The sequence below is a fragment of the Dermacentor andersoni genome, chromosome 6 (assembly GCF_023375885.2).
Source record: "Dermacentor andersoni chromosome 6, qqDerAnde1_hic_scaffold, whole genome shotgun sequence".
NCBI classification, from domain to species: domain Eukaryota; kingdom Metazoa; phylum Arthropoda; class Arachnida; order Ixodida; family Ixodidae; genus Dermacentor; species Dermacentor andersoni.
This window is the reverse complement of record NC_092819.1, coordinates 163,792,781-164,356,648: the sequence shown is the minus strand read 5'-3', so window position 1 is coordinate 164,356,648 and position 563,868 is coordinate 163,792,781. Positions and strand designations below refer to the sequence as shown.

At 46.9% G+C, this 563,868-nt stretch overlaps 3 protein-coding genes, 2 long non-coding RNA genes and 1 pseudogene across 10 annotated transcripts; 4 read left to right on the top strand and 2 right to left on the bottom strand.

The window, feature by feature from the left end:
* Positions 1–87,680: 87,680 nt before the first annotated feature.
* LOC126523678 (BTB/POZ domain-containing protein 6-like) lies at positions 87,681–141,075 on the bottom strand. 2 transcript variants are annotated; one of them, XM_055066838.2, is made up of 6 exons: positions 140,912–141,075; positions 133,585–133,661; positions 127,632–127,819; positions 121,319–121,404; positions 110,926–111,143; positions 87,681–88,457 (listed from the first exon to the last, which is right to left on the bottom strand). In XM_055066838.2, exons 3-6 carry the CDS (start codon positions 127,729–127,731, stop codon positions 87,773–87,775), a joined length of 1,089 nt encoding a protein of 362 aa, XP_054922813.1. In that variant the 5' UTR covers positions 127,732–127,819; positions 133,585–133,661; positions 140,912–141,075; the 3' UTR covers positions 87,681–87,772. The 2 variants fall into 2 exon arrangements, with proteins under 2 accessions (XP_054922813.1, XP_050028240.1); XM_050172283.3 differs by lacking the exon at positions 133,585–133,661.
* Positions 141,076–141,361: 286 nt separating this feature from the next.
* Positions 141,362–234,053, top strand: LOC126523684 (probable enoyl-CoA hydratase). Of its 5 annotated transcripts, XM_050172286.3 has the most exons (7): positions 141,655–141,796; positions 156,068–156,232; positions 167,167–167,234; positions 191,200–191,338; positions 200,277–200,426; positions 211,862–212,035; positions 226,740–234,053. In XM_050172286.3, the coding sequence occupies exons 1-7, from the start codon at positions 141,706–141,708 to the stop codon at positions 226,823–226,825; spliced, it is 873 nt and encodes a 290-aa protein (XP_050028243.2). In that variant the 5' UTR covers positions 141,655–141,705; the 3' UTR covers positions 226,826–234,053. The 5 variants fall into 5 exon arrangements, with proteins under 5 accessions (XP_050028244.3, XP_054922815.2, XP_054922814.2 ...); XM_050172287.3 differs by lacking the exons at positions 141,655–141,796; positions 226,740–234,053 and adding an exon at positions 141,362–141,605 and having other exon boundaries at positions 211,862–212,275; XM_055066839.2 differs by lacking the exon at positions 226,740–234,053 and having other exon boundaries at positions 141,647–141,796; positions 211,862–212,275.
* On the top strand, positions 180,580–184,241 carry LOC129382710 (tigger transposable element-derived protein 6-like; annotated as a pseudogene).
* Positions 234,054–234,631: 578 nt separating the features above from the next.
* On the bottom strand, positions 234,632–358,423 carry PolE2 (DNA polymerase epsilon subunit 2). Its single transcript, XM_050172274.3, has 12 exons — positions 358,296–358,423; positions 358,124–358,194; positions 351,859–352,089; positions 317,062–317,326; positions 308,047–308,103; positions 306,663–306,784; positions 300,832–300,961; positions 284,826–284,949; positions 277,478–277,592; positions 269,914–270,145; positions 242,677–242,853; positions 234,632–235,614 (listed from the first exon to the last, which is right to left on the bottom strand). Exons 2-12 carry the CDS (start codon positions 358,186–358,188, stop codon positions 235,522–235,524), a joined length of 1,611 nt encoding a protein of 536 aa, XP_050028231.2. The 5' UTR covers positions 358,189–358,194; positions 358,296–358,423; the 3' UTR covers positions 234,632–235,521.
* Positions 329,889–343,525, top strand: LOC129382711 (uncharacterized). Its single transcript, XR_008610758.2, has 3 exons — positions 329,889–330,297; positions 330,373–330,476; positions 343,278–343,525. It is a non-coding gene; the product is annotated as an uncharacterized lncRNA (long non-coding RNA).
* Positions 358,424–363,762: 5,339 nt separating the features above from the next.
* LOC140218853 (uncharacterized) lies at positions 363,763–365,555 on the top strand. The gene is made up of 2 exons (XR_011895044.1): positions 363,763–365,101; positions 365,170–365,555. It is a non-coding gene; the product is annotated as an uncharacterized lncRNA (long non-coding RNA).
* The last annotated feature ends 198,313 nt before the right edge of the window (positions 365,556–563,868 follow it).

The window sequence follows — 563,868 nt, the reverse complement described above, 5'->3', positions numbered from 1 at the left end:
AGATACTTACGAACACTGTGTTGAGGGTGTAGTAGCCTTCGCGGCAAATTAATGCTGCCGTCTGCTCGCCCTTCGGTGCGATGATGGCAATAAGGCTGCCGTCCACGCATCCGATGACGCCGGGAATGGAGCCGCGTCGAAGAAACCCTTCCTTCATGGCCGCCTTCTCCTACGACGTCCTCGGGGAATGGACCCACTTGTTGCGAGCCCCGGCGTGGACGATTGCCTCCGCCACGCATAGCACACACTTGCTGACCGCAGGCTGGGTCACGCCGATCGTCTCATCGCTCCCTACCGAAGCTTGAAAGCTGCCCGTTGCGAAGAATCGCGACGCGCACAACACTTGTCGCTCCTCCGCCAGCGCTGTTGTTCTCACGCCTCCGAGTTCCTCCGCCACTTCGTCGCACAGCCACCGCACAGTTTCTATCTTCAGGTGAAAGTGCCTCCGAAACAGGCCGTCTGGCATGTCAAACGCATCCTCGGGCTCCCTCCTCCCGCGCCCGGACTGACGAGCAGCCGCCGCCAGCGCAATCAGGAATGCGGCCATTTTCTAGTCCAAACAGAACGGGGCAGTCACCAGTTATCCCACGATTTTGCCGGGTTTGTTCGGCATAATTAAGCATAATGAGGGCGTAAACGTCTCTTTGACGTGTCGGTTCCTGAGCATTGCTGACGTCAGTTGACAGGCAGGCGAAATGGGCGCGGCCTGAAAGATTTGGGCCAATGAGTGAGCGGTGATGGCGGATCTGGAATAAAAACAGAATGGAATAGTTTTACCTTATACCGACCCTGATCTCTACATCTGAGTTGGTCCCACAACATTCAGGCACCACTGTGATTTACTTCATCGGCAAGGTAAGATGATATGCAGACCTTGCACCTCAGTATCAGTTTTGAGTTGCAGTTTTCAAAAATATGTTAAGGAAGAAGACACAATGGTTGGCCTTGGTAATAAATACACTCATGTTCCTTTTTTTTGAAGTGCTCTTTTTGCAATGTTCCTCACGGACATGTCTTCAGAGCATGCTTACACTCCTTAATTGCAAACTTCCGTGGAGCTGGTTTATGCCTTAACGTAGCACTCTTTCCCCAAGAAAAAGCCTTACCAAGCACAAAATTCATAAGAAAGGTAAATGGGTGAAAGTTCATAACAGTCTAACAACCGTCCAATTTTACTGCTTGCACAGCAGTATAAAGCGAGAGGCGAAAGGGGAGAGCAGATAAACCTCCAATGCATGTTGCTAACACAACTGCGAAAAGGCCACATGGCATGGCTACCACGGTACCTGTTTTACAATGATGAATAAGCATTCTTGCTATTTAATAATCCTTTAAAGGGGGAGCCAACTCGCAGCTTCCCTTCTTACACATATAACGAAAGCCTCCAAAGTCTCGCCAGCCCTATGGTCCTTATACATTGCCACAGTCGCATAGTTCTCCAACAAAATGGTGTAAGTGAGCTTTGCACCCCCAGGTGACTGCCAAATTACCTTAGCATAAAGCTAACGTGGTCGCAAATTCAGTCATTTACACGATGGCTTATTTTTCTGACGTAGCGTCGACTGCACGATAGTGCTATACGATATCCATCGAAACCGATGTGCTGTACCTTCTTGTTTAATGCTTTTTCACAAGTAGTGACGCACGCCTCTTCCTTATTGACGACCCTACAGAGCAAAGAATGCTTCTGCCAAGCCGAGAAGTAATTGTAGGGAAAGCCGACGTGAGGCTACATTTCTCAGCACTGAACAAGGTAGGTTTGTTATTTTAAGTTTGCGTACATGGGTTCGACGTGTTTTGGAGCCCCATACGGGTTTTTTGCTAGCACAAAGGCGGACAAGCTTGTAGGATGTGCTTTTGCAATTTGTACAGAGCACTGAAGGTGCAGGTGTAGGCCTCATCTTTGAAAGGAAATGCAGTGACGGCGCCATTCACGGAGCAGATGACTCTGAGTCAGGCAAGGCACCAGTTTTGATGTCTGTTACTTTGCCCAAAACAGCAGGTTTAGGTTCAGTATAGTTGTAGGAAGACAAAGTAAGCATAACTTCTGCGGTTTCAGTGGGCGCATTGGTCTTAGGGCATGAAGTTTCCTTTTTTTTTTGCAACTTTCTGCACTGGTGCTTCCTTAGCATCGACATTAAGTTGTGCATCCACAAACTCGTGAATAATGACTCTTTAGTAGGCACATTGCGAAGAAGGGATCAACTTTGGTGCCCTTCATTTTCTGTTGGCATACTTGTGCTGTCAGTAATTTGTACTCAGCTTGCTAAATTATCTTGAGGCCACAAGCTGATGCTACTGATGTCTTCAAATGTAGACTTTTCAGAATAAGTCTCCTGGCTTTTCAAGTGTGTTTGAAGAAAAGGTGGCACTGGTGGCTATTCTACATGTGAATGAAACGAACCGGCGAATCTGGGTTACATATTGTGTTTAGTTGTGTAGTAGGTAATGTATGGCGAAAATTTGTCTCGTTTCAAACATGATGATAATCACTTACTTGGTCAGTGACCACAACTTCACAATCATGTTTTCGTGGAACCCTTGAAAACACCTTTATCGGTACTTATTGACAGAGCATCGTCACCGAGACATACCGGTTCATCTCACTCGCATCCAAAATATAAAACTGTAAGTGCCACCTTTCCTTCAAATAGACTTGCAAAGCAAATAATCTTAATCCAAGAAGTCTGCATTTGAAGGCAACGTGGGGCCTCAAGATAATTCGACTAGCTGGGAAGAAATTACTGGCAGCAAGAGCTCAGTGCTGACAGAAAGTCAGTGGGTTGGAAACTCAACTATTCTTCACAAGGAGCGAAATAGAGCAGATCATTATTTGTGTCTTCAGGGACATACAGCTAAACGTCAACTTCACGCCAGCACTAGGGGACTACCTGTGCAGACAGTCGCAAGATAACTTGATGTATTAAAACCACAAGAGCCAGTTGAAACCACAAAGTTATCTTGAGCTTGTCTTCCTACAAGCCCACTAAACCTGCAACCGCCATTCTGTGCAAAGCAATCAACTTCAAGACTGGAAATTCACCCAACCCTGACGAGAGTGACCTGCGCCATGCAACTTGCCAACAGTAAGCTCTTTCTGAAGGAAGACCACGAACTTAACCTGGCAGAACACGAGCTCTTTTGTCTTTATTTGGTTCAGTCACCCTAAATTCATCATTATGAAACAGGATACATTACCAACTGCAAACTCAGGTTAATGTCCTTATCTGGACGATTTTGTGGACAAAAAAAGATGAAAGGGGGCCCAGTGTGACTAGCGATCCTGCCCAGGAGTTCGTGATTTCAAGAAGTGTGAAAATCATTTGCATAGGTTAACAGTCATAAAGCAAACTTGTGCTGTTTCTTGAAACAATACCGTGCACATTAAGGAGTGGTGACAATATTTTGGGTGTAGTGAGCAGCTGCAGTGGACATAAAATTTTGTTTAAAAAAAGAGAGGCAGAATGAGTCATATAAAGCTAATGGGAAAGATTTTGGCGTAAGTAGATATTTAAACCATTTGACAATTTCCTATTTTTGTAAGTATGAAATTTTGTTAAATGTAGCAGCTGTCAGATGTTTCTATATAAGCATTCGTCCTCATGCATATACTATTTGCCTTAAGTAAATTAAAGTCTGGGGTTTTATCTGGCAAAACCACGATATGATTGTGAGGGACGCTTTCGTCGGGGACTCCGGATTAATTTTGCACACTCGGGGTTCTTTAATGTGCGCCCAATGTACCTTTTGTTCTTGCATTCTGCCGGCATGGAAATGTGGGCGCTGTGGCTGGGATTTTATTCTGCGCCATGCGGCTAAGCAGTGCAATGTCAAATTCATTACGCCACCACGCTTTTTACTTTGCTGCCAGAAAGGTAGTTTCAAAGTAATTTATTTAGCTCGACCTTTTCGTACTGCTTTCTAAAATTACACTTTAGGCTTGTTACTTCTGTTGCTTCAATACTAGTAATTTTAATCGATCGAAGAGTGTGCTTGTCTTTTTTTTTTACTTTGATAGCAGTTGTCCCAGCGGCCTGCTAATGTGACAGGTTATTCTAGCACAATACTGAATGTGCCTTTAGGAGTCATAAACACTGCAGGAAACCATTTACATTTTACAAACTTTCTTCAGTACGCCATATGATCTGAACGCTGAAGCATTCTTACCTGTGTGAATGTAGGCGAAACTGATTTTGCCTGTATGTTATCTTATCGCATAAGTAAAAAGAAATTGTTGGCTTTACTTTTTCAGGCGCCCTGCAAGGTCTCACTCAAGCAACACAATCCAATGGTCATCTGTCAGCAGACTGGGTGTATTAAAGCATCATTAGACAGTCCAATAAACAACGCTTGGGAAATGTATGATATGCTCTTACTTAAATTCGGAAGACATTACTAATAATAAAATTTGAATGGGTGGGCAGAACAAACCTGCATAAAGCGTACTCTTTTATTTACAAGTACGAGCCATTACTTCATCTGACCTTTTTTCAACTCAGAATTATTCTTTACTGTAGAATTGTGAACAAATCGTTACAGCAAAACAACACTGTAGTAAGGTCAGCACAAATTATCGTGCACTTACAAGGAGAAGGAAAAGAGAAAAGCAGAAGGCAGGGAGGTTAACCAGAATAACGTCCGGTTGGCTACACTACACCAGGGGAATGGGAAGGGGAAAACAAAGATGACAGGGCGAAAGGAGGGAAGGAAAGAATGAAGTTAGCGGTGAGTTCGCGGACGCGTGTGGTCTTATAGAAATTGCATTAATAGTCATATATCTTCGCACAAGCTCGTTGTCCTCAAGGTTGCACTGACAAGAATTGTATTAGCATTATCATAGTAAATATGAAAAGGAGGTGCCAATATTTTTCAGAGCTCATACTCTCGCAGGACGTACAAGCGCGTTCATCTTGTATGCGCTCAGCTCGTACAAACTCGTTCATGATGTACGAGAACCTCGTTCAGTGGCAAGAACGCGACCTCCTACACACGTGTAATACGAGAACTCGTTCAATTTACGAGATATCGCTCAGTTTACGAGAAATCGTCCAGTGTACGAGAACTCATTCAGTCTACCAGAAATCGGGTACATTTCACGTATATTCTCGTTTACATATTTTTTTCAATAGGGAGCCTATACGTGGCTTCCGAAATTAACGGCGCGCCAGTGCGTGCGAACGTTGAGAAACGCGTCATGCGACCACCGGGCTCGCGCTTCTTTCCGGAGACGCTGCGCCATCTAGTGGTGATGCTGAGAAGTCCGCGCGTGGCCTCTAATACGAGAAACGCCGGCGCCTGTGAACTCTGAGAATTGTTTCGTCTCTTGCCGCACACTCAGTGTCACGTATTCAGCGACCCAAGTTAGCATGAAGTTCATTGAAGACCGGCACATACTCTGTGCATTCATGGAGCAGCTTCCTAAAGCATTGGGATGAAATACGTTCATTGAAAAGCAATACATAGCCAGTGAATTTGTGGCGCAGCCTGTAAAACGATGGGATATTGTTCTTGAGGAACCCGTATGACATGGGTTCGATTCCGCTCAATATCGGCAAAACCGAAGGGATTTTTTTCGCCAGTCTAGCGCGGAACATTACCAGTGGCACCTACTAGTTAACCACGTTGGCGTCAAAGTGAACACGCCAACTGGCCCATGCTCAGTGGCCCAAGTTCCCATCAGAGAGATACATTGAAGATCAGCACAGACCAAGTAATCCAAGTCGGCGTCAAATAGTTTCTTTAAACAGCGGCACCTACCCAGTCCCCCATCACAGTGACTAATGTTGGCATGAAAGGTGTTCGTTGAAGAGCGGCACTTATGTACACTCTAAAACTGGTACAGCGCAAGATAAAAAGGAAGAAACAAGCCGAGCGTGCCAGATAGAGTTCCTTTATCGGGCCGGCTCGGCTTGTTTCTTCCTTTCTATGTTGCGCTTTACCAGTTTTAAAATGCAATACCAACTCACCCAATCCTCAACCCTAGTGAAAAAAAAATTAAATTAGGGGGTTTTACGTGCCAAAACCACTTTCTGATTATGAGGCACGCCGTAGTGGAGGAATCTGGAAATTTCGGCCACCTGGGGTTCTTTAACGTGCACCTAAATCTAAGTACACGGGTGTTTTCGCATTTCGCCCCCATCGAAATGCGGCCGCCGTGGCCGGGATTCGATCCCGCGACCTCGTGCTCAGCAGCCTAACACCATAGCCACTGAGCAACCACTGCGGGTAACCCTAGTGAACGTATGTACACATTGGCCTATACTCAGCGATCTAAGTTGGCTTTATCAATGTTTTCAAACCATGTTCCCTCAGTGCAGCCACCCACGAGCGCATCAAAATTGGATTTAACTGTTCTTTCTGCGCATGTGTGAGGAGATAAAGTTGCGAGATAACATGAGGGACTTTCCGTCATTGAAATTTTTCCTCGCCTAGGTACTAAGGGGGAGAACGTTGCTTGCCCCGTTCGTCCTTAGCCTAGCTGGCAGTACAGTATCGACAGCATGCGTGGCTGACGCGGCAAAGAACGCTGTTCGAGGTGTGTTTGTTGCGCTTTGTTGCGACGTCTAGCATATAAAAAAACTGATAGTCACGGGGGATACGTTTGTAAGTGAGGTTTCCTGTCGGATGACTTTAATGGCAAAGCATTACATCGTGCCGATACATTCTTCATTAGTGGCGTTGAACGTACCACACACTCCAGGCGATTCGCTCGGGGAACGTAAATTGTTCATGAGTCGAACTGTTTGTATGTGAAGATAAGAAAACCAAACGTTGCTAAGCTTTTTATTAGCCGTATATCATTGTGACAGCTGTGCAGCAACACTGGGAAAGCATTACGTCGTGCCGACGCGTCGATGAATCGAAACAGTGAAACATGTCGCATGCAATATTTCATAGCTGCATATAGACCCTTGTAAAACATCTGATCCAGAGTTCGAAAGCATTGCGAAGGCCGTTGACCATGCTGACGAGATGTGAATTCTGCCCAGTGCTCTAAATGTCGACGTTAAGAAATGCAACAAGGCATTGGTAAACGACTGGTGTAAATATGACTCCTTTGAGGTACGGCTAGAGCAATGTGGCTTTGCGCTGTCCGGGGTGCTTCAACTAGCATGGACCGGTTGAATCCGACTGACTAATTAAAAAAAAGAATTGGGGGGACCGTTGACCATGCTGGCTCAATGTGATTTCTGCGCAGTGCTCCAAAATGACACGTGAGGAAATGCAAGAATGTGTGGGTAAACGAAGGGAGTGACAATGACTCCCTTGCAGTGTGGCAAGAGCAGTGCGGCTTTGCACTGTGCGGTGTGGTTACACTGGCATGGACCGGTTAAATTCGAATGTCTAATTAAAACAAAGCATTCGGGGGCCGTTGACCACGCTGGCGCAATGTGATTTCTGCCCAGTGCTCTAAATATCAACGTGAAGAAATGCAACAAGGCATTGATAAACGACTGGAGTAACTTGGACTCCTTGGAGGTGCGGCTAGAGCAGTGCGGCTTTGCGCTGTCCGGTGTGCTTAAGCTGACATGGAGCGGCTGAATCCGACTGTCTAATTAAGACAAAGCATTGCGAGGGCCGTTGACCATGCTGGCTCAATGTGATTTCTGCCCAGTGCTGTAAATGTCAACGTAAAGAAATGCAACAAGGTGTGGCTAAACGACGGGAGTGATAATGACTCCTTTGCAGAGTGGCTAGAGCAGTGCGGCTTTCCAATGTGCGGTGTTCTTCCACTGGCATGGACCGGGGGAATCCGACTGTCTAATTAAAACAAAGCATTGCGATAGCGGTTCACCATGGTGACGCAATGCCATTTCTGCCCAGTGCTCTAAATGTCAACGTTAAGAAATTCAACAAGGCATTCGTAAACGACTGGATTAAATATGACTCTTTTGAGGTGCAGCTAGAGCAGTGTGGCTTTGCGCTGTCCGGTATGCTTCAACTGGCATGGACCAGTTGAATACGACTGTCCAAATAAAACAAAGCATTGCGAGGGCCGTTGAGCATGCTGACGCAATGGGAATTCTGCCCAGTGCTCTAAACGTCAACGTTAAGAAATGCAACAAGGCGTTGGTAAACGACTGGAGTAACCATGACTCCTTTGAGGTGCGGCAGGAGCATCGCGGCTTTGCACTGTCTAGCGTTCTTCAACTGGCATGGACCGGTTGAATCCGACTTTCTGAATAAAACAATGCATTCGGGGGCCGTTGACCATGCTGGCGCAATGTGATTTCTGCCCAGTGCTGTAAATGTCAAAGTGAAGAAATGCAACGAGCTGTGGGTAAACGACGGAAGTAACTATGACTCCCTTGTGGTGCGGCTTCAGCTGTGCGACTTTGCGCTGTCCGGTGTGCTCAAACTGGTATGGACCGGGGAAATCCGACTGTCCAAATAAAACAAAGCATTGCGAGGGCCGTCGATCATGCTGATGCAATGGAATTTCTGCCCAGTGCTGTAAATGCCAATGAAAAGAAATGCAACAAGCTGTGTGTAAACAACGGGAGTAAAAATGACTCCCTCGCAGTGTGGCTAGAGCAGTGCGTCTTTGCACTGTGCGGTTTGCTTCCACTGGCTAGTACCGGGGGAATCCGACTGTCTAATTAAAACAAAGCATTGCAGTAGCCGTTGACCATGCTGACGCAATGTGATTTCTGCGCAGTGCTTCAAATCTCAACGTGAAGAAATGCACCAAGGTGTTGATAAACGACGGGAGTAAAAATGATTCCCTTGCAGTGTGGCTAAAGCAGTGCGGCTTTGAGCTGTCCGGTGTGCTTCAACTGGCATAGACCGGGCGAATCCGGCTGTCCATTCACAACAAAGCATTGCGAGGGCCGTTGACCATGCTGACGCAATGAGATTTCTGCCCAGTGCTGTAATTGTCAACGTAAGGAAATGCAACAAGGTGTGGGTAAACGACGGGAGTAAAAATGGCTCTCTTGCCGTGTGGCTAGAGCATTGCGGCTTTGCACTGTGAATGTGCTTCAACTGGCATGGACCGGGGGAATCCGACTATCCAATTAAATCAAAGCATTGTGAGGTTCGTTGACCCTGCTGACCCCAGTGCAGTAACTGTCAACGTAAAGAAATGCACCAAGGTGTGGGTAAACTACTAGAATAACTATGACTCCTTTGAGGTGCAGCTAGAGCAATGCGGCTTTGCACTTTCTGGCGTTCTTCAACTGCCATGGACCGGTTGAATCCGACTGTATAAATAAAACCATGAATTCGGGGGCCGTTGACCATGCCGGCGCAATCTGATTTCTGCCCAGTGCTCTAAATGTCAACGTGAAGAAATGCAACGAGGTGTGGCTAAACGACGGGAGTAACTATGACTCCCTTGCAGTGTGATTAGAGCAGTGTATCTTTGCACTGTGTGGTGTGGTTACAATGGCATTGACCGGATGAATCCGACTGTCTAAAGAAAACAAAGCATTGTGGTAACCATTGACCATGCTGGCTCAAAGTGATTTCTGCTCAGTGCTCTAAATGACAACGTGAAGAAATGCAACAAGGTGTGGGTAAACGACAGGAGTAACTATGTCACCCTTGAGGTGCGGCTTGAGCAGTGCGGCTTTGCAGTGTCCGGCTTGCTTGAACCGGCATGGAATCCGACTGTCCAAATAGAACAAATCATTCCGAGGGCCGTCGACCACGCTACCGCAATGGGATATCTTGCCAGTGCTGTAAATGTCAACGTAAAGAAATGCAACAAGATGTTGGTAAACGACGGGAGTAGAAATGTCTTCTTTGCATTGTGGTTAGAGGAGTGCGGCTTTGCAGTGTGCGGTGTGCTTCAACTGGCATGGACAGGGAAATCCGACTGTCTAACTAAAACAAAGCATTGCGGGGTCCGTTGATCATGCTGGCTCAATGTGATTTCTGCCCAGTGCTCCAAAATTTCAACGTAAAGAACTGCAACAAGGTGTGGGTAAACGACGGATGCAACTATTACTCCCTACAGGTGCGGCTAAAGCAGCGCGGCTTTGCACTGTCCGGCTTCCTTCAACTCGCATGGACCGGGGGAATACGACGTTCCAAATAAAAGAAATCATTTCGGTAGCCGTTGACCATGCTGACGCAATGTGATTTCTGCACTGTGCTCTAAATCTCAACGTTAAGAAATGCAACAAGGCATTGGTAAACGACTGGTGTAAATATGACTCCTTTGAGGTGCGGCTAGAGCTGTGTGACTTTGCGCTATCTGGTGTGCTTCAACTGGCACGGACCGGTGGAATACGACAGTTTAATTAAAACAAAGCATTGCGGGGGCCGTTGACCATGCTGACGCAATGAGATTTCTGCCCAGTGGTGTAATTGTCAACGTAAGGAAATGCAACAAGGTGTGGGTAAACGACGGGAGTAAAAATGGCTCTCTTGCCGTGTGGCTAGAGCATTGCGGCTTTGCACTGTGAATGTGCTTCAACTGGCATGGACCGGGGGAATCCGACTATCCAATTAAATCAAAGCACTGTGAGGTTCGTTGACCCTGCTGACCCCAGTGCAGTAACTGTCAACGTAAAGAAATGCACCAAGGTGTGGGTAAACGATGGGAGTAAAAATGACTGCCTTGCAGTGTGGCTAGATCAGTGCGGCTTTGCACTGTGCGGTGTGCTTCCATTGGCATGAACCAGGGGAATGCCACTGTCTAAATAAAACAAAGCATTGCGGTAGCCGTTGACCATGCTGACGCAATGTGATTTCTGCCCAGTGCTCCAAAATGTCAACGTAAAGAACTGCAACAAGGTGGGGGTAAACGACGGGAGCAACTATTACTCCCTACAGGTGCGGCTAAAGCAGTGCGGCTTTGCACTGTCCGGCTTGCTTCAACTCGCATGGACCGGGGGAATCCGACGTTCCAAATAAAAGAAATCTTTTCGGTAGCGGTTGACCATGCTGACGCAATGTGAATTCTGCCCAGTGATCTAAACGTCAATGTTAAGAAATGCAACTAGGCATTGGTAAAGGACGGGAGTAACCATGAATCCGTTGCAGTGTCTCTAGAGCAGTGTGGCTTTGCACTGTGCGGTGTATTTCCACTGGCATGGACCGGATGAATCCGGATGTCTAATTAAAACAAAGCATTTAGGGGGCCATTGATCATGGTGACGCAATGTGATTTCTGCCCAGTGCTATAAATGTCAACTTAAGAAATGCAACAAGGTGTGGGTAAACGACGGGAGTAACAATGATATCCTTGCAGTCTGGCTAAAGCTGTGCGGCTTTGTGCTGTGCGGTGTGCATCCACTGGCATGGACCGGGGAAATCCGACTGTCTGACTAAAGCATAGCATAGCTGTGGCCGTTGACCATGTTCACGTAATGTGGCTTTTGCGCAGTGCTTCAAATGTCAACGTGAAGAACTGTATCAAGGTGTGGGTAAACGACGGGAGTAACTTTTACTCCCTACAGGTGCGGCTAGCGTATTGCGGCTTTGCACTGTCATGCGTTCTTCAACTGGCATGGACTGGGAAATCCGGCTGACCATTTAAAACAAAGCATTGCGAAGGGCGTTGACCATGCTGACGCAATGTGAATTCTGCCCCGTGCTCTAAATGTCCACGTTAAGAAATGCAACATGGCATTGGTAAACGACGGGAGTAGCTATGACTCCCTTGAGGTGCGGCTAGAGCAGTGTGGCCTTACACTGTCCGGCTTGCTTCACCTGGCATGTACCGGGGGAATCCGACTGTCCAAAGAAAACAAAGCATTGTGAGGGCTGTTGACCATGCTGGCGCAATGGGAATTCTGCCCTGTGCGGTAAATGTCAACGTAAAGACATGCAACACGGTGTGGGTAAAGGACGGGAGTGACAATGATTCCCTTGTAGTGTGGCTAAAGCTGTGCGGCTTTGAGCTGTCCGGTGTGTTTCAACTGGCATGTACCGGGGGAATTCGACTGTCCATTTAAAACAAAGTATTGCGAGGGCCGTTGACCATTTTGATGCAATGTGAATTCTGTCCAGTGCTCTAAACGTCAACGTTAAGAAATGCATTAAGGCATTGGTAAAGACTGGAGTAACTATGACTCCTTTGAGGGGCGCCTAGAATGTTGCGGAGGCCGTTGACCATGCTGACTTAATGTGATTTCTGCCCAATGCTGCATATGTCAACGTAAAGAAATGTAAGAAGGTGTGTGTAAACGACGGGAGTAACAATGACTCCCTTGCAATGCTGTTTGAGCAGTGCGGCTTTGCACTGTCCGGTTTGCTTGAACTGGCATGGACAGGATGAATCCGACTGTCTAATTAAAACAAAGCATTCGGGGGCCGTTGACCATGCTGGCAGAATGTGATTTCTGCCCAGCGCTCTAAATGTCAATGCGAAGAAATGCAACAAGGTGTGTGTAAACGACGGGAGTATCTATGGCTCCCTTGATGCAATGCGGCTGCGGTTGCGGCTAAAGCAGTGCAGCTTTGAACTGTCCGGCTTGCATTATCTGGCATGGACTGGGGGAATCTGACTGTCCAAATAAATCAAAGCAATGCGAGGGCCGTTGACCATGCCGACGCAATGGAATTTCTGGGTAGTGCTGTAAATGTCAACGTGAAGAAATGCAACAAGATGTGGGTAAACGACGGGAGTAAAAATGACTCTCTTGCAGTGTGTCTAGAGCAATGCGGCTTTGCAGTGTGCGGTGTGCTTCCACTGGCATGGACCGGGGAAATCCCACTGTCTAACTAAAACAAAGCATAGTGGTAGCCGTTGACCATGTTGACGCAATGTGATTTTTGCGCAGTGCTTCGAATGTCAACGTGAAGAAATGAAGCAAGGCGTGGGTAAACGACGGGAGTAACTATTACTCCCTACAGGTGCGGCTAGTGCAGTGCGGCTTTGCACTGTCTAGCGTTTTTCAACTGGCATGGACCGGGGATATCCGGCTGTGCATTTAAAGCAAAGCATTGCGAAGGCCGTTGACCATGCTGACGCAATGTGAATTCTGCCCAGTGCTCCAAATGTCAACGTAAAGAAATGCAACAAGGCATTGGTAAACGATTGGTGTAAATATGACTCTTTTGAGGTGCGGCTAGAGAAGTGTGGCTTTGCTCTGTCCGGTGTGCTTCAACGAAGCATTGCGGAGGCCGTTGGCCATGCTGGCTCAATCTGATTTTTGCCCAGTGCTCCAAAATGACAACTTGAAGAAATGCAACAAGGTGCTGGTAAACGACGGGAGTAACTATGACGCCCTTCCCTTATCCCTGATCTCTCGCTTATTCCTGATCTCACTCTCCTAATTACAAATGGCTTCTAACTTTCACATACTAATGTACTCTCACTCTAATTTGGACTGCGATCTTTGCAGGTTTAGCGATCGCAGAATGGCACCACGTGAGAGGCACTCCGAAAGTGGTCATGGGCTCATAATTAAGTGGAGATGTAGCTTATGTACGTTCCTAGTTTCGTCACGATCGGTTGCAGCCCATTTCACATACTGTTCTCAGAACGAAGACTCCTCGCTAACAGATACAAGCTCAAGTGTGGAGAGCCTAGTTAGCCGGCGGAAATCCCAAGTAAGCTCCGAAGAAATGAAGAGTGCTTCTTTAATGTCCAAAACCCAAAGCGAGGAACTAGTCCTTAGCTTCCCGCCTCCTCGTAATGTATGCCCTATACGTGCGGCACAATTTTCCTCAAGGGTAAAGGTCGAGCAGCATGTCATTAACAAACACAAGAAGACTAACATGGCAATGCAGCAGCTGCAACTCACTTAGTTACAGCACCTCTCAATCGGCATCAGCCCACTTCACTAAATGCCGTAACAATATTTTCGATTCGCGGCCCTCGACCGGTGGAAGCCACAGTAGTTGTAGCATTATTAATAATAAAGACACTACAACAAACTCCGGGCATATGGCTTCAGGAGACTCAGGAGACAAGTGTTGTAAAGCAAAACAAGTCAGTCACCAAAATGAAAACAGGGGTGGTTTGGGAAAGGGCACTCCGGAAGGGGGAGGTCAGCCGGCTTGGTCGGAGCGGGAGATGCGCGCAGTCGTCGCCGCACGGGCACAGCTGGGTTCGCTTGCCAGTGCATATCAATTAAGTTTCAATCTTCCGGCACGTTCGGCGGCGGACGTAGCATCCCTAATTCGATCGGCTGAATTTTTACAATTTGAATCTAATATACCGGAAAGAGACAGAGTTGAAATCTCTATGCGTGGTGGACCGGGGACGGGGGGCTCGCATCCTTCGGTGGGGGCCAAAGCACACAGGAAGTCAGTCCGATCCATGAATTTGTCCGTGTCCCTCTCCTCCACCTCTAGTTGGGACATGTCATCTCCCCCTGGGCCTAGTGGAGACAATGTCCCACGCACACTGCCCCCTGCCGGCGATGCCGGTATGCCCCAGGGTGTGCAAAGCAAAACGATGCTCGCGACCTTGCATACGCTGGAGCTGCTCAGGGGGATACAGTCGAGTATTCTTTTTCGATATCAGAAAGCTGTCATGACGAACGGGTTTGCCGGCTAGCTGGGGACAGCGCTGCTGGACTTCTCTCACCCACTCTGGCCGGAGGGGGGTTCGATGAGCACCTGGCTCAGCTTAGTACGCCTGCTCCCCAGCCTTTGACCTCACAAGCCGGCCACCCCGATGGTCATGGGAACGGGGCACAGAGCGAGGAGAGTGGTGGCGATGTAATTCCGATCCACGAGCAAGGCCCAAGGCCTATACCTGCTTCAAACTCGCGCAACGGCCTTTCTTTCCGGGACGGGTGCAGTCCGACGTCTTCGGTCCTTCCTGCCTCAGAAACAAGTAAATCACCCAGTAATAGTCTTGATGAGTCTTTTAGCAACATCAACTTAATTCAGCCGCTCGGGTCACTTGCAAATACGCCTCCGAATCCGGATTCAGGAGGGCAGGGTAGAGTAAGGTCGGCAGCGGTGCCTGCTGCAAGCTCTTACTGCAGGTGGACGACGCCGCAGATACTGATTCTGGCCAGGGCCGAGCTGTCCCTTCCTCCCGGTGAGAAACACATAAATAAAAAATTAGCCGCTGTCTATCCGTCAAGATCCTTAGAAGCAATTAAGGGTCTAAGGAAGAGTGAACGATATAGAGACCTATTAGCCAAAGAGTCTGAGCTCTGTCAAACTGACAATAATAGTAAGCCCTGCACCTTGTCTCCTGAGGAGAACTACGATAATGAAGCGCCTCCCACGGTAGACTCATCGGATGAAGAGGATGTCACCCAGATCTTCTTAGACTATAATATTAATTATCCAGGGCTAGCGGAAAACGCTTGCAATACCCCAATAACAATGGCGGATCTGGCCATCATTTACAGACATTTTGGAGCGAAGCACAGAAAACAGAAACAGGCGAAGAACGCCAAAGACCGCCTAATTCTAAACAAAAATGAAAAGTCCAGAGAATTCAAACGGCGGCAATTTAAAGAACACCAGCGTCTGTACAACCTAGGCCCGAAGGTTCTTTTAGAAGAATTAGTGTGTCAGCAGGGGGAACTTGACGAAATCGAAATGAGCGAGATCCGCAGCATCTTTGATGACATCTTGGGATCGGAGTCAATAAATGTAGATAAAGTAGGTATAAAAGCGAATTCCTTACCTCAGGAAGCCAGCCTTTTTTCCGAGGACGAAGTTGAAATGGTTATGAAAAACATGGGCGTGTGCTCGGCACCAGGTCCGGATGGCCTAACCGTCCGAGAGATGAAAAAAATCCCGAATGCCATATGGACGATCATCCTTAATAATTTTGTGTTTCCGGCGTTTGCCTGATGACTTCAGACAGTCTAAGACAATCTTCATTTCCAAAAGTTGCGATGCGGCCTCTGCGGCTGAACTTCGCCCAATAACTATTAGCTCAGTGATTGTTCGTACTTTCTCTAGACTGCTTTTGATGAGGTTACAAGATTCCTATAACTTTAATAAACTACAAAGTAGCTTTTCTCCCGACAGGGCCGCGCAATCAAAACTTCTCCTTTTACAGGGAATCATGAGGTATCCAAAGAAATTCCACAGGCCGCTTTTCTCAGCCTCTCTTGATCTGCGGAAAGCCTTTGATTCAATCAGTCATCAAGCCCTCTTCACGGCCCTGGAGGAGGGCGGTTGCCATATCGCTTACCTGGAAATCATCAGAGATATGTGCACTTCCCAGGCAACCTCCTTTTCTTATAGAGGAAAGTCGGAAAATATCCGAGTGTATGTCCAAAGGGGGATTAACCAGCGCGACCCGCTGTCTCCGTTTATCTTTAATCTCACTCTAGACCCCGTATTAAACGACCTGAACTCCTCGGCATTCGGCTATGCTATCAACGGTCAGACGATCGCTGCTATGGCATATGCCGATGACCTGCTCTTTGTCGCATCGTCATATGAAGAACTGAACAGAAACCTGGAGGTTGCAGAGAGGCACTTCAAAAAAATCGGATTGGCACTAAATCCACTCAAAACCAAATATTTTGGTTGGCGGTTCGACTCCCACAGGTTGAAATGGTTCGACTATGGCATTCCTGACCTAAAAATTGGGGATGCCATGATCGTTCCAAAAGGTCGTAACGAACCTGTTCCATACCTGGGAGTCGACCTTTTTGTAAACAAGCACCCGACGGCTTCAATTCATACCATTCGACGGGATCTCAATCTAATCCATTCGGCTCAATTGAAGCCATTCCAGAAACTTAAATGCATTTCAACCTTATTGGTTCCAAAATTGATGTATGCAGCCTCCAGCTCTCTGACAGTTCAATCGCTAACCAGGAAACTAGACCGCGACATACGCCAGAAGCTAAAGCGAATCCTTCATCTCCCTGCATCCTTTCCTGACATTATCATACATACTCCTCATCGAGCAGGGGGGCTCGGCGTGCTTGAGCTATCGCGAGTGGCGGCTGAATGCCAGGTAAAAGCATTCGCTCGGCTCCAACGCCTAGGCTCCCCAATCGTGGACGCGGTGCTGGAAGGTTCGCTTCGTAGAGACCGGGAGGCCCTTGAAGAAAAAATGGGAATAGCGGCTGGCCTTCTAGAGCCTAAATCCTTGCAAAAAGCTCTACAGCCGGCGCGCAAAACACACTTGGAGGACTGGAAAAAAAATTATACAAACAAAAGCCTCTTTGCTTTTGAGAGCGATCCGGTTGGAAATGGGTGGCTTCGGCCAGATACTAGGTACATGGGAGATGGTGATCGCATCCGCTCCCTGCGCCCCGTACCAATTTATTTCTAACTAGGACGCTCTCTAATCGACATTCGAATAGCGATTCGTCCACGCTTTGTAGAAGGTGCCATCAGGCACAGGAAACCACTTTCCGTATCCTCCAGGTGTGTCCATCCGTCCACGAGCCGCGTTGCTCTTGGCATAACTTCATTTCTCAGGCAATCATCAGTAAACTGCGGGAAAAGCACAAGGATGCTGAGATTTCGAGCGAGCGCCTCCTTGTGACCGGGGACGGTGTCAGGCTTAGGCCTGACATTGTTCTCGAGCTCAAGGAAAAAGCATTCATTTTGGATGTGGCAATCGCTTGGGATGCCAGAACAGAAACACTAGAAGGCATGTGTGCTGCTAAACGCCAGAAGTACCAGGCCTTGGTGCCGGTACTTCAGGCCCAGTGCCCTGGAAAGGGGTGAAGGTCCTAGGGCTGGCGTTTGACGCATGCGGTCTCCTTTGTCCCAGCACCAAGAGGGCTGCCAAAGAAATTGGCTTAAAGGAGTGGAAATTGGCCTGGCTTGTGGCACGCACATTGGTTGGCAGTCTCATCTGCCTCAACCGTTTTTCCAAGAAATTGATCGCTTGATCTGGGGAGCTGGCAGCAGTCTTGAGGCCATCCTTGTCTTTCAAACCGCGTATCATTTTTATTATTATTATTAATAATATTTTTAGATCATCTAATACTGACTAGTTTTTTTTCGGAAGCCCACCCTAACTTACTAAAAATTCGTTCAGCTCCTGTGCTAGGTAACGGTAATAGGTAACGGTAATAGGCGTAGCTAATGGTAATAGGTTTGCAGTATAGGTATTGATAATAGGTAATGTAATTTAACAGGTAATTCTAGGTAATAATGTTACAGGTAACGACAACAGGGCAGCTTGATGGCGTCATAGATAAACATAGCTTTATAGGTCTCCTGGTGATCTTTAAGTCTACAACTTAGGGATCACGGTTAAATCATTATGATCCTTACTAGCAATTTACATAACTTTAGGTCTACAATAGTCTTTCTAAAAGGTACACGAATTATCTGCCTATATAAACATGTACACTCTATGTTGCTTTCACGTTCGTACATTTTTCCAGCTGCTGCATTGTTTTTATTGGTCAAATACATTCTATATTTCCGGCCACTTAGCTGGCCCCATCGGCAAGAAACGAATGCGCACAATGACTCTCCGGTGCTCTGCCATCTGCGCGAGAGCATCGCCTTGATGTTGTAGTCCCGTCGGCTCGTCCTTTTTCACTTTTTTCAGCATGCTTAACTTTTTTGTGCCTTTTGGCTTTTAACTCTCTTGTTATTTTTAAAAACCGAGGAAGGCTTCTTGTGAGCCTGTTGAGGCCAACAGGGGACGACAGCAAGAAACACATACCAACTGCAAGTTAAGGTGACTTGGAAAATTCCATGAAGCCTTCTGAAAGTGGCCAACTTCGGCCTACTTTATTGTTCCTGGCTTCAACACGGCTACCCCTGTAACATCAAAGGGGAAAAGAATAAAGAGTATACGGCTAGAACAGTGCGGCTTTGCACTGTCCGGCTTCCTTCAACTCGCATGGACCAGGGGAATCTTATGTCCAATTAAAACAAAGCATTGCGAGGGCCGTTGACCATGCTGACGCAATGGGATTTCTGCCCAGTGCTGTAAATGTCAGCGTAAAGAAATGCAACAAGGTGTGCGTAAACGCCGGGAGTAACAATGACTCCCTTGCAGTGTGGCTAGAGCAGTGCGGCTTTGCACAGTGCGTTGGGGTTACACTGGCATGGACGGGATGAATCCGACTGTATAATTAAAACAAAACATTGCGGGGGCCGTTGATCATGCTGGCTCGATCTGATTTCTGCCCAGTGCTGTATATGTCAACGTAAAGAAATGGAAGAAGGTGTGGCTAAACGACGGGAGTAACAATGACTCCCTTGAAGTGTGGATAGAGCAGTGCGGCTTTGTACTGTGAGGTGTGGTTCCAGTGGCACGGACCGGATGAATCCGACTGTCTAATTAAAGAAAGCATTGCGGGGCCATTGACCATGCTTACGCAATGTGATTTCTACACAGTGCTCTAAATGTCAACATGAAGAAATGCAACAAGGTGTGGGTAAACGACGGGAATAACTATAACTCCCTTGAGGTGCGGCTAGAGCAGTGCGGCTTTGCACTGTCCAGCTTGCTTCAACTGGCATGGACCGGGGGAATCCTGCTGTCCAAATAAAACAAAGCAATGCGAGGGCCGTTGACCCTGCTGACGCAATGGGATTTCTCCCCACTCCTGTAAATGTCAACGTAACGAAATGCAACAAGATGTGGGTAAACGACGGGAGTAAAAATGACTCCCTTGCAGTGTGGCTAGAGCCGTGCGGCTTTGCAGTGTGCGGTGTGCTTCAACTGGCATCGACGGGGGAAATCCGACTAACTAAACCAAAGCATAGCGCTAGATGATGATGATGTGTGGTATTTTGTGGCGCAAGGGCCAGGTTTGGCCAAAGAGCGCCATGACAAGTGGTAGTGTTAACGATGTATTATGGAAGATGTGACTTGGCTGTAAAGTGGCCTAAAAATAATCGCTGTAAAGTGCGTAAAATCTACGTGCTATAAAATTATGACGATGACTAATGACGAATCCTATGAACATTAAAATCCATCGTAAAAGAATGATGCATTGTTTAAAACATGCGAGATGTTAAATTGCTTACAGCACCACTGCCTCGCCAGAGCCCTTGAACCACAAGGGCCTAGATGCATGTGCTATTCAAAATAATTATCGCAGCGGCATCCTCTGAAGAGAGGAAGCGCTACGAACGTGTGGGGCTAATAACACGCAACACAACATCTTTCAAAAAACCTAGGACGGCGTTGGTGTCAAAGAGTGGTTCTGGACCAAGTAACATAACAGGATGAAGGGGGATGTGGTGCCGGTATGCTAAGAGAAAATGTTTTTTTCTTTCGGATTCGGCTTCCCGACACTCCAGTAGGACGTGGAGGACGGTCAGCCTCTCCCCGCATCTACCACAGGTTGGAGGCTCGTTTCCCGTGAGTAAGAAGTTATGTGTGCCATAAGTGTGTCCTATTCTTAGACGGCAGAATAGGACATCTGTCCAGCGGGATTTTGTTACAGCAGGCCAGAAACCTAATTGTGGCTTTATTACATGCAGTTTATTATTTATTTCTTCGTCCCACATGCGTTGCCAGTGGTTTCGTAGTTTCCTTCTTAAGAAAGGCTTCAGGTCTGTGACAGGGACCGAAGCAGTAGGATGAACTGCATGCGATGAAATTGATGTGGCCATCTGGTCCGCTAGTACGTTTCCCTCGATGCCCCTATGTCCAGGCACCCAGCATATTATCACATGTTGGTTAGATATATATGCTTTACACAGTACGGAGTAGAGTTCATTAATTACCGGATTTTTGTGGCTACAGAAAGACATCAAGGCCTTCACAACACTAAGGGAGTCCGTATATATAATTGATTTCTGTAGTTTTGATTTCTTTATATGCTTTTTTTATTCAAATACCCTAAAGGCCCTTATGGGCATTACATAGGGGGGGGGGGGGTTAACAACAGGAAATTTCAAACCCAATTAGGGGGGGGGAAGGCAATATAGAACACCGTGGTAAAGATCACCGAATACAACAAGGAAATATAAAAAGAAAAAAAGGAAAGAGAATTGCATACATGATGAAAACAACAACAACAACACTCCGTACAAAGCATGTAGGTACACTTACAATGCGTCAAAGGCATAAAATTCTGCTTTTACCCAACATGCGTAAAACTGCGCTTCAAATTACTAACAAATGAGTCATGATCACGTATAGAAGCAATTTCTTTTGGCAGCTTATTCCAGTGATGAATAGCTAGAAAGAGCGGTGATTGTCGCAGGAGATTCGTACGTGCAAACATGGGACGCACTTTGAAGGGATGGTCGAGGCGGGGAAAACATTTTTGTGGGGGTTTGATATGGGATGCTGTAAAGGATGACGGGGTATGATACAATCCGTGGAAGTGGGAAAGCAGTGCTAACAGTCGTCGTGTTTCTAGAGACGGTAATTCGAGGGACTCTTTGATAGCCGTGATGCTGGATGTTCTAGATTATGTTTTAGTGATGAAGCGTGCTGCTTTATTTTGTAAAGATTCCAGCTTGTTTATTAGGTAAGTCTGATTTGGATTCCATATTATGGAAGCGTATTCAATCTTTGAGCGAACTAGAGCTGTGTAAGCTAATAATTTAGTTGACTCATTTGCTAAATACAAATTTCGCCTAATGAATCCAAGTGTTTTATTTGCTTTCGAAATTATTTCATCAATGTGATCATGCCATGTAAGGTTAGAAGTTAAATGGACTCCCAAATATTTTAATGTAGACACATTCTCTATGCATATGCTGTTCATAAAATATGAATTTAAGTGAACGTTACTGGCTCTGCTAAATGTCATTGTTTTAGTTTTAGAAACATTAATTTCCATTTGCCATTGCTCGCAACAAAGTGAAATTTTGTTTAGGTCGGCCTGTAAAATATTAGTGTCTTCAGAGGTGATAATTTGTCTGTAAAGAACGCAGTCATCTGCAAACAATCGAACTGTAGCTGTACTGTACTGTACAACCGACAACAGTGCGTAGGCCTCAGCCGTAAAGATACTGGTTTCCGGATGTAGTACCTCGGATTCCGAGAAAGATGGACCGACGGCTGCATAGGACACCCCGTCGTGTGACTTTGATGCGTCTGTGTAGAACTCCGTGCAGGAGTATTTGTGCTGAAGTTCCCGGAAATGCATTTGGATTTCAATCTATGGAGCATGTTTTGTGACGACCACAAAAGATATATCGCATTGTATGAGCTGCCACTCCCAAGGAGGTAGCAGCTTGGCTGGATGCATAAGGCGAAGCTCGAGGAGTGGAACGTGCATTTCTTCACTAAGCTCCCTCACGCGCAGCGAGAAAGACTGTCTTACGGAGGGACGATTGCGAAAGAGTGTAGCATATGTCATGTCATTAATGGTATTAAAACAGGGATGTTGAGGATTTGAGTGGACTTTCAGAAAATATGTTTGGCTGATGTATGTTCTCTGAAGATGAAGTGAACACTCATTTGATTCTGCATATAAACTTTGTATGGGACTTGTTCTGAAAGCGCCTGTGGCCAGTCGGATTCCTTGATGGTGGACTGGGTCTAGCATATTTAGCGCGCTCGGGGCGGCAGAGTGATAAATCACGGCACCATAGTCTAATCGTGATCGAATGAGGCTTTTATAGAGTTTCAATAAACACTTCCTGTCACTACCCCACGTAGTCTGGGATAGAAGTTTCATTATGTTCATTGTTTTTAGACATTTTTCTTTGAGATGTTTAATGTGGGGGACGAAAGTGAGTCTGCAGTCCAGTGTAACACCTAGAAATTTGTGCTCTTTTTTTACAGGTATTTGTTGCCCACCCAGTTCTAAGCAAGGATCTGGGATCATTCCTCTCTTTCTTGTAAAAAGAACGCAAGAGCTTTTGTTAGGATTGATCTTAAATCCATTCTTGTCTGCCCACATCGACACTTTGTTCAGGCCATGCTGTACCTGCCTCTCGCACACTGCGAGGTTACAGGATTTGAAAGCTATTTGTATGTCGTCCACGTAGACAGAATAAAAGATTGCCGGTGGTAATGAAGCTCGAAGCGTGTTCATCTTCACGATGAAGAGTGTGCAGCTGAGCACGCCTCCTTGGGGTACACCCGTTTCTTGCGTAAAAGGACGCGAAAGTACGTTACCGACTTTTACGCGGAAGGTACGACTGGACAGATAGCTTTCTATTAGGTTTAGCATATTACCGTGGATGCCCATTTCTAACAAGTCTCTTAGGATTCCGTAACGCCACGTTGTATCATACGCCTTTTCCATATCGAGAAATATCGATAGGAAGAACTGTTTATGTATAAATGCGTCCCAGATATTTCCTTCAACACGTACGAGATGATCGGTTGTGGACCGCCCTTCTCGGAAGCCGCACTGATACGGATCAACCATTTTGCTCATTTCAAGGAAATGGATGAGTCGCCGATTAATCATTTTTTCAAATACCTTACAATGGCAACTCGTGAGGGCAATCGGGCGGTAACTTGCCACTAAGGAAGGATCTTTGCCTTGTTTCAAAACAGGAACCACAATGGCTTCTTTCCATGTAGTTGGGAGGTATCCCGCAGCCCAAATGGTGTTGAAAAGTGTGAGTAGTGTAACTTGGGTGTCATTGTGTAGGTTTTTGATCATTTCATACATGATTCTGTCAGACCCCGGTGCAGAGCTCCTGCATGAGCCCAAGGCAGCTTTCAACTCGGCAGCACTAAAAGGGCAATTGTACGGTTCATTCTGTCGGCATTTATTGATGAGTGGCTTGCATTCTTCTATTTGTTTATATTTCAGGAAGGATTGCGAATAATGATTTGAGCTTGATACACTCTCAAAGTGCTCCCCAAGTGAGTCGGCCTGATCTTTCAGTGTATCGCCCTGTGTATTTACTAGAGGGAGTGAATATGTTTGCCGCCCTCTAATCCTATTAACCCTGTTCCAGGCTTTGGCCTCATCTATAAACGAGTTAATACTCGATAAAAACTTGTGCCAACTTTCTCTTCTGGCCTGCCGGCGGGTTCTCCTACCTTGGGATTTTATTTTTTTAAAGTTGACAAGATTCTCAGCGGTGGGAGAAGCTCGCAGCAACCCCCACGCCTTGTTCTGATTCTTACGGGCGGTCCGACATTCGCTGTTCCACCATGGCACGCGTGGTTTGCATGCCAAACCACTTACTTCGGATATGCATTTTGACGCGGTATCTATTATGAATGCTGTAAGATAATCCACAGCAGCATCAATTTCTAAAGAAGACAGGTCAGCCCATGAGATGCTAGAGAGAGTTCGAAATTTCTGCCAGTCGGCTGTGTCTATCTTCCACCTAGGAGCTTGTGGAGGATATTCGTTTTCTTTAGATGTTCTTATCAGTATGGGGAAGTGGTCGCTCCCGTAAGGATTGTTCATATCTTCCCATTCGAGTTCAGGCAGTATACATGGCGAAACTAGGCAGAGGTCAATTGATGAAAATGTTCTGTTGGCGAGAGAATAATATGTGGGTGCCTTCTTATTCAGCAGGCATGCACCAGAAGAGAAGAGGAACTGTTCAACAAGACGACCTCGCACATCTATACGAGAGTCGCCCCACAGGCTGTTGTGCGCATTGAAATCTCCAATTACAACGTAAGGTTCTGGCAATTCATCTATGAAGGACTGAAATTCATGGTTGCTTAGATTGTAGTGTGGGGGTATATAAATCGAACAAATAGTGATAAGTTTGTTTAGCAAAACAATTCGAACCGCCACTGCTTCAAGGGCCGTTCGTAGCTGTAAATGTTGACATGCTATGCTCTTTTGGATTACAATTGCAACACCTCCCGATGATGCGATTGCATCATCGCGATCTTTGCGAAAAGTAACATGCTGTCGGAGAAAGTTTGTGTGTTGTGATTTTAGGTGTGTTTCCTGTAGACACAGCACTTTTGGATTGTGTTTGTGTATAATCTCTTGCACATCATCGAGGTTCCTAAGAAGACCTCTGACATTCCATTGAATAATTTGTGTATCCATATTTAATGTAAATAAGTGCTGTGTGTACGGAAAGGGAGGTGATGCCTTAGGTTACAAAGCTCTTTCGAGGCCCTGTAATCGGGATTTTGCCCTTTCTGGAGCGTTCGAGGGAGCCTCGCCGCTCCTTAGGCGCTTGGCGCGCCGTGGGGATAGGTGTGGTGTCCATTGCCTCTTGTGAGGCGCCGGACACGTGCTCTTCCGAGCAAGAAGTTACCAGGGAGAGTCCCGCCTTGGAAGGCAAGACCCCTGCGCCCACCAGCCCGGAGGTTGATGGGGCTCCCTGGGGGATTTGCCTGCGCCGGCTGTTGCCAGCGCTGGAAGGGGCCGGGGAGGTTGGGGTAGTCTCGGCTGCACCCACCTTCGGGGTCGATGGCCCCGTCTGCTGTGTTGACGGAGCAGCGCTAGCAGCAACCGCCGCGGGGGCAGCTGGCGTAACTGCCGACTCACCGTCTGTGGGTCGGACAGCCGCCGGAGGCCGTTGTGGCGCTGCCCCCCTACGCGCCACATCGGCAAAGCTGCTCTTAGACAGGTATGACACCCGCCTCCGTGCCTCTTTGAAAGTGATATTTTCTTTTACTTTTATGGTCACAATTTCTTTTTCTTTTTTCCAGGACGGGCAGGACCGCGAGTATGCGGCATGCTCGCCATCACAGTTGACACAATGTGGAGTGTTCTGGCATGTTTCGGAGGAATGTTCTTTGTCACTGCACTTGGCACAAGTCAGCCGGCCTCGACAGTTCTGTGAACTGTGACCGAACCTTTGGCACTTAAAGCACCTAAGGGGATTGGGCACGTATGGCCTAACACGAAGTTTCATATAACCGGCCTCGATGGACTCGGGAAGGACACTTGAGCCGAAGGTGAGTATCAGATGTTTCGTTTTGATCTCTTTTCCATCTCGCCTCATCTTAATTCGCTTAACATTGATAACATTCTGGTCACTGAAGCCCTCCAAGAGTTCAGCCTCAGTGAGCTCCATCAAGTCATCGTCAGAGACAATACCACGGGTGGTGTTCATCGTGCGGTGCGGGGTTATAATTAATTGGGTTTCCCCAAATGAAACTAGTGTTGACAATTTTTCATATTGTTTTTGATCGCGGAGCTCCAAGAGATCACCGCTTGCCATCCTCGACGCCTTATATCCAGGACCAAAGACTTCAGTCAATGACTTCGAAACAAGGAAGGGTGAGATAGTTCTTACTGGTTTATCTGGTTTTTCAGAGTGGATCACGTGAAAACGAGGGAAAGATGCCTTTTGCCATCCAAAAAACTGGAATACTTAATCGGTGCGCCATCTTCTCTGAGGGCGATCAGGAAGTGGAGGGAAGGAACTAGCCATAGAATAATGTAATTTTCGGCAATAACGCCAACCACCCACCGTGGAGCCCTACAAGGGGACGCTACAGGGACTGTAAAAAACAGGTCCTGTAAGCTCCAGCTGTACGTTATCACTATAACCAAATATGAAATAACTTAGGTTGCCTATTCACACAAGGTTAACCCTTGCTGCCTGGAAAAATTGGAAGTGAGCGGAAGCTAGGAGAAGACAGGAAAGATGGAAAGTGAGGGAAAGACGAAGGTTGGAGGGAGAGCGAGAGACAGGAAAAGGCAACTACCGATTTCCCCCGGGTGGGTCAGTCCGGGGGTGCCGTCTACGTGAAGCAGAGGCCAAAGGGGTGTTGCCTCCGCCGGGGGGCCTTAAAGGTCCAAACACCTGGCATCGGCTCAACCCCCAGGATCCCCCTTTCCACGGACACGGCTGAGCCGCGCACGGCTACACGCGGGAGGGTCCAACCCTCGTGTGCTCGGGTCCGTGGTGTCGCAACACACCAAACGCCTGCTGACGCAGACGCCCCTGCGGGGCATAGCGCTAGCCGTTGACCACGTTGACGCAATGTGATTTCTGTGCAGTGCTTCAAATGTCAACGTGAAGAAATGCAACAATGTGTGGGTAAACGAGGGGAGCAACTACTACTCCCTACACGTGCGGCTAGACCAGTGCGGCTTTGTATTGTCTGGCATTGTTCAACTGCCATGGACCGGGGAAATCCGGCTGTCCATTTAAAACAAAGCATTGCGAAGTCCGTTCACCATGCTGCCGCAATGAGAATTCTGCCCAGTGCTTTAAATGTCAACGTTAAGAAATGCAACAAGGCATTGATAAACGGCTGGAGTAACTATGACTCCTTTGAGGTGCGGCTAGAGCAGTGCGGCTTTGCGCTGTCTAGTGTGCTGAACTGGCATGGACCGGTTAAATCCGACTGACTAAATAAAACAAAGCATTGCGGAGGCCGTTGACCATGCTGGCTCAATGTGATTTCCGCCCAGTGCTCCAAATAACAACGTGAAGAAATGCAACAATGTGTGGGTAAACGATGTGAGTAACTATGACTCTCCTGAGGTGCGGCTAGAGCAGTGCGGCTTTGCACTGTCCGGCATCCTTCAACTGGCATGGACCGGGGGAATCTGACTGTCCAATTAAAACAAAGCATTGCGAGGGCCGTTGACCATGCTGACGCAATAGGATTGCTGCCCCGTGCCATAAATGTCAACGTAAAGAAATGCAACAAGGTGTGGGTAAACGACGGGAGTAACAATGAATCCCTTGCAGTGTGGCTAGAGCAGTGAGGCTTTGCGCTGTCTGTTGTGCTTCAACTGGCATGGAGCGGTTGAATCCGACGGTCTTATTAAAACAAAGCGTTGGGAAGGCCGCTGATTATGCTGGCTAAATGTGAATTCTGCCCAGTGCTCTAAATGACAACGTGAAGAAATGCAACAAGGTGTGGGTGAACGACGGGAGTGACAATGACTCTCTTGCAGTGTGGCTAGAGCAGTGCGGCTTTGCACTGTGCTGTGTGCTTCCACTGGCATGGACCGGGCGAATCCGACTGTCAAATTAACAAAAAGCGTTGCGGTAGCCGTTGAGCATGCTGACGCAATGTGAATTCTGCCCAGTACTCTAAACGTTCACGTTAAGAAATGCAACAAGGCATTGGTAAATGACTGGAGTAACTATGACTCCTCTGAGGTGCGGCTAGAGCAGTGCGGCTTTGCGCTTTCCGGAGTGCTTTACCTGGCATGGGCCGGTTGAATCCAACTGTCTAACTAAAGGAAAGCATTGCGGGGGCCGTTGCCCATGCTGGCTCAATGTGATTTCTGCCCAGTGCTCTAAATGACAACGTGAGGAAATGCAACAAGGTGTGGGTAAACGACGTGAGTACCTTTGACTCCCTTGAGGTGCGGCTAGAGCAGTGCGGCTTTGCACTGTTCGGCTTCCTTCAGCTGGCATGGACCGGGTGAATCTGTGTGTCCAATTAAAACAAAGCATTGCGAGGGCCGCTGACCATGCTGACGCAATGGGATTTCTGCCCAGTGCTGTATATGTCAATGTAAATAAATGCAAGATGTGTGTAAACGATGGGAGTAACAATGACTCCCTTCCAGTGTGGCAAGAGCAGTGCGTCTTTGCACCATGCGGTGTGGTTCCACTGGCATGGACCAGATGAATTCGGTTGTCTAAAACATTGCGGGGGCCATTGACCATAGTGACGCAATGTGATTTCTGCCCAGTGCACAATTATCAACGTGACGAAATGCAACAAGCTGTGGGTAAACGACGGGAGTAACTATGACCCCTTTGAAGTGCGGCTAGAGCAGTGTGGCTTTGCACTGTCCGGCTTGCTTCAACTGGCATGGACCGGGGGAATCCGACTGTTCAAATAAAACAAACCATTGTAAGGGCCGTTGACCATGCTGACGCAATGGGATTTCGGCCCAGTGCTGTAAATGTCAGCGTAAAGAAATGCAACAAGGTGTGCGTAAACGACGGGAGTAACAATGACTCTCTTGCAGTGTGGCTAAAGCAATGCGGCTTTGCACAGTGCGCTGTGGTTACACTGGTGTGGACCGGATGAATCCGACTGTCTAATTAAGACAAAGCATTGCGGGGACCGTTGACCATGCCGGCTCAATGTGATTTGTGCCCAGTGCTGTATATGTCAACGTAAACAAATGGAAGAAGGTGTGGGTAAAAGACGGGAGTAACAATGTCTCCCTACAGGTGCGGCTAGAGCAGTGCGGCTTTGCACTGTCTGGCGTTCTTCAACTGGCATGGACAGGGGAAATCCGGCTGTCCATTTAAAACAAAGCATTGCGAAGGCCGTTGACCATGCTGACGCAATGTGAATTCTGCCCAGTGCTCTAAACGTCAATGCTAAGAAATGCAACAAGGCATTGGTAAACGACTGGTGTATATATGACTCCTTTGAGGTGCGGCTAAAACAGTGCGGCTTTGCACTGTCCGGCTTGCTTCAACTGGCATGGACCGGGGGAATCTGACTGTCCAATTAAATCAAAGCATTGCGAGGGCCGTTGACCATGCCGACGCAATGGAATTTCTGCCCAGTGCTGTCAACTTGAAGAAATGCAACAAGATGTTGGTAAACGACAGGAGTAAAAATGACTCCCTTGCAGTGTGGCTAGAGCAGTGCGGCTTTGCACTGTGCGGTGTGCTTCCACTGGCATGGACCAGGGAAAGCTGACTGTCTAACTAAACAAAGCATTGCGGTAGGCGTTGACCATGCGTACGCAATGTGATTTCTGCGCAGTGCTTCAAATGTCAACGTGAAGAAATGCATCAAGGTGTGGATAAACGATGGGGGTAACAATGATTTCCTTGCAGTGTGGCGAAAGCAGTGCGGCTTTGAGCTGTCCGGCGTGCTTCTACTGGCATGGACCGGGGGAATGCGACTGTCCTTTTAAAACAAAGCATTGCGAGGGTCGTTGACCATGCTCATGCAATGTGAATTCTACCCAGTGCTCTAAACGACAACGTTAAGAAATGGAACAACGCATTGGCAAACAACCGGAGTAACTATGACTCATTTGAGGTGCGGCTAGAGCAGTGCGGCTTTGCGCTTGTTGGTGTGCTTCAACTGGCATGGACCGGTTGAATGCGACTGTCTAATTAAATCAAAGCATTGCGGTAGCCGTTGACCATGCTTACGCAATGTGATTTCTGCACAGTTCTCTAAATTTCAACGTGAAGAAATGCAACAAGGTGTGGGTAAACGACGGGAATAGCTATTACTCCTTTGAGGTGCGGCTAGAGCAGTGTGGCTTAGCGTGGTCCGGTGTGCTTCAACTGGCATGGACTGGTTGAATCCGACTGGCTAGTAAAAACAAAGCATTGCGGGGGCCGTTGACCATGCTAGCTCAATGTGATTTCTGCTCAGTGCTCCAAAATGACAACGTCAAGAAATGCAACAATGTGGGTAAACGACGGGAGTAACTATGGCTTCCTTGCTCTTTGGCTAGAGCACTGCGGCTGTGCACTGTGCGGTGTGCTTAAACTGGCATGGACCGGATGAATCCGACTGTCTAATTTAAACAAAGCATTGCGGGCGCCATTGACCATGCTTACGCAATGTGATTTCTGACCAGCGCTCTAAATGACAACGTGAAGAAATGCAACAAGGTGTGGGTAAAGGAGGTGAGTAACTATGACTCCCTTGAGGTGCGACTAGAGCAGTGCGCCTTTGCACTTGCTGGCGTTCTTCAACTGGCATGGACCGGTTGAATCCGACTGTCTAATTAAAACAATGCATTCTGGGGCCGTTAACAATGCTGGCGCAATGTGATTTCTGCCCAGGGGTGCTATGCAGGATGCGCCGAGTTTGGCGAAACTCGGTATCTTCACGAGCTCTGGCGACACCCCAAGATGAAAGCACAAATGGTACCGAGACACAGTTTATCTTTCCACAAGCCTCCAGTTTCATTGGTTTATCTAGATTCACTCTGGGTGGCTATCATTCCTTGGGCGTTGCCTTCTGGGCGGTCGACAAACAGGGGCTCACGTGATCATACCGTCGGTGCATGGTCGTGCCTTCTTTCACTTGTTTGTCGTTCCACTGAGTGCATTACACGTACAAGCGAGTTATAAAACAAATGCATTTAGTACAATATTATTAGTTAGTTTAACGTGGTTTAAAAGCATTTTAAAGCTTACATGTAGACTGAATGTGTATTCGACTAATTTGTTATTTAGTACGCTTCGCATTATACCACGAGGGAACGCTGTGGTGGCGTCATCACATACATTCATCGGGCGAGCATGGCGGCTAAACATTGAAGCCCAGTGTAAACAAACTCGTACAACGAGCTTGCAGTGCGTGTCGTAGTGATCAGGCTCGACGATGACCACTGTTTCTTGGATAGTTCTGTTCCTCCGTGAGCAATATTTCCCTGCACCCCGAAAGACTGCCAATAGCTTAGGCGATTTTACAGATCGCAACGCGCACCTACTGTTCACGGCACAATCCTGAACAAACAACTTATCCGGTGCTGCTTCTGTGAGTGCGCTGAGTTCCTCCCCTCTGCGTGACTGCGAGCGTCACGAATATTGCATAGCGTGTGCTAAAGGAAGACAGCCGATATAGCTAAGATGCGACAAAGAGGTGGTGCCGATGATGGATCTCGCAACCAACACAGTGAAGGAGACATCGACAAACTGCAGATAAGTATATTTCTACTGTTTCATATTTAGCATAATAATAGTGCACGGATTAAGTCATTATCGTAGTAACGAACTGAATGTCCAGCAGTTTAAAAAAGGCATTGAGAACCAATGAGTGTTCGTGCTTTTACATGTACGTGGGCCCGCGAAAATATGGAAAAAATAAAGGTAACCTTCACTAACTTGGTGAGATACCAGAAATTCATCAGTGACATTCAGCCCGCAAAATCTATGGAATAGTATCTTTATCCAGGTGAAATATCAATAGCAGGTACTGATGTAAAGCAGGAAACTTATACAAAAATTTCATGGTTTGAACAGCACATGGGAGGCATTCCCGAATCGTGATCGCCACATTACCGATATCCTTGAAAAATGTTTAGAATCATTGCATTCTACCTGTTATGCAATATGGCACATAAACCTGGAGGTTAACAAAGAAACTTGAGAAGTCGAGGACTGTGCAGAAAGCGAAGTAACAAAAATTGTTGGAGATAGCATTAAGGCAGGAAGACAGTGGCGTAGTAAACCGTGGCAACTGATATGCTAGCTGAGATTAAGAAAAAAAATGGAATCGGCGGGCAGGCCATGCACGTCTTCAACCACTCGTTGCCACTTTATAACAGGTGATTACATAAGCGTGACAGAATGGATGTCAAGAACTGCAGCCGAGGATGGTAGAAAATTGCGTAATTGGACAAAAACATGATGTTTGTAGGCATAGGATGCAATCAGCTCGCATAAGACGGGATTGTAGGGAGCGGCATTGGTTTTGCAGTGAACAAAAATAGGTTTGTGGTGCTGACAGTAGAGACTCGTGAGGGTGCGAGGACACCTCAGCTGTTGGCACACTAGTAAACATTACAATTGGCTCTGAAAAAGCAACCGGTTATGAAAAATAAAGCAACGTTGTCCCGACAAATTGTTTTATTATGCATACACTAAAGGCTTCCACAGTTAAGGGCATTTAGTACCAATAGTGAAATGAGCATTTTTATTTGTAAATATTGGTTTATATGCGGTTGATTCATTCCAACAATCCACTTTTTTTGCAGCAAAACATTCTGCTGCTGGAGGCACTCAACCACCTGGTGGCAGTAGGCGAGCGCCAGGCACGTGCTCTTGAGAGTGTGGCAAGGTCCAGAGGGCTGCTCTGCAACAGTAGGATCAATGCCCTCACTGCTCTCCAGTCGAGCCCCCAGAACACAGCTTATAAAGGAGCTTTCAGTTTATTATTTTGTTTATTATTCAAGAGCATGAATAGAATTATTGCAGTAAACATTGTGCTGTGCATATTATGACACTTGTAACATGCACTTGGTGTCTCTTCAAAATGGGCAAAAACGTAAGACAACCTGTGCCACTCTTGGACCATGTAAATGAAAAAGACACTAATGCAGCATATACGTCATTGTGCTGTTTGTTCTTTCTATGTGCAAGAATAGAGTGGGTGTTGATTAGCCACAAGATGAATGGTGTGTGTATTTGACAATGAAAAGACAGGAAACGGCATGAGCTTAATAATGCTATCACCTATAGACTGTGCATATGAGTGCGACACTCCCCGATTTAAACGTGCCATTACATGCATGTTCCATACCACATATTCTTTAACAATGTCATATATTTGCATGTACTAATTTTCACACAGCTTAAGCCCATGCATAGCTCACTTGTGATGTATCCATTTCATAGGCCGAATAATTGTACACTTTGTCCTTTTGTGTTGTACGAAAAGCGGCATCCTCTAGTCGGATACAACTTCACAAGACAGGAGAGGCCCCGCCCAGATGACCAAAGTGCAGCTGCCCATTGCCTCCACGTCTAAAGAAATAGTCTCTCTCCAATGAGCGGGTATTAGTGTGTCCAGCGGCACGACATCAGTGTAGAGTGTGTGCCCATTGGTGCAGGCTTGTGTTCACCTGCCACTGAAGTGCAGATTCTGCGGCCTCCTAAAGTTGTATCCGACTATAGAATCACGTAATGCCTTGCACTGGTTGCATAGACTTTAGCAACTTGATAGCACACAATGATCAGGAACAGAAATCTGTAAAGGCACCCAAGCAAAGCTGGCTGGCCACACTTCCATTATAAGGGGCTGTAAAAAGGTATCGCCAAATATTCCCATGACATCCTTGAAAAAGAGCTGGTGTTTGGCACTTCTTTAGAATCAAAAACAGATTACAGCGATTGTTGTGAACCACGTTAAAACAAACTGAGCTTGGTTGTCTGCACAGCATATAATGGAAGCTTGTGCTTCACATAGAAAACAAACTGCTCTGTCCAGTACAATTGTCGAGTTCGGTGTGGCACCTATTATGTCATTAGTGTCAACATCCAAATTTTTAAAGACCATGCATTTCACCATTATTTTTGTATGACGATTCTTTCAATCAGTGCTTGTATTACATGAGCAGGTGGATGTGAAAGCAAAGCTTTGTTTGCAAACCTTCAGACTTCCATAATTGTGTGGCAAGGCACTGGCATGGTGTCGAATAGCTCACACTTCCTCGGTCCTGCACCAACGAACAAAGAAGCCCAATGCTCTATTTGAAGTTGGATCACGCAACAATTCGACGGCACACAAAGAAGAGTAACACGCACAGTACAGCGTTCTGCTGTGTGTATTTCTCTTCTTTGTGTCCCATCAAATTGTTGTGCAATTCAACTTCAAGCTTCTATACCAATAAAACCAGTCTTCAACCTCATCAATGCTCTAGTTATTAAGCCACAATGGCGCACATCTTTGAAATGTCCCAACACGAATTAGCTCTCCAACAAATCACCACAAGCGTAAAATTTTGCTGCACAGGTGTATGCACGTGCCATATTCTGTACCACTAAACTCGCAGGAATCGAAGGGGCAAGCATTAACCAGCCTTACTGCTGCCGTTACCATCATCATCATGACAACAATAGAAAGACAGTGCTGCGTTTCAGTAAAGTAAGTGCCGGAGGGAAAGCCGTGACAGCGAGGCTTACAATAAAAATAGCAGTTACAAGACACGTTCAATACCAAAATACGCTACATATCGCTCATCCTACTTTGGCATTGCGGCAAGCTTTTACACGTTTGAGCATGTCACAGTTTGTGTAATCATTGCTCTAAAGCTGTACAAAAGGTCTATTCCCTCTGCAATCTTTATTTTTATCATGGCGGGTTAAAGACCCACTTTTCATTGGCATCTGCACCACATTTCTCCCGATATGTAATTTTGCCTTGGTGGTTCAGGACATCTTCACGCACACCGAGTTCTGCAGAGCATTGGATCTGCATTGTTCTACTGCTGAAGAATTAGAGCCCCATTATGAGACGAAAATATATGATTTGTCCATACATAATAATGCTGCCCCCCCCCCCAATAAAAAAGAAAATACACTGAACCACTGGCAGGTGCACAAACAGTGAACACAGCAAACACTCTTAAGTATTTTCTTCATGCAAGCCAGCACACTAATGTTCCCAATGCATTTTCATTTCGCCATAAATGCATAGGCAAAACCGGCTTGATGCGACATCCACATCTCACACTGCAACGAATTGTGCAATGCCTTGTTGTTTCATAGTGCGGCCGATATATGACGCATGACCATAATTCAGCGTTATGCATACTAACTTGTACTAAGTACTAAGTAATCTCATAAGAAAAACCAAGTTCTTTATGAGATTAGCATTCACAGGGTACTTCACACAATTTGTGATATCCATTTATCTATTCATACTTCATTAACCTCTTTCCCGAAAAAGTGAGCCATTTGGAAGGCACCCTGATAAGTAGAACAATCTGTAAAAATTCAGCAACCAGCGAAAAAGTCATTATCATAGGCTGTCGCATGTGTGATGTCGGTAACACAAAATTTAAGTCGGCTACACAGAAGTGACAAATTTGGCAATATGGTGCGTCTAGACATTGCTTCAATGCTAATCACAGTAACGCTGACATTGAAGGCGCCTTAATTCCTCCGTACGTTCCGTCGACATACCCGACTACGTTCGTAATGTTTCCGCGAAGTAAGTAGCGTTCTTTTATAAATGCCCGCTCAGCCGCAGTCTTCGGGAAAGCCAGCCACCGCTTCCGCACTGCCGCATCAATAAGCGCATCAGACATCTCTGACACAGACGCTCACAGTAGTCTGATGGCGTCCAATGTAACGCTCGGCGCCGACGCTTCCCTGAAAACTCCCAGTCCTGTAGAAACTGAGGGCGCAGAGGACTTGCTCTTCGACGGTGAGCGAATGAAGCCCGCCACGCTGTCTCCATATACGAAAATCTTCGCCTAGCTCGTCACACAGCCAGCGCACCGATGTCTTCGACAGGCGAAAATGACGCTGAAAATCCACGGCGGTCATGTACGTGAACGGGTACAAACGGTCATACTGACGCTTGCTGCCGCTGGATGAAATAACACAGGCTGCTGCTGCCGCCGCCATGTTCCCGAGTTGAACTCGGAAGGGGTTTCGCGATGCACGAGTTTAGCACGAGTTCGCCTGTCAATCAAAGCCATAGGTCACGCCCCGCGCGAGGCATGTAACTCTTGTTCGCGCACCCACCACGGTTGGGCCACGCCCAACTTATCTTTCGGCAGCAGCGACGCGGTGCCGAGCTGACAGGCATCAACAATATTCACCACCGACATAAAACACGCACAACGCACTGTGATCGGTGATGTACTGCGCACTACTATCAAAAACAAAGCGTTGACTGTCGCTGGCTTATGCATATGTCTTCTGGGGCTGAGATGGCACAGCATGGTTTCATTGCCTGCATTGTGGCGACGTAGCGCACAGTAAATAATTATCGGCACGTCACTGTAGCTGCTTGCAAGGTGTCGATGCGCCGAGGGGTACGACGATGCTGAGAAGTGCGTATCGCTGCAGTCGTTTGAGATGGCTGCTCTGTTATCGGTGATGTATCGGAGCCACAGCGTCGTAAACACGATCAGCGTCCTTGAATCGCTCGCTTTTCTAGACCCAGTGCAATGACTTTTCTTCACCACAAGCACTGCGCACTCAACAGTTCCAACACCTTCCTCAGTTCGTATTCATAACTGCAGACAAGAGCCCTCACCTGCCAAAATGCGATTCCTACGGTGTCGTTACGATATCCTTCTGCGATCGCTGCTGGCTCCAGCATAGGTAATCCGCCAGCACCTTGGTGTGCACAAAACACTCAAATACTGCGTACATGCGCTCAGAGGCACTTTCACTGGGCGAGCGATGACAAGCGATAAATTGTGTCGCTGGGAAGCACGCACTTCTTCGCAATGCATCGCCTAGGCTTCGCGCACAAAGATAAACTGGTACATTTTCACTGAACTGCGTCACTACGGGCACTACGGACCACCATTTTGCAGCGACAGCCGTTGCTCCCGTGACTAGCGTGTCGTTTTTAGTCGGTCAAGCGGAGGCCTTAAGAGGAAGCTTTAGCTCGGGCCCAACTCCGACGCGGCCTATTCAAATACATGTAAAACGCAAAAACGTTTTTGTGAGATAACCCCTGGACCGATTTTGATAAAATTTGTTGCATTTGAAAGAGAAAGTTAAATTCTAGTGACTGTTGGAAGCGGAATTTCGATTTAGGGCTTGAATTTTCTTAAAACGATTTTCAAATATTTCACCGTTTGAAAAAAATAGAAGCACGAAGTTTACAAATTCATAGCTCTGCATCAAGAAGTGATATCGCGGTTCTGTAAACGGCATCCATTAGATCCTTCAAAGCGGACAAATTCAATATGTCATTTTACATCTTACGTGAATTTGTTACGTTGGTTACAACGGTTTTGCAAAAGTTGTATTTCCCTGTGATTAAATTTTTTTTTATATTCATGTGTAACATATCAATTTTGTCCGCTTTAGATGTACTACTAGATGCAATTCACAGAATTGTATTATCACTTTTAGTGGTTGAGTTACAGAGTTGTAAACTTGATAGTTTCGTTTTCTGAAAATTTTCAATTTTTGCCAATTTTTAATAAAAAATTGACGACCTAACTCAAAAATTCGAAACCAACAGTCACTAGATTTTAAGTTTGTCTTTTAAATGCAACAAACTTCGTCACATTTGGTGCAGTGGTTGCCGAGAAAAACGAATTCTCCTTTTACATGTATTTAGATAGGAGCACCCGAGCTAAAGCTTCCTCTTAAGGCGCCTGTGATGAACAGCCGTACCACGGCGCTGCGTTTTTATTCTCCTAATAGAGAAAGAATGGTGATCACAGACATTATTGAGAATAGTACTGTAGCGCCCCTAGGTGACTTCTCACCGTATGAACTGCCTCGGGCGCGCGACCCGCTTCAATGTATCCGCTTCTAAGCTTCCGCCTCACTGTCGCCACTCGCGGCAAGAAGTGCAAAATTTAATGATTTGCTCGATCTCCGTTTGTCATCAGAAATTTCTAGCATTCAAAACGAAAAACAGACACTTAAAGAAATAAAAATGTTCGTTATTTTATTTGTTGTATTTTAACGGATTCGTTTGAGCGAAAGCGTAAGTGCAAGAATGCGCCGCATGTACCCAGTTCGCATTCGATGGAGGATAGAAAGATAGTCCCGAAAGAGGAGGCACGCCCTTGACGCGCCCGCGAAACGCGTGGCAAGCGGCTCACGGCAAGTGTGCAGACAGACAGCGGGACAGTCACGGTATTGCTAAGTTGCGACAATCTGTTGATAACAATACGCGGCGCTGGCGCGTTTCGTTGTGCAGCCGTCTGCGCTTGAAACGTGAAAGTAGCGTCCCGCGCAGGGTGCGCTCATGTTGTCATACGCGGCTTTTTGTCTACGTATTTTTTTGCCTGATGCCTTTGCGCGTCCCGCGCTATCTCCGTTCACTGACTGCCGTCGAGCAAACTCGGGTAAAACTCGGGTGAACGAGAAACTCGGCGCATCCTGCATAGCACCCCAGGGCTCTAAATATTGACGCGTGTACTTATCTTTATCGGGCGACCACTTTTTGCCGCCTAACAAATGTAATCGCACAGCGCGGGATGCGCCTGCATGAATCCGAAGTTTCTGGAAAGTTATCGATGCTTCTATCCGGCTGTCTGTTGTCGCCGAACCCTGTGTTATCTGATTTCATCGCGTGACGCGAATGGTGTAGAACTTTGTGGAAGGCACGCGGGCCCGAACGATTAGTCTGGAACATTCGACGACTGCAGTATAAAAGCCGACGCGCTTGACCCGCTGATCAGATTTTCGACGATCGCCGACTGTGTTCACCGCTATCGTTGTGCTTTAAGTGTAGCCTGTTTTGTGGGCACCGGTTCGCCCAATAAAAGCTAGTTTTGTCTTTCACAGTACTGCTACTGTGTTCTTTAGCGTCATTACCACGTGACAATATCAACGTGAAGAAATGCAACAAGGTGTGGGTGAACGACGGGAGTAACCATGACTCCCCATGGCTCCCACGATGGGAGAGGGTGGCTTTGCGGCTTGAACAGCGCGGTTTTTCACTGTCCGGTGTGCTTCAACTGGCATGGACCGGAAGAATCCGACTGTCTAATTAAAACAAAGCATTGCGGTAGCCGTTGACCATGCTGACGCAACGTGATTTCTGCGCAGTGCGCTAAATGTCAACGTAAAGAAATGCAACAAGGTGTGGATAAACGACTGGAATAACTATTACTCCATTGAGCTGCGACTAGAGCAGAGGGCTTTGCACTGTCCGGCTTGCATCAACTGGCATAGACCGGGGGAATGTGACTGTGCAATTAAAACAAAGCATTGCGAGGGCCGTTGACCATGCTGACGCAATGAGATTTCTCCTCAGTGCTGTAAATGTCAACGTAAAGAAATGCAACAAGGTGTGGGTAAACGACGGGAGTGACAAAGACTCCCTTTCTGTGTTGCTAGAGCAGTGCGGCTTTGCACTGTGCGGTGTGCTTCCACTGGCATGGACCGGGGGAATCCGACTGTCTAATTAAAACAAAGCATTGCGGTAGCCGTTGAGCATGCTGACGCAATGTGATTTCAGCGCAGTGCTTCTAATGTCAACGTGAAGAAATGCAACAAGGTGTGGATAAACGACAGGAATAACTATTACTCCCTTGAGCTGCGACTAGAGCAGTGAGGCTTTGCGCTGTCCGGTGTGCTTCAACTGGCATGGACCGGTTGAATCAGACTGTCTAATTAAAACAAAGCATTGCGGGGGCCGTTGACCATGCTGGCTCAATGTGATTTCTGCCCAGTGCTCTAAGTGACAACGTGAAGATATGCAACATGGTGTGGGTAAACGACGTGAGTAACTATTACTCCCTTAAGGTGCGACTAGAGCAATGCGGCTTTGCACTGTCTGGCGTTCTTCAACTGGCATGGACCGGGGAATCTGACTGCCCAATAAAAAGAAAGCATTGCGAGGGCCGTTGATCATGATGACGCAATGGGATTTCTGCCCAGTGCTATAAATGTCAACCTAAAGAAATGCAAGAACGTGTGGGTAAACGACGGAGTAACAATGACTCCCTTGCAGTGTGGCTAGACCAGTGCGGCTTTTGCACTGTGCGGCGTGATTCCACTGGCATGGACAGGATGAGTCCGACTGTCTAATTAAACAAAGCGTTGCGCGCGCCATTGACCATGCTGACGCAATGTGATTTCTACCCAGTGCTCCAAATATAAACGTTAAGAAATGCAACAAGCTGTGGGTAAACGACGGGAGTAACAATGATTGCCTATGGATCCCACGATGGGAGAGTGTGGCTTTACGTCGGGAGCAGTGCTGCTTTGCACTTTCTGGCGTTCCTCAACTGGCATGGACCGGTTGAATCCGACTGTCTAATTAAAACAAAGCATTCAGTGGCCATTGACCATGCTGGCACAATGTGATTTCTGCCCCGTGCTCTTAATGTCAACGTGAAGAAATGCGACAAGGTGTGGGTAAACGATGGGAGTATCTATGACTCCCTAGAGGTGCGGCTAGAGCAGTGCGGCTTTGCACTGTCCGGCTTGCATCAACTGGCATGGACGGGGGGAATCTGACTGTGCAATTAAAACAAAGCATTGCGAGGGCCGTTGACCATGCTGACGCAATGGAATTTCTGCCCAGTGCTGTAAATGTCAAGGTAAAGAAATGGAACAAGGTGTGGGTAAATGACTGGAGTAACAATGACTCCCTTGCAGCGTGGCTAGAGCAGAGCGGGTTTGCACTGTGCGGTGTGGTTCCTCTGGCATGGACCGGATGAATCCGACTGCCTATATAAAACGAAGCATTGCTGCAGCCGTTGGCGATGCTGACTCAATGTGATTTCTGCGCAGTGCTCGAAATGTCAACGTAAAGAAATGCAACAAGGTGTGGGTAAACGACGGGAGTACTATTACTCCCTTGAGGTGCGACTAGAACAGTGCGGCTTTGCACTCTCTGGGGTCCTGCAACTGGCATGGACCCGTTCGATCCGACTATCTAATTAAAACAAAGCATTCGGGGGCCGTTGAATATGCTGACGCAATGTGATTACTGCCCAGAGCTTTAAACGTCAACATGATGCCATGCAACAACCTGTGGGTAAACGTCGGGAGTAACACTGACTCCCTTGTAGTGTGGCTAGAGCAGTGCGGCTTTGCACTGTCCGGCTTCCTTCAACTAGTAGGGACCGGGGGAATCTGGCTGTCCAACTAAAACTAAACATTGTGAGGGCTGTTGACCATGCTCACGCAATGTGATTTCTACGCAGTGCTTCAAATGTCAACGTGAAGCCATGCAACAAGGCGTGGTAAACGACGGGAGTAACTATTACTCCCATCAGGTGCGGCTAGAGCAGTGCTGTTTTGCACTGCCCGGCTTCCTTCATTGGTTATGGACCGAGGGAATCTCAATGTCGAAATAAAACAAAGCATTGTAAGGGCTGTTGACCATGCTGACGCAATGTGATTTCTACGCAGTTCTTCAAATGTGAACGCGAAGACATGCAACAAGGTGTGGGTAAACGACGGGAGAAACAATTACTCCCTTCAGGAGCGGTTAGAGCAGTTCTGCTTTGCACTGGCTGGCGTTCATCAAGTGGCATGGACCGGGGAAATCCGACTGTCCATTTAAAACAAAGCATTGCGAGGGCCGTTGACCATGCTGACGCAATGTCAATTCTGCCCAGCGGTGTAACTGTCAACCTTAAGAAATGCAACAAGGCATTGGTAAACGACGGGAGTATCTATGACTCCGTTGAGGTGCGGCTAGAGCAGTGCGGCTTTGCACCGTCCAGCTTGCATCAACTGGCATGGACCGGGGGAATCTGAATGTGCAATTAAAAGAAAGCATTGCGAGGGCCGTTGACCATGTTGACGCAATGGGATTTCAGCCCAGTGCTGTAAATGTCAGCGTAAAGAAATGCAGCAAGGTGTGGGTAAGCGACGGGAGTAACAATGACTCCCTCGCGGTATGGCTAGAGCAGTGCGGCTTTGCACTGTGCGGTGGGGTTCCACTGGCATGCAGTGAATGAATCTGACTTTCTAATTAAAACAAAGCATTGCGGGGGCCATTGACCATGGTGACGCAATGTGATTTCTGCCCAGTGCTCTAGATATCATCGTGAAGAAATGCAACAAACTGTGGGTAAACAACGGGAGTAACGATGACTCCCTTGAGGAGCGGCTAGAGCAGTGCGGCTTTGCATCCTCTGGCGTTCTTCAAATGGCATGGACAAGTTCAATCCGACTGTCTAAATAAAACAAAGCGTTCGGGGGCCGTTGACTATGCTGGCGCAATGTGATTTCTGCCCAGTGCATTAAATGTCAACGTGAAGAAATGCCACAACCTGTGCGTAAACGACGGGACTAACAATGACTCCCTTGCAGTGTGGCTTGAGCCGTGCGGTTTTGCACTTTGTGGTGTGGTTCCACTGGCAGGGACCGGATGAATCCGAGTGTCTAATTAAAACAAAGCATTGCGGTGGCCATTGACCATGGTGACGCAATGTGATTTCTGCCCAGTGCTTAGAATGTCAACGCGAAGAAATTAAACAAATCATTGGTAAACAACTGGAGTAACTATGACTCCTCTGAGGTGCGGCTAGAGCAGTGCAGCTTTGCGCTGTCCGGTGTGCTTCAACTAGCATGGATCGGTTCAACCCGACTGTCTAAATAAAACAAAGCATTGAGGGGGCGGCCATTGACCATGCTGGCGCAATGTGATTTCTGCCGAGTGCTCTATATATCAACGTGAAGAAATGCAACATGCTGTGGGTAAACGACGGGAATAACTATGACTCCCTATGGCTCCCACGGTGGGAGAGTGTGGCTTTGCAGCTGGAGCAGTGCGGTTTTTCTATTTCTGGTGTGCTTCAACTGGCATGGACCGGGAGAATCCGACTGTCTAATTTAAACAAAGCATTGCGGTAGCCGTTGACCATGCTGACGCAATGTTATTTCTGCGCAGTGCGCTAAATGTCAACGTGAAGAAATACAACAAGGTATGGATAAACGACGGGAATAACTATTACGCCTTTGAGCTGCGACTAGAGCAGTGCGTCTTTGCACTGTCTCGCGTTCCTCAAATGGCATGGACAGGTTGAATCCGACTGTCTAATTCAAAGAAAGCATTCAGGGGCCGTTGACCATGCTGGCGCAATGTGATTTCTGGCCAGGTTTCTAAATGTCAACGTGAAGAAATGAGACAAGTGGTGGGTACACGACGGAGGTATATATGACTCCCTTGAGGTGCGGCTAGATCAGTGCGGCTTTGCACTGTCCGGCGTTCCTCAACTGGCATGGACCGGGGGGATCTGACTGCCTAATTAAAACGAAGCATTGCGCTAGCCGTTGACCATGCTTACGCAATGTTATTTCTACGCAGTGCTTCAATTGTCAACGTGAACGCATGCAACAAGGTGTGGTAAATGACGGGAGTAACTATTACTCCCTTCAGGTGCGGCTAGAGCAATGCGGTTTTGCACTGTCCGGTGTGCTTCAACTGGCATGGACCGGGGGAATCCCACTGTCTATTTAAAACGATGCATTGCGGGGGCCGTTGACCATGCTGACGCAATTTGAATTCTGCCCAGCGCTCTAAATGTCAACGTTGAGAAATGCAACACGGCATAGGTAAACGACGGGAGTATCTATGAGTCCCTCGAGGTGCGGCTAGAGCAGTGCGGCTTTGCACCGTCCGGCTTTTATCAACTGGCATGGACCGGGGGAATCTGAATGTGCAATTAAAACAAAGCATTGCGAGGGCCGTTGACCATGCTGACGCAATGGGATTTCTGCCCAGTGCTGTAAATGTCAACGTATAGAAATGCAACAAGGTGTGGGTAAACGACCGGAGTAAGAATGACTCCCTTGCAGTGTGGCTAGAGCAATGCGGTTTTGCACTGTCCGTTGTGCTTCAACTGGCATGGACCGGGGGAATCCGACTTTCTAATTAGAACAAAGCATTGCAAGGGCCGTTGACCATGCTGATGCAATGGGATTTCTGCCCAGTGCTGTAAATGTCAACGCAAAGAAATGCAACAACGTGTGGATAAACGACGGGAGTAACAATGATTGGGTGCACAATAAGTAACAATGATTGGGTGAACAGGAGTAACAAAGGGTGCAAGTCCGACCTCCACCTGCTCGTGGTGCTCCCTGCCACCCTGTTCATGATTCTGGACGCAGAGGCGAGGTTTTCTCGCACCAGACTTGTTCAGTGGTGCAACGGAGGCGGCAAAAGTGGGGCCTACGGGGCTGCCTACCCCCTGGCCCGAAATGGTTTGGCCCGAAATCTATAAATCGAAAAACCAAAGAAAGCGGCCGCCAAGCGGTAATCGCACCAAACCGGGAGGCGGAGGGAGCAGCGCAAGAGCGTGTGATGCGCACGAGACGAGGTGGTCATACTTCTGCAGACCGGGCCGATTCAAACAAATCTACTAGTTGTACAAGAACTTTCCAAACGAAAAGGGGGCTGCTGCAACACTGCAGGATATCCAAACATCCAGCCCCAAATACAAACACGAACACGGACTCAATATCACAAAACACGGACTCAGAATCGGTGCCCTCTCAAGAACGTAAGCTGGAAGAGAGGGCACAGGAAACTCAGGAAACTCAGGAAACACACAGAGCTCAATACTCTGGTGGAAGTACTCGGGCTGCATCCCAGGAGACAGCCGTAGTAGAGTGTGGATCTGAAGGCTCGATGAGCATCCAAGGAAAAGAAAGACGGGCTACGGCCCCAAAGGTTGTTGAAAGGCTCACTTCCTCAGAAGAGTTGAGTCACACAGATGATTCGGACAGGGATCCCACCTTTCGTATCAGTGATCCCCCCAGTTCGTCTAACGAAAGTAGCCCTGTAAAAGATTCGTACGATTCTGACCAACCTATCGCATCGCCCGGGGGCGCTTTTAATACCCGCGGCGGAAGGAAAGTGCGAAGGAGGTCGGCAATTAGGGTCAAGCGGGGTGAAATCGCGAAGAGGACTGGCCGGCTAGCATCCGTCCCACGAGCAGGGGAGGCTTCACAGGGGGGTTGGGCCCGACCCATCCAGTGGCCTCCTGCTGTCAGTCTCGTGTGGCATGGGCGCCAAGCTGAAGGACCGGCAGCAGAGTCATCTGCCGCCAGGTCAAAGGTCGACGGGGGCTAGACCGAGGGTCAGGTTCTCTGACTCCTCGGATGTGGAAGGTGACACTCGGACCGCAAACTCCTCAGGCGGGGGAGATGGTGTTTGGGGGGCCATCTCAGTCGTCCCGACTGACGGGGGGGGCCAGGGAGTCTCAAGTGTTGCCGCCGGGGCCGGTTATGTCGACGACAGTACTGGCAGCCCTCGCGCTGTGGCGACACCCGCCCCGGCTGACGTGGTAGCGAGCGAATCGCGTGTTGCTCAAGGCGATGAGGGGTTCACATGTCCCGAGTGCGCACGGTCCTTCTCTTCAAAAACAGGCCTGGGCTTGCATAGACGACGAAAGCACTTTGAAGAATTCAATGCGGAAATAGATACAACTAGGATCAAAGCCAGGTGGTCAAAAGAGTAAGACTCCCTCATGGCCCACCTTGAGGCTCAGTTAACTAAACAGAATGTCCGTAACATAAACGAAGTCTTACACCAACATTTCAAAGACCGAACTTTTGATTCGATCAAATCCCATAGAAGGAAACAGGCATATAGAACATTAGTTTTACAACTCTTAGAACAACTAGATACAAATGTGGGGGGCTTGAACTCAGTCGAAGACGGTCCATCAAACAGGGAACGTCATAGTGGAAATACTGACCTAGAAACGGTTACCTCATTAGAGCCCAACGCGGACTGGTATTCCGAAACTCTGGAGGAGCTAAGAGCTCTCACGCAAAGACAACCACCACGCTCATTCCAGGCACCCCGACTGTGGGAAATCACTAAACATTTTCTTGAAGGTTCAAACACACACACAGACATAAATAACTACATACGCGACACGTTCTTCGACAATAGACCGAATAGACAACAAACACATAGAAAAACCCTGGATCCAGGTTTCCGTAGCCACAGGAAACAGAGACGCCACATTTACGCTCAAACACAACATAGGTTTAAAAAGCAACAAAGCCGATGTGCCCGGGAAACCTTAGATGGAATACCAGAACAAAAAGTAGAAAATATAGATCTGTTTCTTGACAGCTGGCAAAACACGATGGAGAGACCAACTCCCACCGATGTCGAGTCAGATATCCCTCAACATAGTGCCATTGAAATCAATCCACTTGGTAAAATAACCGCACAAGACATAAAGGCTGTCATGCCTCCTCTAAATACCGCTTCTGGCCCCGATGGCCTATCCGCTAAAAGACTACGACAAGTACCATCTACGGTACTGCGTGTACTACTGAATCTGCTGATGTGCCTTAAGCGGCTTCCTGTATGCCTACAAGGGGCACGGACAATCTTCCTGCCAAAGAAAGCCGAGGCCTGCCTACCGGGCGACTTCCGGCCAATAACCATTTCACCAATTCTACTCAGGTTGGTACACAAAATATACGCAAACCGTATAGTACGCACGGTAAAATTCGACTACCGTCAGCGTGCTTTCATCCCGGTCGACGGCTGTGCTAAAAACATCCTCCTACTTTCAACTGCAATAGACGAGGCCCTGCGAAGACAGCGGCCTCTATACATGGCCTCGATAGATGTCGCCAAGGCCTTTGATTCCGTTTCATTCAATGCCATCATACATGGCCTAGAACTAAAGGGTTTCTGTGCTGAATTCATCAGCTACATTAAAGACTTTTACACAACGGCGACGACTGTTCTCTCGTATGAAAACCATAGCCGATTGGTTCATCCCTCAAGTGGTGTTCGCCAAGGCGACCCACTCTCACCGCTTCTCTTCAATATGGCCATCGACGAGTGGCTGCAGACGCCCACTTGTGGAACCGCATTCCAAAGTGATGAGCTATCATTGGACTGCATGGCATTCGCCGATGACCTCATCATCATGACCTCCACACCCAAAGGCCTCCAATTACGCCTGGATATGCTACAGAACTTCCTCTCAAGTAAAGGACTGACCATCAACGTAAAGAAAAGCTTTTCCCTGAGCCTACAGCCGTCTGCCCGGGACAAGAAAACCAAAATCCTAACTAATCAAACATTCCACATTGGATCCGAAAACATAGCTACATCTACCACAACCTCAACATGGAAGTACCTTGGAGTATCTTTTGAAGCCACCGGTCGGAGCTCCCTGCCCGTGCATAAGGAAGTCCTGGACATGCTGCAACGCATCTCAAAAGCTGCCCTAAAGCCTCAACAAAGATTAGTTATCCTAAGACAATATCTACTTCCACGACTATATCACCGGCTGGTGTTAGGTCCGGTGACCGCTAAACTCCTGTTAAAAATAGACTCCTCCGTTCGGGCAGCTACACGACGATGGCTAGCCCTGTAACAAGATGCCCCTTTTGGTTTATTGTACACAGCAATCTCTCACGGCGGACTGGGAATTCCATGTCTCAGAACGCTAATACCCAGCTTAAGACTTCGACGTTACTCGGCTCTAGCTGACTCCTCTTCGGTAGCATGTAGGGCTGCCTCCACTATGAGGCTTATAAGATCATCCATAGTACAAGCCACACAACTCTGCGAATACAAGAACACCAACATAACAACATCAAAACACAACAACAAATTCTGGTACTCAAGTTTTTATAATAATGCAGATGGGCATGCCTTGAGGGGTGTGGCCGACGCTCCTGGATCTTGTGACTGGATCCATGAAGGAACCACCTTCTTAAAGGGTAAATAATTCATCGACTTGCTAAAGGTCAGATCAAACTCACTGGCAAACCTCACTCGTACAAAGAGGGGCCGGGAGGTCGACAAACAATGCCGGGCCGGATGCAATTCAACCGAGAGCCTGGGCCACATTCTTCAGGGTTGCCACAGAACACACCACACACGCATAGCTAGGCATGACAATATAGTAAAATACACAGGCAAGAGGCTGGGGGAAGTCGGCTGGACCGTAAAAGTCGAGCCCCGATACAGAACTGACCAAGGCGTTAGAATCTCAGATCTGGTTCTCAAAAGGGAGAGCCAGACGGTTGTACTCGACGCTCAGGTTGTAGGTACCAGGATCCCCCTCTCAGACGCTCACAATACTAAATGCAGAAAATATAACGATCCATCTCTGCTCAAACAGATATCCACGGTGACGGGGCAGCCCCCTATAGTTTCCTCAATAACATTAAACTTCAGGGGGGTATGGGCAAAAGAAACCTTCAGAACTTTAATAGAATTAGGCCTTAACAGAAATGATATAAAGATATTAACTATCCGGTGTTTACAGGGGGGACTACGTTGCTTCCGCACGCACCACCGTATGACGACCATCGTATGATAGGTGAAGTTAGCGTTCGAGCGTCGCCACCTTTCCTCCTTACAAGCTGTTAACAGCATCGGGTAATACTGCCCCTAATCAGTATTCAGTTCTTGTGGTGGTGCCTGTCGGCTGGATTGTGCCCCGTTGCCAGTCACTGGATCCCTTTATCAGGGCTGGCCTAACGTCCAAGCCGACAAGCCACCACAAGATGGGGAAAAAAAAGTGCCTAGCGCAGTGCGGTTTTGCACTGTCCAGTGTGCTTCAACTGGCATGGACCGCGGGAATCCGACTAAATAAAACGAAGCATTGCCGTAGCCGTTGACCATGCTCACTCAATGTGATTTCTGCGCAGTGCTCTAAATGTCAACGTGAAGAAATGCAACAAGGTGTGGGTAGACGGCGGGAGTAGTATTACTCCCATGAGGTGCGACTAGAGCAGTGCGGCTTTGCACTCTCTGGCGTTCTTCAACTGGCATGGACCGGCGGAATCCGACTGTCCAATTAAAACGAAGCATTGCAAGGGCCTTTGACCATGCTGATGCAATGGGAGTTCTGCCCAGTGCTGTAATAGTCAACGTGATGACATGCAACAACCTGTGGGTAAACGACGGGAGTAACAATCACTCCCTTGCAGTGTGGCTAGCGCCGTGCGGCTTTGCATTGTCCAGCTTCCTTTAACTAGTAGGGACCGGGGGAATCTGACTGTCCAACTAAAACAAAGCAATGTGAGGGCTGTTGACCATGCTGACGCAATGTGATTTCTACGCAGTGCTTCAAATGTCAACGTGAAGGCATGACACAAGGTGTAGTAAACGACGGAAGTAACTATTACTCCCTTCAGGTGCGGCTAGAGCAGTGCTGTTTTGCACTGTCCAGCTTCCTTCATCTGGTATGGACCGGGGGAATCTGACTGTCCAAATAAAACAAAGCATTGTTAGGGCTGTTGACCATGCTGACGCAATGTGATTTCTACGCAGTGCTTCAAATATCAACGCGAAGACATGCAACAAGGTGTGGGTAAACGACGGGAGAAACCATTGCTCCCTTGCAGTGTAGCTTGAGCAGTGCGGCTTTGCACTGTCTGGCGTTCCTCAACTCGCATGGACCGGTTGAATCCGACTGTTTAATTAAAACAAAGCATTCAGGGGCCGTTGACCATGCTGGCGCAATGTGATTTCTGCCCAGTGCATTAAATGTCAACGTAAAGAAATGCAACAAGCTGTGGGCAAACTACGGGAGTAAAAATGACTCCCTTGCAGTTTGGCTAGAGCAGTGCGGTTTTGCACTGTGCGGTGTGCTTCCACTGGCACGGACCGCGGGAATCCGACTGTCTAATTATAAAAAAGCATTGCGGTAGCCGTTGACCTTGCTGACGCAATGTGATTTCTGCGCAGTACTTCAAATGTCAACGTGAAGAAATGCACCAAAGTGTGGATAAACGACGGGAGTAACAATCATTCCCTTGCAGTGTGGCTAAAGCTGTGTGGTTTTGAGCTGTCCGGTGTGCTTCAACTGGCATGAACCGGAGGAATCCGACTGTCCATTTAAAATAAAGCATTGCGAGGGCCGTTGACCATGCTGACGCAATGTGAATTCTTCCCAGTGCTCTAAACGTCAACGCTAAGAAATGCAACAAGGCATTCGTAAACGACTGGAGTAACTATCACTGTTTTGAGGTGCGGCTAGAGCAGTGCGGCTTTGCGCTGTCTGGTGTGCTTCAACAGGCATGGACCGGTTGAATCCGACTGTCTAATTAAAAGAAAGCACTGCGTGGGCCGTTGACCATGCTGACGCAATGTGATTTCTGTGCAGTGCTCTAAATGTCAACGTGAAGAAATGCAACAGGGTGTGGGTAAACGACGGGAGTACAATTACTCCCTTGAGGAGCGGCTAGAACAGTGCGGCTTTGCATCCTCTGGCGTTCTTCAACTGGCATGGACAAGTTCAATCCGACTGTCTAATTAAAACAAAGCGTTCGGGGGCCGTTGACTATGCTTTCGCAATGTGATTTCTGCCCAGTGCATTAAATGTCAACGTGAAGAAATGCAACAACCTGTGCGCAAACGACGGGAATAACAATGACTCCCTTGCAGTGTGGCTTGAGCAGTGCGGTTTTGCACTTTGTGGTGTGGTTCCACTGGCAGGGACCGGATGAATCCGAGTGTCTAATTAAAACAAAGCATTGCGGTGGCCATTGACCATGGTGACGCAATGTGATTTCTGCCCAGTGCTTAAAATGTCAACGCGAAGAAATTAAACAAATCATTGGTAAACAACTGGAGTAACTATGACTCCTTTGAGGTGCGGCTAGAGCAGTGCAGCTTTGCGCTGTCCGGTGTGCTTCAACTAGCATGGATCGGTTCAATCCGACTGTCTAATTAAAACAAAGCATTGCGGGGGCGGCCATTGACAATGCTGGCGCAATGTGATTTCTGCCCAGTGCTCTATATTGTCACGTGGTGGTGACGTTGAATAACACAGTAGAAATACTGTGAACGACAAAACTAACTTTTACTGGGCGAACCTGTGCCCACAAAACAGGCTACACTTATAGCACAACGATAGCGGCGAACACGCTCGGCGATCGTCGGAAATCTGATCAGCGGGTCAAGCGCGTCGGCTTTTATACAACAGTCGTCGAATGTTCCAGACTAATCGTTGGGACCCGCATGCCTTCCACAAAGTTCTACAACATTTGAGTCACGCGATGAAATCAGATAACACAAGGTTCGGCGACAACAGACAGCCGGGTAGAAGCATCGATAACTTTCCAGAAACGTCGGATACATGCAGGCGCGTCCCTCGCTGTGCGATTACAGTTGTTAAGCGGCGAAACGTGGTCGGCCGATAAAGATAAGCACACGTGTCAATACCCCCCTCTTAAAAAGCATCGACCCGATGCTGCAAACAAACGAAGTTAATAAACAAAAGCACTCGTAGCAAAGAAAAGAACAAAAATAACGAAGTTTGTCAACGTCCGTAAAAGGGTTTAAGGCGCACCACGTGGACCACTTCAGATCGTGCGCGGCGCCGCTGTGAGTGCGAAATGCCGTCTGGCACGACCTCATAGTCCAGAGCGCCAATACGTCGGATGACCTTGTAGGGTCCGAAATAGCGTCGGAGTAGTTTCTCACTGAGTCCTCGTCGGCGTATCGGGGTCCAGACCCAAACACGGTCGCCAGGCTGGTACTCGACGAAGCGTCGTCGGAGGTTGTAGTGTCGGCTGTCGGTCCTCTGCTGGCTCTTGATTCGCAGGCGGGCGAGCTGTCGGGCTTCTTCGGCGCGCTGGAGATAGCTAGCGACGTCAACATTCTCTTCGTCAGTTACGTGCGGCAGCATGGCGTCAAGCGTCGTCGTCGGGTTCCTGCCGTAAACCAGCTTAAACGGCGTGATCTGTGTTGTTTCTTGCACCGCCGTGTTGTACGCATAGGTTACGTACGGCAGGATCGCGTCCCACGTCTTGTGTTCGACGTCGACGTACATTGCTAGCATGTCGGCGAGTGTCTTGTTCAGGCGCTCCGTGAGACCATTCGTCTGCGGATGGTAGGCAGTTGTCCTCCTGTGGCTTGTCTGGCTGTACTGCAGAATGGCTTGGGTGAGCTCTGCTGTAAAAGCCATTCCTCTGTCGGTGATGAGGACTTCTGGGGCACCATGTCGCAGCAGGATGTTCTCGACGAAAAATTTCACCACTTCGGCTGCGCTGCCTTTTGGTAGAGCTTTAGTTTCAGCAAAGCGGGTGAGATAGTCCGTCGCCACGACGATCCACTTATTCCCGGATGTTGATATCGGAAACGGCCCCAACAAATCCATCCCAATCTGCTGGAATGGTCGGCGAGGATGTTCGATCGGCTGTAGTAATCCTGCTGGCCTTGTCGGTGGTGTCTTGCGTCGTTGACAGTCTCGGCATGTCTTGACGTAACGGCCGACGTCGGCGGTCAGACGCGGCCAGTAATACCTTTCCTGTATTCTCGACAGCGTCCGGGAGAATCCGTGGTGCCCAGCGGTTGGATCGTCGTGTAGGGCGTGCAGTATTTCTGGACGCAGCGCTGACGGTACAACAAGAAGGTAGCTGGCGCGGACTGGTGAGAAGTTCTTCTTCACGAGCAAGTTGTTTTGTAGCGTGAACGACGACAACCCGCGCTTAAATGCCATAGGGACAACGTCGGTGTTTCCTTCCAAATACTCGACGAGGCCTTTTAGCTCCGGGTCTGCTCGTTGCTCTTTAGTGAAGTCTTCCGCGCTTATTATCCCAAGGAAGGCGTCGTCGTCCTCGTCGTCTTGCGGCGGGGGATCGATGGGGGCGCGCGATAAGCAGTCGGCGTCGGAGTGTTTTCTTCCGGACTTGTATATTACCGTGACGTCATATTCTTGTAGTCTGAGGCTCCACCGCGCCAGCCGTCCTGAAGGGTCCTTTAAGTTAGCTAGCCAACACAACGCGTGATGGTCGCTGACCACTTTGAATGGTCTCCCATATAGGTAAGGGCGGAACTTTCCTGTAGCCCAAATGATGGCGAGGCATTCCTTTTCAGTCGTAGAATAGTTGCTTTCCGCTTTTGACAGCGACCGGCTAGCATACGATATCACCCTTTCAAATCCTTCTTTCCTCTGGACTAGGACGGCACCTAGGCCTAGGCTACTGGCGTCAGCGTGGATTTCGGTATCGGCGTCCTCGTCGAAGTGTGCAAGTACCGGCGGCGACTGCATGCGTCGTTTGAGTTCTTTAAATGCCTTGGCCTGCGGCGTTTCCCACTTGAACGCGACATCACATTTGTTAGATGTGTTGGCGGCTCCGCGATGCGTGAGAAGTCCTTGACAAAGCGCCTATAGTAGGCACACATGCCAAGGAATCTGCGCACTGCCTTCTTGTCGGTTGGCTGCGGGAACTTTGCGATGGCAGCTGTCTTCTGTGGATCGGGGCGTACTCCTGATTTGCTGATCACGTGGCCTAGGAACAAAAGCTCATCGTAAGCGAAGCGGCACTTTTCCGGCTTCAGAGTGAGCCCTGATGACTTGATGGTTTCTAACACTGTCGCAAGCCGCCTAAGGTGATCGTCGAAATTTCCGGCGAAGACAACGACGTCATCCAGGTAAACAAGGCACGTCTGCCACTTCAGTCCGGCTAACACCGTGTCCATGACGCGCTGAAACGTTGCAGGCGCCGAGCACAGTCCGAATGGCATGACCTTGAACTCGTAGAGGCCGTCTGGCGTGATGAAGGCAGTCTTTTCGCGATCTCTCTCGTCGACTTCTATTTGCCAGTAGCCAGACTTGAGGTACATCGACGAGAAGTATTTAGCGTTGCAGAGCCGATCCAATGCGTCGTCTATCCGTGGAAGGGGGTACACATCCTTCTTCGTGATCTTGTTCAGTCGGCGATAATCGACGCAGAAGCGTAGGGTTCCGTCCTTTTTCTTTACCAGGACTACAGGAGAGGCCCACGCGCTTTTCGACGGCTGGATGATGTCGTCGCGCAGCATTTCGTCGACATGTTGCCTAATAGCTTCACGTTCTCGCGTCGAAACTCGGTAAGGGCTCTGGCGGAGTGGTCGATCGCTCTCTTCGTTTATTATGCGATGCTTTGCAACTGGTCTTTGTCGAATCCTCGATGACGTCGAAAAGCAGTCTTTGTATCGTCGGAGAAGACTTCTGATCTGTTGCTGCTTACTGATAGGAAGACTTGGATTCACGTCGAAGTCTGGTTCGGGGACAATGCTCATCGGGGTAGATGCGGCTGAATCCGAGAGGACAAAGGCATTGCTGGTTTCCACAATTTCGTCGATGTATGCGATTGTAGTGCCCTTGTTGATGTGCTTGAACTCTTGGCTGAAGTTGGTTAGCATAACTTCCACTTGCCCTCCGTGGAGTCGAGCGATCCCTCTTGCGACGCAAATTTCATGGTCGAGCAGTAGATGTTGGTCGCCCTCGATGATGCCTTCTACGTCAGCGGGTGTTTCAGTGCCGACGGAAATAATAATGCTGGTGCGCGGCGGGATCCTCACTTGATCTTCGAGCACACTCAAGGCGTGGTGACTACGACAGCTCTCCGGCGGTATCGCTTGATATTGTGACAGCGTTATCGATTTCGACTTCAGGTCGATGACTGCGCCATGTTGATTCAGGAAGTCCATGCCGAGAATGACGTCTCGTGAACACTGTTGGAGGACAATGAAGGTGGCAGGGTAAGTCCGGTCATGAACGGTAATTCTTGCAGTGCAGATCCCAGTCGGCGTAATCAGGTGTCCTCCAGCGGTGCGAATTTGAGGGCCTTCCCATGCAGTCTTAACTTTCCTCAACTGGGCGGCGATGGGTCCACTCATGACGGAGTAATCGGCTCCTGTGTCTACTAAGGCGGTGACTGCGTGGCCGTCGTGAAGCACGTCGAGGTCGGTGGTTCTTTGTCTTGCGTTACAGTTAGGTCTCGGCGTCGGATCACGGCTGCGTCGTGTTGAACTGAAGCTGGAACGTCGCGTCGTCAAGTCGTCTTTCGTCGGTGTAGTCTTGGCTTCCTGACTTCGTCGGGACGGCGGCGTGTCGTCATTAGGTCGTCGAGATGGTTTCTTCGTCGTCTTCGTCGGCGGCGGAGGATCTTCGTCAGTTCGACGAACAGCAACCGCACCTCCATCGGTTGCTGCTTTTAGTTTTCCGGATACGGGCACGCTGACCGGCCCCGGGCTGGGCCAGTGTATGGTCGGCGCTGCGGCGACAGGTTGCGGCCTGGTGATGGCGAACGCGACGGTCGTCGAGAGCTCCACTCAGTAGCGGCGAGGTAGTCGGCGATATCGCGAGGGCGTTCACCTCGCTGCGGGCGCGGAGCATTGACGGCGAAACCTCGCAGTCCCATCTCCCGGTATGGGCATCGGCGATACACATGGCCGGCTTCTCCGCAGTGATAGCAGAGCGGACGGTGGTCGGGGGCTCGCCAAATGTCCGTCTTCCTCGCGTAGGTGCGCTGGGCGACGGGTGGGCGGGATGGCGGCGGCGGACGACGGAATTGCGTCGTTGCAGGGCCCTGGCGTGGTCGCGGAGGGGGACCTTGACGGCGTGTGACGGTGGCGTAGGTCATCGCTTCTGGCTGGGGCTGCGGTAATTGAGGTTGCACCTCAGGAACCCTAAGCGATCGCTGAACCTCATCTTTCACGATGTCAGCGATCGAAGCTACTTGAGGCTGCGACGAAGGCAGGACCTTGCGCAGTTCATCGCGCACAATGGCCCTGATGGTCTCTTGAAGGTTGTCCGAACCCAGTCCTTGGATGGCATACTGCGGCGAGTGCCCCTGGCGGTTATATTGCCGGGTGCGCATCTCAAGAGTTTTCTCTATCATCGATGCCTCTGCAGAAAACTCAGCCACAGTCTTCGGTGGGTTACGAATAAGTCCGGCGAAAAGTTCTTGCTTGACGCCCCGCATCAGGAAGCGAACTTTTTTCTCCTCCGACATTTCCGGGTCGGCGTGCCGGAAAAGACGGGCCATCTCCTCCGTGAATATCGCGATCGTCTCGTTTGGCAGCTGCACTCTGGTTTCTAGTAGAGCTTGGGCTCGCTCTTTTCGTACGACGCTTGTAAACGTTTGCAAGAAGCCGCTTCGGAACAGGTCCCACGTCGTTAAGGTGGCTTCCCGATTCTCGAACCAGGTCCGGGCGGTGTCTTCCAATGCGAAATAGACATGCCGCAGCTTGTCGTCGCTGTCCCAACTGTTAAACTTAGCGACCCTCTCATACGTCTCCAGCCAGCTTTCCGGGTCCTCAAATGTGGAACCGCGGAACGTCGGTGGCTCCCTGGGCTGCTGCAGAACTATTGGGGCTGCTCCGGCTGCCATTGGGGCTGTCTTCTTGGTCGTCTCTGGACGAACTTCTCTGACGCTCTTCTTGGTCGTCTCTGGTAGAATTCCGTGTTCCGGGGGCAGCTGCTGTAGCCGGCGGCTTGCTCGATGTTCCGGGACGGCGCTGGTGTTGTCTTTGCGGTCCGGGCTTGAATTAAGGCTTGTCGGGGGCGTCCGGTACATGAACGTAAAGCACCTCCACCAGATGTCACGTGGTGGTGACGTAGAATAACACAGTAGAAATACTGTGAACGACAAAACTAACTTTTACTGGGCGAACCTGTGCCCACAAAACAGGCTACACTTATAGCACAACGATAGCGGCGAACACGCTCGGCGATCGTCGGAAATCTGATCAGCGGGTCAAGCGCGTCGGCTTTTATACAACAGTCGTCGAATGTTCCAGACTAATCGTTGGGACCCGCATGCCTTCCACAAAGTTCTACAACATTCGAGTCACGCGATGAAATCAGATAACACAAGGTTCGGCGACAACAGACAGCCGGGTAGAAGCATCGATAACTTTCCAGAAACGTCGGATACATGCAGGCGCGTCCCTCGCTGTGCGATTACAGTTGTTAAGCGGCGAAACGTGGTCGGCCGATAAAGATAAGCACACGTGTCAATATATCAACGTGAAGAAATGCAACAAGGTGTGGATAAACGACGGGAATAACTACGACTCCCTATGGCTCCCACGATGGGAGAGGGTGGCTTTGCAGCTGGAGCAGTGCGGTTTTTCAATTTCCGGTGTGCTTCAACTGGCATGGACCGGGGGAATCCGACTGTCTAATTTAAACAAAGCATTGCGGTAGCCGTTGACCATGCTGACGCAATGTTATTTCTGCGCAGTGCACTAAATGTCAACGTGAAGAAATACAAAAAGGTATGGATAAACGACGGGAATAACTATTACGCCTTTGAGCTGCGACTAGAGCAGTGCGTCTTTGCACTGTCTCGCGTTCCTCAAATGGCATGGACAGGTTGAATCCGACTTTCTAATTCAAAGAAAGCATTCAGGGGCCGTTGACCATGCTGGCGCAATGTGATTTCTGGCCAGGTTTCTAAATGTCAACGTGAAGAAATGAGACAAATGGTGGGTACACGACGGGGGTATCTATGACTCCCTTGAGGTGCGGCTAGATCAGTGCGGCTTTGCACTGTCCGGCGTTCCTCAACTGGCATGGACCGGGGGAATCTGACTGCCTAATTAAAACGAAGCATTGCCCTAGCCGTTGACCATGCTTACGCAATGTGATTTCTACGCAGTGCTTCAAATGTCAACGTGAACACATGCAACAAGGTGTGGTAAATGACGGGAGTAACTATTACTCCCTTCAGGTGCGGCTAGAGCAGTGTGGCTTTGCACTGTCCGGCTTGCTTCAACTGGCATGTACTGGTAGAATTCGGCTGTCCAAATAAAAGAAAGGATTCTGAGGGCCGTTCACCATGCTGACGCAATGTGATTTCTGTACCGTGCTTCAAATGTCAACGTGTAGATATGCAACAAGGTGTGGGTAAACGACGGGAGTAACATTTACTCCCTTGCAGTTTGGCTAGAGCAGTGCGGCTTTGCACTGAGCAGTGTGGTTCCACTGGCATGGACCGGATGAATCCGACTGTCTAATTAAAACAAAGCATTGCGGGGGCCATTGACCATGCTGGCGGAATGTGATTTCTGCCCAGTGCTCTATATATCAACGTGAAGAAATGACACAAGCTGTGGGTAAACGACGGGAATAACTACCACTCCCTATGGCTCCCACGATGGGAGAAGGTGGCTTTGTGGCTGGAGCAGTGCGGTTTTTCAATTTCTGGTGTGTTTCAACTGGCATGGACTGGGGGAATCCGACTATCTAATTTAAACAAAGCATTGGGGTAGGCGTTGACCTTGCTGACGCAATGTGATTTCTGCGCAGTGCTCTAAATGTCAACGTGAAGAAATGCAACAAGGTGTGGGTCAACGACGGGAGTACTATTACTCCCTTGAGGTGCGACTAGAACAGTGCGGCTTTGCACTCTCTGGCGTTCTGCAACTGGCATGGACCCGTTCAATCCGACTGTCTAATTAAAACAAAGCATTCGGAAGCCGTTGACCCTGCTGGCGCAATGTTATTTCTGCCCAGAGCTTTAAATGTCAACGTGATGACATGCAAAAAACTGTGGGTTAACGACGGGAGTAACAATGACTCCCTTGCAGTGTGGCTAGAGCAGTGCGCTTTGCACTGTCCGGCTTCCTTCAACTAGTAGGAACCGGGGGAATCTGACTGCCCAACTAAAACAAAGCAATGTGAGGGCTGTTGACCATGCTCACGCAATGTGATTTCTACGCAGTGCATCAAATGTCAACGTGAAGACATGCAACAAGGTGTAGTAAACGACGGGGGTAACTATTACTCCCTTCAGGTGCGGCTAGAGCAGTGCTGTTTTGCACTGTCCGGCTTCCTTCATTTGGTATGGACCGGGGGAATCTGACTGCCCAAATAAAAAAAAAGCATTGTTAGGGCTGTTGACCATGCTGCCGCAATGTGATTTCTGCCCCGTGCTCTAAATGTCAACGTGAAGAAATGAGACAAGGTGTGGGTAAACGATGGGAGTATGTATGGCTACCTTGAGGTGCTGCTGGAGCAGTGCAGCTTTGCACTGTCCGGCTTGCATCAACTGGCATGGACCGGGGGAATCTGTGCAATTAAAACAAAACATTGCGAGGGCCGTTGACCATGCTGACGCAATGGGATTTCGGCCCAGTGCTGTAAATGTCCAGGTAAAGAAATGCAACAAAGTGTGGGTAAATGACGGGAGTAAGAATGACTCCCTTGCAGTGTGGCTAGAGCAGAGCGGCTTTGCACTGTGCGGTGTGGTTCCACTGGTGTGGACCGGATGAATTTGACTGTCTAAAACTTTGCGGGGGCCATTGACCATGGTGACGCAATGTGATTTCTGCCCAGTGCTCTAAATATCAACGTGAAGAAATGCAACAAGCTGTGGGTAAACGACGGGAGTAACTATGACTCCATATGTCTCCCACGATGGGAGAGTGTGGCTTTGCGGCTGGAGCAGTGTGGCTTTGCACTGTGCGGCTTGCTACAACCGGCATGGACCGGTGGAATGCGACTGTCCAAATAAAACAAAGTATTATGAGGGCCGTTGACCATGCTGACGCAAAGGAATTTTTGCCCAGTGCTGTAAATGTCAACGTAAAGAAGTGCAACAAGGTGTGGGTAAACGACGGGGGTAAAAGTGACTCCCTTGCAGTATGGCTAGAGAAGTACGGCTTTACACTGTGCGGTGTTCTTCCACTGGCATGGACCGCGAAAATCCGACTGTGTAATAAAAACAAAGCATCGCGGTAGCCGTTGACCATGCTGACGCAATGGGATTTCTGCGCAGTGCTTCAAATGTCAACGTGTAGATATGCAATAAGCTGTGGGTAAACGACGGGAGTAACTATTACTCCCTTAATGTGGGACTAGAGCAATGCGGCTTTGCACTGTCTGGCGTTCTTCAACTGGCATGGACCGGGGGAATCTGACTGTCCAAATAAAAGAAAGCATAGTGAGGGCCGTTGACCATGCTGTCGCAATGCGATTTGTGCCCAGTGCTGAAAATGTCAACGTAAATAAATCAAAATCGTGTGGGTAAACGACGGAGTAACAAAGACTCCCTTGCAGTGTGGCTAGAGCAGTGCGGCTTTGCACTGTGTGGTATGGTTCCACTGGCATTGACCGGATGAATCCGACTGCCTAATTAAAATGAAGCATTGCCGTAGCCGTTAACCATGCTGACGCAATGTGATTTTTACGCAGTGCTTCAAATGTCAACGTGAAGACATGCAACAAGGTGTGGTAAACGACGGGAGTAACTATTACTCTCTTCAGGTGCGGCTAGAGCAGTGCGGCTTTGCACTGTCCGGCTTGCTTCAACTGGTATAGACTGGTGGAATCCGGCTGCCCAAATAAAAGAAAGCATTGTGAGGGCCGTTGACCATGCTGACGCTATGTGATTTCTGTGCAGTGCTCTAAATGTCAACGTGAAGAAATGCACCAAGGTGTGGGTAAACGACGAGAGCACTATTACTCCCTTGAGGTGCGACTAGAACAGTGCGGCTTTGCCCTCTCTGGCGTTCTGCAACTGGCATGGACCCGTTCAATCCAACTGTCTAATTAAAACAAAGCCTTCGGGGGCCGCTGACTATGCTGGCGCAATGTGATTTCTCCCCAGAGCTTTAAATGTCAACATGCTGGCATGATACAATCTGTGGGTAAACGACGGGAGTAACACTGACTCCCTTGCAGTGTGGCTAGAACAGTGCGGCTTTGCACTGTCCGGCATCGTTAAACTAGTAGGGACGGGGGGAATCTGACTGTTCAACTAAAACAAAGCATTGTGAGGGCTGTTGACCATGCTGACACAATGTGATTTCTACGCAGTGCTTCAAATGTCAACGTGAAGACATGCAACAAGGTGTGGTAAACGACGGGAGAAACTATTACTCCCTTCAGGTGCGGCTAGAAAAGTTCTGCTTTGCACTGGCTGGCGTTCTTCAAGTGGCATGGACCGGGGAAATCCGACTCTCAATTTAAAACAAAGCATTGCGAGGGCCGTTGACCATGGTGACGCAGTGTGATTTCTGCCCAGTGTTCTAAACATCAACGTGAAGAAATGCAACAAGCTGTGGGTAAACGACGCGGAGTAACTTTGACTTCCTTGAGGTAAGGCTAGAGCAGTGTAGCTTTGCACTGTCCGGCTTGCTTCAACTGGCATCGACTGGTGGAATCCGGCTCTCCAAATAAAAGAAAGCATTGTGAGGGCCGTTCACCATGATGACGCTATGTGATTTCTGCGCAGTGCTTCAAATGTCAACGTGTAGATATGCAACAAGGTGTGGGTAAACGACGGGAGTAACTGTTACTCCTTTGCAGTGTGGCTAGAGCAGTGCGGCTTTGCACTGTGCGGTGTGGTTCCACTGGCATGGACAGGATGAATCCGACTGTCTAATTAAAACAAAGCATTGCGGGGGCCATTGACGATGCTGGCGCAATGTGATTTCTGCCCAGTGCTCTATATATCAACGTGAAAAAATGCAACAAGCTGTGGGTAAACGACGGGAATAACGATGACTCCTATGGCTCCCACGATGGGAGAGTGTGGCTTTGCGGCTGGAGCAGTGCGGTTTTTCAATTTCCGGTGTGCTTCAACTGGCATGGACCGGGGGAATCCGACTGTCTAATGAAAACAAAGCATTGCGGTAGCCGTTGACCATGCTGACGCAATGTGATTTCTGCGCAGTGCGCTAAATGTCAACGTGAAGAAATGCAACAAGGTGTGGATAAACGAAGGGAGTAACTATTACTCCTTTGAGCTGCGACTAGAGCAGTGCGTCATTGCACTGTCTGGCGTTCCTCAAGTGGCATGTATCGGTTGAATCCGACTGCCTAATTAAAACAAAGCATTGCGAGGTCCGTTGACCATGCTGGCACAATGTGATTTCTGCCCAGAGCTTTAAATGTCAACGTTATGTTATGCAACAACCTGTGGGGAAACGACGGGAGTAACAATGACTCCTTTGCAGTGTGGCTAGAGCAGTGCGGCTTTGCACTGTCCGCCTTCCTTCAAGTAGTAGGGACCGGGGGAATCTGACTGTCCAACTAAAACAAAGCATTGTGAGGGCTGTTGACCATGCTTACGCAATGTGATTTCTACGCAGTGCTTCAAATGTCAACGTGAAGACATGCAACAAGGTGTGGTAAACGAATGGAGTAACTATTACTCCCTTCAGGTGCGGCTGGAGCAGTGCTGTTTTTCACTGTCCGTCTTCCTTCATTTCGTAAGGACCGGTGGAATCTGACTGTCCATATAAAACAAAGCATTGTTGGGGCTCTTGACCATGCTGACGGAATGTGATTTCTACTCAGTGCTTCAAAAGTCAACGCGAAGACATGCAACAACGTGTGAGTAAACGACGGGAGAAACTATTACTCCCTTCAGGTGCGGCTAGAGCAGTTCTGCTTTACACTGTCTGGCGTTCTTCAACTGGCATGGACCGGTTGAATCAGACTGTCTAATTAAAACAAAGCATTGCGGGGGCCGTTCACCATGCTGGTTCAATTTGATTTCTGCCCAGTGCTCTAAATGACAACGTGAAGAAATGCAACAAGGTGTGGGTAAATGACGTGGATAACTATGACTCCCTTGAGGTAAGGCTAGAGCAGTGTGGCTTTGCACTGTCCGGCTTGCTTCAACTGGCATGGACTGGTGGAATCCGGCTGTCCAAATAAAAGAGAGCATTGTGAGGGCCGTTGACTATGCTGACGCAATGTGATTTCTGTGCAGTGCTTCAAATGTCAACGTGTAGATATGCAACAAGGTGTGGGTAAACGACGGGAGTAACATTTACTCCCTTGCAGTTTGGCTAGAGCAGTGAGGCTTTGCACTGAGCAGTGTGCTTCCACTGGCATGGACCGGATCAATCCGACTGTCTAATTAAAACAAAGCATTGGGGGGGCCGTTGGCCATGCTGACGCAATGTGATTTCTGCGCAGTACGTTAAATGTCAACGTGAAGAAATGCAACAAGGTGTGGATAAACGACGGGAATAACTACGACTCCCTATGGCTCCCACGATGGGAGAGGGTGGCTTTGCGGCTGGAGCAGTGCGGTTTTTCAATTTCCTGTGTGCTTCAACTGGCATGGACCGGGAGAATCCGACTGTCTAATTTAAACAAAGCATTGCGGTAGCCGTTGGCCATGCTGACGCAATGTGATTTCTGCGCAGTACGCTAAATGTCAACGTGAAGAAATGCAACAAGATGTGGATAAACGACGGGAATAACTATTTCTCCTTTGAGCTGCGACTAGACCAGTGCAGCTTTGCACTCTCTGGCGTTCTTCAACTCGCATAGACCAGTTCAATCCGACTGTCTAATTAAAACAAAGCATTCGGGGGCCGTTGACAATGCTGGCGCAATGTGATTTCTGCCCAGTGCTTTAAATGTCAACGTGATGACATGCAACAAACTGTGGGTAAACGACGGGAGTAACAATGACCCCTTGCCGTGAGGCTTTGCACTGTCGGGCTTGCTTGAACTGGCATGGACAGGGGGAATCCGACTGTCCAAATAAAACAAAGCATTGGAGGGCTGTCGACCATGCTGACGCAATGAAATTTCTGCCCAGTGCTGTATATGTCAACGTAAAGAAATGCAGCAGGGTGTGGGTAAACGACGGGAGTAAAAATGACTCCCTTGCAGTGTGGCTAGAGCAGTGCGGCTTAGCACTGTGCGGTGTGCTTGAACTGGCATGGACCGGGGGAATCCGACTGTCCATTTAAAACAAAGCGATGCTAGAGCCGTTGACCATGCTGGCGCAATGTGAATTCTTCCAAGTGCTCTAAACGTCAACGCTAAGAAATGCAACAAGGCATTCGTAAACGACTGGAGTAACTATCACTTCTTTGAGGTGCGGCTAGAGCAGTGCGGCTTTGCACCCTCTGGCGTTCTTCAACTGGCATGGACGAGTTCAATCCGACTGTCTAAATAAAACAAAGCGTTCGGGGGCCGTTGACTATGCTGGCGGAATGTGATTTCTGCCCAGTGCAATAAATTTTAACATGAAGAAATGCAACAACCTGTGGGTAAGCGACGGGAGTAACAATGACTCCCTTGCAATGTGACTAGAGCAGTGCGGCTTTGCACATTCTGGCGTGCTTCAACTAGCATGGAGCGGTTGAATCCGACTGTCTGATTAAAACAAAGCATTGCGGGGGCCGTTGACCATGCTGACGCAATGTGATTTCTGCCCAGTGCTCTAAATATCAACGTGAAGAAATACAACAAGCTGTGGGTAAACGACGGGAGTAACTATGCCTCCCTTGAGGTGCGGCTGGATCAATGCGGTTTTGCACTGTCCGGTGTGCTTCAACTGGCATGGACCGGGGGAATCCGACTGTCTAAATAAAACAAAGCATTGCTAGGGTCGTTGACCATGCTGACGCAATGGGATTTCTGCGCAGTGCTCCAAATGTTAACGTGAAGAAATGCAACAAGGTGTGGGTAAACGACAGGAATAACTATGACTTCCTTGACGTGCGGCTAGAGCAGTGCGGCTTTGCACTGTCCGCCTTGCATCAACTGGTATGAACCCGGGGAATCCGCCTGTCCAAATAAAACAAAGCATTGTGACGGCTGTTGACCATGCTGACGCAATGGGATTTCTGCCCAGTGCTGTAAATGTCAACGTTAAGAAATTCAACAAGGTGTGGGTAAACGACGGGAGTAACAATGATTCCCTTGCAGTGTGGCTAGAGCAGTGCTGCTTTGCACTGTGTGGCGTGGTTTGTCTGGTATGGACCGGATGAATCCGACTGTCTAATTAAAACAAAGCATTGCGAGGGCCATTGACCATGGTGACGCAATGTGATTTCTGCCCAGTGCTCTAAATATCAACGTAAACAAATGCAACATGCTGTGGGTAAACGACGGGAGTAACTACACTCTTACACTCTTAAAACGGTTGCACCCTTTGGGGTGTATATTTGTCCCACAACAATAATCGTCATCTGCCTTGCTTGCGTTTCCTTTCTTGAAACTCGGCGCTCGCTACTTTCCTGTCGAGAATGCTGCGTCACACTGATAACGCGCATGCCGTTCGTGACTGGAAAGTACCGGGCTCGCAGCGTTAAAGAAAGGAAACGCGGGCAAGACAGATGACGATTATCGTTGTGGGACAAGATACGCCCCAAAGGGTGTAAATTTTTCTAAGAGTGTAGGCAAAGTTACACTCTTTGGCTTGCCCCTTCTGCCACACAACAATAATCGTTATTTGCCTTGATGCGTTTCCTTTCTTTAACGCTGTGAGCCCGGAACTTTCCAGTAACGAACGGCACGCGCGTTATCAGCATAAAACAGTTTACACCCTTTGGAGTGCCCCTTCTGATAACGGGCGTGCCGTTCGTTACTGGAAAGTTCCGGGCTCGCAGCGTTAAAGAAAGGAAACGCATCAAGGCAGATAACGATTATTGTGTGGCAGAAGGAGCAAGCCAAAGGTTCTAACTTTGCCTAAGAGTGTACGACTCCTTGCAGTACACGCTGCAGTGAACGCTGCAGACCACGCGAAAGGAGACAAGTGGCCCTGGCAACGTTAAACTCACTGAAATGGTCCGAAGTCCGGCACTGCTATGCTGTTAGCATCTCCTTCCTACGAAGTATGGCTTGCGACCCCTCGTGCTTATATTTTTTTTGCTAGAAAAGCGCCTTTTCTTGACTTAAAATGGTTCTGCCGCTACTGCTTTTAGAGCAAAAAGTGGGGGGGGGGGGAATAAAAATTAAACATTCACGGGTTTTCGCTTCCTGCACGTAGCCTACAATCCTCTTTTGTGTTTGTTTTATCTGTCGTTTTTCTGTTCATTTTTTATAGCTACGTTTAAGCAGACTCATTCTCTTCCGTGCGCAACGTTACGGCTATCTACCGTACAATCATTGAAGTTTAATCTTGCCCTTATCAACTGTTTTTTTTTAGTAATAGTAAAAGGGCGTATGAATTTTTGGTCGATGACGCGTCGTGGGGCGGAGCCAGGGGGAATACAAATGCGAGGCATGTGCGGTGGCAGCCCCAGTCTACTATGTGTTGCCACACACCGGAGTCGTCTGGATTCATGTGCGGCTGAGCCTGCGGCCATGCCCAGGGCCTGGTATCCGCTCCCGATGACGTGAGAGGCAGCAATTTTTTATTGCGAAAGCAATACTGCTCGCACTTTCGGCCCATCGGTGGTCGTGGCACCTCCTTACACAGCTGCGCGTCACGTGACCGTGTGACGTCACGCCAGACCGAGAGACGGGGCCCCAGATCGCGGCATCGATGGTGGAGGCGAAGCCTTGCGCGCCGCTGCTGCGGCGGTACCCAGAGAGGGCGCTCGCTGGTGTGACGTCACGCTATGAAGATAAATGGGGTTACAGCTCGGCTCCTCGCAGTGGTCGGCGCGGTGCCTTGCGCTATGTCGGATGATGTATAGCCATAAGTTTAACAAAGGGCAACCATGTTCACGCCATCAGCCGAACCAAGGCGCAGCCAAGGGTATTGCTTTCGCAATCTTCCAGGCTTAACCAAGCTAAGCCTTCAGCCAATTTTTTCCCTTCCATTTCTTAAAGTTATAGGTTAAATAACAGTCCAGCTTATCCTTTCATGTCCGGCTTCAGTTTTGCCGTGGCATATCCTAAAGGCTTTCTGAATAAACTCGAGGTTAATACGCATCCTATCGGAATGCAGCAGCACTTGCAGTATGTGGCTAGTAGTAGCCTACTTCTTAAAATAATCACGGTCTCATTCCAGTAGCGTGCGTTGCATAAACGGCGGGCTACTGCCTTAGTAAACACAGCACTGGCGGCTCGGGAGCAGGCTTTGTTGCGTTCTGTTTTTGAACGTTTCCTACCGAGTCGCCACGTCTCTGTGTTGCATTTCCTTCCTGTACTTACATTTTCCTAGTAATTGCGAAACTTGACCGCTTAGTGAGTGGCGTGCCATCTGGTGTCTGATGGACACAGAAGCCACACCAGGAAAACGCTGCAATGCATGCCGAAGGCGACAAGTGGCGCTGGCGACATTAAACTCACTGAAATGGTCCGAAACCCGGCACTGCTCTGTTGTTAGCATCTCCTTCTTACAAACTATGGCTTGCGACCCCTCGTGATTATATTTTTTTTTCTTTCTTTTTTGCTAGAAAAGCGCGTTTTCCTGACTTAAAATGGTTCTGCCGCTACTGCTGTTAGAGCAAAAAGGGGGGGGGGGAATCAAAATTAAACATTCACGGGTTTTTGCCTTGTTGCGCTCACGCGCATGCGTCTGCCTACACCAAGTGCCGAAGCCCGGCGAGCCTGTCAGCGAGATAAGGTGCTGTCGCGCATGGTTCTGCTCGTGAGGAGGGTTGTGTTTCCCTCTCCTTTTGTGAAGGCGAGGCTGTTAAAAAGGACAGCGCAGCCACGCCGTAGATGCTTTGTATCAACTGGCAGCAGCTATGCCGGAATAAAGTAACATCGTTCGTCGTTTGGCGTCGTGTTCCTGTCTCGGCTCGGAGTCCTGCTCGGCCGAAACGTAACAGCCTCCTGCACGTAGATTACAATCCTTTTTTTTTATCTGTCCTTTTTCCCTGCATTTTTTTTAGGCTACGTTTAAGCAGACTCATTCTCCTCCGTGCGCAACGCTACGGCTATCTACCGTGCAATAATAGCAGTTTAATCTTGCCCTTATCAACTGTTTTTTTTTAGTAATAGTAAAAGGGCGTTTACGAAAAGGGTTTACTTAAATTGAGGACGACGCAACGAGCTATGGAAAGAAGAATGATAGGTGTAACGTTAAGGGATAAGAAAAGAGCAAAAGAGCAGATTGGGTGAGGGAACAAACGCGAGTTAATGATATCTTAGTTGAAACCAAGAAAAAGAAATGGGAATGGGCAGGACACGTAATGAGGAGGGAAGATAACCGATGGTCATTAAGAGTTCCGGAATGGATTCCAAGGGAAGGAAAGCGTAGTAGAGGGCGGCAGAAAGTTAGGTGGTCGGATGAGATGAAGTTTGCAGGGACAACATGGCCACAATTAGTACATGACCGGGGTAGTTGGAGAAGTATGGGAGAGGCCTTTGCCCTGCAGTGGGCATAACCAGGCTGATGATGAAAAGGGCGTATGAATTTCTGGCCGATCACGCGTCGTGGGGCGGAGCCAGGGGGCATACAAATGCGAGGCATGTGCGGTGGCAGCCCCAGTCTACTGTGTGTTGCCACACACCGGAGTCGTCTGGATCCATGTGCGGCTGAGCCTGCGGCCATGCCCAGGGCCTGGTATCCGCTCCCGATGAGGTGAGAGGCAGCAAATTTTCTTTCCTTTTTTTCCTTCCATCATCATCGTGAGAGGAAGCAGGCGGTCGTGCATAGGGATGCGGACGTCGGGTGCCCACATTTGAAGGGTGCGGCCGAGAGCCTTGGTCGGAAAGCCGGCTTTCGTCGTTACCGCTAAGCTCAGGAACTTGCATGCGTGCGAAAGTGCACTCTATACATGATTTCACTTGCTCCGTAATCCCTATTCGAAGGTACTCCATTTGGCGTTGTATCCTGTGCCACCTGCATACCAGTGTTCATGTCTGCCACCAGCGCGTCCATTTGTTTTTGCAGGCGCTCACAGCGCGCCTCCATGTCACGACGTGGGCGGGCTACTTTTGTTAGAGGATCGGGAGTTGATAACGAATTGGTAATAGTGGAAGGGGTAGGGAGAGATTTACGGGGCGGAGCGAGCTGTGGCGGACCCTCCGCCCGACCTACCTCCCGGGGCGCCTCCATTGCTGTTTTCTTCTCCGGGGTCCGCTGCAGCCCTGAAGGGACCAGGGTCACCTTGGCTGGGGCATTGGTCTGCAGGGCCTCCTTGTAGGGTTGTTGGGAAAATGGGGAAGGAGGGCGCTTCTCCGGGAGTCGCACCGATGCCTTGCGGGATCGGGACCGAGACTTGGAGCGAGTCCGTAACTTGCGACGGGATCTCGGACGGGCCTCCGACCGGACTTGTCTGGTCTCCTTCGTTGGGGCGGGTGACGTTCGGGTCTCTGCGGTATCTGTGGTTGTGGTCGGGTCGCTGGAGGGATGGAGTTCACGCTGCTCTTTGTCCAGAGCTTTACGCACCCAAGCTTTGTTCAGTGTCTGCCTAGCACTCCGCGGGCAGTTTGGATCCGTGGTAGGGTGGGTCCCGTTACAGGATCTGCAGTGTGGGGTGCACGGATGCGACGGGGTGGGGTTGTCACTCTCGCACGTCGCGCAAATGCCCACGTGCGGCGTAGGACAGTAACCAGCCCAATGGCCGAGCTTGTGACATATCTTGCAAACCAGTTGGCGGGGACGATGGGGGTAGCAGCGGAGTTCTGCACCATAGAAACGCACGTAGCGAGGCACTTAAAGTCCTTCAAATGTTACCAAGGCAACATTGGTTTGACCCATCATTCGTGCTTGAAGTATTTGAGTTCCAGGAGCCAAAAGCTCACCCACTAGCTTGGAAGACGGTGTACCGGGCAAAATACCAGGAACAATTGCCTTGCACGAGTTGTCTGGGGCCGCAAAATATGTTGTGATGGGATAGACCCGCTGACCAAGGTTCAGCTCTCTCACCTTGTACAATGCGTCGGCTACGCGTGACTGGGTTGTGCGGTTTCTAAATTTCGCCCGTACTTGTGTGGCACGTACTTCACTGTAATCACGGACCACCTCGCGCTCTGCTGGCTTTCTTCAGTCGAGGATCCTACCGGCCGGCTTCGTCGCTGGGCACTGCGGCTGCAAATTCCTATGCAGTAGTGTACAAGTCGGGCCGATTGCATCAAGACGCAGACTGTTTATCATGCTATCCAGTGGACGAACCACCCGCCGACCTTGACCCCGATACCGACGCTTGCGTTTTCTTCATTTCTCAGCTGCTACATATTGCCGACGAGCAACGCCGTAATGTCACTTTGCGCGCCATCATTGACGGCTTGAAATCTTCGCCTTCTGATTCGTCCCTTCACCTGTTTGTTCTCCGGGATGGTGCATTATACCGCCACATTGTACGCCCCGATGGTCCTGCCCTACTCTTCGTCATTCCTAAGCACCCCCGGTCAGCTGTTCTCCAAGAACTTCACGATTTACCAACGGCAGGTCACCTTGGTGTCTTCCTCACCTACGACAGGATTTGCCGACGCTTCTTTTGGCCAGGCCTTGCTCGCTCCGTCCAGAAATACGTTGCGGTAGGTTAAAAATGCCAGCGCCGAAAAACACCATCGACGCTTCCTGCCGGGTGCCTTCAACCGCCCGACATTCCTTTGGAGCCATTGTTTCGCGTTGGCTTGGACTTAATTGGCCCAATCCCTCTATCCACGTCCGGCAACAAGTGGGTCGCTGTGGCAACAGATTACGCTACGTGTTACGCCATCGCCAGAGCACTTCCAACAAGCTGCGCCAGATGTCGCCGCCTTTCTTTTACGCGATGTGATTATTCAGCATGGTGCTCACCACCAACTGCTCACACACCATGGTCGGACATTTCTTTCTCAAGTCATCGCCGACATCCTGCTCCACCAAGCACAAGCTGACTACGCCTTACCATCTACAGACCAATGATTTCACTGAGCGTCTGAATCGCACCCTAAAAGACATGCTTGCAAAGTAGGTCTCATTTGACCGTACTGATTGGGACCCTGCCCCACCCTTGCCACTATCCGCCCGGGTTCATGAACAAGGGAGGGCTCGAGGCACCCTCCGTTAGACGGACGTTCCGCAGCGTGGTGGTGACGAACGATGACCGACCGCCGCGCAGCTGTGCTCGTCGGTGTTTATTGCAGTGACCAATGTTGCCTACCGAGCCAACGAAGATTATGCCTGAGGGGGCGTCACATGCTTGTTACACCCCCCTTACTCCCAGTTTGTAGAAAACAAAAAAAAGAACTTCCAAGTTCAATGTGCGAGGCTCTGCCTCCACGCTAGCCGGGTCGAGTGCCTGCTACCCAGGCGAGTAACGATCCGGTGGCCTTCGCCGTCGAGTACTCCGCCTGGGCACCGGCGTTGACGGGCTGGACGTGGCAACGCCGGGTGCTGTCTGAGACAGCCTCGCTCTATTCGGAGGGTCCGCAGTGGTCGGCCTTGTGAGTGGCGACTAGCTTGACACTGCCCCAACTGGCGCCGCACCACTGGCAACGCTTGCCACCTCCGAGGTGGGCGGTGCTCCGCTGGAAGCGATTGGTGTTGCCGCTAGTACTCGTGCGGGCTGGAACTCGGGAAGTGGCCGTCGAGGGTGCTGGCCAGGTTCCGAGAAGCCTAACATGGTCGGCGTGTCTGTGCCATGTGGCCCCGTCTGGCATGCGGACGAGCAGCGATGAGGCGCTGGCAGGAGACACCACCTGTCCGGCGGACCAGGGTGGGCGAGGACGAAAGTTCCTGGTGACAACTGGAGCTCCCGACTCCGGCAAAGGCCCGGGACGGCACCCTCGGTCAGCAGCCAGCTTTTGCTTTAGCTGCTTCAGGAGCACTACGGATCGGAGGTCCGGATGCAAGTCGTCCAAGGGTGTCTTGACCATCCGACCCAGCAGGAGCTCACAGGGGGCATGGCCAGCGACATCGTGGGGCGTGGTGCGGTACTGAAACAGTATCCGGGCAATCTGCGTCCGGAAATCCCCAGTCTGGCTCTTCTTGAACTTGTCTTTGATGGTTTGCCCCACCCGCTCAGCTGCACCATTTGAAGCAGGGTGGTACGGCGGAACCATAATCCGGAGGATTCCGTTCTTCGTCAGCCAGGCCAGGTACTCTGTGCTGGCGAAAGCAGGGCCATTGTCGGACACGACGTCCGGCAACCTCTGGGCGGCGAAGGCCTGTCGTAGCGCTGCAATGGTTGCACCTGCTGATGGAGTGGTGACAGGTAGAACCTCCACCCACTTCGATAAGGCGTCCACCACCACCACCAAGTAATGGCCCTTGAAGGGCCCCCTAAAATCCACATGCAGGCGGGACCAGGGTCTCTGTGGGAACGGCCAGGACGTGATTTACACATTTTTTATTTATTTATTTACAAATACTGCAGGCCCTATTCGGGCCCAAGCAGGAGTGGGTACATACAGCAACGTAAATTACAACTGTCAATTAGCAATTGAGAACACAACAAAAACATGTACATACATCATTGTAACACTATACGTAACAGAAATAAACATGAACATACAACAGTGCAATACATAAACAAAATAACAATGAAAAAGCGTAACGCAAAAGCAAGTGCTTTCATTGCGGCAATTTAGAGGTCAAAGAAAAGGTTATTTGAAAGCTAAACGAACGATTCTGTTGTATTAGCGTTAACTACTACTTCGGGTAATTTTTCCCATAGTGAAATCGCATGGGGAAAAAGAATATTGATGGATGTTAAGATTACTAAATGGTTGCTTAATTGTTCTGTTGTGGTTTGTACGAGCAGACTGCATGTGGGGCTCAGGTAAATAACATTCACGCGGTATTTTGTAGTGACCATGGTACAGCTGATATAAAAATTTGATGCGAGATACAATTCTGCGATGAGCTAGTTTTTTCAATTTCGCCCTGTCGCGAAGAACGGACACGCCAGAAAAACGCGAGTATGTAGAGTATATAAACCGCAAAGCTAAATTTTGCACTTTTTCTATTTTCTTGATTAAATATTTTTGATGAGGGCTCCACATCAAATCCGCATATTCTAATTTTTGTCTGACAAGAGCTTTGTATGCTGTTAACTTAACGGTCGATGAGGTACGGCGCAATTCCCGTTTCAAAAATGCCAGCTTTTTTAGCGCGTTGCTGCAAACGTTTTCTATATGGGGTTCCCAACTTAAATTGCTTGTGAGTGTAACACCTAAATAGTTCACTCGCTGGGTTTTATGCATATAAGAATTATTAATAAGCAAAATCTAAGGGTTCTTTCTTGTTGGTAAATGTAATAGCTGCCGTCTTTAAAGCTTCAATCCCCTTGTTTCACACCATACGCTAATTGAGTGCAGCGCCTCATTAAGTCTTACTTGGTCGGAGTGATGATTTACATTAGTATAAACAACACAATTGTCCGCAAACAACCGGATCTTCACAGGCGATTGAAAAGATAAATACATGTCATTGATATAAACTAAGAACAACAAAGGACCGAGAACTGACCCCTGGGCACCCCTGAGTGCACTTCCAATGTACCAGAAACGCAGTCTTTAAGAGTAACATATTGTTTTCTTGAGGACAAATAAGATTCTATCCAACAGATTACATATTGCATTCAATGCCCATAGAGAGCAGTTTAGTTACTAAATCGGCATGCGGAACTACATCGAACGCTTTGGAAAAGTCCAAAAACACTGTATCGATTTGACCCCTCATATTCAGTGCATTCATAAAATCATCCGTTATCTCAGCTGTGTTATTGTGGATAAACCAGCCTTAAATCCATGTTGATTTGCATGAAGTAAATGATTATTCTCTAAATGTGTTATAATCGCTTTAAATAAAATGCGTTCTAGCAGTTTACAAGTTGTGGATGTTAAGGAAACTGGTCTGTAATTATTTAGCTCAAAAGGGGATCCAGATTTGTGAATCGGAACTATCCTTGCAAAGCGCCAGTCATCCGGTATCACACAGGATTCTAACGATGTTTTATATATTACATATAAGTACTCTGCTAGCCAGATTGCGTATCTGTTGAGGAAAACATTTGATATTTTTTCCGGACCTGATGACTGTTTTATGTCTAGATTAAGCAAAAGACTAGGAATGCCGTTTTTGCTTAAATCTACTTCGGGCATCGGATTACGAAGCGTGTAAGGTTGCAAGTGCGCGTACGATGCGTTGATAGTAAACACCGATTGAAAAAAAAAACGCGTTAAATTCATTAGCAATGGTCAAAGGATCGTCAATGCTTATGCCAGATGTTCTGATCTCTGTCATGCCGCTTTTATGTTTAGATAAATATCGCCAGAATTTCCTTGGTTGCTCCGACATGAAAGAAGTCAATGTGGAAGAAAACTGATCTCTTGCAGCGCGCACTTTATCTTTGAAAGTGCGCACTAGACTTACAAGTTGTTTCCTGTCACCACGTTTTCGAGAGCGTTTTATTTTGCGTTTCAGATGTATCAGATTACGATCCATCCACGGGTACTCCCTGTTGATGCGCTTTTTCTTTAACGGCACGTAGGCGCTTTCACAGTGCATGACTGTCTTTAAACTTTGACCACAGCACACTAACGTCATTTGTCTCATTAAAGGAAGGAAATAAAATTCCATCCAACTAATAATTCCGTCATCATCAGCATGGGTATAGTCTCTTACAAATGTGTCAGAAGGTTTAACATACGATCGCAAGACCGAAATAGGACGCTCAAGAACAACTAACTAATGATCAGATATACTGTCCCTGACACTGACTGAGCAGTCTGGAAGCGAGCTACTTGCAAACGCAAGGTCAAGTACAGCAGAGCTGGAAATTCTTGTAGCATCTCTTGTAGCAGGTGGCAGAGTGACGGAGACGATCCAAGAGCACGTACCGCACTGTTTTATTTCAGTGACAGCGAACTATATATATAGGCTGCTTGCCTATGACGTAACATAAAAAGAACGAATCATGTTTGACACGTGTGGCACAGCACTTCATATCACTTCTCCCTTTCTTTGAAAACTGCAGTCTTTGCACGGGTCTTCGTTGTCGGGTAGACCTCCGTAAGACCGGCGGACTTGGGGGAGAGAGAGCCTGTTCGGCTGGGAGGGACGTTGGAGGTGTTGTCGAAGGAACAGGCGCAGCGCCAGTTGGTTCTGGAGTGGCCAGGCTGCACCGGCCTTCTGGCGTTGACGTGGGCCGATTCTTGTTGTCCGGGCTGGGTTGAAGCGAGTCGGGAGCCTCCGCTTTTGGGGTCACGGGTGACACAGGCACGCGACGGAAAATTTGGTCGAAGTGACGTCTGGCTAGGCCATCTGGAGTGTCGATCGTTACAGGGCGTGAACCCTCTGTGCTCTTGACGATGCCTGGACGCCAACGCTTCCCTTGGTCAAAGTTGCGCACCCACACCTGGTCGCCGGAATGGAATCTGGGAGGCTGCAAGTAACTTCGAGGTAGAGAAGGGACGCAAGTATCCAAGCGCGAACGAATTTGGTAGTTCAGCAGCATCTCTGAAGGAGACTTGCCGTACGGTAGTGGGGTACGTCGATAGCCTAGGAGCACTCCCACTAGTTTTGTTTCGAGATTGTTCACCATCGAGTGCTTAAGAAGGTCATCCTTTATTGTGCGGACCGCACGCTCCGCCAGACCATTAGATTGTGGGTGGTACGGTGCACTACGTAGATGAGTTATGTTGTTGACAGTCATGAACTGGGAAAACTGCTGACTTGCAAACTGAGGCCCGTTATCTGATACAACTGTTTGCGGCAAGCCAAAACGCGCAAACAATTTTTGAAGTCGCGCGATTGTGACTTCTGTGGTCGCCGACTTGACGGGAGGTGCCTCAATCCATTTAATATGCGAGTCGACGACTATCAACAGCATGCGTCCCTCTATCGGTCCGGCATAGTCAATGTGAAGCCTTGACCATTTGGTTCCCGTTTCTGGCCAACAGATAGGAACCTGTCGATGGGGCATTGGCTGAGCTTGTACACATGAGATGCACGAACGTGCAAGGCTTTCGATCTCACCACCCAACCCAGGCCACCAGAACAGCGTCCGAGCCAGTATTTTCATCGCCGATGCACCCTGGTGTGACCGATGTAGCTCAGCGAGCATGGAGACTCGCGCTTTGCGGGGTACGACGATGCGATGACCCCAGTAGAGCAGGCCTTCTACGCTTGACAGCTCCAGTCTTCTGCAAAAATAAGGTTGAAGGTGATTGTGACACGGTGACAAGCGTTTAGGCCATCCATTCAGTACAAAGTGCTGCACAACGCTAAGGTCTTCATCTCCGTTTGTCAGCGCCGGTATGGCATCCGCTGGCACGAACGAGCTGTCAAGGGTCTCTGAAGACAACACGTATTCTGGTAAGGTGCCCGATCGACAAACGTTTGTTATCGGCACGGGCAAGCGGCTGAGTGCGTCCGCGTTGGCGTTTTCCTTGCCGGCCTTGTACTCTATGCGGTAGCTATATTGGCTTAGAAACAGAGCCCATCTCTGAATACGTGCCGATGCCATTGGAGGCACAGGTCGATCTTCTCGTAGAAGTCCCACCAGTGGTTGGTGGTCCGTGACCAATACGAACTCGCGGCCCAGCAGGTAGTCTCGAAACTTTGTTACTCCGAATACCAGTGCGAGCGCTTCCTTCTCGAGCTGAGAATAATTCTTTTCGGCGTGTGTTAACGTGCGTGAACGGAAGGCAATGGGCTTATCCAATTTTCCAATTCGGTGCGAGATTACGGCACCTAAACCCGAAGGTGACGCATCGCATTCCAAGCGCACTGGTTGGTTGGGATCGAAATACGTCAGAACAGGCGAACTCAGAAGTGTTTGTTTAGCCTTAAGATATGAATTTTCCTGCGCCGTTCCCCAGTGCCATTTATGCTCTTTTTCAAGCAGAAGATACAACGGGGCCAGCATCGTTGACATGTGTGGCAAGAACCGGTGATAACAAGTCAATAGACCCAAAAACGAGCGCAGTTCGCTCACATTCGTAGGCCGTGGCGAGTCGCGTATTGCTGCTAGGTTCTTCTCAAGCGGATGCAAGCCGTCTTTGTCAATGCGATGGCCCAGGTAGACGATTGAGTCTTTGCGAAAATGGCATTTTTCGGCCTTCAGCTTGGCACCATTTTCTTGAAGCCTGCGCAAAACGTCCCGAAGCACTGAGCCATTATCGTCTTGACGTTCCGCTATCAATACATCGTCCAAATACACCTGCACGGTTGGAAGACCGGCCAGGACCGTTTCCATGCGCCGCTGAAAAATCGCGGGAGCCGAGACAACCCCAAAGGGAAGACGGTTATAGCAGAACCCCTTGCGAGTGTTTATCACGGCCAACTTCCTCGCCTCCTCATCCAAAGGGAGTTGGTTATATGCATCCTTAAGGTCAAGTGTTGTGAAAAATGATCCCCCACGTAGCGACGCGAAAATGTCTTCAATGTTTGGTAAAGGGCACTACTCAGTTATGCACGCAGCATTGATTGTGGTTTTGAAATCGCCGCAGATGCGAAGGGACCCGTTTTTCTTCAGTACTGGTACGATTGGCGCCGCCCACTCAGAATGTGCTATGGGCGATAATATGCCTTGCTCTACTAAACGGTCCAGCTCAGTTTCCACTTTTTCACGAAGAGCATAAGGAATTGACCGCGCCTTGTGGAACTTCGGTTGGGCGCCTTCTCGAATGTGAAATTTCACAGGTGGCCCCTGAATGTTTCCAAGTCCTGGCTCAAAAAGGGCAGAAAACTCGGTCCTGAGACTGTCGGGATCTGCTGACGTCGATTGAACCGTAGTGAGAAACCCGGACGGCAAAAGCGAGAACGCTTGGATTAAGTGGACTTGGTGGCACCGTCTCGGGACACATGTTCATGCACGTCTTTTTTATTGCACAGATTGCGTGGTGGCAACTCGGTATTAGCCTCGGATCAACCGCGCATGCCTCGCCGGGAAGTAAGCAGTCGACAATGGCTGTCACCTTGCGGCCATTCCAAGGAAATTTCCGGGACCTACTGAGCACGGACGCAGCTCAGGAATGCGGCTATCAACTACCAAAGCCAGTGACGTCAGCAGACCCACTTCCACCCCAGGGTATAAAAGCGGGTCTTCATGCCGAGCCCTTCAGTGGACTTGGTGGCACCGTCTCGGGACACATGTTCATGCACGTCTTTTTTATTGCACAGGTTGGTGACAAGTATTTCGTATATTCTGTTCGAGATGATGATATCACCCTGACGGTGCTACCGAGTCCACGATTTCTTGCTGGTTTGGTGTGTGAATGTTGTGATGTTATAAGACTGTTACTGCTAATGTCAGGAGATGTAGAACTTAATCCAGGACCGCACTCTGACTCAGAAAATGATGAAGGCACGAACACTGACTTACTGAAGAAGATACTAAAAGAACAAAGTAAAACAAATAAGACATTGAAGGATTTGGCTTCTAACTTGAAGCAAGTGGAGAAAACAGTAGCCGGTATACAAACAAGAATGACGTCCATTGAGGATGAGCTATCTCGATTCAGACAATGCGAACAAAAAATATCGGAATGTGAAAGTTGTTGCAAAAGCATGAACGAACAATTGCATGAACTCGTTAATAAAGTGGATGATATGGAGAATAGAAGTCGCCGAAATAACTTAGTAATTTATGGCGTTACTGAAGACTCAGACGAGGAAGCGAGAACACTAGAAAACAAAATAAAAGAAGGTATATTCAAGGATATACTCGACCTTGAAGTTAAATCTATTGAAAGAATTCATAGGATTGGCAATCGTTACGGTCAGCGCCCACGCCCAATCATTCTTCGACTTTTCGATTGCAGAGAAAAAAACAAAATTCTTTCTTGCTGCAACAAACTCAAGGGCACACCGATATCAATATCAGAAGATTTCTCAAAAAGAATAAGAGACATCCGATCTAACTTGTGGCGTTCAGCGGCAATTGAACGGGCAAACGGTACAAAAGCCTCACTATCATTTGATAAACTAAGACTGAACGGACGTATTTACACGTGGGATCCCGATAAACACACCAGAGTAGAAATAACAAGAAACATTGCACCTACCTTAAGTGATTCCCACAACTCGTCATCGGCACAGGGTAGCACGAAAGAACGCAGAAAGAAATGACAAGGTAACAAGACACAACGGATTTCTGCGCCGCTTTCGATATTGTGCCTGAATGCTCGAAGTCTCATTAATAAAATTGATAAATTAGAAGAGATAATCATACTGTATAGTCCAGATATTGTAATAATTACCGAAACATGGCTACATGCCCAAATACATGATACTGAAATTGCGCCTGCCTCATATTCATTGATACGCACAGATCGTGATGGCCGTGGAGGCGGCGTAGCTATTATGATAAAAAGCAGTTTAACATTTCAAGAAGAGCCTGGAATAGCTAACCATGAAAGTGCGTGGTGCACAACTCAGTTTGATAATACATCATTGTTAATAGGTGCTATTTACAGACACCCTGGAGCGCCTGAGGAATACCTTTTGAAAGTGCATGATTACCTACACAGCAAAATTAATAACCGTACAAAGCTGTTATTAACTGGGGATTTTAATCTAGCTGGGATAGATTGGAATAAGTTAACTATCGGCAACAGAGATGTAAAAAACTGTGAACGCCTGTTTGACATAATGTTTAGTTTTTCTTTATCACAGATTGTTAAAGAACCTACGCGTGTCCAAGGAAATGCCTGTTCAGTACTTGATCTCGCTTTAGTATCGCAGTCGATAACACCACATATACGCGTTGAAGATGGGATTTCAGATCATAAGATGCTGGTTCTAACATTTTTTACTCTGCGTATGAGCGCTGGGTGTAAGAACAAACCATCTCGAATAGCTTTCAAGGACTATAGCCGAGCTAATGATGAGAGTGTTATTGACTACTTAGAGGAAACCTTGGATGGTTTCTCAGCTGAATCCTGCGGAGGCGTTAATGGCCTTTGGATAAAACTAAAAGAGGCTATAATGCATTGCGAAAATAATTTCATACCTACAAAATTCAAAAGAACCGAGCGGAAAACACCGTGGATCACGCGGAGCATAATTCACCTAAAACGAAAACTAAAAGGACGTCGAAGAAAAAGGATAAATTCTGCGGAGATAATAGAGCTCGCATGCAAATTAAAATTAGAAATAAAAGCTGCAAGAGACGACTTCTTTTCAAATAAGTTAACAAATTTCATAAGGAATCAACCGCAAAAGTTTTGGCGCTACTTGTCGAAGCCAGAAGGCGTGAGCAGTAAAATAGAAGTGGCAGGTTTGGTCATAGAAGACAAGCGCGTTGTAGCAAATACGTTGAACACTTATTTCCTATCCGTTTTCACGCGCTGGCAAATCTCGAGTGCGCCCGTGACAGCCACTGACACCCGGATGGGCGGAGTTGTGATAACAGAGTCGGGCATTTTAAACTTGCTTTTGGAAATAGACACCAAGAAGGCGCCGGGGCCCGATAATATATCAAATGTATTTTTGAAACGATACGCGCAGCAGCTGTCTCCCTTTTTGCAAATTATATTTTCTGAATCGCTGAGTACAGCCTCGCTTCCCAAGGATTGGCTATGTGCCAAAGTAATACCCATTCATAAAGAAGGCAATAAATTACACGTGGAAACATATAGACCAATATCGCTAACCAGTTGCTGCTGTAAATTAATGGAACACATAGTAAGTAAAGCCGTCATGACATACTTACAAGAAAATAACATATTATATCCTAAGCAACACGGTTTTAGAAAAGGCTTGTCAACTATAACACAATTATTAGAAATAACACATGATTTCGCATCAATAATTAACTCCAAATTCCAAGCTGATGCTATCTTTATTGATTTTTCGAAGGCTTATGATCGCGTCGTGCACTGTAAACTAATCGAGAAAATAAAGTCTATCGGAATTGAACACAATGTAGTAGAATGGATAGCAGCCTATCTGTCAAACCGAACTCAATATGTTACTATAAATAATTATGACTCGGACCAACTCGAAGTTTATTCAGGGGTACCACAGGGGTCCGTATTGGGGCCATAATTATTTCTTATATACGTTAACGACATCGCTGATTGTGCAGAAAATGTAGTAAAATTGCGGCTCTTCGCCGATGACTTGGTAATTTATACAAGCGTACAAGGAATCGAGGACCAGCTTAGACTAAATACTACACTAAGCAATATAGCCCGCTGGTGTGACATGTGGGGAATGGAAATTAATCTTAAGAAAACACAGTATATGACCATAACTCATAGAAAGTCGATCTTTAGGTTCAATTATACATTAATGGGCAACGATTTAATACAAACTGACACAGTAAAATATTTAGGCATAACCTTTACAAGCGCGTTAAAATGGAATACCCATATCGATAATACATGCACGAAGGCCTTCCGAACACTAGGTTTCTTGCGAAGAAAATTAACTGCAGCACCATCCTATGTGAAACTAACAGCATATAAAACCTTAGTAAGGCCAATTCTTGAGTATGGTAGCATAGTGTGGAACCCGCACCAGACAGGACTCTCACAGAAATTAGAAAGCATTCAAAATAAAGCGTTGCGATTTATATACCATAAGTATTCTCGACACGAAAGCGTAAGTGCTCTTAGAAGCCAGGCAGCACTGCCTACCCTTGTTTGTCGGCGTCGTGTGGCTGTCATGAAATTCCTTTTTATGCTATGTAATAACAACATTAATATAGATAAGCGAGATTACGTGCAGCCACCACACCGACACTCCAATAGAACCTGTCATAATAAACACATCAGGCAGTATCCGACACAGTGCGACACGTTTAGGTATTCATATTTCCCATGGGCAATTGAAATCTGGCATTCATTGCCAAAGGAAATTGTAGAAACAGATTCTGTGGATAGCTTTGTTGCAAAATTGGAGTCATATTTTGGCTGTTCATGAAAGTATTTGAATGCGTAGTTCAAAGATAATGCGTTGGTTGAGTGATTGGACACTAGTGCACGTGTGATTTCATTTTAAATGTAAATATTGCAATGTGCTGAATAGTGGTGTTTTATAGATCCACGATAACTACAAGAATATTATATGACAAATATTACAATTGTTTTGAGTACTTTGTTCCCTGATTCATGTGAAACAAAAGAAAGTGTCTTGTATTGAATTCCAGTGCTGTTGTATGGCAGTTTTTTCGCTTCATCTATTTTTTTGTTTTGTTCTTTTTTCCTGCTTTTCCCATGCTCGTGTGTATATCTTACAATCCACTTCCTGTTTGGGCCTGTGCAAAGGCCTACAGTATTGTTAAATAAAAAAAATAAATAAAGTCCCTTCCGCAAAGGCTGGGACCCGAGCAGCCTGTAACTATCAGTGTGGCAGGTACAGTCTTCCCCGCAAAATGGGCTTCAAGGTGCAGTTCACCGACAATGGGTAGCTTGCCCAAGTAACAGCCGAGCGTGTGTTTGCATTTCGATAAGCGTGGCCAACTCAGACGGTGCTTTAGATACAACTCCTGCGGAATGATAGAAAACGGTCATCACGTGTCAATAATCATGTTCATGGGCACGCTACCCCAGCGGATAACTCTGCGGAACGCCTGAAGCAAAGATTTCTTTTGCAGCGATTTTTGCAATGTGAACACTGATGAAATATCGCCTTCCTCCGTTTCGGATACAGCGCTCTCATAATGAACTGCGTTAGCGACGCCATCGCGCCTACGACCAGCCCGGAGCCCCGACTGGGAGCGGCATTTTCTTGCGAAATGACCAGCCTTCCGACAGCGAAAACACTGCTCCCTTTTGTGCGGACAGTCACTTGCTTCGTGATCGTAGTTACCGCAGCGTGCGCACTCAGTATGGCTTTGCTTATCTTTGGTGAAGGTCTGATATCGGCGCGATTTACTCGCTGCAGTACACACCGCTGCCTCATTATCAGGTCTAGTCATGGCGCTTACTTTCAGTGCGGCTGTCTCTGCCGCTATGGCAATCGTTTCAGCTTGGGCAAGTGTGAGCTCAGTGTTTTCAAGCACCGTCTGCTGCACCACCCGATTTCAGATGCCACAAACAATGCGGTCCCGTAACATACGGTCCAAACTGGTGCCGAAGTGACAATTATCCGCAAGCTTGCGTAACTCAACAACATAGTCCCGGACAGATTCGCTTGCAGCCTGATCCCTTGTAAAGAACTTGTAACTTGCGGCAACCTCATTAGTCTTCGGCGCATAGTGGTTATTTAGGATGGTAAGTGCGTCCAACTCAGGCCATTTACTTTCTGGGGGGCGCAGTGTCCAGCAAGAACGCCTACCGTCTTCGTCGAGTGTCGAAACCAAGAGCGCCCTTTTCTTATCATCTGTCTTAATATCATTTGCTTCGAAAAATGCCTCCAGTCGAGTCAAGTAAATATCCCACTTATCTTGATTTTCGTCGAAATTTGGGGTACAGAGGTTCGTAGCCAGGGCCATGACCGCCGATGCTCCGTAGACTCGATTACTTTCAGTAACCAGCAGGACTCCCAGCGCTACCGAGACGCCACTTTACGTGGCGGGGGCTCCGTGGGGTGGTCACCCTCGTCGCCACTGTTGTAGCGGGTGCAGTGACGGAGACGATCCAAGAGCACGTACCGCACTGTTTTATTTCAGTGACAGCGAACTATACATATAGGCTGCTTGCCTATGACGTAACATAAAAAGAACGAATCATGTTTGACACGTGTGGCACAGCACTTCATATCAGCATCCAAAACCAACTGGGTTAACGGAAACGTAAATGCAGTTAGTAGTAATGATTCAGCATTTTTGGAATCTTTGCCGTCATGAGAAAGGCTGCACCAGTTAATTCCGGGAAGGTTAAAATCTCCTGTTATAAGGATGTTGGAACGCGAATGTGTATTTTGCAGCAAATAATCATATAAGGAATCTAAGTATTCCTGAGGAGCATTCAGAGGCCGATAGACCCTTCCTAATAATATAGTTTTACCAAAAAACTTTTTTGCACCATATGCTTTCATGATCATTGATGCCGTTTAAGCGTGTGAATTTAATGTTACTCTTTATTGCACTTGCAACTCCGCCACCCCTTCATCCTCTGTCCTTACGGGTAAGCGTGTACAAAGGAGGCATTATTTCTGAATTTTGCACATCGGAATGCAGCCAGGTTTCAGTTACCACTGTGATGTGAGGCCCGCTGATGCTCCTGGCAGATTTATGATGATGCTCCTGGCAGGCCACCAAACATGGGACCGGGCCACCATCTTAATCTTTTCCACGCCATGATGACCCGCGTGCAGAAACTGCAGGACCCTGGAGCGGAGACTGGGATCACCACCCTGGAACCCCATAGTAGGCAGCCCTGCGTCAAGCTCAGCTCAGCAGCCTTGTGGCTATAGGCCTGCTGAACCAATTCCTCCTCATGGGACACCGCCTTGACCACCTGAGACAGGACTGGGTGCCGGCTGGTCGCTTGCGATACCGCAGATCTGGAGAGTACCTCTGGGTATGCGTGCTCCAGCATGAACACTTCAGCAGGTTCTGGAACAGCATCAGGCCCCTCTGGCAGGGGCAGGCGGCTCAGTGCATCAGCAGGTCTCAGGTCCTTTCCCGGACGATAAACTAGCTGGTAAATGTAAGCTGCCAGCTTCAAGGCCCAGCGTACCACTCGAGGTGATGCCTGCACAGGAACTGCCTCATCAGGCCCCAGCAGTGGCTTGGGGTCCGTGACCGCTTCGAACTGCCGGCCCCACAGATACTGGTGGAAGCGTTCGACACCGAACATGAGGGCCAAGCCTTCCTTGTCCAGCTAGCTGTAGCGTTGCTCTGCAGCATGAAGCGGACGAGAAGCAAACGACACAGGGCGTTCCTGGCCATCCTTGTTCCGGTGTGCCAGGACGGCTCCCACGCCATACGGTGACGCATCTACGATCAGGACGACAGGCTTGGCAGGATCGAAGCGTACCAGTACTGGAGCCTTGGTGATTAGCTCCTTGCTGCGCTGGAAGGCCCGGTACTGCTCTTTCTTCCAGACCCATTGCTGACCATCTCGAAGCAGAAGATGGAGCGGCTGCAGATGCTCAGACAGGTTCGGCAGAAAACTCCTGTAAAAGTTGATGAGGCCGAGGTAGCTCTGAAGCACCTTGTTGTGGGGCTTAGGCGCCTTGAGCACAGCATCAACATTGCGGGGCGCGGGGGCTACGCCAGCCTTGGAAATGACATGACCTAAGTACTCAACACTGGGGGGCCAGGAAAATGCACTTTTCCAGCTAGAGCTCGAGGTCGGCGTCCTGCAGTCGTGCCAGGACGTTGTGCAGGTTCTGCAGGTGGTCCCCATCGTCGCTGCCAGTAACTGGGATGTCATCCAAGTACACCGCCACATGCTTCATGCCCCTGAAGAGGTTGTCCATCTCCCTCTGAAATATGGCTGGGGCTGATGCCACGCCAAACAGCAAGCGCGTGTACTGGAAGAGCCCCCAAAGTTGTCGATATTGTGACATACTTCTGGGAGGCATCCTGGAGCACCAGCTGCTGGTAAGCATCTCGGAGGTCGAGCTTGGTGAGCTTCTGTCCACCGGACAGAAGTTCACCAGAGATCTTCAATCCAGCTGAATCAAGCTGAACAGAGATCTTCGATCCGGGGCAACGGGTACTTTTTGACAATGCGACGGGGTTGATGGTAACCTTGAAATCCCCACAGATCCTGACACTGCCGTCTCGCTTGAGGACTGGTACGATAGGAGCGGCCTATTCAGACGTCTTGACGGGCACCAGGATGCCCTCTCGTAACCGTTGCAGCTCCTGGGTGACCCCGTCCTTCGGGGCGAACGGCAGTGGGCGAGGCTTGAAAAAACAAGGCCGGGCTCCCTCAGGTACATAAATGCCAGCCGTCTTGCTGGCGAATTTGCCCACCCCTGGCTGGAACAGGGACTTGAACTCGGTTAGGAGGCTGGGGACGTCTTTCACCACATGCAGGCTGGCTTCCTGGTACTCTAGCAGACGAACGCCCAGTGCATGAATCCAGTTTCGGCCCAGCAGCGTCTTGGCTAAGTAGAGGGGAAGGGTTGCCTCCGTGTCGCCAAAGCGAATGCTGACCTGCGCCTGACCCGGGACCTAGGAGAGCTGCCCGGAGTAGCTGCGCAGCATCACGCCCTATGCCTAGACGGACACGGTGGGGAAAGTGCGCTTGAAGAGTTTCCCAGCTACTACTGATACACTAGCCCTTGTCCAGCTCTATGGAAATGGGGTGGCCGCAGATTTCGATGGTCAGCTTGTACGGCGGCACAGACGATGATACAAGGCCTGTGTGCCACTTGTCGAAAATCGGCGGGTCCTCGGCCATGATGTGGAGCCTGGCCGCGGAAGAACTTGAGCCTGTTGCTGCACGCCCCCGCCGCGTACCCTTGTGACGGCTACCCTGGCCGCGGGCTTGTGTGGTACCTTGGCTTGAACCAGGCTGCTGCTGCTGTCCGTTGCTTGTCCTCCCCCTTCGGGATACCCGGGCCAGGTGCCCAGTTTTCCCGCACGTGAAGCATTGTGCTTGAGAGAACTGGCACTGTGAGGGGGAGTGGGCACCACCACAGCGACCGCAGGTACTGCCCTTTGTCGCCAACTTGTTGACCGCCGCTTCCGCCGACGGTGAGCCAGTCCCTGTCACTTTTGCATATAATTCATCGCGTCACGACCCTGGTGGTTATTCCCCGTTCTTTCTGCTATTTGGCCGTGAACCCACATTGCCACTGGACGCATCCCCTCCATCCGCCGCAGCAGAGACCAGAGAGTATGCACTTGACGCCATCACCAGGGCAGCCCAAGCACGCGAAATTACCCACTCTCACCTCCCGATTTCTCAAGAGAAGCAACAGCGCTTGTACGATTGCCAATACAGAGACGTACACTTTTTGCCTGGATCTCTGGTACTCCTGTGGTCCCCGACTCGTCACGTTGGCCTGTCAGAAAAACTCCTGTCTCGGTACACAGGCCCATATCCAGTGCTGCGGGCCGTGACTCCAGTTACCTACATCGCCCCAGTAAGTACCAGTGCCTCACCTGCCCCAAATTCCACTGATGTGCATGTCGCACGCCTCAAGCCATATTAGGTATATCACCATATCACCAAGCCATATCACCGATATTTAGACGCCCCGGGACGGTGCTTCTGCAGCTGGGGGTGATACGTGCACATTGCGTTTCTTGTGGCCAATGCACGCAGGCGCCCCCGACAAAGACGACGAACGCTCGCTGGCTCTCAAGCTGTCAGCTGAACTGGCCAGCGCTGCAGTTACCCCTTGTATATACCTCGTAAATAGTCTCGTTTCAATCCTTCATTCGCGTTACAATATACTCACCCACGTTAATATGTCTACTCATGCTCATTCACTCACCTTCGTACGCACGTCTAACAGTCACTCATATCCACTCACTCACAAACACTCACTCACGTTCACACTCACCTGCACTCGCACTCACAGGCACTCACTCCCACTCACATTACTGAGTCTCGTTCACACTCACCTCCACTCACACTACTGTCATGTTCATACTGACCTCCACTCACACTCACTGGCACTCGCTCGCACTCACCGCCACTCAGACTCACCTCCGCTCACACTCACTGGCACTCACTTCCACACACTCTCACTGGCACTGGCCTTTGAAATGAGTGCGAGCGAGTGTGAGTGCGCCGACCTATGCTAACACCTTGATTACAAATTTATACACCGCCGATTACTCACTAATACCAACTGCACCTCATTTGCATATAATTTCAACTTTCTACTACCTAAATGTAACACCTATAGAAAAATGACATCCTCATTTTCAGCGTAAAAATATTTGATGATCTACCACATTCACTTAAATCATCCCTCAATGCATTCAAATATGAAATGTTTTATGTAGTTTCATAATATCTATTCTTCATTGCTAATTGTCACTTACTGACGTATTGTATTTTGTGCGTTCATTCGTTTACTTTGCAGTTTAATTTCGCTGTACTAATGCATATTTCGATCATTCTTTGTTGAACTTATAATAAACTGAAACTGGCTCACATGGTCACAGGGCCTCTTTCAGGGTCTCTTTAATTAGGAGTAGATAACATAGAGAGAACTAAACAAGTAGGAAGGAGGCAGTGCCACTCAAATTCTGAGACTCGCAAAAATCATCATTTGTGGAAAACGCGAGAAACTAAAAATATTGCGAAAATATACATTTTAGCCCACAAAACCAGGTAGCTTTTTTCTGAAGCAGCATTGAAGGCTTGTTTCCTGGCGGAAGAGCAAGCTGGAAAGAAGCTTCTTCGAACAAAACTGAGATGGCCTGGCCTGATGGCTTGGTCATCGCCTGATGAACTGAGATATACAGTTCTGCAATGACAAACGGCACAAAATGGGTAATTTTAAGTAATTTCATGGGCAAAACTGAGTGTTTCACAGAATACAGTGTTTTCTTCCATGACAACTCGTCTTTTTGAGCTAGTATGAAAATGAGAAGAATAACTGAAAAATTGATTTTATAGTAAATTTTTTGTCTCCCAGATACATGTAATCCTTTTAAAAGGTTAAAATGAGATGGACATTATCAACAAACCACACATACAAGCTCACAGTTCATGGCACAATTAAATTAACTGCGCATCAACTGGTTACAACATTGAGCACAAGGAGCCAGCCAGGCCTTTTGGCACACCTTAGGAAAGAACTGAACCAATAGCTTACCAGCATTTCATCAAAACAATTATTTATTATATGTCTCGTATCCCACTAGAACTGTCCTTTCTAAAAAAATAGCTTCACTGTGTGGTTCAAGCAGATGTCATTTAGGTTTTTCATTGCCTTCAGCAGCTGGGCTTTTTTTCCTCACTACAGTCACTGACGCATCACTTGTTTCGAATGGATTAGCTTTAAAAAGCAGCTGTCCGCGAGCTGTGTCATCGGTACAGACCCAAGAAGGCAGTGGCACAGAACCGTGAACGATGATGTTCCTGAGGATGGCGAAATCTTCTTGGTCCTCGAGCACATTCCACGAACCGGGACCCTTGACGTACTCCTGTGGAGTCAGGGCCAGGAAGCGCAGCTTGGGAAGAAAGGGCCGAATGACCGCTTGCAGCTCCAGTGGGATCTCACCCAATGACAGAGACTTTCGGCACTTCTCTTCTGCCCACTTCCGGATGGCCAGGAAGATGCAACTCTCGGGCACACCACTTATGACTTTCAGAATGGACTCCACCGTGCTGTCGAGCGAGTCGATGAACGATTCTGAATTGATCACCGAAAGGGCATCATTCTTGAGCACCTGAAGAGCTGCCTTGTCGATCCTGTCAGTGTCAGTTGTTGCCAGACAGTCCAAAAGGGGACAGACCTTGTCAGCAGACATGTTTGCTTCAATGTATTTGGAGCACACTGTCACAAGTTCAGGCACAAGGTACTTGTCTGCAGCTTCTCGAATGTGGATTGCCTCTTCGAAGGAGTCAGGTTCGCAAGTGCCAGAGTAGAGGTACCTGTGCAATAACAGTGAAAGCTACCATGTTAGGATATAAAAGTCAGCAGCATGCTGTACACAAAGACAACACCCAGATTTGTACATGCTCTGCACGATACAGGGATGCAAGCGGCCAAGGAAGTTTTGCAGCAGCTCTGGGAGCAGCAAATTTGACACTTTGGGGCAGGTTTGGAGCATGAACTGACCGTTTTGGAGCAGCTTGGTAAAAGCCAATATCAGTGAAATACAGGCATGTGAAGAAAAGGTGTTCCCTATTTGACTTTACAGAACAATATTATGTTAAGGCACATCAGTTCTGCGAAAGCCCGCAAGGCAAGAAAAATTCATGACAGGCAAAAACATGTCATCCACCTGACTGTAGTATGAAGCTACAAAGGAATCTCATACAGGTTTCTCAGAAACCACCATTAAATTACATACCGGATGTGCCAACTAAATGTGGCCAAGAAAAAATTAGCCGAAGGCTTTCTGTGAACTCTCGATCTTGGTAAGCTTGTGTTAATGCTAGTCGAGCTTCTTTTTTTTTTTCATTGTGAACAAGCAAGTAATATTTAACTTTAATGAACTAACATTACTTGCTTATTTATTATATGGTGTCAATGCAAAAGTTGTGGAATATGTTGATAAATGACCGAAAACAGCCTATATATCGACCTAGGTCCTGTGTACCCTTTTTTCACTGACAGAAAAAAGAAATCCATGTCACGAGTCCCCACATCAGCAATAAAAAGTGGTCTTAGACGTAAACGTCGTCATCAGTGCACTGTCTACATTACGAACATGTAAACTTGGGTCGCAGTCTTGTAACGGTTAGGAAAGCAAACCGCCACAAGATCGTGCTACTTCGCGTTTGATAAGGACCGAAGATGCACGCCAAAAAACTGCCGACATGGTGAGAAAGAAGCACGGCGGCTCGTTCGCTGTGCCCCTACTTGACGAGGTTTGTGTAAAGATTGATGCAATCTTGGTGCGCAGAAGCACTGTCACGGCCACAGCAGGTTTCTTTCTTGTTTTTATTTTTGATTTATTTCATGGGTTCTTTTTTCTCATTAGGAAAAGTCTTAACGAATCTTAGGTTGTTTTAGATGCTGTTGGTCATTTCTCAACGTCTTCCACAACTTTTTCATTTACATTTCATTGATTACATAAATTAACAAATTTAGCTAATTGAACATATTCGTTTAATGCATTTATTACACAATAAACTAGAAGTATTCACAGCGGCCACCATGACTAGCTGGTGTAGGTGAAGCTGAAACAATCTTCATGAACTGCTTCTGGGCGCAAGAGAACACACACAGAAAAAAGAATCTCTTCTTCCCTCCCCTTTTCACGTTTGTGTTTTCTTGCGCTCTGAAGCAATTTAGCAAGACGGATTACCGAATAGCCCAGCTACAAGTTCTAAGCTAAAACCAGTATTCTCTCTAGCTTTAGCATAGCCTACATCTTTTCATAATGAAATGCATTACCAGAGCTGCCTGCAGAGGAGTTCACCAATAACAACTGCTGTAGTACCAACATCTCGGGAAAGGGAGAGCCACTGGCTTAGGAAAAAGCACTAAGAAAATGCTTGGTACAGAGCTAGCCCAGACCTACTAGCAACATGTGAATGCAGATCTGAGAGCATCCCCTACACTACTATCGACCTGCCAACTTCAAGGTTTGAAAAGTACTTATAGCCCAAGCCTAAAATTACTAAATTTTGTTAAGGAGCCCTCCACTAAATACGGGCACTGCAAACAAACAAGTGTGGCATGTAAATCACGCAGTGGCAAATGCATCAGTTAAGTATGACACAGCTGCGTGGTGCGAGAACAGTTGAGATTTCTAACACAAGCCTGTGTGCCATTCCTCTCGAGGAAGCCCCGCTTCTTGTGAGACAGTCAGTCACATGCACAAATGCCCCTGGATGAGACGCACTGCCTGCAATGTCACTGACTATGGAATGTGACTTCTGTTAATCATGTAACATGCAATGCTGCCACTGGAAGTGTGCTGCACAACAGAAAAGGAAGAAAAAAAAGGAGGCAGGGCTCGCCACAAGAATATGACATGATTGCTCAGCTCTAGTTCGGATAAGGCAGGGAAGGATGCCGCTTGTGGATGCTAGTCGAGGCAATGGGGAAGAGTGTCTCTATTGGCAGTTGTGCTCGCCTCCTGGGAGCATGGTGACATGGCATTTATATCTTCTCCAATAATGAACCCATTTGAAAAATTCTTGCGGTAAAACGCTCCCAAGACAGTGCTTTACAACGACCAGTGTACAACCAAAATTTACAACATGGCCTGCAAAGGGGCCCTTTAAAAATACCAGAAATTACTTTAGTACTCAGTTGCAGACCATTTATTAAACTGCATTTGTTCTGCAGAAACCTGCAGTCACAGCGGCCAAAAATATGATTGCAGTTATAAATGGGTTCAGGAACTGTATTTGAATTTTCAAAAATAGATTCTGCCCTAAGCTAGAAGCAAATAAAAAATTGCAATACCATTAGCGTCACTACAAATATTGTAAGAAGCTCTAAAATTGGAGAATATTACATGAAAAATTGTAGAAGTTGGGAGATATGCTACTACATCTGCTGGAAACCACCACTCAACGGCTGCTGGAGACTGGAAAGAGTGGCACTGCCAGTGATGTGATGTGCGATGAGGGGTCGCGTTGACTGCATCAGAAGTACAGGAGCGGAATTAAGAAAACGACAATTTTTTTTTACATGTAAGCATTCTTTGGCAAGTACCTCAGCCCCATCACGCGAAAAGTTGAACGCCTTGTATCTGCACAAAACTGGGTAATTTGCAAAGACATTTCATCGTTATAATAGTGCAAATATACATGATTGGTAGCTTTATTAGCAATCAGGAACAATTTAAACCCCCTCCCCCCCTCCCAAGAAAGAGAGATTACCCATAGGGATACAATGGGCTCCATAGAAAATGCATGGGGAAGCTTATAGCAGGGGTGGGTCAACTTGAAATTTGTGGATGGGCCAACTTGAAATTTAGGGGTATGCTAACGCATCCTTAGACAACTCCACCTGAGTTTCTGCATTCTCCTATCCATGCCATGCTGCCATGTATGCTTTACCTACACTAAGGCTCGCAGCACAGTAAAAAATGATGAGACATTTCAGAGACTCAAAGAAATGTTGAATTGCTGCGAAGGGCTACAGTTGCCAACCGATAATTAGGACTCAATGAGGATTGCCAAAACATTCAAACTATCAAGAGTCCAAAATACAGGATTTGCCCAAAAATAGGAGACTTATTTCACAAATAGCCAAAAGGGGTGTGCTACATTCTCGGATAGTCATTTTCAGAGATACCTTCAATTTCGTTAAAATAGCGCAAGACGCATCGACGTTCAGGAGTGACGGCATTCTTGGCACAGTGCCAAGCATGCTATTCTTCATGTGACTAGAGCTGGCATCCACGCCATTCCTGCGAGCGCCAAGCATGCCATTTTATCACAGTGTGGAAACACTGCCACCGGTGGACGTGCCCGGTGCTAGTCATGCGAAATACTTTATCGCACAAACGAAAGATCATTCAAAAGTGACTGTCCAAAAATACAGCCCAAGTTTGTCAATGTGTATTACAGCGAGCACACACTTGTCCTTGGCTTAGACATTCCATGGCTGGGATTTTCTAGCAATGCCTTTTATGCTATTCCTTTTCACGCTTTTCATGCATAGTCAGTGGTCAGAGCAATGCTGCACAAGTGTTAACAGTAGCAGCTGGCCATGAACAGTGGATGATAAACAAGGCATAGAATTGCGCAGAAAGCATCATTACAAAATCACGGCCCATATCTTGTATAGTCACGCTGTCACTATAGATAGACGAAAGTACAATCAATGCATGCACTGAATTCTCATTGACGACTACTAGACCGACTAGGCTTCACTAGTTTAGGTTTCATGGAGTGCCGGTCACAACCTTACTTCAAAATGGTAAATGAAGTAGAATTACAAAGGGGGAAAATGACATAAAAAGCATTTATTTAGCTGAACTTAATAGAAAACTTAATAGAAAAGGAGAGATGAGGCTAAGCGTTGCGGAGGAGGAAAGTGGGCATAGACGTGCTGGGTTCACCTCCTCTAGCAGCTTCTACAGGTTTTGTTTACAATATGGACATACCGGCTTCGTCTCGTGATAACATTGTCCTTGTGCACTGTACACGGTGCATGTTAGTGAAAGCGTGTGACGGGAACCGACAATGGCAGTTCAATCTCACGTGCGCAAGGAAGCATGCCCTCTTCCGTCACCGCGTGGCACCCCACGCAGGGCATGAGGAAGAGTCGGCTGCGCGTGATCACACGGCCTTTATCTTGAAGGCGATCTGCTTTGGGGCCACAGTCTATGTGGGCCGATGGTTCGTAGCTTTGCATGCGCTGTGTTCTCACTGTTGCTGCCACGATTCCTCACGACAATGTTTTTACAGCGAGCGTCGGCGGTCATCGAGTGTGATGTGTTTATGCTAGCCTGTGCACAGACACCACGCTAGTGAAGTAGTTAGTAAACAAATGTTTACAAGGGGGCGTTCTACTCCGGCGGCTGCTGCGCAAGCCTTGTCTTGAATACAATCTGTGATGTGGACAGTGTAGGCGTCTAGGCACACAGAGGGCCGATAGCTTCTTGTGCGCTATAGCACCCATGTGCTTGCGCGTCCCTTGTGTTCAGCAAGTGAAACATCACTGTCTCTTTTTACTTCCTCCTCTTTTTGCTGCTGTCCATGGGTGATGTGCGTGGCAGGCGACCAGTAGGGTGCCTTGATGCGCACGTCTCTGGGTGCGGCACATCAATGCACTCTAGCCTCCAGGATCGGTAGTGGTGGCAATCACTCCGAACGTTCACCTTACCCGAAGAGTACGTCTGAGGCAGTTTGTCTTAAGCATTTTTTTTTTTCATAGAGTCTATGGAAAACTAAACAAACGTTCTCATGCTGTTCGTTACATTCGAGAATTCGGCTTAACCAAGTTCGTCTTAACGACAGCTCACTGTATCAGCATACGGTCATGTAGAGTCGGAGTCCAAATTATCACACAATGCTCTCTACAGTGTCTAAAATTTCCGTCATCTCTATGCATCAAGTCTACAGGGCTAGTGGCGGTGCCACAGGACCGTCTAAATAATTAAGCATGTTAGAATTATCGGTGCCCAAATAATCGATCACTGACTGTATTGTACATTCCTGTGCTCAACGAGTTCAATGGCTGCACAAGGGAAGTTTTTTTTAACATAACCTGGAAGCATTTTTGCAATGATAGTTGCTTATGTCTAGCCAAATGCTCATATGCTCTCACGTAAAGCACACAGTACAGTGCTTACATACATTAAAGTGAAATCGGGATATAACAAACTTCAGGGGACCGGGGTGAATTGTTCGTTATTCTGAAAGATTGTTATAGTGAAAGTCCCAAAATTAACCATTCCGCCTGTCAGCCCATAAGCTCATAAGGTGTCACCATATGAGCTATCTATGAAAACATCACTGTTGGCTCTCTGCATACGCTGTTGCTATTTTCCATAGATTCTGCCACCATGCATCCCCGAAGCACCATAATAATAAAAGTGATGTGTGCAAAACGGACGCTGACACTGAGAACACTATCGACAAAAAGGTAGCTCCACATCGCCTCCAAAGCGCAATGCCTCTTGCTTTTTATTGGTTGTTCACATTTCTTGCCGTGGACACCGCAACTGTCTCACTCAGACAGACACCTCAACTATGTAAAAGGGCAAGCATGCATAAACAACACCGTCTGGAAAGTGCAAAGTGCGACTGCATGGCATCCCCGTGTGTATGAATGTTACATTTCACCGGGCGCGTAGCTAGTACGGCTGCAGAAATGAATGTGAAAGAAAGAGACGTGTGCAGAAAGAAGGGCGGGACATGCCTCCATTGCTAGGCGACACTTTTCTGGGACCAGTATGCCCTCGCAAAACCTGATGTGTCATCGGCTCCGCTCACCCGCATTCCTTTTTTCGTGGGCGCCGTCTCAGGTTTTCCGAACCCATGCGCCGCGATGTATGCTCTCTGTGCCTTGTCGTTTGCTAGCCTACTGTTTGGGCTGCAGTGAAGGATATGCGGAAATCTAAGAATCCCCAGATTGCGGAATATTAGTTCATAGTACTAAGGCGTTGCTAACATCACAGGGAAATTGAATATTGATCGGTACTCTAAAGTTCTTAGTACTGAAATATTTTTGCATTGAAACTACAGTCAAACCTCGTTAATACGTACCCGCTTAACACTTTCCTGTCCTTTCCTGTCCGCACCTTAACAGATCGACAATATGCTGTCGATGGCTTCAACGTAAATTTTATCCCATTCAGAGCGCTTATGGACAGCTAGCGCCATCCAGTGCATAAAAAAACAACCTTTATTCAAGTTTCGCTTTCGTGTTTCCTTTTTTCACCACGGGAGGGTTATTTAAAGCGCCTTTTAATCGCGCTTGACGAGTGCTCATAGTTTCCGACATGGCGTCGACGTCGCGCGCAGCTGGTCCTCGGAAACGGCGAGTTTCAACGGATTCTGATGAGTCTGCATCAGAATTTTGAGATGGTGGTAGCAGCAGCGACTCGGGAGATGACTGACTCATCCGACTTCAGCAAGGACGGTGGAAGTGCGTCAAGTAGCCCCAGAATATTGACATATCTGTCGGTAAGTTCCGTTTTCTACTCCGAACCATTTCATCGTGGCCGTGATCAGATCTAAAGACATCCGGTGCATTCTAAAGGTCGCAGTTCTTATCTGCAGGGTGTCACCGTCATTTGGCAGGACCACTTGTCGGTGGTGGCACAAAGAGGGAAGTTCTGCGCGAGAAGACGGCCGGGAGTTGACTTCGGCATTGCGCTTCGCAGTGCCGCGCGGCACTTCGTAAGAGCCATTGACTTCTTCGCACTGTTCTTCACGGGAGAAATAATCACAGAGATATGCAACATGACTAATAAACATGCATGGATGCATAGTTTGGAGAAGCAGTCATACAGTGAGAGAGACGGATCATGGAAAGAAGTGACTTCCGATGAGATGAAGTTTATCGGACTTCTCATTTACATAGGTATCGTTGAGTGCCGCACTTGCACTGCTACTGGAACACGCGGAAATTATTTTCTGGCCTTCTTCCGCCTTCGGTAACGCCAACGAATTGATTCAAAGCGTTGGTTGCATTTCTCAGTGTGTCCGACCCTGAGAAGACAACTGCCGCATCCCATGGCAAGCTGCATCGCGTAGCTCCGCTGCTGAAGCACATCAACGCCTCATCCGCTCAATTTTTTCGACCTGATCGGAGCCTCAAAGGCAGATCTGGAATTAGACAGTACATGGGGGACAAAGTTATCAAATGGGGATATAAATTGTGGGTTTTGGCAGACTCCAAACCTGGTTACACTGTTCAGTGTATACACGGGAAAGCACGAAGCACCCAACGCAAATGGGCTGGCATTCGATGTTGAGATGTTGCTGGCAGAGGACTACCTGGATCAAGGCTACATAATTTATTTGGACAACTTTTACATGTCGACATCCTTGCTTGTACACTTGTTGGAGCGCAAGACACTTGATTGTGGCACAACGCGCAAGGATCGTCGGGGCTTTCCAACCGAGCTGAAGGACACACAATGGGAAAAAAAAGCAAAGAGAGGAGATGGTCGGTGGCTACGGGACCAGGACGTTCTATACTTACAATGGAAGGACAAGCATGTTGTTCACATGTCGACAGCCCACACAGCCAACAAATTCGTACTTGCGAAGCGAAGAAGGAAAGTGAACAATAAATGGGAAGAAGTATCTGTGAAAAAGCCGATACTGATTGATAAGTACAATGTGGGCATGCTTGGCATCGATAAATCAGACCAGCTAATTGGACATACAATGTTCTGATGAAGTGCATGCGCTGGTGGAAAACACTGTTTTTCTACTGTATAGATATTGCTGTTGCAAACAGCTTTATCCTATTTGATGAGCACCGCCGACAGCACCCCGAAGTGCCTGAATTGTCAAGGGGTTCGCGCTTCGGTCAGTTCGCGTTCAGGCTAGAACTGGTGGAGCAGCTCCTAGGACCTGATAAGCAACATCCAGACACCCAAGGCTCCTCCTGCTGTTCCTGCTACAAGTGCCCCTAGGGATCAACAGCACAAGCCCCAGAAGCTACAAAGATATAGGAACTGCAAATTGTGCTATCAAGAACGGAAAGTTGAACAAAAAAAAACGAACGTTTTCTGCGAGACATGCTTTGCAAATTTGTGCTTCACCACATCACGCAAGTGCTTTGTGCGGTGGCACGATAGCCACTAGGGCTAACATTTTCCTTTGTACAAAAATAACTTGTACAGATAGAAAGTTCATATTTTCAGGAATATTGAATACAGCCTTTTTCTTCAAAATGTATATTTTGAAATTTTTTTGTTGTCTTGGTGCAAAGCATCATCAATGTTCTTACAGAGTTTCCTTGTTTTTGTTACAAATTTTCTTATTAAGTAATTTTTTCAAAGAATTGTTCATAAATGTTTGCTAGCAAATAATACCATTAGAAAGCATATTCCTTCTACAAATTGACACTATACATTTTATTATCAAGCATTTGGTGTAGCAGCAAAAAAATTCTTTACTAGACCACCCGAAAACTGCTTATTTTCCCGTTGACAGGAAGGTGTTAATGTGTAATTGCATTTTAAATGCAGCCGCGAAGATTCCCACACCCAGCCCCCATTGAAGCCCATGTATTGGCTGACCGCTTAAGCCATAGTCGCTCAGTGCCCACCAAATGGTTAGTGCGTACTACTTTCTTGTTCTACATGCACAGGCACAAAATCGGCAAAATCTCATGAGTGCAAACGTTCGAATCTCGAGTTACAACCAGCCATTTGTGCACAGGCGCGAGTATGAGCGGGTGCGAGAGAGAAAATCTGGGGGCTTTCGCCCCTTGAATATGTGACTCTGCCTAGGTATTACGGAGGAAGTTTCTTAACGCATGTTGTATGTGTTTATCCCCTAGGTATGCCAGCATTGCGGAGTGGGGTCGAATTTGTTTACGCTCCGGTGCGGGCTGGCCGCACAGTGAGGCAGTGGGCACGGACGCACCATTCGGTGATCGATTGTTTCTGAAGGTACACCGGACAGACTTCCTCGTGCCCGCGGCACTGAGTCAGTCAGGCCGGATTAAACCTTGCCTGCCCCTTATGGCGCTCTACCTTAAAAAAAAAAATCACTGATTTTTCCAGGGGAGCAGTAGGGGCCGTAGCAGAGGCCTGGCCTGCTCTCCCTATGCAGTATCTTCGCTCGATGTATGCGCTGTCCATTTTTGAGTGGTCCCCTTTAAGTGAAATAAACACATGGTGGCTTTGCAACCGCGGGTGAACTCGGCTGACTGCTTCTCACGCTTCCTGGCGATTGGAGCGTATGTAACCATAATGTTTACCGGGAAACCCTCGCTGCGAATGCTATGCACAAAGGAGAGCTTTGTGGTGGGACCACGGCCTCTTGCATGGGCCACGATGGATGGATGGATGTTATGAGCATCCCCTTTGGAACGGGACGGTGGGTTGCGCCACCAAGCTCTTGCTATTATATTGCCTAATGTCCTACCTAGGTTAAAGAAGGAAAGAAAAAGAAAAAGAAACAACACTATGAACTCCCACAACCAAATTTTCTGATCCCCTATTGTGAACTATTGCTTTTGTACGTCTCCGTTTTTTGTCATTTCCCTACTTTTCTTCCACCAAACTTCCAACTGCCTCTTACTAATCTCTATTGCGGACATGTTTAGACGTCCTCACATTCTAATAAAACATACTCCATCCATAGCTTTACCGCAGCCACGCACATACTTCTTCTTTCTTATATCTCGCTTTACAGGTGCGTGTTCTAATAAGGCATCCCAATCTTGCTTCGAAAAGTAATGAGCTTCTCTCTGAGTTATCATGAATTGTTTCTTTCCTGATTTTGTTTTTTCCTCTTAACCCTTTGACGGTCAATGACGTAAATATACAACGCCGTGAACAAGTCCAAAAATGGTCGATGCTGTATATTTACGGCCCCGTCTGTACGTTTAAAAAGCGCGCCAATTTCCTAACTTTTTCTTTTCTGTGTGCTGCCACTATGTGGGGATACTGGGAATTTCTTTCGCGTGCCTCCCTCTCTTGGTTTTCATTGCATGGTTTCTTTTAGCGCTAGTTTGCTCCCGCGCGTCTATATACTACCGCTCACGCATTGGCATGTGCGCGGGTGGGCGGCCGTTTGGATTTTGTTTCGCGGGCGGTTTCGGCTTTTTGCGCTTGCGAAACTGATGGCTATCTCGTTCCAAATCACTCAAAGGGCGACCGCTTGTTTTTCGCTCGTTTAGTGCTCACAGGGGTGCGCATAGGAAGGATGCTGCCGTGCATGCGTTGCAGTTTCCTTTCTTTTTTTTAAGACTCGCGAAAACTAATTGCCCTAGCTGGTTGGCGATAAAAAGAAAATTAGCGGAAGTTTGTCACACGTGTTGCTTTTTTTGAGGGGCACACTACCAAACAGTTTTCTTGAGTGCGCGCACCTACGCAGTTCGATTATGCTATGGACGTATGTATTAGTGCAAGAGCAGGAACATTTGAGGCTTGCGAAATATTCTCGTGTGTGGATTTTCAAAGCCTTCAACTATGTGCATAAAAATTCATCGCATTTTTAATTCTGATAAGTTTATTTCCTTTTTTATTGTCGTTATTCATGAATGAAGAAAGAGTGCATATATAGCAATGCAAAATATTTTTTTTTCTCACTTTACGGTCACCCTAGAAAAATTACGGTAATTTTTTTCCGAAATAAATCCCCAAGAAGAATTGGAATCTGCAATAAGAAAATCGACCCTGGGCAGTCGCATATGGCAAAAAAAATCGACTCTCAAAGAGTTAATGCTGGACTGGCTAGACAATTAGCAGGTACTGTAAATTACTGAACATTTTACTTAAACAGGCGAAAACAAGGTATTACAAAAACAAACTTGAGCAGAATAAGAATAAACCCAAAAAGCAGTGGCAGTTACAGAACTCTTAAGAAGTCACCTGTTGACGCCTTTATAACCAAAATAAATTGCCTCACTCTTTCCGAGCCCAAGAAAATGGCTAATGCTTTGCCAGACTGCTTTTCTTCCGTTTACACTAATAACGACCTACATGTGCAGTTGTATAATACTTTGAGCCGTACGACACAATCATTCTTCTTCTTACGAGCTACACCAAATGAGGTGTGTTACATGATTGCTAATCTTAAATATACAGGGCATGGCTTAAATAAAATTTGTGGCAGGCATTTAAAACTGGTTGCGCATTTAATTTCCGGCCCGCTCTGTAATATTATCAACTTTATGTTTAAACAAGGTGCGTTCCCTTCATTTTTAAAAAAGGCGACAAAGAAACAGTTAATAATTATGGTATTTACACGATTGTAAGCCGACCTATATTTTTAAAATTTGAATATCTGAAGTGGGGGGGTCGACTTACAATCGAAACCAAAACATAGCACAGGCAAAAAAAGTGAAACCAACGAGATATCAGGGGAGCTACAACTACAATTTTATGTTTACTCTATGGCCCTACCCATAGTTTTCGCTATCCTGCGCATTTGTTCGATTTTTGGAAGGGTTTTTCAACATTTTTCAGAGTTTTACAGTGCACACAACACTCACGGGGGGTGTCGATAGTTGATGGAAGAGTCGCTGATCTATTTGCGGCGGCACCCCCAGAACGGCAGCGCTTGCAGGGAGTACATAGGGAGTATCGATAGTTCGTGGATGAGCAGACACCGCTCACGTGTTTCTATTTCCCTGTAGCTCTTAGTTTGACGCGTTCGGCTCGACTGCCGGCTACATGTTACTTCCATGCTTCCTCAGTTGTCACGAGTGCTCCAGGCCCACTAAACATTCGGCGCTCGTTCACAGCAGCGTTCAAGAGGGCGGCCATCCTTTACGCCAAAGAAACAAATCACTGTGCAGCAGGCCGCAAGGTCAATGTTTCTGAACAGGTGGTGCGAGAGTGGCGACTGCAGCGAAGCGAAATTTTCACCTGTGACGGCAAGTGAGGAACTTCCCATGTGCCGAAGTCTGGGCGCTTTCCTGAGCTGTAGGCCAAGCTCACGGCGTATGTCGCTGAAGTGCGTGATCGGTCCCTGCCAGTGAAGTGCGACATGGTCAGGAAACAAGCCTGCATCTTCACCTTTTAAGGACCAGCTCCGCCGTGAGTACAACGAGTGCCTGGCAGCAGAACACCACAAACTTATGCCAACCGAACCTGCCAAAAGAGCCTCCCTGATGGCTGCGTGTGGTTGGGACCATTCAGCGTGGGCTGCTGTTCCACAAGGTGTCGTGGTGCGGTCGTTTACCAAATGTGAAATTTCGCTGAACGACGACGCGCTGTAGGACTGTAGCAGCAATGACGATGGCAGCACTAGTGAGGACGAGTAGTCCAGTGACCATGTCAGCTACTAATAAATTTTTGTTTTGGAATACACCCTTGGGTATGCTCTTCTTTTTCCCCTGTCACACGCGATATGGGGGGGGTCAACTTACACTCATGTAAATACAGTACCGACCAATTGCAATTCTTTCCTGCCTCGGTAAACTCATTAAAAAATTATTTCTTAAACATCTTAATGACTACTTAACAAGAATTAAGTTGCTAAAAAAAAAAAACGCAATTTGGTTACCGCCCAGGAAGTTCCACTAATCTAGCTGTGCTGTCTCTAACTGACTGCATAAAAAAAGTGTATAGATTCGGGAAACTTAGATCTGTTTATTTAGAATTCAGTAAAGCTTATGACACAGTTAACCATCAAGTCCTGTTTAATAAACTTGAATCTTATGGTATAACCGGTCCTGCACTAACACTATTAAAACATTACTTGCTTGACCAGCCATACGCAGTGCATGTAGCAAGTACTTTCTCTGCAACAAAATGTATTAACCAGGGTGTAACACAAGAATCAGTTCTAGGTCCTTTGCTTTTGCTTCTATATATTGACACGTGTACTTATCGTTATCGGGCGACCACGTTTCGCCGCTTAACAACTGTAATCGCACAGCGACGGACGTGCCTGCATGTATCCGACGTTTCTGGAAAGTTATCGATGCTTCTATCCGTTGTCTGTTGTCGCCGAACCTTATGTTATCTGATTTCATCACCTGACGCGAATGGTGTAGAACTTTGTGGAAGGCACGCGGGTCTGAACGATTAGTCTGGAACATTCGACGACTGCTCTATAAAAGCCGTCGCGCTTGACCCGCTGATCAGATTTTCGACGATCGCCGACCGTGTTCGCCGCTATCGTTGTGCTTAAGGGGGGACACGGCTCTTTGCGGCGAAAAAATTGCGAAAAAATCGATTTTTTGAAAACGAAATTTACGATATCTACAGCTAATATTCCTTTAATTCACCAAGTTTCGAATCTCGGGGAAGAGTATTTCGTCCGCAATATCAATTTATAACATCACTGTGAGCTGAATTCCGCGCAAAAACAGCCCTTTTTAGCGCGGCACGTAGCTCTTTTTCTACGCGCGCGATCGCAGCCATCTTGGTCTTGTTGGAAAGAGGAGCCTTCCTTCTTTAATTTCCCGCCAAAAGTGACTCCGTCGGTACGCCAGTGACGTTGAAATCCGGGGAGAAAAAAAGCCCGAACGCGCGATCCGATTCGTTGACTAGCGCACGTGACCAAAAACGCGCGCTGTGGTTGGCTGCGCGAGGTTCCCATCGTCTGCTCCACTCCGCAGGCGACGCGACTGCGCGTCTCATAGGTTTGTTGGCACCATGCCCAACGATGTCCGATCCACCGGGAAAGTTTGCCACAAGGCACAAGTTCGGCAAAAAGAAGAAGCGATCAGCTTATAACTTTCAAAAGCGCTCCATTCCTTCTGAAAGCATCGAGAGTAGCTCGCCGCCAACCGCAAATGATGCCGAAACCGCGGACGATGCCGAAGTAGGCCTAGCCAGCTCACAAATGAGTGAAATCGTTACGGACAGCGGCCGCGTTCGGCGTGACACTGCAATGTTGCAGCGTGCGGATTTGTTGCAGAGGGAGATGAATGCTCAAAAAAAACTTCGAGTTCTTTTTCGGTCGCAGTAGGCAAAAGCGAACGGTAATCTGGCCTCGCCATAAAGATCGTTATCACGTGCGCGTGTTGCGGCGATATCGCGTCGGCATGGAGCTCGACCCTCGTGAACAACCTCGCCGCGCGCGCGATGCAAGACACCGGGAATCGGCGAACGGCGCTAAACGATGTTTTTGCCGCATTTGGGTGGCCGTGGTCAGAGCGACTACATTCCTGGTGGCTTTTAGCCACTTTCACTGCAAAGTAATGCAAAATTATTTCTGCACTTTTGATTAAAAGTGAATGTATTCCTTTTTTCTCGTTTTCTCAAAACGACATTTTTGATGGTAGTGTAGTTTTGGAGTGACGATATCTCTGGTTCTACTCATCTTATTGCAATAATTCTTTTTTCATCAGAAAGGTGGACAAATTGGGAGTGCAGTAGGCCTAAAATGTGAACAAACATCATTACAGAAATTTTGAAAAAGTAATAATTTCTCCAGGGCTTCACTAATGCCTTCTGCTTACAAAAGTTTGACATGCTGTAACTTCGGCATAAATCAGTTTAGAACATTCATTCTTGTAGCACTGCAACCTCTGATCATTGAACATCATTTTGATGTGCCAGTCTCCTTCATTAACAGCCAGCATTGTAGAGAGAACTTGCCTCCAAATTAGTCCATACAAAAAAACATGAATTGCTTATATTTTGAAAAGTACTTGTTGCATGGGAAAACCAATTGAATATTTGAAATCAGCATGTCAAAATACATAAGTGATGGAAGTTTTATCAAATTGTGGCCACAAATAAAAAATAAAAATTTAAGTGGGGTGTCCCCCCTTAAGTGTAGCCTGTTTTGTGGGCACAGGTTCGCCCAATAAAAGTTAGTTTTGTCGTTCACAGTATTGCTACTGTGTTCTTTGAAGTCACGACCACGTGACATCTGGTGGAGGTGCTGACATCGATCGCTGACATCGTCAAAGATGAGGTTCAGCGGTCGCTTGGGGTTCCGGAGGTGCAACCTCAATTACCGCATCCCCAGCCAGAAGCGATGACCTACGCCGCCGTCGCACGCCGTCAAGGTCCTCCTCCGCGACCGCGACAGGGCCCTGTAACGCCGCAATTCCGTCGACCACCCCCGCCGCCAGCACGCCCACCCGTCGCCCAGCGCAGCTACCCGAGGAAGACAGACGTATGGCGCTCTCCTGACCACCGCCCGCTGTGCTACCACTGCGGAGAAGCGGGTCACGTCTACCGACGATGTCCATACCGGGAGATGGGACTGCGAGGTTTCGCCGTCAACGCTCCGCGCCCGCAGCAAGGTGAACGCCCTCGCGATATCGCTGACTACCTCGCGGCTACTCAGTGGAGCTCTCGACGACCGTCGCGTTTGCCATCACCAGGCCGCTACTTGTCGCCGCAGCGCCGACCATTCACTGGCCCAGCCCGGGGCCGGTCAGCGAGCCCATATTCGGAAAACTAAAAGCAGCAACCGATGGAGGTGCGGTTGCTGTCCGTCGAACTGACGAAGACCCTCCGCCGCCGAGGAAACTACCTCGACAACATAACGACACGGCGCCGTCCCGACGAAGTCTGGAAAGAAAGAATACGACGACGAAAGACGACCTGACGATGTCACATACCAGCCACAGGTCAACGCGACGCAGCCGTGATCCGACACCAAGACCTAACTGCAACGCCAGACAAAGAACCACCGACCTCGAGGTGCTTCTGGACGGCCACGCAGTTACCGCCTTAGTGGACACAGGGGCTGATTACTCCGTATTGAGTGGACACATCGCCGCCCAGTTGAAGAAAGTTAAGACCGCATGGGAAGGCCCTCAAATTCGGACCGCTGGAGGACACCTCATCATGCCGACTGGAATCTGCACGGCAAGAATAACCATTCAGGACCGGACTTATCCTGCCACCTTCGTTATCCTCCAACAGTGTTCACGAGACGTCATTCTCGGTATGGACTTCCTGGACCAACACGGCGCAATCATCGACCTGAAGTCGAAGTCAATAACGCTGTCGAAAGATAAAGCAATGCCGCCGGGGAGCCCTCGTAGTCACCACGCCTTGAGTGTGCTCGAAGATCAAGTGAGCATCCCGCCGCGCTCCAGCATTATTATTTCCGTCGGCACTGAAACACCCGCTGACGTAGAAGGCGTCATCGAAGGCGACCAACGTTTGCTGTTCGACCGTGAAATTTGCGTCGCAAGAGGGATCGCTCGACTGCACGGAGGAAACACGAAAGTGTTGCTGACAAACTTCAGCCAGGAGTTCAAGCACATCAACAAGGGCACGACGATCGCATACATCGAGGAAATTCAGGAAACCAGCGATGCCTTTGTCCTCTCGGATTCTGTTGCATCTACCCCGACGACCGTAGTTCCCGAGCCAGACTTCGACATAAATCCAAGTCTCCCCGTGATTAAGCAGCAACAGCTCAGAAGTCTTCTTCGACGATACAAAGACTGCTTTTCGACGTCATCGAGGATTCGACAAACACCAGTCGCAAAGCATCGCATAATAACCGAAGAGTGCGCTAGACCACTACGCCAGAGCCCTTACCGAGTTTCGACGCGAGAACGTGAAGCTATTAGGCAACAAGTCGACGAAATGCTGCGCGACGACATCATCCAGCCATCGAAAAGCCCATGGGCCTCTCCTGTAGTCCTGGTAAAGAAAAAGGACGGAACCCTACGCTTCTGCGTCGATTATCGTCGACTGAACAAGATCACGAAGAAGGATGTGTACCCCCTTCCACGGATAGACGACGCATTGGATCGGCTCTGCAACGCTAAATACTTCTCGTCGATGGACCTCAAGTCTGGCTACTGGCAAATAGAAGTCGACGAGAGAGATCGCGAAAAGACTGCCTTCATCACGCCAGACGGCCTCTACGAGTTCAAGGTCATGCCATTCGGACTGTGCTCGGCGCCTGCAACGTTTCAGCGCGTCATGGACACGGTGTTAGCCGGACTGAAGTGGCAGACGTGCCTTGTTTACCTGGATGACGTCGTTGTCTTCGCCAGAAATTTCGATGATCACCTTAGGCGGCTTGCGACAGTGTTAGAAGCCATCAAGTCATCAGGGCTCACTCTGTAGCCGGAAAAGTGCCGTTTCGCTTAGGATGAACTTTTGTTCCTAGGCCACGTGATCAGCAAATCAGGAGTACTCCCCGACCCACAGAAGACAGCTGCCATCGCAAAGTTCCCGCAGCCAACCGACAAGAAGGCAGTGCGCAGATTCCTTGGCATGTGTGCCTACTATAGGCGCTTTGTCAAGGACTTTTCACGCATCGCTGAGCCACTGACAAAGCTAACTAAATGTGACGTCGAGTTCAAGTGGGAAACGCCGCAGGCCGACGCATTTCAAGAACTCAAACGACGCATGCAGTCGCCGCCCGTACTTGCGCACTTCGACGAGCACGCCGATACCGAAATACACACTGACGCCAGTAGCCTAGGCCTCGGTGCCGTCCTAGTTCAGAGAAAAGAAGGACATGAACACGTGATAGCTTACGCTAGCCGGTCGTTGTCAAAAGCGGAAGGCAATTATTCTACAACCGAAAAGGAATGCCTCGCCATCGTTTGGGCTACGGCGAAATTTCGCCCTTACCTCTATGGCAGGCCATTCAAAGTGGTCAGCGACCATCACGCGTTGTGTTGGCTAGCTAACTTAAAGGACCCTTCAGGACGGCTGGCGCGGTGGAGCCTCAGACTACAAGAATAAGACATCACTGTAACCTACAAGTCCGGACGAAAACACTCAGATGCCGATTGTCTATCACGCGCCCCCATTGACCCACCGCCGCAAGATGACGAGGATGACGACGCCTTCCTTGGCATAATAAGCGCGGAAGACTTCGCCGAACAACAACGAGGGGACCCGGAGCTAAAAGGCCTCGTCGAGTATTTGGAAGGGCACACCGACGTTGTCCCTAGGGCATTTAAGCGTGGATTATCTTCGTTCACGCTTCAAAACAACCAACTCGTGAAGAAGAACTTCTCACCAGTCCGCGCCAGCTACCTTCTTGTTGTACCGTCAGCGCTGCGTCCAGAGATACTGCACGCCCTACACGACGATCCAACCGCTGGGCACCTCGGATTCTCCCGGACGCTGTCGAGAATACAGGAAAGGTATTACTGGCCGCGTCTGACCGCCGACGTCGCCCGTTACGTCAAGACATGCCGAGATTGTCAACGACGCAAGACACCACCGACAAGGCCAGCAGGATTACTACAGCCGATCGAACCTCCTCGCCGACCATTCCAGCAGATTGGAATGGATTTGTTGGGGCCGTTTCCGATGTCAACATCCGGGAATAAGTGGATCGTCGTGGCGACGGACTATCTCACCCGCTTTGCTGAAACTAAAGCTCTACCAAAAGGCAGCGCAGCCGAAGTGGCGAAATTTTTCGTCGAAAACATCCTGCTGCGACATGGTGCCCCAGAAGTCCTCATCACCGACAGAGGAACGGCTTTTACAGCAGAGCTCAACCGAGCCATTCTGCAGTACAGCCAGACAAGCCACAGGAGGACAACTGCCTACCATCTGCAGACGAATGGTCTCACGGAGCGCCTGAACAAGACCCTCGCCGACATGCTAGCAATGTACGTTGATTTTGAACACAAGACCTGGGATGCCGCCCTGCCGTGCGTAACATTTGCTTACAACACGGCGGTGCAAGAAACAACACAGATCACGCCGTTTAAGCTGGTTTACGGCAGGAACCTGACGACAACGCTCGACGCCATGCTGCCGCTCGTAACTGACGAAGAGAATGTTGACGTCGCTAGCTATCTCCAGCGCGCCGAAGAAGCCCGACAGCTCGCCCGCCTGCGAATCAAGAGCCAGCAAAGGACCGACAGCCGACACTACAACCTCCGACGACGCTTCGTCGAGTACCAGCCTGGCGACCGTGTTTGGGTCTGGACCCCGATACGCCGCCGAGGACTCAGTGAGAAACTACTCCGACGCTATTTCGGACCCTACAAGGTCATCCGACGTATTGGCGCTCTGGACTATGAGGTCGTGCCAGACGGCATTTCGCATTCACAGCGGCGCTGCGCACGATCTGAAGTGGTCCACGTGGTGCGCCTTAAACCCTTTCATGGACGCTGACGAACTTCGTCATTTTTGTTCTTTTTTTTTGCTACGAATGCTTTTGCTTATTAACTTCGTTTGTTTGCAGCATCGGGTCGATGCTTCTTAAGAGGGGGGTATTGACACGTGTACTTATCGTTATCGGGCGACCACGTTTCGCCGCTTAACAACTGTAATCGCACAGCGACGGACGTGCCTGCATGTATCCGACGTTTCTGGAAAGTTATCGATGCTTCTATCCGTTGTCTGTTGTCGCCGAACCTTATGTTATCTGATTTCATCACCTGACGCGAATGGTGTAGAACTTTGTGGAAGGCACGCGGGTCCGAACGATTAGTCTGGAACATTCGACGACTGCTCTATAAAAGCCGTCGCGCTTGACCCGCTGATCAGATTTTCGACGATCGCCGACCGTGTTCGCCGCTATCGTTGTGCTTAAGTGTAGCCTGTTTTGTGGGCACAGGTTCGCCCAATAAAAGTTAGTTTTGTCGTTCACAGTATTGCTACTGTGTTCTTTGAAGTCACGACCACGTGACAATATTACTGATCTTCTGGATACTCTTAATTCCTCCAACTATGTTCCTCGCGTTTTATACGCAGATGGCACAACCATAACTTCATCTGATAAATCTATTGCTGCTCTTCCTTCAAAGTTAAATATTGCATTGAGCAACATTATGAAATGGCGTAACAATTACTTAGTTCTTAGTTATCTAAAAACTGAATTTATGTTGTTTAAAAGTGTTCAGAGGCCCTTAACGTTTATCCCTGAACTAAAGCTTGGAATTCATTCAATTCCCATTTGCAACAATGTTACTTTTTTTGGCATACATCTTGGACCCTAACCTTACATTTCGCTGTCACTTCCAACATCTCAAGCAGAAGACTGCATTCGGTATCCGTGCATTAATCAAAGCTTGCCCTTCTTTTTTTCTCGCGAGGCTCTGCTAGCGTTGTATTATGCTTTCAGTCACATTAATTACGACGTTGTTTCATGCAGCAACACGTATGCTTGTCACTTATCAATTCAATAGATCGAAAATCAGTCAATACACAAACATTATCACTTATAGCTCTATGCAATCCAATGCCTCTGTGTTACTTCGCGCTCACAATATTTAGCCTGCTAACAATTTTGCTCCAGTTTAGCATACTCGTCTTGTTCCACAAGTTGCTTCACAATAACCTTACGTTTCCGTTCATTGCAGTTGACCTTTTGCAGAATAAAAATATAACCAGATTTGCGACGAACAATTTTCTGTTACTTGTGGTTCATACCAATTATGGCAAAAGAACACCTGTGTTCACTGCAGTTTCTCTTTGGAATGAATTACCATCGACTATAAAACCCTGTACTTCTCTTGAAATCTAAAAATTACCTTAAGCCTCATTTCCTGCGATAACTGCACTAAGATCTCACGGTGTATCATTGACTTCTCTCTCACATGTCATTTCTTGTGTTTCATCCATGCTTTTCCCCGACTTTCTTCTATAACATGCTTTTTGTGTTTGATTTTAAATGAAGTGTATAATAATGTATTTGATCTGTTGATGTTATTTGATAATAATGCTCATTTTCTGTCTATAGATATCACCATCAATGTTATTATTAACCGAGGGTCCCACTACAGTTCTTTCACTTCTGGACCCTCGTCTGTATATTTGTGATGTTGTAAACACTTTTCTTTTGAACCAATAAATCTGAGTCTGAAATGTCAGCACAGCCCGGATGTTGCACAACCAATCAATTTCATTTTGAACTGCCGGTTGACGATGAAGCTTGAGCAAATCATGGATAAAAGAAAGCTTAGGAGAAGCACTGGCCAGCCCAGCTGTGTTGGAAAGAGTGTGGCAGGAGTCACATGCTGTCTTTTGCAAGGAAGAACTAGGACTTGCCGTCCAAACATTCCTGTTTCCATAGCAATCGCACGTGAAACTCTCAACTGCATTCACAGGTAACCTTATTGCGATAACCAACTTCACCTGCTTCACAGTGCATGTGGCATGGTGCCATTAGGAGCGTGCAGTACTTCCGGTACCAGCAAATCTCACAGGCTGTCCCATGTCTTATTCACTTGCCGAAGCTAGAAAAACTACAACGCACGTCGGCATCTTGCGCTGCAATGCTTCGCAGTCTGTCAATTTCAGACTCCAGATCGTACGTTTTCCCAGTCAACATGTTTTTTTAGTGCTTTTTTTACAGAATGTATGAACGAGATTCTACTGAATTGCCCAAAACATATTAGATTTACTTTGTAATATTTGACAATTCGTTCTGCCCGGGTTCATTATAGCAAAGTTGTGGGGTCGCCCAACTCTCACTCGTCCCCTGACGTTTTCCCTGCATGGCTCTCACATCTCCTGAATTCTGGCTCCTCTGCATAGCAAAGCGCTGCGTGTGATCGGTGTAGTCACAGAATAGTGCGAGCATCGCGCAGACAATGCCATCTAACAGCAGGGTTACTCGGGCACAAGAGGGAATAGCCGCCGCCTCTTTGGCTTGTCGCCTGTCCGTACGCTCTGCGGGACCGTCTCGTGAGGCTTCAGAGCGAGGCACTTGGATGGACGAACTCCATGTTCAAACTTGCCACCATTCACGACCATACATGCAAATGATTAGGCTTGGTTTCCAACTAGGGGGCAAACCCATTCGCTCAATATCCTGCCGTGGCGAGTCGCACTTCCTCGATTCATCTGTGCCCATTAACATGTTCAATTGGTAGTAATTCGGCTAGCTCGTACTGGTGTAAGACAGATGCAATAAATGTCCTTTTGATTGCTTGCACTACTGTGCTGTCGCTCCTTTGTCCCAAAAGCAGGTTTGAGACCCCACAAAGTTCAACTGCATGTCTTACGTAAAATTGGCAATTTTTGTCACAGCCTCCTTATAGCCGAGACTACATTGAATTATGAACTGACATCATGGGAAGATGAGAAATGAACAAGGCAATACGCACAGACGACACCATCTTGCCTAGTGTCCCTTCCCTTACTGCACCACCCATGGTTTATAATAGTTTCCTTATTAGCTGTCTTGTTAAACAGCACGAGACGACCCAACATAACAAGATGGAACACCACCTAGCGCAGTCTCATTTCTTGATAGTCGCGTCTTTCTTGAACGAAACAGTCATTTCTTTATTTGCTGCTTCAGTACCTGAACCCTAGTGTACCACAGATGGTGCAATAAAGGGAGGGACAGTAGGTAAGATGGTGGCGTCTGTGTGTATCGCCTTGTGTGGCATTTCCACTTTTGACTGACTTCACAACACACATGAGAACACACTGACTTGAGCAGCCCGTAGAATCCACTTGGGTGCAGGTCAGTGATGCAGACCTTGTCCTTTTCGGGCAGACTGCCAAAGAACATGGTGCCAAAGACGTCATTTCTCATGGCCAGGAACTGCTTGTGCGCTCGGATGGTCCTTGTAAGCAAGTACCGCTCTGACTGTACCACGAACTCCACGTCCGAGAACACCGTGCTGTCCAGGTACTTCTCCAAGTTGATCTGCGCGTACAGTTGTTGAATGTCAAACAGTGTTACAAGCACTCATCTTCTCCCAAAAGCTTTGTTAAGGGGGCTGTTGGGTGCTGGACCAAACTTGCTTCTCCATGATTCAAGGAATGCGACAAGACCAACGTTATTGTTCTGCTTACCGTAGAACAAGAGTTGCTAGAATTTGAACTAAAACTCCAGAAGAACACTCTTTCGAGATTTCACTTTAAAAAAAAATATATTTTTTTTTTTGAATATTTGGTCAAAGATGCAACTCTCCCCTTAAAGGGCCCGTCACCAGGCCACATAGCAAATTTCGGTTACACACTGGAAGTTGTTAAGCTCCCTCTGAGGAGTGTTCTACTACAAGATTCTTTCCCATTAGTTCATTAATAACCGATATAGAAATATTTGAAGTGCCGCAAACCCATGACTTCAGGAGGTGAACATCCCCCTCCACCAACACAGACACTCTCTCCACTTGACCTGTTTAGCCTTCACAAGTGAAATTCCTACCCTGTGTTCTCCCACAACGGAGCTCGGAAATTAGGAAACCACCGTACATATGCATGCCAAAGCTTAATTTTCTTTTCGATAAACAAAACAGGCAACATACTGATTTGAATAACCTTTTGCTCAAAGTTATTTTGCCTTTCTTCTGGCCGGTTGCGTGCACCTACCCTGTGAACTAAGTCTTGATCACTGCTCTATTTTTTTTTATTGAGTATGTACGCACGGCTACATAAATCTTGACTATGCGTGTCACGTTAAAGATCGTGACAACCAACTGCCATCACTTTTTCTTTTTTAATTATGGGGTTTTACGTGCCAAAACCACTTTCTGATTATGAGGCACGCCGTAGTGGAGGACTCCGAAAATTTTGACCACCTGGGGTTCTTTAACGTGCACCTAAATATAAGTACACGGGTGTTTTCGCATTTCGCCCCCATCGAAATGCGGCCGCCGTGGCCGGGATTCGATCCCACAACCTCGTTCTCAGCTGCCCAACACCATAGCCACTGAGCAACCATGGTGGGTGGCTGCCATCACGCACAGGTGGTTTGTCTATCCTGACCGGGACGTTCCAGAATAAATCGCCAGAAACAACATTTCGTTTAAGTCTTCGACGAACAAATTATTGTGTGTTCAAATGGGGGTAAGGAATAATTTTGGATGGCCACATCACAGTGAAGGGGTTGTGTGGGGCCGAGAATCACGTGCACATGTATTCGATGTCATAGGCATTTTTCTTCACTTTGTGCAAGCAGTTTCTGTTATCACTTGATGGTTGTGTTTGGAGGCTTGCGTGATACAAGTTGCCTCCGCTGTCTGTAAATGCAAGAGCACTGTACTGCTTTTGGTGGACGTGATCTCATGATATATATGCTGCCATTTTACTTTGGTCTTCTTTTCTCCCCCAGGCTGTCTGCTTCGCCAAAGTTGATCTCAGCACTTGTGACGGCAGGATAGCCGCTTGAAATAGCCTGTTGTGTGATATGCTCTTCAAGGACAACAATTTTCATGACTCAAAGATGCTTGTACACTAGTTGTCTCATACAAAATGCTCCACATGTCACTTGCGTGTGGCGATGCATCCTAAATAAATTGAAAATTTCAGAATACAGCAGGTAAAGCCACAGTGCTACGCTTGCTGAACACAAAGTTAGCAGCGCATATTTTTTACCTTGATTCTTCCCAGCACAATGACATGGTCTGAATCCAATCGAGCATGTCCATTACAATTAAGCTTCTGCCCGAGTGCTTGCTGACTCAAGTGTGTTCTTTTAGTGAATGTCACCTCTGCATCACATTTTCTGCCTTCTAGATGTGCTCACGAAGACAGAAAAAAAAAAAAAAAGGCGCAAAATTGTGCTCGAAATCATAGTCCATTTCCTGCAAGGAATCAATACTTTTTCGTTAACAATTAGGGGTGTGCAAATATTCGAAATATTGAATATGAATCGAATATTTTCGTATATAGAATATTAACGAATTATATCTTTGCTCCGCATTCTCCTAAAAACATGTTTATTCACTGAGAATTTCGCATGATCCGCTCATTATCTGTATGCTCTGTTTCAGTCTATCTGCTTCAGATCCATGAGACATGATCAGTTTCGGTTTATTTTTTACAAGCTTTATTCCAGGGCTCTTTCACAACGATATATGATGTACTTTCGGGCTCTGTAAGTATACGCAATAAAATATGCATCTAGAAAATGTTACCATGGACAATTTTTTTCTGTTTGGAAATTAAACAGGTAATATATGAACGAGGAGAGCATTGCATCGCCATCGGCAACTCCCACCTTGTGTTCCCGCTTTTCTAAGGGGGTCGCTGGCTCTTCATTACGTGCTGCGCTGCTGCTCTGTGAGGCAAATGCAAACCACGCTGAATTCGCCACTGCGCTATTTGTAACTATATCCGTGCTGATAGAGCCCTCACTCAAGCGTGTTCTCCAAGAATGGCATCAACTGCAGAAGACGAGCCACGGAGCAAGCAAGAAAAGAAAGCCGGAAGAACTCTTCTTTGCCAGTACTACACAAGATTCTCACCGTCAACAGCTCGGTGCAAATTGTGCGAACGTGTTCTTCAAACGCCAACGGGAACAACTACTACTCTTCAAAATCACATGAAACAGCACCCTTTGTTGATGAAATAGTACAAAAAAGACGCCGCTGCAAACGCGCCGTTGAAGAATCAAGCGACCCTGGACGATATGCTACAGCAGAGACAGCAGCCATTGTCTCAGAAGAAAGAAAACGAACTTGACCAGACAGTGGCAGAAATGGTCGCCTTAGATCTTCTCCCTTACAGCTTTGTAGAAAACCAGAGGTTCAAAGCATTGATGAAAGCAGCTGCACCGTGCTACTGTCTGCCAACTGTCGCGTGTGCTCGTCTCGCACCTGTACGACGAAAAAAGAGCAAAGGTATGACACGAGCTGCAAAAAGCACTTGAAGAAGGGACAAGCACTCGCTTTTACGAGCGATATCTGAACGTCACAGGCCAACGAGGGCTTTATAAGCCTCACGTGTCATTTTCTTAAGGTGAAGTTCGAGATGAAAAAGTTCACTTTGAACATGTGACATATGTCGGAGAGTCACATGGCTGTGAACATAGCCGCATCATTAGAGCAGCTATGCACCGACTGGGAGATAACAATCGACTGCATGAATTACATCATGACGGACAACAGCCGCAATATCCGAGTGGCTGCCAGGAGACTGCCATGGCTCCAGCGAGCCTGATTTGCGCACACTCTGCAGATGGCAAACAGTGATGCGATGTCATGCACTCCGACAATCAACAGACTCTGCAAGAAGGCGAAAGTGATTGTAGGACACTACAAACGTAGCCCTAGTGTGCAGAAAAGAATGAACAATCTGAAGAGGCAGTTGAACAAAGACATACTCTATGTTCTGTAGGATGTTGACACAAGGTGTAACATTCAGTACCTCATGCTCTCGAGGATCCTTGAACTCAGAGTCCATGACACTTGAGCTCACCACTTCGGACACGAGCATAGATAACTTTATTTGACGCAACTGTGATCTTACGTGCTGAAAAGTACCCTTCCTTGTCATGTCAAATTCCAATTATTTTTGGAATGCTGCATTGCCTCGAAGGTTGCAAAGGCAACTCAGGGTTTGCTAACGATCTTGCAAAATGTATCAAGACCTGTTTTGCGGAGTGCGAATTTTATGAAGTGGCCAGCCTGGCCATGTTTCTTGAATCAGCGGTTTAAGGCCACAGTTCATCAGGCATCTGGTCAGATGGTCTGGCTGAGACCTTGTGACAAGGGAGCTCCAGGCAGCCACTGGCGGCAACCAGTGTATGGAATGCTTTGCACAATGCAGTGGTGAACCAGGCACATCTGGCATCTGCCTCTGAGAGAGAAGCCTCTTCGGGAAAGGGGCAAGAATCCTGGTGAGTGGTGGCAGTCCATTGGCCGCTTCAAGTACCCGCTTTTAAGTGCACTCGCCCAGAAGTACTTAGCCATCCCGGCCCCCTCAATTCCTAGTGAAAGAGCCTTTTCTACCGGTAGAAATTCAGTTTCAGTTTATTATTCTTTAAGTACAATGCATTGGAAAGATACAATACACAGACGAAGGCCCCAAAGTCAAAGACTGCAATGGGACCCTTGTTTAATAATAACAATGTAGAGATGTATTAGAGAAGAGCAAGCTAGCTAAAACAAACGAACACAATTGCGAAAATACAACATAGAAAAATAATATAAATGAAAACAAATTGTATTTATATAAGTCTGTAGTGCATAAAAAACTGTCAGTACACACAAATGACAAATATAGTGTAATAATAAAACAGCTCAAGAGCATAACTAAATGTATGAAAGGATGAAGATTTTGCTAACGGGTGAACCATTCCACACTTTTATAGCAGCGAATGATGATGCCATTTTTCCATAGTTAGAATGATCCACAGGTAGTAGAAAATTAGTTACGTGCAAACCTGGTATTATTGTTATTGATGACGTGCCTGGAATCAATGAATTGGTGTGAGAGCTGCTTAGTAATTTATAAAACATAATTATTAAATGATATTTGAACAAGTTCGGTACAACAAAGATGTCATTTTCACGAAGTAGAGGAGTAGCACTCGCGAAAAACCCACTGTTAGTGATAATGTATATTGCTTGGTTTTGTAAGTGCTGAATAGATGAGATACGACAGTTATGTGTGTTTCCCCAGGAAACAATGCCATAATTAATGTGACTGTGAATGAAGGCAAAGCATAATGCTAATAATGCGTCGGTAATAATACTGAAGGTACACTTTTGTTTAATGAAGGCAATGTGTTGAGAAAACTTAATTAGAATCTAATTTGATGCCCAAAAATGATATACAGTCGGACACGGGAATGTGATGACCATCTAGAGTTATCTCAGGTAAGCCAGGTTGTATTCTTTGGCTAGATCGAAAAATCATGAATTGAGTTTTTGAAGGATTGATAATTAATTGATTGGACGAACACCAAGCAGCAATATGGTCAAGCTCATTGTTTAGTTTAAGGATTAAGGTTGTAAAAGAATTGTTACGCAACGAGATACCTAGTAGTATCGTCTGCATATAATACACAATGTGCCGACTTAAGACAAGTGGGTAAATCATTAATATAAATAGAGAATAATAAGGGACCTAGTATGGAGCCTTGTGGCACACCTTGGTTAATAACTTTAGTATCAGAATAAGCACCTCAAAAAAAAAAAAAAAAAAAAAAAAAAACAGTTTGTTCTCTATAATATAGGTAACTTTTTAGGAGTTTTAGTACTGGACCAGTAATTCCCAGGGCTTCTAGCTTAGTTAAAGGTATGTTATGATTAATTGTATCAAAAGCTTTAGTGAAGTCCAAGAATACCGAACCAATGAAGTTACCCGTATCAATCGAGTGACGAATGTAGTCGGTCAGAGGTATTAAAGCTAAGTTAGTCGAACTGCCAGAGCGAAAACCAAATTGAGAGGGTTGCATCAAAATAAATTTTTTTAAGTAGTAATTATTTAGGCACATACAAATACCTTCTCAACCACTTTACTAATCGACGACAGAATAGAAATAGGACGCTAGTTAAACACCTCCGTTTTATCACCTTTCTTGTGTACAGGAATAATCTTAGCCCTTTTAAGCGAAGTGGGAAAAATACCACATTTAAAAATATTATTAATTATAATACAAAGTGTTTCACAAATAAGCGGTGCAACAAGTTTTAGCTGAAATACAGAAATATTATCTAAGCCAGGGCTAGAATTCTTTAGAGCTAATAGCATGGAGCATACCTTATCCGCAGTTACGGGAAAGAGAAAAAAAAAGAATGATTGCAGCGATAAAAGGGATAAGAAGCAGTCATAGGACGACTGCTGTATATATATTGTATATGCAGTCACTGAAACTATTTGCTATGCTAGAAGAATCAGTATGAGTTTTATTATTGTAGTTTATTTTATCAGAAGTATTACCAGACTTAGGTAAGTTCATGAACGCATTAAGAAGTTGCCATTGTTTTTTTTGGATTGTTCTTCTGTTTAGGAAATTCATTTTCGTAATACTGTCGTTTAGACTTCTTTAGCAAGTTATTCAGAATGTTACAATAATTTTTATAGCGTGCTGCTAAGCATACATTAAAAGTCTTTTTAGTCTTTTTGTATAGGTTTTCTTTTTTTTTTCTCATACTAGAGTAAACCTCTCGTTACCCAAGGGTTACCGGGAAACTTAAAATGTTTCGTGCATCGGACGGTCGTGGTGTTAGCGTGAAAGGCCTGTAGAAAGATAGAAAAAAAATTTACAAGAGCTTGATCGGGATCGAGCAGGGAGTTAATTGCAGACCAATCAGTATTTGTTATAGTGTTAACAAAACTGTCTTGGTCAAACTTGGAGGAAAAGTAGCAATGTTGCAATGTTGCCACAGTGCATAGAGGGCGCTTACTTTCTGAACATGTTAAGCAGTTAATTTTCCTTCACGATAATCTGTAACAAGCATTTTACCTGAGCCGGACATATCATTACCTGATGTTATGTGAGTGCATTACCTATAATGAGTGCCTCATTAACCTGAAGCAGCCTTGTAAAATGCAATATTATTTTTAAAAGGGTAATAAAGCTATTGTTACCTCGTTTTTCAGTTTTTTAATACTACACATATATTCTATATTCGAAGACAGTTTTTCGCCTTATTTGTATTCGGTTCATATTCAAAAATTTCAATATTCGCACACCCCTATTAACAATACTAATATGCTAGTAGTACTTCAAAATACTATAGGCTACTTAAACAACGTTCACAAACTTTCTGTGAAGCAGTTTTTCTTTCGGCACAGCACGTATTACCATTTTTAAAGCCTTCCGACGTCATGGTGGCACGAAAATACAGTGACTACTATCACCGTGCGCCTGGCCACTGGTGCAACCGAGTCCAAAGCAGGACCACAGAGGAAGCTTGTGGCTCTTATAACATGCAGAAATGTTTCTGCGCAAAGCTTTTCTCCAGAAAAACTGCCATGCATCACACAACACTAACAACACAGCAACAGATGATGCAGCACCACCAAAATGACCACAAGTGAAAGCAGAAATGAAACCGGAAGTGTCACGAGTGAAGAAAGATGCGATCGCAGCGCTATTAGTTCATGTGATCACCACTTTGGCTACCTCTCGAACAGAGCTGTGAAACTGAAGGACAGTAAAGCCTCGTTAATTTGACCCTCGTTAATTCAGAAAATTGGATAATTTGGACTCATCCTCTGGTCCCGGCAGGTGTATGCATTATTTAGTGGAATCAAACTTTTGTTAATTCAAATTTATTTGGCCGCACATAGTTTTCAGACAGCTGCCGGAGCTCGGCAATTGCGGAACGCTGGAAATGTGCGGCGCAAATGAACAAGAACGGTGCTAGCGTCCAACCGAAACGAAGCGCCGGAGTCTGCATCGTCATGGTCATCAGCGGAAATTGTACGTGAATGATAGCAACGCTGAAATGCTTCATCCCTATTTGTGCCACTAAAGCCTTTATACACCTTTATTCTAGCGTTTAGCTCCACTCATGACACTGCGTCGGCCATGTGCCTTCATAACTGCGTAGTCCCCATCCATGATTGCATCGAGAGCGACTGTGGTTTCGTCCGCAGTTGTTGCCACAAACGGTAGTGTCATCTAGACTCGGTGCACGTGTTGGCCACGCGCCTTTATAACCGCAAGTTTGCTGTCTATTACCGTGTTGTAGCGGTCGAGGTTTCGTCTGCCGCGTTAGCTGCAAGCAGTAGTTTCCTTTTGACTCGGTGCAATCCCGTTGAGGATGATGAGCACCGGCTACGTCGTGATGGACGGACAATCGGTTGGCGACTAGCTCGCTGGCGAAAAAATCATCTTGATGGGCGCGCGGCTGTGAAAAACCGTGCTTGAAAGTCCCACGTGCTGCGGCCGCGCTGGGAAGGAAGTCGCAAGGCTTGGGCCACAGCGAGTGCTAATCAGTTACAAGATGATGACGAGAATTGCCGCTTTCACACTCATTTTGCCCGAAATGGAAACAGGATTTGCTCGTTCAATCAGTAAATAAAAGCATGTTGATGTGGTACGCATTCGTTTATTGTTTTCTTGATACCCTCGATAATTGGACAGTCGATTAATTCTGACATTTTTGTCAGTCCCGTGAAATCCAAATTAACTGTATGTCTAGAACGTTGGCCAGGCCATCTCAGCATGCCCGCTCTTTGCACATACGGAAGATGAGCTTTAAAATGGGGTGCGCAGCCACAGCTGCGCCAGAAAAAAGGAGACGCACACAAACCTGCCACCCCCTCCACCTTTCTTCTTGCTAGCACAGGAAGATGGCACTCGTCAAGCCACCATCCTTCTCAGCTCACCCTCACCCACTTTCACATACAAGCAAGGACTGCAGCGCATGAAGCACAATAAAATGTTATTGCACTTCGACTTTATACGAAACACAATCCTGCTCCGCTCTTGGTCCAAGAGGCACATTTGCAAGCAGCCGCTTGTAATTCAACCATTTAGCTATTTGCGCCCGTGGAAGTTTATTTTTATTGCTTCGGTATTCCTTCGTGGCAGTACCGAAATTTTGTTCTATTGAAGTCGTGTATACAGACACTTTATGTTATATTTAGGTTCTAAATACATGGTGTTCTATGGACAAGAAGCCATAAAAGGTTAAATACTTCGTTATATCAAGGTTTAACTGTATTTTGAAGACTTAATTATGTTTAGCACCGTTTGCACCCTATATGTGAATCAGTTCGTGCCAAAACAGTAACCATTATTATTTTTCGGTTTTGACTTGATTCGGGTTCAGGCACATTCTAAGAATATTGGTTCGGGTTGAGTTCTGGCTAGAACTGGGTTATGCAAGTTAAAACTTAATGAGAAAACATTGCAGTTCTATTTATTTCTATGGCTGGTAAAACCAATTGCACATCACCGCTGTCAACGCACTAACATCACAAACTACGGGAGGTCGTTATATATTAGGCTCTGTGGACAATGGGTTAAGAATTTGGCGCAACTCTGTGTTAGCTGCTAGTAAGCTCTAAGCAGGTACATATTAACCCTTTGACGGTCAATGACTTAAATATACAGTGCCACGAACAAGTCCGAAAATGGTCAATGCCGTATATTTACGGCGCCATCTGTACATTTAAAAAGCGCGCCAATTTCCTAACTTTTTCTTTTCTGTCATGTGCTGCCACTATGTGGGGATACCGGGAATTTCTTTCACGCGCCTCCCTCTCTTGGTTTTCGTTGCATGGTTTGTTTTAGCGCTAGCGTGCTCCCACGTGTCTATATACTACTGCTCATGCATTGGCGCGCTGGCGGCCATTTGGATTTTGTTTCGCAGGTGGTTTTGGCTTTTTGCGCTTGCGAAACATGGCTGTCTCCTTCCTAATCGCTCCAAGGGCGACCGCTTCTTTATCGCTCGTTCAGTGCTCACAGGAAGGATGCCGCCGTACATGCGTTTCCGTTTCTTTTTTTAAGACTCGCGAAAACTAATTACCCTAGCTGGTTGGCGATAAGATGAAGATTAGCAGAAGTTTGTCACACGTGTTGCTTTTTTTGAGGGGCACACTACCAAACAGTTTTCTTGAGTGCGCGCACCTACGCAGTTTGATTACGCTATGGACGTACGTATTAGTGTAAGAGCAGGAACATTTGGCAATTGCGAAATATTCTTGTGTGCGGATTTTCAAAGCGTTGAACTATGTGCATACAGATGCATCAAATTTTTAATTCTGATAAGTTTATTTCCTTTTTTATTGTTGTGATTCATGAATGAAGAGTGCACATATATCAACGCAAAAGATTTTTTTCTCACTTTACGGTCACCCTAGAAAAATTACGGTAAATTTTTTTCGAGATAAGTCCCTAAGAAGAATTGGAATCTTCAACAAAAAAAATCGACCCTGGGCAGTCGCATATGGTGAAAAAAATAGACCCTCAAAGGGTTAACAAGCTTTTACTAGACGACGCACACACACAGCACAGCCACACTGCATTTTTGTTTTGCATTTCTTCTTAGTTTTTTGTGTGTATCACTGCAGCAAAAGTTTTCAGCCACGAAACAAATGCCCTGATAGCAAGCTTTGTATCATTGCTTTAAATTATTCATGTCACCATCGGCATCTGAGCAAGGCAAGAAATTTATCTCGTATGTGTTTTACCAGTTGCGGCGCAGGTGGCTTCGGCTTTGGGGTGGCTTCTGTAGGTGGTGCATTGAACTTGAAAGGTGCTTTTGGGTCTGCCTGCACTAGATGAGAAAAAAGCAGGCTCAGAAAAAAAGAAAAAGGCAATCAACTAAAATTTGCTAAACATTGCATACTCAACAGATGCTTCTGAATAGCAGCCCAGACGATCGGAGAGGGGGTCAAGTGCGGAGGGCAGCCGCCTACTACAGATAGTCATGATGTATAGGGTTTAATGGTGCAAGGATCAGCTCTTGCCAAAGAGCATCAAGTAGTTGATTATGGGTTTTCAATGTGCAGTGAAATTGCACTGATATGTTCCTCAGTGTTGTGTTTTCCCAGCCGCTACGTCGCATTATTGCAATGTCCACCTAAGTCCTCTCGACTCCCATGTATTATGTTCTTATTTGATACGTTGTCCCTCTGTAATGTTCCCACATCTTAGCAGTGCAGACACCAATTATCTCTCACACATTGCTACGAAACACGATAAACACATTCGTTTCGACAGGCGACCAAAGTCGTACAAGCATACTGGTAGCAAACGAGCACTGAGCGACTTATGGCATGAAGCACCCAAAGTGTGCATCAATTAAAACCTACTGGGAAACGTGCACACGTAGGCAAGAAGCAGGCTGGAGATAAGTCGGTGGGGGAATATGGCATAGGTTCTAGGAATAGCAGGGGAGAGTTATCAGTAGAGCTTACAGAACGGAATAATATGCAGATAATGAATACCTTCTTCTGCAAGCAGGATAGCCAAAAGTGGACGTGGAGGAGCCCGAATGGCGAGACTAGAAATGAAATAGATCTCATACTCTGTGCTAACCTGGCATCATACAAGATGTGGACGTGCCCGGAAAAGTGCGCTGCAGTGACCATAGGATGGTAAGAACTCGAATTGGCATAGACTTGAGGAGAGAACGTAAGAAACTGGTACATAAGAAGCCGATCAATGAGTTAGTGGTAAGAGCGTGAGTTAGCGGTATCAGCGTGCCTGAGAATGCATGCGAAGTCCAAGCTTTCCGCTGAAGCACTCTGCCAAACAACGGCACTTTGTTGGCACGCTGTTCACAAAACCATGCGAACACCACCTTGTCTACATCTGAAAATGCCGCAGCGCTCACCGTTTCGTTTTTCGCACTCACACCATTTTCGAGTGCGCCGAGAATGGAGGCTTTGTTTTTCAGAATCGTAGATATCGAACTGCACGCAATTCCAAATTCTTCGGTGATATCCACTTTCTTTCTGCCCTTTTCAGCTTGGGCAATAATTGCAGCCTTATCCTGCAGTGTCATAAATTTCCTCTTTTTGGCTGGAGGCGGCATTTTAGCAGGCTGGCAAAGCAAATGGTCCGATTGGCAAACACACAGTTGACGCACTCTAGCACCGACGACACTGAGCATTTGACCGTGTGCGGTGGTGCACAAAGCCCACTGATAAAGCGTCATCCGGGTTATCCGAGCCTTCACGTGTAGTAGATGTCGATTTGGCTGCCATGCACCCAGGAGTTTCACTCCGCATTTAGCACACGCTGTGACGGCACACAGGATAAAATAAAATGTGCTCACTGCGAGGTCGCCTACGGTTCTTGTCTTTTTTTTTATTTGTATAATTTAAATACTAATAAGTGCATTTTTGGCCCGGACACTGCGCAGTCACCCGTTGTGATGGGGATGGGCGAACGACCACCATCTTCATCATCACTGTCGCCTGTCACGAGGTGTCACGAGGCTCTTTTTCTATTGTAAACAATAATGACGGCAGTCTCAGAAGTGTGCTGTGGCAGTAGTTCATGCAATTTAAGCACACAACGAATGCATTTGAGCAGTTTCCGGACACAATTAGTGTTATGTTAGTAGATTATTTGTGGACTGTCGTTTCAGAAAATTTCGATAATGAGGGAGTGCTGTAGAAAAAAGTTTCGTTGTCGAGAGATAGGAAATGCATTGACTCTTATGGGTGTTCGCCGGGGATCCGAAAATATTTCGTTGTGGCGCGAATTTCGTTGCCACGGGATTTCATTACTGCGGGTTTCGACTGTATAGACGTTGTTCTTGCCAACGTTACATAGCTCGTGTGTGCACTCTCTAACGCTACGTTCGACTACATATGCGCCTTAACTAAGCAATTTTGTTCTCCAACTTTCGTTAGTTCGAATATTGTATAATTCTAACTTTTGTAGCATCCCCCCGGGATAATGAGGGAGTGCTGAAGAAAAAAGTTTCGTTGTCGAGAGATAGGAAATGCATTGACTCTTATGGGTGTTCGCCGGGGATCTGAAAATATTTCGCTGTGGCGCGAATTTCGTTGCCACGGGATTTCATTACCACGGGTTTCGACTGTATAGACGTTGTTCTTGCCAACGTTACATAGCTCGTGTGTGCACTCTCTAACACTACGTTCGACTACATATGCGCCTTAACTAAGTGATTTTGTTCTCCGACTTTCATTAGTTCGAATATTGTATAATTCTAACTTTCGTAGCATCCCCGCGGAATTTGAATTGACGAGCTTTCACTGTATATTATCTAGCCTTATAATTTAACTATCGCGAGACTGTATAAGGCACACCTGAGCGTTAATGCCTATTATTCAGCCATGCTTTTGCTATGTGGATAGTTCTGCCTTCCTATGCCTTTTCTCTTCAATTGCAGCTTGAACAGTAAACAACATACTAGGTGTCTCTATGAAGACTAACCTCCTTATTCAGAAATGCAACTTAACATGAAGCTCATGCTTGACTTGATATAAATGACGCGTGGTGCGAACGCACCGAAGACGCTTATTGCGTTTCTTTTGGTGCATTGACGACAGGCGTCATTTAAATCAAGTCAAGCATGGTCTTCAAATTAAGATGCATTTCTGAATACGGGGGTAAGTCATTAAAAAAGAAAAGCCATTTCGAAATAAAAGGACAGATGCTTCGGATACATGCCGTCAGCGGCGGCGGCTGTGGTGTGATGGGTGATATGTGGTAATTAGTTGTTAATTAACAGAAAATCATTAACTTAAGATTTTGATTTCAGCAGACTCACCACACTTGGGAAATAGAAGGGAGTCTTCTGAACAAGGCATGTAAAAACTTTTGGATTTGAGAAAATGCAATTACCCGCTGAACTGCAGCACGACAAATTTTAGCTTTCAGAGCACACAACACCAAAACCCAAAGCTTGCGCACAGCCCTCAAGGTGGACAGCCGTGGCTCTGCACTGTAGCAGCGTGCCGACTGCCAGGCGCTCGGCGATGCAAGCAGCTACCCTGCACAGAGCCCCTGCGCCTGGCTGCTTCATCACTTTTAAGCAGCAGCATGCTTTTACGCACAGGCCTTTGCCCCATGTGTTCATGGCACTGCAGCAATACTGCAATGGAACACCAGTTTTCTGCTGCTTACTGTGATTCTACTGGTGACAATGTGAGAGCAAAAGTGCCAACTTCACCTACCTCCCGAACATGTGCGGGTTGTTCTGTGCTTATTGTTGCTGCTGGAATTTGCAAGGTTCTCTCCTATGGGGGAGCACTTTAAATAAAAACACTAAACCAGTTTATACAGATAAAGCCTTCTTTCAAAGCTATATATTCGTTGATGTCGCAGTGAAAAGGGCGATTAAGGTGAAAAAATCTATGTTCTGAATTTCACGCAGAAACTCAAGTGCCTGTATGTCAGTATGATGCCACAGATTTCCAAGTATATATACCGTATTTACTCGCATAATGATCGCACTCGCGTAATGATCGCACCCCTGAATTTTGTCGTCAAAATTCGATTTTTTTTATTTCCCGTGTAATGATCGCACCCTGAACTTGCCGCAGCGATATGTCGTGTGCCAAGTTTAGCTAATAATGATCGCACTTACTATCTGTCAAATGCTACGCGAACGACTCGTCTGCACGCACCAAACATTCTTAAGTAGATGCCTCATTTCATTACTTTCATCACTTTCCGCACTTATATGGCTAAAGGACGTACAACCAAACTTGCCTTTATAATGGGTAGGCTTTATAATGGTTGTGGTTAACAAAAACAAAAAACGCTCCTTTCGATTTTTTTCATCTGCACTCGTGAGCACGCAACAAATCGCGCGCGGCAATCATAGTAGCCACGTTTACACTGATACGTTAAAAGTGTACCCTATTCATACGCCGACGCTTTTAACACAGCTAAGATATTCGCCTACCCTTAGCGGAAACGTGCCGTGTTAGGATAGTAGTGAAGACAGATGCCGCAGTTTCCGCAGCACGCCGGCCATGTGTTTCTATGTCACTGGCAGCTAAGCATGCCCATCTCTGTTTCTGTCCCCTCAAAGTGGACATGGCTACGTTATTGCCGCAAACTTGCCAATATTAACGATATTATTCATCACTGATACGGAAGAAACTGTTTCAATGCACGTAATGTACTCACGAGAAAAAAAAACGATCGCGTTCGGCTTGCTTTGCCGGCCGCCATTTTTGTTTTGGTGTCCAGCACCCGCATCCCGCAGCAAACGCAGGACGAAAAAAATTTTTTTTTCCTCGCGGGAAATTTAATCCGCGTAATGATCGCACCCCTGAATTTGTGTCAATTTTTCTGACAAAAAAGTGCGATCATTATGCGAGTAAATACGGTATATATTTTTTTTATATTTTGGCCGTTGTGGGTCAGAAAGTTTCTCGAAACCGAATAAGTGCAGCCTACTGTTCTTCCAATTACGTTGTGTGTCCACCTTTGCTGATGAAGAATCAACTCCAGCAGACTGGGGTCAAAAATCCATGGTGCCGTGGCCAGCTGGTGCGGGAACACCAAGGCCTCGTCCCCACCCATCTTTCTGCTTTGTGCCTTTTCTGGCTTCGTCACGGTGAGAGCAGCTTATCTGCTATCGCACTAGGGTAATTTGCTAACACAGCTCAAATAACTTTTCTCCTTAGTGCCCTATTTACAAGCAAAGCACTCAGAAGGCAGCAAGCTAAACCTCCAAATCCAGGGCAATAATATAGCAGCAGAAGTCTAGACCCGTTCAATTAGACTGGGCTCCCTCTCCACAACATCCCAAACACCAACACAACCAATAAAAATGAAAATAAAAATTACTCGCCTTTTATTTATGGCCATAGTACATTCTTACATTCTTAAGGAAAAATTTACTAGAGTAATATACGTTACGGGGATATTGGGAGTATAGAAATACTGTATTTACAATATATTTACAAGCAGAGCCAGTGTAGTTAAACATGGCTAACCAGTTACAACACGCAGAAGCCAGCGTCTCGCGATCTTCTTCCTTCCTCTTCTTTTATCCTCACGTAACAATATTATTCAAAATAGCTATCATTTGTAACGTTCTCAATGACCTATCCACAGTTGGCACTCACTCCAGCGCATCAAGGATGGTACTATGGGCTTTGCACCTAACACTTTAATCAGCATTTTGAGGAATTAAACTAAGTCTAGCAAATATGGCATATTGGGCTCCATGGAGTTCAGAAGCATTAGTGCAGAGGATTTTATCTAAATACGTGAGAATTAAGAAATAATTTTTCTCGGCAACCGCAGCACTGAATTTGACGAGGTTTGTTTCATTTAAAATGAAAGGTTAAAATCTAGTGGCTGCAGGAAGCAGACTTTTTAGTTGGGCTTTTATAAAATTGTAGAAAATTTAAAACAAAGTTATTAAGGTGACCACTCGGCAACCTGGTAATAAAAAAGGATGTCACAATTTTGCAACGTGCCCCTATTAAGAAATTTAGAGCAGGTGAAATGATGTTCAACACCTACACTACTCTCATATATACCCCAAGTTTGTGAGCAAGGCTTTTGCAGGACCCTTGTAAGGGTTAAGAATTTTATGTATCAATTACATCTACCACACTTGTATCTTCAGATGTTTAAACAGATGCAGATTAGAGAACTGCAATATCCATTTCTTTCTTTACTTCTTTTTTGCAGAGGCACGGATTTGTAAACCTTATGCTTCACTTTTTTTACCTCTAGGCCCTAAATGAAATTTCTGCTTTCTATTGTCGTTAGAATTAAACGTTCTCTAAAATGCAAAACATTTTTTACAAATCTGTCCAGCTGTTTAGCTCATCTAATCCTGCTAAAATTCCCAGTGGGGATTGCAGTATTGATAAAAAAAAATAAAGCATTCCTGTGCTTTACATGTACTTGAACAGGAAGCATTGGAGTTGTTCTCAAGCTACATTAAGTGACAAAATTGATGTTAACAGCATGTGACTGTAGGCACCTGACAACAAGATGCAGTACTACAAATGCTGCAGGCAATAAATTTATGCTTGAATCTGGAGGTCTTACCTGTGGGTGCAAACTGAAAGCCTGTGGTGGTCCCCTGCGAGTTCAGCACAGGAGGAGCCCTCGAGAGGAACGAAGCAAACGCTGGCGCTGGCTGCGACATTTTACAAGTGTGTCGCAAGGATGGCCGAGACGCAACTTTTACGCGCAATGCCACGGCTGCAGTTGCCCTCAGAGGCTGTTTTGTGGCTCTGCAAGGAGCGGGACAGAGTTACAGAAAGAGTGCCAAGGGAAGGGAAGCGCTGTCAAGGCGGCAGAGCACTAGTATAGACCAGGATACAAATCAAGATATTTTCCTGGAAAAAAAAAAAAGCAAGCTTAAATCACCCCTCATCTTACAGACCCTTTTCATGGAGCAGTTCGTTCTAAAGAAAGAAGATGGCGCTTTCGGCGGGGCGCTGCATATTGCTCAGTGAAAGTGCACAAATACAAAACTATTTCCGCTTCTGCCCTGCTTCTGTACGATCATCATCATCAGCCTATTTTATGTCCACTGCAGGATGAAGGCCTCTCCCTGCGATCTGCATTTACCCCTGTCCTGTGCCAACAGATTCCAACTAGCACCCGCAAATTTCCTAATTTCGTCGCAGCACCTAGTCTTCCGCCGTTCTCTACTGTGCTTCCCTACTTTGGGTACGTATTCTGCCACCCTAATGGTCCAACGGTTATCTAATCTGCGCATTACATGACCTGCCTAGCGCCATTTTTTTCTCTTAATGTATATTAGAATATTGTCTATACCAGTTTGCACTCTGATCCAAACCACTCTCTTCCTGTCTCTTAAAGTTATGCCTAGCATTCTTCATTCCATCGCTCTTTGCGTGGTCCTTAACTTGTTCTCAAGCTTCTTTGTCAGTCTCCAAGTCTCTGCCCCATATGTCAGCACCGGCAAAATGCACTGATTGTATAACTTCCTTTTCAATGATAACGGTAAGCTTCCAGTCAGGAGCTTACGATGTCTGCCGTATGCGATCGAACCCATTTTTATTCTGTGAATTTCCTTCTCATGGTCAAGGTTCCCTGCAATTAGTTGACCTAGGTAAACATACTCCTTCACAGACTCTAGAAGCTGACTTGCGATCCTGAACTCTTGTTCCCTTGCCTGGTTATTTATCATTATCTTTGTCTTCTGCATATTAATCTTCAACCCCACTCTCACACTCTCTCTGTTAAGGTCCTCTATCATTTGTTGTAACTCGTCCACAGTGTTGCTGAATAGAACAATGTCATCGACAAACCAAAGGTTGCCGAGGTATTCACCATCGATCCTTACTCCTAAACCTTCCCAGGTTAAAAGCTTGAATACTTCTTCTAAGCATGCAGTGAATAGCATTGGAGAGATTGTGTCTCCTTTTCTGACCCCTTTCTTTATAGGTATCTTAATTTTTTTGTGTAGAATTAGGGTGGCTGTGGAATCTCTGTAGATATTTTCCAGGGCATTTACGTAAGCTGTCTGTATTCCTTGATTACGCAATGCCTTTATGACTGCTAGTATCTCTACTGAATCAAATGCTCATTTGTAATCTATGAAAGCCATATAGAGAGGCTTATTGTACTCTGCGGATTTATCGATTACCTGGTTGATGACATGGATGTGATCCATTGTAGAGTATCCCTTCCTGAAGCCAACCTGCTCTCTTGGTTGACTAAAGTCCAGTGTTTCCCTTACTCTATTGGAGATTATTTTGGTAAATATTTTATATAATACTGGGAGTAAGCCAATGGGCCTATAATTTTTCAGTTTTGTAACGTCTGCCTTTTTGTGGATTCGTATAAAGTTTACATTCTTCCAGTTTTCAGGTACCCTTGCAGTCGATAGACACTTCATATAGAGAGCTGCCAGCTTTTCTAGCATTATGTCTCCTCCATCTTTGATTAAATCGACCGTTATTCCATCTTCTCCGGACGCTTTTCCCCGTTTCACGTCTTGCAAGGCGCTTCCGACCTAATCTCTAGTTATAGGAGGAGTTTCTGTATCCTGTTCATTATTGTTTTGAATAGAGTACTCCGGAGTCCTCTGGTTACTGTACAGGTCAGTATAGAATTCTTCCGCTGCTTTTATTATACCTTCGAGATTGCTTATATTACCCTGCTTACATGTCAGTGCATACATCTTGGTTTCTCCTATGCAAAGTTTCCTTCTCGCTGATTTCAGGTTGCATCCATTTTTTACAGCTTTTTAATCTTTCTCACGTTATAATTTCAAATATCACTTATCTTTGCCTCGTAGGTTAGTTTTGACAGTTCTGCGATTTCTATCCTATCTCTTGAGTTGCACACTTTCATTATTTGTCATTTCTTAATTAGGTCCTTTGTTACTTGGGAGAGCTTGCCTAGTAGTCGGCTTGAATGAATTGAATTATGGGGTTTTACGTGCCAAAACCACTCTCTGATTATGAGGCACGCTGTAGTGGGGGAATTTTGACTACCTGGGGTTCTTCAACGTACACCCAAATCTAAGTACACGGGTGTTTTCGCATTTCGCTCCCATCGAAATGCGGCCACCGTGGCCGGGATTCGATTCCGCGACCTCGTGCTTAGCAGCCCAACAGTATAGTCACTAAGCAACCATAGCAGGTACTGGTTGGCTTGGTGCCTTGCCTCCCACTTCAATTGCTGCCTCTGCAGCCAGCCTCATCTCTCTGTTCAGAGGCTGCATATTTGTCTGCAGGTACCACCCTGAATTTGTCTGCATTTACCCTCACTACCTCTATGTTGACATGTTTTTTTCTTGACCAATTTTACTCTTTCTCTGTTCAAATTGAGGTGAATCCTAGCCCTCACTAACCTGATCAGCAGTTGGAAATGCAACTGGGTTTTCGCCAACGCACTGCGCTCTATTCATGCTACAAAATGTGGAGCGGTGGAGCGAAGACGTGTGCTGTAGACGGCTCAAAAGATAGTGACTGGCATATTAAGGAATGGACGGAATCTGTGTGTCCAAGTTTATGAACCAAGGGCCGCCAGTGTTGCTGGCTCTTCGCAATGCATGGCTTCAGCCTCGAGCAAAAAAAAAAAATCACTCATCAGCCAGCATTGTATCGCTAAGCTCCAAGGAAAGCGCTTCAACCCCAGAAGGTCAGCAAGAGCAAGATACAAATTGACAAAGGGAGTAACGCCACTTCCTGGCATAGTAAGTTTATCACATCATTATCTACACACATCCACCCCAACTCGCGCGATAGCTTATGCCCACGCTTTTGCCAATGTATGAATAATAAGAGAACGGGCACAGACTTGAATCAATCTGCCAATGTATGGGCAACGGCGACTACATTGACATCACATGAATGTTTGAAGCTGTACGTTTCGTGACAGTCAACAGAGTAAGCAAGTGACTAGCAATATTATGTGTGCTGCAAGTTATTACAAACTTCAGAACATTTACCTTCCAAGCCCTGTGTGCAGCTAGAACAAATCTATTGCAACTAGGCACAACTGCAAGTGTTTATATGCAGAAAATAAACAATCAGATAGAGACCGCACCAAGAAACTTTACTGAATAAGAAACCTAACAAGCTGCTGCTTCAAAGAACTTGCCAAATCATGACTAAAGAGCAAAACACACTGATCCTGATTTAATTGAGAAGCAGAAAAGGTTCCATAACATGGAATACATGTCTAGTGCCACTTTTAGTGCAAGCATTGTACACTTTGCTCGCGCCACTTGGACAGGGCGTAACGAGCTGAGAGATCACTAACACGTCCTCATAAGACTGTAGTCAAAGCTTTGTGTCGTCCACCTAGTCTATGATGTCTGCCGAAACAAAGGTTTGCTGGGCTAGACCGGCGTAACGCGCGTCCGTTATAAACACAGAGGCAATGGAGGCAGCTGAGGCAAGCAGTGAACACATCACCACGTGATCAAACATGGCACCGCCCACGGGATCCCCATGAAAAATGTCTGTAATGTCAATTCCTGTATTCTGGTGATGCATCTGCCACTACAGAGCCCTTAAGTCGCGAGGGGGGTCCCTGTATCGGGGCTTCGTTCACAATAGTGTGGCAGATCGCGCACTCTGTTTAGTTTGCCTAGTGGTTCCGTGCCAATGTCGTGATGAAGGAGCATGGTTTAAGGCTTCGTACAGCACACTTAGGGAACTTGAAGGGAAAGAAGAAACCTGAACTTCCTCTCGAAACAAAAAAAGCCTGAAGTGGTGCTCTAGGTGCACAACAAACTGAAAAACATGGCATAAAGGTACCTGCTGTTCGTTCTGTGCCACGTAAACTGGCTGGGTTATGCCTACATATTTCTGGGCCACCAAAGAAACCCATTTGTGCAAAGAAACATGCCAGGCCGTATGTCACATGCGCTGTTGGCGTCGTGTATGAAATTCCGTTCACATGTGGAAATGTCTACATCGAACAAACAGGTAAGTGTATCAATAACCGATCGGATCACAGGAACATGAGCGATATGTTAACTATAATGCTTTATTGCATTTATCGGCGCATTGTCAGTCCTGTGCCTCTGAGCCAGTACTATCAAACATTTGAACTCTGAGCAAGAGCAGGAATATGCTTGCAAAAATGATAATGAAAGCCTACTAGATAAAGAAATAAAGACCTGTATAAGTGACACTTCTGTCTTGCTACGCAGCAAAGCTATTTTTAGAAAGTGTTACAATTACTGCACGCTGGCTGAGATGGTGAGACTGTGGCTTTTACGTGCTTTCCTTTATTTCATTTACTTGGGGGACCAACATTCAAGAAGAAAATTGTCCAGTGTGCTGGCATCAATTTATATCAATTCCCAGTTGCTGCGGACAATGTGACCATACTGGCCGCTGTCATGCATGCCAAGATTTTTTTGGAACTATTTTGTCTTATGAAGGCATAGAAATTCGACTCACACAAGGAACCCGACTACAGTGAAGTTGCCACAAAGCATGTCGTGCTAGGCCATGCGAGTTGAATGCCTACTTTCGCATTTTGTAACTGTGATAAAATAGCAATGCTTGAAACACAACTTGAACGAAACTCATTTTATTGCGAAAGCAATACTGCTCGAGGTTGCCGCTCTTGGCCGTCGTCCCGGAGAATCCACCATTGACCTTTAGCGTGACCTATGTGTGACGTCATACCAGCTGTAGAAAAGCGGGGCCCCAACTCGGCTCATCGCGATCATCCCAGCGAATCCTCCACGCGCCGCTGCCGTGGGGGAGGCGCTCGCTCTACGCGACGTCATGCCAGCTGTGGAAAAGCGGCCCCCCAACTCGGCTTGACGCAGTCGTCCCAGCGAATCCTCCACGGTATGACGGATGATGTGTATAAGGTGAAGCTGCAACGATGTGCTACAGCTAAGAAGCGGCAGCGCGCGGAAGAAATGGATGAAGAGCGGGAACAACGTTTAGCTAAACGGCGTGCATATTAAACAGCCAGGCGAATGCGTTCAACATCTCTTGATCTGGGTGCATCTACACGTATCATGCATGCTCTCAATGCTGACGCGACTTTGGCGACACCTGATCGTTCGACAGCAAGCCTTATGGATGCTTTAAATGGCGACGAGACTGCATCTACCCGTTCCATGAGCAGTATGGAACTCTACAACCTGAACAGAAGATTGCTTTCGCAATCCACTAGGCTTAGCCAAGCTAAGCCTCTGCCAATTTTTTGATAATGCAATCCATCTTTAAAGGGCTACTAAAGGCAGATACTAAGTGGGAGTGGACTGTTAAAATACCATTCCACAAGCCTCGCAGAGCTGGTTTCATGCCAAGAAAAGACTTAGTTTAAGAGAAAATTGCATCTGAAGGGTCCACATATCTTTATCGCAATTCAACTCCCCCGGCACCCAACCGGGGAATGGCCAGTGGCGTTGCAAACGCCACCACTGCCCTTTACTGCCGTCAGTGAGTAAAACTGCATTTGACAGACAGCGCTACGGTTTTCTGCGCAAAACGCAAACGCACAGTCGTGAGAAAACAGAGTTAATACAGAGAGTTGGATTCACCATTCCTGCTCTTTGTTAAGGGGTGTGGGCCGTTCGGCAATCCTGCGACGTCACATGGATGTGGCATTCTGTACTACCTGCAGTTTGAGTTTCGGGAGTCAGCAAAGCAGTGCAACACTACGTTATAACAAAACTACTGAAATGCAAAAGCACGAGTGGCGCATGGTAAAGAAAACAATACATTTTGACTGCCTGCGTCGATGTCAAGGGTAACGGCAATAATTTCTTTTTTTCTAAGAATCAAATAGAACTTGTCAAAGAGCATTTACTTTTGCCTTACAATGCAATACAATGATTTTTTTATTACGAGTGGCTGAGTAATAGCGAGAGAATTATAATGAGGAATGCCTTCGTCATCGGGCTAGTACTTGAATGTCCCGGGAGAGTCTCTAATTGTGCCCTGACTTTACCTCAATTTCTGGATTACTAAAGCTGTTTTTGTGATAATATTGACGCCTTAGGTGTTCTAAGAGGCTAATCTATCGCTTTAGCCTAACTTAATGTTATGTGCGTGGTAGCCGTAATAAAAGGCGTTCAGAACATGGAACGAAGTTATTTCAGATGGACTTGAGCGCAGCGTGGTCCGAAGTAATTTCCGGTTGCTCTCTGTCTGCTCCTGTTTTTTGTGTCTCTCCGGGAGTAGCGGTCTGGAGGGTGTTGTTGTCGTGTCGACTTTCGCGGGGCGGGCGCCGTGTTGTCTCGTTACACCTATACCTGGTTTTCTCCGCCAGATCCACTGGCTATGTCGGAAGTGTCGGTTCAGAAGCACCATGTTCCTTTGATAATAGCCACGTTATGTTGAAAGAAGCCTGAGGGCAGCTGTCTTTGGCAGCGTCAGACGGAGGCGAATGTGCTCTTCCTGCTTGGGCCAAGCAATGGCCTGCAGTATTCTAAAATAAAATAAGTAAGCGATGTGGCTAATTGAGGTGTCGGCGGCTAACCGTGCCGTTTAAGTTGACCAGCCATGACCTCAGGCCCATGCGTTTCATCACGATGGCGGGGACCCACGCGGGCTTTCGTTGGAACTGGCGGGCAAGCACTTGCTGTCCTTTCTCGAGTTTCCTGCAGCGCGGAGCATCTTGGATTCCTCGTGCGGCTTTTGAAGGCGGTTCCGGCAGAACAGTTGAGATGTGTGTTCGAAGCTCGTGGGAGAACATGAGCTGTGCGGGGGTCTGGCCTGTCGTATTCTGCACGGTTACGTGCTGCTTGGACAAAAAACGTGCAATGCGCCGCTGTACTGGCCCTGTAAGGTGTCCTGCGAGAGTGCGTTTTAGCTCTCCAATGCAGTGGTCAGCCTGTCCGTTTGTGGCTGGGTGGTACGGAGCAGATGTCACCATTGTGGTGGTGTTGTCACGGTAGAATTTCTCGATTTCTGCCCACACGAATAAACTGATGAAAATGGGTGGCACCATAGACGATAGCCAGTACTTCCCGATCGAGCTGAGAATACTTGCACTCTGAAGGTGATGGCATGCGGGAAGTGAAGGCGATCGCTGCTTCTCTGCCTTGGTCGTCTCTTTGTGAGAGAACTGCACCCACGCTGCAGGGCGACGCATCACACACCAAGAGTAAGGGCAACGTCCCATAGTTGTGCCTGAGCACTGCACTGTCACGGAGCAGCTCCTTCAAGGCTTTAAATGCTTTCTCATGGCGTGGCAACCAATTCCAGGGAATATTTTTCAGCAGTTTGTAAAGGTCGTTGGCCACAGTTGCTCGGTGTTCTAGGAACCGGTCATAGACCGTTACGAGCCCAAGAAAGGATTGCAGCTCCTGCTTGTTGGTTGGAGCATGTGCCTCTGTTATGGCCCGCACCTTATCACTGGTGGGGTGAATGCCTTTGGCATCAATCAGGTGCACCCAACAATCATATCATTCCCTGCACCCAATTTACGGCGCCGAAACCATGCACACAGATTCTGCCACCACAGATTGTTCCCTGTCCCTGTGCTCATGGCTGAACTTGTTTGGCGCCAAGCTGGGGTTTGCTTCATCGAAGAGCTTGGTGGGCTTCCTTGAAAAGGAAGGTGCTTTTGTTACAATCAAACTGGCACTTCAGCTTTGTACATAAATGCTCTGCCAACATAGCGTGCGCTTATCAACTCTGCAGTGGCACAGTGAGTGCAGAGATGGGTCATTGCAAACATAACATGCCTGTTATAAAATGACGGCTACATGCATGAACGTTGTTCAGTGTTTTCATGTCCTTTCTGTTGATCCCTGCGAACCTCTCCGCTTTTAGGACACCCCCTTCGGTCAGTCCTCTGGTTTGTTATGACCTTAAGCAAACCATACATTCCTGCACTTGGTCCCTTTTTATTTGACATGCCTTTGACACTTTGTCCGGCAGCCAATTATTGCACAAATCTCCACCGTCACGGCATCGACAGGGAATGCAACAGTTGCAGATTTCGATCTTATAAAAACGCCAACAGTGTTGTCTACTGTAATGTGCTCAGTAATGGTGGTGTCGTATCCCAGATGGAGGAAGGAAAGCGTAGGAAAGGCTCTGGCCAGCACGGACGTGTTGGAGCAAGTGTGGTGGAAGTCACGTCTTGTTTTTCACAAAGGAGCACCGGGAATGGTTTCTCCAAACATCAACGTTGCCATAGCAACCGTGCTCCTGAAGCTCTCGCTGCTGCTCTCAGCCTCTGAAAAACGAGATAACATTTTTCAGCCAGTGTTTTTCTCACAGCACATTCGGTTTGCGAGGCAAGCTGACTTTGGAGCGTGGTGTATAAGCTTGAAAGTTGTGTTTAGGGTCTATGAGTGTGGGTGTCAGCCAGCAACATAGACACTCAATTAGTCATGGCACAGGTCTTCGTCGTCTTCTTCAACTTGCCACAGAAAAGCACAGGAACGCGTCTGCTCCACTGAAACTGGTACAGAAGTTTCATAGGCTTTGTCCTGACATGCATCGGCTGCACACTTTCGGCAGCTCAAAGCAATGCAATTTAAATGCTCGCGCCTATCTGCTCCAGTGAGCTGATTGGAGCACACACACCAACATGGCTGCTTTTCCGTCTTCAAAAACGTGATGATAGGGCCTCTCCTATTTTCTTTCTTTCCTCCATGTATCCCAGAGCTCTGCAGTGCGACGCGAGTGCAACTTATGTATGTAGCGGCTTTTAGCACAATGTGCATGTTGGCCACTGTTGGCAAATGTGTAGCCAAAGCCATATCCCTATCCAAATGTGACAGGTGGCATTTTTTTAGAGTGCAGCTATGGTATACTGGAATAGGGCACTGTGTCATCCGGGGCCGAAAACTTGACTACCTGCAATGACTACCTGGGGTGCTAGAGCACTCTTGTCTACTGTAGCGCCATCTGTTGCTGTAGCCTGAAGTCATTAATGGCAAGCAGAAAAAGAATGGTGCAACACAAGGCCTCCGGGATCAGAAGTTGTGGTTGTCGCAGAGGTCATGCATGTCTGTGTGGAGCTCGCTGATTGCTTGCTGCGGTTTTTCCATCCACATTCTTCGCACACTGTTTAGGCACACGGCAAGCACTGGGTTTATAAATGTCCTATTTCTTTTTTTTTTTGTGCATCAAATTTCCTGCACAATGATTAGAACTCTGGGCCGCTTCAGATCGGGTACATTGAGAACATTGGCTCCATTGTTGCCCTTTGGAACCCTTTAGCAGAGCGAAATGGTCAAAAGAGGATGGCTGTATTCATCACAGAGCAATATTATTATTTTTTTCTTCGGTGAAACCGGGCAGCCACTTCTTCGGCTGATGCAACATGAAATGAATCCCGTGCAACCCACAAGGCACAGTACAGGTGCTCGTTCTGGCACTTCTCATCCTCGTGTGTCTTGAAATAATTTGATTGCAAAAAGATTCATGCTTACCAAACAGAACAAGCAGATAATCAGGAACACAGCATGATCGGTGGTTAGACACCTGCAAGCTTAGACGGCGTTATTGATGTATCCTAACAGTTTGTATGAATTGCATTTTGCAAATGATATTAACTTCAATTGGGTTTTCAGAGCATTTTAGTTTATAAATGGGGAAAGTTTTGCAGAACACATTTAAATTTCGCATGCTAGAAACGCAGGTCAACCGCAGCACCCGTCTGGAGGCATCATTGCCGAAGCATCCCCAGTTCTCCCATTGTTTGCTATACGGACAACACACTGCCCTATTCCAGTACACCAAAGTGCAGCTCTTAAAGGGACACTACAGGCAAATATTAAGTTAAGCTAGATTTGTTCTCGAGAATCTCTAAGGCACCAATATTATTGCAAACAGTCTCAGTAATCGAGAAATTGAGGTAAATGCAGGACAAAAGTGGAGACTCCCCCAGGACATTTAAGTACTTGCCCGATGAAGAAGCCCTCTTCATTTAAATTCTGTCACTTGTACTCAACCACTCGCTATAAAAACGTAACTGTATTGAATTATAGCATCAAAGAAAATGCTACTTGTCCAATTCTTTATCATTTTTAGAAAAAAAGAACTACTTGATATTACTTTTGACAATGATGCGGGTGGCTGAAAGGTTTAGTTTTCGCTAGAGTCTGCATCGCCCGCACTTTCACATTTCATAAACTTCGTTACTGTGTAGCGCTGCATTTGTTTTGCTCGCTCGTGAAACTCTCACAAATTTCAAGTAGCAGTGAATTCCACTTCCATGTGATGTCGTGGGACGCCCAAATGGTCCACACCACTTGACCAAGAGCAGCTGCAGTGGTGAATCGAACGTTCTGCCTTGGCTCGGTTGCTCCATGACTGGCTGTTTGCGTTTTGTGCAAAGCCCCTTACCGCCATCTGTAGGGCGCCGTTTTACTCACCAACGGCCACAAAGGGCGGCAATGAGATACTCAACGTCACCACTCCCCAATTGGGTGGCGGGAGATTTGAATTGCAATAGAAGTATTCGGACCATCCAGACGCAGTTTTCTTCTCTAAGTTTTTTCTTGGCACGAAACAAGCGTTGCGAGGTTTCTGGAATGGTATTTAAACAGTCCACGTCGAGTTAGTATTTGCCTTTAGTGTCCCTTTAAGTGCCCGTTCCTGTGGTGAGTGTCGGCGGCATAAACGAGCGAACGAGCACAGCAAAAGATGAAAGAGTGAACGCGGAGCGAGAGATGAGTGAGCCACAAATGGCGAAGACCAATGAGAGTGGCCCCTTCAGTGATGTGCGCACATGGAAAACTTGCGTCATTAGGACCCACCCAACAGCTCGATGCGTGCTCGTATCTGGTCTCAGCTGGACTGCTCGTTTCGTACTATCGTCTGCTTGCTTCAGCTCTCGCTTGTTTCGATTGTCATGGTTTGCGACTGTTTTGTAATCTGATTGTATGAACGATGCGAGTTGTGTAGTATTTTTGGAAGCCATGCGGCACCAGCGATTACATTGGAACCTTCGACGAGTCATGTATAAAAGTCGAGGCGCTTGACCCGCAGATCAAATTTTCGATGATTGTCGACTCTGCTTGATGTCTCTCTCAAATTCTTTGCCTTAATATATCGCGAAATGAAAACAAGTATAGAGCTGCACTCATATTTCACACTAGGGAGTATAAATCTCTGGTGAATTTTTTTTTCCTTGTGACTGACTTCTTGTGTACACTCTTACAATCAACCTCTTCCATTTTTTTTGTCTAGTGAGCAATGAGAAGCAGCACACACATAGTTCAAGCAGCATTCAAGATAAAGGTAGTAGACTTCGCTGAAGCAAACAAAACATGGCTGCTCAGCACCAGTCTGGCATTTCTGAGAAAAAAAAAGTGTGCAATATTTCCATGCAGAAAAAGGAAAACTGCCAGTGCACAACCCATGCAAAACGTCACTTTGTCAGCGTCATGCAGAGCATTCACAGCTTGAGCCGCCACTCGCGGACTTTGTGTCGGAGCTTTCTGCATGCCCGCCACCGTTGACAGTGCAGTCAGTTCACTGCAAAGCTGCAGCGTTGTGAAAATAAACTAATTTCGGTGATTTTAAGATAAACACAATCTGCAATGATTTCCTGAAGTATTCTGCTTGAACCATGCACCATGCGAATTGAATAGCCATCTGCAGACACCTGAACACTGCACTGGTGAGTTGAATGATAAGGTGCAGGACGTCTCGAACTACGTTGCGAAGCAAGCAGAATGGATATACGACAGCTTATTTTTTGCATTCTAATTACAATGCAGCTGCACTAGAGCATTTCTGAAGCATTTTTCACAGGTCTAACAAAGAATGATGCACATTTGCAACAAGAGTGTGACATGAAGATCCAAGTGCCTCCTTTACTCTTGCTACCTCACGAATAGGTTTTCCATATATTTATTTATTGACAGTACCCTTAAAGGCCCTCAGTTTAGGCTATTACATAAGGGTGGGGACAGTACAAACAGAAATGTGATTACAGAGTGGTGCTAGTAGCAAGAAAAAATACGACAAAGCACTGAACAACAATTTGGTAACCGAGTTCAGCTAGTAAACAATAAGAGTAAGAAAAAAAAAAAAAAAACGTGCGCGCTCACATACTGCGGTATTAATATAAGTACTTAATAGCAACTCACAAGAAATAAACGAACTAGTAAAAAGGTAACTGATTTGTGTAACACGTGGAATTTTGCAGTCAGATTTAACAGAAGGCAAGCTGTTCCATTCAATGAGAGGTGCGAGGTATAAAAGAGCGTGCATATAGTAATGTGTAGCATGGTATGCTCTTCGATTTTGAAATGGCGATCCCAGCGTGGAAAGACAGCAGACGGTGAAGAAACCACGAAGAAATATGATGATAAAGTTTGTGAAGCAGTCAAAAACGCGTTGATTTGCGGGCGAAGGGGCAGTAGTTGTAAATCGGAACGTGCTTTCAATGACGAAACGCTAATGTGAGATGAATAGTCGGGAAAGATGAAGAGGGCCACACAGCTTTCAACAGATTCAATGTTGTTGACGATGTATGCCTAACCCGGATTCAGCCGATGCGTATTCGAGTTTCGGGCGGATTAGTGTAGCCATTGGTGTAGCGTAATGTAAGCAAGTTTACGTTTGTTAACAGATTTCAGAATATACTCAGAGGAGCAAAAATCACGCTTGACCTTAAAAGAGGGCACCGTCTGTGTACGCACCCACAGTAATCACGTGCGAGTCCCAAGTTATGCCCCCGACTTTGTACGAGTCGCAAGTTTTGTAGTAGCACTGCGTAGCCGCTATCAGAATATTTAGTTGATCGCAGTGCCGGTGGCGAAACTGAAAATCCCCCCTGAGTGAGCTAGTTTTCTACACATAACTTCCTGAAACGGGCGATGTTCCCATAAATGAAACAAAGGGTAAGAAAAGCGGCTATGTAGCGCTGTTTAGCACAAAAGGTTTGACACTTACCAGTTTTTCAAGTCCATATACCTCCGTGCGTGAGAATACTGTTTAATGACAGCGCCTACAGAGGAACACGCAAATTAAAAAATTATACCTGGAAACTCGGCAACAAATAATGCCGCGCGCCCGAGTCAGCTTCGGCCACTCCGTGGCTTCGGCTAGTGAGCAATGGGTGCTTTGCTTTTGGCTCTCTCCGACTACGTACGGTTAGCGGCTGTCACACAGTAGTAAGCACAAAATACTTTCGGTTTCGGAACCTCACACTCTCAAAAGCGTCACTTTCGATATCTATGTGTGCCACTTATTTTAGCAAGCTGTTTCTGGGCGCTCAATTTTGATCCCACCTACTGCATATGCGCTGGCAGGCAACGAAACCATAAAGTTATTTTTTCGAACCTAACCGAAATGTCGTGGGCGAAAAGCCCGAAACAGAAACCACAGGTCACTACATATAGCCATTGACACCAACCGCGCCAACCGAAAGTAGCAGCATAGTAGCAGCTGGTAGCAGTGCGTTGCCTCGTGGTTTATGAGTGTTCGTAGTCTGCGCTTGAGCCTTTGAACGTCTCCTTTAAGTTTATAGCAGTGTATGTTCGCTTGCACATTAGAAACATGCAAGCACTTCGCCGGCCATTTCAAAGTGCTGTGATGTGTTACTTACGAACAGTACCGTGGCAAGCTCGTGCATCGAGTGACGCAAGTACCGCACTCTTACTCACTTAGCGCGGTCGGTTTTCGAAATACGCGCTATCTACTGATGAGCTAGCTGCCCTTCTCAATACCATCATGATACCATTGTTATGTATGCATTTATGTGCGTTTGTCCCAAGCACGCAGGGGTGCAAAAGGCGATACTGCCCATGTCACAGGGGTTTGCGGTACTGACAAAGCGTGAGCACTATTGTTTCGCCTGTATTAAGTAGCTAGAAATTGGTCCTTACGCCAATGGACTCAAGTCCGCAAACCTGTGCCTTTGCGCTGATCTGTGACTGAAATAACGCTTCGTCAGTGGTCCAGGCGCCGCTCTGCCCACGTACGCTTTCAGCGCGGTATCGACCGGCTGTGACAGGAAAGGAATCGAATCGAGAATTGGCTGCAGTGTTTGTGGCGAGCCGCGTGATGCTGAAGTCCGTAATGTCTCGATCCGAAGTAACAGACGGAACACTTCGTTACAAGGAAGCAACATTTACCGAATGAATTCTGTGAGCCGCAACGTTGAGGAAGATTAAGGCAGAATAAAATTAGAACAATGCTGCGAAATAAAGCGTGTGTGCCATAATTTAGTTTTAAAAAAAGGAAGCATAGAAGAGCTTCTTGTTGGGCAATTCGGTATCCATTAATTATATACAGGATCCTGTTTGTTTGGCTGCGCGTGTTCAAAAAAAAAAAAAAAAAAGATTTTGCACTCACTGCTGCACTGCTCTTGCTCAAATTTTGCAGAACGATCACATTTTGTCGTTGATTTTGTTTATTATAACACTTGGCACGATTAGTCACTTGTTTCCTTAGACAAAAATTAGAAACTGTTTTTGCCTATGGGAAAAATGGCGTCTGAAAAGCCGGCCCCGGCACAGACATGTGTTGCCCCCTGCTGACAGCAGCAGAAGCAAGAAACGAAGCAAGGAACGCAAAGCGTTACCTTGCTTAGCTTTTTCCTTAGGCGAGGAACCCCAACAGCCAAAATGGACAGGTGTGGGGCTGAAGATGTCACAACAGAGACACAGGTTGTAATACTTGGACTCTAAAAACTAGGCACTCAACTCCACTTGATACTTAGATAACGTAAAGCGCACTTGGTATGGTAGAGAATGGTTGTTTTGAGTCATCATGCAAGTGTTCTGCAGCAAATGGTTACTGCTCTTGCGACGTGTGTACCCTATGGGTCTGTCTGACTATGTGGTCAACTCTGTGTGCTTGCAATCACACTCTTGATGAAGGCCGGAACCCAGCCGAAAGTCGAAATGAAATGTTTTCTTTTGCTTTTCCACGTGCGCCTGCACTTTTTTCAAATTATGTATATGTATGTGTGTGTCACACATACCAAGTAGCACTGGGTATGTGCTTCTCTAGAAATCTGCAGGCACATAGGGCAGAGCGACTGCAATGTGCGTCTCTCGAGCATTCAGGGAGCAACCCGAGCAGCGCAGGACAACACTCAAATGGACCCTTGCACTATTAGAATTGCAAACTGATATCTAGAGCAAGGGTGCCTGGCCTTTGTTGCAAAGTACTTTCTCAAAAGGCAAACTGTTATGGTTAGTTATGCAATTGTATGCACTTTTGTAGCACAAAGCTTTTAATTTAATTTGTGCACAAGTCATGTACGATGACTATCCAAACCGCACTTTCTTTTTACCGTCTGCTTCATGAAAAAAGCCGATACACAATAAGAACTGCGTTGAGTCAGACAAGAATGCTTTGCATTAAGAGTGATTGGTAGAATCCTGTTTCAAAATCCTTCTCGTCAATTGCCCCTCTCACATGCGAGCAGGTGTGCACTGCAGGCAGCTGATAATTAAGGCACACACAGTAGGCGAGGTTAAGCTTTCCAACAGACTTGCTTGTAGTTTGTACTTCTGAGGAATTGCTAGACCTGCACCACCTTTGTGGCATCCCTCCCTGTTCTTGCACAGAGATACATTGGTAATCCGGTGAACAATTTCTCAAAAGGCCTCCTTGTTGAACATGAGTCAGTATAAAGTGGAACTCGAATGCAATTTGTGCCAGAGTTTTACTGAGAGTAGCATGAGACAATGGTGCTAGTCTCATGATTCTTACTAAGTGTGCATTCAGCAATTGCCACAAGTGGCATAAATTTAAAGAAATTAATTAGTGACACATTACTGCGCAATGTTGCATATTTGAAACATAGCAAAAACAGCAGTGAAATCAAGGGCTTCCGGCTTTTGGAGCTTTCTCTCCATGTTGCTGCATTTCTGCGACATAGATTCCAATGTTGTGCAATAATTTCTTGTCTCATATACCACAGTAGTGAAAGCTAAACCGAGACAAGCATGAGTGCGCCATCAGTGATCTAGGTATTTTGAAAATTGCAACCGAATTTCAGGGTGCAGTGAAGCAAAACAAAATGTTTTTAGTCACTGTCTTATTTTTTGTTGATTGAGTAAGTAGCACTATAGCAGCATTGTTATATCACAATAACTTGTTTGCAGTGGCAGACAGTTGCTGTTTCCAAAATGCAACAATGTGCACCATGCTTTCTCTTTGTCACAGAATGGGCAAACTAGATTGTATGCTTTTGCGACCAGGGACTGACATGTGACAACAAAGACAGCAACTTGCACGACAGCAGTGCTGACCCTACTGAGAGTTCCTTCTTGTTTTAGTACTCAAACTTGTACGGACATGATGACATATAGACATGTTTTTGTGCGACGTGTATAGAGTAAACACTTGTGCTGTACTGAGAAATATAGTAAACTGTAGTAGACTTGCACAGAAGCCCCCCTTGCCCCTTATGACATAGTTTAATATGAATTTTGCTAGACCACTGTTTAAGGAGGGAAAGAAGCAACTAAAAAAGGAGGAAGACCGAACAATGAATCAGTGGAGGAAGTGACCCAAATGAAGAAAATTCAAGGGACGCTTAGCTGTCCTTGCGTGGATGAATGCGAAAGCATTGCGACCAATGCGCGATGCCTATGCTCTTTCAGTCGTTGAGTAACTAGTTCTTGGGACACCTAGTTCTTGTTCTTGGTTCGGCTCTCACCAAAGGTCAAGGGTTTGAGTGCCTCAATTAACTTAACCTTAATTACACCAGATGTTGTGGGCTTGAACCCCACCAAAAATCTTGGGATCGTGTGCCTTAATCAACTCTATCTTGACTGTGCCCTAATTAAGATTGCCTTAATTAACACCAAAGGTCATGGGTTCGACTCTTACCAAAGGTTGAGCTTTTGTAGCCTCTCTGGACCATTGTGTGGTCACACTGACACCTACAACGCCGGATTTTCTGCCTCATGAGCCATTTAATACCTTCGCATTAAAAATGGGTCCTTTGCTACCGTATACACCTTAAGATGTCAAAAGAGATCAAGAATCGTAACACAGTTTTAATGCTTTGTTTAAATACACATTAGATATTGTCACGTGGTGGTGACGTTAAGAACACAGTGGCAATACTGTGAAAGGCAAAACTAGATTTTATTGGGCGAACCTGTGCCCACAAAACAGGCTACACTTATAGCACAACGAAAGCGGCGAACACAGTCGGCGATCGTCAAAAATCTGATCAGCGGGTCAAGCACGTCGGCTTTTATAGAGCAGTCGTCGAATGTTCCAGACTAATCGTTTGGACCCGCGTGCCTTCCACAAAGTTCTACACTATTCGCGTTACGCGATGAAATCAGATAACACAAGGTTCGGCGACAACAGACAGCCGGGTAGAAGCATCGATAACTTTCCAGAAACGTCGGATACATGCAGGCGCGTCCGTCGCTGTGCGATTACAGTTGTTAAGCGGCGAAACGTGGTCGCCCGATAAACATAAGTACATGTGTCATTACCCCCCTCTTAAAAAGCATCGACTCGATGCTGCAAACAAACAAAGTTAATAAACAAAAGCACTCGTAGCAAAGAAAAGAACAAAAATGACGAAGTTCGTCAGCGTCCGTAAAAGGGTTTAAGGCGCACCACGTGGACCACTTCAGATCGTGCGCGGCGCCACTGTGAATGCGAAATGCCATCTGGCACGACCTCATAGTCCAGAGCGCCAATACGTCGGATGACCTTGTAGGGTCCAAAATAGCGTCGGAGTAGTTTCTCACTGAGTCCTCGTCGGCGTATCGGGGTCCAGACCCAAACACGGTCGCCAGGCTGGTACTCGACGAAGCGTCGTCGGAGGTTGTAGTGTCGGCTGTCGGTCCTCTGCTGGCTCTTGATTCGCAGGCGGGCGAGCTGTCGGGCTTCTTCGGCGCGCTGGAGTTAGCTAGCGACGTCAACATTCTCTTCGTCAGTTACGTGCGGCAGCATGGCGTCAAGCATCGTCGTTGGGTTCCTGCCGTAGACCAGCTTGAACGGCGTGACCTGTGTTGTTTCTTGCACCGCCGTGTTGTACGCAAAGGTTACGTACGGCAGGACCGCGTCCCACGTTTTGTGTTGCTAGCATGTCGGCGAGGGTCTTGTTCAGGCGCTCCGTGAGACCATTCGTCTGCGGATGGTAGGCAGTTGTCCTCCTGTGGCTTGTCTGGCTGTACTGCAGAATGGCTTGGGTGAGCTCTGCTGTAAAAGCCGTTCCTCTGTCGGTGATGAGGACTTCTGGGCCACCATGTCGCAGCAGGATGTTTTCGACAAAAATTTCGCCACTTCGGCTGCGCTGCCTTTTGGTAGAGCTTTAGTTTCAGCAAAGCGGGTGAGATAGTCCGTCGCCACGACGATCCACTTATTCCCGGATGTTGACATCGGAAACGGCCCCAACAAATCCATCCCAATCTGCTGGAATGGTCGGCGAGGAGGTTCGATCGGCTGTAGTAATCCTGCTGGCCTTGTCGGTGGTGTCTTGCGTCGTTGACAATCTCGGCATGTCTTGACGCAACGGGCGACGTCGGCGGTCAGACGCGGCCAGTAATACCTTTCCTGTATTCTCGACAGCGTCCGGGAGAATCCGAGGTGCCCAGCGGTTGGGTCGTCATGTAGGGCGTGCAGTATCTCTAGACGCAGCGCTGACGGTACATCAAGAAGGTAGCTGGCGCGGACTGGTGAGAAGTCCTTCTTCACGAGTAGGTTGTTTTGAAGCGTGAACGAAGATAATCCACGCTGAAATGCCCTAGGGAAAACGTCGGTGCGCCCTTCCAAATACTCGACTAGGGCTTTTAGCTCCGGGTCCCCTCGTTGTTGTTCGGCGAAGTCTTCCGCGCTTATTATGCCAAGGAAGGCGTCGTCATCCTCGTCATCTTGCGGCGGTGGGTCAATGCGGGCGCGTGATAGGCAATCGGCATCTGAGTGTTTTCTTCCGGACTTGTATGTTACAGTGATGTCGTATTCTTTTAGTCTGAGGCTCTACCGCGCCAGCCGTCCTGAAGGGTCCTTTAAGTTAGCTAGCCAACACAACGCGTGGTGGTCGCTGACCACTTTGAAAGGCCTGCCATAGAGGTAAGGGCGAAATTTCGCTGTAGCCCAAACGATGGCGAGGCATTCCTTTTCGGTTGTAGAATAATTGCCTTCTGCTTTTGACAACGACCGGCTAGCGTAAGCTATCACGTGTTCATGTCCATCTTTTCTCTGGACTAGGACGGCACCGAGGCCTAGGCTACTGGCGTCAGTGTGTATTTCGGTATCAGTGTGCTCGTCGAAGTGCGCAAGTACGGGCGACTGCATGCGTCGTTTGAGTTCTTGAAATGCGTCGGCCTGCGGCGTTTCCCACTTGAACTCGACGTCACATTTAGTTAGCTTTGTCAGCGGCTCAGCGATGCGTGAAAAGTCCTTGACAAAGCACCTATAGTAGGCACACATGCCAAGGAATCTGCGCACTGCCTTCTTGTCGGTTGGCTTCGGGAACTTTGCGATGGCAGCTGTCTTCTGTGGGTCGGGGCGTACTCCTGATTTGCTGATCACGTGGCCTAGGAACAAAAGCTCATCGTAAGCGAAACGGCACTTTTCCGGCTTCAGAGTGAGCCCTGATGACCTGATGGCTTCTAACACTGTCGCAAGCCGCCAAAGGTGATCGTCGAAATTTCCAGCGAAGACAACGACGTCATCCAGGTAAACAAGGCACGTCTGCCACTTCAGTCCGGCTAACACCGTGTCCATGACGCGCTGAAACGTTGCAGGCGCCGAGCACAGTCCGAATGGCATGACCTTGAACTCGTAGAGGCCGTCTGGCGTGATGAAGGCAGTCTTTTCGCGATCTCTCTCGTCGACTTCTATTAGCCAGTAGCCAGACTTGAGGTCCATTGAGGAGAAGTATTTAGCGTTGCAGAGCCGATCCAATGCGTCGTCTATCCGTGGAAGGGGGTACACATCCTTCTTCGTGATCTTGTTCAGTCGACGATAATCGACGCAGAAGCGTAGGGTTCCGTCCTTTTTCTTTACCAGGACTACAGGAGAGGCCCACGGGCTTTTCGACGGCTGGATGATGTCGTCGCGCAGCATTTCGTCGACTTGTTGCCTAATAGCTTCACGTTCTCGTGTCGAAACTCGGTAAGGGCTCTGGCGGAGTGGTCGAGCGCTCTCTTCGGTTATTATGCGATGCTTTGCAACTGATGTTTGTCGAATCCTCGATGACGTCGAAAAGCAGTCTTTGTATCGTCGGAGAAGACTTCTGATCTGTTGCTGCTTACTCATAGGAAGACTTGGATTCACGTCGAAGTCTGGTTCGGGGACAATGCTCATCGGGGTAGATGCGGCTGAATCCGAGAGGGCAAGTGCATTGCTGGTTTCCACAATTTCGTCGATGTATGCGATTGTCGTGCCCTTGTTGATGTGCTTGAACTCTTGGCTGAAGTTGGTTAGCATAACTTCCACTTGCCCTCCGTGGAGTCGAGCGATCCCTCTTGCGACGCAAATTTCACGGTCGAGCAGTAGATGTTGGTCGCCCTCGATGACGCCTTCTATGTCAGCGGGTGTTTCAGTGCCGACGGAAATAATAATGCTGGAGCGCGGCGGAATGCTCACTTGATCTTCGAGCACACTCAAGGCGTGGTGACTACGAGGGCTCTCCGGCGGCATCGCTTTATCTTCTGACAGCGTTATTGACTTCGACTTCAGGTCGATGATTGCGCCGTGTTGGTCCAGGAAGTCCATACCGAGAATGACGTCTCGTGAACACTGTTGGAGGATAACGAAGGTGGCAGGATAAGTATAAGTCCGGTCATGAATGGTTATTCTCGCCGTGCAGATTCCCGTCGACGTGATAAGGTGTCCTCCAGCGGTCCGAATTTGAGGGCCTTCCCATGCGGTCTTAACTTTCTTCAACTGGGCGGCGATGTGTCCACTCATTACGGAGTAATCAACCCCTGTGTCCACTAAGGCGGTAACTGCATGGCCGTCCAGAAGCACCTCGAGGTTGGTGGTTCTTTGTCTGGCGTTGCAGTTAGGTCTTGGCGTCGGATCACGGCTGCGTCCCGTTGACCTGTGGCTGGTATGTGACGTCGTCAGGTCGTCTTTCGTCGTCGCATTCTTTCTTTCCAGACTTCGTCGGGACGGCGGCGTGTCGTTATGTTGTCGAGGTAGTTTCTTTGGCGTCTTCGGCAGCGGCGGAGGGTCTTCGTCAGTTCGAGGGACAGCAACCGCACCTCCATCGATTGCTGCTTTTAGTTTTCCGGATATGGGCTCGCTGACCGGCCCCGGGCTGGGCCAGTGAATGGTCGGCGACAGGTAGCGGCCTGGTGATGGCGAACGCGACGGTCGTCGATGGCTCCACTGAGTAGCGGCGAGGTAGTCAGCGATATCGCCAGGGCGGTCACCTTGCTGCGGGCGCGGAGCGTTGACTGCGAAACCTCGCAGTCCCATCTCCCGGTATGGACATCGTCGGTAGACGTGACCCGCTTCTCCGCAGTGGTAGCACAGCGGGCGGTGGTTAGGAGTGCGCCATACGTCTGTCTTCCTCGGGTAGCTGCGCTGGGCGACGGGTGGGCGTGCTGGCGGCGGGGGTGGTCGACGGAATTGCGGCGTTACAGGGCCCTGTCGCGGTCGCGGAGGAGGACCTTGACGGCGTGCGACGGCGGCGTAGGTCATCGCTTCTGGCTGGGGTTGCGGTAATTGAGGTTGCACCTCCGGAACCCCAAGCGACCGCTGAACGTCATCTTTGACGATGTCAGCGATCGAGGCCACTTGAGGCTGCGACGACGGGAAGATCTTCTGGAGCTCCTCTCGTACGACTGCCCTGATAGCCTCGCGCAGGTCGTCGGAGGCCAGCGATTGAACGCCGGCATAGTTTGTAGAGTTGGTGCGGCGGTCGAATTGCCGGTTTCGCATCTCGAGTGTCTTCTCGATGCTAGTGGCCTCGCGAAGAAACTCGTCGACGGTCTTCGGTGGGCTTCGTACCATACCGGCGAAAATTTCCTCCTTTACACCACGCATCAGTAGCCGGAGTTTCTTTTCCTCGGACATTTCCGGGTCGGCGTGGCGGAATAGGCGGCTCATTTCTTCTGTAAAGATGGCAACATTCTCGTTTGGTAGCTGCACGCGGGCGTCCAGCATAGCTTCAGCCCTTTCCTTGCGCACGACGCTTGTAAAGGTGCGCAGGAAGCCGCTACGGAACAGGTCCCACGTTGTCAAGGTCGATTCCCTGTTCTCAAACCAAGTTCTGGCGGTGTCTTCTAAGGCGAAGTAGACATGCCGCAGCTTGTAGTCGGAGTCCCAGTTGTTGAACGTCGCGATGCGTTCGTAGGTCTCCAGCCATGATTCCGGGTCTTCAGTCGCTGCTCCATGGAAGGTTGGTGGGTCCCGAGGTTGTTGTAGGATAACGGAGGACGCTGGGGCAGCCATTGGGGTTGTTTGACCACGACCTTCTTTGTCGACTCAGGTAGAAGTCCGTGCTCTGGAGGCAGTCCTTGAAGTCTGCGGCTAGCACGCTGGTCTTGGGCGATGTTGGTTTTGTCCTCGGGCTTCGGGCTTGGATCGCGGCTTTGCGGGGGCGTTCGGTACATGAACGCACTAGCATCTCCACCAGATGTCACGTGGTGGTGACGTTAAGAACAAAGTGGCAATACTGTGAAAGGCAAAACTAGATTTTATTGGGCGAACCTGTGCCCACAAAACAGGCTACACTTATAGCACAACGAAAGCGGCGAACACAGTCGGTGATCGTCGAAAATCTGATCAGCGGGTCAAGCGCGTCGGCTTTTATAGAGCAGTCGTCGAATGTTCCAGACTAATCGTTTGGAGCCGCGTGCCTTCCACAAGGTTCTACACTATTCGCGTTACGCGATGAAATCAAATAACACAAGGTTCGGCGACAACAGACAGCCGGGTAGAAGCATCAATAACTTTCCAGAAACGTCGGATACATGCAGGCGCGTCCGTCGCTGTGCGATTACAGTTGTTAAGCGGCGAAACGTGGTCGCCCGATAAAGATAAGTACACGTGTCAATATCTTTGTTACCTGACCGGCACTGGGTGGTTTGGTGGCAAAGCGGCAGTGGTGCAAGTTGTTTTCCGGTTGAAAAGAATCCGCACGAGTAACCGCTAAAAGTGTTCAACCTAGCCCAGTGCCTCCTCTATTTTTTCAGTGCCTGGGAGAACGCTCCCCCAGGCCGTCGGGTGCCCGTGGCGGCGCTGTGTGCGTAGGATAGTAAGCTGGCGCTGACGGGCCGCACGCAGTACGAAGCTCATGCGAAGCTGACGAATTCGTGTTTGCATCCGCGTTTGATTGCATTCCGATTTTTCTCAGGCTTTCGCCTGAGGGTCTGTCTGGCTGCGCTGACAGTGCAGTCTGTCTGGCTGCACTGACAGTGCGAAACTTGCATTCGTTTTTCGTAGTATTCGTGTTTTTTTTTTTTTCTAGCTTTTGCACGCACGTGTTGCACATGCAGCCTGTCCGGCTGCGCTAACGGTGCGAAACTTTGAATTCGTATTGTTCTTCTTTCAGGATTTTGCAAGCATGTGTTCTGCATGCCTCAGTATGTCTTACTGTTGCGTACCATTGTGCAAATTGAACGGAAAGAAAAAGACTGTCGGGCTGTCATTCCACCAAATACCAGCTGCCGCTGGTATACACGAGAGGTGGCTTGCAGTAATAAGGCGGGGTAATTGGTCGCCTAATACAGCTTCAAACTACACTAGAGTATGCAGCCGCCATTTCAGAACAGAAGACTTCATAGAAGAAAAAAAAAACGGTGGGTCAAGAAGGATGCAGTTCCATCAGTCTTTGCAGACTACCCTTCACGTTTGCAGTCGAAGGCAACAATACGAAGCATGGCAAGTATCACTAAACGTGACCGTGCTGCGAACAAACAGTCAACGAATGATTGCACCAGTAGCCATGCTGCCTCGCGACCGCTGTCATGTGCAACGCTGGCAACATCAGGTCCCGAAGCTGAAGAATCGGAGCCGATGGACACTACAAGCGCTACCTGCGAAACAAGATACAATCGTGGTGTACAGTGCCAGAATGAATGCGTGCACAGGGCTGACCAGGCTGCCTCATGCGACAAAAGTGTCCAGGTCGACAGCAATTCGGCCTCTGCTTTGCTCACTACCGAAAAGGCCAAATGGAAGAGAAAAGAAAGAGATCTGAGGAGCCATATACTGGAACTACATCAGACCATTGACAAGTAGAAAGAGAAGCTCAAGAAACTGCAGGAGGATTCTTTGACTGCAGACGTTTCCTACATTAGAGAAAGAGCAGCAGAGAAAGAGCCTTCAGCATTGTTTCTCGTGAACCAAATTACCAATTACAAGAAAAAAAGGCCTACCTGGTCTGAGGAAACTACTCGACGTTGTGTGGTACTGAGGCATTTATCAACGAAAGCCTACGAACATATTCAAGGGAAGATGCTTTTGAAGCTTCCAGACCGAAAGACCCTAACCAACTATATTGGAACTACAAGTGGTGAGACCGACTTCAGCAAATTGGTGGAAGCTCAGCTGATATGTGAAGCCGAAAACTTTGACAAACCGCAATCAAAGGTCTGCTCGCTCATCGTTGACAAAATTAGGGTAAAGCAGAAGTTGCAATACAACAAGCAACGTGACTGCTTTGTTGGGCAAGTATACACTGGGGTGGAAGAGCAAAACGGTGACCTTGTCTTAGCCAATTCGCTCCTGTGCTTTGTCATCAGTGGATTGACAACAAAGTTTCAAATTCCAGTTGACTACTATTTTACAAAAGGGCTAACGGGCCCCCAACTCCACAAGTTGCTGATTTTCGTCATGCAAGAAGTGGAAGCTTGTGGGTTTAGGATTGTTCGCCTTGTCACGGACAATCATAAAGTGAATGTGAATTGCATGAAACTGCTTGGAAATGGCCTGCTTACCTACTGGATTGAGCACCCCTGTGACCGCAGCAGGATTCTTTTCATTAGCTTTCATCCGTGCCACATGCTGAAGAACATGAGGTCACAGTTTTTATCGCGTGACTTTGGCCCAAAAGGTGAGATTTCTGCTTCACACATAAAAGGCCTCTACGAACTGCAGAAAGGCTTGTCTGTAAAGCCTGTTCGGTTTTTAAGCAGGAAGCACTTTTATCCGAGTAACATAGAAAAGATGAACGTGGCAAGAGCTGTCCAGCTCATGTCTCCAAGTGTAACCGCTGCCTTGGAACATCTCAAGGATCAGGCTGAACACATTTGTGCGCTGTCATTTTCAGCCGCAGGCCCAACAATTACGTTCATGAGGAACGTTTATCGGTGGTTCGTGCTTCACGATGTCATCGACGAAGCACATACGCCACAATTTTTCGGATGGCCGTCAATTTGACGGCAGTGCTAATCCGCGGCTTGAATGGCTTGAGGTCACTTTTCCTATGTACTTGGAGACATTAAAGAAAAGATCTGGACATGCCCATGAATTCCTCACAGCCGAAACGTATGAAGCAATTCTGTTAACCACCTATTCGACAGTGGCGTGCATCAGATATCTGTTGACAGAAGAGAAGTTTTCTTTTGTGCTCACTCGAAAATTCAACAGCGATCCAATTGAATCGCTCTTTGGAAGTTTGCGAATGTCATCCGGGTGCAACAACATGTTGGACGTTCGGGCTGCACTGTCAGGTCTCGAAAAGCTACTGAAGACCGGGATTGCTGCGTCCAATGCAGCCTCCAATATTGCCCACAAAGAATGTGGTGCAATGTTGGGACACATACTGTATGATGCACTTTCCTCTGCACAACCAACTTCGGCTTCAGCTTCAGTGCCTCTCCTGACGTCGACTGTGCAAGCAGTGCCCCAGCTCTTGAGAGCAAGATTGGCGAGAGCAGAGACTTAATACCACAATTTTGCCACAGCAGCTGTCATTGCTACAGATTTCGGCTACCGCCTATGCGGGGGGCTACATTGCAAGGGTTGTAGGCGAGCATATTGACTGCGAGAACTGTGTTACTTTGTGTACGAAGCCGGTGAGCAACCAGCCGCTCTTTCAGCTCACTCGGAGCCAAGATCGAGGTGGGCTGCTCTACCCGTCGGACCAACTTCTCTTTGTCCTGGACTGTTTAAGAGATCTTGCTGACCGGGCCCTGCAGGAGCCACTGACTACCTTAGTGGAGTGCGCCGTCCCAGCTCTTTGTTCTTCAAACTTGCTAAAGTGCAAGAGCAATGACAGCAACGAGCACAGTCTTAAGCTCATGAACCTCATATCGGTTCGTTTCCTGAGGCCGCTCCTCTGCAACTACGCCTTCAATGTTACTGATAGGCATGACGCAGTTAAACATTTTGTAAGAAAGCCCCTCTCACAAAAGCACGTGAAACTGAGAGTGGCATACGCTTCAAGGACATGTGGTAGTTTCCTTCCGCAATAAATGCTTTTATTTCTACCATTGAAATGGTAAAATCAATGTGAGCCATGGCTCGCAACTCAATATTGAAAACATGAACCTCTCTATTTGCGGAGTAATGTCTGCATGCAGGTTCTGCTGAGCTTCATGTGTTGCAGAAGCGCGCAGCAGAACGCGCTGTTTTTGTTTGTTTTTGCACCGTCACGATTCAACTGCTTTGAGTTCCTAAATGACACGGCACAGCTCCTCATTTTCTGATGCCAGCTGTGGCTTCCTTGCGGTGGCAACAAATGTAATTCTCAAAATCTTTAAGAAGGGAATGCGGCATCACGTTTTGCTGTAGAGCAGTCTCACGAAATTACATGCCATTTAGCGCATGAATTCCCGGCTTGCGTGCAGTCTGCTACACGAGTAGACGTTAGGACGCACCGGGGCTCTTTCAGCGCCCAAGCGTTCCCATGATATGGGGGCAAGCACTGCTTTCAAATATCGACTTTCATATAAGCGAACATAACGGCGACAGAACATTTTCCCACGCATTGGATTTCAACTGGCACGCGCTCTCGTATCGGCGCAGCAGACGACGCGCAAGCGCATCGAACAGCCATAGCCACGAACGACACATGCCTCTAAAATAGGCTGGTTGCCCAGAGTGACAAGTGCTTCAGGGTTTGTGTTTACAAAAGTCTTGGTTGTACTTGAAACAATACAAATACAGTCGAAAGTTCAACCATTTAACAGCTGCAAATAAAGTCGCGCCCTGTGTTTCCGTGAGCGACGACGATCCTACTCCGGTGGCGGCGCGTAGCAGCGAAAAACCGTACTAGAGCCGACGGCCGGTTTCCTTGGTTCTCCGCTCCATTTCCCAGGCACAGAAAAATAGAGGAGGCACTGCCTAGCCTTGCTCAAAGTGCAAGAATAGCTGCTTTCTTTTGTATCACACTTACAAATGAGCGTGTGTTTCCTCGCGCAACTGGGCACCTTGAAGTCGAAAGCAGCCGTCACAAAAGTTTTCTAGTGTTACATGCTCATAATAGTTAATAGTGCTCAAAGTGAGGAGCCCAGCTTTGTTCAACAAGCAAGATGAATTGGTTCCTCCTTGATCGCACTAAAAGATGATGCATTTGTATATGAAACCACATTTTCTACTCTTCTAGAAATTTAGCCACATATGTGCCATTGGGGACAAAAGTGCCCAGAACTTGCGAGCGTCGACCGAATTGCGTCGCTGCACCATCTGCCGGGATCAGCTGTGCTATCATCTGCCTTCGAGACTACCCGAAAGCGTCGGCTGTGAATGTGCTTTCCGGCAGTCTCGAACACCGCAGATGATTGCGCGGCTGATCCTGGCAGGTAGCACAGCGGCTCAGTTCGGTCGCAAGCCCTGGACACTTTCATGCCCCGTGGTACGTTGCGAATTTGCAACATACCTGTTTCATTGCAAAATAAATTGTGTGCAATGCCAAAACAAAATTTCTACTGCAGTGTGATGATTGTTACAGTTGCCTACATCACCAGAAGTGCTATTAGTATTAATAAATGAAAAAGTTATGCAGTAAAAGGCGAACTAATTACTCGAACAGTGGTCATCACGTATTTTCCGACGTGGCTGCCAGCACAAAACATTGTTGTTATTGGTCACAGTGCCATGAGTGCAGTATTCTATTACATTCGCCAGCTCACATACATCCTCATGACTTAGCAAATGATTTGAATTTGAGGATGCTTAATGAATGCACTGCACAAACAAACTGGCCAATCTCGCATGCAGGTTGCCCTGTTGTGTGTGACAAGCAAGGTCGCATCCTTCTCGTGGGGCTGAATCGGCCCGAGAAGCGCAACTGCATCAATGTGGCAGCCGCGCAGCAACTTCTGGAGGCGTTCCACGAGTTCGATCGTGATGACAGCGTTGATGTGGCTGTGCTTCATGGCAAAGGTAGGTGAGACGGTTTTCATTGAAATGCAAAGGTCGTCCAGGTTGTGAGAGATCAGTGATGTCAGAACCTGAAGAAAAAACATATTTCTAATAATAATTTTGCAATATAACTGACATGCAGCCAAGTTGGTGATATGTGATGTTTAACTCCAGACTAGGTAAACTAGCAGGAAACCAAGTAGACCATAAGCCTAGTGACTAAAATTTATTCTGAAAGCTTTTTGGAAGTTAACTGAATAGCTTTTAAAGGGGTGCTAAAGATAAACACTGAATTAGTTTAGATTCATAAAGCATCCTTGAAGACTTCCACTGTTACTGATTTTTCTGTAATAGGCTGTTTATAGAAGAGAAAATGACAATCAAAGCCTAGTTTCTGAATTTTGGGCTAAACCCTAGGGCCATTACGTCAGTGTGACGTCATGGATTGCAAAGTGTCTTTTTGGGTATCGGACATTGTGGTTCAATAAAAGCTCTTGATACTTCGTAAGTTCAGTCTTTGGCTCTTCAAGAACGCAGTATATAATTAATTTTTACTGCTAAAAAAATGAACTGCGTTGAAATTAGTCAAAATGTGCAACTTCACAGCAAGCTGATGTGAGAAGGTGGCGTCAACACCTGCCTTTTCCTTTTGCATCTTTTCTTGCCTAACAAATGTCTTCTCATGGTAAGAGTGGCATTTTTCGTATTGCTTAAGGCATATTTACTAACATGGCTTTACTATAACAGGCACTAAAGCTGTCCCTTAAGTGATATATATGCACCAAATGCTGTACTTATGGCATGTACAGGCTCAATTAAAAAGGACTTCTGCTATGCACCTGAGGGTAAATTGTGATTTTCAAAGGAACACAGTCCACTAAACCTCGTATTGTTAAATTTGGTTGATTTTCTCAATAAAATGGAATGACACAAGTTGCATAAGTTACAAAAGACATCTGAAATCTATTGTGACAAAGCACCATGAGATAAGTTATGAAAGCACTAAGAAATAAGCACTATCTCAAGGTTTTCACGTTTCATGTTGTGCCTTGTTTCACCACGTTTTATTTGTATCCGGAAAAGAAATGCTCAATAACCACTGAATTTAGCGGCACATACTTGTATTTGAGAATATTCTATGATCCAGTGCCTTCTGGAATTGTAGATTGTGCACTGGTCAGATCCTCTGACACCTCTTTCAGTACTGACAATCCGAGTGTTTTGTCTGAGGCAGAAGTTTCATACTAACTCGATGAGCAACAGGTCCATTGGGCATGGTGACAAACCTTTCCTGAACTTCCAAAATGAGCTCCACATTCCAGGTCTGAGTTGCACCCAAGCACGCAAGTTTCTCAATAATGTAAGCTAAAAACATAAAGTGAGCATATTTTTATGCTACCAGTAACGTTCAAGTGTATTGTCATGTAGGGCACTTTGAATCCTTCTCACAGCGATGATCTTGCATGCTGCCAGTAACAACCGTGATGCCCGCAAGGTGTTTGTTGTAACAATAATCGGCTGCCTTCAGCCAAGTTCCTCATTGGGCTGTAGCATCATAAACAAAACCAGTCTAGGACAACGCAAGGAAGAAGACATTTTTAGGCTCTGAAAATCCAATATAGGCACCAACATTGAGACACTAGGCATTTATAGGCATAATAGAATTGCCTCTAAGATGTTCCTAGATGCACAGTTCATGCCTAAATGTTAAATAGGCACGATAAAGGTTTTAGAAGGAACATTGGCATTTTACTTAAACTTCCGATCTATGTACTAGTTTATAACAATGTCTTTAGAGATGGGAAGGTCATTTAGTCCACTCACACATTTTCATTAGTAATGTCTCTAAAAAGAATAGCATAAATCTTAACATTTGCATCATTTTAAAAAGGCTGTTGATTTTTATGGTTTGCAGTTTACTTCAGCTCTCTATGATTCAAGTTTTTTATCGATTCAAACAGATATGAAAAGTTGATTTCATCACCTGTCTTTTAAATTAATTTTGAAGCTACTAAATTCAATCGAAGTCTCTTGGTTGACTCGCTTAGCAAAGCATTCTTTTGCATCCCAGGACAGAGCAATGAGGTCATATACATCTGAAAAAATGACATTTGCAGTACAATACATGTGAACATGTGGCCATTTAATATTCACTCTGCTGTGTAGTAAGCTGACAGGGACCACTACAAAACCATGTTACGGATGTGTTTGCTGCTCTGATATCCCAAGTGTGTGGTCATGGGTATGTTGCTTTAGCAGTGGATCCCTTGAGTTGTTTGACTTTGTCTGTTCAGTTAGAGCTGTTAGGCTTAGAATGGCTTTTGGTTGCAGTATTTAAGTGCAGTCATGACTCCTTATCCCCTTTCAGCGCCACTGACATGCCATTACATTTTCGCATTTCTGGCATTGCCAAGTTTCTTATGACACTCCTTTTGTCAGGTAGAAATGCATACAAATAAAGAGCATTTATTTATTTATTTATTTATTTATTTATTTATTTATTTCATTACCCTCAGGGCCTGAAAGCATTACAGAAGGGAGTGGGTACTTTTGATAGAGTGGAAAAAAAAACAGCATAAATTCGTATAAAACGAAAAAGAAAACGAAAAGGCTACATCAATACAATAAAGGAAATGAACAATAAATAGTGGACAGTACAAGGAAAAAACAACAAAAACAAAAAGGAAACACTGCAGAAAGGAGACCTCATCAACAAAGAAAGAAAACGAAAGAAATGACGCTGAAAACAGTAATATATGGCGTACAAAACAAAGTTTGGTGGGATCAAAAAGGAAAAAAAAAAAAAATGGGCTAAGCAAGAATAAAAAGATGACAATGCTACAACTTTTGTGTCTATGACAACAGCAGGTTAGTTAAGGCAGCTTTGAACTTAGAATTATCAGATATTTTGATGACAGATCGGGGAAGGTGATTCCAACTTGCCTGACGTACTGGGAGTGAATGAATTGAAAAAATGGTTGGTGTGGCATGGAGGAACACCAACCTTATGACGATGGCCGATGCAAGCTGAAACGTAACAAGCGAGGGTGATGAATCTATCCTTAAGAACTGGGTTGTCATAATATATCTTATGGAACAGGCAAAGGCGGAATATTTTCCTACGTTGTGATAGCAAGGGTAATGATAAGCTTGCTTTCATAGTAGTGATGCTGGAGTTGCAGTGATAATTAGAAAGAATGTAGTGAGCCGCTCAGTTCTGGACAGATTCAAGTTGATGGATGAGCGCCTCTTCACTGGGGTCCCAGACAGATGTAGCATATTCAAGCTTAGTACGAACTAACAATTTATAAAGAAGTAGTTTTACAGAACTAGAACAAAGATAAATATTGTAGCACATGTAGCCCAACATGTGGTTAGCATTGTTAGTTATATGGTCTACATGAATCTTCCAAGAAAGATTAGAACAAATAAATACGCCTAGATATTTGTAACGAAACACAGATCTCAGGTTATTAATATTAAGATGATATGAGGGCAGTTTAGTGTTATGACGAGAAACACGCACATATTTACATTTGTTAGTGTTTAGTTCCATGTTCCACGTGTTAGCCCAGTCAAGAGCATGGTTTATATCAGACTGAAGAAGACTTATACCGGAGTTACTGTTAATCTTGCGGTATATGACACAGTCTTCTGCAAAGAGATTAATTGATGAGCATAATCCATCAGGTAAATCGTTAATATAAAGGAGAAAAAGCAAAGGTCCCAGCACAGAGCCTTGTGGCACACCTGATTCAACTGTAGAAATGAGAGGAAGTCTTATTAGCTGTGACAAACTGTGAACGATTATCATTATCCTTATAATTTATTCATTTCTGTACAGCCAAAACTAAACCGATGTGTTTCTTTTATAATTTCCGAAGAAAACAGCAATGCTGGAAGATTGTCCCCTTCGAAAAAAACTTGACGCTAAAAGGGCAAATACTATGTACACTTTAGCTCCCAATCAATACTGGAAATACAGCGAGCTGTCCATAATAATAAACATCAATGCAAAACAAATAATGTTTATTGAGGAAAGAAAAATGATGCTGTAATTAAGATCTATTTCTGCATGTTGCAGAGCACATTGAAATTGAAGTTTCACAACTTGAACTGCAGTATTCTGATCTGTGCAATCTGGAGACCATTACTCACAGTGCCATTCAAGGAATTCGTGGGCCGTGAGGGCTGTGACAGCAGGCTTTGCATTGACGAAATTGCGGATGACAGTGCTTTCAGACAAGTGAATCTATTGAGGATCGAGGGCAGCCTATATGGAGAGATACAGCTTCTTGATGAGGCTAGCATACAAGAAAAAAAAGCTGTTCACTCTCTGCTGATTTCTGAGCATATGATGTCAGGAGAATAGCTGAAAAAAATGTAGAAGGCCCAGTCTTCTACACGGAAAGCAGCTATTAGTGATGCAGAACTAATGATAGTATTCTTGATACTATTAATAGTTGAATCACTGTTGATCTGTTGATGGCAAAAACGAACTATAGATACTGTAGTGCCATTGGTAGTACAAAACCACGTGATGTACGCCAGACAATAAACTGCGACATAAACTTGGGGACGTTACCCTGCATATCTTGCTATTTTTTCCCCTGCTTTTTGTTGTTGTTATTGTTGTTGTCTTTTATTTTGTCCCTCCTGCCAGGACCCATCTAGGGTCTGCAGTATGCTGTAAATAAATTTAAAAAATAATCCCAAGGCATGCACTATGCAGGCTGCGATAACCATTATAGCAGTCTGTGTCCCCACAGTGCACACGTCACTGAGTGCTGCAAATAGATGTCGCTGCGCACTGCGGCAGCACAGTTTTACTTTGTAGAGCTTTCCATGCTGACAACATGAGGTCACGTGACACTGTTCACCAGTACCTGGATTTGAAACCACAGGCAAAAACAGTTCTCGGTTATCGCAGACCATTTGGTAATATCACTAGCCAGCCACAGCAGCCTCTCATCAGCACAATCAATAGCTAACTTTAGTAAACTAATATCGTAATACTATTGATAGCTATATCGATACTATTAATAGTTTCTTTTTTGAAACTACCATAATAATATCAGTAGTACTATTGATACTACTGGTAGTTGAAAAAACAGCGATACCGTCAGTTGTCAATTTACTGAATTTTTTTTTTTCATTACTAGCATGTACATTGCTGAGCGATTCAAATGTGATACACAGAGTACTTGGCTGCCGTACATACGCTGTGACTAGCATGAACTCTAAGCGCATGAGCTTATCCTTGCACATTATTATTAATATGCAATTATACAGTGCTTGCACTAAAATAATAATGAATTGGGCAGCCATGCATATGCAACTTGCTTATAGGATGAAACGCTATGACATATAAAACTTTTAGCAGATGAAATGAATAACGAAGCCAAGGACAGCCCAACCAGCTTTCCGAATCCCTACCATATTGCTACACGCGTGTGGTATTTGATTGTTTGAACGAGGTGTGTGGACACCATCACTCGAGAAAAGAGGAGGAAGAACGAACTGGGCTCGTGCTGTGAATTGCAAGAAATTGCAAGGAATTGTGAACCTTGGCATCCCTACCACCTGCTCTGTCTCCCGACCTGATTCGGCACCCATTCCCATGTTCACAACCTGTAATGACCAGTATTTCACTCCCAGACCACACAATCCTGCTGAATGGCGAACCCCAGACGACAAACCGATCTGCTTCCGCTGCCACTGTGTTGGTCATGTATCCTGCCACTGCTTCACCACCTGGATACCGCCATACTGGAGCTAATTCCCTGCTCCTCGCCCGTACGCCGACGCTCGCCGTTATTCACCTCGCCACCTGTACCCTAGTTCTGATGCCCCTGACAGCCGCTCCACTGTGCGATCGCTGTCGCTCCCCGTCGCCCCAACCTCGCCGCTTTTCCTCACCAAATCGATGGATGGAAAACTAGGCCATGCAGCTCTTGGAGATAGCACTGCATCACGTTCGTCCTGTCCAAATCCTCCGTTGATGCTCCTCACCAACACGAACCTAATCGAAGTAGACGTAGATGGTGTTTCATTGACGGCATTAATTGATACTGGAGCCCAAGTGTCCATAATGAGTGCTAACCTATGTCGTCGCCTCAACAAAGTTCTTACGCCAACCATCACTCGAGCCGTACACGTCGCCAATGGCGCCACTGTTGCTGCCAGGGGTATGTGCACTGCCCGCATAAGAATTGCTGGCCACCAAGTTCCAGTCCTGTTCACCATGCTGACCAGTTGTCCTCATGACCTGATCTTCTGGCTCGACTTTCTGACGACGCGTTCTGCCCTCATGGACTGTTCCACCGGTACGCTGTGCCTTGAGCTTCCTCTTCTTTCAGACGAACAACTGAACACCCTCTGCACTACAGCATTTGTTCGCTTACCTCCAAAAGCGCTAACCTTCGTCGAACTGGCCTAAATGGCAACCGTGCTTGATGGTGACTATGTCATCACACCTATTCGTGATGTCCTCCTGGCGCGCGACATCTCTGTGCGACACTCCGTTGTAACCCTTGCCGCTAATTGGATGTGTCTCCCTGTTATCAATTTTGGCTTGACGAAGCAAGTGTTACCTGAAGGCATAGCGGTGGCCACGCTCCCATCAGTGACAGAAGACCACGTCACTGCTTTTGCAACCAACGCGTCTCGAGATCCTCCTGATTACCCGCAGGATGCCTTGAACCTCGATGGCCCATTACTTCCCATGATCGCTCCAGACCTCGCACCTGACCAAGCAGCCGCCCTATATTGCCTTTTGCTTTCCTACTGCGACATATTTGACACTGACAATCGACCACTTGGTCAGACGACCCTTGTTAAGCATTGGATAGACACTGGTGATGCTGCTCCCATTCACCGCCAACCGTATTGAGTATCCAAGGCAAAGCGGCAAGTTATTCAGCAGGAAGTAAACATGATTCTCACCAGAGGCATTGTTGAACCCTCGTCGAGTCTTTGGGCGTTGCCGGTCATGCTCGCCAAAAAGGAAGATGGCACGTGGCGTTTCTGCGTTGATTACCGCCACCTCAATCGAATTACTAAAAAGGACTTTTATCCTTTACCACGAATCGGCGACCCTCTTGATTGTCTTCACGGTGCCAAATACGTTTCGTTCATCGACCTTTGATCTGGAGCGGTGGTGTGGGCAATTAGTAAATTCTGACCCTACTTGTACGGTAGACCCTTTAAGGCTGTCAGCGATCACCACGCCCTGTGCTGGCTTGCCAACCTCAAGGATCCTTCAGGCAGACTAGCCTGTTGGAGCCTGAGGTTACAAGAGTACGACATTACAGTTGTCTACCGATCTGGAAGGAAGCACAGCGACACTGACTGCTTGTCACGCGCACCACTCCCTACGATGTCCTCAGATCCAGACCATGACTTGCCATTGGTCGGCGTTATCGACGCCATAAAGATGGCTGAGCACCAGTGCGCTGACCCTGAGCTGCTGCCGTTGATCGAGCACCTCGATGGAGTTGAAGGTATTTTACCCCGCTCGCTCGTGCGCGGCTTATCATCGTACCGCTTGCACAACAACGTCCTTTACAGGGAAAACTGCAGAAGCAGTCCCAATACGTACCTCCTTGTCGTGCCGTCGGCGCTGCACCAAGACATTTTGCAAGCCTGCCATGATGAGCCATGCGCAGGACACCGGGGATTCGCTAAAACATTAGCAAAGATACGGCAGAAGTATTACTGGCCCCGGCTTTATTCTTCTGTGAAACAGTACGTGAAGACCTGCCGCGATTGTCAGCGCCGCAAGAAACTACCAGTTAAACCGGCTGGCTTCCTCCACCCTGTGGACCCTCCTCAAGCACCGTTCCAACAAATAGGAATGGATCTACTTGGGCCATTCCCAGTGACCTCTTCGCACAACAAATGGATAGTCGTCGCTACTGACTACTTAACTCGGTACGCCGAAACCGAAGCTATTCCGCAAGCAAACTTGTATGAAATGGCCAAGTTCTTTGTACGCCACATCGTCCTACGACATGGTGCACCGTCTGTTGTCATCACCGACCGCGGTACAGCATTTAAAGCCAAACTTATGCAGGACGTTCTCCAGCTGACGCATTGCTCTCACCACAAGAGCACTGCGTATCACCCTCAGACCAATGGATTAACGGAATGTCTGAACAGAACGCTGGCTGATATGCTCTCCATGTATATCGATGTAGAGCACAAGACGAGGGACAAGATTTTACCCTACGTGACCTTCGCGTATAACACTGCTGTGCAGGAGACTACGCAGTATACACCGTTCCAGCTTGTATACGGCCGTCACGTCACGTCCACACTTGACGCCATGCTACCTCTGGCTGATAATAGCCCGACCAGCTTGCTCGGCATCGTATCCGGAGAGATACGATGCCGAGACAGCAGACACGAGACAGCAGCATGCCGACACCCTTCGGTACAATGAGGGTCCACGCGACGTCCATTACAATACCGGCGCTTTCGTGTGGGTCTGGACGGCCATCCGTCGCCGTGGACTCTCGGAAAAGTTGCTCCACTGGTATTTTGGTCCCTAAAACGTTACACGCTGCCTCAGTGACGTTACCTACGAAGTCGTCCCCTGCAGTTCTGACCCCGGTTCGCCCCGTCGTCGTCCTCGCGCTGAAGTTGTTCATGTAGTGCGCATGAAACCCTACTATGCGTGTACCTGAACGCTTTGCTGCACCTGAGGAGCTCCATTTGTTGTCGTCGCTGAAAGAACTTTTTCACGCGACCGAGACAGTCGCTTTTCGCATGGGGGGCAATTGACACAATGCTGTGGGGCTCCCGCACCGCAGGACGGCGCGCGCAACGGCCGGCGCCATGGAAGACGACGAAGCGCGTACGACTCATGCTCTTCTTCTGACCCGCCATTAAAGAGCAGCGTATATTTTGTAAGACTCGTCTTCAATCTACTTTAGAATATATATATCATCAGGCTGGTTACGCCCACTGCAGGGTAAAGGCCTCTCCCATACTTCTCCAACTGCCCAGGTCATGTACTAATTGTGGCCATGTTGTCCCTGCAAACTTCTTAATCTCATCCGCCCACCTAACTTTCTGCCGCCCTCTGCTACGCTTCCCTTCCCTTGGAATCCAGTCCGTAACCCTTAATGACCATCGGTTATCTTCCCTCCTCATTACATGTCCTGCCCATATACATATATATATATACATATATGGGCATATATATATATATATATATAAATGCATGTATGTATGTATGTATGTACTCAGACAGGCGGATCAAAATTAGGTTTTAAGGTTTTCTTAAGATTAGGTACTGGGAGGCACGGGAAGTTCACCTATGCAAATCAATTATGTGGCCAGGGGGACACAATGTGAGATGATAATTATCACTGTTTGCCAGCCAATTAACTAAAATTTGATAATTACCTTTTTATTGACTCCAGTAAGCGGGCATGTTTGTATTGAAAAGTTAGAGGCAGTCATGATTCTGAACAGCTCCACTTAGCAGAATTCTTAGCAGCATGCCTTTGTTCCGAGATATCCGGCTGCAAAATTTTAGTTTCTGTTTGCATATTATGCGTGCAAGACTACGAAGATTGGCGCAAAGCTCCTCCCTGATGTGACGTGGCTGTTGCATGTGTAGTCTGAAAATGTTTGAAAACTACTGGTGCTTCTAATGTGCTTGTCCTCCTATTATCAGGATTTCGAGAAATAAATTGAATTGAAATTCATGCAATATGAAATCCGTGCTATCCGTGTCTGCTCCTAGGAATGTGTTCTGTCACCAACTCGCCCAGCTTGCTGTGTTAGGGCAATATGAATTGAAAGTGAAATTGAATGTCCACAGCAACAATGATGCACTAGGTTTTTAGCCACAATAATATGTTAAGTGAAAAGGTAGAGGCAACTCAAACAATACCTCAAATGATATGGGGAACAGAACTGTGGTAATGACACATTACCACAGTTACCATTACCCCGGGTGGGAGGGTGCTTCAGCATCGCTGCCCCCCCCCCTGATAAACTTCGGGGGGAGCTTGGGCCCCGGAGCTCCCCCCATAGGAAAGGAGGAAAGCAGCTTGATGGTGATCAGCATCCTGGGTTTAAGAGTAGTTCATTCCTCATGGGGAAGGAGCTCTATAATAGTGGAACAAAATGACACAGACTTCTACAGACTACATGTTTCTGCCCTGTTCACTGTCTTGAGAGTGAGTTTCCGTAATGAAGACACCGGGTGCAAGTGCATTGGTAAAGTTCGGTACTTTTAAAAATTTATCCGTAATTTGAGTCCGTAATGAGCAGCAGCACAATAGTGTATAGGCATGGCTGTGCTTGTGGTTATATTCATATCAGAAATTGTAGTTCTATTTTAAAGCTTTACTTCATCAATCTTCAGTAATGCAAAACCTATAGTTGCTGGGTCTTGGAATTAAAGTGAGTGAAGCATGCTCAGCTACTCAGGTCAAAATATAGCCAAAAGAGAACTTTGATAAAAACTTTCCTAGCCTGCTTTTATCCATTGTCATCTTCCACATCATGTCGGGCCAATGCTTTTTCTGTATGTTCCTTCCTTTAGCATACACATATTCAATACAAATGACATATCTAACTCTCTTGAACAATTTTTCAGCACTTTAATATTATCTTCCTTTTTTTACAATTTGCTCCCTGTTGTATTTAGCATAAAACATACAATCCTTGTTATTTTCTTATCTAATGCATATAAGCAAATTTAAGCCCTTAACAATCTTTGAACTTTGTGTTCTGTTTACTGCTTCGGTGTTTGAATTACTAAATTCATTCTTAGGCACAAGCCTCTTTCACTGTATAGAATCTTTCGCTGTTTTCATTTGTGAACACTAACCCACTCCTGCTTGAGCCAACATTTGCTGCATTGTGAATGAATGAACAAATAAATAAATAGTATGGTTCTGTGGAAACGTTGCAAGTAGTGCTCCACTGTATTGCAGGTGGCAGCTTCTGTGCCGGCTATGATCTGTCAGAACTTGCAGAGGACAGTCTAGACGACTGGCCTGAGGTAAGGCACAGCACCTTGTTGCCCTTCGGATGAGCAGCTAAACTTTGTGTAAGTCCACTTGCTAGGTGAGTGTAAATGTTTCACCTGCCCTAAGCTATGTAAAAAAGTGTGAGCAAACTCCTCAGATAGAATGCTTCACAGTTGAAAAATTTTAACAGGCTCAGTTTGTATGGACTGCTCTGTTGCCTTTATAAGGCAGCTGCTCTAGTACCATTTGAGCTAACCAAGATGCAAGCAGGTGGTAAGGCAAGGACCAGATAATCTAAACTTGGAACTGGCAGGTACACGGCATGCATCGAGCCACCATCCTTCTCACATCACTGTCGCACGCTTGCTCTCCCACCCACAGCACTTGGCGCACGGGGTGCCGTAGGATCTTATCGCACTTGGAATTTCCACGGAACATGATAGCAAGAGGGTCTGCATCTGGTCTGGTACAAGCACCGCTCCTAGGGGTTGGCAGCGCCATCCAGACGAAAGACAGAAGGAAGTACACAATACAAGTGCAGATTATCTTTCGTCCGGGTTGCGTTGCCCACCCCTAGGAACATGTTCAATCACCAACTCGCCCGGCTTGCCTTGTTAATACAAGTACCGTCACTACAGTGTATCAGGCATAGCACCGCCTTGGCGGCTGCCCTCTATCGTGCAGTGCACGATTTCAGAGGTGCATTCACAAGCAACTGCATGTAATTCAACTATTGGCACGCGTCGCGATTTGTGATTGCATCACGATGTGGCATCATGTAAGCTGTCTTCCCACGCATTTAGTATTGAAGGTTGCATATTCTTGAGTTTCAGTGACCCATTGGAGCGAGAGCCAGACAAAGCATTTGCTTCCCACTGCTGGCGCTTTTCACGAAAGCGTCGTCCCAGCATGGCCGATGCCATGAGCCGCGGAGGCGGTGTGCACATGCAAGCATGGCTTGCTTCACTTCATTTTTACCGTCTATGTGAAGATATCGTCGACGTGGCATGAAACCGTGTCATTCATCGCTGACTCCCAATTCATCAGAATGAATTGTTTTTTTCATTCAAATTTGTTTTTCTTTTTTGATTGCCCGATAATTCAGAAAATTCTGCAGCCCCTTTCCGTGTAAGAACAATCAATTGGCAATGGTACTCATTTGCGTACAAGGCCGAATTTCAATACAATGAAATTTCGATTCAATGAAGCAAATCACCAATTTTACCTACTATGTTTTATTGAGGTTTAACTGTGTTTCAACAACCTTAAGTTTCCAGGTGACATTGTCCTGTTTAGCAAATATGAAGATCATTTGCAACAAAGGGGTGATAACTTTAGCCGACAAAGTGTTAGAGTGGGGCATTGCAGATCAATATGTGGAGTAGAAACGTAGTGTTCAGTGGCCTGACAAGAAAACTAGATTTCATGGTTGGCAGTCGGCCTCTAGAATCTGTGCGAAAGCATGTTAATCTAGGCCAGTTGCTCGTAGTGAACCGTGATTATGCGAGGGAATCTTGTTGAAACAGCATGAGAAACAAGGACGAAGACATGAACAGCACGAGTGATCTGTAGTTCTCAGTTCTTGTGATGTTTCCACTGCAAGATAGAGTACCAACTAGCTCCATTTCATACCCTTCTGCTGATAGATCATGAGGAGAAAGTTCATAGAAGAATAAAAATAGTTAGGAGTGCACACGGAAGGCATTACCAAATCATGGCCGGCAGCTTACCACTATCCCTGAAGAGAAAAGTGTACAATCATTGTAGTTTACCGGTACTAATGTGTGGGGCAGAAGCTTCCAATTAAGGAAGAAGCTTGACAAGAATTTAAGGACCACGCAAGAAGCAATGGAACGAAAAATGTTAGGCATAACGTTAAGAGACTGGAAGCCAGCGGTGTGGCTAGGAGAGCAAATGAAAATAGGCAATATTGTAGTTGTGACGAGGAGGAAAGAAAGGACCTGGGCAGGCTATGTAATGCGTAGGGCAGATAACCAGTGGACCATTAGTCACAATGGGTGCCACAAGAAGGGAAGCGCAGACGATGACGGCGGAAAATTGGGTGGGGTGGTGAAATTAGGAAATTTACAGGCATGAGATGTGGTCAGCTAGTGCAGGACAGCAGTAATTGGTGACCACTGGGAAAAGCCTCCTTCCTGCAGTGGTCGTAAATAGGCTGATGATGATTATAGTTGTGCTGACGTAGTGATAGCAGCCATGTTGTTTCAGCTCAAGTTATTCAAATTATTTCTTATGGTCAACTGCTAAGCAAATTTTATCCAGCTGCGATAGAATAGTTTGGCAAATTGTGTCCTTTAGGTCAGCTGACTCCAAACAAGGAGCCAGTGTGGAAGTATAGATGTGGTGACCATGGCTGGCAAAATATTTACTATAAAATGTTGCTCCCTTATTTAGTGCCAGTTTGTGGCTTCGAATTTCATTATGAAATGCATGCGGGAAATGTTCAGAAGTAACTATGTCAGGGAAGTGCTTTTAAAGTGAAATCAAAGTGCTCAAGATCGAAAGTGGTATGTATTACATGTCTCTGTACTGTGAAAAATATTTGTCGAGCAGTTAGCTGAAACACCAATACATTACACAGCACATGTTCAGAATGTATCTCTTGAAAATGGTTCCAACATAAAGTTTCCAGCAAAACGGTATGCTATGAGCACTGTGTTGACTTTCCTTGTGCATTTGCAACATTTCACCTAGTGGCAGTACTTTAAAAGTTCTATTGTAAAATTGTAATAAGGATTGATACCAGTGCCACACAGCATCCAACTTTCTTAATCATTTTCAAAATGATGAACAAAACGAGAACAAGGTGAAAGTGGAAGCCATCGTTTCGACAAGTGAAAAAAATATATATATATATAAAGGGTACTGAAATTGAGTAAACAAATAAATAAAAGGAAGAAAAGAGGAATGAAATAAAATAAAACGAAGAACACTAAGCAACCAAACAATGTGTTGCTGCCTAGAGCTTCAATTTTAGCATAGCGAATAGATTCTAAAGCTCCCTTTGAAATGTTTATGCCTATTGGTTGCAATGTCTTGAACTTATGGATAAGGTATGATTCTCTGTATTTTTTATCTCGTTCAGAACAGAAATTTGACTGTAAGGTGTAGAGTTTAAGTTCATCAAAGTTATGACCTGGTTGGTTGAAATGCTCGGCAACGACTTTGGGAAGCTTTTTAGCTGTGCCCGCGCGATGTCCGTTTAATATGTTGTTCCTTGATTGTCCAGTTTCACCGGTACATTGTTTCTTACAGAAGGAACATTCAAGCATATATCGCATCCGAACTTGTACAAGTATGGCTAGTTTTGACTTCGTGTGTATAACTATTTGCAGTGCTTTTAATATTAATGTCACTTTGAAGGTGCCTGCAGGTTTTGCACCTGGGGCGACAGCATGCTTTTATTATGGGGGAATGATGTTGGCTGACTTTTGCATGCACTAACATGTCTTTAAAGTTTCTGTTACAGTGATAGGTAACCCTTGGTACATCCGGGAATGCTTTTCTCAGACACTCGTTACTTGATAATATTGGGTGCTATTTTCATAGGATGTTGTTTATGTTTGGGAGTGCATTAGAATATTTTGTTATAAAGGCTGGCGGTCTGTCAGATTCTGGTGTAGGCTGTTTCTTAGCTACCGTAATTGCGACTTTCTCTCCAAGCTTGATGCGACATCATAGGCTCTGTCGAGAGCAACTTGTGAATAGTTCTTTTCTGCTAGTGTTGTTTTAAAATAATTTAGGTGGTAGATATAATTGTTGTCTGTATAATCGTAAAGAGACACTACCTGAATATGTTTTGCCCCAGAGCTCTGTCCAAACCAAACAGATATGACGACCACGCACTACGGATAGCACATGCAACAACAAATCTCGCCCTCTTCTGCAGTCCTGCGAACTCGCCGCCAAACAAACAAATTACAGATTTCACCTAAAAACTTACACTAACTGCATTAAACAGAAGAAAAACCCAAAAGGTCTCAGAAATAAGGTTAGATATGCCCTCGGTTCTTTACCATCCAGGCTAATATTGAAGTGGAATGCTGACCTAGCAAATGCATCACTCTCTTTACTTGATATTCTCGAACACTGCAAGGAACAACTTACGATAATTACTAATCAGCTCGACAGCATAAATTTATCTGAATTGGAAAAAAGAGAACTTGAACAATTCATCCAAACTAGGGAGGAAGAATTCCTAGATAAATACCAGCACAAAGGTATTAGAGCTGCAGATTCACCCAAGAAAACTAATGTTACCTCTACAACACATAGCTCCACTGATAGTGCTACAGGCGGGCATCCAGAGCACTGCAGCAATGTAGTAGACTTATCCCAGAGTCTAAGCCCCGATGAAGTTAAACTCTTGAAACATGGTCTAATGTTTTGTCGCACGAACAACCAACGGCACAACGTCCCTATGAGACCATGACATCATCACTCCTCGATCGGAGGGCAGGCGATTTGAACTGCGCTTGAGGCACGCGGACGGACGCTTCAGAACGCATTTTCTCTTAAAATAAGTCTCCTCTTCGCAGGAAACAAGCGTTTTGAGGTTTCTGGGATGGTATTTCAAGTCCACGTTGACTTAATATTAACCTTTAGTGTCCCTTTAAACGCTTTCGCAATGCCTTGGTCAAGAGGCTGCAGTTTTGCCGTTGTGTTTGGCGGCAGAAACTTCAGGGTGATCTGCTTTAATGGGCAGACGACATGATGTGCCGAACAATTGTCAAAAAGAAGACAAGCTTTGCGGGCACACTTATTCAGTTCGGTATCCCACGCCTGTAGCCACTCAACGAAAAAATTGCGTGTCATCCAAGCTTTCTTATTGGACGCGTATTGAACCGGGAGGCCTTTCGCGACCTTGTCAAAGGTTGGGATGCGCCCACGACACGCTCCAGGGCGACTGGACTGCACTGCCTTCAGCTTAACATCGGCTTTGTTCTTGAGGATCATACTCAGGGTGTTGCGAGGAATTCCGAACGCCGCGGCGACCGACAACTTTTTCTCGCCAGCCTCCACCCGTCGAATGATGCCCGCCTTTGTTGAAAAATCCAAATTCTTGCGTTTTTTCGCGGCCATCGCTCCGGAACAGGTGCCAAAAGCGAAAAGAAAAACCCACTGCACAACACGAGTCTCAAGCCTTCGCGTTGGCCTCGTGAATAAAAAGATAGGATACCAGTAAGCTATCGCAAGAGACGAAACATCTGATCAAGAAACGCCAATGTATAAAAGCCGCTAACCCTACAGCTAGGATAGAACTGGCAGAACTTTCCAAGTTAATCAACAAGCGTCAGTCAGCTGACATAAAGAAGTATAATATGGATAGGGTTGATCATGCTCTCAGGAACGGAGGAAGCCTAAAAGCAGTGAACAAGAAACTAGGTATAGGCAAGAATCAGATATATGCATTAAGAGACAAAGCCAGCAATATCATTACTAATGTGGATGAGATAGTTCAAATGGCGGAGGAGTTCTGTAGAGATTTATACAGTGCCAGTGGAACCCACAACAATAATGGGAGAGAGAATAGTCTAGAGGAATTTGACATCCCACCAGTAACTCCGGAAGAAGTAAAGAAAGTCTTGGGAGCTATGCAAAGAGGGAAGGCAGCTGGGGAGGATCAGGTAACAGCAGATTTGTTGAAGGATGGTGGGCACATTGTTCTAGAGAAACTGGCCACCATGTATACGCAATGCCTCATGACCTCGAGCATACCGGAATCTTGGAAGAACGCCAACGTAATCTTAATCCATAAGAAAGGGGACGCCAATGACTTGAAAAATTATAGACCAATAAGCATACTGTCCGTTGCCTGCAAAGTATTTACTAAAGTAATCGCATATAGAATCAGCAACACCTTAGACTTCTGTCAACCAAATGACCAGGCAGGATTCTGTAAGGGATACTCAACAATAGACCATATTCACACTATCAATAAGGTGATAGAGAAATGTGCAGAATATAACCAACCATTATATATAGCTTTCATTGATTACGAGAAAGCGTTTGATTCAGTCGAAACCTCAGCAGTCATGGAGGCATTGCGGAATCAGGGTGTAGACGAGCCGTATGTAAAAATACTGAAAGATATCTATAGTGGCTCCACAGCCACTGTAGTCCTCCATAAAGAAAGCAACAAAATCCCAATAAAGAAAGGCGTCAGACAGGGAGATACGATCTCTCCAATGCTATTCACAGCGTGTTTACAGGAGGTATTCAGAGACCTGGATTGGGAAGAATTGGGGATAAGAGTTGATGGAGAATACCTTAGTAACTTGCGATTCGCTGATGATATTGCCTTGCTTAGTAACTCAGGGGACCAGCTGCAATGCATGCTCACTGACCTGGAGAGGCAAAGCCGAAGGGTGGGTCTAAAAATTAATTTGCAGAAAACTAAAGTAATGTTTAACAGTCTCGGAAGAGAACAGCAGTTTATGATAGGTAGTGAGGCACTGGAAGTGGTAAGGGAATACATCTACTTAGGACAGGTAGTGACTGCGGATCTGGATCATGAGACTGAAATAATCAGAATAATTAGAATGGGCTGGGGCGTGTTTGGCAGGCATTCTCAGATCTTGAACAGCAGGTTGTCATTATCCCTTAAGAGAAAAGTTTATAACAGCTGTATCTTACCAGTACTCACGTACGGGGCAGAAACCTGGAGGCTTACGAAAAGGGTTCTACTTAAATTGAGGACGACGCAATGAGCTATGGAAAGAAGAATGATAGGTGTAACATTAAGGGATAAGAAAAGAGCTGATTGGGTGAGGGAACAAACGCAAGTTAATGATATCTTTGTTGAAATCAAGAAAAAGAAATGGGCATGGGCAGGACATGTAATGAGGAGGGAAGATAACCGATGGTCATTAAGAGTTACGGAATGGATTCCAAAGGAAGGGAAGCGTAGCAGAGGGCGGCAGAAAGTTAGGTGGGCGGATGAAATTAAGAAGTTTGCAGGGACAACATGGCCACAATTAGTACATGACCGGGGTAGTTGGAGAAGTATGGGAGAGGCCTTTGCCCTGCAGTGGGCGTAACCAGGCTGATGATGATGATGACGATTCAGAGACCTGGATTGGGACGAACTGGGTATAAGTGTTAATGAGGAATACCTCAGTAACTTGCGATTCGCTGATGATATTGCCTTGCTTAGTAACTCAGGGGACCAATTGAAATGCATGCTCACTGACCTGGAGAGCCGAAGCAGAAGGGTGGGTCTAAAAATTTATATGCAGGAAACTAAAGTAATGTTTAACAGTCTCGCAAGAGAACAGCAGTTTACGATAGGCAGCGAGGCACTGGAATTCGTAAGGGAATACATCTACTTAGGGCAGCTAGTGACCGCGGATCCGGATCATGAGACTGAAATAATCAGAAGAATAAGAATGGGCTGGGTTGTGCTTGGCAGGCATTCTCAGATCATGAACAGCAGGTTGCCATTATCCCTCAAAAGAAAAGTGTATAACAGCTGTGTCTTACCAGTACTCACCTATGGGGCAGAAATCTGGAGGCTTACGAAAAGGGCTCAACTTAAATTGAGGACGACTTAACGAGCTATGGAAAGAAGAATGATGGGTGTGAGATTAACGGATAAGAAACAGGCAGATTGGGTGAGGGAACAAACGCAAGTTAATGGCATCTTCGTTGAAATCAAAAAAAAGAAATGGGCATGGGCAGGCCAGGTAATGAGGAGGGAAGATAACCGATGGTCATTAAGGGTTATGGACTGGATTCCAAGAGAAGGGAAGCGTAGCGGAGGGTGGCAGAAAGTTAGGTGGGTGAATGAGATTAAAAAGTTTGCAGGGACAACATGGCCACATTTAGCATATGACTGGGATAGTTGGAGAATTATGGAAGAAGCCTTTGCCCTGCAGTGGGCATAGCCAGGCTGATGATGTAACGAAAAATCCCTATGGAAGTGACCACTTCCCTATAATGTTAAATTTAATACATCAACATGAATGCCCTCCACACGCACCCCGGTGGAAACTAGGTTCCACCGAATGGAATCATTTTAAGGCATCTACTTACTTATCATGAAATCTTATCACTGATTTTAACATAGATGAGGCTGTAGCATATTTTACTTGTTTTATACTTGACGCAGCTGAAAAGTTTATTCCCCAAACACAAGGTGTCTCTTGTAAAAGACGGGTACCCTGGTGGAATGAGCAGTGCAGACTGGCGCGAAAGAAACAAAACAAAACGTGGGGTTTGCTGTGTCGCTCCCCGACTGCAGAAAATCTAATGTCATTTAAACTCAAATCACAGGGAAGGCGCACGCGGAGACAGGGAAGGAGGGCTAGCTGCTGGGAGACGTTTCTCTCGGGCATCACATCCTACACTCAAGAATCTAAAGTATAGAATGGAGTATGAAAGCTAAATGCGCAGCAAATCCACCCATTGCCCTTAGTTGACCACCAAGGGACTACCTTGGAAGACCAGGCCAATGCTCTGGGCGAACACTTCGAGCTTGTATGAAGCTCCACACATTACAGAAAATCATTCCGCAAGTATAAACAAATAGCTGAACTTAAGGCACCGGATCGCAAATGCCGTCCGGATTAACCATACAACCGTCCTTATAATATTGCCGAGCTTAAAGCTGCCTTGAGCACATTTAGAAGCTCTGCACCAGGAGCTGACAGAATCATATGTGACATGATTAAAAACTTACGCGCCGACACACAGATGACACTTCTGGCACTTTTCAACTCTATCTGGGCTGCCAGATACCTCCCATCCTCATGGAAGGAAGCTATTCTTATTCCTGTCTTGAAGCTGGGTAAAGACCCTTCCTTGGCGGCAAGTTATCGTCCAATAGCTCTTACAAGTTGCCTGTGTAAACTATTTGAAAAATGATTAATCGTCGACTCATACATTTCCTTGAACTTAATAATATGCTTGATCCCTATCAGTGTGGCTCCAGAGAATGGCAGTCTACGACTGATCATCTTGTGTGCATTGAAGGAAATATCCGTGATGCATTTGTACTTAAACAGTTCTTATCGATATTCCTCGATATGGAAAAGGTGTATGATACAATGTGGCGATACGGGATCTTGCGAGACTTATCGGGAATGGGCATTAGTGGAAATATGCTAAACATACTAGAAAGCTATTTGTCCAAACATACCTTCCGCGTGAAAATCGGTGATGTATTGTCGCAACCTTTTATACAAGAAACTGGTGTACCCGAAGGAGGTATGCTTAGCTGCACTCTCTTTATCGTGAAAATGAACACCCTTCATGCTTCATTACCGCCAGCCATCTTTTATTCCGTTTACGTAGACAGCATACAAATAGGTTTCAAATCCTGCAACCTTGCAGTGTATGAGAGGCAAGTACAACAGGGCTTGAACAAAGTGTCAAAACGGGCAGATGAAAACGGATTTAAAGTGAACCCCAACAAAAGATCTTGTGTGCTTTTCACAAGAAACAAAGGGCTCATTGCAGATTCTAATATTAAAATGCATGGGCATATAATACCTGTGAACAAAGAGCACAAGTTCTTGGGCATCATTCTTGACTCTAAACTAACATTTATTCCACACAAAGAATCCCAAGGTGAAATGCTTAAAAACAATGAACTTACGGAAAATTTTATTCCATGCGTGGGGCAGCGAGAGGAAATGTTTAATGAATCTTTACAAGAGCCTCATTCGAAAACGATTGGACTATTGTGCCGTGATCTATTATTCTGCCGCCTCGAGCGCGCTAAAGATGCTCGATCTGGTCCACCATCTAGGAATCCGACTGGCCACTGGCACTTTCAGAACAAGTCCCATTGAAAGTCTATATGTAGAATCAAATGATTGGTCACTCCATCTGCAGAAAACATACATCAGCCAAACATATTTTCTGAAAGTTCACTCTAATCATCAATATCCGTGTTTTGATACCATTAACGATATGACATATGCTACACTGTTTCGTAACCGTCCCTCTGTAAGACACGCTTTTTCACTGCGTGTGAGAGAGCTTAGTGTTGAAATGGATGTCCCATTCCTCAAACATCGTTTGATGCCTTCAGCTAAGCTGCTCCCGCCTTGGGAGTGGCAGCTGATACAATGTGATATATCTTTCCTGCAAGTTGCAAAGCACACCCCAGAGATCGAAATGCGAATGCATTTCCTGGAACTGCAGTTCAAGCACTCCTGCACCAAGTTCTACACAGACGCATCGAAGTCATGCGAGGGGGTGTCCTACGCAGCCATCGGTCCATCCTTCTTGGAATTCGATGTACTGCATCCGGAAACAAGTATCTTTACGGCTGAGGCCTATGCACCATTGTCGGCTGTGAAGCATATAAGGAAAACAAAACTAAAAAAATCTGTTATATATACTGTTAGGAATGGCCGTACGGGGTGACAACGTGGCAGATATTTCAGCCCGCTGCACGTGTTCCCAACCAACCGGACGGGGCGCACTTCAGAGAACTGCGAATAACCGGTCAGCTCAGGAATGTGCTACCCACCAGCACCACCCTTGACGGAGCAGAGTTCTACGAAGCCCTCTGACGTCGGCTCCGGACCTTTACACCTGTGTGTGTGTGTGTGTGCAACACGAGTATGTGAGCCCGCCTCCTCCAAAAGGGCGGGTCATCTTCGGTGACATCGAGCGGCGACGTCGAACGATGACTGGACGAACTTTTCCGTTCGCTTGGAATCAAGGGGGGGGGGGGGGGGGGGGGGGCAAGTGCTTATAAGCAGCGTTTGTCGGCTGCTGAGTGTGCTCGTTGTCTTGCTCGAAATGTACTAGTGAGCTGCGTGCTCGTTATCGTGCTCGTCGTAGTGAGCTGCGTGCTCGTTGTCATGCTCGAAATGTACTAGTGAGCTGTGTGCTCGTAAGCTGTTTGCTGTATGCGTCGTCTCGCGTACTCCATTTGGGAGTCACACTAGACTGTCAATGTATCTTGCTTAATGTGTAAATACTGCAAATAAATCCTGCTCTCCTAAGTCCCGACGAAGAGTCAAGCTCCATCCCAACGACTACGACCGCTCCAAACTCTTAGAACTGAATGGCGGCGGGGAGATCGGCCTACGGCTCGTAAATCGGCCTACGACTCGGAGACAGCAACGGCAGCTGACGGACGTTGGCACATGGTGACCGACCGGTATCCTGATCAAGTTAAAGGCAACTTGAGATTGACCACCTCTTGCAACTGACTGGATACGGCGGGGAAGGACTGGTGATATGGTACTGCTTCAGTGGATGAGCGTTTGGTTTTGGCTGTAAGATTTACCAGGCTTCAATTTCTCTGTGTTTTTGATTTGATTCGCTGGGGATTGTTCACTTGTATTTTTATTTGCTTGGGTATCGCAGCAAGTATTGTGTGACAGCAGAGCTTAAAGTAGCGACCATGGTCCTAATGTGTTTGACGGGAGCTGACCTGTTGTGGTTGCGTGAGGAGCTCGAGGTAGACGTAGAGAAGGACTTGTAGGAGTCAGAGATTCGTAAAACCATTCTGCAAAGTGGCAATGATTTGAAATTAATCGAACATCTAGGTAAACGAATTCTAAGCAAAAGACAGGAACAGGAATCAATCAGGCAAGAACACCAAGAGCGCGAGCGAAAACGCCAAGAGCGTGAGCAATAACAGCAACTGGTTGAAAAAGAAATGGCAGCAGTGAACAAAGAGATAAAATATTTGCAGCAGTTAAAAGCACGAAGTCAACAGCGGCTTGAGAAATCTGTAGGCTGGATGCAGCGAAAGTGTGAGGAAGTAGATTGCAGATTTTCGTCGAAAGCCGAGAAAAGTAGTAGTACCTGTGAGAGTAGCAGCACGTTCACAGGTGAACTCGAAGTGCTAGCAGCTAACGATGCCTTAGTGGCAACAGAGGCCGTTTAAGGCCAGAGTGAGAGCGACGAGGTGCTGTGCCAACAGAGGACTGTAGAGACAGCTAGGCCAGCTGCGAACAAATTGGCACAGTTACCGCGCGTGTGCATCGCATCTCATGGTAGCGAGGTCGTTAGCGAGGTACAGAATACTGCGGACTTGACAGACGCGAGCACCCATGTCAAGTCAGATCTGCGTGCCGAAGTGATGTGCGAGCTGGACGATGCAGTTGAGAGTAGTTCTCAGGATGGCGAGCTCCGTAGCTCAAGAGAAGACAACTGCATTGTTCAGGTATTGGTGCGGCTCTCCGCCAGTCTAGTTAGCCAAGAGAGGGGTGATTTAGTTATTAATCACTCAGACTGTGCGGGTAAGATACCGATCCGGGCCGACGAAATGTGTAACGGCCAGCACGAGGCGCGAGAGTACGGCATGAAAGGAAATGCTAAGAGAAAGCGCCGTAAAACGAAGCGCGCTAAAGATCGAAATGCGGTGACTAATGTAGCGCCGCCAAAGACGGCGAGAGACCCAAGAGGGCAGGGCGCAAAGAAAAGAAAGGTGCGGTCGTCACTGACGATGTTGACGCATCGAACACGTTCGAGCCGCCGGTCAAAGGGGGACCAAGAAGCATGTTCTTCACGGACGCAGACAAAGGGCACAGGGCAGTTAAATTCCTCGTCGTTCCGTCGTTCTCTTCGAAGCTCAGTGTGCAGTATGAAGAAGCGCAAGGTGGCAAGACGAGACCAGGTGGGGAGTAGCGACGCGGTCAATCGAGGTCGTGATGAAAACGGGGCGCCAGGACGCAAATTGGCAGGGGACTATAACGTCTTGAGGGAGCTGATAGTCAGTCAGCTCTTTCGTTGTTCCTCGGTAGCCAGAGTAGCTTTCGGACCGCGACCACCTCGAGTACAGCTCAAAGTAAGAGTCAGACGTAAGCGTTTGGAACGGGAGGCCAAGAGAGCTTTCGTAGAAGTGAAACGTGATTTGCTTTATTTTTTGAGCATCGGATAATTTTCGCGATTTAAGTTTCTTTCAATATGAAAAAGTATGAGCTTTGTTTATGTTTTGTTTGAGAAGCTCCGAGAGTTGAAAGACACGTTTTAAGTAAACATGTAGGTAGTATCGCGAGGTGTTCATTAATAAGTATACAGTCCAGCCCACTTATAACAGCCGCAGATATAACGAACGCTCGCTTAGTACGAACGAGGGCGGTGCTACCGTCAAAATATATATTGGGGCAATGGCACAGTGTCTCGCATAGAACGAACTGTTGTGGCCTCAACACTCGGTTAGAGCGAACGCGAAGCTGTCGGGCCCCTGTAGTCGGGCCCCTGTAGGGAAGAACAGCAAGTTGCGCATAACCGTTCTTCTGTGTGTCACGGCAGTGACCGGCGGCTGTCTTTTGTCATTGGCAAGTTACGTAAGCCGCGATGCTTTGGAAGCTACGTGCCCGTACGCTACAGGAACAATACAAAAGCCTGGATGAGTCGTGACTTACCGTATTTACACGATTGTAAGTCGACCCCTTTTTTTAAATTTGACAGTCTGAAGTTGGGGGGTCGACTTACAATCGAAACCGAAACATGGCCCCGCCAAAAAAAGAAGCAATACCAACGGGAGCTACAACGTAGTTACAATTTTATGTTTGCTCTATGGCCCTACCCGTATCTTTTCGTTATCCCGCGTGTTTGTTCGCTTTTCGGAAGGGTTTTTCAACATTTTTGAGAGTCTTACAGTCTTCCGTGCTTACAGTGCATGCAACACTCATGGGGGGTGTCGATAGTTGACGGAAGCGCCGCTGTTCCAATTTGCGGCGGCACCCTCAGAACGGCGCCGCTTGCGGGCAGTATCGGAAGTTCATGGAAGAGCAGACACCGCTCGCGGGTTTCTCTTTCTCTCTTTAAAGCACGACCGGCTTTATTACAAGTCGGTCGTGGTTTAAAAGCATTGGTATTGGTTTGACGCATTCCACTTGACTGCCGGCTACGTGCTACTTCTATGCTTCCCCAGTCGTCATGAGTGCTCCAGGCCCACTAATCGTTCGGCACTTGTTCACAGCAGCGTTCAAGAGGGCTGCCATCCTTTACGCCGAAGAAACAAATCACTGCGCAGCGGGCCGCAATTTCGATGTTTCTAAACGGGTGGTGCGAGAGTGGCGACTGCAGCGAAGCGAAATGTGTGACGGCAAGTGAGAAATTTCCCACGTGCCGAAGTCTGGACGCTTTCCGGAGCTGTAGGCTAAGCTTGCGGCGTACGTCGCTGAAATGCGTGATCGGTCCCTGCCAGTGAAGTGCGACGTGGTCATGAAACAAGCCCGGACCTTCGCCTTAATTGTAAGGTTCTGCTCCGCCGTGAGTACAATGAGTGGCTGGCGGCAGAAGACTGCGAAATTACGCCAACCGGACCTGTCAAAAGAGCCTCCCTGACGGCTGCGTGTGGCTGGGTGCATTTGGCGTGGGCTGCTGTTCTGCAAGATGTCCTGGTGCGGTCGTTTGCCAAATTTGAAATTTCGCTGGACCACGACGCGCTGTGGGACCGCAGCAACGATGACGATGGCAGCACTAGTGAAGACGAGTAGTCCAATGACCATGTCAGCTACTAATAAATTTTCGTTATCGAATGCGCCCTCGGGTATGCTCTCTGATTTTTTTTTTTTTTTTCCGGTCAAGCGATATGGGGGGGTCGACTTACATTCGAGTCGACTTACAATCGTGTAAATACGGTATTTGCCGAGTGGCTTGTCGAGTTCGACCGCGACATGGCACGAAAAAACAGGAAGGTCCTGCTCGTGCTGGATAACTGTGCGGCGCACCATGTGCAGCCTTCCTTGAGTGCGGTGACAGTGCTCTTCTTGCTTCCCAATGCAACCTGCAAAATTCAGCCGCTGGATATGGGCATCATTCATGCGTTCAAGGTGTGCTACCGGCGGCGCGTCATCCAACGCTTGTTTATCGCGATTGATGCTGCCATGCCAGTTCGCATCAGCTTGCTTGCCGCCGTGGACATGTTGAAAGCGGCGTGGATGGAACTCACCGCGGAGTGCATAGAAAATTGCTTCCGCAAGGCGGGTTTTGTGGGCCCAGGCACCGAGGACGCCATAGACCACCCACCGGAAGGCCGGTCGCACGAGGACTTGTGGCAACGCGTCGTTGACACGCAGCTGGCTGGACCTGACGTTGCCTAGGACGATTTCGTTTCTGCTGATGACGACGCCGACATTGCGGAGCCATGCACTGACGAAGCTATTGTGCGTGAAGTGCGAGCCCTTCCTGACTGCCCAGAGACCGACGAGGACGATGACGAGGATGCTGCTCTACCGCCGGTTGCTGTGAACGCTTCAACCGCGATCGGTTACATCGCGTCGCTTAAGGAACTCGTGTGCAGCAGAGGCCTTGGCGATGAACATATTACCACGCTGGAAAAATTAGAAACGGCAGTGATGCGATCAGCTTTGAAGAAGCAGACATGCATCACGGACTTTTTTCAAAAATAAATTGAACTTTCGTCTCGCTTGCTCTTTTTTTCCCGTATTATAGGTGGTCCACTTAGTACGAACTTTGGATACAACGAACAAATGCCACGTGACGATCAAGTTCGTTATATGTGGGCTGGACTGTATAGGCTCCTTTTTTTGTGTGTGTGAGTAACCTGAGTGTCAATGTTAGCGTTGAGAGGCCTGTGGTAACGCGCGTGCGTTTTAGTTAACTTTCTTTTTTTTATGTGTTTTTTTATTTTCTAAGGTTAAGCGCGTAGATTTTCAGTAAGTGCGTGATTTGCACTGAGAAGCGTTCTTCGTACCATTAGCGCATGTCCTGTGTGGACGGAGTGAAACAGATTGTTAATGACTTGGTTGCTTGTGTATGTTTAGGGCGGCCGTATTCTGACTTCTCTAGTACAAGTGCGTAGGACGAGTTGTTAGAAGACACATTTGTTTAAAGGTTCCTCTGTGTTGCGTAACTTACGCAAGTTTGGTTGTTTGTTTAAGGAACGTGTCCTGTGTTGATTAAAGGAACAAATGTGAGTAAGCGTCGCAACTACGCATTTCGAATAGAGACGACAAAGCTAGCGCGATTGTATTTGCGTACCTGTGGAGTTGGCCAGACGGTTCAGTGGCAGCAGTACATGAGATAAGTATGCCACTGTGATAGGATAAGAACAGGCTGTTCGCGAAGTTAGGCTGCTTAAGTTATGTTTGGGTATTGGTGTTTGAGAGCCTTCGGTTTAATTCGGTGTAAACCTTTACTCTTGTGCAGCGCGACGGTTGGGTTTGGTTGAACTCAAGAGGAACGTGAACGCTCGCTTTGGTGGCACAAAAATTTTGGGGCAAAATTTGGGGTTTTCCAGTTGAGTGACTTGCATTGAAATCGTGATAGGAGGCCTGGTGGATTAACAGCTGATTCCGGGCGTTTGCACGCTGAGTGGTATTGTGTTGCCGGATCGACTCTTCTGTGCCAGTTGTTGTGAGATAGTTGAAGGCATTCCAAGTACGCAGGGGTTGCAGAGAGCAAAGCCATCGTCTTGCTCGCCAGCCATTCTCTTCCTGCCCAGCGGTTGCCAGCACTGGCCAGGCGAGATTTTCCGGGCCATGGAGGAGCTGTTAGGAATGGCCGTACGGGGTGGCAACGTGCCAGATATTTCAGCCTGCTGCACGTGTTTCTAACCAACCGGACGGGGTGCACTTCAGAGAACTGCGAATAACCGGCAGCCACGTGGCGTGGGGTCAGCTCAGGAATGTGCTACCCGCCAGCGCCACCCTTGACGGAGCAGAGTTCTACGAAGCCCTCTGACGTCGGCTCTGGACCTTTACACCTGTGTGTGTGTGCAACACAAGTATGTGAGCCCGCCTCCTCCAAAAGGGCGGGTCATCTTCGGTGACGTCGAACGGTGGCGTCGAACGATGACTGGACGAACGTTTCCGTTCGCTTGGAATCAAGGGGTGGGGCAAGTGCTTATAAGCAGCGTTTGTCGGCTGCTGAGTGTGCTCGTCGTCGGGAGCTGAGTGCTCGTTGTGTGCTCGTCGTAGTGAGCCGAGTGCTCGTTGTCATGCTCGAGATGTACTAGTGAGCTGTGTGCTCGTAAGCTGTTTGCTGTATGCATCGTCTCGCGTGCTCCATTTGGGAGTCACGCTAGACTGTCAATGTATCTTGCTTAATATGTAAATACTGCAAATAAATCCTGTTCACCGAGTTCCTCTCTACGACCGTCAACTCCTTCAAATGGTGGCAGCGGCGAGATCGTCCGACGACTCCTACATCTGTTTGACAGCGGTGGGAACGTCCGACAAATCTAATAATACAGTTTAGTAAAGCAATGAAGGGGGCTAGTTGGTGAACGTTCATGGTTATATTGCGCTCAGTTTTACAAACACGATATTAAGGAAGGAAGGACAGGACGTGGACGGATGTAGCGCAAACTACCAACTGTTTAATACTGTTAAAGAACGCGCTTATATACAAGGAGATATGGAGCGGGGGGGGGGGGAGGGGTTACATATAAGATACGACAAGGTGACGACGTGTGATCATAGTTCGGGTCAGGCATACATTGTTCACATGCACCCGTTCGCCCTGGCAAACTCGACCTCAGCTTTGATAAGCGCGATGGACGGGGTGCTTACGCACATCTCTTTTTCTTTAGCTATCGCAAGCGCCTCCCATATTTCTCGCTCCGTTTTTGTTTTTGATGTTCCAATGACTGTGGTGCTTTCTATTAGCGGGGAGCATTTGCATTGTTTGCAATGTGCGGCCAAGTTGCTAGGTGCTGTCAGAAGCTGACACGTGTATTTGTGCACGTGTATGATAGGTTACGGGAGCACAAATACACGTGTCAGCTTCTGACAGCACCTAGCAACTTGGCCGCACATTGCAAACAATGCAAATGCTCCCCGCTAATAGAAAGCACCACAGTCATTGGAACATCAAAAACAAAAACGGAGCGAGAAATATGGGAGGCGCTTGCGATAGCTAAAGAAAAAGAGATGTGCGTAAGCACCCCGTCCATCGCGCTTATCAAAGCTGAGGTCGAGTTTGCCAGGGCGAACGGGTGCATGTGAACAATGTATGCCTGACCCGAACTATGATCACACGTCGTCACCTTGTCATATCTTATATGTAACCCCTCCCCCCCCCCCCCCCGCTCCATATCTCCTTATATATAAGCGCGATCTTTAACAGTATTAAACAGTTGGTAGTTTGCGCTACATCCGTCCACGTCCTGTCCTTCCTTAATATCGTGTTTGTAAAACTGAGCGCAATATAACCATGAACCATGAATAATACAGACTCCCTAAGTGTTTGTGATGGCCTTGATATCATTCTGTAAGCACAAAAATCCAGTAATTAATGAACTCTATCCCGCGCTGTATAAAGCTTACATATCTAACCAGCATGTCATCATATGCTGGGTGCTGGGTCATAGGGGCATCGAAGGTAACGTTCTGGCGGACCAGATGGCCATGCCAGTTGCATCGCATTCTGTTAATCCTACCGCTGCAGTCCCTGTCACAGATCTGAGTCCCTTCTTGCGCAGGAAACTGCGGAACTACTGGCAACGCTTGTGGGATGTGGAAACAAATAATAAGCTGAACGTAATAAAGCCGCAATTAGGTTTCTGGCCTTCTGCAAAAAATTATGCCGAACAGATGTCCTATTTGTCGTCTTAGTATAAGACACACATTTGCCACCCATAACTTTTTACTTACTGGAAATGAACCTCCAACCTGTGGTATATGCAGGGAGGAGCTGACCATCCTCCTCATCCTCCTGGAATGTCGGGAAGCCGAATCTGAGAGAAACATTATCCCCTAGCATACCGGCAGCACATCCCCCTTCATCCTGTAATGTTACTCGGCGCAGAACCGCTCTTTGACACCAACGCAGTCCTAGGTTTCCTGAAAGATGTTGTGTTGCATGTTATTATCCCCATACATTCATAGCGCATCCTCTCTTGAGAGGATGGCCCTGTGATAGTTGTTTCGTATAGCACATGCCTCTAGGCCCTTGTGTTTCAAGGGCTCTGGCGATACAGTAGTGCTCTAGCCAATTTTAACATCTCACATATTTTGTGTATACAGTAGACTCTCAATAAACGGAACTCCAAGGGACCGAAAAAAATTAGTTCCATTTAACAGGTTTTCGTTTGCTGAGAGAGATGTGCAGAAGTGCAGATTTATGTGCGTGCACTCTTAATACCATTTTATGGAACTCTAAGCACTAGAAGGTGAATGTACCTGATAAGTTTTTAGAAAACTGCAAGAGGTTTTGGTACAGCACTCACAAAGTTTATTTGGCAACAATTAGTCACTGTGCACTAAAATATGCACCAATTTCGCTTTGTTTGAGTCCTTGGAACTGCATCTCTAGGATTGTTTTTTCCATGGCACTTAAGCTTTGAACACACATTTCAAATCCTGGTTCCTTCAGAAAAAAAATTTTTGAGATACTGCACAGCTGTTTCTGCTCCTTGAAGTGTGGTAGGCTCCACGGCAGCTACCCCTTCGATTCTTCTTCTGGCTCACTTTCTTCTTCATCACACACCTCAGCAACAATACTCTCCACCGTGTTTTCAGGGCAAGTCACAACATCACCATCGATGTGCATGTACTCATCAAAGTCCAGATGGATTTCCTTTTAAGCACACTGCTCTACTACCTCCTGCCTCTCAAGGGCATCTTTACCGTCACATTCAGGCAAATCCTGCAAGTCGGATGCCTGGTCACTCGAGAAAAATCCCGCGTGCCTAAAGCAATTTGCTATGGTATTAGCAGTCAGCTGCCTCCAGGCATCGGCAATAAGATGAATGGCGCCAAGAATGTCCACCTTGTACTCCTTATTCTGGTTCATACACACCAGCATGCTATGCAGGAGACCCTTGCGTAAGCGGGCTTTCAGGGCTTGAATAACTCCCTGATCCATGGGCTGCAACAGTGCCGTGGTGTTGGCCGGGAGAAACTCAAACTGAATCGACTTCAGTCCTGTTACAGTCCCATGTCCAGGGTAGTTATCAACAAGGAAAAGTACTTTCCTCTTCTGCCACGAAAATCGCACATCCTCAGTGTGCAGCCATTTGTTGAAAAGGGCTTGCGTCATCCACGCTTTTGAGTTTGACTCGTAAGTCACGGGCATATTAGTTATGCCCTTAAAACAGTGAGGGTTTTTCGATTTCCCGATCACAAGCAGCTTCAACTTGTCGCTGCCCAACATGTTCGCTCCTACAAGAACAGTCAGTCTTTCTTTGCTCAGTTTACCACCTGTGCATTTCTCACCTTTAAAAGCCATCGATTTCGTTGGCAGGAGCTTAAAAAAAAGCGTGGTTTCATCCACGTTGTAGATGTCATCGTCCTTGAATTGACGCATAATCTCTGGAAGCCGCCCTGCGCGCCAGTTGCGACATGCTGTCACATCAGCTGCTGCAGCTTCTCCTGCAATGGTGCGGAAAATGAGGCCGTTTCTGTCTTTAAACCTTGTCAGCCAGCCCTCACTGCACAAGAAGTCTGTTACCCTGAGTTGAAGGACAAACTCTTCTGCCTTGGCACGAATTAGTGGTCCGTTGATGGGAATGTTCTGGCTCCGGGCTCTCCTAAGCCACAACACGAGACACTTCTCTAGTTCTTCGTGGTCGCCTTGTCGCAGATGCTTCCTCTGGGGCCCGAATCGCAAACTTTCGAAGACATCCCGTAGCTTCTCCTTGTCGTGCAGGATCCTCGTTAAGCTGCTTTTCGAGATGCCGTGCTTCGTTGCGAGCGCTGACTTCATGTAAGAGCCACTTTCGAAGTCTCAAGGATAATGTCCATCTTTTCTAACGTAAGCGTATGGTGTGCACGCTTCTGTGCCGCCATTGAAACAACAGAGGCTAGGCCTCAACTTCGCGAGCGCTTACAAGCCACCGATGTACGAATGGCACCACGACGGCACGAATGAGGTGGCGGGGGCTAAGCCCTGTAACCTCGGCGACTTGAGCTGACGAACGACTAGAATAAGAACTGCGCTAACACAACACAAGAACTGCTCATTCGTTGCACAAACACGGCTGACTACCAACGAGGTGAGGCTTACGACTAAAAACAAGAAACAGCCGAAACCGGAAGAAACTGACAATGGGTCTGCCAAGAAGTTTCATTTTCGGTTCCGTTTACACGGTGACGCGTAAATTTTAGTTCCGATTACTGAAAGTTTTTTTACGTTATGTGAATACAAAACCAACCAAACTACAGGCAACTGTTCCGTTTAAGTGGCAATTCCGTTTAAGCGATTTCCGTTAATCGAGATTCTACTGTAGTATCATTTTTTCGCGATGCATTTTAGTGTTCATAGTACATAGTGTGCATAGTCATTAGTGATTGCCATAATCTTATTACACGTAGATTTTATCTAATTTTCATCAACTCTTCTAGGCCCCTTTACAGCCATGTTAAATTAACTTTACAGAACTCATCAGTCCACTGCGAAACCATTAACACTAGCATGGCACTCTTTGGCCATACCTGACCCTTGCGCCATTAACCATCAAACATTCATTCATTCATTCGTTATGAGCAAGCACACACATTACAGAAAACGCGACTCTAACCCAACTTCAGACTACAGCAATACTGTGCAAAGCACAATAGCGGAGCTCCTGTCCCGGGAACTAATCACGCAATCTCAGTATCACTTCATGATGCCCAAGAACAAAGAAGTAGGCCATTTTTATCTTCTTCCTAAAATATATAAAGTTCCTGTCAAAGAAATATTTACAGCAGAAATCCCAGGTCAGCCTATTGTGTCTAATGCAACACACCTACCAAGTCACTGTCTAAGTTCCTAAATCAACACCTTCCAAACATCCCCACCACACTCCCATGTTTTGTTCAAGACACGCTGCACTTGCTTCGAATTATCCACGGCATCAACGCCAACCAAATCCTTTCCGACCGCACAATTCTAGTCACTTTGGATGTTGCTGCCCTTTACTCTAACATACCCATGAGTGAAGGAATTGAAGCTGCATCGAAATCCCTTGCAAGCAATCCCCAAGCATGTGCTCCTGAAGTTTACCTGTCGCTCCTTAAGTTAGTTCTCGCGCTCAACTATTTCGAATTTTATTCTATTCACTACCTGCAAACTTTCGGCACTAGCATGCTCCTACGTATGCGAACATTTTCATGGGACACCTTGAAGCAGACTTGTTGAAATCCTACCCTTTAAAACCTCACGCCTATCTTCGTTACATTGACGACATATTTATAATATGGGAACTCGGCACAAGCATGTTAACCAACCTAATCAGCCATTTCAATTGCGTTCACCCGAGTAATAAATTTACTGTTCACCACTCTCCTAGTCAAATCAACTTCCTCAGCGCGACGGTCTATATAGAAAATGGAAAACTGAAAACAACACTTTACCGGAACCCTACGGATAGCCAGCAAAATTTAGATTACAGCAGTCATCACCCGCAACACTGCAAGCAAGGAATTTTTGCCGGACAAGCAAAATGGATAAGAAAAATCTGTAGCCGAGACAACGATTATATCCACCACCTAAATGACCTTAAAACAATGCTAGCAGAAAGAAACTACCTACAAGTTGCTCTCGACAGAGCTTATGATGTTGCGTCAAGATTGGAAAGACAGTAAGAATTAGATAAGAAACCGCCTACACCAGAATGTGACAGACCGACAGCATTTGTAACAAAATATTCTGATTTACTTCCAAACATAAACAACATCCTAAGAAAATACCACCCAATATTATCAAATAACGAGCATCTGTTGATGAACATCATTCCCCCATAATAAAAGCATGTTGTCGCCCCAGGTGCAAAACCTGCAGGCACCTTCAAAGTGACATTAATATTAAAAGCACTGCAAATAGTTATACACACGAAGTCAAAACTAGCCGTACTTGTACAAGTTCGGATGCGATATATGCTTGAATGTTCCTTCTGTAAGAAACAATGTATCGGTGAAACTGGACAATCAAGGAACAACATATTAAATGGACATCGCGCGGGCCCAGCTAAAAAGCTTCCCAAAGTCATTGCCGAGCATTTCAACCAACCAGGTCATAACTTTGATGAACTTAAACTCTACATCTTACAGTCAAATTTCCGTTCTGGACAAGATAGAAAATACAGAGAATCATACCTTATCCATAAGTTCAAGACATTGCAACCAATAGGCATAAACGTTTCAAAGGGAGCTTTAGAATCTATTCGCTATGCTAAATTTCAAGCTATAGACAACAACATTATGTTTGGTTGCTTAGTGTTCTTTCTTTTTCTTTCTTTCCTCTTTTTCTTCTTTTTATTTATTTATTTCTTTCATTTCAGTATCTTTTATATATTTTTTTTCATGAGCACCGGTTTCTGCCGCTCCTTCTATTATCTCTTTCAGGGACATGATAGCCGACAACCACCAGACCACCAGCGAAGCAGGTAATAGAGGGGTGCTGTGCACACCGTTGACACACGGCCGTTGAAACGTAGCTGACAGACAGCCGCGTCACCGGCCTTGTGCACAGCACTTCTTTATTCTCAATTCTACACCCTCACCACTAACACCTCTTCGCTTTTTGGAGCTCCCACCCGCCTAACCCTCTCTCCCCTTAAGAAGAACCCCACCTATATATACTGTGCCGAGGATAGCATATGTCGCCTTGAAAAAGACAAGTCCACTTGTTAAAACGTTGGCTCCCGCTTTCACCTTGTTCTCGTTTTATTCATCTTCCATCTCCCGCCTTCCCCCTGTTTTCCTTTAATCGTGTTCAGTGATATTGAAGTGAGTTAGTGTCAACATGTCATCTCTTAGAATAATTTGAAACTAGTGTGCATTGCTTGCTTCAGTGACCTTGAACGTCGTCTTGGATTGTGTATGGTGCTAAAGATAAAGAATAGTTTGTGTGACGTATTGAAAAGACAGATACCGATACATGTCTTGCCGAATTTGTCATGATACAGAAACAAGATACCTAGAGAGTATCTTAAGATAGTACTATATAAGATACATGTATCTTCGATATTGCCTAGACCTGAGTTGGGTGCTGTCAGGCATAATTCCAACATACTTATAGTGACCGCTGATTTCTTAGATATGAGAAGTATTCCTGTACTTTGGTCCCAATTTAACAGTGCGCTATGTACTACAATGTCTTGTCCAGTGCGTTCCGGAGACAAGGAAGCCAACGGTCGCCGCGGTGAGTGGCTATGCAGTTGGTGCAGGCATGGAGCTGGCCCTGTGGTGTGATTTGCGGGTAGTTGATGAGACAGCTGTCATGGGCCTCTTTGGACGGCGCTTTGGTACGCTGCATTTGCTCTGTGTATGCACAGTTTAGGGCGAGCAATGGAACGATGCCTCCAAAGTAATGAGTGCTATGTGCAGCAACCTAACATGCTTGGTCCACTGTTCACAGTGGCATTGCACACGTATTGGGTATGTTTGCTTAACATGTTGAAGGTGCTTTCAATGCCCCCTTAACTTAACTCAATATATGGCCTTGGGCTGTCTGCAGTTGCCTGTGTTGGTTGATTGGGCTCGTTTGTGTTTGCTATGGCATACACTTTTTTGTGTACTTATCTGCATCTCCAACCATTTTTCTGCCAACTTGGGTGGCCACTGGACAGTCCATGGTCTAATAAAGAGAGCATCGAGCCGCTGTGCCGGAAGAACCAGGTTCGAAACCAGCTGTCGGTGGTTGCTGGGCATGCGCCACTATTCAGTGAACATCTTTGACGCCAGCTTGGTTCACTGCTGGGTTGAATGCCTGAGAGACATCTAAAATGGGCTGACATAAAGCTGGTAGAAAAACACTAGGTGCACCTTTCTTTTGCATTACTAATTTTCTTTCTTTTTTTTTTTTCACATTTGCTCCACACCGTGGGTGGGATGCACGAGCTGCGCTTTTGTGACATTTAAACAGTGAAGTTGGATTCACCTCTGAGGGCGTACATATAATTGGAAATGAAGCATGTCCGGCAAACCTTCGTTGTAAATTTTACTTGTGCAGTCCGGTATGCACAGAAAATTGTGCGTCCACAGCGCAGCAAAACTGGGAAGGACTGTGCTCTGCACACCCACTAATTTTAAAATTTTTGCTCCAAGCAGCGTCTGTGACTGCCGCCGCGGTGCCCCCTCGTGGTGCTGTGGTTGATCTCAGGTGACGATCATTTTGGAGGTGGTTCTGCTCTCGTGAGGCTCGGCACCGGACATGTCGAAGTATGCGGCTAACAGTGCACTTGCTCTGTAGGAAGTTAGCACGCTTGGCACAGTGTCAAAAACAGTGTCATCGTGTCACAGTGGCACAGTGTCATCGTTGGTTGCATACGCAAATGCGTCCGGTGACAGGTGTAGGGCGCTGCTGAGAGAAAACGCCGAGAGAGACTGCAATGAGATGGCAATGAAAGGGCAAAGACAGGAGGCAGTTGAGCAACGTGAACAGGGGAAAGGGAGACGAACAGTGAAGAGGCAGCAAAGGCTTGGGAAGGATTAAGGTGACTAGGAGGTAGCCTGGGAATCAGTCGGAGCATGCGAAGGAGTGCTCTCCCCTTCCTGACAGAGGGGACGGTGCCGCAAAAAAGTTGGTAGCACTTCTCGTGCATCCAGGTTCGCAATTTCGTGGGTGTCGTATCAGATGGGATTTGTGTAATCTTTTTTAATGCATTGTCTCTATGGGGAGTCCAAGAGGACTGCACTAATTCATAATAAAACCTGGAATGTTGCAAAATCTGGGGATGTATAACCAGGATTCCACTTATTTATTTATTTATTTCAGATACCCTCATGGCCCACAGGGCATTATTGAGGGGAGTGGTACACACATTTCAATAAATTTGTACAAAAGGAGACAACGCATATATATAAAACATATATATATATACCGGAACAAATACATAATTCACAACCCGGAACATGAAGTGAGTTCAAAATTATACAATTACCAAGAAACGCTAAGTCACGCACAGAAAAGTTGAAAATTGCAAAACGCCACCATTAGCACAAACATGAACACAGCAAATCTGGGGGGAAAATACAGAAGGATGCGCATGATAACGAGAAAAATGCAAATGGAACCAAAGCTATGGCAAGCTATAATATGTTGATAATTTCTCCTTAAATTCATCAAAATCTTTCGAAAGTGCAATATCCCATGGTAGCTGGTTCCAGTCCAACGATGTTTTTGGAATGAAAGAATTCCTGCAGGATGTTGTACGGCACTGTGAAACACCAACTTTGCATGGATGATCTAAGCGGGATGAAACATATGTTGGCGGCGTGAGTAATGTACCTTTAAGGGTGGAATTCATGTGGTAAATTTTAAAGAACTGACACAGGCGTGATATTTTTCTGCGCGTTGAGAGAGGGGTTAGTGACAATGTGTTTTTCATTTCTGTGACGCTGGACAAACGATCATAGTTACGAAAGATGAAACGGGCTGCTCTGTTCTGTACGGCTTCGAGGGCGTCAATAAGAGAGTTAGTGAAAGGGTCCCATACTGAGTTAGCATATTCTAATTTGGAGCGGACAAGCGATTTGTACAGAAGAAGTTTAACATGTGTCGGGGCTAAGGAAAAATTCCGTTTCAGATATCCAAGCATGCGGTTAGCGGACGCGATGATAGAAATGATATGTGCCTTCCAAGCTAGGTTTGACGTTATAATGACACCGAGGTATTTGTAAGATGTTACCGGTGTTAGCAGGGAAGAACAAATAGTGTAGGGAGCGGGGCACGGATTGACGCGACGCGAAAAACGCATTACTTTGCATTTAGTATCGTTAAGTGTCATCTTCCATTGTGAACACCAGTTAGATATAGTAGCTAAGTCTTCCTGGAGTAGTACAGTATCATTAGTATTTTTTATTTCCCGGTAAACCACACAGTCATCCGCAAAAAGTCGCACTGTGGATGTTACGTTGTTAGGCAAGTCATTAATATATACCAGAAAGAGCAAGGGACCAATAACAGAACCTTGTGGGACGCCTGAGGTCACAGATACCGGTGATGAGTTAATGCCGTTAGCGTGCACGTACTGGAACCTGTTAGACAAAAAGCATTCAATCCATCGTAGTACATTTTGGTCGATGTTAAGTTTACTTAGTTTGTGAAGAAGTAAGCTGTGAGAGACTTTGTCGAATGCTTTGGAAAAATCTAAATAGATGCAGTCAACCTCACTGCCACGATCAAGTATGAAGTTAATATCATTTGTAAAATTTATTAGCTGTGTTTCACAAGAAAAGTGTTTTCTAAATCCATGCTGCGCATGAGTAAAAAAGGATGATGACTCAAGAAAGTTTGCTAGGGATGACAAGATTACATGTTCCATTATCTTGCAAGGAATGCTGGTTAGTGATACTGGCCGATAGTTGAGTGATAGGTGCTTGTCGCCTGATTTATGGAGTGGAACCACCTTAGCCAATTTCCAGTCGTCTGGGAGGTCACAAGTTTGAAGGGATTGCTCAAATATTTTCGATAGTATGATGGAAGAATATACTTTAGTGTTTTTCAGGATTTTAGTGCTGATAGTATCGGGACCACATGAAGAGGATAACTTTAAACGATCTATGATACTTATAATGCCTTCAAAGTCAAAACGAATGGGATCCATAGGAAATATGATATCGGGAGTATAGTCTGGTGGTGATGTGCTAAAAGGGACAGAAAATGCATTAGCAAAAGTCTCGTTAAGTACATTAGCACTATCACTGTTAGGGATGGGATTTGATTGAGACTCCAGGAGAGAGATTGATGGCTGATCTGACCCATTAACAACGTTCCAGAATTTTTTAGTATCAGTTAAAAGGAATGATGGCAGTGTGACGTTAAAGAAATGTTGTTTAGCATCTTTTAACGATTTTTTATAAGTGCCAACTGCGGCTCTTAGAGCTGACCAATGCTCCGATCTTCCGGACGACCGCGCCCTGACATATAACCGCCTTTTTCTGTTCCCGAGGCGTTTTAAGGAACGAGTGAACCATGGGGACCTACGATTAGTCGTGATGAGTTTACGAGGGACGTGCAATTCGATTAATTCATGCAGTTTTTCTTTAAACATGCACCAGTTGTCGTTAACAGATCGTTCGGCAAATACCAGGACGAAATCGTCGAGAAAAAACTGGAGGCCATCATTAATTAAAGAAAAATTTGCTTTAGCATAATTGTAAATGGTTTTCGTTTTATTTGGCATTTTATTCGACGGTAAATTCAACGTGATGTGCAGTAAACAATGGTCACTTAAGCCTGGCAAGTATTTTACCTCGGAAACAAAATCTGGGGCGCTCGTTAGCAAAAAGTCTAATACGTTAGAACTGGTAGCTGTCGTCCTTGTCGGCTGGGTAACCATTTGTGTTAACGAGAAGAAGGAGCAGAGGGCTGAAAAACCTGCCGACTCGGAAGATCCGTCACCGTCCACTGCAGGGCTAGACCAGTTAATGTTCGGGAAGTTGAAATCACCAAAAATAAAGATAGCACGACCAGGAAACTTTGTTTGAATTATGTTCAGAATATCATGAAGGTCGTTAGAAAAGCCGACGGGCGTAGGTGGTGCGCGGTAGCATGCACAAAATAATAGAGCTTTATGGTTAATTGTTAGCTGTACACATTTGAACTCCAGTGTAGTATCAACACTAACTTCAAAGCATTCTAGATGGTCGGACACAGCGATTAATACACCACCGCCGCGACCAAAAGAACGGTCACAGCGAAATACACGGTAACACTTTTCCGTTGAAAATATTTCATTATTATGCACAGTTTCATTGAGCCAAGTTTCTGTTAGTACAATGATGTCAGCTGCTGTAGTATCGGCCGTGCAAGATAAGCTATCACGATTGCCAATGACACTGCGTATATTAGTAAATAGAACTGAGACATTATGTGGTGCTTGCGCAGGTCGGTGCTCATGTTCATTGAGCTATCTAGGAGACAAAGAACCAGAGTTAGTTACAACACGTTTTTGATCTTTTTCTTGAACGCTATCAGTTATAGGGCAGTAGGTATAGCATTTTTTCTTCAGAATAAGCTTGTTAAAACGAAGACTAAACAGTTCACCGGGCTCAGTTTGCTTTGCGAATTCAGCAAGCTTTTTCCGTGCATGCCTGGTGTCCGGAGCAAAATCTTCATTAATCGAGAAATCGGACTCTTTTAGCTTGCTTTTTGCGCCCATGACCTGTTCTTTAGTTTTGTAGTGCATGAATTTCACAATTATTGGTCGCTTTTTCCCCGTTACAGCCTTACCGATCCTGTGCGCGCGTTCAATGTCCAGTTCGGCTAAGGTTAAGGACATGTTCTTTTGAACAATACCTCTTATTTTTTCCTCGGATTCTGCCCATGTTTCATTGGGTCCCTCTGGAACATTATAAAATACAATATTGTTTCTACGAGACCTATCCTCAAGGTCATTTAAACGGATTTTTAGTATCTCATTTTGAGCTAATGCTCTTTCAGCACTTTCGCTCACTGTGGTCATGTCCTCCCGAACTGCGTCGAGCAACTGCAATTTATTTTCAACAGCGTTAAGGCGGGCGGAGATTTCTGTAATGTTTTTACTTAGTTCCTTCTGATTTGCTGTAAGGCTTTGCAGGGAATCAATTATGCGCGCCTGTCCTTGTTCTATGTTGGCGGAACGGTCCCGAAGATCATGAAGCAGCGTTAAAACAGAACTCTCATCACCTGAAGCTTTCGTGGATTTATTAGAATTCGGCCCGGGATTCAGCTCGACATCCCCGGACAGCAACATTTTCATCACGCAGAAACACTCATGCACATGGTTCAAAAGCAGCTGTGGGCATGGGAACACGACAAGGAACGCGTTATCTGAGCATTTAGAAGATGTGTAACAATCCTGAAACAGGCAGAAGCGGAAGATATTTGTCAGCCGCATTGTAGCGTTGTTCCCATGCCCACTGAACTGCTGCGGACGGTGCCAGTAGTTTAAGTAGAGCGGGGGCGTTGATGTCGATGGTGATGCAGTAGACCGTCCAGGGAGAGTCACAGGAACTGGCGCTGGCGTGGCAACTCGTGGATCGGCGGAGGATGCGTCACTTGGCGCTGGGTTTTCAGTGTGCAACACGTGTGGCAAAGCGCCATTGCAACACCGATAAGGCGCCGCAGCGGTGCTTGGGCTGGATGCTGTCACAAGCTGAAACAGGCAGAAGCGGAAGATATTTGTCAGCCGCATTGTAGTGTTGTTCCCATGCCCACTCTGGACGTTATTTAGGTTGTGTTTGCAAAATGCTCCTGTGATTTGCATACGCCCTTTTGAAAGATCCAAAATAAAATTTAAAGAAATATGACGCAAGTTACCCAAGTATATACAAGACAGTTGACATTTGTTGCAATGGACCAGGATAATACAGCGAAACAGGTCCGAAGACCTTTTTCGCTGGATAGAATGATAACATCCGAAGTCTGTTCTATCCTAAAGTAGGAGCCAGGCATGTTCTGAAATGCCGAAACCTTGACTATGATGCTGTCCAACTCGTAAGTGACAGCAAAAAGGGTAAAAACATAAAGTTTAATATAAATAACTATGGACACGGTAATCGTACAACTGTGCATCTTCCTGTCCCTCTGTTTTGTGGATGCTCATTGCTAGCAAATGTGTCATGCTGGCCACCCAGCCCGGTTGCGTAGCTGCCGGCCATGACAGAAGCATCAGCTACAGTTTGTTTTGACACAAAACAGTGGCCGGTAGAACGTACTGAAGTCCTAATTTTATCTTTCGTGACAAGCAACAACCTTTGCCAAATCTGTAGCATGAACGAGAAGCTGCAGTACAGGGCAAGTTCAACCCGAAGCGATGAGAAATAATACATTCTCAAGATAGCGGTTTTGCGATCGTCGACATTTCGCATTTGAAGTGCCATATGTTACGGGCTCACTTTGAAGGTAGTTAGACCTAGCGGCACTCTCGGCACTAAGCGGAAAACGGTCGGCGGCAGTGGTTTGACACGAAATCTCTCTGCCAGAGAGGTGTTGTGTGGCAAGCCATTATGGCAAACTTGCCTCTAATGTATTTGTTCTCGAAGAAAAAATGCATTTTCGCCAGTTCAGTAAGCTGCCGGAGATAGTTGCGCGCAGAGCACTGCCGCACGCAGGCATCACCACTGCAAAGTACATTGTATTCACATCATCCAGACAAAATTTGCCCGAAATTTTACCATTGTAGCCAATAGTCTCTTACATCCAGAAGTATGTTGTATGAGGATCCATTATAACGGGTGTGGACTGTACTTCCTTCTGTCTAGTTAAAAATGTTCCACTGTTTCTCCCTTGTGCTTGTTTTCCGTGCAACTTGGCTATTACAGTTATCGGTTATAAGAATGGAATTTCGTTGGCACTTGAATATTGTTATAAGTGGTTTCGACTGTATGGCATGAAAAAGAAAGAAACAGCATACTGCACACACTATCACTAGTTAGAAGGGGCTGTGTGGATGCATGGCAAAAGATGCGCACATAAAAGGGACTGACAACCGATTTTTAAGGATCTAGTTTTTTGTAGTGCAACGCAAAGCTCACCCTCGGTAGTGTTTACATCTGGAGTGGTTACTTCCAAAAGCGCTTGGATATTTAATAAGCAGAACTTTTCGATCCGAGCAGCCTTTAAAAAGGCAAGAGTCCCTCCTCCAGTAACGCTGTGAAGTGAGAATGATGTCGATAGACCGCCTTGCAAATTGTGAAAGCTGCCAATCGTTCTGCTTTCACAGGAGTGAGTGTAACTGTCTGTTGTTAACCACCTACATTTTGACCTTTTCAACCACTTTTGAAAATAAATAGCTGGTGCAATAAATTCGTGTTGTTGTTCAGACATTTCTTATATTTGTATAGTGTTTTTCCCGAAGTACACGCCTATGCCATGGTTGGCTGGCCCCCGTCGTCGTTGTTCTGTCGATAGACGAGCCAAGCCAACTCGTCGAAAACGAAGGCAAAGGCAGGGCTACTTTTCTGCTCACTACAACCGAAGGCTTATCTGCACATTGTAATTCAGGAAAAGCTTATAATAATAAAATGTATACTGCATTTCAACACTAGTAAAAAGACCAGAAACTGCGTACACTAGTAGAAGGTCACACAGTGGACCTCTTTTGCAGCGTCATGCTTTTACTGCATGGGGCGCCAAAGGACATTTTCGTGACTTTTAGTGATGAGTAAAAATGTCAATCCATGTTTAATAAGAAAAGCATGGCTCATTTTAGCTACTACGATAGGGAATCATTCCGTCAGCAGGGTTATCTCGATTCATGTTCTGAGCGGTTGCCTGACTCTAAGGGGTTGCCTGGGCAATGAAAAAGCCTCTGCTCATGACCTCAGAGATATAGCTGTGCGCCGCCTGACCTTGCTAGTGTTAAACTCTGCACTGAATGCATGCGTGTTGTCACCCTTCAGCTATTCAATTTTTGTACAGATACTAAATATGCTTTTCTATATTGAATTTTTTTCTGTATTATTTTCTCTGCTCCATGCAGGAACCATCTGTTAAGGCCGGTCCTTGGCCATTAACCTTTCTATGTTTGCAAATTTAAGAGAATGCAAACATCCCATGCCTTCTATGTCAGAAAAGTACAGCTGCTAAGTCCACATGTTTTACATATGTGCAGACTTTGAAAATTGTTGTTTGGTTACATTCTGGTATGGCTTATAGTGCGAATAATCGCGATTTTGGCGATTTGCGTTATTTATCTATTTATTTATTTTATTTATTTCGTACCCACAGCGCCCATTCAGGCATTACAGTGGAGGGGGGGGGGGGGGGGTACAGATGAAAAACAAGCATCAAAATTTCAGGTTTGCATAAATTTGTGTAAGCCAACAACACATTATTATAGGCCGAAAAAAAAGAGAAAAAAAAAATAAAAAGCACACAGCTAAATTGCATGCAGCCATATCGGAAACAGGCACGTTGCAGATGTCACATGTCACATTTGAAAAAAAAAAAAAAGAGTACTTAAAGCACAATGATTACAGAGACTCATAATGAAAAAAGCAAAAAAAAAAGAAATCGAATAATAAGTTGCAAAAAAAAAAGAAGAAACAATGCAGTGATTAAGATACAGTGCGACAAAGTGAGAAAAGAGTAGTCTATGCTGTGTATTGGGGTAGCATGTAGATATGGAGCCATTGGGGTCCTTCAGATCTGCCCACATTTTGTCATTTGCATCCTCATGCAAGTTGCGTGTGAAGCTCTAGGATGTGAAGTTGCACTTTGAGGTGCAAGTGTTTATTGCCTGCATTGGCCAACAGGAGTGCCGTTAATGGCCGGAGGTTCGGCGCGCCTGCCTGCCCTGATTGGCCTGTCACGGGCTCTGGACCTCGTCCTGACTGGGCGGCCAATCTCGGCAAAGGAAGCCCACGAGATCGGCCTTGCGAATCGCGTGGTCTCCTGCGGAACTGGTGAGTGTAGACGGTGTTGCCTTTGTTCGCTTGTGGCACTTCTTTAAGCTAGGGGTGTGCAAATATTTGAAACTTCCAAGTGATGAATCAAATATTGCCCTATCCGATTTGGCCTTCAAATCGAATATTCACTACTTGTAGCTGCAAATATTTTTTTGTATTTAAAATTTTCATGTGTGCATGATCAAGCACGAGATTTAAGCAAAAGTGCAAATTATTTCATCCTGATGGTCACAGTAGACAAAAAGCACAAGAAGCTATATATTAGAGTATGCGGTACGTTGCTTAGTAATCCAGGCGGCTAGACAGCTATCATTCGTTACTCAGTAACTAATAAGTACTGGGTATGCGAATAAATTGCTCATTCGCTCAAAGACTCCATTTGTGTTTTTAATAAGCAATACTTCATAATGGGTAATGTAATGACAGAAACTTGCTAACCTGAATATATTAGGATATGCAGGCTGTTTATTATTTAAAGGGATAGAAAATAAAAATCCAAGAATATTGCTAAAGCACCACAATTGCATTCCCGAGACACGATTGCTCTTGTATGTAGTCATTATTCTGGTTATTATTGAGTGGATGGCTTTATATTTGACGCTCTGTGAGTGGCTGCCGGGTCACGCGCAGCATGCTCCCGACAAGAAGCTGGGGGATCTGATGTCACATCTACCTTCAGCAGCGATGGGGCGAACTGACCATCTGCGCACTGTTTTGTTTTCCCCACGTTGCGCCTTGCACGATGCCAAGTTCTAGTGAGAGTGATGGTATGAGCGGAGAATATGACTCCGACTTTGATGAGTAGCCTACTGAACGACTGGCAACGATCAGAACGAATGGCATTCCGGTGACACTACATCAGAGGTAGCAACTGGTACTGGAGGCGCATGTTGTGGTTCCTCCATATCTTCACCAAGGAGTCAATCAATATAAACACAGAGAAACAAAGTTTTTACGCACAGCCTGCAGAACTGGCAGCTACAAGGAACACAAGTGGCGAGCAGGTAACATATACCTCAGCTCAGCACGTTTCATCTGTGCTAGATAACACGCCCGCTATCCCATTGTTTCACTGCAGCAGGGCGCTCCTTCTCTTGGCGGGTGCGAGAAGTGGCACCATCAGTATCATGTAGGTGGCGTTTTTTTTTTTTTTTTTTTCCGTTCATTGTCGCTGCAGACGATGCGAATTTCTATTAATTTGGGCAGAATTGGCCAAATATCTGGCTCAAAACATCGTATAAACAACAAATTACAGCCAAACGGCATTCTTCAGCAGCTACTAGGGTGCCTCGATGTCCTCCTTGCCCACAGCTCTGTACAGAGTGGAGACCGCAGCGTCTACTACAGCACTGGCCACGTGAATCGCGAACGCCGTAGGGAAGCATTGCTGGTGCTCGTGTGTCTAGGGTGTGGATTGGCACTACTTTACTGGCCTTCCTCCAGCTCCACTGGTCTCTGGTGTTTGTGATAGCAGAGCCACGCATATTTGTCTTCTCTTTTCAAATGTGCCCCTGACGTCTTGTTGCTTGCGCTTCCCTGAGAAAACAGGCGGCTCAGCGTCAGGCTTGAGGCCCTGCCTTTTCAATGACACCCCGAGGCTTTGCGATTGCTTGCAATGGGCGGGAAGCAATGGGGCAGGTAAGTGTGACGCAATATGCGGTTTTGCTGGAGCCTTCAGAGGACGCCACTATGTGCGGTGATTTGAGGAATATTAATTAAAATAACTACTTTTCGCTTATTTCTGCTCAGAAAGAGTGCTGTTTTGGTCACTCTCTGCGGTAGCTATCATTGGAGCCAGAAATTTTGGTGACAAATTTTTTATTCTGTATCCCTTTAAAGACAACTTAAAAAGTATTGTATATTCGATTTGATTCTGGCACTATTCAATTCGTATTTGATTCAGTTTTGAAAATTACTTTCACCACTCTGTTTTGCAGGCATTGCTGCCATAGCAATGGCCTGCCTGTTTTAAAGAAGCTAGTAGCAGATAGCTTGCTTTCATTCTGTTCTTTTTTATTTTTTTTCTGAGAGCAGTAATTATGAAATTGGGGATGGGAAGATTGTGTTCGCCGCATAATTCGACATAACAAAAAAAAAGGTACCCCATTTGAGTAAGTGTGCCTGGGACTGACCATGCAGTTCCAAGCCAAGCAGTCAACCACAATGCCATGGCCACTTGGTGCAGGCACCATTTTTATTGTTAAGAATAGGTTTTGTTTTATTTGTGTACTTGTTTATGATCACTGTCGCTGTTTCTCAACTTTTTTTACTCAATTATTGTGCTGTTCCTGCAATCGCATTTGGGTTCCAATAATCAAGCACTTGATGAAAATATAGGTGATGTTTTACCATTTCACAACTTGTCACGTCACAGCCATTCTATTTTGTATGATAGACGTTTGTCGTTTGATTAATTAGGGTTTGTTGTAATGAGCGTCAACTGGACTTGGATTGCTAAAACCAAATAATAGGGGTGAGCAAATATTTGAAGTAACCAAGACATACGAATAGTTATTGTGAAATATTTCATTTGTATTGAAAATTGAACTGTGTTTGGTATCTTTGAATATTTAGAACTAACAAAATATTTTGCAACAACCGACTGTTTACGTCAGCTTACTGTTCGCAGACTGCTAAACAAAGTATGGCAAGTTATCAAAAGTGTGACAACAAACATTCTCGAAGCAATGCAGAAACAAAATGGGTAATGCAAGCTTTGTTTTCAGTTTCGAGGTGAAAGCTTACACGACAGCCTGTGGTTCTTGATTATAATCTGTCAATTAGCATTTTTTGGCAGTCTAGCTATGTGTCACAGTTAGTATATTTTACGTTACAATTGTGTCATATTTTGCTACAGCTGGCCCTTATGTGTTTATAGCACAGTTCCATCAGCAGGTTTTCTTTATTATTTCGTTTTATTTAACTCCTCATGGTGGCTTAGCGGCTATGGCATTGCGTTGCTAAGGATGAGGTCACGAGCGCAAATCCCGGCCACGGCGGCAAGCCTCATAATCAGATGGTGCTTTTGGCACGGAAAACCCCAGAATTTAATTATTATTTTTTTTTTTTGCACAGCGCTCCTGCTCTTTCTTTTTGGCAACCATTTATTTAGCACTTCTGGAAAGCTAGTCTTACAGCAGCAATTCTTCCTTGGAGGGCTTGTTTGCAACCAGGCTATGATGTTGAGAGCTTATTCATGCAGCTTTCTTAAGGAAAAATTCGTGATCTTGTGTTTAGAACTTGCAATTTGTCCCTAATAGTTGGCTGTACTTTTTGTGCTATAGTTGGTACCAAAGTAGATATTTCTACTGTAAATACATGCATCTGGGCATTTGACTAGATATTTCCTTTGCTATTCAATACTCACTATTTGTATTTGAAAAAGTTGATATTTGGTCACCTCTGCTAAATAATTAAATTCTGGAGTTTTATGTGCCAAAACCGCAATCTGATTAGGAGGCATGCCTTATTGGGGGACTCCAGAATGTTGTAAAAATGAGCGCATAATAGGAACCCAAATGTATATACACTAATATGAGGGAATATATTGGGACAGATAAAATTAAGCAAGAAAAGTTTTTGCTGGCATAGAGCACAAGTGAGTGAAGAAACTTTGTTATGAATGCCTGCAGAACGGTTAGCCTTCCCCTCTTAGGGAGGCATCGTGACGTGGCCATGACTTCTTCCCGGCGTGTGACGCCTCTACTCCGGTCGTGGCCGCACTACTCCCTTTGGTCGACTGCGCCTGCCCCTTTTTTGGGGTGGCAGCCTCCCTCCGGTTTCGCTCAGTCATTACCTTTCGAGGGCTGCCGAGATATGCTGGACGGCCTGGGCTTGGACATCTTGATCATAGCACCTCGTTGCGGCCTTGAGCCGCAGCGGGATCGTTGTTATCGTTGCAGCTTCGTGCGGATTCTTAGCACAGTCCCAAAGGATGTGAGCTGCAGTGGCTCTTTCCTTTCGGCACACACAACGCAGGTCACTTACATAAACACTTGGACCCACGTGCCTCATCAGCACCGGAGTGAATAATGACCCCGTTTGAAGTTGTCAGTATAAAACCCCTTCCTTACTGGTCAAGCCTGGATGAGGTGGCGGCATAGTCCTTCGCTCTAGTCTGTACCACTTCACAATTTCATTGTAGGAAGTCATTTTGTCCTTGGTTTCCCACCACTACAACGGGTCGACCGCAGTAGCAGCGGCACGGTTGGTTAGACCTCATGCCGCCGTTTTTGCCGTCTCGCTGTAGTTTGCGTTGCCGCGATCTGACTGCCCATGTGGGCCGGAAACCACTTTATCACAAGACACCGATTTTCACTCGCGAGATCGAGCGCACGCAACACGCGCGGCTTCACCACACACCCTTGCTCTGGCGTAACTTCTCACTGCCGTCCTAGAATCACAGATCACAGTCGTGCACTCGGGGTCGGCGATGGCCAGGGCAATGGCCACCTCCTCGGCTGGATGCACAAGTAAGAAAAATTTACGAACATAGTGAACTACAATACAAACGAAACACACAGGGCACGATAGGTGATGAGACCAGCATGGAAAGTACTCTGTGAAAGCATTTTCTTTTATGCTAATTCACATCTTAGTTGTCGCCGTCACCATTGGTTGCAATGTCAGAAGGGAGTGGCTTGTTGGATATTTCCCCCAGCAGAAACTCGTTTTTGGTCCCGTCGAGCTAAGTCAGCGTGGTGGCAGGATGACAGAGAAAATTGTACTACTATTGCGGAAGAGCCATGCTAAAAAAAAACAGTACTGAATATCTTGGCTAACAATTGGTAGGTTCCACATATAATACGAGGTGCATATTTGAAATGATAAAATGTTGAAAGAAATTATTATATGAATGTCTGAATAATAATAATAATAGTAATAATAATATATTGTGAGCAAAGTATCGCATCTCATCTTCCTCATCTGTATATATCATCATCGCAGCTGCGACTTCTTTGTCGTCATAGCGCAGAATCCTCGAGAATAAAGAAGTTTCTCAGAAGTAGTGGAGGTGCGGGGTAGAAAGTTGACTAGCTCAATGCAGTCCTCCAAGAAGCATTCCTGAGCAGGGTGTGCTCGTCCTTCAACCTCAATGACCGGATAATTTTCGAAGTATGACTGGAACAATGTTACATCAATGGTTACAGACATCAAAATAACACACAACTGGGGGAATTCTCGCACCATGTCTCTTATAACAACCATGATGAAGTCAGTATTGACATCACGCTCATGAATTTCGTCAATGATAACATGAGATACTCCTCGAAGGCCAGCTTCCAATTTCCCCAACAGTACACCCACTGTGCAGAACAAGATGGACCCATTGCGATGTGGGAGCACAGATTCAAAACGAACACTGTAGCCGGCACTTTGCCCAAGTTGCTCAGATCGTTCTTCAGCCAGAGACACTGCACTGATTCTCCGAGGCTGAGTAACAACAATACAGCACTCGGCGCCAATCCCTTGATGTATGTACGAGTCCAGTATGTACTGTGGCACCTGAGTGGTCTTTCCACAGCCTGTGGCACCTCGTATGATGACAACTGACTGGTGCATAGGATCTAATATGCTGTCATAGGAATTGTAGACTGGAAGTTGGTAACATTCATCCAACATCTTTTTTTAGTTGTGGGTCATGGTCCACTTGCTGATCGTCATTATTAAGAATATCACCGCTGATCTGTCTCAATGTCATAGTGGCCATAAGATTCTTATCAATGTTGTAAAATGTCCAAGGGTTCCAATTCTGCTGTAGTGGGGACCAAGGTACCACTCCTCCAGGCACAGGCTGGGCTACAGTCTGCTCCTCCTCAAGTTGACGTGAAACTTTCAACGAGAAGGGCTCACTCATGCTTTCATGCTCAATCAATTCAAATGACAAGGTCTCATCCAACTGAGCCATGGCCATCTTTGTTGAAGGCTTATAACTTGGGTCTATCACTTGATTCAAGTTCTCATCAGGCTCATCTGTCTCAATGTCCTCTTCATCCCTTTTGTGCTTTTTTGAGCGCACACACACACGTGTGTGTGTGTGTGTGTGTGTGTGTGTGTGTGCGTGCGTGTGTGTGTGTGTGTGTGTGTGCGTGCGTGTGTGTGTGTGTGTGTGTGTGTGTGTGTGTGTGTGTGTGTGTGTGTGTGTGTGTACACACGGTGAACTAGACACGCATATGAAGCGATTTATTGATGTTTCGGTGGGGTCCGGCCTTCATCAGAATACAATGTATGGCATAAGTACAGATTATATACGTGTGCATATCAACTGGATGAAGACATGTTTACATAAAAAACGAAGAAAATGCCTGAACAGAATACATGTATGTGTCACTCGTCCTGAAGAACAGCTGATACATGTCTAAACAGATGGCGTTTGCAAACAAATCATTTGAAAATACGCATAAAAAAGGAAATTTGAAACGCAGTTGTCAAGTGACAGCAAGAAATGCCACCGAATAGGTGGCATGTCGACGTAAGAGTTCTGCGAAAACCCGCAAGGTGGACAGAAGTAATTAATTAAGGGAAAATGAGACGTCCACCCAATTGTAGCAGTTGCTACAAAGTAAACCCATACGGGTTCCTATCACCAATCAACAACAAGAAATGAACAAATAAAAATAAAAACAAAAACGAAAAATAGTGACATGCTAGTGAAAAGGAAAAATATATATACTTTAATGTGCACTGTGCACAAAACAGTACATTGGACAAACAGAGGGGCCTTTCGGATTGCGCTTTAACAATCACAGATCCCACACTAACACCTTGTCCAACCTGCCCATCTCAAAACACATAGGTACATCTTCCTGACGACTCATTTGATAAGATGAAAGTCATGTTGCTTGAATCGGGATTTCATTCAAAAAATGATAGAGAAGCCCGTGAATCCTTTCTTATCTATAAGTTTGATACCGTCACGTCTGGTCTGAACGAAAGTGTAGGAAAATTGAGTTGCCTACCCACATATCCCGTCCCATCTTCCCTCATTTCCCTTCTTTTTTACTAGTACAACACTATTTTTCATTCTTGTATTTATTTTTATTTCTTCATTTGTTGTTTATTGGTGACACAGCACCTATTCGGTGACGTTTTCTGCTATCACCCTACAATTGCCTTTCGAATTTCATTTTTTGTGTGTAGCTTCAAATGGTGTGTTTGCAAGTGCCATGTATTTAGACATGTATCAGCTGCTCTTCAGAACGATTGACAGACATTCTGTTTGCGCATTTACTTCGTTTTTATGTAAACATGTCTTCATCTAGTTGATATGCACATGTACCCATGTAAGCTACACCTATGCCATACATTGTATTCTGATGAAGGCCGGACCCCGGCCGAAATGTCAATAAATTGCTTCATATGTGCATCTACTTCACTGTATATATTTGCCCGGATCCAGAAACGCCTTCTTCTGCTAGATATATATGAAAGGGGAAGAGCATACGAAAGGTTTTTTGAAAGTGTTCTTGGAATACTAACTATTTGCAGTAATTGAGCTAAATTGACACTAAAAATAAAAATAAATCTTGAAATGTTTGTGAATTCTCCTTCTACAAGACAAAAAGACCATTAGCGGAGAAAAATAAAGGGCAAACTTCAATTTCTGAATTTCAATTACTGAATGTCGCAGATTTCAAAATTTCTAGAGATATTTCAGCCATTGTGGGTTCGTAAAAGTTCTTGAAGCTTGCTAAGTTCATATTGTGGCTATATCAGAATACAGTGCAGTCCATCTTTACCATAAAAAATTAAGTCACAGTTGGAGTAGGTTTTTTTAGTAAGTTAATGTGGTAATTTACTTATACAGTAAAAGCTTGTTAATCTGAATTCTGTGGCGATGCTACGAAATTTCGAGTTATACAAAATTTGAACTAATGAAAGTAACACAATGAAATAGCTCGGTTAAGGCGGGTATATAGTCCGACGTAGCGTGCGCGCACACACGCTACGTTATGTTGGCGAGAACAATGTCTATAGTTCGAAACACTGGTGCAGCCAACATAACCGGACGCTGCCAACGCGGCCCAATGTGCCCGACATCAATATGGCTCTTGCTCCATCTGTACATTCGTCACACCAACTGTGCCGACTCACAATGCATAGTGCGGAAAAAAAAAAAAGGTGCCCACGCCGCTTTGCCGACAGTCGCAGGCTGCCATTCAAAGCGGCGCACAGGTTGGGGATCATTCTGTGCATGCTCCGAAGAGAACAGCTGACGGCGTGCACGTTGAAGTGTAGAGGGGATGGCATCACGGCATTTAGGCTATCACAGCGCAAGTGCCGTAGTGTTATTGGCCGCATGTGAAGCGCGCCGACGCTCGCTGCAGGAACAAGAGCTGCGCTCTAAGCTGCACTCTCAAAATGCATCACAACCTGCTGCAACATTGGTCTTCGTTATACTTTCATAGACGCACCAGCTGCACGCTGCTGAGTCCCACTAGATGCATAGGTGGCGTCCAAACACGTATCACAGCGATGCTTTCCTTTGACTAATAGCCACGAATCTCAAAGGCTTTGCTTTTTTATACTGCGAGCAGCTATAAACATCATGGCTGTTGTGTTATAGACATTACCTGGTGCCGCTTCTCGGCAGAACACCTTGTAGATAAAGAGCGTAACCTCGAAGATGTGATACGAAAAAAAAGAAAGAAAGAAAGACGCAGTTTCGCATGAAAGGTGAAGCATCGATTGCCATAGCAAATTAGCAGACAGCCGTACAAAGTAAGGATAGTACTTTTATCGGCCGTATCAACTTTTAAACATTTGCTTGCTAACTAATATACTAACAATGGTGTCAACGTGCGCAGCAAACATGAACACATCACACCTAATTTCTAAAGACACTCGCTGTCAAAACGCTGGCATGAGGAAACGCGGCAACAGCAGCGAGTGAAGTGACATTTGTGCTGTCTATTGCTTCAACACAAAGTGATTGCCGAGAAGACACAGCACGCACTAAGCTATGAGCCGCTGACGCAACTCGTGGACTCTGCCCCTAACGCAGATCGCTCTCAAGATGCGACCGCGCGCAGCCGCCATATGCGTAGTTGCAACCGAATTAGAACCCTCCCTGGCACCCTGCAACATTAGGTGCCTCGCGCGCGTGAGTGACGTGCTTCCTCTTCGCATTCATCACTTTCACGCAGGCGAGATTGTCGGCTCCCCTCACACGCTTTCACTCACAAATACAGCATAGGGTGTGCGGCGACGAAGACGCCGACGGCAGAAATGCGCTTGGAGTGCCCATATAATTGCTATCACAATTACAAAATAAATAAATAAATAATAAATGCAGCACTGCATTTTTATCTTGAAAGTCTTGAGGGAGGAAGAGAACCGACCTGCAACAGAAGGCCACAGGTGGAAAGAGCAAAGCTGCGCGGCGACGATCGTCGCCAACGTGCTCCCGCGCACTAGCATTCTCCCCATCCACGATGGCGCGGAGTTCGAATTATCGGTGGCGGTGCGGATTTCAGTGTGAATTAGCGGGATGTGTTACGTATTGCTTTCAATATATTGTTGGACGGACCACGACGCCTACTTTGAATAATCCGAAAGTTCAAATTAACGAGCTGTGAACTAATGAGCTTTTACTGTACAGACAGACAGACAGACAACGAACTTTATTTAAAATAATCCTGCGGAGCTACTGTCAGGACCTCCTAACAGGAGGCCATTGTAGCCGCTGGCCGCGCCCACGTAAAGGACAGAACGCCGTGACGCTCCGCTCTTTCCTGGGCCCTCTGGATAGCCTGGGCTTGCTTTCGGAGTACCGTGCTTCTGATGGCCTCCTCCCATTCGGCTTCGCTGGAGAGGAAGTCGTTAGGCAACGCGGGACATCGCCAGAGCATGTGAGCCATTGAGCAAAAGGTTTCAGTGCAGTCGGGACAACTAGGGTCCACATCCGAGTACATCCTACTGAGGAATCCCCGCGACGGGAAAGATCCCGTCTGCAGCATTCTAAGTGTAGCTGACTGACCTCTACTGAGCTTCGGGTGAGGCAGAGGATAAATTCTCCGACCAAGTTGGTAATGTTTGGTAATTTCATTAAATGTGAGGAGTGGATCGTTCTGCTGAGTCCCTTCCTGCCCCTCCGGAGCCTCCAGACTGTCGCGGCGCGTGAGTTCTCGCGCACGGTCGTGGGCAAGCTCGTTGAGGTTTGGGAAGCCCTCGAGAACGTTCGTCCCCATGTGTGCGGGGAACCACGTGATATAATGAAAACCGGGGCAAGTCCTTTTCACTAAAATAGAGGCCGCTTCTCGTGCGAGGTTACCCGACTCAAAAGCTCTGATTGCGTCTCTCGAGTCAGTGTAAATGTAGGAACGCTCTGGGTCACACAAGGCCAGCGCAACCGCAATTTGCTCTGCTATACTCGCGGTGGCTGCTCTGACCGAGGCCGAGGAGCGAAGCCCCCACCGCCCGTCTATAACCGACAACGCGAACACTCTCCTGTTCCCGTACTGCGCTGCATCGACAAAGACCGCGGAGTCTCTGTCATCTCTAACTTTCTTCAATATGGCTCGAGCACGGGCTTTACGTACATTTAGAATAATTTTTCGCTTTAATGTCTCTTTAGAGTAGACAGGTAATTGAGTGGCTAATTTTGGAGTTAATGTGTGTCAATCAAGCTGTGTTGACCCTAGCGAAAAGTAATACTTTGCTGGTAAACCTGTAGTCTCCATTGTACAGTTGACTCCCTTTAATTCGACCTTGGGTAGCTAGACTTTTTCATTTAATTCGACTGCACTGGGAAGTCCTGACGAGGAACCATGCATTGCCATGTAAGGAAAACTTATTTAGTTGAAATGCGAAAGCATACCTCTTCGGTCACTTTGATGTCCACCAACCCCCATCAGCATCCTTCCATTCACGCAACGGTTACTAAAAGTGTTAGAACACAAGAAGTTCAGCAGACACTGCCACTGCTTTCGTAGGCGTGACGCTGTTTTATTTTTATATTCTCGTGGCCGACTCTCCTGCCAATCACGAAGCCATCCATTCCTGCTTGTTTTGTTTGTGTCACGCCCCATATGCAGCAGTATGCTTGTCCATTCAGCGTGGCATTTTGTTTGCAGTTCCATGGAAGTTTTCTATCAAGGTCAACAAAGAGATCTTCAGAATGTTTACAAAGGTGTCTTCAGCAGCAAACAGATTGTCAGGAAATACGATTTGAAGAAAAGCACAATTGGGGTTATGTTAATATATTGAACAGATGAATTTGTTCATTTTGCTGCTGTTTGTTAATTTGGGCTTCTGAATAATTCTACCAAATCTTGTGGTCTCACAAGGGTCAAATTATTGGGAGTCTACTGGAATTTCTTTTTTTTTCATATCAGGTGTGGCTTGTGTTTGTGTTGTACTGTAGCAGTGTCCTGGCAGCTGTCCTTCTTGCTAGCTTGCTTCAGGGTGCTTCGCCCTTTGTGTGGCTGCAGCCCTGGGCCAAGCCATCAGCCTGGCAGGCAGCATCGTCAAGTTCCCGCAGGGCTGTGTGCAGGCGGACAGGGCAGCCGTCTACAATGCCAGCTTCCACAGTCGAGACCTGTCCGAGGCCCTGGCCTTTGAGCGGAAGACGGCACGAGGGGTGCTTCACTCCGAGGCAGTTCATGGTGAAGCTGATCACATCGACCATTCTTTTTGCAGTTTCCCTGCTCCAGTGGTTCCCAGCATGCTTCTTAAGGGCTTACAGCAACAAAATTTTGAACCGCATACTTATGTAACAAGTGTAGACATCTGTGCAAAATTATATGTTTGAAGTATAAGTGGACGCTTGATGATAAGCCCGTAAGATTGATATTTTTGAAAGAGATAATAAATTGTTTTCCACCTGACTGTAGCACAAACCTACAAAAAAAAGTTTTCTTTGAAACACTTGAAGAAAAGTTCGTCCTGGTCTTGGAATTCACTTTGGGACCAGTGCTTTTCCTGGGCGGTCACTCTGCCATCTGAGCTAACCAGGAGGCTAACACATCGTAGCGCGAGAGTGACTGGACAGTTTGAAGTAAAAGGACATTGAATATGGCAAATCAATTTCCTACAAAGGAAATCCTTCAGGTTTCTTTTGTAGCTTCTTTCTACAATCTGAATAGGTGACAGCATTTTTCTTTCATAAACCTTTCTCGCCTTGCAGGCTTCCGCTGCATGGATTTGGCAGATTTGGTATCCCTGGCCTTTGAGGTGTCCATTAATTCACCTTTGCCCTGCAATCTGCTAGCCTCCCGGTTAGCTCAGATGGTAGAGTGAATGCCCAGGAAAGGCATTGGTTCTGAAGTGGATCTGAAGACCAGGGGGCTATTCTGTAAGTGTCCACCTAGTGGAAATGCCCACTTCGTCTGCTGCTGATTGGCTGGTGGCACCTGTCTCCTTCTCACACGTACCGCAGCCCAGTCATTCAGCACTTCAGGGACAGGCAAAGTGTCCACTAGCTGGACACTTACAGAATCCCACCCCAGGGTGAATTATTCTTCAGCTGTGAAGCTTCTTTTTTCTGGGAAGCCCATATGGGTATCCTTTGTAGCATCATGCTACACTCGGGCGGAGGACAATTATCCCTTCCATGAACTTTCTTCCTCAGAACTGACTTGCACTACAAGCATTTTTATTGTCAAAAAAACAAAAATGTGCGGCCACTGCTTGCCAAAAAGTGCACAGATCTCGGATCTTAGAGAGCCAGCATAGCTCCCTGGCATGATTTCCTAAATTAAGCGGCACCTGCAATACACCAAAAATTTAAAAAGTTATGGTCTGAGACTTGCACCGTGTCTGCTAATCACCAGGTGCATGCATTGTTACCTTAAATGCTATTGAAAGGCTGCTGTTACAGCTCGGACCACTTCTAATATAACCGCTTATAGTGCAGGACCGGATATAATGCATTCTTTCCTGACTCCCATTTATTTTCCCATAGAACTCAATGTATACACCTACCGCTTAAGTGCAGCTGCACAAAATGTATTACTGGTTACAGTGTGGCTGCTGGAAAATCCCACAGACAAACTAATCAACGAGCGCACTTCTGAAGGAGGTGCACCGGCTGAGGGGAGGGCGTTGAGGGCAGTGCGGAGTGAGTGAGCAAACAAGGAACGAAGGCGGGGAAAAATTGCGGTGACAACATGCTAGTTCAGCGGGCGCCAGTGGTTGCCTAGGAGACGGAGAAGCCATTTGCTCTGGTTGCTTGTCAGCGGCGCGTGGTCCGCACCAGTGTGCGCATTGTCGCTGTTTGGTTCTTCAGGTTGCATGCTGAAAGTAAATATAGTCGCTGACAATTTTTTTTCAGACACGGACAGGGTCACAAAAACATCTGCATTATCGGGCATGCCAGAAAAACTAATTTCAACGACAAAATAAATTTGTTACTTTACAACTCCAGTGCTGCCGAAAAATTGGTAGAGGCCGCGAGTGCATTTCACATTCACCCATCGTGATGTGCGTCATCGCATGTGCGACTTTGACTCTGTAATGCTGTCAGTTGAAACTGTGTTCTGCAAATTGATGAGCCAAATGTTGTCCACAAGCGAGCTTTCGCCATTGCTACCAATACAAGCACATACAGTAAAAGCTCTCATTCGAATTTCACGGGGATACTACAAAAATTTGAATTATAACAAACAAGAAATTCGAACTAATGAAAGTCCGAGAAACAAATCACTCGGTTAAGGCACATATATAGTCCGACATGGCATGTGCGCACTCACACTACGTCACGTTGGCGTGAACAGTGTTGTCTATACTTCGAAGCACTTGCACAGCCAACATAACCAGATGCGGCCAGTGCGGTCGACGTGCCCGACATTGAAATGGCTCGTGCTCCATCTGCGCATTTGTCGTGCCGACTGGGGTGAAGGAAAAAAAAGAATGTCATAGTTCCGCCCAAAAAGCGAAGCATCGATTGCGATAGCAAATTAGTAGATAGCTATACGAAGTAAGGATAGTAGTTTTATCGGCCGTATAAACTAGTAAACATTTGTTTAGTAACTAAATTAACAAGTACGGTTACACGTGTGCACAGGTAAACATGAACACATCTCGCTCGATGACCGCAGAAACTCACTGAAAAATGTCGAAGTGAGGAATCGCGGCAGTAGCAGCGAGAAAACTGACCTTCGTACAGCTCTGGCTTCAATGCGAGTGAAATGTAGAAAGCACATCACATATGAAGCTGAGTTTGAAGTGCCGCTCCAATCCAAGTCATTCAACTTCTCAACAGCGATCGTATATCGATTAAACTTTGGCCAAGATTCTGTCTAAGGTTGTAACCGAACCAAACAGTGTATATCACATTAGTGCAGAGCACACAATGCACTATCATAACAATTGTGTCTGCACAGTATTACGTCGCTATATGTCGCAGAAAGATCTGACATTTCAAACTGAATGCCATTTGCCCTTCCCCTCGTGGCTGCCGCGCTCCAAGCCTGAGGCTGATGTGTGTGCCTGTGTACACACGCACGCACACACACACACACACACACACACACACACACACACACACACACACACACACACACACACACACACACACACACACACACACACACACACACACACACACACACACACACACACACACACACACACACACAGTAGTGCTGTAGGAGTCCCGGGGCGCCTTTTTCATTGGCGGGTGCTGTTCTCGTCGCAACGATTGCATTCATGAGGCTGACGTAACACGCAGCTTCTTTCACTGTCGGGCCTAAATCGCCCATGCTGTTGCTTTCTGTGCCGTCCTCATCACTGTCGCTAGTCGACACTTCGGCAACAGCAGAGCTAACGATGGCGAAAAGTTGAACCTCGTAGCCGACATCTCTTCGTGGTCACAGCAGCGCTGCCGAGCAACTTCTTTGCATTCCAAATGCCACACACCGTAGTCAACAGCAGATCCCTGTCGCATGCCAGTGCCGACTTCTCCGTGTCACATTCGATAGAACAGACAATGTCTAATTTTTCTGCTATGCTGAGCACTCGGTGTGTTCTTTTTATCCAAGCCTCGGCATGATGCGAGTCCTCGCTTGCACGATGCCACAACGCTTTCTGGCATCTCTGGCACGACGCCGAAATGATGTTGATGTGGCTTCACGTGCAAATGCATGGGCGCTTGGAGGCCGTTGTTTCGATCTCTGAGGCTTGTTCTGTCGGGCCGCTCGATGGAGATGACGCACCGCCGTGTTTGCGCGACGAAAAGTGGAAACGCTACCTTTGAACAGATGCATACGCAATAAGCTGGTACGGTTTATGCGGATACAAAACACATTATGTTCAATGGCCGCTGAGTCGGGGATTTGACCTTTCTACTTTTAAAACGAAACTACTGTTTAAGCGGGTACGGTTTAACGAGGTTTTACTGTATATATATATATATATATATATATATATATATATATTGTGAGACGAGGTTTAGGCAGCCAGTCTCTTCTTTATTCTCTCTCGAGAGAGCCCCACCACCAGGCCCCAAAACGGTGATGATGAGTATGTACAGGTGAGAATATGAAGCGTATGAATAATGCTCACACTAATTTCCCCGCATGCGCAAGCAGCCAGCCAGGCCACGACTTAGCCAGGAGGGGAACGCCAAACAAATCGTTTTAGGCACGAAACGTGAACTATCTCCAAACCACGACAACGATGGTCGGAAGAAACGTCTACGGGAGTAACGCGATAGTTCACGGGCGATGTTTGTTCATCAATTATATAGGGTTCAAGAAAGCAGGATTCAAACTTCTCGCACAAACCGGGTGTACGAATGGGCGTCCAAAGGAGCACTTTCTCTCCAGGACGAAAGGAGACGTCGCGACGAGAGATGTCGTAACGTTGCTTGCGATCTAGCTGACTGACTTATGTGTTGAAGCGAGCACGTTGACGACATTTGTCAAGTCTCGAGACGAACTGCTCGGGTATACTGGCCGAGGTGTTAGTTGGGGCATTGAAGAAAGCGGCGTCGATGGTGAATGTCAGTGAACGGCCGTAAACTAGGTAGAAAGGTGAGTATCCCGTAGTTCGTTGGATAGCGGTGTTGTGAGCAAAAGTCACGAAACGTAAAAGTTTGTCCCAATTGTCGTGGTTTGGCCCGATATGCATTGATATCATATCTATTAGCGTGCGATGAAATCGCTTGGTTGAGCCATTTGTTTGTGGGTGATATATGGATGTCGTCTTATGAACTGTCCCACAAGCTCCGAGTACTTCTGTGAGCATTGTTGACATGAAAGTCTTGCCGCGGTCGCTTAACAGTACACGAGGTGCACCATGGCACAGCACAATGGCATCTAGAAAGAAGGTGGCAACGTCAGAGGCCGAACTAGAGCGTAGAGGAGCGGTCCCTGCATAACGTGTGAGCTGGTCAACAGCTGTCACAACCCATCGATGACTCGCTGGCATAATGGGCAGAGGGCCGACTAGGTCTATCCCAACGATGGCAAACGGTGTCTCGGTACATGGGATGGGCTGTAAAAGCCCAGCAGGAGGCGAAGTCGGTCATTTCCGCCGTTGACACTGAATGCAAGAAGCGATGTACATGGCCACAAAGGTAGACATGCCTGGCCAAAAGAAACGGCTCCTAACGTGGTGGTATGTTTTGTGGAATCCCAAATGGCCAGCAGATGGGCCGTCGTGCAAGGCTTCAAGGACTTGTGTGTGCATTGAACGTGGAAGAATAGGTACCCAGTGGTGTCCATCGGAGTTGTATATGTAGCGGTACAGCACATCGTTGTCAAGCTTAAATAGCCGCAGTTGTCGACGTAATCTGGCATTTGGTGCAGATGTAGTTCCGCACAGGCGTTGGATAATGCTGTTGCAGTAGGGGTCAGAACGTTGACACGAGGCGAGGTGAGTGACGCGATTGGAAGATAACGTGTCAGTAACAAATAGAGGTAATAACGGTAATAACGGGAGTGACGACTTAGTCTCATCATCAAGTGGCGAGCAATGGATAGATGTACTCGAAGCTAATGGTGGCAGCGGGCAGCGAGAGAGAGCGTCAGCATCTTGATGCTTTTTCCCAGACTTGTAGACAACGTGAAAATCGTACTCCTGTAAGCGTACCACCCAGCGACCAAGTCGTCCGGACAAATTTTTGATTGACGACAACCAGCATAAGGCATGGTGTTCGGTTATAACCGTGAAATGGCGTCCGTAAAGATATGGTCGAAATTTTTGGATCGCCCAAACTACTGCAAGACATTCCTGTTCTGTGATCGAGTAATTCTTTTCGGCAGCTGTCAGTGAGCGACTGGCATAGGCAACAACTCTCTCTCGTGAGGTGGTATCACGCTGTAAAGGTACAGCACCGATCCCATGGCCACTAGCGTCGGTGTGCAAGCAAGTTGGTGCGTTCTCATCGAAGTGACAGAGCACAGGGTCGGTGGTTAATGCCTGCTTGAGGGCTTGAAAAGAAAGTTCGCAGTCATCTGTCCAAGGGAAAGCAGTGCCCGACGTGAGCAACTCGTGTAGCGGCGACGCCACGGCTGCAAAATGACTGATGAAGCGGCGGAAGTAGGATGCCAGGCCCAAGAAACTTCTTAATTGCTTTTGATTTTCAGGGCGAGGGAAGCGAAGCACGGCAGCAACTTTTTCGGGATCTGGTCGAACGCCACCTTTGCTGATAAGATGACCCAACACTTTGATGTTCTTTCTGGCAAAATGGCATTTCTTTGTGTTGAGTTGGAGTCCAGCGTTGGAAATGCATGTGAAAACTTCGTCCAAGCGCTCAAGGTGCTGACGAAAAGTTGTAGAAAAAATAACGATGTCATCTAAATAGCACAGACAGGTCTTCCACTTAAGGCCACATAAAACTGTGTCGATCATGCATTCAAATGTTGCAGGGGCATTACATAAACCGAATGGCATGACGTTGAACTCGTAAAGTCCGTCTGGTGTTGCAAAGGCTGTCTTGTCCTTGTCCGCTTCGTGCATGGGTATTTGCCAGTATCCGGATCGGAGGTCTAGACTAGAGAAATATTCTGTATCCTGGAAGGAGACAATGGCATCATCAATTCTTGGCCTCGGATATACGTCTTTGCGCGTGATCTTATTAAGGGCTCGATAATCGACGCAGAATCGTACAAAGCCGTCTTTCTTGCGAACCAGCACGACAGGAGATGACCAAGAACTGGACGATGGTCGAATGATGTCTCTTTTGAGCATGTCATCAACGTTATCCGCAATGATTTTCCGTTCTGCGGAAGACACGCAATACGGGCGGCGGCATACAACCGAACTGCCTTCGGTTTCGATGCGATGTACTGCGACGGAACTGCGCCCCAGAAGCTTGGAGTGGACGTCAAATAAGGCTCTGTGTTTGTGCAGGAGTGTCAGAAGGTCTTCTTTCTGCGCAGTGGTCAAATCAGGATTTATCGCAGCCGTTAAAGCAGCGGCAGCAGTGTGATAATCAGTTGTGGTAGACAAAGGTGATGATTCGGTATGAAGCGGTACCAGCGAAAGAGTTTTGGTGTCAGTAAAGCATGTCACAGTAGAGCCCTGGGAGAGCACAGCTGGCGAAGAAGTAGGGTTATGAACAGCGACTAATGCTCTACCATCTTGAAACCGTACTAGGCTAGGAGTAAGGCTAAGCCCACCAGAAATGCAGTAACCGCTCGGTGCAAGGAACACATCACCATTAATAATAGTGTCGGAAGTCAGTGTCGGAATATGCTCATTGCCCGCGGGAATGAAACAGTCGGTAGACGTGACAAAACGCAGGCTATGAGCATTGACAGCGGACGAAGATTCAGTGTCCGTCATATGAATAGTTCGCTGACGGCAAGAGATGAAAGCTGAGGCAGAGGACAGGAAGTCCCATCCCAAAATCATCGCGTAAGTGCACAAAGACAGCACGATGAACCGAATGTGGTGGAGGATGCCATCAATGAAAACGCGCGCAGTGCAAACACCGGAGGGCTGAACAAGAACTGCATTAGCACAACGAAGGGGAGGGCCATTATACGGTGTCGTCACTTTTCGCAATCGAGAACACAAGTCAGCATTAATAACGGAAAGCGATGCACCTGTGTCAACCAAGGCTTTGATTCGGACTCCTTCAACACACACCAAAAGTACATTTGACGGGCGCTCCGGAGGAGTTGCACGTTGTCCAAAAGATGCAGCTTTCCCTCCTGAAGCTGCACCACTTAGTTTTCCGGGCGGTGATCGGAGGACGAAGTAGCCGGTCGTAGAGGGGAAGAAGAGCGCCGCATCGGTGATGGAGAGCGACGACGTGGGAAACGCAATGAACCGGCAGTGTTGAAGTCTTGTGGAGATGGGGAACGTCGTGGATAATAATCATAGTCAGAACGCCGACGTCGTGGTACAGGGCCAGAAAACTGATCCCTTTCAAAGCCGTCATAGCCACGTCTTTCATCTTGCTCACGGCGTCGGCAAAACCTGGAAATGTGGCCACGGATGCCGCAGTAGTAACAAACCGGTCGAGGTGGGCTCCATGCGTTATAAGACGGAACAGGCGATGGTCTTGCAGTGATAGGATTCAGGGACATGTGCGGTGCAGGTGCCTGTTGTGGTGGCTGCTGGGAGGGTGGCACTATAGAGGCAACCTGAGCGTACGTTGGCGTATGGATAGGGTGCGGGCTCGTGATTTGCGGGCAGGTCACGGCAGCTATCTCTTCCCTCACGATATGGCGTAGGCCGCCACCAGGAGGTGTCAGATGGACCTCAGGAGGGTTTGACGAAGCTTGGGCGTGCAGTTCCTCACGGATGATGGAGCGAATCAAGGCACGTAGCTCGCTGTCATTGGACGCCTTGAAATCAGAAGTGTCAGGGTGTAAGCGGAGCATATGAAGCTCATCGAGACGCTGACACGTACTGATGATGTCGGCGACGGTAGTGGGATTCAGCACTACAAGAGCATTGAATGCCGCAGTCCCAATACCCTTGAGCAGGTGGCGTACACGGTCGCTCTCTGCCATCGAGGTGTTCACGCGGCGGCAGAGGGCGAGGACGTCCTCTATGTACAAAGTGTAGGACTCGCCTGAGTGCTGAACACGCTCTGCAAGCTTCTTCTTAGCGATATCAGAGCGGACAGACGAGTTCGCGAAAATCTGGCGTAGATGGTGTTTAAAGATGCTCCAGTTGACCAAATCGAGCTCATGATTGTAAAACCAAGTTTTTGCAACTCCGGTTAGGTAGAAGGCAACGTGAGCAAGTTTTGCTGATTCGTTCCAGTGGTTAAAGTCACTCACGCGCTCGTATAGCTCCAACCAGTCTTCAACGTCGTCACCTGGAAGCCCAGCAAATACCGGTGGATCCTTCTGAGGGGTGGTGACTGTCCAAGAAGGGGTTCCCGCAGGAGTAGGCAAGGTGGATGTCGTGGTACTGGTCTGCTGGTCTTGCGACATGGTTAAGTGCAGTTGGTAGAGGCGGCGACCCGAGCGGAGCACCAGGGATGTAGCGTAGGTGAAGCTGGAGAGAGACCGGGAGCGAGAGGGCGAAGGAACCGGACAGCACACTCCACCACTTGTGAGACAAGGTTTAGGCAGCCAGTCTCTTCTTTATTCTCTCTCGAGAGAGCCCCACCACCAGGCCCCAAAACAGTGATGATGAGTATGTACTGGTGAGAATATGAAGCGTATGAATAATCCTCACAATATATATATATATATATTGTCACAGAGAAAACCACAAAAGACTTCGGTCGACGCTATAGATCTGTTTATATATCGCTGTCCTGGTACCTTCGTCGTTCTCTTCTTCTGGGAGCCACCCAACATGCCTAGCATGTGGCACTGAATCGCACCAAGTGGCTGTCAGCTGTGTCGAGGTCGTGGCATTACGCCCCTCCCTAGAAGCATCGTCTCGATGCGGAACATTGATGCACTGGAGATTGCCACGGGGATACTGTTAAGAGAGACGTAGATGGTGAGAGAGGTGTGGAACTTTGCGTTCAGCGGGAGTGGTATAACTTCAATCTAGAGACATGAATGACATTGGACAGGCGTGGGCGTCGGGGACGGCGAGCGGTGCCTTCTCCTTCAGAAATCACTTCGTATGTGACGTCGCCGAGTCGTTGAACGACCCTATAAGGTCCGAAGTAGTGGCGCAAAAGTTTCTCCGACCGACCACATTGGCAGATCGGTGTCCACACCCATACTTTGTCACCGGGTTTATAAGTGACGTCACGGTGACGAAGATTGTATCGGTCGGCGTCGTTGTGTTGTTGGTAGCGGATACGCATTCGTGCGAGCTGGTGCGCCTCTTCGACGCATCGAGCGAATTCGGCAGCATCAGTGACAACATTAGAACAGTAGGTGGGTAAGAGCATTGCGTCCAACGTTGTGACAGCTTCCTGGCCGTGCACCAAGCGAAAAGGGGTGAAGCCGGTAGTTTCTTGAACGGCAGTATTATATGCAAACGTAACATATGGGAGAACGTCATCCCAGTTTTTGTGGTTGACGTCAACATACATGGAAATCATACCAGCGATCGTTTTGTTTAGCCTTTCTGTGAGCCCATTTGTCTGGGGATGGTAAGCAGTGGCTTTGCGGTGAACGGTACCACTGAGAAGCATGATATCTTCTGTGAGCTCCACTGTAAATGCTATGCCCTGGTCGGTTATAACCACTCTTGGAGCACCGTGGCGGAGTACGATGCCATGTACAAAGAAGGTCGCAATATTATTAGCAGTGCCTCGTGGGAGAGCTCGGGTTTAATGTAACGTGTAAGGTAGTCTGTGGCAACAGCAATCCAACGGTTACCAGCCCTCGACGTGGGGAATGGTCCAAGCAAATCTATGCCAACCTGCTGAAAAGGGATCCGCGGAGGATCCACGGGATGAAGAAGTCCAGCGGGACGCACGGGTGGTGTCTTGCGTCTCTGGCAGTCGCGGCATGTCTTCACGTATTGCTTTACTTCACGGCGAAGGTTAGGCCAGAAGTACTTTTGGCGTATGCGTGAAAACGTCCGTGCGAATCCCAAGTGGCCCGAAGATGGCTCGTCGTGAGAGGCCCGCAGGATGTCGTTACGTAGTGAAGAAGGCACTACAAGGAGGCAGGCGGTTGCAGTCGAGTGAAAACCCAATTTGTAGAGAACGCCATCGCGGAGAAAACGCAAGGATAACTTGCGGATGAACATACGAGGCGGCTCTGATAGACGGTTCTCAAGGTAGTCGATGAGAGGCCGGAGTTTTGAATCATCGCGCTGTTGCTTGCTGATGTCTGATACTGAGATAATGGACAGAAATGCGTCCTCTTCATCAAAGTCGCATGGCGACGGTTGAAGTGGAGCACGTGACAGACAGTTGGCGTCGGTGTGTTTACGCCCGGACTTGAACACTATCGTCATATCATATTCTTGCAAGCGAAGACTCCAGCGTGCAAGACGGCCAGATGTATCCGAATTAACGAGAGTTTAATACTATTAAATCTTGCATATACTTGCATGCACGGCCTTCATCTTTCCCACACTGAGTGCATGCTTTAGGACTACCGTATTTACTCGCATAATGATCGCACTTGTGTAATGATCGCACTCCTGAATTTTGTCGTCAAAATTCGATTTTTTTTTTCCATGTAATGATCACACTCAAACTTGTCACAGCAATATGTCGTGTGCCAAGTCCAGCTAATGATCGCGCTTACCATCTGTCGAATGCTATGCGAACGACTCTTGAAAACATACCAAGCAGTATGCACGCACCCAACATTCTTAAGCAGATGCCCCATTTCATTCCTTTCATCACTTTCTGCACTTCCATGGAAAAAAAGCTACAACCAAATTTGCTTCGGCTTTATTATTTGTAGGCTTCATAATGGTTTTGGTGAACAACAACAGCATAAAGGCCGCCTTTCGATTCTTTTCGTCTGCATTCGTGGGCATGCAACAAATCGCGAGCGGCAATGATAGTGACCACGTTTACACTGATATGTTAGAAGTGTACCCTATTCATACGCCGACGCTTGTAACGCAGCTAAGATATTCGCTCACCCTTAGCGGAAGCATGCCGTATTAGGTTAGCAGTGAAGACAAATGCCACAGTTACCTCTGCATGCTAAGCAGCTGGCAGCTAAGCACGCCCATCTCTGGTTCTGTCCCCTCAAAGTGGACATGGCTACGTTGTTGTTGCAAACTTCCCGATATTAACAATATTATTCATTACTGGTACGGAAGAAATTGTTTCAATGCGCTCAATGTACTCACGGGAAGAAAAATAATCGCATTCGGCTTGCTCCGCCGGCCGCCATTTTTGTTGTAGTGTCCCACACTTACAGCGGCAGCTGCCTGCTTGTCATCCCGTAGCAAATGTGGGATGAAAAAAGAAAATGTTTCTTTTCGTGGGAAATTTTTTCCGCGCAGCGTTCGCACCCCTGAATTTGCATAATTTCTTTTTACAAAAAAGTGCGATCATTATGTGAGTAAATACGGTATTTGGTCCACCTTATTAGTATCAGTATCAGCAGTATATAAGTAAAGTATCAGCTTGCGGATGCCCATGGGAGCAAGGTCAGACAGCACTCCAGAGATGAAGAGACAAGTCAGACTGTCTGTGAGGCAGCGGCGCTGCACGCTGATGTCCAAGTTGAAGTATGAGAACAAGTCCGAGGTGATGATCGAGCGAACCACATCTGCTATGACGAAGGCCCATCGAAAAGTGCAGCGAAGGCCAAAGTCAAGGGTGAGAAATCGAAGTCTGTACATCGCTATAGACGAGACGTTGGCAGCACAAAGCGACTGCCCTGGTGACCTGGAATGATCAGCCTTAGTTGGGGGAACCACGCTGATTTCTGCGTCCGTGTCTATAAATAACCGGGTGCCAGGGAACTTGTCGGTTACCATAAAAAGGCATCCGGGATGACGAATGAGATGACACGCCACCGTCAGTGATCCAGGCGGGCATTTCCTGGCCTCGAACAGAGAGGTGTGCTCTTCGTGGCTTGGTGTCGGACACGCCGGTGGTACTAGCAAAGAGTCGGACGACTGGGACTCCGAGCTTGACGTGTGCGCCAAAGAGCGCGATGACCGAGACGAGGTTAACGGGTCCCTAGTGGCGGGGGCAATTGAGGTGGCAAGCTCATTGATGCGCCCCTCAAGGCATGAAATCGCCGGGTCTGTAGGCACAGCAGTGACAGATGGGAACGTCGCCTCATGAACCTGATTGGCGAGCACAGCCAGGCCGTTGAGGGTGACGTCGACGGCCGCTGCAAGGACGAGGCGGAGGAAAAGCTCCCAAAGCAATGCTGAGTGGGTGAGGATGTCGCACTCGCCGAGAAGCTGTCGTATCCGGCGCCGGTCACCACAGTCCTCCTTGGTAAGAAGCTGCTGGAGGGCTGGTGCGTTCCTAATAGCATGAATCCCTCCAACACCTTGGTGTTAAGGTGCTGATATGGTGTAGCACCCATGGGAGCAGGGAGAATGTCCGAGAGCTTGCTGGCAATATCGGGAGGGAGGACTTAGGCAACGTGGTAGTAGGGAGTCGTTTCTGAGGTGTTGCGGCAGAGGCAGAATTGCGCCTCGATCTGGTGTCACGAAACTTGTGGGTTCTGGAGCCAGAAGGGTGGGAGGTGAAGCTGCAGCGATGAGACGTCCCGGGGACGCGAGTCCTGTTCCATGGAGGGTTTGGGCGGATCAGTCGTTCTGTTCGTCCTAGGTCACCACTAGTAGGCTTATGCCTCTGGAGTGAAGGAAAGAGACAGCTGTCCTGAATCGGCGCCAGAATAGAACTGTGAGCCGTGGCTTCATGTGCCACAGCCAGGCACCGTCTTTATTTTTTTCTCATGCGGGCGGGCGCTACGGGCACGTGCCTAGAAGCCCAAGCTGTGGTATGGTCGGCAAGACAGCAGCCAGCACTGGCAAAGTGGGGGAAGAGGCAATGAAAGCTTTGCTATGAGATTATGAAAGATGTGTACAGTAGAACCTATGTTTTAGAAAGAAAAGCTTGAGAAAAAACTTACTGAGAAAGCATATGGTCAGAAGTCACTAAAACATTGACAGACTCAACTGTAGTTGCCAATTACGTAATGTGAAGCGTTGTGCGGATCATTGCAGCACGAGATGTCGACATAAGCCAAGCTGGTGGGGCTGGAGTGGCCCTGAAATGTGTGTGGCTTTGGCAAGCTTACATTTGAGCTCCTCGAATTTGGCCTGGGTCAGCAGCTTCTTTGAGTGGGGCATTTTGGCACGAAGTTTTGATGTGCCCACTCAGTGCGAATCGTTGTGGCACTAGACGCGGACATGCATCGAGCTGGTAGGGCCTAATTGACCCAAGATGCACATTATAATTTTGCTATTGCATAGTGTTTTGAGACTGCGACCGGAAATATATAAACGAAATCGAGCTGGTAGGTGATGCCTGAATACAATGCCGGCAGAGTGATTCATGATGCTCCCTTTGCATTGTATGCAACAGGCAACCGCAGCGTGTTTGGATTATGGACTAGTAAATGCTTGCTTCTAATGGCACTACGGCCCATGCACTGTGAAACAGATATAAGTGAAGATGCTTATCACAATAGTGTTGGTGGCGGTAGCTGTGAATGTGGTGTTTGACGACTCGGGAGGAGATGTTCTGGTACCGGGATAAGAAACTTAGTAACTTAGTGCACGAATGTGAGGGTGAGTATTGTGGAAACCTAGTGCAAGGGAGGGTGAGTGTTGTGGATAAGCTGCTGTGGCAGGTGGCTTACCATTCTCGATCACACATGCCTTGCACCTTTTTTTTGCTTACATGGCATCTAGCAGCCGGAAAACTCATACAATCACAGTTTGGCGATCTGCTAAGCGTTGGTGCCAAAAGACAGTGCTTTCCAGCAATGTATGAACCAGAAGAAAGTAACCGTAACTGTATTGGGTCATTTGTTCTTGATTGCGAACGTTGGCACCAGGAAATCGTACGTAACCAGATCATATCAACGAGGTTCTACAGTACTGATGATCACAGCTTATACTATCATACATGACATTAGTGATGCACGACTTAAGCTTTCTATGCGTGTGCTTGCATCTTCTGTTGAGTTTTGTGGGTCCTTGTGAAGTCTCCTCATAAAATGCTTCGCCAACTGGCCAAGCTTCAACATCGCCTTTGTGTTCTCAAAGATACAAAGGTTGCATGTATTTTTTGAAAGCAGACTGCAAGCTAACCTTTTGCTATTTAGTTTGACAAGCAGTTGTTTTGTGAGTGAATGGTACAGAAGTAGATGTGCTTGATTGATTGATTGATTGATTGATTGAAAATTTTGGAGCTTTCCACTGGGGCATTTCTGGTAGCTGTGGTGATCTGTTGCTCAGTCAGTAAGAGTACTGATTGTTTGGTTGATCTATCTGACCTGGCTTCCATATGCATCGAAACCTGGTCTTTCAATGTCTTCGCACATGCAGGGGCAAGGCGGTTCCTCTCTGGTGTTGGCCGGCACGGCAGCTTCAACCTTCTGCGTTCTTCCAGTGACCCAGCATCCAAGTCATGACAGCTGTTCATTCACCTCATAGGAGATGACGTCGAAATATGTCACGCTTGCAGGAATGTGAAAGCTTGCTGCAGGCAGGGAGGAGTTCTAAAAAATGAGTTCCCCATGTTATACTGCACTTCCTACTTAGTGTGTAACATAGTTAAACCTATGCAAGTAGTGCAGTCACACAAGTCTCCCTCCACACGTTTCATGGTGAAGTTGGTTTAAATCTGGGACATCTTCTGTAAAATCACTATATTAACTACAACTCGAAGAGATAAGTTTACGTGACATAAGTTTATGTGCTTCGTGCGTGTTTGTCTGCTCCCAGTATGTGGCATACATAGAGTCTCTTACAGTATTAGAGGGACACCTGGCACCACCATCTATGCGAGTTTCCTAGCGGGCACTGGGCCGCCTTGGGAATGTTGGGTTGTGGGTGTGCTAGGCTTTGTCTCGAATGTGGCTTAGCCTAAAACATGGTCGTGACTGTACAGTCGCGACCATGTAGTTGGATAGACAGGCATACCCAAAATAAAAAAAATTGTACTGCACGATTCTGCACTCTTAGAAGCTTTTTGGCTCCTAATCTTGTGTTGAGGGTCTCTGGTATATGCAGCATGTTCTAGTTTCGAGCAGACTAGCGGCTTGTATAACTCAAGTGTATGGAGTAATTGAAGTTAATGTTTTAAAAAAATTTATGCAGCATGCTGCTAGTGTCAGCATTGGCGGGAGTTAAATGCAGTGTTAAAAGTGATAGTGGAAACTGCACTCCTAAACCTGGTAGCCAATGCATTAGCATGCATTATTTGTTACTGAGCAGTAAAAGCCAAGTTTATCGCTTCAGTTTATTTTGTCTTTGGTTCTTTTACTGCACAAAAATGCTGTGTCACATGGAACCAAACTTGAGTTTCCATGAATTTACACTTTGTGCCAATTGTAAATCATTCTTGTTAAAGATTTGGCATACAGTCAGAGAACTGAGAGTGAGATATGCAACATTTCAAGATTGGAATGAGACTTTCAGCACAGCAGTCATTCTCAGCATTTCTCTTAGATTTCAGTCAACGGAGTGTTCAGTCATCATGTTGTGCCATCGTCATCACCTCACAATTGTTACCCTTTTGCCATGTGATTTGAGAGTTTTAGTGTCACTGCAAAAATTTTGCTTTTTCTGGATTACTGGATCGCCAGAGGTATAACTGCCCAGATTGGTGGCGCAGAGTTCAATCTGACAAACGGGGTTAGTATTGCAGTAACCAAACATGTTCTGCTTCACTGCTGATGTAAATTTTCCACAGCAGCGTACTCTTGAATACGATGCTTTTTTAATCGAATGCTTTTCCAGAAGGATATATCTATAAGGCATTGTGGTTAAACGAAGCATTGCAAGATGCCACTATCAGCGTCCTGTAACCCGATATTGCACAAATGCCCTTGTGTATACCGATAAGACTTTCTATTAACTGCTTTGTAAACAGTAAATGGCTGAGCAGTACCAAAGGTGTCGAGTCTCTTTCTTGCACCACATTAAAGTCGCTGTATACCAACGAGCCACCATAATCGTTCTACTAAGCCCTGATTTGACTGGCATAATCACTCCTTTGTCGGTTGCTACAACATGTGACAGTGCTTGAGACACTCTGGTGCCTTGGAGTGCATGTTGAAAATATGAAAGGACATCGGTGAAATGTAGTGCGACTACTTCAGTTGGTAGACAGCACTTTCTGAGAAAATGAGGTGGCGCATTGAATAGAATAACTTGCAATGGTTAACTAACTCACTATTTATCCACTCACTTTTCCCCGCCTATTGGTGGGGAAAAGTGAGTGGACACACACAAGCGCTAACTTCATTTATAAGAAAAATTGGGTGTCTTTAAGACAATAAACGGTGATCATGAAAAAAAGGGTGGACATATTTATGCACATGCAATATCACTCATGCAGAAGTAAAGATGACATGTGCACACCATATCATACACGCACACACACACACACACACACAAAAAAAAAAGAAGGGGTATTTTGAATATTTTCTTTACAAAGCAAGCAGAAAGCATGCTTACACACTTGCAGCTTAAAAGCTTTTTTTGCTGGTTCAAGAATCAGCCTATAATGAGTTAACCCCCATGTGTCGACTCAACTAATCATTTCTGAAATTGACACTGATCAAGAAGAACCTCGTCAATCACCTGCACAGAAGACAACGATTTTCAAGGCTGCCGTTACTGACTACATACTTCAGACTAGTTGAGTAACAATATCTCCACTAATATTTTGTTTGGCATTTGTTGTTTTTCATTTGCTTTATTTGAGTGTACTTGTCACGTGCTAAGTCCAACATATTTTAGGAATTTTTTGTTTTTGTGCTAATGCTTTGTTGTTGCAGATGTTTTTCTTTATGTACATTCTAACGATCCCCTCTATGACGCCCAATGGGCCTTGAGGGTACTGTAAATGAATGAATGAATGAATGAATTAATAAATAAATAAACTTTTGCTAATACAGCAATAGGTCAGGAGAATTGAAGGTTTGTCTAATATCTCATTCAAGGCTTGAAAACGACAGTGCAAAGTTATAAAGCCAATGAGTTATGAGGGGCATGAGATAACTGCTGCCTCACAGCTGTTGACTTTTTCAATAATAGTAAGAACGGCAAAAACATACAGCACCCGCATGTGCATATGTAGGACTATACAATGAAAAAAAGAATTGCCGATGATTATGTTGCTTCCTAATGCGAAATTTGAGCGCAGCTCTTCAGCTGTTTCGGCTTTATGATGTATTGAGGCAATTCGAGCAACATGCATATGTGCAGTTACAGACTTCTTATTCTTCATACATATTCCTTCAAGAAGCACTCTACTCCCAGTTCTTGATTGTCACGAAGGAAGCTTTATGGTCGGAGAAATAGATGGATATATGCTTGACTTTGTGCACCAATGCCTGGTTTGGCATAGCGCACCTCTGGATTCTGGCGGTGACAATGCTGGGCCTCGGCTCGGGGCAGCTCATTTAGCAGCAGCGGCAGACGAAGGACTTCTACGAGCTGCCTTGCTCATGGCTCAGAAAGAACTAGCTGAGGATAAACAATTTATATAGGCACACAGATTATATTATTATATAAACAGTCTGTGAGCCTGAGACAATCCGTCTCATGCAGAACGTTTCGCACCGCTAACGGACCATAGCTTGGTTCAAATGCCTCGCTTATCGAGAGGTTGCCAGAGGCAGCGCATAGGCGCGTAGGAACATTGCGCGTATGAAGAGATGGCAGCGACTGACTGACGCCACTGACGCTACTAGCGAGTGAACTGAAGGTGGCTCTGTGTTTCGGCTTGGGAAGCGCGCACCTTGAAACGCTGATACAGACCCGGTGCTTTGGCAACCGAAGAACGCCGAACCGAGGGCGAACCGTGCGCTCTCGCACGGTCGCCGCCACGAAAGAGGGGGTGGGGGAAGGTACACGCAGTGGCGAACGGCGGTGGCTATGCATTTCGGCTTGCGCAACACCACATCATCGAGATCAGCCGCCACCGAGCCGGCACTGATTGCCGCCACACAGGGGTGGCATTGCAGGAGGAGCGAAGAGAGCAAGGCTTGCGCCGTGCGTGAGAGATAGCGCCAGGAACATGCGCAGTTACCGCAGTGCGCTGGCCCCACCTACGGAGCTGGTTACGGCGAGGCACAACGGCGACAGCGACATGAAAGGGGCGCCAAAGAGCTGCGCTCTAGAAAGAAACAACAAAGTAATGCATAGTGCCTGTACAGATCAATTTTTTTGCTTTCCCATACTCTCTCAAAAAAGACATATACAAGAGCGAATCAGAAAGCCTCTTCCCGTTTTTTATTAGCCAATATAAGGTACATACAGGTAATTACAGACACACATACTATTCTACGTACCTTACACTATTCTTCCACATAGTCCCCACACCTGTTCAGACATTTGTCCCATTGCAGTGCTAAACTTGAGATGCCCCTGTGGTAGAATTTGTCTGGCTGACTTCAAGTCATTGTCATGCAAGCCTTCATGGCCTTTGTGGACTCGCAACACCACCACCTCACACTTCTCAAGGCAAGACACCGTTCCTCGTACGTGGGCTGCATTTCCCTGTGGATTTCGATGGGTGTTCGTCTCCATAGAAAACGAATCACACTTTGTTCCTCATAAGCCATGGACGTGTGAAGTACAACCGCCATCTTTAACAACTGACAGTAGTGCTGTGCCGTGGAGCTTCGGCAGATAAGGCCGGGCCGCTCCAAGAAAGGTCCACCGCTGGCAATGGATATGTTGACTTCGCATTTGGCTAAAAAAATAAAGGCAAGGACTTTCTGCTTTGCCCTCGTATTTACATTTCTGTATGAAGTGAAAACGTATCAGAATATGCTTTTTTTTATTTACATTAATTGGTGTATGTGACAGTGGTGTCCTTAATTCAGATTCCTTCTTTCAGGCCTACAGCACCTTCAAGAACTGGCCGTGCCACAATGACATTAGAAATTCCAAGCAATTACGTGTTACAGGTGCCCTGCTTTGTGTGTTACCACTCATGCTTCTTCATGATTGCACTGCGCTTAGTATTACATTGACAGATGACCTAAAGAATGAACATAAAGGAACACAATATGGACGTACATGGTGTAAACTACCAGCTCGTTTAATACTATTAGAGAACACCCTTATTATATCCATGGTGTAGGGGAGGAGGGGGGCAAAGGGGTGAAATATAATATATGACAATGTGACTACGTGTGATGATGTGATGAGCCGGAACAGTGGCGTTTGCTTGCACCCATTGGTCCACTCTTATATTTGCACCTGCTGCCATAGCTTATGTATTCATCGTCCCCCCCCTCCCCCATCGCCATATATATAAGCACATTCTCTAACAGTTTGGTTACACACCTTTGTGCCAATCAGAACCACGGGCATAACAGTTTCCCTATTCCCAATTGTTATAGTAGTGTGCAGAAATTCTGAGACACTGCACTACCCACATGGCATCATGCGTCTGCAGTGACATTGACCGTCGCTGCATTGCCATGTTTGGATCGTCACCAGTTGCCGATCTCAATGTGCCTGATTGATAGTGTGAATATGGTCTATTGTTGAGTAGCCTTTACGAAATCCTGCCTGGTTCTTTGGTTGACAGAAGTCTAAGGAGTCCCTGATTCAATTTGCGATTGCCTTAGTATATACTTTGTAGGCAACAGACACTAAGCGGATCGGTCTATAATTTTTCAAGTCTTTGGCGTCCCTTTTCTTATGGATTAGGATTAAGTTAGCGTTCTTCACAAGATTCCGGTACACTCGAGGTCATGAGGCATTGCATATACAGAGTGGCCAGTTTTTCCAGAACAATCTGCCCACCATCCTTCAACAAATCTGCTGTTACCTGACCCTCCCCAGCTGCCTTCCCTCTTTGCATAGCTCCCAAGGCTTTCTTTACTTCTTCCGGCGTTACTTGTGGGATTTCAAGTTCCTCTAGACTATTCTCTCTTCCATTATTTTTACATACGGCTCGTCTACTCCCTGATTTCGTAATGCCTCCATGACTGCTGAGGTCATCCTACCTAGCAAAATTTAATCTACTATCACTTAAACAGTATGGCTTTTGGCAGGGTTGCTCAACTGAGCTTGCGCTTCTAACCTTCACCGATAAAGCCAAGAAGGCAAGCGACCAAGGCTTGCTGGTTCGAAGTGTATTTCTAGATTTAATAAAAGCTTTTAACACCATTAATCACAAAATTCTAATACATAAACTTGAATCTTGCGGCATAACTGGCCCGCCACTTCAGTTTATTTCTAGCTATCTAACTAATCGTAGCCAAGTTATTCAGATTGATGGCAAACTCTCATCTTCTAAGAACATATATCAAGGCGTTCCTCAGGGCTCGATCCTTGGTCCGCTGCTGTTTCTACTATTTATTAACGACCTGCCTAATGTTCTGACCACTACCGACTGTATATTATATGCAGACGACACGACTATTTTTACTTGTGCTAATAATTTCGACGAGCTACAGCGAAATGTTAACATTGATCTGCGTAACATAACTTCCTGGTGTCGAAAGAACATGTTGCACGTCAATCCGCTAAAAACAGTTTTTATGGGTTTTCATTCCTTCCCGACACTAATTTCAAAATCTATATCTGTGTGTCTTGACAACAACTTAATACCAATATCTGATAGCTCAGAGTTTCTTGGCGTAGTTTTAAACAAGCATCTGAAATTCAATCTCCATGCGCAGTCACTCATCCGCAAGATTTCTTTTAAAATACGCGCCATAATCGAAACCCGCTCATATTTTCAGTTGCACATTATCCTCCTTTATCATGCACGCATTCACAGCCATTTATCTTACTGCGTATCAGCCTGTGGCAACACATACCTCGCTCACGTCAGCCAACTTCAACGCCTGCAGAATCATGCGCTTTGTTTCATGACTTTCATCCATTTCCTATCCAATGCAACGTCACTTTATTGCAGTTTAAACATTCATCCTCTTCAGCAGCTCTTTCAATTCAAGTTAACAATCGTGATCTATAAGTTATTTCGTAATATTGCACATATGGATGGCTTTATTATTGAAACGTGTGTATATACTAACACTACCAGGTTCTCTGAACTCGATAATCGTCTTTTATCTAAAGTGCGCACAAACTATGGTAAGTTCAGTACCACATTTGTGGGAATAAAACTGTGGAATTCTATTCCACATACCATAAAATCATCCCCCACGGAGCATATATTCAAGAGCCAAGTTAAGAAATATATTATGCAGCAACTTCTTCATCCTAACAACTGACTTTTGTGATTGTAACAATAATTCACTTAGCTATTATAGTACATGTGATATTACTCCTATTTTTATTGTATTGGAAATTTGCATTGCTTGTTCACTACAGAAGTTTTCTTCGCAATTTTTCTGTTACTCAACAGCTTTAAATTTTCTTGTTATTTCGCACTGTTCCTTATTTTTATCAAATTGTCTGTAAAGTCACCGTAACCAATGCTTAATCTGTATCTCGTTTTTTTATTTTGTTCATGTATGAGAGTTCCCCTGACAGTTTCTAACTTTGGGACTCTCTGTGTAGTGCTAATTCTGTATACAATTCTTTGTAAAAGTGACATCGTTGAATAAAACTTGAACTTGAACATTAAATTATTTTCCGAAGGTTTGCATTGCATGTTCACTGTACGAACATGCTGAAATAAATGTGGAAGTGGAGCCTTTCCTTGTGAAAGATTTGCATAATCGCACAGCCCCGCCATCTGGCACGGCAGATCACTTACTTATGCCAGTGCCTCTGGTGCCACCTTCTGTCCCTATATGAAACTTTCGGGGAAGTTTCATGACCAGATTAAAAGTATTAAAGGACCCCAGTTATATTGTTTAGTATTGTTAAATACACTTTTGTAGCACCTGAATGTTCTGCAATCGACAAAGGTCTCTAGGCATACTCAAGCTATCTGCAACAGCCTGTGAGACCACCCCAACATTTTGTTGAAAAATGGTTGGGGTATGGGAATAATTTTTGAGACCAAATCAAAACTCGGCGTCTGCCAATGCATCTAAACAGGAGTGGCCAGGAGTGAGCACGTGCTGGCAGGTGTGCGTGTTGTCTGACCTCAAGTTTCGTGTTCGAGGCTGGTTGAGCATTCAAAACTAGACTAAATCAGCGAGACCTGGCAGCTATGGCATCGATAAGCAGGGTCGACCAAGTTTAATTCCTACGCGGGTAGTCGTGGCCGAGCATGAGCCGACGACAGTCGGCTTCTTCCGAAAGTACGTACAGTAATTATTATTGAAATCTCAAAGCACATTTTGGCTTACTTCAGCCTCTTTACTGAACTTTGTCAATAAATATACACAGTAACAGTAAGAAGAGGCCCACTGATCCAAACACCCTTCTTGATTAATGTTAGCTATTGGCCGATAGCAGCAGCGTATGGGAATCTGCTATATTATGAAACATCCAGAAAACAGTGAGGAGCAGGCTTCTGTGGAAAAGAGAGCTTTTGAGAGAAAGGCGAGTTTCCACTCCGCTTGCAAGCTCCACACATGACTGCAGAACCGAACTTGGCCGAGATGTTCGCAGCAGCGTATGCTATGCACGGACTGTGTTGCTTCACCAAGCCCGAGGAGTGGTTCAGGACCCTTTTAAACTGTTCAATAGGAAGCATTGTTTACTAAAAGCATCAATAAGGCATTCTGGACAAGCAAGCAGCTTGTTTGCATACACAGGACTCTTCAGAGTGTGCAAATGATCGCTGTATTGCCGGTAATGTCTAACTCCCTAAGCGATGTACCCTGTACCACAGCGGAGGTAATATGTTTGTAGGGATCAAGTTTCATGTTTGATTGCATACAGCTAACATTCTGAAATATTCGAAAACTATATAATAAAATATTCATGTTAACAGGTAGTGACTATTCAATTCGAAGACTGAATGGAATAGGACACTACTCAATTCTTTATTCGAAAGTTTTTATTCGCACACTCCTAGAAAATAATGTTGTGATTCATGATGGGCATGTTATCATTAGAAATTTATAGCGATTTCTACAGTTCCACATGACTGCACCAAGATAAATGGGTGCCATTATTGTGTTTAAACACTTCCCACAATCACTCGGTCATGTTCATCTCTGCCGACATGGGAGCAAAGGTGAGCTAGCTGGAGGGCCATCGTCGAGGTCAATTACTCTGCGACATTCCCAATCTGGCTGTCTTCGACCTTCTTGAAGGCAGGGTAGTAGACCTTGAAGGCGTAGTCTGTCTTTGGGAATGAACCCTGCATGGGAGAGAGACAGGCGGGGCTTACTTAAAACTATTTCCTTACCATGTAAGAAAATAGCCCTTTAATGGGGGCTTCGGCTGCAGTTTTTCACATTCACCATATGATCATAGTTATATGTCAACAGAAAGCTAAGAACAACATGTTGGGGTGTAATATGCATTATAACTTGTTAAACGCAACCTTTACTGAAATGTACAGGAAAGGTTTATGTTATACTGACAAGAAAGACAAAAGGAGGGAAAAAGAAAATTGTTCCTCTTCAATTGCCTGCAGCGTATGAATGTTTCAATGTCCTAGCTCATCTCAGACATGACCTACAAGAAATGTTTTCTGCCTCACGGATGCTGCCTATTTCTGGCAAGTTTCACTAATGTTTAGCAAAGCAGCACACTCTGCTGCTTGGCTCACTGTAGCCAGTCACTACCACATGCTATGGAGGCACCTCTAAGCAAGGCCTACGCTATTGCCAACATCTCAGTCGGTTATCAAAAGATGGAAAATGAAACTTGTTGCTGAACATCTGATAACAATTTGGGCTGATATTGCGGATTGCTATTGTCCAAAAAAAGAAGCTCCCACAATCTGCCATCATCCTTAGGCTCGCTACTACTAGTGGTACCCAAACAATCATTTGAGGATGCAGCCGACTTGCAAGACCAATGTCATTCTTGCGAAGCCTCAGCTACTCGATCGTCTGCCATCTTCACGATCACTGGAAAGACAAAAGTCTACTAAGACTATGTTGTAGATGGTGCAGTAAGGGCAGTAAGGGCCTTGAAGGTGGGTGACGTGTTTGGACGCCCATGCTCAATGGGCGTGCATGGTAAAAAAAAAATAATTCTACTGCACGGGGTGCAGTGGTGGCGTAGAGGTAGAACACCTGCCTCGCGTGCAAGAGGTCCGTGGCTCGAATCCCGGTGCCGGCAATTTCCCAAAGGAAAAAAAAAAAATCCACGTGTTGATAAAATTGCATAAACAGGCCTGGAGTGTTGCCTGATCCCGGTGACCAGAACCAGTAACGCACTCCCTCACCAGAGCAGTACTTGGCCACAACCTCCTATATGGACACAACAATCAAACCCTGGCCCTCAGTCCCCAGCAGCTGCGAAGCAACTGACCACGGCGGCGGTCAGACCCGCGACGCAGCAGAGGGTGCTAAGAATCCCTGGCTCCGGACAGGCCGCCATAGGAATATGAACCTGGCAACGTTTAACGCTAGAACGTCATCTAGTGAGGCGAGTCTAGCAGTGCTATTGGAGGAATTAGAGGGCAGTAAATGGGATATAATAGGGCTCAGTGAAGTTAGGAGGCCAAAAGAAGCATATACAGTGCTAAAAAGCGGGCACGTCCTGTGCTACCAGGGCTTAGTGGAGAAACGAGAACTAGGAGTCGGATTCCTGATTAATAAGAATATAGCTAGTAACGTACAGGAATTCTATAGCATCAATGAGAGTGTGGCAGGTCTTGTTGTGAAACTTAATAAGAGGTACAAAATGAAGGTTGTACAGGTCTACGCCCCTACATCCAGTCATGATGACCAGGAAGTGCAAAGCTTCTATGAAGACGTGGAAACGGCAATGGGTAGAGTGAAAACAAAATACACTATACTAATGGGCGACTTTAATGCCAAGGTAGGCAAGAAGCAGGCTGGAGACAAGGCAGTGGGGGAATATGGCACAGGCACTAGGAATAGCAGGGGAGAGTTATTAGTAGAGTTTGCGGAATAGAATAATATGCAGATATTGAATACCTTCTTCCGCAAGTGGGATAGCTGAAAGTGAACGTGGAGGAGCCCCAACGGCGAGACAAGAAATGAAGACTTCATACTCTGCGCTAACCCCGGCATCATACAAGATGTGAATGTGCTCAGCAAGGTGCGCTGCAGTGACCATAGGATGGTAAGAACTCGAATTAGCCTAGACTTGAGGAGGGAACGGAAGAAACTGGCACATAAGAAGTCGATCAATGAGTTAGCGGCAAGAGGGAAAATAGAGGAATTCCAGATCAAGCTACAGAACAGGTATTCGGCTTTAACTCGGGAAGAGGACCTTAGTGTTGAGGCAATGAACGACAATCTTGTGGGCATCATTAAGGAGTGGGCAAACGAAGTCGGTGATAACTCCGTTAGGCAGGATACCAGTAAACTATCGCAGGAGATGAAAGATCTGATCAAGAAACGCCAATGTATGAAAGCCTCTAACCCTACAGCTAGAATAGAACTGGCAGAACTTTCGAAGTTAATCAACAAGCGTAAGACAGCTGACATAAGGAAGTATAATATGGATAGAATTGAACATGCTCTCAGGAATGGAGGAAGCCTAAAAGCAGTGACGAAGAAACTAGGAATTGGCAAGAATTAGATGTATGCGTTAAGAGACAAAGCCGGCAATATCATTAGTAATATGGATGAGATAGTTCAAGTGGCTGAGGAGATATATAGAGATTTATACAGTACCAGTGGCACCCACGACGATAATGGAAGAGAAAATAGTCTAGAGGAGTTCGAAATCCCACAGGTAACGCCGGAAGAAGTAAAGAAAGCCTTGGGAGCTATGCAAAGGGGGAAGGCAGCTGGGGAGGATCAGGTAACAGCAGATTTGTTGAAGGATGGTGGGCAGATTGTTCTAGAAAAACTGGCCACCCTGTATACGCAATGCCTCATGACCTCGAGTGTACCGGAATCTTGGAAGAACGCTAACATAATCCTAATCCATAAGAAAGGGGACGCCAAAGACTTGAAAAATTAATCACCGATCAGCTTACTGTCAGTTGCCTACAAACTATTTACTAAGGTAATCGCAAATAGAATTAGGAACACCTTAGACTTCTGTCAAGCAAAGGACCAGGCAGGATTCCGTAAAGGTTACTCAACAATAAACCATATTCACACTATCAACAGGTGATAGAGAAATGTGCGGAATATAACCAACCCTTATATATAGCTTTCATTGATTACGAGAAAGCGTTTGATTCTGTCGAAACCTCAGCAGTCATGGAGGCATTACGGAATTGGGGTGTAGACGAGCCGTATGTAAAAATACTGAAAGATATCTATAGCGGCTCCACAGCCACCGTAGTCCTCCATAAAGAAAGCAGCAAAATCCCAATAAAGAAAGGCGTCAGGCAGGGAGATACAATCTCTCCAATGCTATTCATAGCGTGTTTACAGGAGGTATTCAGAGACCTGGATTGGGAAGAATTGGGGATGAAAGTTAATGGAGAATACCTTAGTAACTTGCGATTCGCTGATGATATTGCCTTGCTTAGTAACTCAGGGGACCGCTCACTGACCTGGAGAGGCAAAGCAGAAGAGTGGGTGTAAAAATTAATCTGCACAAAACTAAAGTAATGTTTAACAGTCTCGGAAGAGAACAGCAATTTACAATAGGTAGCGAGGCACTGGAAGTGGTAAGGGAATGTACATCTACTTAGGGCAGGTAGTGACGGCGGATCCGGATCATGAGACGGAAATAATCAGAATAAGAATGGGCTGGGGTGCCTTTGGCAGGCATTCTCAGATCATGAACAGCAGGTTGCCATTATCCCTCAAGAGAAAAGTGTATAATAGCTGTGTCTTACCAGTGCTAACCTACGGGACAGAAACCTGGAGGTATACGAAAAGGGTTCTACTTAAATTGAGGACGACGCAACGAGCTATGGAAAGAAGAATGATGGGTATAATTTAAGGGATAAAAAAAGAGCAGATTGGGTGAGGGAACAAACGCGAGTTAATAACATCTTAGTTGAAATCAAGAAAAAGAAATGGGCATGGGCATGACATGTAATGAGGAGGGAAGATAACCGATGGTCATTAAGGGTTATGGACTGGATTCCAAGGGAAGGGAAGCGTAGCAGGGGGCTGCAGAAAGTTAGGTGGGCGGATGAGATTAAGAAGTTTGCAATGACGACATGGCCACAATTATTACATGACCGGGATTGTTGGAGAAGTATGGGAGAGGCCTTTGCCCTGCAGTGGGCGTAACCAAGCTAATGATGATGATGACTGCACTGTTGGCAAGCAATGGTAAAATACTGCCACATCAAAGCGCCTCAATGGTGCTTTGAGGCAGCTTTCAAAGGATCAATTCACACAAAAACTACCTGACCAGTTTTGTTGTGCCACGATGGTATGCAAATTACATAAGTTTTTAAATTATGTTTCATTATTTCAATGCTATGCGTATTACATTACTTATCTTACTGTTTCAATAGGCACAGGTAAACCTCGATATAACAAACTTTAGGCCAGATTGATGCTGTGTTCATAAATTTTCCTAAAGCACTCGACCGGGTTCCTTATCACCGCCTACATGTAAAATTTCAAACTTTTAATCTTAATGAAACCATTTTAAGTTGGATGTATAATTTTTTTAACTATTAGATTGCAGGCTGTCCTACTTGATAACCTTGTTTCTTCACCTACTGCTGCTAAATCTGGAATTCCCTAGGCATCTGTCTTAGGCTCACTATTATTCCTTTTGTACATTAACAATCTCCTTAATAATATCGTTGCAAATTCGTCTTTATGCAGATGACTGTATCATGTATTGTCAGATTAAGAACCTAACAATTATCTTCTGCTGGCTGATTTGACTACATTATCATCATGGTGTGACATGTGGCTAATGCAGATTAATGTTAATAAAACCAAGGCAATGACATTCACTACATGTCGCTCGAAATTATCATTTTCTTATATCAACAACGCTGCCATTGAGCTGGTAAATCAGTTCAAATACTTTGGTGTCATCATGTCAACAAACTTAACATGGAATCAGCACATAGAATACATCACCAGCAAGGCGAGTAAAAGACTAGGACTAATACGTAAAACACTCTACATGGCTACGCCTGACACAAAGCTTCTGGTGTACAACACTCTAGTCAGACAGCAGCTGGAATACACCTCTATTATTTGGAATTCGCATCAGAGATACTTAACGCAGTCACTGGAATGATTACAGAATCGTGCAATTAGTTTATAACAAGGAACTACACACACGAGTGTTACACACCTTTGAAACACCTTGAATCTTCAAACACTTCAGCAACAAAGACGCATTTCTTTACTTCATTACTTCTTCAAACTCTACCACAGCACTTGTACTTTTCGACTACAGTCAAACCTTGCAATAACAAAATCGACGGGGAACGCGAAAAAATGTGCTTTCGTGAGAATTTCATTGTTGCGGAAAGAGAGAACAGAGAGGTAATGCATCCCAGAACAAATCTTTACTGTCGAAGTTCCGTTAGCCTACTTTGGCAAGCTTTGCTCGAGGATATAGAACCATATTATCGACAGTACAAAGTGCGCCGCATGCGTTGATCAGCAGTGGCAGCACAGCCGTGAAGCAGCATTCTCGGTCAATTACTTTCGGAGATAAAATCACTTTTGCAAAATTTTGTGTAACTGGGCACCTGACACAGAGCAACAGAGCAACAGCGCATGCAGCAGCATTTTTACAGTGCACGCGGTTGCCCGTAGACGCTGACGCTTCTGGTGCCGAGCGCGAAAGCGATCGTATCTCGTATACCCAAAGGCAAACGATCAAGATTACGGGCCCTTCGGGCAAATCTACGTCCGGCGCCAAATTCACACGGTGCCTGTCAGGTGGCACCAAAACCAGCATTCTTGAAGCAAGGGATCCGCATTCCCGGACGATCGCTTAATCACGGCCCGATGTGTGGCACTCCATGCTGCGGCCAACATCTCAAGCGCCCTAAACAATTCCACGTTGGTGGGACGTGGATTTGCTTTTTTTTTTTTTTCATTCCCTGCATTTTCCGCACCGAGGCGCACATTACGCAATGCACTGCTGCGATCGGCGATCGTTGTTCGAAACAAGCGCTTAGTTTCGCCTCATGCCATTGGCCTAGGCTGCACCGAATCGTCAGCAGTGGGGAATGCAAATTGAATGCGCGTTTCGAACGATCTCTGATCTCGCCTAGTAGGCATGCAAAAACCGTCGTGACATGTCGGTAGCAACATGCGTGTCACTTCAAATGGGCGATCAACAAACAAGATGGCGGCCATGACGTGTTTCTAATGCATGCGATCGCTTCCGACACTTGGTTGTTTTTGGTAAGCGGGACACAAATGCTTCAGTCTGTCAGCCTGTCGCTTCAGCCTGTCAATCTTTAGGCAGCATCGACATCTGATCTTGGGTCGTTGACTCTCAGTCAACAAAATTAATTGTTTTTCTCATTGAAACTAGTTTTTTTCAATTGTCCATTAATTCGAAAAATATTGCGGCCCCTTCCATGTAAGAAAATCCGTCGGCGACTGTACTTGGGTAATTGCATAGAAGGTCAAATTTCAATAGAACAAGATTTATATATATAAATTTGCTGATTTTACCTTCTTGGTTGTATCGATGTTTAACTGTATATGTTTAATGTGTACATATTCTTTTCGTGATGCTAACCGAATTGTGATCCATTACCTATGTGATGTTCTGTCTACCCACTCCTGCAATGTCTCACCATGAGACGGTAGAATGCGAAAGAAGCCTGAATGGGTTTCCTATGTAGCTTCGTGTTACATTCGGGTGGATGGCAATTGTTTCCTTTTCATGATACTTCCTCTACTTTGCCGAATTCCACACAACTGCTTTGCAACATCATCATATCTAACCTTACTGCTAAATTGCATTGGCTAATATTGCTCTCTGTCATGACATTGTGATAATGATGATGCGCAAGGTCCTGCTCTTCAAGACCAATGTCAAACCAAGTGGTGATGTCCAAACTTCATAAATATACTTGCTAAATGTATAAAAAACATAAAGTGCAGCACTTACCAGAATAGTACTGAAATTTAATGACCTATGGGCTTCTGCGTGGGAAGCAAAACAACATTAAGCTTCACTGCATTTTTTCTAGATGTACTTTCCTGGCCAGATGAGTTGCCGTCAAAACTTGGCTAAATGTGATGCTTTCATGTGCAAAAGGCAAGCAGTGAAGTTTATACTGCTTGAAAAATTGTGTCAGAACTTTTCAATGACTCTCTCCTGCCTGGTGTCAACGAAACTAGGATGGGCAGCACCAGAAACTTACGGGGTTGAAGAAGATGCATCCGGCTTGCTCGACGGTAAAGGCATCGCAGGAGTCGAAGCAGATGACGGCATCTGGCAGTGGGTGCAGCCAGAGGGTAAAGTCCCATTCCCAGTAGACGGGCGTTACCACAAGCGAGACAGGGCTCAGGTGGGCATTGGCCGCCAGGCTCCGCGTGTACTGCACACAGAGCAGCCCTGGGCATCCGACACAGTGCTTGAACAGTGTCGTGGATCGTACGCTATCTTCTTATCACAGACCAATGAAGTTGTGCACACTGCTCTGAAGAATGTGCTTGCCTTCGTGCTTCTACACACACGCAAGGTTTACACGCACGGCTACACGCAAGACCTATGAACAAGCCTACAATACAAGCATTAATATAGAGGCTGGTACACAAAATACATGTAGGTAAACAAATATATTAGGTCAATGTGTAGAAAGCCCTACGAAAATTTTGAGTGTAAGCAGAGGATATTCGAACGTAAGGAAACAACAACTACAGGCAACTTGTAATGCATAACATCAAAGCCAGCAGAAAAATTATGTACTGCAGTCTAACAAACCCCCAAGTACAATGAAATGCGCACTGTATTAAACAGGAAAAATTTACTTACAATTATTTATGGGAACAAAATCTCCTGTAATGAACTCAACATCGGATATAACGAACTCCAAGTGACAGTTACATCTCGATATAATGAAGTCCACAAAATCTGCACTTTATACTAAAATTTTGTTATATTAAACTTTCAGCTTTTATGCACATAAGTACAGTTGCGGACCCATTTTTCTTACCCAGAACAGGCTGTAAAGACTTCTGTATAACCAGGAAGTTGGAAAAGGCTGATGTCAAGGACAAAAAAAGAAAGAGAGATTCAGTGATCAAAAGCATGGTTCATGCCGTGTTGACTCCACCACCGCGGCTGATAAGTGTCCCCTACAGTGGGACGACACTATCAGCAGACCGATTTCCACACAGTAAGACCAGTGCAGCATCAAAATCTGTTTGATACCGCAAAGAAAGCTTCACTTTGAAATCGCATCACATCAAGATGGTGGGTGACAACCTTTTGTTCACGGCCACCATGTTTGTTGTGTATTTGTGACACTGCACACGCATGTCATTTCTAAGAAATTAAGCAATATCTGGTGTCGCATTCGAAATTTCGGTAGCCATTATTCATTATTTCTAGTATTGGTTCAGTAAGTAAAATGTCGCAGTTCCACCTGAAAGGCAACACATGGGTAATGATAGCGAAGTATAGACAGCTAATGAAGGTTCATAGTTTTATTGTCCATATAAATTTTAGTTAATATTAGCTTACTAATTAAATTAACAAGCATGGTGGCACATGCACACTGTAAAACAAGAACGGATCTAATTCGATGACCGCGAACACTCGCTATTGCAATGCTGGCGTGATGAAGAGCACAAGCAGCGCCATGCGCAGCGACAGCCAGGTGAGGGGAGAGCAAAGGCATGCTCGCCACTCCGCATGCACACACTCGATCATGCTCCCGCACGTACACTCACTCCCCCTTCCATGCGTGGGAAGACATTAGGCCACCACTCTTCTCGCCTTACCCTCACACATTTTCCCTTATCACTCTTGGGCTTTATTTTATGCAAAACATGACAGCAAGAGGGTATTGCGTTTTGTACTAGTGCCACTATTCAAGTTTATCAGATGCTGCTCTGTGTCGATGGCCATGCTCTGTGATGCATAGTGCGATTTGAGAATTGCATTCGCAATCAAATGCAGCCATCTGCACCTGTGGCAGTTTCCGTTTCTTGGTTTGGTATTCCTTCGCAGCGGCAGTGAAATATTGTTATATTGAGACTGCATATAAACACACTTCGTTAAATGGTGTTCGACATACACGATGTTCTACAGACAAAAGGTTATAAAAAATTAAATACTTCATTATGTCGAGGATTTTGTTTAATGTTGAATATATCAAGTCTAACTGTATCTACAACTGGCGCCATAAAACCCGCAGCGGATTTTTAAAAATGTTGCATACTAACTTTTACACAAACTTTTTAGTAGGCTTTGATATTGCACATAAACAGAGAGAGCTATAGATCTAACTGGGTTGCTGCAGTATACCTGTGCCCTATGGGCACAGAAAACGTTGCAGTTTCGCGCAAAAGGTGAAGCATCCATTGCGATAGCAATTAATGGACAGCTAGCTATACGAAGTAAGGATAGTAGTTTTGTCGGCCACATAAACTTGTAAGCATAGGCACAGTACTAACTAAATGAGCAAGCATGGTGTCACGTACGCACAAGCAAACATGAACACATCTCACTCGATGACTGTGTAAACTCGCTGTCAAAACGTTGGAGTGAGGAAGCCTGGCAGCAGCAGCAAGCGAATTGACATTTGTGCTGCTTCTCACATCAACGTGAGCTATGCCGCAAAAACAGTGTGTGCAGCAGACACTGCTCCCATCGCACATGGCTTTCAAGGTACAGCGGCCCAGAGTAGAACACACCCTAACTTTCCAACCTTCCTTAGGGACCAAGGTGAGGTCCACTACAACAATGGGCGAGTCAGTGAGTGAAAGACCTGAGGACTCTCCAGATCACTACCAGGAGCAGAAGAAGCTCTCTGTTATTCTTCTACTCTCGCAGCACGAGGCATGGCACGAGGCATTTTTTTTTTTCGCAGTACACTGAAACATGCTCGGAGTGTTGTATTGCCACTGTTATTGCAAGTGCGAAAGCATGTAAGCTTTATTTTTGTGGCTCTTGTTTAAAGCACGCAATGATCATTTTAACAAAGGCTTCCACAAATGTTATGTAATCTATGTAAGTTCTTTTTATGGGTCAACATATCTATGCAGCTGCCATAAGCATCTTGCTTTTTTTTTTTATGTGAATTTGTGCATGTCATCAATTTGTGCTTGTGCATCAATACTAATATGGATGAGATAGTTCAAGTGGCTGAGGACTTCTATAGAGATTTATACAGTACCAGTGGCACTCACGACGATAAGGGAAGAGAGAATAGTCTAGAGGAATTCGAAATCCCACAGGTAACGCCGGAAGAAGTAAAGAAACCCTTGGGAGCTATGCAAAGGGGGAAGGCAGCTGAGAAGGATCAGGTAACAGCAGATTTGTTGAAGGATGGTGGGCAGATTGTTCTAGAAAAACTGGCCACCCTGTATACGCAATGCCTCATGATCTCGAGCGTACCGGAATCTTGGAAGAACACAAACATAATCCTAGTCCATAAGAAAGGGGACGCCAAAGACTTGGAAAATTGAAGACCGATGAGCTTACTGTCAGTTGCCTACAAACTATTTACTAAGGTAATCGCAAATAGAATCAGGAACACCTTAGACTTCTGTGAAGCAAAAGACCAGACAGGATTCCGTAAAGGCTACTCAACAATAGACCATATTCACACTATCAACCAGGTGATCGAGAAATGTGCGGAATATAGCCAACCCTTATATATAGCTTACGAGATAGATTACGAGAAAGCGTTTGATTCTGTTGAAACCTCAGCAGTCATGGATGCATTACGGAATCAGGGTGTAGACGAGCCGTATGTAAAAATACTGAAAGATATCTATAGCGGCTCCACAGTCACCGTAGTCCTCACAATATCCCAATAAAGAAAGGCGTCAGTCAGGGAGATACGATCTCTCTAATGCTATTCACAGCGTGTTTACAGGAGGTATTCAGAGACCTGGATAGGGAAGAATTGGGGATAAAAGTTAATGGAGAATACCTTAGTAACTTGCGATTCGCTGATGACATTGCCTTGCTTAGTAACTCAGGGGACCAATTGCAATGCATGCTCACTGACCTGGAGGGGCAAAGCAGAATGGTGGGTCTAAAAATTAATCTGCAGAAAACTAAAGTAATGTTTAACAGTTTCGGAAGAGAACAGCAGTTTACGATAAGTAGCGAGGCACTGGAAGTGGTCAGGGAATACATTTACTTAGGGCAGGTAGTGACCGCTTATCCGGATCATGAGACTGAAATAATCAGAGAATAAGAATGGGCATTCTCAGATCATGAACAGCAGGTTGCCATTATCCCTGAAGAGAAAAGTGTATAACAGCTGTGTCTTACCAGTACTCACCTACAGGGCAGAAACCTGGAGGCTTACGAAAAGGGTTCTACTTAAATTGAGGACGACGCAACGAGCTATGGAAAGAAGAATGATGGGTGTAATGTTAAGGGATAAGAGAAGAGCAGATTGGGTGAGGGAACAAATGCGAGTTAATGGCATCTTAGTTGAAATCAAGAAAAAGAAATGGGCATGGGCAGGACATGTAATGAGGAGGAAAGATAACCGATGGTCATTAACCCTTTATTGCACCTTGTTGCATTTACGCAACATTCTGATGAACGGCATTAAAAACCGATGCAAAGTCAGTTTGGAGCTGCCTGTACACGTTGTTGCATTTCCGCAACGTTGGCCTGTAAAACTCGCCACCTTGTGCTGCCATCTGTGCTAATCCTTCGCATCTTCTACCAAAACAAATGTGGCGGAGGCTGCGCGCGTCCGCGAGCGGTGATATAGGTAAGTTTTACAAATTGTAAATGTATTTCTCCATAAGACAAAGCGCAAAAGAAATTCTTACGCTATGCTCCACATCCTTCCGATTCTGTAGGTTCAAGAAACATTGTCATTTCGGAATAGTTTGTTCCTGGTGACAGAAAGTTGCTATGTTGCACAAATGCAACAACGTGTACATGGTTTATTTTCTTTGGAAAAGTATAATGGCTCCGAAACGCTGGTATGGCCGAGCAATTCCTCCCGATAGTGAAGGCAGTGACCTATCAATTAGTCACGACAACCACGAGTGTAAGTCCGTTTCGATTCAATATGTGGACAAGATGTTCTCTGGTCGAATTTCCCTTTTTCTTTTCAAAAGTACGCTGTGCATCTGCACGTTGCCGTGTCACGTCGTCACGGGCAGAGCCTTGCGTCTGTGCTTCGATGTTCTAAATTTTGACACTAACCCGAAATCTCTGCATTGTTTCCTGGCTGCACAGGAATCTGCATGACGTACTGCACGAAGTGTGGGAACCACCTGTGCTGCACGAGCATGTACAAGTGTTCCATTTTGTTCCACACTAAATCATAGGTGCACCAATGATTGTCACGTGCAAATAAGCATCCGAGTATGAATCACACTAAGTCTATCTTTCACTTTCAACTTCTTCTTTATTTGCACATTGTTGCAAATATGCAACATACCCTTTTCTGCCAATTGAAACTACATAAATTCGCTAAAGTAAGTTTCCATGGGAGAACAGGTACTGTTATGCTTCCCTACAACTCCATGAATAATATTTTGAGGAAGCAAAAAATTGTGAAGTAAAGGGTTAAGGGTTACGGACTGGATTCCAAGGGAAGGGAAGCGTAGCAGGGGGCGGCAGAAAGTTAGGTGGGCGGATGAGATTAAGAAGTTTGCAGGGACGACATGGCCACAATTAGTACATGATTGGGGTTGTTGGAGAAGTATGGGAGAGGCCTTTGCCCTGCAGTGGGCGTAACCAGGCTGATGATGATGATGTGCATGTCTGTCTTCAGTGCTTTTTTAATTTTTTATTCATTTTATGTTGATTTATGCACCTAAGTGAGTAGTCCTGATGAAAGAAAACTGCCAAAGTAGGGCACTGCCACAGTTCAGATTCTAGAGTGGATTGAACAATGTTATTATATTGCGAAGATATAGGTGCGAATGGGTGATCGGCATTTCATTTAGAGGGAAATATTTGTCAAAATTGTACAAAATGCTTTGGAAGAAAAGAACAACACAGTGAACTGTTTTCAACAAAAGTACCTTTTTTATGCATGTGTTATTCCTTGTTCCTCTCCGAACAATTCGCTTGTCTGAAACTCCTCTACTGCTAAAAGTGCATATAATAATATAATATTTACATATATACCTCTTTAAATGTTAGTCTTATTATTCACATTTTATTTGCTGCTGCTTGTAGGAATTATATTCAGCATATATTTATTGATTTGCATCCCGATATTTATTATACATATTGTACATGCTTTGCGCACTCTCGATTGTGTTCTTGCATTTTTATTCCTAATGAGTGTATATTGAGTATGTATATAATAATCTCTGTGTTTGGTCGGCACATTACAAAAAGTGATCATTGCGTGTTTTTATGCAACACGTTTCTATTTCATAATAAATGTCTTGTGTCAGATTTTGTTTGTGCCTTTCTTACTATGGACCGCCACTCCGTCATCGACAAAGATATATATATTTTTTTCTCCAGAATATATTGCTTTGGCTTGCTGGTACATGCGATCCATGAGTTAGTGGTACAGACTCTCAAGGACGGCAACTGAACATTTGTGACAGAAGAAGGCATTCATTGCTTCAAAAAGAAATTGCCGCTGTTAAGTTAGTCGCTATGACAATCTCAGTGCGTCAAGAGCCAGTGCCTACCAACCACTACTTAACTAAAGGAAGAGCTTTATAGTGCACTACAACAGAGCCTTCATGTACATTTACCTTGAGATCTGACATTGCTTTTATTGCTTCATTCGTCTGATTATAGTGGTTAACCTCCAAAGACACACGTGCCATGAATGCACATGCCGTGAATGCAGACCACAAGGTTTTTTTAACATGTACCTAAAACTTGGTATAATAGGAGTTTTGCATTCCACTCTCATTGGAATGCAGTTGCCGTGCCAGCAAAACCAAGCATGGATCTCCGTGCAGTGTCGACCGTCCCAGTAATGAAATAAAGTAAGCCACAGTGGCAAAATTTGCTTGGCAAGACTACACAAGAGGCAGCGTACAGAAGAGGTGGCAGAGTCAAATTTCTGTCGCCTGGCACAAGGTAACGTTGCCACCCACATTGGTAAGCGTAACCCAGCAGAAAGATTGGACGGCAATGAGGAGACACGAATGGGAGGGCAAGTTTTAGATGGTGGCTCAACCACTCTGAGCCAGAAAATGTATTATGTAGTGCCAACTGTATACCGGTCTACAATAAACTTACAGACGCAAGATTTTTTTTTAATGATGAAAATGAAACTTTTAGTGCCTGTGTAATATGGTATTCCTGCAAGCCAGTAGAGCAGTGCATGGTCAAGCTGCAGCGCCATGGTGAAGAAAGCCTGGGAGAGCTCGTAAAGAAAACCTCGCTTTAATAGTGAAACTGTTATAACTTGCTCAGTTGCACCAAATGTAAGTTCCCGTATACAATAAAGCCATTCCATATTTGATGGAACACATAAATACTGTCCCTACACAAACGCAAGAACAACAAAGAAAAGATAAAAGAAAACTTCCTCACCGCCCTCTCCACAAGGACAGAGACGGAAATCTGCGCCTGGCCTAAAATTCACCACATTTTTATCCTTCAATACCTATCTCTTCTATTTACTCTTGTAGAACGAACATAATGGTCAGTACGACAAAAAGAACGAAAGGACAGTATGGACGCAAGTAAGTCTGAGCGGGCGCAACAGCAGGTTTTTAAAACTTGTTCTTTCATCGCAATCTTTCACTGCTGAGGCATGTTTCATATTTTTTTCTTCCGTCATTTTCCTTTTTTTTTTATGGAATAAATTGAGTATCGGTTTTTCTCCTCGTATTGCCTCCTTTCCCCTCCTGCAAGGCTTTTAGCACCCACGCCGTGCCTTCCTTGCTCTCCCCCTCACGTCCCGACGTCTTTCCCACCCTTTGTTGTTGACACCTGTGCGGCTGCGTGACCCCTGCATCAAAACAGGCCGCCCTCTCGAATGCGCTCCTCATCCCCACTAAATAGTTTTCCAATCAGCCAGAGACCCCCACGTGGTTATCTCTGCTCGAGTCTTTCTGCTGGACTCCTGCCTCAAGCGTTGTGAGAACCTTGTGGAGGATGGATATATGCACGCAAAACGGCACTTGCAGTACGCGTGTACTCCAGTCCCGCCACTTCTTTTCCCCATCTTTAACGCCACCCATCTTTCCCATTCAATGCTAATTTCAAGCTTTCCTTGCTCAAAGAATACGCCTACTTGCTTGTATCGCCACTGTTGCAAATATATGGTCGTTCTGCATACTGACAGTAGGTCACAGCAACTTTAAACATTCTTTTTTATTACTTCACTTTTTTCTTTGTATATTTTTCTGGCTCAAAAAATAAACAATTAGAATTAAATAAGCAATATGTGGAGTCCTGTTTGCATTAAAAGAAAGAACAGGAATACAGGAAGCTCTCCCAGGCTTTCTTGACCATGGCACTGCAGCTTGACCATGCGCTGCTCTACGGGCTTGCAGGAATACCATATTACACAGGCACTAGAAGTTTCTTCATTTCACAGAAACTAGTGGCCTGCAAGACCAACGCTCCTGTGAAATCATATTTTCACGCAGAACGTGCCATTTTCATTGCTTTATGGGCTTCATTAAAATGGTGTCAATTTTTTAGTCGACAATTTAAGCATCTGTGTTTTGCAATATGAGCAAATTTGGACTCTGTCTACTTTTGTTTCATCGCGCAGGATGTTAAGTACAGTGCATGTACAGCATCGGTAACATCGTTTTTCTTTTCGTCAGATTGGAATATATCCTTATTTATGTAAATTCGCAGGGAACTCGCTCATCACTGCTAAAAAAACATATACAAGGCTGCAAACACGAGGGTTGAGCCATTTAATGTGTGAAAATAGTATTCAAATGAGAAATGCACTAAGAGAGTATAAATTCCTGTGTTCTCTTTTCTTTTTCACATCCCTCTCACCAACATTGCAAAAATTTGCAGCATCCATGTAGGCCTAAAGTATTTATCTGAAAACAATGGACATTTGAAAGCCAAAATTTAATTATTTGGGCTAGTTGTGCTTGTGCGATAAACTATGCCAGGATATTATTCAACTTGCTTGAACAAATAGCAAATAAAATAAGGAAAACCAGTAGCGAGTTGCACTATGTCTTATCACACAAATTAGTTTGTATATCAATCTTCAAGAATTTAATTGCCACCACTTTATTTCAATACTGTAAGGACTTGTTTAAAACTTATTTCAGTTTTGGTTTTCTATTAAAATGATCACGCACAAGGCAGTGCAAAGCGGCACATCAATGACCACTGCTGAAAATCTATATATATATATTTTTTTTTTTTGCAGCAACAAATTATTGTAAGGGACTGTGCCTTTAGGTAAGTGTTCTGCTCTTGAAAAATATAACCAGCCATACTGAAACTGTTTTGACTTATTCGTCTTGTGGATGCCATACAAAGGATACTTTACACAAGTGAAGGCAGCTGGCCCAGCGAATTTTTTTGGAGTGAGCCTCGCACAATCCAAGTACATGTAATTTCCAATCTCTTCAACGCCATTGTAAAGCAAATATTTTTCCAACTGTTTGTCATTTTAATCCGACTCGGTGATGTCTTGCCACTCTCAAACACGCAATTCACTTCTCCTTGTTGACAGGTGGGGCTGCTGTCAAAATCGTAGCACTACCTCCATTCACCTCAGCATGACCACTTCTGGGAATCCGAGCTCTTAATAATCTGGGAACAATGCTGACCAAAGCATTTTAGTTTTGCGAAGATGAAAGAATTTAGGCAGAATCCATCTTAAGATTACTATGGAAGTTAATGCGCTTAGCCTTTGAGCAACGTAGCGACGACGTAGTGACACACCATATTGCTGAAGGCACCTTTATTTAGACTCTGTAGTGGTCCTTCAGAGAATTCTAGCGCTTCCGCTATATCTGACATACACTGTATCTGTAATCGGCCCACTGTGCCATGACCCTTGCTCGATAATGTGATTCAATACCATGACGGCAGGACAACGACTGCATGCCAACATCGCATGCAGTGTTGACGATGGAATCACAAAGGAATGGTGTTGATGGAACGATGGAGGCGGTATCACGACAACGACACGATGACAATCTCATGGCGATTTTGAAGTGATGACGATAATATAACAAAGACAGCGTGATAACGATGGCACCAGCACAATGGGATGATGATGAGTGTATCACGATGATAGTGTGACGACGATAGTAGGACAAGAATCAGATGATGAAGCTGGAATGATGACAACGGAACAACCACGATCACATCACGGCAGCAGTATGACAACAAATGTGTGACGACCATGCTATGACAACGGTAGCATAACTAAGATTGAGTGACGATAGCACAATTACAACGTAACTAAGAAAAATAAATAATGTTGAACGAACAACAAATATGGTATGATGACGACGGCATGACAAGAATTGGATGACATTTCTGAAATGACGGAAAAGGTACAACAGCATGACGACGATGTGATGACGACAGCAGCATGATGACTGTATGATGAAAATGGAAGGATGACAATGGTATAACTTGAATCTGATGACAAAGCTGGAATAACGATGGAAAGATCAAGATGGTGTCACGACAATATTTTCATAACAAATAGGTGACGATGACTACCTATATGTTGATGACGCAGTGACGACAATGGCATGACAATGGCGGTGTAATCATGATTAAATGACAGCATGTCCTCGATGGAACTGTGATGGCAGTATGATGACGGTACTACAGTGTTAGGAGAATGACGTGACTACAATGGGATGGCGATGACTGTATGACAACAATGGAACGACCATGATGGGATCATTACCCTGATGACATATGTAGTGGCTGAAGTTAGTAGACAGCTTGAGTCACATGGCGGAAGATGAAGAAGAAGACGAAGAAGATGGACGGATGGATGGAAAAAAAGTGTCTGAAGTATGCAAATGATGCTAATCGCATGAAAAATGGTGCCAGTTACTGAAGAATGCTGCTAATGTACTTTAATCCGTGCAGCCTCTCGCTTCTGTGTCTTGGCCTGTCTGCCTCAACTTTACCATAAACCGATAGCCATCAATTACCTAAAATTTGCATATTGCTACAGCTTTTATAGTCTTCAGTTTTGTGAAGTTGCTAATGCATGCCTGGGCCTAATTCAGGTCCAATCCGAGCTCGAAGCTCCTAGGACCGAGCCCGAGCCTGAGTCAACGACTGCTTGTCTGGCCTGAGCCGGGCACGCGTGCTGGGCCGGGGCCGGGCTTTCGGGCCAGCCCGGGCCTGTCCAGGGCTCTAAGCCGCAACTCTTGCAAAGTGATCGTTACATCATCATACAGGTGAATTATGTGCCCAGGCAAATATTGTTTGTTACAAGGAAAAAAAAAACGAAATAAGGAAAGAAAAGGTAAGTTCGTAAAGTACTAGGCCACCTCTATATTTTAATGGCCAGTAGGCTTTTATACAATGCACCGCATTGTGGCCCCGTATATCCTGTTCAGGACTCAGTATACTGTGTGGTGCACATTGTTTTCTGAAGTATATACATAAAGCCATCCTCACCTTTTCTCTTTATGTTCTGATTTGCCTCCGATAGGACCTCATTTAATTTCTTTAGCTCACTCTGCCCTTCATTTCTCAAACTTGTGTCATTACTTCTTATCCTACATTTATGCGACTGTTATGTGAAAAGGAGTAGCCACCACCATTGTAAGGTGAATAAATCTCTTTTGTTGTTATTCTCATCAATAAAACACAGTAAATTTAAGACAGTTTGCTGCCATTCTTCAGTAAAGTAAATTATGAAATACAAGAACGAATTATGAATATGCACACACCATGGTTCCTATTTGTACAATTTCTAATTTATTAACATGACAAAAAAATTCAAGGGACCCCTAGTTATCCGTACATAGGTGCATGCGAAAGCATCGCAACTGCTGTGCACTGCTTAGACATTCTGCCACAATGCAAGGTCGTGGTTCGACTCCCAACAAAGGTTGTAGGTACAAATGCCTTAAAATTAACTCTATATCAATTAACTGTGCCTCAATTACCACCAAAGGTTGTGGGTTCGACTCTCACCAAAGGCTGAGGATTTGATGACTTCGGTGACGACAACGCCGACAACCACGCTGAATTTCTGCCTCAAGAGGCGTATAATGCTTTCGCATTAATAACATAATACCTGTGCCATAATAACACAATGGGCTCTATTTTACTCACAACTAACCTTAAGTATTTTGTGCAGGGCCGTAATAGCAACTGGAATGGAAGTGCTCATGAAACACACATACCCTATTTCAATTCCTGCGGCGCCGCACAGTGCGCCGACTGATTCAGAGAGGGAGCTACGAGTGCTTGCTGGAGTCACACCCTGAAGAAAAACGGCACCTGAACTTTTATTTGTCAAGCGAATGGAACATTCTTTACACCATCTTGGACTTGAAACATTTTAGTTATTTAGATATTTTAGTCATTTTAGATATTTAAGAACACAGCGCTCCAGTAGTGCCCCAAATGTGAAAAAGAAATAGCAATTTTTTTTTTCAGAGAACACTCACAGGTGCCGTGCTTTATCTGCAGTTCGTTGCTTACTTCGAGCTATTACGACCACGTGGATGTAACTCTGGCAGAATAAAGCTTTATACATGTTCTACTTGTAAAAGAAACCAATTAGAAAACCACAAAGGGACCAGAGTCATTATTTTTTTCTTTCCCACTCCCACAGAGTGACACGGACCACCGCTGCAAATTTGTGGGATGGCACAACCTATATATGAGCCGCAGCAGTGACGTAGAGGTAGAGCATCCACCTCGCATGCAAGAGGACCGTGGTTCGAATCCCAGTGCTGCGCAATTTTCCACTGGATAAAAAAAAAATCCACGTGTCGATAAAATTGCATAACCGGCCTGGAGTGCAGCCTGATCTCGGTGACCAGAACCGGTAACGCACTCCCTCACCAGAGCAGGATTGGCCACCCTGGTGCAGTAATTGGCCACAACCTCCCATATGAATACAACAATCAAACCCCGGCCCTCAGTCCCCAGCAGCTGCGAAGCAACTGACCACGGCGGCGGTCAGACCTGCGCGATGGAAGACAGTGTGCTTCCTCCTCACTTTCCTTGCTTACGTGTGCGAGATTGAGCTGTGATCACCAGCTCACCCTCGCACGCTTTCACTCGCACATACAGCACACAGCACGTGGTGACAATATTGTCACCCTTGGACTTTATGCGGAACCTCACAATGATGGCGACGGCAGAAATGCACCTGGAGTGTCCATATAATTGCTATCGTAATAAAATGATATTATCTTGCTAATGCCTTAAATCTTAATCTTGTTCGCAGGGTGCCACACAGACACGCTTAGTGAACCCAGCAGGAGCTCACAGGGGGGCACGGCCAGTGACATCGTGGGGCGTGGTCTGGTACTGGAACATTATCTGGGCAATCTGCATCCGGCAATCCCCAGTCTGGCTCTTCTTGAGCTTGTCCTTGATGGTTTGCACCACCCACTCAGCTGCACCATTTGAAGCAGGATGGTACGGCGGAACCATCATCCGACGGATTCTGTTCTTCGTCAGCCAGGCCAGGTACTCTGTGCTGGCGAAAGCAAGACCATTGTCAGATACGATGACGTCCGGCAGACCCTGGGAGGCAAAGACCTGCCGTAGCACTGCAATGGTCGCACGTGCTGATGGATTAGTGACAGGTAGAACTTCCACCAACTTCGAAAAGGCGTCTACCACCACCAGGAAGTGATGGCCCTTGAAGGGCCCCGCAAGATCCACATGTAGGCGGGACCAGGGTCTCTGTGGGAACGGCTAGGGGATGATTCCCACATGACGTGAGGCCTGCTGATGCTACTGGCAGATTTGACAGCTCAGCACCAAGTGAGCGTTGTCCTGGTCCAGGCCAGGCCAGCAAACATGGAACGGGGCCACCATCTTGGTCTTTTCCACACCAGGATGACCCGTGTGCATCAACTGCACAACCCTGGACCGGAGACTTTGTGGGATCACCACCCTGGAACCCCACAGTAGGTGGCCCTGCTGCAAGCTCAGCTTGGCGGCCTTGTGGCTATAGGCCTGCTGAACCAATTCATCCCCACGGGACACCGCCTTGACCACCTGAGACAGGACTGGATCCCAGCTGGTGGCTTGCAATACCACAGATCTGGAGAGTACTTCCGGGTACGCATGCTCCAGCATGAACACTTCCGCAGGTTCCGGAACAGCCTCAGGCACTTAGGCAGGGCACGCGGCTCAGGGCATCTGCAGGTCCCAGGTCCTTGCCCAGACGGTAAACCAGCTGGTAACTGTACGCTGCCAGCCTCAAGGCCCAGCGTACCACTTGAGGAGATGCCTGTACGGGAACTACTTTGTCAGACCCCAGCAGCCCCAACAGCGGCTTGTGGTCCATGACCGCCTTGAACTTCTGGCCCCACAAATACTAGTGGAAGCGTTCGACACCAAACATGAGGACCAGACCATCCTTGTCCAGCTGGCTGTAACGTTGCTCTGCATGCAGCATGAAGCCAACAAGAAGTAAATAACACAGGGCGTTCCTGGCCATCCTTGTCCCGGTGCACCAGGACGGCTCCCACGCCGTATGGCGATGCATCTACGGTCAGGACGACAGGCTTGGCAGGATTGAAGTATACCAGCACTGGAGCCTTGGTGATTAGCTCCTTGCTGCACGGGATGGCCCGGCCCTGCTCTTTCTTCAAGACCCATTGCTGACCATCTCAAAGCAGTAGATGGAGCAGCTGTAGATGGATTGACAGGTTCGGCAGGAAACTCCTGTAGAAGCTGTCACAGCTGTCCTGTAGAAGCTGTCACAGCTGACACAGCTGTCTCGCTTAAGGACTGGTACGAGGGGAGCGGCCCATTCAGACGTCTTGACGGGCACCAGGATGCCCTCTCGCTGTAACCGTTGCAGCTCCTGGGTGACACTGTCCTTCAGGGCGAACGGCAGTGGGCGACGATTGAAAAAACAAGGCCGGGCTCCCTCAGGTACATAGATGCCAGCCATTGTGCGGGCAAATCTGCCCACCTCTGGCTGGAACAGGCACTTGAACTCGGTTAGGAGGCTGGGGACGTCTTTCACTGCATGCAGGCTGGCTTCCTGGTACTCTGGCAGACAAACGCCCAGTGCATGAATCCAGTTTCAGCCCCGCAGCCTCGGCGACGAACCCTTGGTTAATGCCTCCCTGTCGCCAAAGTGAACGCTGACCTGTGCCTGACCCAGGACCTGGGAGATTGCCCGGAGTAGCTGCGCAGCATCACACCGGAAGCCTCGACGCACATGCCGAAGAAAGTATGCTTGAAGAGTTTCCCGGCCATTACTGACACGCTGGCCCCTGTGTCCAGCTCCATGGAAATGGGGTGCCCGCAGATTTCGACGGTCAGCTTGTATGGTGGCACAGACAATGGTACAAGGCCTGTGTGCCACATGTCAAAAATCAGCGGGTCCTCGGCCATGACGTGGAGCCTGGCCACAGAAGAACTTGAGCCTGTTGCCGCACGCCCCCGCCGCGTACCCTTGCGATGGCTACCCTGGCCGTGGGCTTGTGTGGTACCTAGGCTTGAACCAGGCTACTGCTGCTGTTTGCTGTTTGTCCTCCCCCTTCGGCATACCCGTGCCACGTGCCCAATTTCCCGCAAGTGAAGCATTGTGCTTGAGAAAACTGGCACTGTGAGGGGGAGTGGGCACCACCACAGCGACCGCAGGTACTGCCCTTTGTCGCCAACTTGTTGACCGCCGCTTCCGCCGACAGTGAGCCAGTCACATGGGCAATCTCGCCGGCATCCTTGGAGGCAGCTTCCATTGCCAGCGCTGCCTCCACGGCGTCGTCCAGCGAGGTGTCGGGAAACTCCAAGAGTCGCGTCTGCATGGCGGGGTTATTGATGCCGCAGACGAAACGGTCCCGGAGCAGCGAGTCCAGCTGGTCCCCGAAAATGCAGGCACTCGCTAGCCCTTGTAGCGCAGCAATGAGCTGCCCGAGGGTCTCCTTCCCAGCAGCTCCGGTTGTTGAAGTGGAAGCCCTCCATTAGTGTGGACGATGCCGGGTTGAAATGTGAGCGCAGTATGGCGAGCAGCTCACCCAGCGTCTTAACATGTGGCGTGGCTGGCTTGAGAAGGTCGTGCAGGAGACTCAAGACGCGGGTCCCGCAGCTGGCCAGGAAAATGTCTCGCTGCTTGGCCTCGGGTGTGGCGTTTGCCCGGAAGAACACGTGGACTTGCTCCTCGTAAACTGGCAAGGCGGACTGATTTCTCTCGAACGGCTCGAGCCTTCCGTACAGCGGCATGGCGGCAGCAACAGGCGGCGGTGTTTTGCCGCTCGCGGCAGCGTGGGGTGATCCGTGGGTACTCATCGCCAGTGTCATGATCTGCCCGAGTTCGTGAACGAGGGACGGCTCAAGGAACACTCTGTTAGACAGACGCTCCACAGCATGGTGGTGATGAACGATGACTGACCGCGGACAGCTGTGCTCATCAATGTTTATTGTGGTGCGGTGACCAATGTTGCCTACTGAGCCTAGCAGGCCATCGAGCCTGGCAGGCCAACGAAGATTATGCCTGAGGGGGCATCACATGCTTGTTACAGTGGATGGATGGATGGAGCGTGAAATGGGGTGGTGATAGTAGTTGCCACCATGCTCAGCTTTTTATTTTTGTCTAACTGTCTTGTAAGTTGTTAAAATTCGCCATTTTCTTTAAGTTACTTCTTTTTACACTTTTAACCTTATGACCTCTCTGCTTTTGAGTCACCAATCTTCCAATCACTTTTTGCTAATTTCCACTGCATATTTATTTACATGACTGTTCTTATCTTTAAACCCTAGGGCCTCAGGAAGAGTGACTGTGCCCGCATCGACATCGGGATGGATACTATCACATTTTAGTATGAGGTAGTCTACGGTTTCTACAGGTTTACCACGCACAGTACATGTGTCTTCTTCTTCGTTAAATTTCTTTTTATAGCTCCCGTTCTAAGACATCCTGACCTAGCTTCAGAGTAGGGCACTGCCTCTTGAGTTATCATTAAACGCTTCATTCCTGATCTGCTGTTTCCAGTATCGATGTAGTTCAACACTACGCTTCTTTTCCATTTAACTTATCCAATTTTTGCCTTCCTCGTTTTTAACCTGTCGTTTAATGCTCTGTCTTTCTCCGTCCTCGTGTATGACATACTTACTGGTTAGCTTCCTAGTTCTTTTCTGCCATTGTGAGTCAGCGCTCTTTCTGTACAGGTATTTAAATACCTTAGCTGCCCATCTGTTATCGTCCAATTTTCTCAGGCGTTTTTCATATAGGATTTTACTCAGCTTCTCGTGCTTCGACCGATGCCCAGCCCATATCCCCCTGTACTGCTTCATTTGTAGTTTTCCCGTGGGCACCTAGTGCTAATCTTGCAACAGCTCTCTGATTTACTTCTAGTCTCGACTGAACTTCTGCCCTTAAGCACAGGACCACGTTCCCGAAAGCAAGCCTTGACACCATTATTCCTTTCCAAATACCTCTCAGTACTTTATACCTGTTGTACCCCCACAATGCCCTATGTTTCATTATCCTGGCATCTCTTTTCCCTTTTGCTATGAGAGACCGTTCGTGCTTTTCCGTGTACATCTGCCCTTTGTTTATCCATACCCCAAGATATTTGTATTCGGCCACTCAGGGTATTTCATAGCCTTGTATTGTAAGCTTCTGATCAGTTGTAGCGTTGAAAAACATACCACCGGACTTAGCTGCGCTAAAACTGAAACCTAGACTGTCTCCTTCGTCTCCACAATAACTAACCAGACTTTGCAAATCTTCCTGGCTATATGCTAACAGTACAATATCGTCCGCATACAATAAACCCGGTAGTCGCTGCTCAACAACTTTCCCGCCTAATCTGTACGACAGATTATACCCTAGATTGCTTCCCTGTAGCCTTCTTTCCATACTTATCATATAAAGCATGAACAGCAGCAGTAATAGAGGACAACCTTGCCTTAATCCTTTGTGTACCTCGATAGTTGTCGTGCTCTTAATGCCTTCCCATGTTATTTCAACATTATTTTCTCGATATATTTCCTGTATAAAATCAATTACCTGATGACCGATACCTTCATCTTTTAATATGTTCCACAGGAGTTCCCTGCTCACGTTGTTGTATGCACCGCTTATGTCCAGGAAGGTTAAATACAGGGGTCTATTCTCCACCTTAGCTATTTTTATGCACTGGGTAAGCACGAACAGGCTATGATCCAAGCGCCTACCACGTCTCAACCCGTTCTAAAGTTCTCCAAGTATTCTATTACTTTCTACCCATGACTGAATTTTTAATTTCACCACTTGCATTGCCAGCCTATATATAACTGATGTTATCGTAATTGGTCGGAAGGATATTACGTTCGTCTTATCACCTTTTCCTTTATAAATCAAATTCATTTTACTCTGTTTCCAGCTGTGCGGAATTTGCTTATTTGTTATGACTGCCTCCAATGCTTTCATCAGCGTTTTTTGTTTCTTGGGCCAAGTTCATTAATTAACTTGACTGGAATTTCATCTATCCCTGCGGACGTGCATTTTGGAACATTTGCTTCCGCCTTTTTCCAGTTAAAATTGGTCAGTTCTAAGCTGTTTTCTATTGTGCTATCCTGTGTTGCTCTCTCATTTGGGGCAATTACATTATCGTCGTTCCTAAATGACTCAGCTATAACTGAACCAGTGTAGTTCAGAGCATCATCCCCCTCTAAATAATTTCCCTCGGCACCGTGAATCTGTTCCTGCTTTCTGTGATTCGCTTTACCCAGCCAGCTTGTATGGTTCCAGAATTTTCTTGGTCCCCCTTTATTTGCATCACAAACTTCAGCCAGCCAGCGATCAGAAGACTGCTTTATTTTAGCCTGGACGAGGACCAGCACTTGTTTCTTTTGTCAATAAGATTCCCATTTTTGGCCTATTTCCTCTTCAGATAACTGCGCCCTCTTTGCTTCGCTGTGTTCCAGTGATGCCAACCGTCGTTGTTCGATGGCCTCCCTAATTTCCTTATTCCACCAACTTCGTGGCTTCCTCTTTCCTCTCCAGCGGTTTACTCCTTTTACTCCTTTTATTTTTGTACTAATGAGTAGTTCTAACTGATTATAATCCCACTTTTCCATGGGATGTTTCACTGTTGCTTCCTTTATGCTGGCCGCTATTTGCGCTATTTGTTCGTCATTTAATTTTGCATACTCTTTTTGACTTACCTGCATTTCTCTTTTGAGCAGGGCTCCCAACATAAGACTAATATGCTTATGATCACTTCTGAGGCTGTACTTCCACTCTTTGTCTATTTCCATTATTGCGAGCTTGCTATACATCCCCTGCGACATTAAGCAGTAGTCAATGGTTGTTTGTCTGTTACGGGATTCCCACGTGATTTGTGACCAAGTGCCGTTGGTGCCACCTGGTGTAATGCCTATTTATATGTGTCACGGTGATCAAATGGAATTGTATGAGGGGCTCTTCGACTGTTCTCTTGTCCCTCCTTCCATTTCGTCGGCCGATGACTTGCGGTGCGATCCCCCTTGCTGTACGGCGGAGCCTCCGCCACTACTCGGGCCGCCGTCAATAACATAACAGCAGACATATTTTTTCCATTATTCAACTCAAATTAGCAATAACTGTATTACTGATGTCGGGAACCAACGGGTTGCAGTGGAGCACCAGAACAAGAGGACTAGCATAGTAGGCTTCTAGAACTGTACTGCTTGTGCCGTGCTTGCGCATCGAGCACACGCTGTTCAACTTTATTTTCCTCATCTTTCGCAGCCGGCACTAGGGCGCCAACTGAGAGGGCTGACCTTCGCATCCCCGCGTTGCAGCGTCGATGGGCCCCCGCCCAGACGGAATGGCGAAATATATGCATTGACGAGGTGGATATGTGGCTATCTTGGTGACGTGCAGATTGGTGGATACACCGGCGATATCTACAGGGAGCTCCGTGAGAGGCGTTTCAAGATAGGCCGGTTTGAGGTGGTCTAACGAGATTACCTCTTCACAACCATTTAATAGGATTGTGGCAGACTTCGGCATCTTGTGGAGGAAATGGTACGGCCCACCATGGGAAGGGGCAAGAGGTGCCTTTACAACATCTTGTCTGAGAAAGACGTACGTCGAAGACACAAGGTTCCCATGCACGTGGTCCAAAGATAGAGGCAGGACGGGGCACAGTTGCTGAATGCAGTCCCGCAGGCACTGCAGGTACTGCAGAGGTTGGGATGAAGAGGCCAAAGGAACAAACAATTCTCCACGAAGCCACAGGGGTGCACCGTAGACGACTTCGGCCACTGAACAGCCAAGGTCGCAATGAAGGAAGGTGCGCATGCCAAGAGGCACCATAGGAAGTTGGTTGACACAGTGCTCTCAATCTATGCACGCAGTCAGGGCAGCCTTGAGCTGGGAATAGAGCCACTCGATCATGCCGTTGGCATGGCAGTGCTTATTGCCAAGCAGGACGTTGAGGGAGGTGAAGAGGGTACATTCAAATTGCTGGCTCCGATCAGTTGTAACAATGTTGAGGCATCCGAAGCAGGAAACCCATGCTGAAACAAAGGCTTTGGCGACCGTTTCCACAGTAATTTCCAAAATGGGCAGTGCTTCGAGCCAATGGGTGAAGCAGTCAATCATTGTCAGAATGTGCCGGCAGTCATAAGAGGGAGGAAGCGGTTCAACCAAATCAAGACAGGCGTGGTCAAAGTGACAGCCATTTGGCAAGAAAAACTGCATGGGAATCTTTGTGTGGTGGGTCATTTTGCGGTCTGGCAAGTGAGGCACGAGCTGGCCCACAGGTGAACATCGGTGTTAATGTTCGGCCAGACGTATTGCTGTGAAATGAAGCACTGCATGGCTTGGATGTTGGGATGGCAGATGTCGTGAAGTGATTGGAAAACCGCACGATGAAAGGCAGCTGAAATGAAGGAGCAAGGTGCAGCCGCTGACATGTCGCACCAGAGTGGGCCAGTCAATTTTCTGTTGGAGAACAATGCCACTGGCTACACTGGAAGCATCTATACTATGATGCAAGTAGGCACCTTAGTCCTTGGGTGGATGAGAAGTACTGAATTGGCGACGGCTTGTTTCACAGCTCTGAAAGCAGCTTGAGCTTCGGGAGACCATGAAATCACGGATGAGGAGCTTTTGGTTGTGCGAAGGTCAGTCAGTGGCTGTAGAAGCTGAGCACAGTGCGGAGTAAAGCGGCACGAGAAATTCACTAGGCCCAAGAACTCATGCAGCTGGTGTAGAGTAGTCGGTGCTGGGAAATCTTTCACAGTGTGCACGTGAGAGGGCATCGACGTTGCTTGTGCACAGGAGCTGCCGCATGCCATTGAGCAGCTGGGAGGGACATCACTCTCAAACGCCGTGGTGTGATTCAGAATACTCTGCTTAGGTTGCTGGTATGGGGCATCGCACAAAGGCAATGACATCCACCACCTCTTTAGCCACCTCAGTAGGCAGGTTGCAAAATAAGTGGCAAAACCAAGAAGTCTCTCGGGTGATGCGGTGCAGATGGAAGATGGCTTCGACCTGGGTGAACCATACCTGTGGGTTCTTGTGCGAGAATGTGGGCAGGTGAAGCTGGAGAGCTGCGACATCTCGTGGGCACGAGGCAGGGTCAGGCGGAAGGTCGCGTTAGGGCGGTAGGTCACTGGGGTCGGTCATCTCTTGGGCCGGAGTCACCACCATCGGGAACCGAGGGGTCGCAGCAGAGCACCAGAACAAGAGGACTAGCGTAGCAGGCTTACACAACAGAACTGTCCGTACTGTGCTTGCGCATTGAGCACACGCTGCGAATGTTTATTTTCCTCGTCTTTTGTAGCCGGCACCAAGGCGCCGGCTGAGAGTGCTGACATTAGTGCTGCACAGTGAATGTTCTAGCAGTCACGAAATCGGCCGTTAGCTCTTGTGGGTCCAGCTGCTTGCAATAACGCTGCATCACGACATTGCGGAAGCGAGAGCAAGTGATTTTTCACTGCTTTAGACAAAATATTGTAAATTCCTTGTTGCAGGCAGCGCAATAATACAGTAGAATCTCGTTGATACATTCCCGTTACCCTTTTAGAATCATCAGCTCTGAGCAAGTGATAGACTTTTTAAAAGACAACACTCAAGTGAGCTTCTCTGCCTTCTCTCTAGACATTAAAGATTTGTTTTACTCATTAGCTCAAAAGGAGCTACTTCAATGCGTGGAAGACGCCATCGACAACCATGGCATAGTGGGCTTCCACAATTAAGTCGGTCTAACCGCTAACTAGCTTTTAGAACTTTCAAAGTTTTACTTGTCTTTGACATTCGCTGCTTGGGGTCACACCATTTTACAGGGAGAAGGCGTATGCATTGGAACCTATTTCTCACTCATTATGACAGGACTCTGTGCACTGGTCTAATAGGATCAGAGGTTGCAAAAGTCTTTAGGCATGTCGATGATTATCTAGTATTTCTATAATGTGACAATAAATGCTTGGCTTCTGCCACATCTCCTGTTCGTGCAGGTTTTCGCGAGTGCCTCCAACCTCTTATTTTGTCAGGTGAAGAGCCTGCTAATAGTTCCATTAGGTTTTCAGATCTTTCGCTTGTTTTTTGAAACAGTCCTGTGTGCTGGTGCTAAGAGCCCTGAGGGAAGAAAGCCATTCTACCATTTTCATCAGCGCATTCCTAGCTAGTCAAGTGAGGCATCATTAATTTTTGTTTTAAAAATGCTCTTCTAAAATCCTGTCATCACCTAGTACACAGAAGCTTCGAAAACCAAGTTTCGTGCCTAAGCCCAGCTGGCTACCCCTTGCAAATGCAGTGGCTGGCAGCATGTTAAGAAAACGTGATCACCTGGATTCCACTACACAACAGAGCTGAAGCAGAAAAGTGGTTGTCATGCCGTGCTTGCACCAAGCTAGCCATAATATGAAGAAAACTGGGAATCGTGTTGGTGTTGACGTCATCTTTTCAGCCCATCTGAAATTGTCTGGTTTGTGCGCGAAAGTTAACAAAACTACAAAGAGGCGCCATGACTGCAGTAAAAAACACCGAGAAGCGTTTGTTTCGTGCATGGAAGGAGTGGTGTGCTGTATTCCTTAAGACTGTGGGAAGGAATACAGTGGTCAAACGGGAAGGTGCCTCAATGATCGCTTACGGGCACATTCGAACAATGTTAAGAATCTGGTAAAGACTAGTCATCTCACCGCGCACTGCTCGCGTTGTGGCTGTAAACCCTTGTTGTAAACCCGCCAAATCAAAAGTGATATCTAGGAACCCAGATCAAGTCACCAGGGAGATCATCGAGGCATTTGAAATGATTAGAAATGATAAACCTGTAAGTTGCCCATCTGTGTCGCTGTCAAACAAAGAAATCATGTTTCCATCGCGGTAGCAGCCTGTAGTGGAAGACTGTGCCAGAAAGAAATCTATGTTGCGATATTGGCCTGTTGTATGATGGTAATATGTGGTAACCATGTGCAACAAAAATTCAGTTGTTTGTGTCTTTGTTTCCTTCTCTTGTCCTTGTGTATTTTTTTTTTTTTTTTTTTTTTTTGCAGTTTGCGTCAAGTTATGCAGTACCAACTAGCCCACCAGTCTGTTCACTGGAAAAAAAGTGCGCATTGGATTCGAGTATATGTGGTACAGTGCAGTCCATTTATAACGATATCGAGAAAGACGAAAAATATGATCGTTATAACTGATGATCGCTATATCTGGACTGCAGTTATTAAAAAAAATTTTTTTTTAAATGCGGAACATACCTTTGCAGCTCCAAACTTGAATTCGCTACTTGCGCTAAGGAATAGATGATGTAAAAGGTAGGCCGTGAAAAACAAACTTTATTTCTGGCGCCAATGACCATGTCAAGGGTTAGGCGCGCCGAAATAGTCTGAAATCTGCACTTGCTTTTGCGGCAGCTTCAGCTTCACAACCGCGGTGTGCATGGATTCCAGCTGCTGCGCGAACACTGGCGGCAATCCTTTAGCATGCATAAAATCAATTAAGATCAATTAAGGAGTCGATCAACGACAGTGCACCATCTGTGTCACCAGTAGGAACGAGCTCCCAGAGCTCGGTTATGTCGGCGACTTCCACCGTGTTGGTCTCAGTGGGTTGGGGAAGTTCGTCCTTACGCACAAAGCCCACCTTTTTGAAGCAATTGGTGATGAACCACTGGTAAAGCGCCTCTTCAACATCGGCGTACAAAGGGTCTCTAACCCTTTTCCGCTGATCGGCATGGCCGCTGATAGCTCCTGCCTTCACAATCGCGGTGCTCCCGGTTTTCAAGATGGTTGATATCGTTAACTGGACGAGCTCATACTTCTTCACGAGGGCGCTCACCTTGAAGCCGCATCGAGTCCTGCAAAATATCTATCTTCGTGTCAAGCGACACAGCTTTGCGCTTTGTCGGTGCCATCTTCGAACTGGGTTGAACCGTTGGTTGCACGCTGCTTCGGTGGCGTCAGCCTGCTATCGCGTGAGAGAGACGCAGGACGGGCGCCACCGCGCCGCATTGCTTGTCGCTTTTTTTTTCTCTCTCTCTCTTTCGGAGCGACTGTAGCCGACGCGCATGGAGCAGCTAGCACCATCTTGTGGCGCGCTGCGCCTACTCAGCTATTCTCCGGTGCGCGGGCGGAGCGAACGCGCTGCGCAGTAATGGCGGCAGATACGAACTTACGGAGGTAAACATTGCCTCGTCTCGACATCGTTCGTTTCAGGGAACTAAGCAACGCAAATGTTACGATTATTTGGCACGGAAAACGCCGTCCAGACTGCAAAATTTTTATCGTTATATCCGACATGCAGTGAATAACCTATCGTTATAAATGGTTTTTTTCCCCATAGACCTAATGCGTAAAATGACACTCTCGTGTCGACCCATCGTTATAACCGATATATCGTTATATGTGGTATTGTTATAAGTGGACTGCACTGTACTTCAGATTGTACGTTTTCTCGGTTAGTACGTTTTTTCTCGTGTTTTTTCCCAAGATGTACGAACGAAGTTTTAGTGCATTTGGCTCGAAAGTTCCCAGGAGCCTCGTTAACAGATCAGCAATATTTTCTTGTTATGTTCAGAAAGTGTTTCAGGGCCTCTTTAATGCTTAGGAGGGCCTTGCAAAAGTTTTGCTTATAAATTAGTGGTATATTTCAGAGCAGTGTATGATACAACTATTTCATCTGCTCAAGAAGCCTTAACAGGTGCAGCCAACAGAATTACATGGTTATTTATTGCTGAATTACAGAGTTAAAAACCTGGCACATTAGTTTCCTTTCTTTTTTTCTTTGCAATTCTGAAATTTTGAGCCATTCCTGTAAAAAAATTTATAACATGCAGTAGTGAACAAAAAGACATGATAATTTTCATTTGGCTCCTCTGAGTTCAAATTGCTCAGAAATTCATCGTGCCAGACCGCTAGCCTAGGGCAATGGCCTCCTGAACACTCACTGGTGCATTCTGCTATTCGCACTGCATGGCTGTTGTGCACACAACTTGCGTGATTCAAGAATGTATCACAAGGAAACCGTATACAGAAACCAGTATGCGAAAATATAGACGTATGCTGGCAAGATAAATTTTAATGATAATCGGAGAGGTTAGCTGAGTCAAAGGCTATTGGCATGCTATTGCAGGTTTGATATGTCACAACAGATGGAGAGAAGAGAAAAAGAAAAAAAAAGAAATGGACACATGCATCCACTCGTACACAAACTCAGAAATGTGGGCAACAGTGAACTGCACAATAAAATGATCAAAGTGGGAAGTGGAGCTTTATGGAAATAAGCAAAAATGTTATCCATGCCTGTCTCTTTGGTTGCAGCAGTGAATACCTTGTTTGACCTTTTTGAAAGAACAAACAGCAACTAATAACTGGGAAACATATGTGACTAATTTTGCACAGGGAATAACAATATGTTACCTTTTCATTCACTACTGTAAATAAAAAATGTTATTCCTACAGTCACTAGATTCTAACCTTTCTTTTTAAATGAAATGCAACATTGTACATATGCTTCGTGCCTAAATGTGCTTATATTACATCCAATAAATAAAACTTAATTAGAACCCCCTCAAATTTCGTGCAATGAACGCAAGAAAAAAGGGGTTTTCTGTTCCTACGTATTCAGGTAGAAGATTCTGAGCTAAACCTCCCTCTGGTACGACAAACAAAATCATCACTGCCTATTATTTTAGTGACTTCAAAATGGTGGATACTTGTGGTTCATGCATCACACACAGCACTGCGTGACTAGAGTGAACAATGCAATAACGGGACATAGAAAGCATTTACAGGACGATGCACTGTCTTGTATATCTAGTCGTTGCAGTTTACTCTTACATGATCTTAGCAAAAGCCACTTATTTGATCAATTAAGCCAATTAAGACTGCGTAATTGTTATTGCTGCAAAAGCCTTTGCTGATGTAGTGCAGAACACGTGGTGCGTTGCTTTTGGCCAGAGATCACTTCACTGAAATGTGACTGCTACTTCGTCATCACTCTTGGGCTCATGTTTGATTGCTACACTGAAACATTCGTGAACATTGCCATCGATTCAGTAGTGAGACGAGCCCATCATTATCAGGTTGTAGGCATGTTGGAAACACTTGACATGTTGAACTGTTGAACTGACTGCCCTGCAATGTATGATGACATACATAAAGAGAGTTTGGACTGCACCAGTGTGATTTGATTCGACAAGTACAGACTATGACGACTGCTGCTGCTGTCGTCTAAGTGTTACTTTGCTCCTTGGGCACAAGTTTGCAAAGTAAACAGTTCTATGCTTGTCTGTGAATAAACAGTGCAACAAAGAAAAACCACATCCACTCATCTAAATGAGGAGGAGGTTCACAGGAAGATGAAATCTTGAAGTGGCCAACAGTGGTCGACCCCCGACATTCCTCGTTTGACCCTTGTTAATCGCCGACTCGCCTATTTCTTCCTACTTTTTCAGTATACACTATTCGTCTCATTGATCTTTCCTGCTACTTTTGCTGCTCGACACCTGGTGTCGAGGTCAACAATCTATACTCACGGATGATTTTTCGTGACAATGAAAGGAAAGCTATGGGGGCAGAGTTTCTGCGCACGTCTTAGCGCGTCAAGCAGTCCGGCAATTTGACAGCTTTTTTGGTTACTTGGAATTACATACTGAACCAGTGCAGCTTTTACGCATCTGCAAAGATGCGGAAAAGGTGAAAAATAAGTGAACTATATCACTCAGTGGCATGTTTTGCCTTATTTTGATGTGTTAAAAAAAACTGACTGTGTTTTCTCTAACGCAGATGAGAATGTGGGAATTTTCAAAGGGCAACCCTACTCGTGTGCGCTATACCTCTGTAGCTTTGCCTTCATTGCCACAGAAAGCTGCCCGGGAGTACAGCTCAATGTTGACACATGCAGCCCATCTCGGCACACCCTCGAAGCACCCACCACTTGTGCCAGGTCAAGGCCCGCCTTGTCCCAGGGCCGGTGCACTGCGTTGCGGCATGCCTTGGCGAGGCCGTCCTGGCGCCACAGCACCACCTGGCGGCCACAGTAGAGCAACCTGCACGGGTTGCTCGCCCAGTGGCACCGCTCGGCCAGTGCACCAGCACCGCCCTCCCCTTCACCGGCACCGCCACGAGGTTGCAGGGGCTCCGTCACCTGGCGGGGAAGGCCTGGCCTGCAATGCACGCAGCAGCCGTTACAGGAAAGATCGAGAAATGGCACCACCATCTCCTGCGATGCAGCGTGCCCAAGCGCTATGCTCCTCGCCCCTGCTCTGCCGCCTCGGCTGGTTTGGCTCAGTGGTCCCGGCCATTACCGCGCCCTGTGGCAATGTGTTCGGTTGGTATTCTGCCAGCGAAATGTTGCGCGAACCATTCCAGAGGTGGTTGGAGGCTGTACCATATTCCAAAGGATCCCCCTCGAAAATCACAGTGCACTGTGAAAACTAATCGAGACAAGCAGCAGCCCAGCAAATCGTCATCCATGTGCAGTGTAAGTATTGCAACATTCTTTTCCTTTCAAAAACATTAGTTACTCTGCAATATATTCTGTGCAAATATGTAGTGATATTGCATCAATTCTGCCAGGAAAAAATAAAGAAGAAGAAGAAAACGTTCCTTTGAAGCAGTCTGTTGCGAACGCTAATCATGCAGTGCCAAACCTCGTGCATCTCGAAATGGTACCACTTTTGAGTCATGGCATTCTCATAGGCTGCTTGCGCATGAATTGTACACTTGCCACAATAGTAGCTTTCTGTTGTTTCTTTATTGGAGCCCACAAAATTCCTTAAGGCAGTGCAGTCACCAGCTGTTGTGCTGGTCTCACTTTATTAATACAAGCTAGACATGCAACTTTCTGGTTTCGAACCAACGTGCAGGCTCACGTTGAAGCAGACATTGAGCAATGCCTAGCTGACGGATGGAAAAAGCTGAAAACCAATGCTGTGCACAGTGTTGACGAATATGGAAGCTAGATAGGTGCAGGAGTGAGCCTAGTAAACAATGAAAGAAATGCTTTCTACTGTATTATATGTTCCTAGTTCTTAAAAAGAGATTTCAGGTTTCCTCAATCTTGTGTTACCTGCTCAGGGTGTCTACCAAGTTGACATTTTCAAATTCCCTGAGTTCTCCAGGTTCTCCCTGAGCGGCACAAAACTGTTTTATGTCAAGACAGGCTGACACCGCGTCGCCTGATACTGTCACTCTCAAGTATAAGCATTCAAAAAAATACAAAAAGAGAACTTAATCCAGTTTGAATATTAAGGAGTAGTGTTTATTTTATTCAAAATAGAAAACTGAAGGTAGGGATAGTAAAATGCACAGCAAATAAAATATCTTCAAAACAGAAAAATGATAAAGCCCATTGTAAATTGAGTCGAACATTTTCAAATACGAATAAAGAGAGATGCATACATAAGTAAATATTTTTGAATATGGGCTATCTGTATCAATTGATAGCAAACTCATCGGTATGAGGCCTGAACTTTGTCTCAACTAAGATTCTCTCTCAGCAGCTGGAAAGTCAACCTCAACTGTCCTCACATACTCTTAATCCACACACAACACCTCCGTTTTGTGTTTCACACAAAACGTGCTTTCAAGAGTTTATTTTGGTTTGGATGAGAGTCACCTGCATCCTTGCGTTGGCCAACACTTTGCTTCCAGCACAGTTCCTTTCCCGATCATTCCTCAATGCGACGGTCATTTATGTTCTTGTCCTCGTTCTGCCGCGCGTTCGCCCCACGGACCCTTTGAAGCATCCTCTTAGTCAGTTGTACAGTCAACGTCCGATTTTTCGAACTCCCTAGGGGCCACGAAAACGTCCGAAAAATCAAATCGGGCAGTCCGAAAAAAATGAATGCCTTTCTTTTACTGCCTTTAAGGGCTCAAATCCTCATAGGCACGTCCGAAAAAGCTGTGAGGGCCTGTCGGTACACGTATTAGGCATATCGGTGCTCGTACTGCGACAGGAGATACCGGGTGCACGCGTGTATAATAATGGTATAGTTACTGTGTCCCGTGGCAATTGCCCCTTCCCACGCTTGTTAAGCTTCACCGCAATACTTCACGTACACTTCACCGCGTAACATCGCTATGCCGAGGCGAAGCTGCCTTTTGAGAACCGGGATTATGCAAAGAGCCATGATATTTCTAAGCTTCGAAGCCAATCGCGAGGATTACAGAGGCTAAGTCGGTGCCATTACTGACAGCGGCTAATTCTTTCAATGAAAAACACGGCACGGAACGGCAAGAAGCTTAATAGCGAACGTCGAAGCAGCTAAGCCTACCGTTGCCGCAGTGGTGGCTACGGCTGCCAGCGGATCTGCGTGGAGAGCGCCAGTTCGAGGCGGCAAGATAATCAAAACGGCGTTGTTCGTTTTGATTAATGCTGTTTCGGACCTGCGGTCGCAGCAAAACGTCCGAAAAATGGGACGGCGAAGTGTACTTGCGTCTGAAATTGCAAACGTTCTTACACATGTTCTTATTCGCGACTCTATGGGGCACGTGGTGGTGCCGCGAAATCATCCGCATTATCGGGCATGACTGTGAACTGGCAACTCCTCCTGCCGACGACACGGCGTCAAAGACAATTCGTTACGATTCCTATCTTTTACTCGAGCCAGCAGTAGGGCGACTTTCGTTCCTTTTTAAAAAAATACGGCAAATTTTTCCTGATTGAAGCACAAATTCCCTGAATTTTCCCTGAGTTTTTCCAGACTATCCAAAATCCCTGAGAATTACCGGTTTTCCCGGTTGGTAGACACCCTGACTGTTTGATGCTGGAATGCCAGGTTTTGTAAGTAATGCACTGTCACAGTAGCGCTAGGGAAAGCTTGTTTGTTTACTCATTGAGTACACAGAGAGGGCCTAAGAAAAAAGCTGCATAAGCTTGAGGAGCACGTTGGCCTCTGTTACAGTGGTAGCAGTCAGCGACATCTTCTGATAACAATATAAAATATAGCAAAAAAAAGAAAATGCTTCGTGACATTCTGCATCATAAACAAACACAACAACAAAAAAGAAAGCAATCTACATCACCACCCTTCGATAGGTAAGCAAGATTAACACATACATGTACTGCCAAAAAGTTCTGAAATGGTTCCTGCAGAAGTAGCCCTAATGACTGAAAAGATAAAGACATTGCCACAATGCATAATGTTTCCGACATTAGCAACACATTTGACTCAGTTCCATTTACAACAGTCTTAAAAAAGCTTCAAGAAACATCCCAATTTAGGTATCGCATAGAAAACAGCAAGATAGATTTACAGTGAATGCAGCTTTGCACCTCACATATCACCTTACTCAGTAAGCAGCGATCATTCACTTTCTTATATGTGCGGGAAAGTCCACTCTTTTCATCATCAAAATTTGTGATTAGACAGTGCAGGCAAACATATGTAATCGTAGCTACGACCAGGTACACACACGCATTTAATAGACATGCACCATTGTGAGAGCGTAAACAACCCCTGCCTCTATCATGATTTTGATGATGCAGGCTAACGCATTTAAATGTTTGTCCATCATAATAATAAACAAGTTGTTTACAGCACAATGTGTCGTTTTCCACATGCCTTCAGCTGTGTCTTTAGTGCTATTCCTGCCTGAAAAAAAGTCACTGAAACAGCTATTATCGTATTTTGTGTTCCTTGTAAGTCTTCTCTTCTAGGTAGGGGTGCACAAATACTAAAATATTCAATTTCGGGGTTTTACGTGCCAAAGCCACGATTTGATTAGGCGGCATTACCCAAATATTTTGATTCGTGAATCGAATATGCACTGCTCGTTTTTATTTTCGAATATTGCGTACATTCAGTGGAAGACCCAGCCGCAGTTGTGGTGCGCCTTGACACAGGCCACGTTCCCACAGCACACAATCAATGTTCACTAGTCCATTAGGACTAATTGGAGCTATGTTGTTGGGTGTCGGTTTCATACTGAATCAGTGCAGATATATTTACGGCGGTTGCACGGCGATCAGGAAGCCAACAAACCGCCTCACCAACGAAAGCGAGTGTACGGGATGACTGTTGTTCATGGCCGCCATCTTTTGCAAAACACTGTATGATGGTCTCTGATTTGGAACAGCATTTGTGGGCACACATCGGTCTTTTTTCGTAGCTTCGAGGACCCCTCACAAGACTAGCTTTGGGCTTATATAATAGACTCGAAAACGTCACATGACTAGTGCACTCACCGCCCGGCTGCACGCACTCACACGGCGGCAGATGGAGATGAATAAAAAGGAGGGGGGGGGGATGTCATGTGAACTTGTCGTGGGCCTCCCAATTTGAGAATCCACAACAGGCAGCAGATGACACAGAACCCAAAAGTGAAAAGGTTCTTCACTGTTGGCGCCGACCCTGTGCTGCATAGGTGACTGTGCAGAGTGGTGCCTAGTCACGTGTTGTTTGGTGCCCGCTTTTGTCTGTTGCACAGATTGACCTTAACAAGCTGACAGTCACCCACAGAAACTACCTGCCATAAAGATGGAAAAACCATTCTGTTCTTTGGTAGAAAATTGGAAAGCAGTAAAGCTTTCTAAGCAATAGAAGATTGCCATCAACCTATTAAGTCCCAAGAAGCATCTAGTTGATAGATTTGATCGATTTTTCGGTACTCAGTCATCTTTTCACATACTAAGTGCATTGTGAAAGTTTCATGCATGGTTCTTCATTCTTTCGAATGCTGCAATGGTGTAATTTATACAGTATTCTGGGCCCCAGGCGCTAAACCTGCAGGCACCTTCAAAGTGACATGAATATTAAAAGCACTGCAAATAGTTATACAGTGCAGTCCACTTATAACGATACCACATATAACGATATATCGGTTATAACGATGGGTCGACATGAGAGTGTCATTTTATGCATTAGGTCTATGGGGAAAAAAACCATTTATAACGATAGGTTATTCACCGCATATCGGATATAACGATCAAAATTTTGCAGTCTGGACGGCGTTTTCCGTGCCAAATAATCGTAACGTTTGCGTTGCTTAGTTCCCTGAAACGAACGATGTCGAGACGAGGCGATGTTTACCTCCGTAAGTTCGTATCTGCCGCCATTACCGCGCAGCGCGTCTCGCCCCGCCCGCGCACGAGTAGGCGCAGCCAACGTTGGCGCAGCGCGCCACAAGATGGCGCTAGCTGCTTCATGCGCGTCGGCCACAGTCGCTCCCAAAGAGAGAGAAAGAAAAAAAGAAGCGACAAGCAAAGCGGCGCGGTGGCGCCCGTCCCGCGTCTCTCTCGCGATAGCAGGCTGACGCCACCGAAGCAGCGTGCAACTAACGGTTCAACCCAGTTCGAAGATAGCGCCGACAAAGCGCAAAGCTGTGTCGCTTGACACGAAGATGGATATTTTGCAGGACTCTCGATGCGGCTTAAGGTGAGCGCCCTCGTGAAGAAGTATGAGCTCGTCCAGTTAACGATATCAACCATCTTGAAAACCGGGAGCACCGCGATTGTGAAGGCAGGAGCTATCAGCGGCCATTCCGATCAGCGGAAAAGGGTTTAGAGACCCCTTGTACGCCGATGTTGAAGAGGCGCTTTACCAGTGGTTCATCACCAATGGCTTAAAGAAGGCGGGCTTTGTGCGTAAGGACGAACTTCCCCAACCCGCTGAGACCGACCCGGTGGAAGTCGCTGACATAACCGAGCTCTGGGAGCTCGTTCCTACTGGTGACACAGGTGGTGTGTCGAAGGAGGAGTTTTTGACTGCAGACAGTGCTGCCTCGTTCTGCGATGAGGTCACCGACGAGGCGATCGCCGAAGATGTGCTGTCTCGACAGACGCAAAGTTGTGCGACGGTGGCGACGGCATCAGCGACAGTGACAACGAGATCGACAGTGGCTCCTTGACCTCGACCACGATGTCCACGCAAAGTGCACTGTCGTCGATCGACTACTTAATTGATTTTATGCATGCTAAAGGATTGCCGCCAGTGTTCGCGCAGCAGCTGGAATCCATGCACACCGCGGTTGTGAAGCTGAAGCTGCCGCAAAAGCAAGTGCAGATTTCGGACTATTTCGGCGCGCCTAATCCTTGACACGGTCATTGGCGCTAGAAATAAAGTGTTTTTCACGGCCTACTGTATACATCATCTATTCTTTAGAGCAAGTAGCGAATTCGAGTTCAGAGCTGCAAAAGTAAAGAGCGCAAACGCGTTTAAAAAAATTTTTTTTTTTTGATAACTGCAGTCCAGATATAGCGATCATCGGTTATAACGATCATATTTTTCGTCTTTATCGATATCGTTATAAGTGGACTGCACTGTACACACGAAGTCAAAACTAGCCTTACTTGTACAAATTCGCACGTGATTTATAGGCTTGAATGTTCCTTCTGTAAGAAATAATATATTGGTGAAATGGGACAGTCAATGAACGTCAGACTAAACGGAGATCACACGGAAACAGCTAAAGAGCTTCCCAAAGCCGTTGCCGAGCATTTCAACCAACCAGGTCATAACTTTGATCACTTTAAACTTCACATCTTAGTCAAATTCCCACTCTGAATGAGCAAGAAAATACAGAGAATCATACCTTATCCATAAGCTCAAAACATTGCAACCAATAGGCATAAACGTTTCAAAGGGAACTTTAGAATCTATTCGCTATGCTAAATTTCAAGCTATAGGCAACAACATTATGTTTGGTTGCTTAGTGTCTTTTTTTCCCTCTTTTTCTTCATTTTATTTATTTATTTATTACATTTCAGTATATCTTTTAAACATTTTTTACGAGCACCGGTTTCTGCCGCTCCTTCTATTATCTCTTTCAGAGACACGATAGCCCATGACCACCAGACCACCAGCGAAGCAGGTAATAGAAGGGTGCTGTGCACGCCGTTGACACACCGACTGACAAACAGCTGCTGACATGTGACTGACAGATGCCCGTGTCACCGGGCTCGTGCGCAGCACTTCTTTATTTTCAATTCTACAGCCTCACCACTAACACACCTTCGCTCGTTGCCGTACCCATCCGCCTTACCCCCTCTCCCCTTTAGAAGAACCCTACTTATATATATTGTGCCGAGGAAAGCATATGTCGCCTTGAGAAAGACAAATTCACATAGACATATGTAACATACATCTTTCTAATAGTTTGTTCTGCTATAAATAATAAATCTGAGCTAGACAAAGTGTTGACAGGAAGATGGAGACTTGGTGTCGAGAGTGGGCAAACAAAGAAGCCTCAGGTTGGAGCTGACATATTGATAAAGGGACCTACCTACATCAGGCTGGGCAAGAACCGTTGCCCTATTGAACAACTCGTGAAACCCTGTCAAACAATATGACAACAATCATTGCCAAGTTGTTTCCCTGGCAAAGACAAGTCCCCACTGTTAAAATGTTGTATTGGCATGTTCATCTACTATTGTCGACCACTATAAGTGATAGAATGTGAGGTGAAATAAAGAGCACTGCAATGGCACGAAAATTATGAGTTGATAGTAGCGCCCAATCTTGCAGCAGCGCTCACTATGTCAGTGACAGGCTGACCTGGGCAGCACGTTGGAGAGGCCAGGGTCCTTGGGTCCCGGGACGAAGATGAAGCGCGAGTGCTTGACTAGGAGCGGGAACTCGCTGAGCATGTCGGCCAGTGCCTTGAAACCCTCTGTGGCGAGAACAAGTGAGAAAATGGCTACAGCAAGAAAACAGTTTGGCCATGCAGCATTAGAAACATCGCCTGCCCTCACGCACAAGCCTGGAGCACGAATGAAGAGGACTGCAAAACATAAATTGAGTGCCACGAAACAAGTTCTCTCTCTCTCTCTCTCTCTCACACACACACACACACACACACACACACACACACACACACACACACACACACACACACACACACACACACACACACACACACACACACACACACACACACACACACACACACACACACACACACACAAAGAATAGTTATTTAACAACTCCCTTTGCTAGGTAAGGAATACAATTACAAGAAATAATCAATGCAGCAAGATACCTATATCTTGCATACTAATTAATTAACTTTATATTATCGCAAGGAAGTCCAACACGGCTGTGGACAGCACGATGGACGCGGACAAGAAGACGCAACAGCATAGGCTTAGCCAGTCACACAAGCAACAGCGTCTAGCCCGAGCCCCACTTCAGTAGCATTGGCGATCCGGCTGCGGAGCTCTGCACGGCGCATTTCTTCTTCCTTACAACTTCCCCCTCGCTGAAGACGGAGCCGCACAGGAGGCCTAAAGCGTCGTGAGGACGAAGGGCTCGTGATACGGATTGAGCCGATCTACGTGCACAGTTTCGCGGCCTCGGCGACGCAGGTCCGTAGGGTGCGTTAGAGGTTCGATGACGTAGTTCACCGGAGAAGTTTGCTGTAGAACCCGGTAGGGCCCATGGTATCGGGATACAAACTTGGAGGAGACACCTGGTGTCGAAGTAGGAGGCACCCATAACCAAACGAGAGCGTCAGGCGAAAACTGGTGGTGGGGGCGCCCGTCGTCATGACGAAATTTCTGTAGGGCTTGTTCTTGCGTTGTAAGGGAGCGAGCTAGTTGCCGACAATCTTCTGCATACCGGGCGGCTTCGGAAACAGGTGTACCCTCTGATAAGTCGGGACGGTAAGGAAGAATAGTGTCAATGGGAAATGATGGTTCGCGGCCATATAGAAGAAAGAAGGGAGAAAACCCCATCGTTGACTGGGGTGCCGTATTGTAGGCGTACGTGACATAGGGAAGGATGAGGTCCCAGTTGGTGTGGTTGGAGGCGACATACATTGAAAGCATGTCGCCAAGAGTTCGGTTAAAGCGTTCTGTCAATCCGTTTGTTTGCAGGTGATATGCGGTGGTACAGCGATGAATAATGCGGCATTCAGCGAGAAGTCCTTGAATGACATCGGCGAGAAAGACGCGGCCACGGTCGCTCAGGAGTTCGCAGGGAACGCCGTGACGTAGCACGAAGCGTTGAAGGAGGAAGGAAGCAACGTCACGAGCCGTCGCGGCTGGCAGAGCGGCCGTTTCTGCGTACCTCGTGAGATGGTCTTACAGCTACAATGAACCAGCGATTGCCAGCAGCTGTGTATGGCAGAGGCCCATAGAGGTCTATCCCAACCCGGTCAAAGGGTCGCGAAGGGCACGGCAAAGGTTGCATTGGTCCAGAAGGGCGGCAAGGATCAGGCTTCCGGCGCTGACATTCTGTGCAAGAGCGAATGTTCTTTTGTACAAATGTGTACATACCACGCCAATAAAACCTATGACGTAGTCTGGTGTAGGTCTTGAAGAGACCAGCGTGTGCGCACTGAGGGTCGGCGTGGAAAGCGGCGCATACATCAGTGCGGAGCTGCCGAGGTATTACAAGCAGCCATTTTTTTGCGGCCGTCGGAACTGTAGTTACGGCGATAGACAATTCTGTCGCGGATGGCGAAGTGCGAAGCTTGTCGGCGTAACGCTCGGGATAGTGGGCGTGTAGGTGAATTAGAGATGTAATCTATCAAAGATGAAATCCAGGAGTCCTTGCGCTGCTCCAAAGCCATGTCGACAGAAGCGAATGGAAATGGGTCGTCTAGGACGGACACACTTACAACGTCGGCATGGACAGGCGAGCGCGAAAAAGCATCGGCATCGGCGTGCTTCTTGCCTGAGCGGTAGACAACCCGGATATCGTACTCTTGGAGCCTCAGTGCCCACCGGGCTAGGCGGCCGCAGGGATCCTTGAGAGACGACAACCAGCAAAGTGCGTGGTGATCGGTAACGACATCGAAGGACCGGCCGTACAGGTATGGGTGAAATTTTGTGATGGCCCAGATGATCGCGAGACATTCTTTTTCCGTGACGGAATAGTTCGCTTCAGCTTTCATCAGAGTGCGGCGCGCGTAAGCAACAACATATTCTTGGCAGCTGGGCTTTCGCTGGGCGAGCATAGTGGCAAGACCAACACCGCTAGCATCCGTATGGATTTCCGTGGGAGCAGTTAGATCGAAATGGCGCAGTATCGGTGGTGTTGTGAGCAGGCGACGTAGCGTCGCGAAGGCATCATCGCAAGTCGGGGACCACGTGGAAAGATTGGGGTCTCCCCGAAGAAGCTCTGTCAGAGGTGCCATAATCGAAGCGAAATTTCGAATAAAGCGGCAGAAGTACGAGCAGAGGCCAATGAAACTGCGCAAGTCTTTTAGAGACGTTGGCCGCGGGAATTCTTTAACAGCACGGAGCTTAGCGGCATCAGGAAGAATGCCGTCCTTCGACACGACATGTCTGAGAATTGTCAACTTGCGTGCCCCAAAGTGACATTTTTTCAGATTTATTTGGAGGCCAGCGTCACTGAGACAGCATAAAACCTACTCCAAGCGATGAAGGTGAGTAGGAAAATCTGGTGTGAACACTACTACATCATCCAAATAACACAAGCACGTGTTCCATTTGAGGCCTCGAAGAATAGTGTCCATCATCTGCTCAAAAGTCGCGGGCGCGTTGCAAAGTCCGAATGACATCACACGAAATTCGTATAAGCCATCTGGTGTGATGAAAGCAGTTTTAGGCTTATCTTCTGCAGCCATAGGCACCTGCCAATAACCAGAGCGTAGATCGAGGGAGGAAAAGAACTCTGCACCTTGTAAGCTGTCGAGGGCGTCGTCGATCCGCGGCAATGGATAAACATCCTTTCGGGTTATTTTGTTTAGGCAGCGGTAATACACGCAAAAGCAGATCGAGCCATCCTTCTTTTTAACTAAAACAATTGGCGATGCCCATGGGCTGTCGGACGGTTCAATGACACCACGCTTTAGCATGTCACCTACTTGCTCATCAATGACGCGTCGTTCTGTCGACGAGACGCGGTAGGGTCGCTGCCGTAGCGGTGAGTGAGAACCGGTGTCAATACGGTGACATACAGTCGTCGTTTGGCCCAGAGAAGTGCTATGACTGTCAAAAGCAGGGCGAAATTTCTCGAGGAGACGGAGAAGGTCATGGCGTTGCGTGGGGTTCAAGGCGTTGTCGATGACGTGGCTGAAAACGTCTTCAGGCGATGTGGCAGGTACGGGACTACGGTAGAGGGTGTTGACCTCTGACAATCCAACAGGAAGTTCCGACGTGGTAATGGTGTTGTAAGGCTCCACAGTGCCGAGAGATTCACCGCGAAGCAACGCAATTGAGAATGGGAAGTGGTTGTGTGTAGGAAGGTGAGTAGCACCAGCCTGAAGGCGAAGCAGCGCAGTTGGAAGTGGTGAGAGGTGGCGGTGAACAAAAGCAGTGGAAGGCGTGAAGAGTACGGTAGAGTCAGAGGCAACGGAACAGGATACAGGTGCCAGAACGGATGCGTGAGGAGGTATATGGATGTCGTGAGTGAGGGACAACTTGGTGCAGGAAAGCGAAACATCATCAGATAGGGCATTGCTAAGCGAAGAGAAGGCGACTTCTGCACGGGCGCAATCAATAACAGCTTGGTGACGGGAGAGAAAGTCCCAACCTAAAATAATATCGTGAGAACAGTGGGGAAGAAGGAGGAACTCGACTGTGTAGACCATTCCTTGAATTTCAAGTCTGGCGGTGCACGCAGCTACCGGCTGGACGTGCTGTGCTGTGGCTATGCGGAGTAAAGGACCGAAGAAAGGCGTCGTGACTTTTCGTATTGAGCGGCATAGTTTTTCGGCAATTAGAGATGTGGCGGCACCTGTGTCAATGAGGGCAAGCACAGAAACACCTTCAACAGCGACGTCAATAACGTTGGGCGGAGAAAGAAGAGGGCTTGAGCGTTGTGATGATGACGCAGTTCTTGCCTCGGGAACTGCGCCACTTAGTTTTCCGTGTCAGCGGTAGAGGGACGTCGACGCATCGGGGAGAGCGAGCGACGACGAGGAGAAGGAAAACGGTGGTCGGAAACTGGGCGAAGGCTTGGGCCGGGAAGGGGTAAATTGCGGTCTCGAGCGTAAGACAAAGGATGGTCGTATGCGGCTGTGCATGGGTCGTCACGTGGATGAAGTGGACGGCAGCGGCACTAGCGTGCAACGTGTCCGGGAATACCGCACGAATAGCAGATGGGCCGATTGTCCGGTGTGCGCCAGGGATTAATTACTCGATGGGCTGGAGGTCGTGGCGGCGTTGGGGTAAAAACAGGGCTAGGCATCGGAGGCGGAGCCCGGAAGGTCGGTGGTCGTGGTCGTGCGACGGCGTCGGCGTAAGTCAATGGAGCGGTGAGTTGAGGCGCTCGTTCCAGAGGAAGGACCTCGGACACTTGCTCTTCTATAACATGTCGTAGGGTCGGACTAAGGGACGAACTTGACTCCGGCGGGTTGGAGATGAGGGAGAGCTGGAGAGCTACTTCTTCAAGGACGAAAGCCTTGATCTGCGAGAGGAGAGTGGAATCTTGAATAGGGGAGGTCAAGCCGGACAACGATTCGTGATGGGGAACGGGACGGCGAGTGAGGATGCGTTGACGGCGGAGCTCGTCATAGCTTTGGCACAGTTCAATAACTTGTGCAACAGTAGAGGGGCTCTTTGAAATGAGCATCTGAAATGCGTCCTCGTCGATACCCTTCATTATATGCTTGATTTTATTGCCCTCAGTCATGGATGCATCAACGCGTTTACAGAGATCGATGACATCTTTGATGTAGCTGGTAAAGGTCTCACCAGGCTGCTGAGAGCGCGACTGCAGACGCTGTTCGGCATGAAGCTTTTGAACAGCAGGGTGGCCGAAGACCTCGCTAACTTTGTCTTGATTACCGTCCAGCTTAGGACTTCGCTTTCGTGGTTCTGAAACCACAAGTGGGCAATTCCGGGGAGGTAAAAAGGGACGGTGGTCAGTTTCGTGATGTCATCCCATTTGTTGTTCAGGCTGACGCGTTCGTATGATGAGAGCCAGTCATCAACGTCGTGGTCATCAGTGCCGCTGAAGATGGGAGGGTCCCGCTGACGGAGTGTGCCAGGGCATACAGAGGACTGGGGAGCAGGTGGTGGTAAGCTCGTGGCCCTTGCAGTGGTCATGATGGCAGGGAGAGTCCGGCTGCGCAATTCCAGGATGACAGGAGACCCAGCAAACCTCCACCAATTATGGCAAAGAAGTCCGACATGGCTGTGGACGGCATGATGGACGCGGACAAGAAGACGCAACAGCGTAGGCTTAGCCAGTCACACAAGGAACAGCGTCTAGCCCGAGCCCCACTTCAGTAGCATTGGCAATCCGGCTGCGGAGCTCTGCACAGCGCACTTCTTCTTCCTTACAATATAATAAAAGGAAACTGTTTGCATTAATCATTTTCCCATTAATTTAGAGATCATGCACATCCTTCGCATTTTACTGACTCCAACACTTGAAGCTGTTAGTCATCCCACAAAATCATCAGACAATTTCACTCTCGATCCCTATTGTTTCTTCACTACAATAACAGAAAGAAGATTTCACTCTTTTTTCCCTACAACAACATCAGAAACAGCTCTGAATGGCTGCCAGCATAGTCATTAGGTGTCTCAGTGCTCGTACTGTGACTGGAGTAGGTGCATGTGCACATGTATAATTAAGGAACACATACTGAATAGTACTATGTTCCATGACAGTGGTTTTTTTTTTTTTTCATTAATATGCTTCACTGCAGAAAACGGCTGCGTAGCGGCGAAGCTAACTTAAGGGAATTGGTCTAATGAAACCTATTACTTTGGCTTCCGTGCACTCCTAAAGAGGAAGCTGTAGCTCAGGCCCAACTCTGACACAGCCTATTCAAATACATGTAAAATGCAGAAACGCTTTTCTGAGATAACCCCTGGACCGATTTTAAGGAAATTTTTTGCATTTGAGAGATAAAGGTAATTATATTGTAGTGATTGTTGGAAGCGGATTTTCAATTGAGCGCCTGAATTTTGTAAAAAAAAAATTTACAGAATTTGGAAGTTAAAAGAAAAATAGAAGCACAATATTTACAAATTAATAGCTCTGCGTCAAGAACAGATATCGTCGTGCTGTAAATGGCATCCATTAAACCATTCAAAGTGGACAAATTTGACATGCCAATTTATATCTTACGTGAATTAGTTACGTTTTGTGCAACAGTTTTGCGAAATCTGTATTTTAATGTTACGAAACTTTTTGAGATTCATGTGTAACATTTCAATTTTGCCCGCTTTCGATGTACTATCGGATACAATTCACATAATTGTGATATCATTTTTCACTGCTGAGTCAGAGATAAACTTCATAGTTTTGTTTTCTGAAAATTTGCAATTTTTGCCAATTTTTAATCAAAAATTGACAATCTAAATCTAAAATTGAAACGAACAGTCACAAGATTTAATGTGTTTGTTTTAAATGCAACAAACCTCATCAAATTTGGTGATGTGGTTGACGAGAAATACGAATTCTACTTTTACATGTATTTAGATAGGAGCACCCGAGCTAAAGCTGCCACTTAATGCATATCTCGATCTGAAGTGACCCGAGTTTGGCCTACACTGCCTGGGCACAAACAGCTTGCATTTAAATCTGATTTCGGCTAGCTACCTAGCACTTAATGGCAGTTACGATGCAGTTGTGCTGTGTAACGCACTCTTTTAAATTTTTTTCTTGCGGTGGGGTTAGGGCAGTTTTTCTGGAGATTTAGGGCTATGCCTGTACAATCAGGAAGATTGGCCGGAATTCGAGAGTCTCCCAGACAAATCGGGAGAGTTGGCATGTATGTGGATGCACTCGATACAAGAGACTAGATATGATAACAGACTACTGCACTTGTCGCTATTGTTGTGATTTGAGCACTGCTCATGTTTTTGGTCTTGCATTTGCCCAATAAAGAGTGAGATTCTTATCTCAGACCTTTGGTAGTGTTTGGTTCATCTCAGTCACTGCAGTTTGACATTATGATATTCATCATTCGTGCACTGACCTTTGAGGAGTGCACAGTCTTTCTGGAGGCCTGTGGAGCGCGATAGAAAGTTTCCCGCCAGCACAAAGCAGGCAGGAGCACCCTGTGCGAAACCAGTGAACAGCACTCGCAGGTGCGACAGGACCTGCGCAACCACAGAATGCCAGGTGTTCACTGGGTATCTGTGGACTACCCTGCAGATATTAGACAGCCTCAGCACAGCATTGCCATTATCAATATCTGGTAAGTTTGCTGGAAATGTTATTGCATGACATTGACGAGCCAAGGCTGTCCATTTCAATTGTAACTCGCCTGTGTTGCTTGCTCTTCATAGGGAACAAAAGCATTTACAGTGACTTTACACTTCAGGAACGTGGGTGACTTGCAGGCATATGGGTGCTATAGTGCACACGACGCTATCGGCCTTTGGTGCACCTAGACGCCTACACTTTCCACATCGCAGATCGTATTCAGACCAGGGCTTGCACGGCCGTGCCATACGGAGCAGCCGCCAGAGTAGAATGCCCCTTCGTAAACATTCGCTTGCTAACTAAATTAACTAGCATGGTGCCAGCGTGCACAGGCAAACATGAACACTTCACACTCGATGACCGTGGACGTTCACTGTCAAGATGTTGGTGTGAGGAATCACGGCAGCAGCAGCGAGTGAAGTGACGCTTCAACGTAAAGTGAGGGGTGAGAACAGTGCACACAAAGCTACGAGGCGTCAGCCCACCTGGACTGTGACCCCAAAGCAGATTGCTTTCAAGATAAAACCAGTGCGACCACGCGCAGCCGAAGTACAATGCCCCGCCTTCGTCCCCTTCCCGAATGTCACGCGCACAACGAAATATGGCGCGCTTCTCTTGTGCACGCGAGATTGAGCCGCTATTGTCGGCTCACAGTCGCACGCTTTCACTTACACACACAGCATATGAGAATTATGTTCTCCCAGTATGTCTGTATCGCAAGCAATACCTGTAGCAACTGACCAGCGTGCCTCTGCCTACCTTCATTGTCCGCGACACTTTACCTTGCTTGTCTTTCCCACCTTTGCTCAACATTACTTACACTTTCCTCTAGGTGACACCACTTTGCCATGTGCTCGCACTTCTTCGTAGTTTCCCTGAACGTGATTTTCTTCACCTCCAGGCACCTTCCTCATTCGCTTTCTTCACAGCTTCAGACAGACACTGCTGATTTCAAGAGCTGAACAGTTACGCTTGTGCGTAAAAAACAAACAGTAAATTCACCCATCGCTCAATCTCACCTCACTTTGAGGATAAAACGTAAGCAATGCTTTTTGCTTTTACATTGAGATCAGTTGTTTGTGCTGATGCTGCTGGGCCTCGAGAGATAACACCCGAGTGGATAAGTGTGTCAATGTCCTTCTAAAAGATGACGCCACAGCTTAAGCAGCATCAAAACGAACAGCTCATCCCGATAATAACGACCAAACAGCACCAATACTTTGTCCTCAGTGTCAGATGAGATTAAGTGATGGCTGAATTTACCATTCATTTTTTGCTGTCACGACGAACAGCAAGTAACGCGGGCAAAATGAGATCAAAGCAAGCAGCCTTGGCATGTCCATGTTGTTTAGCTAATCACAGTCCAGGTTTGCGATATCCAGGGGTTTGTAAACTCTGTGAATGCGCAGTCATGGCAGCCAGTAATGCTATGCTAAAGCTCTCCACAGGAGCAAAGAGAAAGATGCCCGATAGCACAGAGCCTTCAAAGGTATGTTCTCATCAGGATCTAGTTTAGCTACGGAGATGCTGGGTTAGGTGGTGCATTCTTGAGGGATGACATGCTATAACTAGTACAATAAAGACAAGGTACTTCTACTGCATCTTCTGTCTTTAATGCACTAGTTATACCATCTCGGCTCTCACAAGGTGGTATTTTTGAACTCTACAGACACTAATATCAGTGTATTTGACGTGCATCACAGCAACATCACTGCTCCTTTAGCAATAATTCTGGCAGTCAGTCCTCAGAGAACTACAGTATCTTCTGTCAAAGCTCACCCAAACAGCTCACATGGTCTATGAGGAATTGAGCAGAAAGGTATCTTCTCACACTCATACTGGCAGCACCACACAAGCAAAGCTTGGAAACTACAGTCGCTGACCGATAATTTGGACATATTTGATTATTCAGACAGTTCTGTGACTCTGCTACTGGCACTAGAGACCTAATGTATAAGGAGGATAAAAAATTTCTGACACCTTACAGCACATTGTGTGATAATTCGGACTCTGACTGCATGGCTGTGCGCTAATTTTGCCACTGAGTCGAGCAGAAATAGAGATGAAACTTGCCAAGGTTGACGACTGGGCGTGTTGGTATAGCATATTAGAGGTCGGATTGCGCAACATTCTGACGAGACACACAGAAGAGAAACACACACCACAGAGCGCTACTTGCAACTATCGTTTTACTTCCTTGTCAGTGGAATAAATACAGGAAGATACTCAGGGGGGAGGGCGGTAGCGACAAAAACAAAAAACAAAAATTCTTTTGACAAACATGGCCATCTACCAATACCAAGCCGGCTTTGTCATGTGACCGTTTTTGCTGCACTCGACATCGCAAAATAAGGAACAGGATACAAAATTTCAGATTAGTGCGTGAGGAAATCTAATTTCTTTGCACTAAGGGAGACTGAGGGCGTGCTCATGCACATACTTCCCAAACGCGCAATCTTAGCAGCTTCAATTATCTCTCGCGTTATTTGGCTGCCATCTTTGCTCACAATCTTACAATTCTTAAAAAATGGCCGACATCCGCAATATCTATAATGTATCCCAAGGTGTCCGGCGACTGTTTTTGAAACGTTATATAATCATGTTGCTTTAATCTTTCATTTAAACATTATCCAGTCTGTCCAATGTACTTTCTGCCACACTGAAGTGGAATGGAATATACCACTCACTCAGTGCAGTCGACGGACTTCTTTCTGTGTTGTGTTTCACAGCCTCGTTTCTGTGTGGCACCTGGGTTTACCTTTGCACACATGCTCAGCAATTTTTCCGGTGCGGAAAACACCACTTTTACCTCGCATCTTTTACCAATTTTCTTTACTCGGTGCACGATCGAATGAATGTACGGCATCACCACTATGTTTTCTCGTGTGCTTGGACCGCAAGGCTTCTTCCCAGACAACGGTGCCCTGGTTCCGATTTCCTTGAGCAAACATTGTGCCACAGATACTAATACATGGAAAGGATAACCTGCCTCTGTGAGCCTGCGCATTTGCTCCCGAAAGCTGTCAGCAAGGCTATGACGGCACGATTTTTGCAACGCGTTTCTGTAACATGACTTAACTATGCCTCGTTTTACGATTTTCTAATGCGCAGGTTCGAAAGGGCAAAAGAGGCTTATTTGCATGTGGTTAGTATTGCCAACAACAATGACTGGAGCCCAGACTTAGTTTTAAGTCGAGCAACCTAATTGCTCCACCGTCTGGCTCTTCACTTGTGATCACCAATGGCTCTAGCTCCTCTCTGAAAATTCTTTCAAGGTGTGTCAACAGCAACTGATTCTTGTTATCAACGTTGTCCACTAAAACTAAATAATCATCAACAAACCTGTTGATGATTACCAACAAATCAAAATGTTGTGCAATCCAACCTCTAATATGCTATACCAACACGCCCAGTCGTCAACCTTGGCAAGTTTCATATAAGTAGGATTCCCAGGAGGGTGGAAGTGTTCTCTACAAGCAGCTGTGTCGCACCACAATAGATCTTATACGAGCACTCTCGGATGCAGGCCTCAATACGCCGCCTTTAAGGAGCCTGCCTATTAGCCTGCGGACGATATACTTGGCATATATATTTAGGCGTGAATTAAAAGAAAATTTCAAGTTTTTTTCGCAAGCTAGCCAAGCTGCAAATAAAGCCCACATCCTATACTATACGTCAGTCTGAATATTGGAAGGTGGTCACTCCCCGTGCTAACTACTCTATGGGTGCACTATCATTCGTTTTGCCTAAACTTCTTAATATACTGAATAAATGTGCAATTGATTTAGGTCGTACTACAGTTCAGGAACTGCGCCACGTGATATGTTATGTCCTTGAACAATTTTAATATTGATTTCCTCATAATGCATTAAATCGAACCAATTTTGCGTTGACTTTTGTTAGATTCCTGTATATCTCATGTATGCTTCTGTATTGCCTTGTAGAGCGGAGCGTGGGCTCTAGTCAAGCTGTTCAGCAGCTTTTACCTATGGCCCCTGCATCGCTTTGATGAAAATAAAGCTTATTGTTACTATTATATTATTGTTATTAAAACAAAGAAGCTTAACTTGAAGGGAACGAAGAAGAGTTCAGAACAGCAGAGGAAGCACAGGGAAGTTATGTAAAGAAAAAGCTATGAAAAAGCTATGAAAATCAATATTAAAATTGTTCAAGGACATAACATATCACTCTGACCACTGATGAAGCATGAAAAGTGTGAACAGTGTATGAAAGGCAACCCTGGAAAGTCATGGCCACGGATTACCTAGGCCAAAGGCAAGCGTGTACGCACATAGCAACGCGTGACTAGCATCGGATGCATCAACAGGCAGCAGCGTTTCTGCACTGTCATAACAAGATAGTGTGCTTGACACTGAACCAGCAATGCTGTCGCTTGTAGACGTCGGTGTGTCTTCTGCTAGTCACACAAAAGACAGTATGCCGGGCACAGTGTCGAGAATGCCATCGCCTGTAAACTCCAATGTGTCTCACATTAGTGATGCCGAAATGTATTTCTGAAAGTGACTATCCAAGAATACGGCACACCTTTCTTAGACTTTTGTGGAATAAAGTCACTTTCTGTCAAATCTAGTATTTCGGACCTTCTAGTGATCCACTCCGAGTTCGAATTATTGGACGGAGACATTTGTGCAGAGCTCATCGAACCTAAATAACTTTAACATAAATCTAAACTAATTTAAATTTAACAGCTCCCAGCTTTACATGCTCATTGACAGAATTTAGTAGCTCACGTGTACAGGGTGTCCCAGCTAACTTCAGTCAAAGTTCGAAATATAGATGGGCGAATATCAATTTTTTGTAATGCAAATCAAATACAGCAAAACGTCATTCGTTCGGATTTCACAGGACTGGAAAAAATGTCCGAATTAACTGAATGTCGATGTCGAGGGTATCAAGACAACAATAATCAAGTGCTTACTAAATCAACGTGCTTCTATTTACTGACAGAATCGGCAAACCCTGTTCCTATTTTGCACAAAAGCAGTGCAAAAGCTGCAATTCTTGTTACCTCATGACTGATTAGCACTTGCAGCAGTGAAGGCTTGAATCTTCATCCGAGACACGCCTTTTACTACTGCGGCATTTTTTACCAGTGAGCTGGTCGGCAACAGTTGACAGGTTTGCTGCCAGCGTGTGGGCCGCAGTAGAATCGCTCTTCATCCTGAACAGCTTCTGCCGTGTTTGATATTACGTGCCCATTGTGCTGAGTGAAAAGAAAACTAGTTTGCCGCAACCGCTGAGCACTGCAGTCACTACTGGCACGATCATGATTGGTGACCACGCAGTTCTGAATGCACACGGCCAATGCGGTGCCGCGTGCAGTGCGGTGTCGTGTACACAAGAATAAAGGATATAAAGGCCCAAATAGGCTGCAAGTGTTCATTCCCATGCTCGTTCTTGTCTTCCCGCATGGCTTCCGCTGATGACTATGGAAATGCAGACTCTGTCGCTTCGTTTCGGTTGGTTGCTAGTGCGGCTTTGTTTTGCGACATTTCGAGGGTTGTCTAAATTAAACTGTCTGCACCCAAATACATCCAAATTAACGAGAGTTTGAGGACATTGCACGAGAACAAGGCACGACACTGCTTGGTGCAGAATGATCAGGCCGCTCGTATCATTCCAGATCTTGGCAAGCTGGGTTGCTGTTACCGCTGGACTGTATGACTGCGCCTGGTCCCCACCCGGAGACCTACTCGTGCTAGTAACACCCACCGGCCTATGCCGCCTGGATCAATCCCAAAACTCAATACCCATCACCAGCCTGCTGACACCAGCCTGTGCCTGCAACTTCGCCTGGCAGTGGGGCGAGCACACCCTACTTAATCTATGACCAACCACCGAAAGCCCGGGGCATGACGCCGCTTGGCGCAGTATGATCACGCCGCTCGTATCATTCCAGGTTGGTTACCTTAGCCATTCTAAGCAATACTCTACCAGTAACCACTTCCTTGTCGCGGTGTCGTGCCCCTATGACTTCAAATTACGGAACTTGTTATGTACGTGTTACGATGTGTTTGCCCTACATTGCTGTCACAGTTCATTTTATTGTTATCCGGTGATGTGGAGCTCAACCCCGGCCAAGCTATAGCTCAGATAGAAGCTATCTTTGACACTATCAAGCAGCTCGAGGAAAATGTCTTAACAATTCGCTCAGAAATTAACCAGCTCGAAGCAGTGCAAACTAACCATGAAACAGTTCTCTCAACACTAACAAACCGAATTACATCGCTGGAATCTGTCCAAATTGAGCCCTCATCGAACGCCATACCTGAAGAAATGTGAAATGGAAACACTAAAAGCTGCTAATACCGACGCTAGTAATCACCTGCACCGTAACAATCTTCTTTTCCTAGGAATTGACGACTCTGCAAAAGAAACGTGGGAAGAATCACAGCTTAGCGTCACAAAATTTTGCAATAATCAACTTGGTATTACCCTTGAACCAAATGCCATTGAGCAAGCTCATCGAATTAGAAAATTTGCGCACAAGAAAAAATGCCCAATCATAATAAAGCTGGTTCACTTTAAAACAAAAGAAAAAATGATCAACAGTGGAAATAAGCTAAAGGAAACGGCCTTCGCTGGGAGAGATTACCTACTTTGCTGCAGCCACTCGCGTTGCACGAGCTAAGCTTCTGCAATTCATTCGGCCACAATAGTGTGCGTTTCAGTTGAGGGTGGACAAACTTATTGTTGGGAACAAGGCCTACTTCTACGACGTGAAAACTGACAGCATCATGGAATTCGGCAACTCACCTGTCATTACATTGCAGAAGAACTCATCATCAGATGCCGCTTCTAAAGGCAGCACATGACATGTTTAGAAACGTTCCACTTCGTGTAACACGTGTATCCACCCTATGGCATTTCTAAACTTAAACACTGCATTTGCTAACATATGAAGCATAATCCCTAAATGCGACGAACTTCACAGTTTCATCAATGATATCAGTGCTGACGTAGTGGTACTAACTGAAACATGGTTGCACGAAGACATCACAGATACAGAAGCGTTTCCTTCAGATTAGCATTTCACGATTTTTCGGCGTGATAGAAAAGGCAAGAAAGGAGGCGGCGTGCTTATTGCCATTAAAAATGCCCTACCTTCCTCACACATCCTCAATGACGAAAACATAGAATTAATGTGGGTACTCGGATAAAACGGAGCCTTGAAATTGTTTTTTTTCTTGGGGGGGCCTGCTATAGGCCGCCGGACAACCACCCTGACTTCTGCAACCTACTTCATGAATCCCTAACTACAGTAACAAGTAAATATACTAAAGCACGAATATTTCTATTTGGGGACTTCAATTATCCAGCAATCAGCTGGCCGTTGCTTTCAATCTTCACCAGACCATAACTTGCCCTACCAGGGGTAATAGTATCCTCGACCTCCTACTAACTACGTGCCCTGATGACATAAAAACCATTAATATGCTCCCTGGTCTTAGTGACCACAATCTAATTCATATTTGCATCGGCACTTCTCTGAAAAATAAATCACCTACTCAGAAAGTAATCACAGATTACAAGAGAGGAAATTTTGATGCCATTAATTTTTAATTCCCCAATTTCTTAGTTAACTTTAGGAATACATACCTAACCCAAAATGTCAATGCTAATTGGGAACTTTTTAGGACTACAATACTCAACCTCAACAACAAATACATCCCTACTAGACTTATTAAATACGATTCTAACTGCTAATGGTTTAACAAACAGCTTAAAATATTATGCAACCGCAAGAAACACCTCCACAGAACGGTTCACCTAAACCAAAGTGCAACTGCATGGGAGCGGTACCGCTCATGCGTTAAACAATACTTAAATGAACTTAAAGCTGCAAAAAGCAAATTTTTTTCTGACGACCTACTATCAATACTTCAAACAAGCACTAACAAATTTTGTCGCACGCTTTCATCTACGTCACAACCTAATCGAATAGACCTCACAAACGCTAACGGAGACCCTGTCGATGCCATGCATTGCGCTTCTGCTTTAAACGACCATTTTTCGTCTGTGTTTTCCGCTGCTAATAATACAACTGATACAGGAACATTGCTCGATTCTGACTTTACAGCAATGCCAGGAATTGAAATATGCCCAGAAGGAAGAGTTAAACTGATTAACGATCTCAAATTTTCATCCTCGGCTGGCTGTGACAATATTAACAGCAAATTACTAGAAGGTACCATTCAGTCTCAAGCCATTACAGTCATTACAAACAGGAAACGTCCCTGACAACTGGAAGAAAGCTCAGGTTATCACAATTTTTAAAGCAGGTAATCGCGCGATCTCAGCAAACTACCGTTTTATATCCTTTAACCAGCATCCCATCGAAAATGCTCGAACATATCATAGCTTCAAACCTAGTGACCTATCTGGAATCCATCAATTCTTTTCTTTCATTACCAACACGGTTTCCGGAAACAGTTGTGTGAAATTCAACTGGCAGAATTCACACATGATATACTACATTACATGGACGAAAACATTCAAATTGACGCCATAATTTTAGATTTTTCTAAGGCATTCAACCATGTCCCTCATAACCAATTACTCTCTAAGCTGTGCAATCTTGGAATTCCTCCCAACATAATTTCCTGGCTAGAAAATTTTTTTTAAACTCGGGAAGCAGTTCACGACTGCTAATAACTATGACTCGCCTCTCTCTGACGTAACGTCAGGCGTATCCCAGGGTGCCTGTCTCTCCTCGCTTCTCTTCCTGATATACATAAATGACTTGCTTACTAACATACTAACCAAGTTAAGACTTTTTGCCGATGACTGCATTTTATACTCTCCCATCCGTAATCCAGACGTCAGCACTACACTTCTACGTGACCTAGGATTAATTGCAACTTGGTGCGATAAATCAGTCATGCCATTAAACCTTACTAAATGTAAAATGATGTCTTTCACCAGCAAAATCAGCACAGCACGTTACACCTATAGAATCAAATCATTACCGGTTAGCCGTACATTGTCATACAAATATCTCGGAGTGCATATGTCACCGTCGCTATCACGGTCAACCCATATTCAATCCATCTGCGCAGAAGCCTCACACACACTCGGATACATTTGCCGCAACTTGAAATTAGCATCACCAGACATAAAAAAGCTAGCTCATCAAACCTTTGTGCAACCGAAACTCGAGTATGCTTGTTCAATTTGGCTCCCCTCACAAACTTATCTTACCAACGATTCTGAAAGGATCCAAAACCGTGCCCCCCGTTTTATATGCTCCCAATACTCAAACGATACCAGCATCACCGCTCTGAAAGAATCACTCAATCTGCCGTCACTTGAATCTTGTCGTATCGTTTCCCGACTGTGCCTTATCCATGGTTTTTTTCTATCACCCTCAATCACGACACGTTCTTCTGCAACCACTACATCGAACTTCATCCCGCATAAACCACAGCCACCATACAGCACCAATCGACGGCCGAAGTTCTGCCATGAATAAATCATTCTTTCCCAATGGTATAACACTATGGAACAACCTACCTGATAATATAGTCACGTGCAGTAACCGACAAACTTTCCACAATATACTAAACAATCACATGTGGCAATCTAACTGAATATACTCGTCCTATGCTGTTTTAGAATGCTCTTTTATGTCCCGCTTTGTAATATTGTCATTGCTCTTGGATTGCTTACCTTCTGTACTGCGTTTTTTTCTTCCCTTTGAGTTTTGGTGAATTGTATATTACACCTTGTACGCCCCCTCCTTATGTATAGCCTTCGGGCCTTTAAGGTGAAAATAAATGAAATGAATTAAATAATGCATATTGTACGATGCGAAAGGTACTGGGATCGATACCCAGCACCTCCACCGAAATGTTATGTGCGGAGAGATGCAAATAAAGGAACCAACTACGACGTATTTACAAGAGCAGGGCAGCCATAGACCAAGATGGTGACCAGCACGAGCCAAGTCCAGATGCCCGTCTTCATCTTCCTTCGTGCCATGTCTATGTTGTGTAGCAACAATATGCTTCCACGACTGGGGAACGAGTCCGAATTATCCAATTTTCCGAATTAACAAAGGTGGAATTAACTAGGTGTTATTGTACAAATAGGAAGTACTGAATATTGAATTGAATATGGAATAGTCAAATGCAGACACACATATTTACAGCAGGAATATTGATTTCAGTAAAAGTAGGCACTAGGTGTGTACTGACAAGTGCTAAACAGACAATTATCAGGGACAAAAGATCAGTTTTAAACACAGGATCACTAAGTGTCACCAAGAAAATTGCACAGGTACCTCTCAACAACTTTAGAACCTGGTTGCAAACAAGCTTTCCAAGAATTAATGGCTGCTGTACGACTAGCTCTTAAGAACAATGAATAATTGCCAAAAAAAAGATGAGAGCTTGTGGAAGATGAAAAAAATAAAGCTGCTGAAGCACTTCTGTGCTCTAAACATATGCAAGAGGCCCTGTTGCAAGGAAAACATCAATGGCTGTAGCTTAAAATATAAAACTGCTAAATGACTATACTGCCAAAAACACTAAATGACAGATTGCAAGCGAAAATCACAGGTCGTTGTGCGGGCTTCTGGCATGAAAGAAAAGCAAAGCTTGCATTACCTAATTTTTTCCTGCATTGTTTCAAAAACTTCTGTTGTTATTTCTGTTGTTATTTCACCCTCATAAGTTGCAATACCTTGTTTAGCAGATACAGAACTGTAACCAGATTTTTACAGTTTGCTATAGCGAAATATATGGTTAGTTCTGACTATTTAAAAATGCCGGGTACAATTACTTTTCAAATATGAATATGGATAATTTGTGCGTAATATTCGTATCGCATTCGAAACTTCAAATATTTGCCCACTCCTGTTTAAGTGGGTGCACTATGGGATGGTGCGACTGAAACGAAATTGTTGGCCACTCTATGAAGCAAATCGCTGTTTTATTTCATTGTTTTTATTGGAAAGATTAATCAAGCCTAACCAACAATTCAATAATATTTTATTTAACTCCACAAGCATTTATTTAGAGAGAAGCTTCCAAATGTGGAAATTGTAGAGAGTTCTAGAAAATATCCAATTCAGCATTATTTAAATTCCTACCTATTATACATTAACTTTATCTGAGTCATAAAGCAATCTCTCAAAGTATGAAAAGAACCCATGTGACTACCCACTTGTATGTCATGATTGGGGTGCATGACCCAAATTTGTGGTCGTTCCAGCTCTGAGCCATCTCACGCGCTTAAGCAAAATGCACAGGCAAACAATTGCATGCTAAATTATTTATCTCTGAATATGTATTCACTCTTGAGGTTCTCAATGGTACTTGAGCAATGTGTGGAAGCATTCGAACCACTCCTCTGGGAGGAGGCCACGATTTGCACTGCAAGTCTGTAGGGTCCCCATTATAGCCACGACACCAAGCCCCACGTAATTCTACTGCAAGAAACTCTCACACACACTGCCACGTTCACCGGTTACCAGTGGTCACCCGGCTTGTCTCTAAAAAGCTCACCTGCCTCGCGCACGACCTTGGCACGTCCGAGATGGACAGCGTGATGACGAAGATTCTCCCAAGCGATGCGTCCCGACAAAGTGTGTACATCCTCGTGTACAGCAGCCCCAGACAAAAGAGTCAACGTTTTCGACGCCTATTCCAGAGAGCCATCTGTCTTGCAGGCTCAAACCCGCTCGTCATAGCTGGCGACTTTAACGCTGCGCATCGCACGTGTATGAAACCCCCAAGGGTACCGTGCTGTGGCAGCATGCGAACGACCTGGATCTCACCCTAGTGACGGACAAGGCATTCCCTACTCGCATCGGCACGTCCACGCACAGGGACACCACCCCGGATCTCTGCTTCATGAAGGACACAGCTGATGCCCGCTGGTACAATCCTGTGGAGGATCTTGGCGGCGACCATCTCATACTGGCCGTGCACTTACCCACCATCATCAGGAAGCCCAAGTCGTACATGTGGGTTGACTGGGACCTCTTTTGCAAGACTCACGCCTCACGACTTCCTCCCGACACTGCCCTGAACCTCGAGACGTGGATGGCTCAGCTCAAGGCCGACTTCGGTAAGGCCACAAAAACATTCAGCACGGACATTCCAACCGAGAAGATGGACAGCCGCCTTGCCCATTTGCTCGAGGCCAAACAGTCTCTACTGACACGACGGAAGAGCCAGAGTCTCAACTGCAGGCTCCGCAAACGCATTGCAGAACTGAACAAGAACATAACAGAACACTGCAGCACCCTTTCCAAACAGCAATGGGACGAGGTCTGTAACTCGGTCGACGGACAGGTCCGAAACGGGAAGACGTGGAACCTCCTCAAACACCTGCTCGACGACACCAACACCCGCACGAACCAGCGCCACTCGCTCACCAAAGTTCTTCACCAAGCCAAAGGCACCGCATCACCGGATGACGTCGTCAAGACCCTTGTGCATAAGTATCTGCCGATAGCCACAGGCCCGCCGGCCCTACGTCCCGATTACACAGGTACCGACAACACCCTCCTCGATGGCGAATTTTTTGTTGAAGAGGTATGCCGGGCTCTCTACGAACTGAACGGCCGTTCCGCCCCGGGCCCCGATGGCACAACCAACAAGCTCCCGCGAAACTTAGACGACCCCTCGATCGTGTACCTCACGGCACCATCAATGATGTGTGGGGGCGGGGCGAGTTACCTGACACCTGGAAACTTGCCTAGATGATCCTCATTCCAAAACCAGGCAAGGTGCCTGGCGTTGGTAACCTTTGCCCCATCTCGCTCACATTGTGCGTGGGTAAGGTGGCCGAGCATGTCGTAATCAACAGAGTCGGCCGGTATCTGGAAGACCAAGACTGCTTTACACACCACATGATCGGCTTCAGACCTGGGCTCTCGACGCAGGATACGATGCTTCTCCTGAAACACAAGATCATAGACGCCAGAACCACTTGGGGCACCCGCGCCATACTCGGCCTCGACCTGGAGAAGGTGTTCGATAACATCAAGCACTCGGCAATACTTAAGGCGATCGTGGACCTAAAGCTCGGATGCTGGTTCTATCAGTTCGTCCACTCCTTCTTAACCCATCGCAAGGCCGTGCTCCATGCTGCAGACCTCACCAAAAGAAGTCGAGCTCGAACAGCGTGCGGCGAGAGTACGGACCCCGCAGGGCTCCGTTCTCTCGCCAACACTATTCAACCTGGTGATGATCGGGCTCTCCGATCGCCTCTCAAAGATACAAGGCCTCAACCATACGGTATACACAGGCGACATCACCATCTGGTGCTCTGAAGGGTCGGACGGCTTTATCGAATCTGCTCTGCAGCATGCAGTCGAAACCGCCAAGTTCTACCTCGACCACATGGGCCTCAAGTGCTCCTCCGCCAAATGGGAGCTGTTGCTGTACTGTCCAAAACGACAAGGCAAAAGGCCTAAGGCGTGGAAACCCCCGACCGAGCAGATCAATGTCCGTGCCAGAGACGGTCGCCCCATTACTGGGCGACTGGGAATGATAATCAAGTCGGGCGGATCAAACATCCAAACGTTCCACAAGCTGACGACAAAGACGGACAACGCGATACAGCTCGTACGCAGAGTGGCCAATGGTCACATAGCCTCAAAGAAGACAATCTGCTACGTCTCGTACACATGTTCGTCCCATGTCACTTTACTACGTCGCAGCAATGCACAAGTGAAAACAATCGGAGCGTGACAAGCTCAATACACTTATCTGAAAGGTAGTGAAGCAGGCCCTCGGGCTCCCGATCACCACGCCAACGTATCGACTCCTTGAGCTTGGGGTGCACAATATGCTCAAAGAGATCACTGAGGCTCAGGAGAGAGGCAAGATAATACGACTGACGACGACCAAGATGGGCCGTCACATCTTGCGTGAGCTCGGCTACTTTCCACCGAAAACCCAGGATCTGCACGAGTTTATGCTGGTTCCTCGCGAGCTCCGCAACATGGTCATGATCACACCCATTCCACAAAATTCATTCATTCATCATCAGCCTGGTTATGCCCACTGCAGGGCAAAGGCCTCTCCCATACTTCTCCAACTACCCCGGTCATGTACTAATTGTGGCCATGTTGTCCCTGCAAACTTCTTAATCTCATCCGCCCACCTAACTTTCTGCCGCCCCCTGCTACGATTCCCTTCCCTTGGAATCCAGTCCATAACCCTTAATAACCATCGGTTATCTTCCCTCCTCATTACATGTCCTGCCCATGCCCATTTCTTTTTCTTGATTTCAACTAAGATGTCATTTATTACCTCGCGTTTCGAGGCAGGCACCTAGCCCGGGTGACCGTATTCCTCAAACACAAACAAGAAAGTGGACGACGTCGCTTTCATGGATAGTGCGCCTACCAATGCAACCGAGCCTTCGCTGGGGTAGCGGTCTCGTCCTCGCAGCGGACCCTAAACGCCGCCACGGTACTCACACACGACTCCGAGGTGGCGGAGCAAGTGGCCATAGCCCTGTCAATGCTCAACGACAAGCGAAAGAGAATATTCAGCGACTCAATACCGGCCATCAAAGCGTTTGAGAGAGGAGTCTTCTCCGACCAGGCGTTACGCGTCTTCCACGGCACTGATTCGAGCACTATCAATCACCACACGGTCATCTAGTTTCCCGCCCACCTGGATCGGATCTCGAGCGCCTCTCCCAACCTCAACGAGACAGCCGACGACGCTGCGTGCACACTTACCGACCGTGCCGTCAGCCCCGGGCAACCGTGTCTCGATGAGTTGGAGGCGAACAGGGACACCCCAGTAATGTACAATGAAATCACTAAACACCCTTACTTGGGACGTCTCTTTCCGCCCCGCACCCCAAACAGGCTGCAGGCGCTAATGCTACGCTTGTTACAAACGCATACCTATCTCAACCCTGCCATGTTACACATAATCTAACCGGACATCTACCCCAACGATGCGTGCCCCTCGTGCGGGGTCACGGCGACACTCGCTCTGGGAGTGTAGAAATGCTCCGCCCGACTCTACCTCCGACAAGTGGGAGAAGACCCTATGAAGCCCGCTCCTACAAGAGCAGCAATGGGCCATCCAGCAGGCTCGCGCAGCGGCTCCCAGGTACTCCTTTTCAGTCCCTGTGTGGGAGACGCCCACTGCGTGCTGACGTGCGTCCTGGAGGACCTTTATTAAAGTTTGTCCAATCCAATCCTAAAGTGCCCTCACCTGAGGACGTTTGTTCACCTATTGAAGGCCAGATATATTTATTTATTCACGGCACTAAAATCATCATCCGATTCACTAAACTGAAGTGAATGGTATCTATGAAGTGCACGAGCAGAAATAGTCATTATCCTGTCAGCACTTCACTCTGCAAATCACGCCAAAATCCCTTCAAACATGGAAGAAGGAAAATAGAAAAAGTGTTGCCCTCGGCTGGACAGAGTGCAAAGCGTAGTTATTAGTTGATAAAGCTTTCAAAAGCTGGCCCAACTAACCCAACTAACCCAAGTAACCGTAAAAAGCGAGCATGTGCGTGTGTTGGGAGGGGCCTGACACATGACCACCAATGGTTAAGGTTCTTAGTTCTGCTTATCCCCATCACAACCAGCAGCGTCCATTGCTTTGCATCCTCTGATAGTGCACATAAATATATTTATGAACCTTAACCAAAGCTACATGGGGCACTCTGTATACGCAACAGCCTGCAGTGGGAACACACAAGAAGAAGGTAGACTGTGGGTCAAAGGATATCGTGGAAAAATGAGCCACTGTGGCGACAGCACAGACCTTGGGTTGGTCTAGCCAGACATCAGAGAGGAGCACAAACAGGGCATTGTCTGGCACATCGCTCAGCTCCAGCTGTGTCCGTAATTTCTCTGGAAACTTGTCGAAGATGCTGGCGCCGCCCATGTATTTCCTGCAGTGTGATTGAAAGAAATGCTTGGTTGCGCCTGAACATTCAACTTCTGCCTGGTCCAGAGAGACTGCTAGTTTCTATGCAACAGTCGCAAGAACAGTCACAAGATGAAATTCACGGCCAATACACTGTTTCTCAAAGCTTTGGCTGTAGCCCGTCTAGTTAGGCCTCGCCTACATGCTGTTTTGAAAGAGCACGAAAATGAATTTCAGTTTCAGACGTACTTCACTGCACATCGCGCAATAGACAGGACAAAAAATTCAGACGGTTATGATACTCTTCAATGCAAGATTTGAGTGCAGCTCTATACGTGTTTTCATTTCGTGTGTCAATATTTTACATTATGATTAGTATATAGGTACGAGGTTTATATTCATGGTTTCTTTCCACCAACGACGAGAGTGGTCCTCTGTCGCGGGGAAATCGTGCCACCAGTGTTGGCGGCGATGACACCCAAGGGAGCGCCACGTCGAGCCTTACTCGTAGCCGCTCGCCATTGCCCCTCACAGAAGCAGCAATCCTCGTCACACACGCTGGTACCACAGACTGACCCCAGCAGCTGAAGCCGCGAACGAGCGTAGCGCTCCCCACCTCACGCCATCCCAGCCCCTTGGAAGCACAGATGGGATAGTCCACGTGGCTGCGGATGCCATGGCCACCGAGAAATCAGTGCATGCGCAGGCAAAATATGTATATATATAACAATGAGTTCTTTTCATTGGACACCATTTATTTTGAACTCTAATATAACAGAGTGTGCTTATACACGATTTCAATATGGCGAAATTTCACTGCCGCTGCAAAGGAATACTGAGGCAATAAATGAAAACTTTTGCAGATGCCTATGGTCAAAATGGTTGAATTACATGCAGCTGCTTGCGCACGCAGCTCAAGAATTGTTTGCCACATGACTGAGAGCGACTGCCGAAGTGATGCATTCACTGCCCGCTGCCAACACTTTTCATGATTGTGTCATCCCACTGCAGGCGACACTATCAGCTGCGAGGGCAGAGTGGGCGTGAAAGCATGGCTGTCTGGCTTTGTTTTGTACCGCCAATGTGAAGATATCATCGACACGGCATGAAACTGCATCATTCGTTGCCAACTCTGATATTCAACAAATTTCTTTCCTCACTCAAATTTGCTTTTTCCAATTGCTCGATAGGAACACTTTGCGGATCCTTTCGTGTAATAAATATCCATCGATGACTGTACTTATTTGCATAAAGGATTGGATATAAATACAACAAAATGTTGATGCAATGAAGCAAATTGCCACTTTAACCAACTTCGTTATATTGAGGTTTAAGTCTACTTATAATCTTTCGTATAGCTTATAGCAAATTTGAGCGGCAAAAGTTTGCTTATGCACAGGCGGGAAGTCCTGAAAATCTGTAGGCTTCTGTTTTATCTGTTTTACTGCACTTCTGCTACTCGCTGTTGCTTTCTTTTGCCTGCTAAATGTAGCAGGCTATGTAACTGGGCAAAAGCAGAAACCATCCAGGGCCTATGCTTGTAAACAGCAAAAGTGCCTATTGGTTCTTTCCAAGTGTGTGTGTGGAGGGGGGGAGGGGGCCGAAGCCTCACCTCTCCCCTCCACACACACACTTAAAGCCACACACATAAAGCTGAGCCCCCCGCCAGAAAACTCAGGAGGGGCGTCAAGCCCTGGAGCCCCCCCCCCCCGTAGTCGGCGCCTGTGGCGCGTTGCACAATTCCGGTTCCCAAAAGTCAACTTCGCCCCCATACAGAAGTCTTATGCGGCGAAGCTTACCAAAAGTTAGAAGGGGCAGTTGTGACGGGGCATGGTATGTTTCCTTTAATTATACACTCGTACACCTGCCGCCTCCTATTGCAGAACGAGCACCGATACGCCTAATAACTGACTGTAATTTGCATCCAACAGAGACAGCACACTAAGAAAGAAAGGCAGGACAAGGCGCTCCTGTCTTTGTTATTTCTTAGTGTGCTGTCTCTGTTGGCACTTCACCTTTTAAATGCTATGAACCAACTAGTCCCACAATGAGTTCTACTGTAATTTTTAAATACATGTGAATACATCTTGTGGAACCTCCCACACATGTGTTGGCTCAGTGCACATGCGTGACTGCAGTTAAGTCCTCCATTCAATTAGCTTCCTTTAATTCGAACTTTCTTTGATTCTAACAAAATTTCGGGCCCCTTCAAGTTCAAATTATCGAGATTCGACTGTAAATTAAATTCATTCTACTTGGTCGCCAACGGCCTCGTATTCGCCTATCTTTTAACATTTTCCCTACTGTTTTCAACAGAGCTTCCTTACTTTTTGGCCCAAGTTCATTAATGAGCCTCACGAGAAAGTCGTCTAGCCCTGTGGCTGTGCGCTTAGGAATTTTCTCTCCGACTTTCTTCCAGTCAAAATTTGTCAGCACCAGCTCCTGTTCCTTCTGGTTTTCTTTCATACTGTTTTATTCCTCAACTACACCTTGTCATCACATTGGATTCGGCTGTTATTTTTCAGATGTAATTTAATACCACGTCCCCTTCCAATTTGTTTCCATCTTCGTCTAGGATATGTTGTATTGCTCCAGCCTCCCTGACTAGTAAACTCATGTGGTTTCAAAGTATTCTAGGTGCAGCCTTTTTTCTCTCACGTATTTCTGACACCCAACATTTGCTTTCACCTTTTACCTTTGCTTGCACCAGTATTTAAACCATAGATTTTTTCTCTTGGAATATTTCCCATTTTTTGGCTACTTCACCCTGTGGCAACTGCGCTTTCTTTGCCTGCCTGTGATCTCGGGATGCTTTCTGTCGTTCGGCGATCGCTTCCAGTATCTCCCTGTTCCACCAGCTTTTTGGTTTCGTCTTTCTTTTCCAATGAACATGTTGTTTCTCTTTCAGTATTTCGGTCGTTATTACACTTAGAAGCTCACTATATTCCCACTCCTTTACTTGACCATTTAGCAAATTCTTCCTCGACTCTTGTCACTATATTTGTTATTTGTTAAGTGTTCAAATTTGGACTGTCCATTTTGCACTCCTTGCTCTCTTTCCCAACTACATATCCCATATTCAAAATGATGCTTCTATGGTCACTCCCTATGCTGCTATACCCTTCCTCGTCAATGGCCATTTCTCTCAGCTTATCATGAATTCCGTCTGTCATCAGATAGTAATCAATGGTCGATTGCCGGTTTCCCACTTGCCACGTGGTCTGACCGTCACACTTCGGCCCTGTATTCACGACAACGAGATTATGTAGCTCACAACGACCTAGCATTAACATCCTATTGTTGTTGGTATAGCCATCTAGATCCTGTATGTGGGCTTTCATGTCACCTAATAGGATAATTTCGGCATCATTCCCAAAACCCTTAATATCAGCATTTAGGCATTTCACTAACTCTTGATTCTTCTGTCTGCAATGATTTCCAGTCCACAAAAACGTTACGCCCAGCCAAGTTTTCTTTCCACCGATTGTACAGGATAACCAAAGATGCTCTTGACATTTTGAATTTACTCTTTTCTATTTGTCTCCCTGATGGATGAGTATTCCGACTCCCCCTCCCTTTCTTTCCGATTTAGTTCTGTTGCACCCTTCCCAAACATAATTCTCAATCACTGGCGGCTTTTCCGAGTCTCTAAGGTGTGTTCCTGTAATCACATGCACCCCTATTGTTCTTTATTTACCTGCTCCTCAATCTCTACCCACATTTCCTTTCCTCTGCCGCCCTGCATATTTATGTAGCCTATTGCATGGCGAGCTATAATTCTTGTTTTCCTCCTCTTTGTGTTATTGACGGCAATGCTATTCTGAGGTTCCCCTAGGGGACCTAAGAAGACTCTGGCCTACTGTGGCCTCCTTAGTGCCCGTGGTCCCCCAAAAAAGCAACAGCATGACCAGCACGTCGCCAGCCCACTTCTGATCCAAGCCTGTAATTGAAGCGGATCCCGTCTTGTTCAAAACCACCACACCTTCTCACTTCCCTGTTTACTTCTACAACCTTCAAACCTTTCTCTTGGCTCATTGTTCATATCGCCTCTATCACCTCATTAGCAGCCACTACAGCTCTTTGTATGTGACTGTCACGTACAGGCACCTACGGCACCATGCATACCATGATCTGCACCTCAGGAGACAGCTTACACAAGTCGTCTACACCCTTTGCCAAGCGTTAGGCTAGTCCTACCCCTTTTCTGTTTAGCACATCATTTAGTTCACCTGCCACTACGACAAGGTTGCATCCATGGGCATTTTCCGCGAGCTTTGCTTTTGCTCACTCCATGACAGAACCCAGCATCCGCCCCGGAAATGTCCCCACCACCACTCTTTTATCGCCTTTCGCCCTCTCCACAATTGCTTCTGAGCACCTATCCAGATTTGAGCCACTGGCAATAATCACCATTTCACTCTGTCCTACCTCTTCCTGCTTCCCTTTGTCCTTTTCCGCTTGATTCGGTCTTGACAAGGGGCACTGACCCATGCGCTCCTGCTTTTTCTGCGTGGTGGCCTCAAGGTAGGTGCTGCTCTTCCCAGCTAACCCCTCACCACGTTGCATGCATTCCACAAACTTTGCTGGCACTCTCTCTCCTGTCACGTCAGGGGAATGCGTTCCATTGTCACTACCAGTGTCGTTCACAATGGCGGCCCTGTTCAGCTTTTCCTCGGCTGCTTGAAGTCTTTTTTCCACTACCTTCCGTGCATCACACTCCAGATTTAGCTCATTTTTGAGCTCTTCAACCTGTTGCACAAGCTCATCCTAGAGATCCTCCATTTCTTTAAGCCTAGCATTGACATCACTTGGATGGATGGATGTATATGGATGTTATGAGCGTCCCCTTTGGAACGGGGCAGTGGGTTGCACCACCAAGCTATTGATATTATACTGCCTAATGTCCTATTTAGGTTAAAAAACAAAAAAAAAAAACAATATGTACTCCCACAACCAAATTTGCTGACCCCTATAGCGAACTGCGCTTTTGTGTCTCCGTTTTCTGTCGTTTCCCTACTTTTCTTCCACCACATGGATGGATGGATGTTATGAGCGTCCCCTTTGGAACGGGGCGGTGGGTTGCGCCACCAAGCTCTTGCTACTATGCTGCCTAATATCCTACCTAGGTTAACCAATGAAAAAAGAAAGAAAAAAAAACACTATGAACTACCACGTCCAAACTTTCTGATCCCCTATTGCGAACTGTGCTTTTGTACGTCTCCGTCTTTTGTCGTTTCCCTACTTTTCTTCCACCAATCCTCCAATCACCTCTTACTAATGTCTATTGCGGACCTGTTTGCTTTACCACTGCTCCCGCTGAAACCAAGGGCTTCAAGGAGGCCAGTGGTGCCTAAATCGACCGCTGGGTAGACGTCTTCACATTCTAATAAAATATGCTCCGTCGTTTCCCTAGCTTTACCGCAGCAAACACATGCTTCTTCTTCCTTCTTATAACTCGCTTTATATTTCATATTTTGCAGCGCCATCTATGACCAAAAACCGAACTAGACAGCTGAACACGCCCAGCTCATCCACAGTAGCCGGTGTACAGAACGTGTAAATATGCCTGCGGCTCGTCTGCGGCCGGTAAGGATAAAGGTAACAGTTAATTTTCCCCTGTGCTTTCCTTGGTTTCATTGTCTGTTGGCTTCATGTGGTCGTGTCTAACAAAAATTGGAGGCTCTCGTATCGCCTTTTTGCACACTGGACTGACTTGACAGACTCACAGCGTTTCCACAGCTGACTCAATGGGAGGCAGGCCCATGGCATCCACATGGAAAACCATGTCGTCGTAGCAGCCCTCGGCCAGCACAAGACTGTTTTCCACAAACAGGTCAGCTGTGAACTTCTGCAGTGTGTGCAGTGTGTCAAGGTAATCGAGAATAACGGCACAATGTGCACCAGCTTTCCACCATTATGGAAAGGTTGCACAGGTCAGCGCAAGCAGACCTGAAAAATCAGGTCTGCTACAAGTACAAGTACAGTTCTTAATCAAATGCTGCAATAGGCACCTAGTTACTGCATTTTTTGTTGTAAACAGGGCAAAGAAACCAGTGTAAACATAGAGGCCAAGCGATGAAGATGCCAGTGTAAATTAGCATCCTGCTATTATAAAACTATCATCATCAGTCTGAGATTAGATCCACCGCAGAATGATGGACTGTCTCAAGGATTGGTGAAGCCATTCCATTCATCACCTGAACCCACACAACAACTGTGAATTTCAGTCTGATCCCTTCATGCGATCCTCCGTCACCCTCTTTAAGAAGCTTTAGCACGGGGACTCCTATCTAAATACACGGGAAAGGAAAAATCCTTTTTCTCAGCAGCCACTGCACCAAATTTGATGAGGTTAGTTGCATTCAAAAGAAAAAGCTAGAATCTAGTTACTGTTGGAAGCGAATTTTTTTATTTAGGCCATCAATATTTTTATAAGGCTTGTTAAAAATCGCTAATTTTTAGAAAGCGATATTATGAAGTTTAAAACCTTGCAACTTAGCAGTGAAAAACGATATCACAATTCTGTAAATTGCATCTAATAATACATCTAAAGTGGACATAATTGATGCACTATATATGGCTTTCATATAGACCACTAATATGCGAGTAGGACTTTTGCAAAACTTTTGTAAAGAATGTAGCAAATTCACATAAGATGTAAATTGGTAAATCAAATTTGTCTACTTTAGATGCTCTAATGGATGCAGTTTACAGAACTGCAATATCTTTATTAGTGCTTCCACTTTTTTCAAACTTATCAATTTCTGAAAGCTCCTTTCAAATAGTTTGGACCCTAAATGAAAATTCTGCTTCCAACAGTCACTAGAATTTAACATTCTCTCCCAAATGCAACAAATTTCATTAAAATCAGCCCAGTGGTTACCTCAGAAAAGTGTTTATGTGTTTTACATGTATTCGAATAGTCGGCATCGGAATTGGGCCTGAACTAAAGCTCCCTCTTAACAGTGCATTCCTTTCCTTGGCAGCCATGCTGTTGTTACCCTGGAAGACAACCACTTGAATGCCCTGTACATTGCAGGACTTGCCTTACTCCACAACTAGGCATCTCCATTTTATCTGTGATCCAGTTAATTGAGAAGGAAAGGATACAGTGCCAGAAGTGTCGATTTTCACGGAGCCAGTTGTGTCCTCGAGGAAGTAGTTGCCCTGTTGAAGAAGAAAACGAAATGAGGGTGGCACAATTGGACAGGGAGTTACCTTGTCACTAGAATGCATGAGGACAAATGTGAGAGCAGAGCAAGGGTTCAAAGCACATTCTAAAAATTTCAAGTTTACACTTGTTGGAGCGCACCTTGTTCCCAAACAATATATTCATCAAGTGCCTTGCTTGGGCTTCCTTTCGTGAAAACTTGGCACTCGCTACGATGCTGATAATGCACATGTTAGTGATCTAGAAGTACCAGGCACGCACTGTAAAGCAAGGCAAGGGTTGCAAGACGGAGGATGATTAGTGTTGTGGGACAAAGATACACTCCAGAGGGTGCAAGTTTTTCTCACAGTGTAATTCTGCCAGAAGGTCTAGTTGGTTACCACATGTGTGAAGCACGTTACCAGTGCAGGATGAAATGGGATACAAAGAGTCTGTGGCTCCCCTTTGTCTGACGTTTGATTTAGTGCTGGTAAAATGTTTCAAGATGCACAGTCTCGCACTAGCACTACCCATTAGACACAGCAGTGACCGAGAACGCCACATGTGGCACTCTCTTCACAGACAGCAAAAGGAAAATAACTGAAACTGACAAACAATGCAGGTGCCCACTTGCAGCAACATTACTTGCAGGAATAGGGTAAGCTCACACAGTAGCTCGAATAAGTGAACTTCGTGACAAACAGATTATTAATACAACACAGGTCCTGCCTACAATGTTTAAACATTCAGTCATGAATTATCAACTGTCCCACCTCAATGTTCTAGCCAACGCATGACACCTCGAAAACACAACCTTGTGATGGACTATTATTGTGACGATGAGCTCCGCTAGCAGTTATGCTTAGCACTTGACAAACGAGCTCAGAATGAGCATTCTGGGCCGCGTGCAATTGGCTGAATACGTAGGAGGTTAATTTTTGTAAGTAAAATTCAACACACCAACATGACGAGCTGGAGACACAGGGATGTTGCAGAAAGATGTTAAAATGGGCACGTTGGAAATTATCCCTTGTGAGCAGTGCATAAACGAATAAGGACGAAGAACACAGGGTGTCTGTCAACTGTAGATGCATTCAATATGGAGGCTGCTGTATTTTGACATGTTTTTCAGAATAAACCTTCAGCTGATAGACACCCTGTGTTAGTTTCCTGGCTCTTGCCTGTTTGCATGCTGCTCACAGGAGATATTTAGTTCACTTCAATTTCACTTTATTTGCAAGCCTAGCCTGAGGAAATAGAAAGGTTGTGAATTTAATGCTCCTTGCTCCTGCATTTAGGTGCGTCCAGCACTGAAAGTGAAACCTGGCAGTAAATTGAAATCAGCTTTACTTGCATTTCAGATGTACCCCAAGCGGGTATACAAGCACTGTCAACAATTCCAACCCCTTAAGTAGCACGCCACTACAACTCGTACAGGCTCTGCATCAAGTGGTTTGTCAGTGTGGTATGAGACTTCGAGTGAGTAACTTAGATATAATTCCAAAAAAATGCAATTCAATGTAGAATCAAGCAAACAAATGGCCATTATCACATAAATAACTGCTGCAAATCAAAAAGTACATTACCAGTGTCAACCGATAACCTACCACTATAAAACAGTACAAATAACTATGGGAAGTGATGTAGCCATGCTTTGTAATCAGAGTGAACTGATTAAGCAAAAGGGTGGCAATTATCGCCACACATGTGTGCAATAAACTGTGGGCCACAATATAGCGCCATTCTGTCAAGCACAACGATAAGCAAATACATGTCAAAGCGCTAGAGACAACAACTATTAAACAAAATTGGAAAAACAATGCTTCATAATCAGCGCCTAATTAATGCTTGTGGCAAGGTGATCGTGGTGGTGATCATGGATGTAAAGTTGTGCTGCATTGCCATAACAAGACACAAATGAATGAAGGCAATCGTAATCATTCTGTTGGTGTGTGATTGTGCTGGTACAATTGCACCTTGATACAAATACATAGTGCAACAGTACATCCATTATATGTGCCCTTCCTCTAGCTGCAACTGCTACATTGGGTGGTTTATTTTTATTGCGCAATTATATGGACACTCCAAGCGCATTGCTGCCGTCGGTGTGGCCGTTAAGTTCCATATAAAGTCCAAGAGCAATAACACTATTGCCATGCGCCTCACGCGGTATGTGTGAGTGAAAGCTTGTGAGGGGAACTGACGATCGTAGCTCGATCTCGTCCACGCGAAAGGGACGAATGTGAAGAGGAAATGTGCTTTCTTTTGTGCGCGAGGCGCGCAAGGTCGCGAGGTGCCGGTGGAGACGAGAGGGAGGGCGTTCTCTCCGGCTGCAAGTGTGCATGTGGCTGCCGCGTGCACTCCTGTGGCTGTATCTTGAGAGTGATCTGGGTTGGGGGTAGAGTCTAGGTAAGTCGGCAGCTCGTAGCTTTGTGGCTGCTGTGTGTTCTCGGCGTTAACTTTGGACTGAAGCGATAGACAGCACGAATGTCACTTCGCTCGCTCCTGCTGTCACATTTCCTCACCCCAGCGTTTTGACAGCGAGTGTCTGCAGTCATTGAGTGTGATGTGTTCATGTTTGTTGTGCACACTGATACCATGCTTATTTAGTTAGCAAGTGAACGTTTACAAGTTGAAATGGCCGATAAAAGTACTATCCCTACTTCACATGGCTGTCCGCTAATTTGCTATCGCAATCAATGCTTTGCCTTTCAGGCAAAACTGCGCCTTTTCTCAACCAGTCTGCAGCAGGCATTGATGCGATGCAGTGATGCGACACCAGCACTAGTAGACAGGGGACGTGAGAAGACAACGCAACACAGCACATGTCAGCACTGTGTTATGTCGCCGGACCTGCCAACCTTTCAATTTGAAAATCAGTACAGTGGAAAGGAAAAAAAATATTAAAATTCATTAAAATATACAAAACATTATTTCATTATTCACAGATTCACTGTTTATTAAAGTTTCACAAGGGATGCTACGCATCCCTTCATAGCATCTTAGGGATGCTATGAACAGGCACTCTTCTCTATACTATCGCAGCAACAATGATCTGTGCTGCAGACAAGACAAAATGATGATGAAGTGCAATCTTCATATAATGGCTGCCAACGATATGGTTGCGGTTATACAGTGAAACCTTGACATAACAAACATCAGGGGACTGCTGAAAATAATTTATTTTGAAATACTGTTGTATTGGAAACACGTGAATTCGTGTCAGAAACTAAATTCCACCAGAGGAATCGTCCGCATTTCAAAGCGGTACGTCCACAAATGCATTCAACCCGACGACAAGGACTTCCAAGCACGGGAGTGAGAATGCACACTCATGTGCAGTCGCCTCCACCCCGCCCAGTGCATGCACAGCCGTGTTTCCGCACACTGCACTGACAGCCGTCGACAGTGAGATTACATGCCACAGTTCTGTGCATGCTCCATCGGCGGTGCGACGAAACTCGACGCTGCAGCACTGCAACGGCAACAGCGCGATGATTCTTGAACATGTGCCGACTGTCCCACATGAACCATGCAACGGTAAATTTTTTCAGAGTGTAGACAACGCGACTTGAGCCATGGCACCCACTACTCCTAAACTCGCTGATAACGCAGGTGGCTTGAAATAAAGTGTGCAGTCAATACTTATACCATTCACATATTTGAGATCTGTACATGATCTGCCACCACACATTTTCCCCCCAAAGATTACCGAAATCTTGAAGCATACAGGAATTCTATCGCTATCATGTTATTTGATGACTTGCCAATTGATCATGTGTTCAGGTGGCGTTCTAAATAAACTTGCTCTTCAGTGATTTGACTTTTCAATCCTTTGTGACTGTTGCAATTGTGAAGGATGTGTAGCGGCGCAACTATCGCTTCCAAAGCCGGTGAAAAATAAGATGGCTCACGTGCATATAGTGCGACATGGGAACACACTAGCACACTCGACCCGAGTGGCAGCGGTAGCTGCCGCTCACGAGATCCCGACCATGGCTGGTTGGCCTAAATAAATCGTGGCCACGGTGGCTATCTCTTCGCTCCGACTCCTGCAGATGCAAAGGCTTGAAATTGCGATCTCTCAGTGCGTAGTGCCGTATGGACGGTGCTGGCACGGTGCAATTTGTGTAGTTTCTATTTCCGTGGGCCATTACATGGGTGAGGACATGGATCAGTAATTACAGCTATCCATGAGCATCTGCTGCTGACAGTGGCCCATCAGATTCTTAAGTTTTGCAAGTCATAAATCTGCGGGATATACTGGGTTATAAATTCTTTCATGGTGCTATTAAAATGGAAAAATAATTAAAGTTCAGCCATTATTTTGAAATGTTCGTTGTTTTGAAATTTGTAGTAATGAAATATTTTTAATTAAAACAATACGCTCTTGTCTGGGAATTGCCCAATTTCTATGAATCTGTGAAATTTCATAATATGAGGTTTGTGCTAACAAGAGTTGACTGCACAGTGGTTTTGTGAGTTTATGTCACTGCCGCACAAGAGGGTTAAAAAAATGGGCCTATGAAATCACTGAATGACTATTTGCTTTTTATAAAGTTCGTTTTTTCTAAAACATATGCAAATGAAAAATTGTAAAGTATTTGTGTCAATATGACAATCATTAACCACTACTAAAAATGAAGCTCCTTACGATAAAATCTAGAGGTGTACAAGTATACTAAATTTTAAATCAAAATTTGGAGGACATTTAAGCTTCACCTTTAAGAGTGGAATGCACTACCATTCAAAGACCCCCCCCCCCAACTGCTTCTCACGCTTCCCAGCAACTGCAGCTTATGTAATGGTAACGTTTTCCTGGAAACGCTGACGACTAGCGCTATGCACGAAGGCGAGCTTTCTGGAGTGCGCCGTTCCGACAGACAGACCACAAACGGCAGCTGGAAAAGGGGTTTGTGTTTCCGCATAACAAAATTATGTTTTCTCGTATATTCAACTCAGAATCCGGCGTTGTCATCTCTAAGTTGTGTATAAGTCGTACTTTACGAATTCTCTGATGCATCTTACTTCGAGAAATTCAATTATTTCAGCAATGCCTTCGTGTTACGTGGAGGGCCTGCATGGATGGAGATGTGTGGTCCGAGATGATTTTCCTCATATGGACCACATCGCCGCTGCCGGATTCTCTGCGACACGGGGCCATTAACACTATTGCATTGAAAATCAAGTAGTCCATGCCATTAAATTAATATTCTAATCGATAATTCGCTATTTCAAGTAGCTGAACATTTTTTAATACTATGTAAGGGATAGAGCACTTATTGTAGTATAGAGGGAGATGGAATGTGGCTGTGAGGACTGCTCCAAGTGATTCTGCTGCAGGAAAGCTGCAGTTACTGCACAGGGGCACCAGTTCCTGACCAAACACACAGGCCAGATCAGTTCTGCTTAGTAATTCCCAGTCATTCAAAAAAAAATGGCTCACTTTTAGGCAGCCAGCGTATAAATTTGCTCCGACTTCTTATTTTACCAGTCTCACCATATTTGCATCCCTTCAAATGAATGTGCAGTGCTTTGCTCTCCTTCAGCAAACACAACATTATTCGAGCATATGGCAACTTATCAAGAAAACATTGCCGATCTGCTAACGAGGCTCCTGCGAACCTTAGAGCCAAATGCTACTGCACCACATGCCGCAGGGAACTTGCAATCGAAGGTCAAAGGCAGTTTAAAATCGCTTGCTCTCGCTTCGTCAATATCATGCAGCCTCATCGCAAGGAGCTGGACCCACAAAGGTTAATGGCTAATTTCATGGTTGCGAGAGCATACTCAGCAATACAATTATTGCTCATTTGAGTTAAATAAATGAGAAATACATATGTCCGCGATCTCAAAAAAAAAAGAAAGAAAAACAATTTCATCTTTGAATGCAAATTTATCATTGCACTGCCGGTCTAAACACAGGAGCTGCACGTTCCTGCGTCTGCTGCCCGTGGCCTCCAAAATGTAAAGTGTACCACGGCCACCACGGGATGCCGCCACGAGCCGTCTCACCACCAAGATAATCAGCCTTTGGGTGGGGCAGCAGGGCATTGTTCCTTTGCACTTCCTTCGCCGTCTCCCCTGTGTAACTTCCAGCATGCTAGTGGAAATGAAAGGAGACAGAAAGCCGCCTGACAGCTCTGATAACTACATCTAACTTCACTTGTGCTTGAAGGATTCGAAAAAAGTTTCATTGCAGGAGATTCAGGAGGCGATGTAGTAATCTCATTCTACGATTACTTAGAGATGTGTTTCAGGACCCCTTTAACTGTTTCAGTACTGTCATCACTGTGAAGCCCCAGATAATTGAAGGAAGTTGTTTATCATATACAAGCTCTCCAGCTATTCATATGTCTCATTGTGAACATGCATGTGGCAATGTATATAGACCTGATTTTTTTCTTTTATGAAACGAACTCCGCGCAAGCTTCTTATGTGATGTTCCTTCAGGAATGAGAAAATATTCAGTATTCAATTTGACTTGCGAATTTCACTATATTCGCACACCGCTAAAATAACTGCAAAAGTTCGCAGGAATACATCAAGAAGAACTGACAATAGCGTGAGTTCATATAGGTTCATTCTGGGGAATGGCACCACAGAAATAAACAGACATGAAAAGACCTTATAACACAAGCCCAACTCTCAACACAAGGCTTATTTTGCAACAAACACAACAGAATATCCACCATGCATCATTAAATAGTATTCTGTTCTGTATGTTGCAAATAAACCTCGAGTTAAGAGTTGGCACTTGTATTATCATGTCTTTTCGCGTTTGTTGTTTTTTTGTGTGGTGCTAATTTCCAGTTCAATAAAACCTAGTGTTGACTTTTTTGCATAATATTCAGTGTTGCACGTTAATCTCTTGCGGTGGAAAAAGACGTGAAAATAATGAACAACACGACTGGACAGGAAAGAACACTCACTCACCGCTAGGTTTGTTCAGAAAAAGGTACATGCTTTCTATAAGGAAGCTGCCAGCGTCCACATGCACACTTGAGTATCGATAATAGACCTGAGCTCAAACACTTCAAAATAAAAAAAAGAACTACTTATAAAAGACAGCACGCAAAGAACTGATATTCATTGGCATGCAGGGCCACTGAAATATTACCGATACATTTATTTAACGCACCTCGATCACCTCACATGCTAAGGCATCTTGCAAAGTATATAAAAATCATTTTTCTTTATCAATTTAAGGTCTATGATACTGGGTCTGTTAATCGTACGCAAATATGCGAGCACATGCGGAACCTTCCATATACACAGTGAAACCTCGTTACTACGAACACCACATTATCGAACTTTTCAGATTAACGAACTTTTCAGAAATCCCCTGCTGACTGCTTTAGTTTGAATCTAAAAAATTTCCATACTACGACTTCAGAATACCGAACTTTTCAGAATAGCGATCATTATTCAGTTTCCGTGTCATGTTAACGCTTCAGTACTACGAACTAACATTCCAGGATCTGGGGTTTCTTAGACTTCCATGTATCTTTTACAGCAGCTGGAACAGTAGGCTAGCAAGCAACAAGGCGCAGAAAGTGGACGTAGCGGCGCATGGGTTCGGAAAACCCAAGACGGCGCCAAGGGGGAAGAAAAACACTCCGAAAGCGGACTTTTTTTTTTCTTTTATTGAGGAGGGGACGATGCATCAGTTTTTGTGAGCGCATGCTCTGCCTAGAGAAGTGTTGCCTACCAATGGAGGCACATCTATTCCCTCTTTCGCCTTTCTTCCTGTGCATGCCTCTTCTTCCTTTTGCACTTCTTTCTGCGGTCGTACCGCAGGGTTGCCACATGGTCGCACTTTCTGCACAGTGTTGGTTACATGTGCTAACACTCTGCAATAGTTGAGGCGTCCACCTCAAGCAGAACAGTTGCGGTGTCCACGGCAAGGAATGTGAAAAACAAACAAACAAAAAGAAACAGTATGCCTTATAGGTGACATGGAGCTTCTTCTTTGTCGGTGTTTTTCTCGGTGTCAGCGACCCTCTTGCGCGCACCACTCCACATAGGGTGCTGCGGTGGTGTGCAACGGTGGAATTCATGGAAAATAGCAACAGTACTGGCCGAGAGCCAAAAGCGAGGTTTTCGGGGATAGTTCATACGGTGACAACTGATAGGTTGATGGGCAAAATCGCTAATTTTGAGGCTTTCACTGTAACAACCATTCAGAATAAAGAACAATTTGCTGCGGTCCCCTAAAGTTTGTTATATAAAGATTTCACTGTAAAAGGTACACACCTGCTTCTAAATAAAGTTAGTTGTGAGTGACGTTCCTTCCTGTCAAGTTGTTTCCTTCGTTGTTTTCAGGTCTTCTTCAGCAGAAAAAGTTTTTAACCAACTAGCATAGCAACAAGTAGTGATATCTTGTATTTTACTCATCTATGTGTAGTGTTGTAGCGTGCACCCCCTTATGCAGTCTTGCCAACCTTAAAGTGTGAAAAATACCATCATCGAAGCAAAGACATAATAAAATTTTTTGAAGGTTACTAAAATTTGTTTTATTACTGACGACTTCCCGCTGTTTAAAAAATTTCATTGGCTTTGTTTGTTTTCTAGGGAAGCTGTTGAAGGGCATGCTGTTTTATATTCTCTGCAAAAATGATGCAAGTCACAGAAAAACAGGAATGTTCATTGACTATATTCATAAAATATGTCTTCACTTAACGACAACTGAAATTTCAGTTACTATTTTAGTGGTGGTTCTGCAGCCCGTAGGTCTCAATAATTGAGCAGGTCCAAAAAAGTATGTCTCTTCTCTGAATCTGGCAAGATCAATATTGCCCAAACTTGACAAAAATGAAAAATAGTAAAATTATTGGCGTCACTATGACAATCGTAAGCAACCTCTAGAAACTAAGCATTTTATGTTAAAATCATAAACCTTGGCGGCAGGGTATATATGTACCACCCATGAGCATTTAAGATAGAATAAACGAGGCACCATCTCCCAGCCATACCTCTTCGAGCTGGCAGAGCATGCCAAGCACGACCACACGTTCACCCGTGGTGCCCAGCAGGTGCTCGATCGGTCGCAGGTCAAAGCCAGTGGTGCCAGCGGGCAGGCGTGACCTCGAGGAGAAGCAGTGGTGGCGTGACGTCTTCTGCAGCACCAGCTGGTAGCGCTCACGGAAGAAGAAGGCCTTGGCCCCCGCATCGGCAAACAGTCGTGGAGGCCCACCGTGACCCGCCAACTCACGAGGGACAAACTTGTGCCGTTCCTGGCTGGAGAACAATAAAGAGAGCGTGCAAAGCCTTTGCACAGCTGCCAACCAGCACAACCTGCCAAGTTAGCATTTAAGAGAGTTTTTCTTTCCGTTCACACAATGTGAGACAAGAAAGAGCTGGAAATGTGGCATCAAATTACAAAGGGGTAACTATAACATTTACACATGAGACATACTATAACTTTTTTTTTTTTGCATAAAAAGCACCTTCCGACACTTGAAATGGCTGCTTCAAGATTTTCTACATTTTTAGCGGTGGGTGGCTTAGATGCCTCATAATCAAAACTATTAGAACAATTGCTATCACACTTTTATTTATTCATTCATTTACTGCTTTAATCATTTATTGATACATTGATACTGCAGCCCTCTTGGCAAGAGCAGACAAAAACACATGGAATTTGAAAGCAACTGAAATTGCACAGTGCACAAGATAAGTTATAAAGTTAGCACTTTGCTAGAGCTTTCAGGAATTCAGAGAGTGATAATGACAGAGTTGTGCAAGGTTTAATAAATTCCGAGGATCGAACGGTGAAAAATCTGTATTCAAATATGTCTGTGCATGAGTAAAAAGGAGCGATGTTAAGAATGCACTGACATTGAGCAAAAGATTGGTTAGCAAAAGTAGGAAGACTTCAATTGGAGAGGAAACATCATCATCAGCCTATCTTTATGTACACTGCCAGGATGAAGGCCTCTCCCAGCAATCTCAAATTACCCCTGTCTTGCGCTAGCTAATTCTAACTTGCGCCTGCAAATTTCCCAATTCCATCTCTCCACCTAGTTTTCTGCCCTCCTCAACAGCACTTCCCGTCCCTTGGCACCCATTCTGTAACCATAATGGTCCACTGGTTATCTGCCATATGCACCACATGGCCTGTCCAGCTCCATTATTTTTCTCTTAATGTCAACTACAGCATCAATTGCTCTCTGATCCACACTGCTCTCTTTCTCTCTGTTAAAGTTGCACCTAACATTTTTCATTCCATCACTCTCCGCACGGTCCTTAACTTGTTCTCAAGCTTCTTTAACTTTCAGGTCTCTGCCCCATATGTTAGCACAGGTAGAATGCAATGATTGTACACTCTTCTTTTCAATGACAGTGGCAAGCTCCCAGTCAGGGTTTGGCAATGCCTGCTGTACGCACTCCAACCCACTTTTATTCTGTAAATTCCTTTCTCATGATCATGTCCCCCTATGAGTAAATGACCTAGGTAAACGTACTCCTGCACAGGCACTAGAGGCTGACTGGCGATCCTGAATTGTTCCCTTGCCAGGCTACTGAACATTACCTTTGACTGTTAGAGTCATGAGGGAGGTAGAGGCCAAACACTGCACCAGGGAGGCCAATTCCTACTCTGGTGAGAGAGTGTCTGCTGAAGCTTAGTGTGCATTCCAAATTTGGTTGCATCTGGACTACTATGGCCTCACTGGCTCTAGAATTTTTTTTTTTTTCATTTTTTTTCCCCCAGTGTCAGGTGCCACTGCAAGCCTGAAGAATATAGTGGACTAGACGAGGATTAGAACTTGCGACCTTCAGGTTAGGAGCCCAGTTTTCTACCTCTGCTCCATGCCAACACGTAATAAACTGATAAAGTAACATAATTATAATAACTTTCATGACTAATTCTTTTGTTCCAGTGGAAGTAGCTGTAAGTTAGATGTGTAGATAGCCGATAAGGGTGAGCAATCGAAGTCATATCGGGGATAAATGAAGCGAATAGCCCTTCTTTTTACGGCCTCAATTGCATTAATTTTGCACTGCTTATCAAAATTTCAGACATAAGAAGCCTGGTCTAAAATTGGGCAGAATAGTGATTTGTACGACAGATGCTTGGTGTTATTTGGTGCTTTTGTTATTGCATGATGCAGCAGCCTAATTTATTTAACACATTCGAACAGATCTATTCAATGTACTTAGATCATGACATGCTAGAACTAAAGGGTGTTTAAAGGGTGTTCCGCTCATGAGGAGTCACCCTCATAAGTGAAACTCTCTACAATGGAAAAAAGAAAATTAATTTCTTGGGCTGTTTGACTTTATGTTCTTTTTTAATGGCACGATCATTGAGTGACACTCCTGTTTCTTGTGCAGCACTTAAGCCTCACCTCCAGAGATAACCGGGGACGAAATTCAAAATAAATCAGAAAAAAATATAGAAAAACAATAGTACAGCACAAAATTTGTGGGTTTCATTATAGATATGATATCAGAGCATAAGTTTCGTTACAAGATGAGATACTGAAGTGTCTGGAATAACTAGAATTAATTAGAAATCACTGAGATGACCGGGGACAGAATTAGAAATAAATCAGAAATAAAATAAAAAAATACTGCTGAACAAAGTTTGTGGGTTTCATGATAGATATGATATTAAAGCATAAGTTTAGATATAAGTTGAGTTACTGAAGTGTCTGGAATAAGTAGAATTAATTAAAAATCAGAAACGACCAGGCACTAAATTTAAAATAAGTAAGTAAAAATTGAAAACCAATAGCAAAGTACAAAATTAATGGGTTTCATATAGACATATCAGAGCATAAGTTTAGTTACAAGTTGAGTTACTGAAGTGTCTGGAATAATTAGCATTAGGAATCACTGATTACCACACATCAAAGCACAGAATCGTAGACTTTAGAGACCCGCCAAGTGAGCATGGCTTTGGAGAAATTCCTGGAAACCCGGGAGTAGAAAGCGGAAGTAATGATGTCACTATTGATGTCACACACAAGTACGTGGAATGATATTTAACCAGCTAATTAATGAAAAACAGTTGCCTCCGATAGTGGTTTGTGCGTTATGTTCACCTAAAGTTGACCTAAAGAATGCCAACGCCGAGGTACGAGTGCCACTAAGAGACACCTAAGTCAAAGATAGGGTCGCCTACCATTTTTTTATCTCAAAGCACAAATTTTCTGCGCATTCAGCAGTTAAGTACAACGGCCTTCTGTTCGCCTCGTATACACCAATCCACTAAAAATTCCAGGAAGGCAAGTGCCGTATAAATAAATAAGCAGACAGCAGCTCATTGATTAGAACAACAGAAAGCTGAGCTAGTTGGTAAGGATTCATTATGCAAAAAAGAAGTGAGGCGTGCAGACAGGACACAAGAGTAGAGAAGTGGACAATATGAACGCCGACTATCAACTGAAGGAAGCACTGAGGCAAAAAAAAAAAAAAGAAGACACAGAACTCATCTGCGCAAGCTCAGGAATGGTATCACCATGTGTCAGTCGGGTACATGTGCCAGTCTACATGAGTGACAGCTATTAAGGCACTTAATCTCTTTCTTACGTAAATTAATCGAAGGCTGACTCACACACGCACTTCCACCATTATAGATATGCCATGCCTCTACCATAAGACGCGTATCTTCATTCTTATGCCTGTACAATATCACGCATTCATCTAACTCTGGCGTGCAGTTACAATCTTGGCAATGTAGGGAAAGATTAGAAGGCGATCCACCGGTTATTCACCTTTTATGTTCCATTAGCCTCTGATTGATACACCGTCCCACTTGCCCTACGTAGAACTGGCCACAGCTAAGGGGAATTTTATAAACCACACCCATACGACAGTCAGTAAAACTGTTGTTCTTATTGTGTTTCACTGGACAAATATCTGCTCTTTTTTTTTGCCTTTTACCTGCTCCTTTTTCCTCTGTACGGCAGCGCATGTCTTATCTAGCTTATTGGGAGCAGTGAAAGCAACATTAACATTGTATCTACTTGCAACTTTTTTAAGCTTGTGCGACACTGAATGAATGTACGGAATAGCCACTACTCTTTTTTTGCTATTACTGCTTTCTGTAATCATGTCCCCCTCCCTCGAAACCGATTTCTTTAGGCGTTCAGCCACAGTGGCCACTGCTACACTAGGATAACCTGCTTCTAATAGGTGCCGCACCTGCGCATTAAAATTGGCACTCATTTTGTGCATGCAGGATCTGGTGAGAGAAGACTGAAGGCACGACATGGCAATTCCGTTTTTTACTACTTTGGAATGCTTGGATTGAAAGTTTAGCAATGGCTTCGAAGACCTTGGGGAGTACTGCCAACAAACGTGATTTTGTTCGAAGACCAAGGAAATGTCAAGTTTATTAAGTGTTTCAGTATCCCATGTACATTGCCAACAGCGGCCCCTGTGTGTCTTGCGTAGGAAGGTCTTTAAATCTATGACAGTGACAGCTATGGAAGAATTACTTGGCTTTGTGGTTACTGATGTGGCTATACGCTCAGCAAGCATATTACCCTCGATGCCTCTGTGGCCAGGCACCCAGCATAATATGATGTGTTGAAGAGATGCGTACAAAGCACAGCAGATTACATAAAGTTCAGTAAAGACAGGATTTTTATTCTTTTGTAGGGAGATTAAGGCTTTGAGGACACTCAGTGAATCTGTAAATATTATTCCTTTTTCTAGTTTTGTTTCCTTGATGTGCCTTACAGATGACAAATGTGCGTAGGCCTCTGTCATAAAGATGCTTGTTTCCAGGCGCAAACAGCCCGATTCTGAGAAGGATGGGCCGACCATGGCATAAGAAACGCCGGCATGCGATATTGAAGCATCTGTGTAGAATTCTGGCCATGAGTATTTGGACTGCAGTTCAAGGAAATGCATTCTTATATGTACCTCCGGTGCATGTTTTACAACCTCTATGAACGATGTGTTACCTTTTATGAGCTGCCACTGCCACGGCGGCAATGGCTTTGCTGGGACCATCAGGTTTGGCTCAAGAATTGGAACTCCCATTTCCTCAGAAAGCTTCCTTACGTGCAGAGAAAATGGTTCTCTAGCTGAAGTCGATTACGAAAGAGCATTGCCGATAAGAGGGATGGTCAGGGTTTGCATTCACTTTCAGAAAATAATTGAAGCTTAAGTATGAACGTTGCAGATGGAGCGACCACCTGTTCGCTTCTACATAAAGGCTTGCCACAAGATTTGTCCTGTAGGCACCTGTGGCCAGCTGGGTGCCTAGGTGGTGAACACGATCTAGTATTTTTAGGGTGCTTGGAGTAGCAGACAGGTACACTATGGCGCCATAATCTAATCGTGTCAGTATGAGGCTCTTGTAGAGGTTTGTTAGACATTTCCTATCACCACCCCATGTTGTGTGCGACAATATCTTTAGAGTGTTCACAGTGTTTAAGCATTTTCTCTTAATATGCTTTATGTGTGATATGAACGTCAGTTTTATGTAGAAAATTATGCCTAAAAATTTGTGTTCTGTGTTCGCATTTATGTGGTGTCTATCTAGTATACAATGTCGGGTTCTGGAATCAAGCCTCTTTTTCTTGAGAAAAGGATGCATGAGCTTGTGCTGCAATTTAACCTAAAGCCATTTTCGTTGGCACACTTTAACACCTTGTTCAGACCAAGCTGCACTTATCTTTCACATATCGCAAGGTTACATGATCTACACCCTAACTGTAAGTCATCTACATATACACAGTAAAAGAAACTTTGAGGAATGATTGAACGTAAAGAGTTCATCTTCATTAAAAAGGACACAATTGAGTACTCTGCCCTGCGATACCCCACTTTAATGGATAAATGGCCAGGATAAAGTATTGCCAACTCTAACCTGGAATGTATGCTTTGAGAAGTAACTCTCAGTTAGATAAAGCATATTACCACGTATACCAATTTCTGACAGGTCGCTTAAAATTACAAATTGCCAAGTAGAGTTGTATGCCGTTTCCATACCAAGGAAGAGGGACAGGAAAAATTGTCTGTGAACGAAGGCCTCACGAATGTATGCCTCAATCCTTACAAGATGATCATTTGTAGATCGACCTTCTTGAAAACCATGCTAATAAGGGTCAAGCAGTTTGTTTGTTCCAAGAAAGTGTAATAATCAGTGATTTATCATCTTTTCGAATAACTTACAGAGGCGACTCGTTGATGCAATAGGACGGTAGCTTGTCACTATGGATGGATCCTTTCTGTGTTTCAAGACAAGGAAAACAACAGCCTCTTTCCATGCCAATGGAAGGTATCTTGCTGCCCACATATTATTGTAAAGACATAGCAGTGCTGATTGTGTGCCATGATGAAGGTGCTTTATGATTCTACAAATGATCCTGTCAGCTCCTGGAGCACACTTTTCACAACTGTTCAAAGAAGCTCTGAACTAGGCAAAATTAAAAGGATAGTTGTACGGTTAACTTTTACTACATTTCCAATTCAGTGGCTTACTTTCTGCTGCTGCTGCTTTGTCTTTGAGAAATGATGCTGAAGAGTTATCCGAACTGGACACATGCTCAAAACGTTTCCCAAAGCAGTCTTCAAGGCTATTGCCCTGATCATCTACTAATGGCAAATGGTAAGACGGCCGCCCTAGTAATTTCGTTACCCTACTCCATACTTTTCTTCCTTGAGGGTAGGAATTAATGTTCGAGATATATTTTAGCCAGCTCTCTCTCTTAGCAGACCATCGCACACGTCTTCCTTGCAAGTTAATATTGTTACGTGAAGCTGAAGCCGAATACTATTTACAAGTTATTTACAGGTAAGCTCACGGAGGCCAAAATGGCGACGCTATATAAAAACCGGCACACACGTCGTCTTCGTCGTCCTCAGTGCAGCCACATTATCGCGGCTGTTTCGTAGCATCACCCCTGGCTGTAGAAGCACCGTCCCGGTGCTTAATATACACATCCGCGGTGAAAGGTGTGTGGTAGGGTTTTAGTCTTGCCACGTGAACGATGTCACTTGCAGCTGATGATGACGCTGAGAAATCGGCGGGGATGATTTCATACGTGACATTAGTCACTTGTCGTACCACACGGTAAGGGCCAGTGTAGCGCGACAGCAGCTTTTCGGAAAGGCCCACACGGCGAACGGGTGACCAGAGAAGCACCAGAGAACCCAGAGAATAGTGCACGTCACGATGGTGGCAATCATAGAGGCATCTCTGATGCTCCTGCAACCTGTGAGGCCTCGAGGCGGGAGCGGGCGAGCTGGCGCGCGTGGTCGGCGTGTGCGATCGCGTCACGGGCGTATTCAGTGGTGGAACGTGTGGCCGAGGGCAGCAAAGTGTCCGAGGGCAACACGGGTTCTCGGCCATGTAGGAGATAGAACGGTGAATAGCCGGCGGTGTCGTGACACTATGAATTATATGCGAACGTCACATATGGTAAGCGAAGATCCCAGTCGTGGTGGTCGGTCGCAACGTACTTGGAAAGCATGTCAGTGATGGTCCGGTTGAGGCGCTCCGTGAGGCCGTTGGTCTGGGGGTGGTAGGACGTGCTGAACTTGTGCTTTGTCGAGCAGGAACGGAGGATGTCCTCGACTGCCGACAGAAAGCTGTGGCCACGGTCAGTGAGTAATTGGCGCGGAGCACCGTGCACTAAAATGATGTCATAGAGCAGAAAGTCAGCAACGTCAGTAGCGCAACTTGTCGGGAGGGCTTTGGTGATTGCGTACCGCGTAGCATAATCGGTAGCGACGGCGACCCATTTATTTCCGGAGCCCGAGAGAGGAAATGGTCCAAGAAGGTCTAGACCAACCCGGAAAAAGGGTTCGGGTGGGATGTCGATCGGCTGGAGACATCCAGCTGGAGGTGTGGAGGGCTTCTTCCGGCGCTGACAGGGCTCACAAGCGGCAACGTAGCGCCGCACGGAGCGGGCGAGACCCGGCCAAAAGAATCGACGGCGCACACGGTTGTATGTGCGGGAGACGCCCAAGTGTCCAGCCAAGGGAGCGTCGTGAAGTTGCTGGAGGACAGTCGAACGCAGGTGCGATGGAACGACGAGCAGAAGGTCAAGGCCGTGTTGATCAAAATTGCGGCGGTACAATGCCCCCTCCTTAAGGAGAAACATCCGGAGAGAGGCGTCGCCAGGAGTTGACTCCAGACGGTCGATGAGGGTGCGTAGTGAAGGATCGCGCCATTGCTCGTTGCCGATTTGAAGCAACTGGGACACAGAGAAAACGCAAGCGATGGCGTCCGCATCAGCCGGTTTGTCGACGGGGTAGCGGGACAAACAATCGGCATCCTGGTGCAAGCGTCCCGTGTTATATACCACGGAGAAGGTATATTCTTGCAGGCGTAACGCCCAGCGAGCGAGTCGTCCTGTGGGGTCCTTGAGCGAGGATAGCCAGCAGAGAGCGTGGTGATAAGTGATGACACAGAAGGGGCATCCGTACAAGTATGGACGAAATTTCGCAACAGCCCACACAAGAGCAAGGCACTCACGCTCTGTGATTGAATAATTGCGCTCGGTGGGTGATGGAAGTCGGCTGGCGTAGGCTATAACGCGATCATGTCCACGCTGGCGCTGTGCTAACACTGCTCCTATGCCGTGACCACTGGCATCAGTTCGAACTTCCGTTGAGGCAGACGGGTCAAAGTGGGCCAAAATTGGAGGCATGGTAAGGAGAGTAGTCAGCTGCGAGAAAGATGCGGCATGATCAGGACCCCAAGAAAAAGGGGCGTCTTTCTTCAAGAGGTCGGTAAGGGGACGTGCAATGGTCGCAAAATCCTTCACAAAGCGTCGGAAATAAGAGCACAGCCCTATGAAACTACGAACGTCCTTGGTAGACTTCGGAACAGGAAAATTCGTAACGGCGCGATTTTTGTCTGGATCGGGTCGCACACCTCTGGCGTCTACGAGGTGTCCAAGGACGGCGATTTGGCGGCGAGCGAAATGACATTTTGACGAGTTCAACTGAAGACCAGCGTGGCGGAACACGTCAAGAATCGCTGAAAAACGGTCTAGATGCATGTCAAATGTGGGCGAATAAACGATGACGTCGTCCAGATAGCACAAACAGGTGGACCACTTGAACCCCTGAAGCAAAGAGTCCATCATTCGTTCGAAGGTGGCGGGCACGTTACAGAGACCGAAAGGCATCACCTTGAACTGATAAAGGCCGTCAGGGGTAACAAATGCAGTCTTCTCTCGGTCCATGTCATCGACGGATATCTGCCAGTAGCCGGACCGTAAGCCGATAGAAGAAAAGTAGGTGGCACCGTACAGGCAGTCTAGAGCGTCATCAATACGTGGCAAAGGGTACACGTCCTTTTTTTGTGATTTTGTTCAGGTGGCAATAATCTACACAAAAGCGCCACGTTCCATCCTTCTTTTTGACAAGTATGACGGGAGATGCCCAGGGACAACAGGAAGGCTCGATCCTCGAAAGGTCCTTTGCAAGCATCTTTGCGACTTCCTGTTGGATAACAGCTCGTTCCGACGCAGAAACACGGTATGGACGTCGGTGAATAGGGTTCGCATCGCCAGTATTTATGTGATGGGTCACGACGGACGTTTGACCTAAGGGTCTATTGTCAAAGTCAAAAATGTCACGATAGCCTTCAAGAACGCGGCAAAGAGCTTTAGCTTGAGCAGGTGTAAGGTCATAGGAGACCATCTTTTTAATGTCGACGTCAGTACCGTGCAATGACGTCACGGTATGGGCTGAGCTGTAACGATCTTCCACTGTGAATGGCTCGACCTCATCATCCTGCAAAGTGCGAATTATAGCCAAGGAGATCCCCTGAGGCAGAACTTGCGCGGTTAGCGCGAAATTGACAAGTGGAAGGCAGGTGCGGTTGCCAGTAATTTTCAGCACAGTGTGCGGCATGGTAACACCATGTGTAAGCATAACGGCCGGAATTGGTGCGGCCACGTAATTGCCGTCAGGTACAGCTGGAGAGGACAACAAGTCGACGTGTGTCACAGAGTGAGGTGGTAGGCGAATAAAATCTATGCAGCTCAGATGGCTTGGAGGCGGGCCCACAGGGTCGGCAAGGAGAGGCAAGTCAAGGCGAAGTGAGCCGGCCGAACAATCAATGAGGCCAGAATGATGGGCAAGAAAATCCAGACCGAGAATGAGTTCGTGAGGGCAATGCTCGATGACGGTGAAGAGAACGACGGTGTGTCTCTCAGCAATGGTGAGTCGGGCAGAACACATGCCAACAATAGCGACAGTCCCTCCGTCGGCGACTTGTACAACTCGGTTCGGGGCAGGCGTCAGAACTTTCTTGAGCCGACGGCAAAGAGCAGCACTCATAATGGACACATGCGCCCCGGTGTCAATCAACGCGCACACAGGAACATTGTCGACGAGAACGTCCAAAGGATTCTTGTTCGTGGATAAGGTGAAGCGAGGATTTCGTGCCAATGTCGTCAATGCAGCTTCGCCTCCAGAAGCTGCACTGTCTAGTTTTCCGGTCGGGGGTGCGGCCAGTAGGTCGGAGAAGGAGCACGGCGTGACGGGGGCGAGCGAGATTGACAACTGGAGGGAGAAGGCGAGCGAAAGTAGTGGGGTCGTGTCAAAGGTGTCGCAGGGTCAGATGATGGAGCGGGCATAGAAGGGGCAAAGGAAAAGGATGCGCTAGAGGGGCGAGGGGGGTAATCAGGATAATAGCGCGTCGGAGAAGTCCAGCGGCTGCGGCAGTGGCGAGCGACATGTCCAATGCGTCGGCAGTTAAAACAAATCGGCTTGTCGTCCACGGTTCGCCATTCGGAGGGGTTGCGCTGTCCATAAGAGGAGTAAGAAGAGCGCGGTGGGGACGTGCATGGAGAAAAAGGTTCTGAGCGTACGGAACGAATGGATTGCAGGCCGACATCGCACAACTCTTGACGGACGACGGCCTGGATCAAGGAGATTGTCACCGGAGAATGATCAGGTGACGGGAATGAAGGGGCCGCCGGTTGTGCCGCTTCGACCTCACAACGAATGATACGGGTCAAGTTGTCACATCGCGACGGCTGGTGGAAGAGGTCGTCACAGGATGACGTAGCAGCTGTGTTGGGAAGTCGCGTGATGTGCTGGGATACCCGGCGGCTTTTAGCATGCTCGAGACGGCGGCACTCCTTGAGGATGGTATCGATGCTGGTGACGTTCGTAAACACCAGTAAATTGAAGGCGTCATCAGCAATGCCTTTGAGGACGTGATTAACCTTATCGTCCTCAGTCATGTTCGGGTCAGCCTTGGCACAAAGGGCCAACACGTCGAGAATGTACGACACGTAGGACTCGGTCGACGTCTGTACACGTGTGGCAAGGGCTTTCTTGGCGTTGACTTGTCGACCAAACGGATTGCCAAAAAGGTCGCGTAGCTTGTCTTTGAAGAGATCCCAGCTCGAGATCTCCTCTTCGCGAGTCTGGAACCACGCCAATGGAGCTCCGTCGAGGTAGAAAAGTACGTTGGCAAGCATAATAGTCGGATCCCACCTGTGACTGGTGCTGACACGTTCGTATAAGCGGAGCCAGTCGTCAACATCAGGACTGCCGACTCCGTTGAAAACACCAGGATCCCGAGGTGGAGAAACGGCGACGTAGGTCGGGGCTGCAGGCGTAGACGCTTGCGTAGATGAAATGCCGCCAGCAGGAGCCGAAGTTGCATTGTCGCCGTTGCGACCGCTGCGAAGCTCCATGATGGGTACGGGGAACGTCCACCTCCACCAAATTAATGTTATGTGAAGCTGAAGCCGAATACTGTTTACAATTTATTTACAGGTAAGCTCACGGAGGCCAAAATGGCGACGCTGTATAAAAACCGGCACACACGTCGTCTTCGTCGTCCTCAGTGCAGCCACACTGTGGCGGCTGTTTCGTAGCAATATGTTTGAAGTTGATTAGGTTTTCTGCTGTTGAGGAGCTACGAAGGAGACACCACGCTTTCTTTTGTTTCTTACGTGCTTCCTTACATTCCTGATTCCACCAGGGAATGCATCATTTAGAAGACAAGCCTTTTGTTTATGGGATGCATACTGATGCTGCATGAATAATAAATGCTGTTAGGTATGTTACTGCATCATCAATACTAAGCACACGGACATCATCCCAAGGCAACTGCATAAGTTCGCAAAACTGTGGCCAGTCTCCTGAATCTATTTTCCATCTAGGAACTTGCGGGCAGCATTCATTGGTTTCGTTAGCATTGGAACAACCGGAAAGTGATGACTTCGGTAAGGTTCTAATGACGTTCCACTCGAGGTATTGCATGAGTATACCTGACGCTGTAATACTTATGTCTATCAATGAGAAATTCTTATGTGCGATGCTATAGAATGTTGGCTCTTTCTTATTAAGGAGGCATGCACTTGTAGAAAACAGAAAATTTTCTAATAGGCTACCCCTCCAATCACAACGTGAGTTTCCCCACAGAATACGATGGGCATTTAGATCTCCTAATAGCATGCAAGGTTCAGGAAGTTCGTCCAAAGGGACTGAAATTGTGTTATGTGAAGTTGATAGCTGGAAGGGATGTAAAGACAAGTAATAATCATCAGCTTATTGAAAAGCAGTTCTCAGACGGCAACTGTTTCAAGGGACGTTTGAAGTTGTATTTGCTTGCAGGCAACACTTTTCTCTATTATTATAACCACACTGCCCGACAAGGCGAGTGCATCGTCACGGTCTTTTCGAAAAATGGCATAGTGTGTAAGAAAGTTTATCTGTGTGGATTTTAGGTGTGTTTCCCGAACACACAGTGCTTTTGAACTTTAGTTTGTGAAGTTCTTTAACATCATCCAGATTGCATAGAAGTCCCCTTACATTACACTGCAATATTTGTGTGTCCATATTGTAAAACAGATGTGTGCTGTGTGTGTAATGTTGAAAATACAACTTAACTAATAGAGCCTTTTTCGGGCCCTGTGATGCGCAATTCCGTTTTTCTGGAGCAGTTGAGAGACAGCCGCCGCTCCACAGGCGCTTGCCGCACCATCTGACTAGAAGACGTGTCTTTCGCCTCTTCTGGGGTGCTGGACACTTGTTCTTTCAAGCAGTTTGTTCACCTTAAAGGCCTCGCCTCAGGAGACGAGACCTTAGGAACCACCAACCCAGAAGTCGATGCCTCCTTCTGAGACGGTGGCACAGCGCTGACTGCAACCACCAGGGAGGGCGAGGGGAGGCTTCACCACCGGCTCACTGCGTGCGGGCCAGACAGCCACCAGAAGCCGTTGTGGTGTCTCTGCCCGACGCGCCACTTTGGCAAAGCTGTTCTTTGGCAGGTACGATATCCACTTTCGTGCTTATTTGAACTATACAGTCTCTTTCACTTTGATTGTAACTATTTCTTTTTCCAGTATGGGCAGGACTGCAAGTATGCAGTGTGCTCCCCGTCACAGTTTACACAATGTGGAGTATTCTTGCACAAGTCAGATGTGTGTTCAGAAGCACTGCATTTGCCGTAAGTCACTCGACCTCGACAGCTCTATGAGCTATGGCCAAACCTCTGGCATTTAAAACATCGCAGGGAATTGGGGATACACAGTCTGACTCTGATCTTTACGTAGCCTGCCTCGATAGTTTCCTGCAGTACACTTGAGCCAAACGTTAGAATGAGATGGTTGGTCAGAATTTGTTTTCCTTCATGCTTCATCTTAACCCTTTACTGCACCTTGTTGCATTTACACAAAATTCCGATGAACGGCGTTAAAACAGAAGCAAAGTCCGTTTGGAGCTGCCTGCACACATTGTTGCATTTCTGCAACGTTTGTCTAAAAAATGCACTGCCTTGTGCTGCCATTTGCACTCATCCTTCGCATCTTCTACCAAAACAAACGTGGTGGAGGCTGCGTGCGCCCGCAAGCAGTGATACAGGTAAGTTTTGCCAATTGTAGATGTATTTCTCCATAAGACAAAGCGCAAAAAAAATTCTTACATTAAGCTCCACATCCTCCTGACATTGTAGATTAAAAAAAAATTTGTTATCTCGGAATAGTTTGTTCCTGGCGATGGAACGTTGCTATGTTGCACAAATGCAACAACGTGTACATGGTTTATTTTCTTCGGAAAAGTGAAATGGCTTCCAAATGCTTTTGTGGCCGAGCGATTCCTCCTGATAGTGAAGGCAGTGACCTTTTGTGGAGTGACGACAACCATAAGTGTAAGTCCGTTTCGATTCAACATGTGTGCAAGATGTTTTTTAGTTGAATTTCCTTTTTTTTTTTAAAAAAGAATGCAGTGCATCCGCACGCTGCTGTGTCGCGTCGTCGCGGGCACAGCCTTACGTCTGTGAAGCAATGAAAGGGGCTAGCTGGTGAACGCTCATGGTTATATTGCACTCAGTTTTACAAACACGATATTAAGGAAGGACAGGACGTGGACGGACGTAGCGCAATACCAACTGTTTAATACTGCTAAAGAATGCGCTTATATACAAGGAGATATGGTGCGGGGAGGGGGGGGGGGGTACATATAAATATATATGACAAGGTGATGACATGTGATCATAGTTCGGGTCAGGCATACATCATTCACATGCACCCGTTCGTCCTGGCAAACTCTACCTCAGCTTTGGTAAGCGCGATGGACGGAGTGCTTACGCACATCTCTTTTTCTTTAGCTATCACAAGTGCCTCCCATATTTCTCGCTCCGTTTTTGTTTTTGATGTTCCAATGACTGTGGTGCTTTCTAGTAGCGGAGAGCATTTGCATTGTTTGCAATGTGCGGCCAAGTTGATAGGTGCTGTCACAAGCTGGCACGTGTATTTGTGCTCCCGTAACCTATCATTTAAACAACGTCCAGTTTGCCCAATGTATACTTTCCCACAATCTAGTGGGATTTGGTAAACAACTAAAGTAGCACATTCCACGTACTTTTTCATGTGCTTAGTCTGACAGACCGTAGCACTGGGGTTGGCCTCTTTGGATCCTGCGTTCACCCTCTTGCACATGCCTTTTAGTTTTTACGGGGCGGAGAACAGAACTTGAACATCATGGCATTGGGCTGTCTTTTTTATCCTATGTGACAAGCCATGGATGTAAGGCAACACCACGCGTTTTTTCAATTTTTCTTTTTCCTGTGTTTTCTGCCTTTTCCTGTTGGCTCTGATTTCGGGCAACAAGTTTTCACAGATTTGCACCACCATGCTGTTTGGGTACCCACTGTTTCTTAAGCTGTTTACTTGCAAATCGATGCTCTCCCTCACACCATGGCGGCATGATTTTTCAATTGCTTGACTGATACAAGCCTTGGCGATGCCTCTTTTTATTATTTTAGAATGGCAAGAGTCATACCTCAGGATTTCTTTTTCTCCTCTAGTTTTGTAGCACCAGCAGATGTGGGAGCCTCTGAGCCTAATGTTTATGCCAAGGTACTGCAATCGACCTTCGGTAGGAGTCTCGTACGTGAACTCTAAACCTTCATGCGCTTTTTGGAACGTGCTGATGACAGTTTCTATGCTAAATGGATCGGTTTGGTTTTCTTTCATGCACACCAAATAATCGTCAACATATCTGAAACAGGTAGTTATGTTAGTTTTTTCAAACAAGGCGGCAAGTTTCCTGTCTCCCACACTAAAAATAAGTCGGAAAGCACTGGAGCTGCACGGGAGCTATTGCGCTACGTCCGTCCATGTCCTGTCCTTCCTTAATATTGTGTTTGTAAAACTGAGCGCAATATAAGCATGAACTCTTACGTCTGTGCTTCTATGTTCTAAATTTTGACAATAACGCGAAAACACTGCATTGTTTCCTTGCTGCACGGGAACCTGCATGACACACTACACGAAGTGTGGGAACCACCTGTGCTGCACAAGCAAGTACAATTGCTTCTTTTTGTTACACACTAAATCATAGGTGCGCCAGTGATGTCACGTGCCAATAAACATCCGAGTATTAATCGCACTAAGTCTATCTTTCACCTGCAAGTTCTTCTTTAGTTGCATGTTGTTGCAAATACGCAACATACCCTTTTTCTGCAAATTCAAACCACAGAAATTTACTCAAGTTAGTTTCGATGGGAGTACAGCTACTGTTACGCTTTCCTACAACCCCATGAATTATATTTTGAGGAAACAAAAAATTATGCAGTAAAGGGTTAATTCTTCAGTTCAGTTCAGTTTATTTTCCTTAAAGACCCCCGATTTCAGGAGTATTACATAAGGGGTGGGTACAAGATTCGAACTTGCAATCATTCAGGTAACATAAGCATGCATATATATATACATACACAGTATACATATTCAAGTATATTAACACATGCATACACACATATTAACGCCTACATATGTACACATACATACGCGCGTGTAAATACAAACAACATATATAAGAAAAAATCAAGTACAACATAGTTGGAGATGGCAGTGACCTGTTGTAAAAATACGGATGGGCAGATTACGTTGACAATGGCAGGGGTACGCCATTCCAGTCTGCCGCCATGCGAAGAAAGAACAAGGCTAAAAATGTTGATGTTTGTGAACGTCGTCATGAAACCTGCTGCGAGTGGCTGGTCCAGTATAATGTGTGCGCTGCAGGCGTGATATAGGGTGCTTGATGAAGGGTAGGACTGTAAAAGAAGTTGTGGTAAAGACAGAGGGAAGCGATGCGCCCACGTAAAACGAGGTCTGGAAGCCCAGATAGTAAGTTCAGTGACGTGACGCTGATGTCACATCAGTATGACGGATGAATAAATCGAGCGGCGCAGTTTTGTACAGCTTCAAGAGCGTCGATGAGATTTGCGTGATGAGGATTCCAGACTGCTGAGGTGTATTCTAGTTTCGGTCGTACAAGTGATGTGTAGGCAAGTAATTTTACGTAATTTGGGGCTTTCCACAAATGACAATTTAAGAAACCTAAAGTTTTGTTAGAAGCTGAAATGATGCACATGTGTACGCCAGTTGAGGTCGTCTGACACAGTGACACCGAGGTATTTATAAGTGTCAGTTGATTCTAGTGCCAAATTATTAATTGTGTACGCAAACGTCCGAGAATTATGGCTGCGGGTAAACGACATGCTTTTGCATTTGTTAACGTTTAGTGTCATTGTATCGACCGGGTCCCGGTCGAAGAAACCAACAGCATGCATGTCAAGACAACAGTCCACCTTTATGTTTATTGCACTAGGCATTCTATACCAGAGGGAGGGAAAGGGGGTAGTGGAAATAGAGGGCAAGAAAAGGCACGTGTCGTTCCAGCACGCAAAGATAGCTTGCGCTCGTTGAACTGATACGATACATCTTCCACTTCAACGCCGTTGGTTTGTCTGCTGGAAGTTTTGATCGTATCCCAGACGTTCAGGAGGACGGGTGTGACGCAGCGACCTGCGTTGTGGCAGAACTTGTTGCGAAGGTGGCTGTGGACACCTAACTTGCTGCGAAGGTGGCTGCAGACAACTAACTTGTTGCGAAGGTGGCTGCGGACAACTTGCCACTGGTACACTTGAGTCGGATGTGCGATTCTAGAGAGGCCGGAACCTGTCCTTCATGGCAATACTCTTCGTCTGTAGTGTCCTCAAAAGGTTCGCTCGTTGCCGAGAGGTGCTGCCGATTACGGCGTAAGGTGTTACGGTCCTGCGTTTCCACATAGAAGGAACGTGGTCCGACTGATCCAAGCACTTTGGCTTTTCGTGCCCACGCTGTCCCCTTTATGCGAACGACGTCGTGGCTCTTGAGGTCAGGAAGTACGCGCCTGTTGTGCTTGCCCTGCTTGTGCTTTCTGACTCGCATGGCAGCAAGGGGTCTGAAGTCCGGTATGGGCGTGCGCAGACATCTTCCTTGCAGCAGCTCCCCTGGTGAGCAGCCATCCTCCAGTGGACTTGCTCTGTAATTCAGGACGCCAAGCCAAAAGTTTTCATTCGCATCCTTTGTCTTTTTTAGAATGCGCTTTATTATCTGTACACCTTTCTCGGCAAGACCGTTTGACTGAGGGTACTCTGGGCTGGATGTGACATGTTTGAAATCGTACTGCTGAGCAAATAGTGCAAATTCATGGCTGGCAAACTGTGGGCCATTATCTGTGCAAACTTCGGTCGGTATGCATAACGAGAAAATATGGCCCTCAATTTTTGTATCACAGAACTGGCTGTGGTATTAGGCAATAGTTCCACGTCAGGGAAGTTCAACATTGAGTCATAGGCGCATAGGTAATGTTGGCCGCCGTACTGAAACAAATCAACACCAACACGGTACCAGGCTTGTGTGGGTGTTGGGCGCAAGATGAGTGGTTCTGACTGCTGCTTATACGCATAAGTCTGGCACACTGGACATTTGTGGATTAGCATGTCAATGTCAGCATTGAGGTTTGGCCAGTATACTAACTGTCTTGCTCTTGCTTTGCATTTTCCAATGCCGAGATGCCCTGCATGAATGCGCTTTAATATTTCCAAGCGCATGCTGCTTGGCACTACCACCTTCGTTCCTTTCAAAAGGATTCCCTTTACTACAGAGAGCTCAGAAACAACAGGCTTTAGCGGACCTTCCACAGCACACCCCTGCTCAAGCTTTTGTAGTACCTGGTTGAGATATAGGTCACGCTCAGTCTCACTTGCAAGCTTTGAAGCGGTTCTTTCACTTACGAGTGCCAATACTACGGTGACTCCATGAACTTCGACGTCACCTGTGGGCAAGGCTGTGCCGTTTTGAGGAGCAGGTGCCCAGGAAAGCATGTCTGCCACCACCATCTGCTTTCCGGGAACAAAAGACAAGGTGTAATTATATTTCAACAACAGCAGAAAGAAACGTTGTACTCTTGGCGGCATATCAGCAATGGCTTTTTTTTGTATGTCAATTAATGGGCGATGGTTGCTCTCAAGAATGAACGGGTGACCGTATACAAAGTGATAAAACTTTTCACATCCGAAAACCAGCGCCAGAGATTCCTTTTCGATTTGCGAATAGCGTTGCTTCGATTCGCTCAGAGCTCTTGAAGCGTAAGCCACAGGCCTCCAGCTACTTCCGTGACGTTGCATCAGTGCCGAGCCAACACCGTACTGAGAAGCGTCTGATGTTATCTTTGTTTCTCTGCCGGGCTCGAAAATTGCTAGAAGTGGCGATTTACTGAGCTCTTTGCATATAGCCTACCACTCGCTCTCATGGTTAGGCGTCCAGTCAAACACAACATCGTTTTTTAGCAACGAACACAAAATGGAAGTGCGCTGAGAGAGCGACGGCACGTATTTGCCAAAGTAGTTGACAACGCCCAAGAGCCTTGGTACCACTAGCTTGTTCTTTGGTGCCGGCATCTTCAGCAGAGCTTCGACCAAAGCAGGGTCAGGATGTATGCCCCTGTTGCTGATAATGTCACCAAGAAATAAGACTTCCTCAACACCGAACAGGCATTTTGACGCATTAAATGTCAGCCCCGCTTTTGCTGCTGCTCGTAACACATTTCTCAGCCTGTCATCGTGTTCTTCTCTGGTAGCGCCCCAAATGAGCACATCATCCACATGTACACGCACATCTGGCAGGCCATCGAATATCTCATTGAGCGCCTTCTGAAATACTTCGCTTGCCGATGAAATGCCAAAAGGCAGTCGAAGAAACCGATAACGGCCAAAGGGAGTTGCAAACGTGCATATTTTGGAAGACTGCTCATCCAGAGGGATCTGATGAAACCCGGCGTTAGCGTCAAGGCGAGAAAATATCTTCGTGCCTGCAAGCTCCACCTCTATGTCTTCTCGGCGGGGCATCTGATAATGCTCCCTCTTAAGGTATTCATTAATTTTTTTGGGGTCCATGCATAGCAACTTGTTGTCTTTTTTAAGCACGATGACCAGTGGGCTTACCCAATCTGTCGGGCTCCTGACTTTTTGAATTGTGCCCTCCGCTTCCATTCGCTGTAGTTCCACATGGAGAGGTTCTCGAAGCACTAAAGGCACTCGTCTGGCTGGCTGGATGACGGGCACAGCATCCTCGCGAAGGGTGATCCTGTACTCGTGCTGTACACGGCCTGTTCCCTTAAAGAGCTGCGGAAATCCCTCGACGTCCGTTGAGCTGCTGCTTGTTGTTACAGCATCAACATTCCGCCTGATAAGCGCCAAGTCCTCTGAGGCTTTTAGACCAAGGAGGGCACTGTGGTCTTTCTTAACAACGAAAGAGTCAGTGTATATCTTACGGTCACCAATCGTAACGTGCGTCGAAAATCTGCCGAGCTGTTTGATGACGCTGCCGCTATACGACAGGAAGAACTGCGTGACTTGTCTCCAGCAAACCGGCTTTCAGTTTTCGAAAAAGCGACAGAGGTATAAGGTTTGCTTGAGATCCTTTGTCGATCTTGTAGTTGATGTCCTTGCCTTCAATATTTGCCGTCATGATCCCAGTCCCGGTCACTGCTAATATTACCGATGGCGACGTCCAACACATTGAAACCGTCGTTTTGGTCCCGAGTCTTAAAATCGTGCTGTACCTCACGGACGGTTTCTCTTGTTTCACAGCATGATGTATCGTGCTGCATGTGTTCGGCTGCAGCGGAAACATTTAAAGACTTGCCGTGGTCCTTGTGCAGCGCTTCGGCTCGACGATGCTGCAAGCACGTGAAGTTCCTCGTCTGTCTTCTGCCACAGCGCGTTCTCACGTGCTGATGTTTCCGCCGCCTTGCATAGAGCAACAGCTTTATCCAGGGTAAGCAACTTGTCCATTAGCATCTTATCTCGGAGCTTCTGGGAGTTAGTACCAAATACAATTTGGTCCCGCACCATCTCGTCCATCATCGTTCCGAAGTTGCAGAACTGTGCTTGTCACTTCAGCGTGCGAAGGAACTGTTCAAAAGGTTCTGCGTTGTTCTGGAGTCGGGAGCGGAAGACGTAACGCTCGTGAATTATGTTTTGTTGCTCAACGTAGTATTCCTCAAGTTTACCTATGACAGTCGCATAGTGTTGCTTGTCCTCACCTTCGCTGAACATGAAGTTATTGTAAACTTCGAGGGCCTCCTCACCAGCCATGCTGAAGAAAAGTGCTGTCTTCGCTGCCTCTGACCTCGGTTTTTCAGAGCATTCCGTGGCTGCCAGAAAGAAATCAAACTTTTGCCTGAACAGCTTCCATGTCCTTCCTCCGTTGGTCGCCAGGCCCAGAGGTTCCGGTGGCTTTATGTACTCCATGTCCTTGGTCTTCTGTTGCAGGCATACAGGGCTTCAGCATCCCACTTCTGACACTATGTATCGACCGGGTCCCGGTCGAAGAAACCAACAGCATGCGTGTCAGACAACAGTCCACCTTTATGTTTATTGCGCTGGGCACTTTATACCAGAGCGACGGAAAGGGGGTAGTGGAAATAGAGGGCAAGGAAAGGCACGTGTCGTTCCAGCACGCAAAGATAGCTTGCGCTCATTGAACTGATACGATACAGTCATTAACCAAGCGGTACACCATTCTGAAATATTAGCAAGGTCACTTTGTAGGGTTACCTGATCCGAAGTGTTAAGTACACTGCGGTAGATAACACAGTCATCCGCGAACATGCGTGTATTACAGGATACATGCACAGGTAAGTCGTTGATATAGATTAACAATAGGAGCGGGCCGAGAACCGATCCCTGGGAGACGCCTGACGTTACTGGAACCAGTGTGGATAGGTGATTATTTATAACAACATACTGCGATCGATTAGTAAGAAATTCTGTAATCCATTTTAAGACAGTACGTGACTGAGGACATTTTGTTCACTCCAGCCCTCTAAGAGTTCAGTCTCACTGAGCTCCATCAAATCATCATCCGAAATTACACCAAGGCTGGTGTTCATAGTGCTGTGTATGGTCACAGTGATAGGAAAGTCTCCAACTGATACTAGGTTCTGCAGTTTCTCATGTTGTTTCATATCTTGGAGTTCAAGAAGACGGTTGCCACTAGCCAATTTCATAGCTTTTTAGCCAGCTCCTATTGTCTCTGTTAGGCACTTTGAAACGAGGAAGGGAGAGATGGCTCTGACTGTCTTTTCTGGTTTTAAACTGTGTAGAACGTGGTAGCAGGGATAGTTTTCTTCCTGAAGACCAAAAAACTGAAACCCTTCTTCGGTGCACCCCCTTTTCTGGGGGTGATCGGGTAACATGGGGAAAGAGCAAGCCATAAAAATGACATCGTTTCAGCAGGAATACCAGCCACCCACCATGGAGCCCAACAAGGGGACGCTTTGGGACCTGTAAACACAGGTACCACAAATGCCAGCTGTACGTTCCCACTATAACCAAATATGTATAACCAAGGGTGGTTATATCATGAGAAGCCAACAAACACTGACACCAAGGTCAACATAGGAGAAATTACTTGCGCTTAATAACTGAAATAAAGAAACGATAAATTGATGGCAATTAAAGTGGATGAAAAAACAACTTGCCGCAGGTGAGAACCGAACCCACAACCTTCGCATTTGACGTGCGATGCTCTACCAATTGAGCTACCGCGGCGCCGTTTCCCCATCCATTTTCTTGGGTATTTATGGGTCCTAGTAGAACCCTGGGAGTGTTAGCCAGCGCTACCACTCACAGACCTTGGCAGCGGACGTGGAACGTCCTTTTTGCCGCAGGCATCACGATAACATGATCGTTTTGGGTGAAGGCAACTGGTCAATAAACCCACATATGCTACCTGAAGGCATAGATGTTGCCGGATTCGAGATTCTCGTAATGTAATAAACGAGAAGGAAGAGAGTTATAACCGAGGGGCCCGATTTTTATTAGTCATATCGTGAGAAGCCAACAAACACTGAAACCAAGGACAACATAGGGGAAATTACTTGTGCTTAATAAATGAAATAAAGAAATGATTAATTAATGAAAATTAAAGTGGATGAGAAAACAACTTGCCGCAGGTGGGAACCGAACCCACAACCTTCGCATTTCGCTTGCGATGCTCTACCAATTGAGCTACTGCGGCGCTGTTTCCCCATCCACTTTCTTAGGTATTTATGCGTCCTAGCAGAACCCATAACATAAATACATAACTACTACACATACAAACACATAAATACCCCAGAAAGTGGATGGGGAAACGACGCCGTGGTAGCTCAATTGGTAGAGCATCGCAGGCGAAATTCGAAGGTTGTAGGTTCGGTTCCCACCTGCGGCAAGTTGTTTTTTCATCCACATTAATTTCCATTAATTTATCGTTTCTTTATTTCATTTATTAAGCACAAGTAATTTTCCCTATGCTGTCCTTGGTGTCAGTGTTTGTTGGCTTCTCATGATATGACTAATAAAAATCGGGCCCCTTGGTTATAACCCCCTTTCTTCAAGGGTGGTTATGACACAAAAGGTTAACCGTTGCTGCTAGGAATGTTGGAAGTAAATGGAAGAGAAAAGAAGACAGGAAATATTGAAAGTGAGAGAAAAAGCCGAAGGTTGGAGAGCGGGACAGGAAAAGGCAACTGCTGATTTCCTCCAGGTAGGTAAGTCTGGAGGTGGCGTCTATGCGAAACAGAGGCCAAAGAGGTGTGTTGCCTCCGCCAGGGGGCCTTAGAGGTCTGAACGCCCAGCATCAGCTCAACCCCCAGGATCCCCCTTTCCCCTGACACGGCTAAACCACGCACAGCTACACGCGGGAGAGTCCAACTCTCGTGTGCTCAAGTACACACCATAGTGTTGCAACACACCAAACGCCTACTGACGCAGACACCCCATGGTAGCAGTGTACCATTTAGCACAGAAAGTGCACCCAATTCAGAAGTCTCCCCCCCAACAAATGGCACTCCTATTGACCTCGAGCTGCTTTTTAACAGTCCCTTTGTTCATTCATCATTTGAATACATGTTGACAATCTGGGATCCATGCCTTTAATTCTTCATTAACTGATTACAAATGGTCCAGAAGGATTCTGCCTGGTTTACACTTTGTAACTATCAACGTATGGCTAGTGTAACAAGTAAGAAATCTTACTTAGGTCTAAAACCATCTTCATGTTAAAGGGACTGTCTCTCATTTTTCAAGGACCTTCCATTTTGTAGCACAATGGAAAACCTTATTCGAAGTGTCTAAACATGCAGAAGTCCTTAAAACAAAAATTTTCGATATGCGTAGTCTTTTCTTAAATGTGCATATGGACACTGAAGACATTGATTACTGGACGCGATGGCAATCTTGGAGGCAATGCATCAATGCACCACTACATTCACCATGACTCGGTTCATTTGCACAAGGTGGCGCCACTTTTCACGACGCGTTAACTGGAAACAAGAAAAATGTTTAAAATTTATTTTATTTATCTACAATACCTCAAGTACCCCTGCTGGAGGAATTTTACATTAGGGGTGGGCGAGCATACAAATTAGCAGAAACACAATACTACTGCAGTAAGTACTGAAATCAGTTAAAAGGAAAACAGCAATGAAGAAAAACGTAAAAATGAAAAAGTTTGGCACATACACAGGTTAAGAAATAAAAAAACACAAAAAGAAAAACACGAAAAACTTATCAAATATTACAATCTACAAGTGTTGAACGTAATGCATACAAAAAATGACAGTGACAGTTTTCTAGGTATGAAACACGGCAAGCAAAAACAGGCGGACATCTCGATAAACATATTAAGACATCGACAGAAATATGTTAAAAGGAATGCTACAGACAATACAAGTAGATGACGTAATGAGGAATGCCATTCAATGGCAGACCTAAAACGCGCAGGATAATCACGAACAATGACGCTGACTGAAAGATTACTGCATCGATGGCTGTTTGCGAGAAGAAGGAATGAAGATAAGCAATTGTAGGAGTGTGTGGTGTAAACTGCTTTATGGTGATTTATGCTTGTTTGATAAGGGTTTTGTCAGGAGGGAGGGTATGGTAGAGCTTATGATAATGGTACAGCATGAATGTTTTGCTGTGTCTATCTGATTTGGGAAGATTATCCTTTCATTTTAACTGAGTGACACTTGTATGAGATGAGTAGTCAGAAAAGATGAATCTGGCTGCACAATTTTGTAGCAACTCCAGGGCCTTGCTAAGGTTGTGTTTATGAGGGTCTGTGATCGTGCACGCATATTCTAACGTAGGTCTTACAAGAGATTGATAGGCTAATAATTTAACAGATAGTGAGAAAAGTGTGATATTGCATCATAGATAGGCAAGAGTGTGGTTAGCTTTGTTTGTGATGTCAGTGACGTGTGATGACCACGTGAGGTCGCGGGTGATGTCAAGTCCTAAATATCTGAGGGAATCTACTGAAGAAATGACCTTGCCATTAAGCATGTACATATGTATTTCACATTCCTGTCGTCTATAAAAAAAGATTATGGAAGTTTTTTGAACATTAAGCACCATGAGCCATGTTTGACACCAAATGTCAACCAGGGTGTCTACCAAGCTGACATTTCCAAATTCCTCGAGTTTTCCAGGTTTTCCCTGAGTGCCTTTGCAAAATTCCCTGAGTGACGCAGAACTATGTTTTAGTGGGCTGAAACCATGTCGTTCGATGCTGTCACTCTTTTAAGCATGTGAAAAATTTTTTTAAAAAAGACGACTTAGTCCAGTTTGAATACTAAGAAGTAGTGTCTATTTTATTCAAAAAGAGAATGGAACTGAGGGGTTAGTAAAATGCAGAGCAAGCAAAATGTCTTCGAAAAACAATTGCAAATCGAGTCGGACATTCTCAAATACGAATAAAAAGGAGATGCGTGCAGAAACAAATGTTTTCAAATATGAGCTATTTCTATCAACTGACAGCAAGCTCAGTGGTATCAGGCCTGAACTCTCTCACAATGAAAAATGAATGCATGTCTTTTACTGTCCTTAAGGGCTCAACCGCCACAGGCCCATTCGAAAAAGCTCTGAAGGCCTGTCGATACACGCATTAGACATATCGGTACTCGTACTGTGACAGGAGGTAACGGGTGCACGCGTGTATAATTAAGGAATACATACTGTTTTCCGTGGAAATTGCCCCTTCTTATTGTTATGCTTCACCGCAATACTTTTGCGTATGCTTCACCAAGTAACATTTCTGTACAAAGGCGAAGCTAACTTTCGGGAACCAGCATTATGCAAGGCCTAGGGACCGCGAAAACGTCCTAAAAATGGGCCAGTTAAAAATATGAATGCATGTCTTTTACTGTCCTTAAGGGCTCAAACCGCCACAGGCACATTCGAAAAAAGCTCTGAAGGCCTGTCGGCACACGCATTAGGCATATCGGTGCTCATACTGTGACAGGAAGTACCGGGTGCACGTGTGTATAATGAAGGAATACATACCGTGTTCCGCGGCAATTGCCCCTTCCTACGCTTGTTATGCTTCACCGTAATACTTCTACGTATGCTTCACCAAGTAACATTTCTGTGCAGAGGCGAAGCTGACTTTCGGGAACTGGCATTATCCAAGGCACCGTGCTTTCCGAGCTTTGAAGCCAATCGCAAGGACCACAAAGGCGGAGTCGGCGCCATTGCTGACAGCGCCGAATTCTTTCAATGAAAAACACGGCACGCAAAGGCAAGAAGCTTGAAAGTGAACGCCGAAGTGTCTAGGTCTAGCGTTGCCGCATTGGTGGCTATGGCTGCCAGCGGAACTGCGTGCGAGAGCGCCGGTTCGAGGCGGCGAGGTAATCAAAACGGCAGCGGTGGCTTTGATTAATGCCGTCTGAACCTGCGGTCACGGCAGAATGTCCGGAAAATCGAACGGCGATGGGTTTTTCCGTCTGAAATTTCAGACATTCTGATGTGTTGACTCTATGGAGTACGTGGTGGTGCCGTGAAGCCGTCCGAATTATCGGGCATCCGGAAAGTCGGCCGTTCACTGTACAGTGGCAACTCCTCCAGCCGACGACAGGGCGTCAAAGACAATTCGTTACGATTCCTGTCTGTTTCGAGCTAGCATTACCGCAACTTTCGTTCCCTTTCAATAAATTTACAGCTAAATTTCCCTGATAGAAGCACAGATTCCCTGAGTTTCCCTGAGTTTTTCCAGACTACTCAATATCCCTGATAATTCCCGGTTTTCCCGGTTGGTGGACACCCTGGTCAACGTTTGCTAAGTCGCGCTGAAGCATTAGCTTATCGGTGGGATTAGTGATAAAACAGTAAATGACACAATCATCTGCAAATAGACGAATGTTTGAAGAGATGCATGCAGGGAGATGATAGCTGTAAATTTTAAAAAGTAGCAGGTCGAGTACTGTTGCCTGTGGGACACCGGAGTCGACAGTAGACAAGGTGGAGTTGACCTCATTGGTGGAAACAAACTGTTGGCGACTGGTGAGGAACTCTCTTATCCATTCAAGCACTAAGGGGTGTAAGTTTACATGTGATAATTTTAGCAAGAGTCAATGACGAGGTACTTTATCAAAGACCTTTTCATAATCGAGAAATATGGCAACTACTGGAATGTTATTATCTAAACTAGAACTGACATCGTTGATAAAGAAAGCTAAATGAGTTTCGGAAGGAATGACCTTGCTGGAAGTAGGAGTAAAGAAATCGACAGATGTTGAAAATTTGACAATGTGGGAGTGAATAACATGCTCCATTATTTTTGAACACATACTGGTGAGGGTAATGGGACAGTAAGTGCTTGTTGAGCCACTTTTTGGAATAGGTACAGTTAAACCATGATATAACAAACTTCAATATAACGAAATTGTAGATGTACCAAAGTATATAACTTTTCATAACTTCTTGTCCATAGAACACCATGTATTTAGAACTTCAATATAACGTAGTGTGCTTGAATGCAATTTCAATATAATGAAATTTCACTTCCGCCGCAAAGGAATGCTGAGTCAATAAATGGAAACTTCTGTGGACGTAGATAGTCAAAAGACTGAATTACAAGTGGCTGCTTGCAGAGTGACCGCCAAAGCGGAGCCACATCATGTTCCGTATAAAGTCCAAGTTACGATAAGATCCTATCATGCCCTGCGCACATTGTGCTTTAGGTGCAAGTGAAAGTGTGTGAGGCTGAGACAAGAAAGATGGTGGCTTCACGAGTGCTGCCTTCCCGTTCGTGCAAAGGGAAAGAGTTGGAGAGCAGCGAGCTTGCGGTAATGTGATTAAGCGCACGAGAGGGGTGGGGAGGGAGTTGGCGCCTCTCGGCCGTGGCTGTGCATGGCTGTAAACGTGGCTGATCGCATAGGTAGCGGCACATCTTGCTTTAGAGGTAATCTGCCACGTGTGCAAAGAGTGGGCGTGCCGAGACAGCGCGGCATCACGTAAGTTTCTTCCCGCATGTTAAGTATTGAAAGTTGCGTAATCTCGACTTTCGGTGACCCATTGGAGCAAGAGGCAGACGAAGCATTTGCTCCCCACTGCCGGCGCTTTTCATGATAGTGTTGTCCCAGTGCGGGTGCTGCTATCAGCTGCGGAGGCAGAGTGCACATGAAAGCGCGGCTGGTTTCGCTTAATTCGTACCACCAATGCGAAGATATTGCTGCAGGGATGTTGGGAGTATAGAAAGACTGTATTTACAATATATATACAAGCAGAGTCAATGTGGTTAAGATGGCTGTCCAGCAACAACACGCAGCAGCCAGCGTCTCGTATCTTGCTCCTTTCTCTTCTTTGATCCTTCCATAACAGGACCCCCAGGTGCTGAAGTGTTGTCTCGGCGCATGCTATGCGAAGAACGGCGAGTGAAGTATGGCTTCAGCGGCGAAATATGCACGATGTCAACAGGCGTCGGACTTGAGGACGGATCAAACTGTAACGGCGAGATCTCGTAATTGATGTCGTTAACTTGACGTAGGACTTCATAAGGCCCTGTGTAGCGAGAGAGAAGCTTCTGGGAGTGGCCGACCCGATGACATGGTGACCAAAGGAGCACCCAAGCACCTGGGGCGAACTTAACGTCGCGATGGCACCAGTCGTAATGCTCTTTTTGTATATGCTTCAAGGCTAATAAATGAAAACGGGCGACTTGACATGCCATGTGAGCGCAATTGATGGCTTCACAAGTGTACTCAGTTGCAACATGTGGCACAGGAGGTAGGATGGTGTCAAACGGCAATGTGGGGTCGCAACCATACAAAAAATAACAGGGTGAATATCCTGCAGTGCCATGTCGGGACGAGTTATACGCGAATGTCACGTAGGCCAGCATGGCATCCCAGTCACGGTGATCATTGGAGGCATACATCGACAGCATCTCTGCGAGTGTTCGGTTGAGACGTTCTGTAAGACCGTTCGTTTGTGGGTGGTAGGCGGTGGACAGCTTGTGCTCAGTGGCAGGGGAGGTTTCTTCCAGCACTGACACAACTCGCAAGTTGCGACATAATGACACAGGGAGTGGTAGAGACCCAGCCAGAAGAACTGGCGTCGTACGCGGCCGTATACATGCAAAACTCCAAGGTGTACCGCCATCGGTGCTTCGTGAAGTTGTTCGAGAACGACGGATCACAGATGACGAGGAAGGACAAGGAGCAACTCAGGGCCATCAGGGTTGATATTGCGGCGGTAGACGATGCTGTCGTGCAGCACGAACATGCAGCATGTGCCGTCGGTGCTGCCAGATTGCACTCCAGTGATGATTGGCTTTAAGGTATCATTGCGTTGTTCAGCGCGCATGTCAGTCATGTCAGTAAAAGCCATCCCACAGGTCACCTCCGCCACACCTCCATCAATATGTTACGGGGACGTTGGAAGTATAGACAGACTGTATTTACAATATATATATATATATACAAGCGTGCGTAATAAGATTTTGATCGGCAAGGGCACGTTTATCTGGGACGAAGAAAAAAAGTGACAAAGAGAAAGCAAACCCAGGGATTTCAACTTGATTATTATCAATGCTCGTAGCTTGGCAAACAAGACCGCCGAATTTGAACACCTTCTTTTGTAGTACAAGCCAGATGTCGTTGTTGTCACAGAGACTTGGCTACGCCCCGAAATAAAAGACTGTGAAATAATCCCCCCGGGTTATATCATGATCCGCAAGGACCGCGGAAGGCATGGTGGAGGTGTAGCAGTTGTTTGTAAAGAAGGCATTGAGCTGATCATCTTGAATGACTGCCCTAATACTGAAAGTATTTGGTGCAGAACAGTGTTTGTAGGCTGTCTGTCGACCTCCGGATGCTCCTCTTTCATTTTTACAATGCCTTCAAGATTATCTGTGCAACAATGTTCCTCTTAACACCCGTGTCATTATTGCAGGAGATTTCAATTTACCGGGAATGGATTGGACTGATCTTGCAATGGGCACAACAGATGTTGCACATTGTGAAGCTCTGTTAAACTTCACTTTCAGTTACGACCTCACGCAAATAGTTCCTGAAAGTACTAGAGTTACACAGACCTCGAAATCCCTACTTGGTCTTGTGCTCATTTCAAGCAATGTACCAGACTGTAGTGTTTTCGTCAAAGACTGAATTTCTGATCATAAACTAGTTTTGCTTTGTGTAAAGGAAGCCTTCCCAACAAAGAATTCAAAGAGACCAACTATCTGTATAAGAGATTAGAGTAACGCCGACGATGTTAGCATCTTAGACTGTCCTGAAATGTCACTGTACTCGTTCGATGGAGCGACTGACATCAACATCTTGTGGAATAGATTTAGGAATACGGTTAACTACTGTATGGAAAAGTTCGTGCCATAACGAATCAAGGCAGTAAAAAAGTGCAATCTTTGGATTAACCGCAATATAATACCGCTTAAACGAAGAATAAGACACAGAAGTATGAATAAAGAAAGGAACAAAATGGAGATTTCGCAGCTTTCCCAAAGCCTTAAGCACATGCTTGTGATGGCAAAGGAACACCCCCCCTTTTTCCACGCAGACGTTACCCGATTTCATGAGAGATTTACCATGTTTTTGGCGTCACCTTGTCCCATCGCATGAACAAATACAATATGTCTGTATTCATGGCAATATAATTAACGACTGTGCACAAATTGCTGAAAAATATAATGAATATTTTCATTCTGTGTTCGCTCCACCGGAGCCATCTTCCACTAACCTTGACGAGAATCGCACTGAGGGTATGTTGGTTATGCCAGACATTGTTTTCGCTGACGAGGGAATATTTGCACTGCTCCTTAACATAGACACAAAAAAATCAGCCGGTCCTCATGATATCCCAAATGAATTTTTAAAACGATATGCGGAATGGATATTTAAGTATCTCTATCATTTTTAAGGTGTCCCTAGAGCAGCACAAATTGTCATTTGACTGGCTGACAGCTAGAGTTGTCCCTATCTATAAATCCGATGACAGACACAGCATCAAAAATTATAGGCCCATTTCAGTTACCTCCACATGCTGCAAGATTATGGAGCATGTAATATCAAAAAGCTTGTTCAATTACTTCGAAAATAATAACATTCTTCTTCCTAACCAACATGGTTTTAGGCCAAATATTATCAACGGTTACCCAACTCACCAAACCATACATAATTTTTCAAGTATACTTAATGAGACAGGTCAGTTAGATGCTGTTTGCCTTGATTTCTCAAAAGTGTTCGACCGCATTCCACACCCAGAACTTCATTATAAACTGCTTAGTCATGGTGTTGACATTATAAAATGGATTCAATCATATTTAGTAAGAACACAGTTTGTGGAAGTGTGTGGCATGAAATCCGGAGTTTCGCCTGTAATGTCAGGAGGCCCAGCCCTGTCTTTTTTCTCAGTTATATAAATGACATTGCAGACCATATTAACTCCATTATCAAAGTTTGACTTTTTGCGGACGACTGCTTAATGTATACCATAGTATACAGCCGCAATGACCAGATCGCCTTAAAGTCCGCATTAAAAAATATTAGTGACTGGTGCAATAAGTGGCAAATGAAAATAAACTACAGCAAGACTATGTGTATAAGGGTAACCAACAAGATAAAAAATATACACTTCTTTGATTATGAGATAGATGGTAAGGTCATAAGCCGTGAAAATCACATTAAGTACCTTGGAATTACCATATCGAGTGACCTCAACTGGAAAGCACACATAAACAACATATGCTCATCAGCTGGAAAAAAGCTATGGTACTTGAGGCGAAAGTTAAAACTTGCTTCTTAACAAACTAAATTAGCAGCATATTTAACTCTTGTTCATCTCACATGCGAGCATCGTGTGGGATCCATTTAAAAAAAAACCTGGTAGATAGAATTGAAAAACTTCAAAGAAGAGCGGCAAGGTTCATCTTGTCAAAATATTGTTCAACCAACTCCGTAACTGAAATGCTCAAGAAGCTCAACCTACCTCCACTTTCAAAACCCGGAAGGATAGCTAGATTAAAATTTCTTTATCTGATTCACCATAACTGGTTTAACCTTAATTCATAGCAGTACATAAAACAGCGCCTGTCTCGAAAGTACGAAGCAGCAACCTTGAGCAAATTCAACCCATTTCAGCACGAATAGATGCACATAAGTACTCGTTTTTCCCCAGAACAATAGAGGAATGGAACGAGCTGCCACATGAATTACTAACAGTAGACAGTCTAAATAAATTTGAAACTACACTAACAAAATTTTTTACCTCGGCTAGAAGTACATAGCTACTACTTTAATAATGGTAATTTGTTTAACTTATGTTCCTGGTTGTAACACACATGATTAATCCAGCGGCTGTGGTACATTTAATACCGCCCTATTATAATTTGTCTTTTGCTTCTTCTTGCTTTGCATTGTGCCTTTTCCTGTGTATATGCCATATGCCTTATTTGGTCTGTTTTAGACTGCGGCAGCACTGTTATCTTGTTTCGTTTGTCTTTCAACCACCCTGTAACGGCCTTCGGCCAACAGTATTGATAAATAAAAATAAAATTTAAAAATATGGGGGGGGAGGGGTCGACTTGCATTCAAGTCGACTTACAATCGTGTAAATACTGTCACGTGGTGGTGACGTTGAAGAACACAGTAGCAATACTGTGAGAGACAACACTAACTTTTATTGGGCGAACCTGTGCCCACAAAAACAGGCTACACTTATAGCACAACGATAGCGGCGAACACGGTCGGCGATCGTCGAAAATCTGATCAGCAGGTCAAGCGCGTCGGCTTTTATACAGCAGTCGTAGAATGTTCCAGACTAATGGTTGGGACCCGCGTGCCTTCCACAAAGTCCTACACCATTCGCGTCAGGCGATGAAGTCAGATAACACAAGGTTCGGCGACAACAGACAGCGGATAGAAGCATCGACAACTTTCCAGAAACTTCGGATACATGCAGGCACGTCCCGCGCTGTGCGAAAACATTTGTTAGGCGGCGAAACGTGGTCGCCCGATAAAGATAAGTACACGTGTCAATACGGTAAGTGGGGAGAAATTGTCTGGTTGTGAAGTTAGCACAAGGTCAAGAACGTTAGACAACTGTGCTGCGCACCTTGTTGGCGAGCTGATTAGTTGCGACAGGCCAAACATAATGCACGTGTTTACAAAGTCACTTTCTTCATTTTGCGTTGACATTGTGTAAGCTAGGTCAGAGCAGGTAAGGGATGGAAAGTTAAAACTGTCAAATATAGTGATAGTGGCCTTGGGATACAGAGAAGATACCTTGTGTAATACATCATGAAACAATCATGCAAATGAACGGTCACTGTATAGCGGACAGTAGCAAGCCCCGATTATAATGGGTAGGCTCATGGTCTTGCAGATGACGAAAAGGATTTCTAAATGGGAGGGAACAGTCTCAATAGGTGAAGCGCCAATAGTGACGACACACAAGAAGAAATACAGACAGGACAAGGCGCTTCCTATTGAAAGCTATGTGCCAACTAGCCCCTCAACGTGTTTTACTGGAGGGAACAGTCATATGGGTGCACCGCAGGGAGCTGTGAGCGCCTATGAGAACACCACCACCTTGTTTTCTCCAACGGTCATGTCGAAATAAATCAAACTCAGTAGAAACAGAATGAAGCTCTTGGTCACCAACAGATGAATTAGGCAGGTTTCAGCAAGTATTACAAGGTTGGATGAGGATGAGTCAATGAGAGACTGCCTAGAGCATCACTTTTGTGTAAAACACCTCTGATGTTAGTAAAAAGAAATGACAGATCAGCTCGCTGGTTATATTCGAGAGCAGAGTGCACTTGCTATGATCCGAGTTTGACAACTTTACGGTCGAATGTGTATGCATCGTTCCCAATTATTAGTTTGTTATAGCATAGTCTGAATGAAATATTTCAGCTTTTCCCAAAGTTGACCAGGTGTTTACAAGCAAAGCACTGTCTCATGCAAAGAAAAGTCAGCAGAAGGGCACAAAATAAAATTTCAGGCAATACAATACAATTAAATATTGTATACAAGCAAAATAATTCTCCTTGTGTGGCCTTTTTGGTTACACGAGGGTGCACAGATTGGTTGCTCTCTTTCACAAAGGAGCTCTTGCACCACTTTGAGAGCCAAATTAAAAATAAAATTCCTTGTTGAAGCGATATAAGCATGCTTGTTTCCATCACTATGGCATACAACCTTCTCATTGTCACCCCAACCCAAAGACATGTTCCAAGCAGCAGACAGTTCCCTCAAGTTGTAAGACTGGCCATGTTTTATGAAATCTTTATTGTGAAAACTTAAACGATAGCTTGCTTGTTTTCCTTTAGACATATAAATGAGAGTTGAACACGGAAACAAAGTGGGTGCTATACCTTGCAAGACCAAAATTTTTTGGGATTCATTTATTCTGAGTGCATGCCAGCATGGAAACCACCTTTCCTATACTCTTGACACAGTTAAATATGTTTCGTTGTTCCAATGTGCCATTTATGCTTAATATCCCAATAAACTAGCTCTATTTTCACTTTGTCTTGTTCTTTTTTGCATGTCTTCTAAATGTGAACCTCCGATGTATACTGGTATGTTTGGTTGCTTTGTTTACGTTTTGCACGTCGCTGCTGGTGGATTGATACATTCTCTAGATTGTTATGTAGAACCAAAGTTCTACCCTGTTGGTACAAATAAATTAAACAAATGAAAAATACAACACTTACCAATAAGTCAGTGGCGCAAGGGAAAAGGCGTTGGCCACCAGAAGACGGACATCGGTGCCATCATTGTCAGCCCGTTCAAACTCACGGATGCAGCCGAGCAGGTCATCCTTGGTGAGGAAGGGTCCATCAATCCGCTGCGCCTGCAGCGAGTCCAGCAGACGTCGCAGCCACAAGTCCTGGTGATTCTCGTCCAAGGATGTCAAAGCCTCCAGCAAGAACTTGCTAGCCTCACTGCGTGAGATGATGTGGCGCATATTGAAGCCATTAGTACTACAGCTTAGTCCAGAGTTCGACGGAAACCCAAGTGGAAAGCCATTCGCTTCATTGTAAACAAGTGGGGACTTTGATACGAATTTAAAAACAATATGAAGCATGCGTGGTTGCAGTGTTGTGCAGGTGTGAATGTACATGCTCCTACAGTTCACCTTGCAGATTTCTGCAAATAAATCAGCTGAAAGTTGGCATTTGCCCAGTCCTTGTTATTTTTTGTGCCATTAACCTTAGTTGTTATCTAATAAACATGCAGCATTACATAAAGTATAATGTCACTCTCTGATTCAGCCCCTGGATTCTGGAGTTTTACATGCCAAAACACCAATCTTATTATGAGGCACGCCATAGTGGGGGACTCCGGAAAGCTTTGGAGCAGTCGGGGTTCTTCACCCTGCACCCAATGCACGGCACCCAATCACTTCCTGCATATTCCACCCCCATCAGGATGACGCCACCGTGGTCAACATTAAACTCCTGATCTCATATTCAGCAGCACAATGCCATGGCCACTGAGTGTACCCCGATGAGTAGCTTCTGGATTGAATTAATTTATGTGCAGTCAAGGCTGCAGAAATTGATATTTGTTATCTTGTGGTTCTTCATTACACATCCTTCGCATGCTAAACGATGGCACATTCAGAGTATTCAGAGTGCTTATGGTTGTGCCTTTTAGGTGGCAATTGCAGCCACTGCAAACAACTGAATTGATGCAAGCAGGGCAGCATGCTATCTTGAGCACCAGAATTTTGTACAAGAAACCTTCCGGAATAGCTTTGGTAGCAATATAAGAAACTGAACTTGCATACGAAAAAAAAACTAAGAAATGTGCTACACTAATTTAATTACATAGCAGGCAGTTAAAATCAGCTTCACCTATCTGATCTTCAAATTAAAAAAATGATATTGGTAGTTGCATAGAAATTCACTTTTAATTAGAATGCGTGATCACGGTTGTCTCCACTTGAATATTGAACCAGGCAGGGTACAAATGAAGCTAAAATGTCAACATACATTTTGAAAGCATGGTGCAATTCCAGCAAAGGTTGCCAAGATCCCACAGATGCTGCCGACTACTAAAAAAAAAAGCTCATAAACAAAGTTGTTGACCCATGGCACATAAACAGACCTTTCTCCCTGTACATGTTTATTTTGTCCGCACTACTCATGAATTCTTTTACAGAAATAAAGAAATGATATCGAATGAAAATGGATGAAATTTTTTAGCTCTTAAGTTTACAGCGCAAGAAATTTCGGGAGAAGACTTGAAACACGAAACGACAAGCACAAGCCCTATGGTAGCGCTTGTGCCTGTCATTTCATGTTTCAAGTGTCATCCTAAAAACTGTATGCGAAAGATCTAAGAGGTGTCGATTACAAACCAGTCCGACCCAATGCCTTGCTATGGAATTCTTTGCTACACATAATCTAGCCTGTATGATTATCATTTTTTGTATTTATACTTGTTTGAATTGGTTGGACCAGCAGAGGGTTCACAGTATTTGCTGTAAATAAATAAAACAAAGATATCTGCCTTCCTTGTGACTCCCTACATCCTGTAACATCTCTGTGTGTCAAAAGGCAACATCAGTTTGCATACAACGCCTGTATTGCCAAAGGACAGGTTCACTACAGAATGATTCAATTGCTGGCTGCACAGACAACCACACAGTATGTACTGCACCAGAGGTAAGAGAGAAATTTGCAGGCATTAATTATACTAATAAAATGAAACAGCTGTGATTCAGAGAAAACACAGGAAGTGAAAAGAAATTTGAGCAGCAACAAGAATGAACCATGATGTTTAACAGTGCAAACTTGGACAAAGGATGGGAAAAGAGACAGACGTAGGCAAGCGCTGACTTCCAACAAAATTTTTCTTCAAGAAAAAAAAAAAATATATATATATATATATATATATATATATATATGTATATATATATATAGATAGATAGACAGATAGATATATATAAACGGGGTACACATGCGCGATTTTGTACTAGCACTGGCTCATATCTTTGACAAAACAAATCGGAACATCAGTGCACGACACCAGTCATCGTCATAGAGTGGGCGCATCTTTTCTTGCATATCCCAAATGTGATGGTTCCTGGGTCGATAGGGCTGTTCAAGGTTTGCTTACCACATTGTTCTCTTCAAATGCCGCTGCTTCTATTACGAGTCTGGTGCGTTCATGTGTGTGCTCAGCAATAACTGCAGTGTCATAGAAGAGAGGCTTACAAGAGCACTCAGAACAATGTTGTTCCAAGAAGCCATCCCTGCCCTTCTGAGTTTTTTAATGGTTCTGTTGAACGCACATGTTTAGAAATCTCCCGGTCTGCCCCACGTATGTCTGCCCACATGAGAGAGGGATATTATACGCAACGCTTTTTGTGCATTTTTCACCAGACGGGTTCCTATGCTTGATGTCACAGTCTTGTTTCTCCTTATATACAGAACGGGTCAGTCTGCATAACTTGGACAATTTATTGGGAGTGGGAAAGACAACTGTGACACCTGATCGCTGGCCAATCTTAATTAATCTATGCGAAACACGGTAAAAGTACGTGGTACTATGCACCACGAACCAAAAAGCCACTATTATTTTTCAGATGATCCCATGGTAAATTGATCAAAAGGGCTATTGCGAATACGTGCTTTTGTGATGCCTTAAAGGGACCCTGAAACGATTTTGACGATTTTGTACAAACGTACTGAGTCGTTAGGGTTGGTCCTTCCGATGATTAATTGACGCATGTAAGTGCTCCACGTAAAGCATGTAATTTATTATAAGGTTTTAAAAATGTACATCACTGCCAATCGCAGCACACCGCTCGGCTGAATTTTCAGCCGCCCCTACCCATTTGACATAAATTGCCCTAATGACGTCAGTAGGGCGAGCTATCCGATTGGCTGTCCGGGGCGCGTCATTGATAATTTTTCCAACTTATTGGTGAACAAATGTTGTTTGTAATAGTTGGAATGTTAGTTAATTTGTTTCTATAAAAAGAAAGTAACAGAAAGAGAACGCACAAGAACAATTTCTCAGTACATTTAAGCACTTCCGGCACACAGCAAGTGTCGCCTGCTTGTGTTACAATGTGGTCCGTCTTGACGTGAGCTCCGCGGTCAGTGTTGTTCTGTCTTTTCATGAGTGCCATGAATTGCCTTTGTTGTGTTGTGGGCTGCAAACATAGTGACTGGCACTATGCCAAGCTGCGACATGGTGTCCTTCTACAAGGCAGCAGACGAGCAGAGTGGCTGCCGCACATCGGACTATCGTTATCTGTTGGCACCAGGATTTATAGGTCTGGGGCCGCCACATTATGCCGGAGGATTAATACCACAATAGCGTTTTGTGAGTCCGGTATACAGGTTATCTATTCGGGTAAACGCAAGCAAGGGTACAGGGCCTGGCCGCTTGACCATGCCCTTTCACAGGATGAGCAGAAGCACAAATATGAATGATCTGCACGGTGCAGCGACATGGTGACAAAGAGCTCAACCAAACACAGTAGCAGTCACGAAATGTATTCTTTGCTGCTGGTGTAAATTTTTCGCAGCAGTGTAATTGTTAACATGCTGTTTTTGTAAATGTTTAAAATGTTTTACACTTGGTTAGAACAATATTAGCTCTTTGTTTGGTTGGTTAAGCTCTGCGCCAACAGGTGGCTGGACCGTGCAGACTGATCAGGCCGCTCACGTATGTCTACGCTGAAGTTGCTTCATCAACTTGAGTTTATGCCTCCACCCATCCATCGAAACACCCAGCTTGCCTGTAGTTACCGGTATACCAGACACGTTCAGCACTGCGACAGAATGCTCGCAACGCACGCTGTTTCTATAGCTCTCGCTTGGGGTCGACTGCAAGGCAGCAGCCGAAGAGGTTGGAGAGGCTTCGCGCGCTCGCTCCTAGAGAACCAGAGGTAGACAACATGACGAGCCATCATGACACAGAGCCACTGAAGGCGGAGCTTAGCCCCGATCCCTCGGCGAACGAGTTGAGGAGAAAATGCATTGTAATCGCCCATAGCTCTCTTAACATGAGACGCTTCACACAAATTGTGGTGGAAATGATTAACTTTAGCTGTACCCTATGCATCTACAAAATTTGTCTGAACCATTTCAGGGGCTCTTTAAGCAAGTCATGCAGTTATACAATTCAGCACAGCTTTAATGTTCAAGGGTCAGGACGCAGGAACATCAGGACACAGGGTATGCCAAACACTTGTTCATGTTCGTAGCAGGACTTTGCTTAAGAAAATAAAGCTTGTGCAGAGAACTCGTGAAACTGCCACTCAAGTACAGGAATCACCAAGACGGAAAGTCGCGGTAATGCCATACATTCACAGCGTTTCGCATAGATTAAAGAAGACTGGCCAGTGACCGGATGCCACACTTGTCTTTTCTGCTCCCAATAAATTGTGTAAGCTATTCATTCAGTAAATAAAGAAAAACAAGAATGTAACATCAAGCATAGGAACCCGTCTGTTGAAAAATGCACAAGAAACGTGTATAATATCCCTCTCTCACAGGGGCAGACATATGTGGGGCAGACCAGGAGATGTCTAAACGTGCGCCTTTGAAAGCACCATCAAAAAACTGAGAAGGGCACGGATGGCTTCTTGGCAAAACATTGTTTCGAGTGCTGTTGTAAGCCTCTCCTCTATAACACTACAGTTATAGCTGAGCACACACATGAGCACACAAGACTCACAATAGAAGCAGCGGCAATTGAAGAGAACAATGCAGTAAACAAACAAGCCTTATGGACCAAGGAGCTCTCATACTTGGGATGCGCAAGAAAATATGCGCCCACTCCATGACGATGACTGGTGTTGCGCACCGATTTTTCGATTTGTTTTGTCAAAGATATGGGCCAGTGCTGCTGCAAAATTGCGCATATGCAATCCATATATACGTTTCTTTTTTTTTGAATAAAAATTTAGTTGCAAGTCAGTGCTTGTCTACGTCTATCTTTGTTGCCATCCTTTGTCCAAGTTCGCACTGTTAAACATTATGGATCAACACCAACTAGCCAGGTTGCATAGTATGCCACAGCAAGAATGAAGACGGTTGACATAAAAGTATACCATGAATTAAACAGCGCAAAGCACTCCTCAACCTTTAATACAGCACAGCAATAAATTAGGGAAAACAACACTAAAAGCAGAATTAACAAGAATGCTTCTTTAATACATTTATGCACTTCAACTCCAATCAAGCCGATGTTCGAGTTGCTGTCTGAACGTTTACATAGTTCTAACGCATTCCAAGCTTCTTGTATACAAGTTATATAAGAATTTTCTTTGTTTTAGGTTAGCTAACGCATCTATGAAGCGACTTTTGTCTTGCGATTATTTTTGTGTCCGAATATGAGCGTTGCGTCATATTGACGGGTGACTGGCGAAAATTGAAGTTGCTACGCAAGTCTCACCTTACTACGCAGGAAGTCGTTGTGGGTCCGCACACTCAATAGTCGCTACATAATGCGTGAAAGAAATTGTGCATTATAACTCAAGATCGAAATTTTTGGTGGCAGGAAAAAGAAAGCATACTTTACACTACATCCCAATGGTACTGAAGAGCTCTGAAAGAAGGCTAATTACGTTTTTTCGGGAAAAACCAACTGGGATACTTTACTAATGATACGCCGTCGGACACTTCACGTTGTTTTCTGTCTGGGCTGTCGACGCACACAGCAATGCCTCTGCGGGTTCAATGCCTCTTCAAGTTACGAGATGACGCCCCGCACTACACTACAGATGCAAACTTCAGCGACAAGCATGAGAAACTCTACAACCGCTCGGTGTACCACTTCACCCGTCACGCAGTGCCGCTGAAATGCACAGCAAGCAGCAGTACTGCCGTACATTGGAGCAACGATCCCTCCGACAATGACGACAGTCACAGAAAACGAGGCCGTCGTACGGCTGCAAATCACACGACAAAATATGGTGCGATACAAATGTGGGGATCACCATCTGACACTGACCTGCGAAGCGTGAAGCCTCTAATTTGGAAGCTTTTGAGGATCTTGCTGCGCAGTTTCACGGACATTTCAAGCTGTCGGCGACAAAATGCGAAGCATAGACGCACGTTTCACAAGCAGCCACTACACAAGAACGATAGCTGCGCCTTGTCAAGAGTATGCAAGCTGTTTATACTTCAATTTAAAGCGCGGCAAAGCTGTCGACGAAAGGAAGCAGACATTTCTTTCCAGGATCCCGCGCTTTTTGAGAGTATACCCATGTAAACCTCTAGAGAAATACATGCGAGGTGTTAACAACACCACAAGATGCTCTGCAAGTGCCCCTTCTGCCACACAACGATAATCGTCATCTGCCTTGATGCGTTTCCTTTCTTTAACCCTGTGAGCCTGGTACTTTCCAGTAACGAGCGGCAGGCGCATTATCACCATGATAGCATAATCGTCATCTGCCTTGATGCGTTTCCTTTCTTTAACGCTGCGAGCCCGGTACTTTCCAGTAACGAACGGCACGCGCGTTATCACATCACACTAATATGTGCTTTAATTTACCAAGTGAGATGAGTTACTTTTATGGCTCATTCTGTCAAATCACACTATCATCACGCATTCATCAATATTCTATTGGATATTGCAAATATTTAATGAAACATGTTTACCTGTTATGCAGATATGCAATGGCAAGCCCTTCTGTGTGTTCCAAAGATAAAACTTAAGCTCTAAATTAACGAAGACATTTCTAGTCAGAAACAACAAGCAGAAACGGTGAATGCGTAGCATCAGAAGCTCAAAATACAGAAATGATGAGAAGTGTTGAATGATTTTAAAGGGGCCCTGAACCACTTTTTATCGAAGTGGAGAAACACATTTGAAGCAAAAATAGGCTATTTCAGAACCACTTTGCCGCAAAAAGTACTTCAGTGCGTTCAGCAGAAGCGGAGTTATGGGCAAGCAAACGCGGCCTCAGCTGTACTTCCCTTCTTCCTCCAAAGCCTTGCACTGCGAAGGCTACTGCGGAGACGTCACCGTGGCGCGCAGTTCAAATTTACGATTTGGTGCCTATGCCGCTCTAAACGTAAAAGCTAAACGCTGCTGTCCTCAGAGAGCCGCAGTGCGCTTAACCACTTAAAACCCCTCAATCTCCCAAAGTAGCGCCATTCGCTTCCCTCCTCCTCCGCTCGGCGCGGCCTCGGCGGTGGCGCCGCCGGTGGTGGGCCAGCCGTAGCAGACGACGGCTAACACGCTACGGGAGGAAATCCGCAGAAAAGTTCGTTCGAGCCCTGCGGAGCAGTTTTTTCAATCGAGATCTTTCTTCGTCAGTCGGTAACTGGCTTTTAGAATTTCGTGTTGGAATTGTGGAAGAAATAGAGAAAATGACCATTATTGAAGGCGTAATTAAGGCGTAAAGCGCGCGACGTTGAGAGTTCGTGTTGCTGAAACACGACGCAAGCACACGGTGTACTCAAACACGCGCGTAATTACCAAAGTTTCAGGTGTTGACAGCGTGAAAGTATGTGTACGTGGTTTCGTAGGTTCATTCACGTACCTGCAGGACACTTTTGTTCGGTCGGCGCGTGAGAGATTCCGGCTATGTGCGGTCAGCAATGCCTGGCAACAGGGCCGTTTTTTTTTTTTCATTGCGGGGTGCTTTGGTAATCGTGACGATATATTGTTTTTTTTTTACAAGTACTGCTCCAGGAGGGCACATGTAATGGCTAATGGAGGCCTCTGAAGAGCACGTAACATTACACTAACGCAGGCGTCGCAGGGAGTGTTCGCATACAAAATTGGCTGTCCGCGATTTTATACCCCCTTGGCATGCACAGGCTTCGGCGAGCCCCATCCAGCCCTGGTTCTAGCTTTGGTCTTCCCGTTGCCGCTTTGTTGCCCTGGAGGCGCCGTCAATAATTAGAAATAATGACAAGTTGTTACAACTAGTAAATAAAATTTATTGAAGAAATACAATCGCGCCGAGGCGCCAACTTCTGAAGCAGCGCTAGCGCGCGAGTGTTATGAAACGCCAACGAGGAATTTACCGGCCCACGTACGACTCTACGATCAAAGTGCACGTTAAACATCACCAGGCGAGCTAGATAAAGTTATCCGGAGCCATCCACTGCGACCTCCATCCTAGCTTTAGTCGCTTCGGAACGTTAAAAACGTTAATCACCGCAAACCAAATCAATACATGCGGGCGTACATTCGAAGCTAAAAGGCTGCATGGTAAGTCATAGTGAGCCTTGCAAAAGCGTCGAGAATGTGCTAACTTCTGGTGGAGCTCAAAACACACCCTGAATAAAGTCGCTTTTATGTCACAGGCCAGCTGCAGATGCGTGCATTTCACCGCAAGACGAAACTGCATGAAACAAAGAGAGCACATTCGAAAAAAAAAAAAAAAAAAAGTCAGACAACGCGCTAAAAACCACGCAGAGCATGAACACACACTTTTTCGAGGCGGAAGGCGTGAACTAGGCTCAAAACAAGAGGTTGTGAGTAGCCGTGGCCCTTACTTCACTAAGCCGTGCGTTCTTTGCCACTTCCTCGAAGTCAGACCGCCCGATCCTGCGAATCCACACTTCTTGCGTTGCGCCCGCCGGACGGAAAAGCAAAAAGCTTTTTGCCCTCGCTGTGTCCGTTGCGGCAACCGAAGGCGCAGCAGTATGCCATCGCAATTAAGTTCTCGGCCCTGCACATTCTATTACGCTAACGCACTCCGTCAGTCCGCCTGCCGTACTTTCGTCGCCCAGGCCCAACCATGGAGGTCGGCGCGCGCTGGAAAGAAAAAATATACAATAGACCTCAGACTCTGCCCAGGCGGCGTTGCGGAAAAACCCGTCACCAGCGCCCCCATCGCAGCCTTGGCGCTAACTGAGTAGTGCAAGGAGAGCTGTCCGCAAGCGAAGGTGCATAGGCCACAATGGACCCTTCTCTTTCGTTTGTGTTGAGGCACGGTTTCCTAAAAATCAAGGACCTGGAAAGCTTCTTCTGCCCATCCACGCTTCGGAAAGGAAGCTCAGCAGGGCGAAGTACGTGTACAATATAAAATAAAGTCTCCAGTGTTATTTCGGCGTGCTGCAACTCGCAAGTACAGAGAGCATCAGGTTTGTCTATAGACATATCAGCATAAAAATCTGAGCATTTCAAATTGCTTCATATTGAATATGTCCTGAACACAAGACTTAAGTATCTCCTATATTTTTATGTATTTTATCGTAATGTTTTGTCTCGCAATTATTTACAGAGAGTAAATCCTTTCATAGCCTTTTCCAGGGCAGCAAAGAGAAAACGTGTTCCAAGGCAGCAAACAGCGTGCGATCATAACGAAAGTAAGCTTCCTACAGTGACTACGCGCCGCATCTTTCTTTCTCGCAGGATCTACAGCATCGCTCAGTACCTAAATTTGAACTTTTCGCAGACGCTTCGAGCAAGAAGCGCGCACAAATAAATGTAAATAAACGCGACATTTTTTTCTTTACACACGTGCGTTACTTCGCAATTACTCATCCAGTGTTCCTACAGCAACATCATTGCTCACATTTGAAAAATGCAGTCGAGCAGGCTCAGCACGTTGCGAAGCATGCTTGTTGTATCGGCGCAGGACATACAAAATACCGAAATTAGAAATGAGCTCGCGATACAACGATGCTCTAGAACAGTATTTTGAATTCATAAACGAACCAAAATGTTTGGTTAAGCTGACCTGCCATATCTCTCCGTTCCACTTGTTGAGTCAAGCGGAGGCGGACGTCTGTGAAAAGGTGGAGATATCGATGGCACATAAGCAGGATGGTTCGCAACGTTGTTTTTTCTGTTACCAACGAAGTAGCGGCTGCAGATTCTTGAGTTTTCGCTTGGTTACCACTGTCCTCCGTCAGGGCTACGCAACACAATTACAGAAGAACAAAATTGTCGCACTTTCTCATACCAGCCGCTGTGTTGTGGGGAACGCAAGTAATCCGATTACCCAACAGGTTGAACGGCCCGTATCCAGCGCTCTCGCCATTCCCCTTCATACGATCGCGATAGAAATCGGTAAAACTGAACGTTGTTATTCAGTCCTTCACGTTCATGGCCATTTACAACACAACAGTAACGTCGATTGCGGCGTTTCTTCGTAGCGCGCGGAGCTATCGCGGTTGCCGTCGTTTCCGCCATCAGTCTGACGAATGAGCCAGCAAGCGCTTTATGGCAGTTCAGCGGCGCGTCCGACTAGCGTAGGAATTCATAGCTCTCTGTCTGGGTGTTAAATGCGCAAAACACTCGCAATATGGACCAAAATCTAGTTAAATAGTTGTTTCGCAGTCGCTAGCTGCATAGGCAACTTAGCAAGGGAGTCGGGCTTCGCACTACTCAATTACTGCCTCTTCGCAACGGCAGGTGGCGCTACGCGTCTTGCAAAACTCCAGAGTCTGACGTCCATAGCGCGGCGCCTGCTCCACGCTGGAATGAAAAAAATATACAAAAGCGCGGCGCCAGCTTCCATGGGGGAGCGGAGGAGGCTGGGGCGCCAGGAGACGTGGAGGATGGTGGTCATAGAGTTAGTAGAACAACTCTAGAGGAAAAGCTGGGCCGAAAAAGTGGGAACCTCTAGGGCTCCGCCCTGTTGCTACTGGTCAATGTGGCCAGCGCAATTACTACTGAAAGAGCTGAAAACAGGTACAGGTTACCTTATGCTTTGTCATCTAAAACGCATACCTGATGGCTTTATGAAGATGGTGCGTTAATATTAAGTTTACAGAAAGCGATTGCTAAGTCAGTGACTTATGTAAATCAAGATGTACGCATTCATGCAATAAAGGATGACGCGAATTTCGGTTTCGAATCTGTTGTTTGGATGCGTAGTAGTTTCGTACAGTTTAGGTTTGACATGCGATCGCGCGTCGACATCGGACGCTATGGCACACTCGTGCCTTTTGTGCCCCGAAGTGCTCTGGCATATACCTTCACATGTAAATGAACGAATGTATCTCCTTGTTGAGAATATCACGCGAGTAGGCAGCTCTTGTGGTGCATCACAATCGTTTGAGAAGCGTCACAGAAGGACATTTTTCTACATGCGGAGCGGTGTTTGCAGGTTTCCCATCAGTAGGAAATTGCTGGACAGGCGGACCAGCGCACCGGAATTGTATTGGCGAAGCCACAAGCAACTCATAGAATCTGTTTAATTGTTGCACTTTGAACAATCGTGCTTCTACAAAGGCCACAGCAGAAAAACAGCCTGATGCCGAGTATTTCTGTGCCACGAAGTAATCAAGAGGCGAGTGCCTAATGCGGACGAAATCGAGTGCATCGAGACTTAGAACGACAGAAAGCTGAGCTAGTTGGTAAGGATTCATTATGCAAAACAGAGGAGAAGTGGACGGCGCTCGTGTTGTCCACTTCTCTACTCTTGTGTCCTGTCTGCACGCCTCACCTCCGTTTTGCATAACGAGTGCATCAACCCACATGTTAATAGCGTAGGCGTTTTATTAACTGTGCAATATTTTCAACACTTCCTTGCATGCCATTTCATGTGGCATATCTTTTCTGGTCACAAATTTGTGCAGCGAATGTATTTGCGTGATCGACTCCGGGCCTGTGGGACCGTTCACTTGCACTTGATGCTGAGTCATTTACATGTATCCATAAACTGCAGATATGCACATCAGATCCCTGCGAGCATTTTCAAAATTCAATTATTTTAGACAACAGGCACATATGCAATATTGACATAATCTCAAATACCACTAAGCAGCTGGGACACATTTTTGTTGACCATACTCGCCGGTAAAACAAGTTGATCATGTGGACAGCTCCAGCTCATTTTCCTTAAATTAGTGTGTACAAGGGGTATGCAAAAACAATTTTTTTCTCGCGCACCGATTATTTTGCTGTATAAGCAAGAGAACCCCCCACGTTAGTGTAACGTATCTTGTACATCACACTAATATGTGCTTTAATTTACCAAGTGAGATGAGTTACTTTTATGGCTCATTCAGTCAAATCACACTGCAAGCTGCATTCATCAATCTTGAATTGGATTTTGCAAATGTTTAATGAAACATATTTCCCTTTTATATAGATATGCAATGGCAAGCCCTTCTGTGTGTTTCAAAGGTAAAATTTAAGCTCTAAATGAAAGAAGACATTTCTAGTCAGAAACAAGCAAAAATGATGAATGCAGAGTATTAGAAGCCCAAGGTACAGAAATTATGAGAAGTGTCGAATGATTGTAAGAAAAAAGTCGTATTTGAAAATGCAAGACTCTTTAGTGGAGGTCAAGCAAGTCAATATAGGTAGAATACTCTGCAAAATTATGTGAGTGAGGGGATGTCAAACAACGGGTCACGAAATGCATTGTTTTTCTGCAAAAAAAAAAAAAAAAAAAAAAGCTGATTGCCATTGCATAAGTCACTTTAGCATCATGAGACTGCTGCTTGATAAATTCAGAAATAAACCAAAAAACAAGACACGCAAAAATAAAAATCAATTTAATGATGCCCTCTCCACACTGGGATAAATAAAAAAAAACATCACATCTAATGTGGACATATCAGACGCCTTGCGAAACACTAAAGGAAAAATTCAGTTTCGAGCTATGGCACTTGCCACATAGATGTGGGGGGCCTTGCACTAATAGTGAGTTACCACTGCCTTTAGAAATTAAAAGCATTCATGCAGACAAGGATGATTCTTTATATTTTTGGCTACCACTTCAAATGCCTCCACCAAGCGTTACAATGCTGCACGCAGCCATACTAAGGATCTCGCAGCAACACCTGCAGGTAGAAAGCAGAAGCAGTCAAACTGCTGGTGTGTTCTGGACACTATGTTTGAAAACTTTTAGGCAAGAAGAGTGCAAGAAGCAGACATAACAACTGCATTTATTTCCATAATTCCCCATTTGAATGGCCTTTTCTTTTTGCTTAGACAATGCCTACACCTAGCCACAGCAGCTCCCTCATACAGACTCCGCAAGCCAAGAGGCCATGGAGGCAAATGCAGGTAAGAAGCAAGAAGCAATAGCACTGGTATCGACATTCATCTAATTCTTTTCTTTTTCTTTCGTTTAGGCAGCCAGCACACCTCTAACAGCCACCTTGTCTGCGGGTGTGTCACCCTAGTCGCCAAGGAAACATTTGAGGGAAAGCGACAGGCAATGTGAACAGCCACTTCTCCATGTAAACGATACTCTTTCTCTCGGATGACTCCTACGCCTCACCTCGCCAGCACACTTGTGCACAAAGATGCCGTGGAGGCACGTGCAGGTCAGAGGCAAGAAGCAGTGGTACTGGTGTCGACATTCACCCAATTTCTTTTTCTTACACTGAGGCAGCCAGCACACCTTGAACAGCCGCCTTGACTGCGGGTGTGTCAGTAGATTCCTGTTGTACATATGCTCATAATAAACTTCAGTAAACTTGAACTTGATAATAAACTTGCAGGCAAATGGAACATTGATGCATTGTTTCTTTTAACATTTATTGTACACATACAATATACGTTATACTTTGCAGTGCTACAGAGCGTATATTGAAGCTTCCCCCTATATTTTGCACCTTTAATTACGTATGTGTTGTGTGGCCCTCAATGCAGTTCATGTTGTAGCAACTGCTTTGTCTGTGTATCGCACATTGGCTTAAGCTCGTGATATCCACATACGTCTCTCACATATACAAAATAAAGTTCTATGTAGTCCTCAGTGTTACAACAAAAAATGAAAGTAAACAATCCGATCGTGGAATTGTGTTTATTACAGTGATTCCTATGACAGTTACTGACAAGTTGACAACTTGAACTGGTCAATCCGTCCCATAGCCTCATCTATTTTTCAAAAATAAAGGAGGCTATGCTCCGTCATGGCAAGTAATTGTATGTATACATAAAAAAAGGGGGTATGTGTGTGTGTTTGTAGTGGGGGGTATAGGATTAGGGCGGTACGAAAAAATGTACCAACACCGTCCTCTAGACCCATTCCGTTAAGGTACCGTAACAAAGCGTATTATGCATTAAGTTCGTACAACCAACTCCGATATTACTACACACGCCAGGCGACGCGAGCTACATTTTCCATTACGCATTCGCGACTGCACCGGATGCCCTCCATATTATTCTCGTTAATCGTGCTCACTGCACAGAGGCAAAAGAAAGATGGACGCAGGTGCCTTTTAAGTATCTCGACCTTGCGAGGCACTGCTGCGCGTTCCAGGGGAGCTGTCCGTGCGAACACTCCCTGCGACACACCTGCCCCGGCGGCCCCACCTACGTACATACCGTTCTGCTTCGAGCTTTGATCCCCCCACTGTCCCTTGGGTGCCCTGGAGTTCCTGCGCCGCCTGCTTTATTATAATCACAGGTGCTCTCCTGAGACTTCCGTTTGTCGGTTACATGTCCCCTACAGCTGAATCAGTACTTGTAATAATAAAACAACCGATATATCGTCGCGGCGATAGTTCGCGAAAGCGGCTTTTGCAACATACCGCGCCCGTGCGAAGAGAATTACGGAACGCCAACGAGGAATCTGACCACAGCTTCGAGCTCGTAACCTCGTCGAGTGACACTCCTGCAACAGGCGTGACCGTTGAAAACCGCATACCACCGGAAACTTCAACAGGATCATCCCTCGGGTGCATAACTGCCACCTGTACGGCCAACATGGACCACACCCACACCGTCCCGCAACATAGAATAAAGAACCAACTTATAAAGCCCAAACACACGGCTACACGCACACATCACGACACTACAAGCGAGACGCCATGCTGCTACGCTGCTACGGTTGCGGGATTAAAAGTGACTACTGTCACCAAGTCTAGCAAGCGTCTCAGGAGCTGGCAACCTCGGCGCGTAGCAACATGGCGGCGCTCTTGCGGTTCCCGATTTCAATGCATGGGCCCTATGGGTAGCTTGTCCTCTAGAGTCAGTATAGTAACTCTATGATGGTGGTGGTAGAAACATTTATTGCCAATGATATGAATGGTGGGGGCGAAGCCCCCTACATGGCACTTGAGTGCTCCCTTACTATAAGGGGGCACCCTTACAGAGCGAAGGAGAGTCCTTGAAGCGCAATCCTTATTGCACTGGAGATGATCCGGCACTGGTCTTGAGCGGAAGTGCAGGTCAGAAGAGTCTCCCAGTAAGCCACCGCCACGGCAGGTGATGGGGGATGAGGGAAGGTGGGGCATGTGAGGAGGGTGTGCAGGAAGTCTCCTGGTTTGCCGCAAAGTTTGCATGTTGAGGGGAATTGGTCTGGATATCTGGCATGTAGTAGAATGGGGTATGGAGCAGTCCGAGTTTGTAGTCGACGCCAGTGTGCGGCCTGCTCTATGGTGAGGGATGGGGCTGGGGGTGTGTATTCCCTTCGTTTGTCCCGGTAGTACGAGAGAATATCACGGAAGGAGAGCAGGCACTCCCCGGCCCGTAGAGGGGGCTCGGCTCCCACTGCCCGGAATGTGAGACCTCGGGCGAAGGAGTGAGCCTCCTCGTTGCCGGGGAGGCCAGCATGTGCTGGCGTCCAGATTAGGGTTATGCGGCGCCGGGGCTGCCAGAAGCGTAGTAAGCGCGCAGCGGTGCGGGATATGTAGCCATTGGCATAGTTGAGAATGGCGGATTTGGAGTCAGTGATAACTTTGGTGGCAGATGAAGAGATGAAAGCAAGCGCGATGGCTGCCTCTTCTGCCTCTGTGGTGGAATTGGTGATGATTGAACTGGAGGTTAGAAGCTTTGCTCGATTGTCGGCTACCGCCAGGGCCATACGGGAGCCTGACGTATATTCCGCTGCGTCCACGTAGACCACCTCATGGTCCTCGCCATACTGTTTGTGGAGGGCCCGAGCCCTACTATTCGGCGGTTCCCGTCTCGCTCAGGGTTCATGTTCTTGGGGACAGGGGGTATGTTGAGGTTAGAGCGGAGGATAGGAGAAAGGGGGACCCTCTCGGTAGGGTATGTAATTGGGGTTAGGCTTAATTGGGATAACAGAGTGCGGCCAGGCTCTGAGTTAGACAGACGGGATATTTGTGCCGTAAAGGTAGCTTCTCTGAGTTCCTCAAAGGTGTTGTGGACACCGAGTTTGAAGAGTCGGTCATTGGATGTGCTGGGAGGAAGGCGTAGAGCTGCTTTCGTGCAACTCCGTAGCAGCGCGTTTACTCGATCTCTCTCCTTCTGTCGAAGGGGTAGGTAAGGAAGAGCATATGCGGTGCGGCTTATTATGTAAGCCTGGGTGAGGCGAAGCGTGTTTTCCTCGCGTAAGCCAGCCCGGCGGTTCGCTATGCGGCGAATCAGTCGGGTGGTCTGTTGAGCGTGTGTTTGGAGAGTTTTTATGACTTCTCCGTGCGCGCCATGAGAGTGGATGACTAGCCCTAGCACTCGGATTTTTTATACTAGTGGGATGGGGTGAGTACCTAGCGTAAGGGTGATGGGAGGAACGACTGAATCGTGTTGCTTGTGGCGGTATAGAAAGAGCTCCGATTTTGATGGGGAGCAGGTCAGGCCCCGCTCTCGTACATATGTGTCGATGGTGGTTAGTGCCAAATGTAGGTGTTGTTCTATTTCGGCGTTACTGCCTCGGTTTGTCCAGACAGTGATGTCGTCGGCGTAGAGGCTAAAATGGATGTCGGGGATTTGAGCTAGTTGTTGGGGTAGGTGAAGGAGTGCTATATTGAATAATATAGGGGAAAGGACGGCTCCCTGGGGCGTACCTCGTGCCCCGAGTGTGATACCTGGGAGGCTGTGGCCACCGAAAGTGTGGCTGTGCGGTGGCTGAGGAACTCTCGGATGTAGTTGTACATCCTGGCTCCGACTCCCAAGGTTGTAAGGTTTTGTAGGATAGCTGAGTGTGTAACGTTGTCAAATGCCTTAGTAAGATCCACACCTAGAATAGCTTTGGTGTCGTTGGTTTGGGAATCTAGAATGTGATGTTTTAGCTGTAGGAAGACGTCTTGTGTGGAAAGTCCAGGACGAAATCCAAACATGCAGGCAGGTGGGCATCAGATCATTGCGTTCTAGGTAACGGCAGAGCCTGGTCTTGAGTACGTGTTCCATCAGTTTGCCCACCGAAGATGTCAGAGAGATGGGTCTGAGGTTAGAGGTGAGCAGAGGTTTCCCGGGTTTAGGTATGAAGACGACTTTGGCCTCTTTCCATTGCGATGGGAGGGTGCCCTTTTGCTAGCACCCGTTAAAGTATTTGGTAAGGGCCGCAATGGATTCAGCGTCGAGATTCCGGAGTGCCTTGTTATGTATCCCGTCCGGACCGGGGGTTGAGCACGTGTTAAGTCTCTGGAGTTCAGCCTGAACTTCTGCTTCTGTAATGGGTTGGTCGAGGAAGTCGTTAGGGGGGCCTGCATAGTCGGGGTGTGTTAAAGGAGGTTGTGTGGGGAAGTACAGATTTCGAAGTTCTTGGAGGAGTTCCAATGGAGGTGTATCGGAAGTATGTGTGAGTTTGGTGAGGTTGTGTCTTTGTGTAGTCTTAGACTGTGTGGAGTCTATTAAGTGTCTAAAGAGGTTCCAGGTCTGAGGTAAACTCATATTGCCAGCTAGCTTGTTGCATAGTGACTCCCAGTTTTGTCGTGAAAGAGTCGCTGCGTGTGTCTTTATCTCTTTGTTGAGACGGGCGAGGCGGCGTCGAAGTTTCCGGTTCCAACACTGCCTTTGCCAGCGTCGTTCGAGGCTTGCTTTAGCTTCCCATAAATGTAGGAGGTGGGAGTCAACTGTGTCGCTGGGGTAGTCCTCCCATAGGGGACGAGTTACGAGTCGGACATCACTTTGCAGTTGTTTGGTCCATTCGGTGATGTTCTTGATGGGGGCGGAGGTGCGGGCTGCTCTATGTGATCGGAAAGAGTCCCACTTCGTGAAAGTGGAGCCTCTGGGAGGTCTGCGGGGTAGTTGAATGTTTAGGAGAATTTCGATGATGCAATGGTCACTAACCAAATTCTCTTGTGTGTTGCACCATGTGGCGTGAGGGAGGCGATGTGCGAACGTAAGGTCTGGCGTAGTGTCTCTACAGACGCTGGTTCCCGTGCGTGTAGGAGAGGTAGGGTCGGTGAGTAGAGAGAGACCGGCTTGTTGCGCTGCTAACCACACACGACGGCCTTTCGGTGTGTCATGTGGGTAACCCCAGGCCGTATGCGGGGCATTAAAGTCTCCCACAACGAGTAAGGGGCACTTGTTTGCTATGCGCTTCGCAAGTGTAAAGAGGCGTTCGAAGTTGCTTTGTAGGCACTTTGGGTGGCTATATACATTTAGGATGAAGAGACTGTTCACTCGAGCGTGTTGCGGCACAAGCTCAATTAGAAGGTGATCAATGTCTTGAATCGGTAGGGTATGGGAGATGGTGGGGATTGAGCGACGAACTGGAAACGCTACCCGGGAGGGTAGGGGGGATGCGGCAGAATAGAAGTATAGCCAGGGAGGGTAAGTGGGTTGGGGGGTTCCTGCAGGGCAAGGATGTCGGGCCCCGTTGCGCAGGACAGCAGTTGGTGGACCACATGACGCTTCTGGCGAAAGCCCCGGCAGTTCCACTGCCAGAGTGTAAGATTGTGGTTTGGAGCTGCCATCATGAGATTCGATAGCAGGGGAAGGAATAATGGGGGGGGGTGGGAGTCGTGAGCTATGACAGGCATAGGGTTGTCGTTTCCCTCCGTTGCTTTAGCCTTCTTGCGTCTATTTGGGGTGGGGTCCCGCTTCGGGAGGGCGGTTGAGTAAGAATTGAGCTGGGACTCAAGATCGCTACATCGGTCAGAGAATCCTTGGGTTAGCACGTCTAATCGTTGGTTAAAAGCAGTATTGCCTTGTGTTATGTGGATTACCGCGTTTTTGAGGGTTGCACATTTCTGGTTGATGTGAGTAATAGCGGCCTGCAATTTTGCCTCAAAGCGAGCAGCGAAGGACTCAAGCAGGGTTGGAATGTTGTCTCGTGAGGTAGCGGTGGAGGGAGTGGGTGCTGTACATGGAGTTGAATTTGCGGAGGGTTCGGTGTCAGCTTCCATTGCTAGCAAATCAGGAGAGGAAGCACGTTTGGAGTGACTGGGTAAGGTATGGACGATGGGTGGGTTGGGAGTGGGAGGCTGGGATGCGGCAGGAGCGGGGGCAGGTGGAATGGGAGATCCAGAGGCAAGAGCACTTATCCGGGTTTCCAGTTTGGCGATATGTTGATGAAGAGCGGCGGCTTCTTTCCGGGCTGCTGTAGCTTCTGCTTTGGCCGCCGCTGCCTCCTCCTGGGATTTTGCAAGGGCGTGTTGTAGATTGGGAGTCGCTGTCATGGATGGCATGTGCTTGTGAGAAGAGAGGGGAGTGTCCCAGGCTTGCTTCAACGGCGCTATCCAGGCTTGCTTGTGTTGGTTGGGCGACAACAGGGGAAAATTGTCCCCAGATGTGATCAATTCTTGATGCCGCGTTTGTGGGTGGCTCGGCTGTTTCCGTGTCTGGTGAAGGTTTCGTCCCTTGCAGGATCCCGTGCCGGTAAGGTGAGGGCCCTCGCACAGAATGCAATTAGGCGTGCAAGGAGGTTCTTGTTTCGGATGTTGTATTCCACAGCGGGGGCAAAGATTGGTCTTGGGGCTTGGGCATACGTCATGACGGTGACCCGGTTGTCTGCAATCTGGACTGCCGCGGTATTGGGTGCAGCGGTGGATGGCTCCCATGCATTTGATGGAGTTCGGGACTGCGCGTGCGTCGAAGGTGATTAGTATGGAGTGCGTGTTTCCCATGCGTCGGGCTGCTAATATGGTGTGCTCTGGATTTCTTCTGACCAGGTCTTGGTAGAGTTACATTGGGGTCTCGTCGTCATAGGCGTTTGTGATGACTCATCTGGTAGCCCCCGGTGGGGCTACCACGTAAGCTGCGCACGGGTAGGTTCGGTCTCCAATGGTGAGGGAGGTCAGCGTCTTCAGAGTCTCGGCTGTTGGGAAATGTGTTGTTGCCATGGTGAAAGTATTGTTGGTCGGGTGGATGCGAAGGCAGAAGTCGTCCGGTAGAGTGATTTGGAGCTGGGTCTGCACTGCCTTACTGAGTCGAGATGTTGGGATGTCTAGGAGTCGCACTTCACCTCGCGGGCGAACGACCACTCTAATAGCGTTGGGTGGGAGTGGCGGCACTTGCTTGCTGCGTTGCACTGGGAGGCGAGCCTCCTTGGTCGCAGGTGGTAGGCGGGCCGGCGTCTTGCTGCTGCTAGTTGCGGCTGCTGCGTCGGGCGCCGCGTTTCTGGCGTTCGGGTTCGCTGCCTCGGAGGTTGCGTTGTCTGAGCGTTGAGGTGGTTTCGGAGAATTGGCCGGTCGGGAGGCATAGGCTTTATATAGAACTGGTGTCCAATCGTCTGACTGGAGCTCTTGTGCGGTTACGGTGTGGCCTTCAACCGTTACTTCCAAGTTAACGGCTGGCGTCGGCGGCGGAGTGGCGGAGTCCGAGTGAAGCTTAGCTCGACGGCTGAGCGTCTCTCCGGAGCTGGGAAGCCGGAGTCGTCGGGGTCTCGGGGCGAGCCGTGCCGCTCGCGGTGCCTCGGTGGCCCCCGGCTGGGGGCGGCGCTTCGGGCCGACGTACGTGCTGTGGAGCAGTGTTTAGGCACGTCTGACCTCGAGAGAGAAGGAGATTCTTGATGATGGGAAGGAAAGGTTGGGGTAAAGTGCAGCGCAGTAACTGTCTCTCAGCAGAGGACACCTCAACCGCGCTGCACAGGGGGTAGGGAATGAAAGTAGAGGGAGAGAAAGAGCAGCAGAAACAGCAGCACGCCGCGGAAATGTGATGGAGCTAAAGGCGGTCGGCGAGGCCGACAGCCTCGGCGAATGTCAGGAGCGCACGTAGTAGTGTCCTGTGTCGTGAAGGGCAGCCCGAGGGGTGCAGGAGTTCAGTCACGGTGTCGCACGGCAGGCCGTGCCCACGGTAAACACGGGCGAGAGACGCGCGCGCGAGCGAAAAGTTGGGGCACTCACAAAGCAGGTGCTGGAGTGTCTCGATCGCGCCGCAAAGGGGAGAGGGGGCTCGAGCAGCGCGCGTGGTGTTCTCCGACGTGGAGGAGGACGCGCCAGGGTGAGCGGGGTGACGGAAAGATCTAAGAATGGCGCTACTTTTCAGAAATTGAGGGGTTTTATAGCCACTGGACTCGTGGCGGCACCTCGCGGCGGCCGCGGTGTAGCCGAGCACAGCGACCAATAGCAGTCGCCTATTGGAGTGTGCTTTATGACGAAATAGAGCACACAGAAAAGAGCGAGAAACATGGGGTTTTTGAAACGAGAGCGTTTGAGAAAAAGGAGACTTCGCACTCCGCATGCGAGCTCCACGGACCGCGTACGACACCAAAACTTGGCTGAGATGTTCAGAACAGCGTATGCTACACGCGGACTATGTTATTTCACCAAGCCAGAGGGATGGTTCAGGGCCCGTTTAAGGAAAGAATGGTATTTGAAAATGCAAGACTCTTTAGTAGAGTTCAAGCAAGTCAATATAGGTAGAATACTCTGCAAAATTATGCGAGTAATTGGATAGCAAACAATGGGTCAGGAAATGCATTGTTTTTCTGCAAAAGAAAAGCTGATGACTGTCATTACACGAGTCACTTTAGCATCATGAGAATGCTGCTTGATAAATTCAGAAACAAACCAAACAAGCCACGCAAAAATTAAAAAAAACAAATTTAATGATGCTCTCTCCACACTGGGGTAAATAAAAAGAAACGGATCACATCTAATGTGGACATATCAGACACCTTGTGAAACACTAAAGAAAAAATTTAGTTTCGAGCTATGGCACTTGCCGCGTAGATGTGGCGGGCCTTGCACCAATAGTGATAGTTACCACTGCATTTAGAAATTGCAAGCGTTCATGCAGAGAAGGATGATTCTTTATATTTTTGGCTACCACTTCAAATCCTCCACCAAGTGTTACAATGCTGCACGCAGCCATACTAAGGATCTCGCAGCAACACCTGCATGTAAATAGCAAAAGCAGTCAAAGTGCTGGTGTATTCTGGACACTATCTTTGAAAACTTTCAGGCAAGAACAGTGCAAGAAGCAGACACAAGAACTGCATGTAGCAGGCATGTGATGCCCCCTCTGGCATAATCTTCGTTGGCCCGCCAGGCTCGGTAGGCAACATTGGTCACCGCACCGCAAAACACCGACGAGCACAGCTGCTCGGGGTCAGACATCATTCATCACCACCACGCTGCGGAGCGTCCATCTAACGGAGGGTGCCTCGAGCCCTCCCTTATTCACGAACCCGGGTGGATCGTGACACTGGCGACGAGTACCCACGGATCGTCCCACGCCGCCGCGAGCGGCGAAACACCGACCCCCGTTCCGCCGCCATGCCGCTGTACGGAAGGCACGAGCCGTTCGAGGGAGATGGGTCCGCCTGGCCAGTTTACGAGGAACAAGTCCACGTGTTCTTCCGGGCAAACGACACACCCGAGGCCAAACAGCGGTACATTTTCCTGGCCAGCTGCAGGATCCACGTTTTCAGCCTCCTGTTCGACCTTCTCAAGCCAGCCACGCCGCATGTTAAGACGCTGGGTGAGCTGCTCGCCATACTGTGCTCGCATTTCAACCCAGCACCGTCCACACTAATGTAGCGTTTCCGCTTCAACAACCGGAGCCGCCGGGAAGGAGAGACCCTCGGGCAGTTCGTTGCTGTGCTACGAGGTTTAGCGAGTGTCTGCGTTTTCGGAGACCAACTGAACTCGCTGCTCCGGGACCGTTTCGTCTGCGGCATCAACACCGCCATGCAGACGTGACTCCTAGAGCTTCCTGACCCGTCGCTGGACGACGCCGTGAAGGCAGCGCTGGCAATGGAAGCTGCCGCCAAGGACGCCGGCGAGATTGCCCGTGCGACTGGCTCACCGTCGGCGGAAGCGGCGGTCAACAAGTTGGCGACAAAGGGCAGCACTTGCGGTCGCTGTGGTGGTGCCCACTCCCCCTCACAGTGCCGGTTTCCTCAAGCACAATGCTTCGCGTGGGGGAAAACTGGGCACCTGGCACGTGTATGCCGAAGGGGAAGGACGAACAGCAAACAGCAGCAGCAGCCTGGTTCAAGCCCAGGTACCACACAAGCCCGCGGCCAGGGTAGCCGTCGCAAGGATACGCGGCGGGGGCATACGGCAGCAGGCTCGAGTTCTTCCGCGGCCAGGCTCCACGTCGTGGCCGAGGACCCGCCGATTTTCGACATGTGCCACACATGCCTTGTACCGTAGTCTGTGCCGCCGTACATGCTGACCGTCGAAATCTGCGGGCACCCCATTTCCATTGAGCTGGACACAGGGGTCAGCGTGTCTGTCATGGCCGGGAAACGGTTCGAGCGTACATTCCCCGGGGTGTCCGTCGAGGGTTCGGGCGTAATGCTGCGCCGCTACAGGCCAGCGTTCGCTTTGGCGGTAGGGAGGCAACCCTTCCCCTTTACTAATCCAAGGGGTCGTCGCCGACGCTGCTGGGCCGAAACTGGATTCATGCACTGGGAATTTTTCTGCCAGAGTACCAGGAAGCCAACCTGCATGGGGTGAAAGACGTCCCCAGCCTCCTAACCGAGTTCAAGTCCCTGTTCCAGCCAGGGGTGGGCACATTCGCCGGCACGACGGCTGGCATCTATGTACCTCAGGGAACCCGGCCACGTTTTTTCAAGCCTCGCCCACTGCCGTTCGCGTTGAAGGACGGGGTCACCCAGGAGCTGCAACGGTTACAGCCAGAGGGCATCCTGGTGCCTGTGAAGACGTCTGTATGGGCCGCTCCCATTGTACCAGTCCTCAAGCGAGGTGGCAGTGTGAGGATCTGCGGGGATTTCAAGGTTACCATCAACCCCGTCGCTACCGTCGAGAAGTACCCGTTGCCCCGGATTGAAGATCGTTGCTCAGCGATGTCCGGTGGACAGAAGTTCAGTAAGCTCCACCACAGAGATGCCTACCAGCAGCTGGTGCTCCAGAGTGCCTCCCGGAAGTGTGTCAAAATATCGACAACTTTGAGGCTCTTCCAGTACACGCGCATACCCTTTGGCGTGGCCTCAGCCCCAGCCCTATTTCAGAGGGAGATGGACAACTTCTTCAGGGGCATGGGGCATGGGGCGGTGTACTTGGATGACATCCTGGTTACTGGCAGCGACGACAGAGACCACCTGTACAAGGTCCTGACACGACTGCAGGACGCCGGTCTCACGCTCAAGCTGGAAAAGTGCATTTTCCTGGCCCCCAGTGTTGAGTATTTGGTACATGCCATTTCCCAGGCTGGCCTAGCCCCGGCTCCCCGCAAAGTTGATGCTGTGCTCAAGGCGCCTAAGCCCCAGACCAAGGAGCTTCAGAGCTACTTCGGCCTCATAAACTTCTACAGGAGTTTCCTGCCGAACCTGTCGGAGCATCTGCAGCCGCTCCATCTTCTGCTTCGAGATGGTCAGCAATCGGCCTGGAAGAAGGAGCAGGACCGGGACCAAGGCGAAAGATCATGGGCGCAGGTGCCTTCAACGTATCGCGACCTTGCGACGCGCGGCTGCGCGTCGCAAGGTCGCGCGCAACCATCCCGCAACATAGAATGAACAGCCAACTTATAAAGCCCAAACACACGGCTGCCCGCACACCACACTACAAGCGAGACGCCATAAGTTGGTTCTTTATTCTATGACACCATGCTGCTATTATAGAGTTTCTCACTATAACACCTTGAGAGAAATCTGGCGCCACCGTCTATGGGAGTTTCTTAAGGGGCGCCATGGCGTCATGGGAATGACAGTATATGTGCCTGCGAGGCTTGTGTTGGCTGGTGTTGGTGTTGGCTTCGTCTAAAACGTAGATATGGCTACACAAATAACGTGTTCTTAAAGGGGTTGGGACACCATATTTTGAGGCTATAAAAAGCATGTTGTAGGCTGCTTCCGTATGCAAGGACACCCAGAACGAGGTATTGGGCGCTGCAAACATTTAAAAATAATTTTAATTCAGCTCCAAAAAGTCATTAAATACTCCTTCTCGTAGTCGAGACCCATCGCTAGCGCGGCAGTTACTACGTCACAGAGGAGGAACGAAAATATTGACGTCATAGCACACTAGCACAAAAACGTGACGTATGATGAGTAGCGATGTAATGCCGATTACGGAGCCTGCTGAGCCGAGCGACCGAGCATAGCCTCCACTATGACCAAGCTACAGGCATATAGAAATCCTTTCTTAATGCAAATAAGGGGTAAGGGATGCAGACACGGACACAAGAGGAGAGAAGTGGACAACACGAACGCCGCACGGCGGCCCGCGAACGGCAAACTGCGTGCGGCGAGTTGCTGTGCGGACACACGTTTCAGTGAACACTAGCCGGCCTAAAGCCCCTGCATCCACGCGCCACCGCCGCTTTATGGAGGGGCTTTAAGCCGGCCGACTTCGAAAGGGACCAGGATATGCGGCGTTCGTGTTGTCCGCTTCTCTCCTCGCATAGTCGCATAGTTCGGCAGCTCGGAGCGGTCTCTCGCTCGCTTGGCCTTTCTCAATGTGAGGGCCCGTGCACGTTACCGGCACGGAAACTCGCAGCACGCCGTTTGCCGTTCGCGGGCCCCCGCGCGACGGCGGTTTTGCTCGCGAACGGCGAGATTTCCCTGCCGCGGAGAGGACGGGCCCGGGACCTATTTGTGCGGCAGCCGTACGGCGAAGCGGCCAATTATAGCGACCGAGGAGTGGTCACTCTGGCACCGACTGCAGCTTCACCGCCTCTGATCGTTCGGCGCCGCCGATATCGTCGCTAGGCCTCTTCTGGTTCACTTCAAAGCTAAAGCTTACGGCGCTTCGGAATGAATCACCGACTCTCACAAGCCACAATATTTTCTTACCATTGTTGTCGCACTTCGCAATAATTATAATAATCGTGACGTGCACTTCGAATCGCCAGTTGTTGACCTCTGCTGGCAGTGCACGCGTATGCGCGAGCAGACGACGCAGCATAGTTTTACGTCACTATTTCTTGTGGCGCACGTGACCAAGCCATGTTGCGTTTCCTCCTCTGTGACGTCATAGCATCCCCCGGAGGCCAGAAACCGAAATCGCTCGGTATAATAATGCTATTATTAAATTATTTATCGGATATATATGAATCCCGCGGTGTGTATCGTGCCCCTGAAGCATGGCGCAACGTTTGAATCAACAAACGCATGAACGAAAATGTTGATGTCTCCACCCCTTTAACGTAAAATCTTCATAAAATGTTTCCACTCACGCAAATTACATCTTTACTGACCTACAATGCATGACGAAGGGAAGAAAAGCAAGAACAGACGACAAACTGTTTCAAAGTGAGCGTGAATCTTGTCGTCTGTCCTCCAACTTTAGAGGCCCGCTGATACTTTTTACGTATCATATAATTGGATATGCAATAACAAGTTCACATAGTTAACCACAAGATGTTTTTCTGTAATGATAAAGCTAAAACATCTTTTTACGTGCAGTTTTCGTAGAAAATGAGTCATTGTGAGTCACGGAACGGTGCTTGATTTGCTCTTCGAGAACGATGCCAATCCGAAGTCACAATATACCGGCATTCCCATGCATACCACTAGTAAGCCACCCTACCACTAGGGTGCCTCGATGCACGCGCTCCCTAGTGTTCCTGTATATGCTCCCGCAGGGAGCAGAGTTGCGCATAGTTCCGCCGCCGTGATCCAGCTCTGCAGCGAAGCCACTCCTCGCGCGCGCAGGAGCCAAATGCCGCGCGGTGTTCCGCCTTTTTCTCTGGTGGTCGCGAGCTACAAGCGCCAATTGTTCGCAGGCGCTTAGCAAAGGGTACTTGTTAATACAGGCTACGCTCGAACGAGTCGTTCGTGCAGCCGGAGGGGGTGGGCTTCCAACCAACCGAAACTTTGTATGTACCTATGTAAACACGCATATACAAACACACACACGAACGTACAAATATGGGGTGGGACCGCCTTCGATTCCCCAAAATAATATACTCCCGTGGCTCGAACAGCTCCAAAGTTCGCTCGCAAACGCGCAGTACGTTGCCACAAACAGCGGTGCAATGATTTTCAGCATGCATATGAAGTTGTCTTATCATGGCCAGAAAGCAAGAAATGTTTTAAAGAGTGTTTAAAACTTCACACACGTAAGGTGGACACTTAGCGCATTTTGGCTGCCGAAACCAGCCGATTAATGACCGTCGCCAAGAGAGCTATCGTGCCTGCAGTTATGTCAGTGACCGTTAACAGAGCGCCATTTATCACTAACCATCGTTCACAACAGCTGCACGTTTTCGATACATGCGGTGCAGACACAGATTTAAGCGCATTTCAAATGTTGACATGTGCACATTTTAAGCAAAGCTTACTTTTATTTACTATTACTATTTATTAGTACTTGCTATTTAGTAGCAGCAAATCTGCAAATAGAAAAAGATTCAAGATGCAAGAGCTTCTAGCTGCTCCTCTGAACGCACGATCGACGGTCCACTGATTGCAATGGCGATGGTACTGACGGAAACGACGAGTTCGCATGAGTCGGCGATGCACCCGTAAAGTTGGCTTCGCAGCGGCGCGGATCATTTGACGTCATTTTTCGCGCTCGGCCAATAGCGGTGCGAGCGGCGCCGGAAAAGGTATGCGCAACTCTGCTCCCTGCGGGAGCATATACAGGAACACTAGCGCTCCCCTCCGCCGCCGTGCAGGGTGAAGACAACCGCGTCGTCTGCTACGGCGTGCGCCATTATGATGCCCGCTCCGTAGGCAGTCAACGGGCGTCGCGCAGCTGCATGCACAGTTTGCTTTGATAGCTTGTGCTGCTTTAATGATATGTCGAGAACACAAAATTTTCGCATCAGCAGTGTGAAGGTACCAATTTAATATTCTGTCATTTTTATTCTTAAAGTGGAATTTCCAACTGGACTTGCTGGCAGCAGAAAACTGCTGTCCACGCCAGCCGCGCAGACCTTAAAAGAACGTCTTGTTGGGCTAGCTGGTGACTTTCACCTTGGTTAAAGGCACGAAACATACGCAGGCACGAGTCCCGCGTCTTTCGCTGTGTCTGTGTGTGAGTTTCGTGCCTTTAAGCAAAGCGTAAAGACCGTTTGGCTGCCAGCTGAAACCCGAATTTGTTTAGCAAACCGCGTGCCGCCACGGGACGAAAGAATAGTTGTCATCGCACACCCTACTTTTAAATCTTGTTTTCGGATCAGTCATCAGTTAGCCCATTTACGGACGGAATGCTGCAACGCTGAGTAGAAAGCAATGATCGTAACAGTCAAATAACCACTCTGCGGTTGAAACGTGGCCGTGTGTAAGTGATGTTCTACCAACGTTGAATGGTTGTTTCGGGGGTCACGGAAACTGCAGTGAATGTGGCAGCTTTTCATTTGTGTCTGGGTTACCTGTCTTACCTGTTTGTGTCTGTGTTACCTGTGCTGACATTTGCGAATTTTTTAACGTCGCATACTTCAACCAATATCACATCCACGGCCTTTCTTTGTGATTTCGTAGCATCGGGTGTGATGGATCCGTGGTAGAGGGCATCGAAAATTTCGACCACCTGACGTTTTATTAACATGCACCGATACCGAACTAGTACACAGCACCATGCATTTAACCTCTATAGAAACTCGGCCGCCGCGGCTGCGTGGCTCCCACGTCCTCAGAATCAACAGTCGAGCGCGATAACTACGGAGCCTTTACATCCTGGCCGCTTTTATTGCTTCTTTGTAGTTCAAAACGTAATTTATATTTGTTCTGTGGGATATTACACACTAATACTACAACATGAACCATTTCTGGCGCATATTTATGTTTCGCTTGAGTATATAGCATGCGCTTTCATTGAACGTTTTATTTTATTTTGTGGCCGTATTCTGTTTAACAGTGCTTTCATAGTTATCTTTAATTTTGCTTTGAATTCTTTTACCTTACTGTAAATATGCAGATGAGGGTAAACAAAATATTGAATGCATACCAGACTATTTGGTGCCTTACATGTGGCTTATATAGCACTAAGTCACGACTCCCGCGTAGTAATTGACTATAAAGCCCTGTTTAGCATACTTCCTGCACGAATATATTGTCAGCTGGTAACTGCTATAAACCGGTCATCGATGCTGCTAAAATACAGTGGCCATACGGCTCCTGAACACTGAGAAAAAGTGTATTCAATAGATAGCGATTTCCGATGTGATAACTTGTTTATTTTGGTCGGGAACTTTAAGGATTTCAAAAACAACAAACGCTACAACTCACTGCAAATAAACTGCAGCGCATGTCTTGCTTCCATGGCCACTAATTCTCGCAGCTTCGAGCTGGCGCAGGTGAATGCGTAGCCTTACTCTTGCACACCTTGATATCAGCATGTGTTCCAGAGCATCATTGTGTCGCTGGCATGCCTTCCGACTGCACTGAGCCCTCTTGATTAAACATTCTGTCAAAGCCTTTAGAGGAGACTTCAGGGTGAACAGGTTGTCAGTCCAGGACGTGATTCTTTAATTTAAAGTGCTCTTCGCAGGATGTGAGCAAGCTCATAACTTCACCGCTCGGATAACATAAGTCCTTACCATCATGAACATACTCTTTTAGTGCAGTTAGTGCTCTTTTAATGCATCCTCATGGCTCGTCGAGCCCAGCATTGCAGCCCTGCACTGCTCGCAGTTTTTCTTTTTTTCAAAATTCCTTTCACAAGAAAGCCACCAATATGGTGCAAAATGCTGCACTCAACTGAAGTCAGTACTTCAATGAAAAGAATTTCGCCATCATAAATTTCTTCTTGAACATCTTCAGCACGCTCTCTTTTTCCTTGTGAAATCATGTCGACCAGGTACTCAGAATCATCCGTCCCATAACTTGAGGTCACTGGCGTGTGCAAAAATTGACTGACACACACAAGCTTCAGAGCACATGTCGTACGCGTTTGTAACAGGTCTCCTCTGGCGCACAACAGAAAGAAAGATTCTCTAGGTAGTCCTGCAGCAGACCTCCGGCACGCAACAACCGAGCATTTCGGACAAGAAAACGCCGTGCACGTGTCTCTCTCGACCGACCGTAACGAAATGTGGGGAGCGCAATGGCGGACGGCGGTCAGGAGGCGGCACTGACCCCTTCACAGAATGACAGCGCGCGCATCGAGGCACCCTACATACCACAGCACAGCAGCGCCAGATTTCCCTCTACGTAATATAGTGAGAAACTGTATGGCTGCTACGGTGCTACAGTTGCCAGATTAAAACTGACTACTGTCACCAAGTCTAGCAAACGTCTCAGGAGCTGGCAACCTGAGCGCGTAGCAACATCGCGGCGCTCTTGCGGTTCCCGATTTCAATGCATGGGCCCTATGGGTAGCTTGTCCTCTAGAGTCAGTATAGTAACCCTATGGGTGTACTAGGCAATGTCGAAAGGACTGAACCCATAGAGTTTCTCACTATATTACGAGAAACTATGAACTGAACTCAATTATGCGGTTCGGATGATTCAATTGTGCTTGTTCTTTATTGAAACGTATACTGTTTGTTCTGTATGTCGTATGCGTCAGTACAAAGAATGTATGCACTGTTCGCGACCTTTTGCTGGCTGCTTGAAGCTTCGGCCTTCAACGCGGCGAGGAGCCACGGCTCGTGGCACTGCGCTGCCACCTCGATCGCCCCACATTTTGGCTGACCGACGCGGAAACGAAAAGTATAAAACGAAGAAGAAACACGGACGCGGAAACGAAAAATACAAAAAAATATTTCTTTTTGTGCTGTGATCGACTGTCCTCCCTGTAGAGTTATTAGGCAGCGAAGACACCGGCCCAAATAGTCATTAAAATCAAGCACATCTCTCGTTATACACGTGCTAGAATATACAGGACGGTAACAAACACATACAGATACATGCACACACACCACGCACGACAAAAACGAAAAAAAAAATGAGCACCAAAAAAATAGAGCCCGAAATGGGACCACTATCAGAACGGGCCTGCCGGCCATTCATCATTAGGTGTCAGCAGTTGACGGCGAACATTACGCTCTTGATGCGCCATGCAAAATAAAATATCTTTTTGGCAGCACATAAAAACACACGAAACATCTTTCTTTGATGTGTGATTCCCACGCAATTTGAGGCAGTTGTCCGTGTACCAAATTTGCTGCATACATTGAAGAAATATCGATAAAATTGAGAATAAATAAACACTGCAAAAGCAATAAAGACCTAAGAAAGAACCATTGTTTAGGAACCAGGGGCCCTATAACGTAAAACTATTCCAATTGTGACGAAGAAGATCGGCAGGCTAAAAAGCCCCGTTGCCATCGCGTGGCTCATACCCAGTTCGTTCACTGGCTGCGCCCTAGCTGCTGCTGCCGCGTTGGTCGCTGCTTCTCTAGGACCCGAATAAACCCCCTTTACAATTGGTGGAGCTGCTGGGTACAACAAGAATTCTGCAACTTCGCAACCGGACACTGCAGCCTGTCTTCAATATGCCGGAAGAAGGACCACCGCAACCACAACCCGCTGCCCCGGTGACTACCGTGGTCTGCCCCGGCCCGCTGCGTCAACGCGACCCACCCATCTTCAGCGGTACCGAAGACCATGACGTAGAAGACTGGCTCGCTGACTACGACCGGGTGAGCATCCACAACCACTGCGACTACACCAAAAAACTGAATTACGTATCGTTTTATTTGAGCGGTGTCGCCAGCGTGTGGCACCGCAACCATGAACGTGATTTCACGACGTGGACAGCCTTCAAAACTAACGTGACGGAGGTATTCGGGCTCCCCGCCGTTCGCAAGCTTCGCGCCGAGCAACGTTTGCGCAGTCGTGCGCAACAGTGCGGGGAGACATTTACAAGTTGTATAGAAGATGTTGCCGACCTCTGCAACCGCGTCGACGTCACAATGGCTGATGCCGAGAAGATCCGCCATATCTTAAAAGGCATTGAAGACGACGCCTTCCAGATGCTGCTGGCGAAAAATCCGGCGATAGTCTCTGAACTCGTCAGTCTCTGCCAAAGCTTCGACGAACTCCGCAAACAACGCATAGCCACCCGCCAATCTCCTCCTCAGGCGACTTCAATGTCGAGCTTGGCTGTTTCCCCGGATAACACGTCGCTGCTGCTGCAGATCAAGGAGTTCGTCCGTGAAGAGGTGGCTCGTCAGTTTTCTCTGATTCCCCTTACACACGGCCAGTCGAATTCTCCGTTGGCGCGCGCTCTCCAATCTGTCATCAAGGAGCAGGTAGCCGACCACATTTAGCCTTCTTTCCAGCAGGCTCCGACGGCCGCTCCCCTGACGTACGCCGAAGTCGCGATGAGGCCTGCGCCACCGACCTACGGGGCCCCCTTCGCCCACCTTTGCGCCCACCCGTATCCCCTCCAGTCCGTCCACTGGTGCACTATGCACGACTTCAAGACCATTGGCGCACGGAAGACAACCGTCCGATTTGTTTTTATAGTGGCCATGCTGGACACGTGGCACGTCACTGTCGCCTGCTTACACCGAACGTGCCCAACAATGTGCGTCCATATGCGCCACGTTTCCAGCAACGCCGCAACTATTCGGACACCTTTGAATCTCCTCCTGCCGTCGACACCGCATTCTCCGGTCGCCGTTCACCTTCTCGCCGCCGCTCCATTTCCCCCATGCACCGTCGGCGGAGCCCTCTGCGCCAGGAAAACTAAATATCGCAGTTCACGAGGCGAGAACTGCGGTGTTTGCGAAATGTATAAGGCCTCACACTTCCCCGAAAAACATTATTGAAGTCGCAATAGAAGGAACATTGACGCTAGCACTTTTCGATACCGGCGCTGCACTTTCAGCGATAGATGCCCGTATTTGCCGCACGATAGGAAAAGTGACGACGCCGCTTTCTGGACTGTCTCTTCGAACTGCCAACGCGCAGCACGTCGTAATTCAGGAGGTCCTCTATATCATAGAATTCATCGTGTTGCCATCTTGTTCACACGACGTCATATTAGGTTGGGACTTTCTCTCCACACATCATGCGATCATTGACTGCGCCCGCTCCGAAATCGAGCTGTTTCAGTTTTCGGGCGATATTATAACTGACCAGAGGGACCCTTGTCAGAAAATCACCGTTTCTGAAGACACCGTTATACCTGCCTGGTCTTCCGTCCTTGTCAGTATCTCTTGTGACTCTGTAGATGACGGAACAGCACTCCGCTCCGTCTGAACTTTTAGTTCGCCGCCATTCACTACCACTGCCGTTCGCCGTCCTCGAGCTCAAAACTGGCGCCTCTCTGATGTGCGTGTCAAACCCATCGGCCGAACCAATTACTTTACGCCGCCATGAAAGCCTTGGCAGAGCAGAACCTCTGGCCTCATCTTCAATATTTGACACGACGGACGACTCCACTTATCTTGCCGCTCTCGAGGCATCGCCTCCTCAGTCACTGCCGCGTTCTTTTACGCCAGCTATTGCCAGTGACCTTACGTCGACGCAGCGCGATGAACTTCTTCACTTGCTCGAAGGCTTCTCATCTTCCTTTGACTGCCAAGCAACATCCCTCGGCCGCACAACGACTGTCTCGCACACCATCGACACTGGGAGCCATGCGCCCATTCGGCAGCGTCCCTACCGAGTATCGGCGACCGAAAGACGCGTTATCAATGACCAGGTGAACGATATGCTGAAACGTGGTGTCATCCAGCCTTCTAGTAGTCCCTGGGCATCATCAGTCGTCCTAGTTGAAAAAAAAGACGGCACCATACGATTTTGCGTGGATTATAGGAGGCTTAACAAGATTACCCGAAAGGATGTATACCCGTTGCCACGTATCGACGACGCCCTTGACTGTTTGCAAGGTGCCGAGTTTTTTTCCTCCTTAGATCTCCGCTCAGGCTACTGGCAGGTGCCCATGGCTGACGCTGACTGTTCTAAAACTGCGTTTGTAACACCAGACGGCTTGTATGAATTCACTGTAATGCCGTTCGGTCTGTGCAACGCGCCCGCCACTTTTGAACGCATGATGGACGGCATCCTGCGCGGCCTGAAGTGGCACACTTGTCTCTGCTACCTCGACGACGTTGTAGTCTTTTCCCCTGATTTTCCGACCCATCTTCGCCGTTTACATCAAGTTTTGACCTGTCTCCGGAATGCTGGGCTCCAGCTTAACTTAAAAAAGTGCCTATTTGCAGCTCGAAAATTGACTATATTAGGCCATGTTGTCTCCAAAGAAGGCATCCTTCCTGATCCTGCTAAACTTCGCGCCGTATCCGAATTCCCGAAGCCCACTAACTTAAAAGCACTACGCAGCTTCATTGGCCTGTGCTCCTATTTTCGACGTTTCGTTCGCAATTTCGCTACTGTGATCGCACCACTAAACCAACTCCTACAAGGCGACAATAAACTTTCTGCTTGGTCGGAAGCCTCCGATGATGCCTTTACGACTCTTCGTCGCCTACTCACGTCTCCGCCGATCTTGCGCCATTTTGATCCAAGCGCACCTACAGAACTTCACACTGACGCCAGTGGTGTCGGCCTTGGTGCCGTGCTCGCACAGCGTCAGAACCCTAATGCCGAATACGTGGTCGCTTATGCCAGTCGTACGCTCACAAAAACTGAGGCCATGGATTACTCAGTAACAGAAAAAGAGTGCCTGGCTATCTTATGGGCTCTTCAAAAATTTCGCCCATATCTCTATGGTCGACCCTTTGACGTGGTGACGGATCATCACGCTCTTTGCTGGTTGTCTAACCTCAAAGACCCGTCGGGCCGTCTCGCTCGGTGGGTCCTCCGAATTCAGGACTATAATATGCGTGTCGTCTATCGCTCTGGACGCAGACACTCTGACGCCGATGCCCTCTCGCGCTTCTCAGTAACTTCCGACAGCAGTACTTCTACCTACAGACCTGATATCTCACTGCTTGACATCCTCGACATGGCCTCAGAGCAACGTAAAGACCCATGGATCGTCATGATATCCAACTTTTTGTCAAATCCTCCGGCAGCTTCGGCACCTCGAGCGTTACGCCGACAGGTGCAGCATTTCACCATCCGCGACGGACTTTTGTACCGCCGCAACTACCACAATGACGGCCGCACATGGCTCTTAGTAGTGCCCCGCCACCTTGGACAAGATTTATGCTCCGCTTTACACTCTGATCTGCAGTGTGGTCACGGCGGAGTGTCGAAAACCTGCACACGGCTTCGCCTACGATATTATTGGCGAGGGATGTACAACTTCGTCCACAAATACGTACGCTCCTGCATTGCCTGCCAACGCCGCAAATGTGTCCCGCATTTCTCCACCGCACCTCTCCAGCCGCTTCCCTGCGCAGCTCAGCCATTCGACCGTATCGGCATTGATTTATACGGGCCTCCTCCAACTACTGGCTCCGGCAACCGATGGATTGTTGTCGCCGTAGATCATTTGACACGATATGCCGAAACCGCCGCCTTGCCTGCCGCATCAGCAAAAGACGTCGCCTCATTCATTCTGAACAACTTTGTTCTCCGCCATGGCGCACCCCGTGAACTGCTGAGCGATCGGGGTAGCGTATTCCTCTCGGACGTCCTGCAGTCACTCCTATCTGGATGCCAAATTATTCACCGCACTACTACTGCTTATCATCCACAAACCAATGGCTTAACAGAACGATTCAACAACTCTTGGTGACATGCTATCAATGTATGTTGCGTCTGACCGCTCCAACTAGGATCTTGTACTTCCATTCGTCACATACGCCTATAACACTGCCTCTCAAGCCACAAACGAATTCTCACCATTCTTTCTGCTTTACGGCCGCCATCCCTCCAGCACTATTGATACGGTTCTCCCGTACCGGCCGGACCCTGCTGAGTGCTCACCTGTTTCTACGGTCGCTCAGTACGCCGAGAAATGCGACAACTGGCCCGTTCTTTGACGTCTGCTCAACAGTGCCGCCAAAAAGAGCGCCATGACCTAAGCCCACCCCCTCACCCCTTCCCTATAGACTCACTCGTGGGGCTTTGCGTACCGCCTGTTGCTGCCCGTGGCCTTTCGCCCAAGCTCCTCCCGAAGTACCACGGGCCCTACCGCGCGGTTGCGCAACCATCACCTGTTAATTACGTGGTCGAGCCCGTGTCACCACCTCCCGATCTGCGCCGTCGGGGACGAGAGACTGTCCACATTGACCGCCTGAAGCCATATTGCGATCCTCTCACCTCTTCCTAGATCGCCAGGATGGCTACTGTTCAATTCCGGGGGTGATTGTGACGAAGAAGATCGGCAGGCTAAAAAGCCCCGTTGCCATCGCGTGGCTCATACCCAGTTCGTTCACTGGCTGCGCCCTAGCTGCTGCTGCCGCGTTGGTCGCTGCTTCTCTAGGACCCGAATAAACCCCATTTACACTATGTTTTTATTCCAATCTCGTGACGTCAAATTTGCGTAACCGCCGACGCAAGCACCGGGCGGTCACCCGCAGGGCTGTCTGAACAGACCAGTCAAACGCTCTCCTCGTTCATAGGAGGTCACTTTTGTTTGCTTGAAAACGAATAGCATTTCCTACACTGAGCGGCTTGTCTTATCTAATTGGTTGACAAGAGGCGAGGAGGACGCTCAAGCGGAAAAGGTTTCGATGGGTCCGAGCCAGTGCACTGAAAATCGATAACCGGATGAAGAGGGTGGTGCTGGCGTCTGCGATTGGTCCGCTTTCCCGCACTTAGCTTGCGGTGGCTGGTCGAAAATCGCGGGGGCATGCAACGGAAGCTTAAGAATGCCTCTAAAACGGATCCTCAGCAATGAAGAGTTGTCAGAACGCGGTCGTAAACGTGCCGAAAGTGCCCGAAAATGTTGTCATCATCATCATCAGCCTGGTTACGCCGACTGCAGGGCAAAGGCCTCTCCCACATTTCTCCAACAACCCCGGTCATGTACTAATTGTGGCCTCGTTGTCCCTGCAAACTTCTTAATCTCATCCGCCCACCTAACTTTCTGCCGCCCCCTGCTACGCTTCCCTTCCCTTGGAATCCAGTCCGTAACCCTTAATGACCATCGGTTATCTTCCCTCCTCATTAGATGTCCTGCCCATGCCCATTTCTTTTTCTTGATTTCAACTAAGATGTCATTAACTCGCGTTTGTTCCCTCACCCAATCTGCTCTTTTCTTATCCCTTAACGTTATACCCATCATTCTTCTTTCCATAGCTCATTGCGTCGTCCTCAATTTAAGTAGAACCCTTTTCGTATACCTCTAGGTTTCTGTCCCGTAGGTTAGTACTGGTAAGACACAGCTATTATACACTTTTCTCTTGAGGGATAATGGCAACCTGCTGTTCATGATCTGAGAATGCCTGCCAAACGCACCCCAGCCCATTCTTATTCTGATTATTTCCGTCTCATGATCCGGATCCGCCCTCACTACCTGCCCTAAGTAGATGTACATTCCTTACCACTTCCAGTGCCTCGCTACCTATTGTAAATTGCTGTTCTCTTCCGAGACTGTTAAACATTACTTTAGTTTTGTGCAGATTAATTTTTACACCCACTCTTCTGCTTTGCGTCTCCAGGTCAGTGAGCGGGCATTGCAATTGGTCCCCTGAGTTACTAAGCAAAGGCAATATCATCAGCGAATCGCAAGTTACTAAGGTATTCTCCATTAACTTTTATCCCCAATTCTTCCCAATACAGGTCTCTGAATACCTCCTGTAAACATGCTGTGAATAGCATTGGAGAGATCGTATCTCCCTGCCTGACGCCTTTCTTTATTAGGATTTTGTTGCTTTCTTTATGGAGGACAACGGTGGCTGTGGAGCCGCTATAGATATCTTTCAGTATTTTTACATACGGCTCGTCTGCACCCTGATTCCGTAATGCCTCCACGACTGCTGAGGTTTCGACAGAATCAAACGCTTTATCGTAATCAATGAAAGCTATATATAAGGGTTGGTTATATTCCGCACATTCCTCTATCACCTGATTGATAGTGTGAATATGGTCTATTGTTGAGTAGCCTTTACGGAATCCTGCCTGGTCCTTTGCTTGACAGAAGTCTAAGGTGTTCCTGATTCTATTTGCGATTACCTTAGTAAATAGTTTGTAGGCAACTGACAGCAAGCTGACCTGTTTATAATTTTTTAAGTCTTTGGCGTCCCCTTTCTTATGTTTGTTTTAGGATTATGTTAGCGTTCTTCCAAGATTCCGGTACGCTCGAGGTCATGAGGCATTGCGTATACAGGGTGGCCAGTTTCTCTAGAAAAATCAGCCAACCATCCTTCAACAAATCTGCTGTTACCTGATCCTCCCCAGTTGCCTTCCCCCTTTGCATAGCTCCCAAGGCTTTCTTTACTTCTTCCGGTGTTACCTGTGGGATTTCGAATTCCTCTAGACTATTCTCTCTTCCATTATCGTCATGGGTGCCACCGGTACTGTATAAATCTCTATAGAACTCCTCAGCCACTTGAATTATCTCATCCATATTAGTAATGGTATTGCCGGCTTTGTCTCTTAACGCATACATCTGATTCTTGCCAATTCCTAGTTTCTTCTTCACTGCTTTTAGGCTTCCTCCGTTCCTGAGAGCATGTTCAATTTTATCCGTATTATACTTCCTTATGTCAGCTGTCTCACGCTTGTTGATCAACTTCGAAAGTTCTGCCAGTTCTATTCTAGCTGTACGGTTAGAGGCTTTCATGCATTGGCGTTTCTTGATCAGATCTTTCGTCTCCTGCGATAGCTTACTGGTATCCTGTCTAACGGAGTTACCACCGACTTCTATTGCACACTCCTTAATGATGCCCACAATACTGTCGTTCATTGCTTCAACACTAAGGTCCTCTTCTTGAGTTAAAGCCGAATACCTGTTCTGTAGCTTGATCTGGAATTCCTCTATTTTCCCTCTTAGTGCTAACTCATTGATCGGCTTCTTATGTACCAGTTTCCTCCGTTCTCTCCTCAGGTCTAGGCTAATTCGAGTTCTTACCATCCTATGGTCACTGCAGCGCACCTTGCTGAGCACGTCCACATCTTGTATGATGCCAGGGTTAGCGCAGAGTATGAAGTCTATTTCATTTCTAGTCTCGCCATTTGGGCTCATCCACGTTCACTTTCGGCTGTGCCGCTTGCGGAAGAAGGTATTCATTATCCGCATATTATTCTGTTCCGCAAACTCTACTAATAACTCTCCCCCACTATTCCTAGTGCCTATGCCATATTCCCCACTGCCTTGTCTCCAGCCTGCTTCTTGCCTACCTTGGCAGTGAAGTCGCCCATCAGTATAGTGTATTTGTATAAGTGTATAACGAAAACGTTATACGACCACGCAGAAAATTAAAACTAGAAACTTGTTAGAACATAACAAATTTGCGCGTTCTGGCCAATTTAAGAATTAGGCATATAAATTATCCCACGCGTCATGGAGAAAATTGGGAAGTAGACACGGTACGATTAAACTTCGGAAAAGAGCGCTTGTCTTACACTCTTCCGTCCCTTCTCAATCAATATGACCTTAACAATTTTGACTTGTTTGATTGTTCATAACAGGATATGCGCAAGTTATACACAGTGATGTATAGCTCTGAGATTTCTACTACATAACACTGGTTGTACTACAAACTTTGTCTCGTTTATCAAATCCATAACCGTATCGAATTGTTTTATCTGGTTGTATGTAACTATTTGTAGCAAATTGATTTCTATATTGTTTTTTCTTGTACATTCAGTGTAATTATTCCAGACATTTGTAATTTGATAGCACTTCAGATATTCATTTTTCTAAGAAACTGTTTTTTATTTATTTTTTGACGACTGTAAGAACTGCCTTAACTTCTGTATTACCTTAGCATTTCCTTTACTTAGTGTGTACCCTATAATACTACGCTGTCTGTTAAGGTTGAATTTTTGATTTATTTTACGGTAGTGCTGTTACCGCTCCTCAATTTTTCCATGAGGCTGTGGCCTAGTCAAGCTGTTCTGAAAAACAGCTTTTTCTCACAGTCCTTCTTTCTGTATCATTGACAGAACGAAAATAAAGATTGATTGACCGCGCAAAAAGTTTTGTTATTCGTTAATATACCCATGCTCTCCTGCAGGTGCGAGTAGCCAGTGCCTGAGCGGTCGGTGGCTGCCATCTTTTATTCCTTTCGGAATGGGGCAGCCTGCGGCTATTCAGAAAAAAATGAGTTTTTTCGGCATAATAATGCATCTCGAACGCATATAGCGGTTCGCGCATATAGGTGAACGGGTATACCGCTATAGGTACAGCGGTTCTAGTTAAAGATGAAATCGGAGCCACGCTTATCGGTGATACTCCCGAACTAGAGTACCTATGCGTCAGGTTATCGTGCTGGGGTCAACGCTTTGTGCTGTTCGCATATTATAGACCACCTGATGCTACACCAGATTACTTCAATAAACTTAAAGAGCACATTTCTCCCTACCAAAATAAGAAATTTTTTTCTGATTGGCAATCTTAACTTGCCTGGTGTCAATTGGGAGCTCCCCCAAGCAAACAATAAGGCTGATGCAAATGCTAACATTATTTTTGACATTATGCTAACACATGATCTTATTCAAGTGGTTAATGATCCCACGCGTGTGCAAGGGTGATCATGTTCTATATTAGATGTCATTTTTTAAACCGAACCTTTTCCGAGCATACCATGTCAATCGAAGATGGCTTATCTGACCATTACCTTATTGCGCTTTCCTTGCCCATTGTCAAAACTACTGTTCCTAAAACTTCCAATACCAAATCTTTTAAAGATTACACCAGAGCGGATGACGCCAGCATGGTTGACTACATGGAAACTTGTCTTACGCCCTTTGCAAATAGTGGTAGTGATGTGTCTGCACTTTGGAAAGCGTAATTATTACAATAGCAGGCATTGCATAGATACATTCATACGCACTAAAACTAAGAAAGTCAGTAAAAGTACGCCTTGGATGACGCGTGGAATAGTACAACTAAAGCGTAAAATCAAACGAATAAAAAAGAAGCATCCACGCACGATCGTTATCACGGAACTCCAAAAAAAAGCTGTCATGCGCCGTGCGCGATTAAAATTTTTTTTAAATTTTTGCACAACATTGCCCAACTTTATAAAAAACGCACCGGATAAGTCTTGGGGATACCTTGGCAATAGCAAGAAGACTATTAGGGAAATTGTAGTTAATGGAACCATTCTCAACGACTTGAATGCCATCGCACAACATTTCAACACTTATTTTCATAGCGTATTCTCCCGTGCACGATCAGTCTTACCATGGCATTGTGTCTATGTTACTCAATTTAAAAACCAAAACAACCCCTGGCCCTGACAACCTCCCGAATGTGTTTCTCAGGCGATACGCCGAAACTGTTGCCAAGTTCTTAGTTGTATTATTCAGAGCATCTTTGTTATGCGCGAAAGTGCCTGAAGATTGGAAGATGGCTGGAGTTGTTTCGGTCTTTAAAAAAAGGCGATCGATTATTGCTCGAGGATTACCGCCCCATATCATTAAGGTCATCCTGCTGCAAACTTTTCGAGCACGTAGTCGCAACCCGTATTAATGAATCTTTAGATGAACACTCCATACTAACAAGTGCTCAACATGGCTTCAGAAAAGGTTGTTCCACTACCACACAATTAATAACAATAATTGACTCAATTGCCAAAGCTTTGGATGCCAACAGTCAAATTGATGCAGTGTTTTTGCACTTCAGAAAATTAAGGAACATTAACCTTCCCGACGTCATAATTACCTGGATTACAGACTATCTGGATAATCGCCAACAGTATGTTTCAGTTGACGACCACAACTCGGGATATCTACCAGTCACTTCAGGTGTTCCCCAGGGCAGTGTCCTGGGTTCATTGCTCTTTCTTTTATATATTAATGACATTGTTACCGTCGTCAAACCAGGAACCCAAATAAGGCTGTTTGCAGATGACTGCGTTGTATTGTGTACTATTAAGTCCGTGGATGATCAGAAGGAACTTAACTCTAGCTTGAATAATATTGTTACGCATGAAGAAAACGAAGACCAGTGAACGTGCTTGCGGTCCCGAGTGGGGGAAAACGACGCTGAGTTGATCAACCAGGCTGCGTTGCCGTATTCCAACACTTAACTTTTACTTGCACAGGTGTGGTCTGGCGGTATCCCCTCTATGCTACCTCTGCAATGAACCGGAATCTATAGATCATTTTTTATTATCTTGTCGGCGATTTTCTGTTCAACGAAAACTATGTCTAGAAATCCCTCTTCAAAATTTAGGATTGCCTTTAAACAGCACTACTATTCTCTCTCTTGGAGCAACAGTATTGGGCTATAGCCACAGGAACGTATGCCTAGCCATTTATGATTTTCTATGTGGCACAAAAAGAATGCCTTGTTAACAGTTCTTAGTTTCAAGAATTGATTGATCTTTACTTTAGTTTGGAAAATTTAACAAGTAAAGGCACAAATTCACATTTTAAATTTTACTATTATTATCCATAATTTACCTTACTCAAGTTTAAGTGCATCCACCTTTCTCTCTTGCTTTTTTTTTTAAACCATTCTTATGACCGCAAGGCTTACTACAGTATTGATCAATACTTTATTTCATGTATTCACATTTCATTTTGCTTCTTGGATTATTTTTTTTCCCTGTGTTATTTATTTATTATCCAATTTATTTTATTTATTGAATCATATTACCACCCGATTCGTGGCCTATCCCCCACAGTGGGTTTGTGCCATTTGTTGAGGATTCATCATCATCATCATCATCACCTTCGCGACCTAAAGTAAACGGTCCCCTTCATCCGTAAGGGTTATAAACGGTCTCGTAACAAAGTGGTGGAATTGCTGGGTACCGCTCACAACAACGGAACCATCACTGCCGCAGCTTCGTCAAAGCCGTCGACTTGCCGGCTACCCGCCATCAGCAGTGACCGTCTTCGAGATGCCAGAAGAAGTAGCCGCTCCGAGGGCAGCGCCTAGCAGTGCACTACCGTACTACCGAGTTCCACCCACCTTCGGAGGCAAAGCGGGGGAAGATGCCGACGAGTGGCTCGTCCACTCAGCTCACCAATGTGGTATTGTCCCTGACCGATACCGCCCTCGTGTGGTACGAGAACCACGAGGACGCGCTTACGACGTGGGCACATTTTGTTGACGAGTTAAAGGCGTGTTTTGGGGACTCAGTCGCCAAAAAGAAGCGTGCGGAGCAGACACTGTCGCAACGGGCGCAGCTACCAGGTAAGACATGCATAACATATATCGAAGAAGTGTTAAAGCTGTGCAAGGTGGTCAGTGCTCGCATGTCGGAAGACGATAAAGTTGGACATTTGCTGAAAGGAGTGGCTGAGGATGTGTACAATTTTCTAATTGGAAAGGAGAGCCTCAGTTTTGTGTCCGACGTCATCCGGCAGTGCAGAACTTTTGAAACGCTCAAGATGCGTCGGATTGCGCCAAAGTTTGGTCGGTTGGCAAACGTTACGACGGTTGCCAGTGTGGACACGAGTGCTTGCCTCGACCTTCCTTCGACGATCCGACAGATTGTCCGCGAGGAACTTTCCCGCCGCGAAGAGTTGTTGCATTCAACTGCTGACCACCATGGTGTGTACACGTCACGTGACGCTATGACGGCGCCACACTCGGCCCCTTGGCAACCGATGGTTACCGCAGCGGCCGTAGAGTACAGCGCAGCCCCACAGTCGAGGATGACAACACGCCCTCCGACTCCGCGCTATGACCAACGCGCTCAGCGCACGCCTTCTCGACGCCCGATGTATCGTCGTGACACACGCCACGAACCAACCCACTACACGCGGGAAAATGATAATGTCCGCTTCATCGACGAACAGCCAAGGTTTCGACCTCTCCCGGTGTGTTATTCCTGCGGTGACCCGGGTCATTTATCGCGGTTTTGTAACCAGCGTATGACCACGTGGTATGGCCAGCCCTCAGAGTTTTCTCGGCCCTCCGAACGGCCACACGGTGCCCCGTGGCCAGCACACGTATCATCTGGCGACGAGTATTGGCCGAGAAGCTCCCGGAATTGCTCCCCGGCATCTGACAGGAGTTTGACACCCTCACTGCAACGTCGTGCTCCCCGTTCTCCCTCACCGCTGCATCGCACCACGTCCCCTTCGTCACCGGAAAACTAGCTAGCGCGGCCGATGGAGGTGAGGTCGCTGGAGACGTGCTACTGACAGAAATACCTCCTGTGTTGATGCTGAAAAACAAAGTGCGCGTTCTTGTAGATAATGTCCCTGAGATGGCTCTGGTGCACACAGGCGCAACAATTTCGGTCATGAGTGTCTCTTTTAAACACGTGTTAGGGCGAAAGGTTTTGTTTAAATGGGACGAAGATTCAAAGTTCTGTGGAGTGAGTGGCGAGCCATTGCGACCTATTGGTGTGTGTAGTGCTGACGTGTTTTCGGGAGGCCATGTTATTACGACAGAGTTTGTAATTATTCCTCGGTCGACCCATGATGTTATTCTCGGCATGGACTTCTTGAGGGAGTGTGGTGCTACTGTCGACTGCCGCACAGAGAAGGTATTTATAAGTGGTAGGATTCCATCAGGACTCCTGGAGAACCCTGTAGATCGCGAAGCTACACTGTGTGTTTGTTGTGATAAGGTCATACTTGCATCATCTACCGTTTGCGTTCCCGTTGTCTGTTGCGGCGCCGATTCCGACAGCTTTGAAGCTACCGTAGAACCGATGCACTTTAACTGTGTGAAGAAGAATGTGTTGGTGCCACATTGTGTGGTGTCGATCAAAGGCGGACGCACTGGCTTATGGACCGTAAACTGTCCTAAGCAGCCTGTTATACTACCAGGCGGCATGAAATTAGCCTTCGCAAGGGAACACGCGTCCTTATCAGTGGCTGAACTTACAGATGTGCCGCAAGAACCTGATGGCCACAGTTCGGAAACGGCCCTTTTGTCGATGGTAAACAAATCGCTCAGCACGAGTGAACGCCGAACGTTAGTGGGTGTGCTTTCGAAGCACATTTCGGTTTTTGACTTTGCGCAGAAGGACGAAATACCTGCAATCCCTGCATCTCGAACGCGCCATACCATCAACACCGGTTTGGCAAATTCCGATGCATCCTGACGACAAGGAGATGACTGCCTTTGTAACCCCTGACGGGCTCTTCGAATTTAATGTGATGCCATTTGGATTGTGCAACGCTCCGGCAACTTTCGAGAGATTTATGGACACTGTTCGGCGCGGCTTGAAGTGGAACATCTGCATGTGCTACCTCGACGACGTCGTCATCTTTGGCCGCACCTTCAGCGAACACAACTCGCGTCTGGATATTGTCCTGAACTGCATCAGAAACGCTGGTCTAATTTTAGACTCTAAGAAATGTCACTTTGGAGACCGCGAAACCCTTGTGCTTGGGCACCTCGTCGACAAGGATGGCATCCGCCCTGATCCCCAAAAAACAGCAGCCGTTGAAGCGTTGAGTGCACCGCGCTGCCAAGGAGCTCCGCAGTTTTCTGGGGCTTTGTTCCTATTTCCGCCGATTTATTCCTAAATTCGCTGACGTCACGTATCCGCTGACATGCCTGCTTCGAAAGGACGCCCCCTTTGAGTGGACTCCGGAGTGCGACTCTTCTTTTCGTCAGTTGAAGTTCCTGCTGACGTCACGACCGGTTCTTGAACACTTCAGTCCTTCAGCTCCGACGGAACTCCATTCGGATGCCAGTGGCATAGGTATTGGTGCCGTCCTAGTTCAACGCTACGGTGACCGCGAACACGTGATCTCATATGCAAGCCGCTCATTAAGTAGGCCCGAACAGAATTACACTGTCACGGAACAAGAATGCCTCGCGGTAATATTTGCGGTTCAGCGGTTTCGTTCTTACCTGTATGGACGCCCGTTTACAGTGGTCACCGACCACCACTCATTGTGTTAGCTTGTGAATCTTCCGTGACCCTTGTGGCCACCTTGCGCGCTGGGCGCTCCGACTGCAAGAATACAGCTTCATCGTCTCTTATAAGAGCGGTCGACGACACGCTGATGCGGACTGCCTCTCGCGCATGCCCCTTAGCACTACGGACTGTGACGCCGACGACTTCGATCACCTCGTGTCTTCTGTGTCGCCGCGTTTTCCAGACTTCGACTGCTTCAAAGCCGAACAGTGAAAAGACGATAAATTAACACCGCTCTTCGCTTCGACGACAGCAAACCATTTCTGTGTACGTGATGGACTCCTGTATAAGAACTTTTCCGGCACTGGCGCACGTTTTCTACTAGTGGTACCGGAGGGCCTTCGCACAGCGATTCTGAGTGCTATGCACGACGACCCTACGTCTGGTCATTTAGGTTCGGCGAGGACGCTCTACCGGATTCAGGAACGCTTTTATTGGCCTGGAATGCGACAGTCTGTGGAGACGTATGTGGCCAGCTGCATGCAGTGTCAGCGCCACAAACGGCCATCTACTGCTCCGGCTGGCCTCCTGCAGCCGATCCCGCCTCCAAGCACGCCTTTCCAACAAGTGGGCATTGACTTCATAGGCCCATTTCCAATAGCAGCCAAGGGAAACCGTTGGATAATTGTTTGCGTCGACTACCTCACACGCTACTGTGAGACGGCGGCCGTGCCCTCCGCAACTGCCACTGACGTTTCAACATTCCTGCTGCAATATGTGATCCTGCGACATGGCCCGCCTCGCGTGATCATCAGCGACCGTGGACGACAATTCACTGGGGACAATGTAGAGGAGCTGCTTCGTTTGTGTGAATCCTACTTGCGTCACTCGACACCATACCATCCACAAACGAATGGGCTTACGGAGCGCACCAACCGGACAATTGTAAACATGCTATCTATGTATGTTTCATCCGACCACAAGAACTGGGATGACGTACTGCCATTATCACGTACGCGTTCAAAACCGCCAAGCACGAGACTACCGGCTATAGCCCTTTCTTCCTCCTGTACGCACGGCCACCCCGGTACACAATCGACACTGTTTTCCCCTTCTGTAGTCACGAAAATCGCACTGTCGCCGAGACTCCTTGCCTCGCCGAAGAAGCTCGTCGTATTGCTCGTTTGCGTACTTTGGCATCGCAGGACAGATCAAAAACACGCTACGACATTCGCCACCGTCCGGTAACCTATCGCCCTGGTGATTTAGTCTGGCTGTGGACTCCAGTACGGAAACGCGGGTAATACCAAAAGCTTTTGGCCACCTACGATGGACCATTTGTTATTATTAACAGACTCACGGAAGTCACGTATAACATAGCTCGCCTCACTGCGAGTGGTAGAAGAGCTGCCAAGACACAAGTGGTCCATGTCGCCCGCTTGAAATTGTTCATGTCAAGACAAATGGATTAACTCGCCCGGCGGGCTTCGTCTGCGACGAGAGGAATGTTACGCACGAAGAAAACGAAGACCAGTGAACGTGCTTGCGGTCCCGAGTGGGGGAAGGAAGAGGAGAACGACGCTGAGTTGGTCAACCAGCTGGCCGCTCTTGCGCTCACCTTCGTGACCTAAACTAAACGGTCCCCTTCATCCGTAAGGGTTATAAACGGTCTCCTTCGCGCGTAACAAAATATTTTTGTAGTGCGAAGAATGGGGCATGGGCTGCAAACATAGATAAAACTGTCTCTCTTCGCATAACGCATAAAAGGAATCCCCTTAAGTACACATATCAAATGGGATCTGTTTCATTAAAGCAAGTTGAGAGTTACAAGTACCTTGGCGTAACGTTCACTAATAAGTTTTCTTGGAACTTTCACATTGACAACACGTGTTCTTCCGCCTTTCGGAAGCTAACCTATCTGCGACACAAACTAAGAAAGGCCCCCTCAAACGTTAAGCTACTCACTTACCTAACCTATATGCGGCCAAGTGCGAATCAAACGTTAAGCTCCTCACTTACCTAACCTATATCCGGCCAAAACTTGAATATTCTTGCGTTGCGTGGGATCCCTATACTAAAGTCAATGTTAACAAACTTGAGAGAATAGAGAGAAAATCTGATCGTTTTATTTATATTAAGTTCAAAAGTTCGGATCCCCCGTCAGAGTTGATGTTGGCACATTCCTTCGCTTGAACAAAGAAGACAGAAACACAAGCTAGATTTTTTACATAGACTGATTAATCACAAATTGGCTCCGGATCCTTCAATATATGTAAGTCATCTCTCCACTAGGTATACACGACACCATCGTCCGGATACACTGACACCTATCTAAGCTAGGACAGACAGCTATAAGTTCTCCTTCTTTCCCCGGACTATTTCTGAATGGAATTCGCTGCCCGCACCTTACAACATGTGACTGTGTTTTATGTAAGTGTTTATTGTCTTTTTTGTTTTTGCATAGAATGTGTTCTTCCTGTTGAATGAGCAAGGCAAGTACTCGACTCTCAAACTCCCTTGCCTTTAATGTGCAATTCCCTAGCTTTTGACGTGCGATTCCCTTGCCTCTGATGTGCAATTCCCTTGCCTTTGATGTGCAATTCCCTTGCCGTTGATTTGCAATTGCCTTGCCTTCTTATGTGCAATTCCCTTGCCTATTTTTTTACATCGTTCTGTTTGCACCATTAATCGATTTAGGTATTGTGTTTTGGTCTTTTTCACTAAGTGTTTCTGTGAGCAATATATCATTGTAAAGTCTATATATTTTCTGAATGTATACGAACGTATGTTGTATATGTCTTGTACTCAATGTCTGCCCGTCCGGCAAGGACCACAATGTGGTCTGCAGTATGTACTAAATAAAATAAATAAATAAATAAATAAATAAATAAATAAATAAATAAATAAATATACCTCACTTTGACGCGGTGAGTTCTTGCGGTTTCGTGACGTCCTGTGACAGGCAGGTGAAGTGGGTGCAGCCCGAAAACGTTTGACCAATAGCCTAGGGCTAATGGCGAAAAGGCGTCGAATCAGAAATAACTGTTTTTGTTTTGTTCGGTCAAATCGTGCACAATCAGTTTGTACAAGTCATATCAGGTGGGGAGATATCGCGGTTTTCGTGACGTCACGTGACCGACAGGTCAAGTGGGGGTGGTCCAAAAAAGTTTTTGACCAATCGCGGAGGGCTGATTGCAGAATTGGAATAGAAAAGTTTGGAATAGCTTTGCGTTATAGTACTCCAGGTGTCAGAAACCTTTGATCGTCTTTCTTGTAGACCTCGCACGCTGATGAGCCTCGCGACATGCACGTGACGCTATACTAGCAGGACTGATAGCAATTTCGCAGAAACTGGTACGTTTTCACAAGGAAAATATCCCAGACCATTGAGCTTCATAGGCCCAGAATCAGCATTTTGATTGTTTCTATAAGCACGATCACGGTACCTTTTTCCGTCATCGTACGAATACAAATGTAGTAAACGTTTCTATAAGTGACATAAGAACAAAAAAGCGTGCTGTGCTGACGGCATGTATATGACCCCTATATGACCTACCAATGCGATAAAAGTACAAAACAATATAAGCTGTAAGCCTTGCCTTTTCGTTTGCAAGGCGTTCGGATGTTTTCGACGGTTCGCCGATAGTCTTTTTGTTGGCTTTCGATGCTTTTACCCATGGCATGGAAGCGCAGTTAGACCCCAGGTCTCGACTGCGCAGTACCACGCGAAATCACGCAGAACGCACGTGAAACCACAACGTTGAAAGCAGCAAAACTTCAGTCAGCTGTCGCTCAACCAGACTGACTGGGAGACAACATCGAAATGGCGACTGAGGCAAAAACTCAAACAGGCAAATACAGGGAGAGGGAGACAATTCATTGTCGTTTCGACTTTGTATGGGGATTGTACTTCCCTTCAATTTGAAGGAGGTGACGTCAGTGACGTCACCGCATACATCCGTCCCCTCCCTCACGAACGTGTTTTTTTAGCGCATCATTTCCCAGCGATCCTGGGTGCAGCATTACCGAGTACTGCAGCAATCCTAAAATTTTTTGCCAGTGTTTTCCTTTTCTTAGAGACCGCTGAAACCCGCAAGTGCCGAATAGACTTCAAGTATAAGCAGCCTGATTATCTCATGCAGCAATAGTGCGGAATTAGTCCCGATTCCTTCGTCCATGTGCGTGTATGCTTTCAGCTCACTATTGGTGTGGGATAGGGCGAGAGAAACTTCATAAGGATACTATTCATAGCATCTAGTAGAAATAAAGACGCAACTTGCAGTTGTGCTCTTTCACGTGAGTCTTCATATGGATTCCCGTATGGTGTACTTGTTTGTGTACCACTTAGCGCAAATATGTGTACCGCAATTATTATATTACAGAGAAGTCATCGGCGTTTCATGTGCACCCATCGCCTAAGCAACTTACTTGTCAGGTTCATGAAGAATCCGACACGCGAACACGTTAACGAAGGAATGCAACCCAATGAATACTGTTTGTGCGTCACTGAATTCTCTGCAGATAAACACAGAAGTAACAGAAGGCATGCTTGAACTGATGAGCGTGACTCAGTGACATGATGAATATGCTTTTGTGCGTACATAAAAATTGTTTATTATATGGGTTTGTTTCAATACCTGTCATCTGTCAATCGATGATGTCCAATTGTTTTGTTGTTTACCAATATTTACTGCAGTCGTAAAACTCTATCACAGGGCAACAGCTATAAATTGGCAAGTTGCATGTGTTCTGGAAACGAAATACTAGTAGGGATGTGAGAATACTCAGAGCTTCACTCATCAGTCTACATACATTTAATTTGTGCACGTGTTGTCGGCCTTTCTCGCGCTGTCCGCGCTTTTTCTTTTTTTTTCCTGCTAAATATGGACTCTCGAGCGCACGTGCGCATTTGCGCATGCAATGGCGGAAAAGCTTCGCAAAAGGAAATGGCCGAAAACTCTGCTCGATCGGCTGCCATGCATCGAAACAAGCAAACGGCAATCACTGCAGCGATTTTCTAGGATGCGATAATTACTCGAAAAAGAAAGTGGACAATGTGAGGATTCGAGCATTAGGCGAGTGCGATGATTGCGCGGGTAAAGACGATATACCTTTGTACGAGAGGACCACCTACTGGAAATCACGCGTTTCAAAACTTCATTGGGCGACGGAACACGTGACATTCGGTTTGTTCCGCACGCCCTGGATTGCTACAGGTCACGCTGCCATCGCACTTTTCACTGCAGTCAGGCAGCTAAGGCTCGTTCATTGTTTGCTCCTAGTCCTATCGTTCAACCGGCGTCGCGTAAAATATGGCAAACACAGCACGCTTCCAAACACATCGCACCTCACCACGTGGGAAAGCAAGTTTCCAGATATCGTCGTACGGGCCTGGTAAATATAAGGCGGCAAGGGCAAGTTCTGTGCGCACTTAGAAAAACGCTTCCACAGTCACCTGTGAACAAAAGTGAGCACCCAGGAAATTATTGGAATCCTTCTTTACCTGCGATTCACCTGGGCACAGTGGCCCAATAGCCTAGCCTGCTGGCTAGCTGACATGCAGTCAGGATGTGCCGTACCGTGCACGGCGCTGTCTTTGTATCTCTAATTCCTTCCTTCTTTCTTTTTTTTTCTCCCAACATCCGCAATTGATTGAGATGTCTTAAGATCACTTTGAAGGCCTGGCTGCAGGAACGTGTACTTGAAGGAATGTGAGGTAGACGCGGCCTCTAGACTGAGTCAAACACTCAAATCTGGAGAAAGAATCCATCTTCGTTTTGCCTGCTTTGTAATGTTTAGTAGCGCCACATTTGACAAATGTTGGAACTGACGTGAAAGAGCTTGATATTTTCCCACCAGAAAAAACGCTTGTAAAATTTAATATTTATTGGAAATCTTTTGTTTCAAGCACTGCTTAACAAACTAATGAGTGTAATTACAAACATTGTATGTCTCTACTAATGTGCAGCACTCGTTGTAAATTAGCGTGTACATAAAGAAGAATGTCAATTTGCACGGAGCTGACCAGCAGAAAATTAGCTAAATTCACTGCTACTTTGAAGGTTCCTTAATCAACATAAGATGAATTTCTCTTCATAGAATCGCAGAGAAGGACTTGCTGCTCAATTATTGCAAATTTCATAGTTTCAGCTTGAAGAGCTTCGCTTATTCTTCGCTTAATCCGTGACCAAGTAGAGCCTTAAATTGTCAATTTAAGTAAAAATAACTCACGAACTGTTCATCAGAGCACAAACAAGCTTCACATAGATTATAAGTGCACTGTAGCCTAGAAAACCACTAAATGTTGTTGATCTGCATTGAAAAGGAAAAAAAAAAGATATTCAATCATAAACTTTCATTGTTCTTTTTTTCATTTTTGTTAGCGCCTGTATAAATTTCTGATTGCTTTACATGCAATAGCCTGACCTCTTGTCACATTGGTCACGTCGCCTGTGTCATAGGCGCTTGTCATCGACCTCCCGAAAGCAATTCAGAGTTCACCTATCTTCTTAGCGATGCCATTGACGAAGTCATGCTCAAATTTCCGAATTCCCTTTTCTTTTTAGGCGGCGATTTTAATTATCCAGATATCGACTAGACCATTCTAATCATATTAATCGGCCTGAATGCATTCGCTTTCTTCAGTTGCTTCTTTATCACAACTTAACAAAACTTGTACACGAACCTACGCGGAAAGATCGCGTTTTAGATCTAGTTTTAACAGCCGTGGATTAGCTAACGCACGCGTACTTGAAGAAATAAGGAGTCACAGGGCTGTCCAATTCTTGGTTTCACTTCCACCAGCAAACAAATAAAAAATTAAGAAACAACTGCTGAACTATGTGCGTGACGACATAACAAAGTTGAACCATATGCTACAGGCTTTTGCGGCCGATTTGTATGAGTACTTTGACGCCCGTACAACTGATGGAACCTTGTGTTTGTTTAGAGACAAACTAAAAGAAATTGAAGCTGCTTGCATGTCTAAAGTAACAATAACTTCAAGAACAGATGACCCATGGTTCACCCGAGATGGTAAACGTTTCCTTAACAAGAAAAAAAAGATTTACAGGAAAGCGAGTCGCTCAAGCTGTCGTCAAGATTGGGCAGCCTACGAAAACAGTGCTGTTCAAACACAAAGTGGCATTCTCCAAGCTATAGACAAATACTTGAATGAAGCGCTCCCTTACCTTATGAAAGCGGACCCAACAAAATTTTGGAATATGGTGAACCCTAAAAGTACGCCCTGAATACTGGTGTTGACGACGGAAGACGGCAGCATTTTAGCGGTAGAACACTGTGCTTAACAATTTAATAAACACTTCACTGAAGTATTCACTAACGAACTTCCACTAAATGATTCGCTGTCGCTGTCAGAGCCGTCCATTTCGCATCCTTTTCCAGCAATCCTAATTACGGAACATGGCGTAGCTCGCGCCATAATTGACTTCCACACAAAACCAGTAACGGTCCCGATGGCATCAGCGCCAAACTACTTAAATTAACCTGCCATCAATCAGCTAACCTGCTCGCATCAATCTTCCAGCAATCCTTTGATTCTGTCTGTATACTGGACGACTGGAAATCTGCATATGTGGTACTCATATTCAAATCTGGCAGCAGCAATACCCTAACAACTGTGTAACGTACTAGAGCACATCAGATATTCACAAGTGATGGGTCATCTCAGCCGTAACAATTTACTTCTTAACACCCAGCATGGTTTTCACGAAAAATTATTATGTCAGACACAACTTTTCTAACTTGTGACAGAGCTGCACAAAGCACTACATATGTCCGTCTACATGGATGCCATTTTCATAGACTTTTCAAAATCTTTCGACCGTGTTTCACATAATCGACTGTTTAAAATACGTAATCTCCGTCTCGACGAGAGAACGATAGCTTGGATCGAAGAACTTCTAAACTGTCGGTGTTAAGTTAAACTTAACGATTACATATTAACGATTACACGTGTAACATCTGGGGTGCCTCCAGTTAGGGTGCTGGGTCCTCTTCTCTTTTGAGTATACATTAATGACATAGCATCTAACATAAGTTCGTCAATCCGTCTTTTCGCGGATGATTGTGTTATTTATAAGGAAATAACTTGCACGGCTGACGTCGCAGAACTAGTCTGATCTCTCAATGTTAAAGGAATGGTGCAGTAATTGGCAAATGGAAATTAATCTCGAAAAGCCAAGCACATGAAATTTACTAACATTTCTTCGACGTGCTCAAACTCTTATAAAATAAATGAAACATTGATGGAACAAGTCACGTCATTTAAATACTTTGGCGTCATATTCTGATTTAAGTTGGGCTGCTCACATCGAGCGTATTACTCATAAGGCTTTCAAGAAGCTCGGCCTCCTTAAATGACGCTTGAATTTCGCAAATAAAGATACAAGACTGCACGCTTTCAAATCATTGATTCGGCCTTCTCTAAAATATGCATCTATAATATGGCATTCTCACCTGACAGGTCTTACTAACATGCTCGAAACGGTACAGAACAAGGCCGCGCGACTTGTCACGTCATCCTGTCCACGTTTCATCAGCGTTTCATAACTAAAAGCAAAACTTAATCTAGCTACGCTTGTCATGCGCAGGCGACATACTGGGCTAACGTTTTTTTACGCGCTTTATCATAGCAACACAATGTTCACCGAATCGCACATTTTTCCAGCCCCTCATACTGCAACCCGTCTCGATCATGCGCACAAAGTATCGCCCATTTACGTCCTGACGAGGAACTACCAAAATTCGCCTTTGGCACTGCCTATAAGCGAACGGAACTCCCTGCCATCCAACATCACCGAGATATCAGACCTTCCAGTATTTCACTCAGCGCTCCTGGACTATCTACAAAATGAAAAGCATTGCTAACCCATATTTGCTTGTCTTCGTTTTATATACAGTCTTTGTGCGCTATATGTACGCAGTGCTTTTTTTAATGCATTCATGATCAGTGTTTTAATGGCTACTTAACAAAATATTCTATACTTGTCTTCAATGCACTTGGTTGATTGTTTTCAACTGTGCTACTGTGGACACCTTGGTTCAAATCAACTTGCTGTTTCTTTTTTTCTTGTTAGTATTCTTGTCTTCGATTTGTATTGTTTGTAAATGATATTTATCTACTCACATGAAATCCCCCCTATGTAATGCCCACTAGGGCTTTTAGGGTATTGAAATAAATATGTCGTCAAAGAAACCTTGGGTGAGATTTAATTTAAAAGAACAGCAAACTTTGTTTTGTTATGTTGAACAGGTTTGCCAGAAACCCAGTACAAAGGAGAGTAGTTGTGGGATTCTCATCCGTGTTCTTGGGACAAAGGAACGACAACACAGTAGTGCAAACAATCACAAGGACATTTATTGCACCTTCCATAGATCAATGCCTGCTAGCCGAGTTGCTATCCACAAAACATGCCGATGGCCGCGTGACAAATCTAGAAGTCCGACTCACCGCGACCGGATAACGAGCGAATATGTTCGCCCCATGCTGGATCCCAACGCCTGGTCGTTCGCGTGTACGGTGGCGCGTTAGCACGAGGCCTCACGAGACGGTCTCGCAGAAGCATGGATCGGCGCACGCGCGGCACGACCGCGCTGTTTGCCGACCCCGAACCAAAGAGGAAGAGCCTTCCTTTTCCGCACTCAAGTAACCCCACCGTGAGGCGGCGTTAGCAGCGCAACACTCGCACCATCTCTCGCACTGCGCTTCAACCACATCGACCGCCGCGGGCCCCAGGCCACGCGGCGAAGCCGCACTGCAGGAGACGGGAGCTATGTGGGACAACAAGATATCAGGGGACGCGTGAGAGTCACGCATCCCCACATAGTACAGCGAAAACGTCGTTTTTTGCTCCAGCTGTTTTGACTGCCGTCTGGTAACACTCCAGGCTAGGCAATAATACTAGGTGTCACTGGAAAGCGCAGAAAGAAAGCTTTCCAATGCAGTGTAATTCACATCCGTCCAATGAGCGCAGAAAGCACAGTGCGTCCGCAAGCAATGACTAAAATGCGGAGCGCATGCTGCCGGAGTGGGACCACTACAACCGCCACCCTTGACAGCACATTAATAAACACCGAAATCATCCGGCATTCTGATTATTTTACTCGGGGTCAATGGTACACATTGTGTGATCAGCTCAACCGTTTCTGTTTAGGGTCCACTTGGTGACTTCTAAGGGCTCTCCTCGGCCATCAATCCACTCGAACAGCTAGCGTCCACCCTCTACAAAAACTGATTGACAACTACCCGACATTAGGCGCTCTCTATATAGATATCCGTTCTTACATCGCGCCACCCGATACCCCAAAGTACGCAGACTATGACGCACCGGGCAACCCTGACTCACATATGTCGGCCCCAGTCACCCTTTTAGAGCTTCGTCGAGCTGTCTCCGAACTCCGTGTGAACACTAGCCCGTGCTAGGATGGCATTACCAACAAGGAGCTCCGAAAACTAAGGCCGACTACCTTTTTTCTCCTCGAACGGATAAATCATGCGTGGGCTGAGGGATACGTGCCCCAGGAATGGAAGCATGCTGAAATTATATTCAGCACTAAACTTGGCAAAACACTTTCGCCTACATCTTTGTGACCCATTACATCTTGCACTGGGAAACTCATGGAGCGCATCATACTTGTTCACCTCACACAATTCTTGGACAACTGTTAGGTATTCGCCACATACCCTCATAGGTTACGGTGCACATATCTCTACGCAGGAGGTTCTTCTTCAAATGTATAATGACGTGATTATACACCCTCGCACTGTGCAGCTTTGTGCTATTCTTTCTGTACTAGATCCGAGGAAAGCATTCGATGACGTGGCTCATGGCGCTACGCTCCGAGAGCAACGTGCGGTTCCCGCGTTTAAATCATGTCCGCGCTTTTCTGTCCCTTCGCATTATGTCTCTTCGCAAAGCAGACGCCGCTTTATCACCCACATTTCCACATCGGCAGTGAGGAAGTATTCCTTAGGGCTTTGTTCTTCTTCCTCTTCTTTTCAATTTGGCAATAAGTGTCATCGATCGGGTTCTTTCTTCCCTGTCGCATATCCATTGCAGTATTTATGCCTACGATATTACCATCTGGATGGCTTCCGGCTTTCCTGGTCAAATTCAAGGTATCTTACGAAACGCACTCGATGTTACCTCTTTCGCTGCTCGCACCAATGGCCTAACCTGTTCACGAGAGAAAACAGAACTACTCTTTATGCACCACCCGCGGTAGTTGCCTCCACAAGTGCCTCCACTTCTACAAGTGACATCTGGTGGGGTTTGTTTCCCCCAGACACGGTACGTAAATGTTCTCGGCCTCTACATTCCGAGCATCGGAGGTCTTGCTGCAGCGGTGCAACATGTTCTCCGCCAAGGGGATCAAGGGCTGCACATGAGGCGTCCGGCATCCTCGCGCTGATATGCTTCGCGTCCTGATGACCATTAGGTTTCTCGCCTTCGCTGTCAGCTCTCTTATACTAACCGCGCTTCCGTCGACAGAAGCATATTAGACGCCTCCTTACGTAAGGCCACGAAGCTAGCCTTAGGTCTCCCTATCAGCACCAGCACCTCTCTTCTGCTCCAGATGGGCGTTCCCAACGCGACCGACGAGATTCTCTCTATTCGTAAACGCAATCAAGGACTTCAAATAGGCCTCGCCCAACGAGAACGCACTATCCTTGAGCGCTTAGTCTATTCTGCCCCTATGGTTTCTACTATGCTGCTTTCAGTACTCCCTGCTGCTACACAAAGCCTTCTAAAAGCCGCCCCTCTTCCACGACGCATTCACCCTCAACGGCACTTTTGCACTGTGCAGCCCGCATATTACATTACCAGCATTACCTCCTCACCCGCCCCTCGCATCCCCATTTCTTCACCGACGCCAGCACATCTCCCTGCGTTTCAGCTGTCGTCGTACTTTCACAGTACCTAGTTATAGTTTACCGCGAACTACTTGATACTACTGATCATACGATAGCAGAGCTGCACGCCCTTACTGCAGCTTTCCGTCATCTACCGGCGAATTCTTTGCAACCTCCGATCATATTTAATGATTTAATGGACGCTTGTCGCAAACTTCTGCAAGGAACACCTCCCGCCCCACTTGCCTCCCTCACGCATTCTTTACGCACACCGGTGGAGGTTGTGTAGATTACTGGTCATGCGGGGTTATCGGGGAATGAACGGGCTAACCAGCTCGCATATGAAGCTTTACACTAGTCTCCCGACGTCCCCGAACCAATCCGCACACTTCATGCTACAGACCATAGAGTTTCTCACTATAACACCTAGAGGGTAATCTGGCGCCACCGTCTATGGGAGTTTCTTAAGGGGGCACCGTGCCGTCATGGGAATGACGGTATATGTGTCTGCGAGGCTCGTGTTGGCTGGTGTTGTAAGAGGCTTCGTCTAAAACGTGGATATGGCTACGCAAATAACGCGTTCTCAAAGTAAAATCTTCATAAAATGTTTCCATTCACGCATATTACATCTTTACTCACCCACGATGTATGACCAAGCGAAGAAAAGTAAGAACAGACGACAAACTGTTTCAAAGCCAGCGCGAACCTTGTCGTCTGTCCTCCAACTTTAGCGGCCCGCTGATACTTTTTACGTAACATGTAGTCGTACACACAATAACAAGTTCTCATAGTTAAACAAAACATGTTTTCGCGTAATAATAAAGCTAAAACAGCTTTTCACGTGCTGTTCTAGTAGAAAATGAATCATTGTGACAGACGGAACGGTACTTTCCAAGCGCGTCTTCAAGGTGTCCTGTCTCTACGAGAACGATGCCAATCCGAATCCACAATATACCGGCATTCCCATGCATACCACAGAGCAGCAGCGCCAGATTTCCCTCTAGGTAATGTAGTGAGAAACTATGCTACAGACAGTGCGGCCTAGAAACCCATCGTCTCCTCAGGCTCGTCTTTCCCCTCTACACTGGCACTACCGCATGCTTATTGGGTGCTCCTGCGGCAGGTGCGGTCCAGCTCGTTGCTCTCTCCAACCAGCCTACACCTCCGTGCTTTCGCAGATGAACCTCTGCCTGTCTGCCCTTCTTGCGGAGGTTACACTCAGTCCCAATACCTTCTGTGGCATGCCCTCACCTGTATCCCCCCATATCTTTCCTTGTCCCTTCACCCCCTCTACTCCACTGGCTGTGTGGCTGACACAAGCCATATTCTTAGCGGCCCAAGAGTATCTGGTGAAATTAATCAACGCTACGTTGAAAGACAGCACTAGCGAGACGTTGGAATGAGGGCCTCCACCAGCTCCATTACGGATTTTAATTAATGTGTTGATCTCTCTCGCTCTCTTTCTCTCTTGTTCCACTTCACCTCATCTTCTTTCATCTTCCTTTGAGCTTCTGTCTTGTGATATAAATATGGGATGATGGTCAAAATGGGGTACAGAACCATGAAAGAGTCTTCTAGTAACTGCTGTGCAAGCAGTTATGAAATCAGGCATAGGTAAAAAAAATGCACGTGAACGCACATACACAACACCCAAAAGCACGAAGACGCCTCGGCCTTGCTTTGGTCTAAGGATTTCCAACAGCGCCACTTAAAGCAGGGACAAGCGAAAGAAGACAAACCCAGTTTAATCAGTGCTGCTGAAGATGGATCCTTTCCAACTTGGCCAGTTTGCAATCCTAAAAAATGTGATCGAAGCGCTAGTGGGGTGGTGGTGGTGGAAAAACTTTAATAATTATTGAGAGGGAAGAGGGGAGTAAGGAAAAGGGTAGGGTGGGAGGGAAGCGGTTGGGTGGGTTCCCATTCCAGGACACCAGTGATCCTGGCTACTCTCTCCGCCTGGTCCAAGAGGCCCCTTTGGGCCCCCAGCCCCGGCCGGGCGAGGAGGATCTCCCACGGCTCCCTATTGTAGGCAAGCATCTCAGGCGAGTTCGCTTCTCATGGTCTTTTTGTACATTCCCACGTCACATGTGGCAGCGACGGCCACGCACCGCACCATGGACAAGCGCTGGCATGTAGTGTGGGATTCATGTGGTGTGGTCTTCCCAAGTGGGGATAGGTGTGCGTCTGTATTCGTCTGTATGCGCGGGCTTCTTGTACCCCCAGTTGCCGATGCGGGGGGGGGGGGGGGGGCAAGGCGCTCTCTCGTGCGACGTTGGTGTTCGAGAATGTCTCGGGCTGTAAGTGGACTGTCTTGGAAAGGGCTGTGGTTCCCCGCTCGGTTTGTGAGTTCTCGAGCTAGGGAGTGTGCCCTCTCATTGCCTGGGATGTTCTCGTGTCCTGGACACCATATGATTGCATGTTCTTCTTGGAGCGCGTCGCCTAAGATTCTCAGCGCGATTCGTGGCAATCTGCCTTGCACGTACATTCTGCATGCTGCTTGAGAGTCGGAGATCACCAGTGCCGAGTGCCCGGTGCTGTCGCTGTGTTTGATTGCCATCGCGATTGCTGAAGCTTCAGCAGTGGCTGTGCGTGTTGTATTTATTGAGGCCGTTATTTCGGCTCTTTTCCGCTGCGCGTTGCGAACTGCTACAATGACGTGTCCTCTAGCAGTCCGAGGGGCGTCCGTGTATTGCACTTCTTGATTATTCCCAAAGCTTTTGATAAGTTGCTTGGCTCGGGCTTGTCTTCGGCCTTTGTGGAATTCGGGATTCATGTTCTTTGGTATCGGTGTGGCTTGTATTTGCTTCCTGATGTGGCCTGGTATCTGGTGGATTTGGTCACTGCAATATTGTGGTTTCACCGAATATCTTAGTTCAGTCAGTAGTTGTTGTCCGGCTTGTGTGAGACACAGGCGCTCTGTCTGATTTATCATAACCGCTGCCTTGAGCTCTTCAAAGGTGTTGTAAACTCCTGTGTCGTGTAGTCTTTCATTTCCGGTGTTCACCGGTAATCCTAGCGCCACCTTGTACGCGCACCGTATGATCTGGTCCACCATCTTGATTTCTGTGCGATTTAAGTTTTGATAGGGAAGAGCATATGTTATCCGGCTGATGACAAAAGCTTGAACGAGTCGTATCGTTTCGTTTTCGTATAGGCCTCTCCCTTTCTTTGTGATTCGTCCTATTATTCTTGCTACTTGCTTCGTTGTCGCTTTCAGGGTCGCGATAGTGTGATCCGCTCGCCTGTTGCTTTGGATCCAGAGGCCCAACACACGAACCTTGGTCTCTTCTGGAAGCATTCGGTTCTCTAGTTGGAGGTGTAGGTTTGGCCTGCTACGGTAGTTATCGTCCATGGACTCTGACACATTCCGACTTTTCTGGAGCACAGGCCATGCCGTGTTCTGCCACGAAGTTTTGAACGGTGTTGATGGCTTCTTGTAGGGTGCTTTCTTTGTGGCCTAACGATCCCTTGTGCATCCATAAGGTGATATCATCCGCATAGAGCGCGAATTTGAGATCTTGGATTTGATGCAACCTTCTTGCCAAATTGTTCATGCCAATGTTAAACAATAATGGTGAGAGTATAGCTCCCTGTGGAGTTCCTTTGTTGGGGAGATTGAGCTTGGGTGATCGCATATCTTCTAAACCTATCGTGGCAGTCCTACCAGTTAAGAAGGATTTGACGTAGTAAAAAATTCTCTTTCCGCATCCCATTTCTTCTAGTTCCTCCATGATGAGCTTATGGGACATAGTGTCGAATGCGCTCTTTAAGTCCAACGCCACCACTATGTTTTCTTCACGAGTCGCCACGTTGTTCATTACTTCGTCTCTTAGCCTAAGGAAAACATCCTGTGTTGACAGATGTTTGCGGAAACCATACATGTACACCGATAGGAGGTTGTGACTTTCGATATAATCAGTTAACCTGGTGAGTATCACTTTTTCAAACAGCTTCCCGAGACATGACGTCAGTGAGATTGGTCTCAAGTTCTGAATAGTTTTCTGTTTTCCCGGTTTAGGGATTAGGACTATGGTGGCTTCCTTCCACTGCTGTGGAATGGTACCAGTTTCCCATATGCCCTTGTTGAAGTAGTCGACTAGTCCGAGTTGCTCATTGCTGAGGTTGCGCAGCATTGCATTGGTGATGCCGTCCGCTCCGGGTGCTGTGTTTCGTCTGATGTCCTGCGCCGCTGCATACATTTCGGCAACCGTAACGGGCTCATCTAGAGCTTTGTTTGTCGGCCCTTTGTAGCTGAGAGATTCGACACTATCGCCCCCTGTTCTAACGTATTTCTCCCTGAGCGCTTGGATCAGTTTATCGGTGTCACCCTTGTATTCACCTACTAGGGTGCGTATCGTTCTCGCTGTTGCAGTCTTTGTAGAGTCCGGGTCTATCATGCTACGTAAGATAGCCCATGTCTTAGCGGTGGATAACGTCCCTCTCAGTGAATCGCAAAATTGGAGCCAATTTTCCGCTTGCAGCTCTCTGGCATACTCATTTGCTTGTTCTGTTAGCGTTGCTATTCTTGCCCTAAGTTTTCTGTTCAGTCTTTGAGTTTTCCAGCGCCTGGTTAAGCTGCGCCGGCCCTCCCACAGGTGCAGCAGATGTGGGTCTACTGCAGGTGTTTTCGCGTTAATGGATATGTTTCGTGTTGTGGCTTCGTGCGCGACTTTGAGTTCCTTTGCCCAGTCCTCAGTTGTGTTGGGGGGTGTTGTGGACATTGGATATTTCCTGTATGCCGTCCAGTTTGTGATTCTGGCCTGCTTTGGTGGAAGTTTGAGCCGGGGTGTGGTCATTGAATAGCTAATAATATAGTGGTCACTTCCCAGATTTTCGTCTAAATTTCTCCATTGCCCATCCGCTATGTTTAGCGTGAAGGTTAGGTCGGGGTAGGTGTCCCCGCACACGCTATTTCCTAATCTAGTGGGTGTTAGTGGGAGAGTTACTAGTTCTAGATCATATTTGTCTGTAATTTCTACCAGGCTTCTGCCTTTGGGGGTATCTCGTCGGTATCCCCAAGGGGTGTGGGGAGCGTATTATAGGTGGCCTAATGCGTATTATATAATTGCCGCAAAGTCCGGTCGACGTTCTTTGGGAGGGCTGTATACGTTGCAAATAAAGGTCTTTGCTTTCCCTTTCTTCGATGTGTGTATTTCAATGATTTGGTGCTCGGTTGCGCATTGAGCGACATAGTGTGAGCTCACCGCTATTCCTTTATGCACTAATGTAGCAACCCGCGGGTACTGCTGATTCGTAACTGTGTAGTAATCCCTTAGCTTGACTGTACCCTTTCCTACTTCTTGGTGGCATATAATATCAGGTTTGCTGATGGCCGAATCGATGAAAGTCTGTAGCGCTGCCGCTCTTCTTTGGAAAGAGCGGCAGTTCCAATGCCATATCTCAGCGGTGTCTACGATTCTGGGCGTTTTACTGGCCATTGTTGATCACGCTTTCGACGTCCGTCGAGTCCGAGATTATGCCATTCTTGGCTTTTCTAGCCGACGGTGCGCTGGGGTTGCTATTCGCTCTTTTACGCAGTGGTCTTTGTCGGGCTAGCGTTTCTTCTACGTATCCTTTAAGTCCCTGTAAATCAGCGTATAGTTGTTCTTGGAAGTTTTGGATGCTTTGCATCTGTTGCACTAGGAGTTGTAGTGTTTTGTCCGCAGTGGGTGTCGCTTTCGTGTGTTCTTGTTGTGCCACATGTGTGGGTTTTGCTTGTTCCGCCTTAGCTGTGAGTTGGCTTTTAAGTGCGACGATCTCCAGCCTAAGTTCTTCTAAGCTTCGCGTGAGTTGCCTATATTCTAATACAATTTTTTGGTATTCTGGGTGTGATGTTATGGGAGCCGTGGTACGAACCATGCCCGCCCAGCTCACCTTGTTGTCGGTGGGTTCCTTCTTCCTTGTTGGAGTGGGAGATCTTTGCCTGGACCCTGTAAGAATGGGCTGGCGGTGGGAAGTGGGGTGGTCTGAAGAGTCAGAGTCCTTATGTCGCCTTCGTCGCTCTCTTGATCGGGATCGCTGTCGTCGTGGCGACACCGCTGGTAGATCTTCTTATCGCTTTAATGGTGGCTATCGGTCGTCGTCCGTTTCATCCGTGTCGTACCACCGTGGCCTTGGTACAGACTCCTTGATCGGAGTTTTGAGTAGTCTGGAGGAAGGCTTCCTATGCGTTTTGTTGTTCTGCCGTGGCTGTTTGTACCGTTTCTTGCAGTCCTTCGAACCAGCAAGATGCTCCTCTCTCCACAAGTGGAGCAGGTGGGTTTACATTCGTGCTCTGGCTCTGGCTCCTTAGTGCCACATTTGCTGCATACTGAGGTATGGGGTTGAGGGCACACGTCCGTCCTGTGGCCTGTTTGCATGCAGGCGTTGCAGAATTGTACGGTGTTCTTGAATGGGTAACAGGGCATTTCTCCTCCCATGTAGTAGACAAAGCGTGGTATCATGGCGCCATAGAAAGTAATGACCGCTGTCTTTGTTTCCCCAAGCATGCGCGCTCGTAGTATCTCCACTCCTTGCGTTCTGATGCGCAGGTTGGCTTGGAGTGTTTCCGGACTCGTGTGCGGTGCCAATCAGTGCACTACACCTTTCTTTGTGTCTTCTCCGGCCGTCACGTAAGCATTCACTGCGTGTTGTTTGCCGTTGATAACGAGCGTCGTTATCTTCCTGACTATATCTGCTACCTCTTGTTTGGGGGTAGATATGATAAAGATGTTTGATCCTGGCTTTAGCCGCAAAAGGAAGTGTTCCCCTCTCACCTTCCTTTGTGTGGCCATGATGACCGCTTCGGAAATCTGCGGAGCCGTCAAGTCTTTAATTGGTAGCCCTTGATATGGTCGGACTATTTTTTTGAAGTCTTCCTTTGGTAACGGAGGTAGTCTGTTGACTCGTGGCTTTTTCTTCATCGGCGGCTTCTTGGCTGGTCCGAAGTGCTGGCTCGACGAGTCGTGGGCACCCCCTGCTCCCATCGTTTTTCTTCCAACTCTAGCGAGAGCCTTCTTCTGGCGAACAGTTAACGCCGTTTGCCAGTCTCCTTTGTCCTCCTCCTGCCCGACGCATGTGACGGGCATATCGGTGTCTTGTAGGATGACACTATCCCCTTCGTCGGTGTCTTGGTACTCCATTTGTTCGCGGTCCAGGTCCGAGAGCGTCGCTCGTACCTTTAGTGGTTCGTGCGAGCTTGAAGCTTCAATGTAGTTTGGTTTAGGCGTGCTCGTCGTAGCGTTCGTCGCCCCCGTGGGCGTCGCAGCTCCGGACGCAGCCGGCGTCGCCATCTGTTGCGGCAGCGCGCACGGCGTCTCCCGCGCAGCAGCCGCCGTAGTCGGTGTGTTAGCAATCCGCACACGTGTGGCGGGCACGTCCTGGCCCGTATTTACAAAATACGAAGGGCTCACCGCTAACACTGGTGTGTGCAGAGTCCTTAGATGTTCCCGAATCACGTATTCCACACGAAATTCAGCACATCGTAGGAAAAACTGGTCAAAAGATCGAAAATCACGGAGCTCCATGCAGAGCCAACCACTCCGCTCGGCTCCACCTCGGCGTTCCCCGCCAGTGGGGCTTCCCGCAGTAACTGAATTCCCGCAATAACCGAAGGCAAGTGCTTTAGACAAAATATATAGACATGAACCAGGAATGTCGTCATCTAGGAACGTCTCTCTCTTGTAGAAGTATGCGGAGAAAAAATACAATAAAATTCAGCAACGCATTGAATTCTATCGCGCTAGGTATTGTTGGAACCTCAGTGCTGACTCCCGTTATTGCAATCGCACCGCTAGCGCGAGTTGTTGCAAATGGGTCGCAAGCCCCAAGGGTAGCGTTGGCCTGGCGGCCTGGGGCACAACTGGAAGCATCCGAAGGTCCCGGCAAAGCATGAGTCGACTGGTAACAGAACAACTTGTTTATTCTAGCATCGTAAAAGAGCGGGCGGTCAGGTCGACCGAAGAAGAGAGACGGGAGAGCACGTAACTCAACGGAAGAAATCGGAGCCTCTCCCTTGGCGTCCGGGGGCAGCTGCTCTTATACTCTCGGAGTTGAGGGCAAGAGGAAGGCCTCGTGACGAGGCCACGTGACGCGCGGCACGGACAGGCTGAGAGACACGTTGGGACGAGTGTAGTGACGCATCCGACGGCCCAGCGCCAGTCAGACCTCCTCGCTTCACACTTGGGGAGCTCCTCTCCCCGGCTGCCGCGCTCTGACAAGCGTGGGCACGAACATGCACACACACGCACACTTGAAGACACGTAGCACTGAAACATGCCTGGACGCGCTTGGCGGGGAGGCGTATCGGCGGCGCTGAACGGGCCAAAATGTCCGCCGCTTTGAACGAAGCCCCGGCGTCCGTTGCATCCGCGCCGGCTATACCGCGCGTTGTAGGCGAAACGTAACAGTATCATTGTACAGGAATTCGATAACAGAAATTCATATAGGAACTCCAGTCTTTTGGCCAAGAGAGACGGCGCGCCAAAGCCATCAAGTTGAACGCGAACCCACTCCTGCATAAGTGCTAAGCCAGTTGAACTCCAACCTTTCGAACATGTGACTTCTGTGAAGTAGTGGTTCATCGATCTGAAACAGAATGCTGAAGTGCACCAACTAGATTCTTTTTAAGCTATGCTTACTTTTATGAAGTAATAATGCAATATAATTGCGACCCATTGAAGACCTTACCTACACAAGTGCAAAAGTGTTATCCCTTTAATTTATAAATCATTGTGTAAGCACAACTCAAATGAAACATTTAACATGACTCCACTGAACCCGACCTTCGATGTGAATATGATCGCTATATACTATATAAGTGATGCCGAACAACGTAACTTGGTGTGTCTATTATACACAAGCAACTGGTTTATACTCAGGATTCAACCATGGATAGCGAACGCCTCTGTCCACAAAAATTGCTCACGAAAGTGTTCAGGGCATTGTCTAGCATAGAAAATTTTCTTCGTCAAAAGTCCAAATTCGTTCGTCGCGAAACAAAAACATGAAGCTTTATATAACAAAACAGGTGCGTTGTAGCAATAAATTGTCTTTCTGTAAGTGGACTTTTCAGGAGACGAGAGTAAGTAGCTATTATTGAAATTAGGGATGGTTAATGAGCTCTGACGTTATCCGTTATCGTGGCCTTCTATTTTGTCAGTGTGAGCAACTTCTACCGAGAATGCCCCAGTCGTCATCTCGGTAGTGCGTTCTTCGTCCGACATCACCGCGCACTTTGTGTCACGCGAGTCTGCTGCGTTTTCGTCTGGACTGCCCCCGTTAGCCGTGCCTCGAATGGCGGCTTCATCGGTTACCACAGGCTGCTGTTCCTCGCCAGTGTGCTGACTGGCCGCTTGCAAATCGTCGCTCCGCTTGGCGGTGTGCCTGTGTCTGTCCTTGACCAATACAGGTCCGCGCAGCGGCAGCGGAGGTAGCGTGGCCTGATGGACTGAAGCCGGGCAGCGATCGGCTAAGATGTGGCACTCCTGCTGGGCTTCTAGCACCAGCTGCCCAGCTCTGAGATAGCCTTCACCGCCACTGCGCATTCCAGCAGTGTTCGCTTTACGGACGGAACCGCCGTCCTGATCGGTAGAAGTGAGCGCCGCGGGCGGAAGTTTCGTCTTTTCGAAGTCTGGTACACCATCGGTAGTCGTAGGGGAGCCTTTCGGCACGTGGTTGGTGATAACAGGAGCATCTTTCGGTGCAGTATCGGTGGCAAACGAGGCGCTACTCTGTGCGCTAACATAGATAATAGCGGCACAGCTCGGTACAGTGTCCGCGGTATTAGGTACAGGGTCAAGGGCTTGGGCATTTATCGTTGGGTCCCTTGTGCCTGGCTCGTTCGGCTCAAGGCTGCTGGCTAAGTCCTCCGTTTGACTTCGAGCGTCTGTGGTCGCGTCGACAGATGTGTCGATGACGGTTATCGGCGTCTCCTGTTCGTGGTCCTCGTGTCGTTTGATGAATTCTTCAGCGATCGTAACAGTCTTCTTGGCGGGCTCTGCTGACTGCAATGACTGGGAATACGCTGCCGTCTGTTCCTCCTGGAGCACCCCTTTTGTCTCGCTAGGAGCATAAACTTGCTGCGACTCTAGGCGTGCTTGCGAATTAGTTCTTGCGAGTGGTAGACTGTGTGAGATCGTAATGGCTTCACTCGTTGCCGGAAGTAATCGCTGGTCCGTTGTCGCTGTGACATCTGCACTCAGCCGCCTGTCCGTTTCCGATCCGCCAGACTCCACTGGTGGCCTTTGTTCGGGCTCGTTCTTCTGCGCGTCCGTCTCCCGCCGTCTCTTCTCGAGGTACCCTTCAAAGTCAAACTCTGGTGGGGAGGGCGCCCCTCCGTGCGTCTTCTTCCCGGACGGCACACTGAGACTTGCCGACATCGAGCTGCCACCGGTGGATGATCCGTCACTTTTCTTAGCGGAACGGTGGCGCCCCGACTTCCTTCGAGTCCACTCTCCGCCCCCGAAAAGCAACATCTGCATAGCGTCAAAAGTAGACGTGTTTCGACCGAGCCGATGCGACGCTTCCTTTTGTGCGTCGTCTTTGACCCCACCAACGTCATGGCGCCAAACGTACGAAACGGCGTTCTTGTTCGGCACCACGTCGAGCGGAGCTCCTTCGCCCTCGTCGTCGTAAGGCGTTCGGTGCGTCGGCCCCGTGTGCTCGAACCAGGGCTCCAGCGCAGCTGCGGACTCCTGAGCTGAGTCCGGCAGAGGACGCCTCGTCCGCAGATTTCGCTGCGGAAGTGGGCTGCTTCTGGCAGAATGATGCTTGGACACAGATGCACGACTGTGAGTTCTCGAGTGCCGGGACCCCTTGCGCCGCCAGACGAAGCGTTCCCAGGTACTCGCGGCGTCTGCTTGCGAAGCGCTGGACTCTTGAAAGGATACGATGTTGGCCACGGTCACTGCTGCGTCATCTTGCAAGATGTAGATGTAGTCCACGTACACGTAGAAGAGAAGGAACACCTGCGAATAGAAATGTGAGCGAAAACTTTTGCCGCATGGGAATTGTCATCGAAAAACATCAGTTTATGCAAAAAGAATTGGGGGCGCTACCAGATTTACCAGTTACCTTACCAGCTCTTAGAACTGAAAGAAAGGCATAACCAGAGTCCTTCCATGCGTTCGTCTTGCCATCATGCCCAACGAGAATGTAGAACACGAAATGATAGTATACACAAAAATGAATGCACATATATGGCGGCTCTGTAGTAGTATGAAAAAATCACTGGCCAATTAGCGGTAAATTCGATAGAAGTGCGTTAGCATTACAACGCACGTCTTTGAGGCCATGGATCCATCATTTAAACCACAGTCACCACATTGCAAACTGTAGCTCAGGGGCTCACTCGACACACGTCGTGTATCTTCGAGGAGCGGAATTGACGGTTCTATGTACCTCTACCACATGACCGAGTTCCCACACTTCACACACATACATGTTTTTACACTTTGACACTCCCAACACCGATGCATTAAAAAAGTAAACGGTGCTGTTTCTCAAGCATATCCGCTTCACGTGGCCTAATAGTTTCAAATAATGAGGACCTTGCTGCAACGTGCGTATTTTGCTTCTGACCGACAGCATCGGATAAAAATATGCCTCTAAGTTCTAGGGTGTTATGCAGAATGCTCCGAGTTTTAGCCGAGTTCGCTCGATGGCAGTCAGTGAGCGAAGACAGCGTGAAACGTGCGAAATCAGCAGACAATGAAATGACGAGATAAAGGCGCAATAAAGCTACGTATGTGAACACGACCGGACCCTGCGCACGCCGCTTCCTCGTTTCAAACACAAAAGACTGCCCAATGCAATGCGCCAGGGCTGCCTGAAGTTATCGACGCCATATTGCAATACCGTACTGCCCCGCTATCTATCGATACAAACGCTAAGAGCCGCCTGCCACGCCTTCCTCAAGAGCGCCGAGGGCGTGTGACTTGCGGTGACGCATGGCGACTTGACGGCCGCCATTTTCCGCCGTGTTGACTCTCCTATTGGCTTTCGCGAGGTCACGCGTATTGAAATTTGCGCCGGGAAGCGGAAGCTTTGCAAAATGCAACGTGTTTTCATATAGATGAGGAAACGTGACGTGGAGCTGCAAATTCTATCGACTAATACTTTTTCCCCTTCCTTGGAAGGTATATCGTGAAGTTAGCGCTTCAAAAAGAAAGTGAACGGTAGCGTGCTGAAGCCCGCGCGATGCATCTGCAATTTCGCGAATTTGTGGTGGCTGTCCAAGATAGCCGCCATGTCAGCTTGCTGATTGGTTGAAGGATAATCTCGTGAGGAGCGTTACAGGAAGGGCGGTTTCGTAAACGCCAATTTGACGTTGCGTGACGCTGCGCTGCGCCATCTCAGTGAAAATTTCCCGCCGTAGTGTGTGGTGCGACGAACTGCGCGAATTATACTGATGAGCGGCCATATGCAATGACGGCCGAGAGGCATGCATATTACCGCATTTTCCCCGTCGGTTGGGACCATGAAAATACTTTGTCCAGAACGCGGGCTCATGGCATTTCCATCGCTCCCGGGAAATGTTGGCATTTGTGTTTTGGGCCATCATTTCTTAAAGACGCCTTTATTTGAGATAATAGTGGTTGAAAATTACAAGCGTTCTTCGACTTCTTGCACTTTTTACTGCTGCGTTCGCATTGCAATGAAGATTAATAACTTTACGCATCACAAGAGGTTATGACAACGGCAGCTTTTTATAAAAGCGTATGTACGCAAGGCGGCGCCTTTAAGTTTCCTCAGCGGTGCGAGCAAGCAGCGAAGTGAACTTTCGAATTTTGCAAAGCTTATGCTTCCCGGCACAAGTTTTAAAACAGCTAGGCGGCCTCTCGACAGCCAATCGGAGTGTCGACATGGCGGTTATTGGCGTCTGTGCAGCGGGCACGCACGTGGAGAATGGAACGGCCGAAAGCGAGTTCCGGTGCGCGATATGGGAGCGCCTAGAGGGCGCTCCAGCCAAGGGTTCCAGCCTGGGAGGGTGCAGCCTGCTACGGCTTCCGGCAAGGCTTCCGCCCTCCTTGCAAGGCGGCGCGTCGCGTGCCGTCTGGTTTTGCATTCGCCGACCCTACCGCGAAACGGGGCTCCGCGATCTCTGCTTGTCATATGGAAGCTTTAGCTCGGGCCCAACTTCGACATGGCTTATTCAAATACATGTCAAAGGCAAAATCGTTTTTCTGAGATAGCCCCTGGGCCGATATTAACTAAATTTGTTGCATTTGAGAGAGAAAGTTACATTCTAGTGACTGTCGGAAGCGGAATTTTGAATTAGGTACTGTATTTTGTTAAAAAGATTTTCAAAACTTCGGAAGCTTGAAAAAAAATAGAAGCATGAAGCATACAAATTCATAGCTCTGCATTAAAAACAGATATCGCGGTTCTGTAAACGGCAACCATTAGATCATTGAAAGCGGACAAATTCGGCATGTCATTTTATATCTTACACGAATCTGTTACGTCGTGTACAAGGGTTCTGATAAAGCTGTATTTCCATATTACTGAATTTCGTTTAGATACATGTGTAGCATATCAATTTTGTCTGCTTTAGATGTACTATTAGATGCGATTCCCAGAATTGTGTTATCATTTTTCGTTGCTGAGTTACAGAGTTGTAAACTTGATACTTTCGTTTTTTGGAAATTTTCAATTTTTGCCAATTTTTAATAAAGAACTGACAAACTAAATAAAAGTTCGAAACGCACAGTCACTGGATTTTAAGTTTTTGTTTTAAATGCTACAGACTTCGTCAAATTTGGTGCAGTGGTTGCCGAGAAAAACGGATTCTCCTTTTACGCATATTTAGATAGAAGCGCCCGAGCTAAAGCTTTCTCTTAACCATATAGACGTTCCTTGGATACATTTTGGTTGGCCACATAGTTTGTTGACCTCATAATTCTGAATGCCTCCAATGCCTCGAAGGCTTTGTGCACAGGGGACCGGGTTTATTCGAGCTGCAGTTAAACAACTTTTTTCCCGCCACCTCCTTTCTCTTCTTGAGCTTAGCGAAGTTTGGATTTGATTTGAATCGTGAGACTAGCCGTCCTCCTCCTGCATCCAGTGAATTAAAGTCGCCACGGAACGGAAACCATTCGTGCGGCGCGGTACCTCTATTATAGCATGCCTGCGAACAGCTTGCATCACAAACGTAAACCGCTGTTGCTGCCTCCGTCGCCGCACGTCTATAGTTCCCCGAGCTCGTCATCGACGGTCAATTTTTTTTTCTCGCTGGTTCACCACGGTTTTACGGCAGAACGAATAGACTATCCATAAGACGAGCGCGAAAGCTGCATTTGCAGAAGTAGCGATCATTATGTTGCTCTTACGTACAAGTACTTAAGAGTGTTTTTTGTTGCAATTTTGTTTATTTTTTCTCTTCCGATCCACAGACTACAGCACAGAGGCTCGTACGTGGCTTGCGTCGGACGTTAATTCTGCCGCCTGCATGACAGCCTTCGGTGTGGAAGCGTCATGTCGCCATGCTTCTTGCAAAAGGCTTTCGTGATGCAAAGGAATTCGAGAGCCTCAGAAGCTTCTCTAATGCCGTCGCTAGCAGTGAGCGCTAGGAGCATGGTAGTGCTTTTGGCTTTGCGCATTTTGGGACGGTGCAGCCATCTTTGGAAACAAATGATTGTGGATTAAAATAGTGAAACGGAAAGACAGCTTGTTTAGCCATTTCGTTTTTCTTTTGCTGCAGACATGCCGATGGTCATGAAAATTTCTGATGTCTGGCTTAAAGGCTCATCTTGTGACACAATTCATATAATTTCGGGCACTCCTAAAATGATATTTACTGCGGTAAATGCAACTGCTACATTTTACCTCCTTCGCTATTCTCAAGAAATTTCTAACAAATGCCGCGAATATAAATGATCGATTAATTTCATGCGCTTTGTATAATGTACGTGATTATATATATATATATATATATATATATATATATATATATATATATATATATATATATATATATATGTATATATATATATATATATATATATATATATATATATAGTGACGCTCTTAGGTGCATAGTGGGTTCACGAATGTGACGCGCTTAGGTGCATAGTGGGTTCACGCCTCAACAAACAGTATGTGGGGGCACCGAAGGGTAGTGAACGAGGACGACGACGTGTGGCTGGCTGGCTGAGTCTCGACAGGCGCTCAGTTGACCAAGGCCATCGCTTCTAACTCTACCCGGCTTCAATGTAACGCCTTTTGTGGGCGTAACAGAGTGGTGGAGGTGCTGGGTACGACAGAACGTACCACGGAGTCGCAACATCTAGAACTTCGCCGGAGCCGTCGTCTTGCCGGTCTCTTGCCAACGACCTTCCCCATGGCTCAGGACGGAGGTGGACAAATGCCAGCTATAGTTTCACCTTCTCAAAGGTCAGCGCCAGTTGGACCTTTGCGGCACTACATGGAACCACGCTCGTTCGCGGGAAAAGTGGGCGAAGACGTCGACGAGTGGCTGATGCACTACGCAAGGGTGAGCGGCTACAACCGTTGGGATTCTGTCACTCAGCTTGAATATGTTGCACTCTTTCTGAGTGAGACAGCATTGATGTGGTATGAAAACCACGAAGACTCCCTATCAACGTGGGAGCACTTTGTTGAGGAAATTAAGAAGTGTTTTGGCGACACCCACGCCAAACAGAAACGCGCCGAGAGAACACTTGCTCAAAGAGCTCAAGCTCCTGGAGAAACATGCACTATATACATAGAGGAAATCCTCAAGCTGTGCAAAATCGTAAATCCGCAGATGTCCGAGGAAGACCGAGTCGGACATCTCCTCAAAGGAATTGCAGAAGATGTGTACAATTTCCTCATAAGTCGGGAACACGTTGATTCCGTCTCAGATGTCGTGCGTCATTGCCGTACGTTTGAGACGTTGAAAACACGTCGCATTGTGCCAAAGTTTGGACGCCTGGCGAATGTGACAACCATTGCCAGCGTCGATGAGAGCCCGTCTGCCGATCTTTCGTCTACTATACGGCAGATCGTGCGTGAAGAACTGCTGCGGCACCAGGAACTTGCGCGCGACGTCATACGACAACCTGACGCTTATTACCCGCAACACATGGCGCCTGCCGCACCCTGCGCTTCCTGGCAACCGGCGGTATGTGTCACAGACGTCAACCACAGAGGTGCTCCATGGCCACGTGAGGACACATTTACGCCCGAACACCGACCAGCAGAACACCCTCGCCCCAGCAGGTTTGCACGCAGACCGACCGTTCCTCCTGTGCAGCAGGCTCAGCCGCTCCGCTCTGCTACACGACCCCCCACGGCTGAGCGCTTCGAAGGGCAGTTCATCGATCGTCGTTTACCTGTGTGCTATAGCTGTGGCGACTTGGGTCACATTGCCAGGTACTGCAATCGCCGCCAACCCCCGAGGTTCGACCGATCGACGATGTCTAGGCGGTACCGCGCTCCTCTGGGCGAAACATATTCGCCCTCGCACACATATTTAGGAAGCTTGCCTCACCAGCACCCGGAGCCGCTACGGAACCGTTCTCCAGCATCCGATCGCAGCTTGACACCACCACCCGCTCCTCGTGTAAGCCGGTCGCCCTCTCCGCGGCGTCGATACCCGTCGCCACCCCCGGAAAACTAGCCAGCGCGGCCGTTGGAGGTGAGGTCACTGGACAATCTTCGATATCGACAGAGATACCTCCAACCATTTGTATGTTTAAGAATAAGGTGTTTGTATTAATTGACGGGGTTTCATCCATGGCCTTAGTGGACACGGGAGCAACCGTTTCAGTGATGAGTCTTGCGTTTAAAAGCCTCCTAGGACGAAAGGTGATGTTTCGCTGGGACCGTGCCGATACGTTTCCCGGAGTGAGTGGCGAGTTGTTGTATCCTGTGGGCGTGTGTAATGTAGACGTTACCTTGGGTGGTCAAATATTTAACGCGGAGTTCGCTGTTCTACCTCATTCTACGCATGACGTAATCCTGGGTCTTGATTTTTTGAAACTGTGTGGTGCCACCGTCGACTGCAAAACGGGTGAAATCAGTGTAGGTACGAGCTTTGCTGCGGCGTTTATGGAAGCCCCACCGTGTCGTGAAAGTGTGCTTTGTGTATCCCGGGATACAGTTGTGCCTCCGTTATCCGCAACGTGTGTTTCAGTCGCCTGTTTCCCCACCACCGACGGAACGTTTAACGCTACCGTGGAGCCCGTTCACCTGAGTTGCATCAAGAGGAATGTACTGATACCGTATTGCACGCTGTCAGTTGTTCAGGGACGCACCAACTTATGGGCCGTAAACTGTTCGAGTGAACCTGCAAACCTACCACAGGGTCTGAAACTTGCCGCCTACCACGAAGATCACGTGCTATCGCTCGCCATTCTTACAGAGGCCCTTGATTCTGCGGATGAGCGCCATTTCGCTAATGTCTGCCCTGCGGCGCACTCCTCATTTCTGACTATGGTAAACAAGTCGCTCAGCACTAAGCAGCGTCACGAAGTGGCGAATATTCTGCTAAAACATGCCCGACTGTTTGACTTCTTCCAGCAAGAGGGACCACCATTGTTTCCTCCTTCTCGTGTATACACCATCGCATCGATACGGGATCTGCCCAACCGCTGCGACAGAAACCATACAGAGTCTCACCGTCGGAACGCAAGGTGATCAATGACCAAGTCCACGAAATGCTAAATAAGTATGTAATCCAAGAATCCTGTAGTCCGTGGGCAGCGCCAGTGATCCTGGTTAGAAAGAAAGATGGTACATGGCGATTTTGTGTTGACTACCGCCGCCTCAACACCATCACTAAAAAGGACGTATATCCTCTTCCGCGTATTGATGATGCTATCGACTGCCTCTCATCAGCGTCTTACTTTTCGTCTGTTGACTTGAGGTCGGGGTACTGGCAGATTCCTATGCACGAGGCAGACAAGGAGAAAACGGCATTTGTAACACCAGATGGACTTTTTGAACTGAATGTGATGCCGTTCGGGCTCTGTAATGCGCCTGCAACTTTCGAGCGCTTCATGGACAACATCCTGCGTGGTTTGAAGTGGGAAGTATGCATGTGCTATCTAGATGATGTAGTGATTTTCGGGCGCACGTTCAGTGAGCACAACGCACGTCTCGATCTTGTGCTAGACTGCTTGGACAAAGCGGGTTTGGTGCTCAACTCGAAGAAGTGTCATTTTGGAGAGCGCCAAACACTCGTTCTGGGACACTTAGTGGATAAGGACGGTATACGGCCTGATCCAGCGAAGTTTCCTAGGGCTTTGCTCGTACTTCCGCCGGTTTATTCGTGGATTTGCCAACATCGCGTATCCGCTGACATGCCTCCTCCAGAAGGGCGTTCCCTTTGAGTGGACTCCTGAATGTGAAGCTAGTTTTCGTGAGCTGAAGTCTCGTCTGACGTCTCATCCCATTCTCCGACACTTCGACCATGCGGCTCCCACAGAAGTTCATACGGACGCTAGCGGTATTGGCATCGGCGCCGTCCTTATTCAACGCGTCGACACCAAAGAACACGTCGTCGCCTATGCGAGTCGTTCTTTAAGTAAGTCCGAGCGTAACTACACCGTTACAGAGCAAGAATGTCTTGCAGTTATTTTCGCAGTACAGCGCTTCCGGTCGTACCTGTACGAGCACCCCTTCACTGTGGTGACAGACCGTCATTCTCTCTGCTGGCTGGTTAATCTCCGTGATCCGTCGGGCCGGCTTGCGCGTTGGACACTCCGTTTACAGGAATATAACTTTACCGTTTCTTATAAAAGCGGCCGCCGACACGCCGACGCTGACTGCCTCTCGCGCATGCCGCTTCCAACGACGGACTGCGACGCTGACAACTTCGACTGCTATATCGCATCACTGGAGCCGGGATTTCCTGATATAAATACCTTCAAGGTCGAGCAACAAAAAGACAGAACTTTAGAACCACTGCTCATTACTGCAAGGCAATCAGCCCCATCCACTCGTTTCTGTGTTCGTGATGGGGTTCTTTACAAAAAGAACTATTCTACTACAGGCCCACGATATCTTCTGGTGGTCCCGGAGAGTCTCCGTGTCTCCGTCTTGCGCGCTATGCATGACGATCCAACATCTGGACATTTGGGTTCTGCGCGAACTCTCTACCGCCTCCAAGAAAGGTTCTACTGGCCTAAAATGCGCCAGACGACCGCCCAGTATGTGTCCAGCTGCAGCGAGTGTCAACGTTATAAGCGTCCGACGAGTGCTCCTCCTGGTCAACTCCATCCAGTGCCACCCCCCAGCTCTCCCTTTGAGCAAGTTGGCATCGACCTCCTCGGTCCTTTCCCGCGTTCATCCGATGGGAATCGCTGGATTATCGTGTGTGCCGATCACTTGACACGCTACTGTGAGACAGCTGCAATACCATCGGCTACTGCAACCGAAGTGTGTATTTTTCTGCTGCGTTTTGTCATTCTCCGACATGGACCTCCCAGAGTCATCATCAGCGATCGTGGGCGGCAGTTCACTGCAGACGTGGTCGAAGAGATGCTTCGTCTATGTGCTTCAAGGTTTCGACATTCCACCCCGTATCATCCCCAAACAAATGGCCTTACGGAACGCACGAACAGAACTCTTACTAACATGCTGTCCATGTATGTCGAGTCAGATCATAAGAACTGGGACAGCGTGCTACCTTTCATTACGTACGCATTTAACACCTCAAAGCATGAAGTTACGGGCTACAGTCCCTTCTATCTTCTCTACGCTCGTCCGCCTCGTTATACCCAAGACACTATCTTCCCGTTTTCCAGCCACGATAATATTTGTATATCAGAGACAGTCTGTCTTGCTGAAGAAGCCCGACGACTTGCTTCGTTACGCACTCTTGTTTCACAAGACAGCTCGAAGGCACGCTGCGACCGCCGACGCCGACACGTGATATATGACCCTGGTGATTTAGTGTTGCTCTGGAAACCAACCAGGAAACGTGGACTATGTGAAAAACTGCTGGCCCACTATGTTGGACCCTATGTTATTACGGAGCGCATCAGCGAATTAACCTACCGCATAGCACGTCTCACATCAAATGGCCGACGGTCAGCAAAGACTGAACTTTCGCATGTTGCCCGTTTAAAGCCCTTTATTTCTCGACAGCCTGTTTGACTTGCCCGGCGGGCTTCGTCTGCGCGGAGGGAAATGTGACGCTCTTAGGTGCATAGTGGGTTCACGAATGTGACGCGCTTAGGTGCATAGTGGGTTCACGCCTCAACAAACAGTATGTGGGGGCACCGAAGGGTAGTGAACGAGGACGACGACGTGTGGCTGGCTGGCTGAGTCTCGACAGGCGCTCAGTTGACCAAGGCCATCGCTTCTAACTCTACCCGGCTTCAAAGTAACGCCTTTTGTGGGCGTAACAATATATATTGTAGTGGGTAACATGCATGTGGCGCTGTACGGACTGCCACCGCTGCGGCGCGAGACCCGAGCTCGGGCTGCTGATGCGAACAGCTACGACTCGCGATCAAGAGCCACTTGCGATCCCGCGTACGAGCTGCAATACACCCCCTTTCATTTGGTGGAGGTGCGGGGTAGACCTCGAAAACTGGAGCTCCGAAGCCGGACGCTACCTACTGCTGCGACCATGCCTGACGAAACCACCCAGGAAGATGCACCACAGCCTCCGGCGGTCATCGTTTCCGGTGTGTTGCGCCAGCATGATCCTGCCATCTTTAGCGGCACCGATGATCATGACGTGGAGGATTGGTTGTCATCTTACGAACGGGTGAGCGCCAGCATAACAAGTGGGACGACGTCACCAAGTTGCACAACGTGCTGTTTTACTTAACCGGCGTCGCGAACCTCTGGTTCCGAAACCACGAACACGATTTCGCAACATGGAGCGCATTCAAAACAAGTTTCGCAGAAGTGTTCGGGCGCCCCGCTATGCGCAAGCTTCGCGCAGAACAACGCTTACGGGGGCGTGCGCAACATCATGGTGAAACTTTCACAAGTTACACCGAAGATGTCATTGACCTGTGCAAGCGCGTGAATCCGTCAATGTCAGAACAGGACAAGATAAAACACATTATGAAAGGCATTGATGAGGACGCCTTTCAGATGTTGTTAGCGAAGGATCCGCGTACCGTGGCCGAAGTTATCAATTTGTGCCAAAGTTTTGACGAGCTACGGAAACAACGCATCTTAGCTCGGCGCCCACCGCCTACGGAAGATTCGTTAGCCGCATTAATTATTGGCGACAACCACACAACTTTGCTGACGCAAATAAAAGAATTTGTGCGCGAGGAGGTCACACGACAGCTCTCGATTTTGCCGACCGCGGAGAAGCCTTCTCAATGTTTGGCTCCAGCGCTCCGACAAGTAATTCAAGAGAAAGTGACCGAAGCTCTTCCACCTCCGTGTCAGCCAGCCCCCGTGGCCGCGCCTCTGACGTATGCTGAAGCCGTTGCACGGGCGCCTCGTCTACAGGGGTTCTCTCCTCCGCCTTCAGCGCCTCGCCCGCCGGTGTTCTCTCCTCCGCCTTCGCCTCGCCAGCCGGCGGATCCCTTTTTCAGTGCACAGCAGCAGGGTCCAAATCCTTGGCGCACTGCTGACAACCGCCCAATATGCTATGCCTGCGGTACCCCGGGTCATGTAGTGTGCTTCTGCCGCCGGCGCTTGCCGGCCTTCGTGGGCACCCCGCGACGACCCAGCTCCGACTTCCGACCTTTCCGTATGCCTTCGCGACCACCACCGGAAGTCTACGCTGCTGATGACATACCGGCACCGCAGTCACAGCTCTACGGCACTCATCGCTCGCCTTCCCCTCGTCGGCGCTCACTCTCACCCATGCGTCGTAGACCCAGTGCCAGTACTACTGAGACAGAAAACTGATTTCGGCAGTTCCTGAGGCACGAACTGCGTCATCGTCGGAACATCAAAGTCCTCGTCTTTCCCCCGCTAACGTTATTGAAGTGTCCGTTGATGGCATCAAATCCCTTGCGCTCGTCGATACAGGTGCTGCTGTATCCGTGGTTAGTGAGAAGCTTTGTCGTGCATTGCGGAAAGTGACCATGAAGCCTTCGGTTCCATTGCTTAGAACAGCCAGTGCGCAACAAGTACAGCCAGTCGCTATGTGCACCGCCAGGGTGCTGATTCGAGACATCTTGTATTCGATTGATTTCTTTGTGTTAACTTGTTGCTCCCACGATGTCATTCTCGGTTGGGATTTTCTGTCGCGCCATCATGCCGTCATTGACTGTGCACGTGCTGAGGTTCAGTTCTCCGTTCTGTGCGATTTGCCACCTCACGACTTTCAAGTTCAGGATCTTAGCAGGATCTGTGTAGCTTCAGATACTGACCTTCCTCCTCACAGTGCTGTATTTGTCCCTCTTTCATGCGCATCGCTTGCCGAAGCGACGGTCATGTTTACACCCGCTGCCGTCTTCATTCGCCGCCAGCCTATATTGTTGCCTTTCGCCCTCCTCACGGTTCACCATGGTGCTGCAGATACTGATTTCAAACCCAATTTCGTACACTTGGGCTTTGCACTGTGGCGAGACTATTGGTGCCGTCGAGTCTGTGGACGCTGACGCTATTGTGCATTTCCCTATGGCCGACGACGTAGATACTGCCAACGTAACACACTGACATCCCATGTGCCATATAACCGAGTACCACCGGATGTTTTTTGTCGCTCCATTGCCGATGACCTCGAGCCGACACAACGTGAGCGACTAATTACTCTTTTAAATGATTTTCACGCCTCTTTTGACTGGAACCAAGCATCATTAGGCCGCACAAGTACCGTCTCTCACCACATTGATACGGGACATCACGCACCATTACGCCAGCGTCCGTACCGCGTGTCATCTACCGAGCGTCGTGTCATCACCGAGCAAGTTGAAGACATGCTTGATCGTGGTGTTATCAAGCCTTCCTGCAGCCCTTGGTCATCGCCCGTAGTACTCATTAAGAAAAAAGATGGCTCGATTCGTTTCTGTGTGGACTATCGTCGCCTCAACAAGATTACACGAAAAGATGTCTATCCTCTACCGCGCATAGATGACGCCCTGGATTGTCTACATGGTGCTGAATTCTTTTCTTCTTTGGACTTGCGATCGGGCTATTGGCAAGTGCCAGTGGATGAATCCGACCGCTCGAAAACAGCTTTCATTACGCCTGATGGCCTGTATGAGTTTACAGCAATGCCATTCGGCCTCTGCAATCCGCCCGCGACATTCGAAAGAATGATGGACAATATTCTGCGAGGCCTCAAATGGAAGACGTGCCTGTGTTATTTAGACGACGTGGTAGTTTTCTCCCCTGATTTCACCACTCACATCTCTCGTCTACGCGAAGTCCTTACTTGCCTTGTCACCGCCGGCCTCCAACTTAACTTGAAGAAGTGCCGCTTCGGCGCCCGCCAGCTGGCCATACTTGGCCATGTCGTTTCCAAAGACGGCGTCCTTCCCGACCCTGACAAACTTCGTGCTGTCGCAGAATTTCCGCGGCCGACTACACTGAAAGAGCTCGGAAGTTTTATCGGCCTTTGCTCTTATTTTCGACGCTTTGTGCGCAATTTTGCCTACATCATCGCTCCCCTGACGAAGCTCCTGGCTGGCCCAGGTGACCTTCGCGATTGGACTCCGGCATGTGACCAAGCCTTAACCACTTTGCGTCGTCTGCTTACCTCACCGCCTGTTCTACGCCACTATGACCCGACTGCACCGACCGAAGTTCATACGGACGCCAGTGGCGTTGGTCTTGGAGCCGTCCTTGCGCAACGCAAGCCTGGCTTTCCGGAATATGTGGTTGCATATGCGAGTCGTGCCCTTACGAAGGCGGAAGCCAATTATTCCGTCACAGAAAAAGAATGTTTGGCTATAGTTTGGGCGTTAAACAAATTTCGCCCTTACTTGTACGGCCATCCGTTCGATGTTGTGACAGACCACCACGCGCTCTGCTGGCTTGCGTCACTGAAAGACCCGTCAGGCCGTCTTGGACGTTGGGCTCTTCGGCTCCAAGAATTTGACATTCGCGTCATCTATCGATCCGGGCGCCAACATTATGATGCCGATGCACTCTCCCGATCGCTCATGCGATCCGACGTAACGCCACCCTCACCCACAGAGTGCCCGGTTGCTACACTTGCTGTTACTGACATGCCGCCTAAACAGAGGAAAGATCCGTGGATTGTGTCTCTCATTGACATTCTTCACACTTCTTCGACGGCTACATGCCCTCGAGCCCTTCGTCGCCAAGCCACCCATTTCGTGCTACGGGACGCCATCTTGTACCGCCGAAACTATCAGCCGGACGGTCGCAAATGGCTGCTAGTCATCTCTCGCCATTTGCGCTCCGACATATGCATGTATTTCCACGCCAACCCACAAGCTCATGCTGGCATCCTGAAAACCTACGAGCGGCTCCGCCAGCGCTACTACTGGCGTGGCATGTATTCTTATGTCCGCAAATACATTCGGTCATGTGTAGCCTGTCAGCGACGCAAGATATATCCTCATACGACAGGCCCTCTGCAACATTTACCGTGTCCTGCATGTCCTTTTGATCGGATTGGCATTGACCTTTATGGGCCTCTTCCATCCACTGCTAAAGGAAATCGTTGGATAATTGTCGCAGTAGACCACCTCACAAGATATGCCGAAACTGCTGCACTGCTTCGGCTGCTGCTCGCGACGTCGGCGCATTCATGTTACGGCATTTCATCTTACGGCATGGCGCACCGCGAGAACTGCTCAGCGACCGAGGCCGTGTCTTCTTGTCCGAAGTTATTAATGAGCTACTCGCCGCTTGCCGCACTATTCACCGCACCACTACGACATATTACCCACAGACTAACGGTCTAACGGAACGGTTCAACCGCACTCTTGGTGACATGCTCACCATGTACGTTGCGTCTGATCATTCCAATTGGGACGATGTCCTCCCTTTTGTGACGTACGCGTATAATACCGCCGTTCAGGCTACCACAGGCTTCTCCCCATTTTTCCTTCTTATGGACGTGAACCATTCACTACCCTCGACACCATGCTACCATATCATCCGGATGCCTCTGAATTCACCCCTCTTTCCGAAGTTGCTCGCCATGCTGAAGAGTGCCGCCAACTGGCTCGCTCGTTCACGTCGGATACACAAGGAATCCACAAAGATCGCCACGACAACGGGCAGCCCACACAGTCCTTCGCCGTGGACTCTCACGTCTGGCTTCAGCCGCCCTTCCAATCTCCAGGCCTTAGCCCAAAGCTTGCTCCGAAATATCAGGGTCCGTACCGGATCGTCGCGTGTACATTGCCGGTAAATTATGTGGTCGAAGCGGTGACGCCATCTTCGGACAAACGCCGCCGTGGCCGCGAGACGGTTCACGTCAGCCGCCTGAAGCCGTACCACGACCCCCTTATCCTGTCATCACCTTAGGTCGCCAGGATGGCTCCTCTTAGCCGCGGGGGCAATTGTAGTGGGTAACATGCATGTGGCGCTGTGCGGACTGCCACCGCTGCGGCGCGAGACCCGAGCTCGGGCTGCTGATGCGAACAGCTAGGACTCGCGATGAAGAGCCACTTGCGATCCCGCGTACGAGCAGCAATAAACCCCCTTTCATTTATATATATATAAAAATATATATATATATATATATGTATATATATATATATATATATATATATATATATATATATATATGCAAATATTTGGGAGACCATCAATATAATTTAGGACCGAAATTTCCCATTTGACAGACACGTAACAGGTCGCATTCAGCAGGTGAGAATAGCTCAATAAAAAATGAGAAACTATACGTGGTACGCTAACGCATACGTTATTTTCTAACATACATACATATATATATATATATATATATATATATATATATATATATATATATATATATATATATATATATATATATATATATATATATATATATATATATGTTAGAAAATAACGTATGCGTTAGCGTACCACGTATAGTTTCTTATTTTTTATTGAGCTATTCTGACCTACTGAATGCAACCTGTTACGTGTCTGTCAAATGGGAAATTTCGGTCCTAAATTATATTGATGGTCTCCCAAATATTTGCAACCTGACTCAAGGGTGCGTGAGTATTCCAGGTAAAATGCCAAGAAATTTTTTTCTATTTACCACGTTCACTGGGTTCCAAGACATTCTTATTTGCACAGTGCACCCAGATTTTTATACTTCAATAATGACAAATGGAACGTCAATGATATTCCACTAACGAGATTTTTATGGTTCCAGATAGAGTAATGCCGGTTAGTGTTAGTCAGTTACCTGTAATTTAGCCATTTGTTTATAACCTTATAACCTTATAACCTATATGCTCCAGAATCATCTTCACTAAAGGGTAACGTTGCGATATATCACCCAATAAAAGCTTGCCGAAAGCGCGCACAAATTATGGGAAATCCGCATTTCTCTTTTCTTGCATTTCAGTGTGGATCTCTTTGGCATCAGTTATAAAAGAGGGGAAAACCAAACATAGAGCAAAAATAGCTTAGGATGCTCTTGAATAATTTCTTTAATATACCGTACACTTTGGAGATCGCAGGGAGAGGCCTTCGTCCTGCAGTGGACATAAAATAGGCTGATGTTGATGATGATGCATCACAATAGCGTTTGAGACTTATCTATGTTGAACACCCCGTACTTTATTTTATTGCGACAGCAATTATACGGACACTCCAGGCGCATTTCTACCGTCGCCGTTGGCGTCGCCGTGAGGTTCCGTATGAGTGAAAGGGTGCGAGGGTGAGCCGGCGAACGCAGTTCAATCTTGCGTGCATGAGCGAGGAACGCGGCCCGAATAAAGCCCCTTAAACTTCGTAAAGTAGTGACACTCTCCTTCTCCGCCTTCCCTCCTCCTCGTTTCTCCTCTTTTTCACGCTTCCTCCTCGACCGTGGCGCCGCCTACACTGCTCGAGCGTAGCAACGGCGCCAACATGCACTCCTCGCCACTCCGTAGACGCTTCTCGAGCAAAAATGGCGTTGATGCACGACGCGAGGGCCCACGTGATGCTATTAGGCCAATAGCGACGCCGCGTCGGCCTCGGCCAGAGCGCGTGAGGAGGAGGCGGCATTCTTCAAAGCGTGGCCCTACTCCACCAAGTTTAAGGTGCTTACCCGGATGCGTGCCCTCTCCGGTGGCGCGCGAGTCAAGGGGGGTCAGGCGAGGGAGGAGGGGCGTTCTTCACCGGCGGCTGCTAGGGTGTCTCGATGTCCTCCTCGCCCGCCGCTCTGTACATAGTGGAGACATTGTGGCCACAGAAAATCTATATAAACTTAGAGAAGGGAAACTGTACCTTCCACACTGAAACGGAAATAAGAGTAGCGGTGGCATTGTGAACTAAAGTATACGACCGAGAGATAGCGCTGACGAATTCAAAACTAATATCATCATCATTATGTAGTGGGCAATATGGCCACTGCGGTAGTGGCTGGCGGGGCTCGTCGCGCTGTTCGCTCGTTGGTTTTGGGCGTTTTGTTGCCACTTTCTGGGCAGTAATCGTGTGTGCTGTACTCTAACATGACTACAGATATCTGTATTATGTTGCCAGGTGACCGAGAAGCCTCAACTGGCAAGAAAATTACAGGGTCTCTTAAGATCTCTCTTAAGGGGTGAACGGCGAAAGCCTACTCTTCCTCCTCTTATTATTCGCCTCTTTCTCTTTCCTGCTTCTCTTTCTCTTCTTTATTTTAGTCCTTTCTGCTCACTACTAAGCATCTTTATTCATTTGTAACCAATCATGGTGATTACAAGTCGTCGTTAGGCATCAAGGTCATATCTAGTCACTAGTTGTCAGTACAAGTCATTTCAGTCATTATTTAGTCATTACTGGCCATTAATAAGCATTTTTAGTCATTTCTAATCAATTGTAGTCGTTACAATTTGTTGTTAGACATATTGGTCATTTAGTAGACATTAGTAGTCATTACAAGTTATTTCAGTAATTATTAGTCATTACTGGTCATTACTAAGCATTTTTACTCCTTTCTAATCAATTGTATTCTTTACAAGTTTTCGTTAGACATACTGGTCATTTCATAGTCATTACTAGTAATTACAAGTAATTTCAGTCAGTATTAGTCATTACTGCTCACTAGTAAGCATATTTAGTCATTTGTAATCAGTTGCGGTCATTACAAGCCGTCGCTAGACATATTGGTATTTCGTAGTCGTTAGTGTCATTTTAGTCATTACTGCTCATTACTATAGCTGTGTACAACATTAGAAAAAAGTGGAGGCCCCGCCCAGATGACCGACGCGCGACAGCCGATTGCCTCCGCGAGTAAAATAGTCCCGCTCGAAAAATCGTGCTCCTGAAACGCGTAATTCTCGGTATAAATAAAGACTTTTGTGTTTTGATGACTGGTTTAGTAGAGCTCTCATGTACTACAGCACATGCCGGACAGCGACAGAAATATAACCCCGTGCCTTCTACAACGCTGCCCGTCGTCTGCTATTTAGCTTCATTGCAAGTGGCAAAAGTAAAAAGAGCAGCTCTGCAAGGCCTTTGCACTTGTACACGGCGTATCTACTACTCGTTTTCGAAGCCTAAAATGAATCACTTGCTATTGAAAAAGTACTTATATAAAACAATAAATTTATTGCAACCATTACAAACCTGGGGCGAGAATACGGTCGAGGCCGGAAGGAACAAAAATGCTTCATTCATCGTTTTGAATAAATGCTCTTGGTTTTAAATAGCATAAAATTTATATTTTTTGGTTTTGTGTTCCCACAATTTTTTTTCTTTCTCGTTTTTTTTTTGCAAGTCTGCAATCTCGCCAGTTCGCGCAAGGCATTGCGCGCGACTTTTCCGCCGTGGAGCTCAGCGAACTGACATCGGACTTTGTTGCCGAACGAGCATTGTGTCGCCTCGATGTCCACACCACCAACGAGCCTCGACAAGAAGGATAAGAGTGGCCATATCCTGATAAGCGATTCACACAACATGATCCTCCACTGCTACACGTATTGGCGTAACAGGGAGCCTGAATGCAGCGCGGAGGCCACGACCAAGTTTGTCGCTGAGATGCTCGGTGTCAGCGAAAGCACAGTGTTCAAGGTGAGGAGGGAGGTCAAAGCGTCGCATATTTTGGGTGGCAAACTGTCGACGCCTTCGCGAAAGCGCCCACGAAATGTGGAGAAAAGAAGACGCAGGACGAAGTATGACAGCTTCACGTTGTGCGCGCTGAGGTCATCTGTGCACGATTTCTTTCGCCGCAACGAGATACCGACGGTCGAGAAGATAACTAACGAGTTCTCGAAGCGTATGGATCTCCCATCACTGAAGCGGTGTACTGTGCGTCGCCTGCTTGTGGAGATCGGATTCAAGCACGAGAAGAGGAGCCGCAATTCGCTGCTTATCGACCGGGATGACATCGCTGAATGGTGGAATCGCTTCCTTCGTGACGTGGAGCGCTACCCGGCGTAAGGACGAAAGGTATTTTTCCTGGACGAGACATGGGTGACGGCGGGACACACTCGGTCGATCGTGTGGACAGACATCGTGGTGCAGAAGCGCGGACACCTATACGCTCGAGCAAATGGCATGTCGACAGGTCTGAAACAACATTCTGGAAAAGGCCAGCCCCTGATTGTGACGCACATCGGCAGCGAGGATGGCTTCGTCGACGGCTACTTAGATGTATTCCGAGGCCAAAAAACAGGCGACTACCACGAAGAAATGGACGGCAATCGCTACGAGGGATGGTTTAATGACGTTATGCAGAAGTTGCCAGCTGGTAGCGTCATTGTTTTGGACAATGCACCTTATCATACCCGGCGAGAAGAGAAATTGCCGACGACAGCTGGGAAGAAGGAAAAAATGCAGAAGTGGCTCAAAAGCAAAAACATCATCTACAGCGAAAGAATGGTTAAAAAGGAGCTGCATGAGTTGGTAGCATCTGTAAAGCCACGCTTTGTGAGCTACATCGTAGACAATGCAGCTGAAAGGGCTGTTTCTATTGTACTCAGGCTCCCACCGTACCACTGCGAATTCAATCCTATCGAGCTCGTGTGGGGAATGGTGAAAAATGGCATCGCTGCGGAGAACAGAGACTTCAAACTGTCCGCTGTCGAAGACGTCTTGAGGGAAAAAAATCAAGCACGTAACGGCGGAAGACTAGAGGAAGAACATTCGCCACGCGATGTACCTGGAGGCAAAGTTCAGGCTTCACATGTCTGGAAGTGACTACGCCCAACCCATCGTCATCCAAGTGGGGGAAGATGACAGTGAAGAAAGCGACTCCGACTGCAAGCTATCCGGCATTGAGTCACTCGACGAAGCATAACAGCTTATTAACAAAATATCAGCCCTTATTAGGGCTACCAAAACTTTGCCGGTGGGTTCGCAGCAGCCAACCATCCTCCCATGACCTCTCAAATAAATAAGCAGTTCATTTGGTGACATATTCTTTTTAATGGAAGCTCAAGCCTGAAAAAGCGACGCCCTGCAAAGATCATGCTCAGTATAAGTACTGGCATGGAAACGTGCTCAAATGCAAATACAATTATTAACCCTGAATAACTATGTGGGATACAAAATACTCATTCGGGCAGCCACTGTCCAGCTTGACATGAAAAAGCAGTAGTCAACGCGAAATTGACAGCCACTGTTAGCAGCCTACACGCCAAAGCACAGTCATCTGGTTGCATTGTTTATTTCGTTTTATTTGGTTTACTTTGTTTTATTTTGGTTACCCGGCTCAGAAAAATAATGCGACTAAGAGAGCAGTTATCAAAACTCATTAGCTTAGTGATGCCCAATGTGGTCACTAGGGCAGCCATTTTCGAGTTGACGGGCCCTATGGTGAAGTAGCAGCAGCCGAGGCGAAATTGGCCGCCAATGTTGGCAGCCTGCGTGTCGAAAGGAAAACAATAGCAGTCGTGTTGGAGTCATCGTCAAGCTTTACATGCCCCTAAAGGCCAATACATGCAGCCAAGCAATAACAGAAGCACACCATCGGGTCGATTTACTCCACCGCACAGTAATTGTTAATTTCATCAAGCCACTTGAACAAGTAAGAACAATGGAGAGCGACATGCCCCTGTTAGGCGCCCTGCTTCCAGGTAGTTGTGCTCCCCTACTGTTTTTCCAGCCTGTTGAGATGAATATGCCGACGTCAGAAGGCCCAAAATACTCTATTGGGCAGTCAACATCGAGCATGACGGGCCCTGTGATGAAATAATAGTCGGGGCACGCTTTAAAGGCACCCTTAGCAGTGTGCATTTCCAAGCGCAGTCATGCGTAGCCATTGTAGGTGAAACAGCAGTAGTCAATGCGAAATTGACAGCCACTGTTGGAAGTTTGCATGCTAAAGCATAATAATGTGGTTTTATTATTTTCGTTATCTGGCTCAGGCAAGTAATGCGAATAAGAGAACAATTATCAAACATCATTAGCTTAGTGAGGCTCAGAAAACCCCAAAAGGTCAACCACCGTTCAGCTTGATGGGAACTTTTGTGAAATAGAAGCACTCGGTGGGCACGCTTGAAAGGCACCTCTAGCATGTGTACTTCAAAGCGCAGCCATGTTATAGCCATTGTAGGTGAAACGGCAGTAATCAACGCGAAAATGAGAGCCACTGTTTGCAGCTTGCATGCAAAAGCACGTTCATGTGGTTGCATTGTTTACATTGGTTATCTGGCCCAGGCAAGTAATGCAAATAAGAGAACAATTATCAAACATCATTATCTTACTCAGGCCTAGAAAACTCATTTGGGTAGCTATTAATAGCAGTAGTCGAGGGCACACTTGAAAGGCACCGTTTGCAGTCTGCACTTCATATCGCAGTCATGCCGTAGCCGTTGTTGTATTTGTTTATCTCAATGGGCAAGTAACGCGAATGTAAGCATAATTATTCACCCTGAATAACTCTGCTAACATTGTTTGTACTAAAAAATGCTGAGTAATGTTCAATGTGTTTTATTGAGGCAATTTTTGAATTGACAAGCCGTCGGCATAGCGACGGCAAGGTTCAGACAATGACATTGGTAAAGTAATAAATGGTGAAAGTTGCAAAAGTTCTCAGTGGACTGCTTCGCTGGGCTCCATTCACTGAAAAATGTCTTTGTAACGATGAAAGCATCAGACCGAAAATGAGTCTAGAGGCCAGATTTTTAGGCATTAAAAAAGCGCGTTTTAGGCGCCAGAAATAGACAGGCAAAACAACGTTTTAGGTCTCCAACGTCGTAAATATAGGCACAATAAATTTTTACATAAATGCAAATAATTTCCAAACAAAGACGTGCCCGACCTGTATCTACGACAGGAAAACAAGTACTGTTATTGTTGATGATGTCACAAAGGCGCCAACAGTTGAACATAGCCGTGCAATTGTCCCATAAAACTACTGGACTAATAACGATCAATTGCCTTATTTCAACAAGCACACTGTTCATATTCATGTTCAATGGCCACTGTCGCTTACTCGAGCGTCGCATACAATGAAACAGGCATGAAAAAGAATAATTGAAAGCTGTAAATACTGATTAAGAAAAGCGCTACGTCATGTCTGCTTGACGCAATTAAGATACAACAAAACGGACAAATAATAAATGCAAGAGAGACGACGATTTATTAAGCAATTAACATGTTCTTACATGAGGACTGTTCAGGTACAACTCGTGCAATTTTCTCATATACAATGACACCCTACGAATTGTACAGGCTAGACGTCCGAACACTGCCAAATACAGTTCCGCCCATATTGAAGTGCACATGTTTGAAGAAATCTGTTTGGAGAGATACAAAATATGTGAGATGCTAAAATTGCCTAAGAGCACTACTGCCTCGCCAAAGCCCTTGAAACACAAGGGCCGAGAGGCATGCGCTATACGAAACAACTATCACAGCGCTATCCTCTGGAGAAAGGAGGCGCTACGAACGTATGGGGCTAATTACATGTAACACAACATCTTTCAGGAAACCTAGGGCTGCGTTGGTGTCAAAGAGCGGTTCTGGGCCGAGTAACATTCCAGGATGAAGGGGGATGTGCTGCCGGTATGCTAAGGAAAAAGTTTCTTTCTCTCAGATTCGGCTTTCCGACACTCCAGGAGGACGTGGAGGACGGTCAGCCTCTCACCGCATCTACCACAGGTTGGAGGCTCATTTCCAGTGAGTAAAAAATTATGTGTTCCAAATGTGTGTCCTATTTTTAGACGACAGAATAGGACATCTGTTCGGCGTGATTTTGTTGCGGAAGGCCAGAACCCTAATTGCGACTTCATTACGTGCAGCTTATTATTTGTTACCCTGTCCCACAAGCGTTGCCAGTAGTTTCGCAGGTTCCTGCGCAAGGGCCTCAGATTCATGACAGGAACTGCAGCGGTAGGATTAACAGAATACGATGTAATTGGTGTAGCCATCTGGTCCGCCAGAACGTTACCTTCCATGCCCCTATGACCCGGCACCCAGCATATGATGACATGCGGCTTACATATATACGCTTTACATAGGACGGAATTAGTTCATTGATTACTGGATTTTTGTGCTTACAGAATGACATCAAGGCCTTCACAGCACTCAGGGAGTCCGTATATATAACAGATTTTTTTGAGTTTTGTTTTCCTTATATGCTGCACAGCCGACAATAGTGCGTAGGCCTCAGCCGTAAAGATGCTTGTTTCCGGATGCAGTACATCAGATTCCGAGAAGGATGGACCGACGGCTGCATAGGACACCCCCTCGCGTGACTTCGATGCGTCTCTGTAGAACTCCGTGCAGGAGTGCTTGTACCAGGAAATGCATTCGAATTTCGATATCTGGCGAGTGCTTTGTAATTTGTAGGAAAGGTATATCACATTGTATCAGCTGCCAATCCTAAGGCGGTAACAGCTTAGTAGGAGGCACTAAACGATTTTTGAGGAGTGGAACATCCATTTCAACACTAAGCTCCCTGATACGAAGTGAAAAGGGCTGTCTTACAGAGGGACGATTACGAAAGAGTGTAGCATATGTCATATCATTAACGGTGTTAAAACACGGATGTTCAGGATTAGAGTGAACTTTCAGAAAATATGTTTGGCTGATGTATGTTCTCTGCAGGTGGAGGGACCACACATTTGATTCCACATAAAAACTTTCGATGGGACTTGTTCTGAAAGCGCCAGTGGTCAGTCGGACTCCTAGATGGTGGACCGGATCTAGCATCTTTAGCGCGCTCGGGGCGGCAGAATGATATATCACGGCACCTTAGTCCAACCGTGATCCAATGAGGCTCTTGTAAATATTCATTAAACATTTTCTGTCGCTGCCCCATGTTGTGTGGGATAAAACTTTCAGTAAGTTCATTTTTTTTAAACGTTTGACCTTGAGATACTTTATGTGTGGAATAAAAGTTAGTTTAGAGTCAAGTATGATGCCTAAGAACTTGTGTTCTTTGTTCACAGGTATTCGCTGACCATACATTTCGATACTGGGATCTCCAATGCGCCCTTTGTTTCTCGTGAAAAGCACACAAGAACTCTTTTTGGGGTTCACTTTAAATCCATTTTCGTCTGCCCATTTGGACACTTTGTTCAGGCCGTGTTGTACTTGCCTCTCATACTGCAAGGTTGCAGGATTTGAAACCTATTTGTATGTCGTCTACGTAAACGGACGGAATAGAATATGGCTGGCGGTAATGAAGCACGAAGGGTGTTCATTTTCACAATAAAGAGGGTGCAGCTAAGCAGACCTCCTTGGGGTACACCAGTTTCTTGTACAAAAGGTCGCGACAATACATTGCCGATTTCACACGGAAGGTACGTTTGGACAGATAGCTTTCTAGTATATTTAGCATATTTCCACGGATGCCCATTCGCGATAAGTCTCGCAGGATCCCGTATCGCCACGTTGTGTCATACGCCTTTTCCATATCATGGAATATTGATAAAGAGAACTGTTTGTGTACAAATTCATCACGGATATTTCCTTCAATGCGCACCAGATGATCAGTCGTAGGCCGCCCTTTTCTGAACACACATTGATAGGGATCAAGCATATTGTTAAGTTCAAGGAAGTGTATGAGTCGGCGATTAATCATTTTTTCAAGTAGTTTACACAGGCAACTTGTAAGAGCTATCGGACGATAACTTGCCGCCAAGGAAGGGTCTTTACCAAGCTTCAAGACGGGTATAATAATAGCTTCCTTCCATGAGGATGGGAGGTATCCGGCGGCCCAGATAGAGTTGAAAAGTGCCAGAAGTGTCATCTGTGTGTCGGCGCGTAAGTTTTTAATCATGTCACATATGATTCTATCAGCTCCTGGTGCAGAGCTTCTAAATGTGCTCAAGGCAGCTTTAAGCTCGGCAATATCATAAGGACGGTTGTATGGTTAATCCGGACGGCATTTGCGATCATGTGCCTTTAGTTCAGCTATTTGTTTATACTTGAGGAATGATTTTCTGTAATGTGTGGAGCTTCATACAAGCTCGAAGTGTTCGCCCAGAGTGTTGGCCTGGTCTTCCAAGGTAGTCCCTTGGTGGTCAACTAAGGGCAATGGGTGGATTTGCTGCCCCTTTAGCTTTCATACTCCATTCTATACTTTAGATTCTTGAGTGTAGGATGTCATGCCCGAGAGAAACGTCTCCAAGCAGCTAGCCCTCCTTCCCTGTCTCCGCGTGCGCCTTCCCTGTGGTTTGAGTTTAAATGACATTAGATTTTCTGCAGTCGGGGAGCGACGCAGCAAACCCCACGTTTTGTTTTGTTTCTTTCGCGCCAGTCTGCACTGCTCATTCCACCAGGGTACCCGTCTTTTACAAGAAACACCTTGTGTTTGGGGAATAAACTTTTCAGCTACGTCGAGTACAAAACAAGTAAAATATGCTACTGCTTCATCTATGTTAAAATCATTGATAAGATCTCGTGATAAGTAAGTGGATGCGTTAAAATGATTCCATTCGGTGGAAGCTAGTTTCCACCGGGGGGACGTGTGGAGGGCATTCATGTTGATGTATTAAATTTGACGTTATAGGGAAGTGGTCACTTCCATAGGGATTTTTGGTTACATGCAATTGTAAATCAGGGAAAATTGAGGCAGAGCCAAGCGACAGGTCTATGACGAATATGAATTATGATAAATATTAAAATACGCTGGCTCCTTCTAGTTGAACAGGCATGCACCGGAATTCAGCAGAAAATGTTCAATAAAACCACCTCGCGCGTCACATCGCGCGTCTCCCCACATGGTGTTGCGGGCGTTAAAATCGCCTACGATTAGGTAGGGGTCCGGGAGCTGATCAATTAAGTTATAAAAATCGCTTTTTCGGAGATCATAATTTGGGGGTATGTATATGCAACATACAGTGATTAGTTTATTAAAAAGAATTGCGCGAACTGACACTGCCTCAAGGGGCGTCTGGAGGGCGACATGATGACAAGCTACTGACTTGTCAACAACTATTGCTCCACCGCCAGCCGAGGCATTCGCCTCGTTGCGGTCTTTACGACAGATTGTGTAGTGACAGAGAAAATTTGTGTTCGTAGGTTTCAGATGTGTCTTTGAACACACAGCAACTTGGGATTGTGTTTGTGTAGGAGTTCTCTAATGTTGCCTAGGTTACAGAGGAGTCCTCTAACATTCCATTCTAGTATTTGTGTATCCATTACGCTATATGTGTTGGGTGCTGTGTGTTTAAGAGATTAAGATTAGTTCACGGGCCCTTTCGAGGCGTCCTGACGGGAGTTCTGTCTTTTTTGGAGCGGTCGAGAGAACCTCGCTGCTCCTTAGGCGCTGGTGGCGCCGTCTGGCTGGTGGTTGTGTCCATCGCCTCTTGCGATGCGCTGGACACGCGCTCTTCCGAGCGCTTTGCTTGATGTGAATGCCTGGCACGTTGGACGAGGCCTTTGAGGCCACCTGCCCGGAGGTAGATGGACCGTTCTGCTGGGCTGGCGTAGCAGCGCTAGCTGCAGCCGCCGGGGGGGGGGGGGATGGCGTCACTGCTGCCTCACTGGGTGTGGGTCGGACAGCCGCCGCAAGCCTTCGTGTCGCTGCCCCCTCAAGCGTCACATCGGCGAAAGTGTTCTTGGGCAGGTAGGATACCTGCCTGCGTGCCTCCTTGAAACTTATATTTTCTTTTACTTTTATCGTCACAATTTTTTTTTCCAGGATGGGCACGACCGCGAGTATGCGGCGCGCTCCCCATCACAGTTTACACAGTGCAGAGAGTTCTCGCCAGCTTCAGAGGTGTGTTCGTGGGCACTGCATTTTGCACAAGTTTGCCGGCCTCGGCAGCTCTGCGAACTGTGGCCGAAACGCTGGCATTTGAAACATCTCAGGGAATTTGGTACGTATGGCCTAACATGGAGCTTAATGTACCCGGCCTCAATGGACTCGGGCAGGACACTTGAACCAAAGGTAAGTATTAGGTGCTTGGTTTCAATTTCTTTACCATCCCGCCTGATCTTAATTATCTTGACATTGACAACATTCTGCTCACTGAAGCCCTCCAAGAGCTCAGCCTCTGTCAGCTGGAGCAAATCATCATCAGAGACAACGCCACGGGTGGTGTTCAGAGTGCGGTGTGGAGTTACTGTCAGTGGAACATCCCCACACACTAGATTGGGCAACTTTTCGTATTGTTTCTGATCGTGCAGCTCTAAGAGGAGATCACCACTTTCCATACTTGATGCCTTGTAGCTTGGACGAAGGACATCAGTTAAGGACTTGGAAACTAGAAAAGAGGAGATATTTCGTACTTGCTTATTCGATTTTTCGGAGTGAATGACATGATATCGCGGAGAATTCTGCCTTTGACGTCCAAAGAACTGGAACACATCTTCGGTGCGCCCTCTTTTCTGAGGGCGATCAGGAAGTGGAGGAAAGAAACTTGCCATAGAAAAACATAGTTTTTGGCAATAATGCCAGCCACCCACCATGGAGCCCTACAAGGGGACGCTACAGGAGCTGTAAAACAGGTCCTGCAAACGCCAGCTGTACGTCATCACTATAACCAAGTATGAAATAACCCAGGTTGGCTATTCACACAAGGTTAACCCTTGCCGCCTGGAAAATTGGAAGTAAAGGGAAGCCAGGAGAAGACAGGAAAGATGGAAAGTGAGAAAAAGACGAAGGTTGGAGGGAGAGACAGACAGGAAAAGGCAACTACCGATTTCCCCCGGGTGGGTCAGTCCGGGGGTGCCGTCTATGTGAAGCAGAGGCCAAAGAGGTGTGTTGCCTCCGCCGGGGGGCCTTAAAGGTCCAGACACCCAGCATCGGCTCAACCTCCAGGATCCTCCTTTCCCCAGACACGGCTAAGTCGCGCACGGCTACACGCGGGAGGGTGCAACCCTCGTGTGCTCGGGTACGTGGTGTCGCAACACACCAAACGCCTGCTGACACAGACGCCCCTGCGGGTGGAGCGTAATTGTGCTTGGGAACATTCGATGGCTTAACCGACACTGGATCCTAGAGTGCTCACCAGCAAGGACTCCTGAAATTTCTTTAAGGACAGAAAATCCCTCGTTCTTGTCCAAGACCGATTGTAACTTCGCACGTGCCTTTTCGACTACTGGTCCTTCATGAACGGCGGAAATTCTTTGCTGTGCATGGAGAATTAGCGCAATGTTCGTAATTAGACTTTCTCCCGAACTTTCAAGTTTCTTGATAGTATTTGCAAGGAACGTGAAGTTGGCGCACAGGTAGGCGAGGTCTCCTTGGAGGCTACCCACAGAGAGGACAGCTTGAGCCTTTCTGACTGCAGCACTCTCGTCACCTGAAAAGCCGTTAATCATGACCTTGATGACCGAAAAGTTGCAGTTGTACTACTCAACAGCCTCTAGCCATGTCCCCCAACGTGTGACGATGGGCTCTGGCGGAAGGGGTACGTCCGGCAACTCCTCCTTGAACGAGCGCACGCGAGACGGTGCCTTCAGGAACACGGCCTTGGCTGAAGCAATGAGCTAGTTGACGTCAATGAAGTGATTCCTTAGTTCTTCAAAAACACGGTGGAGCGCATGAGCTTGGCATGCGACATGCACCACCCGCGGTTAGAAGGTCTTCAGAAGATGAGCTGCCTTGTGCATGTAGGCTGCGGCGTCTGTGTAAAGTAACAAAACCTTGGTGTCATCGACTCCTGCAGGGTACAGAACCTTCAGGGATTCGTTTACAAAGTATGCTATGGACTTCCCGTTTGTTCTCTCCAAAGGCTTCGAACACACAAGGAAAGCCCTTGTTTTCTCGTGTGCTGCAAGCTTCCCCGCTAGAAAGTGAGTGACAAAGCGCCCCTTGACGTCTGTTGTTTCGTCTACGGAAATATAAATGCAGGAGTCGCTAAGCTCTTCTCTGATTCTTCTTAGCGTTTCTTCATACTAAGGGCGGAGGTAGTTCTTCCGCAACGTAGACTCAGACGGCACGTTGTGATTGCAATATTTCTGTAGGAATTGTTTCAGTACAGGATTTTCAATCTTGACCCAAGGAATATTTGCAGCCACTAGGGCCTCGCACAAATCGACGTTGAAAGCGTTCGTCCTGTCGTCCTTGAATGCTATTGTCAAAACGACTGTTCGGATGTTGAGGGCTTGTCGCGCTTAACCTTTGCCAGGTGACCTTCCGTCTTCTCATGCTGTGCCAGATGATACTTTTTCTCGCAAGAAATTTGCTCAAATGCCTTAGGATTTCTTAAATACGAATTGTATATTCAATATCACAGCATAGGTAAATGTGCTAAAATACTAAGCATGCTGACATGCTAGCACAGTATAAATAAAAGCGATAAGCATCAATAAACATTCCAACTTTCACAGCGAAGCGCTCGAACCTTCCTGCCGCGTCCCATTTGATGGTAGAACTGTACTTCGTCGGAGGGCAGCCACGCCCGTCGTACGACCACAACGTACTTGAAGCACAAGGAGAAGCTCAGCTTCCACGGACGTAATATTAATTTGACGCAGCACGGGCACGGTGTGCGACGTCAATCCGCTAAATTCCACGGTGACAAGTATTAAAGCACCACGGCAGTGGATAAGGTACCAGAATTCAATCGGGTGCTAATTTGGCGTGGCGTATCTCGGTAATTGCTGCCATACACATGTTATTTAGCCGTGCAGCTACCAGGTGGACCTCGTTTTAACGAATGTTTAGAGCACAGCATAAAGACATGCTCCGTACATCATCTTTTTGAAACATCGTCTATCAGTATCAACCGATCAATTGGTCGTTCGATCAACAACTGTTTCAATGTTTACTTAACGCAGCACACAGACAGTACATAGAATTGTGACTCGCTACCACAAGTTTTCTAACACATTTCGTCCCAATAACCTCAATGGTATTGAATGTTTAGAACTTTATAAACAAAGCTAGTATGCAAAATAAGCAACGTTTGAACAAAAGCAGACACCCAAAGGAGCGCTGTCTGCAATTTTCGAAACAATAGAGGTGCCTCCTTCCTTTTCTTAGCGCAAGAGACAATATAAACTAAAGGCAACAACAGCGAATCCTGGCCATGACGGCTAGACGCCAACCAACGCGGCGCAATGGACGACTTCACAGTTCCGGAATCAAATGAAACACTCACGGCACGTAAAAAACACGTCGGCTCACCTTTTTCCTGCACGGTTCGCAGAACACGGTCTCTCTGTTTATTCTGTAGCATGGTGAGTCAAGTGTCCACTGTCGAATCAGCACACTCCTGGGTGTCTTTGTTTTCGGTGTGGCTGAGAAGGGCGGACCGCTAAAATACCAGAACGGAGGGATGGCTGGGTCGTAGGGAGCCAACATGCAAGCGCTGTTTTAAACAGAGCTTGCATGTAGGCTCCCTAGCCGGGTCGAATCGCGTAGAGTCAATTTTTCCCCTGGCGATGAACACCTTAAAAAGTAAATTACAAACAAAACAAAAGCCGCGTGCGCATCACATCTTTCTTCTTTTGCTCGTCACTCTCCTTTCCTCTGACGGCTTTCCGCGGTTTCGCATTCGCCAATCGCTCGCGCCTTGTCAGCGCGGCGGCGTATGCTGGCCGGCGCGTCCCATTTCGGTGCTGCTAGCGGCTGTTTTCCGTGAGTTAGTTGAACTAGAGGACCAGGTTGAACATCGTAGAGTTCCGAACAGTCAATGTTGCCGGGTAACATGAATAACGGTCTCAAGCTGCACTTAAAAGCGAAACTTGAGGCTAAATAGTGTTCATATAGGCGCCGATTTTGAAAATAGGCATCTATAGGCATTTATAGGCATTTAGGCACAAACGCCAAAATAGGCATTTATAGGCACTATAAAAACACTATAAAAGCCCTTCTTATCCTTTAATTCATGTTCAAATATCAAAGTGGGGCGATAGGAGCGCAAGGATCAAAATAGGCATTTGCCTAAAATCCGGTCTCTAGAAATGACAGTGCACTGCACAATGTTATTCGTGTTGAAAATTTGTACCAGCATATGTGATGGGCAGCAAAACCGTCGGTTGACGAAAAGCATATTTAGCGCCAGCAAACAAGGACGGAAGGGAGACGACACCACAATGCGCTAACTTCAACAGCTTGATTTTCAGGAAATGCAACAATATAGCAAGGCGCTGTTTCACAATATGGCACCCTTTCGTGTGCACTTCTGGCGAGCTGCCGCATGCACTGATGCATAAGCATGAACAGAGAGGCAACGCTTTTAAGAAAATGTATCTGTAAACCTTTCTGTGTTCATAAGTGATCAAAATTTGTTTTGAGTAAGTTGCTTAATCACATTGCGGGAACAACACAAGAAGCAAGGGCAGAAAACACAGCGAGAAGGTAAATTGAGAAGACGAGGTAGACCAGTGAGAAAGGCTTTAATGAGATGGAAGAGGCCAGCTCTGTAGTTTACAGGAGTTAGTGCTTTGGATGAGATGGGCTAATGAAAATTTGTAAAAAGACTTTGCTGAAAGAAAACTAGCAAGAACAAATGCTAATATAAAATAAAAGGACAGAAATAAGAGTAAGCGCAAACATGCACGGAAGCAAGCACATGTTCACCCAAAAATGTGACAACTAAGAAAATCTCCAATATCAACAAATGTGGGAAATAAAAAAATTAGACAAATGCAAGAAAACATACACACACGCATTTACAAATAGACGCGGGTATAGGTATTAGGAGAGGGTTCACAAGCTGCTGTGTCTACGTTCTCCTATGTTTTTTTCTTTTTCTTTTTACCGTTCTCTTAACACTGTCTTGGGAATTTTTAATTGCAACATCTCACGAGAATCGAAAAGGAGCGCGGAGCTGTTTTGTGGGAAAGCATATCGAGAGCTGGCAACACACTTTATGCGTGACTTTGTCACAGCACGCGCTCTACAGCTCGCGCGTGCAGTGAGCACTGGTGGACAGCAATCAATAGACGGTGCTACACAACGCTCGAAACCGCCTTTAGACGCTCGGCTATCTCACTGCTAACAACGATGGTTCACGCTAAGTTGACGGCAACAAATCTTTGCATTGGAGGCTTCCTTTGAAATATTTTATCTTGAGGCGCTCGTAGGTTTGTTTCATGCACGCACACTTTTCTGATTTCTCCTGAGAATGGTTTTGCTCCATCACTTCACCCGGACCGACGAAAAACGCAGCGACACAGTACACGAACACACCCGCCGCTAACAGTAGGCACAAGTCTTTGGCAAACTCTTCTCGTTGTAACTTCACTCAGGAGCGAAATAAAACAACATGGAACAAACACGCAGAGTGTGCGTTCGTAGCGGTCGCCGCGGGATCCTCTTTTCAGGCAAAGCGCAGCGCAGCGTCAGCGATGCTCGCTGCAATGTTTCTTCGACGGATCACGGCTCAAAATAAATGCATGCGGCACAAATGCCGCATCGTAAGCTCGCAGTAATATTTGCGGCATGATAGACCATCACAAACGGTTCTCCAATTCACTCTGACGAGGGGCTGAAGCACACAGCTGACGTGACATGGCCCAGTTCGAAGCGCGTGCGGCCATCTTCTCCGTCAGCGGGGTCACCGGCCGTCCGGCTCATGACGTCAGTCCAGAGTGCGCGTCCATTGGTGGATGCTCGTGTGCATCCGCCTAAGAGGAGTAAACGCCCCCTTTTTCTAAAGTTTCTAGTCATTAGTCATTTCTAGTCATTTCTAATCCATTGTGGTCATTACAAGCCGTCGTTAGACACATTGATCATTTTGGAGTCATTAGTAGTCATACAAGTCATTAGTAGTCATTATTATTGATTACTAGTCATTATTAAGCTCTATCAATATCTAATATCAAGTTATCATTCACTGTCACTATCAATCATTTTTCATTGTTTAATCAGTCTTTGATCTGTATTCATATGGCGTGTTGACACTTCCGCGGACATTAAGGCGGTCAGGTCTGCTGACGCAATCTTCACCATGAACCTAGAAAGGCTTTCGCCTAAAAACAGCACTTGAAACAACTAAGCTTACATTGCTTATAGTCAATAGTGAATTAAGCAGTACATGCTCACAATAGGCCGATTGTGTGAGTATACCATAAGAGACAAAGCCGTCAATATCATTACTATTATGCATGAGATCGTTCAAGTGGCTGAGGAGTTCTATAGAAATGTATGCAGTACTAGTGGCACCCACGACGATATAATGGAAGAGAGAATAGTCTGGAGAAATTTGAAATCCCACAAGTAATGCCGGAAAAATTAACGAAACCCTTGGGAGCTATGCAAAGGGGGAAGGCAGCTGGGGAGGATCAGGTAACAGCAGATTTGTTGAAGGATGGTGGGCAGATTTTTCTAGAGAAACTGGCCACCCTGTATACGCAATGCCTCATGACCTCGAGCGTACCGGAATCTTGGAAAGACGCTAACATAATCCTAATCCATAAGAAAGGGGATGCCAAGACTCGAAAAACTATAGACCGATCAGCTTATATCCGTTGCCTACAAAGTATTTACTAAGGTAATTACAAATAGAATCAGGAACACCTTAGACTTCTGTCAACCAAAGGACCAGGCAGGATTCCGTAAAGGCTACTTAACAGACCATATTCAGACTCTCAATCAGGTGATAGAGATATGTGCGGAATATAACCAACCCTCGTATATAGCTTTCATTGATTACGAGAAAGCGTTTGATTCAGTCGAAACCTCAGCTGTCATGGAGGCATTACGGAATCAGGATGTAAACGAGCTGTATGTAAAAATACTGAAAGATATCTATAGCGGCACCCCAGCCACCGTAGTCCTCCATAAAGAAAGCAACAAAATCCCAATAAAGAAAGGCGTCAGGCAGGGAGAGACGATCTCTCCAATGCTATTCACAGCGTGTTTACACGAGATATTCAGAGACCTGGATTGGGAAGAATTCGGGACAAAAGTTCATGGAGAATATCTTAGTAACTTGCGATTCGCTGATGATATTGCCTTGCTTAGTAACTCAGGGGACCAATCGCAGTGCATGCTCACTGACCTGGAGAGGCAAAGCAGAAGAGTGGGTCTAAAAATTAATCTGCAGAAAACTAAAGTAATGTTTAACAGTCTCGGAAGGGAACAGCAATTTACAATAGGTAGCGAGACACTGGAAGTGGTAAGGGAATACACCTACTTAGGACAGGTAGTGACCGCAGATTCAGATCATAAGGCTGAAATGATCAGAAGAATAGGAATGGGCTGGGGTGCGTTTGGCAGGCATTCTCAGATCATGAACAGCAGGTTGCCATTACCCCTCAAGAGAAAAGTGTATAACAACTGTGTCTTGCCAGTACTCACGTACGGGGAAGAAACCTGAAGGCTTACGAAACGGGTTCTACTTAAATTGAGGACGACGCAACGAGCTGTAGAAAGAACAATGATGGGTGTAACGTTAAGGGATAAGAAAAGAGGAGATTGGGTGAGGGAACAAACGCAAGTTAGAAATGGGCATGGGCAGGACATGTAATGAGGGAAGATAACCGATGGTCATTAAGAGTTACGGACTGGATTCCAAGGGAAGGGAAGCATAACGGGGCGGATCAGATTAAAGGGACCCTGAAACGATTTTGACGATTTTCTACAAACGTACTCAGTCGTAGAGTAAGTCCTTCTGATCATTAATTGTCGCATCTAAGTGCTCTGCGTAAAGCGTGTAATTTATTATAAGGTGTTAAAAATACACATCGCTGCCAATCGCAGCACACTACGCGGCGGAATATTAAGCCGCCCCTACCCATATGAGGCAAATCACCCATATGACGTCAGTGGGGGTGAGCTATCCAATTGGCTGACCAGGGCACGTGATCGATAATTTTTCCAACTTTATGGTAAACAAATGATGTTCGTAATAGTTGAAATGTTAGTTAATTTATTTTTATAAAAAGAAAGTAACATAAAGGGAATGCACAAGAAAAATTTTTCAGTACACTTGAGCACTTCCGGCACACGGAAGTGTCGTCTGCATCTGTTACAACGTGCTCAGTCTTTGACGAGGGCTCCGCCGTCAATGTCGGTCTGTCTTTTCGCAAGTGCTATGATTCGACTTTGTTGCGTTGTGGACTGCAAACGTAGCGACTGGCATTATGTCAAGCTGCGACATTGTGTCCCTCTGCAAGCCAGTAGACAAGCGGACTGGCTGCAGCGCATTGGACTGCCGCTATCCGATCGGCGGCAGGCTTTGCGCGATTGTGGCCGTCACTTTACACCGGAAGATTACTAACGCAATAGCGTTTAGCGAGTCCGGTATTAGGGTAAATGCAAGCGCAAAGGGGGGACAGGGCCTGGCCGTGTCCCCTTGCGTGTCGTTTCAGGGGATGAACAGAAGCGCAAGTGTGAATGGTCTGCACGGTGCAGCCACCTGGTGACATCCCAGGTAGCACACAAAGTCTTGAAAACGTCGTATTAAGGGATTCAACGTCTGAAACGGATTTTTGACCAAAATCGACGCATCAAAGACGTTCCAAACAAGATAGCTTAAAAACGAGGGGTGAATACGTTTTGATAACGTTGGAAGCCAGGCAGCTTAAAAACGAGGGGTGAATACGTTTTGAAAACGACTCAAGGCGCCACCGCCACGCCACGGCGCGTCAGCCTCTTTAGTGGCTTCTACAGTATTCAACAACCCATCAACGCGATCCAACCTTGCGCAAGGTGGCGATACCGTCGTCAAATCATGTGACCAAGGTGGCCACGTGATTCGCGATGCCGGGCGAGCCGGGCATAGTCGCGTCGTCATGGCGTCGTCGCGTCACCGCACTCGCATTGCGCTGTGGTGTGTTTGCGGCTGTTCTGAATGTGCTGCCGCTGCCCTTTGCTATGTAAGTGTTGCAGTGTTTTGCTGTCAAGAAAACGATATTCTGTGATCAGTTTGAGTTGTGCGATATGTTTGTGTGGTTTTAATTTGGAAATCAGTAGTGTTTTCAATTGTTATGTGACCAAGGCGGCCATGTTATTCGTGAAGCCGGGCATAGTTGCGTTATCGCACTCGCATGGCACTATAGTCTGTTTGCGACTGTTCTGAATGTGCTGCCGCTGCCCTTTGTCATGTAAGTGTTGCAGTGCTTTGCTGTCAAGAAAACGACATTCTGTGATTAGTTTGGGTTGTGCGATCTATTTGAGCCGGGCATAATAGCGTTATCGCACTTGCATTGCGCTTTGGTATGATAGCGGCTGTTCTGAATGTGCTGCCGCTGCCCTTTGCTATGTAAGTGTTGCAGTGTTTTGCTGTCAAGAAAACGATATTCTGTGATCAGTTTGAGTTGTGCGATATGTTTGTGTGGTTTTAATTTGGAAATCAGTAGTGTTTTCAATTGTTATGTGACCAAGGCGGCCATGTTATTCGTGAAGCCGGGCATAGTTGCGTTATCGCACTCGCATGGCACTATAGTCTGTTTGCGACTGTTCTGAATGTGCTGCCGCTGCCCTTTGTCATGTAAGTGTTGCAGGGTTTTGCCGTCAAGAAAACGACGTTCTGTGATTAGTTTGGGTTGTGCGATCTTTTTGTGTAGTTTAATTTGGAAATCAGTAGTGTTTTCAATTGGAGGGCGCGGAGTGGAGGGCACTAATCAGCTCTTCAAGTTCATTGTCATGTTATGTGAGGCGCCTTTTCACTGACGCTGTAATTAAGGCTCTAAGGGCAGTATAAAGACGACAGTTAGAGGGACGAAATCGTGCCTGTGTGTCCCTAGCGTCGGGATCTGTCGCTATGCGTGATCATAACAAGAAAGCATTTTGCAGAATGCGAAGAAAGGCGGCAAAATTTCTGTCTGTGCGCACCTTGCCGATCTCCGCAGTAGAGCCGTCATCGTGGTATTTTAGTCTCTCGTTTAGCAAGAGTGTTGCAGACAAGGGAACTGGTTCAAACAGGCTTTTTTTTTTAATGATTCAGTACTAGTGCGGTATCCCAAAAGGTGAGGTGAAGTGCTCGCCCTATTTTGTTCCCTCGCGCTACAGCGCACTGACAGAATTTTGCGTGCACCATACCGTGCTTTTATCGTTTGCGCTTCAGGTTCTCGATTGTGTTTTCACCCCCTTTACCCACGTGATGGGTATTTCATGGTGTTACCGGGTACCACATGTGTCCATATATTGTCTCCAATATATGAAACGTCCAAATTCGATTTTATTTGACGCCTCAAATGGTAGTAATGTATTGAGTCCCTTGTAGCTTTGTGCTTGTTATCAATTTTACTATTTGGCGAATGGATACGGCATGTACGCTGCATAACTGGCTTGTGGATACTGCATACGTGAGTCGAGTATGCCCTTGGTATAAAATAACTTGTATGCTTTAGGTAGTACGATTGTTTGCAGTTTGGGACATGTGTCGGAATGTACGCTGTGCGCCTTTCGCGCTTTACGGCGGCCTGTCGAGTTCGTGCGGGTGCCATGTGTGCGCATGGAGTTCGCGAAGCACTCTCGCAGTTTTTTATATATATATATACATGTATTCTGTTCGCGCGCTTCGCACAACAGGGCATGTCGCAGTTCTTTGTCCTTGTGCAACACATTTTCCTAGCGTACGTCTGTACATTATTTGATACCGGTTTCACACGGGGCTCTTTTAGCCGCTATCCAGTTCGTTACAAATCGAATTTCTCGGTCGTGATTGGCTCCTCTGCGCAAGCTACGAGAGTGAGCCAGTCGCATCGATAATTTCGATCCGGATTGGGCGTGATCGCGATCGAGAGTGGTCGTGTAACACCGGTTTTACACATGGCTCCCGCATAGGGAACACTTTAAGTTCAATGCTACTGAGTGAAGAGCAAGTGCATATATATGCCAGTGGTGGTATGTGGGCAAGTCTCTCTGGTGAAGCCAATACTTGTGCGTTCAGTACATTTTAATTACGAGCTTAGTGCATCAATGTGTCTACTTCGACAAAATGGAGCACCAGTGCAGATATCTGAGCATACCTGTCCAGGGCAGCAAGTGTGTCTACATTGAGACCACTACCAGCATGTGCGGCAGTTCTATTTCCAGCAGCGGGACTGCACAATAATCAGAAGGGTGCTCTCAAGCTGTTTATCTATGAAGCTCTGCCTGGACTGTGTGCCAAATATTTTTGGACGTGAAAGTGGGGGTGAATTGGTAAACATCAGTGGACCTGTGCCTGGACTTTGTGGCAAATGTTTTTGGATGTGAAAGTGTGAGTGAACTGGCAAAGAATTTGCTCTGGGCTACATGTAGTAAACGTTTTTCTCATTCAGAGTGCTTTTTTTTACTTTAGGAGACTGGAGATGTGCGCAAAGTGGGACATGTCAGTGTGCTAATTAATGTATTTGCTGGTTTGCAAATTATTCGTTGCAACTTTGTTTTTGTCAGAGAGGTACAACTTTGCCTCTTGTAAAGGGCGTTTTAGATAAAACACATACTATTTATTATGACCATTGCTTCCTTTGTTACACAAATGCAGCTTCCAGTGCATTACAGTTTATTTCCATGTTTATGTAAGTTTCTAATATGAGGCTGGCATATTCATTTCTCACGTTCTGGAGTGGCAAGATGCAGCATTACTGTCTCATCGTTCGCTGTACTACAGTAGTGTTCACTTGTTACACTGAATCCCCCGTTTAAGTATTCTGTACTAATTTCACTTTTTGCTTTTTTGTTGTATGGTTATTTTTTCTCGCCATTACCTTCTTTGATATATCCTAAAGGCAATATTTCCAATTTTGCATTGTTCCCAGTTTTTTTATTTCTGTCACAGGAATGGTATGCGGTGTTATTTCTTTTTGTGCTCTTTTCAAGCTTCTAGCTGATAGGTAACATTGCTTGGAGGCAGTTACCATCCGATTCATACTCTTGCATTTTTCAGTCTACTTCTTCCATTCGCTCCGATGTCACTTCTGCATAACTCTAGTCCACCTAATGGCACGTGCACTTTACTATGATAAATTAGACACTTTAGTACACTCCAGGTTTTTCTGTTCATTTTTGAATGTGTACTTGGAATTTTGTTTATGTGCTAGTGAATGTTCACTTTCGAGTTCATTACGAATCCTTTCTGCGACTTTTGTCATTGTTAATGTACCTTTACTTCTATTTGCATTTCTCACACAGTTTGTTCGAACCTTGCATAAGCATTACATTTTAATAAAGTGTTTTTGCTTTGTCACAATGTTCTCATTTCATGCACTCTTGGCATGAAGGGCTTGGTCTGGCCACCTGCCAAGACGTGGCCATTTGTTCTTTGCAGGATGTCATTCCCATTGTGGTTGTAAGCATCGTAGCTTACTAAAGGCGGTATTAAGGATTTATTATTCCTAACAGGCTCATTTTCGTGCGACTTGGTAGAGGATGCGCCGGCCATGCGGGGAACAGTGCTTGGCACTGCGCCGTGGCTCTTACAGTCAACACCGACGCTCCTACTCATCTGGGGCGCGATTGGAGATCGTTGTTCGAAACGCCCGATCAGTTTTACCTCACGCGATTGGCCTAGGCAGTGCCAACGGGTGCGGCTGACGACGTCTGCGCGGCATAGGCCTGTCGCGTGAGGCGAAACTAAACGCGTGTTTTGAACAACGATGTCTGATCGCGCCCGTCACCCGCGAAAATTAGCTTCAGATGATCGTAAACTTTTCAAGACCGCTTCTAGACCAGCTCTTTGATAACGTCCTAAAAACGTTTAGAAATTGGTTACGAATAGTTTTGCCAAAGGGATTACTTGTGTCTTTCCCAATCCTATTTCTAGACCAGCTTTTCGAATACGTCTTGCAGACCTGTTCTAGATCGTCTCAAGAAAGTAATTAAGCCGGACATTAGCAGAGATATACGACGTTTTCCCGCCGAAGTTCTCTCATTCGTGTCTTCTTTAACCCGTTTTTATCGTCTTGGATAAACGCTACGAAAACGTAACGTATCTCTTTTGTGCTACCTGGGATAGAGCTCAACCAGACACAGTAGCAGTAGCAAAATGTATACCTTGCTCCTGGTGTAAATGTTTCGCAGGAGTGTAATCGTTAACACGTTGTTTTTGTAAATGTTTAAAATGTTTTACACTTGGTTGGAGCAATATTAGCTCTTTCTTTGGCTGGTTAAGCTCTGCGCCAATGGGTGGCTGGACCGTGGAGACCGATCAGGCAGCTCACGTACGTCTACGCTAAAGTTCCTTCATCAGCTTGAGTTTATGCTTCCACCGTTCTGTCAAAACGTTCCGCTAGTGCATGGTTAACGGAATACCAGACACGTTCGGCGCTGCGAGAGAATGCTAGCAAAGCACGCTACTTCGATCGCTCTCGCTTGCGGTCGACGGCCAAGCGGATAGCGGAGGGGTTTCGCGCGGGCGGGGGTGGGCTCCAAAACAACCGGAAGTGGACGATGTGACGTCGCATCGTGACGCAGAACCAGTGAAGGCGGAGCTTAGCCACGATGGGTCGGCGAACGAGTTAAGGAGGAAAAGCATGGCTAGGGCGGAGGGTAACTTGTAATCGCTTGTAGCTCCATTCCTACGTAACGCTTCACTTAAATTGTGGTGCGAATGTTCTACATAAGTTGTAACCTACGCGTCTACAAAATTTGTCCGAACCGTTTCAGGGGCCCTTTAAGAAGTCTGCAAGGACAACGTGGTCACAATTAGTACATGATCGGGGCAGTTGGAGAAGTATGGGGGAGGCCTTTGCCCTGCAGTGGGCGTAACCAGGCTGATGATGAATTCCTCCAATAGCGCTGCTAGACTCGCCTCAGTAGATAACGTTCTAGCGTTAAACGTTGCCAGGTTCAGATTCCAATGGCGGCCTGTTCAGACCCAGGTATTCCTAGCACCCTCTGCTGCGTCACAGGTCTGACCGCCGCCGCGGTCTGTTGCTTCGCAGCTGCTGGGGACTGAGGGCCGGGGTTTGATTGTTGTATTTAAATAGGAGGTTTTGGCCTAGTGTTGCACCAGGGTGGCCAATCCTGCTCTAGTGAGGGAGTGCATTACCAGTTCTGGTCACCGGGATCAGGCCGCACTCCAGGCCTGTTTATGCAATTTTAGCAACACGCGGATTGTTTTAAATCCGGTGAAAAATTGCGTGGCACCGGGATTCGAACCACGGTCCTCTTGCACGCGAGGCGGATACTCTACCTACCAGTTGCGCAAGCTGGCACCGCTGACTGGTTTCCGGACGACAGTCCTTGACATCAGCTGGTCGCGTCGTTGCCGTGTTTGGAGACTTCTGGCCTTCTGACCTGGCAACATGCTATGTTAGCGGACCACCGAACTTTTATAATGGACGAGGATTTCACCGACCCCTTGGGCCACGGCACCGCTCACGAAATGCTGCGCCACTCGCCGTTCATGCTGTTTGAGGTTAGTTATTATGATTACTTCGGTTATCGAGATTAGATATTAGACATTATTTATTTCATCATAAATTTGTACATCAACATAAGCAAACAACTGTTGGGCCCATAGCCAAGGCTAGTGTGGGCCCATGTGGTATACATCCGTTTGTGCTGCGGCGATCAGGAGAGTGATGAACAAATGCGTATTGATTATACATAATTGTACAGGATGAGAAACAAGAGGAAAAAAAAGAAAACATACATCAGTGCAACAATAGAATAGTATTACTGAAAAAATATCCCCACAAAGACAAAGCAACATTCTTAACTAATTTTTGGGAGATATAATCTTGTTATGGAAAATAAAAATTTACTGGCACTCTTCACTTCTATTGGTAAGGTGTTCCATATCTTTGTACCATGATAATGAATTAGTCTTTGACTATATGTGTTTCGGGTAACTGGTAAATTGAAATTTATGTTAATGACGAGTCTAGTATTTCGTGTAGGAATCACAAATATACTAAACGACAATGAGTGATTGCGACATATTATGTTATTCACTAAAATAGCAACTTTCATTTCGGAGGATAGGGTCATCATCATCATCATCATCATCATCATCATCATCATCATCATCAGCCTGGTTATGCCCACTGCAGGGCAAAGGCCTCTCCCATACTTCTCCAACTACCCCGGTGAGGATAGGGTAAAGGGAAGTATTTTCAACCTGCAAAATAAATGACTGCTGGATTCGAATGGACTAGAAAACGTCATTATCCGCACCGCTCTCTTTTGTAAGCGCAAAATTGGATCCAAATATGTTTTAAATGTGGACGACCATGATTGGCAACAGTATGTCATATGACAATGAAAGAGAGAAAAGGAGATTATTTTCAGTACCGAAATATTGAAGCATGCCCTCGCCTTTGAGATGATGCCGGCCTTTTAGCGGTGTCGTGGCCCCGCCACATGCTGAAACGTTTTCGCGAAGCGGAAGTGCACATTTGGCGCATTTTGGTTCTGGGAGGAGACATCCAGTCAAACCCTGGTCCTATGGCAAATGCTCAGGAGGAAAAGCTTGAGCTTGTTTACAACGCTGTTCAAAGGCTTGAAGCGAACCACACGAACACCCTCGAAAGTGTCAATAATATCCTTACTATTCATACAGACTTTCAAAAAGAGATGCAGTCTGTAGCTCAATGCTTGCAAGAACTTGAGCATAAAAACCAGACAAATCCATACCTGCAATCTGAAATGAAATTTCTGGTCAAACGTGTAATTGTTCTTGAGCTTAAGAACCAATCTACGTGCACATCAGGGGCTTCCTCGAGTTGTATCCATGACGTGTCTAACATCCAAGTTAAAATTGATCTTGAAAACCGTTTCTGCCGTTCCAACGTACTCTTTTATGGCGTTGCTGGCACTGACAAGTTCGAGCCCTGGGAAGATTCCAGGCTTCTCGTTAAGGAATTTTGTTCTCAAAATCTTGGTTTTTCTTTGTAATCATTAGCACGGGCTCACCACATGGGCAGCTTTCCTGCAGACAAAAAATGGCCAATTAGTGCTAAACAGTTTAACGAAAAAGAAGTGGACAACGTGATGAGTATGGGCTTTAAACTCAAAAATACGAATTTCAGTATTTCACGTTATTACTCTCAAATCATACGCGATAAACGCCGCCAACTGCTAAAGTATGCAAAATCAATAAACAAAGAAGGTGACAAAGTGCGCTTGGTTTTTGTAAGTTGTTCATCAATGGTGTGTCGTATTTCAGGGATGGCAGACCAGTCGCGCCGTACCTGTTTCCCACGAGCGACGCCCATCCTTTGTACATTGACAGGCAAACCACCCTTGCGGTCGCATACACAGCGCTATGCTGACTCCCATAGTACCTTCCTGTAGAATAACATAAGAAGCATTCTTCCTACAAACGTAGCTCTTTCGTCACTAATTGATTCGTGTTATTCGTATATCATCGCGCTTAACGAAATTTGGTTAAATGACACGCTTCCTGACAATATTGTTTTCGTCTGAGACTCCGATTTTAACATATCTCGTACTGACTGCATGGGCCGTAGGAGTGGGGGAGTACTTCTGGCTATTAGAAAAGTAATCACTGCTGTGTGTATTGAAGTCACGTCGTGCCTCGAGTCGGTGTGGGTTCATTTGAAATGTGGTGCTACGAATCTCGTTGTTGGTGCAATTTACCGCCCTCCTGACATGAGAACTTTATTCAGAGGTGAATTCTGTGGAATATTAGGTGTACTGTCCGGTTTCCGAATTCAATCTTGCTAATACTAGGTGATTTTAATTTCCCGACAATTATTTAGTCCTCATTAACTTCTTTTGCTAATGATCCTAATGCTGAGGCTTTCCTCCAGTGTTGCCTCAATTTCTCATTACAGAAACTTAATTCTGAACCGACAGGTCGTTCCGCAACTTCTGCCAATATTCTTGATCTTATTCTAACCAATAACCCTTACCTCTGTTCCTATATTGAGCACTTAGAAGACTTTTCTGATCATTCTATAATAGCCGGAGAAGTGAACCTCCAACCTTATAAAAAATCCACTCGCAATGAGCAAATCAGGTGCTACAAAAGTGATAATTTCGGCGATTTGAAAGCCGAGTTGACAGTTTTTGCTGAGACCTTTCTCCACGATTTCGCAACACGTTCAGTAGAGATCAACTTACTGCTTAGAGACAAACTTACGGCTCTCATCGATAAGTTCATACCCATCAATACCACACCGTGCACGAACACCGCGCCTTGGTTTAGCAGGCATCTCCACCGCCTTAACAATAAAAAGAAGCGCCTTTACAGAAAGGCCAATAAAAACAGAGAATCAGATTCCTGGCTACGCTACAAAGCGCGCGACAGGCAATATCAGTCGGCACTGATATCTACTCGTCGCCATTTCTTCACCCATTTCTTGCCATCAATGTTAACAAACAACACGCGTAAATTCTGGCACACAGTAAACCCTTCGAGATAATCCTGCCATTAGTTTAACCAATGCTGAAGGAGGCAGCGTGCCTGTAGCTAAATGTTCTCAAGTTCTCAATAATACATTCATAGCAGTTTCCACCTTTGAAGAGGGCTCTTTAGCTCCTATTACTATGCATTATCCTAACACCTCTGTCACGATCCACCCGGGTTCGTGAACAATGGAGTGCTCGAGGCACCCTCCGTTAGACGGACGCTCCTCAGCGTGGTGGTGCTGAACGATAACTGACCCCGAGCAGCCGTGCTCGTCGGCGTTTATTGCGGTGCGGTGACCAATATTGCCTGCCGAGCTTAGCAGGCCACCGAGCCTGGCGGTGAACGAACATTATGCCTGAGGGGGCGTCACATGCTTGCTACACCCCCTTACCCCCAGTTGGTTTGTTGAATAAAAAACAAACGTCCATGTTCAAAATATGAGGCTCAGCCTCCACCCTAGCTGGGTCGACGCTGCCTGCTATCCAGGCGAGTAACGGTTCGGTGGCCTCCGCCGTCGAGTACTCCGCCTGGGCACCGGTGTTGATGGGTCCGGTGTGGCAACGCCAGGTGCTGCCTGAGCCAGCCTCGCATCCATCCGGAGGGTCCGTAGTGGTCGGCCTCGTGAGTGGTGCTGGGCTCGACACCGGTCCAACGGGTGCCGCACCCTCGCTACGGTTGCCGCATCGGAGGTGGGTGGTGCTCCGCTGGGAGCGACTGGTCCTGCGGGCTGGAACTCAGGTGGCAGTCGAGGGTGCTGGCCAGGTCCCGAGGCGAGGCCTGACGTGGTCGGCGTGTCTGTGCCACATAGCCCCATCTGGCATGCGGACGAGCAGAGATGAGACGCTGGCAAGAGACGCCACCTGTCCGGCAGACCAGGGTGGGCCAGGAGGCACGTTCCTGGCGAAAAGTGGAGCTCCCAACTCTGACAAAGGCCCGGGACGGCACCCTTGGTCAGCAAGCAGCTTCTGCTTCAGCTGCTTCAAGATCACTGTGGATCGGAGGTCCGGATACAAGACGTCCAAGGGTGTCTTGACCATCCGACCCAGCAGGAGCTCACAGGGGGCACGGCCAGTGACATCGTGGGGCGTGGTCCGGTACTGAAACAGTATCCTGACAATCTGCGTCCGGAAATCACCAGTCTGGCTCTTCTTGAGCTTGTCTTTGATGGTTTGCACCACCCGCTCGGCTGCACCATTTGAAGCAGAATGGTACGGCGGAACCATCATCCGGCGGATTCTGTTTGTCAGCCAGGCCAGGTACCCTGTGCTGGCGAAACCAGGACCATTGTCGAACACGATGACATCCGGCAACCCCTGGGCGGCGAAGACCTGTCGTAGCGCTGCAATGGTCGCGCCTGCTAATGGAGTGGTGACAGGTAGAACCTCCACCCACTTCGAAAAGGCGTCCATTACCACCATGAAGTAATGGCCCTTGAAGGGTCTTCCAAAATCCACATGTAGGCGGGACCAGGGTCTCTGTGGGAACGGCCAGGGGGTGATTTCCACATGACGCGAGCCTCGCTGATGCTCCTGGCAGATTTCACAGCTCTGCACCAAGTGAGCGATGTCCTGGTCCAGGCCAGGCCACCAAACATGGGACCGCGCCACCATCTTGGTCTTTTCTACGCCAGGATGACCCGCGTGCAGCAACTGCAGGACCCTGGACCGGAGACTGTGGGTTCACTACCCTAGAAGCCCACCGTAGGCAGCCCTGCTGCAAGCTGAGCTCAGCGGCCTTGTAGCTATAGGGCTGCTGCACCAATTCCTCTCCACGGGACACCGCCTTGACCACCTGAGACAGGACTCGGTCCCGGCTGGTCGCTTGAGATACCGCAGATCTGGCGACCACCTCCGGGTACGCGTGTTCCAGCATGAACAGTTCAGCGGGTTCTGGCACAGCATCAGGCACCTCTGGCAGGGGCAGGCGGCTCAGGGCATCAGCAGGTCCCAGGTCCTTTTCCGGACGATAAACCAGCTTGTAATTGTAAGCTGCCAGCCTCAAGGCCCAGCGTATCACTCGAGGTGATGCCTGCACAGGAACTGCCTTCTCAGGCCCCAGCAGCTCCAACAGCGGCTTGTGGTTCGTGACCACCTCGAACTTCCGGCCCCACAAATACTGGTCGAAGCGTTCGACACCGAACACGAGGGCCAAAGCTTCCTTGTCCAGCTGGCTGTAACGTTGCTCTGCAGCATGAAGCCGTCGAGAAGCAAGCGACACAGGGCGTTCCTGGCCATCTTTGTCCCGGTGTGCCAGGATGGTTCCCACACCGTACGTCTCCAGTAATGACGACAGGCTTGGCAGGATCGAAGTGCACCAGCACTGGAGCCTTGGTGATTAGCTCCTTGGTGCGCTTGAAGGCCCGGTCCTGCTCCTTCTTCCAGATCTATTGCTGAGGATCTCAAAGCAGTAGATGGAGCGGCTGTAGATGCTCCGACAGGCACGCCAGGAAACTCCTGTAGAAGTTGACGAGGCAGAGGTAGCTATGAAGCTCCTTCTTGTTCTGGGGCTTAGGTGCCTTGAGCACAGCATCAACATTGCGGGGAGCCGCGGCTAGGCCTGCCTGGGAAATGACATGTCCCAAGTACTCAACGCTGGGGGCTAGGAAAACGCACTTTTCCATCTTGAGCTTGAGGCCGGCGTCCTGCAGTCGTGCCAGGACGTTGTGGAGGTTCTGCAGGTGGTCCCCGTCGTAGCTGCCAGTAACCAGGATGTCGTCCAAGTACACCGCCACGCGCCTCATGCCCCTGAAGAGGTTGTCCATCTCCCTCTGGAATATGGCTGGGGCCGAGGTCACGCCAAACGGTAAGCGCGTGTACTGAAAAAGCCCCAAAGTTGTCGATATTGTGACATACTTCCGGGAGGCATCCTGGAGCACCAGCTGCTGGTAAGCATCTCTGAGGTGGAGCTTGGCAAACTTCTGTCCACCAGACAATGCTGACCAGAGATCTTGAATCCGGGGCAGCGGGTACTTCTCGACGGTAGCGACGAGGTTGATGGTAACCGTAATATCTCCGCAGATCCTGACTCTGCCGTCTCGCTTGAGGATTGGTACGATGGGAGCGGCCCATTCGGATGTCTTGACAGGTACCAGGATGCCCTCTCGCTGTAACCCTTGCAGCTTCTGGGTGACCCCGTCCTTCAGGGCGAACGGCAGTGGGCGAAGCTTGAAAAAAAAACGTGGCCGGGCTCCCTCAGGTACATAGATGCCAGCCGTCGTGCCGGCAAATGTGCCCACCCCTGGCTGGAAGAGGGACTTGAACTCGGTCAGAAGGCTGGGGACGTCTTTCACCCCATGCAGGTTGGCTTCCTGGTACTCTGGCAGAAAAATTCCCAGTGCATGAATCCAGTTTCGGTCCAGCAGCGTCGGCGACGACCCCTTCGTTAAGTCAAGGGAAAGGGTTGCCTCCCTGTCGCCAAAGCGAACGCTGACCTGTGCCTGACCCTGGACCTGGGAGAGTTGCCCGGAGTAGCTGCGCAGCATCACGCCCGAAGCCTCGACGGACACGCCGGAGAAAGTATGCTTGAAGAGTTTCCCGGTCATTACTTACACGCTGGCTCCTGTGTCCATGCTCCATGGAAATGGGGTGCCCGCAGATTTCGACGGTCAGCATGTACGGCGGCACAAACGACGGTACAAAGCCTGTGTGCCACATGTCGAAAATCGGGGGGTTCTCGGCCACGACGTGGAGCCTGGCAGCGGAAGAACTTGAGCCTGCTGCCACACGGCCCCGCCGCATACCCTTGCGACGGCTACCCTGGCCGCGGGCTTGTGTGGTACCTGGGCTTGAATGAGGGTGCTGCTTGCTGTTCGTCCTCCCCCTTCGGCATACACGTGCCAGGTGCCCAGTTTTCCCGCACGTAAAGCATTGTGCTCGAGAGAACTGGCACTGTGAGGGGGAGTGGGCAACGCCACAGCGACCGCAGGTACTGCCCTTTGTCGCCAACTCGTTGATCGCCGCTTCCGCCGACGATGAGCCAGTCGCACGGGAAATCTCGCTGGCGTCCTTGGCGGCAGCTTCCATTGCCAGCGCTACCTTTACGGCGTCGTCCAGCGAGGGGTCGCGAAGCTCCAGGAGTCGCGTCTGCATGGCGGGGTTGTTCACGCCGCAGACGAAACGGTCCCGGAGCAGCGAGTCCAGCAGGTCCCCGAAAACGCAGGCACTCGCTAACCCTCGTAGCGCAGCAAAGAACTGCCCGAGGGTCTCTCCTTCCCGGCGGCTCTGGTTGTTGAAGCGGAAACGCTCCATTAGTGTGGACGGTGCTGGGTTAAAACGCGAGCGCAGTATGGCGAGCAGCTGACCCAGCTTGAGAAGGTCGAGCAAGAGGCTGAAGACGCGGGTCCCGCAGCTGGCCAGGAAAATGTCCCGCTGTTTGGCCTCGAGTGTGCATTTGCCCGGAAGAACACGTGGACTTGCTCTTCGTAAATTTGCCAGGCGGACCCATCTCCCTCGAACGGCTTGAGCCTTCCGTACAGCTGCATGGCGGCAGCAACGGGGGCGGTGTTCCGCCGCTCGCGGCAGCGTGGGTCGGTCTGTGGGTACTCGTCGCCAGTGTCACGATCCGCCCGGGTTCGTGAACAAGGGAGGGCTCGAGGCACCCTCCGCTAGACGGACGCTCCGCAGCGTGGTGGTGCTGAACGATGACTGACCCCGAGCAGCCGTGCTCGTCGGCGTTTATTGCGGTGCGGTGACCAATGTTGCCTGCCGAGCTTAGCAGGCCGCCGAGCCTGGCGGCGAACGAACATTATGCCTCAGGGGGCGTCACATGCTTGCTACACCATTTTCTCTATTCCAATGTCCGAAATAATTATTGATGAGAACGGCATCTTATCTTTACTAAGGAAAATAAATCCTCATCAGCATCTGAACACCTTAAATTTAATAACAAAATGCTGAAGAATTCATCTGAAGGTATTCATCGCATCTTGTCTGCTATTTTTACGCAATCTATTTCATTTGGTTCAGTTCCATATGATTGGCGGTTGGCCAAGGTTGTACCAATATTCAAATCCGGTGATCGTTCATCACCACTCGATGATGACCCATTTCACTAACTAGCCCGGTTTGTAAACTCCTTGAACACGTGATTCATTCACAAGTAATTAACTATTTAGAAGAACACATCATATTTAAATACCAACATGGCCTCCGTAAAGGCTACTCGTGCGAAACGCAACTTGCTGGATTCATTCACGATCTGCATTCATCTGTTGATGCTGGTATTCTAGTCGACTCTATATTTCTAGATTTTTCCAAAGCTTTCGATAGGGTACCTCACAATCTGGTATTAAGAATATTAACACTGCTAAATATTGACCCTCTTGTTATTGGATGGGTTAAAGATTTTCTCTATTCCAGGTATCAGTTCACTACTGTTAATAACCATAATTCATCCTTCAGCCAAGTACATTCCGGCGTTCCACAAAGGAACCTGCTTGGTCATTTGCTTTTTTTGATATATATTAACGATTTACTAAACTCCATTCCTTCCCAAATCAGACTTTTCACCGACGATTGTGTAATTTACCGCGAAATTCTTTCTAACGATGATCGCTTAGCCCTACAATCTCACCTCGATTCAGTAACAGCATGGTGCTCTGCCTCACTCATGCAACTTGACCTTACTAAAACAAAATTTATGTCTGTTATAGCCGATAGTCTCGAACCGAAACCGCGTATACCTTAAATAATGCTAAAGTTGAATTGGTAACTACATATAAGTACCTAAGTGTCCACTTTCACTCAGACCTAACATGGAACAACCATATTATCTTTACTCTTGCGTCCGCTAATCGGTCATTAGGTCTCCTACAATATGCGCACCAGTCTGGAAAGAAAGGTGCTCGATTTGGACAAGCGACTTGTTCTGTCCGAACAATACTCAAGAAGGGCCAACCTAGAAATACAAGGAGTCGTCAAAAGTGACAGCGAATCTGTGGCTGACATAATCTGAAAGATAGGAAATGCAATCAGTGAGTCAATTCAAGAATGTGACATTGAATCCTGTCATCGGGTACCAACACGAAAGGCAGATAAGTCAAATATTATAGTCCAGTTCCGGTCTCGAGCCAAACGTTATACTGTCCTCCAGAAAGCCAAGAAGATGAGGCTGAAAAACGCTGACATTGGACTGGAAAATTCTGATCCTGTATACGTCAATGAGCACCTCTGCTCGGCAGAAAAGAAACTGCTTGCTTTCGCTGTTAAAAGTATGAGCATCACTGGAAGTCTGTGTGGTCACAGAATGGAAAGATTTTCATGAGGCAATCCGATGGCTCGGCGGTTGTGCCAATAACCAGCGAGAGAGACCTTATAGAGCTTTTCTCGCTGGAAAGCAGTCGTGCAGAGCCAGCAATTGGCTATAATCATAGCTCACCTGGCAACTGAAGTCTGTCATCGTTCTGCTCGGTGATCACAAACAACTCAACAAAAATGACCTATCACGAATGAGCCCCACCCCAACAGGTGAAGCTAATAGACCCAAACTGTGAAACCGCTTTGCATCTTAGCGCCCGCTCGGTAGGCAACAAGCAAGACGAAATCGTTCTGCTTCTAAAACAATTCCCTTTGGAATGTACGGTTTTTATGTTCACTGAAACATAGTATCAATCTGATAGCAAGATGCTAGAGCTGCCTGGTTACAAAATATACTTCCTTAATAGATCTAACAAACGCGGTGGCGGTGTCGCTATTTATACTTTCGCGTGGAAAAGGTGCCACATTCTGCCTAATCTTAGTGATGTTACCAATGATTATGAAGTTCTGACATTCGAAAATCGAAATCAAATCATTTCAGTGGTATACCGCTTCCAAATTGTAACATGAAAATTTTACGGATTATTTCGACCAGATTCTAGAATATGCGTCACTAAACAAATGTTCGTTTTTGTGTAGTGGTGATATTAATATTATTCTAGACCATAACGCTCCTGTACGTGATTTCAACATGAAGATTCTCTACTGTGGTTTTGTCAACCTGATAGAAACACCAACACGTGTCACTATATCTAATAATTACGAATATTGAAACGAGTGTGCTCCCTTCTGGTACAATCGCTTCTGATGTGAGCGATCACTGTCCGGTGTTTGTCGTCTTTCGGCATGAGCATGCTAAGCGAAACAATGTGAAAGAGTCTATTACCGTGCAGCGCATAACTGATGCCCCTTTGGAAGCTTTTAAGCACAACATTAGGAACTTCGACTGCTGCTGTATGCTGCAGAAAACTGATGTCGATGATGGGTACAACCTTTCTTTCACCATTTCCTTCGTTTCTATTCCAAGCACTTTCCACTCGAAACGTACACGAAAAATACGAAAAGGATAAGAAAACCATGGGTAACAAAATAACTTTTCAATATGATATGGGACAAAAATCGTTTCTACCAAGCGTTCCTTCGAACACGTGCAGAGGATACGCTCCTTCACTTTAAAAAGTTCAGAAAGTTATTAAACTCTGAGCTACGGAAAGCAAAAACATCATATCATCATATCAGGAGGTCTTTTCTAACGTCAGTTCAAGGAGACCAGATATTGCCTGGCAATCTTTAAACTATGTTCTAGGTCGCCGTGCAAATAACTCTGTCACAAAATCTATGCTAGTAAATGGCAACGAAATAAAATGGAGGGCACTTGCAGAATACTTTAACAAACATTTTCTTAATAACATCTCTTCATCTCAAGATCTTAGGGACATTGCGATCTCCACTTATCCTAGTCAGCTTAGTGAGACTGTATTTTTCGGGCCTACTGATGCAACTGAAGTTTATAACGTGTACATGGGAATTAGTAACAGCAAAGCCTTAGGTATCAACAGTATGTAGATGAAACCATTGAAATATGTATTACCCATAATATGTCCCTTGATTTCAAAAATCTACAACCTTGCATTTGAGTGCGGGGTTTTTCCCAACGTAATGAAAATTGCGAAAGTACCTGTCATTCTTAAAAGGGGTGACCGAAATGTACGAAGAAATTTTAGACCGATTTCAGTACTCCCTGCGTTTTACAAAGGTCTGGAAAAAGTAATTTCTTCAAGAATACGTTTTTCGACAAACATAAGGTAATATCTGAGTCACAATGTGGTTTCAGAACTGGTAAATCTAAAGAAACAGCGTTTTTAAAAATGAATGGAATAATTTTGCACAATATCAATAAGAACTTGCTTACGCTGGGCCTTTTCCTTGATTTTAGTAAGGCTTTTGACTGCTTAAATCATACGATTATTGTTAACAAACTTAAGATGTGTGGAATCCGTGGTAGACCACTCACATTGCTTGAAGGATATCTCCAAAACAGAAGCCAGTCGGTGTCTTTAGATAATGAACTTTCATTCCTTTTGCCTGTCAGTTGTGGTGTCCCACAAGAGAGCATATTGGGACCCCTTTTGTTCAATACATACATAAATGATATTGTAAGAACATATCCTTCCATTGATCTTGGGATACACGCGGATGATAGCAGACTACTTCTTTCAGGCCCTAACCTTAACGATTTAATGGTGAAATGTAATGACCTAATAATTAAATTGTCTAGGTGGTCAAGGATGAATAAGTTAAGAATTAATCCAACAAAGTCCAAGGCTAAAATTTTTCGGGCAAGAAACAAACCGGTAATACCGCATTGCATGCTTCACTTTGAAGACCACCAAATAGAAATAGTTGAAGTGCACAAAATACTTGGAGCATATTTTTTCTGTTATTTAAACTGGGATGCCCATACTGACCTTGTCTGCAAGAAACTCTTCCGTCTGCGGGGTTCTGTAGCGATGTCGTGAAACCTTAGCTTTGAAATGTAAATTACAAGTTTATTATGCACTTTTTTTTCTCACCTTAACTACTTCAATTTAGTATGGGCCACAATGATCAAAACAAACATAAATAAGGTTCTCGTACTGCAAAAGAAAATTGTTCGAATAATCGCCAATGTTGGTAATACAACTACCTCCAAGTATGCTTTCGATGCACATAACGTTGTCCGGGTCAATCATTTGTATCACTTTAAGTTGTTACAAAAAAATTTATTTTTCGACGGCGTCCATTGCCGATTTTTATTCGACTCTGGCATCTTTAGACATGCGTTGTGCTAACATACACACAAGAACTGTTAATACATGGAATATACCACGTTTTCGCACTAATTATAAGTTACAAATGTTCTCTTACAACCTGCCCCATGTTCTAAACACGTATAAACACACAATAGTATATACCAATGCTGAGCTGCGGAAATGTTTTGTTGAAATGTGATTTTATGTCTTTTTTGTGTTTTGCTTCATTATTCTTATTATTTAATTCTGAAGATCTGTATGGCCATTTGGGCGTTTCTACTTTCGATTTTTATTGTTTAAATTTTGTGCAAGGATCATTAGACTCTGTATGTGTAACTGGTGAATGTTTTCTCTTTATTGACTGTAACTATTATATGTGTGTCTGATTTCTGTACCGCTCGTGTGCTACTGCTTGCAGGGGTTTTCTGGACATAGTCAGGCTGCTCATGCAGCTTTTTGCCAGAAAACCATCCAGTCGAACAAGGAAATAAACTTATACATTTTATTATTATACCTTCTATAACTTGAAGCATGCTCCTTCTCAAATCAGAATATGGGCTTTCTGTACACTAATTAGACCTAAAATTTAGTATGCTTCGGCTATTTGGGAGCCTCATCAAGCATATTTAGTAAATAACATAGAATCCTTGGAGAACAGCGCAGTTCGTATTTACTCTAATTACTCACATCATACCAGCATCACTGCAGGAAAGAAACGCGAAGGCCTGCAAGAACTATGTCACCGCCGAAAAGCTTCACGTTTGTCAGTTTTTCATAAGCTATATCATCACTGTATCATCATAATGACTTCTTTCGTTTGCCCCTCTTCCATCTTTGGCCGACGCGACCATCCGTTTAAAGTTCAGCGCTTGTCATGTCATGTCATTTACCTACTCACATTCTTTCGTACCACGCGCCATAACTGACTTGAATGCTCTGCCTCCACGTGTCGCTACTGCCACTGATGCCGATAAGTTTTGAAATCTCTTGTTTGCCTGAACTACGGCTTAACATAATGCGTATATTATGTCTGAACTGTTTATTTTTACTTTGTACATACAATCATGTAGATCTTGTTGTTTCATTTCATTTTATGCTGTTGTGTTGAAGATGCATAATTGGTATGATTTTTGACTACTGTCCAGCTCATGTTATAGATTTTATTGATTTTCTTTGTGCTTGTCGGAATTAACAGTATTTGGTACTTATATTCAATGTCATTTGATGTGTAGTGTATTCTATCTTTTATCAATTGCCCGTACTATGTAATACCCTTAGCCGTGGGGTCCTTCAGGGGTATATTGTATAAACGACATACAAATGATATGCTCGAAACATGAATATGCATTTGCAATATGGGATCCCATTCGCATTAATCTCATTACTTTACTTGAACTAGGAAAAAAATAGTTCTACTCATTTCATTCTAATTATAACCATATTGCGAGTATAACCTCAATGAAAACTAGCCCAGCGCTTATTCCAGTAGCTAACCGCCGTAAAGTCGTCCGTCTTTCGCTGTTTCGCAAAAATTTTCCATCACATCTCATTTCAAGGCGACTTCATACTGCGGTCTCAGTACATTTAAAACCGCGTCGATCATCACAGTAAGGTAAAAATTTATTCATGTTACACGAAGTCTTTCTTTCAATTTTTCATTTCCAGTACATCTCAGGAATGTAACTACCTTCACTGAAGTATCGTAGCAATCACCGACAAACTTTTTGCAAAGCTGTAGCTAACATTGTATAACCAATAATTATTATACTGCGAGAACTCACTACACTTGTTTGTTTGCTTAACTCTACTACTCTGTAACCACTCCCCTCTTTTGTGCCATATGGACATGAGGGTATATTAAATAAAAAAATAAAATGAGCAGTGACTGCCAGAGTTTGTCAACGTGAAGTAGCATTTCCTCGCAATTGCATTGGGTGCGTTTGATGGTTTTAAAATTCTTTGCATGTTCATGTAACAAATTGTTATGAGTGAGCAGGTGATACCTGGTGGGAATGCCCGTCAAGCTAATTTGCAGAGAAGATGACAGAGTTTGTGCATTAGCAAGTTTGCTAATTGTTTTGGTTCTGGTCATCATGGCTATAACGAATTGAAAAGAAACAAGTTGGCACTAAACATGTTACTTCTCCAGTTGTCATAAAATACCCTTAAATGCAAGTAAGCTTGCATGTAAAATTGTAGCGCTCCCGCTTGGTACGATACAAAACTGTAGGCTGCTGCTTTCCTGATAGCGCTCACACCCCTCCACCTGGTAAACTTGCAAACGATTCGTGGTGAGGCACGCAGTTCACCTGTTGTCATTACGGTGACCATTGAGCTTCTTATGGCTTGGCGTGGGCAGCTTGCAGACCAATAATCTCTATTTTGTCCGTCTTCCTGCAAACAGAAATGATGAAGCCATGGCAAACATGCAGAAAGAATTTGTGAAGCAAAAGTTAGTCAAATAAATCAACAGATCATGGTTCTATTGAAGTGTTCAGAAACATGCCTTGTGACGACTTTGACTCCTTATTGTTACTTCCAGTGGTGACACATTCACTGCTGTCTAGTAGGTCCAGAGACAATAGAGTCCAAAGGGATCAGCAAATATCAGCAGCCTCTTGGAGGTTGGAGTCGAAAGAAAAAAGAGCCCAAATTACTACGGTGTAAGTGTGAGTGAGTTTTTGATCCATGTATGACTATGAACAGCGCGCAAAACGCTCCATGACAGAAAAGCGCGCCCCCCGCCCACACACACACAACACTGCGTGTGCGTTTGCGTGTGCATTTCTTTCAATGGTGTCGTTTTGTGGGCTGTGCGTAGTGAAGCCTCAATTAGAGGACAATTTTGTTCTGCCCAATACTAGGTAATAAACATAGTGACTTTGTTATGTCTAAAATGCAATTAATCTAACTGTATCACAGGAAGTACATTTGCCACTAATGTGTAGTGAATTTATCGCAGTGTATCCTTTGTGTAGAAACAGGCAAACAATTTATTATGTAAGCTGTACTCCGTGTTAGGAATTTTAGCAAAGTGGCAAAATAACAAGACCCTCGTTTGAAATGCCTTCAAAGAGCAATAACTTTATAATTATTATTACTTTCCACTTTTAAGAAATCGCTACAGGAATCTGTTTTATCCACCTCGCACGCAAAGAAATTCAAAGTTAAGCAGTGCTTTTATACTCACCGGTGCACACACCCAGAGGCTGCAAGGTTAACTCGCTTTCGTGGGTAGCCTCCAAACGGACTCGGATCAGTTCCAGCGATGAATTTTCACGCTAGCTAGCACATTTCTTTTCAGGCAACACGTCATTATGCGGCCAGACACGACATATCACTAACTCAAAACGGCAAGTTGGGCCAGTTGGTTGGGATTCATAGTGAGGTTCGTTACAGCGCAATACAAGACAAGGACACAAGAAGGTATGAAACGACGACACAGCGCCGTGTTGTCGTTTCATACTTTCTGGTGTCCTTGTCTTGTATTGCGCTTTAACGAACCTTACTATGTATCAGTAACTGTCGAAACCGTGGAGCCATTATAACACTGAAACGCCGAAGCTGATAAAATTCACCGTCTTTAACCTCGTTCGCTTGGTGGCGGCTATAGAATGTTGGACGCATAAACGGGCTGACATATTATTGTTATCTAATTAAAACGAACCTGGGTGATGCTGCTCAAAGAAAACGACCACACCCTTCGCAAACCTAACCGCCGTACAATTCAAATCGATAAACGGCACGGACGGCGATAGACATCAGCGGACTGCTGCTTATCTGATGCTGCTCAAAGAAAACGACCACACCCTTCGCAAACCTAACCGCCGTACAATTCAAATCGATAAACGGCACGGACGGCGATCGACATCAGCGGACTGCTGCTTATCTGATGCTGCTCAAAGAAAACGACCACACCCTTCGCAAACCTAACCGCCGTACAATTCAAATCGATAAACGGCACGGACGGCGATCGACATCAGCGGGCTGCTGCTTATCTGATGCTGCTCAAAGAAAACGACCACACCCTTCGCAAACCTAACCGCCGTACAATTCAAATCGATAAACGGCACGGACGGCGATCGACATCAGCGGGCTGCTGCTTATCTGATGCTGCTCAAAGAAAACGACCACACCCTTCGCAAACCTAACCGCCGTACAATTCAAATCGATAAACGGCACGGACGGCGATCGACATCAGCGGGCTGCTGCTTATCTGATGCTGCTCAAAGAAAACGACCACACCCTTCGCAAACCTAACCGCCGTACAATTCAAATCGATAAACGGCACGGACGGCGATCGACATCAGCGGACTGCTGCTTATCTGATGCTGCTCAAAGAAAACGACCACACCCTTCGCAAACCTAACCGCCGTACAATTCAAATCGATAAACGGCACGGACGGCGATCGACATCAGCGGGCTGCTGCTTATCACACGTCAGTGAGGTCTCAAAAAGCTTTATCCAAGTAATAAAGCACAGATGTCATTTACGTAAGTCCAATAAAAAAATGGTCTGATATTCGTAAAACCATCACATGTTAACTATGTTTCTCGTGTATTATATGTGCATATATACTCGTAAATCAAATATGGATGACTGTATGTATGTATGTATATATGTATGTATGTATGTATGTATGTATGTATGTATGTATGTATGTATGCGTGTGTGTATGTATGTATGTATGTATGTATGTATGTATGTATGTATGTATGTATGTAACCCGCCGTGGTTGCTCAGTGGCTATGGTGTTAGGCTGCCGAGCACAAGGTCGCGGTATCGAATCCCGGCCACGGCGGCCGCATTTCGATGTGGGCGAAATGCGAAAACACCCGTGTACTTAGATTTAGGTGCACGTTAAAGTATCCCAGGTGGTCGAAATTTCCGGAGGCCTCCACTACGGCGTGCCTCATAATCAAAAACTGGTTTTGGCATGTAAAACCCCATAATTTAATTTTGGATGGATGGGTGGATGAATGGATGGATGGATGTTATGAGCGTCTCCTTTGGAACGGGGCGGTGGGTTGTGCCACCAAGCTCTTGCTATTATACTGCCTAATGTCCTACCTAGGTTAAAAAAAAAACACGATGAATTTCTACAACCAAACTTTCTGAACCCCTATTGTGATTTTTGTTCCTGCACGCTTCCGTTTTTTGTCCTTTCCCTACTTTTCTTCCACCAGTCTTCCAATCGCCACTTACTAATGTCTACTTCGAACATGTTTATTTCCTCCTGCTCTCACTGAACCCAAAGGCTTCTAGGATGCCAGTGATTCCTAAATAGACCGCTGGGCAGATATCTTAACATTCTGATAAAACACGCTCTATCGTTTCCCTGGCTATACCGCTACAAGCAGATGCTTCTTCTTCCTTCTTATATCTCGCTTTATAAGTGCGTCTTCTAAGGCCTCCTGATGTCACTTCCAAAAGTAATGAGCTTCCCTTTCAATTATATTAAATTGTTTCTTTCCCGATTTCGTTTTTTTTTCCTCTTAAGTAGTTGCTCATGGCAGGTTTCTTTTCCCATGCCGCCCCTCATCAGATTATCTGAGCCTCTCTGACTTTCCGCTTGACGTTCTTTGTTGATGTGCTGCTCACCATACAGGCTGCATACTTGCTGGTAAGCTTCCTAGCTCAGTTCCTCTACTGTGAATCAATGTTATTCCTGTACAAATACCTCAACACTCTCCCAGCCCATTTACTTTATTCCATAACCCTCAGTCGCTTTTCATAATCAATTTTACTGTGAGCTTCTCTCATTTCAAACCTTCTTCAGTCCATATCACCCTGCACAGCTTCATTTGTAGTTTTCCCGTGAGCGCCCAATGCGAGGCCTTTGGTTACGATCGAGTCCTGATTGTGCCCCTGATGTTTAAAAAACGCATTTCCAAGTGTAAGTCCTGGAACCATTATACCTTTACACACACCCCTGAGCACCTCGTACCTATAGTATCCCCATAGCGGTCTGTGCTTCTCTATGGCTGCATTTCTCTTCCCTTTTGGCGTAATTGTTTTTTACCGTGTTTCCATATATCTATTGCCTTTGTTTACCCATATACTAAGGTATTTATATTCTTTTACCCGAAGTATTTCCTGGCCTTGTATAGCCACTGTATGTTCACTGTTTTCATTGAATACCACAACACCTGATTTTCTGGTCCTAGATTTCAAACCTAAATGCGCGCCTTACTGTACACAGATATTAGCCAGACATTGGAAATAACATTGCTTGTTAGCTAGCAACACAATGTCGTCCTTATAAAATAAACCTGGAAGCTGCTGCTCTACTAATGTAGCCGCCTGTTTGTATGAGAGATCAAACCCGATATTACTTCCTTCTAGCGCCCTCTTCATCCTGATCATGTACATCATAAACAGCAGTGGGGATAAAGGGCACCCCTGCCTCAGACCCTTGTTGATATCAACTTTCTCCTCGGTCCTCATCCCTTCCCATTCAACGCAAACGGTATTTTCTAGGTAAATCTCTCTCAAAAGCTGTAGCCAATCGTCGGCTAAACCTTCCCCTTCCAGAATATCCCACAAAATGTTGCGGTATACGTTGTCATACGCTCCTGTAATGCCTAAATTGCCGCATATAATGATCTGCTTTCTATACTCTTGATATTTAAATACACTAAGTAAGAACAAAGAAGTTATCATACAAAAGCCTACTTATTCTGAAGCCATCCTGAAGTTCTCCCAAAATGTCATTATTCTCTGCCTATGCTTGCAGCTTTAATTTCATTGCCTGCATTGCTAACCTGTATATTACTGATGTAATTGTCAACGGTCTATACGAGTGAAGTCTATTTGCATCCGCTTTACCTTTATAAATAAATTCATTCTAATTTGTCGTCAACTGTCTGCTATTCGTCTATCTTTTAAATTTGTTTCCACTGCTTTCACCAGAGCTTCCTTACTTTTTGGTCCTAGTTCATTAATCAGCCTAACGGGAACCTCGTCTAGCCCTGTGGCTGTGCGCTTAGGAATTTTATCTTCTAAACCAACATAACCACCACTGTTGAAAGCAATGCAGAGGGTTCATTTATGCCACTGGAGTGGCTCTGCCTCAGGGCTGACATAGAGGCGGTTATCTTTAGTGATGGATGAAACTTATCGGGACGCTCAAGGGACATGTCAGAAACATGAGCATTTGAGATGGAAAGGTTTAGAACGTTGCCACATGTATCGGTGATCAAGTTATGCTGTAAGAACACAAGGACGGAAAGTCCAAGAACAGGCTGCGTTTCTTCTCTACGTAGTGATTGTAATGAGAATATCTAAGCGTGTTCCAACAAATTCTAGGAGTACGAAAATAACCAAGAAGGATTACTCTGTGTTTGCTATAGGAAGATATTACACTTTCCATAGAAGAGATGACCTCATCTAAGAAAACAGGGGAAATATTTGGCTGTACATAGAAGGACCAAATCAATATTTTACAGTGCGCCAGGCTGACTTTTAGCCAAATCGATTCCTGTACACTTCCAACGTCGTTGCTCCCGTACATCGCATGAGTTGTCAACAGCAACTAGCAGCACGCCACCACCTTTTTGTTGAGATCCACTGAAGTCCCGATCACAGCGGAAGACGTTGTAGTGGGGTGGAAAGAAGTCTCAAGAGCAGATTTCACTGCAGAGGCAGGTTTCAGAAACAGCAAAAATGAGAAAAGAAGACGGAATGACATTGCAGAAAAATTCACGTGCTGTGGTGCGAAGTCCACGAGCGTTTTTGTAAAGCATGTCCACATTACACGCCACCTAGATCCTTGGGGGTTATCTCGGACGCATGAAGCATGTCGCCGTGTAGCACTCCACGGAACGGCTTGAACAGGCATCCCATTGGCGACATTGCGCTTAAGGGCTTCATCATAGACGGCTGCATGAAAATAAGAATACGACTGCTATATTGTGCTAAGATGCCGGCTGGAGAGGGAAGAAATATTGATGGCCTTCAAGTGCTTCGTCAGGCCGGAAGAGGTTGTTTCAGTGCTCAACTTAGAAACAAAAAATAGCCTTAGGTCGTTGCGGCTGTTGAGCTACAGACAATGTCGAACACTTTAGGACTCCAAATGGGACAGGACTTTTTTTGCTTAGTCTCGGGGGTATTTTAGTCGGTCGAAGCGAAATCACGTGCGGAAGCGGCGGCTGATCGTTCTGCAGTGCGTAGAAAGAAAGGAAGATCGCGTCGAGTGGAGGCAGTAGAACTAGAAGACCTTCTGGAGTCGACAAGCGGCTTCCCAAGCGCAGCTGTTGCACGACGCGACAGCTCGTAGCGCCGGCAACGAACCCCCGCGCGAAGGGAGGGTATGTTCTTGTACTTGTACTATGTACTTGGGTATGTTGCTCCACACCACGGGAGTGGCCCTTACGAAGGCTTTCATTACCTTCTCGCAGTTGGGAAACTTTGCCTCTCAGGAACGAGATTCCTTTTTGAAGTGCCGAGAAGGAGGCGACGCGGACGGGCCATGCCGACGTCAAGGTCACCCATTGGGGCACAAGAGGGGGAAGCGGTTTGGGAAAGGGAAAGCTGCACGGAGCATGCCGTCGGGTCATCATCGCTGCTTAACACCCTGCTGTGTAAAGTCACACAAATTTCAGCAAAAGGGGCGCTATCCAGACTTCAAAACTCTAGTTTGTCGTCTCGCTAGGTGGCACACTTCGCATGCAACGTTTTTCAGGCTTTTCACAGTGATAGAAGTGCTGTTTAAAAAAAAAAAGGCTCGAGCAGAGCAAGCATGTGTCAAAAACAACAACAACAACAACAACAACAACAACAACAACAATAATAATAATAGTAATAATAATAATAATAATAATTGTTATTAATATTTCATTCTTTATTTACTCTGAAAGCTCAAGCGTTACAGAAAGGAGGTTACAGAAGTACTTAAATACATAAGGAACAGCTAAGCGTAAACTTCACGGGTTACTAGCAAAGGAAACAACATTACATAAATTAATCCCATATAGCAGTCTTCAAGGCATTAAAATTATGCAATAATATATAATATAGTAATAATCTGGATATCAAAATTACGAGGCATCATAAAATATTGCATGATGCTGGAGACCAGCAGTAAAATCTGTCGAATGGGACAGCTAGACAAAGCCGAAGGCACTCAGGTTGACCGCTTTATAGCAGCAGTGTGTATGGTTAACAAGGACAGCTTTATGAGAAGCCCTGGCAGCCATATTAACGGCAGAAAGACGACGTGCCCGGAGCAACTAATTTAATCGTGTTGAACCCGCTCAACCGCAGAACACCAGAACCATCTGGTAAGTGTCGTTTTGGCTTTCAGAATACGTGGCATTCAACGCAGCACATCGGAATCCTGGAGAATCGGTAATGACGCTGTTCGAATGTGGCGATCAAAAGTGGCTTCTTTATAGCGAAGCCTCGTTTCTTTTACTGCGACAGTGCTAAACCGCACGCACACATTGTCCTAAGTGCGAGGCAATTGCGACAAGCCTTACCGACCTTTACAGCGACCAATACGGTGTGTTCGAGCACGGCGAAGATGTAGGGCGCCTGCAATGATAATGAAATCAGAACAGCGACTGCAGGTGACCATTCACTCGCGTGCAAACCATAATGTTTCACATGTTTGATAATCGACAGGTGCCTCACAGCGAACTGTAATGTCAGATCCAGATCGGTCCATAACCTTTTCCACAGAGCGCAACCCATCTACGAAGAGCACCAGCTCCCATTGTGTTTGAAGCTCTCGTGCGCTCCTACAAGAGCAAGCAGTGGCGCACAAATGCGCGCGAAAGTACCGCCGTTACTCGTACTGAAGTATCACTTGTATGTTCAGTAATGTGGAAAGTTGGGCCAGTTGGTGATTGATCATCATACCTTGCTAGTGAAGCAGCGCACTGACACGAACACAGAGAAGACACACACGCAGCGAGTATCATCTTGTGTGTCTTCTCTGTGTCCGTGTCAGTGCGCTGATTCACCAGCAAGGTATGATGATCAATCACTTGTAAGTTTTACGCGAGCAATTTTTGGGGCGATGCTAATGAGCTAGTTAGCCGCGCCAGCACCTGGCCGCACTCTTGTGGAGTTGATTATATGGCAATGTTACATTCGTGACCCGGAAGAAATTACAAGGAAACATGTCGACGGAATATGTTGTGGGCATCGTGTGGGTGCATTATTACAGCATTTGCATTGCATGCGCCCAAGGGATTGCTTGTTGGGCATATGTGCATTAGAATCACGGACCCACGGCCCTCATTGAAAGCAAGTGTAGCGAAGTGCGGACTACGGTAGAGCAAAAAAAAAAAAAAAAAAAGGCGTCGCTTCAATAAAAACATGTGCGGAGAAAGCAGCACTGGAGTTTCACACGCCCATAAGTATTTCCATTCATATACTATATACAAGACGACCCACAATACACTACACATGGCGTCTCGCAACTAAGTCGAATGTACAGACACTGCTCTGCTTAGGCTGCGCTGTTTAGCGGTGCGCCCATCCAGTGTCACCTTGCTATGTATATTGTTACGCAATTAATAAAGGGAAAATCGGACAACCACCCGTTCGTAGCAATTGCTACAAAGGAAACCCAAACGGGTTGCTCGAAAGAAAAGCCTGAGTTGAAGAAAAATTCGTCCTGGTCCGCGACTCGAACCCGGGACCACCGCCTTTCCGGGGCAGCCGCTCTACCATCTGAGCTAACCAGGCGGCTAGCAGATGGCAGGGCGAAGTCGAATTTGTCGACAACACGAAGCAAAGACAAGTGTTTGACGTAGTAGTTCTGCGGAAGCTAGCAAGGTGGAGAGAAGTAATTAATAAAGGGAAAATCGGACATCCACCCGTTCGTAGCAATTGCTACAAAGGAAACCCAAACGGGTTCCTCGAAAGAAAAGCCTCAGAGTCCGATTTTCCCTTTATTAATTACTTCTCTTCACCTTGCGGGTTTCCGCAGAACTACTACGTCAAACATATTGTTACGTGTTACAAAAAAAGCGTAGATGTTTTTAGCTCCCGTTGTCGGCGAGCTTCAAGTGACGTAGCGCCAAAAGCCAGAGCCGTTATCGGGGCCCTCAGACGGGAACATCCGGGTATCGTTGCGAGAACAAAACGAGATCATCAGGCAACCAGTAAACACTTAAAAAAAATGCGGTCTCTAGCCCCCAACCCTTTGTACAGGACAGCTTTGAATACGCTAGTTACCGTCCAAGTTACAAAAATATCGCTTCCTAGTTCTTCCTAATGTTTGTTCAGAATATCCCTTAAGTTGTAACTTCTGGTACGCTGAAGTTTTATGTGTCATTTCCAATAGCGACGCTCAGAAGGTAGATACTGTGCACCATACACTCGATTGTCATCTTTTGGTGCTGAGGCAGGGTTGCCTCTGCTCGTTTCAACGCCAGCGGTCCGTGAGTTCCGCAGCGCCGGTTTTGCGCCGCCTCCTCCGAGAGGTGGCGCCACGCTGCGTGAATGGGCCGGCGGCGTCCGGGGCGCCGCGGATGGTTGCCAGATGGTCGTGAGTAATCGTCGCGATTATTCCAAGCAATTCGCTTTGCCGGTAGCCATTTCATGCTTACATCTCCGCTCAATTACGGGAGAGCCAGAATATTTATTTCTGATTTGCAGGGCACCGGTAGACATAAGATATAATTACGAATACGGATAATTTATTTCAGAAGCACCACTTCCACAGAAGTCAGTATACGTGCCGACTCGTGATGCTAGTCAATAGCGCGGATTGAGTAGCACAGCAGCTACAATAACCGAGAGGAAAGTAAAAAAAATAGAAGAGCAAGAGATAAAGCTCCCGTCATGCGTCCCAGAATCCGGCATGTGTTTATTATATGAGGACACCAACCTGCTTTTACTGGGTTGGGTTACCGTATTAAATCTCTATTATAAAGTAAATCCTCAGAACTGGCGAATTTTACAGCGAAGCTGTAAGCTTCAAAGCAGTTAAGGTTTCCCAGATCTGCTGTCATATTTATCTGCACGTTTGGACCGTTATCTAAACAGCTCAAACTGGTAGCAAGGCAAATAATTGAAAATACAAAATTTGAAAAAAGAGTGATTAGTGAACAAAGCAGGACGCTTACGTACGCTTATATATTTGTGAAAATTCGCTGGACGCGGTCTTCATCCCACGACGCATTATTGCTGAATACTGAGCGAAAACTAAGTGCTCCATTTAAAAGACGAACAGACCCGAAAGAAACTTATACAATAAAAGTTTAACATAGCATAAGGAGCGGGTATGTCTGCACAAGCTTATGTAGCAACCTATCTACATTTACCCCGACAAATCCCGATAAACATGGTAATCAATCGCGGGAGGGGTGCTAAATTGATAGGCAGGTATAATTCGCCCGGTGTAATAAATTAAATCTAGGCGGTCAGCGCTATACCAGCGTTCGTCAAGCAGGCTGATCCTGGAGCCATGGTCCAAGGGTGGGCTGGGCCCACCGTGATAACGGTGCACGATGTGTCCTCACAAATGCGCTAATGCGAAAGCACTACACCAAGCTGAACCGAGTTTTCGCCGATGTAAGGAGCTACGTCCTCGGCAAGGCAGCCGGCGGAGTGAGAGGGACCGAGCGTAGGAAGACGAGCACTGGAGGCACGGAGCAATGGTTGCGCGGGTGTGTGCTGCGGTCGCACTCGGTAGCGCCATGCTTTCCATTACAGTGGGCTGCATGAAAGTGCTTGTAATAAAATACATGTTCCGATCCCATAGGTTGGGTTACACGTACATTGATGGGTAAGGTCTGCACGTATATTTGGAAACAAAAGCTGCATGGTTTTGAAATGCGTACGTTATTAATATTTTCCCAGTGAGTAGGCATGTTTAGTGTATGCTATGCAGTGACAGGCGCTGGTGTACGCGCACCATGCTTAAGAGCAACAAACAAAAAGCAGTCGTTGGACTGCTGCGTCTAGGTTGATCACATGCGTCGTTAAATAGTAAGTCGCTATGACTATGTGGTTTACAAGAGTTTATGGATTTTGGTAGATGGCCGTATGACAAGTACGTATAATGTCATTGGATAACGTTCAGTTCCATCAGCCAATCACGATGATTGACGTGTGGAGCATCAGCACCTTCGCGCATCATCGTGCCACCGTGTCCCGCCAATTTCAAGGCGGGATGGACTTGTGGACGAATGAAAATGGCCGTACAAATTCCTAGTCCGTAACTTGTGTTTGCAGTAGAAATCGGCATTCTTACACTGCAGTGATACAAGAATCTGACATACAAAATATTTTGATCTCATCGACATTCTCAGCTATCACACGCAGTGTCGCAATGTGTCTTCCGCCAGTAGTATAGCATCAAGAACAGTGTTACGATATACCAAGAAATCGTATGCATCTACAGACCTTCTTCAGGCTACGACGTCATAGAGATAGTTGCCAACCATTGCGTACAATGAATCTCATTCGATTGGTCCTGAGTAGCGGTGCGCGAATAGCAGTTCTTGAGAACGAATCAAATACGAATGGAATAATGCCAGAAGCGAACCGAATATCAAACGAATAGTGCCGGATTCAGATTAGGTCATTCCACGCCAAATCAACTAGCGCTTTTTCAACTGTCACAGATATAGTTTAAAAAATTGCCACGGGTTTGTTGAAGTTGCAAACTCATTCTCCCCGTTTATTTTACTTCCGAAAATGTTTCTTGAATTTTCACGAAAATTGATTGTTCTTGCCCGGCTGGCTCACAAGGCATCAATCAGCATTTTTTTAACATAGGCACATTGTACATATGCAGTCATTCAAATCGCGTCTATGTCAAGACAATGAAGTGACCTCACCACCTAGATAACCAATATTTCAAATATTTGAACACTTTAAGTGCTTTTGGCAGCGGCAAAAGCCGGTAAAATTGCATTTTCTTTTCGGAACACGGAAAAATCCACAAGCAACAAATTAAATACAGAATGGTAGCCCGATTGACATAGTTTAGCCTAAAAATATTTGAACCTATTAAGGTTCAGCCGATGACCTGAAAAATAACTGTAAAGTTATACCTTTTTGCAAAGTGCTTCGTGTTTAAGGTCAGAAAATTAGCTTTGGTGGTTGGCTTAAAAACATATGTGATCCACTAAGCGGGCCGCTCCCACGTCGGGACCGGAAGGCCAAGCCTCACGGCCACGTCGTGAGCCTGCTGGACAGCCCAGAATTGTTCATCCAGGTCCGGGCTGCGAAGTGCAGCCTCCCACCTGGACGCATCCTTGATCGCCGAGTCTTCAATTCTTTCGCAAGACCAGAGCATGTGTTCGAGCGTGGCTAAATCACCACAATCCTGGCAATAAGGCTCTGTATACGTCTCCGGATAACACATGTTCTGTCTCCGTGGGCAAGGATAAGTACCAGTCTGTAGTAAGCGTAATGTAAGTGCCTGAGCCCTGTTTAGTTTAGGATGCGGCAAACTGTAAAACCTGCGATTAAAAAGGTAATACTTCGTGATTTCATTGTATGTGGAAGGTGGCTCACTATTCTCGGGGAATACCACCACGTCGTTGCGCGGGGCAGAGCGGAGGGTAAGATCTCGCGCTGCCTCATGAGCGGACTCATTGAGATTCGGAGGGGCTCTCTCGATCATCCTACCGTGTGCAGGGAACCAACATAAGTAGTGTTGAGAGATCTCACATGTCTGCATAATTTTAAAAGCAACCTTAACCCCCGAGACCCTCTCAAAGGCCCTAACGGCCGACTTTGAATCGCTATATACAAAAGGCCTGCGCCTGTCAACCAGGGTAATCGCAATAGCCACTTGCTCCGCGACCTCTGGCCTATCAGTCCGAACGGTAGCAGTGTTAACGACATTGCCCTCATTGTCCATGACAACTATGGTAAACACCTTCTTCTCCTCGTTAAAAGAAGCATCGACGAAGCCAACCTTCTGAATCTCATAACGAATGAGTCTCAGCAGGCAAGTTCCCCTGGCTTTTCTTCTACCAACATTTCGCTCCGGATGCATGTTCCTGGGAACAGGCTTGACGTGATACCGATTACGGATCTTCAAGGGAATACCGACATGAAGCTGCGAAATCTTCTCCTGAGGAACACCTAACTCTCTGAGCATTTGCCGACCCGTGCAAGTCGCAGAGAGGCGCACCATCTGCGTCCTCTCCTGAGCCTCAGCTATCTCATCCAAGGTATCATGAATTCCCAGCTGGAGAAGTCGGTCGGTGCTGGTGCACATTGGCACTCCCAACACTTTCTTCGTGATCTTCCTAATCTGCGTGTCAAGCTTCTCCTTCTCCGATGGTTTTCACTTGTGCATGGCCGCCACATAAGTAAAGTGACACAATACAAATGCGTGCATAAGTCTAATCAGACTGTCCTCCTTGAACCCCGTCTGCCTGTTGGCCACCCTCTTCACTAGGCGTACCACATTTTTTGTCTTGGCAATGATCTTTTGGATCGTCAGCGTGTTGGCGCCGTTCGACTCAATCATCATCCCCAGAAGCCTGATCTTATCAACCCTAGGTATGAGATCGCCATTTCTTGTAGGAAGCTGAATGCTGAGCTTGTCGACGGGGATCCATCCCCTTGGCTTGGGTCCCCTTCTAGTGGGACTGTACAGCAACAGCTCCGACTTGGAGGGGGAGCACCTTAACCCCGTCGGGTCCAAATAATTCTCAATTACATCTACTGCCTCCCGCAGAATACTTTCGATATAGCCCTCACTACCACCGGGACACCATATGGTAACGTCATCTGCATACATGGTGTGCCTAATCGCCTCAATCTCCAAGAGCTTCTTGGTCAATCCGACCATGGCCAGATTGAACAATGTGGGCGAGATGACGGCCCCCTGAGGAGTGCCCCTGTCTCCAAGATTTAACGTCTTTGACTCCAGCTCCGCAACCCTCAAGGTAGACTTCCTGCATGACAGGAAGGACCTGACATAGTCATGAAAGCGCGCGCCGAGGCCAAGATTCGAAATGGACTTAACAGTATAAGAGTGCCGAACGTTGTCAAAAGCCTTCTCCAGGTCGAGCCCTAGGATGGCCTTAACGCCCCTTCCATCTCCATCAATGACCTGATGCTTGATGAGCTTCATTGCGTCTTGAGTCGACAGCCCGGCCCGAAAGCCAATCATAGCGGGGCGGGGGGGGTAGACCTGGTTCTCCTCAAGGTACCTTGTAAGCACCGCATGCTCGGCTACCTTATCCACACATGAAGTGAGCGAAATAGGACTTAAGTTATCGATGCTCGGGACTTTGCCAGCCTTGGGAATCAGCACTGTGAGAGCTGTCTTCCACTGCTCCGGAACCACCCCGTCTCTCCACATAGCGTTAACCTCCCCGGTAAGGTACTTGATTGACCTATCGTCCAGATTGTTCAAAAGCTTGTTCGAAATCCCGTCCGGTCCGGGAGCAGACTTGCTCTTAAGGTTATGCAAAACCGTGCGTACCTCTTCCACAGAAAAGTCCTCATCTAGGGAAAAGTTGTCCTCTCCCGTGTAGGCCTGCTCCGTCAGAAGAGCATCCGGGTCCGCAACAGAAAGGTATTTTTTGGCCAGCTTTTCAACCAGCTCTTCCTCCGAGGCAGACCTCACTGATTTGTGTACAGCTCTAGCAAGGACGTGCCCCTGACTAACCCTCGTATTGGAATCATTCAGCAAATGCTTAGGCAAGCCCCACGACCTCCCGTTGCGTACCTGCTCGTCCACCGAGTTGCATACCTCATCCCACTGTTGCCTAGACAAAAGCTTACAGTGCTCCTCAATCAGCTTATTCAGCTCGGAAATCTTTTTACGCAGCCTTCGATTAAGCCGCTGCCCCTTCCACCTAGCCAGCATAGACCGCTTGGCTTCAATCAGATGGGCCAGCCTGCTATCAACACTATCCACCTCCAAATCCGTAGTGATCTCCTTCGTAGCCTCTTTTACATGATGAGAACGGGTTCAGACTGAACCCACATAAAAGCACCTGTGTCATTTTCTCTAGAAAAAGAGGCCTGCACCCTGATCCTGAAATTGTGTTGAATGGTGAGCGTCTGCCTGTAAACAGGGAACATAAATTTTTAGGCATAACTTTAGACGCGAAACTAACCTTTGTACAGCACATAAAATATCTTAAAAACAAATGTATGAAAACAATGAATATCTTAAAGGTGCTCTCACGCACAACATGGGGCAGTGATAGAATATGTCTCATGAAGTTGTACAAAAGCCTCATACGCACACAAGAGACTATGGAGCCATAGTTTACCAGTCGGTTACTCCAACTGCTCTTATGATGCTTGACCCTGTCCACCACTTAGGCCTCATGCTAGACCTCATTCGCTTGTCCACAGGCGCCTTTAGAACAAGCCCAGTGGAAAGCCTTTACGTTGAATCGGATGAGTGGTCACTTCATTTGCAGAGAACATATTAGTCTTTCATGTATATTCTGAGAGAACGCAAACAGTGAGCAGCCCGCGTTTTCCACCATAAACGATTTGTCCAGTTATGAACTTTTTCGCAACCGGTACACAGTGGCAAAGCCTTTCTCACTGCGTGTCAGAGACATGGCTGAAGAAACAAGGGTTCCACTGCTTGAATACCACCTTATGTCCCCTGCTATACGGCCGCCGCCGTGGCAGTGGCAACCAATAGACTGTGATATATCTTTCGTAGCTGTTACAAAGCGCGCGCCTGTCGCGCATATACGAATGTATTTCCTCGAATTACAGCACAAATGCTCCTCTTCTGAATTCTCTCCTGAAGTGTAATTCTGGCGTATCTTAAGCAGCGGTCGGTCCATCCTTTTCGGATGCCGGTGTTCTGCACCCTAACACAAGTATTTTCACAGCAGAGGCCTACGCGATATTGGCCGCCGTTAAACACATTACAGAATTTAATACCCCAAAGGCACAGACTCCTTGAGCGTCGTAAATGCTTTGAAAAGTGTCAAGAAAAATCAAAACCCTGTAATTATTTCTCTTTACTCAGAATTACTAACCACCTATGCGTCCAAGCAGCATATCGTCTTACGCTGGGTGCCGGCGCACCGAGAGATAGAGGGAAACGTGTTAGCTGACCAGCTAGCCACATCCATCCACGCGAACGCTGCAGACACTTCCGCTACTGTCCCTGTAATAGACCTCAAGCCCTCAATAAGAAAAAAGCTAAGGGCTTTTTTGCAGCGCTTGTGGGATAAAGAGACAGAAAATATACTTCATGTTATCAAGCCGTACCTTGGCAACTGGCAGTCGGTATCAAAGAACCGCCATACAGAAGTAACACTTTGCAGACTTAGGATAGGACACACATACAGCACACACGCATACCTCTTGTCCGGTGGCGATCCACCCACGTGTGATAAATGTGGTGAGCCACTTATCGTGCTTCACATCCTGCTGCAATGTACTCAATTAGAAGTTAATAGGAAAAAGCATTTCCCATTACCACATCGGCAGCTAATTCCACTCCATCCTCTTATGATCATAGGTATAGAACCTCTCTTTAAATATCAGTCGTTGTTCAAGTTTTTAAAGGATGTACGTAGTTCTTATGTTATATCACCAAGAAATTCATAGCACGGCCGCTTCACTGAGGTTTCAGCTGCGGTAATTGCATTAAGAGAAAGCACCTGCCTCCCAGCCTTTGGGCTCAAAGGCCTTCCGGAGGCATAGGTGCTATTTCCATATGCTTGCATTTTAGCGCCATGATCACTTATCACGCGTGCTATATCCATAGACAACTACATGTATCACTATCATAATTTTATACTATATATAATTTTACACTTCTATGATACGGATTGATTTTAGGCCACTTTACAGCCATGTTACGTCCCACCATCGCAACTCACAAATCAGCGCTTAACAAAACATTATCAGTCATGGCGCTCTTTGGCCATACCTGGCCCTTGCGCCACTAAATAATACACATTCATTCATTCATTCATTCATCCATTCATTTACATCCTCCCTCACCTGGGTGACCCAATCCTTCAGGGACGGCCGGTACAGGCCTTCGAATTCCTTCCCCTTTTCTCCTCTCTCTTCCCGGATCATCCGAAACTTATCCCAGCCTATAAACGTTAACGCCCTAGAGCGCCTACCCTCAACCTCAAAAATGACTTGTTTAATATAATGATCACTACTTAGGTCTTCGGCAAGATTGCACCAACTAGGCTTGGCCGCGTTCTTTACAAAGCAGAGGTCAGGGGTAGTATCCCTACACGTCGACGTCCCTATACGTGTCGGAAAGGCAGGGTCAGTGACCAGCGTAAGGTCAAACTCCGCAGCGTTCTGCCAAAGGTCTCTCCCTTTAACTGTGTCATGCTTGTAACCCCACACGTGATACGCAGCATTAAAATGCCCAGCCACGATCAGCGGATGGTCCCCGGCAAGCTTAGAAGCCTTCTGCAGAAGCAGCTTGAATCTCTGCACCCTGTCTCTCGGGGCACTATACACGTTCAGAATAAACACGCTTTTATTGTTCACCCGGTTAGGAATCCCCTCAATCATGACCAATTGCAGGGAACTGAAAGGTGTCTTGAGATCATGGACCACCTGCGTCCGTTTGCTATCCAACAGAATGCAGGTCCCCCGAGCTTTGGATCCGCCGAAGACGGTTCGGTAGCCCATCAGAGACACTTCTTCCGTCATTGTCTCCTGCAGTATAATAGCCTGCTGCCTACCCTTACACGCGCGAATATACTGCTGTAGATGCGCCCATTTACGAGCATACCCCGTACAGTTCCATTGCCACACACAAAAAGCCTCATTTTGTCGCGCCATGTTGTAGCAGTTGCTGCGAGCCATCTTGCTGAATCTGAGACTTCCCTGTCGAGGAACCAGCCGACTGAGATCCGGACCTAAGAAGGGGAGAGGCACTCAGACTGGATTTGTTTTCGAACACCTCTATTCTACATTGCAGCTCCTTTAACCTCCCATCAATCGAGCCGAGCGACTCTGTGAGACGCGTATTCAGCTGCGCCAGACCATCGTGGACCTGCTTAACACTATCTACAACACTCGACAGCATCTCCTTCACCTCAGATCTCAGCTTCCTCGACGCGGGCTCCGCCTCATGGGTCATCGCCTTCCTCTTTGAGTGGCGCGACCCACTAGCCTCACCTACATCAGCAAAATCCATGCTCTCTATGGGCTCAGGCATTGCCCTCTCGGCCGGTGCAGGTCCTGCCACACCCTTAAGGGCCGAGATTTCTGCCTTAAGCAACCTCACCATTTCTCTCAACTCTGCGTTTTCCTGTTCTAGCCTCTTGAATCTCGCCTCATTCTTGCTTTGCTCTGGCCTTACCAAACTAGGCATCTCCGTTCGAGCACTTGTGCGCTCCACCCAGGTAGTACCACTGGCCGCTCCACTGGGGCCCTTGCCTTGTAGACCCTGAAACACACTACTCTTGCGCACACCCTGTCCCACAGTCCTGTTGGGGCCACGCGCAGTCTCAGTTCCCAACTGTCCGTCCAGTCCGAAGCGGACCTTAGACGCCGATCTGCTCCCAGACCGGCCACCGGAGCGGCTGCGAGATGATCTACCTGGTCTCCTTGATCTTGAACGATCTTGTCCTTGCCTAGTCTCCAGCGTCTTTCCCAACGTCGGGAACTGGCTTTCGTCGTACCTGAAGCCTCACTTCTCTTCCTCCTCCGCCTTGATATCCGCCATAGCCCGCTCAAAACGACGGCGCCGGATCACATATGGGGTACGGAACCGCTGCTGGTACTCCTTGGCAGCCGTGATATGCTCTCCCCACACAGTTCACACTTGGGCGCACACCGGTGGGCCTCAGCGGGATTGGTTGAACCGCAGCCCCTGCAAACCACTTCTTCCGGCGAGGGGCAGACGTCAGCGCGATGCCCCAGCTTTCCAGAAGCATAACAAACATCAATCTGCTTGCGGTAAGCGTGCACCTAACCAGCGCGTTACCATAACGAACGTAGTTGGGCACCTTGTATCCATCGAAGGCGATGATGACCGTACCCGACTCCTTGACGCATTTTTCCGCCAGGGCCAGAGGATTACGCGGGTTGACAATCTTGCAACTGAGCGCTTCGGGTCCCTCGCTGAGAGGAACATTTCTTATGATTCCCTTGCACGTTTCTTGCGGCGCCGCACGATATGCCGCAGCTTGCATAAAGTCCAGCAATGCAAAAATCCTTGATCCTCACGTACTTCGCGGCATTTTCTTCTTCCGGCGTGCTAACCACCACAATATTCTACTGATAATTGGGGCAGATCGTGTCCGCTTCTCGCTTTACCTCGTCTATGCAAGCAGCAGCCGTGATTGCATCAGCCACCGCGGCCGCACCAATTTTAGCAATATTCAGACCTCCCCTAATCCCGACGATAATCTTGATATTTTTCGGCAGCGGAGGCATTTTGCCGCGAAGGATGATACCCTTCTTGACGCTAGCAGGCGAGTTTGGACTCACTTTGCCGTTCTTGGGTCGTGGCCCGCCGTTAGGGCTAACAGCGTTGCCACCGTATGATGGCCTTGGCTTGGTCGTAGAATTCCTCTGGGTGTTAATTTTCCAGCCAGCATCCTCCGAAACGTCTTCCGGAGCAATATCTTCGCCTTCCACAGCGTATTACATCATGACAAAAGCGTCAGGCAGCCGGGTAGCCAGCGCGGCCCACGAGCACGGCGGGTTCGGCGATAAGGGTTAACACCTCCGGCGGCGTAGTCTAGACGAGAAAGGCCGTAAAATCAAGTACAGTCCACTCACTGAAAAAAAAAAAAAGAAATGGGCATTTGCAGGACATGTAATGAGGAGGGAAGATAACCGATGGTCATTAAGGGTTACGGACTGGATTCCAAGGGAAGGGAAGCGTAGCAGGGGCGGCAGAAAGTAAGGTGGGCAGATGAGATTAAGAAGTTGGCAGGGAAGACATGGCCACAATTAGTAAATGAGCGGGGTAGTTGGAGAAGTATGGGAGAAGCCTTTGCCCTGCAGTGGGCGTAACCAGGCTGATGATGATGATGATAATTCACTGAGAATGTCCTATATCCCGGTGTAGCGTGTAACTTCGCGGATCCGTTTAGCACAGAATTAGGCACCAAAGAGAGAAAAATCCGCTCAAAACTGCCCATGAAGCGGAAGCCGACGCGGACACGCCTCACTACTTGTAGTGGGGCAAGAGCTTCTCGAACGGGGGGAAGTGCGACACGTATTAATGCGTAACCATTCTTTGGCGAGGCCCTGTCATACGAAAAGTGTAAAGCCTTGCATCTGCACAAAAATGCGTGATTTGCCAAGTTAAGAAATTTAATCGTCATGATAGTGTAAATGTAGATGATTGGTAGCATTTAAGCGGTACGGAAGAATATAAAGGAAAAAAAAATATAAAATGAGAATAGCCATAAGACGGATAGGGCTCCTTAGAGAATGCATGGGGTATATTATAGTAGTGGTGGGCCAACTGAAATTTGGGGGTGGTTTAACTTGAATACTTGAAAACTAAGAATGATTACATGCGAGGGCAAACTAGACACATTATATGGCTAATGTTGAAAAGGGCATCACTACTAAGCCAAATCGCTAGGCAAAGGTAAAGTCGTTGACAAAAAGGATATTTCTTGGCATCTCACTGCGCACCCCAAGTCGGAGCAGCGACTATTGATTTACCAAGGTGTTCAGAACAACAAATTCTGCCGTTGCAAGCACAAGAATTGAAGGGGGACCTAATTAAAATAGTAAAGAGTTTTAGAATAGGGGCCCCAAACGTTTTGGGGCCCCAAAGAAATAGCGTCGAAGCCACTGCGCATGCGCAAGACGCAAACTGCCTTTGGGTTTTGCGTTGGGAACGCTATTTCACCGATTTAGCGGGAGCCCAAATAGCGGCCCCAAAAGTTCTGCGTCGGCAAACATGGCGGCACCCATCGAAGCGACGGCTCTAACCTAGCACCAAACTGGGTTCGTTTCGCGGTAACGCGTGAAGTTCGCAAGCTAGGAGAAGGGACTGCGGTTATCGCTTTCTCTCAACTAGCGTGTGTTATGAAGATTGACTCATTAGACGCCGCTGATTTTGAATCCGTGTGGATTTTATGGCTCGTAGGCCTAACACGGCTAAGCTTGGCTGGTGAAGGCTAGTAAAGTTGGTTTGTACAAAACTAAGCGCAAGTAATTGTTTGCTGCTTACAGAACAACCTATAAATTGTAATGAAATGCGAATACACGAAAGTCAAAATTATTCCTATCGTAAAATGGTAAATTTTATTGAATTATTTCTAATAGCTTTTCTTTGACGCCGTAGTGGCGCTGTCAGCGCAAGACGCTATCCGCAAACGTAAAACCCTATTCTAAAGCTCTTCTCACCTACGTGCCCCAACGCTAACACCCGCAAAGCTCTTTGGGGCCCCAAACTATTGGGGCCCCTATTCTAAAACTCTCTAGTGTTATTTATATCCCGTAGTTCGTGCCAGTTGGCTGACTGAACAGTGCTTCCATTTATTGATTCGTGGGCTGAGACGTCCCAAAACAACACTCGGGCTGCGTGGGACGCCGAAGTGCGAGATTCTGGACTAGTTTAGTACTCCTGCGGCTATTTAATGCGCTCCTAATGGCGCGAACATTCTTGCACTTCGCTTCATGAAAATGCGACCGCTGCCTCTGTGAACCGAACGCACGCCCTTCTTTTCAACAACACAAGGTCATAGCCAGCGCGTCGGCCTTATCTAGTACGTGCACCTTCCTTAAAATTTGGCCACACACACAACACACACACACACACACACACACACACACACACACACACACACACACACACACACACACACACACACACGCACGCACACACACACACACACACGCACGCACGCACTCACACACACAAAGTAACGTTGTGTGAGCACGGAGCCCACCGTCTCTTAGAAAAATTGGAGGACGCTTAAGCTTTGCCTTCAAGAGCGGAACGCGAGAGCGTTCCCGTCGACCCGCCAAGGGATGTAAGACAATTCGCTATGGCGCAGCGATCACTTACGAGGCGCCCCGCATCAGACTTTGCACCCACCAAGCCCGCGGTGAGCGCCGAGCAACGCAGCGTTCGGCGCGGCAACGAAACGTGCGCCTGAGCAAGCGGAACGAACCAAATAACTCGGTGTGTCGGAGGGGGAAACGATCTACCCGAGCCAAACGTCGTGATCGGCACGGACAGCCGGGCCGCGACGCGCCTCGCACCGGTTCCCGCACAGCCCCAATGCGCTCAGACGAGACGAAGGCGAGAAGCGGGCGAGTGGCGCGCCACCTGTAGGGGCAGCACCGTAAATTGCGAGGAGGGGGTCTTCTGTGTTTGCCGCAAGGTGGGTCTGCGTGTGCGGCAAGCGCAGAAGAAATGTAGCGGAAACGTACTTCGCTACGCATTTAACTGCGACTTCCGTAATTTACATGCTCATAATTACCGATATACACCGCAGTATAACTTTCTATGGCACGTTTCTAAGGCAACACCGCATTCACTAGGGGCGTTTCTGTCCCGGCTTGAACCATCCAATTCTTGGCTGAGTGGTAGCGTCTCCGTCTCACACTCCGGAGTCCCTGGTTCGATACCCACCCAGCCCATCTTGCAAGTTGTTTTTATTTATGAATTGCCTTCCGGGAGTTTTCCCTCACGGCCAACGCCGCCGACACCGGCTTTTCTGCGACACGAGCTCCTTAACGCTGTCGCGTCAAAAATCGATGAGTGTTTCAAAAATCGGTGAGCGCACACAGACGGGGGCAGAGTGAGGAACAACAGGACACAGCTGTGTCCGGTTTCTCTTCACTCTGTCCCGGTCTGTGGTCGCTGTTAATACTTTAAAATCCTGAGGAGCAGACAGTTTTTCATCAAGCAGAACCGGAAATGAGCTCGTCTACGCCGTTCCGATGCTGCATCCCGGGAACAAGAACAGGCTCGTGCAGCCGAGCGCAAGCAGCAACTGCGTACCGAGTATTCGGCAGCCTAGGAAGTCTTCGTTGAATGAACCGTCGGAATTAACCCAGGGATAAGCATCGGAGCCACGCGTTTCAGCTTCGCTGGGTAACCATCTGTAGGAGTGCTTGGGCGGTGGTTTTCTTTAATTTGGTTTTTCTTTCGCCAGCATCCCCTATATTTGTGATATATATTCGCGGGTATACAGGGTCATCATTTTTAAGTTCTATAGAATTTTCTAGTACTTGTAGTAATTCTAGTCCTTGAGTTGGATTATTCTGCGAGGCGGACATTACTTACACGTGAAATCAAAAGTAATAAAAAGAACTGCTAATTATCCTTTGAATTAATTACTTGACGGATCATATACAAATTTACGAATTGTAGCCGGTGAGCTTGCAAAGCTTTCCACTTCTAATGAACTTCAAGAACGATGCCATTTTGAAGATATGCGCCATCAAACTTGTCCTATAAACACACTGTTATTCCACATACTTTTCTGACAAAACGCTATTTTGTGCATTGAACCACGAGAGTAACTGGAACGTCTATGTATTTCACTGCACACTTTGGGAAATATTATCTCGAAGCACGTGTCGTCCTGGAAAGTATTTTCAAGTGGATACGTCCTGCAAGCTCACCGGCTACAATTTGTAAATTGCAATATGCGCCGTAATTACCTTAGAAGTTAGCTATTTAATTTTTTTTTTAATTTCTGAATCTGTATTTCGATTTGGGCTAATAATGTGAACCTCTTCGAATAATAAAGCTTAGGAACAAGGATTATGCTATCTATATGCCACAGGCGAGTTTTAAAAAAATTCCGTAAAACTGAGAAATTATCGCCCTGTATACGCTCTGAATACGAGTACCAGCAAATGGGCTTGCTTGAAACGTGTATGTCGATCGCCAACGTAGTGTAAGTAAGCGCACACCTGTATGGCGCAACGAAATAATCGGTACACTACACCTGAGCATACATAGTTGGTCGGCAGGCATCACTAATTCATAGCGACCTCCCAGCGGAATAGCAGACTGCACACAGTGGCTTCCTTGATGTACTTTATTTTGTACGATTTAACCATTTGGTGTTTTCCGCTCGGTGTTTGCCTCTTCTTGAGTAATCCTCCAGAATCGGGTATGCGCCACTCCAGAATGAGTATGTTCCTTAGGGAAACAAGAAATTGTGCCTAAATATTCTCAGTGCAATTGCCTTCAGCTCGTGATTCCTTTACCAAAGCGAACCCTTTACGCCTTCTAAGTCTGCTCTGTGGGCTTCTTGCCGAGCAAAGCCTGTTTCACATGATGCGATTTTCATCGCACCGAAAGTGCATGCGACGAAAACCGCAGTCGCAGTGCGAGCCCCCCCCCCCCCCCTCCCTTCTCGTCTGCGACCAACCGGTTGGTCGCAGCGATCGCTGCGAATTTCCGTCGAAATTGCGCTGAGAGCTATTTCGTGGTTTGTTTTGACAAATGGTGTCTGGCTCTAAAAGTGCCATGTGCGGAGACATGGATCGCCGAATTCGGTACGGACGCGAAGGGAGAATGAAAAAATTGCACCGCAGAATCCATTCTCCCATTTCTATGCGTTCGTTGACACACTACGTAGCAAATGAAGTGCATTTTCACGTTTGTTTCGTACACCTTCGCGAGTTTTCAATACTACGAGGTGTTCGATCCCCACGAAACGAGATGGCCTTTTGGGGTTGTCACAATTTTCTTTTGTTGAGTTGCATACGGAAATTGCGCGTACAAGGCGGTCTAAATAATTTCAACCTCGACAAAAGCAAGCGACAAGACAGCAAAGTACCCGAAGTTTCTGCGCCGGAATCATTTATGTACGCCCGTTCGTACACGCGACGCCACATGAGAGTGGCGGCGACAACAGCGTCTGTGACTGCACAGCCGAACGCGGGATGGAGTGAGCAGTGGCGGGGCGGGGGGGGGGGGGGGGGGGGGGGTAAGCGTTCGCTGAACGCGCCACGGGGGGCTCCTCTATTACCTGGAGGCACGGCGTCTCATTGCGACAGTTTCAACGTTGTGCTGCACTGTTCGGTTGCATTCTTTTCATGTCGGATGTCAAGCTAGAATTTCCCGATGCATCTTGAAAGGTTATCTTACCTCACTTACTAAATTTTACGTGCCAAACGTGCAGGCTATCGTAATGAATTTTCTACGATAACATTAACTCCGTGGCTTGAATAAACAGCGTCGTCAATTTGTTTTCGAATATTTTTTTTCTGCACGTTAAGTCGAATCTCTTCTCTGATGGAGAATCTTTTTTCCCCTGCACAGAAACCAATAAATCTTGAATATGTGGCGAACTTTGTATCCTTAATACACCTATACTAACCCTTCCTTTGAGCGGTAATTAACTCAACGGTTAGAAAATTTTTGGCTTGCTATAACGGCACAGTGACAACGGACCATCCTGCACTGTTACGTAAAACTCGTGCAACAAGCCGAAAAAGAGGCAAGCAGCCTGTTCTTATGTAGATGAAATAGTAGAAGAGGACACTTTAAAGAACAGCAAATCCAAACTGTGCAGTGAAGTCAGCTAGTTGCATCCCTTCCTGTGATTCTTTCAATCTTTTAAGTATAAACGGTTCTTGCACGTCCACAGCTAATGCAGAAACATACATGCCTTACATGCTTCTAATATCAATTTCTAATAAGTTTGTGATCACATTTATTAGTGTGTAAACCCATCTAACGATATTCCCTGCGATTACTACCTTTATAAGTAATGAAGTATCATGCTACTTGCAAGAAGGTATCACAATGAGATTTTAAAAGAATGTTGTTTTTCAACCATACACAATATGCAGGTTATTCAATAGAAGAACACGAACCGCTTTTTTGCAATGACACACTTATTGCAAATTTTACCTACGTACAGGCAAGAAAAAAATCTGTAGGCAACAAAATTGATGTGCAATTTATTCACCTGCCACTGCGGCTATAGCATTCCGCTGCTAACCAGGCACGTACGCAGGATTTTTTTTCGGGGGGAGCCCAACCCAAGGTAACTGCTATGCAAATGAGGGGGGGGTACTTTTCAAGTACAAATGTGAATAACGTCCACCATTCGCCATAAAAACACGTAAACCCACAAAAGAGAAATGAAATAAGGTGTATTTTAGAGGTACACCCTGTGCGATACACCTCTCCTTTACGTGGCAAACAGGGAACTACGTCAAATGGACATGCGCAGGAAAGAAGCGCTGGAAGAACACTGCCAAGGACAAGTAAAGAAGCCAAAGTGTAAAATAAAGATTACTTTAGTAGAATACAACTTAAAAAGCAGCAGTTGGCAACCAAGGCACACAAACCGCGCGGGGTTGTGTTACTTCGCCAGCCAATCACAGAAGAAAACAAAATTGTCGTCATGCGGCCTTTTCAAAATGGCGTTGTACATGATACCCCCGGAGCGTCTGCTGTTTTTGAAGAGTCTTTTCATCGGCGGAAGCAATGAGGTGTGCCACAGACATGGATAAAGCGTATGGAATCTGAGCGTTTCACTCTTCAAAAGTCTGCGGTGCCGTTCATTTCACTGCTGAACCCGTTTCACTCATGAAACTTCACTGCCAACCAAAGTGAAACTTGACAATAAATAGTTGCAGCAAAGGAAGCATGTTGTTTCAGTTCAATAACGAATTACGGAATTAGGGAATTAAAGAATTAGGCAAAATGTATAAAATTACGGGCTAATAATGTTATTTTTGTGGTTACCGCCTCATTTGGCTAACAGAAAAAGTTCGAAGTACGAATTATTTGCGGCCTCCCGGAGGAACAGTGGCTGGCGGTTTGAGGGCGTGGGCGGGGCTTCACTGCAGACTTAATTTGTATCCGACTATAGTAGCGTTTTTTTTAATTTGCTCTGGAAGAACTATAGGGAAATGTATATTTGCGGAACCGTCACAGTTATTTTGGATCCCTCGTTTATGCTCTACCAAGTTAAGTGCCGCAAACGACTCGTATTGGTATTTGGGAAGTTACGTAACGATGCGTGGCTGCCAGTCCAGTTCAACCTCGTAGGGCGCACGAAGCTGCGATTCTACACGTACTACGCCCATCGCGGAAGCTTAGAAAGACACTTACATAAGCACAGCAGAGAAGTGGCTACGTCAGGCGGCTCGACTGAAAACTGTAGAAGCGTCATTCAAAACACACGGAATCATTCTCCACTTCTGGCGGCGTTCTTCTACTGCCTCTTTAAATAAAAAGATGTTGATCTATAGATATTTTCATAAACATCGGTTAACTTTGTAAACTTTCGCTTTTTCTTCCTGTTTGGCTGTTGCCTCGGTTGCCGACAATGGATTCATTAGTAGATCGCTTAATTTCTCAACGCCTTGCGACTCTTCTTTCCAGTTCACTATTTTGCAAGAAAAGTACTCTACAATTAGGCAAAAACCAGACGAGGTAACGGATGACGTCTATGTTGCTTATGGATTTAACGGTTATTGCAGGGTTTGATGATGGACGCTGTTTCGCATTATTTTATTTTTCGCCTTATCTAACCCATATCGCGGGTATATGGTTCCGAGAATCTGTCAGCTTCGCAGCGAGACGTTACTCGAGGAAATAATGAATCAAAATGAAAAGTTGAACGCAATTGGCGTTTTCTCTAACCGCAACTCCTTCCACGTGCACACAGACCAGCTGACCAGGAACCGAATCCGTTTCTTGGTCCCTGGATCAGTGTAAACGAAGAAGGTTGCACTAACGAAGCAACAGCGAAGCGCGTGACTGTCGAAAAGATGGTGACAACTGAATGTATCTCGAGTTAATCGCGTGGGCACCGAATCGATGAGGAAATTGGCCTTCACACCCCAAAAGATGCCGATAACTACCGCCATCCAAATGTAGTGAAAAAGGCAGCAAAATGTTGACCGCCGAATGCTGAAACTTGACAGGCGGTCAAGTTCCAGCATTGATTTGGCGGCGCTATAGGAATGTGTGTTAGAAGTGGTGGCATGGGCGGGGAGGGGGGGGGGGGGGTATGCGTCTTAATTTCGGGGGAGGGTGGCTGCTCCCCCCCCGGACCCCCCCTTGGGTACGTGCCTACTGCTAACATAAGGTGAGGGGTTGGATTGCCAGCAAGGGCAGTCGCATTTTGATCTAGTTTATCATCAATTATTGAACCGCTACACTTCCAAAGACTATTGCAATAAGGGGGGCATACATAAGCAAAATCTAACAAACAATATTGTTGCGTGTGGAAAGACACAGATAGAAAAGGCTATTTACAGACTATTTACACTGGAGCCAGGCAGCCAGGCTGCCTGGCTCGCTCGCGTCAAGCGCACCGACCAACTTCATCATCGTTCTCGCGGCGGCTCGTTTCTTGAGCATCGCTAGATGATATCGTAATACTACCCCCCCCCCCCCCCCCGGCGGCAAAAGCACCGTCACGGTGCTGTTAAATATCCAAGGCGCGTGGAGAGTTGTAGGGCTTGAGTCCGGCGACGTGGACAATGTCACTGGTTGTCACAGCGGAGGACATAGTGGACGTGGCTAGAACGATTTCATAGGTGACATCGGTCACTTTGCGGAGCACGCGATATGGGCCTGTGTAACAAGAAAGGGGTTTTTCACATAGGCCAACTTTACGCGAAGGTGACCAAAGCAACACGAGGCTGCCGGGCACAAAACGGACATCATGGTGACGGAGGTCGTAGCGTTGCTTCTGCTTGCCTTGAGATACTTGTACACGAGCGCTTGCAACTTGGCGAGCGTGGTCAGCATGGGCGATTGCATCACGGGCATAATCGCTAGTTGAAGCTGTGGCGGACGGAAGCACAGTGTCCAGTGGTAGCGTTGGTTCGCGGCCATACAAGAGGTAAAACGGGGAAAAGCCAGCAGTTTCGAGGCGGGAAGAGTTGTATGCAAAGGTAATGTAAGGTAGAGCCAGGTCCCAGTCACGGTGGTCGTCGGAAACGTATTTGCATAGCATGTCTGTAAGGGTGCGGTTCAAGCGCTCAGTGAGGCCGTTCGTTTGGGGATGGTAGGAGGCGGTAAATTTATGCCGTATTGAGCGGGCACGCATAATGTCGTCGATGAATTTGGCCAAAAACGTACGGCCACGGTCTGTTAGCAATTGACACGGAGCACCATGCATCAAAATAATATCATGTAGGAGGAAGGCCGCAACATCAGTGGCGCAACTGGTCGGAAGAGCACGGGTTACGGCGTAGCGGGTCGCGTAGTCCACCGCGACTGAGCCGAGAAGGTCTAAGCCGACACGATGAAAGGGCTCGGCAGGGATGTCGAGGGGCTGCAGGTAACCTGCGGGGAGCTGGAAAGGCTTCTTGCGTCGTTGGCAAACTTCACAAGAGGCGACGTAACGTCGTACGGAACGGGCAAGGCCCGGCCAGAAAAAACGGCGACGTACACGGTCATAGGTTCGAGATACGCCGAGATGTCCTGCCGTTGGTGCGTCGTGGAGATCTTCTATAACGGTGGAGCGGAGGTGTTTAGGTATTGCAAGTAGGAACTCAGAGCCGTCCGGATGAAGGTTACGACGGTACAGAGTACCGTCGCGGAGGGCGAAGAGGCGTAGAGTAGCATCGGCCGGAGAGTGCTCAAAATGGTCGATGAGTGCTCTGATATAGGCGCCACGGCGTTGCTCGTCGGCCAAATGAAGCAGCTGTGATACAGAGAATATGCAAGAAGCACTGGCAATATTAGAGGAGTCAGAGTCGTCAACAGGGTAACGCGACAAGCTGTCAGCGTCTTGGTGCAGGCGGCCAGACTTGTACACCACGGAATGTGAAAATTCTTGTAGCCTCAAAGCCCATCGACCAAGCCGGCCTGTAGGATCTTTGAGCTAAGAGAGCCAGCAGAGAGCATGATGGTCAGTGACTACGGAAAAATGGCGACCGTAAAGGTAAGGACGGAACTTCGCAACCGCCCAGCAAGGCATTCTCGTTCCGTAATGGAGTAGTTGCGCTCCGATGGTGCTAGGAGGCGGCTTGCATAAGCAATAACGTGATCCTGGCCACGCTGACGCTGGGCTAAGACGCCACCTACGCCATGACCGCTGGCATCTGTACGCAATTCTGTAGGGGCATTAGGGTCGAAGTGGGCGAGAATGGGTGGTGAGGTTAGAAGAGTGACGAGACGAGAGAAGGCGGTGGCCTCTCCAGTGCCCCACGAGAACTGTACGCCTTTCTTCAAAAGATTAGTTAGGGGTCTAGCAATTGTCGCAAAATCTGGAACAAAACGACGAAAGTACGAGCATAGCCCTACAAAACTTCGAACGTCTGCGGCTGTCTTCGGAACCGGAAACTCTCTGACAGCGCGAGTTTTGTCGGGATCAGGCTGTACTCCGGAAGCGTCAACGAGATGGCCCAGAAGAGTAATTTGCCGGTAGCCAAAACGACATTTGGACGAGTTAAGTTGCAGCTTCACCTTTCGAAACACATCAAGTATAGTTGTGAGACGTTCAAGGTGGGTCTCGAACGTTGGCGAGAAGACGATGACGTCGTCGAGGTAGCAGAGGCACGTGGACCATTTGAAACCTTGGAGCAAGGAGTCCACCATACGCTCGAAGGTGGCAGGGGCGTTGCATAATCCAAACGGCATTACTTTAAGTTGGTATAAAAAATTATGGGGTTTTACGTGCCAAAACCACTTTCTGATTATGAGGCACGCCGTAGTGGAGGACTCCGGAAATTTCGACTACCTGGGGTTCTTTAACGTGCACCTAAATCTAAGCACACGGATGTTTTCGCATTCCGCCCCCATCGGAATGCGGCCGCCGTGGCCGGGATTCGATCCCGCGACCTCGTGCTCAGCAGCCCAACACCATAGCCACTGAGCAACCACGGCGGGTGCAAGTTGGTATAGGCCATCAGGTGTGATGAATGTGGTTTTTTCTCTGTCCATATCGTCAACAGCAATCTGCCAGTATCCCGAACGAATATCAATAGACGAGAAATAGCTGGAACTGTGCAGGCAGTCAAAGGTGTCGTCTATACGTGGGAGCGGGTAGACGTCCATCTTAGTAATGTTGTTCAGATGACGCTAGTCTACACAGAAGCGCCACGTGCCGTCCTTCTTCTTAACCAACACCACAGGCTACGCCCAGGGACTCGGAGAATGCTCAATGATGTTTTTATCGAGCACTTTCTTGACTTCGTTTTGAATTACTCGGCGTTCCGACACAGAAACTCGATACGGTCGTCGGTGAATAGGCGTAGCATCGCCATTAAGAATCCGATGCTTGACCGCGAGCGTCTGGCCTAAAGGGCGATCGTCAATGTCGAAAATATCTCGGTAGGATGATAATACTTGGCAAAGCGCTTCAGCCTGCGCCGAGGACAGGTCCGTCGCAACCATTTTCTTTATATTGGGATCGGAAACCGAGGCTGGCGCGAGAGGCCTGCTAAGCTCGCGAGAACCATCGGTTGATAACGCTGCCACGTATTGGTCGCCGAGACAATCAACGGTGGCAAGGCGAAAAGCAAATTCTACCTTACGGTAGAATTTGCTTTGCCAATCCAAAGTTACAGACAGACATGCAAGTGCGGTTCCCAGTAATATTAAGTATACTGTGAGGCACTGTAACGTCATACCTTAGTGGAATGTCGGGCAGAGGAGTGACGAGGTACTCGCAATCAGGAACTGGTGGGAAAGACAACAATTCAATGTAGGCTATTCACTTTGGCTGCCGGCGAAGAAAGCCGGTGGGACGTAAGCGGCAGTGGGGTGCGTCAGAAGGTTCTGTGAGCATCGGCAACTCAAGGCGAAGGGTACTGGAAGAGCAGTCAATAAGAGCAGAGTGTGCGGAGAGAAAATCGAGGCCGAGAATGAGGTCATGGGGGCAATTAGCAATTACGGTGAAGAAGACAGGAGTGCGGCGGCCGGCGATGCTGACGCGTGCCGTACACATGCCGATGATAGGCACAGTACCGCCATCAGCAACGCGGAGGACGCGTGCCGACGCTGGGGTGAGGAGCTTGTTCAGTCGTCGTCGGAAGGCAGCACTCATAATTGAAAGATGTGCTCCTGTATCGATGAGTGCCGTGACAGGATAGCCGTCAAGTCAACGTCAATAAGGTTTCGGTTCGCGGGTAACGTGAGCAGAGGATTTGAGGGCAGGGTCGACAACGCAGCTTCACCTCCAGAAGCTGCAGTGCCTAGTTTACCAGCTGGATCCGGGAGGCGATAGGCGGCGAAGAGAAGCGACGGGGTTGGGGCGAACGAGACTGATGGCGTCGAGGTGAGCGCGAGCGGCTGTACCGAAGATTCGGAGCAGGAGCATCAGCAGCAGTGGATTCATGGCGGGTGGTACAGGGAACGGAAGGTCCAAAGGTGCGGGAATTGGCGGCGGTGTATGTCCGAGGAGGTGGTGGCCATCGGTTGCGGCAGTGACGAGCAACGTGGCCGATGCGACAGCAGTGGAAGCAGATCGACCGGTCATCAGGGGTACGCCAATTGGACGGGTTGCGGCGAGATGTGGCGGAAAAGGACTGCCGAGGACGAGGAGGGCCGCTAGAGAACTGGGGAACGCTGGGTTGAGACGTGAAACACACGGAGTTCAGACCCACGTTCTCAAATTCCTATCGGACGACGGCCTGGATCATCGCAATGGTGGTTGCAGGCGGATCGGGAGGCCTCGTGGAGAAAGTTGGCGAACAGGTGGCCTCGAGTTCACGGCGAACAATACGGCTGACGTCGTCACAGGTGGTGGTATGACGTGGTCGACCCTCACGTCGACGTAGCAGCAGTGTTGGGTAGCCGCGTGATGTGGTGTGTGATACGGCGGCTCTTAGCTTGTTCAAAGCGACGGCATTCTTTGATGATAGCGTCGATAGTCGAGACGTTGCCGAAAACAAGCAAATTGAAAGCGTCCTCGGCGATGCCTTTTAGAGCATGTGACACTTTATCGGCTTCGGAGATAGCATCGTCAGCTTTGCGGCATAGAGCCAAGACGTCGAGGATGTAGGAAACGTATGGCTCCGTAGATGACTGAACACGAGACGCAAGAGCCTTTCTCGCGGCAGCCTTGCGCCCAATGGGGTCGCCGAACAGTTCCCGTAGTTTCTCTTGGAAATTGCCCCAACTGGTTATCTCATCAACTGGTTATATGCGTTTGGTGCCACACGCGTTGGGTGCCGCCGAAATTAAAGGTGACATTGGCGAGCATAATAGTTGGGTCCCACCTGTTATTAGCACTGGCGTGTTCATAGAGTTTGATCCAGTCGTCAACATCCTGTCCCTGCAGGCCAGAGAACACTCCTGGGTCGCGATGTGGGGCGACCGTGACGATTGGAGCAGTGGGACAAGCCGAAGCCGTTGCAGAGGTGGGCGTGTCACCGGGAGGCATGTTGACAAGCTCGGTGTGCCGACCACTTCTGAGTTCCGTGGTGAGGACGGGGATCGCTGACCTCCACCAGAATGTTGCGTGTGGAAAGACACAGACAGAAGAGGATATTTACAGGCTATTTACAATGGAGCCAGGCCGACACTCGCTCGCGCCAAGCGCACCGACCAACTTCATCGTCGTTCTCGCGGCGGCTCGTTTCTTGAGCATCGCTCGATGATATCGTAATAATATTAACAACAATCGAAAGCAAAGGGCACAATTGTAAAACAAGCATCTCTCCTGATACTTCCAATGTGTAAACATTCCTTGCATCAATATGTATTGTTTAACAGCACTGCACAAATAAGCATGATTAGGCATAGTAAGTACTCTACGGGTAGCTGGTTCTAGGATGCATAAATGTCAAAAGACGTGAATGCTCATACTACATAATGCACACAGCCCAAGGAAAGCCTTTCGTTCTCTGCCTTGAAATTTATTTTTAGCGACTATAAAATAGTTATTTTTTATTCTCATTCCGTCTGTATTGTTCATATTGCCCGTGTTATTATGCATTGTTCTGCCGTTCACACCCACTCCTGCAATAGCCCCGTAGGTCTGCAGTATGTGCAAATAAAAATAAAAATAAAGAGCTTTCCCTTCTGGCAGATATGAATGGGTCAGAAGCAGCAGAAACTTTATTACAAGGCCTTCTGTAATACTGCTTATGAAACAATTAAGAGAATGAAGAGGATTTTAATGCCCCACCTCATGGTACTCTAATAGCAGCAACAATAAGCAAGAAAATTTATGGTAGAGTTAAGTTCACTTAAGTTCAACCGTAACATTTTGAAAGACAGAAAATTTTAGGTGAGAGTTGGAGGTACAATTCGCCCACCCACACCAACAATACGGGATTACTACAAGTACTACAGCCTATGGTGTACTACAGTCTATGGGAAAGTTACCTCATACAGAAATCAAGAATGATGCAACAAGCTCTCGACAACACTGCAGACTTTTCTGGCCAGTTTGGCCTCTGGCTTTCTGATGTGAGCTTACATCGACGTCGAAAAAAAGCTAGAATGAATAACTACCCCAGATTGCACATTATGCTCCATACAGCTGGACAAATACATCCGCAAGTCAACATCCACAAATGCTCAGCTAGTGTAAGACCATGATGGCAGAGCCAGCACGTGGGTGAAACAATTATGCCATGCCTGGACGCATATTCTACACCTGATGAAAGGAATAATCTTGAAATCATGGGGGGTGGACGAGTGAATATGCAAAATCGCAGATGCTGTGCTTGTGTCCAAGGTATTGTACCGCATGAATTACCAGCAGCGCACAAAAAAGACAACTCATCGAATACAGGCGCCGGGTACTGACAGCTCTTTCCAACTTTACCATGCTTGAACACATCTATGAGAAAGAGCAAACGAACAAGAACCTGGACAGAGTAGAGTTGCAGCCTGCTGAACAAATTCTTTGCCTCATGACGTCGGAACCTGATCGCAAGATACTATGCAATCTACCATATGAGAAGCAAAGGCGGCCACTCCTCCTTTCAGAAACACAACCTCAGCAGCACCTGGACTTGAAACACAACAGGCCCATACGATGCAATATGAGGGTAAACCATTAGACCACGAGACTATATGCAACTGCGAAACACACAAATGAAGTTGGTAAGAATGAAGACACAAACATCTGGCACATGTAGTACACTGATGTGGGAATACCATGTAACAGTAGTATGATACTACATAAAATTAGACACCATACAACTATGGACCATTCCAGGATATCCTACACTCATAAATGCTGAACTGAAAGCAATCAAAGCAGCACTTGCAGTGGAAATCTGCAGACTACAACATCCTGCACGCCTGCATGGATTCACAACAAACTGCCAGGGCCTGCAGATTACACAAGATTGTCAGGAAAATTGTGAGATTAATAAGAGACTTGGAAGCATATGGCCAATAAATTAAATTACAGGATACAAAGCTATGCAGATATTCCAGGACACGAGCGGGCTGATGAGCCCTACATAAGAACTGAAATCTGGACGAGTTGGTGTGCATCTATTATCAGCTACAGCGCAACAGACGGACAGGAACAAAGTGCTCTGTGTGTTCACTTCGTTCTTGTCGATTGTCTTTTTGTTGCGCTGTAGTTAATGAACTCGTGAGGCTGCACAGAAGAACAATGCCGCCTCATAGGGCCCCGATTTCACATCCAAATGTATACACGCAAAGCGCACACACGCACGCACGCACGCACGCACGCACACACACACACACACACACACACACACACACACACACACACACACACACACACACACATACAAATGTATGTTGCAAGGGCACATAGCATGAAGCAGTATCAAAAGGATGATGCTAGAGACGGATGCGGGATAACTTCCAACTAATGTTTATTGTGAAAATGAGATTAATACCCGTGTCACACGGGCGTTTGGAAGGCCTTCCAACCGATAGTCAGTTGACTCAAAGGTCAAGTTCGAGCTGCTACACGGGCGGTTTCGAAGGCCGCCGAGTCAATAGTCTATCGACTCAACGGAGCACCCTACAACTCTATCGAAATCTCAATGGCCTTTCAGCAACGGAAGCGGAAACAGCGCGAACATGCCCGCTCGTTCACAATGTGCTCGTACTCACGGTTAGAAAGAACAAATCAAACCAAATGCTCTAAAAATACTATATATGAGTGTTATTCATTATTCAATAAAGTGTTTTTGCCACTTTTGGTGAACACACACCAAAACGGCAGCCGCATCGAGAGGCGCAAACGTTGCCGCAGTTTCGCTACTCAACAACTTAAAAACTAAACATATATGTATGGCAATGTATAAACAAATTTTTTAATGTAAAAACAAACATAAGAGAAATTATAGTGTTTTTAAATGGTTTTAATGTTGTTTAACTTTTCGTGACATGAAAACGAAAATAAAGATCCGCAGCGCCGCACAATTTTGCGAGAAACGCCTGAACCACTCAACGGCCTTTCAAAAGTGCCGTGTAGCAGCGCGACAACTGCTTTGAGTCGATAGAGTTGTGGCGTTTCAAAGGCCGCTGACTGGAAGGCCTTCCAAATGTGCCCGTGTGACACAGGTATTATACAGTTTACCAGAAAAAAAGGACAGCAAGAAGGCCAGGTAAAAATTGGTGTTTGATGCAACCAAACATAAATGAAAACCTTACACAAAGCAAATGCAGATAAAAATTCAAAGTGCAGGAAAATATTCATTACAATCGCCAATCGTGCATTGCAGAAGTTTCAAGAAACACGATTCTTTTTAAAATAGAAAGACTGACAACTTGCTTATGCAAGCACACTCTTCCAAATCCATGCTATTAAAAAAAGGGTTCTTTAGAAAGTAGTCGCACGTACAGTTGGGGATCACAATGTTTTTTCACGCTGTACTTGTATATTTATTCCTATTTCTCTCTTTCCTGCGTTTGATGATGTTTGGTTTCGTGAAGCACTGCTCTTTATCAGGCTTTCTTGATGTACGACTTTCTGGTAACTTTTATATATCACTGGATTTTCACAAAAAAACGTTAAATTAAAAGTTAGCGTACCTTGTTCTTACTGTTTCGCACTATACGCTCTTGCAACATTGCCCAAATAAAAAAAAAATTACAAGGTACGCAGAAGCATCATAAGGGACATTAACGTGACTTGTTGCAGCCTAAACAAGTAAATAGTAGCCTGGCTGCAAACGGCACCAGAGAACAGATAGGAGGAAGAAAACCAAGGTGATCTAACAACCGAAAGTTTAATGCACATGCCGAGCAAATGCTGGCTGACAAGCAATAGACCGAACATATAAAAAAGGAGAAGCAAAAAGTAATGTGTGTTTCCTGACAGGAAATGCATCCACCTCTAACGGGTGACATGCTGGCACAAGATTCCCCCACCATTTTTAGATCTACAGCTTCCATAATTGCTCTAGGCAGCTGATCAGCCGATCTGTGCAGAATGCTAGCCTCTCCTTCTATAATGCATGCTATCCTCGGATGTCGAGACATCTGAGTGGGCATTATAGAGAAGAACCTAGCACTCTGCAGATCGGCTGCCTAGAGAAATTATGGAAGCTGTAAATCTAAAAATGCTGGGAGAATCTTGTGTCGGCATGGCCTCTGTTACGCTTTCAGAGATGCGTTTCCTGTTGCGATCTGTATAGGCAAACATCAGTTTTTGCCTCTACATTTTTTTGTAACTTCGATTTATTGCTTGTCAATCAGCATTTACTCGGTATGTTCAATAGACATTCATTTGTTAGTGCGCCTTATGATCGTCTTGGTCTCTAGCATTATTGTTTGTTAAGTGTTATATGAGGTTGTGGCCTTCTTCCTTTTGTAACTTCTTTTTTATTCGCCCTCACCTAATACTGCAATCTTGCAGCCTGCGAGGTACATAAATGAATAAAATAATCGAAGCCGCTTTCTTAAAGAAAGATGGTTGCACGCGAAGCTTTTCCTCAATGCAAATTGAATCAAAGCCTAACGCCAACGACCCCGCAAGGAATCCAAGAAATGATGAGCGACCCGATGCTATGCATATGTGACTTGATTGCTTGTTTAGGATTGTATTTTTTGAACATTGAAGTTGAATGAAGACACATTTCGTTAAGTTACATAGCCTTTACGTTAGTTCATGCAGCCGTTGATTACACGCACACACTCACACTTTCACGGGCGGCTTTACACTTGCACAGTATTGCCTCCTGATCGATGTGGTAGACGGCCAGAGGCTCTGCCATCGTAACGTGACACAGCCTGCTTGCAAACGTGAGACCAATGCAGGAACGGTGTTGGGTTGTGGGTCTCTGTAGCGTCTTCAGTTTCAACGAGTAGCGATCTAGCATGAAACTCTCGATCCATTTGCCGTGCTTTTTCGCCACTCCGATGCTAAAGTCACCGCACACGAGGATCGGCGTGCTATGCGGCTTTGAGGTCTTCGTCGTTTTTTGTCAGGAACGTTCCGCGTCACAACGAGACGCGTTCGGTCTGATGTACGCGCTGCCTATCACAAGACCAGTAGGCATCTCGACTGCCCAAGCGTCTCCCACATGGCTTCTGCATGCCGTTGCCCATACACGGGATCGGCCTTACGGGCACGATCGCGCTCGCGCTTACGTTCGGGTACGGTAGCCTCTTCGCCTGGCGCTGCACCCGCGGCCTATCCATGGTGACGGTCGGGAATGCATTGCGTGACGCGCGTAGTGCAACGCAGATATGTACAGTTCGTCTGGGTAGCGTAGCGTACAACCATCTTTCTTTAAGAAAGGGGCTTTGATTTTTTTTCTAGATCCTATAAGACGAGGCCGTGTTCATGAGCGCTTGCTGTGTCCGATAGGCAGGGAAGCTCAGTTAATCGCGATAGGGGCGTTGTCATGCTTAACCGACTCAACTTGCGCTTCCAGTGAACTTTGTGCGCATGCGCTACTCTTGCTGAGCTCATCGCTTCGCGCCATTCAGGCACTGACCGACCGACGCTGTCGCGGTACTGCGAATGCAAACTTTAAGCGTTCTGCGCAGATATGTAAGTTGGTTTTCCTGCAGTGCGTTTTCGGTGCTCACGGACGAATCAGTCATAGAAAGCTTCGCTTTAAAAATACATAGGCTCATGTCATTCATTTCTCTGCACTCACCAACCCTCTCCCAACCGTGTCTCGCAGTGTGCATCCACATTAACTGCCGTTCGCGTTTTGGTATAGCTCGCGAAGAGCGTAAACATTACATGACTTATGCGTAGCATAAACAAACCTTGCAAAAGGTGACACGTTGGATTGTTGAAAATAAGGACAATTGTATATATCGCAGTTGTTTTAAGAGCATCCAGCTGACCACTTGACAAAAACTTCGCACAGATTCCAACACATGCACTGAAACAGCAGATTTTTTTTTCTTTCTAATGTAGTCCTTACTGCATAGCTGCGTCTTGTAAAATTGAAAACAACATTGAACAAATTACTTTGTTGCCAAATGTTTAAAGAAATGCGTACATGATCGCGATTGCAACAACAGAACATGATACAAACACGCACACGATAGGATGCGGACAAATGCTTGGGACAAACTGCACAATGCTTAGATCCTTAAACTTATGAAAGTGAACAGCTTCATTCCATGGCTGCTATTGAGAGGGAGAAAAAAAATTACTTCTTTTCATGAAACGAAATCCCATTGATAAGCTTAGAGATATAGTCACTGCTTAACACTTTCGAAATGAATAAATATAGCTTGCTATCGACATTAAAGCAGCCTTTCGACAGAAATAAAAGAAGCCAGTTTTTCCAGCTTTGAGAATATAATTGCAGCAGTATTCAAGTGGGCATAAAATTCTGCAAATAGAATCAGTTTAGCAATATCAGATAAGAATGAACATTGAGGCTTTCCTTTGTACTTTCTTTGGCTGAGTAATCTGGTTTGAAATGACTCCCACTAGCATGTCGTAGCAATGTTGACAAATACCGCTTAAATACCTAACTAGATTTAGAAGTCTGGATGACTGCAGTAAATTACAGTGAAGGAACTATAGCATCTAATTAGATTATTAATATAATAATAATAATAATATTATAAAGGAGGTTTATTCGGGTTCGCAGCGACCGCCGGTTCTACGATGCACCGAGCACAGTCCCCGAGCTCGAGCTTCTGCTGCGCGCTTGATGCTGCCGATGCTGCTGACTGCGCGCACGTTCGTCATCTTCCTTACAATGGCCCCGCGGAAATAAAGGAGCCATCCTGGCGACTTAGTTTTCTGGAAGGATGGTAGAATTGTGATACGGCTTGAGACGCTGAACGTGAACGACTTCGCGGTTACGACGTCGCATGTCGGACGGCGGCGTTAGCGGCTCAACCAGGTAATTAACGGTTGATGTTCTCTCGAGAACGCGGTATGGACCGTCGTACTTCGGAAGGAGCTTTGAAGCGAGCCCAGGCGTGCGGTGTGGCACTAACAACCAGACGAGAGCGCCCGGGAGAAAAGTGGGAGTCGAGTTCTGGGCATCGTGAACGGCTTTTTGGCGGTGCTGGTCGTCCGAGGTGAATTGGCGGGCAAGCTGCCGACATTCCTCTGCTTGTCTGGCGGCTTCCGAGATCGGCAGGTATTCGGATGGGTCCGGCCGGTAGGGCAGGATGGTGTCGATGGTGTGCGAAGGATGACGGCCGTAAAGAAGGTAAAAGGGTGAGAATCCGGTAGTGGCCTGAGTCGCGGTGTTGTAGGCGTAGGTGACAAACGGAAGAACTAGGTCCCAATTAGAGTGATCAGGTGAGACATACATGGCGAGCATGTCACCAAGAGTTCGATTAAAGCGTTCCGTGGTACCGTTAGTCTGTGGGTGATAAGCAGTGCATTTACGATGAACAATAGTGCATTCAGCAAGCAGTTGTTCGATGACTTCAGATAAGAAGGCGCGGCCTCTATCGCTTAAAAGTTCACGTGGACCTCCATGACGAAGGAGAAATCGGCGAAGTAGGAAATTGGCGACCTCCTGCGCTGTAGCATTTGGTAGAGCAGCAGTCTCCGAATAACGGGTTAAGTGGTCTACCGCAACGATTATCCACCTGTCGCCGGCAGGAGTCAACGAAAGTGGCCCGTAGAGATCTATGCCCACGCGATCAAAGGGTCGGGATGGGCATTGTAAAGGCTGGAGTTCACCGGCGGAGTTGTGCGGTGGCGCTTTCCGGCGTTGGCACTCATGACAAGAGCGGACGAACTTTCGAACGAAATTATGCAATCCGCGCCAGTAATAGCGGTGTCGAAGTCTTTCGTAGGTCTTGAAGACTCCCGCATGGCCACACTGAGGGTCGACGTGGAACGAGGAGCAGAGCTCTGATCGCAAGATGCCCGGAATGACGAGTAACCAGGTGCGTCCCTCTGGGGCATAGTTGCGTCGATATAGTAGCTGGTCGCGAATCCCAAAATGAGGCACTTGGCGCCGAAGCGTCCGTGACGCTGGAACTTTCGACGTATCCGAGAGAAGGTCGAGCAGAAATGCAGTCCAGGGATCATTACGCTGTGCAGCAGCGATAGTGTCAACGTCCAGAGAGGATAATGTGCACTCGCAGGGGGAGTCGTGACTGGCCTTCGGGGGAAGCGGTGATCGGGATAGCGCGTCAGCGTCGGAGTGCTTTCGCCCGGAACGGTACCCCACGCGGATGTCGTATTCTTGGATTCGCAATGCCCAGCGGGCAAGGCGGCCCGATGGATCTTTGAGCGTCGACAGCCAACATAGTGCGTGGTGGTCGGTCACTACGTCAAAAGATCGGCCGTATAAATATGGGCGAAACTTGCCAAGCGCCCACACAATGGCCAAACACTCCTTTTCGGTAACGCTGTAATTGGTCTCCGCCTTGGTTAAAGTGCGACTCGCGTATGCGACGACGTATTCTGGGTGGCCAGGTTGACGCTGTGCCAACACAGCGCCAAGACCTACACCGCTTGCATCGGTATGGATTTCGGTTGGCGCTTGTGGGTCAAAATGGCGAAGAATGGGTGGCGTCCTGAGAAGACGGCGCAAGGTTGTGAAGGCGTCGTCACACTCTGGAGACCATGATGAGATATCTCGGGCGCCACCAAGGAGCTGCGTGAGAGGCGATATAATTGACGCAAAGTTTCGAACGAATCGCTGGAAGTAAGAGCAGAGGCCGATAAAACTGCGTAGCTCTTTCATAGTAGCAGGTTTTGGGAACGCAGTAACAGCACGTAGCTTCTCGGGATCCGGGCGAATGCCCTCCTTTGACACGACATGGCCTAAAATTGTTAGCTGACGAACAGCAAATCGACACTTCTTCAAGTTAAGTTGCAACCCGGCGTTGGTCAAGCAAGTAAGTACGTGCTGGAGGCGGAGCAGGTGGGTTGGGAAATCAGGGGCGAACGCTACAATGTCGTCAAGATAGCAAAGACATATTTTCCATTTGAGGCCACGTAGCACATTATCCATCATTCTCTCGAACGTAGCAGGCGCGTTGCAAAGGCCGAAAGGCATGACGGTGAATTCATACAAGCCGTCTGGTGTAACAAAGGCAGTTTTCGGGCGATCGGCCTCTGCCATCGAAACCTGCCAGTAGCCTGACCACAAATCCAGCGAAGAAAAGAACTCGGCTCCCTGCAAACAGTCCAGAGCATCATCGATGCGTGGTAATGGGTAGACGTCCTTCAGCGTGATCTTGTTCAACCGTCGAAAGTCAACACAGAAGCGGATGGAACCGTCTTTCTTTGTGACGAGGACCACGGGAGAGGCCCATGGGCTTTGGGAAGGTTGAATGACGCCTCGACGGAGCATGTCATCGACCTGGTCTGCAATGACGCGACGTTCCGTAGCGGACACGCGATATGGTCTTTGTCGCAGGGGTGAGTGAGTGCCAGTGTCGATATAATGCTTGACTGTCGATGCACGGCCAAGAGAGGTTTGCGCAACGTCGAAAGAAAGGCGGAAGTGCTGAAGGATTGCGACAAGTTGAGATCGCTGCGAAGGCGTCAGATCTTCGGCGATGAATGGGCTGAACACACCAGTCGATGTTGAGTCTGGTACGGAGAGTGCACTCAGTTCATGGGCAGCAGTAGAAGACACTTCGTCGAGGACGGAGACAATTCGTGTGGAATCGACCGACTCGACGTAACTAAGGCATTCGCGGCGGAGCAGTGATAGCGGCGATGAAAGATGATTGTAAATGGGCATCGTGCTCACACTGGCGGCAAGGTCAAGAGCTGCAAAGGGGAAAGGAAGCGCTTTTCGGGTAACAAAGTGATGAGAGGGCATGAAGAAGACCGTCCCATCGGATATGGTACTACAGAAGACTGGTACGAATGCTGACGAGCACGGGGGGATACAGGTGTCTTCTTTCACGACAATTTTAGCGGCAGGATGAGCATCGACCGAGGCCAGGTCACCAAGGTGGAAAAGTTCAATCTCAGCCCAAGCGCAATTGATGATGGCATTGTGGCGTGAGAGAAAATCCCATCCTAGAATAACGGCGTGGGAGCACGATGAAAGAACTATGAATTCAATCGTGTACAAAACATCCTGTATGATCACACGGGCAGTACAAGCAGCGGTAGGGCGAATGGGTTGAGCACTCGCCGTTCGGAGCGACAATCCAGACAGAGACGTCGTCACTTTACGAAGCGAACGGCAAAACCTGGCATCCATAACTGAAATAGCGGCACCGGTATCGACTAAGGCGACTGTAGCGACATCTTCGATAAACACATCAATGACATTGGCAGGTAAAGGAGGAGGACTTCGGCATGTCGACACTTGCGCAGTTCTTGCCTCAGGAACTGCGTCGTCTAGTTTCCCTCTTCGTTAGAGACGGGTCGTCGACGCATAGGGGAAAGCGATCGACGACGTGGGAAGGGTGACCGGAGGCGTTCGAAGCGAGGACGGCGATCAGTCTGGGAGCGAGCTGGTGATGGGCCGAAGGGTTCGTAAGGCGAATTTGCATCAGGCGGCACATAGGGCGCTCGGCGATCGTTGTCGAACGCCTGCGATCGACGGCGGCAGAACCTTGCGACATGACCGGGACACCTACATGCGAAGCATATAGGGCGATTGTCCGGCGTACGCCACGGGTTAGCGACGGCAGTGGTGGTCCAGGGGACGGGAGGGGGAGGGTGGTGCACAGGCTGCTGGAAGCGACGCACGGGCACACTGCGAGGTGCCATTGCAGCAACCGTAGCATAAGTGACTGGTGTAGTCACAACATCCTGCTGGTGAACAGCCGGCAGCGCTTCCGCGACCTCTTCATGGATCACGTTACGGATATGAGACGGCAAAGTGCTGGCAGACTCCTTAGTGACGGACACCAGAGATAGCTGTCGTGCGACTTCTTCGCGGACGAAATCCTTGATTTGCGTTATCAGGGAGGCTTGTTCTGGGCTGGTGGTAAGGCTGCAGAGTGATGCCGCATTTGGTGTGGGATGTCGCCTTGTCAGAGCTCGCTGCTAACGCAATTCATCATAGCTCTGGCACAAGCTGATGACGTCGCCAACAGTGCGCGGGTCCTTTGCCAGAAGCATTTGGAACGCGTCATCGTCGATTCCCTTCATGACGTGCTTGATCTTTTCCGCTTCCGTCATGGCAGCGTTCACGCGCCTGCACAAATCGAGAACGTCTTCTATATAGCTGGTGAATGTCTCACCCGTGTCCTGTGCGCGTGTACGCAAACGCTGCTCGGCTCGGAGTTTCCTAACGGCGGGTCGGTCAAATACTTCTGTAATGGACGTCTTGAGCGCCGACCACGTTCGGATATCCCTTTTATGATTTCTGAACCAGAGACTGGCCACGCCCTCGAGGTAGAATGAGACGTAAGCCAGCTTGTCCGAGTCATTCCATTTGTTGTGAACGCTCACCCGTTCGTAGGACGACAGCCACTCTTCAACGTCGTTGTCGTCGGTTCCGCTGAAGATGGGAGGCTCCCGCTGGCGAACGGTGCCAGCGCAAGGGACGGGTGGCGATGGAAGAGTCTGCTGGTCGGCGTCCGGCATGGCGGAGGGTAGCGTCCGAGAACGGAGTTCCAGGATGGTAGAGTGGAACGTTACCCCGCACGGCTCCACCACTTATAAAGGAGGTTTATTCGGTTTCGCAGCGACCGCCGGTTCTACGATGCACCGAGCACAGTCCCCGAGCTCGAGCTTCTGCTGCGCGCTTGATGCTGCCGATGCTGCTGACTGCGCGCACGTTCGTCATCTTCCTTACAATATTTATTTCCACAAGACAGGCTAACTGTGAGCGGCGTGTGAGGCTAAGCAGAAAGTTGAAAAACCCTACGGCAAGTGCAGATGCCGTGGGCCTACGTTCCTGCATTATGCATCGCACGTATTGATATGGTCCCCTAGTTAGAGGTTCACAGTATACTGGCAGCGCGAAACACAAGACAAGGTGGACGACAGGCAGGTCCTTTAGAATGCTACGATGCCACGTAGAGGTTTCTTCACAAGCGACGGCAGCTGCCACAAAAATTTGATGGCTCGGCTTTTGGGTCTTTAGAAATATTCAGAGGAGTCCTATATATCCACAGTACACCCGCGGACTTCTGTCTGTCTGTCTGTCTGTCTGTCTGTCTGTCTGTCTGTCTGTCTGTCTGTCTGTCTGTCTGTCTGTCTGTCTGTCTGTCTGTCTGTCTGTCTGTCTGTCTGTCTGTCTGTCTGTCTGTCTGTCTGTCTGTCTGTCTGTCTGTCTGTCTGTCTGTCTGTCTGTCTGTCTGTCTGTCTGTCTGTCTGTCTGTCTGTCTGTCTGTCTGTCTGTCTGTCTGTCTGTCTGTCTGTCTGTCTGTCTGTCTGTCTGTCTGTCTGTCTGTCTGTCTGTCTGTCTGTCTGTCTGTCTGTCTGTCTGTCTGTCTGTCTGTCTGTCTGTCTGTCTGTCTGTCTGTCTGTCTGTCTGTCTGTCTGTCTGTCTGTCTGTCTGTCTGTCTGTCTGTCTGTCTGTCTGTCTGTCTGTCTGTCTGTCTGTCTGTCTGTCTGTCCGTCCGTCCGTCCGTCCGTCCGTCCGTCCGTCCGTCCGTCCGTCCGTCCGTCCGTCCGTCCGTCCGTCCGTCCGTCCGTCCGTCCGTCCGTCCGTCCGTCCGTCCGTCCGTCCGTCCGTCCGTCCGTCCGTCCGTCCGTCCGTCTGTCTGTCTGTCTGTCTGTCTGTCTGTCTGTCTGTCTGTCTGTCTGTCTGTCTGTCTGTGATCACAGAGCACACTCACCGCGATGGATGAACCAGGCTAGCCTTGAGGTTGAATTTCCCAACACAATTTCCCCTTCACGTTCAGTGATCACGCACAGATCAATTGCGGCTTTGTTCAGGGGCAGACGTGGGCTTTCAGGTAGATGCTTGTGGCGTTTAGTGCAAGAATATGGCTTGGAGCAGGCATCGCATATGCGCAATCCCGTGCAATATGTACACATCATTTGTCCAGAAACTGACGCTGAGCACGGGTAGCGCGAGGATCGCGTTGAGCGAACACGAATGCTTCGCTGCAGCCAAATTCCGAACATTGCATACGCGGTGAGGGTACCCATATTGACTTATAAACAACCAGCTGCGAACAGCTGTTGTTTTCGCGCGCCGTGCCTTATCGCATTGGACTCCAGAAACCACTGTTGCGTTCTCCAAAACAAATTTAATGTTGAAAATGTCCTTAAATAAATGCAGTTTTTTTTGCTACAGACAAAGACAGGTCCATAATATTATAATGTATATGTTTTCCTTATTACATTAGAAGAATAATGTGGCGTGTGAAACGAAGCCTGGCTGCAAACAATCCTGGGCGTCGCACCAGCCGCATTGTTGAAATCGCAGTCATGTGAAATGCGTCCTTTAAAAATCGCATTGCGACGCGTGAGACTGCACCGATTTTCGTCGTTTCCGTCACAGCATGTGAAACAGCCTGAAGGTGGGCTGGCGTTGGAAATAGTGCAAACTGGGCTAACCTCGGTGATGGCCAGATGAAAACGGGTCTATCCTGGCGACAGTGTCATGTGCTGTGGCATCGGTCACGTGACGAGGCTTGCCGATTTGCCAGGAATGCATATAGTTGCTATGCTGCAAAATGCGTTGCAGCGGATACCAGGAAAAAAAGGTCGCGTTGTGTAAGCATGCCATCGTTAAATTTTACATGACAGTGAATTTGAATTTTTAAGCCGCCTCATAGTGTAGCATTAGAGCACAGGGTTTTGCGTTTTTTGCCAGCGCACTGATAATGACGCCATCGATGCGAGAGCACATGGCTATGGGTTGTGTACATAAGTTTGTGTATGCCTTCGAATAAAGTTACTTGTGAGTTCAGTGCCGTCCTTTGTGTTCCTGCCTTCTGTCTTCGTCTTATTTCGCTGCCCCTTCAAGATGTTCAGCGGATAACAGTTTATGGTATTTAATTAACCGCTCCAAGAAAACTTCCCTTCAGACAGAGTGCAAAATGCACGTTAGATCTGCGTAGTTTTTCACCTGGCTATTCCTCTTGAAAACATTAAACATTCCCAACAGACCCCTATGGAAGATGTCGATGACGGGGCAACCGTAGCATAGGGCGTACGCCTATGGGCGGAGATTGGAAAAATGCACTTTGTGGCTGGTTGACGGTTAAGATAGCGTTTCTCATCTCCGAAACCCCGGGAAGCCGCTTATACGCTGCTGTAACTTGCATAACTTAGTTACGTTCACCTTAATAACCAAAACTGTGGCTATCACCACTATGTACGATACATTCCGCCATGCCGGAATACGAGATAACCGCACCGCAAATATTTCACTAATGTGAGCACTCACCACTCCATTGTCGACTTCGTCAGGAGTGGATGCGGCAACCAACAGCGGCAGGTAGGTGCTGTTGGCGGCTTTTCCCACATCGGGCGGTGCCTGCGATGCGGACGATCGGGACGAGAGCGAGAATATCAAGTGGGCAGCGACAGCTCAAACGTTACGCAGAGAAAAGAGCACACGGGCGTCTAGTGCGACAAGGGTAAATCGCGGCCGATGCAGTCGATCACGTCGCCTTACTTTGACTGCGATGCAAAACCATTTTATTGCGATAGCAATTATATCGACACTGAAGGATCGTTTCTGCCGTCGTCGTCGGCATCGCCGCGCGTCCTACGCTGCGGTGCGAGTGAAAGCGCACGAGGGGAACCGACGATGGCGGCTCCATTTCGCCTGCGCGAAAGGGAGCGTAGGGGGAGGACGCGCGCCGTCTTCCGTCGCGATCGAGGCACCCAGTGTTTCCAGGCGCCGCTGGGAGTAGAGAGAGGGAGGCCGAGCTCTACTCCTGCACGCGCCCTTATCTCGAGAGCGATCTGCGTAGGGGGCGGAGCCTAGGTGCGTCGGTGGGTCGTCCCTTTGTGTGTTCGCCACGATCAGGTTCGTTGAAGCGATAGACAGTCCGAAGGTAACTTCGCTCGCTGCTGCCGCCGCGCTTCCTCACGCCAGCATTTTGAAAGTGAGTAGGACCTGTTCATTGAGTGTGATGTATTCATCGTTGCTCTGCGCGGTGACACCATGCTTGTAAATTTTTTTTAGTAAGGCTATGTTTACAAATTTATATGGCCTATAAAACTACTGTGCTTACTTCGTGTAGCTGTCCACTAATTTGCTGTCGCAATCGACGCTTCACCTTTCGGCCGGAAGTGCGACTTCATGCGATGCTCACTGCTTACGTAGCCGCACAATACTAACACGATTACCTTGCGACACTCCTTTCACTACATGTCTTAGTGTAACTGCGTCACACACTATGATGTGACAACGTGCGGGGGAAACAACGAGCTTTGAATGCGTTTTCGTGTGCGCGTTAAACTCCACGCGCGCAGACTCAGATGTGCTACGTTGCGCATGAACCACTGTATTGACACTACAAGGAAAACACAAATGTGCCTTCAGCGACGCTTTAGATGCCCGCACGACTGCAATTACACGGTAAACACAATTTCGTGCCTTGTACAAGGTTGTATATGCAATCATCCGTGCCACAATCGCGTGACCGCCGCCGTCGCCGTGCGCACGAGCAGCCCTCGAGAAAACGTCACGATACAGCACCCGTAAACGACCGGCCACGCACGGTGGCCAACTTATGTGCCGTTAGTCTGTCGTTACGTAATTCTCGTGCGCACTAGAACACCTCAAAGCTTGTGGTTCAGTGTAAGACCGCAAGTCGTGTTCTACCTTCACATGCGCTATCTTACCCCGCACCATATAGTCAAGGGTATCTCATCTGCTCATTTTCCGACCCGCGGCACACATGCAGTGTTGCCCGCGTCGGCAACACAGAACGCATATAGTCCTTCGTATCTACATGCGCTGCCCACGAGAGCCGCTTTCAACGCCATATCACACGCGCCTTGTCATAGTCACCAAGTGTCTCTCTTCATATCGGTCTGGCTATGCCGCGGCACACTTACTTAGCAAGCCTCATGTTTACTACAATTAATATTGCTCCTAAACGTGCTAGCCTTACTTCAGATAACATTCCATTGTGTTTCTATATGTGTTTCTACCATTGTGTTTCTATTGTGTTTCTAACTGTGACTTTTTTCATCTCAGCATCGTAATGTCTCAAGCAGTAGCCTGTCAATTCTCTTACCGTGCCAATCAAGACCAAGGAGGTTCTTTTGTCATACACCCGTCATAGTGGCGTAGTGGCCTTGGCCTTGCGCTGCTAAGCGTGACGGCGCGGGATCAAATCCCGGCCATGGCGGCTGCATTTCGATGGAAGCGAATATCACTAACGCCTTTGTAGCATGCACTGGGTGCACGTTAAAGAATCCGAGATGGTGAAAATAATTGCGAGTATCCCACTACAGCCTGCCTTTTAATTGCATCCTGGTTTTGGCACGGGAACCCGCAGAAATATTTTCTCGGATTACATTACAGAAGAAGATGCTCGCGCACGGCTAAGGCACTGCTCAGAGTGCGGTTGTGCATTCCTTCTTGAATGTTCAACAATGCTGAGAGTCTGCTACCTGTTGTAAAGAAAATATATGCGTCAAGACTCAAGCTAAATGGCGGCATCCTTCTCTAGCGACAAATTGACCAATGAAAAAGGCTGTGTTCACGCAGTATTGATATATTGCACTGTTTGAGAGGGAAGTTTCGTGCACAAGAATAGTATCACACAAGAGCACGCGTTGTTACGATCGGCCTGCAGAGGCACCGACCTACAAAATTTTCCCAGCCAGCCGCAGCTGCGGGGGTGGCGATATTCGGGGAAGCGACCGTCGAACCCTGCTCGGCCCGCTGCGGTGATTCGCTTTGTAAGGACGACAATGCGCACCAACAACCTGTCGGCGCCACCATGTCTAGACGTGGTCGACGGACCAAGTATTGTTAGTGGAGTCGCCATCGCATTCATGGTTTGATTGGAGCGGGGGAACTTGTGCAACGAGATTTTTTGCGGTGTGGTCTCACGGGCACCAGAAGAGGTCACAGTCAATGGACAGACGCGGCGGCCACCGTCTTCAATATCTGCTCTGGGATCAAAGAGGCGCCTGCTCGGGTCAAGACCTCTGTCTGCGAGAACCATCTGACCTCGATGTGTTCAGTGAAACCTGTGCGGGAGTGTGTATACCCTCTCCCTCAGAGGCGGGTCGGCTACGATGACTTTGGACGTTCCCAGGTCGAAGGTTGAACGGCCGTTTTCCCTCACCTAAGGATCTAGAAAGGACAGAGTGTATTTAAGCAGCCGTTGTCGGCTGATTCGGTGTGCATCCCCTTTCAGTCATGCTAGACTGGTAAACTGTAAAGTTCTCATGTAGATACTGTAAATAAATCCCACATTCCTCGTCCTCGATGAGAGCAAGTCCTTCCCTTCCACAATGTCCTCAGCGTGGATGAGTTGGACGACGGCATGGGCCAGCTACCATCTATTTCATGACCGATCCCAACCATTACAGCGTGTTGTCAAGGCAATAGCCCTCTTTGGCCCTTTCAGCCATTTTTAAGATTGGTCGATGGTATGATTCGGCAATTAAAACGTTCGTTCTTCCGTTCACTCGTTGGTTTGTTTGCGCCATTCTATTACAGCGACAATAATCGTCGATGGTTTCTGTCCAATGTTCTGGGGATGACACGTTGCGTCACTTGGGTTCTCCGTGACGGGCAAAAAGTAAATCACCATGCTGAGTTTTCAGTCAGCCCTGCCATTTGCGCGTGCCGAGTTGCGTCTTCGAAAACCTTGGGTAGCAAGAAAAGACGAACACAAAGCCCGTGCTTCGTGTATCCTTTTGTTTCGTGTTATTAGTTTGCTAGTGCTAGTGCAGCATTGCCGTGTTCGATGTGCAAAACCGAATAACCTTGTTCGAAGTTTTCTTCAACGCGTAATTTCTGGACGGTAACCCATCATAACCTTCATCATAGCGTTAATCCTTCATGTCTACACAAAGGACGAAAGCATCTTCCGGCTGTCTCCTGTTATCTCTCTCTTGCGTCAGCCCTCTCCCACCTATGCCTGAACAAATTCGTGTCGCGTTTCACCACTGAATCCTCTGCCTCATCGGTTGCGTTTTCCTTTGGTTATCTACTCTGCGCACAACATGTCCTCGTTTACTGCACGTCTACCGTTTAATCTCAACTTGAATGTCGGCTAGAACCCGTGCGTTGCAATCCCTGAGAGGTACGTTATGCAAATAATATTCACAAATTACTTTTTACCATGCAAATGAGTGCCAAAAGGATTTCCAGTGACTTCATTTCACATATGAGCGGCAGAAATATCTCGTTGTACTTGGTTGGTGTTGTGTACTTAAAAAGGAAAAAAATATATATCAATAAATAATACAAGCCATTGTGAGAAAAATAATACATTTCAACCGTAATTGTGCGCGTCAGGACGTCCTAAATATCGGACTGCGTAATTCTCCGGTGGGATATAAAGTAAGAAGAAAGAATGGACAAGCAAAGAGCTCGCCTATGGCAGACTCGCCTATGTTTGCTTCAGATGTTAACAAAGAAATTTGCTTCAGTGTTTGTTCAGCAACACCAACACGACCGTGTCCTCCGTGGTTTCCACAAGAACTCTGCCATTTCCGTCTAGGTCATCATCATCATCATCATCAGCAGCAGCAGCAGCTTGGTTGCGCCCACTGCAAGGCAAAGGCCTCTCCCATACTTCTCCAACTATTCTGGTCATGTACTAATTGTGGCCATGTTGTCCCTGCAAACTTCTTAATCTCATCCGCCCGCCTAACATTCTGCCGCCCCCTGCTACGCTTCCATTCCCTTGGAATCCAGTCCGTAACCATTAATGACCATCGGTTATCTTCCCTCCTCATTACATGTCCTGCCCATGCCCCCCCCCCCCCCCATTTCTTTTTATTTATTTCAACTAAAATGTCATTAACTCTCGTTTGTTCCCTCACCCAATCTGCACTTTTCTTATCCCTTAACGTTACACCCACCATTCTTCTTTTCATAGCTCGTTGCGTCGTCCTCAATTTAAGTAGAAGCCTTTCGTAAGCCTCCTGGTTTCTGCCCCGTACGTGAGTACTGGTAAGACACAGCTGCTATAAACATTTCTCTTGAGGGGTAATGGCAACCTGCTGTTCATGATCTGAGAATGCGTGCTAAACGCTCCCTAGCTCATTCTTGTTCTGATTATTTCAGTTTCATGATCCGGATCCGCGGTCACTACCTGCCCTAAGTACATGTATTCCCTTACCTATCGTAAACTGCTGTTCTCTTCCTAGACTGTTAAACGTTACTTTAGTTTTATGCAGAGTAATCTTTAGGCCCACCCTTCCGCTTTGCCTCTCCAGGTCAGTGAGTATGCATTGCAATTGGTCTCCTGAGTTACTAAGCAAGGGAATATTATCAGCGAATCGCAAGTTACTTAGGTATTCTCCATTAACTCTTATCCCCAATTCTTGCCAATCCAGGTCTCTGAATACCTCCTGTGAACACGCTGTGAATAGCATTAGAGGGATCGTATCTCCCTGCCTGACGCCTTCCTTTATTGGGATTTTGTTGCTTTCTTTATGGAGGACTACGGTGGTTGTGGCCCACTGTAGATATATTTCAGTATTTCCACATACTGCTCGTCTACACCCTGATTCCGTAATGCCTCCATGACTGCTGAGGTTTAGACTGAATCAAATGCTTTCTCGTAATCAATGAAAGCTATATATAAGGGTTGGTTATATTCTTTCTACGTATGTGTAGCTAATTTAGACTGTGGAAGTAGCTCACCGGAAAATATGGGAGTAATACATAGACGCAAGATGTGCACCATATCAGAAGGGCAGTCAAGCCATTCCAGAGTGTGAAGATTCTGACGATGGTGCCGAGGGTCTGAAAGAAAAGTGCAAACACATGTCCACTACTTCAGCTTAAGTCTACAGTGCATATAAACTCAAAATATGAATGTACGTAGGGCTCCAAAAGATAACTGTGATACAAAACACTCAACATGGCTTGTACCGGTAACAGCTTGCTTTCTATATTTAGCTTACAGATTTTTAGTTCCAGCATCCCTCACGATAAGGTTGTCATATAAGTAAATAGCTCAATATGACCTCATTTTCATTTAATTTTGTATGAATGACACCTACAATTTTTCAACATAACGCAAGAAAACATTCAAGAAATATGAAGCAATGTCACGAAATTAAGACACAGATAGCATTCGTTCCTCGATTTGCCATTGCCCTTAAAGGTTGACATCGTAACTGGGCATAAATCCACTGTGAATAGCTAATATTGACACGTGCACTTGTTTATCTTCATCGGGCGACGTACCGCGTTGCACCGCCTAACAAATGTTATCGCACAGCGCAGGACGCGCTTGCATGTGTGGGAAGTTTCTCGAAAGTTATCGATGGTTCTATCCGCTGCTTGTTGACACCGAGGAGGAGGAGGAAGTGAACTTTATTGCTCAAGAAAGAGTAATTCAGCGGTCGGGCCGGATGTCTTCATCTTATATTGGTTGATGACGATCTCCGGCCTGCATGGTTGGCGCCCCTATTCCAGGGCACCACTGAGCGTGGCTGCTCGTCGGGCATGATCCACCAGCCTCCGTTGGAGGCTAGGGTCGCCGCTGGAGAGCACGCTCTCCCACTGCTCCGCACTCGGATATTCTATTTTGTGGAATGCCTTATTCGTATTTCACTCCCGTGTGATGTGATAAAGTGTGGGTATTGCGCCACACCACGGGCATGTGTCCCTGTATTGACTTGGGAACATTTTGCATAGTATATGTAAATTTGGGAAAGTCCCTGTGTGCAGCTTTCGCCAGTAAACTGCCTGTTGTTGAGTGAGTGTATTGTGGGGCGGGGGATATCTGATCCTCGTCCCTCTATGGTAATTTAGTATGTCAGAGTACCTTGGGATCACTGTCATGAACTCCTCAGGATCTCTGTTTAGGTCCGCTCGGTTTGTGTGCTTGCGAGTGATCCTATCAACCATTTGGTTGCCCTCAATCTCAGTGTGCCCCGGTACCCAAAAGATGGTGTGTTTAATGCGTTTATTGTGTTGGCCAGCGCGGAGGAAGATTTGGAGCGCTTTTTGACCGATTCTGTCGTTAATGTAGTTTCGGCATGCTTCCTTGGAGTCTGTTAGAATTATAAGGGATCTATTTGTGCGGTAGCCCTCCACAGCTGCTAGAGCAACAGACATTTCTTCTCCCTCGGTTACCGTAAAATCCCGTGCCGACGCGCAAGCGATTTCCCTATAGTCCGAGCCTATTACTGCCGCGACGACTCTTTGTTCTGTTTCCCTTCGTTCTCGAGGATATACCGCGGCGTCCGTGTATACCGCGTTCGCCTTGGTTGCTACGTATTTTTCTACATATTTGGCCCTAGCGTTCCGCCTGGCTGTGTGTAAATTCGGGTCCATGTTTCTTGGCAGGGACCCTACCTTGATGGTGCTGCGATACTCATCGGGTAGGTTTGCCGTTCTTTGTTCTTCCCTTTCAATTTCTCTGTGCCCCAGTTGTTGTCGCAGCTGTTGTCACCGAACCTTGCGTAATCTGATTTCATCACGCGACGCGAATGGTATAGAACTTTCTGGAAGGCACGCGGGTCCCAGCGATTACTCTGGAACTTTCGATGATTGATGCATAGAAGCAGACGCGCTCGACCGACTGGTCAGATTTGCGACGATCGCCGTCTGTGTTCGCCGCTGTCGCCGTTCTTTGAGTGTCACTTGTTTTTGAGGGCACAAGTTCGCCCGATAAAACGCTAGTTTCGTCAATCACACTTTTGCTGCCTTCTTCATCGTCAACAGCACGTGACAATAAGGAAAATAATAGCACGTATTTTTGCTTACGGTTCTAGTTCATGTGTTCAGCATGCAGTTGTAAGGAAAGGTTGGAGCGGACAATCAGGTTCAGCTGATACATACAATTGCTAGGTATTACCCCGTTCGTCTGCCCGTGCTAGCAGCTAAGGGTTTAAAAATATGATGAGGCGTCATGCGAGGAGGTGGCTACAAAGATTGTGCTAACCACTGTATCGCTCAAGCCGCATTATGTTCTGCATTTTAATTGCGTGATTATTCAATATCTACTACTCAGTTTTGTCAGTGAAATTTAAGAAATATTTCTAATGAGAAAGTTAGAGAGCTTACGCACCATTCAGAACTGCGTAATTTCTTATGTATTACATAAAAAGTTTGCCCACTCCTGAAAAATATCACCAAATATATACGTAGTGGTAATATATACGGGGTAATTGGAGGTCGCAGGGAGATGCCTTCGTCATGCAGTGGACATAAAACAGCCTGCTGCTGATGATGATGCGTACTGTACGAAGTAAAAGAAAAGCAGCACGTTTAAAGCATAAACTTGTTTTTTGAAATTTGGACAAAGACCAAATCTTTGTCACGTCAGGTAGAAAGTGGTTCTATTTTGTGGCTAACTTCATTTGATTTTAACCGCATATATACATATGTATATAGGATACCAGTACGAAGTCTGGTTTACTAACTTTTCGGCTGGTGGGCCATGAATGCGGGCCGACTTCTCAGACTAGCTAATGAGACGTGTGTCGTCTACACTTGCATAACGTAGCGAATATGACATTTTCTTGACACTAAGCCGTGTCAAGAAAATGAACTGACTTTCAAAGCACAGCAATAGCGACGAGTCATCATCCGATAGGGCAAAGATGCATTCATGAGCGATTACATGTTTAGCAAATATGAACGCGAAGTATTGCGTATATATATATATAAACATGCCTGTTTGCATCTTTGCGTTGACCGTTTTTCTCCAGCTAACCGCTGTTAGAAAGCTCTAGCTCGGCGCAAAGCACCCCAATATTTATCACAACTTTCCGAAATGCTGATGCCGATTCTACAGCAAACAGACCTTTTCTAATTAAATTTCGTGTACAACGCGGATAATAGGTTACATTCTGTAACGTACGTGAGCGTCAATAACTACGCGGAAACATACGATTCAGTCAAGATTTTAGAGCGCAGCTCTTTTGCGCCCGTTCCGGTGTTTCGCATCGCCGTCGTGCCTCGCCGTAACCAGCTCCATAGCCGGGGCCAGCGCGCTGCTCTAGCTGCGCGCGCTCCTGGCGCCATCTCTCGCGCACGGCGCGAGCCTTGCTTTCTTCGCTCCTCCTCTAAAGCCGGATCACGTGTTCTAGCGTATCCTCTCACCCTCTTCCTCCGCGCAGCGCCGTTGCGGCGACTCTCGCCGCTACCGACCACTGCACCGTCGCCGTCCCTTCTGCATCTGTCGCGGCACCGCCGCGGTGCCACGCGCTCCTTGACTCCTCGCGCGTCATCCACGGCTCTCTGCTCCGTCTCCGCATCGCGTGGCTGTACGGCTCTCAGCCGTGTCTTTCGCTTCCCCGTTTTCGGGGAGCGTTCCTCAGTGGTATTTGTCGCCTCTGGCAGTGCTTGCGCCTGGCTGTCCGTCTCCCGCTTCCACTATTTTCCTATACCTCCCCTTATCTGGCGCAATATCGTTGCGGTGAATCGAAAGAGAGTTACAGCATTTCGTACCCTTGCTTCTACTTCCCACCCCAAACTTGTGCGGCCGCATTGAGTGAATGAGTGTGTGACCTCTACTCAATGCCCCTGTTTACACCCGTTTCCTCGTCCCACCTCAGAAGAACCATTAAATAATAATTGCTAATCTCCGCCCCCCCCCCCATCTCCGCGCAGGTGACGCACTAGAAGATGGCGCGTCGCCGGAGCGCCGGCTCGTTAATGGTGGATCGCGGTGTGCGCTACCCAATCCGAAACGCAGAACCGCCTCTGTTCGTCACTGCGTGTTGCCTGTTGCTGAAATAAGGCAGCACCTGCTCTCAAAGATAGCCTTACTAAGAAGCGCAATCGTCGGCCATTTTTTTCACGAATGACGGCTGTGCTAGTCGATATTGCTGTGCTTTGAAATTCACTTCTTTTCCTGGACAGACTTTTTATACAGTTATATTTGTGACTCATAGTATCGGAAACGTTTGGGTCTTTGTCGTCAGTACAGAGAGGCAATATATGTATATATGTATATGTGTATATATATATATATATATATATATATATATATATATATATATATATATATATATATATATATATATATATATATATATATATATATATATATACATCGACGAATAGAAGCACGTATAGAATGGAATAACAGGAGCTTACTAACGTTTCGGCGGGGGTTTGGTCTTCACCAAGAGTGCGATTGCAAGCACACAGAGTACAATTTATACATTTTTCTCCGTAAAAAGAAAACAAGCGATAGAGAGCAGAAAGAAACGACGTGAACAGATACGTTACAAAACCTGCGCGTGAAGAGGCAGTATGATAAAAAAAGATAAAAACCAAAACGAACACGTAATTTATGACCACAAGCGCGCGCATATTCAGTGGCGTCATGAATACCACTACGTGTGTTTGCTCATGTCGAAGTCAATGAAAACAACCATGAATACAAACTTGTGCGAACATACAGTGGTGCTCTATAGCAGGCGTGCAAAGATGCAGTACATACAGCGACACCATGAAAAAAAAAAAAAAACGAAGGAAAACAAATCAGGTAGGCCGTATGTGAATAACCAACACGTCGACAGGCGCACATTAAATCCTGTCTACAAGAGAGGAAAGACAAAAGCCATAGCCAATGGGGAACCAGCGCTGGAGTTTTCACGACGCCTCCAGCGCCGGCCTGGCGGTCAGAACGTGCACAATGCAGCCGCTCACACGTACGAAAATTGCTACTGGTAGTGGCGTTGCGTGCCCTGAAAGTCGAAGGAAAACAAAAGGACGCCGACGCTACTGTTGCATACGCGAGTGCCACAACTACGTCGGGATGAGGGAGGATGTATCCTCCTTGATCTTTCCATCTAAACCCTACGAACAAGAACGGAGGCGGCGTTGGATCCAAGTGGTCAGGCGAGCGGAGTAAGTTCCCGTCTTGTCGCCCTGTCAAGCGGTGTCGGGCTGGTTTCTAAATCGAATTGGTTTATTCGATAGTGAAGACGGTCAGCCATGGCAGACAGTACCAAACAGCAGAATCTGCAGTCGGCATTTCGTCGGAAACAAAATGAGCAATAGCATGCACCTTCCAGCATTTGTATCAACCATTTTTCTTTCGCAATACCACCGCCAAGCCCCTACCAACGCCACCGCATCAAGCGAACGATACGAAAGGTAAATATTATCCATTCATTGCCAAGAATTATGTGGGAGGGAAGCTGCCTTGTAATACGAGTTGTGTGCGCATACTGCCGGCGCACGCGCGACTAAGCCGTATATGTGTTTTTCAAAATGCGCATGCGGATGAGGACTCGGCGCTGAGATGCATCCGGTAAATTTATGTAATTAGTGCTAAATGTAGCCAGCGTTGTTACGGATCCAGCAGCGGAGCACTCAAACCTTTGCTTGCGCGAGTCAGCCGATGCGATAAAGCTTTCTTCTCCATTGACTGCTGTGGCGAAGTAACATGAGAATTTTTTATCTCTAGCCAGGGAAATATGGAGTGTCTTCAGGCCAACTAATACTCCCGAAACCATAGCGCAGCACGAGCGGAGCCATAGCTGCTAGATTTGCGAGGCAGGCTGCCACACAAGCATGGCAATAGCACACGGCGCAACCATTAAAGAAACACACGTGCTCGCCGCGATACACCGTGAAAAATATATAACGCTTAAAAAGCTTCTTTCGTCATTTCTTCACTTGATGGCGCTAGCTTCTCTACGAAAACTGTGCACTTGAAGCGGCGCGATAACGGAAACATACGAACTATAATACGGCGCGCACGTGTGTGTCGTCTGGTCGAGCGGCTGGAGTATGCCGCGTTTCGTCGCCCGGGCGGCGTGCAACGCACTCTTTTCGACGCGCCGCCTATCCAGCGCTGGTTCCCCCATGGCACGCAGGGATGGGTGAGAGGGGTGACATGTTAAGAAGAAGCTTGCGAGGAGTCGTAGCTGCCAGGAGAGTGTATCTTTTGTTCTTCGCTACAACTTTTGTGCGACCTTGAAGACGGTCAATACACCCCACCTAGTCATAGCACGCCTGTACTGTGACCTCCACTGACGGTCATGTTGAAGAAACTGCGTGTTATTGCCGTCTTTGCACAGGTGGTATCCTCCGCGTCTACGGGCAAGCTGTTCTCTACAGAAAGTGTACGCGTGTGTGAAGAAAAACAAACATAACTTAAATAAAAAATAATGTGACAAGGTGAACTAATTAACATGAACATGGCACCAGGCCGAGAAGAATTTCTAATCAATGATGCGGAAATAAAGATACCGTTTCATAAACGTGCCATATAATATATGTCATATATAACCGTTTAAAAAACGCATAAGGCAACTAGGAAAATTATTCAATGGTGCACCAAACTGGGGGGGACGTTTCGGGTGCACAATGAAATCCCAAAATAAGAGAAAAAGGTAGGGAACCATGGCAGCTAGAAATGCGCGTGCACACGTTTTCACATCACACGGACCAAAACTCATAGGGGTAATTCTATACCTAGAATAATAATGAGTCATGAAAGTTGTGAAGAGTTAGCAAACTAAACGGGTAAAAAAGAAAGTTTGCCAGCACTTTCATTAATTTCACAATTTCTCATTTTAAATTTATGAATTGGATACGATCCTCGAAGCTCGCTTTCGTGGTAGGAACGAAATCTAGATTGAAGGATTGTTGCGGTGATGTTATCAAATGAGTAGCCCGGAATACGTAGGCGTTTGGATAGCGGCTGATTAGAGAGAGTAGGCGCATGACACTAACGGTATCTGAACGGCGTTTCTGTTTATCCAACGTAGTGGAATTTACAAAGAGAACATTCGAGCAAATAAATACAGCTGTTAGTGCCGCACGCTATTATTTATTAGTTTCAATATTTCAATTTCAACCATAGCTGATTTCTCCAATGATTTCCTTGGTTTCACTGTTTGCTATATAGAATCATGATATATATATATATATATATATATATATATATATATATATATATAGTTGCGAGACAGCTGTTAAGCTTCAACGGTTTATTGTACAGGTCGTGCGCTGAAGACGATGACGCTGGCCATGATGATGAATATATACAGATGAAGAAGATGAAGGGGTAATATAATGCTCACACAATTTCCCCCATGCGTGGAAGCGGCTAACCTGGCCGCTGGTTATGGCGGGAAACGCCGTATGAAAGATCTTAAACGCGAAACATGCACAATCTCTGTGGAACGGCAGCGGCCGTCCAAAGGCGGCACAACTGGAGTGACACGATAGTGAACTGGCGAAGTCTGTTCCCGAACAATGTAGGGCCCGATAAAACGTGACAAATTTCTCGCACATTCCAGGAGCGCAACTGAGGTCCACAGTAACACATTGTCTCCAGGGTGGAAGGACCCGACACGGTGAGATGCATCATAGCGAATTTTGCGGTCTTGTTGATTAGCGTCGGTGTTGGGGCGGGCACGTTGGCGGCACCGGGCAATGCGCGAAACGCTCATACACTGATGTGGACGAAGGCACGGGGACACCGAAGAAAGGAACGTCGAGGATAGTGAGCGGTTGGCGACCATACACAAGGAAAAAGGGCGAGTACCACGTTGTGCGTTAGACGGCCGTGTTCTATGCGAAAGTGACGAATGGTAGAATGACATCCCAATTGGTGTGGTCAGGGTTGACGTACATAAATATCATGTCGGACAGCGTGCGATGAAAGCGCTCTGCGAGACCATTAGTTTGAGGGTGGTAGCTGGAAGTCGTTTTATGGATGGTATTGCACGCACGGAGAACATCGTCAAGAAGTTTAGAGAGAAAGGTCCTGCCGCGGTCACTCAAAAGGACACGTGGGGCTCCGTGCCGTAAAAAGATGGCTTCCAAGAAAAAGGCTGCAACCACCTCTGCGGATCCCACAGATAGTGCGACTGTTTCAGCTTACCGTGTCGAGTGGTCTACAGCTGTGACGATTCATCGTAACCACATGTTCTTCAGAATTTTGCTGGCTTTGCAGAAGAACAGCGCCGATACCGTGTCCGCTAGCGTCAGTATGCAGAAGAGTGGGTGCGGTGTTGTCGAAATGACAAAGCACAGGTTCGGACGTGAGGGCACGCTTGAGGGCGTCAAAAGCAGTTTGGCATTTGTCCGACCATACATAGGGAGCTCCAGAAGGAAGGAGTTGATGGAGCGGCGCCGCAATGGTGGCAAAGTTACGTATGAAGGGCCGGAAATACGAAGCTAGGCCAAGGAAGCTACGCAAGTCTTAGGCGCGTTGAGGCCTGGGGAAGTGGAGGACATTGGTAATCTTGTAAGGGTCGGGTCGAAGGCCCTCCTTGCCGACAAGATGTCCGAGCACTTTAATGGTTTTGCTGGCAAAGTGGCACTCTTTTGTATTCAGCTGAAGGCCAGCAGCTGAGAGGCACGTCAGGGCTTCGTCGAGGTGTTGCAAGTGCTCATTGAAGATCGACGAAAATATGATGATGTCGTCAAAGTAGCATAAGCAAGTCTTCCACTTTAGGCCCCGTAGTACGGTGTCGATCATCCGTTCAAATGTGGCGGGAGCGTTACACAGGCCGAAAGGCATTACATTATATTCGTAAAGTCCATCGGGTGTGGCAAAGGTAGTTTTCTCCTTGTCTTGGGTATCTGCCAGTACCCGGAGCGTAGATTAAGGCTGGACAAATACTCCGCGCCTTGTAATGAATCTAACGCATCATCGATTCGGGGCAGTGGATATACATCTTTGCGATTTATTTTGTTCAAGGCACGGTAGTCTGCGCAAAATCGCACTGAGCCGTCTTTCTTACGCACCAAAACGACAGGTGACGACCAAGGACTTGAAGATGGGCGTATTATGCTACGTTTCAGCATGCCGGTAACGTGGGTATCGATGATCTGTCGTTCAGCGGAAGAAACGCGATATGGCCGCCGGCGCACGATGGTAGTTCCATCTTGTGTATGCGATGAGCCGTCGCAGAAGTCTGTCCCAGAAGAGGAGAGTGGACGTCGAAGCAGTCTTTATAACAGCGCCAGTAACTCCTCCGTCTGCTGTGGCGTTAGATCGGAGCTGATGGTACTAGCGAGATCAGAAGCAGGGACCGGATCCATAGCATTGGGTGGTTGTGAGACAGCAGTAGTCTAGGTAAGCACAGAGACAGGCATTAGATTCCAAGACGCACATGAGAACGGTGCCTTTAGAAAGCAGGACTGGCTCATTGGTTGTGTAGAGTACAGCCAAGTGGCCATGCCGTTGGTGAAGCGAACAAGGCTGGGTGCCAGAGCGATCTCTTTGGATAAGCAACGGGCTGACGGTACAACTAAAACGTCACGATCGGTGATGTCAGAGTTAACTGCAAGGAGTTGTTCGCGACCAGGGGGCACCATACAATCGTCAGCAGTTCGTCAGCGAAGGCGCGATTCGTGCACGTCGTCGGAATTGTCGGTCTCTGTCGCAAGTTAACGACACGACACGAGATGAAAGCCGACGCCGAAGAGAGAAAGTCCCACCCTAGTATAAGCATGTGAGCACAGGAAGTCACCACTGCGAACTGGATATGGTGGCGTATCCCGTCGATCGAAACTCTAACGGTGCATTGCGCCGATGGCCGAATCACAACATTATTTGCAGCACGAAGAAGAGTTCCACTGTACGGTGTAGTAACTTTGCGTAGACGAGCGCACAAGCCAGCGTGAATAATAGAAATAGCTACTCCCGTATCAAGTAATGCTATGACTGGTACACCTTCTACGCACACGAATAAAGTATTTGCCGGGCACGCTGGAGGAATTCTAGTCTGTGCGAGCCATGCACCTTTCCCTCCAAAAACTTCACCATCTAGTTTTCCGATCAGTAGTCAGAAATCCGGGTGGCCGGTTGCAGGGGTGATGTCGAGCGTCGGAGAGGGGAGGGCGAGCGGCGGCGCCTTGGACGGTAGGTGCGAGGCGCTTCGGGAGGTGAAGGTGAGCGTGAGGAGAGCCGGCGCTGGTAAGGACTCGGAGGAAGCAACGGGTCTCTCTCATAAATATCGTAGGCACGGCGTTCGTCCTGTTGTCGTCTTCGGCAAAAACGCGATATGGGACCGCGAATACCACAATAATAACAAATGGGGCGGTGCGTAGGCCGGGTAGTGTAAAATCCTGTGGCAGGCGGACGGGTTGGTAGGGTCGCCAGATGGTTGGGGGCAGTAGCAGGAGCAGAAAGCGCTGTCCGAACGAACGCTAGTTGCATAGCCGCAACCTAAGCATACGAGGTGGATGGCGAAGGAGGGCCACAGCTCGCAGCGCAGGTCATGGAGGATAGCTCCTCTTTGATGATGTCGCGCAGGCCAGGAACCGAAGGCTGAGGCTGGAGAACGGGAGGACTGAGCAGGCCACATGCTTGGAGCTCTTCGCGTACGAGAGTCCGAATCAGCATACGCAGGTCGGTATCCGACGAAGGAGGCGCGTCACTGGCGACAGGTTGTAAACGGATGGCCTGCAGTGCGTCCAGGTGTTGGCAAGTCGCGATCACATCGTTAACGGTATTAGGATTCTTGATCGCCAGTGCGTTGAACGCGATCGCCACCATGACGAACACGATCAGATTCCGTCATGGTGGCGTCAACACGGCGACAAAGGGCGAGGACGTCCTCGATATACGATCTGTATGTTTCCCCGGGAAGTTCCATCAAGCTTTTTCTTGGCGACCTCAGAGCGGACGTTGGGAGCGCCAAAAATCTGCCGAAGCTGGTGTTTGAAGGCCGCCTTGTCAGGCAAGGTGCTCTCGTGGTTGAGGAACGAAGTCCTGGCAACGTCAGTGAGGTAGAATGCGACGTTGCGAAGCTTGTGCATGTCATCCCACCGGTTAGACTTACTCACGCGGTCATAATTGTCCAGCCAGTCATCAACGTCGTCGCTACGAAGGCCAGCGAACATGGTGGGATCGCGCTGCCGCGTGCTGACGGTCCATGAAGGAACGGCCGGTGGGGCAGAGACGGTGACGCCGGGGGCTCCTGGAGGATATTCTTGGGGCATCCTCTCGGAAAGGTGGAGCAAGCGGTGGCCTGAACGAAGCTCCAGGGAAACTCGAAGGCGTAGAGGACCAAGGGATCGAAAGCAGCCTCCATCACTTGCGAGACAGCTGTTAAACCTCAACGATTTATTGCACAGGTCGCGTGCTGGAGACAATGACGCTGGCCATGATGATGAATATATACAGATGAAGAAGATGGAGGGGTAATATAATGCTCACAATATATATATATATATATATATATATATATATATATATATATATATATATATAAGGTATGGACAATATGTGAAATATATATATATATATAAAGGAGAAAAAGGGGGTTTAACCGAGGTGCCCGATTTTTGTTAAGCATCTCATAAGAAGCCAACACACATTGACACCAAGGACAACATAGGGCAAATTACTTGTACTTACTAAATGAATTAAAGAAATTATAAATTAATGGAAATGCAAGTGGATGAAAAAACTTGCCGCACGTGGAGAACGATTCCACGTCTTCGCATTACGCTTGCGATATATATATATATATATATATATATATATATATATGCGTGTGCGTGCGTGTGTGTGTGTGTCAAACACTTATCTATTCCATTACTTTTATTGCAGTCACCTATATTTTAAAGCTCACCTTTTGCTACCTGAAACAGTTCTCGAGAAGAAACAGGATCGTCGCACATTTCTGGGACATTTTACATCGATGCCTTTCGCTCAGTTCCATGACCACACTTATAATCCGCCGCGTACAGCCGGCTGTTCCCATTGAAAAGTGCGAAAAGCGCGAGACCTAATGGAACCGGGAAAGGCATCGGTGTGAAATCGCGGCCACAACAGCGGGTGAAATTGGAGGCACAGAACGAAAATCTCAACTTTATTTTCTTATCGGCCTGGCCTCTACTTTTGGATTATATACTGTGCTGCTATTGCTGACTTGAAAAGGGTTTCTATACGTTTGCATAATAGCGCTTCATCTATGGAAGCCTAAAGCTATTAGCCATCTGCACCAAAAGGACCCGTGCAAGGCATGCATGTAGTGTGACAGAGCGGCTTGACTTACCATATCATCGTCATCCTTGATGGGTTTGTGAAGCTAAATGAAATGGGGAAAAAAGATAATTTAAAAGGAACACGAGGGTTCCGAGAGAAATAAAATATCAAGCTCTCGAGATTTACGTGCCCGAATCACGATGTCATTGCGACATCGCGGTTATATCAAGCAAAATTTGGACTCCTTCGGGTGCAAACGTGCACCCTATGAACGGGAATTTTTAGAATTCACCGTGGTCGAAATGCGGCTGCCTCGGCAGCAATTTGAACCCGCGATGTCGTGCTTTGCGCCGCAGCGCCAATGCCACTGAGCAACGACGGCGGTTAACAATAAGAGTGATAAATATTAAGGGTAACACAGTTTTCATAAATGGTATCTTACTTGCTTGCACCTGCGATTTGCAATATTCTGTTGTGCAGTATAAGCTACTTATTGCAATACATGTATGTATCCTTGCACTCTTCGTAGAAGAGCGACCAGCTAAGCTATTATGTCTTCTGCTCAAATGACGAAATTATATATATATATATATATATATATATATATATATATATATATATATATATATATATATATATATATATATATATATATATATATATATATATAATTTCGTCATTTGAGCAGAAGACATAATAGCTTAGCTATTATGTCTATATTATATTATATTATATTATATGTATTATATTATATTATTATTATTATGTATATATATATATATGACACATCTCTATGCCTAGAGCTGTGCAATTAAGGTGGCAGTCCCACAGTCCCACTCCGGCGGCACGCGCTCCTCATTTTAGCCATTGTTTGCGGACTCACTGTGCTTCAGGCGCTCATTGGGCAGATGTGAATTACACTGCATTGGAAAGCTTACTTTCTGCTCTTTACAATGACGGCTAGTGTTATCGCCCGGCCTGACGCGTCACCTGACGGCATGCAAACCATTGTGAGCAAAAAACGGCGTTTTTAATGCACTAGCCTCCGTTGTACTTCGTTTCCGGGAAAGCTATTTATTATAACAAACTGAAGTTAGCTGTGCCTTCAAATGAAACGTTATCCAATGTTTCTATGAAAAGATAGTGCGTGCAAAACAAGTAAAAATTTATATAGGCCCCATTAAAATGAGCGAAATAAAAATTTTTATCGATACGCCTGTTTTTTATTTTTACCGCATAATAACGTTTAGTGGGTTTCTAAATTACAGCGCACTTATCATCTATGCGAAGTTGTTTAGTGTTCTGATGAACAGTTCATGAGTAATTGTTATTTCAAATAGGCAGTTTATGGCTATACTGGGTCACGAATTACCGAAGAAGAGGCACAACCATTTAAGATGACACTCTGCAATATTCAATTATCAAGCAGCAAGCCCTTCTCTACAGTTCTATGAAGAAAACATTGTTTTATCTTGATTAAGGAATCTACAAGGCAGCAGTGAACTTAAATAATTTTTTCTGCTGGCCAGGTCCATGCAAATTGAGACTTTTTTCATGTACACGCTAATTCACGAGTGTAGCGCATTAGTAGAGCCATACGACGTCTTTTAATTACTAGCACTCACGAGTTTTACTAAGCAGTGCTTCAAACAAAAGATTTCCGATAAATAATAAATCTCACAGGCGTTTTTTTCTTTTTTTTTGCGGGAGGCGCTATTTGTGCAAAACAAACATATCAAGCTCTTTCACGTCAGTTCCGACATTTGTCAACTGTGGCGCTACTAAAGATTACAAAGCGGGCAAAACGCGGATGGATTCTTTCTCTAAATTTGAGTGTTTGGCTCAGTCTAGTCGTCGCACCTCCACCACATTCCTTCAAGCACACGTGTCTGCAACTAGGCCTTCAACGTGAGCCTAAGACATCTCAATCAATGCGTCTCTTTCATGTTCCTGTGCTGCCCTCTTACGCACGCCGGTGGAAACGTTTTGGAAGGGTGCCGGGGATTTCGCCGGTTGATTTGTGTACCTGCGCCCATGTTGAGCGCGCGTCGGTTGTGCGTTTCGTGGACCGCGATTAATTATTAATGGTTCTCCGGCGCCGCATGTCGTTCACCCATCGAGTATAGTGGGTGAACAGGCCCGAGTGCGCTGTTGTGGTAACAGCGCGGCCGATAAAGGCGCGCCGCGTTCGTCTGCCGACGCGGCTGCCTTGAGTTCGTTGTCACTGATGTCTGCGATTGCACATCGCTTTTTGTATTCCTTTTACACATTAGCTAAACACTTCGCATATTCAAGAAGCCTTCAAGCAGAGCCTTCCACGTGGGATTTGCCAAAGCGGTGCATTTGTTTACACCTACAGCTTCAGATCGCTGTTAGCTTCGGATATTGTAGAAACGGCGTATCGCTTATGCCAAATAATCTCAAAACGTAGCAAAGCATAGATATCTTAGCATATGAGCCGCGTTGTTCCTCCCTGAGACAAGTCAATATGAGCGACCGAGTCACTCAAACAACTGCAACTGCGATCCAGACACATGTATACTGCGGGCTGTTACTACTTACTGATTCGCGCTCTTGTTTAACTTCATCTTACTTACAGTTTGCACGTGCTATAAAAGATTATTAGAGACAGCCGTGCTCGGCATAAGCCCCCACTTATTTCTCCTGCGAAAATGCGGATGCCGTCGCTGACACCGTTGGGAAATGAGCGAGTTTATGCTGCTGTACCGAATGCACTGTCTCTTCTTTCCCGTTTGACACAGAAGTAGACAGTGCTTCTCTGGAATTAGATGTGTCAGCATAACAACACACACAGGTCCACCATCTACACGAATGCAACCGGCGGCGTTCGGGAATGGTGACCAAAGTGCGAGATGCTGGCACAGCGCTGTGCCGCCGCTTGCCGCTTATTGTGTGCAAAGTGAGGAGTAGTTATCAAATCGCTGTAGGGCGGTTTCCTTCGTCCTGACTGCTTATTTTTTAAGTTCAGCTCCATCGGTAGCATGTGCACAAACTCGACGGGGTCAGATGTAACTCAATCTTTGCTAAACAGGATCAACAGTGGCTCAAACTTCAAGCGCACGGCTTGAGAGGACTGAAGCTCGTGCATTTCAACTTCGAAGGCATGTCGGCGCATTTTGATCGCGAATAATTATATTTACAAGTGAATGAGCTGCAGTGATCACGTTGTCGATTCGATGGCTGATCGCGTAGTGTTCGGTCTATAGCTATCGTGGTCAGCACGCTGATTTGGTCGATGCCGTCGACGAGAAAGCCCGTCTCGCTATATGACAACTCGCACCCGTCGGTTGCGTCGTTTTCGGCCTATAACGACCAAATGGCCTCAGTGAGACAGTGCTGAACAGTTAGCCAATCATCGGCGTCAGCGTCTTGTCGGTCTCGTATCGACGCAATGTTACCACGCCTTAAAAGAGTACATGAAGTCAGGCACGCGCTGCCACCACCAGCAACAGTGCGCCGACGCTGCAAGAAGTCTGCGTCAGCAACGTGTTTTTGAAGTGTCGCCCAAGTGTAAGGCAGGGGTTTATCGACAAATGTGACAGCCGTAAATATAAGGCAGCAATTACAAAGCCCTGGCCCTTTTCTGTTTTAAAGTGGAGTTGGTCTCACGAACATTTTCGGCACCGCACCGACGTCGAGCTACCAGTAGAGTTTCAACGCCGTACAAGGCACAAGTGTTCGCTGCAGTGAGCGTCCGCGCGCTTTTTTTTTGCGGGGTAGCTTTTCCCGATATCTGGCCGCGTGGCCGCACGCGCGTCCCTTCCAAAATAAAGTCACTTGATATCGGAGCTCCTCAGGGTCGGCAAGCCCCCAACGCAAGCGACACTGGAGGTGACCCTGGAGGGACACAACATCCCGGAGAAGAACATTATTAGGATCCTGGGCATGTGCCTACAAGGCAGCCGGAAGTGCAGCCACACCATTAGCCTGCTGAGCAAGTCGGCGGGACAGGTGGGCCGCATGATCAATAGGGTATCCCAAAAGAGATACGGAATGAAAGAAGAAGACACTCTCAATCTAGTCAACAGCCTAATTATCAGCCGAGTCACGTACTCCCTGCCGTACCACGTGACGACCAAGGCAGAAAGAGAGCACGCAGACACCATCCTCAGGAAGGCGTACAAGACGGCTCTGCGTCTACCGAGAAACACGTCGAACGAGAAGTTGCTCCAGCTGGGCATCAGCAACACCTTCAGCGAGCTCGCCGAGGCTCTGCTGGGTACGCAAACCGCGAGACTCAGAGGCACCCCTACGGGACGAGCGCTCCTGAAGAGGTTGGGTCGGGATACGAGCGGACTGACAGACAGATACGCGGACGTACCGGACCACCTCAGGAAGACCATTAATGTGGGACCACTGCCAAAAAATATGGATCCCAACCTACACGAAAACAGGCGAAAATCTAGGGCCGAATACGTTGAGAGAACGCTAGCCCAGCTAGACAATACAGTATACACGGACGCCCCCGTATATCCACGCGGTAGAGAACGCGTGGCCGCGACGGTAGTGGTTAACAAGGAAGGAAACCCGATCACGTATGCCACGGCAAAGGTCGCTGGCACAGCGGAGGCCGAGGAGATTGCCGTAGCGCTAGCGGCAGCGGAAGGTTATAGAACAGGCCGATCTCTTAACATACTGACGGACTCAAAAGAGGTGTGCAGGAACTACACGAGAGGCAGAATCAGCAAAACTGCCCTCAGAATACTCAGCGGAGCCACCTCCGCCGAGAAGGAAAAGCCCAGGCACAAACTAATCTGGATCCCGGGTCACGTAGGCATAGGGGGGAACGAAAGGGCAGACAGCCTAGCTCGAGGCGAAGCGTTCCGAGCTGGGCGGTCGAATGCCCCGGAGACCCACCTAAAGGCTTGCGAGGGGGGATACGCAGAGACCCTGAACTTACATAGAGGAACTAGAATTAGATATCCGCCACCACACAAAGACCTCACAAAGGAGGAAGCGACCAGTTGGTGCGGACTACAAACAAACTCCTTCCCCAACTTACACGTGCTCAATAAGATGTTTCCGACACAATACAGGGCCACCTGCCCTTGGTGCGGTGCCAAACCTACACTCTGCCACATCACCTGGGAGTGTGAGCGCAACAAAGCATTCCACAAACACGAACACCCGAGTGCGGAGCAATGGGAGAGTCGGCTCACCAGCAGCGAGCTCACGGCCCAAAGGGCCCTAGTGCAGCACGCGAGCGATGCAGCACGATTCAGTGGAGCCTTGGAATAGGGGCCCGCCCTTGCTGAAGAGAAGTCTCAAGTCGCCAGCGCCAAGAAGATGAAGACAACGGAGACCTCGTAACCGCGAAACTCTTGAAAGACTCAAAAGTTTTCACTCACTCACTCACTCACTTGATATTTTGAAAGTAGCGACACTCTTTGAACTCTGCCGCCGCCGTGCGACCTCCTCGCCTCCTCCTCGCCCCTTGCGCGTTCCCCCCGCGGCAACCAGTTTTCCTCCCGTTTTTCTGCACGACGATTGGTCTCCCTGCCGTTGCCCTAGGAAACGCGCGGATCTTGAGTTTTGCTTGTGTTTTTCTTTTTCGTTCGCGCCATTTTCCTCCTGAGCACGGCTGGCTCGGCGCTTTAGCTAGGCGTAGCGAACGTTGTACGCTGTTTCCTGCTCTATGTGCTAGCGCTATGCCGGGCTGTTGCGCATATAACTGCAGCAAGAAGCCTGAAGATGGTTATGCCGTTTTTATGATACCACAAGGAAAGCCTGACGGCTTGCGCAGGAAGCAGCGGCTGCATGGCATTGGCCAAAAGAACTTTGTTCCGACAAAGAACAGCGTTGTTCGCGAGCTGAGGCGTCTTTCTTGTAGCTCGTAGCAAAGCATCCCGTAATGCTGCATTTTTTTCATTCTTCCGGCCTGCTCACCAGCGTTTTTGTTGCAGTTGTCCTCAGTATGCTTAATATTCTGGGGCGGCTCCATCACCTGGCACGTCGCTAACTGTTGTTATTCAGTCGGAAGTGCAGCATTATAGATTCTGCTATGCGCCCTGAAAAAATTAGTGGCAAGTATATCCGTGGTATTGCAGGTGATGAGCGTTAGCTAGTCAACATTGAGTTTTTTTTTAAGTTTTAAGGCGAAAGCCTTTAGATCTCTATGTTTCAAGGTCGCGTTGTAATGGAAGTATCACGTGACCCAAGGAAGGCCAGAGGTGACCCAAAGCATGTCCACCCCTGTATAAGAGAATGATTACCCAAGTTAATTAATGAATCTTTAGTGATTGACATAAGGTGGATTAGAGAGGATTAAGGTTGATTAGAGTGTATTAAAGAAGATTAAGGTGGATTAGAGTGTATTAGGAAGGATTAAGATGCATGAATAAAGATTAAGGTGGGTGGAGGAGGACTAGGTCGGATTATGGAGGATTAAGGTGAAGGGGTGATGAAAGGGTATTAAGACCGATTAGGGTGGATTAGGGTGCATGAACACGGATTAGGGAGGACTAAGGTGAATACAGGAAGATTACAGGAATTAGGGTTGGTAAAGGAGGATTAAGACCGATTAGGATGAATTAGGGCAGATTAAGGTGGATTAGGGACCACGGAGCTGGATTAGGCATGATAGAGGTGGATTAGGGTGTATTAAGGTAGATTGCGTCTATTAAGCAGGATTAGGTTGGATTAAGGTGCACGAATAAGGATTAAGGTGGATTAAGGCGGAATATGATGGATTAGGGTTGATAAAGGAGGACTAAGACCGTAAGGGTAAGCTAAGGTGCATTAGGGGCGATGTAGGTTGATTAGGTTGTATTAAGGTGGATTGGGAGTATTAAGCTGGATTAAAGTGGATGAAGGAGCATTAAGGTGGATTAGGCTGGACTAAGGTGAATTAGGGTTCCTTGAGTATTAAGACCGATTAGTCTACCATAATCCTCCTAATGCACATTTATCCACCGAATCCACATTCATCAACCTTAATCCTCCTTCATTCACTTGAATCCACCATATTCCACGAAAGTCCTCGTTAATGCACCCTAATCCACCTTCATTGACCTTAATGCACTCTAACCCTCCTTAATGCACTTTAATTCTCCTTAATCAACCCTCATGCTCCCTCATTCACTTTAATCCACCCTAATCCACTATAATCGTCCTTAATTCACCTTAATCCACCCTAATCCACATTCATCTACCTTAGCCCACCTTAATCCTCCTTCATTCACTTTAATTCACCCTAGCCCACCCTTATCCTTCCTTATGGACTTTAATCCACCCTAATCCAATATAATCGTCCTTAATGCACCTTCATCCACCCTAATTCACCTTCATCAACCTTAATCCAACCTAGTCCTCCTTTATGTACCTTAATCCACCTTCATCGACTTTAATCCACCTTAATCCCCCTTAATACAACCGAATTCATCTTAATCCAATCACTAATCAATCATTACTTTGCTAATCATTAACCATCCTATACGCGGCTGCACATGCTTTGGTTCGCTTCCCGCATTCCTTCGGTCACGTGATATTTTCTGTAACTCACAACGGGACCTTGAAACAGAGGTCTAAGGCTTTCGCTTAATAATCCACACATAAAGGGATGTGTCACAAGCAATACTAGATCAGACGCACGAATTAAACATCTGATCATGTGGCAGAAATATTGTCTGGAGTATAGAACTCGCCTCAAAGCCCCCTTTACATCGGTATACCCCTTTCATACGGCTTTAAGAAAAACCATCCTCCTCATAAACGTTGCCTCCAGCATTATCAATGCTGTTATTAGCATTTCTCAAAATTTTCAAGCCCACTGAGGCGCGCAACTGGCCCAAAACAACACGCCTACATAGAATCCTGCGGCCCGTCCGCGGGAGCCCAGGAGGAAAAGCGCGCCGTGTGCAGCCGGCGGGCGAGAAGAATTGAGGAGGAAAGCGCCGTGAGGAGGAGAGTATCGCTACTTTCAAGTAAACGTTTCGCGACCTCCATGTGTCGCGACTAATCCGCTAGGGCAAGGCGCATGCGCCGTCGCGTCGTGAGAAAGGCGGATTACGGCTGTTGGGAGAAAAAAAAAAAGAAATGAGGAAGGAGTGATAAACAAGAAAAGCGCCGTGCACGGTACGGCGCATCCTGACTGCATGCCAGCTAGCCAGCAGGCTAGGCTATTGGGCCATTGTGCCCAGTAGAACTGCAGATAAACAAAGATTCCAGAATTGCACGGGTGCTTAATTTTATTCCCAGTTAACCGTAAACGCGTTTTTCGAAGTGCACACAGAACTTGCTCTGGCATCCTCCTAGTTCCAAGGCTCGCAGGACGATATCTGGAGACTTGCTTACCCCACGCGGTGAAGTGCGACGTGTTTGGCAGAGTGCCGTGCTTGCCTTACTTTACGCGACGCCGGTTGAACGATAGGATTAGGACCAAACAATGAGCGAGCCTTATCTTCCTGACTGCAGTGAAAAGTGCGATGGCTGCGGGACCTGTAGCATTCCAAGTCGCGCGGAACAAACCGAATGTCACCTGTTCCGTAGCCCAATGAAGTTTTGATACACGTGATTTCCAGCAGGCGGTCCTCTCGTACAAAAATATACCATGTTTGCCTGCGTAATCATCGCACTCGCATAATGCTCGAATCCGCACATTGTCCACTTTCTTTTTCGAGCAATCATCGCACCCTCGAAAATTGCTGCAGTGATTGCCGTTTGCTTGTTTCGATGCATGGCAGCCGATCGAGCAGTTTGTGGCGCCATTTCCTTTTGCGAAGCTTTTCCGCCATTGCATGCACAAATGCGCACGTGCGCTCGAGAGTCTCCGAATTTAGCAGAAAGAAAAACTATGGACAGCTCGAGAAATGCAGAGAAGACGTGCATAATTTACGCCATATAGACTGACGACTTTTAGAAAAAAGTATTTTTGGCACATAATCTATTTATGCATTTCTTGCTTTTGCAGAGCGTGTGATCTTATTCCAAAAGTCAGTGCGAAGACTAGTGATTGGACGCCTGTGTCATGGGGAGGTACAGAAACTGACCTTCGCGAAAGCAACGAAGACGACGGTCGGCGAGGCTTGGAGAACATCCGAGGGCTGTGCGTAAGGCTATGCGCGAATGCTTGCGACGGTCATTGCGATCATGACGCTGGCGCAACGAGCGCTGACAGCGGTGAGCGCGTGCACGTTTGCTCAAGCGAACGTTCTGTGCTGCCGCTTGTTTCACCATGTCGCTGTACCGCGGCTCCGAAGCTCGAATGATGCGACCTTCACGCGCGCGGGCTGTCAAGCGGGTGTGTCAACGCACCAGCGACAGCAGTGCACGTGCGCCGGAATTGTGCGCGCTTACTATCCCGGTAAAACAGCCACGTGTACTATGCTGTCTATTTTGTAGGCGTGGGCGACCTTTGACACCGAATCGAATACTGTGAAGGACAAACCGAATATTGATTATTGAATAAGGCATTATTATATATGCCATGCAGATTTCGCCCACCCCTACCAGTATTTCATTTCCTGAAGAGATCACCGCAGTAAATTTGCAGCCTTCGAATTGATAGCTGCTGTCCCGTGATAGGGTTCTACGGCTGCAATATATTTGGATAAACAACCAAGTAAGTGGACATGAGCAGTTGACAGATGGCAAACATTGAAACAAACCCATACAATAAAAATTTTTTGTTGTGCGCAGATACGCACATTCGTCATGCCATTGAGTGAAACTTAGCAGTTCAATCATTAATGCCTTCTTTTACTCCTGTTTTTAGCTGCAAAGCATACAGTGACACGCAAGCAGTATTCTTTGGGTTGCATTCCTTCCTTCACGTGTTCGCTTGTCGAATCCTTCATGAGTCTGACAAGCTGCTTAGGCGGTGGGGATATATGAAATGCGGATGACTTCCGTGTAATACCATAATTGCAGGACATTTATTCGTGCTATGTGGTACACAAGCAGGTACATCATACGGGCATCGATATGGAGACTGGTGTGAGAGAATGCAACTGCAAGTTGCGCATTTATCTGTACTAGATGATATAAATAGTATCCAACTCAAGTTTCTCTCACAGACCATACCACACCAATAATGAGCTAAAAGCATATACGCGCATGGACAAAGTAATCGGAAATAATTCCGCACCGTTGCTGCATGAGATAAACAGGCACGACGCAATGCCGGTTTTATCACGTGACTTCATGTCCGGGGGTGTTGCCGTCTGTGCTTCGTCCGTGGGCCACTAAGACCAAAAAGCTCAGCTATTTACGACATCTGTATTCTGGCACCCCAGCAGTTTTCTGCACTTGATGTCACCCCAACTGCTCTCTGCGCATGCGTCGCTTATCGACGGAAGCGCGAAATGTGCGGGGGAAGGGAGGAGAGCGATGACCCCTTCTGCTTCGCGGGCCGCCGACCTAACCTAGCACCCCATCGATGCGTACTAAAGAGAATAATAATAAAAAGCAAAAGAAATAAGCGCACAATCCATCTTTTCTACACCCGCAATGGGGCCCGGGCCTTCTGAGTGAGAGCCAGGTATCCTAACCAATAAACCATGCTGGAAACAAGTTCTACTGTTTCGTAGAACCCTCGGATAGAATAAGAGCGCCTTAGAGTACACCGTTACGCATGCGCAGAGAGCAGTGGAGGTGAGATAAAGTGCAAAAACCTCTTCCCCGCCTCCGCCCCCCCCCCCCCCACTTCGCAGCACTGCAAATACTGAGGACAAGCATTGCAAGGGCTTTGTTCGAGTGCTTCGCCACAGCGACGAGTGCCAAAAACCATCCCGCTTGCTCGTGGCACAAAAGCAAAGACAAGCCTTTCGAAAGGGAGACAACGTCCCGCCCACGCGAGAAGGGAAGCAGGCCATAGAGTAAGGGCGCTTACCGGCTGCGTCCGCTTACCTCGACCTTTGTGTGGATAGCGTCCGCTCGCCTTCCTTCAGCTTTTGATGCTTTTTTCGTCATGAGGAATTGTTGTTAGAGACGAAGGAGGCATCCTTCGCCATCGTTACCGTAACTATATCGCACAAGGTGAACATTTGGGCTATTCCATGGCAGGCGGAGATACCATCAGTCGGCGTTCCTGGAAGTCATCACCCTCTCATGTACTAGTTCGGAACAAAGCTGCTTGGCTTCGGCGATTGCAGGAGCCGGCACCCATGCACCAGGACATGACCGATGGCCTAGGAACATTTGTACGTCCCCCAAATCCCCATTCGTATTCATGCAGTTTACAAACAGCGCTGAACAAAAAAAAAGCGGTGTCCCTTACATAAACGACATCTGTTTTGGGATGCATTAGGCTAATAGTGCTTTATTGGCTACACGCTATTACGACTTTGAGGTGGTCCCGTAGCGCTCGTCACCCGTTTCGTGACAGAGCGTTGGTAGCGAAGACTCCGAGTCAGGCGTCGGTGAGAATAACAAAAGGGACTTTATACACTATATACAGGTCATTATACAGGGCAAGATCGGATCGGCACTGGGGCCGAGAGCTAACAGCAAACGCGACTGTTCCCGCTCGGCGGCGTCCGGTGAGACTCCAACGCGTGACACATCTCACTCCACGCGAGAGCGGCACTCGGCTCCCGGTGGGTCGGTGGATCCGGCCCTCCCGGCGGCGGCGTAGGGGCTTATAAAGCCCCGAGAAACGATTGTCACTCAAAGGGCCCAATACAAAGCCAGCACTCGACGGTCGTTCGAGAGGTCCTACCAGCGACAGCGCTGGCCACCCGCTTCAAGTTTGCCGCGCGCGGTGACTTCCAGGGGGAAGGAAATACGGCGCAGGGTTGTCTAGCACATTGTTGCACGTTTGGACATGTCGCTCGCCGATGCTTCTCCTCAGGATTCCGCTACCTGGCGGCTCAGCATCTTGACTTGTCAAGGGAGAGTAAGGGCGCTGTGCCTTTCGGCGCAGCCCCGGGTTTGTCCAAAGGGCATTCGCAGGATAAATTCTGCATCTTGTAGATTCAGAATCCGGGCTGGTTGTACGGGCACAACAACACAAAGCACTTTCCGTCGCGCATGTATACAAAAAGCACCCTTTTAGCGCACTGCAAGGTGCGCAAGAGGGCCGAATGGAGACGATCTTGTTTGAGGGCTTCTGAACGCAAGGAAATATGCAACAGGTCACGCGGCACATGCGATCGAAACAAAACTGGTTTCAGCGGTGCACCCAACTCTAATGTTGAATTCCAATGGCAGATCCAGATCAAGTTTTTCTGCTGTGTATGGAGCAATCCTATTCCAATGGCAGAATAGGAGCCTGAGCTGTGTGTTCCAATGGCAGATTGGGACCAGCCACTGATCCCGGATTGCTCCGTGAAGCAAAAATACTTGCTCCGCCGAAATCGGCAGATTTGACCGGAAGTCCTCGTGACGTATTTCCTTCACCCGCCTCTGCTTCCTGTCACGGTCGCCTGTTTCCGGTCGCGGGCAGCTATGGATGACATGGGAAACGTGGACGCCGCTTCGCGCCGTGCGATTTTGTTCGCGCTCCTAGACAGCTCCGACTCAGACAGTACAATTTCCAAGTCGAGTGATGATTCTTCTGACACGGACAGTGAAATGGGGTGGTGGGTTGCGCTTCCAAGCGCTTGTTCCTCTCTCTATTCTAGCGCCCTCTCACTTGATTTTCCTGTACTAAGCGCCCCCGCGGGAGCGCACGCAGCGTGCGTCTATTTGTCGTACAAAAATCCCTCACGTGACCTGATCCTAGGTGCCTAGGGACAGCATCGTTTAGGGATTTTTGAGAAGGCGCGATGCTGGCGCCGAGCGACGCCGTGGCGTGTTCGTCCTCGGCGCGATCGTTCTCTAGACCGCGCGTTGTTCAACATTGCTCATGTGATTGTACGTGCGTTGCTTGTGTGTTACTTGGCGGAAAGCCGTGAGTAGTCGCGGTGCGGCAGTGCGGCTTTGGCCTCGGTGAGCTCTGGTAGTACAGAATCTGCGTTGTGTGACCCGTGCTTTCTTGAGAACCGGCGGTGGTGACGATTAAAATATCGAAGTGGCCTAGCGCCTCGGCAGCGAAGTTCTGCGAACCGCGATGTGGCGTCGCCGTGTCCGACTTTGCTTAACGGACATCGAGGCATGTGCTGCTCGCTGCAAGTCATGTAAATGCAACTGCGTCGACCGCCCACTGTTCAGCGCTGAATGTGTGTTTGGTGTGCTGTGCTTGAAACGATTGATGCAGCCATGCAGAGGGGGTGGCGAAGGAGCAGAGTGGCTTAGGGGCTCCGTTTGTGTGTTCACAGACATGTGCTCCCGTCTTGGTCTCATTAGCGGCTGTCGCGGGATTGTGGTGTGCTAGCTCCTTGCCTAGTATGAAGTTTACGAGGCTAACACACAGCATGTTCACGTTTTTCTGCGCTATATGTCATTTGCATGACGGCCGAGTTGAAAACGAGACGTATGTCTGTGTTCTTTGCGTTTGTGTGTTGTAAATTACTTTCTATTGTGGAAGTTCTGGGAATCTTATTACGCAAGGAGTGCGAACGGAAACATAAACACATGTCTGTGTGAATCAGCTACCGTATGTTGCGACGCTCTTCCGTGTGGTAGACTGATGCATGGTGCGCGTTTGTTGTTGTACTGTTGTAAAAACCATTTGTTTATTCACTCAATAAAAATGTACGGCTTCTTCGCCGCAGTACGTTTTAATTACGCGGTGAAGCATATTAAAAGTGGGAGGGGGCCGCTATCAGCCAGCATAGTATATCCATTTAGGCGACCTGAGAGGCGGCGGGTGCGCGAGTGTATAATTAAAGAACTCTTATTATGTCCGGTGACAGTGGCCCCTTTTCACATTTAGTATGTTTCACCGCAGTACATTGCTTAGGCTTCACCGCGAAATATTAGTGTATTGCGAGAAAGATAATCGTAAAAAGCCTAATTATGCAACGTTTCTTTTGTACCTTGCTACACCGCAATACAGGGGTGTAAATAAGCATCATGCAGTAAAGCATACTAAGAGTGGAAAGGGCACATAAGTTTACACTGTGCTCATTATTTTCAATTGTGACATAATTTGCAAGTGCATCTGTGCTCGTGGTAAGCTTCATTGACAATTCTTTGTACATTACAAATTAATATTGCAGGGAAGCTTACTAAAGCACATTCGCCATTATGGTACGTGTTATTCACCTTCAATGCAGGAGCACAATGTGGATTCTTGCCCCTGCTTTTGGCTGGACTGCACATGCTCTTTGAGAAATTATTCATTTCATTGATTCATTCTTTGATTAAGCGCGAGGCCTAGCAATGGGTAGCCCAAATATAGATTTGAGAACATTAAAACGAATTCAGCAGTAAGAAGCTTAAGGGTTGTTTCGGTGTAGAGCAGTGGCCAAGTCTGGATATGAAAGAGGAGGAAGAAAAGCCGAGTCTTTCCACTTCAACACTGGGAGGCACAACTCCCACAAATAAATACGACTCTTACTTATTTTACTTTTTAAGATTACCGACTTGCATTGGCAAGTGTTTAACAAATGCTGCATGAAGTAAGCTTCCTGCGCATATTTCACCAGCTACTGCATCATTGTTTCACATTATGAGTGAAACTGCAATTTTCTTTATGCCACAACTTGCCCAATTTTGAGTTTTGCAGTAGGATGTTAGCAGTGCTATTAAGGCACTTAAATACTCATGCATAGTAGTAGAGAGAAAAAAATAAAAGTAAGAAAGCAGTGGCTTTTCGTGCGTAGACTATGCATACACCTGGTGAACTTATGGTCATTTTTTCCCTATCTGCTAAACCATTCTAAACAAGAAAAGTTTATACACAATTAGTTTATACACAGACCACAACTAAACCACAGGTATCGTTGGTAAGCAAAGTATATTTATTCGGTGACATTTTCTGCAGCCCTGCTATTGGGCTTTCCTTCCTTTATTTTCACCTGTGCAGATTCATTAAGAAGTGATGAGACAATTCGAAAATTTTAATCGCTGAAAGCCTTAACGAAGCTGTTTTCAGGTTGTTTATTCTTGGTTCCAGACTCTGCACATTGCATTTAAGGCGTTTTCTGTGTTTGTTGCTTTTTCTTTATGGGTAGGGCATGTCAACATTTTTTACACCATGTAAAGTATGTGGTGCCATAGACTGTTCTTAGATGGAGTCTTGCCCTTGCATTCTGTACAATATGATGTCGTTTTTTGTTGTGTCTAAGGCCGTTTTACAGCGTGATTGTAGCATTTTGCTAAGTTTTGCCTCTGTCACCCAAGCTTGAAAGATTGCTACCCACTGCTGGTGGCATGACACATGTGACATTTCTTTTTCAATAAAAGGAAGTCTGTCACTTATCCTGTGCAATGGTTCTCTCGTTAAATTGCAATTTGTTGCCTATATTTGCTCTTTTGTAGCATTTCAGATTAGGAATGGCTATCATAATTGACATTTAACCATATTGCACACAATGTGGATGATATGTAATTGCTATATATGGCCACCATAAATATAATAGAAGTTAATAATTCAAAAATAGTGCCTTTGCATGGTGATGCAGCCATGAATGGTGGCTATAAGGTACCAGCACTGCAGGTAGCACTGCTTGTGCACAATATAGTTCAATTCTGCTACTTTCAAACATCATTGTTTTTATCTGCATTTATATAGCTCCAGTTTCTGTGAACAACACACATCTGGTGGAAGAGTGGCTTGCACCTGCAGTTGGGTCCAATTAATAGCCAAATTTCTGCCCGTTTTCATGTTATTAGCATATTAGTAAAGGCAGTCGTTTTTATAGTAGCCTGGTTGCCCAGTGTAGAAGCCGCTGCAGGGTGTCAGGATCTCATACACATCTTCAGCTTTGCAGGGGACACAGCATCTGGCACATAGTTTGTCACAGGCCATGTATTCGGGGCAAGCTGAGTTTACTCACTAGCAAAGGTAAAACCAAGCTTGTTGGATATGAAGTAAACCACCTATATACTCAGTGGCCTTCTTCATTTCGTGTGACATATGTGGTTATAGCGACCCTTGTTTTAAGCACTTCTTGTCCAGCAGCGGTCGTTTGCTTTTGCAACACTCAGGATAGCTTTCAGCAAGTTGGACAGGAATAACACTGAAAAACCAGCAGATGTTAATTGTCGCACTTATCATGCGAAGCTTCGTACAGTATGATGAGGGCGTAAATAAATGAGGGTGTTCCTCAAGGCCTTGTAGCACATGTCACAAGTTTGGAGGAACATGATTTATAGCGCTTTTTTGATCGCATGCCATAGGTTTAGCAGGTGTGGCCATGGTTGAAGTGCGGTGCAAGGTCAAGAAAACAGATATCTATGAGCAGCACCCTGGTAAAGGAGACTCTGGGAAAACTAGTGGGAAGCCTGTTGAACATCTGTTTGACCCACTGGCTGGCTCCATCAGGCAAAGTATGATAAAGAGAAGGAAGTCATCAACACATCAGAAGGTTTTTACATCTAAACACTGTGCTAAGGCCATAACATGCCAACAAGTCTTAGTGCGCAGGCTATGCACGACCAACTACATATGCCTTCTGTTCGGACATTGCTCATTGTAACTAACAAGGATGGAGTGGACAAAAGAAAAACAGCAGTTCCATTAATTTGGTTTCACTGGTATCAACAGTGTTTTGTAAGTGTACATTGCCATACTCCCCAATGCCTTCTTGGGTGACATCAGCAAGGACCAGCTTGAGGCAAGGGGTAATAGACGTCTTTACAAGCTAAACATGCATGCATGCATGGAGAGCACATTGTGTCCAAAAAGTAGGCACTTCATAGGGGCACTGGAGAAGGAACACATTATTAACAGTGGGCGAAGACAAGCTACTAAACACCCAACACTGTTGCATGTAACGACCTCTGAAACAATCCCTCTTACAGAGGAAATCATCTTTGTGAACCATAAAAAGGGCAGATGGGCAAAGCCCCTTTAGTAATGCTGCCAGCTTCAAAAGCCCACTTTGCACATCCTGAATGCTTCCTTCTTACGATTTTGCTGGGTGCAAGCATTCTACTGTCCAAAAGCTGTCATTGAGAGCACTGTTGGTTTGGTGGCAATACAGTTCAGAAGCAATTGCAACAAACCTCCCTTCCTAGTTGGCCTGGATGCTCACGGTGCTTATGAAGCAGCACCATGAGGCAAGCAAGGTGAACGGATGCCTCGAAGCCCTTGTTTGTTTATCACACTGTTCTGTTAGTAACAACCATGAGACTTGAAACCAATAAGCTCAAGTTCGGCACTCGCGTGGTTACTGCGGAGGATCCATAAAAAGCACAAGAACAGAAAGTTCAGGGAAAGGATAAAGCACCATTTAACACTTAGTATTGCTGCAGCCCACCCCCTTCTTTTATTTTGTCTGGTCGTGCTACAGCTTTTTACTATAGATAGGCATGAACTTAGGTGATGTTCCCAATCAGTGTCCAATTTTTATATGCACTACGTGCTGGTTCAAAGAGGCTCGAAACACTGCAATGGAAGCTTCAAGTAGAGAAGGTGCCTGGAAGAAAAAAAAAAGGGCTGTGCGGCAACCATCTCGGCAACATCTTGTCCCTTTAATAAAAATTGTGCTTTCATATCACTTCATACTAGGCAAGGAGCTAGCACACCACAGTCCCGCGACAGCCGCTAATGAGACCAAGACGGGAGCACATGTCTGTGAATGCGCAAACGGAGCCCCTAAGCCACTCTCCGCCACCCCCTCTGCACGGCTGCACCACTCGTTTCAAGCACAGCACACCAAACACACATTCAGCGCTGAACAGTGGGCGGTCGACGCAGATGCATTTACATGACTTGCAGCGAGCAGCACATGCCTCGATGTCCGTTAAGCAAAGTCGGACACGGCGACGCCACATCGCGGTTCGCTGCCAAGGCGCTAGGCCACTTCATTATTTCAATTGTCACCACCGCCGGGTTCTCAAGAAAGCACGGGTCACACAACGCAGATTCTGTACTGCCAGAGCTCACCGAGGCCAAAGCCGCCCTGCCGCACCACCACTACTCACGGCTTTCCGCCAAGTAACACAGAACCTACATCAACACACAAGCAACGCACGTACAATCACATGTGCAATGTTGAACAACGCGCGGTCCAGAGAACGATCATGCCGAGGGCGAACATGACGAACACGCCACGGCGTCGTTCGGCGCCAGCATCGCGCCTTCTCAAAAATCCCTAAAGGATGCTGTCCCTAGGCACCTAGGATTAGGTCACGTGAGGGATTTTTGTACGACAAATAGACGCACGCGTGCACGCATTCCCTTCGCAGATATGGTGTGAGCAGATGAGAGTGATCTCAGTCGGAGCGACGCGCTCCGTTCGTGATCCGGCCGAGCGCTCGCGATCTACCATTGGAATTCAACATAAGTTCTATGCACGTGCACGTGGTCCGGGGTAGCTTATAAAAGCACTTCGACTTATTCGAGCAGGCGGGCCTCACCACCCCTCTGTTCCAAGTGACCTAACAGTGCCGGTTACAACGTTTCTCGAGGAATTCGCGCCACAAAAGAACTGTCTTTTTTTCTGTTTACTTAGGCGCTCTGTCGTAAACATTTCGTTCTTACTTTATACTCTCTGCTAACATTACGCCTTCTCTTTCATCGCCACCCCTCCTTCACTGCTGACCGCTGTTCAAGTGTCAGAAGGCTGCGCTAGACTGTTACTGTGGTCAATAGCAATTTCTTTCCCTGTCTACGTGCTTACACGCATAAAGCTACATTTACAATTTCAAGCCCAGAACCTTTCTTTAGGGGGCGCGTACTTTGCAGAATGTTTAAAGCAATAAAGAAAATAGGGTAGACACTAGGAAGTAAAAGAAACAAAGCTAGCTGACGATCAGCGTCCCTCAAGGTGCCGCCCATTTCAGTTTTAGTCCGTCTTTGTTATTACAAGTCTTGTGTTCCACCGAGGTAGTGAGCACTGCAGTATGCAAGCCATCTACCGAGACGGTTTTCGAAGCAGCGACCCACACTCACATGACAGCCGCGCCAAAAGCGACAGTGACGACAGTGACGAACCACTATACCCAGCTTACAGTCACCATCAGCAGCACTGAGCATTTAAATGGAGAAAGGTTCGACCGAGCGTTTGTTGAAAGTATCAGCGGGAAGAAGGTCCCCACGTACAGCAACAAAACAACGATGGCACCAGGCACAACTCGTTCTGAAAAGAAGGGGACGAGGAGGAATTTTCCTCAACTACAGCAGACCATATGTCGCATCTTCGCACACAGGACAGCGCTTCCTCTACCTCCCCTACTAGAGGAGGCGCTGAACAGCGACAGACCGGAGCATGCTGCGACGGTGAAGAGCCCATTCTCCTCCCTTTTCCTCACATGACTGAGTGGCGTCACCTGGTGGGATAATCTGAACAACACGCAAGATGGCGACAGGGATACTTTCACCGTAACGCATCAAGAAAAAGATACAACCGGCGCTCACGTTGCCGGTCCTGTTCGCGTGCCGCTCGTCACGGGCACGCTGCGGATCATCGCCTGGTAGGGGATAGTTACGATGGGCGCGGTGCTGCTCACGCCACCGTTTTTGACGAGCACGCTGTGGGTTTTCTTCGCTCGGCACACACGACGTGCCAGGCTCATCGACGGACGCACGATCGACCTTAGCGACTTCCCGCTGCCGGCGCGTCCATCCTCGCTGCCGCTCCCGTCGTCGTTCTAGAAGGACACATTGCTCCTCTTCCGCCCGCACGATAGGCGTCTGCCCAATCCAGCCCCTCAATAAATGCCGATAAGGTCGCTACGCGACTCTCACGCCACTCTATAGACTAACACACATTGGATGATACATTCATGCAGGTTTATTGCGGCCTTTACACAGACGCAGTTGCTAAACGGTTGCTATAGCGGCGCGCCCCCTAGCGACGGCGAACGAGCGCCGCGCCGAGAACAATGGGTCATCAATCACTCGACTTGACACTTGCGAAGAGTGCACTAGGATGAACAATGGACCATCCATCATGTGTTTATGCCAATGAACTTACTCATGAACTTGTGCTAATGCACCTATAACACTAGACTCCCTTTTATGCTAGCTCTGGAGACAAATTTATCCTTGTCGACACGGCTGTGTACACGCACAGACGCCAAAAGTTTGCCTGGGTAGCCAGATACAGGTTCGCTGTAAAAGTAAGTAGATCCATACACACATGCACGCATACACGCTCTTCAAAGCTCTCGCGTTCCCTATGTACCTCTACCACGTGACCGGCTTCCCACGCTTCACAGACACACCCTTTCTCACTTTGACAATCCTAATACTAAGGCTTTAATACAGCAGACGTTCGTGCGTGCAGAAGTCATTCAGGGCTACTTGTTTCGCATACAGAGGCTGAAATTGGTGTCTTTTTGTGAGGAGTGAGATGAAGGATCGCTAGAACAATACCCGATGAACTATAGAGTATCCTGTAATGGTTACAAGAGGGAATTTTCGTGCTGCGATCGTTCAGCCCCAGTGTTACTGATGGTTTGTAGGTGGATTTGTCTGGTATTAGTGCTTGTGGATTCAGACGTTCTTGTGGCCTCGTTTATTACTCTTTATCTGCCTTCATTGACCTAAATTTCTCAGCAGGCTATACTTTCTTTCAATGAAAAAGGCAATAAGACTCTGTGAACAAGCATAATCGTTGCTAAATACGCGGTTCGGCTTGTCCATGCGGCCATGGCTTGATCGCTTCAATATCGGGCTACTGTGTGAGAGATTGCCTTCGAATCCTGCCATAGCACAATTTTAGTAATGGTTATCTAATTATTTAAAATGCAGTACTTTCTTGAAAATTATCAGTTTCCAAAGTCAGGAAGCCGTTTAAAGCCAGAAGGAAGAAGTTTAGGCAAATCCATGTACTAATCGTCATTCCCACGTTGGCGGAACCACCCTGCTTGCAGCTGCCTTAGACGCTACAGCACCACAGTTCCCTCTAATATTTGTATGAAACTCCGAGATAGACGGTCACGATACAAACTTGAGCAAATGGCTCAACGAAACGCCAAAGCTCTTTTGTTACAAGGGGAGCGCTGTACTTTTTCAGGCTAAATCTGGGTGCGTGAGGCCTAAAGGCCTTCAGTGTGTGGCGCAACGCACGCGCGCGGTCACGGGTTAGCGTGACCGGTTGCGTACAGCGTGCTGTATTCCAGACGCAGGAATAGGTCTATTTCACGCCAAAATGCACCCCGCAAGAGCTTGGTTTGCTGGTAGCAGTAGCAAGGAGAAGCATAGCGAATTGCGGCGCGCAGTTCGGAGGCAGCACTGAGTTAGCGCCGCCACTAGATGGAAGGAAATGTTCGCTTGCCACTCACGTGTGCGCATGTGTGCGTAGAAGTACGCAGTGGGCGGCAAACCGCAACGCCTTGCTGATGAATGTAGCGTATAACGTAACGCTTACTGATGTCTTAGCTCACCCCTAGCTCTCACCGTATGCAGCACCTCTAAGGGGATCTTTAAATAAATGATGATAAGGACTTGATCTCCGCAATTGCATCACGTCGGTATGCTTTGAAGGTCATCGGGAAATATATAGCAGCTAGAAAAATGGCCTAATCCTAATTGGGATTGTAAACACTTCAAGTAAGACAGATTGAGAACTCACGTAATTGATAATACTCACGTAGTAGAGCCCGACCATTAGAATGACGTCACTCAGTGCGTTCGAGGCATGGGCGAAGTCCAGGATTGCTCTCATTGTCCAGTGCTCTAGAAGGAGGGGCAGATATTTTGGTATGCTAATTAGCTGTCACGTGCTCCCACGTTGTCATGCATAGGTCAGCAGTGTGGTAGAATACTCACTCGTACTCACTCACCATAATTTTTCCAGGCCCCGCACTCACTTACGCTCAAGGTCACCTCCACACGCACTCACAAGCGTCCACTCACGCTCGGACTCAGCTCCCTCTCACTGGCACTCACTCGCACTTTAACATGAGTGCGAGTAAATGTGAGCGAGTGCACTCATCAGTGAGTGTGCTGCCCTCTCCCGCTCATAATTCGTGTACATTCAGACCGAAGCTTCCAATTTAGCACATATTACATCTGGAGTGCGCGAAAAGCGTGTTCTGGGCCCAGTTTTATTTTTAATATACATAAACGATTTGTCTTCGCGATTGCATGGTAACATCCGTCTATTCGCTGACGATTGTTTTGCGTACCGCGAAATTAGTTGCAATGATGATCACCATATAGAAAATTCTACCTGGTGTCAGGAGTGGCAGATGACTCTAAATGCCCAAAGATATGTAATGATAACAGTAAGTAGAAAGAAATAGATATATGATTTTACTTACATTATTAATGACACCCCTCTCACTTGTGTATTTCAAGGTAATTATTTAGGTGTCACTTTAACGCGCACTCTCTCATAGGAAACCCATGTTAACAGCATAACCTCAAGTGGAAATTAATGTATATGCTGAGCACCAAGGCGACTCATCTTTCTGAGAAGACGCCTTCGTCTTGTTCGACCAATGCTGGAGAACGCATTTATAGTTTGATTTTCGCACACAAAAGAAATCATAAGAGGGGGGGGGGTGCAGAGTAAGGGAATAAAGTTCATTTATACTAAATACAAGTTAACGGATTCATGGACTGAATTATTAAAAAGAGCCGGTTTATCAACACTGCAAAGTAGAGCAAAACTAGCACGACTAAAGTTTTTGTTTCAATTTATTCATGGTGACAAAACCATTGACACATTCATACGAAGTTCTCTGAATTGTTCTAGATCAATGCGCCACAAGCACTCTAGAATACTTAATGAAGACACCTTTAACTAAAATTGCTTTAAATATTCATATTTCCTTAAAAAGATTAGGGAACGGAATGAACTTAGTCCTTCCATTACTAACGCTTTATATTTAAATAACTTCATGACTTCGAGCGGCCGCCAACTTCAACAGCGTTCGCTCGCATCTTGCCCCTCGTTGATCATCGAGGAGGGAACGGCACGTAGACGAGACGACGTAAAACAAACTGGTTTAATACATCGCTACTAGCAAGCGAACAATGAGCAACAGAGCACCGTTGTGTATGCCAGGAACTACAAAAGTTAGAAGCAGAGTTATTATCTAAAGAGCATCGCGCTCTTTCCGTACATTGCGTACGGGGTTCTATCTTCGCAGCACTGGAGCCTGGAACAAATTTCAATACCCGCCGTGGTTGCTCAGTGGCTATGGCGTTGGGTTGCTGAGGTCGCAGGATCGAATCCTGGCCACGGCGGCCACATTTCGATGGGGGCTAAAAACACCCGTGTATCTATATATAGGTGCACGTTAAAGACCCCAGGTGTTCAAAATTCCCGGAGTCCTCTACTACGGCGTGCCTCATAATCAGAAAGTGGTCTTGGCCCGTAAAACACTTTAATATTTTAAACAATTCCAATGCGTCTTTATGCTTTGAAGGGCGCATTGGCGTGGTTTGTGTACTCGCGCGTGGCGTGCCGTCCATTCGGTGTATTTGAATGAAGAAAAAAAAAAAGCTATTGGGCGGCGTAGCGCGCGTGCCTAAAGAACGCGCCGCAGGCACGGGCAAAAGCAACAACAACAACAAAAAACTGCGCATGCCACATGGG

Excerpts from the sequence above, each read along its gene's own strand:
- LOC126523678 (XM_055066838.2), bottom strand. The coding sequence starts at position 127,731 with ATGTCGCAGCCAGCGCCAGCGTTTGCTTCGTTCCTCTCGAGGGCTCCT. Across the intron at positions 121,405-127,631 it reads CTTTCAGTTTGCACCCACAG|TGCAGGCAGACCCAAAAGCA; the intron begins GTAAGACCTCCA and ends TTTCTCATCTAG. Across the intron at positions 88,458-110,925 it reads GGATTCTACGGGCTGCTCAA|GTACCTCTACTCTGGCACTT; the intron begins GTCAGTGTGTTC and ends GTTATTGCACAG.
- LOC126523684 (XM_055066839.2), top strand. The coding sequence starts at position 141,706 with ATGTATGCATTTATGTGCGTTTGTCCCAAGCACGCAGGGGTGCAAAAG. Across the intron at positions 141,797-156,067 it reads GTTTGCGGTACTGACAAAGC|GTTGCCCTGTTGTGTGTGAC; the intron begins GTGAGCACTATT and ends TCTCGCATGCAG. Across the intron at positions 191,339-200,276 it reads CCTCTTTGGACGGCGCTTTG|GAGTGCCGTTAATGGCCGGA; the intron begins GTACGCTGCATT and ends ATTGGCCAACAG.
- PolE2 (XM_050172274.3), bottom strand. The coding sequence starts at position 358,188 with ATGTCCGTGAAACTGCGCAGCAAGATCCTCAAAAGCTTCCAAATTAGA. Across the intron at positions 308,104-317,061 it reads TGCTCTGCCAGCTCGAAGAG|GGCAACTACTTCCTCGAGGA; the intron begins GTATGGCTGGGA and ends CTTCTTCAACAG. Across the intron at positions 306,785-308,046 it reads AAATCGACACTTCTGGCACT|AAGTTCACAGCTGACCTGTT; the intron begins GTATCCTTTCCT and ends CACACACTGCAG.